A 526890-nucleotide genomic window follows, 5' to 3' on the forward strand; every position below is an offset into this window, starting at 1 on the left:
ACACACACTTTCACCTGGGTTTCTCCTCTATATCCTAACTCCCATGCAAGGAGATTTTTTGCCATACCTTAGACAAGCACTGGGGTTTATTTTTGCAGGAACAAGTCAAACAGGAACACAACTGTGCCTTCCAACTGAGCAGCACACAGAGCACTCTGCACCAAATTGTACTTCAGGTCCTTCAGAGGGAAATGCCATGTTTAAGAGGCACAGACTGCTGTCTCTTAGTCACCTCCTTTTTAAAAGGAGGACTTGAAATGCAAACTTAAGCAAAACACACTTTAACATCAGAAGGAAAGAGCTGCAGGACAGCAATGGAAGTATCCTGTGAATGAGGTCTGCCTTCATATCACCTCTACCCAGAGTACAATGTTCAGTCAAGCATCACTCCCAAACAACTTCTGCCTAGACTTGGGGATGAGAGATGATAAAAGTCGTTAATATTCTGCCAGAAGGGCAGCAGCAGCCTAGCAGCAATTTTACTGAGCTCACAGAAATCCATTCAAGTAAGAGCAACACTATCAGTAAACAAAAGGCTAGAAGGCAAATGTGAGATTTCTCCCCTTATGCTTTCCTACATGTACCAGAAGTCCTTACATGAGAGAGAGGTAGGGAAAGGAAGTAACTGTGAGACCAGGAAGAAGTCCACACTTGCAGAAACCAGGCTCCTGAGCAGCTCTTGAAGGTCTTTGTCACACATGTAATGAGACAGCCAGGAGCTCACTTTCTTTCACCATATTTCAGATTTTCTGTAAGAAAAAGGCTTGCACAAGAACTTTATCTATCAGGTCATACTCCTCCTCATCACTCAAAGCAATCTTTTGAAGTTTTTGGGCAATTTTAACTCTGGGTTATGAAGAGAGGGGCCTCAAAATTGCTTAGTTCTTCTTAGTCCTGCAAAACCAGGATTGGTGAGCAATTCTTATCAGTACCCCAAGCAAAATAAAAAGACAGAAGCATTTCATCCTTGTCAGGCATCAAGGAGTCTGCAAAGCCCTTGAGATCCACAGGAAAGCAAGGGTCATTGGATTTTTAAAATTTATTGTTGTTCTAAGTAAAGGCAGGCCCAAGAAGAAAAAACAATACACTATTTCTGGCTTCTGCAGAATGGTACTGCATATCACAGCTTGTGTTTCTTGTCTAAAATAGTTCATCAACCAGCTAGCCTCTTTCCAATCAATGCTAGAGCCTTCCCAGCCACCTCATCCTCGTACCCAGCAATTGTGTCCTCAACTGCAGCTTCACCTGTTCCTTACCTGCTCATCCATGATGATCTGTCAACTTTTTTTCCTAAAGCTCTGACCCAAATCTGCAGGGACAAGCTTGCCCTGTAAGAATAAGGCTATGGCAGTGACTACAGCCAACCCCAGAGCCCTGGGTAAGGCTATTTTTTCTAACAGAGCCACAAGATATGTATGTCATTTCAGAAGTTCCTCTAACATCCATGAAAAGCATAAGTAAAATGCTTTTACACTTCACAAACACACCCTCCAAACTTTTCCTCTTCCCAAATCTGTTTTGCTGAAACAGTAGCAAGGAGGTATTTCAGTTTTGAGTACACCCACAGGATGGGATCACAACTTTGGTGACATGAACTCTAATCCAGCCTTTGTCATGCAAATGTCACAGCACCACTGCTGGGCTAAGCTGCAGCTTAGGAGCACAGATTCTGAGGTCCCAGGAATGCAAGGTGCACCCTGTTGTGCACTGCAATTTCCTTGCTCCCTTCTTTACCTCAGGCCCCACCACATGCCAGGCAAAAGATCATTGTGGTGGCACATTTTCCTGTGCCAGCCCTCGTTTGAGAATCCCAGGCTACTGCACTACTACAAAATTGCAGCTGATGCCAAATAGCAATGTCTCCTCTGTCTCTAGATGCGCTGCAACCAATGGCCTTGTTCCCCACAGATAAGTTATCTGTGTTCACACACCAAGTGTCTCAAGGAGAAGCAGCCAAAATACAGGAGGCTAAACTCTCCCAGAGCCATCAAAAGTGATACAGGAGGGAACAGCATGTAAACTAAAACAGCAAGCCAAAGTCTACTGTTTTAAAGCTGCACAGAACTTGCTTAAGTCTCATGGGATGTTGAAGAATTCAATTCAATGTGTTTTTCAAAGCAAAGGCTTTGTGGAAAGTAATTTTTAGCATCTCACACCAACATTCTACTGAAATGGTCTTAACCTAAGTTAGAATAAGAGCCCCAGTCCCCATCACACCAACAGAATAATCCTTTCATCTCAGTTCTTCAGCTTTAAAAGTTGACCAGCTGCTGGCAGGTTTCTGGCTAACATTCGAACACAAAGGAAAAAGTCACAGAAGTCCAGATATATAATACCAAATTCATTCATTCCCAAGCCATTTCAGAAGCCAAAACCTCAAGTTTCTTGCAGAAGGCAGATTTTTGTTTAGCTTGCTGTCTTTTCAAAGTCATGGAAAGACATTTGGCACCCAGAATTCCATAAAACGAGACATTTTTTGTTTTCTCTTTTTAACAGGAGTGAATTGAAGGCTTTCAAGTGTCCAAGTGGTATGCATGAAGCTCTACTTGGCTCATTCCAAAATCAACAGAACTCTTTTATCACCTATACAGAAAGGGATGCTCATCAACAGCTTGTCACTGTGCTGCAGAAACTTAACACAAGGAATGAGAGATGGGTTATGTGATTTGGCTGACAGACTCCATTACAATAACTCTAAAAGGACAGCAAAGATCAGTTCAGGACAAAACATACTTTATTGTACTGTAATGTCAGAAGTACAAGAAAAGTACTGCAGAGAACCATGCTAATGGCGCTTCCAGGGTCTGTGAAGGACAGAAGTACAAGATAATGGGGTACTACTGTACTCAGTGCAAAAACTGATTCATTTGAGGCACAAGTACACTATTGTTTAAGCAGCTTGATTCAAGCACAGCTCTGGTATGTGATCTACTCTGTTTTCTTTCTATGTGACATTTCTAGAACAAAGCTACCTTTACATGAAAGAGGCAGTAGATTCAAGTCAGGGGTGTCCAACTTGCCGCTTGGCAACAAAAAAAAAATTAAAAAAAAATACTCTGCATAGTCACCCTCCACATCTTAGTTTCAGATATGGAGCTGTGTCTAGAGAAGAAAAGTTACTCTGAAAGGTCAGAACCCAGATCCATTTGGCTGGGTGGGGTTCCCCCCCCCTTCCTACGTCTGTGGGTAACTTAATTCACATTGACCGCAATTTATCCAATAAGAACAAAAACCACAACCAACTCATATCTTGGATAAGAAATCATACATATCTAACATTCAAATAAATTTCAGCCCTTGAGATCCTAACTTATGGCTTAAGACACAATGAAATAGTTTGGGCACCCTTGAGTTAAGTTAATGAACAGCATTTTTGCTAAAAAGGCAAGCAAGATCACTGTTTTAAACAGAGCTGACCTCTACAAGAACAAAGCAGGAATCCAAGTCACTAGTTACTACTAGGCTGACATGTACTGCTGCCCAGAAAGATAAAAACATAACATCACAATGAAAACGTTCAACAAAGTTGAGAGATAAAGGTTTCAACACCAGAAGCAGCATTTGAAAACAAGCTGTTTAAGTTAATCTTTTCAAGAGATGCAGATTGCATAACTCTACGCATGAACAAACATGCTGGCAATCTTCTCCTTTTACACAGCAGCTGTGTTTAACATAGGAAGTTCTGGGTTTAAAGAAAGCTACTTGAAGAAGAATTAAGATTTGCAATTCCCTGTCTAACTTAATGAGATTAGTAGAGAAATGAAAAAAAAATGACTACTGAAACAGTAGTTTCTCAGTGGATCCCTATCATTACAAACACAGCCGGATTTGAAAGCAATGCAAGACTAAACAGACAGCTATTACTTTATATTATTACTATGCTCATAAGTTACATCTGTTAAAGTTAAAAAAAGCCAAGCAGTTTCACCCTATTTCAAGGATAGCTTCCAATCAACACCAGTTTACATGGTGAATGGGACTTCACGAATAAACAAGGAATGGTGACATCTTTGGGTCAAGAATGACGAGAAATAATGGGCTCTGTGCTACCAATCAACCTCAACAAGAATATGGCACATGGGCCAGCCCAAGCTGTACCAACACTGAACCTTTAGCACTCAGCACAAATTCGGATCTCTTCACTTTAGCTAGCAAACCAGGTGAAAAGGCTGGGTAAAAAAAAAACCCAAAAAACCAAAAACCTAACTAAAAACTTAAGCCAAAAGTTGGAATATACTTTTAAAAAAACATCTGTAGTTTTAAAATAACTTGATGCTGACATCAGTTTGTGCAAACTAAAAAAAAAAACCCTCATTGAATTTCTCTCCAACAAAAGACAAATCCTGCAAATATTTTCCTTTTAGCCCACTGTACCTTAAGATACAATCTCAAATCTAACAGATGTAAATGAAAGAGAGAAGAAGTTACAGCATCTGCACAACATTCTTTCTAAAAACAGCTGCTGGAGGGAAAGTAAAATATAAAAGGAATAAAGAAAGTAAGGTTCCATCTGAAATATTCTCACAATCTTTCCCACTTTGTAGTCCATGAATCCGACTCTGATGCTAAGGTGACAGTGTATGTAAGCAGATTTTTTTGTTGATTTTATTACATTGGAGTTTCAATTGAAGAGAACCTGAGAAGAGACTGGGGCCTCTTCAGGAATTGTCGGATGGAACGTGCTCCTCGAAGCCCTCGCTCTCCCGGACCAAGGCTCTTTCCAGGATCACGCGGCCCTCCTTGTAGCGCTGGCTGTCTTCAGTGGCAAACTCATAGATCCAGCCCAGTTTGCTGTTGCAGTTCTTGCAGCTCACGTCCCGGACCATGTGGCGGCCGGTGAGCATGACTCGATCCTGAACTTCACTGTACTGCAGATTGACCACCTGGGACACAGGCACAGGGAACACAGAGGATTAGTCTGCCTACAGGAAACCGGCTAAATGACTGTTAGAAGGGAAGAGCCTGTGGCACCACACACAAACTGAAAACCGCAGTGTAAAAAATGCTTTGTGAGGGTAACACCTTAAAGATGGGCTTCATCGTGATATAAAAGCCTCACATTTTAGCTGAGAGACAGGGATTGCTATCACAAAATATGCAAAAGGGCTGTGTTCAACTCTGGGTGAGAAACTCCCAGTGAACAGCTGGCAAATTTATATTAAGCCATAATATAAAGTTGTAATGTATGTAACCCATTTCTAGCAACTGATGTGATCATTGAGTCCCAGAACTCAGAAACAAAATATAAAAAGAAGTACTTCTTTAAAAATCTTGTGGTGCCTTTGAAATAATTACCTAAGAAAAAGCCAGGGTCAGTGGCTGAGAATGTAGACATGAAACATGCACCTTTTTGTGCATTGTTCAGCAGTTTAAATATACTTGCAACTTCTTTGGCAGCATCACCACAAAACCAGGATGTTTACTTCCTTGAAAAGTTGATGTCAGAACTATACCCAAGCTGATTCTAAAAGATGGGACTTACTACTTTCTCAGCTTTGCACCTGACTGGTTCAAATGTACACCTTCTGACTGCAGAAATACAAAACCTCAAACTGCTGTAATTAAACCCCACTATTTCACATTAAAAAAAAATCTGAACTCCAGGATCCAGAGTTTATTGGATGAGGAAGAAATCTCTCAGTACTGGTAAGATTTGGGATACCAGAAGTCCCAGAGCAAAATATAGTTAAGACACTACTGATGCCTCTATCAACTCTGCCCATGGCCAAATGGTTTATAAGAAAAAAATGAAACTAAAATACACCAAGCATTATATGACCAGGAACTTTGCAAGAAAGCAAAGGACAATCACCATTTTTTTCAATTAATCTAATGGACAAGTCTTTATGCAAGGTTAATAAATAATCCTACATTTCACTCAAAAATTTTGACATCTGTATTTTGATACATTGAATTGAAGCAATTAAAAACTGTTAAACTAAACCAGAGTATTACTGCCTGTAAAAAAGATTGTTATTGATTGTGGCAATTTAGGTTGCCAGACTACTGTTACATTAAATGCATTTCAGAAGTTAAACAAAATATTATCTAGACTTTTTTTTTTAACTGCATAAAAGTGAAAAAAACCTTTGGAACCCTTTGACAGACACCAGATACGCTCAGAGTGAATTTGAGGTTCATATTACAGAAGTCTCTGAAGTTGAAACTCCATCAATTTTGGCCTGAGGCCTCTACATACACAGTCTTCTTTACAGTCTTTCAGTATTTCAGACGAAACTAATTTAGCTAAGTTTCTCATCAACAGTAAATGTCAAATTTGACTTCAAAGACAGAAAAAAAAAAAAAAAGTTAAAATAGTAATTATGCAATACTTTAGCCAAGAAGTTTTTTCAATCTCATGACAGATTCATATCCCACAAACTCATTTTTCAAAAGCAAACAGCAGTTCCTCCAACTTCTTACCAACCTTGTTAAAAAGAAAGGCCCTTCCTGTGGCCCCTGTAAAGCGAGTGGAGATGAGCTCGGAGCGGTTGGTCAGGATTGTGTCGCAGTTTGCACAGGAGAACAGGCGAGTGCCACCAATGTGATCCAAAAAAATTCTTCCCATTTTTAGAACTTATCTAAGTTTCTACTCAAGACCTGAAAGCAAAAAGAAACATCATGTAAAAAAAACATTACAGCAAAAAAATTGAAACTCCCAAACATCCCATATATATGGCAGAATATTCTTCAAACCAATTCAGCTAATGATTGCTCAGTCATTCCTCTGTTGGTGAATTGCTGAACTTACAGTCTGCCTTCACCCTCTCATCAAGACAAGTCATTTCCCAAAGCAACCATTTCACCAATAAGATTACTTAAATACAAACTAATTACATTAAATGAGAAAAACACAAACTGAAACCTTTAAAATACAATTCAGACTTTTGCAGACCCCCTACTGACCCCTACAGTTCTTAAACTCAGAAGCTTCCACTTCTTTTAACACAATACTGAAATTCTATTTCAGTACCAACAACTCACTCAGTCAGCACTAAGAAATGAAGCACTGAGAATTACACTGAGTCACCAAGACAATTATAGCTTAATTTTCCCAAGTCACCCCCACCTTTTATAATACATATTTATTATGTCACTTCCCCATAGCTTTGCACAATTTATGACACACGATCACACACCACCACCACCACTCAGAATGTTGGTATAGCACCCTGGCTGCTGTATTTGACTTGACACTTTCTTTGTTTCATATACACACCAACATAGGAAAGATTTGGATGCTATTTCACATAATAAACCATCCACCCCGTCCTTACAACAGACAGTTTTATATACAAATGCTTAAAGTTGACTAATCCAAATATAAAATACTATGTCATTTATCCAAGGTATTTCCAAAGCCTCATCACTAAAATACCTCAGCAACTCCAACAAGAAAAATACCAGAGCTTAAAAACTTTATAGCAGATGACCTGCAGTGCCTGATAAATGAGCCTCTTCACTGCTTAGGAAAATTAAGGTGTCTCACCAACTTCACACTATCTAACATAAATTACTCAAAGTTAACTAGTGAGTAGGCACAGAATGTATAGCCGAAAACTTAAATCACAAAGGATGACATAACATGACAAAGGAATTGAATTATGATGTTATTTCCCTTTCAACTGCAGAAGTTTTATGACTAAACTTCTACAGTTAAACAAGTTAAATGTACCTCCATTTATGCTTCAGATGTGGAATCAGAAAAATGTATTGTCTCTGCTTTTGTCATGCAGAGCAATGCAAAGTAAACCTGACACACTGCAATATTAGAATTGTGTGGGTTTTACTTTTCAGAGCAGGAGACTGTGCTGTTCATAGAGAAGTCAATCAAATTCTGTGCTCATCTAATTGAATATTCTAAGTCAAACACCATTAAGAAGAAAAAATACCTAATTTAAACTCATTTCAAGGTTTAGGGGAACAGTTTCTTAAAGCCTACTCTTAACATGCACAATGGACTAAAACTTGCACCTGCACACAAAGAGCTTAACACATCATTTTTACATCTAAAAATCAGAAGTCACTGACATAATGATTTTTTTTTCAATTTCTTTATCTCACACTTTGTTTTCTTACCATGTGAGGCAACAAAAAGGGCTCCTAATATTGAACAGAGAGATTTTAGCTCACATTCCTTACCTTCAGATTTTTCAAATCACTATTAATCTTCTGTATCCCAACTGAAGGATACATAAAAATTAAAAGCAATGTCATGACTCTTCGTTTTAAAGGTGATATAATACCCATTTCTCTTCTTCACAGGATAAATAAAACAGTCAGAGTGTTAGAGGTATGATTCCACTCAAAATATAGAAAGCATTTTTATTTAGATTTCTCTAAGCTTTATACCTTTCTAATATGCCTTTATCTTTTGCAGCAACCAAAGGCAAAAAAAAAAAAAATTCAAACATGAATAGTGACAAAATGAGGGGAAAATCAACACACAATAAATGTGAATAAACAAGTATCAGTAAAAGGGTCCAGCCAGAAGAAACCACAAATACAAGCAATTAAGGCAATTGTAACAGATATGCCCATAAGGCACTTGGTCAAGGTCCACGTGCCATCCTTCCTAACTTTGGATAATGTTATATTTGTGCTGATTGTATTGTGGATTCAAAACAGTTAACTGATCCTAAGTTACATTAATGTGGAATCAGCATCCAAAGGGGTTTTTCCTTCAGAGTAAATGCAACGCCCACCCTGTCAGTACTTTTAGAAGGTAACGTAACATAAATCCAAACCTGTCCCTATCTCACCAAAAGCAACACACACACAGAGCCTGGTGTCCAGAACAGCTCCTTTACACAGACTGACCCTGCCCAGCACGACATTTTGAAAAATGCACCTAAACACTTCAAATGCAAGTGCATCACCTGCCTAAAATCATAATTCATGTCAGTATCCTCCAAAAAGCATTAGCTCAGAGACATCAAAAATGGAAATTAAATACTTCAGAAGGGAGCACAAGTGCAATTCTAACAAGCAAGTTAGAAGCAACAGCAACATACAAATATATTACTTCTGGATATGGCATTATGGCATGGACTGAAGTCTTGAGTCCCAAAGATCTCAAACATTAAAATAAATATATTCAAAGATGTAAGGCTGAAAAATCTGCCTCCTAATACAAGGCCTAAAATCCTCACTTATTTATGTCACCTTAAAGAGCTGAAAGTAACCTAAAGTCACAGCAGAATCTAACAAACCAACTGGTATCAGAATACATTTTTTCAGAATACAGTACATAAGGAAATCTCTATTCTTGAAATAATACACATGTAAAAATTTAGAAAATTAAATTCTACAGTCAGCACGCTAAAAGTCAAAACAATGTAGATTTTGTGTATGTTCTCTTAAGAAACTACTAAAATACTGTAAGGTTACCAGAGTGTCTAACTTTTTCAAAGTAACCTTTACACTTAACTACTTAGACTTCAGTCAAAATACACAGCAGGCTACAGCTACCTCTGACCTCAGTTTTGATTGTTGAATTCAATGAATTTGTAAGGGCGCAGCTGAAGCTCTATAAAACTAGTCACCTTACATTAGTCTTTATGTTACTGCTCACAGTAGTAAATAGTAGGAAAAAATATAAAATAACTGCTAGCAATGCAGACTTAAAATGCCGCACTTTATCATAGATTTTCTAAAAAACCTAACATGGAAATTTTGCTTTCTCCTCTCCTGTAAAATAGAGAAACTGATTTCAAGTTGAAATCATTTCACGCTCTCCCCTTCCTTTTTCTTCCCCCAAGCTAAAAACACAGCATTCACTTATAAGGCCAAACCAGAAGGTATTTGCTGTGGATAGACTCCTTTCTCCTTATATAAGGATGCTGAACCCTGTAGGGTATACTTACTGCACACAGGAAAAAGAACCAGAAGCACAACAGCACAAAAGGAAAGCAATTTTCCATTGCTCTCAGGCTCCTGCCCCTTACAAACACAAGTGGTGTGTACAAAGTCACCCAAGTTAACTGGACAGATTTCTTTCCCTATAGTTTCACTACCAATGGGAAAGGTGCGGGCGTCTATTTATGTTCACGCATGCATAAATGATCTGAAAAAGCCACTCATAGGCAGCTTTGATAGGCAGTGGGAGGGTTCTCTTAAATGAGAAGCCAAAGAATTGTGAAATATAAAAGCATTTCTAAAGCTTAAGATCTTCTAAAGAGGGGGAGGAAAATACAGTAAGTGCATTTGGCCAGTCATCCACTATTTACACTTAAAAACACAGAAAATAACCTCCACTGGTCCAGAGAACCAGTCAGGTTCCCTAGTGCTACTTACAGCTCCAGAAAGTGACACTATCCCACCAATTCCATGATGCTACCAGCAGAATTTTCCGAAGTAGTGGATTGGGATCTTGATTATTCACAAAACCAAATGCTGAGGAAAGAACAGATTATTTTTTTTGGCCCGTGGTTTCACTTTTAAAATTAGCTAAGCATTCTTTACTGGGCATGTATCAGTGATGAAGTTCTAGTGCACCTGCCTTCATGCAAATTACCAAACACAAGTGATTATATTAAATGAATGGCTGCAATGTAAGAAAGGTAGACTTATTTACTCTCCTTAATGGGATATAAAGTATCTATTGCTCGTCAAATCTCTCCAGTTCCAAGAGAGGGGTACTGCATGAACTGAGAGATGATGACTCTGCCATTATTCAGCACTCAGACCACCTTCCTGAGAGGACCTTTAGGAGAGCAATCAATGACAGGTCATATTACCTAGCAGGTCAGGCTTGCTGACTTTGCATAATTTTGACAATGTATTATTCTGACAGCATAAACCTTGATACCACTCCTCAATCCCTCTGTGAAAGACTTCTTCCCTGCATGCTTCTCCTAGTGAGTACATGGACACACAGGAAAGACATGCACTGTGGCCGAGTGCTATAATGTGCACTCCCAGAGCCATAGCTCTCAAACCCCCAAACACTTTCAGTGTTGATTTCAGCAACACTGAGCAACAACCATATCAAAGGGTTGACATTCAACAACTTAAATTTGACCACTATCTGCACACACACCCAAAACCACCTGAAGCACCACTTGGTTGGTATTTGTACTACCTCATCTGTCTATCTTCACCATCAATAAAGAATGAAAAAGTAACACAAAGAATTATTTATTAGCATCTTTAAAACTAACAGTCAGTGTTTTCTTGTCCTGGAATGCATCTCTTGAAGACACAGGACCATCAACACTTGGGAGAGCCAGCAAGCATTTTCTCTATACACTGGACTGTGGATATTTCACAGGAGGAGCCTCAGTGTTGCTTCGGCACCATCTACTGCATTCACATCTACAACAGAGAACAGCTGCTAGTTAAAGGACAAAAAACTGTGACCACCTCTCTTTCACCATTTAACCAACTAAAAACATTTTCCTTGTGAGCAAATAAGCATTCTCTACCCTCTGAGAAAGGCTTATGCATTCCCCTATGCACACTGAAACATTCTCAACATGTACTTACCCTGGAATCAGGCTGAAACTTCATCATGGCATCTCGGGAACTGGGCTTCAGCTTCCTCTTCTCATCTCAGAGATGGAGAAAAGAGGAAAGAGAATTCTTAGCATAACTGCACAAGACCAAATGTTAAAGAATCATAAAGGAAAAAATAAAACTTGCTTCTTACCTTTTCAGGTTTCCCTGCTCACAGGTGGGGGCACATCCAAAAATACACACGAGGTCAGTCTCTTGCGAGGTTGGAGATTCAATGTCCACCACTGAATTCTGCGACTGTCCGAGTAAACAAGGCCTGGCCTCTGCCTACATGCAGAATTGAAACCACCATATGTAGCCAAATGTGGAGAGAAACTGAACTGGACCAGCATACTGTGCTCTTTAGAACCATCCAGCTACTGCAGCAAACTGTGAAGGGAACTGAATACAGTCCAATGACAGAAGAGGCTTTAGCAAAGCCCAGATGCAGGGCACAGCCCCCACCAACAACAGTCTGCCTTGCAGGATGAAAACACCCTTGTGCAAGTTGCAGCAGTGTAATTCTGTATTGCAGGGCGCAGTAGTATCATTTCCTATTGCAAACTGCATTTTTTCTTAGGTAAGGCAAGCACTAGGACACTGGCATTTAAATTTGTTAATGTCATATTGGTGCAGTGAAACACTAATCTGGGGTACTCTGTTTCACATTTACAGAGAGCAGAGGCACACAGATGGGTGCTTGTTCCTCATACAGCCTCCCTATCTCAGCATCTCCCACAGAGTAACTTAAACCCTCACAATACTCTTGCTAGATAACATATAAAAGTATTAGTTTACAAATGGTATCAGACTCAGATTAATTTTCTTTCTCACTACTACACAGAGTCCAAAACCAGCAACTGGACCTGTCTCCCTGCTTCTTTTCCCCTTCATTTTCCTCCTTTCCCCTTCCTAATTACTCCACTGTTTTTAAGAAAGCTGTATTTCCTTGTTTTGTAATAAACTTACTCTTATACTACTTAAGCAGTTGAGACAACTTTTGTTTGTGAATCCATTCTGCAACTTTCAGAAAGCTAAACTACACATTTTCTGTTTTCATTAGTTTTAGAGCTGAAATGATACAAAACTTCATCCAAAGACATCACTGATTTCATGAGTCATTAAAAATGAAATCCTATAAACAACCTTTTAAGAAATGGTGTAAAGACAACCATCATTCAAACCAGTGACATCCAGCTGGCAGAAAGGGGGCTAATACACTAAGTGCATATCACCAAGAGATTTTTATATTAACTAGAAAGGTCCTAAATGTAGGTAAAGGCTCCAAAATTAGAGATCACCTTGCTAACAAACATCCACAGTGTACAGGCATTTCATCTTCACATTTAACAAGTAATTTTTAAGTTAAACCTTGCTTAAGGGAATTACGTATTTCAGTGAGAGCTGAGCAACCCAAGATTTCAACATAGGTCAAATGTTAGTAAACAAACATGAACCAATGACCTGACTTGGACAACACCCCTTCAAGCTTGTTATGATTACCATGTTAAATACAGACATATAAAAATTTGTACAGCTCTCAGTGTGTGGCAAGTAACAAATACAGCTTGTTCTTGTCGTTTTCTCTGTTGGGCTTTGAGATGCAGTTTCATTTGTCCTCACACACTTGGCAACCACACTTGAAACTCACTTGTCATTATTAAAATCTATATACAAACAATAAGCTCTGCATCTCTATGCAATTCTGTAACTACAGAAGTGAAAGTAGCAGATGACAGAAGCCTCCACACAGTACTTCTGAAGACTACTTTAGAAAAATTGAGCAGCACTTAAAAACTGACAGTTTCGTTTGTCATACATGCCACTTGAATTCAGCCATCCAGAGAGAGGCTCTATATAAAAATATACATAGGACTATATATATATAGCAGTTACATAGATATATTATATATATAGCAGTTACATACAGTCACGTGAGGGAATGTTTACAACTGGGGAGCAAGTTCCCTTCCTTTCAGTCATAAACATTAGTTAAGATAATGGTTAATCTAGAGCCATTAGTTGCTGACATCAAGAGTTGTTGTGATACCACTTTCGAAAGGGCCCTGCCCTGTTTCTCTCTCATAAAACCGTGTGTACTTGCTTTGTTATTCCCTCAATCTAACCCTAAACCCCTGTTTATTGTTTAAAGAAATCAAAGACAAATAATTTATTAAATTCTACGGCGATATCAGTCGAAAACACGGCCTTCATTCTTAAATAAATACGCTGGATTAATCTAATCTACATCTGCTTGCACAGGACAGCTGAGGACTGTGCACAGAGTAACAAATGAAGCAGCCAGACAACAGTATCATTTTTGCTTTGACTTAAAACCTTTCAAAAAGCGCCGGCAGAATATTTCAGCTCCCTGGGAATCCATACTTCCACGGGGAAAACCCCAACCCAAGCGCTAGCAGCCGAATGCGCCTCGCTGCTGAGCGAGTCGCCAGCACCTCCACAACGCAAACAAGCGCCAGGGCCGGCTCGGTGACAGCTCCCCGCGGGAGGCACCTGTGCGGCGGGGACACGGGGCTGCACCGCCGGCCAGCGGCACCTTCGCCCGGGGAGAGGGGCGATGCGTCAGGCGGAGCGCCGCCGCCGCCCCCCGTGCGCCAGGGCAGGGCGGTTCAACCCCCGCGGAACCTCCGCGGCCGGGCCCGGGGGCGGCGCTGCGGGGGTGCCGGTGCCGATCCCGGGGCCGGTGCCGCGCACACACAAAGCCGCGCGCGCGCGGGGGCGGGCCCCGGCCCGGCCCGGCCCGCGCGCCGTCACGGGGGCGCGCGCAGCCAACCGGGGCCGGCCCGGCTCGTCCCGTCCCCCCTCCCCACCCCCCCGCCGCCGCCGGGCGCTGCCGGGAGCGCAGGAGCCCTGACAACAAACAGCAGGAAACAGCTGACGGGGAGGCACCGCCGCCGCCTCCGCCGCACCGAGGGGCCGTGCCTGGGGCCCACCGCCGCCCCCCATCCCCGAGCCGCCCCCGCTCCCGCACCGGGCCCGGGCACGGCCCCGCGCCCACCCGCCCGGGGCTCCGCACAAGAACCGGCCCGAAAAGTTGCCCAGTGCCGGGCCGGGGGAGGAAGTTGTGTCGGCGGCGACGGGGAGGGGTGCTCGGTGCCGGCCCCCGCCGGGAAGGCTAGGCGGCGCTGGGAGACGCTGACGGAGAAGGGGACGCGGTGGGGGAAGGCCGGTGCTTTGTGGCGGCGCCGGGTAACGCACCGGGTCAGGCAGGGCCGACCACTGCCCCTTTCCGCGCCCGTCGCCGGACCGGAGCGGCTCGCCCGGGGCTCTGACGCGGCCCGACAGACACAGCGCCGCGGCCCGGCGGTCTTCACCTCCCTCCCCAGCCGCTCCGGCCTCCCCTGGTAGCGCGGGGCGAGCGCGGCCCCCGCCCGGTTACCTGGCTGTAGAAAGCGGCGGCAGCGGCAGCTCCGTGCCCGGTGTCTCCCCCGCCCTCCACGGCCCCGGAGCTCCGGATCGGCCGCGCGGCTCCGCCCCGCCGTGGCCCCGCCTCGCTGTCAATCAGCGCGGGGAGGCCCCGCCCCAGTCCCGGCCCCTCGCAGCAGCGGAGGCTCCGCCCCTGCCGCCTCGCGCCCCGCCCCGCCCCGGGTCGCCTCACGGCCGCGCCCGGCGGGGCACGCCGGGTCACGGAATGACAGAAGTACGGAATGGCAAAATTATAGAGTTATAGAATTACGGAATCACAGAATCATCGAATCATCAAGGCTGGAAGAGACCTTTAATGTCATCTAGTCTGATCGTCCACCTAGCACTAGCACAGTAACCCCTAAATCACTACACCTCACACCCCAGCACCATGTACAGAAGCCTCTTGAACACTTTCAGGGATGGTGACCTCCCTCGACAACCTATTGCAATGCCTCACCACCCTAACAATGACAATTTTTTTCTGTCTGATCCTAATCTCTGCTTTCTCAGTTTAAGGCCAATTCCTCTGGTCCTGTCACTGCAGACAAGTCAGAGAAGATGGGCCCTCACCTCCCTACAGCTTCCTCTCAGGTAACTGTGCAGAGCCGTGGGCTCTGCTCCATGCTGAACAGCCCCAGCTCCCTCAGCCATTGCTCACAAGATGTGTTTTCTAGACCCTTCACGAGCCTCGCTGCCCCTTGCTGGCCCTTCTGAAGTGAGAGGCTCCGAGCTGAGCGCAGGGCTGCCACCAGTGCTGAGGAGAGGGGCCAGGGCAGTGCTCAGTGCTGCACCCCGCTCTGGGGGGGCTGGAGGCAGGGCCAGAGCTGGAGCTGGAGCTGGAGCCCAGCCTGGAGCCGGTGCCAGAGCCAAAGCTGGAGCCTTGTGGCAGCTCTCAGCCCTTCCCCACCTGCCAAGCTCCATTTCCCAGGCACCTGTCAGCCGCTGCCCTCAGCCTGGTGCCTTCCACTCCCCCTCTACCAGCCTCCCAGACCCTCTTGCTTCCCTCACAGCTTGGCAGAAATTCCCACTCCTAGGGGAGCTGAATGCCAGAGCCACCCAACACCTCCCTGCACCCCTGGAGCACATTGCCATGGGCCTGGCTGGGAGGAAGGGGACTCCTGTCTCCAGGCACCTGCATTCTCAGGGATTTGGCCCACCTTGCCTTCGAGCTTCACCACACTATGGGGCGCTGTGAGGGCTGGAGGTGTAGAAAGGCACAGAGATGGCTTTTGGTGACATCCCCCCCCTCAGTGAAGCTGTGACTCATGCTGCTTGCTGACTTTCAGGCCATTCACATTGAAATCTTTGTGGGATGCCTTAAACACTGCCCACTGTGGAGATGAAACATCAGAGGAGAATGAGTCGAAGTGTGGCCCTTCTTAGCATTTGTTTGCAAGAGCTATCAGTTCCCTGCCAATTTTAAGTGCTCACAGATTGCCTCCTTGGCAAATAGTGGTCTTGGACAAAATACAATGAAAGAAAGTTGTTGGTTATGAAAAAGAGATGCAAAAAGGTGTTTTCCTTCTATGGGGCAAGCCATGACATTTTTGAGGATGTCTGTTCTGGAGAAAATGTTTTCATTCCTGGGCCTATCCATGTGGTATCACCAGACAAGCTGCAGCAATGGCAGGAAGGAATGAGTCAGCAGGATTCTTTTTGTCATTTCACACAGAGGCAGAGGGGCATCTCTCTGTGAATATACAGCACACAAAACCTGCTTACACACCCAGCTGTTCTTCAGCCTGTGTCTTTTGCATGGATTCTTTTATAAAGAGAAATTATTAGGTAGAAGAGAATACAACAGCCTGTGTGAGGGTAGGCAGTCAGTGACAGGTCAACATCAATGTGCTAAGAGCTGCTGTTTGCTTTGGACAGACCTCCCAAAAATCACATCTCTTCAGTATGGTCAGCTCTGGCCTGATCCTGAGCAGAGCTGAGCATTGAGATTTCTCACTGGCCTCTCATCAGCCTCTCTTTAGATCATGGAAGGGGAGTGAAAGGTGTTAGAGCAGTCCATCAGACAGCAATCACCACTTACTTAATGGCACAGGGGCAGCAGAAGTACTGAGAATATTAGAAGGAAGCCATAAAGCCGTGCCTGGGGTCCCATTCACCACCAACAAATGGAGGAAATAAGTGATCCAACGTGCCCCCTTTGTTAACAGGCTGACCTGATCTGCTGCTGGTCCTCACTGGGTAACCACGAGCTGTATCCCTGGTGGATCTGCTGCATCTCATCATAGGAGCTATGCAAAGGTCCATGTCTTACTCATCTCTGCACAGCTCCCATGGAGATCACGGCAAACAAGCCAAAACAGAGCAGTAAGAGAGTCAAAGCAGTGGTGCTTTAGTCAGCACTGATGACTGGGTCTTATCTGGGGCCCTGTGAGCTCACTGCTCAGCTCTGCTGCTGAGGCACCCGCACATACTGGGGGAAGCAGGTTCTTCCTGCCTCATTCTCCCTCTGTACAAGGGGCAGAGTGATGCTCCCTGCCTTACTGGCAGGTTGCAGGTTTGCTTAAGTACCCTTCTCCAGTCTGGGCATACGGAGGGGTTGTATGTCTGAATATTGCAATCATCACAATAATATTACCATGAAAACAAAGCAAAGCCCAAACCTATGAATAGAATTAAATTCTCAGCAATAAGAAGGGTAGCTGTACCAATCAGAGAGAAACCAAATTGACCATGAGACAAGCAGAGAATGGATTAGCCTGCGCTTGACAGATGGTGCCAGGGACTGATGTTTTTATTTCCCTCGCAGAGGAGCTTAGAGCAAGGGGAGGTAGGGGAGGGTGAGGTAGGGCACATTTAATAGAACAAAGCAGCAGGCTGTAGCAGTTCTGCTGAAAAATGCTAAAAATACCAAAAGCAATTTCCAATTAGCTTGTAAGGGACATGCTACGTGTCAGCTACAGGGTGAAAAACAGGATCAGCAGTATTGTACCACATGGCACTTTTAATTTTCAAAGCAGCCTGAAAACATTAATTAATTCTCCTCTGACATAGGGAAATGCAGTGCAGTCAGCAGTTTGCTCCTTTACTTCTTATGCCAGGTTTTGGGAAGACCCTGGGCATTTTCCACAGCTGATTCATATCACAATAGCTCAAATTACTTTGGAGGAGCCAGTCTTCTCTGCAGCACTACTGAGCAAAAAAGGCTATGTTAGATCTGGAACTTTATGAACCAGAGAAAGGGGAGATGCCCGCATCCAACAGCCTTAGTAAGAACCACCTTTAATATTTGCCCCATCTAAAGCCATTTCTCAGTGGTATGAGCAACTCTATAGGAACATTTCAGAGACAATTGGCTAACTGAGGAACTAATCACAATCTCAGACAGAACTGTGTAGTGAAACTCAACCACCAACATATTACTCTAATTAAAACCTGTGACAAAACTTCGGTGGAATTCAGCAGGACCTGGGTAGATCCCACTGAATGAGTGTCAGGGCTTGGAGGCTGCTTGTGCATATCTTCTCCCTTTAAAAAGAAAAACAGCTCAGTAGTTTTTGTTCCTGCTCCTTATCCAGAACCACTAATGATCTATTGGTACACTTGTGGATTCCTGTGTGGCAAAGTTAAGCCTACCAAACCAGGCATGCCTGAGGTGGGACAATGATGCAGTGGGATTTTCCATTGCTCTTCTTTCTACGCCCAGGATTTCTGTCAGCAGAGAGGAGGCAGCTGAAATACAGAGCCAGGCTTACAGGCTGTGAGCTCTCTGGGAGACAGCGTGACTCCTCACTGCCCCCTCTGTGCCTTCTCAGCTTTGCCTCGCATCAAAGGCTGGGTTCATCCCACGAGTTGCTCTTGTTATTTGGCAGTGGCTACTGATAGCCTGTGTTTTTCAGAGGAGATGGTACAGCCTGCAGCTTCATTTTCATAAGGTAAGCCTACAGACACACACAAAAAAATAATTGTCTTTCATTTGATTTTGCAAGCAGACACTTACTGCTTTTGGCTCACCTGAAAGCTGACACAGGCACAAGTCCTACTTACAGATACTTTTTCAGATGGTTGTATTTTTTGCCAGGGGAAATTATTTCTACAGTTAATCTCAACATCAAAAGATGAAGCTCAGTGTTGAAGCAGTCCCTCCAAACCCTCTCCATAATGACAGCTGGTCTCATTATCCTGTCACTATACCTAGTAGCTGTTAGCCAGATTTTAAAATGTGTTTAAATGTAAAACCCCAAAAGACCCAGGAGCCATATCAGAGAAAGTACTTAATGCCTGAAGAGGGACTTTGAATTTTCATGCCATTATTAAGACATCAGGAACGGAGCCAGTAAGCAGGCCTGGTGCCAGGGAATGCAGAATAGTGTCCTGCACAAACCAGGAGCCACCACTGTGCACAGGGCAGTTTGGGGAGGCCAGCAGGCAGACACAGAGACCCTGTAGCCAGTTGTTGCAGCACGCCTCACTGCCATGCCCTAGCAAAGAAAGCAAAGTTGCTAAGTAGGATGGATGGTGATACAAACAAATCACAGTGGGGCAAGGATCTTGCAGGGTTTTTCATTGATGAGCCTTCTCTTTTTGGTCCTCCACAGTGAAGGACAGTTACTGAAATAAGGAAAACTTCCAGGCAAGTCCTGTCTCACAAATCCTGTCCAGTGGCAATGCTCTGCAAGATCACATATGTTATCACTTTCCTTTGGGGGAGATTTTGTCAGGTGTCCAACTCATGGATGACAGCCATCTGATTATGCCACTTCCTCCACACAAATACTTGGTTTGATGCACATGTGTTTTGAGTGGAGAGAAGATGCCATGGGGTGGTGCCCCACTGACCCAACTGATGAAATGAGCCAGCTGCCAAGTCCTCTGTATTTTATAGGGGGTGATTTCAAGGGAGCTTTTATCCTCAGCTGAGAAGGTAAAGCTGAAGCCATTCCCTTGGCAGAGAAAAGCATCACAACAGCTGTCTACCAGGAGATAAACAGTTCGGGGGAGAGCAGCTACTCCAACGCACGTGGACTTCATCAGACAGTCTGGGCTGTCCCTATTGTTTGTGAGCACTGGGTGAGAACAAAGACAGATTGGGCTAGAAAGGGCCCCATGCAGAGACATTCAGAGCCTGTACAGAACAGGACACTTTAATGTCTGCACTGGATTGCTGTGGGTTTTTATATAATCAGAGGAATCTACTAACTTGGGAATATATAAATGTACACACACCTGAGGCCCAGATGAATTCCCATAACTGTTTCATTTTTGGTTGCATTTACCAAGAGATCAAACTCTTGGTTTGTTACAATTGTCACATCACAGATGGGAGTGAGAAGAAATCTTTGCTGTATTGTCAGTCTTTTCCATTCGCTGTTCCTGGAGCTCTGGGTGGAGTTTCTCAGCCTCAGTCAACACAGCATTTCCTCAAAGGTCTTGAAGCTAATTCAGTATTGCTTTCAGTCTTGTAACAGTACCACCCCCTGCTTAGGAGGCACACTTCTGAGTGTCAAAGGTGAGCCTGTGTAAAGGAAAACAGCCAGCCCCACTCTAGGCTTACTACTTTCTTTTGTTCACAGATATCTACCCAAAGACATTTATCAAAGATGCTAAATTCAGAGCAGAGTGAAAAAGGCAAGCAGAGCCTAGGGGAAGAAACAGGTGGCCCACATAAAAAGGGGAGACAGGAGATGCAAGGGAAGGGGACAGGACCTGGAAATCTACCCAATAAACAGCTTTATGCATACCACTGAAATGGGGGTAGAGACTTGTTTTGTGATCCTTTTGACACCCTAATAATCCTTGGTCATTGTCAAACAGTGAAGGTACAATGCATGTGAGACCAGGAGGAGAGCTCAGCAGATGTATGTCCATGTTAACACCAGTCTCCAGGATGGAGAAACCTTGAGGAGGGAGACTTCACACCTGGTTTCTGTCCGGCAGTTGTGACACGTGGGTGGCACCACGCCCTGCAGGGACAGTGTGTTTCAGCAAGTGAAGCCCGTGGGAGGAGCCCACACCTGAGGAAACAGAAAAAGCCCAGCTCCCCTTCTGCAAGTGCTTCAGAGGTCTGCCAGGGGGCTGTCCCTCGGAGCCCAGCTGCACAGCTGAGTAAACACTAGCGTTTGCCTCTGGGGCAGCCTAAGAGAGATGATCCATGGTTTATTCCAGGGCATTCCTGAAACCTCCACAGAAGTGAGAAAGGATTTCTTTCCTTCCCAGGCACAATAGTAACAAAAAGGAGGAAGCTCTCTGCAGGCCTTACATCAGAACACACAGTATCACACACACAAAGATTTTCAAGTAGTCTCCTAAGCTGAGTAAGCAATGTAGTTCTTGCTGCAGAGATAAAAATTAGGAGTACAAGAGAGTAGAAGCAAATGATCTGAAGCCCCTTGTCCTGCCAGAGGGGGACTGGCAGTTAGGCCAGGAGCACAAGGAAAAGAGTCTTCCATTTGTTTGCTTTCCAGGCTCCATTTTGGATGAGAGCCCAAAGGACGGGGGCTCGAGGGTTTTCATGTGGCCAGTTGCTTATATGGTGAGTAATGTAATTATTCAGCACATGTGACTGCCTTGCACAGGGCAGGCTCTGAGTTACACTAGCAAGGGACTTTTAGTAAAGGCAGCCTGGGTCACTCATCAGCCAGTGAAACAGGTGAGAACAAGAAGAATAAGAACTACTACAGATTTCAACTCAGGTGGGCTCACAAAACTGTAGCACAGGACTCCTGTAAGCAACCCACAATATGCCTGATTCAGTTTTCTCATTTCACTGGGACTCCACATGCAGATTGTTCACATTTGACAGAGGTGAGCAGGGTCCCTTCCCAGGTTTGCAGGATGTGATATGAGGGGGATATTTGCCTTCACACATGACTATGCATCAACAGCTGCAACACAGGCAGGCAACAGGGCATCAACAGTGCAGGGATCTGAGCTGCAGCAGTGACCACTGACATGGGACCTGTACACTCCATCACAGGATGGAGGGCATGGCTGGCTATGTCCTTGAAGTCTTTAGGGGAAGAGATGGACACTCCATGCATTCTGAGGTGGCAGAAAGCAGGAACAAAGCAGAAAAGCACTCCAGTAACTTGCCAATAAAGCATGGGAGAGTATTTCATCATACTGTTGTTGCATCATTATTAGTCAAGCTTCTAGGAATCTGCTAATGTGACAGCTATTTATTATTATTACAGTGTTTAGACAGATTTCCAAAAGGCATCATGTAGGTGCCTGACTCCCATCCATTTCAGAGAGACCTAGGTAATAGGGACTTAGCTCATAGTAGCCTCAGCCTGGAATGTGGGAGGCTACATGGAAGGATCACCCCCTTCATGAGCCTCTAAACAGCAAAAAACAAATGGACTTTCACAGGTACCTCTTAAAATCTAGACCAATCAAGTTTGGAAAGACTTGTTAGACTGAACTAATTAACCTCTCTTAGCCCTTGAAAGCCACATGGTGGAAAACAGCCTCCAGGGCATTTGCCAGGGTACAGCAGTGGCATGATGTTCCAAGAGAGCAGCAGCTGGAGGCAGAGCCAGCACAGGCAGGGCTCTCAGGGATGGCACATGGTCCCACAAGAGCTAAACAGAGCTGCTGGTGAGGCCAGTCAGTGCAATTAAGGTCTTTGAGTTCCCTCACAGCCATGACAATATATTTTAGAGGTTAGATGGCACAAGGAATGGATCACGGGAACAGATTCATTTGAATTCCTTGCAGTACAGCACTTAGGTTGGAATTTCCTAATTCTGATTTTTCAAAAATTCAGCCATTATAATTTAGTGTGACTTTTCTCCACGGAAATGTACTGACTGACCTCAGTCTGGTGGAATCTCAGGTTCAAATCTGATCAGTTAGCAAGAGAAGCACTGATCTCATTCCAATCCCTTGCAGATTTTTGCCCAAGAAAATCATGCAGACACTTGGCAGCTTCTAACTCACTTTGGGAAGATCCAATTTTAGATAGTTGAGAACAAACTAATTCAAGAAGAAGCACATCACAAGGACTGGGATGCTTTTAAACTTGATACTCAATTGACCTGTGTTTTCCTCTTTTCCTGTCTCCCAGTATCAATTCGGCAGCGATCTCACAGAGCCCTTCCATGCTCCTCCCCAGACAGAGGACAGATAAAATCTGGTGGTCAAACCAGCTGGGCATTTTGGCTTTGTCTGGGGGTTGTTTTTTTTTTTTCCTCCCTTGCTACCTTAAGCTGAGAAGCAACCTCAGACGTTCACAGAATGCAGACAGTGTAACTGCCTGTGGGTAAAGGGAGGCGGTTTCTCCCAGGTGAGTAAGTCACCAGCAAATGTGTTTCTGTTTGGAATACTCATTGTGGGTAGCTCCCAAAGGAATAGACCAATGCAGTATTCCTTCCCCCAAAATAGTGAGCAACAAGATAAATCCAGTGACACTTACACATGAAAAAGTAGGAGCTGATTAAACACAAGGAACAGCTCAGAACTAGGGGCAGGAAAGCAAAATTGACAGAGCCAAGAAACGGATTAAAGAAATAAATCGGTCTAATCAGCTTGAAACACCAGAAAAAGATTTTTTCCCTGGCAAATTCACTTGGGCAACTGATCAGTAACTGAAAGGAGAGCTGAACCATGTGTCGGGCAGGTGAGTTTTCTGTGGTTGGTAATTATCCTCGGATTCTGAAGGCGCTGTTAGTGGCTATTGATAGCGTGTGACACATCACTCCTGCCCACATCCCTAACTTCGGGGACAGTGATGCACACATGAGCCACGTTAGGCTGCCACACAGCCCTCCGCGGGCAGCCCACATAGTGGCATCTTTGCTGGCTCACTGTCACTAATCCTTGTCGTTTTCTGCTGCAAAAGGAGCGCGGTGGCTCTCGGGGCAGGGGGTGGGTGTCCGTGTGCAGTGACTCACTGCGTGGCCCTCCCCGCCCTTTCCCGATGTGCAAACGCAGTTGGGACAGAACAAGAGATGGTTGTTAAATGATCGATTTGAGTTAATCAAGACTTCATTAATGGCGGGTTTTTATCTTGGGTGACCTGGGAGATTTTCTTTTGTGCAGCATAGCTCTGTCTACAATTGACTCATGGCACCTGAGGGCAGATGATACTTAGCCCTGTCCTAGCTATTGAATTACTGCTCTGCAGTTTGTTTGTTTAGTGTGTTCCCCGGTTCTTTGGCCCAAACCCACAATCTGATCGTTCATTTGCATGAAGGCAGGGGCAAGCTTCAGCTCGGAGTCAGCTGTTCAACACAACAGTCTGAATAGTGCCTTGACAAAACTGAGAAACATAAAGTAACTTGGAACCCAGAGATATTTATCTTGTCACCACTGCTTAAAGTAAGCAAACTAAGCAAACAGTGAGCTGAAATAACTGTGTGTAGAAACCACTTGAAAATAGCCTGAGGTGCTTTGTTAAGGCAGGAGACCACCTTACAAATGAGACTTTTTATGCATATCAAACTGCAATATCATAACTCAATGGTTTTTTTGCCTTAAGCAAATCAGCATTTGGGACTTTTCTAACAGGCTGTTTGTCCTTGCTGTGCACGGCTTGATTCAGCATTGCTTTGCTTTTTGTGGAGTCATTTAAGCTTGGGCTAAGTTATGTGATCCCTCCTCTCTGGGATACTGTTGTAGAATTATAAATACTCAACATGAGACAGGACAGTTTATAAATCAGTTTCTGGCTCATGACACCAGTTCTCAAACTGAGAGCCACAGCATCAAGGAATTTTTTCCTACCAGCTGAGCAGCATTCAACTTTCCAACTAACCCTGGTATTTTTCCTCCTTTCTAGAAATCAGCCTATGTCAAGTGGAAAGGTAAATAAAGGAAATAATTTCCTGACATTGCTCTCCTGGTAGTTTTCACTTTAACTGTTGGAGCTGTAGCAGGACTGAACTGTGGCTTGGGAGGGAAGGAGAGGCCACCTGTGCTATGGTGAACAGGAGAGTAGGTCTCCACATGGCACTATGCCAAGAAAAAGGCTGGCAAAATGCAAGGACTTTGCCATTAGTCCTACAAGCAAATCACCTTTAGTGCTCTGTGTGATGGTGGAAACACATCTCAACTGTTTTTTTCCATGCAAACTCATGTATTAAAGTAGAAGGGAGGTAAAGGAATTGGTTACATCCAGGCAAAGGAGTCAGGCATAAACAGCCCTTCAAAGTACAGAAGCAGCATGCACAGAGATGTGGTGAATAGGTGCAGGTTCCTCCTCCTGTGCCCTGTTCTTGCTGTGACTGCAGGCTCTGGGGACCTACCCTGCACACACTGCACACTGCCTTACACTCTCTGAGGAATCAAGGAACTCAATTCCAAGCTTTGTTCACAGACATTTTCCATATCTTTCCTATTTTAAGCCTTACTCCTGCCCTCTGAGGCCCTCAGTGGGACCTGGGAGCTGAAAGGGAAACATACCAGGTTGAGGTTGTGAATACTCCTGGACGTAGGCTTTAGAGCAGTTTGGATGCTTGAGAGAAAGGGGTTAATCTGTTCCCAGTTGGGAACAGTCTGCAGGCAGGGATTTGCAAGGCAGTAGGGGCTGTACCAGATGTGAGGGCAGTGATTAACTCACCGCCTGGATCACTGAGGAGCTGTGCATAATTGGCACCTTATTTTAGAAGCTTTTAGGATCCAGTCTATAATTAAGAGTTTAGATTAAATTCACCCTGATTTGAAAGAGAGAAGCTGAGAAAACAGGGATTGTCTGGGACCATAATGGCCTGGGGTTTATCCCTTCTTGAAGGGAAGGGAGGAAAAGCTTTAGGAATCCAGCCATTTCTGTCACAGAGTAACTCTGACTTTGTTAGAGTCAAACAGAAGCTTTTACTACTCAAGACAGTGTGAATTCTCATATGTGCTTATTTTTAAAAGGAATGATTCATAGATACTTATTTTTATTTAAAGATGAATTGTTTTCTGGGGGATTTAAATCTTTCTTGACAGTGTTTGTAAATTGACATGCCACAAAGCAGGGCTGTCACATAGCAATTGGAAGATAATGCTGAAGAGAAACTGGCTATTCTCCTTGGGCTGTCTGGATGGGAAGGAGCTGCAGACAGTGAACAAACAGCCACGTGAAACACTGCTAAAAGCAACCTCGAGAGGTCACCTCTGTTGCTAGGCAGGATTTGCTAACACAAGCAAGGAAAGGAAAATTAACCTCAGAAAATAATTTCAGCTTTAATAATTCAGGCTGGTACTGACACTTAGGAATGGATTTAATCTTTAGATGCATATTTTTATAGTGAATGTAACCTTCCCCCCTTTTTTTTTTTTCCCCACCCCAGTTCACTTTGACTGGGGAATGATTCTCAGCCCAAGCTCATGATTGATTTTGTCTGGAGTTGACATCTCTCCTGGTGGCCCCCATCATGATCCCACCAGTGGAACTGAACCACCTGGAAAATTTGGGCCAGGAGCCTTGTGTGGACAGCCCTCTTGGGGGGGACAGCACTTTTAAATTAACTGGCAGAAACCATCGGTGGGGAATGACTGCCAGTTCCATCTGAGGGGAGCAATCCCAGCTGCAGGCTGTAATTCCTCTTACCTGTACAGTGGAAAAATCTCCCAGCATTAGCCCCTTTTTCCTCTCAGAGGAGCTAAAAATATGCTCTTTGAAAACAAAGTAATACTGGTTTGAAATGGGAGAGGGAAGAAGCAGAGATATCTGGGACCTATGTGGAGGGCACGCTGACAAATTTCCAAAGTGTTTTCAGGGACAGCAGTTCACAGGGAGTATTCGGTTCTGAAAATCATTGTCATCTGTCCCACAACTAATTATGTGAGTGGATTAGTCACTGCTGGCTTTGGCAGGGCTCTTCATTTGATTTCCAAAGAGAGGCTGCAATCTTCAGCCCTATCTCACCTGCTTGTAGCACACTGGCCAAGGAAAGGTTCATGAGGACAACACAGCACTTACCTGGGCAAGGGAGAGAAAAAATATTGAGTGGCATTTTGGGGGGCAAAAGGAGAGCTCTGTTCATGTTAGCCTTGGACTGTTTGATATAGTTTAGTTTTTCTGTTTTGTTTTTTTTTTTTTCTTCTTATTATTATTATTCTGTACAGTGAAAAGCTCCTGGGATTGAATTAAAAGGTGAAAATATGGACTTTCTTGGAAAAAAGTGCAAAACATTTCAAGCTTTTTGAGATATAGAGTCCTGATATCAAACCAAGGTGGCTTGCATTGGGCTTATGTGGTGGATCCTACACTGGCAGCTCATCCCTTCCTGATGCAGAGCAGGACTGGTGCAGGAAAACATGGGGCTGCCAACTTGAGCCAGCTCAAGGGCTGCACCAAGGCCAGCTTGAGCTGTCTCACCAGCCAGGCAGCCTGGGCAGTGGGATTTGGTAACCTCCTCAGTTGTGCTGGTGAAAATCATCTCAACTCAAGGCTCATCTTCCAGTGAGAAGCTTGAAACAACAACAGCAGCAGCCATATCTGAGGGAGAGGGCTTGGAGTCTGGGAGTTTCTGATCATAAAGCCTGGGAAACCCTGAAGAAGTCTTGCACTCAGATATGAATGTGGTGGCTCTCCTTCGCACTTCCAGCAGATGTTTATCCAAATGCCATCAACTGCTGTTTGCAAAGGGATTAAAGGGTCCAGGAGTCACTGAGGTATGTCTTACCTAGACCTGGGTTTAGCCATTTCAAGTGTAATTGCAGTTTCCACCTTAAACTGCTCTTGGTTACCCACTTATCTTTTCATGCTTCTGCTTTTCTGAGGGATCTGCAGATCCTCCAAATGCAATGAAAAACACTGCCACATTTAATCAGGGTTGATTCCCTGAAGAAAGCACTGGGAAACAGCATTTAGAGACAAGAGCTGAGCAAACTGCATTTGCCAGCCACATGCTGGGATCTTTTCTTTCTTACAGAGCTCCACCAGTAACTTGTATTTACAGGCATAGAATTTGAAACAACACAGATTGGGAGTAAACAGCATTCAAAAATCACATTGAGATTTAGCATCCTTTATTTCAGAGCAGGAAGCACAAGGAAGGAAAAAACAGAGAACGAGGTAAGGGCAGATCACACCAGAGGCTGCTGGGTAAACCACAGTTCTCAGTGGCACCCCAGAAAAGAGGAGTTAAAAAGCATGATTTGAAGGAGGGCAATTTGCAGATGTTTATAGGGAAGATGAAATTATGACGGCTGTAAGAAGGAAGCACCCCATGGAACTGGCTGGTTGCCAAATCCCACCATCAAGTGACTTCTGATGAATAATATAGGCCGGGGTTATGCCAAATTTGCATTGCTTCCATGTGCACAGAGGTGAGAAAGAATGGACCAAGCTGCCTTATCCCTTCAGCAGGTCACAGGACTGCTCCTCTTCTGATGAACCTCTCACTGCTCCACATGGGTTTGTCCCCCACTCTGGGCCCATGAAACTTGCTCTGTCCCAGCCTGCAAGGCAGCTGTGCAGGGAACAGGGAGGACTACAAACCTTGCAGGAGAAGTACATGTGTACAAGTACACTGCAGGGATGAGGCAGCCAGGATACTGCTTACAGTGAACCAGAAAAGCAGCTGTTTTGAAGGACCCTCTTAAAGACCTGAATTCCATGGTGTAACACAAGAAATGCACAGCTCTTAAACCTGTTGTTTTTTTTTTTTGAAGGGGAGGCCCATCAAGTAGGCCTCCAAAATATACTCCCTACTTGCCTTGACTGCCTCTCTCTTCCAGCATCTACCACCTGCAGAAAGACCCCTGACCCCTTTCCTCTCCCACAGAGCCCACTTCACCTTACAAGCTGCTGTGCACTGGGGACTCTCTCTGCATACAGTCCTTTGTCTTACTCACCAACAAGTTCTGCTCCAAAGGCTGGATTTTGTTGGTGAATCTCTATGGGACTGACAGGAGCCAGCACACTGAGGGAAGCCCAAACTGCTTTGGGTTAATGAGATATTAATTTAGATTCGACTCTTTAAGATATTTTGCTGCCATAGCTAAGAGTGGTGGGTATGGCAATATTCCATAGGGCTTCCATGGCTTTGTAGCCAGGAGAGACAAGAGGCTGTAGCAAAAGCTGTTGCTGTGCACATGTAAGGCTGTATTTGTCATTCTAAACCAAGAAGGACATTTTAGCCTGGCTTTCTAAAGAAACAAAGTTTATGCATTCATGCTGTTTTTCCATCTGTTTCCCCTCTGATTGTTCCTCAGCAAATCTGGAGCCCGTTGGCCAGTGCCAGCCAAATTTGACCATGGAACAGTGTGCACTTCCCTCTGCAGAGAGACGGGTAGCTTGGTGCAGGAGAAGGCAGGGATAGCCCCTCTCTTTCATTGGGAAAGACCAGAGCCAACAGGACCCGAGTGCCGGCTTGGCCTGGCAGCCCCTGCTTGGCTCTGGCTCCACCACAGCTTGTGCCCAACCACGCAGGCTGGGTAAGACCTTGGCTACCTCGGCTAGTAACTGTGCCTGGTGGGGAGAGTTTCCTCCCTGACCATTGTGCTAATCAGCTTAACCCTGCAAGATGACATCTGATAAACTCGGGCTCTCTAAGAAAATATCTCCTGGTTATTTTTTGTTTGTGTGATTCAAAGTACCCTGACAGGAGATGATCTATTATTAAACTCTTAATTTTCTCAAGAATTTGTATTTTTGACCTGACACTATTTTGAGGAAACCCTTTGAGGGATGTCTTTTTGCAGAGCAATCACAAGTGTTACTGTAAACACATGCCCCTATCAGTCCCTCTGTCTGACCTCACACCATCAGATAAGCAGGCTTAGCCTTCACATGTCTGTAGGGATTACTTTATATCTGTCCATAGCAGTGACTGGGATAAAGTGATATTTTCTGCAAATACAGTTTAGCCTTTAGGAAGTCACTGCTTACTCATGTGTTAACCTCAGCTCTGAGCAGGTGACCAAAGGCAGGCAGACTGCAGCTTGCCTGTGCTATAAATAAAGAGGAGCCTGCAGCTACAGCTGCCTGTACTCTGCTGCAGGTAAATATTTGTCCATGGAAGCTGGGTGAGGGCAGCTTGCATTTGAATGGCTGACCACAAATCCCCACAGGAGACTGTGATAAAAATGATTTGGTGGCACCAGGTGCCACAAGGTATTAAGACTCACAGGAAAAAAATAATAGTTCAGTTCATTATCTCAGTGACAGGTTGTTGACACAGAAAAGCAGTATTTTATCTCAGTGACAGGTTGTTGACACAGAAAAGCAGTATTTGATACCAGAGACTCAAATAATGAAGAGTCAGAAGCCAGCTCAAGAGCTCTACCTCTTAGGCTAAGGCAGGAACAAGTACTTCAGGATCATCCTAAGCATATTTTAAGTATCTCAAATGGCAAAGATTCCACAGTCTTCCTAGTTAAACATAACATTTGTGATATATTTTCTTTCTAATGGGTATTCCATTCTCATTCTCTGAGCTGCATCCTCCCTGAAGTGTATCCAGCCTCTGACTTTGATTACAACTGTCCAAGTTTTCAGGAGCTGTTTCCTATGTCCCAGTGACTTTCCTGGGTTGAAAATTTGACAGCAACAATCATTTTGAATATCCTACTTTCCCAATACATTCAGGATGGGGATCACTCCTGATTCCAGCTTTGTAAAAAGCTGATTTCTGATGTGCTAATGAAAAGCTACAGAGCAGAGCGGCTACAATGCAGGACAGTCTGAGAGAACTGCCCTTCCCAGCCCCTTGCAACACCCCTGGAGTTTTGTGTAGCCACAGCAGGTTGACTGATCTACTCTTCATCCCTACATGTCTCTGCTCCTTTGTGTTCCTGCATGTGGTGATGAAAACCAGTGCAGAGGGTGTGCAGAGCCCCAGCTGGGGTAGAAACATCAGAGCCCATTGAAGAGGCCACTCAGCAGAACAGTCTGTTGGGGCACATCCAACAGAGAGTGGGGGCCACTTGGGTGAGACACTACAAAAGCAGAGAGGGCAGAGAGCAGAGGAGGGAAAAAGGGGTCACCACACCACCCCAGCCCCATCATCACCCCCTGCCACTGCTTTGCCAAATTCCTCTGTCAGCAGCACCAACCCCAAATTTCTTACCTTTCCCCTTTAAAGGCCTTTTGTGGCCTCTTTTCATGCAGTTCAAGTGTCTCCATTTAGCAATGCACAACACTCTCATTGATAAGGTGTTTTTGCCACACTGCACCATGCAGCAAAGGAGTCCCTCTGTTTAAACACCATGACATCACCTTCAAGGTCATCCTATAAATTCCTTCCTAAAATTGTTTGTCACAAGCTCTGTGGAAAACACAGTGAGAATGAGACTGATGGGTTGCATTAAATACACTGCCAAGCCTGGACCTCTGCTCTGACTCTTGACTTTGAGCATGGGAGCTTCTCTGTTGTATCTCACATTGGGCTGGGTTGCTGGCACATGGGCCACCTTTCTCCTTTATCTTTGCACAATGGGCACTCCAGTGCAAAACTGGAGCCCTGAGCTCAGCCACAGTTAATCAGCAAATTGATCACAGCAAAATGGAGAATGAGTATCAGTCCTTTTAAGGACAGAACAGTCTCGAAGCTTTGTTAATATAATTTCAGTATTATTCTTTATGAAACAATCCTGTTTAACCAAGATGACCAGACTTTTTCCCTCTCTAATTTTAATGTGGTTTTATAAAATGGATACATTTGGCATGTCTTCTGGAAACATTAACCAGGGAGGTTAAGAGGTGAGGCTCTTGGGTTTAAAGCATCCATTTAGTAGATAGATAAATGAATTGAATAAGTGCTACCCCATTTGTCATAGGGCTATTATACCTGATTTTTTTTTTCTGGGCTAGTTATAAGCTATTGGTTAATGGGGTAGAATTAGATTTTTACAGAACTCTGTGCAGATAATTTTCTTGGAAAACATTTTGAAAAGCCTGCCTGTCCAGAATATGAGAGGTGATGTTCCACTGCTGTCTGATGGATTGGTCCTCAAACAGCAGGACTGCAGCTGCAAGTGGTAGCCTGTGGCTCCTCCATTAAAGTTTCTGCACTAGCACAGGAGAGCTGTAATAAAGAGAAATGACATCTTAATGTGGAAGTAAGTTCAAAGCCCTCAGATCTGAGCATCATGGGACATTAAGGAAATTTAACATTTGATCTAGAGCAGGGCTACTTGGCCTGGGAAGCCTCAGGTCCAAAGTCATCACATCTTAAAATTCTGCATGCTGGCTGTTTAACTTGGGCTTATCTGTCCTCATGAGGTTAATCCAAATAAAGAAGGTAACTTCCTCACAACAGGATCCCAGAGCAATGGAGAGTCATCTCAAACAATCTAAATACTAGATAATGTAAAACCTGGCTGCATAAAACAGTGTCTATTAAATATAACAAAAGTTATCCTGCACCAGTGGGGATAGATGTAGGTGCAGATTTTTCCCTATATTTTCCCTATATTTTCCATTTATTTTCCTCTGGAAAGCTCCCTGCCTTTCCCATATTCTAACATGTCAGTCAGGCTGAGGAAGGTACAGAGGGAAAGCTCTGGGACATTCCAGGGTTATGAAGTATTTAATCCCCAGGACACCCTTATCTGAATTTGGTTGAGACAATTCAGACAGAAATAGGTCCCATCCTAACAGGGAGTAAAGGGAACAAAGGATGTTTTCTAGTGGATAATTGACAGGATTCCACAAAATCACCACCAAGACATTACAGCTTTTATTTTTAGCCCTAGCAGTGAGGCTGAAGGGTGCATAAAACACAGAAGGGCTCTGCACAAGGTGAGGGGCAATTCCCTATACACTCAGCAGGGCTTATTTGCCCCCTCAAGAGGTCTAGAAGAGGGTGGGGTTATTCCTTCAGTACATATCTCCTTTGCTGCTCTCTATTTTTATCAAGAAACAATGATCTCTTTCCACAGTATATCCTTGACCTTACATATGTTCATTCCCAAGCTCTTCATATCATTCTGTTTTGCTCTTTACTCCTCCCTTGTTATACTTTCCTTAGCAAACAGAATCTCATGATGCTCTGTGTGGCTGGGAGGAACTCCCTCAGCACAACCCCAGATCTCACTTGCTCTTCTCTGTTAAAATCCTACTCAGGAAGCCCAAATGCCTGAACAAAAGCTGGCAGTGTGTAGGTCGACCTGCTGCTCTCATGTTCACTTTTAGCCCCCAGCCATGCTGTGCTCAGGTTTTTTCTCTGCCTTGAAATCTGTTTGGGAACATCTTGGCCATTTTGCTCTGGGTGTGCGTCTCAGGCAGCTGAGAGGATTGGATACTCTGATTGGCACCCCTGTGTTTTGTGAATAAAATGCTAATATTGTGAATGTCAAGCTGCTTGAGGACCACAGCTTGGCAGGTTCAGTCATGCAGAACTGAAAATGGACTTGCAGTTGAGGTCCAAAATAGCCTGTGAATGCCTCACCAGGGAGGCTGGGATGACAGGCACCCAGCTTCCTAGCAGGTGCTCATTTCTTTCACATGGAGCTACTCTTGGAGGTCAGGGCCTCTTTATTGGAACATGATGTGACTGCATCACTTCTGTTACAGCACAAAGAACAGAGTCATCCCAGTGACACTGAGAATGGGCCTTTCAGTGAGGTGAATAAATAACAAACTCTCTCTGTCACTGCAAACCTGTGATGGTGTCAGTACAAATCAGGGGAGAACAAGAAAGAGGTGCTCCCAGCTACCATATCAGATATATTGTCTCTCTCTAGGTTTTGTCTCAGAAAGCTCCCACCGCTTTTTTGGGGGGGTTCTGCAAAATGCAAGTGCTCAGTTTTGGAACTGATGCTCATCAAGTGAATGCACATCAAGTCATGGAAATATTGGCTGAAAGTCCCCTCTGCAGGTCTCCTATTGCAAATGCCTTCCCTAAAATCCAACCTGGCTCTCCCAAACTGCAAACCTTGGACACCACCCCTTGTATTGTCCACTGCTCCTGAAAAGTATCTGCTGTTTGTGTCTCTCTGCTGGGTGGCTGTGGCCACCTCCAGCTCACCTCTCCCCAGCTAAGCAAGCCCAGCTCCCTCCAGCTCTCTGAAGGGTACATCCTGCAGACCCTGAACACACGGCAGCCCCACTGCGCCCTGCCAGTTTCCCCACATCCCCCTTGAGCTGGGAAGGGGAGCCAAGGCTGGACACAGCCCAGGTACAGCCTCCCCACTGTCTGCAGTCTGCAATAAGTAACTTCTCTCAGAGCTGGCTGTCCTCCTCCCCAGGAACACACACACACAGGCTTTCTGAGGGAGGAGGTGCTGTCAAAGGCACTCATGGGTTCTTTTTACCCAGGAAGTTGTCCAGTTGCTTTTTAAACCTCTGTAAAGGTTTGAATCTAAAATCTCCTCCAGCAAGGAGTTTTACAGATTTCTTGCACAGTGTGTGAAGGACCACTTCCTCCTTCTTGTGGAGAGCTTGCTAATTGCTAGTTTCATTTCTTGTTCTCATACAAGAAAGCACAATGAACCATTTATCATCCTCCTGCCCTTCCTAATTTTATAGATCTCTACAGAAGTGATAAAAAAAGAGGACTAAAATATATGAGGAAGACAAATGCTACATTCTGCTTTTCTCTCCCTTTATTTCCTGAAACATGTGACTCCTCACACTTCATTTGAGCATCACCTTTGGAGATTGTATCCCATTGTTTCCTTCTCCTTGTCTTTATTGCACTCCACCAGCGAACAGCAACTAGGAGTAACTGAGGCCATAAACAACTATTTTCCTGCTCATTTACCTGTGTTGTTTTGGCAGTTTCTTAATGGCAAACATATGACTTACTGACACAGTTTAGACCAAAATGCTAACAAGTTTAATTCCTTGCCTTTGAAGGACAGGCTAATACAATTTTCCTCTGCATTCCTCCAGGCCATAGAGTCAGGAACAGCCACAGGCAGAGGTGCTCTCAAGACCCCCAGCTGCTTTATCATCTGAATTTCATTAGGACTCTGAATAGTGCCGCTGATGAAGTTGACTGGGAAAAAAAGGCAACTCAATCTGTTAAAGTGCTGCAAGAAAGAGCTGTAATTCTTTCTGAAAGATTGTTTTAGCTTCTTGCTCTACTAATCTGATGCTTGTGTTTATAAGGACAGTCAGTATGCATCCTCAAGCAACAATTTTAATGTCTGCTCAACATATGCTGTTTACAGGATTTAGAAGTCACTGATCTTGCAGGCAGTTTGACATTCAGCAAAGAACAAGACCTGAAGGGAAGGAGATAGCCTGCAGGTTAGGAACAACCAGCTGAACCCTACAGAAACTAACCCCAGCCTCCAGAAGAGCTTTGCTAGAGCAAGGGGTTCAGGCAGGGGCTGAGGGAGGGGTGCACTTCTAAGCCTCTCCTCTGAATCTGACACAGGCAAGAAGCCTCCAAGTCCTCAAAATGCTCATCCAAGGCTTGCTGGAAAATAAGCTGGCCATCTCCATGGAGTGGGAAAACTGATGTGGAGTACAGCTGGTGGTGTCCTGCTAATACCAAAACAAGGGGCTCCCACTCTTCACTCTGTTGACTCAGTTATCCTGAGTCTATCACCAAGGGAGGACAGTGTGTGTCCTGTGAGCGGGAGATGGTGATGTAAGAAGAACAAACAGCCTCTGTATGGGAACAGGAATAATCAGGAGGGCTGATAGTAACCCTTGCCAGGGACTTTCCCCATGCTTATTAACCATCCAAAGCAAACTGAGCTGCTTATTCCTGGGCCGTGAGGCCTCTGTTTAGCACACAGGTGTGCTGACAGGGAGGCAGGCTGGACTGTGGGGTTTTTTATGCTGCAGAGCCACCCCATATAGAGGAAAGTTCCTAGGGCTGCATGCAGAGGTGGACACGACCCTGCTGAATGAGACACAAGGCAGCAGCCAGAATCTTTGATCTGATGCTTTGGATTGACTGAGTGCAAGCTGCTGCTCGGGTGGTGCTTGGCCTACGGTTTAGAAAACAGTTTCTTGTGCAATAGATCGTAATTACTAAGGGGAGCTGGATCTTGGTTTTTCCTTCCCAGTGCCTCGGTGATGGCACTTCTCCTAAAATTACTGAATGGCACCACCTTGTGGGTGCTCGGAGGTGCGGAGACTTTTCCATCTTCATTCCATGTGCAGACCCTGCAGGGGTACATCTGAATAGCGAGGCCTGCAAAGGGCGATTCATTCTCACGCTGCTTCTCAAAGACCGGGCACTCACCAAGAAGTGCTTTTCTGCTTGTTTGCTGCCAGCTGACAGAAACAGATTTTAGTGCTTAGGGGTTGATTTTCAGAGCTTAACTGATTTTGCCTTTGCTAGAGGTTGTATTGGAAAACTGTATACAGACAAAATAATTGACACTTTCCAATTATAGAGAAAGTGCAGAGGAAAAACACTGAAATGCACATTAAAGATCATCTGCCCAGGATGCCACTTCTTACCTTTTTCTAAGGTGTGAAATCTGTGTGTCAGCTTGTTCATGCATCACAATTCCCTAAACTCCTGAAAGTAAAGTGTAGTTGGAGAATTTACCATATTGTACTCTTGAGTTTGCCTTTGGGGATTACCCTGGCTGTGACAGACAGCACATGTCCTAAACTGCAGTTTCTGGGAAGCATCAGACATATGTTTGTGAATAGAACAGCCTGTGTACATCGACTCCAAGGCTTTCCAGAAAGCACTGGCTGCATGTTGTGTATTTTATACAGCATTAGGATTCATGTTACCATGGGTATGCAGTAACCCAGGATGCTAAACAGGAGCTATGGGACAGTGTGAGTGTGCATGGATGGAGTACCAGGTTTTCTGGTCAAGTGGGATTATCACGTATAAATCCAAGAAGCTCCATGAAATCTACCCAGACAAGATTTTGCAGAGTGAATAGGATGATGTCCTAAAAAAATGGACATATTGTAGCCTCCACTACATCAAGAAAATGGAACAGAATCTTAAGTAGAATATAGACAGGTGAGCAGACACATTCATACAATTCTGTTGTCCATAGGGAGAAAAAATAAAAACATAAATAAATACAAATGGTTAAACTGCCAGTTAAATTTTTCAAGCTTGCTTCTCAAACTGGGTTTCAATTTTGGAAAGAACATTTTCCTTTTGCAGTGTTTCCCCCCAGCCTTATGCCCACCCAGTTTTTTCCTAGGCAAAGTTACAAGGGCTGGATGCAAGGCTGTGCCAGACACTGCTGACACACCATGGGCAGAACAACATGGTCAAAGCAATGTGGTCCACAGAGTGAGGAGAATGCCAAGAAAAGGGATGAGGAAAGCTTGCCAGGGGATTAGAGAGATTTCTGAGAGCAGGCATTAGGATAGGAATAGGGAGGCACCAGGCCAGTCCAAGCAAGGCTCTGCAAGGGGCAGTTTGCTGTGTGTTCCCAGTAACCCCATCTGAGGTTTTGCAGGAGCACATAGTGAATGACAGTCCTGTCCCCAGAGCACCCACAGCCTGACAATAGCCCGGGGTGTGCTGAGGGGAGAGTGTGAGCTGTGGGAGCAGGGGGATGCTGTGAGAGGCAGCAGCGCCAGCACATCAGCAGCCAGCGCTCTGTGGGTGCTTTTTCCAGCCAGGACAGTGGAGCACAGTTTAAAGCAGGGATCTGGAAGAGGAAAATGAACCAGGCTTAGAGACAGCAGTGGGGATTTCCTCTTCACTGCCCTGAACACAGGAGAGTGTGGGAGAAATTTGTGGGAAAATTGTGTGGGAGTAAAGATGAAGATTCTTGCTTGGAAATTCAGAATACTGATGACTGCAGTGACTTCTGGGATAAATCAGAGACTGCTGTCAATATCCAGTCGTTGGAGAGCAATGGTAAGAAGGAAGGGAATTTACAGGCTGATGAGATCAGCAGTGAATGTTTGCAGAAGGGATTAAAGGAAGTGAGGGAGCCCCTCTAGTGGGAGAATCCAAGAAAGGCAATCTCAGCCATTAGCAGGCAAAATGATCCTAATGCAGCATCCAGGATGGTCACAAATGTGAATCAAGATTTTCCCAAAATTAACAGTGTGGCACCATTTATATTATGTAAGGTAAAACCCCCTCAAAACTGTAGAAAACATCCAACAGTTTCTACCCAGCTGATCACAAGAAAAGCTTTTCCTGACTTGGTATCTGGTGAAGAAGCCAAGCCTGAGCATGTGAACACCCCTATGATGCACATAAATTTAAAATCATGTAGAAACAGTAGCATATTTCATAGTCTTTTAGCCTGGACTTCAGAATTCCCTATTCGTTCACCAGGTGCTAGGGAAGATCACAGAGACACTAAAATTAATTATTGGTTCCACCTCTTGTTTGAATCTGAGGTATCCAGAAAGACTTGCAGCCTGTCAAAAAACGTAATAGAATGGGAAAGGAAAAGGCACTGTCTGCCTCTATTATGGGGGAAATCACCAACTCTGTGTCCACCTCAGTTTCTAATTTGTAAAGTTGGGTGAAGAGCAGTTCTTCACTCTTACATAAAGGCACATGCCAAAAATCGTGAAGGCTCTGAAATGCCAACACACTCAGGAGAGGGAACCAGCTTAGTCTCTGGGCTTGATGTGTAGTGGCACCAACTTTAACAGCTTGCAGATTCTGTTTTAGCACTGAGCTGCCAAACAGGACAGCAGACCAGCAGGGCTGTGCTGGGAGAGGACAGCTCCAGCTGCAGAGCAGGCTTGCTTATGACTGCCACCTTCTGCTCCAGGAGCCATGGCTGTCAGGAGGACGATGCCTCTGCCTGATGAAGAGGATGAGGAAGATAATGTCCATTAGACACCTGTAATAGTTTAACACTTGGATTTTATCCTGCAGCAACACATTCAATATTTCCACCTATTTATGTGGTGTTTTAGGGCTGTATTTGACAGGCTTTAATGTAAACATGGTATTGCTGGCACACCAACAGCTTTTCTTTTGGCATTGCTTTTACAGAGTCTTTACATAGAGTGAGTTGATGTGTGACTCATGTTAATTCAGATTTTTTTTTACTTTGAGCAGATGTGGCCCCTCAGTGTGAGCCTGAAAACAGTTGGGGTGTTGCTAGGATTTATTTACAAACCTCCAAGCCAGCAGTTTCAAATCTGGGTTAAAGTTAGATGTCGTTTCTATGACAGATGGTCTCATTTTGAGGAGTGAGTCTTGACAACTGGGGCTGGCTGGGAGAGTGAATTTCTGTTTCATAAAGACGATTCTATTTTCAGGGTATTTTCAGATCCCAGATCAAGATTTAAATCTCCAAATTCAAATATCGTTTAGGGATGAACAACATTTCATCTTGCCAGCATCAAGGCTCCTGCTGATCCCTGGCTGCTGCCAGTGTTTATCCAGGCTGCTGGAAGAACAAGGACTCCTGGCTCTGTTGTCACCTGCCTGACAGAGCTGTGGGGTGTCAGCAGCAAAGGCTGGCTGGGAACCTTTCTCAGGGAGCTGTGCATTCCCTGAGTGCTCTGGTGCTCAGGGAACAAGCCTGAGCCCGTGGGCTGTCCCTGTCTGACTTGGCATGGCAGGATTGTGGTCGGGGGTCTCTGGGCTCCACAGCAGCCCTGCAGGTAAAAGGACCAGAGAAAGGTTGTCATAGAAATCCTGATTGTTCTTTAGCCCTGACAGGATTGGATCTCATCAGAGGTTTTTCTGGAGCAACTCAGAGAAGCATTTCCATAAAAATGTTCCAGTCCTTCCACTGAAGACAGCGGTTGCATTGAACAAGCAGTGCCTGCTGCTGCTCCAACCTTCAGGAGATGAGGGGGGGCACAGCCCAGTGCCACCTTCCCCTCCTGAAGCAACAGCTCTGACATGGGGAGGAACCCCCACTCTTGTCACACAGGGTGCCTGCTGGAGCGTGTGAAATCACACGAGGTGTCTGACATTGGTACTAAGGAGCTCCAGGTTATTTTCCCTGGCTTCCAGCTACTTTTGTGGAAAGGTAGGGAGCTTCACTAGCTCCTTCTGTCAGCTCTGTGCATGTGCCTTGTGTCCTTATCGCATCTCAAATGGCACAAGATGTTCCATTTCAGGGCAGCAGCCCCCTGGGAATTGTCTGTCATTGTCAACCTCACTGCGAGGCAAATCAAAGGGAGGGCATGTCCTGTACCTGGTGAATTTCACCATGATCCTTGTCAGGGAAAGCAGCATCCCTCCAGTCTAACTCCTGCCCCCCAGAGCCTGGATTTTTTTTCACTGACCACAGCTTGGTGCAGAAAGGCAAAGCCTGAGAACAAGAGGAAGAGTGGGAGAAACCACACTCAGTGTGTACTCACAAGACAAGTGGGGCACGTGCTACTGAGCAGAGGGGAGCTTGCAGTCCCAGAACATGGATGTAGGCCATGGCCCTCCATCAGCCTGCATTATTACTAGGGTGGCACCCAGAGGAATTTTGCTGCCACTGGTGTAACTCTTCTTCTTCTTCAAATTATCTCATATGCCATTAAGAAGAGGGCCAAGCTGATTTTTTTGTTTGATTTCAGTACCTTGCAGTTGACATCTTAAAGGAGTGTTTGCAAAGGCAGTCTGACATGTGTCACCCAGAAAGCTGCCTGTAAACATGAGTTTGTGCAGACTCTATGTTATGGAGGGAAAGAAAGCTTTTACTTCTTAAGTTTTCACCTAAAGAAAACAAAAACAATAAAACAAAACCAAAACCACCCAAAAGAAAACCAGCATTCAACTGACACCTATATTAAAAATTTAACTCATCCCTCTAAATGTCAATGATCTGAAAGTTCAGCTGATTTCTTTCTGCCTTTCACTTTTGGTTACTTTGCAATGAAAGTTCTTTCTTTATCAATTATAAACTTTATCAAAAGGGTACAGTTTTGCTCGTGATGGACAGAAGACTCTTTTTAAACAAAATATAGGAGTAATTTACTTAACTCCGGCATTATGCCCAGGCAGTCCGACATCTTTGGAGTATTCCTGATGAATATTTCATTCTCTTTAATTAGTCACAAATATAATTTATTTTTCTATACTGAATCAACCAAGTATATGAGCCGGAGGCTTCAGTCAGCGAAAGGGTGACTTTGTGAAGATCTTTAAATTTCCTGTTCAATTCAGTGGCTGTTGGCTGGGATGTCATTAAGGGCTGTTAGGCATTAGCAGCTGTTTCAGGGTTTCTGGTATTGACAGAATTTGTATGGTCACATAGCTCAGAGGTGTCCAGGATGGTAATTCCCTGGGTGCTGATGAAGGAGCACTGAGGTAGCTCTCCCACAGGTAGCTCACACTCCAAGCAAACCCTGCACCTCAATAGATTTGATGGGAATCTAAAACTGCTCAAAGCATTTGTGAGGTACCAAAATGCTCCTCTTTTAAGCAGCCTTATGGAATTTCCTGCTTTCATTTTGCAATGCATCTGCTCTTGAATGAATTCTCAGTGGCTGACTTCAAATAGACATTAAACCATGAAGATAGAGGAAAATAGTGACCAGCTGCAGGTTAGCAAGGATCTGAACTCATTATGTGTTGTAGTAGAAGCAATTTGTCACTGTCTGAGTCATCACAAGTGCTCTGTTCAGGGAATCCACTCTTCCAATACAATTATTTGAACAAAGTATTAGAGATAATAAAGTCCAGAGGAAACTTACCTGGACAAATACAATTTTCAGGTAGTTCTGAAAAGTTTATTGTTGATCAAACTGTGCATTTCTCTCAGATTAAAAATCCTTTTCAAATAAAACCACTGGAAAATGTGGAGAGCAGTGGTGAGTGGTTATCTTTGGCTGTGGATAAAGTATTTTGTCTGTAAGACAATAAAATGCAGGGCGTAGGAACTGGCACCCTTGATGGCTGAATTAACTTTGAAATCTATCTCAGTCTCTGAGACCTCAGAAGGCACTGAAAAGACTTTCCTGACAAATAATTTTGTAATTACACTGGGGCTGAAGATTGTTTTCAGTGACCTCCAGCAGTTAATTATGGGCTCATAAATTACAGATTATGGGGTTTTACAGAGCTGCACACAGCTTGGATTTTTCTTTTGTAGTGGATTCATTAAAAATAATTTGGAAAAATATGTTCGTGCCTTTTTGGACCATGAGTTTTGTCGACAGATGCAATGAAACTGATACATCCTGCGGAGCAGCTCAGTCTCGTGGCACTGACATTTCCCTCACAAAAATACCCAGAAGTTAACTTCCTGAGCAGCTCTTGCTTGCCATAGCAATACAGCACAAAAGCAACTACAAAATTTCAGACAAATTTGTCATCATTTTGTTAGGAGTGGCACAGCTGTAGTTTTTTATTTATTTGCCCATCTACATGGTGGTAGGACCTTGGATTTGCAGGTTTGGTGTAGTGTTAGCTCCTGCATATGTACTGATCAAAGACCTTAATTTACAGAAAAAATAAAACTTACTTTGGAGACTGCCAGGCATTTAGCCTCGCTGATATTACATAGCACTGAATTCCACAGGTTAATTATGGTTGGTGTAAAAAAGCATTGCTTTTTGCCAGTATTGGAAACTAAATGTATTCATGCCTTCCTGAATGCTTTCTCAGCAGTTGACAGCCTTGACATTTACATAGGGGTGTGGTGAAACAGGGCACCGACACCCGTAATCATCACGAGGAAGGAAAGCATCCAATGATATAAAACTGCTTCACAGTCTCTGCCTTTCCCTGGAAAAACAGCATCTGGCTCAATGTAGGCACAGACTGTCTGCAAGGGCTTTTTTTGTTCTTTAAACAGAACTCAGCTGACAGGTTACTTTCTGGAAGAGGCATGGTAATCTGTCTATTTATGTACTGCCTTTGAGAGATGTAGCCTCAAATTAGGTTAGGAATTGGGAAATGAAACAAAAGGGTTTACAGAAATGGGAGACACTGGGATTCTTGGCGTGTAGGCTCTGCGCAATCAGGTCTCAAAAGCATTTTAAAAAATAGAATAATAAGAGCTTTGTTATTTTTATAGCTGATTAAACTGAGCTGACATCTCATCCTCCAGACATGAGCATACTGCTTGATCTAACCCACATTTGAAGATGTGTATGACATTCAGTGAGAGCTAGAAACATCATTATCCTTCCTTTGGAGTTAGCTTAGTGTTTACTGAGTGCCTGCCTTTGGAAATGGGCAATCCCTCCCTGGGAGCTGACAGAGGAAAAATATTTGATTTGTGGTGGTCAGGATTCTGCCCTGAGCAGCCTGCAGCACTTGACAGTCTTCAGGCTCTGTCAATCCCACTGGCTCTCACATGAGTTTCCCTGGAAATGGAAAGCTCAATAAGCCAGACTGTTTATTTGGGCACTGGATCTCATATCCATGAGAGCCCTGTTCAGAAAACAGGATGACACTGGTTGTACCTCATTGCTCTGTGTTTTCTCCAGTGCTCTGATGAAGTTCACTCCTCATTCTGCCACCTCCTCTGGGTCCTGCTCCTGACCCATCTCCTGGCCCAGCTCACTCTTTGTCCTAAGCCCAGTCCAACTTGGGACTTCAACACCCATCCTCTCGCTTGTTCAGACCCCAGACTGAGGGGTTGCTGAGGCTTAGGAGGAAGATGGCTTTTGGAAACACTCAATATCCCCACATCCCTCATCTGAAGGTAAGGGAGGTTGTACCTGAGAGTCAGGGGCCGCACTGGTATTGTGCCTCAGGTCTCTACCACTCAGGTCACACAGTGACAGACAGAGAGCTGTGGCATGCCTTTGCAGCTGGCCAGTGCCCTGCAGTGACACCCACTGGGTTATGTGTGCCCAGGGAGATGAGCGTGGCTCCAAAATAAGGCAATCAGCTCTCACCTGGAATAGAGATAGGCACTTGCCAGGTGTTCTATAAATTAAGCTGTCTCTATAAATTATCCTGTGACACTGGAGACACAGAAGATTCTGTTTGAAGATCCATCTTCAGTCTTGCATTTCCCTGCTTTCACAGCTGTGGAGATACTCTCACATTTGCAGCAGGCAGGGCAGCTCATTGTCTGGCATTGCTGTCACCAAGCTCCTGCTGCACTGACTGCTCTCAGTGGCCAACACACTGTCATGCTGCTTCTAAAAGGTTTGCTCCCTGTCAACAGCCAGACATGCTAGAAATGTTTCCTACATCAAGGGCTCTGTCTATACCCCGAGTTTAAAAGTGGACAAAAGAAGAGGAGGAGGCACGCTCAGATCAGTGCAGGTTGTTTGGGGCTTGTTGCTGCAGAGCTCCAGACTAACTGCACTTGGGAGCTGAAACTCTGGGGAGAACTGAGACATAACAGGACAGCCCTGCACAGGTGGGATAAACAAGAACCTGCAGGAAAACACTGTATGGCTTCCCCAATGTTTTTAAGTGCTCCAGGTCTTGGTACAATGTCCACCTGAGCATCTGGGTGTAGCAGTATAAGCAGGACATGTGTGGATTACAGCAGTGGTCAACCAGCAGCATGGACTTCACCTGAAAATTCTCCATTTGTCTCCAGATGAGTCCTTCTTTTATATTTATATATATATATATATATATATATATATATATATATATATATATATATAAAAAGAACACATATATTGTATGTGAATGGTATATATATCTATATTAAAAACCCATATACATACACACACACACACACACACATCTATATATGTACCTGATATATTGCACGTGTCTGTTGCATGCACCTTTACTTCCAAAGTTCTGCAGGTAAATAACCATTTGGTGTTTGATTTGTTCTGCATGCAGCACATCAGCTGGTCCCATTACAAGTAATTCAAAGGCTTTCCAAAGTGGTAAATCTCTGCTTATTTTCATTTCCTGCCTCTAGCAATGAGTAAAAAATTGTCTCATTTACTGTTTGAAACCTGCAAGCAGAAGTGAAATATTCTGCAAGCCAGGACAGGTCAGAGTGTAGATTCTTTCACTGTCCCAAAGCCTAGTTTAGTCAGCTGGATGAATTAGAGCTGGTAAGTGTGTAGCAGGGCATAAAAGAAACCCTTCATGCTCTGTAAAAGCAGCCTTGAGGTGCAGCAGGGCTCTGCACAAGTGTCACACAGTGTCCCCAAGCTGCACTGCACAGCCTGGGCTGGACATGGAAAGCAGGACACAGCAAGCATTTCCTAGAGCCTCACTGTGGCTGAAGGGTTATCATCCATCCCCAACAGATAGGTTTTTCTTTCCCAAGGAAAGGAAAAACACCAGCAGACACAATCCTGAAAAAGCAGTGTGCCTCTGAAGAAGGACATCCTCTTGCTTTGTGCTGAGGTATCTGATATCTGGCAATTGATTTGCTTCATTGTATATCCTGGCTGGATCATCCTGAGCCCTCCTGCACAAAGGGCACAGAAGAATTGAAGTCAGCTTTGCCTGGAAACAGATGCAAATTAAAATCACTGGAGAAGGGCAGAAAGGGAACAAGAAACATCTCACTGGAGTTGTTGACACAGGTAGAATGCTGGAGATGGTCCCAGTCTTTCCAAAAGCCTTTTGTTCTTCTGTTTCCCAAGCAGCTTCTTCCTTGAAGATTTTCCTGTGTGTGTGCAGGCAAAAACATGGTGGAAAGAGCTGAGCTGAGCACACATGGACCACTGGAGCTTGTGGCAAGGCTGCTTTCCCCTTAATGGAGAGAAATGTCTTGCTCCCACCAGGCAGTGAAATGACAAACGTGAAAGCCTCACTTCCAGTTTAGTCCCAGTGACCGAAAGCTGCTGTTGGCTTTTTCTTTTTCCAGAAGGTGTCTTCACTCTCTTCTCTCCCCATAGTTCTCATTGCTCCCTGTAACTTTGTACAGAGGGGCAGGAGGAAGAAATTACAGGGAAAGGTTGCTAAGCCTAAGCCCAGCTGTTAGCATGCAGTACACAAAGCCTTTCTGCTTTGGCTTATTCCAGAAACAGGACCCAGTGGAACCCTCTGTCCCTGCAGCACAGTTTGGCCATTGCTGGCACCAGGCTGCAGGCTCTGGACTGAGTGTCCAAAGGCTCAGGACCGAGACTTGCCAAACTTGCTTTGCCTGGACTACTGCAGAGAGCCAGCTGCTTTGTTTCAGTTTGGTTTAGCTGCAGGAACACTTTCTTCCTTCTGTCCAGGTGCCTACAGCTGATGGGGTTTACTTTCAATGAAGAAAAAAACAGGTGTAAAAGTATGTAACAAACCATAAAACTGACCCCCAGTAGAAACTGGAGGGAGGAAGAAGAAACCATCCCCATTAACCTCACATTCCTCCCACAGAACAGCAGCAGATGCTGATAATTTCCTGTAACACCACCATCAGAATGAAACCACCAATGTTAGGATTTAAATGAGCATGGGCAGAGGGAACATAACATCAGCAATAGGGATACAAGATAAGAAGTGTGCAAAAGGCTTAAAATTATTTAACAATTATTTTAGAATAATAATAATATTATTAATAATAATAATAATTATTATTATTATTATTATTATTACTACTACTACTACTACTACTACTACTACTACTACTACTACTATTGATTTTTTTGGATAGGAGTATTATTTATTTTTCTGTAATAATTTGACCTGGACTAATAATGACTTTTTTATTAGCATGCTAAGATTTCAGTTCTACTAATATTCAATTCTTGTCTTTATATGTAAGGTATGTTTCCCTTTTTCCCAGAAACAATATTTTGAGCATAACACTGTAAGAAGGTTTCTGAATAGCTCAGAAACATTCTGTATTTCTCACAGGTTTAAAATAACCAAATACTTTATAAACTGAAGTCACCATCAAATGTGAAAAATGCATCTGCCCAGGAGAGATCTAAAGAGCTTCTCAGTCTCAGATGGAAAGGTATATACTGTTTTGGGTAAAATCAGCTTTTGGTTTTCAGTTTTTCCCTTCAAACCTGTCCCTGCTGTCTTTGATGCTCTCTCTGAGTCAAAACCGATTCTATTTCTCTTCTAGACTGCACTTTGTCAAAGAGGAAAAACGCAACAAAGACCTTATGAATTAGGTGCCATTGTTTTTAGCCACAGATCAAAATTCAAACAAATAAATAGAAACTTCCAAACTCCTAGTCTTCATCTAGTTCCTCAGCAAAGCTTTCCATATCAATGTCTTCCATTTCTAATGGTTCTGTAATATTTTACAGATGTATTTTACTTACAATAAAATCCAGTAGCAATGCATTGCCATCAAAAAGGTGCCCTTACCACCAGCTTTTCCAAACTCCTGGAGAAAAAAAAAGAAGAGGCCAAGGCCAAGAACCACCAGAGCAGACAGACCTATGCATTTGGAGCCATAATGAAGTGAGCAAACCGGAGGGACCCCTAGTTTGGGGCTGGGCTTCCTAGGCAGAATTACAGTGTAACCTGTAATTACAAGGTACAGTGTAATTAGAATTGTTTTCACATCCTGGACATCCTGGAGCTGTGGTGTGGAGGTGATTGGCCAGAAGCCTCATGGCCATTCCTGATTCTGGGGGTTTGGCTTCCCTCTTCATTGGAGATACTTGTAGAACATTTTTCTCTTGACTTCTATGTGTCTCTGCACCAAGTCAGCTCACAGGACTACCTAAAATTAATCTGTATGACTAAAAGCAGGGTCCAGACACTCCTTGAGCTCTGACAGGCTGGGTGCTGTGAGCACTTCCCAGGGGAACTTTATCTTAACATCTGCAGCAGGTGAGGGTTGTTTAATGGCTATAAAGCTTTGGAAGATGTGCAAGATCTAGACCCAGTTTTGTGAGTGGCTTTTGTTTTCTCTTTGGATGGCTCCAAACAACATCTGGAGATCTCATACTTGAATTCTCTCTAGTTTGAATATACTCACTATATGTTTGTCTTCTTGTGAAATGAAAATAAGGATTTCTTGATTTTGCTATATTTTCCTTAAAGGGAAATCCTGTTTTCCTACCAAAACGGTGAGATACCATTTTATTGCAATTTGTTGATTTATAGGATGCATGGAAACCCTCCTCCCTTAAACAGAGCTTGCCATAAAAGACTCTGAGTTAATTTCTTTTCTGTAAATTTAATTTTGGCCAGGTCCTTCTGCCTCATCCAATGGGACCTTCCCCTCAAACCTGTAGGCCTTGGTCCTCTGTGTTTTACCAGGGTGTTGCACAAGTCTGATCGCTTAATCCCACTTCCCCCCATTGCTGCTGGCTCTGACACAGAGTCCCAAAGCAGGACATCTGAGAAATGCTTTGATCAAAGCTCCCCACCTGCCGGTGGGGTTTGGCCATTAACCTTTTGTTTATGCCCTTGCTGTGCAGCAGGGGCACTCCAGGTATTTCCTTGCTAAACAAAGGAAGGCATTTAAACCCAGCAATCTGCTTTATGACTCTGGGCACTGTTACTGCACACACCGTTTGACTCTTTTCTCTGCAGAGATTAATGCTGGCATCTTAAACATTACTAATGCCTTATAGACAATCCATTAACATCAGTGTCTCCTAAGTGGCCAGCCATACCATTATTTATAAAATAGGGATCCTTTCCTAGCGCTAGCACTACCAATCCCTTGGTTTCCCGAGCAGGGAATCATGCCTATTATCAGCTGTGGAGTATTTCACACTGCTACATATTTTTTACTATGGAATGAGCTGCGTGTGTGTGTGAGTGACATGAAAAAACCCCCATAAAATAGCAGAATATTGCTATTCCACTTGCTGCAGTGTATGAGCTGATCTGGTTAGACACGAAATGCAGACTGAAATCCGCCTCACCTCTCAAGCTAATTTTAGTCTCTCCCTCTGTTCTCCGTGGCTGTGTGTGTATAAAATCACTGGCAGTCTGACAGCGTTTCAGTAACCTGTGCCACGCGCAGAGCGGGATGTACTCACCAACCATCTGCTTGCATGGCATGGGTTAACTGAGCCTGTGGGATTGTGCTTACCTAAACAAAACCACTGCAGTGAGGGGAAAAACAATGAATGGGTGGAGATGATCAGCCCATGCATTCCAGCTAGTGCAGTCCAGGCAGCAATGACAGCCTGAAGGTTGCAGCAGCATCGGGATCAGCATTCCAAGTGCACCAATCTTACAGTCTGGAGTGATTTTACGTGGAGCTGTTCTTTATTTGCTGAGCCATGGCCAGTAACCAGGCCAGCCTGCAGGATGATCAGAGCAGGCACTGCAAGTTCTTATCCTACATGTTCTACCAGGCTGTGAGAGATCACAAGCCTGTGTGGATGCTGGAAGACATGAGAACTATGGAGTATTTTTACTGGGAGGAAAATGCCAGCCTACGAACCTACTCACCTTCAGAAGCCCTTCTCTATGCAGTGGTGCATAATCATCTGCCTTATGCTCAGTATCTGCTGTCTCATTTTCCAGAGGAGGCTCTCAAGGTGCCTGGGGAACACTTCTGCTATTGCCCATCCTCTGCTCCTCACCTGGCCATGGCGGTCACATATGACAGGAGAGATATCTTGGGACTGATCATCAAAATTGCACACAAGCTCCCCAGCTTGAACTCCTATATCAATAGGGCTGGCTGCTTTCATCTGGAAGATGGGAAAACACCCCTGCACCTTGCCTGTGAGCTGCTGAGGTCAGAGACAGTCCTCATCCTCCTCGGGAACGGAGCCTCTCCCAGGATAGAGGACAGTAAAGGGCTGACCCCGCTGGACGTCATCCTGGAGCAGATGTGGGACTCCAAAGTCAATGTCGCATCAAAGAAGCTCTGCCTTGACTACCTCTTGCTCTTCATGCCCAACCCACAGTTTAAGATGCGGAAAGTTCTGCAGGAGCATCCAGACCACTGGACAGCTTTGCTGGGAGAAGACAAATTCAACAGCCTGGTGGGGAACACACCTGCTTCTTTATATCTGCAAGCTATGCAAACTATTCTCCAGACTCTTCCCCCTTCCCACTTCCCTAGAAGCATCCAGGAACTACCAATACCTCAGGCACTAAAGCCCTTACCATCCTATGGCAAAAAGCTACCAGCAAAAAATGTGGTAAATGTTTTTCCTTGACTTTATTCAATGGGTCTTGGATTTTCCAAGGCAACTTAGAGGAGTTGGTTATCCACCACCCTCTGCATTTTAGTGTGATTTTAGTACTTAACCTATTAGGCTATGCTGGAAAATCCAATATTTTGTGACAAGATTTTAAATGTCTTTTCTAACTGATTGCAGGCACGGCACTTTTAAAGGCAAAAGCCTTCTTTGTTTTCTGTTTTATTGTGCATGTGAAGGGTTAACTGTAGTTGAGACTGTGTTATGTTTGGTTTCTTACTTGTCAGCTGGTATCAGTGTATCTGAATTCCCAATATGATAACTGTATCCTGTGTAATGCTCCTGGGTTAAAAGGAACTAGGTACCCAGTGGGATTTTTAAATGGTGTCACTGCTAGAGCTGGGAGAAATACCATCCCCTACCAACAAGGTTCAAACACCAAGTTTCCTTTCTAACAATGCTCAAGCACCATTAGTAATAACCACAAAGTGCATGGCTGATGCTGCAGGGATGCAGAAGCAGTTCCTGAAGGATAACTGATCTACCGAGTTACTTTCCAGAAGGTCATGGTGTGGAGGGCATGAGTTCAGAGAGGGAAAGTGTGTGTATGTATATTCCTGGAGGATGGGAGATAAAGATCCACAGAATAGCTAATGAGAAGCATCCAGTCTCACCTGGGAGTGAGGAGGTTAAAGGCAATCCCAGCCCTGATGCCTCTACAGATTTGTGCAATGGGAAAGGAAACATTTTCCCCACTGTCCAGTAAAAAAATGGCAATTGGAGCAGGGACATTGGGAGCCGTCTTTTATCTGTGACATTATTTCTCCTTGGCTTGTGTTTTGGAACATATCTCTACAGGAGATGTAGCTGGCTAACTTGATTTCCCTGTGGGTCTCAGAGCCACAGGCATTTGTTACTTATCCTCAGTTGAGGTATGATGTTCCGCTGTTAGAAGTTGTTACTTGCTGTCAATTAGAGTGTTTTTGCCACCCAGGTCCAGACAGAAATCCTTATCCTGGAAGTTACAAAATGTTCCCACTAACTGGGCACTGCAGGCAGGGTGAGTTTGCAGAAAGCGAGACTGGGTCTGGGCAGCCTTCTGGGTAGCTCTGAATCACACTGCCCTCTCTGCTCAAGGCACTGGTCCTGCTTTCCTGGCTGTTCTCAGCATCAACAGAGCAGTGGTAGAATCCCAGCTCCCTTTGGGGGACATCCCTTATTTTGGACACCAGTGCTCCCCACTCCTTGTAAGCGCAACCCTCTGTTCTGCTGAAGTAGCACAACTCACTTCCCCCGCCTGCACTGGGCAGCAGTGGAGAACTCACTCTCCCTCTTCAGCTGGATTTGGGGCCCAAGGCTTGGGACACAAACCACTTTCCACAGGCAGTAGCTAAAAAAGATGTGCAGTCAAATCTCAATTGCCTTGTGCAAAAATGGCTCATGTCTCCTCTGGCTAATTCCCTGCCTGTGCCAAGGAGGCCATGCTGGACCTGTTCCCATCTTTCTGTCAACACAGGGAGCACTACCATTTAGTTTCCCTCTGCATGGGCTACCTCCTGTGTGCAGGACACTGGGTAATGCCAGCCAGGGCCAGGTGGAGATTTACTGTGAGGCTGCAGAACATGCCGTTCACAGCCACCTGGACCATCCTTTCTGAGACACTGGGATGCTCCTCCCAGCCATCTCTTCCCACATGCCGTGGGAGGACCTCAGTTCCATGCCACCTGTGCTAGGCCAGGTGAATGAGCAGCCCTTCTTGTGAGGTGGAGGAAATGTCAGCCCAGGCCTAAAAGTGGCAAGCAGACCATGAAGGGGTTAACCCTTCTCCTGAAATCCCACATCTCTGGTGCTGCAGTGTCCCTCCACTCCTGCCCCTGAGGACTTGAATGTCCTTCTCCATCTGTGTCTATTTCTCCTTGTTTGATGGGGAAGGCTGCAAATGGGGAAATGCAGGGTCAGCGTTGGGTGAGGGTTTTGGGGGAAGCCTGCGCTCGACAGCTTGTGCTGCAGACAGAGGCTGTCACAGCTTGGGAAGCAAAGCAGAGCCCAAGGCAGATTTGCATTGTAAGCGGCAGCTCAGCTGCTTCTGCCAAGCCCTCAGGCTCCCCAGCACTGGCAGATACTCCCCCAAAAACCCGGAGCTGGAGGCAGAGGACAGAGCAGGCTCTCGCTGCCCATGGATGCCTGGAGTGACTGTGTAGAGCATGGCCCCTGTGGCACCCCGGGAGTCCCGAGGAGCAGGATTGGGTTTGTCCCCAGCAGCACTGCGGTATCTCATCCGGATGTCTGTGGGTGAGAGGCGGAGGAGGCTGGTGAAGGATATTATTAGAATAGTAATTAGGTCCTGGAAGCAGAGATCCCGGGAAAGGAGGAAATGGAAATCATCCAGTGCTATTGCACTGGCTCAAAACCATGTGAGTTTCAGTGCTGTGAAGAGTTTCAGAAAAGACAGGAGGGAGGGGAGGGCTGTTCATCTTACAAATCCAAGGAGGCAGGTAGGGACTGTTGGCATTAATGCCAGCACTTTCTATTAAGGCAGGAGGCCACACTCAGAGAGCCAGAGCAGCCCACTGGGAGCAAGGGAGTGTAAAATGGTGCAGGGGTCTCTTGTTGGCTGCTATAGATGTGGATCAATACAGAGGTTGGGAATCAGACACTTTATGGGTGGGTTTGTAGCAGAGAGCAGGATGCCTGTGTGCATGCATTTGTCCATGTGGGAGGCTCCCCTCAATTCACCTGCCAAGACAGAGGATAGAAGATGAATTGTCTTGGATAGTTTCTTTCTGGGACATTCCTGTGACTGGTGCCCCAGCCTGGAAGAAAGCTGCTGGTCCATTGTTGGCCAACATGGCCAAAAATTCTGGTGTGTCCAGCCCAGAGTATAACAGGCAAGTACCCACACAGGAAAGATCACTCCACAGCCCCCTAATTTCTCCCTTTCTTGACCATTTTAGCAAGAGATTGAGCACCAGCTAGCCCTCAATCACATCGGGCCTCCCATGTGCAGTCCCAGTGGGAAAAAGTTTAGGGTCATTAGCACTGTGGTGACAACTCTTTCCATTGCCTGTAGCAATGTGACAGCAGGATGGGCACTCCTGCTGGAATAGGGGAATCTTCTCCCTAGACCCTGTTTGCTTATATTGTGGTGATCTGCCTGTTAGTTTGAGATCCCATTCATCTTCTTTGTTGATACAGTGATATTACATCAGATATGGCCAAATCTACCTCAGCCCCATCTGTGTTGGCTTTTTCTCTCCATTCTTTCCAAGCCAGGCATTAGCAAAAGTAAACTCAAAAATATTTTGCAATATTTTCCTGCAACTTGACCGTCTTAAAAATCCGTGTGCTTGCATGGCAAATATGTTGGTGGCTTTGTTAATCAAAAAGGGTGCTGGGTGCTGTGTGGTGATGTTTACATTCTGCATATCTGCCTACTGAGTAAGTGTCGCTCAGATCTGTATTTCTGAACTTGGGAAAAAGAATAAACACAAGAGAGAAAAAGGGAAAGGGTAAAGTCTCTTCTGATCTTTGGATTTAGGTTGGTTCTGCAGGTTACATCTCCTTAATGTCAATTTTGAGGAGCAGCATTGTAAGGATCTGAATTGTCTCTATGTTTGAGCCTTTGGTTTTGGTGAGAAGCACTTCAGTGAGTACAGTGGGGCAGTGTGAGTGAGTGAGTGAGTGAGTGAGTGAGTGAGTGAGTGAGTGAGTGAGTGAGTGAGCGAGTGAAAGCACGCAGGTGTGTGAGTGCCTGCCCTCTTGTCACACGTGTGACTATCTGCCCTCTTGTCATACGTGCCTGCCCTCTTGTCGCACACGTGTGAGTACCTGCCTGCCCTCTCCTGGCAAATCCGTAACCGACTGGCAGCTCCCACCCACTGCACTCCTCGGACCAGCAGTGAGCGATGAGCGGTGCGCTACGGAAGCAGCCTTTTCACGCGGTCAGTGTGTGCGTCCCTGGCCCCGTGCTGCTGACAGGTAAGGACGTTTCTTCTCTTGGAAAGAGGCAGCAGTTTTGCTCTTGAAATGGGTGTTTTATCCCCAAACACCAAGCACCAGGGCTTCTGCTTGCTGGCAGCTACAATCATCCAGCAAAGGGTTTGTGATCCTGGCCACACTTTATTCTAGAACACATTTTTTAAAAAATAAAATATCTTAAACGTACATCTTTGTCTTTCTTTTTTTATGGGCTGCCAGCAAAATTCAGCTATGTATGACTTCCTAACCCTATGCTTCTGTCTATTTCTGCAGCATCATTAGCAGGAAGGACAGGCAGATTCTGACCTCAGTTACACCTCCCTACACCTGAAGTAACACTTTTAAAGTCGGTTCCATCACTACAGATATTTGTTGGTCTAAAGGAAAACAAACTGTTCGTGCATTTGTGTTCTTCAAGGCTCCATAACTCTGACTTTAGCATATAAATAAATGTGAAACTTAATCTCTGAAAACATTTTTTACATTTTTTTTACTCTGAATGTATATAGATATATATTTTCCATCTCTAAAATCAATGGCATTTCCCTATTCCCAGTTCCCTTGGCGTTCCTGGAATCAGCATGGCAGTGACAGATGCTGTTGGTCACTTATTAAGACTGAATGTTGCCATGCCAGTGTACAAATGAATGTTCATTGTATGATACAACTTTCTTATAAAGCCATACTTTTGTAATTTTGGTTTCTCTTTTTTTGGAGGGGGTTGGAATCTCCCCCACAATTGTGTTTGCACATTACTCACTGCATGATTAAAGATAAAACAATTGTAATGTGCTGGAATAGATTATATATACATAGCCTGATGTAATTACATATGCTAGCTGTGAAAATAATTTAATCTTGATTGTATTAATATAATAAACTTGAAATATAAAATTGATGTGTCTTTTGTTATCCAACTGGTCAAAACCACCCACGAGTATCCATTGCTTTTGCTTTGGCTTATCTAATTGTTTGATGATTTCATTCTGACTGCTGAGCCATTGTCTCAAAAAATGTGTTCTGAGGAAAATAATATTTCCCTTCACAGGCTTATAGTAGCTGACTGTGCTGTCAGAGGATGACCCCAAGTGATGAGGTGAACCCACACTTCACAGATCTGCTGAAAGGTGGTGATAAATCAGGAGGTGGGGCTCAATAGAGGTTGAATGGTAATTGGTTTCAGAGATGTTCATTTTTTAGGTTTGAGTTCAACTTCTGCAGCTGTTTCCTGTGAACATAAGAGCGCTGGTAGCCTGCTTTCCTTCTCTGGTTTATGCACCATCAACCAGCTCCTTTCCTTCCTCAGGCTTTTCTGTGTACAGGAAGATGCCCTGGCAAGGCTTCCAGCACCAACCTCTCCTGTAGGCTCAGTTGAAGGTCTTCAGGCAGATGAGCACCTCACCCTCTGTGCTCTCCATGGGGTAAGGATCCACCAGATTCTGTGCCAAAACCTGAACCATCCAGATCCTCCTCTGCTCTGATAAAAACACCTACCCAAAGTGTTTCAGGTGATGGGTAGCTGGTTTGGATGATGAGGATGGTGATGATAATCATGGGGTGTAGACTCCAGTGCCAACTGTACCCACAGATCTCCTCAAGGCACATTAGTACATGCAAGCTATAACCAAGGGATGACTCCTTTGAACCTGTGCTTACATAGTATGTTACTGGTTTCATGGAAGAATGCAGAGAGGGAAGTTTCACTGATCTCATTTAAAGAAGATCAAGACCATGTCCTTGCCTTCATAGCAGGAGATTTATCCCTAACTACTTCACCACAAGAATGTGGTCCCCAAAGATGTAGTTCTCTGGCTTATTTGCTTCCATGTAGCCTGTGTTTGAGAAAGGGAATCTGATTTAGTTTCTCTTGTGCCCTGGCAGCTCTGCTGGGGCTGACCATTAGGGAGCTCCAGGCTGACACATCCCTCAGAGGCAGTCCCATGTAGGTATTAGTTTTTTACAACTGTAGCTAGTTGGAGCCCACACACCAGCAGGCAGCAAGACAGGGATTTAAATAGAGAAATTTAAAGGGTATATTCCCTTGCGTGGGGGGAAGCACTGTCACAAGCAGATGATGCACTGAGCGAAATCCTGCCCACGCCTCAGTTACTTGGGTGCACCTCCCTGAGTGAGTCACCCCAAAAGCAGCTGACAGGTTTGGCATGTCCCACACTGTCCCGTGTCTCCCTGGCCATCACAGCAGCAATGTCTTAGGGGAGCATGCTCTGCCTTCTGCTGCACCACCACTTTCAGCTGGTGACATGGATGGACACTAGGCTCCAGCTCCCAAGATGCCTGCCTTTGTCTCCAGCCCTTTGGGAGCTGCTCGGAAGCCAAGAAGCCAGATTTCTCCGGGGGTGACTCCTAAGCAGTGCTTGGTCTGGAAAATCAGCGATAATTTTTTCCTAGTGAAATGTGTGTGCATTTTGCTATGAATTTGCTGTGTGAAGAAGTTTATTGCTGGTGGGAAGGCTTTTGGCGAATTTCATGAGTTCGTAGAGATAAGAGAGCTGTGCTCTGTACACCAGCTCTGCCCACCCACACAGATCCCCGAGGAGAACAGTGAGGAGGAGGAATGATTATCACAGAGTTGTCAGACTCATGCAAGAAAACCTGGGAGGAAGAAGGGAAAAAAAAGGCTTGGGAGAGGCTGTATGGCAAGATGCCTGTGGGAAGCAGATCCCACAGCTGAAGAGAAATAGGGAAAATAGTCTGGAGAATCCCAAACTACAGTACAAGCTATGAGAAACACAGAAACCACCCCCTACCACCTTCTCATGGAGCTAGTCTTCAGGGTCACAGGGAATATCAGGATGAAGAGGCTAACAAGCATTAGAAAAGGAAATTATCACTAGAGCTGACTGGGAATTGATGTTTCTATTCCATCAAAACCTACAATATTGCAAAATACACTTCTGTTCTTATTCAAAATGAAAATTCAAACTATCAAAACCAGTTTTACAAGGAAGAATACTGATCCAGATCTATCAAGATAATTCTTAAAGAATAGTAAAATTTTGATAATGTAATACCTGGCTTTTTATTTTTAACAGTGTTAAGGCACTAAAAAAGAACCAAAATATTATAAAAATACCCCACTTCTTTTGATAGCTGAAAGTCTTTGTTCAGATTTTCTTGTACCAGAATTTTTGTCAAAATAGGAACATAAAGCCCATGGTGCTGGGTGATCCCAGCATCATGCCATGTCTCCAGCACTGGCAATGGGAGAAGCCAGGTAAGCGGAGCATCTTTGCCTGGGTACTTTCAGCAATACATTCCCTACTTCCCTCAGTTCCCACAGCTGTTGGATTGGGGATATTAGAGGCTACACCCTTGCCTAGTCTTTCAGAGTATTCACCTTTTGACCTAGCGTCCCAAATTTGTCTAGTTCTTTCCAAGCCTGTTGATACAGTCACATCCATGACTTCCTATGGCAGCAGTTTACATTTATCTGCACCCAAGCTCACCTGCCACCTCTTTTTCCTACTCAGTTTAATGTGTGTTTAGTTTACTACTTCAGGTCCCTCTGTGTGGTGTTTGGACACCTGGAAAACTCCAGCAGCACTGTGAACACTGCTCACTCCTTTCTCCAGCCACAAGTTATATACTAAATGAAACTGGTTCCCACACCAATCTCCAGGACAGCCCACTGCTGACTCTTCCTCACCCTTTGCCATTCTGTAACCAGCTTTCACTGCGTGAAATAATTCCTGTGATCCCACAACAGCTTCATTTTTAAAAATAATCTTTGGTGTGGAACCTTGCCCACAGGTTTTTGTGAATCCAAATACCTTATGTTCACCAGATCTCTCCTTTATCCTCTGTCCTTTTGAGTGAAGTAAGTAATTTACAAACAGTTCAATTTTTATGAAGGTAATCTTTTCAGTAAAATCTGTTCTGACAGGAGATGGCAGAATTAAAAAGCTTCGTCCATTAGAAGGACCTAAAGATTTTTATGCAAAGTCTGCTTACAGAAGCACAGCCCATGGTGTGATTCTTGGAATTGCCCTGTGCAGGACCAGGAGTTGGACTTGATGATTCTTGTCGGTCCCTTCCAACTAGAATATTCTTTAGTTCAGTGATTTTGTAAAACACTTTGCCTGGAGATTGCAGGGGAATTCCAGATGGTATTTCTTTAAAAGTGTCTTATAATTTTGAGGCTTTGACTGAAGCTGAAAATGAGCAGCTATAGGACAAAAATCTCTGTTCTTCTGCCTGGAAGGTGTTAGGGAGTGACACTGTAAGCAGACTCTTCTTCTGAGTTTACAAATCCTAGAGAGACACTATTTTCAGCTGTGATGCATATATTTGCAGACACTAAACTTCTCACCGATAGAGGTGATTGCTTGATCAAATGGGGTTTTTTATGGGACTCCTCCCGTGGGTAGAACTGAGCTTCACTGATAGCTACAGGCTTTGGCTTACTCCTCTACCAGCCTGCAGAGCCCAGCCTGGTGACAGACAGAGATAAAATTACATTCCATGTATAATTTGGGATTTCATGAAAGGAAAGCCAAAGTGATAGGAAGGAAGAGCTCTGCCTAAACTAGGTTTCTGCTTAGAGGTGTGTTCCCTAAACACTCAGAACACACATGCTTGCTTAGGCTCACTCAGATCTGGTGAGCTTCACGGAAGTGTAAGGTATGGCAAGTAACCCAAATCTGGGATCAGGGAGGCTGAGAGTAGCTTTCCCACAAAATTACACAGCTCTTCTTTTGCAGAATTAACAGATTCTAGCAGCAGAGTGGTGCTTTGTGTTCTCTGGAAAACATGAACCAGGTTTCAAAATGTCTCAGTTCTGCCCTGACACGCATGATCATCATCCCTGCAAGTAAAAAAATCACTAAAATGACAAAGTCCAAACCTAGACCTGTCCATGCCCTTTCTTATTCTCCTTCTGCAGATAGTTAGAGCTGGGGAGCCCACTCCATCACGGCCTGGGCCTTTGCTCCCACTGCCTTGGAGGGGATGAACACACAAATTTCAAGCTGTAAAATGACTGCATGATACACAGCATGAATGCACATGCAAGCACCATAGCTGATATGAAATAAGAGGCCCTTCACAAGTCTTACCTATTTTTAGAGTGAAAAGCCCCTGCCTCAGGCAGGCAGGAGTCCAAGACTAACATCCCAGTTCCTTACTGCTGCCAGCCTGACAGGTTTTACTGAGCTGCCTGTCAGTGCAACTCCCCTAAGATTCAGGCAGCCTTTAGGATCAGGTCAGAGTTTAAACAGGCAACTTCAGCTTCACATCTCAGTAGCTACTGCTTTTACCAGATGTGGACCTTTATAGCATCCTCAATCAAATCTAGAAACTGTTCCACCTGGCAGAGCTGCTAATGAATCTGCTCTCACCAGCTAAAAGGAAGAGAAAATAATAATAATAAAAAAGGAATGTATTTTAAAATGAAAGCCCTGTGTTTAAATTTTACATTTCAAATGCATTAAGTGTTTTTTTCCTTCTTTTATTCCTGCAGTGTTGTCAGAAAAGCCAGTTTTGCTTGGCTATTGTCACCTTCACAGCGTGGATCCCTGTGTTTGCACAGTCAGTCCTCAAATTGCCACAACTTTTAAGTGGATCCATCTTCCAAAGGGGCACCTTTTCTTCCTCCTCTCCTCAGCAGCAGTAGCACATGAGCCCTGCGGGGCTTTTGAACTCAAATAACACTGTTTATTAGAAGAGAAAATAGACATGCTAACTCATAAAATAAGGAAACAGCTGGGCAGGGCTGGATAGAAATAAATAGGAATTATTAGCAGGCTTCCCTTCTGCTAGGGGTGTCCTGGCTTGTTGACTGCCTGAGCTGCGGAGAAGTAAAACCAGCTCCTTACACCTGTGCAGGCGCTACCGCTGATCCTTTCCGCACATCCCAGGCGTCTCGCTCTGGGTTTGTTTTCTTATTTTTTGACGATTTTTCTTACTTCCCACCACGGCGGCTCCTGCGCGGGCACCGATCGGGCCTGGACCGCCGCGCCGCCATCGGCCGCCAGGTGGCACCACCTCCCTACGGCTGCCTCCGTGAGGCACCTCCGAGACCCTGGGGGACCCCCGGGCCGTGAGGGACACCGAGGCCATGAGGTACCCCCGAGGCCCTGAGGGACCCCCGAGGCCCTGAGGGACGCCCGGGCAATGAGGGAATCCTGAGGCACTGGGGGACCCCCGGGCCGTGAGGGACCCCCGAGACCCTGAGGGACCCCCGAGGCCGTGAGGGACCCCCGGGCCATGAGAGACCCCCGGGCCATGAGGGATCCCTGAACCCTGGGGGACCCTGAGGCCCTGGGGGACCCCGAGGTCCTGAGGGACACCCGGGCAATGAGGGAACCCTGAGGCCCTGGGGGACATCCGGGCAATGAGGGAACCCTGAGGCCCTGGGGGACCCCCGAGACCCTGAGGGACCCCCGAGGCCGTGAGGGACCGCCGGCCCATAAGGGACCCCGAGGCCCTGAGGAATCCCCGGGCCGTGAGGGACCCCCGAGGCCCTGGGGGACGCCCGGGCCATGAGGGACCCCTGGACCGTAAGGGAGCCCCTGGCCGTGAGGGTGTTGCGAAACGTGGAATATGCAAAAATTTCTTTCAGAAAGAACATTCTTTGGTGTTTGAGTTTCATATGCTTTTCAGCCTAATCAGCAGGAAAGGAGATTTTAGAAAGAGCAGCTAATGAGCAATCCCGGAGTGATGTCCAGGTGTTAGAAAGACAAATTACTTGTTGGTGGAGTTGGCTTGTTAAGGTTTAGGGCTCCAGGTGTTTCAGTGATCTCCCACCTCGGGGGAGGTTAACAAAGCTTGGGGAGAAGGGTGTGCAGCTGATAGTGGGCACAAAGAATGCAGAATTTATGGGCCACAAGGACATTTGGCAGGACCCCAAAGATAAGGAAGAAACTAATAAAGACAGCTCACAACTGTGCTGAACCAGCTCCAATTGGGTAAAATGTAATTCTGGCAGGAGGAGATGGTGACCACCAACTCACCAACCCAGGGACCCAGGAAACCCACTGGCCCAAAAGAAGGGAAAGACTGAGCATGGGACTAATTAGTAGGAGAAGCAAGAGAATCATTAATAAGCAGAAGATAGAATATTAACAAGACAACTATGTAACTTGTAGCCAATGAGCACAAATTCATTTGTTTGCTAAAATGTATAAATTCAAAAGGTTTTGATGGTCAGTGTGCTTGATTTGTGGAATACTACTGAGCATCCAGGCTTGTGCAAATCTGAGATAATCGCTGTCTTTCTCAAGTGTATTATTATAGGCTTGTTGCCCATGAATCCCATTTTTGTGGATGACAAGGTGACTCCAGGGCCGTGAGAAGACCCTGCCACTGTGAGGGGACCCCAGGATTGTGAGGTGACCCCAGTGCTGTTTGCTGCCCCTTGCCCGCGCCCATCTGGTGATCCTACAGCACATCTTTTGGATGCAGTGTCCAAACCAAACCCAAATGTGCAAACCCAGCTGCAGGAAGGCAGTGCAGGTGCCTGTCAGCCACCAAAGGAAGGTTTTCTGGTTTATTCAGCAATGGAAAGGCCTCACGTGCCATGGAAGTTGACCCTGGAGCTGGGCTCTAGACAAAGAGCTACAAACAGAAACAAATTTTTTCACACAGGGCATGTGGGGTTGCTGGGCAGAGATGAGCAGGTGGACATTTTTCATCCTCTCTGCAGCCTCCAAGGGAAAGGAGATGCTGTGGTGACTTAGTTGTCCGTGGGTGGCTGAGAGGCTCCGTATTTGTGTTTAGCAAAGTACCTGAAATCCAGGGATGTGATGCAGCCCCATTGGATCACTGCTCCTGCACAGCAAAGCTCGTTGGAGGGGTCAGTGGTGATGGAGCTGTGAGAGCCACCATTTCCCACTTTCCAAGAGAAGACTGGCTGGGGCAGGAAGCACATCCACTGCAGCCCGGCAAGGGCCTGCCTGTGCACTGGGCATCTCCTGCAGAAAGCAAAGAATTGCTGAGGGGCTTGATACCTATCAGGAAACAAGGAAAGGTACTGCCAAAGATGTCTTCAGTTCTGTTTCTGACATATTTATGAAACATCAAATACCTAGACAATGGTAGATGGTCCAATAGCCTGAAGTCTCACCAGAAAAAAACACAGTTTCTCTTTTTGGAGCTATCATTTTCTGATCTGGGGGTCTGTTCCTTTTTTTTCACTCCTCTCTGCTTCAAGGCTAATCAGCGGAGCTTGCAAACCAATAACAAATTGGTTAAAAATCATCTTTATATGCAAAGCCTAAAATAAAACATCTGTATATATCCCAGAAGCCTTCACAACCTCCTGTTTTATTAGTATCTCTAAAATAACTTTTCTTTTCTGACTCTAATTCCAGCTAGAAGCACTCTGATAATCCTCACAGGACTGTTATGTGTATTTCCAATTAAGCAATTTATAAGCGCTGGCTGTGAGGAGCTTTTTTGTTCTTAAGGAAATTATTTCTTCATTAAGAGTAAAACAAGTCTTTTTTTTATCCCTGCTTAATATCAAAGCCCTTGTGTCCCCTTCGCATATGTTTTAAGTACTGAACTCTGTAGAAGGAGATTAATCATTTTGTACCCCAACAAGCAAGGAAGACACAGCAGCTGGGTCAGTCACTCAGGGAATAGGCTCTTCAGTGTTTGTTTTCAGAGAGAAGTAAAAGTCAGACAGACAGACACTTGCTTTCAAGCTCCTTGCCTTTGCCAGAGGCAACCCACACAATCGTGAGCCCTTCTGGAGTCTGAGTCATGAAGAGCTGCAGCAGATAAAATGAAGACAGTCAAGAGGAAAAAAAAAAATCCCATTCATGCCCAGCTAATGAGTAGAAGTTCCAAATTTCCTCTTGTTTTGCAGGCTGTGTACCTTAATTAGATGAATCACAGAACACTGAGGGTGGAAAACACAGGCCAGACAGCTCATAAGAGTCCACTTCATTCTTTCACACTGGCAGCATTATCTACCTCCCCGACAGGGAAGAATGTCCCTCCATTTTCCTGGACTGTCAAGAGGTATGGGCAAAAATGGAAAATGAAGAGCAGAAGGGATGGATGATTGAGTTTAGCTTCTATAGCAGCACAAGATTCCTATTCCTATTTTTGTCCCCAGGCCCAGCCATTTACACTTCCTATAAAGGCACTCACGAGCCCGTGTTCTGGTCAAGGGCAGCCCCATGACCAAATAGCATGAATTGCAACATGAGGGACCTTCAAAGGGAGGGCACACTTGCTAATATCAGGGAAGAACTTACCAGAAAGCTTCTGATATAGTCACAGAAGACATTTTGAGACTTGAGCGTTCCTGGAATTCTGGAAGGAAAGCCCACATTAAGTGTTGTAAGTAAACTGCATTGCCTTCATTTTCCTCTAAGCCCAACTAGAAGGAGACAGCTTAATAATGGGATAGCTCCTGAATGTTTAAGGCTAATATCTTGTATCTGTTTACAGTAACAAATGTAGAGAAATGGAGGAACTGACAACAAATGGAATTACTACATTAGTAAAAAGTTAATCTAAAGAAATAAGTTAGAGATCAAGATACTGCAGCATGTGAGCCTGTGCCAATGCTTGACTTGCACAGGGTCACTGGGAAATATGTCATGAACTCCAGCAGCACTAGCAGCCGCATGTATTTTCCCAGGAATGGGTGCATAAAATGGCTGATGAAAGAAGCTAGAAGTGGTGAATTCAACTGCACAGTTCAATTGTATAATTCAGTGAAGAAATTATGAGTTTAGAATGATCTTAAAACCTTGAGGTTTCCTTCTTAGTCTCTGCATTTCATGCTATCCTCAGTAATACCATTTATCATCTCCCTTTGTGTTATGGAATGGATTTAATTTAGCAGCACAAGGAAGAAATACCTGGCTACATTTCCCCCAGCAAGCCAAATGGCACTGTGGTTTTTGGTTACGCTGGTTTTGTGATGTCACTCTCTGTCTTAAAGGAAAATAGGTTTTGAAGAGGGATCTGAAAAAATATGGGGTAATATGTGACACTGCATTGGCCCCTGGGACAGAGACAGCTCTTCTGGCACATGGAGAGTCATTGATCTGCCAGCCACTTGTGTCATGGCAGCATGAAAGAAAGAAAGAGGACAGAGTGACAAACAAGTTGTACTTGGTGGTCAGAGTCAGCACTGCTGTCAGAATGGCAGGACAAGTTGTAAAAGAAATATCAGAAACAGACAAGCAGGTGGAGAAAGGCACTGCAGGAAGCAGAAACGTGCAGAAAATAATGCTGTAGGGGGAACTGGAGGATGAGGACAGAAAAATAAGTATTAATGATACCATCATTATGCAGGGCATGAGGTCAGTCTGGAAGTTGTGTTTGGGTTGGCTGCAATCTCAGGGAGGCCAGAAACAGAGGAGATAACATCCGGCAGAAGATAAAATGGTCAAGGGCATGATCTGTCCTAGGTCTTAGAAACACCACAGAAGGGAAATAATTTGTGTTTAGATGTAGCCTAATGTACAAAAAAGTATTGTGAGCAATCAGAGCTGTCTGGCTACTTCACCTAAAGGAAAAGGGATATGGCAGCATCTTAGTTATAAAAGCTGAGAGAACAAGAGGAGGCAGTCAAAGAGAAAGATCAGGATTTAATTTGCTCAGTGTTCAGTCACCAAGAGACGTGGGGGTGGCAATATTGCCAAAGCAAAACTGAGTTGAGGAAAATAGATTAGAAGCAGTGAGTCAGATGTGTGAGCTCATGGTGGCACAGCTGATACTTGAAATTGCAGGAAGAGTGAAGATCATAGAAACCTTCACAGGGACTTTTCTTCCTGGGTTTTACAGTTCAGATCCCATCAAAACACACACAGTTCAACAACTGTTAGTCACTACAAACCTGCAAGAGCACCTCAGAAAAGGGAAAGGGAGAACAGCGGGCAGACATGAAGCTGCAGGAATATTCCTTGGATAGAGGTAGGAATTTTAGAGAAAATGACTCTCAAATTTAGATCCTCACTGGCGACCTCAGCCCTCAGGGGAATCTTTTGTGAGTAAAGGTTTAGGACTTGTCCATCAGCTGCTGTAAAATCTCTTCTGTGGCCATTCCAGGCAGTACCAACCGGATGATCCATAACAACCCATGGACCATGGTGGCATAAGTTACATTTCTGTCTATGCACACAGTAAAATAATTTTGTTTAACCAGCTAATCTTTGTTTGCTTTCCACCAATATCACTGTAATTTCTTTTGGTATCCAAATGCATTTTCCTCCCCTTTGTGAAAAGGGAACCACTTTGCAACAGCTCCTTGATTTTTACCTACCTGCCTTAGTGACTGTGATAGCAACATGCTCCTGTATTGCTCTAGAAAGTAGCTTTACATGCACTGTTTCATCTAGTCCTTAATTCTTCCACTGGGGCACTAAATCTGGACTAAGCTGAAATACTAGGACAATAATTCTTAATCCACTGTGGAACATTAACTGAGTGTTAAGACAGCGATTTGCTGTATATTATGAACGTGTCTCCATTTCGTTTCCTCTCTGGAGATGCTGATTCACTGATGGAGTGATGTTCTTCCAGGCAAGAAAAGATTAAGTAGAGACAACAGACTCAGAAGTAATAAATAAGGCTGTAGAACAAAACTGCCTAATATTATATTATTTTAGAAGCCATATATAATCATGCCATCAGAGATGTGCTGTGATGCACACACGCGAGGGAGCAGAGTTAAGGTGGTGCCTCTCATGTTATACTGCGCTAGTTCAGGAGGTTACAGAGTTTACAACTGTATATCTTATGCTGCATCCATCCAGCCCTGGGAAGGAGGTTTGCATCTATTTAGCCACAGCAGTGTCCTCTTGGTTCCCATCACAGTCAAAGTATTCTTCAAAGGAATGTGAGCACTATTTCTCCTGGTTCCCACATCTGAACCTAAGGTGCTGGAGAAACAGCCGGTCCTTTAGTCCCTGAGATCAGTGGCATGTGCAGTACCAAGGAACAAAGTTTCCTGCTCCCTGCTACATGTGCAGTATGTGCTCCCACTGTCCCTTACTCGTGCCCTACTGCAGGGAGGCTGCGTGGCTGAAATTCTGGAGACCAGTTTGGATAGTGCCTCTCACAGGCTGGGATCAAAGGCAGCCTGCCAGAATTGTCACATCACCCTGAGGGGACCATCTTCAAAATACCAAACAGCAGCAATTGATCCAAGACAAGGTTGTTGCTCTTTTGTTTCTGTGATTCTCCTGTCCAGAAGGCACCTGGGCTGATGTTGCTGTCCTGGCTGCTCTTCATACTGTTGCTGGGAGCAAACCAGGCTACACTTGTTCAAGCTTGGGACAGGCAGCACATAGGGAATATTGGGTGTGGGCAGAGAGGGTTCACTGGACTCCATTCCTGGGAGGCTTTTTTGGTAATGGCCAAATGGCAGGCAGTTCAGCAGCCTGTTGAGCACAGTAACCTACTCCAATTGCAAAGGTAAATTTTAATTGTAACTGTAAAGATAAATTGTAAATTCTCCTCTTAGTGGATCAAGGTGCAGAAAAGAACCCAAGGTTGCTTGTTCATTACGAGAAGCCGCATTGCTACAGGAATTAAAAACACAGAATGCTTCTTTTGAGCAAAGAAATCTCAGGATGTTGGTCAATCACTACTTGCAGGTCTTCGCTGGGAATCCATTTCACTTAATCCAGACTTGCTGACAATATCTGAAGGGAGGGCTTGATCATTATGCCTAAGCAAAATCAGGCATGCAGTGTGCCCTGTTTGTTTTTGATGGTGTTTTGTGCAGCTGTGAGAGTTCAAACCTCCGGACACTCTGGAAGTGATCCTGCTCTCTCCTGTAGGTCAGGGTGTTCTCCCTGGCCTGGAGCTTGTGCCTGTAATGCCCAGCTCTTCTTTTGCTATAGGAAGGGATGGGTGCCTGTACTGGTGGTTACAGTGCTCTGTTAGCTCTCTCTTCATGCTCTAGGGAGCTTCAGTGTTTTGCAGCAGAGTCAGAGATGACATTCTTAGCACATTCCTTTCATTTCTTTCCCCTGGCATAGCAATTACTATTCTACACAGTGCTGCTCCATGTGGTTCTTCACAATTTATTTTAAAGGTTTCTCCAAAAACTTGCCTAGTAAGAGTTTTTGCATAATTGCTCCTCAAGATTTGCATTTCAAAATTTCAACACAGTATTAGCTCTTGGAGCTGGCTGCAGGGTTATGTTACTTTACACTAGGCTAATCCACAGAGCTCTCGACTGAATGATCTAAACACAGGAATATGCATTGCTTTTTGCTTCTATTCTCAGAACAGCATTGCTCTTTCCTGGTCACTTCATTTTTTTTTAACTATTCCCAATTCAATTGTTTCTGCAATAAGCCTTAAAACTTTCCTGACGGAAGGGGGCTGCAGTATCTGCCTGAAGAATCTTTTGGTGCATGTTTGCCAGCTTGTCAGATTCTCAAGTTTTGCAACCTTGAGTTAGGCCTGGCTGATTTGTGACTGATGGCATCAGAGAGGTCCTCTTTTTCCTTCCTTGTTAATCATATGCCTTAAATTATCATCAGTGATGGGTTTATGTTCCTCCTTACAGGTTTACAGAGTTTCAGCACCAGTTATATCACTGGATTCAAAGGGAATGATGGCAGACTGAACTGTATTTGCTTTCCAAAATCTAGCTTTAAAGTTTCCCTCTGGACTGGAACTCCCTGATTTTAATTCATTTCTGGATGGCACTGATATAAGTAATTTTTTCGCTACTCTCCTCAGAGAAATTATTCTCTATCCATTTGTTCCTTAATATTCTGTCATCACTTTGCTCTGGGTCATTTTGAAATTCTCCCATTTCTAACTGGTGCTCTTCTTGTGATGCTTGGACTCTTGCACGCAATTTAAAAATATCTTCTGTCATTTTTACCTTGGCAGTTGTTACTTTGCCATGCTAGTTCTTTTTGATCTTTTCTCACCACTTGCTCCAAAAGTTCTTTATCTTTTTTTTTTTTTTTTTTTAATTCTGGCATAAAACGTTCTTCAAGTTCAAGCTTGTGATCGTATCTGCTCTTATCTGCCAGCATCCATAACCTCTTCCTTAGAAACAGTTCTTAGCACTTTGCCATGATGTCATGATAAGAATGAAGTGGGGGAAAGTGCCATTTCTAACAACATTCATTGAATCCTCCAAGCTTCCTCTCCTGACAAAATGTGCTTGGTATGGTGTCTTTTTGATCTCCTGATATGGGTATAAAAATTACCTTCCTCCCTATTTTTTTGATGTAATTTTAAATGCTATTGTTCCCAAGAGGAAGTTTGATGGCCTGGCTTGATAAGTTTAACAAGCTGAGCTCCACTGGCCTATTTCTTTGATGATAAATGGAAGGGGGAGTAAGTGGGGAATAAGCTACAGGTGCACCATCTCCTTGGGTGACCACAGTCATTCTTTGGGGTTATGAGCCTGTCTGAACCTCTCTCTGCTTGTAAACAAACTGGTAGTAAACAAAACACTACTAAAAAGGTTAATAAACATCTGGTAAACTCCTGGCAAGACACAGCTAAACTCATGCAGCCTCCAAAACAAGGTACCTGCATCCAAACTGCCTTTTGGGTATAATCTGCAGCTTTGTCAGCCCCCAAGCCATGCACAGGCATTGTCTGGAGGAACATCTGACAGCCAGAACTAGGGCTGTGCTGACAGCTTCACAGCACAGAGACTCCCTGTTCCAAATGTGTGTCCAGGCCTAGGCTTTGTATCCTTTGGGTAAGGTGTACATTGTGCTTTGTTCCTTAACTTTTCTCCAGTGTGACTCATGGAGTCAAGAAAGAGTTTCAAGCTGTCTCTCCCAAGCTCCCTGCTCTGGGAATGGTGGTAAGGAGTGTTTTCCTTACTACCATGAGATGTGGTTGGGCTTTTTGGTACTGTGATAGAGGGCTGACATGGCAGTGGTATCTAAAATGTTTTATAACACTGTTTTTCTAGGCACCCTTTCCTTCAGCTTATGTCAGCCATACTTCGTAAAATTTTATCTGAAGTTCTTCAATCACACATAAAAATTAGAGTATGGCAATTATGTTGGCCTGGTTAGAAAATCTTACAAAACTGTGGCTTGGAACACTTACTTTTTCCAGGCTTCATAGAAAAGGCATTTTTGGTATCAAGTAAGCCCCTTTCACTGTCTCCAGAAAATCATATCTTGGCCAAATCATAAACTCTGACTAATTTTAATTTGAACACCCTCAGTAGAAGCCCTGCTCTCTTGGCAGCTGAATTCCTGGCTGTGACATCTGCAGTGAGCACCCTCCAGCTTCTCCCTGCCAGCTCATCTGCCTCTGTGCAGCTCCATGCTGAAACCCAGGGCTGGCACCTTCTCCTCTGGAGCAGAGAGCACTACAGGTGTGGAGTAGGGAGCAGGGCCAGCAGGAGCAAAAGTTGGACACTTGGACTTAATATTATAGGGAGGAAGGAGAGTAAGCAGAGAGAAAGCAGAACCAGCATCCATACAGCTTTTTATGTCTGTTCTTTCTCATCCAACGCTGAAACAATCCAAAGCTTTCTTGAACCTCCATGTTTATTTGTTGGCAAGTTTCTGTATTATCTAGTGATGAAGGATGTACCCTTCATCCCTCAAATTTGTTGACTGAGTTTTTACCTCATACAACTGATCCCTATGGATGATAATAGACATCTACTGCTACCAATTACTTATTAGCACATGAGGGAGACATCTGTACTTCAGACCTAATAGGTTTCAGTTCCATTTGGAGGTCACTAGGGTTTCATATAATATCATTTCATTTCGATTAACATGGGAAGTGACTTGGTAATTCCAGTAAATGACTAGGTACTTAAAGTAAACCTGTCTGGAAATACAAATTTCTGTCCAGCAGGAAATTTTAACAATTGACATTTTACTTGAGAAAAAACAGAAAAAATGTTAATGCATTTTTGGGGTAAAACATTAAAACAAATGCCCTTCTAATTTTTCTCTGTGAGTTATGGCCTCAAAGGGTTAACATGAAGAAAATAGGGTGATCAAAGATTTTATGGAAGGACAACTTTGACCTCATAGATGGTATAAGGCAGGATTTAATCCAAAATTAACATGCTGTATGGGTTAATTAAAGGAAACAAATGTGAGAAAGCTTGTTCTACTCTTGAACAGCTCATTTAGCTTGTCTTTAATGCAAATTCTCAATGAGGTTCCTGTCATGAAAATAAATCTCATTAAAAACACATCACTGGTTCACACACATATAAACCAAGGAAAGAGTGTGCTCTTTCCAGATGAAATTGATGTTACTCAGTTGCAGAGTGAAGGTGATGTGGGTTTTAAAATGCAGACATTCTTGTTTTTGCCTGGGTTTACGTTTTCTGAAAGATCTTTCTATTTCCCTCAGTGGGCTATCAGAATCCTTAATGGACATGGAATGAAGAGCAAGAAGAACTTGAAACCCTCATTCCCTCTTTACTAGTGGACTCATATTGCCAAACGTTGTATGTCCTTAGGCTACAACTTCCTTGAGATTTTCTATAACTTTCCATTGAATAGAAGTTCAGATAAAATGAAACTGTGAAAGCAAATACTATTTGAAACTGTATAAAAATGTAAAAATTTATATTGGGTTTATAAATCATGGCATCATATTATTATTATTCTCTTGGAGCAGTTTATGGAGCAGTAAAGCTAGAATTCTGTACAGAGATGAAAGTCAATATCTATCTCCATCCCTACACCAACATTAGTAGGAAATATTACCAGACATTGCAAGCTAGGAAAGAAATAAGAAGAATATTAACTAGAGCCTTTTTTCCATATTATAGTCTCATATTAAAAACCAAGCAAGTATATAGTCCTTCTTTGTATACTTACAGAACTTCCTCTCTGCAGAGCAATAAAGAGGCAGAGATTCCTGAATGTCTGGTTGGATGAGGCCTGACAATTGCAACACCAGGGATACTTCGAGAGGCAGTGATCTCCTGTCCACTTTAAGGTGAGAAACTCTACAGCAACACATTTGTATGGGAAGCAGGCATAGAAAGAATTCTAATGTTTTCATTGTGTATTAAAATATATGTGTGAAGGTCACAGCAAAGCTTTTGTTTCATATTTATGGTCCCAAAGGCTTTATCCATTCATTCTGCATGTGCTTTCCAGGCTGAGGTCGCAGCATGGTCACCTCAGCGAACCTCAGGTCAGACCCCTGACCAGAAAGAGAGTAAGATATGAAGCAGGCTGTTTAGCACATTTAATTCTAGTCGGTGTCTGGTACGGCCAGGAGGTGGCAGGGCAAGTCTAATTTACCACGTCTGAGTGGCAGACTGGGTATTTTCCAATCTTGACGCTGTGGAAACATGGTGAGTTCCTGCAGTTCTCCCATTTGCACCGTTTAGTGGCAACTGCCTGCACACCACTCACAGCATTTGCAAGGCTATAAAGAGGCTTCCAGCAAGCTTGCAGAGCTCTCTAGGAAATGATGGCTTGTATTGTTTTTCCTTTTTTTTTTTCCTTTCTCTTTTTTAATTATAATTTTGCACTGCTGACTCAACTCTGCTGTTCACTGGCAGTTTGGTCAATACATCCTTTCAGAGGCAAGAATGAGTCTTCCTTGTGTGCACATCCTTGCTAGCAAATGACACTGACCCTGCCCAAAACAGCACAGAGTGACAACAGTGCATCGTTCAGGCAAGGGCCCAACAAGTAATGACACAGAAATGTATCATACATAATTCTGCATAACTGTCAATACAGCTGCCTCTCCTTTCTCTTCTTGTTACTCCTTCACATGATAAGTGACCCATGTGATAAGCAGAGAGAAACCATTTGAGACGGCAAAGCAGATGAACAGGAGAAAAAGCAAATAGAAAGCGACAAATTGGCCAATAACAGCTGGGGTACATTTTGTATCAATTTCAGCTCTGGGTTGGGTCAGCAGATGATGGGGGTTACTGAGAGGAAAAAAAACAGACGTTGTATCAAAGTGCTGACAATAATTTGGTAATCTAAACTGTATCCAATTGTGAATTATTTTATTAAAAAAACAGTAGGCTTCAGCAAAACCTGTCTTTTTCTTAAGAGCTACTGGTGCTGGTTAGTAACAAACCCCTAAAGTTTATTAACAGAAAGCAACCCCAAAATGTCTGTCTTAAGTTTAGTGGACTGCAGCAGCCCCTTGTGCCTTCGCAAAAGAATGCATTTACCGTCTTCTGCCTCTTGTGCAGATTTTTTGTGTGTCTGTTTCCCTGGGGCAGCTGTGAGAGGAGAGATAAAAGGAAGGGCAAGAAGAGAAGGTAGTAATAATTTCCTTAGGCTTGATCACCTGTGAAAAAACACAGAAACAGTTTTGGTCTTGCTGTTTTAAGGGACTCAAAAGCCTGATGGGTGGCAATGGAGATAGAGAGAAGAAGCTCCTTCAGTTAGGACTGCAAGAGAAATTGATGATGCAGAGGTTTTTGTGCACAGGGTTGGAAACAAAGTCAAGAGAACCATGCATGAGAGAAACAGGCTGTGAGGAGAGGTGAACAGAGGATTTTTTGCACTGAAAGTACTGGAGTTATTATGCTCTAAATTCTGCATTTATTGTCCGCTGGCTTCAAAGCAGCAATGTACGATAGAATCTGACCCTAAATGGATGTAGTTGTCAGAATCAACAATAGGAAGCACAGATAGAAAGAGATTTGATATCTTCTCTACAATCCTGCCTCTGGTAATAGTTACTGCTAGAACTCAGAACTCCTTCAGAGGAGGGAGGGAAACAGTATTTCTTCCAATACCTCTGCTAACAGCTCTGTTGTTTTTTAAATTCTAAGACAGGACCAACTATATAGCTGGGAAGAAATCACACAAAAACCCCCAGCACTGCTATTCTCCAGGGTTTTTCCCCAACCTTCTAACTGTTTTAGCCAAGTACAGATAAAATCTATGCCCTGAACACTAATCAGACAGTGCCCCCAGACAGACAGACTCAGATCTGGACAGAGCTGCTTGGATAAGAGAAAAGGTCACCTACCATGGCCTATGTGGCCTCTGACTGCTCTGCTTGTACCAGATGCAGAGATGGCATCTGGAAGAACAACTTATGGCCACAGGCAACTGAAATTAGAGCAATTAGAACAAGTAGGCAGACAGAATGTGGAGATCCTTGTAACTTCCAATTTCTCCTCACCAGGCTGGAATTGAACAGGCGTCTACTAGTGAAAAGCTAAATATCCTGTGGTTCCTTCTCTGAGTTTTGTAAACAGCTCTGTGCATGTTACTGCAAGTCCTTTCACATCAACCCTGGGGCTGTGGCTGCCATGCATTGCTTTAAGCATCCAGGTCCAAATTTCACATCTAAAACAATTATGTTTGGATCAGAAATGCTGTTTTGATCCTCCTCTTTTGCCCCGGCCTTGAGGATGATGGCTTAGAATAGCTGAAATATTTTAAAACTCCGCCGAGCGCTGTGCTGACAAAACAGCGATTTTTATGTGCTCTGTACTTCTGGCTAATCTCACAGAGTTCAGATGCTGAATGAATCTCCTTTTCTCTCATCATTCAGTGTATTAACTCGAGGTCATGCTCCATTGACACTTGCAAACAGCACCCGCCTCTGTCAGTCACAGCCACACTTAGAAGGAGTCTGAAAGGAATTAACTCTGTATAATAAACATCCCTGGCTTGCACACAGCTCCTCAGGATGGGAGCGACAGCAAACTGGGACTGATGGCAATCTCTTGGAGGAGGGGAGTAGGGTTTAGCCTACAAAAATGGAAATGCTTCCATTTGCAATGGTATCACAAATGCATAATGTCACAGATATTTCAGTTATGGCTTGTTTTCAGACATCTACAAAATCCAGTAGTCATGGCAAAGCCAGCTGCCTTTGTTGTCTGTGGTTACAGTTAAAAGACACCAAATGACACTTTGCAGCCCTGTGATCCAAAGCGTGGTGCCCTGAATCACTTCAGGAGAAAGAAGCGGTGACAGGATTTAGTTCAAAGCTGTAAGAAAATGGAGAGAGCAGACCAATAACACCAGCAGTTAAAGAACTTTATTTCTTAAAGGAAAATTAATTCAGCAGCAATAAATAAAGGTGCTGCTCACAAGAAAAACCTCATATTGCTGATGTGCAACATCACATAAATGTGAGGTTAGGAGATGTGAGAACATCTGTGCAACTGTTATCTAAGGGCAGATCAATTCTTCTCCTTTCCTCTTTTTTTCTTTCCCATTTCATTACAGAAGCTTCAGGAGACTTCTTCCTCTGGTGCCAAACTAATTATTTTGGGAGTGGGAGCAATCATTTATATTCTCATCCCAGAATCACCACGTACTTTACTGAAAGTTTGATAAGGCCTTACTGTGTATGTGTTATAGAAAAAATTGTTTGCATTTTATGCTCCAACAAGAAGCTGAGGCTGTGGGAAGAGCTGCTGAAGATCCCCATAGGTTATAGTCCAACCTAGGATAGGAACTCAGTACTTTTACCTTTTGTACTCTTCTCCCTAAATAATGCTTTCTCACTAATGAGAAAATCTGTCCAGGGCAAAAAGGTTAGGAGTATGCCATCCCAAAGAAAAACACTTGGATGCTCTTGTTTGTTTTGCCTCCCTTTATGGCCAGAATATGTTTACTAGGGTAGTTGGAAGGAAGTGACCAACTCTTCTGTCTTATTAATGTTATTTATTTGTCGATAAGACTATCAAGAACTGTCTTAGAAAAATATTAAAGCTGAGTCATATACCAATAAAAACAGACAAATTCACTCTGGCAGCTGCAATAGTGAATTTAGCTTACTATTCCTGTGCCTTAGTAGCGTGGCATATGGTTCTATGGTGATTTCATTTCATTTCAGACTTTCTTTTTGACATAAGATGAAGTCTAATAATATCTCAAATGGAGTTACAGGAAGAGCAAAGGCAACTCTTTTTATTATAAACAAGGAACTCTGTGCATCTTCCTGCCACCTGTAAAGGCACCTATGACTTGCTGGAGAAGTGAACAGCTGTTCTAAATGTCTAAATTTGATCTGTGCAAAGACTTCTGCATATCTAATGTGCACAGGCAAGCAAGCAGTGGTTGAAGCAGAGGTTGTGTGTAGATCTCCTCCTGATACTGTTTTGATCAAAAGCTCACAGTGTGAAAAACACTGGTGCTGCTTCAATTGTCCTATTTATCAGCAAGATAGAGCCTATGATTGATAACTATGAGATTCCCAAGTGAAAAGTGACATGTTAATCAGGTGATAAAATATTTGCTGACTGAAATCACGACTTAAAAGATTATCTTTTTCTTTTGACAAAATATGCCAATTTTTGAGGCCTCAGACAGAAAAAAGAACAGTGATTTTTAGCAGCCAGAATGCAAACTATGAAATGGCACAGTATTCCTATGGATCCTGAAAATGGAGATGTTGATTGTTTCAGGAAGAGCACAATCCTGACTCTCTGACTATGATTAAGTTGCTATTGCTCAGTTGGGGTGTTGTTCACAGTAATCTGGGTCTTGCTCATGCTGACTCACATCTCCTGCATTCTCAGCAGGGATTTGTGTTTGTTACCATTCTGGCCTCCAAGGTACTGAGCCTCCTGTATCTTGATGAGTGTGGGAGGCCTGGGATCAAACATTAGGGAGCAGGAGCAGTTACTGATAGAGTTTCCTGATGTGAAGATGTCAGACAATGCCCAGGTGTTGGGATTTTTCCTCTTGAGGGGAGGGCAATGGGAGGAAGCCAGAATGTGAGTCAGAAAGGTACAATATTGTACTTTAAAAAGATGGCCTTTTCAGTTAGTTTTGTTGTTTTATTTAACTGCTCTGCATCCTATTTTATATAATCACTGGGAACAAACCAATAATGGCAGAAAGTGAACACCTGTGGAAGTGACATAAGCAGGTTTTAACAAGACAGTGTGGTGGGTGACTCCACAACCTCCATGGGCAGTATTTCCAATGCTTAACCCCGCTTCAGTTAAAAGAATTCTTCCTGATATCCAAAGGGAACCTCTCCTGGTACAACTTGAGGCCATTTCCACTGGTTGCCGGGGAGAAGAGACTGACACCCACTGGCCTACAACCTCCTTTCAGGTGGTTGTAGGGAATGATAAGGTCACCCCTGAGTTTCCTTTTTTTCCAGGGCAAACACCCCCAGCTCCCTCAGCTGGTCCTCATTAGACTTGTGCTCCAGACTCTTCACCAGCGCCACTTGCCCTTCTCTGGAGCCTCTCCAGAACCCAAATGTCTTTCCCATAGTGAGGGGCCCAGAACTCAACACAGGATTTGAGGTACGACCTCACCAGTGCCAAGTACAGAGGGGCAATACTGCCCTGGTCCTGCTGGCCACATTCTTGCTGATACAGGCCAGGATGCCACTGGCCTTCTTGGCCACCTGGGGTCATGTTCAGTACTGTCAGCCAGCACCCCCAGGTCCTTTTCTGCTGGGCAGTTTTTCAGCCACTCTGCCACCATCCTGTCATGCTGAACAGGGTTGTTGTTGTGACTGAAATACTGAAGTATGATGAGTGGAGCCAGACAAAGAGACGTCAGTTTGCTGGAGGTGAAAGAAAAAAAAGTGACAGCAGAGCACAGAGGATTAAACAAGTCATTAAGAGTATGTAAAAGTGACATGCATGGGGTGATGGGTTTTTCTACCATTATGCATGCCTCTTACTGCAACTGAACAACACTGGCCCTGAGTTACAAAATTTCATAGGACATGTAAAATTTTAATCCTGAGTCCTCTGGCCTCATTATTGTCTCTGTTGTAAGGGCCCCATCTGCACCTCATCAAAGTCCTCATAAATTCCAGGATAGGTTTGGGATAGATGACTAGATTATTGCTGTAATTTATCCACGTATACTATCAGCAGTTACCTACTTGTTCTTTTAATTAGGCTAAAATTTGCCAAAGCATATGAAAAATTGCTTATCCCACTGAAAACAACTGAGAGCTCACAGCCCATTCTTCAACTTTTGCATAAATATTTTTATTGTATATTTTTATGTTCTGCATTAAAAGTGTGTCACTGGGGACATGTGCTGGTTGTGAATGCTGCACTTCCCACCAGCACCTGCTTCTTGAGCAGGCTAAATGTGGAAACATATTGTAATAGCTGAGCTGTGCAGACAGTTTATTCTCTGTTCTGCAGCAGCATGGGTAAAGTAGGAAAATTTGTATCTGTCTGAGTTGACCCAGAGGGAAATCTGACCAAGAGGCTTTAGCTTTGAACTGAATTCAGTTGTGAGTTGCAGGGAGACCTCGTTTGTTTTAGCTTCTGAAAAGTAAGTGTGACTGAATTTAGCCTTGAAAGATCCCACTGGGATGAAAAATAAAAGGATTTATATTGGAAAATGTCAAAATCAAAACTAGCAATTTCCTCCTCACTCTTTTCTCTTTTTTTCCCCTTTTTGCCAGTCATAAATGATTGTCCCAAATGCATTCAGACTTCCCTGATGGCCTGGGTTATGCTATGGCATTGCATTCTTCTGTAAATCAGCTCCTCATCCCAGGTATGTGGTATGCCTATTGAGGATGGCTCTAGAGCAGTACAGCATGGGCTGGAGGGAGAGGAGTGGTGGAGATCCTGTACCAGTAGCAGTGTCCCTGCCTGTGTGACACTGTGATGCTGAAGGCTAAGGAAAAAAAGTCAAACCCTGGTAGAGGTGGGATAAAACTGCTTAGAAACCCTCAGCTATAGGCTGTCTTTTTGACCTTCTGGTCCAGCAAGCAGGCTTGTCTAATTAATTAGAAAAAAAAGAGGTGAATTAATTTGACTTAAATTCTTGGATGCTGTAATTGACCTAAACTTGCAAATGTTAGTGCAACAGCTCTCCTTCTGCACATGATATACAAAGAAATGCCGTATTCTCCCAATTCCAAAATCCTTGCAGAGTTCCAGTTGTGTTTCTCCCGACAGAGCCCATGTTGTAAGCATGCTTAGGTTTTGCTGCCATTAATCCTTTCAAGCCCAGCAAAAAGGCACTGCATGTTTGAAGTCCATCTCTCTGAAAGCTGCCTCAGCCAGAGGCTGAGTGTTTTTGCCAGCTGATCGAAGATCCACCGAGGCAGCCATTGATCGAGCCAGCAGATCCTCTCCTCAGGATACTCTCAGTGAAGAAACTTTTCAGTGAGGGACAAGGTTTAAATAAGCCTTGCTATAAGAAGTGAAAAAGGAGGCTAAATTCCCTTTCTTTTCATCACACACTTATTTATTCCATCACTTTACTTTGGATTTTACTGAAGTTATCATAGCAAATACAGGCATAACCTAGAATATGCTGGAAGGAAGCAGCTCTGCTGGAAATAAGTTGGTTTCCATCTGGGATCTTTCAGAAATTATCTCTTTTCCCCAGCTCTTTTGAACTGGCTAATTAAACACACTGACCACTCATGCCACAGATTTTTTTTAGATTTACCCATCTTAGAAGGAATATTTTTGTAAACAAAGCTAAAGCAAGATTTCTGTTAATTGGAGGAGGTCCCATTTGCAAAGTCAAATTAGTGAAGAATATAGGAGCAATATTAAATGCTTCTATGTAAAAATAATACCTGATGGTTATTCCAGTGAACTATGGCTATCAGAATTTATATTGGAATCACTGTGCAGACTGATACCTCTGCACTGAGACCATCTCCACAAAGATAGGATGGGATAACCTCACACTGTTCCTTTTGTCCGGTTCCCATCTCTTCTCACAGCAAAATTCCTCCTTGAAGGGAGAAAATTCATTCTCAGTGGTCTGTGGAGTGAGAGCAAATTTTACCTGTGATATTCTGGACAAACAATACCTTGAATGGATTGAAAACCACCACTTCACATATTGCTCAATTTATCACAACTCTAAGACTATAACAAAGACATTAGATCATGACCCAGGTAGCTGTATGTTCATTACCCACATAGCCATGGGGCAGATTCTTTCATCTGCCAGATCTGGCATCTTTCATTGTCAGATTGTTCTTTTGTTGGGAAAGAGGCCAGAATTGCTTTAGTTCTGACGTTGTATGTTCACAGAAAAATGTATGTTAAATTCTGAATTTAACAAAAAAAAAAAGAATAGGAAAAAAGCATAAGTCTTTCAATGGCTGCATCACACTCCCAAACAGCAACAGATATCACAAACTACAGCATATCAGGATGGACATTCTTATCAAAAGCAAAATTGACCAATTAATCCACCAAGAACATTTTTTTTGAAAGTGCTCAGACTAAGCAAGGACTACCCATCTGAGCTCACTATTTGTGACAGCCCCGCTGTGACATCTGGGTGTGGCTTTGGCAATAACCTCCAGAAAAAGATACAATGCTTGGGCACTACAGAGAGCAGCACCATACAGAGGGCACTGTGGCAGAACAGAAACATTTGGGAAATGCTCCCATCACTACCCATGGTTTCATGTCTCTGCAGAACCCTTCTGTCGTACGTGAGCTGAAATCATGCTTCAGACATACATCAGCACCTTTCCATTCATTAAGGTACTTATGTAGGGGTAGGATCTGCACTTGAGCCTACCTTGAGGGTGTAATTGTGTGTTGCTAATGTAATGGCTGGAGCTGGTGATCCAAACGGCAGCATATGAAAGGTCAATGTGCAGAATGCAAGGTTGTGCAGAGCAATTGGAGGAAGAATGGAGTCTGATTTAACAGAGGAAGAAGGAAGAGGGAGGGCAAGGGCAGTGAATGAGAGAGTGATAAGATGACTTCTAAAAATGGGCTCTGCAGAGGTGAAAACAAAAGCATTAACTCCATCAGTTATATCCAATAAATGTCTTGAAAAGAAAGAGTACAGGTAAAGGAAGAAAGACACAAAACCCAGGAACAGAGCTGGCCATTTAAATGATGTGCATGCCGATTTCAGAGGAGCTGTTTCCACATATATAATCATCATCATCATTGTATACATTATGTGTATGTCCTCGTGGATGCTCTTAAAGCATCATAGGCAATGGTATGCCTTAAAAGGCAAGTCACAGTATAACATTCTGATCTTATATACCCTAGTGAATGTCCAAAAGCGGATTCTACCAAGAGTCTGCATGGCAAAAATGAAAGCAAGATTTAATTCCCACATTTGTGTCATGTTTGCCACCGTACTTTGCATTTTCTCATGTGCCATCTGACAAATCCATGTAAATCTCAATTCTCCTGACAATCAGAAAATGTCAGAACCCAGTGCAGCATTATTACAGGTATTTATTTATTTCCCACATAATAAAAATAGTATCATAGCTTAAACAAACAAACAACAAAAAAAATCAGGCTAATCACATAGGCCCATGAGAAACTAATGATATTCAACAAGTCCAAGTGCAAGATGCTGTACCTTAGGTCCCAGACATGAGGACAGACAGGGAGAAGAACTCTTTGAGAGCAGCCTGTAGAGAAGGACTTGGGGGCTCTTGTAGACGAAAAGCTGGACATGAGTCAGCAGTGTGTACTCGCAATCCAGGAAGCCAAACTCATCCTGGTAGGTGATTCTGCTCTTGTGACCCCATCAGGAGTGCTGCATCAAGACCTGGGGTCCTCAACACAAGATGTAAACCTGCAGGGATGGGTCCAGAGGAGAGACAGGAAGATGGCTGGAGGGCTAGATCACTTCTTCTATGAGGACAGGCTGAGAGAGCTGACATTGTTCAGTCTGGAAAAGACCAGGCTCTAGGGAAGCCTCACTGTGGCCTTCCCCTGCTCAAAGGGGGCCTATAAAAAAGTGAGTGAGAAACTTTTTATATGGGCAGATACTGATAGGACATGGGGGAACTAAAGGAATTTTAAACTAAAAGAGGAGAGATTTAGATTGGATGTTAGGAAGAAATTGTTTATTGTGAGCATGGTGAGATACTGGTTCAGGTTTCTCACAGAAGCTGTGGATGCCCCATCCCTAGAAGTATTCAAGGCCAGGTTGAATGGGGCTTTTAGCAACCTGGTCTAGTAGTTTGCATCCCTTCTTATTCAAGGGAGGTTGGAACTGGGTGATCTCTAAGGTCCCTTTCAACCCAGGCCATTCTATGACTCAATAATTAGTTTTCTAGTGGTAACTTTTGTGCTACTATCACTGGCTTGACATGCTGTCATTCACTTTAATGTAAAATGGCTTGGACATGCTTATAAGGTTTATTTCAGTTTCTGATTAAATATTTCAGTTGGCACATAGTTCTTATCCCCATAGTGTTTGGATGAGTACATCACTTGTTTAGGGCCAACTCCAGTGGAATTAAGAATTTAAATCTCATTAAAATTATGCAACCAAAAAACAAAAAAAGGATCATTTATTTTCTTTGTTGGTTGTTCCCTTGCTTTTCTGCAGATGTAAAAACTCACATTTGGAAAAGAAAAACTATCCAACAGTATTAACCTGATACAACAACAGCTGGTACAATATACAGTCACAAGTCCGTGTTGTGTACTCCAAATTGACTCGAGTTCTGTATCCTTGCAATGAGAGAAAGGAATGCCATGGGTCCATGACAGTGATAATACCACAACCAAGGAAGAGGCAAGAAAAAGATAAATACCACTTTGACACTCCCTCCTTATGAATGACGCTCCTAATCATGTTGATTTCCAGTTACAAATGGCCTGAAAACAATGTTACCACACTGGTTTATGTCAGATGAAGATCTGGTCTAGTGTATTTCCAGGCATTTCATTGTTGCCAGACCCTGCCACAGCCTCAGAAGGGCTGGCAGGAGGTGTTTTCATGGACTTGGAGTTTTCTGAAGTACTCTGAGTTTCCTTGGGTCACTGTTTTAAGTGCTGCTGCATAAACCTGTATTTCAGGAGGGAGGCAATTCGCAGCAATTATATGGAAATCAAGGTAGAGATGTCAAGCTAAATTCTTGGCATGCCTTGATCAAATGGAAGTAGTTCTCAGAAAGCCGTATTTCCTTCACTGTTCCATTGTGGTGGTTTCCAGATAGGGAATTTGATCTTGGAAGGGACTGTTGCTACAGTGATTTCTAAGGAGTATTCCAGGAAATATGGGCAGCGGATTTGTTCAGAGGGATCAGAGATCACCTTGGGGGACCATCACCTGGGAGGGTGGACCAGTCTGTCCTCTCACAGCCAGAGACCTGATGCTCATGACAGTCTATTTATTGTATTTTCTTCATGTGCCTCATCTGATGGTCAGCCTTACTGAAGTCATTGTTCCAAACACTCAGCCAGAATGCACAGCTGTCAATTCTATTACAAAGTTACCTTTTTATGTGTAAGAACAATTTCTGACCAAAAATGTGTGTGGCTAGGATCCATTAAGAGCTCCAGTTAACCCTCCTCACTTTTAAATATCTACAGGTGAAGTTGGCAGAGCAGAGTGTTCAACTGGGCCCTCCTTACAGCCCCTCATTTTCCAGGGGCATGCACCAAGATTGTTTTTAAGGATCAGAGAAAGCATGAAAAGTATTTTTCAAAGCAAACAAATGAAACAAATTCTGTCTAGTCTCTTTATCCTTTATCTGGAAGCCACTTCTTCTAAGGGAATCTCATCCAAAAGAGAGTAATCATAGCTGTGACACTGAGAGCAAAACAACAAGCAATTTCCTGTACTTTTGTCTTTCTCATTTTCCACAAGTGCAAATAGCTTCAATTACTTCCTCAAAGTTTGATGAGTTCCACAGTGGGGCCAGTGATTAACTGCAAGGGAAATTTTTACTTTGCCCCTTGAACTTCTGCTTTTTTGGTAACCACTGAGCCATTCCACAGCATCACTGAACATCATTCCTAACTAATTACCTGGATGGAAACACAAGAGGAAAGAAAGAGGTGGTGGCAGGAACAGCCCAGCCAAAATGCTGCAGATGAAAGACTTCCCATGTGGCCCTCGAATGTCGTGCATTGGGAACTGGTTGAGTCATGCTCTGAACACCAGAGCATGAGTAAGAAAGCTCAGCCCCTTCTGAAGCTTGGTTTTATTGATGGGCTGACATCAGTTCCTGTTGCCAGCTAAGCTCCCCTGAGCTGAGTTTCTGTGGCTTCTCTACACTGGTCCTCTCTGCCAAAATAGGTATTCTCACCCACCTGCAGCCAGGGCCAGCCAGCGCCACAGTGACTCAACAGACCAAGGAAAGGGGCATGCAGGATTTCTGCCTCACCTTCTCATACAGCATTGCCATAATATGGAAATAACGACTGACTTCAGGAGCAGTGGAGGAAGAGGAAAGGAAGGTTTTATGTGTGCTGGCCCCAGCTTTCATGCTGAACTCGTACTGCTGGTTGAGGGCCTTTATCTGAGAGGCCTGATGCTGACTAGCAAACTGGTTCAGGTGACTTGAGAATGACCATGATATAAAATATGAAATTTTTCAAAGGAGGTGGATTCCTTATGAAGTACATGGGATATTGGGCAGTGGGTGGCCTGACACTCATAGCAGGTTGCAGGTTGGCTGGAGGGAGGAGGCAGACACTGGCCCAAGGTGTGGCTTTCCTATCAAGCCCTGGGTGCTGCTGCTCCGCACCAGGTGGATCTCCCATTCAGATAAAATGTAGACCCATTCCACTCTACATATGGAAACCACATTTTCTAGGCATGCTGGCAGAAGCAACCCTTGGCTCATTTGCTAACATTCCTGTTAAGAAGGTGACTGTTTTTCGTCAGAGAGTTAGCATTTCTTCAGTCAGTGTAGAAGGAAGACCACCTGTCTAGTCTGTACTGATTTACACTGCCCTACATGACATCTTTGTCAACAAACTCCACTGGGAAAGAATAGCAAATGGAGCATGTTCAGGCAGTAGTTTGGAATAAGAGTGAGAAAGGACTGCAAGATTCACTAACCAAAGAGCAGGCAGTGTTTCCTGAATAGTTTATTCCCTTGGCTTTATTTGCTGAGAGCAAATGTAAAGTGAGGGAAAGGTGATGATGCCAAATAGACAGGGGTCTACTGAGTGCCAGGGGGATAGCAACAGGTGCTGCAGGAAGTCTTCCAACTTGCTTGACAGCTCTGGAGCCTTAACAAGGGGACCCTGGAGTAAAAATAGGATTGTTACAGACCATGAAAACTTACCCATCCATACCACCAGCGTATGGGAATTCTCTCCTCCTTGATCTAGAGGTGAATTCTTTCTTAACAGCTCACGTAGCCACTGACCTTTTTGCTAGCATTGGTTGGCAGCATTTGCTTGACTGAATGATAGGCTTGTGAGGCAGGAGTTTGGGCAAGGCTCTCTTTGCCGCTCTGTCCCCTTTGCCAACCCCCCAAGTTAAAAAGTTTCTCTAAATGGGAAACTGAGGACCAGACAATGTCAGTCTTACTTCTAAACCTCCCCATCCCATTCCCTTCTCTATGGGTTTACTGAATGAGTGAGGAAAATGCAGATGCACTGGTGATTTTCCTTGACCCTCTAGGAACTGCTGCAAGCTTTCAGGCTTCCCTGAACTATTTGGAATATAAGGACAACAGAAAAATGGTACAAGATGTCACCCACAGCTCTCCCTCTGTGATGCTTTCATTGCTTCCATGCAAAACCTTCCATGCCAAGACCTGGGCCAGAACTTCACACAGAACACACTTTAGAGGTGCATCAGTACATGATGCAGATTTTTTCAAAAGATATTTTATTGCACCACTATCAGTTGCCTGGCACAGTAAGAAAATTAGGTGAATATTCACCTGCCCTGGAACATTGCTTATTTAAACACAGTTTCAACTGAAAAGAAAGTTCTTCACTTCTTGGCCAAATTATTCTGCAGAGTCACTTGCTCTGCAGCTGCTGCATCCTCCTGCTCCTACATGGCAGCATTTCAGCAGTATTTGGAAGGGAAGCATCTGCCTGTCACAGCATTACGCCGAGCTTTGGGATTCTCCCAAGTGGCACTCATTATATCCGTGTACGGGGATATTATTAGTGTATTTTCATCCAGCAACAGTCAATGTCAGATTGCTTCGCGATGAGTTCAACAGGCATCAACATTGCAAAAAAATACCAGACAAATGTCTTTTTACTTGACCTCTTTAATGCAGTCATAGATCATTTGCGTGTTTAACATCTCTCAAAACCTCGATGCGTGTGTGCTTACAAAACAGATATCTTTTCACTCCTTATTTTCCTCCTTCAAGTGCCATGAGAAATTATTTAAGGAAGTTTTAATGAAATGCATCTGTCACTTATGAAGATAAATAGCCATAGTATGGCTTTCCATTACTGGAAATGGCAGAATTAAATTAGAAAATTACAATCCTCAGCATCTTCCCTGACTTGTTTCTGCATAATGTGTTAGAAAATATGCCCACATAGGCAGAATGCTGCAATTCCAATGGAGCATGTCATAAAACAAGACCCCTTTTTATGGTTGCTTTGTTAGTTTGCATTGAGGAATTTTCTCCCACGGATGAATTTTGGTTCTGTTTCTGGGCACGGAAGCCAAATTAGAAAAGGGAACCTAACTAGAGTGGCAAATAGATAAAAGTTTCCCTCTCTTCCAAAACCTAAGTTCTGGAATGGTTCTGTATTTGCTCCCAAGCCAAATGAGAAGACCACAGTAGAGCATATTATCCAGACTGCATAATTCCTCATTTCCCATTTAAAAGGCATCTCCATTGCATGGAATAAAATTAGTGTAACCATTAAAATTCTTGGGGCAACACTTTGGACAGTAAGAATAAATATTGTACTCTGAGTCTTCATAGATAAAAATATGGTTATTAAAGGAGACATTTAAATGGACAGTGGGATGGTGTGTCTCTTACAGTGGAATGGCCACCTCTTACACCCTCAGTAGCAAGTTGGTCTTTTTGTCCTCAGAAGAAGGTTGTTGGTAATTGTTTTTGTCTTTTTAAGTGAAGAGTTAGACTCCTTAGAGTTTAGCCCAGTTAGAATGAGCCAGAATGTGATTTGTAGCTTTTAGCCCTGCCAGTCCTGGATGCAAAGAAGTAGCAATTGAAATTAGCACATAATAGGACATCTCTCCTCTTTTTCACCTGTGCTTTCAACTGGTAATGAAGGATGCTTGTAGAATACTGGTGTCCCTCAGCCTTCATACCCACTCCACACCAGCAGGGTATGCTCCTGTTTCCCTGCTCCATTGACCTCTGACTCACCCAGCACCCTTCCACTCATCCTCCTGGTGTTTCTCTCTTTCTGGATTTAGGGCGTGTGAATTTTGCATTTTTTGTGGCACAAAAAATGCATTCAGCAGAGGCAGGAGTAATTTATCCATGCCCACTACCCAAACGCAAATTTCTTTCTGGCTACATTCCCAATGAGCCCACTTCCCTAAATTCCTGAATAAATACTGTAGCTCCTGTGCTTTTATTCCAAGCTGGTCACCAATGCTGCAGTGCCCTCACCAGCTGGCTTGAGGCTGTTCTGCTGCCATTCCCGCTGAGCCCAGCGCTGCCTGTGCATGGCAGGAGCGTTCAGCCAGGAATCCTGCAGAAATGAGGCAGCACTGCCTTGCACCGGTCTTGGGGCTAGTCAAATGAAGATGAAAAGGTGTGAGCAGAGAATGTGAGAGCAGAGAATGTCCTTGTAACTAATGAATTGTATCATATCATGTCATGTTATATCATATCACAGAAGGGTTTGGATAACCAGGTTAAAAAGGGAGAGAAAGAATTTTCCTATCCTACACTAAAAATTATGCTTATTTATTTCCAAATGAAATTATTGTAATTTTTGCTGTTCCTGGTTATTTCAACTTGCTAAGTACCTGAAACATTGTAAAGATTCCTGTGAGGAAAGGCAGTGTGTTTGTGTGTGTGTCTGTGCATTAACTGAAAGTCTCAATTTATTGAATACATTTTGGGCAATCCCAGGGCTCTCTGAGAGCAGGAGGGAAGCAGATAAAACATATGGGGCACGAAGATGGGCTTGTTGCGAGATGAGAGCTTTTAAAACCCCAGCTGCTTTCCTTTCAGCCTCATCTTAATTGAACTGCTCAGATAATATTAAACCTGCATGAAGTAAATGCTGGTTATCCCAGCTTTGACCTTCAGTAATCCTGCAGGAGTGTGGATAGGGAAGCACAACACTTTGCCGTCTCTCTAACTATGTAAAGGAAGAAATATTCAGATTTGAATACCAGATGAAGAGGAACAGTATAATTGACAAGTATAAACAGCACCAAGGTCACAGAGAAACAGCATCAGTGGTCAGTGCAGCAAGTGTCTGTTCTCCAGCAGGGATCACTATTTGGTTCTTGCAGATGGGAACACACCCCTGTACTATTCCCAGTTAGTGGTGGGATTTTGTTTGAGCATTTACATGCCAAGGCTAGCATGTCTTGGTGACTTATCCTAGGAAGCTTTGAAATTTGATCACCTCTAAGTTACTTGACACGGCTCTGCATGTTATTAATAATCCCACGTTGACCAAACTCTTATAAAAATCCAGCCTTATTATTTAGCTCTTTGACTTTCTCTGTAGCATATTCTACAGATTCACCGCATCCAGTGCAGAGAAACCTCTCTTTTTTTTTTTTTTTTTTTTTTCCTATATGTAATGCCATTTAGTTTCATCAAGTTTTGCTTTTCTCTGCCTCTTCATGCTATCTGGCCAGAGGTGGGATGAGCAACTCTCCTTTATGCCTCCTGTCATCTGGAACAGGCTTGTCAATATTTTTCTGCTTTGGTGGCTTTCCATCTCATTCTAAGCCTCAGCTGAAAATTCCTCCCTTCTCTCTTACTTCTCTCTTTATGCTCTTATTTATTTCAGAAGCTACGTTAGTGCTTTCTATGAAGTGGTTGAGAGGTGGACTTCGTATGATGGACAGAATTCCAGGACTTATTCCTTTAACCTTTACTTAGTAAGATATGTGCCTGTAGTGGGGACAATGGGTTTAGAAGAATCTTCAGGATCAAGGCTATCTGCAGATCAAGTGGACTTTCTCCTTGGATACATGGAGAAAAGAGTAAAGATTTTATTTAGCGCATTCCCTGTTATAAATGCTAACATCAACTCCAAGTCCCATGGGCTTCACGGGCTACAGGGATACCAGGGTGCGCTGACACAGGTCAGGTTAGATGGAAGGAGAGGCTGGCAGTAGTATCCAGAATGGGCTGAAAGGCCAAGAGTTTTTCAGAGGGAGAGGCAGGACTGAGTTTTGTCTAGGCTGATTTTAAAACTCTGCCTTGCAAGAAGCTTCAGCATGATGGTATTGGGTTGGAAAATGAGGCTGGCAGCCTTACAAAAATGCTGGCAAGTAAGGAAAGGAAAATGCTATGGAAAACTGACCGTGAAGTGTGGATGTGAGCTTCCTTTGCACTTCATATTTCACAGGTGATCTTGGAGGGGAAGTGCCTGGTTGACTAGTGATGATGCAGAATGGTTACTGCCTTGACAAAATGCTGATTCTTTCCATGTCTCACCATGCTGAAAACCTTCAGGATTTTGGTTCAGGTTTAGATGGAAGGAGGAGAAAACAGCACCACACAACATGACATGTTGCTCTTTGGCCATAAGGCAAAGAGGATAAAATGAATGCTGGGCAAGAGGAATTCTTGTAGCAACAGCAACATAGCAACATCACTTTATCACCCTTTTGACAGTCTCAAAGTGTCAAGACTCACAGGAGGACCTGTATCCCAATTACTCAGCCTGAGCACTGTGAAATGACTGCTTGGTCTTACTCCACCAGCCCTTGCCTGACACAGAACACTTTTCATGCCCTATTAGGAGTCTTAGACTGTCATCAAAGTTTTTTAGCCGCAGTCATCATCTAGGATAAGCAGAAAGCAATAGATTGACTTTGTCAATAATATTTTTCCATATAATAATATTCAGGATATGTTAGATTAAATTCTCAGGTGGTCTTCAGTGGTGCACAGTTCCTGAGTAAAAACTGAACTAGAGAAAATTACTCATTGACATTAGATCAGTAGAAACTCAGGCATGTGGACAATTATATCATCAAAGCGACCTGGAAGCTTTTAATACTTTGAAGAATGTGTGTGCATCTACCTCTGCTTCCTACTGATCCTTCAGGGCAAAGAAAGAAAAAAGCTCATGTCATGGTTTAACCCCAGCAGTCAGCTGAACATCACACAGCTGCTCACTCACTCCACCTGTGCCTGTTGAAAAAAATATGTAAACCTTGTGAGTTAAGAGCAGTTTAATAATTGAAACAAAACCCCCCATAATAATAAAACATAATAAAAACCATAATAATAACAAATAGTAATAATAATTATAATATTACTGCCAACAATAACAATAACAACAACAATAATAATAATGAAAAAGAGAAGCAGGGGGAGATAAAACCCAGGAGAAACAAGTGACGCCCAACACAATTGCTCACCACTCCCTGACCGATGCCCAGCTCATCCCCTGGCAGCAATTGGTCCCTCCTGGCCAACTTCCCCCAGTTTATACACTGAGCATGACATTCAGTGTTATGGAATATCCCTGTGGCCAGTTTTTGTCAGCTGTCCTGGCTATTCTCCCTCCCAGCTTCTTGTTCTCCTCACTGGCAGAGCACGGGAAACTGTAAACTCCTTGATTTTTAGAGTTGGCCTTCCTAGCAACAACTAAAACATCAGTGTGTTATCAACATTATCCTCATCCTAAATCCAAAACAGCACTCATAAGCTACGAAGCAGAAAATTAACTCTATCCCAGCCAAAATCAGTACAGCCTTAGAATCAAAATTATGTATGAAGTGGAAAAAATTCTTTCTGTCCCTGGCAGGTAATCAGTAGAAGCTCCAGAGCATGGAATAAATTTTATGTAAACATATAATGTAGCAGCATCTTTTTATTTCAAACCCACTTGGTGTTTCAAGGACTCATATCACAAGTTTAAATTGAAGTTTCTGCCCATCACTACTCTATTTGAAAGGCTATTCCAGGATGTCATTCTTCTGATGGTTGGAAACCTTCCCCAATTTCCAGTCTAAATTTATTCATGACCAATTTATATCCATTTGATCATGTTCCAACATTATCCTTTAGGTTAAATAATCCTCCTCCCTCCCCAATATTTACTCCTCTATATATCTATACAGAGTCATTTTCTCCCATCTCCAGTCTTGTTTCACTAGGCCAAACAAGCCAAGTTATTTTTTGCTCTTTTTTGTAAGATGGATCTTCTGTTGCTGAGGAAAGAACTTTTTCTCTTCACCCCTGCTACCTTCAGTTTCTCTGCTTGGAACAGAGGTGGCAGGAACTGTGGTATCAGAAACGAGGCCTTACCATTGCTGTGGGTGGTGTTTCCCTGTGGCCTGGTGCACCTGAGGTTCAGGCTGGATTTTCACCACCACTGTGCCTGACTCCCAGCCCCCTGTCAGCTGGAACTGGGGTAGAAGCACAGCTTTTCAACATTGGCAACATATTATTGCTGTGCAATTTGCTTGGATGTCAAAGGATATGTGTATTAGGAAGATGAAAGTTGCACTTTCTTCCATGGCAAATGTGTTCTTTTATGCAGAACTGTTCCCAACAGAAACATTCTAAGGAAAATTCTTAGAGTGGAAATTTCCATTCTCCCTTCACATGAATACAACGCGCTCTTAAATTGGAAGCCTAACTCCTAGGAGGACCTAGTAAGCAAACACAAAGAGACAAGGCTATTTTGGACCTTACTTTGGAGAAATGTGGGATTTTCTGACTTGTTTCATTTTAATTAAAGTAACTTTAGAGAAAGATGAAAAACAAAGACTTGTAAGTCTGAAGTGAATGGAAATAAAACAGTCTCAGAAGCCCTAATCTCCAAGGGCCTTGTCTCAGCTTCAGGAGGCAGCTGAGCTTGCTCTGCACCTCTCTGGATTAGAGCCTGAGAAAAGCAAGTGCAGAATGCAACAGAAGCTTAAATTGCTTTAAGACAAGCAAATATGTTAGCAAAGGGTGTGATGATTTGTTGGGGATAGTAAAAGGAGTAACTGTGTAGGGAAGCAGGTTTCCTTCTGTTGCTGTTGTTGTTTGAGGGGTTTTTGGTTGTTTTTTGTTGTTAATATTATAAAGCAAACAGGAAGGGATGCACTAAAATAGTGCAATTCAACATGTGATTAAAATAGAGTTATTTCTTGTTTCAACTGGATTTTCTTGTTTTCTTGCTTGGATGCCTACCTAAGCATTCAGATGAGTTTGGCTGAATACTGAATGTGGTTAAGAAATGTTCAAGAAGTTCCCAGAACTTCTAATAAACTGTGTGAGCATTCTGCATGGCCAAACTTTGCACTGACCTGCGAAAATAAACTTTTTCACACTGGTTGTACTCACGTTTGACGCATAGATGACATAGAATTGGACCTCTTCTTCATGCTAAATGTTTGGAAAAGAGGGAACAGGTCTCATTCTTCAAGAGGCTGGAGAGCAGCTGCTAGTTCAGGGTTGGACACTTTTCTGTTTGAATATTGCACTTCTTGAAAAATGCAGATTTAGGTCAGTCAAAATCTGATTATGAACCAATGTTAATAAGTGATTTGTTAGCAACAGACATTTCTGACTGAAGGTTAAAATTATTTGTTTGGTGCTTCCCCAAAGAGAATGTTTCACTAAAATATTTACACCTATGTTTTGAAATAGAAGGACAAAGAAAACCAACTGAAAAACAACATGACATTTTATTTGGTTGAAATGATTGATGAAAGGAAATGGAAGAGGGGAATAAGGGAGTATTTCATACTGGAAAACTGTTCTCCTTTGTTTACCTGTTTGTTTCAGGTCTGAATAAATCAAACCACCTCTTGATGTTTTGGTTTGGCCAGTGCCCTTTATCCTGAGGGCTGTCAGTCTGTCTCAGAGGACCTGCAGAACAATCTCCTGGGATCACACTTATCTGTGCCCAAAGCCAGTATCTGAGGGGTTCTTGGAAAGCCACAACTTTCTTTTTAATTGACCTTGATGCATTTTTCTGACATCAGTTTTTTCACCCTTTGAATCCAGCTAAGCCTTTCACATCTTTGGAAAGTATAATACAAATCAGTACTTGCAACAGTATCTCAGCTGTATGCCAGTTGTACAACAGTGATCTCAGCTCATTTTCAAGGCAGATAATTAAGATTCAGTAAGAATAAATGACTGACCCATTGTTACTTTAACAATTCATTTGTGAAGTGCAAATGATTAATTGGAAGCTCTTGCCTTCCTTTCACCTGGCCAGAATGATTCTATCACAATGTAGGGAATAGACCATAAACAAACCTCTCCATCAGAAATCTGTAATCTTTTGTTGATGGCTTGCTTGGCAGGCTCTGTGGATACTCTGGGACGTCTTCCAAGCAGAGCCCAAAGAAATTAATTGTATCCTAACCCATTTTGAAATATAGGTCAGCCTTTCATGGCTTTGCTGAAGCAAAGGCAACCTTAATCATCTAAGACAGTAAAACCTTGAAAAGGTGGAGGTTTTCAGGCTCTCCCATTGAGGATCTTCCAGGACAAAATAACATTCTGACTGCCCTGAAGATAGCCTTACTACAAAAAGGGAAAGGGAAAGGGAAAGGGAAAGGGAAAGGGAAAGGGAAAGGGAAAGGGAAAGGGAAAGGGAAAGGGAAAGGGAAAGGGAAAGGGAAAGGGAAAGGGAAAGGGAAAGGACAGGGATGTCCTAAAGCCTGGAACTCCTTTTGATAGTTTCTCCTACTCTTTCAGTTTCTTTCTTCCTAGCTGTCTTTCAATTCCCAGAGCATGAAGCCAGTTTTTAAAACTGGAAACTGAAGCAGAAATGTTTAGTGACTCAATCAGAGAAGAAGTAACATGGAGTTTGGAAAGTTTGGACTTGCTTTCCAACACTGGAATCACCAAATAGCTCCCTCTGGAGTGATTAAGTCATCAGATGGGATGATGAAGCAGACTCCTGTGGGAGGCTGTTGACGTGGTTCTGATGAAATTTGCTCCTCAGCCCCTTCTGAGACTATTGATCCGTGTTCTGTAGGGGAGGCAAAGCCACCCTGATGGGGCACAATATTCCCCTACTAAGTTCTGACAGAGCTTGTTGGCCTTAGCCCAGAGACACTGTCTATCAGTGGCTTTCCCACTTAGGCCAGTCACATGTAAGAACATGAATGTTTGCTTGCTTGGCTTATTTGCACAGCATTTTGTAGTGAATTTGCTTCTTAGAGCACATTTTTCATCATACTGGGGAAACAACGAGTTAATTTTTAACCTTTCCTCACTGAGATTTAGTAATTCTTTATTTCCTTGATGCAAATTTGCTGTACCAGTGTCAGAAAAGATGATCATCAGCACTTATTTCCTGGATGACTATAGAAATATCAAGACAAACTGCACTTATTTAAGGGTACATTTCTCAATGCTCTCAGGCTTTCCTGCTGTCTTAACACCAGCAGCCATTTAACCACTCTCTAAGCTTCCAGTATTTTTCCTAACTTGGTGTAAGCAAATATTGATTGTGACTAAGATAGTAACTGAGTTCATTCATGATAATAGATGGTCCATTGGCTGCACCCATTAAAGCTCCTTTAAAAGCAAGAAAGAGCTTTAATTGCCTGGAGAGACATGGGATGATATTGCAGCAGATTGAAACCTATTAATAACAGTAAATTCAAGGTTTACCCTAGCTTGTTTATGCTTGTTAGTATTAAAGCTTCCCATGGAATAGAAAGATGACTAAAAGGGTCATTTCAGACAGAATATCAGCCTGATTATGCAGCTTTTATAAAACACCCTCTTTAATCACTAAGAATATCATCATACAAAGCTGCAGTACTTTCTTGAGAAGACTGAGTTCTCTATTAAATGGGCTTTTTCTGCATTACCTGAAAGATCTGTAAATTTGGCATTTGTTTTATGCCCTATCATTTTGTTTGCCATAGGAACAGAGGATCAGAGGGCATCACTGAATTCCTAGGAATTACTGCAGAGGAAGGATGCACAGTTTTTCAACTTCTAGCACCCCTGTCTATTTGAAAACCAGAAACAATTACAAGTATGACTGCATGTCTCAATGAATGATTCTAGAGGCTTTTGCAAGCCAGGACCTTCAAGATATTAACAAAAGGCTGCTTCAAGCAAATAATAGTGCCTGGAAGATGTATTTCAGGACCTCTCAAATTTCAGTAAAGCTCGGTTCATGTGGCACACAGGCAATGAGTTTCATTTTTGTAGACACTCAAGCAGAAGAAACTTTATCCAAGAAGAAAGGATTAGTAATCTAAGGATGAGGGCAGGGTTCCTTTATCATATATTATTCCAGAAGGACATGGTTCTCAGAATCACCAGTGCTTCAAGCACGAGAGCTGCTGAAGTTCCTCAGCTTTGTCTCGGAGATCTGTGGCCCTGCTAGCACAGCTCCACCTGTACATATGTCAAAGTACCTGTGAAACAATACCAAATTAGCATGGTGGGGTTTCATAGCCATGCTGCACCAAGAGAAACAGTGAAACAGATCTCTGGCTTCTTCAACCTATTATCTCTCCTGGGAGATAATATATCTCTAATTTATCTGAAACCAACTGCTTCATTAAAATTGGCAGGCATGTGAAGAGGACTCCTGAGGACAGTTTCCATTACACTCTGCAATATACAGAACTTTGATTTTTTTCTGAATTTACAATGAAATTAAATACTATATTTGCTATGAGGTCATTCCATAATTTTGGAGGTTTTTAATAAAAAACCCTCCTGTGTTTGGCAGGATGTTTAAAGCTGACATCAGCAACATCTGGGAGCGCAAAGTAGCACCTCACAGATGCTGAGCAACAATCTCACTGGAGCTAATGGCAAAGACATTTGTTCATTGCATACAAAAATTAGGCCCCCAGCCAACATTTTCCCATTTGAAGTTAGGCACTGCAGTTGCTACTGATTACCACAAACATGTTCCAAATGTGCCTGCAACAGCATTACATTTTTCAGAAATGAAAGAAAATCTTCTGCAGTTATGTATTACTGTCCTTTTTATACAACCTAAAAAGTTTAGAGCAAAGGCAAATGGAAATTTGACAGATCTGCCACACAGAAAGGCAATATCACTACTTGTTCTTCAAGAATTCTTTACACTACCATGCCTTGCCCCTTGCCAACAGCTGAGGGAGACCTTACAGTCACCCCCTCTTGAGCAGTTACTGAGTTTTGGGGAAGGAGTATATTTGAAAATTAATGAGGGAAAGCAACTCCTAAGTGCAGTGGGTTCATCTTCATCTTTTAAGCACTTTGCTGATTCTGCTGTCAGCCCTAAATGCCATCTTATCAGCAGACTGAGAAGTCCATTCCCTAAAGTTTCCTGAATATGCAGTTACTGTTCATTATTTCTCTCACAATGCTCGACTCAGCATTAAATTATCCTCACAGACAGAAGGTAAATATCTGTGAGTATTTTTTGCTTTGAAATGGGAAAAATCATGCTTCTGTGATAACACAACAAACATCAAATGAAATGGTCAGGTGTATACACCAGCTGAATTTAAGGCCACCTCTCAGAAAAGATCTTTTTCACTCAATTTGCAATAAGTTAAGATGTGACCTGTGCTCCTAACATAATAATCCAAAGACCTCCAGTGAACTTATTCCATTTCCAGAGAATGAGATACAGGAGCCCTACTGCCTGTAAGGAATTCAAAAATTGTTTCAAACCCCACTGAGGTGTCTAGAAAGCAGAAAGCCTTTATTCACAGCAATTTTGGGGCAAGCATGTCTGTGTACTAAGAAGGTGCTCTGGCTGATGCTCTGAAACAGCAAAAGCACGAATACCTGGGACTTACGTGAAATGCATTCCAATGTAGTGTGGGCACAGGGTGGGCTGTTCACAATCCCAGACAGGTGGCTCAAAGTCAGTAGAAGCCTTGAAAGCCACAAAGCATAATGACCTGTACAAAATGCAGAAGAATTTCAGACATATGAAATCTGGACAGGAAAGAGGAAGGCAGCATGTCCTTCTTGAGAGGGGGACTAGCTAAGGGAGAAGGGATATAGCTACACAAGGGAGGCTGTTTCTGTGTTTCAGAAGAAAAGCCATGACCTCAAGAGAACTCCTGAGCATATCAAACACCTGAGAACCTAAGAGAGCAGTAAGGGAAGGGAGACAGAGAAATGTGCACAGTATTTTATCATTTCCTTGCGCTGAAAGTAAAAGGAGATTGTGCTTCTAAATCTTTCCATAAGCATCTCTGTGTGTTTTAACCATATGTTAAACTAAAACCCTAAATAAATGTATTATAAATCCAGAGCACCTACAGGAAAGTCCCCTAACCAATAAAGTGATTTAGCACCAGATCTGATAACTCACAGAAGCTGAGCTACAGGTTGCTCTTCCTCTGCAGTGTCCAGAGACAGGGATCCCATGCTCAAAACTTCATTGGTTCTGCAGTCTGTTCAGATAAATGTCTTTGGGAGAAGGCAAGACCCAGCTGGGAGCTGCCTCATGAGCAGCTGGGCAGCAAGAGCTCTTGGCAGTGCAACAGCAAAGCCCCACCAAGAGCTTTCCAGCAAGGCTGTGTTTCCATGAACTGCAGTTTGTCAGTCAGTACAGGACCATGCTCCACACTGGGACATTACATGATGCTGGAACATTTTCCATTTCACAATGCAGCTCTTTTGAATTAATGTGATCAGCTGAGTCCTCTTGGAGGAACTCCTCCCCAGATACAGAATTCCACTGCAAGGTCCTTTGGTGTCTGTGAAACAGGAATGTTTTAGCTAGCTTGACTGCTTATAAAATTTCAGCCATCACTTCAAATGCCATAAAATTGGCCTTTTCCCTCATGTGAGCACAATTCACTTGAGGGCACTGAAGCAAGGCAAGATTGTATTTGTGCCTGTGTATTGCTCATTCAGGTGATCAGGGAAAAAAATCACCCTCTGTTGGTTATGTGTTGGATCCTACAAGGTATGAAAATCACAACACACCCTCCACAAACGTGTGTTGCTTACAGTGACACACATGAACTTTATAAGCTCTCTTGTGCACACCAGGATCCAAAGACTTACAAACTGGTGCAGATTTAGAAGTAGATCTACATTTATGCAAGGTGGGGTAAGCAGAATTACAGGACAGATAATGCTCTCAAATGTCCCCATGCTGTTCTACGTAGGGCCAAATATAAGATGGAATCAGATATAGATATGAGAATGGCATTTCCCCCATTATAAACACAGTTATTCATCTTACTTCATTTCTGTCCCCAAACCTGCTTTTAGGATGAGGCTTTCCACTTTATAACCTGACACTCCACGTTGATTTGTTTGTTTTTCTTAATGGGCAAAACAGTTGTACTGATGCACCCTGGTGCTGGGTGATATTAACAATCAGTGGTTCATGGCTGATACTTGAAAGCAGGAGCTTTAAGTGATGGATTAAACTTGTCATTCAGAAGCTCCATTCTGCTTTTATCTGTGGCATGCTCTGTCCTTGATAAAGATTCTCACCAAATAAGAAAAAATACTCAGGGTGCTCAATAACAAAAGAGGAAAGATGAATCTGGATGAAAGTGAGAAAATATTTCATACAAGTGGTGACTCATCTATTTTTATTTTCCATGCATAATTCCAGGGATCTGTAGATAGCTTCGGCTAGGGAATAACCTATGAAAAAGAAGCAGCTTGACTGGAATTGAGAACCAAATTTGCAATCAGGCACTTAATTAGGACACAAACACTGTCAAATAGTAACATTATCACCTATAATTGGTCCAACAGAAAGAAACACTAATTGTGACATTAGAGAATAGAATGCTTTCAGGCAGGATCTCTGTTAAAATGCAAACACTAATTGACATGATGAGGAAGACAAAAATCCAAGGTAATAAAAGAGGCTATTATGCTTTATCTTGGCAAATGGAAGGCTACTTTAGAAACACTCAATAGCTAAAGAAAGGGCAGGTGGCTTAAGCAAAGCAGTAAATGAAATAATGAGCATTGTTGATTCACTGCCTTTGTCTCAGAGAGCCAGAGTGATTACAAAGTGATGAGCAAGACCCACAATCTACTTTCTGCCTCATTAGTGTAAATCCAAAGTAGCTTCATTGAAATCAGTACAGTGGATATTTACAGGCTTTCAGGTCTGGCCCCTCAGTTACAAGCTCTGGACTGTGAGCAGCAAGGCAGTGAACAAGGAATTCAGCCCATGCCTTTCATGGATTGGATGCTAATTGATCAGTTGTGCAGCCTAACCCTAGTAAGGGAAGATCTGCCAAAGCACAGGCTGGGCTGGCAGCTGGATCCTGGTGGCCCAAGGTCAGGCAGATGAGCTCAGCAGGCTTAGGAAACAAGACTGCTTCTCCATTAAGTTTGCTCTCTTCCTACACTGTCCCAAACAAAATGTGCATCACCAGCCCCATTGTCAGCTCCCTCTGTATTCTTCCTTCCAAGGTGATGTGTCTAGACACAAAAAATGGTATCTAGAAATTGTCTCCATCCTCAGCTGTCTCTTTGAAATAATTGTGTTCAGACACTTTGACCTGAAGCCTTGCCACTGCACCTTGGATCTAACATCTCACCCAGAGCACAGACAACAGATGACTTGTAGTGGGAATTCAGTGGAAGAGGGAAAACATAAATGCCATGTCTCTCTACACACCACCAGGAGTGCTAATACTCAGCAGTCACTATTTTTTTCCAAAATCTAGCTGGAAAACATTGCTCCTACACATGATCTCCTTGTAGATAGCCTGGCTTTATTCCTCAACAGTATTTTTCTCCTTTTGCTTTGGTGACACTCCAGTATGCCAGTCCAAATCAAGATCTCCACATTTGGCTGTGGTGAAACATTCCCAAAGCAGTGTTGCCTAAGGAGCTGACTGTTTATATTCTCAGCTAAGTACAAGAAGAAGTGCTAGAGCAAAGCAATTTCTGATGCCTGCTCAGTCTATTATAAACCCATCTTTCACACACAGTACTCCATTTCCAAGAGTCTTCTGACTGATTTTGAGGCTGCATGGTATTGCTCAGGTCTATTACCCCAGTAATATTACCTAGGAAGCTCTGGCAAAGGTTTGCTAGAATGTGGATATGTGAATTTACTGGGTCTTTCCCAACATCTAAACAGTAGAAATTAGATCCCAAACAGGTAATACATTTTTCCTGGCATGGATATCTTAATGCTTGAGGTTTGTGAGTCTTTTATCAGCAGAATGTACCTTCCATGGGTATCACACCCTCACCTCTCTCACCTCACTGTGCTTCCACTGAAGTCCCCTGTTTGACTTGTTCTCTTTCACTTTTTTGCTGATGCTGAAATGCAGACCTACCAATGTGACTTTTCCCCTCCACAGCAAAGGTTAGCACTGTATTTAATCCCCCCCCATCCTTTGAGACTACCTTGGTTTTCCTCCACTTTTCAAAATTAATTGCCAGCGACAGAGTCAATTCATTAGCTAAATTAAAAACCTGGGAAGCATATTGTCCAGATCTGCTGATCCCAACCTATCACAGAGTTGAACAAAGTATTTCCTTACCTGGCCTTCATTAGCAGCTGTATTGGCCAAGCTTCTATTCCTTTCCAATTGTCCGTACCACTCTCCCTGTTAAAGACCAATTAAAAAAAGGAGATGAAAAAGCAGGCCAGCAACTCAACCACTGGAGATCCCTCATTGATTCCTTTGCCTCTCTTCATGCATTAATGGGTCCATTTTCACATTTTCACTTTTTCTCTTTCAAAGTATTAACAGCTGTTCCTGTGCCATTAAAAGACTATTAATAAAGACACCTCCTTATTTCAGTTTTCAGCTCTAACTTTCTTGTGGTTTGTGGGGATGAAACAAAGCAATACAGTGGGAAAAGCACACATCTACATGCTTTGATGCACTACCTAATTTCCTTGGGAGAGGTAAGTAACAGTCTGTTAGCTGCCACTTGTCTCAGAACCCTACTTATTTTATTTTTTCTCATCAAGCCCATGCAAATTATTTCATTGAGTGCCATGTGTGCCTTAGGCATTCAAGGCTGCATCGCCACCCAAATGCAGGCAAAGATCACCGTCCCAGTTGTCTTGTCTCCAGGCTCCTCAGGGCTTTTTCTATATTGTCCCCAAGGAGCAACCTCTCTACAGGGGGCAGATCCATTTGGGTCTGTACAGCGCCTGCACCGGTGACAGTGACCAAAAGCAAATTCCCATGTGCTGAAGTCAGGCACACCTTCTCCTGATCAACAGCTTTTTTGGGGGGCAAATATAGTAGGGAAGAAAGAGCCTTAAAAGATTAGAGGAGCTGATTCCACTCCAGGCAATATCACCCAGAAATATGAAAGGGGAGCGTGGAAGAAGGCTGCGGTGTGCCACCATACATTTTTTTATCTAATTCTCAGAAAAGATCAGAGAGCAAAGGCTCCACTCATGCCAGCCTGACTTATCACGGGGGCCAGCTTTAGCTTCCCAGCTAAGATAGAGGTCAATGAGGCACCCATATAAATTCCAAAATAAAGAGTAAATTTGAGAAGACATGGTCTATCTCAGCAAGATGGTGAGCATAAATGAGTCAATTAAATTGTTCTGCAACATTATCTGTAACAAATTATTCTGTACATTAGTTGAAAATCTGAACTGTGCCCAGGGTCTACCCAGTTACACTCAATAGGAGACTTACTAATCACTGAAATGAGCCTAAGCATTAGACTCAAATTGATTGAATCCCGGAGGAAAATACTGAGAACTGAAACCTGTAGAAGTCCCACAGCAGCAGATTCATTTGATGGAAATCTGATTGATCTGTGCAAGCAGGAAAAAAGCCCATAAGAAACTGATCGTTGAGATTTTTAGAACATTTCCTGTGGCCAGCATACAATAATCTGCAATAACAGACATTTTCAGTAGCACATGAAACTGTCAGAGTATGAGAGTCCAAAAGAACACAGTGAAGAGGGCAGATTTGAGGATGTACTTCCAAGTCCAGGGATGTTTTGCACATTTGTGCATGTTTATAAGGCTATCCACTAGAGTAGAAGAGGTAGAAGGAAAAGACAGGAGCACAGGATTAATTCAGTCCACTTAGCATTTATTTCAAGTAAGTAATCTGAGCTCAAAGGAATAGAAGCATACAGATCGATTTGAAATCCTTCTGCACTGGATTCTACGTTACAGCACTTATGCACTTCAGTTTGTTTCCAGTTGTGGACTGGTGAAGCACCAAGCATAATACAGCATTATGACTGTCGTGGCAGGAAAGCTGTGATTAGAAGAGAGGGCCCTGGGGAGGTGGGGCAGTGCTGAACTGACCCATCTTCCTGCTCTGCCTGGAGAATTTTGCCCAGGTCTCACCCTGGACTCACTCCCTGGAGGACGGTTCCAAGGGCTACCTGTGCATGTGTGAACAAAAGAGTGAGAAAAATCTGGTTTAGGTAAGAGGCCTGCACCAGGTTAATTATAAAAGGAAGTGGGTCAGAGCCCCTCACTCTCTTTTTTCCCCTCTCTTTCTCTTTCACTCTCACTGTTTGCCCAGCTTTGGACTGATGATATTCCCTGTTCTCCACCTTTATTTCTCTTCTCCCTTGCTTTGCTTGGGCAAAGCATGGCTGTCATTTTCTATTCCATACTCCATATTGTTTGTTGTGGGAATGGGGAACTTGTGGAAGTGTTTTGTGACTTGTAAGCCAGCCCCTTCGAGAGGTTTCTTTTGAGGGCTTGAAAGTTTATGGCAGTGTGCAGTAGAGCATTAAAAGCTTGTTAGCCACCACATGTGGAAGTCTATTGTACAAATTTAAGGGCTCATTAGTCAACACCTTTTGAGTATCAGTAGTGGGCTGGCTGCTGGAGTTGAATGAACTACAAGAGTTCCCTAACCCATGGCTTGGTGCCTTTGTTCAGCCTGGTGAGAATTTATAACAAACATCATGGCTCTCCCTGCACCCTCTTCTTTAATTAAACAACAACAAGGCCACCACCAAAACAAACAAACAAACAAGAAAAAAACTTGTTGTACATCTGTTTGCCTGTGCTATGGGAAGTCCTCCCCCCTCTCAAGCCTTCCCTGGTGCCTCTTCCCCAGGAAAAGTCTTTTTCAGGAGAAACCCTCTTTTTCTAGGAGAACAGTTTTTTAAGACAAATGGATGCACATGGCACAGTCTATTCCAGGATAGGCACAGTTGCTGAAAGCTTTCCATGTCCTGGGTCAGTGATTTCCCTCATCAGCTCCTGGGTCCTCGTGCACTGAGGCTCCTGACAGCTGTGTTTCATGGAGATAATTCAGGTTGAATCCTGTGTGCCCTGAACCCCTGCAGACCCAGCAGCACAGACAGTCACAGTGGGCTGGTTTGAGCAGCTGCTGTCCTGGGCAAATGCTGTGTCTGCATTGCTGCTCTTTTCCCCATTCAAGGGCCTGGTCAGGAACACAAGCTGTTTTCCCTGGACATGACCATGGTGGCTGAAGACAGATTCTCCTTGGTGCACACCAGCCAAGCCATGGGAAAGTCTCTGGCAGGCCTGCTGTGCCAGCTTTCAATACCCAAGATGCTGGAATTAAGGCAGGTCCAAGAGAAAGAGCAGCTTTCAATTTTAAGTGCCTGCTTTAATTGCAAATTCTGGGCAATAACATGCCTAAAGGAGAAGTGATAGTTAAAAATCTGCCCTTTTCACAAAAAATGCAGGAACTCAGAGACCTTTGCAAGAGTCTCCTTTGGCTCTTTTACACTCCAGCTGCACTGGAGTGTACTCCATTACTGCACTGATGTGGCACTAAAGTAACCGCTCAACTTCAGCTCATAGGTAAATATGAAGGAAGGAGGAAAATAAATGTCCTGCTTTGAAAGAAATCCCTTTTTGGGCTCCTACAGCTACCAGTGGATGAACTGTTCTGGGCAGCTTGTTCTGGGTGAGCCTGCTCAAGGAGGGGAGTTGGACCAGAGGACCTCCACAGATCCCAAAAGCCCATCAGTGGACATCACTGTGCTGAGCGATGTGACAGAACAGGCAGGGAGCTGGCAGCTGGAGCTGTGGCTTTGGCTCAGAGACTCCTGAAAGCTGATGTGTCCCTGGGACAGCCTGTCCCAGCCCCTGCCCTGCCCTCCTCCAAGCCCTGGGTGGCTGTGGAGGCTCTCAGTTCCCCAGAACTGTACCCAGTGACTACCACACAATGGCTGTCTTTGCTTCTCCAGGTGATGTCCTCCCTTGGGGTCCCAAGGGACAAGTGAGCACAGCTCAGCCGGAGTACAGGCTTGCCTTTCCTTCCAAAACTCACCTGGTGAGCAGCAAAGTTGTCCTCCATTGCCAGACAGGGCCATTGGAGGCTCTTGCTTGGGATCAGCCTGCAAGAACCAGGCTCTGCTCACAGAGCAGCCCCGGAACAGAAGGGGCACTGGGGAGCTGCCAGCCCCAGCAGCCTGAGTGTGGCAGAACAAGGACCCTCTGCCCTCCTGGGCTCTCTGCTCTGCACAACAGCATTTCCCCCAGTTCCACTGGCAAGGACGTGCTGGTGTTCCTGGTGACTCTCCAATCCCTCTGCTTGCTAAAAGGCACCACAGACCCTTCCTCCCTCCCACACCTGTTCACTCTACTAGTGACACATCCCTGGCACCCCAGCCCAGCGAAGCCATCCTCACCTCTGCCAGCCTCTCCAGACTCCTGGCACTATGTATCCTCCACTGGAAGAATGGGAGCAGTGATGCCTCTGCTGCTCAGCTGGGGGAGCAGAGCCCAGGGACATAGCCCAGAGCAGAGACACTGCATGGCAGCAGCTCACCTCCTTCTCCAGGGGTTAGACACTTAGCAGTTAGGTCTCTTGGGCTCCCTTTGTCCTGTGCAGTGGGAAGGGACAGGGAGAAAGCTGGATAAGCCCCAGCTGTCTATCCTCTCCTCTTAGACAGCTGTGCTCAGCACCATCCCCAAACACGGGCACCTCTGCCCAGCTGGGGAGCTGTGTTCTCCTGTCTGGCTGCTCCTGGAGCATTTCCCAGCTTAAGCCTGTAATGTTCCCACCCACAGCTCCTTCAGTGCCTGGGAGCTGCAGAAAGAGAGGAGAACCAGTGCCAGGCCCTGCTGCTCCCCCAGCCCAAGGGCAGATGTGGCAGCCCTGCCCCGTGGGGAAGGACACAGGGGCAGGACAGAGGTGCCGCCAGAGCCATGGCTCCCTCTGAGCTGCCATGGCAGAACAGCAGCTTTGACCCTTCCCAGCTGGGGACCAAAAGGTGACCCAGGGACGTAGGACACGGAAATGTCCCCATCAGCTCCCTGCCAGGGGAAGCAGAGAGCATTCCCAGAGTGGTGTGTGCATGGCTGGGAACCTCTCCTGCCCTACCATGGGGTGCAGCAACACAACTAACCCAGAAGTGGCACTGCAGGAGCTGGTGGGCCAGATGAGAATGATGGAGGTCCCATCCTCATCACTGCCTTCCTCCTGCTCCTCCTCTTCCTCTTCTTTCTCTGCCACTACCTCCTTCCTGCTGCTCAGCACCCACAGCTGGCCCAGGGCTAAACAAAGCTGTGGGTGCAGGGAGCAGAGGCAAGCAGTGAGCTGCAGGTGGCCTCCCTGGTGGCCCAGCTGTGGTGTCAGTGTTGGGATGGGCACTGGTGCACTTGTGCCAGGGCATCTCTACCCTGCCCCAGAGCCAGGGATGGCACCCTACTGGTGGGTCATGACAAGACTGAGACCCAAAGTCATTAAAACTGAAAAGTAAGGGATTAGGCTTGGCATGTTGAGCAAGTTGATCAAGTGGGCTCTGAAATAAGAAGAGCTGGGGGAAAGCAAGGGTCTGTCCAAAGCATTTGCAGCCAAAGAAATGCCAGCTTCTTGGATGAGTTTTGAATCAGCTTACCTGTATGAGCCTAAACACAGCACAGAATTGGCTTTTTTTATATAAACTCTATTATTTAACTAATCCTTCAGCAATTGCTCTGAAGTTCCTTCCTCAGCGCTTCTGTAGAGAAAAGATCATGGTTCCCTTTTCTAGCATTGCGCCTGCAATTACACTCTGTGGCATTACAATTATGGAGGCATTACACTGTGGTTCTGCTCCACAATATCTGTATATTAACATTAATTTGATATAAGCACAAGAATAACTGCACGACAGAATAATTGCACTCTAATGATTATATAGTTAAAGTACCTGGATTATAAAAATATACATGCATTAAGTATCAAACTAAAGAGATAATAATAAGTCATTAATTCATATAGGCAACTTCCAGAAATATGAATGAGTTATGATTAGCTATCCTAAGGCACAGCACTAATGTAATTACAGTAATTAAATTGTATTTATGAAGGGTAAAAAAGGGGAAATTGTTGCATGAACCTTTCTTAAGGCTGTTGTTTTCATGCAGAAATGGAAGAATTTTGATCCGTTTTTTAGAATGACTTATACTCTAAGATTTCTCCCCCCCCTACTTCTTGCTTCTCATCCTTTTTTTTTTCCTTTCTCTACAGAAGAAAGACATGCAGGGCTGTTTCATGGACGTCAGCCTTTAAGAAGGTAAGGAAGGAAGCCAGGAAGGAAGGGAAGGGAAGAAAGGAAAGGAAGAGAGAAAAAGGAAGGATTGGAAAGGAGGACAGAGGGAAGGAAAGGGAAAGAAAGAGAAGGAAAGGGAAGGGAAGAAAAGGAAAGCAAGGAAGAAAAGCGGACAGGTATGTCCAACACTGCCTGCACAGAGAAGAGGCGGGGAACGGGACCCCAGAGCCCCCCGCAACACGGGGGTGGCAGCCGGGCTCGGCGCCTGGTGCCCGCCTCCAGCCCCTCCGGGCCATTTGGAGGTGCGGCTCCAGCCGTGCTCTTGCCGGGTCCCCCCCTGCGGGCAGCAATCGGCCGCTGCCCGCCCCCGCTCCCGGGGCCGCGCGTGTCCCAGCCCGGTCCCGGGGGGCCGCGCAGCCCGGCCCGGCTCCCGCGCCCGCCGGGCCATTTTTTTCCTCAATGAACGCTCCGCCCGCCCCGCCCCCGTACATTTGCATAATGAGGGCTACCGGGGACGCCATTGGCTGCTGGGGGGCGCGCTCGGGCGTGACGTCAGCGCTCGCTGGGTAATGCCTGCGTTGTGGCGGGTAGTTGGAGCCGGCAAAGCCCGCGCAGCGGCGGCCCCGAGCTCCCTCCGCAGAGCCCCGCGCCGGCATCGCGCTCCCCGGCGCCGCTCCGCGGGCGCAGGACGGGGCGCTGCCGGCCTCCCGCGGGTCATGGCTGGGGACAGGCTGCCCGCGCGCCTCCTGGCCGCCGCCTGCCTCGCCTTGAGCTTGGCCCCGGGGGCGGCGGGACCGCGGGACACCCCCGGCCTCTCGCGGCTGCAGAGGAGGAGCCTGGCGATGGACTTCGTCGTGCCCTCGCTGTTTCGCACCTACGTGCGGGAGCTGGTGCTGGGGCCGCCGGGGCGCGCCGCGGCGCGGTGCCGCCTGCGCCTGGACTGCGCGCCCCTGCTCCGCGCCGCCCGCGGGGCGCTGCCGCGGGCCGAGCCGCCCGCCGCACCCGCCGGGCCCTCCGCGGTCGGGCGGCGGCTGCGGCGCGCCAAGCAGCTGGTGCTAGAGGTGGGCGAGGGCACCGTGCGGGACGGCTGCGCCGGGGAGCCGCCTCCGGGCTCCGGCGGGGCGCACCTGGAGTTCAACCTCACCGAGCTCTTCGCCTGGTGGCTCCGCGCCGGCGACGGGCGGCTGCGGGTGCGGCTGATGCCCGAGCGCCGCGGCGCCCTCCCGGGCAGCGAGCGAGGGCTGTCGGCGGCCATCCGCGCCGCCCGTCCCCGCCTCCTCTTCCACGTCTCCGCGGCAGGTGAGCCGTGCGTTGCATGCCGCGCACCGCGCCGGGCAGCGCCCCTCGCCCGCTCCGCGCAGCGCCCGCCGTGCCCCGGCGGTGCGGTGCGCCCTCCCCGCCGGGACGCGCGTCCAGCGCCCCGCACCGTCCCGGTCACTGACAGCCCCGCCGATGCGGGAAGCGCTGCTCCCCCGAGCAGTCGCGCCTTCCCCTTACGGCTTGTCACTAAGGGCTGCGCTTTAAGGGTGCGAAATGTATCGAAGCGCTTTGGTGGGGCCAGGAGGACTGTTTTGAAAGTGATGAGGGATTTTTGCGAAACGCCAAGAGCTTCTATGTGCTAGAAAGCCGCAAGGAAGATCTAGAAGGTTAAAGTGTCTTTAGTCGAAGGACAGCAAGATCAGGTTCTTTGAAACTTAAAAAATATCGTCCTAAAAAGGGATGCTTCCTCAAAGTGCTGCGAGGGTTTTCAAGGTTATGTGCCAGCAGACCCGGAAACAGCACAAACATCTCCAAAGCTGGGTCTGGCTCCCGATTTTGTACATTAATGCTACTATCTCTATTACTGGATATTGATATTAATATTATTACTCTTCTTTAAACATAAAATGTAAGGGCTGATTGACATTTTAAAACCACGAAGGATCCTTAGCGAACTGCATTCTATCAGCTACAGTACATGAAGTTGTACATCTGAGAAGGCTCATGCAGCACTGGTACTTGTGTGAAGAGAGAACCTGGCTTAGAATTTCAGTTCTGGTGGGTGGTGATTGGCAGCCATGGTTTGGGGCAGCTCCTTTATCTCAAATCGGGATGCTGTATGGGCCAATGATCAAGAGAAATTTCCATTCTGTGTGTGCATTGTATCTTTAACAGAAGCTGTGATTCAGCCTTTCCTACTAGAGGAATATAATACCTAGAGAACTGCAGGTCCAAATAATTTGTCACAGTGAGTTAAGTCAGGTACCTTTTATGAAGCTTTGTAGAAGTCAATGGTGTGTCCCTGAGTAGCCACCTGCTTAATGGACCACAGAATACACTTCAGAAAATTCACAAGAGGAGGGAGAAGTCACTGCTGGGCTTTGAATACAAAGTTGGAGCAACTGATTTTTGATGCTCATCTGAAAAGATGGGATAGCTCTCTGAAGAACTACATATGGAACCCATCTCCTTCGTTGCTGCCTGAAATGAAAACCAAAGCTGACTGTCAGGGTAGGCTGTGTGTAAGTCCTGCAGCTGTGGCTCAAGTGAGGTACCCAGGTTAGCTCTTCCCGTGTTGGATCTGGCAGGGATAACACAGAGGTGCTGTCCGCCACAAGGTGGCTAGGTGAGGCCAACACCCCCCCTCCTTCCAGCACGTCTTGCCTTGCTACACTGCCGTAAAGAAAGAAGAATTAAAAATTGAAGACACCAAACCCTACTGTCTCTTTTTCTTTCTGTTTGGGGAATTTGTTGTGATTAGCACTTGTTTCGATTTACAGATCTCCTCGGGCAGTGAAGCCTTAGTTGCAAATGCCATTTTTACTCAGGTACTTACAGCAGCGATGGAGCTCGAGGACATGCATTTGTCTTCTTAGAGGATGAAGGTGTGTTTTTAACCTGAGGGAAGGGCATACATAAGAACTAACAGGTTCTCTGATGTGAATACAATGCAGCTGGAGCTTTAACCAAAGCTATTAAAACTCACAGGCTTTATTTTGTCTGTTGTCTCACTGTTGAGGAGAAATGCATGTTTTTCCAGATCAGTAGAAAGCTATGCCCCTGTAAAATCATGTTAGAGAGAAAGCTCTGCTGTTCTTACTGCAACACAGTCATGCCAAGTCAATCACAGAAGAGGCAGGAAAAGGAGGAGCAGAGGGAAGGAATATGGACCTCCTTTACCTCTGTCGAAGTGGTAACTTCTCCTTGCAGCTGTTCCTAATCTCCTGTAAAAATCCTGGTCTCTTTCTGAATTGCACCTCTGCTTTTTCAGCAGTGACTCCTCAGCATAGTTGCACTGTTTATGGCTTTGCCCTGCTTTTGTAATGCGGGTTTGTTTAACAACATTAGGAAATCCATTCCTCCTGCTTTGCTAAGGTGCTGCCTGTGTGAGCACCATGTGTCACTGCCAGCCTTAAATTTGTGCTGTGCAGCCCTGCCGACAGCAGGATGTGCTGACACAGTGATAACAACACGAACAGCCTCCACCAGCCTGTCAGATTCCAGCAGTTATTGACACCATTGCAGCTAATGTGCACAGGGCTTAACTAAAGCCCTTCCTAAGGCAACTGACCCTTTCCTTCATTGCTTAAGCTAATTGGAAATGGATTTCAAACAATACAGTCCTCCCATCAAGAATGGAAAACTGCTTCACTTATGTTGGCTTGCTGGGCTTTTGTTTTTCCTCTTGTCTGCTGGAGATGTCCAGGGTTGCAGTACTTCCCAGAAAAATGTATAATTACCTTGCTAAATTATTTTCACCATGTTATCCTCCATGTGAATGGAGAATGCATTATATTTTAGGGTGAGAAATAATGGCAAGGGGATGAAGTCACACTGACCTTAGAGGTGACAACAGAGTCCTGTAAATAATGCTTTATTCTCTTTAACTTTCACTTGCTGGCTCAAAGAAAAATTTAACTGGAGTGAATCCTTTCCTTTTTTAGCAGCATGCTTGTACAAAGCATAAAACACTTTGTCTCAGTCTGTTACTGAACAATTAGTAAAGGATGTACTTATGGGCAGCTGTTGTTCAGCAGTCAAGCCATAAAGTTGAATTTCTACAGGGCTCTTCTGCAAATATTCTTGATGCCAGACTTCTCTCACCCTCTTCCTTGTGGGAACAGCGCATCCTGCAAGAAGCTTCCATTTAGAGAAACTGCATGGAAGTTTCATTCAGTTGGAATAGGATCAAACCTCAGCCCATCTACCATTTCTGTGTCAGCTTGGCCTTTTCAAAATTGGGTTCAAAAAAGTTTTCCTCTCTTGGAAATGCTTTCAGATTTAGTACTGTCTTCTTAGCCTTCTCCCAATGCTTCTCTGGGACAAAAGAAAAACAAAAAAAAAAAAAAAAAAAAAAAATCCAATTAATTTCAATTTTTTCTGTATGAAAGACACACAACAAGAAATACAGAGGAAGGGAGAAGGAGGCTTGGACAGAAGTCCAGTGCTGCAGATCTCCTGGATTTGAGGTGAACCTCTCAACTACTAGGTTGCTGTTGAATTTGCTCTCATTGTCTGTGGTTTTGACTGGAAACTCTGCTGTGCCTCCAAGAAAAACTTTCCCAAAAGAATCTAATGAAAACCAGTACATTGCCATGGGGAACTGAACAGCCAGTGTGAACAGTAATGTTCACATTACTGTCAGGAGATTTTCAGGCTGGCTGTAGTTCTGGTCTTCAGGGTTTGCTGTATAGTGTTGAACCACAATGGGTCTCTGTAGCAGTGTACTCTGGACAGGTTATTTAGCTTTCTTGGTGGGAATAATCCAAGAGCCTTCCACTGTAACCCTGCACTGGGATTTGGATTTTTTTCATGTTAACCTCACAGGTAACCAGTTCTCTCACTATAAGGCACCTGAGCCACAAATGTTGCTAAATAGGTTTCTTGTGAGTTTACCCAGGAAATTTAATAAGCTGAAATGGCCATAAAATAACTTCCCATGAAAATTAATTGCTACTTACATATGCAGAGGTGGGAAATGTATGTTAAGAAGGGGCATACAGGGTTGAAAATGAGTCATTCTTCCCTCTAAAGGTCAATGTACTTTCATTCATGAAATAGATTTAACATTCCAATTATATTTTTTAAATAGCAATGCATAACTTTTCATCCTCTGGCTAGGCGAAATATTACTCCTGCACTGTAGCCTTCATCTAAAATTTTATTAACTTGCCACATGTATTCTCCCTGAGACTGTCTGCATTCACTACATACCAATGCTATTATAATGCTGAGGCAATTAGGCTTTACATCTTTAGGGGACTGCTACTATACACCTGAACTCATTTGCAGGAGGAACCCTTTGCCTAAAGATTAGAAAGAACCTCAGACTAGATAAAAAGGTGGTTTTGAAACTGGACATTTTGTAAATGAAAATCAGAGCTCCAAGCTGAAACCTGACTGTGCTGAAGTCTACAGAATTATTTCTGCGTATTATAGAGGTACCAGCATTTAATCAAGGTCTCTTAGTAATATTTTTCATTATATTTTGGTTTTGTTTTGCTGCCTTCAAATGATACTTTTTGGAGTTGTGTCATACTGAGCAGAAAACTGGTAAAAGATATTGGTCACTTTGCAGTTGCTCTCTGGTTTTCTCTCACCCTCAGCTGTGAGCCACACCTGAGATCTGATCTTGCTCTTCTGATAAAGCAGTGGCAGAACTTGCTGGATAAAACTGAGGCACTGCCATCAGGCTTCTGAAAAGTTTCTTGTGTAGGGCAAGTGGCTTTGCTCTTTGCTGGGGTTTTGTGCTTTGCCTCATCTATCAGGCCAGCTTTGCCAGTCTGAAGCTTAAAGATAGCATGAGTTGCACTTGAGTTTGCTCTGGACATGAACTAGTGCAAATCAAGGCTTTCCTCTTCTACCCTTGGGTTGTCCATGGTACCAGTGGGTTACCTGTGGATTGCCAGTTGCTAAATCAGTTACTCATGTTTGTGCTTAGAAGCATCTTTCTCAGACTTTCCTGCCCTATTAGGTATGTAGTACTTCCCTCTAGACGTTCAGTCATTAATGCTCTCCAAAAATGTGGATATAGTCAGCTCACAGTGCCTCTTCTTGAACTAGAAATGCTTCTTGAAGAGGAAACTAACTGTCTAGTGATGGGGTTTGCTTGGCTTTGTGGGCAGTATGATCCTTGATCCTCCTGCTGTCCTGCTTGTTCCTGTCCAAGTCACTTCCCTACTCTATTGGCACTGAGAAAACTCATGGCTTATGAGTCTTTAGACTCATGTTGACCACAAAAATTTGGCTTGCAAAGCCACGAGGCTTTCACAGTAAAGCCACTGGGATTTGCAAATTTGTTGCTGATTATTTGACAGATAATGTTAGAGATCATGCTCAGTCTTTGAGTGGTTCACAGAAAGTGTGATGTGATCACATGGTTTTGTTTTCCCAGAGTTATGTGGTGTTGCTGATCCTCATTGGGAGCCAGGATTATGCACAATGTGTTTATGATTTCTAGATCTGTTTTCTGCAAATTTTGTTTACTTTGAGGCTTATTGTTCTTATGAATGCTGTTATTCATAAGCATGTTCAGTAAAATAGCCATAAACAAACACCAAAAGGGGCACAAGTAGCAATTTATTATGTTTGAATCAACATTTATGGCACATTGAAAAAATATGTTTTCTCTAAACTTGCTGTGCTTTTATTTCCACATCCTTAAAAACAGGGAATAAATATCTACAGTAAAGAAGTGCACAGGGAAACTTAAGTGCTTTATTATACAAAAGCAGAGACATCCTTCAAAATCAAAGGCAGTTTTGCAGTGTCTGAGTGAGTTGGATCCTGAAGTAATCTGGTCATTTGGTTCACTGCACATCTCACCCAAAGATTACATGATAGGAAATAAAATGTGTGTTTCTGACAATGTTTGTGAATTAGCCAAAAGAAGCAGAAGAGTTGAAGGGAGACTGGCAGGATTTAGCACTTGCAAAGTTCCTAATTGAGTCTTGTCTTAATAAAGAAGATCCCACCTTTTGGATGCATCAGTGCTAACTCCCTTGGAATGATGATGTTTTGAGAATCCAACTTGCTTCCCAAAGAGCAGCAAATTCCACACTATGCCTGGACATGTCCTGTCTAATTCTCACACTCAAGTATCCTCTTGAGCTGCTGAGAACTAGAGTACTGAGGCCAGGAGATGTATGGTTTTGACACAAGTGATTTACCTAATAGCAAACACCAATTCAGGTTGCCTGCTTTCCAGATCTCTTTTATCCACTGAGCAACAGCATCTGTTTCCTGGGAAGCCACTTCTGAACTCATCATGGTTGCTGAGACTGCAGTGCTGGGCTGAGAAAGGTCTTTTATGAAATGTGCCACATTTGTCTTTCTTCTTTAATTCAGAAAGATTTGGTTGGAGAAAAATGTCATGGAAGCATAAATGCAGATTTGATAAGTCTGACCTTTCTTTTCTTGCGAACAATAAATGTCAGAAAGCTTAAAATGACAAGTTGGAATGGCTGGAGGTTATTTATGTGTTTAAATATTTAGGCAAGAAACACATTTTGAGACTAAAGTCTAATTTACATGAGTATTTTGATTTATGACTGAGATGGCCAAGTAGCTTCATGGTTGTCACTATCCTGCTTAGAATGGCTACTCAGAAATTCCCTGTGGCAGCATAGGTAGGACTTAAATATCTCTACTTGCAGAAGCCATGAACTCTGTCAGTTGTAGTGAAGGAGAATCACCTTCCCTCATTAGTCAAGTAGGATCTGTGAAGTGGTTGAATGTTTTAAGTGTACCCAGTAGACAGAGCTGGTGGCTGGCTTCAAACTTACTTCAGACAAGTTTCTAACAACGGGCATTTCTTTGGCCAAAGAACTTCAGTAGGCAGCTGCAAGAACTGAGTTCTAGTTTGACTTCCAACTTAATTACCGTGCAGTACACAGCTCTGCCATTGACATCTTGTGTGAGATGAAATACTTCCCTTTGTGGTGGTTACTTCCTTTGCAAAGCAAGGGTAGTTTTGACTGCTTTTGAACTCTGTTGGTAGATGGTGCTTTTTTTGTGGATTAATAATTCTTTTACTTTCTAAGAACCTGAATAAAGGCAGTAAGGTGCAGTCTGAACTCTCAGCTTTTCAAGGGAAAAGCTAAAAGAGCCAGTGTACCATATTGATTTATTCCCATCTCTGCACTTCTAATAGTCAAAGGACTGCTATTTCCTTCATTTCAGTGATAGCAAACTTAGAGTTTTGGTTGATGCTACAAGAAAATCAGTTTCTCTTTTATTTTGAAGAAAGTTGAGTCCTACCTTTGACTGTTAAAACACCACCTGTCTTGAAGCCAAATAGTCAAATTTAGATTTGAAATTTGAATTTTTTGAGAGTCTTTGACCAAGATCATTTGTACCCTCACAGTATATGAGAACGGGGTAGGCTATGGCCAGCTGCTCATGTGCTTTTGGCAGCTGCAGCTGGGCACCATCTCCATTTGCAGTGAGGAGCTGCAGGTGTTGGCTGCTGCTGGCTAATGGGGACTGCTGAGCAAACCAAGCACTGTTTGTCCTGGCTGGGAAGGGACAATGTTGTGGAGGCAGTGAGAGAAGGTTTGTCCTTTATGGTTTCGTACTTAAGATAGCGGACACTTGCCCAGAATGGGGCATTTGAGATAGTTTAAAACTTTAGTGGATTGCCTGAGTCTTCCTGGATTACAGATGGCAAAGTGGAGATACTAGGCTGAAGCCTTTCAGCTAGATGCTTCTAGAAATATGGGGCATCCCCTTTGCAACTTATCACCTTTTCCGCTCTTCAGCTCAGTTTGCAAATCTCAAGAGTTTCCACTGGTATTCCAATGTTTACACCAAGGCAGAAGAGCTACCTTTCCTGCTGAAACAAGGGTGTATGCTGAATCTATTTTTGGATTGGGATTTCCCTGCAGTAAAGTACTGTGAAGAAAGAGGTGGAGGCTCTTTCTACAAGCTTCTCTCCATTTCCTTACTGACAAGCAACTCTCACTCGTCTCATGTCTTACAAAATCTTGTGATGAAAGAAAACCTTGACTCTGTCTTCAAGTTACAAGCTGGGCAAAGGGAGAGAAGGCTGTAAGGTGAAGAGCAGAGAGCATCTGGGTGGTGAGTGCAGGGGGAAAAAGCAGGATCCTGCTGTGTGAGGGTGGGAGTACAGAGGGAGATGTCCATGTGGGGATTCTTGTGCTATATATTTCTTGATGTCTCTTAGGAAGGAAAATACCAGTCTCGGTAGACATGCTAGAAATGGTGATTTTCATATGTCATACTCCTTCTAAGAATTTTATGCTATTGAAGTTTTCTTTCCAGCTCAGTTTTGAAAGCTGGTGTGGTTCTTTGGAACATTGTTGCTGTAGGGCTTGTGACGTGCAGCTGAATATCAGTGACTTCGCTTACTAGAAATCTGTGGGGACGCTTGAGAGCTCTGCAAGTTGCAGCAGACCTCTAATTGCAACTTGTATATTGGCATTCTCCTGCTGTTTGTGCTGGCCCATTGAGTAATGAGTTATCTCGGATGCATCAGAGTGTCTGGGCTTTTTATAGCCTCTTTCGTGTTGGATTCTCAAACTACTTTAAGCCTTATCACCCTAGTGACAATGCTAAGCATTATTATATCTGTTTTACAGAGAGATCATAGAAGCCAGGGATGGAAAAGCATTATTTGATTATGTTAGACTGAAAGTGCTGAATAGAGTTTTCTCATATAGAATACACTATACAGGGAAGTCTCTCTCTCTTTGCTTCAGCCAAAAGGCCAAGAAAGAATAAGAAACTGGAGTTGAGAGGTTCACTAGCTTGCTGGAAATACTGCAGCAGTTATTGGTGAAACTATCTTAGTCTCCTCTGCGCCACACCATGTTTATGATGCACCTCTTTAAATAACTCTGGTTTTGTCACATTCCGCACCTTTTCAAATACTGTTTTCTTCTTAGTTTTGGGATCATCTGATCTGCTGAGCCTCTCCCTATCTTCAGACATCACCCTGTGGCCTTCCCCTTTGTAGGGCAGTGTATGTCAGCATTATAGACCATGATGCAATGGTTATTTCCAAGGGCTGTTTCATTATTGATGCTAATTAAAGTTGAAACTAATGAAAAAGGATTACTTTTCAGGGCTGGAGAGGAGGCCAGAATAGTTATTATAGGTTAATTATTCTTCTAAAATACTCGTTTTAAGTAACAATTCATTTTGTCAACTTTTTTCTTACATTGTACAAGAACCTTGTTTGAAGAGGTTTCAAAATATAATTGCTGCACTGACCTCATCTAGCTCTCAATCAGTAATCTCCTTCCATCAGCAAAAGGTTAATAAAATCTTTAAGGAAAGGAATTTTGTACCTTATCTATGTGTAGACGATTTAGAATAGGTCTCCCTGCAAGTATTTCCTATTACCCTTCTGCATGATTTCTCTGGCATACTTTTTAGATGTGAAAAATGTTGCATTCCATAAAGCTTCCAAATTTAATGGTTGCTTTGCAAAACAGGTGCATTACAGAGGCAGGGAGTGAATCTACCTGGGGCTGGCTGAAAATTGGCGCATAAGTCAGAACACACTTCTTAGTTCTCAAAGATCCACAGCCTGTGGTGAACCTTAAAATCTGTCCTCACTTTGCAGGACACTGGGGTGTCCATAGCATGATTAGTATCTGCTAAGTAACCAAGGGAGGAGATGAGACTTGAAAGAGCCAAGGTCTCTTTCTGGCTGGGAAGCACTGTGGCTTTTGAAGGAGAGGACACGCGCTGGTCCACCTTGCTCTTTCCCAGCTGTTATATTGAACCTTTCTTCTTCCTGGCTCTTTGTGGAGATGAGGGGTGGCTTCAAATTGTTGCAATATTGGGCTACAAAAAGGTTAAGGCAGAGCTGCATTAATGATATTGTGAGTGCTGAAAGCTGAATAAAATCATAGAATTATGTAAGCTGGAAAAGACCTCTAAGATCACTAAGTCCAACTCTTAACCCAGGACTGCCAAGTCCACTACTACACCAGGCCCCTAAGTGCTACATCTACACATTTTTTTAACATTTTCAGGGATGGCGATTCCACCATTCCCTGGGCAGCCAGTTCTAATGCTTGATAATCCTATCACTGAAAAAAGTTTTCCTAATATCCAATCTAAACCTCCCCTGGCACAACTTAAGGCCATTTCCTCTTGATCTGTCTTTGTTAGCTTGGAAAAAAGACTGACCCTTATCTGGCTACACCCCCTTTTAAGGTGGTTGTAGAGAGTGATAGGTCACCCCTGAGCTTTCTCTTCTCCAGGCTGAGCCCCCCCAGCTCCCTCAGACACTTCTCATCAGACTTGTGCTCCAGACCCTTGTTCAGCTCCCTCGTCCTTCTCTGGAGTCTCTCCAGCACCTCAGTGTGTTTCCCATAGTGAGGGGCCCAGAACAGGACACAGCACTGGAGGTATGGTCTCACCAGTGCCAAGTACAGGGGGACAATCCCGCCCTGGTCCTGCTGGCCACACTCCTGCTGATCCAGGCCAGGATGCCACTGGCCCTCTTGGCCACCTGTGGAACAGGTCCTTTTCCTCTGGGCAGCTTTCCAGCTGTGCTTCTGTAATGTAGAACTGCAGGGGCTGTTGTGACCCAAGAGCTGTGACCTGGCACTTTACCTTGCTGACCCTCCTACAGCTGGTCTGGGCTCATCAGTCCAGCCTATCCAGATCCTCTCTTTTCGTGGGCAGGAAGGAAAGCAATCTTTATTAGCTGTAAATGTTAGGGCAGCCTATGTGCTCCATTGACCGTGGCCTGATGCTTTCTGTCAGGGCACCTGCTTTGCATCTTGTATTAATGTGAGGGCTGTGAAGGAAACACCCGTGGATGAAGGCGGTGCTGTGAGCAGCAAGCCCCAAATGGAACACAGGATGCTGTGGCTCTATGAAAGCCCTTACCTACCTGCTCCACATTTCAAACTATCTTAAAAGGACAGCATTCACCAGGCCTGAGTTCAAGAAACGAGTTACGTCCTTTATCTGGGGGCTGGTATCAAGTTCAAAGATAAAACACCCTCTGAGTAATCACTCTTGCCACTGGGCTCTGCTTAGGCCAGCTCGTAGGATTTGGGATAATATTTGAAGTGCTGAGTCCCTTTTGCGATTAAGGTTTTAAATCACACAAAGATTGATCAAAAGCTCAATGTTTCCTTCTTTCCCTTTCCAGCCTACTGTCCTTTATCTCTTGAAACAAAGCAGCATTAACTTTTAAGATCTGATTCAATAACATTTTATGGATAATAATTATGACTGATATTAAGCCTTCAGCAACCAGTCTGTACAGAGACTTAATGTATTGAGGTTTATTACCACTGTAACCTATCTTTTTACATTGGTTGTAAAGCAGGATCAACTATACTGATAAGAAGAAAGAGAAGCATCAATGAACTGTTTGCCTTTGCTTCTCTGCAGGGTGTTCATGTTGTTGCCACTTAATATTGCCGGCACGGTGGGAGTTTGCTGGTGAGGAGTTTTTGTTTACAGAGTCTGTTTGCGCAATTGCAGAGTGAATGAACGAATGAGTGCGTGAATGAGCTGCAGCAATCCTGTGCTGGGGAAAGGAATCTATCACTGGATAAACCCTGGAGACCAATTGATCATACTCTCCCTTTTAATAATGAGTGTGAGGATGCAACGAGCTCAACAGCTTTCTCTAAGGCTTATCTCAATAATGGAAGTCCTTAAATATAGAAAACTTCTTTAGACACCCCATATTAGTGATTTTTCCCCCCAGAAGTTTCCCAGTTTCCTTGATCTCATATTGTTGTATGAACATATCATAACAATGAATGGAGATGGTCCCTAAACCAAACTGAAGACCAGGCTGAGCTAAAGAAACCCCTGGTTTCTGGGTCTTTAAATGCTGTGCACAGTGGTCTAAATATAAATTACAATATGAGAGAGGAAATTCACCTTAGTTTCCATATGGGGTTTCAAGGAAAGTTCTCCTGTTGTGTTGGCACTGCAAAAGTCACCTGAAGGACCCAGGACTGGGTCATTGCTCAGCGGAACTTTGTGATGTTCATGCATCATTAACTGCAGCTGTATTATGTACTTGCCTTTCTTGGCTTGCTTCTCGATGTAACTTTCTGTATAAGGAAATCTACCTCCCCAGTAAGTTCAAATAAGATGCTGTCTGCTTATGTCCTTTTTGCCTTTTTGATGGGAAAGCAGAAGGGAATTCTAAAGTGCTCTGTGAGCTACATGAAGGCCTTGCTTTGACATCTCTAAATATGTGAGTAATGGGGTGCTTAGAACTGATTTTACGTGTGATGGATGCTCAACAATAAGGAATCACGAATTGTGAGCAGCAGAGCTTGGAAAGGAGAGCTGCTCAACAAGATTAATGGGAAGGGAGACCTTTAGTATAATGAAAGACAGTTCCAGCTTGAAAACAGACAATGCCACACTAGATCGAGTCTTGAGGATTTGGACAGTCGGGTTCCCTCTGTGCCTTTGTAGAGCCCCTTCCTAGGCAGGGAACACTGAAGAGGTGCAAGAAAAGTGCACTCTAAGTTCCCACTTCACCTGCAAGTGAGTACACTGGGGCACCAAGGGAGCAGATTGTCCAAGGGATGTCTGTCAAGTGGGGGATAGGGCTGTTGAAGGAAAACTAGGAATTTCTTTTTGTTTTAAGGAGTGCAAGCTTATAAGAAAAGCAGGATAAGACTGCAGTAGAATGTAGCTGGATCTGAGCACTGCAGGGTTTATTTTACAACCATTTTCCTGTGGAGAAATGACCTTAGACAAATCACGCAACTGAAACCTAATGGGGAAAAACCCCAACTTGTGTCTGCTTTCAATTAGATAGTAATGATCTTATTTTTAGAAGAAATATCAAGTTTAAAAGAAAACAAATATCTGTACTTAAATACTAAAAAAAAAACCCCAACAGGTGAAAGTGTAGCTCATCCATCCCTTCCATTCTAAGTAGAAATTGCTATCAACTCTGAATATCATGACTAAAGGACTATGAACAGGGAGCAGAATTAGCAAAATGTTAGTGGAGCTGGCTGTAGGATCATTGTTATGACTGCAACTGTTATTCTCTGTCTCTGACAAGGATAATGGTGTATGGAAATGAAGCCAGCAAACATGTAAAATACATCTAAATATAGAGGACAAACGGCAAATAATAACTGGACCAGTAATCAGATGCCGAGGGCCTTATCTGTTAGTACAGTGGCTTGAAAGATGGCAGTGCTGGTAGATAAACATTAGGACTATGAAGCTGAGGATAAATAGAGCAATATCCTCTAAACAGTAAAGAGCTGAAGCATAAGACCCTGGAAAGACATTCAGGACTTATTGCTTGAGAAAGATCCCTAAAGCTGTCAAGCAGATGTGCAGCTGGTAAGTAGATGACTCGCTGGGACGTTGACTGAAATGGTAGAAAGAATAAATCAGAGGGGATTGCATTAGTGTAACTGAAGGCAGTACATTACTTTGCTTTGAAGTATAGTGTCCTGTGGAGAAAGCAATGACTGTCATCCCATAAGAGTGATCAAACTGAGTGGAGACATGTCCCAGATTTAGGCTGAAGCATAGTCAGGGGTTTCTCTTCCGAGCACTCATAATTTTCAGGTTTTCTTGAAGGCTTTGGACTAGAGTTTGATGGGAGGTGTGAGGGGCTGATCCTAAGCCTACTGAAGCCAATGACATCTCCCCATCGTACATCTGCTCCTCTCTCCTGCTCTCAGGTACAGACAGACTGGGCAAGAACCACCTTTTCTGCTCTTTGCTATTGGGCCATCTACTGTGAATGCACAGGGAGACAGCACACGTCATGTCCTGTGTCAGAAGATAAAAAATAGAACTTATCTTCACCTGGCATTTTTTGTCAGCCCTTAGTCTAGGTGGGAATGCAAAAGAGGGCCTTGGTGATATGTTTAATGGTTGGAACAGTAGTGTCCATCTGTCTTTACATAGGACGAATGAGCATGGGAGACACTTAGAACTCTTGTTCTTGAATTCTTATGGTTTTGTGGAAGAGGCTTTTGGGCATAACCACTGCACTGTAGCGTGTGTGTTAGCCATTAAACTTCCTGCTGTAGCCCCCTCTTAGACCTTTGGCATCATATATCTGGGTTTTGAAATGAATTAAGACAGGAAAACATCAACCCAATAAGGAGAATGATGGCGTGACAGCATCCTAGTGTAAGCAAACGGGCAAACAGCTCTCCAGAGTTCAATGACAGGAGGAAGGTGCTTGTCAGACTTACCAGAATATGCCTAAAGAAATGATGGTCACCTCTTAAAATGTTTACATCCACTGTTCATTAAGCATTGCATCCTTGAAGACCCCGTTTCAAGTTCTTTACCTTTGTTAAATTGAAATTATGTTTGATTTACGCCAAGATAACTGTACAGAACAAACAGACCAGGCACATCTCCAAACTGAGGGTGAGCACCTTTTTACCTTTTTCACTCTGCCTATGCTACTGTGGTCATGCCTTCAAGGTAAGGCACTTTTGCATGATATCCCAGATTCGAAATTGTAAAGGTGAACGAATTTGCCCTTTCTGCCCCATGAAAAAGTTCTCAGTGTATGATCCTAAAATTATTTCAAACACACTTTTGTCACTTAAAATTTTGAAAATAAGTTATTTTTTTAAATAGGGATTGGGAAGGGGGAAATGAGTCAATATTCTTTCTGAAAATAAAAATAAAACTAAATTGAGATGTCCATCTGAAAGGAGAATGTGATTTTTACTTCAGAAGAGATGGAAAATGTCTTGTACCTACCTCTAAAATCCTTTCCAATAGTCAAACCCATCTGCAAAGATAAAGAGATGAAGTATGATCTTGTCTCTTAACTTGTCTTTTATCATCGCGCTCATCTCTTTCTCCAGAAGTACTTGAGGATGGTAGAATGGAGTTCAGATTAAAATGCTCAAGGGAAGGAAAAATAATAGGAAGGTCAGACTTGTATTAAAGATTGTATTGAAGTCACATCAGCAGAATTACCAGAAAGAAGAACAGGCAAAGTACCTAAATGAAAACTCTTATCAGACTAGTTTACAACTAACATGGAAGTGTCTTTAATCTCCTGTGCTAGTTCAAGCTAGAATAATTCAGAACTTTTCTTTCCTAGTCTCTGGTCCATATATTGTTTCTGTGGAGTAATATCCTGGGACAGATCTGTTTTATTCATAATTTTGTTTTCATGGCAAGACCAAGACTTCTTTCTTATGGATGCACTGTGAACTGTCTTAGTATAAACTTGGATTCTCTCTCAGGATTGCCACAAGAAGATAAGTTTTATGTGGCAATTTTTGAGCTGCTCTACGCACGTCTCTAGCCTAGCAATGAAAGTCTGACTTTCAGGGCAGCTTTCAGGACATGGTACTGTCTAAAGCCTTATCACTGACCTCCCAACCCTGGTCACTGCTTTTCTAAAGCCTCTCTCCAGAGCCTCATGGGCACTTCCATTATCCAGAAGTCATCATAGCATCTCTAGAGAACAGAGTCCTGCAAGCTCTGGAAGCAGTTCTGTTTTCTCTGGGTAAAACACAGTTATCTCTTGCCTCTCTGTAGCTTTTATTGTTGGTACACATTGCTGGGGTCACACACAGGGGGTTTTAGGTGTTCCTTTCAGTTCCACACCCAAGGACCAGGAAGGTGCTTGACTTCTGGAGCTGCAGTTACATGAAGGCTCTGTTTTGCAATTCACCTCTTGTAAAATGCTGCAGGTAAAAGCCTCCTGAGCCAGAGCCAGAGCTGGAGCAGGTGCAGCAAAGAGGTGAGTTCAGCTCTAATGACTTGCATCTCAGATGCCTTGGATGCAAAGACCAGATAAGCTTTATTTTCCAGGAAAATTCATTTGTTTTCACCATAGGCTTCTCTGTTAAGGTGTTTTTTTCCCCTATCTCATCAAGCTAGGTTCTGTGTTATGATTCTGTACTACAGCAAACAGGAATCCTTTCCCAAAACAGCCTCTTCCTCCAAAAAGGCTGATTACAGTGGAAGTTGTGCCTTGCTGTGACTGACAGTGTCTTGACTTGATCATACACGGATCTGCCTTGATGTGACTTGCTCTGCAGGTTCCTTCCCAAGCTTTTTTTTTTATATTGCATTCTGAACAAGTAGCTCTTCTCATAAAGGCACTTCATAAAAGCAATGTGTGCAGCTCCTCTGAGTAGCACTAAATCTGTGACAAACCTAAGGGAGGTTCCCCAGAAAGGTGATAAAATACTGACTTGTCAACTATTTTGCTGGCTAAATGGGAAATGCGGCTGGCAGCTTTACCCTTTAAAGTGGAGAGAGATAAGGGCAGTTTCACTGTTTCACAGTCAGCCACAATCATCCATAAAATGAAGAGTTACTTTGTTTTTTAAACTGATGTCTCAGTAGTGAAGGACTCAATTTTTCACTGTATTCATGCTATTCATCCTGTGCTGTTCAATAACTGAAGATATTTACTAATGAATTAAACAAATAAGATTTCACCTGTTAACCATCTTCCTTGAAATACAATTTTTAAAAGTGTTTATATTTGGAGCTGCTGAGGTCAACACAAGTAAGACTGACTGACACCCAAGAAAATGACAAATTGCTAGAGTTGAGAGATGTGGAAAGTGAAGTTTTGTGACAGTTCCATGGTCCTTCATGATTCTTTTTTTTCAATAAAATTATGACATTGATGAACCTTATGATGTTGCTGAAGGCAAAAGGGAATAGAAGTGAATTTGGCTTTCTCCCCGCGGCCTTGTGCTGAATGGGTTGTGCTGTAATCTGAGTCATTGGCAACCATCTCTTGTACTGCAGGGAAGATGAGGGATTCTGACCTCCTCTTCTTTGATGTGGAGCACTTCATGGAGTTCACTTTGTTCTTTTCTTCTCCCTTTTGGTGTCTGATGTGATTTACTTGTTAGTGCTGATGAATGCGTGCTGCTATCCCAGTGAAACCCAGCAGTGAGTCACAGCCTGGTGCCTGCCAGGTCAGTGCTTGGCCATGGGTGACAAAGTGTGGCAGTGACTCCCCCAGGTCACTGCAGCCCTCATGCCCCAGTCAAAACTCCGTTCTGGAACAAAGTGTCAGCTGAGCAGGGCATGAACATCATGGCTTTCCTCCCGACCTGAAAGAGGTGAAATGCAAATGCCTGTATTAGGAGCTGCGCAGAAGCTTCTTGGCAAACCAAAAGCTTAAAAAGAGTTTTGTCTTTGCAATTCCTAAACAGGTTCAGAAGTCCCCTGAACCCTCAACAATTCTGTGATTCTGTGACTGTGGACATCATCAAATAGAATTTGGCCAGGCTTTTTCAGGGCAGCTTGAGCTGTGCTCAAGGGTGTTACCCTGTGGTACGTGTTCTTAGCTGTATTATTCTGTCTTTTTGTAAATGCCAGCAAACTGAGTATATCTGCTTGGAATACTAGGCTCAGATTTATGGTACTCTGCATACGTGATTGCTCACCACACACATCAGCAGAGTAAAGCAGGGCCTCTCGTTAGGGAGCTGACAGGTTTTTGACAAGATTGTCGAATCCCAAGTCATGCATGAGCTCCCTAACTGCTTTTGGGCACGGCCTGGGTGTCTGCTTGTTACACAGGACGAGTGTTTGGCTCACTCAACAGACAGCAGGTCATCCCATTGACACCTGCCCGCTCTGGTAACAGATCAGCGAACCTACTGCTGCCTAATGTTTCTATGATAATGCAACACAGTTGAGAATTGATTTATACAATGCAGGTCGCTCAGTAGATGCAGCAGTCAGTGAGGGAGCACAAGGTGTCAATGAAACAATTCAGATTAGCAAGTGGGGGCATTGCAGCTGCTTGTGCTCTAATTGCATCTCTCCAGATGTTCCTGTGATGTGCAGGAGATGCCAAGCAGTCTCTAGGCATAACCGTATTTCACTGTTCAGCTTTCCAAACTCTCTTCTGTGGTCTGTAGAGAAGAGAGAATTTAAGGACCCAAGCCTTTTCATCTTCTGTGCTGTCAAATAAACTCTGTCATCTGAAGTAATATTTCCCAGGCATATTTTTTTTTCATAGATTTCTTTTCACATTAAGATCAGCAAAAGCTCTTTCTGGGAAGCCTGATTAAAAATGCAGTTCCTCCCAGGAAAGAAAAGAAAATAACATTTTCAGCATCAAAAGAGATGACAAAATCATCATGAAAAAATGAAATTAATTTTGAAGATTATGTATTGCAGGAAAGTAGGTAGAAGTGACCTGAGGGCTTTCTGCTGTTTGCAAGATAGTTTGTGGGTTTTTTGATTAGACATCTGTTAAGAGTATAGGTGACAAAGACTCTCAGAGACAAGGAATGTCCTGTTTGGATTACCTTCAAGAAATTGAGGAAGATAGCTAATTTCTTTGCAAAATTTACTCTCGTCTGTATACTAAAAATGAACCAGCAAACAAAAATATGCTATAAATATGTTTCCAGTTCAGAACAAGAAAGATGGAGAGGAACTATTTACAAGAGCATATACAAGACAAGGAAGAATAGCTTCAAGCTGAAAAGGGGACGTCTAGGTTAGGAATTAGGAAGGAATGATGAGGCACTGGCACAGGTTGCCCAGAGAAGCTGTGGATGGCCCATCCCTGGAAGTGTTCAAGGCCAGGTTGGATGAAGCTCTGAGCAACCTGGTCTAGTGAAATACATCCCCATCCATGACAGTGAGGTTGGAACTAGACGATCCTCCAGGCAAACCAGTCTATTATTTTCTGATCTTTAAGGAAAAATTAATAAATTAATCTAGTAGGATGTATATTGTTGTGTTTTGACAGCCCAAATTCTTTGTAACACCATCACGTTGAATGCTGCTCCAACTTGTGTAACCTCCATCTGTAACCAACCCCTCTCATGTTTCCTCCTCACACATCCTTTCAGATACACATACATTTCACAGGAATAGAATTTGTGTATTGTTATTAACAAAAAATAATGGTGCTCCCCTGAGGCCCATGCTTTATCAATAACTTTTATAAGGTGTGTTTTGCATCCTGAGATGTGCCTAGTATTCCAGCATTGCATGCCTGAAAGGCAACAGTGGCTGTCTTTCCAGTGTCTTTAATCAATCATTTAAGATGAGTTGTGTAAAATCCAACTGACCCTTCTATAATAACTAGGGGAAAATAGCTTTGAATTGTCATTTTGATAAATTTTGGAGTATTGGCAGTGTTCTGGGCTATGGAGCCAGGCAAGCAAGCCTTTCATCTGTCAGTGTCATTATGAAATATCTTAAAAGAACAGGGGGAATAGCGATTTGATAAATCTTATCTCCATGAATGAGTGGATTTTGCGTGGTTTCATAATCTACTAAATTCTAATAGCCTATATCCTTTGCTTCAAAAATAGCTGCTAGAGCAAGGTGTTTGATGAGTCTGTGTACTGTTTTCCTGCAACCCCTTAGATTTGTTTATGTCAATGAATGACTTGCAGTGGTGAATACCAGAGGAATTATTTGCCTATGTGGTGCCTGCATGATTTTAACATTTATTGTGTGATAAAACCAAATATTTTGCTCTTCCCTGTGTTTTTCTGTGGGTAGAATACCAAAGGCAGGTGGAACACCTTTCACAGCACATGCCAAAAAAAATTTCAAAACTAGGTGAAATCACTTTTGTTACATGTGGTACCTAATAAAATGTTGGTTTTAGTATCCTATCTAATGTCTGCTACATGATTGGGGCCTATACTGATAGCTGAGTGCAGTCTGAAGACCTACTGTGTTTTATTGCATTGTCTTGACTATGTGCCAGTTTTAGTAGAAATTAGAAGTTGAGTTCATAGCTTCACATACACCATAATTTAAAGGCAAATAACAATGGTATTTGAAAGTAAAATAAGCTTCCATGGTAAGAAGGGACAAAACTCCCATTTTGCCACTTGTGTTACTGTTTCTTTTTTGGGGGGAAGGCAGCAGAGGAGAGGAAGAGTGGAAAGAAGAGGAGAGAAGGTAGCAGTGCTGCCTTGCTGTTAGGAAGAATCAGACTTAGACCTAGGTCATGCAAGGTCATCTCCCAAATACAGGGTATTTCTGGCAAAATAGCGTGGGCAGTGCTGCGAATGCCAACACCCTTAAGTCCATACATAGAAATTCCACGTGACAAGACCCTGATTTCTGCCTAAATGGCTTATAAGGTTTCCCATTAAGGAACAGACCATTATTTGAATTATTTTAGGCATACCTAACTCTTCTAGACTATTAACCATTCTCCATGGCTGCATGTTGAGTCACTGTGACCCCTCTTCATACTGAGGCCAGGAGAGCAGTGTCTCCATGAGATATTTTGTCCCAAAGAAGCTGCAGGTGGTGGGCAGGACTTAGTAATAATGCAAGTATCTATGTGAAGACACTGGGAACATATGTGGTAGCACAGGGTTGATTTGGTGGGCTGCCAGGTGGGAATGAGTGTCTGTCTGAGTTTTTGTTTCTTTCCTGTTGGGTGGAGATGATAGAGCCAGAGCTTATTAGAACAGATTTACCATGCTTATATTTTATGGCTGTGGTATGTCCTTGTGCTGCGGTTGGCAGAGTTTACTAGGTGGTGTCTTGTATTTGAGGAACAATCCTGATTTTCCTGAGCATCTCCCCATAGCACTGGCAAAACAGGATTATTATTTTCTACCAATGATAAGGTTCCCCCATGCTCTGAAAGGCTGGATAAACATAGCATCTCCTCAATATGTGTCTGGACAAAGCATTAGTACAAAATTTAGAATCTTTGCCAGGAAGTGAGAAAAAAAAGTGCAGCAGTGTCATTTGAGAGGAAATTCAGGCTGAGTTTTAGTATATAATTATTTAATTTAATTAATATAAACACAACTGTGATTATTTTTTTCACTAATTCAGCCTGTTTTTAACTGCCAGCTTACATTTGTGTGACTGTGTTCTCAAAAATGACGCAGCTCAGTTTGCTGGTGAATTAGAAGTTCATAGAGTTACTGGGTAGAAAAGAGCAAATGGACCTGGTGTTTTGAACACAGTGCAAAGAAAGTCTCGACATGAGAGAAATATGAGGAGGCAGCAGCCGTGTCCTGACAGCGCTGATGAATGGCAGGTGGCCACAAGCCCGACTGCTTCTCTTTGGCTGCTGCTGCTGATTCGCAGGCAGGTGGGTGAGAATGTTAAAGGCCTGACACATGAAGTGACAGATACCCTTAGTGCTCGTGTGCACAGCGCACTGGCATGGCTTAAAATAGAGCCAGCTGCATGCATAATTAAGGAGAAATAATTGCGATGCACTTATGCAAATTATCTTGCGGTTCATCTTCCCCCACCCTCGCACCCGGCTTGGCGTTTCCATCAGGAAGGTCCCACAGTCAAAAATTCACCTAGTCAGTGCAAAACACTAAAATATTATATTTGGAGGAACAAAAAATTAGTTGTTTTCTGTAAGAGAATAAGAATAACATCATATGAACGAAGTATGTGGCTCCAAAGTATGTAAGAATCGATGTTGGTAATCTGGCAGTTTGTTCTACAAACAAAAATTAATTTTAGAAACCTGCATGGGAATTTAGTAGTTCTGTCATTCTTGCTGTCTTGTAACTCAGATAAATATCTTATATTTCCTGCTAGCTGAAATTCTGCCTACATAAGCTTTTCCATTCAGCCTGTTAGAATCATTCTGGCAATATATGACTGTGAATTTAACCTCGTTTTTGTTTGTACTAATTATAAGTTATATTGTATTTTTACTTTCTTTGGGAGAAACACAAAAACTCTATTCTATATGTAATGGTTTTATATATCTCCCAGATGACTGTTCTGGATGCATCTGGAGCATTGTTTTCAATAAAATATTCTTTCACTGTCCTTTGCTCATATTCCCCTTTCTTTCTAAATTGAATAAAACTCTGCATATAGTTCTAACAAATTACTGTATTTCCAGATCACTGGTGACTGCGTGCATCAGATTCGAAAACAGTAGTCCAGAAAGTAGGGGATATATTTCATTGTTTGGGAAGTTTGTAAAATGCTCATATTGGCCATTCAGTTTTCTCAGTACATGATTGATCACATAGCACAGAAGATAACTTTCGAAAGCTCTGATGCGCTCTAAGTTCCTCAGTCCTGGACTCGATTTGCAGAGCTGCAACACAAGTGGTGGTATGGCCAGCTCCTGTGTCTGAGACCTCATTCATGCTTTTATAGGACTATTTTTAGGACCAGCAAGGAATTGAGTCACCCTTAGTTCACACAGTCACTGAACTGTGCTGAGGCTGCTCTGAAGAGTGCAATGGTGGGATGGTCTTGGGGGAACTATTGCCTGTTATACTTTTCACTCAGCCTGTGTTAGATACTGAGTACATCACTTGGCCACTATCAGAGGTTGATTGTTTCTAATTATCCTGGATCTAGTCTGGACTTAAGCTCATACCACGCATGTTTTTTCCTGAATTTAATTATGCTTCTGGAACACAAGAAGCATGCAGGAAAAAAGAAACACGGTGACCGCACCACCTCCTTGCAGAAATTCATCTGCTTTCCCCGAGGATGTAAAAAGCAGAGGTCAAGAAACAGGGAAGGCAGCAAAGCAGAAAAAGTAGCATAAAGCAGGAGATGCACATCTGCTCATTCATTCTGGGCTACATTCTATAATCAAAGCCCTGGAAAAAGTAAAACATCAAGTAGTATATGAAGCATGACCATTGATTTCTATTTCATAGTCTCTACCTTTTTCGCACTTAGGGACAGCTGAATTCAAAATATTTATGGTTGGCTGTACAGCAAATGCTGGCATAAGCCTTTCCCTGCTCCTTTTGTGTTGCAGTGTCCTAACATGCACAGCTTGTGAAACTTCAGAATGTATTTGAAAAAGGTATAAGATGTGGTGCAATCATGTGAAAATCTGAGGTGGGAAGAGTTCCTCTCATGCAGCTATCATCAGTAAATTTATTCAGTGGTTCATCGACCTCACTTTAAAGTTGATTATTTTCCCTCAGAGCTGGTGGTGGTGATACAACTGTTTATGAATAGTGGGTCCAAGGGAAGACATTTTCCCTTGAAAGCTGGCAATATGTTGAAATAATTGAGGCTCTCTGTAAGTGCCCAATGCCATATCCATATGGTGGATATGCAGTAGTAAGTCCTGAATTAATACCAAGTATGGAACTGCTGATAGTTTTAGTTTTAGTACATGGGATGGCGTAAAACGTATCACGTACCAAAAAGGCATGGTGTAAAAGCTACTAAAAGGATTAATTTAGATGCAGTGTTTTGAAGAGGCATCTTGCAGCACTCTAATATTATTGGAGCTCAGATCACAGTGCCTACAGAACATGTTGCCCAAAACTTTCCATTTTTAATATCCTTTGATTGCTTATAATTTTCATCCTTTAAAGCATAAGAAAAGACATTTCTCCATGCTGATCATCTGCCAAAAACTCTTTTCAAGTAGTGCTTCAGCTAGGACATCTTATCCTCTCTCTCCACCACCCCATCCCCCCCCCCCCCCCAAAAAAAAAAAAACAACAAAAAAAGCATATTAAGATATTTTATTATGGGAAAACTTAAATTCTAAAGAAATAGACAACAAAATCCCTGTACTCTCTTTGAGTTGGGAAAGATGGAGCTACTATTGCAATAGAAGGACTGCTGAGCAATGTCAGCAATTGCAAAATCTCACTACCTGCAAGATATAAATGAAACACTAGGAACAGTTTTGCCACCTTTGACTTTCCAAAAAGTTGGCAGCAATTTTAAAACAATGTATCGATTAAAAGGAATTGCTCGTTCAACAATAAGTAAAATCTGAAAAACTCATATAAACTCTATGCCAAATTTCCCCATCACACGTCAAGTGTTAGATCTTTAAAAGTAGTTGATCTGTATTTATTTTAGGAATATATAATTGAGATGCAGCCAATTAATTTGACAGCATCAATTTAATCAATCCCTAATATTTGCTTTGTTTTGTGTGTGTGTTTTAAATGAATGAAGTGAACGTGCAAAGAAACATCTATTTTAAGGACATCTGCAAATAATGAGATTAAAATCAATCAAAGTCTGGTTTAGAAAAAGTAGCTGGGCTTCCATCTGATAGAGTTTTCTGAGGATTGCAGCTTTGAACTGCAGTGGCATAACCAGTTTCCTCACAAGTGATTTTTATGTGTTTGCCCACGTGCCAGGGTGAACTGCATGTAACTCTTGCACAAAGTGCTGCTTTTTCCCTTCCATTTTTGTTGAGTTAGATCTGACACTGCGTTTGCCACAAGACTACAGACAGCTTCTGCTGTGTCTAAGCAGAGATCTGGAAGGTCACTTCAGCCATGGGTGCTGCATTTTTCCATTGGACATAACATTAATCCCTTTGGCAAAGTCAAAGCTTCATGAATTGCTTATCAGGAGCTTTTAGTTTGCGGTTCTTAGTTTACCATTTGAAGTCTGATTTATGCTGTAATCTCCATTTTGTATAGATAATCTATTAAACAGCCCTAATAACTGGAACATCTGAAACTTTCAGTCCTCACAGTTCTATTGCCTGTTCATGCACTGAATTTGTCTTTAAGAAAATTGGAGCCCTAAGCTAGATACTAGTAAATTAACCCAGTTTCTAATCTTCCTACATGGTTTTAAATAATATATTAGTCCAGAAATTATTTGGGCATAAAAATTAGGCATTAATGTATAAATTCAGTGTATAATTCATTAATCAGATGAATAATTTCCAAAGTATCAACAGAAGTAAAGAAATTCTTAAGGGATGTGTATTTATATGCATATGGACATTATAATGTATAAAATTATCATCCTAATATCCTATTGTGGCTTGGGTTTGATACAAGCACTGCACAGAATGCAACGAAACATTTGCCTCTGCTCTCTGTTGGCTTTATTTTTTTTAATTGAAGCACATACACATGACTTAAAATAGGTTGAAGCTCTAGAGGTTGGAATTAACAGCCATTTAAGATAAACTTTTACAGATCTTCTTGAAGTCAAGGCTAAGTCTGTCTCCCAGTAGGAGACTTTTCCTTTTGGAGAGAGTCCTTGCTTTAGTTTGTTTGTTTATTTATTTAGCCTGGCTTGCATAACTCTGGCCATGTTTTGAGGGTTTTATTCTGAACTCTCTGAAATGTTCTTTATTCATGGACAAGGGATACATCTTTCTCATTTGGTATATATTTGGACATCCTGATAGTTCGGTGACATTCCACATGACGATGAATGTTTCTGCACAATTTATTTTTCTCCTTCTTTGGTGAAAAACTTTTTTCAAATACCACTGGAAAAAAATGAACAAATGCAGCCCCTGGAATGGGTGCACTGCATTCTTTATTACTCAAGCAGCTTCTGAATGAGGCCCCTCATTTTGCATGTGGAAGAGACTTAATCATACTGGTAGGTAGTTGCATTCTTTAATCATCTACTGAGGTCTTCTTGATCTTGTGGCAATTTGGTGATCATCTTGAAGGTCAGGCCAAGGGAAAAAAAATCTGATCAGGTCTTCTGTAACTTTCTGAACGAAAGGCCTGCGAGTCTGCAACTACCCTGTGGTATACTTGTAAGTAAGCCATCAGAAGGCCCTATGTCCAGCTGCTGCTGGTGGCTATAAAATGGTAGTTTTTTTAAGTGTTGTGAGATTTTTGTCAAGGTAAACAGAATTATGGAAAATTTTGACTCTGTGCAGTACAGATATGTATGGCTCGCCAGAGGATGGCTGAGAAATTCCCCCAGATGAAAGAAAAGTCCATAGAGATATCTAAGTAACATTTCAACATGAAGAAAAAAATCCCCTAAATCGTTGAAAACTGGATTCTCCCACTCAGATATATGATATATGATACATGCTCTATACAGATCATATATCCTTCTTTCTACTTGCACAAGTACAGTGTGATCCCAGCCTCAACTGGGATTAAGGAGACGTGAAGAATTTGGTTCAGTATGATTTATTACAAAAATGACAAATGAATTTGTGTCAACAAAAGACATCAGGGCAGGGCCCCAGACTCCCTGTGCATGCAAAGATAAGCAGCATATGCAGGTGCTTGAATGTGTGCTCCTGTGTGAGTGTTTCAGCTCTGCTTTCTGCAAGTTCCTCCAAAGGCGTTATTTCCTTCCCATTGTCCGGGTTACAGAGAGGGGTGGAGTTCAGCACTGTGTGGGCATGACCAGGTTGTTATTCTCTGCCCCCCACATCATTGCTGGGCACATGGTTTCAGCAGGAAAAGCTAGGGCTCCCTTTTGGAATTTGGCCATATTGCCTTTGTTCCCATATCCCACTGCATGCAGGAACGGTGTCTGTATCATCTTGGTCTGGGAAAACCCCACGGATGTGTCCTGCAGGAAACATTCACCCCCTTTTGTTCCCAGTGGTGAATACCTTTTTATGGTAAAACACCTTCTCTTTTATTGTATACTTCTGCTATTAATATCACTCTTGTGCACATCTTCTTCCATTGCTCTGGGTTTTTAATAAATCAGTAGCTCAGCCCATAATCTTCCTTTTAGTCCCTTCCTTAGCAGACAGGGAGGAGGAAAGGGAGTGGCTTATTTGGAGTTTAATTTGAAACTGGCGTCAAAGCCAGCGCACCAGTCTACTATTTTGGGAAGCTTAGCTGTCATGTGAGGAACTCAGGCATTTTTCTCTATAGATACATTTCTTTTCATTTGCATATGATTAAAAATTTAGATTAGGACCTCACCAGATAAAAGGGTGTACTGAAATTCTGTTAGATATTTAGGGTGAATTAAACAAATAATTTTCTTAAATGCTTCTCCAATTTTACATTAAAAGCTATTTCTGAAAAGCAATACATAAAACCAAAATTTGAGAAAGGTGGGAAAGAGGTCCTTTTTCATGCCCAGAAGATTTTGGTAGAAGCAAATTGCTAGGGCCAATAAAAACCATGCAGGGAAAGAATTAAAAGTCAAGTCTGTGTCACAAAAATATGCCAGATAATAAACCGTGTAGAAATTTTCATCAATCAAATTTGAGTTCAAACAGATTTCCTGTTTTCCGTTGAACTAATGCCAGGCCGTGGATAGCAAATAGGATTTTAATATGTCATAATCTGTCAGCTCAATGATATTATACATTTCAAATAGCAGTGAGATCTTGGTCCTCACCCTCCTTTCCATTCTGGGCATGAAATAGTGTTCTGACGGGTGCTTGGCTTAAATACATCCAAGTGGTACCCCTGGAGAATAGTGTGAGCTTGCAGAAAATAGCCTTAAATGGATTCTTCTAGTCTGAAGTATTTAGCATCAACAGATGTTATAAAATTTCACTAGAAGTGGCCTAGAATGGGGATGGAACCTGTCATTTTTCTCACCCATTTCAGATTGTATAAAATATGGCTGAAATCCAGCTCTTCCCAGGTTGAATTGATTGATTTTCCTTCTGAGATTTGAATACTTCTTGGACTTTTTATTTTGTTCATGTCCTATGATTGGTCACTTTTGAGCCAGTCTGGAATTAGCAGAGTTAAAGTACTGCAAGAAAAAGCTACTGCTTTCTTTCAAGGATCTCAAAACACTTAAAAAATTAATTAATCCTCATTACCATTCTATTAGGTAGGTGGATTATATAAATGTGTAGACTATGGCTAGGTGACTTACCTCAGATTACTTAGTGAGGCTTTGTGAAGATGACTTTCCTGTTGCTGCTCTTAATTGCACCACCACGTGGTCATCTGATCTCATGGGTTCTGTGGTTCTGTCAGAATTTGCTGGGGGAGGTGGGGTGATGAAATTCAGTGCGGTTCTGCTGCACCCTCTGCCTCACCCTCTGCTGTGGGGAAACGTGGATGGGAGTCTCTTGGAGTTGGCCTGAACTGCCAAGTCCACTGCAGTTCTGAAAATTGTGTTTTGATTATTTAGCAAAGATTCCAACGGCACAGAACACCTTGGATGTTAAGAAGGAAATGTTAATGAAATTAGAACGAGTACATTTACAACTGATTTTCTTTATTTTCCCTTCTTCTTTTTTCATGGCATAGGGATTAAATCTTGTTATCTCTTCGGCAAAATGTTTTTTTTTCTGTTCATGCACTCTTGTCTTGTCTGATTCTGAAATGCACTAACTAATTGCTTGGATCTCTTACGCTAATTCTCCTGAAAGTTCAAGGATGTTGTGCTTGGATGTCTGCTAATTAATTAAAGGTTATGAGTTGGCTCTTAATCAAGGATTTGTTCTGAAATTCTGAGCCCCAGTAAGTGTATAATGTTCCTGGTTGAAATGGGCAGGTAATGAGACTATTAGCACATTAAAATGGATCTCCATGGTTGGATGTCTGTGATCCAATGGGTGGAATCTAGAGCAAATGTGTACAAAACTGCTGATCAGTGTGTGAAGCAAAGCTTTGTTACGTGGCCCACACCTGGATCCTGTTTTGCTTTGTGTGAGCGTTCACACAATCAGCATGGCTTTGGGAGGCTGCTGGGGGTAACAAACAACAACAAGTTTTAGTCCTGTGACAGATCACAGCCTGGACTCACCTACATTAAATAGTTTGGACATAAGACATGTATTTATTATCCTCATCTGTATATTTCCACCCCCCCTTCCTTTAGGTATAGGTACTGAGTTTAAATAACAGCATGGCTGAATTTCTTGTTCCCTCAGTCACAGTTGTTTTTTGATAAAATAAAAGCAATTATTTCAGGTGTTATTTTTTGCTGTCTCCTCTGAGGACTGTATTTTTCTAGTAGTATAAGACTTATTTTTTCCCCTTTCTTACCTCTGATTTTCTTTCTGGCATAGGAAATGAATGGGTAGAAATTTGCAAAGGAGCACAGACGGAACATAAGGGGGCAAATTGTTCCCTCTTCTCTCCCATGAGCTGCCCCTCACCTTGATCATAAGGTTTTCTTCAGCTCTGTCTTGTGATTCCCCTGATGTCTCACTTGACAGTTGAACTGTTCAGTCTGAAATCTGAGTGGTTGGAATCCAGCTCAGAAGATTTTCTATTTACATGTCTGTTTTTGTCTAGGTACAGATTATTAATGGGCTCTTCTCAGTTATACACACTAGTATGTAAATTATTTAAATTTAAAATAACATAGTTAGAGGAGGCATCTAATATTATCTTTAAGCAGAAGTTAAGCCCTGAGGATTGCTGTCACTCAACCAGTCCCATTTTCTGCTGACCAGAAATGCCCAGCAGGTGCAGGTTCAGAACATATAACACAGGTTAGTACATTAATGTGGCAGATTTCCTCCAAGGAATCAAACCAAGATCAGGCTAGAGATCTGTTTCCACAGGATTGTATTTATCATCCAGAGGTAATCAGAACCAGGTTAGAGGAACTCTCCAGGGTACTGAAAGTCTTTATAAGAGTGAAGTGAGCATTTGTTTATACAGGTATCAGACAGCTACGCAGATTTATTTGGCAATTAGCTATTAGTCAGTCATGATCACTACTTTCATCCCTACTTCATTATTCCTCAGAAAGGTAAAGTACTTGTTCTTTCCCCCCTTGAGGAATACAAAAAATGTTAGACCAACCTTTAAAATAGCTTGGTCAGTGGTTCTCAATATCTCATATTTCACCCAGCTGCCAAGACTCTATAATTAGGATATTAAGACTTGCTCTTGATTAGATAGATACATCTCATTGTAATTCACATCCTACTTTCTAAGAATCTGACTGTGCTGTAGTACCTTCTCTTCTTGTGTGCTCAAAGGGAATCAAAGTTCCCTGTATTTAAGTCATGAAATCCTAGGTGTGAATCAACTACACATCTAAATATACGGCCAAACCATAGTACAGTCTCTCCAAAACTAATATTGGCTAAACCAAATCTCAACTTTGAACTATAGCTGTTTTTCTTTTATCACATAGAGAAACAGCTTAATCATTATATTACCACCTTTATTTTATAATAAAGCATTGCACTCTTAAAAATTTGCATAGATGGTATGCAAAAAATAAAAAACCCAAAAAGTCTTACAGTGTCAAATCACAAATATAATTTATGTGAATACTGGATCTTCCCCTCTCACTCTTGTGATCCATACAGCTAAAATCTGCTGTGTTCTGGGCTGTTGCAGCACCAGCATCCATGAGAAAAGCTGGACCATCACCATGTCAGTGCTGGAGATGGTGCCTTGGGATGAGGTCTGTGTATTGTCAGGCACTGGTGCTGCTGCTACCTTTTGAGCCCTAAAATCAAGAGCCAAACAAGGTTTGGTGATAAAGTGTGGTTACCATTTAATGAAGGGTCCCTGTGGGTGTACAACATACTGAAACCCACATCAAAGATGCTCACGTGATATAGGACAAGTTTAGTTTATTAGGTTTGGCAAATTAGCATAATTGACAAGAATCCTCAATTAGAAACACAGGTTATGAAGTGATTCCCCTCTCTTGATTCAACCCTTTCTGAAGCCCTCTCCTTGCTAGTTGTTTATGTCAATTACATGGGAAAGTCTCTTGGGAAGGTGTCTTGTCCTTAATTCCCATAAGAAGCAAGATTAGAACAGGCCTTCAGGAATTTTTTTGTCTTAATAGGAAAAGTACTGAACTTAGGAACTATACAACTATCTAGTAACAGTCCACAGAGCTATGAGTATATATGAAGAATATATAAGATCAAAAATCATTTTGGCATCACTGCCAGTGAGGCTGGTGGGCTGCCTGCACTACCTGGCCCTGCTCTGGCCCACGGATGGGTGTTGGAGTGACTGCTCTGTTAACTTCTGGCTGATGGATGCCACCCATATATAAATATTCTGCAACTTCACAGAAGAGAATAACAGCCCTTTATAATTACAGCTGCACTTTTGCCAACTCCTGCAATTTTACAGCAAGCCTTACAGTATTTGCTATCGTTTCTTGAAAAAAAATTAACCCAAAACCACAGAACAACCCTCCACTCATGGAATCAAGGAGTGGAATCAATACTTGGGTTTAAATCCGAAGCTTTCAAAAACATGAGAACTTGAATGCTTGCCTGTGAATATTTGGAGAGGTGAACTCCCCTGTGGGGTTGGCATCAGCCCAGCTACACTGTCCATGGTGCTTCTCAGCCAGGGATTATCACCAAAACGTGAGTTTGCCTGATCCAGAGGCTTTAGGGCGCTGCAGGGGCTGGGCTGCAGCAATGAGCAGCAGATTGACTTGCTTCAGCTGCTGTGGCTGTGAGCTCCTGTAGCAGCATTTTCAGTTTGGAATCACACCTGGTTTAGCCAGGTCTTTTAAATAGAATTTTGATTTACAGTTTTATGTGAGGTAGTGGAAAATGTTCTGAAATCTTCCTACCTTTTTTTTTTTTCCCCCAGCCTGTTCCTTCTAGTAAAATGAGAGGGAAAAATTAAGGGGAGTAGTTGGCCCCTACTCAAAAAATTTTCTTTAGCATTCAGAGAAGTGAACAGCATTTTGAAGAAGAGGATTTAACTGCATACACACGTGTATATTGTGGTCCCATGGTGCCTGAAAATGTTGCTGTGTATCCTCTGTAAATTCTTAATATGCCATTAACAGGTTTCAGCGTCTGCAATGAGCTGCCTATAGTTTTATCTTGCAGTTGCTCTATTTTTGTGTCAGTTGTGCTAGAAGCTTAGAGCTCAGCTAATGTACCATTGACAAATGGCCCCCTTTGAAAAGAGGCTGTATATATTATATAAATTCATTTACATTGTATATATTCATTTGGAAATGAAACGCACAAGAGAAAAATCAGTGCTTTTCAAATCAAACATGACAAATTCACCAGTGGAAGATATTTGATTTTCTAGCTTTTAAAAAGCAGACAAGATATTTACCATTCTGATGTATTTTGTTTTAAATGTAAAAAGACTAAAATAGAGCTGAATTTGTTTGATTGAGAAAACTTCTTGTGGGCCTTCTTCTTTTTCATTCTCTCTGATTTTCAAGATGAGTTTGAATTTGGAGGGCGGTATTTTGAACACCTTGATTGAAATGCTGCAACTTTGTTATCCTTTAGACCATTCTAATGAGACAGGAAGGAAGGAAGTACCTGAATGGGCAAATGCCTTCCACCTAGAAACTCTCATACATTATTATTCATTTATGCTAATACAATTTAGAATTTTCTGGGCTTGGATCCACAAAGGTTCCCTGGCACCTACATTCCACATAAATACCACTGAGGCAATTCTTTTGAAGACTGAGAACCCCAAATCTGCTCTCTGGTAGACTGGGGACCATTTGTGCAGCACTGCCACATCCTCTCAAGCTCTTTGAGGCACTTCCAGGTGAGATGCTCACAGAGGTCCCAGCCACTGGGGCAGTTCACACCTGTGAACTGTGGTCCCAGCACTTCACAGGGGCTGGGAGGGTGTCACCATACCAGCTCCTGTAAAAACACTTCCTAGTGCCCTGTGCATTGATTGGGAGTTTTATCTGCTAATGTTATAATTGTTTGGGTGTAAACTGATGAAATAAATATTGTTCATTCTGTTCTTGAACGTTTTGCCTGAGGACCATACAAGGTCCCAGCTCTGCTCCTTGTTCAGCATTGGGTAAAGAAAGCAGTTCATTCATCCTTGCCCTGGAGAAGTCACTGTCAAATGACACCTCACTGTTCTTGGTTGCACATCTGCAGACCAATTTCTTTGATGAAGAAAGAAATCCACATTGTGGATATATTACCTTATTAGTTGTAGTAGTAACAATGTATCAGAAGTTAGGTCTTTCTTTTGTGTCTTTCTTTTGTGTATCTAAAAAACTAGTTAGAGGGGTCACCCAGGGTGTAGGAATTTGGGGGTTAATTTCTTTCTCTGCCTGAAGGAGTTTGGACATGTAACTCCCTCATCACAGAAGGGAACTAGGCCATCAAGTAGTGCTGCATTCAGTGGGAGAGGCAGGACTGTCTGCATGTCTGTCAGATGCTGCTCCAATCTGTGCAGAGGTCTTGAATATTGCTTTCAGCAAGAGCTGGCACTCCAGTGCCAGGTGAGATGCACCTCCAGGAGGTCATTGCATCTTCTTCTCCCCGTTGGACGAGCCACAGACCTTCAGACTTTTGTACAAAAAGGGACAACCCCAGCAGGAGGAACACAAGGCAGGCCCCCTGATAAGCCCTTGCAATTCCTGGTTATAGGACACTTTCCTAGGAAGCAGATGAGCTGTAGTCTTGGACCAGATCAAGGGATATCAGATGCAAAAACATTGTACCCTCTTTCCCACTGGGACTTCCCCTCCCTGCCATACACATGCTCTCCCATTTCTGCAGCAGAACTAAGAATTCAATTCCTCACATAACATTAATCTGAAGAGAGAAGAGATGAGCAACTTAGGGCAGGGAAAAGCAGAAAAAAAAATAATGAGAAAAGAGCAAATCTTTCTGGAGAGAGCAGTTCAGTGGTTTTTGTTGTGGGTTTAGAGCAAGCAGATGAGGTGGTAATAGAAGAGTGTATTTAGACTGATTTTTGGCTGTGATAATAAATGAGCCAATACTCTGCCTAGAAACAAGGAGGAAACACTGCTAGATATTTATAGGTGTTAGTTTTCTGTGGTTCTTTTGTTAGACTGAATGAATGCTGCATAGAATCTTGTCAAGCCTTTCATTTTCTCCCATTTTGTGAAACCTAGTGCCTTCAAACTCTTTCAGAAAAGAATCACTTTTGAGAATATCTGAAAGTAAACAAGTTTAAAAGGATCCTGGCTGGTTGATACATGGAATTCATCACTGGATCAAACAACCAATGCATGTTGGGCCGTGTATTGCTGGGAAGTGTCTGACTGGGTAAAAATGAGGAAGTGGAGGCAGTGCTCAGCTGTGTGCAGTGTGGAAACCTCAGGCTGCTCTTGAGCTTATGGGCTGGCTCAGAGCAGGCAGCACAGTACTGGGTACAAGGCTGCTCAGGTGGCACTGGGTGGTCTTCAGAAAGCGTGTTTGAATGTGTTATTTGTAACAGGAGTATCAATTGGGGGTTTGCAAACACACACTTTCCACACTGCTAGTGAAAGATGCAAACCCTGCTGTTCTAAATAATAAGACCTTTTTAAGGTAATTTAAAAAATGGTATAAAAAAAGAAAGTAGTTGAAGTCTCCTTGCGATTATCTCTGAAGGTGGTAGCAGGGGATTAAACAATCTTCTGTTGCCTTGTTAAAGTGCCATTTTGAGAATTGCTATTCAACCCAGGGGCTCCTGCAGGGCCTTTGCTAGTGCATATACACCTCACCATGCTCATCAGGGGGCTCCCAGTCAAGCATGACAGCAGCTGTGTGAGGGATGGTCAAACAAAGGGCAGATCATGAATTTTTCAGCTTGGCTTTATCTGAGTTCTAAATCTTTCACAGACAGCACAGAGTAAGTTGTTTAACTTTACAGTTAATGAGGAAACATCATAAAAAGAGCTGATGGAAAAGAAGGTGAAGAATTTTTTGGTTATTATCCAGACTGGTATCAGGATCCAGCTTTGCCATGTAGAAGCATGTGGCTCAGTGGTATCAGTGGTGAGCAGATGGGGTCATGCAGTCCTTGTGCACATAACCCAAACCTATGACTAATCTTGACTTTTTTATTTCAAAACTGTAGCTAACTGTGAAAGCCAGACGTGAGCTGGGAGCCAAGGCTTGAGCTTTGCACACAGTGTAAATGGAGCATTTTTGTCATGGAGAGGACCAGAAAAGTAATGTCCTGATGAAAACTGCATGGGCTGAAGGTGTGCTGCTTCCATCTCAATTGTGGTTCAAGGCTCCAAGGGGGTATGTGAGGAGTACAGACATTGACATGAAACCTCCAGAGGGTACAAGAGCTCTGCTTATCCCATGTTCTCTTTTTCAGCCCTCTGTGAGTCCCATTCCAGCTGTGCATCCCTGCAAACTGGTCCTTAACATTGGAGTCCCTTCACACAAAGCAGGACTCTTTCCTGCCTTTTCCTATTTGGTTTTTATTTCCCTTTTTTACTGTGCCCATGACAGTTTGCCATGAAGCAATTCATGCTGCTAAGCCAAGGTACAATGAAGGGGAGATCTTCCCCACATCCTCAAAAGGTTGCTGCTTACAGCACTTACATCTCATTAAGCAGCAAGTGGTTCTCTAAATTGCCAGGTAGATCAAAGTGTCATGCTTCTTTTTAGGTATCTTAATCCTTGTTTCGTGACACACAACTTTACTTGTAGAAACGAAATTATTTTGAAGAGACAATTTTTTGAAATAACAGCATGGTCTTTAGCTTATTTATGCATCTGAGCCCACAAAGAAATTCCAAAACACATGTCAATAGAGGAAATGGTGGAATGCAAATGGTGCTAATTGAGGTAAAAATTACAGTTCTGGTTAATCATAATGTGGCTCAGAGATCATTGTTTGATTGGAGTAGGGTTTTCTTCTGAGATGTGGAACCTATTTTTTCTTGTTCTCTGCACACTCAGAACTTGTTGTTGCTGCTTAAAGCACAGAGAGGGGTTGCATAAACATTTTAATATTGCATGAGGCTTCTGTAGGCTTGAATGATCTTATGAATGCTAAAACCATGACATACAAGCACAAATGAAAGCAAGCAGCAAAGATTGTGTAGTCTTATCATCCGGATGAACTGATAGATAAGGCAACACACTTTGGTGTCTTGTCATGTTTTGTTTTCTCTCCTGGGACAATTCAGCCACAAGCCTTAAAAATACCATGCCTCTCATTATTCTTATTTTCAGCATTCCCTTAATATTTAAATTTACCGGGCAGAATATCAGTTACACAGCTGCATACTGTGACTCTAAAAGAAAGGATCATGTGTGAACAGAGTGTTTCATTTGGATAAATGTCATTGCACTTTCTGATATTATTAATTGCACAAGTAATGCTGGAAATTTCTTCAGTTCTTGCTGATACAAGTTGTATGGCTGGAGTAAAAGAGCTGAATATCTGAGTAATAGCAATGCAGAAATCAGGTAAAGACTTTGAATGGTAACCAGCTATGGCAGCAATCCACAAAGTAGTTGGTGACTTGTATCATTTGCAGCCTTGTAGCAACATCCTCCATGTAGCAGCTGTACTGCAAATCTGACATTGAGGCAGAGCTTTGATGGTCGAGCTCTGTAACATTCATTGATTTTGTGGAATGAGTGGTCATCCCTGATAGCTTCCAAAAAGAGATGGCACCAGCCAAATGCTGAACATTTATCACAAATCAGACCAGGAACCTGTGACTCTGACAATGATCATAACTTAATTTTTTTTTTAAATGTATTTAAAAAGAAAGTAAGAAAAGAGCATATTAAAAGGGGTACATTCCTTGGTATTATTGTGTCCAAATATCCGGCAATTTGTAGCACAGGAACTTCATGAGGGGGAAGTCCCACCAGCACCGTCTTATTGAATAGTTTTTAATGAACTTTTCTTCTAAGATTTTTTTTCTTATTTCTTTTGGGACTTTTCTTTGTACTTCCATAGAGTTTTTGGACCAGAGTGTTACTATTTAATAACTATTTAAGTGTAACTATTTAATAATCATTTGAGAAAGAATTGTGGTTTCAAAGTTTTTGTATGACATTACTATATACTTCTAGGTTTTGACTTACAAAAAATAATTATCATACATTCTCTGCAAGTCATAATTTCATATTCTATTATAATAAACCACTTCAGTAATTTCTTTTCCAGGGTAATGAATTCTAGCCTGTTGAAGTTCTCCAGGTATGCCATTTGGCTGATTATTTTCCTTGGTTATTGTTGCCTGAAACTTTCCTAGTTTCACTGGAACAGGCTCCTCAGAGCAGTGGTCACAGCTCCAAGCCTGTCTCAGTTCAAGAAGCAATTGGACAATACTTCAGGTGCATGGTGTGACTCGTGGGGTGTTGTGTGCAGCGACAGGAATTGGACTCAGTGGTCCTTGTGGGTCCCTTCCAACTCAGCACATTCTGTGATTCTCATTCTTTCGTGTCTGCATTGAGAATGAGGGGAAGAGGAAGAGGGGAGAATGGCACCGGACTTGTAAAATCATGACATTTCCTGCAGTTTTACAAAAAATACTTTTGAAGTTGCCTTTTTGACTTCTGCTGGGTGCTGAGATGGTATTTTCAGGGAACTATGAACAAGAAGTTCAAAAACTTTCTTTAGAGAAGCACTGGCTAATTTAGTCATTGTGGAATGCATAGATTAGGGCTGTTGATAACAGTCTAATTAAATTTTTCAGGAAGAAGTACTAATTCTTAAGCTGTCCTACTCAGCCTAGTAAAACCTAGTGTTCAATGTTCTCTGTTGAAGAGGTTAATGGACAGCTTCTGCTTCATCTCAATATTTCTCCTCATTCCTCAGCCTGTGTTTCATTGCAGCTGTGAGGGAATACAAGTAGGGGCTGTATGGCTGAGATCTTGTTTATTTCCTGTAATGATAACTGCGTGAGCAAGCAGGAGTCGGTTGTGGGAGGATGGAAGGCACTGAAAAGAAATATGGATAATTAGGGCAGTTTAGTGTGCTTCAATTATCTCAAAGATCTGCCTTTTTCACCTTGCTTTTCTCAGAAATGAAGTGGGCCTCAGGTAGATCCTTCCATTATCTGGCAATTATCAAGGAAATGTTGAAAAGGAAGGCCAGCTTCTGTTACTCTGAATTATGAATATTGTAACATCTGGGTACTTCACAATCTTTTCAGGTACTGACCTTTGCAGTAACCACATGGAACTAATGGTTGGTATTCTCATCTTCAAAACCTTGAATAAAGATTAGAAGACTCCTACCTGTACCCCGTGGCTGCCTGAATTCACAGAGTCTGGCGGCACATCAGATCCCTAACAAGTCCTATGGCAGAGAACTGAACCTTGGTCCACAAGGATAATCATGTATTTTCCCTCTTCTCAGCAAACAGCACTCACTTTCTCTGGCCAATTTTTAAACTGCAGCACAAGCCCCATGTTTTTCTGGCCCTCCAGGACTACTCTGCTTTCTATAGAGCTGTGCACCAGCTTTGGCAGAGACCCTCACATTGGCTTCTGGTGCCAGCAGTGGCAGTGCTGGAATCTCCCTCAGTGGTCTGTTTGTCCTTGTGCCATCCTGTCCATTGAACTGTGGCCCAGGTAGACACTAGTATTGTCTCCTCCCACTGCTTGGTATTTTCCAGTACATATCCTGAATCTGCCTCTCTGCAGCAACTTGTCCAGGACACCTCCTTCCTTCACTGAGCGCCTGAACAGATCCTGAGTGGCAACAGTTTTCAGCTGCTGCTGTGACCCTCAGTGCAGGCAATCCTGACCCTTACAGCATCAGTAGCACTCAGTTTCTGGTTGGCAGTTCCCTCACCAAGGAAACTACTGAGCTGCTAAGAGCCAGGGGCCCTCTGGCTGTGCAGACAATTTTCTGTAGCCTTTGCTTGCTGGGACATTCATCTCTGTGCCATCTTAGAGTAGTTTCTCCCAATTGATGCCGGGCTAAGAACCCAATAATTGACCATTGATGCTTTATGACCTTTTCAATACAGGCTGTGCTGGGTTTGGCTGGGCTAAAGTTAATTTTCTTCACAGTGGCTGGTATTGGGCTGTGTTTTGGATTTGTGCTGAACACAGAGATGATGCTAGAGATGTTTTTGTTATTGCTGAGCAAGTCTTACATAGCTCCAAGGCCTTTTCTCCTGTTTGTACTGTCACACTGGCGAGGGGACGAGTTCACAGGAGAGACATATGGCACAGGTGACCCCAACTGACCATGGGGATGTTCCCAGCCATATGCAACATGTCAGTACATACAGCTGGGAGACCAAAGAAGGGGTGGACATTTTGAGTGATGGCATTTGTCTTCCCAAGTCACCATTCCACGTGAAGGGTCCCTGCTCTCCTGGAGATGGCTGAGCACCTGCCTGCCCAGGGGAAGCAGTGAACTAATCCTTTTTTTTTGCTTCACTTGTGTGTGTGTCTTTTTCTTTCTGTTTTGAACTGTCTTTATCTCAACCCATGAGTCTTCCAGCTTTTACCCTTCCAACTCTCCCCAGTCCTGCTGGTGGGGGAGTGAAGGAGCAGCTGCGTGGGTCTTGGCTGCTGGCTGGGTTTAAGTCACAGCACATCCCCAGGGTTAATCTCATGTAATATGGACATTACCATGTTTGACTGCATTTTCCCCAGCTTTTCCTTCTTCCCTGTCACAAGCTGGCAGAAAACTCAAAATACACTGCCACCTGGTTCACAATGGACAGGAATGACAGCACTAGAACTCTGCTGTCTTCCTTTTGCTTGGTTTGCTATCTGGTGGCTTGTGTGTGCTGTTCTATGCAGGCCCAAGTACATTTACAGCAACACTAGATGCATTGTAAAAGACCAAAAATGAGGAAAAGATGTGCTCTGTCTGTTACAGAGTTCAGTGGTTTTCAGGGGTGTGCTAAATACATGGTGTTTCTCTGGGACATGTAGGCAACAGAAGCCTCTTAGTAGGAGAACCTTGCATCAATTACTCTGGATGCTATTGATCTGCATGTGAACTGAAGGGCTTCAGAACCTTCCAAGAACAGATTGGAAATGATAGGATTACAATTAACTGTTTCAGTGGCCACAGGGAGCATTGCTAACACAGGACTCTAACCATCCTCTTCTCCTTCAAGACAAAGAAGAGATGCACTGTAAAAAGACAAGGAAGGATCTCCACTTTACAGTATTATGACAAAACTAATGTAGGAGGAATGGTATATACTGGGTCATCATGTTTGCTCTCTCACAGCTTCAGTTGTAAAGAGTTAAGATTTAAAAACACTTTTAAAAGTAGCCAAGATTCCCTTCCTGCTCCCAATTCCTACTGCAAAAAGGTCACTGTTGGCCCTTGTTCCTCTGCTGCTCAGAAGTTTTGTTTTTGTTTCCAGGTGTACTTTCTGAGCATGGATTTTTATTTGTTTGCTCACATGCCAATAACTGCTTGGCTTTAATAACTGTTTTTCCCTGCTATTTATCTCCAGACATATTAAAGAGAGCACTCCTCTACCTTTTCACCTGGAATTTCTCTTTGATGTCTGATCCTCTTCCATTTTTCTGTCCACACTAATAGCCATGCATATGATCCAAACCAAACTCATCCTGCTGGATTGCACTAGGGCAAACCTATACTCTGACAGCTCAGATGTGTCTTATGTTTCATTTTGGCTGATCATTATTGGCTGATCATTACTGTCAGTCACAAAATGTTTGTCAATATAGGCACTCTCTCCATCATCTGGTACATCTACCCAGGTATCCAATTTTTCATTTGAGGCTCTTTGTTCCTCCTCCTCTTCCCAGAAGGGTGAGCTGCTGTCATTGTGAATAACACAGAAATAGTCCCTTTCTGTGTGCAGGTAGCTTCCCCAACACTGCTCACAGCTCTCTAATAAAAGGTGGTTTCAGTGTAGTCTGGAAAGCAGCTACAGAATTTGTACTTAGCAATATTTGCAGGAATGGTCTGAAGACCTTTTGTGGTGCATTCCCCTTTCAGGGCAACTGGTTATCATTGCTTTGCTTTTAGCTACTCCCTTGTTTTTCTCTCAGCTTCCTCACTGACCTTCAGCTTTTCCAGTCTCATAGATTCCCTCCATGGTGCTGCCTCAAATATTTTGGCTGTGCAGGGGGAATAAAATGCACTGCTTTGTTTAGGAAACCAGTTACCTTAGCAAATACCTGTGTGGGATCCACCAGCCTTTTGCTAAACCCTTTCAACCCTTTTCCTATTCTTCCCCTCTATGCCCACCCAAAATGTTTTACACTTCAGAACATGTTCCGCCCTGAATTCTGTCAGGGTAAGGTAATTCTAACAGGTCTGTATGTCTGGATCACCCCACCCAACTCTTTACAAAATACAGATGCTATATCTCTGGTCATATGGTACCATCACTGACTTTATGGATTTATTTTAAAAAATCTTTGCTGATGACTTGCAGTTACTTTTGCCTTGTGGCAGAGAGCAGGCCAGGAAAAGGTGGTAATGAATATAGAGCAGACTCTGAGCAGAGAGACTGCTGAACAGAAACAAAATTCTATGTTTTGTTTCAGTTCAAGACTGAAACAGCCTCCATAGTACCTAATGGCATAATTTAGAGGAATCAGGAAATAGTTTTCTGTTTTTCACATGAAATCTCATTGAAAAAAAGCAATTCACTTTCATTAGGAAAATAGTACTGAAAATTTTCACTCTGTGAAAACCTTGTTTTTTCAGAAGAAAAACAATGCTTTCATTATTCCAACCAGAGGCTTGCAATAAATAATGATGTAGGCTTTGACAGGGATGATGGAAAGACTCAGGAAGGAATGGTGGAAAGACAGGACCACAATTCTACACCTTGGTGCCTCTGATTTTCATTTTAAAAGCTTTGTGGCTTTTCTTTGTTTCTTCTGCCTAATTCATGAAGTAGGCAATAGCAGTAATCTTGGGTTTTGGGGAAGCTAGATCATACTGAGGAAACAAAGCAAATTAGGAGACAACAATGTCATTCAAGATGATCCTAAATGGCATGAGGGCTATGCACTCTGTCACCACATCTGCAGTTTGCAGGCTGATAGACATGGACCAGTTTGCCTAACCCCTCTGCCCGTAACCTGGGACTGCTGGTAAAAGCTACCTTTTTAACTAAAGTGATTTGAAATCCTGTCATGAAAAGTAGCCAATATTAAAAATCCTTATGACTTCAGTTCAAGTTTTGTGACTGTTCTCTCTCTATGGATTATGTATTTCCTGTGCCTGGTTCTTGAATGTGCAGCTGGAAGTGCAGGAAGTTTCATGAGCTCAGGGTTGGGAAGGGCAGGAGTGTATTCCTGGCTGTTTTCTTGTTGTGGCCTTCATCCAGCAGCACTGGCTCTGCACTTCTGCACGTGACATGCTATGGTGCCTTCAAATCCTGGGTGTGGAAACTCTCTTGGACCTCAGAAGGTGTGTAAAAATATGGCTTTCAGCACAGCATCCACATGCTGCAGGTGAATGGAATATTTTGTATTCCATCTATTGCTGCTGGGCATACATTCGAAGAGGTTTCACTCTTTAAGAAGAAAATATTTTCTTTCTTTCTGGAAGGTGTGAGGGAAATTCAGTGTTTGGGCCACCAGCAAATTCTCACATTCTGAGGTTGGAAGTGTCAGAAACTATTTTGACTGTTTCCCCAGGTACTGTGCTCCTGCTTAGCTGTTTAGCTCTCTCAGCACATCAGTTTTGTCGTACATGCATGGAAGACAGAGAGAATAAGGGGACAAGTAGTTGATCATTTCAGTGACTCCTGGTTGAAGGGCATTGACATTTGAAATAGCATGACTGTTTAGGCAGTATTCCTTTGTTAATGTCCAGCTCTCCATGGGTATTACTTCTGTCTCTAAAGGCAAAACAGTTCTTCTGCTCTTGCTTTCCAAATTCTACTTGGAGACATTTTGTGTGTTGAGCAGATGAAGAGTGACTACTAACATGTTATTTGCTTTCATGAGGAGTGCATGGATTGCCAGGGCAATGGGATAAAGAAATGTCTCAAACAAGACTAAAGATGGTATTTTCATTCACATGCACACACACCTAAATACCGAGGCATCTGGGCACATCAGAGTCTTGTTTCTTTAAGAACATCACCAGAGAGCTATCTTCTGAATGATGACATTTATATATTTTAATATAATTTGTTGTGGTCAGAGTAATGTCCAATATAGTAATTTGGTACTCTATATCAGTTCACAGTGAGTGACTAATCCATCAAATTTGTTCAGCACTACAAGTCAGAACACGATTTTTTTTCTAGCTGCCGATGTGGGTAGCTCATGTAGCTTTTAGAAAAATCAAGTTGTGGGTTTTTTCCATCCTATATATCATCATCTCTGTCCACAGTAAAGAATTTAGAATCAGGGCTTGACTGACTGGCTATTTTTCTCAGAATTGCATGAGGCAGAGTAGTGTACAGCTTACTCATCCAAACCTATTCAGAGTTTGAAGGTAACCTGTGATACAAATTTACTGAGCAGATAAGAAAACTTGGAAGGCACAAATGGGGCAGATAAGGACGACTGAAAAATCCCATGGATCTTTTCAGAATTGGTTTGAGAGTTTTTGGTGTTTTGCTTTGTTGTCTTTTTCTGGCATTGGTGCAGTGTATTTTTGACGAGCCTCAGCAGTTTTAGAAAAGCATTCAGAAGTTTTTGATGCTCATCTGAACCAATTCCATCTAATCAGAACAAGAGCTGAATGTTACTATTCTCAGGAAGCAATTGTATTCACAGAATTTCATCTTTTCTGATGTCCTCAATTTGTCCTCTGACAGAAGCAACTTTTATTAATCTGTCCTTTCACTGTTATTGATTGGCCACTTATTATGCCAATGCATCCAGCTTATGTTTGCACATAAGCTGGGCAGTGAATCCAGTTGACAGCCATAATTTGAAACTCTCGTAGATTGAACGAAAGCAACTGTCATATCCTTGTCACTTGCCATATTCCATCTTCCAGGAGTGATGGGACAGACTTGTGATTTCAAATGGTAGAGTTCTTTGAGTTGTCACAGTGTTCCTCTCACATTGCTGCTTTGGGAAGTCCCGTGTTAGTACCTTGTACCTTGCCCTTCAGGTGGGCTTTGCAGCATGTGGAAGGTGGTTGGGCACTGAGAGCTGCTTTGAAGCCAGCTCAGTTTGTGTGTGCCTTGGTCTGTAGCTGCTGTGGTACCTGCAGATTCCACACACTGTGACTAAGAGTTCACTAATGAATGCTGAAGTGCTGAAATATTTACCCAGAGCTCATTAAGGTTGATTGTTAATGCCAGTCTGGGCTAAAACTGCCAAAGTAGTTGGCTTCTTCCTTTCTACTTGAAGCTGAGCCAGGTGTAAGAGCAGCTCTCACTGTGTTCCATGTATACCATGTGTAAATAGCAAAAGGCAACACAAAACCAGACCTTCCTTCAGCTCACTGTTTTTATTTTGGATCAGCAGCATGATGAAGCATGGAATTCAAAGGCACTTTGCTCAGAACAGGCACTGCGGGTCTTTCCTGCAGGTCCTCTTTTCCTTCATGAGAAATGGGATTGTTTGCTCTCACACATCAGAAGAGTGACTGCTAAACTAATGCCCACAGCAGCAGTCCCTCATATCACCAGGCTTTAAGTAAATGCATTGCAAACCTGTTGTCTGTTTGCACCCGTAATGTGGCTTATCCAAAATCACTGGGAACACAGCTCTGCTGTGTAAGTAGTGCTGCAGTTTTCCCTGCACATTGCATTTCACTGATCTTTGTCATAGCTCCTCCCCTCATTGCTAAGCTCTGTCATTTCCCAAGTTGGTTGCAGTTGGTTTGCTTTTCTCTGCAAGACTGGGGACCAGTGCTGGAGGTGCCTGCTGGTCTCCAAGAGCTCATTTATCCCCATTTCCCTCATGTGGAGAAGTAGGGAGGGCAATTCCAGACACTTGTTCCTAGATGCTGTGCAGAAGTTGTCATCTGGAAGTGGTTGCATTGGACCTGCTATGAGGAAGCTCTGTCTGTCATGTGAGGAGCTCTCTGATGAGCTCTTTACCCCAGTAAGATAGCACAAACTATTAAGTGCTGCTGATGTAAGATTGGGAAGAGCCCAGGACTTGTCCATGGGTTAGTGAGGGGAAAACAGCTTATCCAAGAATCAAACAGATGTAGATTTGAAACTGATGACGTGTCAGGACTGGGGAAGGCAGTGATACCATTTCTCCAAGCACAGTTTTGTTAGGTTGAAAATCACAATTTATGTGGCTTGAGGAAGTGGCTCTGCTGTTTTCAAAAAACTACTTTTATTCTTTCTGAATGAACATTTCCCCCTCTGGTTGTATATTCATTTCACTGCCTCGTTGTTTAGGTAAAACTGTTTGATTTCACAGTGGAATTATCATATTCTTGTTGATCTCTAGTTTCCAGAGTACCTCATCATAATACCAAATCCAGCTTTGCCTCTGAGTGGTTCCATAACATTTCCATGTAAGTAATTTCTTTGCCATTCTGAGGTGGGCTGGCAGAGGGACGCAGTGGTATGCAGATGATACAAGCTCTTAATAGCCGGGACAAGGTAAAGGTACGGCTCATACCCCGATGCGTTGGTTGTTTTTGGCTGACAGAGGTTTTCTTCTCGGGGAGTTTGTGCTTATGAGGTTGTTTTCTGAGAGGTTACCTGCAGGGCCTGATGGCAGCTCTTGCAAGGCTGATAAATTAATGCTTTGCACGCTAATCTCAGAACAGCTACTTGCAAAGTAAAGCGCTCATCAACACGGGAGAAGTTGGGATACACTGTACGGCTTTGTTCAGGAAGAAAATAACACTTGCAATATATTGTCTCCTCTAGGCTCAGGACTAAGTATCTGTATTTCTGTGCACCTGGGGCTGGTCCTGCAAGGAAGTGCTAAATAAGTCCTGAAGTTATTAATGCCACTCTGGGGACTGCAGTTGAGGGGAGGCAGGACATAGTGCTCCTCTTGCTGAAGTCCTGAGGTGAGGCATGAGCTCTGGAACACAAAGACAAGGAGATTTCTTGGGCCAAAGCTTCTTTATTCTCATTTTAGTTGGTTTTTGTTTGCTTGTTTTTTCTAATGAAATCAAATTTTGAGAAAGCTAAAGAGAGGACAGTATGGAGGAAAGAAGGTGCGAGAGGAGGTTAGAGTTGTTATATGGAGCAGATCTGGAAAATTTGGAAAGCCTGCATCATATTTGGGCATTTCTAGGATGTGACAATGGTTGTAAATAGCCTTACTGTGGCATCATCTGATGGCTTTTATTATTGTTCTTTGCTGATGACATTCCTGTTAGTCCTTGAAACATGCTGGGCATTTCTCCATTTCCTTTTGGTTAGCTCCCCAGCATGCTTTGTCTAAACCCTGGTATTACAGCCAGAGCCAGGAGATTCACAGTTACTATTCTGCTTGAAAATACATTTTGAATAATGCTGCATATATTTTACGGATTTTATATCCATTCTGTAATATTCTAACTGCCTCCTTCACTGATATACAGCCTCTAGATTTGGTCCTATAGTAATGGGAAAAAATACTATATTACTTCCTGGCTCTTCTCTCCTCATTCTCCAGTTCTCTCCTTCCTTGAAATATGATCTATTTTGCTCTTTCTATTTCTGTTCCAAACATACATTAACAATCCAGATCCCCATATGCACTTTCTATTACTGCTTAGTACTTGATTCAGGGTTATTTGACTTTACTGAAGCTAGCTGGCTAGCTTAGCCCTCCTTGGGTCCTCCTTCATTCCTCCTCTTTCACGCCATCCCCATCTCTCCTTCTCTCCCTCCCTCCTTCCTTTTCTCACAGAATCACAGAATATTCTGAGTTGGAAGGGACCCACAAGGATCATTGAGTCTAGATCTTAAGTGAATGGTTCATATTTCCACCTTCTATTCATAATAGAATCACAGAATCATAAAATGGTCTGTATTGAAAGGGACTTTAAAGTTCATCTCGTTCCTAACCTCCCCCAACAGGCAGGGACACCTTCCACTAGACCAGGATACTCAGGGTCCCAATCCATTCATCTGTTTACTTCATTTGCATGGAATTCTCTCAAGATAAAAATAATATGTTTATGAGAAAAGCCTTCTTTCATACTCACTAGAATGACGTTGCCAAATATCAGCTGTACGAGTATTTTGAAAATCTAGTTTCTGTTTTTTTTAGAGGAGAAAAATGGGTGTCTTTAAGCACTATGCTATATAAGTGTAATTACTTTTAACCATCTATTTTGTGTATTATTTCTTCATTTATTTTCCCAGTGAAGTAAGACAAGTGATTTTTGCTTTTTTTTCCTGTCAGTCCTGGTTTGCATGCTGGAATCTTGGTTAGATGCTGAGTTTACAAGAACTGCAGAGAATATTTGATTGCTTTGTTCCTTTTCATTGAAAGGAATGAAAGATAAAATGCTAAGAAAGTGAAATTTCAATGTCTCTTCTTCTGCGTAGCTCTTCATCTGTCACTGGAAAAGAAGGAATTTTTTTGACAAATATATGATTGCTTATGTTTCTATTTCAAAGCGAGATTTGGAAGTATCAATGCTAGAAAGCATTTTTGGAGAGAGAGATGTGTATAATTTCTTCATTTCTCCACACTGAGGATAGGAATAGATAGGACATTTCCCGCACTTTTCTTTTTCTTTTTCTTTTTTTTTTAAATTTCTTAGAAGGTGGGAAGTAACAAAGACAGCATCCAGCACCTTTGCCTGGTAAGAAACAAGGGCTGGTCTTAACATGGTGCTGATGACCTACCAGGAATTCAGCTGGTAAACCTGTGCCTGGAGGTTGGCCTTGGAGAGGGATCAACTCAACAGGAAATAGCTTTTCTTTTTTAATTTTTTGTTTTTCTTTTTTGTACCTGTGTCACTGCCCTTGGAGATTATCCTCTTCAGATACTGGTTCTGCAGACCCTGACTTTTGTGTAGGTGTCAGTGGGCCCTTTCCCAAACAGCTCTTTTAAATCAGAGGCCATTTTCTCCCACCAGCATTGTTTCTAACCAGACAGAAAATCAGCAGGAAGGCTCTGAGATTTGGTTCTCCTGCAAAATCTCAGCTTACATCTCCCAAGTCTCTTTCCCAGAAAGTCACTCCTGCCCTCCTTAACTCTGGAATTCTTCCCCTCAGTGTGGCTGCAAAACCTGCAGGCATCTCTTGTAGGGGATCTGGGTGCCTGCAGACAGACATTTTGTACCAGAAAAATACTTCCTGCCTCCAAGAGGTCTTTGATAAGCTTTTAAAAAGCAATATCCATTTCCTTCAAAAAGGCTGACCTGTCCCATTTGTGATGTACTTTCACTTGCATGTAACTTGCTGAAGCAATAATCAGCTTCTTTAAAATTCTGCTCTCTGCTCACTTCTAAACCACTTGAATATTTCACTCTGTTCAGGATTCAAGTAGCTTGCTCCTGTGCCTGCCTTCATTTTTTTAAAGTAACTGAGAAGTTTTCATGAACAATGAGCTCATTGAAGCAAAGAGAATTATTTGGCCAAAGCCTCCATCTTTCTATGAACTGACAATATTACAGATTATCTGCTGAGCTATCTGACTGTAATTCAGAGAAATGCATGACTTCTCTGGCATTATTGCTGCATTTGTGCAGGTGAGCCAATTCTGCTTCCTTGCATTATACAGGCCTTGCTGCTCTCTTCATGTTAACTAACATTTTGTGCTGCTAAACAGTGCTTTGGTTCTCTCATTGGGTGTATTTGATGGCCTCGCTGTCCTAAATAGTGACTGGAACAAAATTTGCAACTTTCTGGTTTAGAGTTTCTGGAAAAACCCATTTTTTCCCCACTGGTGAACAACTCTGACCTGCAGTTCCAGATAAGTGGAGAATATAGGCTCATTCTGGTGACTTGTTCTCCAAGAGATTTTCTTTTATAGCCAGCCTGAGATGGCCAAGGCTGTCATGCTTTCAGGATGTCATTCCATTAATTCTAAGGAGAAAGGGTTACTCTGACAAGGGCTTTCCATTTTGTCTCTTGTCTGCTTCTGCTCTTAGCCTTCTTATCAGTTGGACCTTGGGTTTTCCTTCCGTGTGCAATGGTGACAACGAGTTGCTGCTTATCTCATGTTGAGATTTAGTAATTCATGGTGATGTAGGAGCTAAGCAGGAAAATGGAGAAGATTTATGCAGAAGAAAAGCCTTGCATTGCTATTTCTTGCAAGTTCCCTTCAGTTCTAGAGTTTTATATTTCTAGAGAGATCACTCTTGCTTTTTTAATCAGAGACAGAAATTAAGGTGTAATTTGTCAAACCTATCAAGAGCATAACGCCAATGAAGCATCAGATTTACTTAATGGCATGCAGTGCACATTCTATGTGCAGTGTGCACATGCACAGCAGGGTGCACACCTAAACATGGCACAAGAGTGATTTTAACTTTGAGTAGCAACTGCTCTCTGGCTCTGATCAGCAGATAGAAAAAAGGTTGTAAGCAGTGCTGTGGGTTACATGCCTCCAAATCCAACTGGCTCATCTTGGAAACATTTTATTAGTGTTCAGATTCTGCCTCGTCTTTCAACCTGATCCAACAGAGCTTTCTCTGTATTGCAATGTCTGGTGGATCATCCAGGCTGTGGTCCAATATCCTGGCTTTATTTTCAATTTGGTAGCAGCACAGGAAGTACCTCCAAGTAACTGCATAGGATGGATAAAAAGAAAGCAATTCCAAAATGCTGAATAAATATGAATGGCAGAATCCAGAAGAGGAAAGTGCATACAGGGAGGTTGAAGAAGAAGGACGGCTCACGCTCTGAGTGGCTGCTCTGGCAGGGTTCCACCACTGCTCAGTCATGCATGCAGCCATCACCACTGCTCTCAGCAGCCTGTGTGTGGCTGCTACTCCACAGGTACCAGACACTGCCTTCCTGATCATGACAGAAAAATCCTTGTGTGACTGAATTGCCCAGGACAGTGATTCCAGTAAAAAAATAACCAACTGAGTATCTCCACAGGCCTGAATACACATACCAGATATCATTTGATAAAAGGAGTCACCTCTCCAGAATCTCAGCCAAAATCACAGTCAGTTCCTTCTTTAACACTAGAACTATTTCCCTTCTACACTACATTGTAATATTCCTGTTAACAACAGGTGGCCTTTTTTCTTGGTACATCCTGACCACAGAGTAGAGAAACTGAACATGGCTACAGAGACTGAAAATAAAGATCTATTACATGATCTTTAGTGTTGTGTCAATGCACAAGCAAACTGTATGTCCTAATCCTTCATTCTTATGGCAAAGAAAGGATTATTCTATATTTAAAATGAAAATGGCATTGAATTAAAATGTTATTTTGTTGAAGGCCATTGTAAAACCCAGGGCTTGCAGAGGGGAGACAAAACAAATTCATCCTTATTATAGTTGCAAGGCTCTGATCTTGTTTGCTTTGATGCTATGGTGATAGACTCAAAATTGGCTCTTGGTAAATACAACATACTTTTTGCATAATATTGGTTAAGCTGTTCCAGGAATTTTTCACCTCTGGGTGAAATTGCCTGCTAAAGCAATGTTGAAATTGACCTTGGTTCTGTGGAAGCTTTGCCTGATGATTTTGTAATAGATCATGGTAAATTTGTTTCATGGTCCTCTTAAGAAAGAATTGCGGAAACTGAACATTCATCATTATAAAAATTGCTGTTTGACTGAAGTTCTTTTACAAGTGCAAATCTGCCTTGGTAATCTTCTGTTTCCTTCACCCTCATTGGTACCATTTCTCAAATTTTGTGCTAAGTGCAGATACACAATTTAGCAAGTGTAGAAAACAAAAGCCCTGAAACAATCAGTTGTCACTAAAAAGCCCCTTCTGATCTCCTGAGAACTCTGCCAGGCATGAAGGCTTCACTCTGTGGTGTCTCTGGTGGCAAAGGCAGTTTGATTTTCACCGTAGCCACTCACTCCTGCCTTTGTCCTTCTGGCTCTCACTGCTTATTTGAGGGACTTACTTGGAAGACCAAACAATGAAGTGAGCAGGGCTTGACAAAAAAGTCCCTTGCTGCAGGAATGTGTGTACTCTGCTTCATTTTGATTGAAGAGAACAGCTGCTTAGCCAAAAAATGGGTGTTCAGCTACCGAAGTCGAGAGGGAGGAGGAGGGATGTTGGTAAACAGTTTAATAAAATGAAAAATGAAATAAAAATGAAAAATGGTGGCCCATTGCATCTTGCCGTTGAGCTTCACATGATGTAGAAACCAAGGTTTTGCTTCTCCCTGGTATCAGCAGAGACATTCATCTAGTAGACCCATGTTCTGATCTCTGCTTGATTTGGGATACTTTAGTCAGTGACACACTCTTTCTGCCAGACTGCAGGGCATATTTCAGCACTCCCTCCCTTCCCCTGTAGCAGCTGAATTTATCACAAAATAATTGTGTATTGATTGAGATGGAGAGCAAATGTAAAGCTGCCCCAGTGGCTGGGCTGTGGCAATCCCTGGGCTTTGCCATTTTTAAGCTGGGCAGACTGAAGGTCACAGTCCCTCTTCACATCATGTCTGAGAGCCCTCACCAGCAGCCTATGAATTATACCCTTACCAGTCACTTTTTCTCATGGAATACCCATTATCTGACCCCAAACAGATATTTATTTTCCCTTTGCCCACCTATCTTTGATATTTTTCATTTCCTTGCCAAACTGTGAAAATACAGATTGAACAGACACAAACGACATTGCACTTGACTCAGTGTAAGTCTTAGTCATAGATTCTATAATGTCACAAAATTACTGTATTGATCCAGCATAGCTTAAGACATGTTTGAGGTATTTTGTTATATCCAATGTTATGTATGACAAGGCACTACATAAGACTGGCCATATTAAATAAATTTAGCACTTTGAGGTAAAAAAATACTGCACAAAGGGAGTGTTATTACACAGGATTTTTCAGAAACATCTAGCTACCTAACCTTGCATGGGAGATCTGGAGAAATTGTAAAGTAATTGCAAATTTTGCAAATGAGACAAAGAGCAAGATAAGGTGAACAGCAAGCTCCTATGCATGAAGTAGATTCAAGCAGTAGCAAGGTGAGCTCTGTTAAGCAACGAACATTGAAGCACGGCCAGGTGTAAATTCTGCTGAAAAAACAGGGCTGTATGTCATTATCTCATGTGAGATGAGGATGTAGCATTTTGCAAAGCCATTGCGTTGAAAAGGAAATTTCACCTCTGGGGTCCTATCCTTTGGAGCATTTTGGGTTTTTTTTTAATTGGTGGGTGCTCAGCACAGTTAAGCCCCAGAGCATTTGTAAAGAGCTCAGTGTGAATTGAGTCATCTGACTTTTCAGCCCTTGACTTTGAGCGCTGTGTTTGACTTTTACTCCAGAGAGGTTGCTGTGATGAGCCAAATGCAAGCAGGGCATATTGCTGACACTGCTCCTGTGAGCAGCAGGAGTTGAGCAAAACATAACGTGCATATTTACTTTGCTCATTTAACATGCAACAAATAATTTAAATAAATTAAAATGCTAACGCCTTGGTGGGAAATCAATGAATCACTTAACAACAATAGATTCTTCTGTACCTTTTGTGTCTGCAGTAATGCTGCATTAAATCAAATTACTTTCATTATGATGGATGTGAACTGAACTCATTTAGCAACAAGACAACCAGCACTTTCTTACTATTAGAATCTCCATGTTTCCATCAGAGACCTTGGTTCAGGAAAACATGACAGTTCAAGCTAGGTGTGAGTTTCTGTACTTCAAGCTTCTGCAGAAATACCATTTACAAGGAGAGCTGAGGTTGAATGTGTGCCCAGTGTGCAGTGGATTACACAAAACCAATAAAAATGAATTGCTGAAATCCCACATAAATTCTTCCTTTGTGGGTATTTTTGCCATCTGGAAAAAAGGCATGGATGGTTTTGGGGTTGGTCCTGTCATCTCTCTGTCACCTCCCTGCCCTTATCACAAAATTAACTATTCAACAATCACAATATTAGCAACTTCAAAAAATTTGGACAAATGATTTTACTTGCAAATTTGTCCTCTTCACAGAAAAATGAAATTGTTTATGTACAAAATTGACCTGATCTTAGAGTTTACCAGAGATATTTAATTCCTGTTTTAAGCCTCTGGGTCAGCCCTAAGGGATTGATACCCACTTAAAGAAACCAAGGTCCCCCCAACTTTTGTTGTTTACAATAATCTGGAACAAAATTCCCAGGAAACTCCCTGATCATAAAAGACAGTTCAGCTTAGCTACGTGTTTCCCAGCCCCTCTGCTTTTTCTGTTACAAAGATTATATTGTCATCATATATATTATTAGAAGTGATTGCTGTTTCTAGTGTACCATGTGGCATTAGCATGAGGCACAGTGTTCATTCAAGAGGCCTGAACCAGGGACAGCAGGACTGATGAACCAGACCTTTCCATTAGTTCCAGAAACCATTCTTGCATGGAGGAGTAGCAGCTTCTTCAAGTTCCTCCGACCAGCTTCTAGAGGGGCATAATAATGTGCCCTGGGTTCTGTACCCTGGGTCTGAAACTGATTTTTAGGACATATCCACGTGGATGTGTGTAGATGTTGTTGTGGTTCAGGAAGGGTACTCCCCAGTTTAGTCCTCCCTAATTTAGGCTCTCCAAACCACACTGTTGATTGATTGCATGCTCCCCCTTCCCCTCTCCCTGCCCACTGCGCTGGAGAGGAGAGCTGAAGGCACAAAAGGCAAAGATCACAGGCTGAGGTAACAACAATTTACTGGAAACAGCAATGTGATAAGAAAAACAGTAACAGCAACAGTATTAATAACAAAAGTGTACAAAAGAGGGAGTGTTTCACATGCCAAAATGCTCACCAGGAGCTGGACCTGGGTGCAGCCACACCATCCTGACCGGTCTCGCTGGCTTGGAACAGGTGTCACCCAACCGCTCCCTCCTGCTAGGGACCAGCACCACTCTTACTCAACCAGAAGGAACTCCTTCTCCATGGAAGAAAGCCCCTGTCCCCACCCCTGGGAACGAGGTGAGGTGGTATAGAATAATGTCCATGCCCTAGCCATGCCCCCTCCTGACTCCTGCAAAAAACTAACCCTATTATGGCCAGAACCAGGGCAGACATCCTGGAACTAACTAACTCTGCCTCCATTTGGCATCAACTTATTGCAGCAGTGTGAGAAATCTGATGTATCCCACTGGCAAGGCATGCTCAGAAAGAGTAGACTATTACCTATTGTACTGCTGGATAAGATGTGCACAGTAATTTTGGAGTGGCTATTGCATTGTAAATCCACATGCTAGTTTATCCTCCCATGCTACATCTATCTAGTCAGACTCTTAAATTTATTAAATGAATTCTGGGCAAGAGCTGCTGTAGTATGTATAAGGACATTTGACTGTGTTAAAAAGTCCTACATGAAATTCAGAGCACAGTACCTAACCTAAATTTACATGAGTGAGACTTGGATGTAACTTTTTATTTGCATTTGAGTCCTTATAGAGAGGTGAACTTCTGCTGTGAGATAGGCTGATATTTACTGAACTCTCTTTTCACTTGTCTCTGTCACATTGCAAGCCATTTAAAAGACATCCTTTTTGCATTTCTGAGCACAGGAGCAAGTGCTGCAGCTTCATGCATTATTGAAAAGTGTGGCCTCGGCTCATACAATATAGCAGGGATCCAAATGATCTCCAGACTCAAGCTTTTTATATACACACAAGCAGGTCAAAAATGAGGTTCCAGAGAGCTGTAAGAGTGAAAGGACTGAAAGCAAATGCAGAACATAAATAAAAAGTTGGGCTTATGCAAAAACGAACAAATTTTTACTGGGGAGGCAGCAGATGAAAATACTGGCATTAGGTGTTAGAAGTTCAAGTGACCTCTAAATCCATTTTTGTGATAATCTCAGCTGGCCAGGCTCTCTTCCTCTCTCCCTCCCTCTCTCCTTCTCTCTCTCTCCCTCTCTCTCACTCTCTCAACTTCTCTGGAAGCTATTTTGCTCTGTGTATAACTATTGAATATTCTTTGAAGCAGAACCTCAGTAACCCATTTTCTGGTTGAAAGCTCTCACCTGAAGGTCATATTTAGTCATCCATTCCCTTCACCTGGCCTTTACTATAATACAGAAAAGCCTGAAAAGTTATTTAATAGCTGATGAAAATGCTTTAGAGTAAGAGAATTGAAGCGCTTGGCCCCTATAGGAAAAGATCAAGGTGTCACTTTGGGAGACTTTATGTCCTCTTTTTCTCCTTCTGGCTCCAGTTATGGATGTTAATCCAGCAAAGTGAGGTAGGAAAAGGACTTGTCTGTGCAAAGTGACAAATCCCAACATGAAACACAGATTTCTGTCAAGGGGAAGTGGTAATGAAGTGTTGAAGCAAAGTGTGACATCAAATCCTTCCCCTTCAGGTCACAAGTGGATGCCTCCTCTTCAAGTTCTGTTTTAAACAGAAGAGGTGGGGCTTAAAAAAGAGGCAACGGGGTGAAACGTAGGGGCCAGTACTATGGAAAAGCTCAGATTAAAGCTATGTCACTGAATTCATAATGTAGTTTGTTTCCAGATGCTATTTCATGTCAGACAAGTGTGTGCATTTGAGATTTCTGTTCAATTCTTCTGTTTTCCTGAGCAAGAAAGGGTTTTCAAAAATGTATTTTTACTTTCCTCTTCCGATTAAGAACAAACAAACAAACAAAAAACCAAAAGCACCCAAACCCAGAACTAACTCTGGTCTACCTCAGCAGCTAGGCCAAGTTCTTTCCCTCTTCAAGATTTTCCAAAGACATGTTCCTCATGATTTTCCCCTTTCTTGTGCATCAGCTTGAGCACTGATACAGCCACATACTGTGCTGTTTACTCTTTTCTTGGCATTTAATGTTTCCTGGGTTTGTGGTAACTCAGGGGTCACTGAAAATTCTATTCACAACTCTGTCTATTTGTCTTTCCATGTGTTTCTGCTCACAACTCTGTCTATTTTTCTTTCCATGTGTTTTTGCTAATTGGGTCTGGAAAAATACCATCTACAGGCATGCTGCTGTATACTTATAAAAAATTCATACTAAGATTGGCAAGTCAGTGTAGCTGGGACCTAAGTTAAGCCAGTAATACCCTTTTAAGATTCTGGTAAATATACCAGGGGCTTTTGTTATCTGCTTTGTTTCTTACAAGTGTTAGGTCTACACACATATGAGATGGGTGAGCCAGACTTTTTGTTTAAGATGTGCTAAATTATTTCCATAAATCTTGTATTGTTGGCTGTTTAAATTATTATGAGCCAAGGTCCCTGGCACTAGAGGCTACACACTACAATGAAACGTGTTTATATTTTCTGTGTTTATGAACCTAAATTATGACAGGGTACTTTTTTTCTCTTCTGTCTCATGCTTTTTCTCCTCAGAGCACTCCACTGTGGATATTCACAGATGGGCTAATAACAATCGCAATGGTTGCCTATTTGTCACCCTGTCATAGGTTGCCAGAGATTCTTTATTTGTGCTATTAGAAACACACAAATAAAAAACACCTTTTAGTTGTCTGATAGTCCTCCTTGAAGGCCTATTTAGTTTCCAGAGAGGCATTGAAAAATCAAGTTTTTAATACTTATAAAGAATAACAAATGAGAAAGAAACTTCTTTCCTGCTTTATTGTAACTCATCCAGGTCAGCGTTCTGCCACACATAGCACTTAAGCAGAGTGTTTCCTTCCTTTATCCAAGGGTAGGATATGAGGGGTGTTCAGATCACAACCAAGCAATGAAGAACAAGTGACACAATGTGCTCAGCAGTTTGACAATAGCTTTATCTACATCACCTGTGTGTAACAGGATTTTCTCTTTTTGAGCTTTTTTAGACCAAAAGCTTTTCCTACTTTTGTCAACCAGATGGCTTTCCCTTTTTTTCTCGCACATTTCCAGCAATTCATCTCCCACTTTTACCATTGAAACAATGACTTTCAGGTCCTAAAATAGAAACTAGTTCCTAGTGGAAGGGAACACATACCCAGCCATTGCAAGACAAGGTGTAATGTTGCATATGAAATCACAGGTAAAACCTGAGTATGAAGCCCCAGGCAATTCTCCCAAGCAGGACTTAGTTGGCAGCTGGTGCTTCACATCCTACTTTCCCCAAAAACCTTCCAAGAGGCTTTTACAGGTTAGAAGTAATGAAAACCTTGCTCTCATACCACTGGTGCTGATACACGTGGGGCCACATTCACACCTGTATGCTGGGCCTGGCTATTTGCTTGGTAAGTCTCTTCAAAATACCCGTGCAGCAGGATCCAGTCCACATCTCCTGTGTGCCATCAACTGGCTTTGTTCAGAGCACAAACAAACAGTTTTTGGGGCAGGGAATATATGTCTCTTTGTTTTCAGACCACACATAGAAAAATGGAGCTGATCTTGGTTGGAGGTGATAGGTCAGGTCATGACAGAAACAGGGAATGCTTGTAGTGGCAATCAACGTAATTCTCCTTCCTGTGGCTGGCCTTTACAGAAATCTTCCAAGTTTTTGCACAGCTCTGTTTTCTAGGATCCTAATAAATTATGCACGATTGCTGGAGTTGGCTATCTGATACTCTCCCTTCTGGTGCTCTCTCACAAAATTACTTCCTCTGGGAACTTTTGCAAGACATGGCCGAGATGAAATGGGAGCTTGCTAATTGGTAGTGATAGTCTACTGAAGCCTTAAGTACGGTAATCTTACTTTATACTGTTTTTCTCTGATCTCGTTTTTATCTATACCTGCTGCTGTGTCTCCAACTGGAAAACAGAGCTTGTCTCAGAGTGCAGAAGATGCACTTTTCCCACATTCTACAATTGATCATTCATTATAATAAATATGTGCAGCACACTTTCAGAGTTCTGTCCCTGTTACAGTCCGCTGTCCACATTCATGCTAATGTGGCCATTTTGCTTAGGGTTTGCTGTGTGCAAGTGATAAAAGACATTAATGTCTCCCTGGAGTAGCTAATGGGCTCTTTCATAATTTGCATGTTCCCCTGTTGGCATTGGCTGACTTTTGGTCCAGGATGGGCACTTCTTCAGCTTTGCAAGAGGCATAATATTATTTTGCTAAATATAATGACACTAAGGGGACCGAGTTTCTTGGAGTTGAGATTCTACAGAATTATAAAATCAATGCTGACATCTCCAAAAAAGGGGCTAAATGGCCTTTTTTTTGCCTAAAAAAGGGCGAAAGACAGGTTAGCACCCTCAATCTTGCACATGAAGGGGCAAGCAGGTGAATGTGGAGCACAGTCCTATGGACTTGATCTTAAGCTGTGTCACACTGCTGAACCAACCCAGCTAGTGAGCAGCTGTCCCAGCCGAGCCAAGAGCTGCCCCCAGACCAGTGACACCCAGGAGGCCCCAACTTTTTACTGGAATGCTTCAGACCCTTATGCAGACCAGACAGACCTGAAAAATTAGTGGCCAGTCCTTTGAGGATGGTTTGTTTATAGACATTAGTCATAGTTGTTCTGTTGCACATGGTTAGTAAGTTCAGTAATAGTAGACAAACAGCTGATTTGTGGTGGTTGTCCTTGGTATATATTTACTTTTGACATTCAGGATAATCTTAAGCATGTTTTAAATGTCAGAAGAAGAAGTGCCATGAAACATCAAGGCAGTTCATCTATAGCTTAACTCTTTTATTAATTTCAAATGCTTTCATTCTACTATGATAATATTTTATTCACTTCCTCTTACTTTTCTGTCCATCAGAAATTACCTTTGCTTAGCAATGATTATTTTTATAGGCTTGAAATTTCAGGTCTTGGAATCATTTGTGAGCTGTCCTGTGTGGGCACAGCAGTGAGTGTGTGTGCACATGTGAGCTGCTCTAGCTCAGGAGCACCCTCATATGGGAATAACTCAAAGCTAGTCATGTAGTGAAGGTTGCAGCAGTTTCTGCTGGCTCATACAGGCCTACTTGTAAGGCTTCCCTAAACTTCAGTGGGGCTAAGGAATTGCTGAGGAATTATGAATTGCAGTGCAGGATTTACCACCCAGTGTAATGTGCTTTCCTGCTTCTTGGCCTGCTGTTCTTTTTCATCTCCCTTCCCCATGCTTTCCTGTCTGTCTTTTCAATCAATCTGGGCTCTTGTTCTTCCTTGCTGCTCTCCAGTTCCCAAGATACTGTCTGTATTTTCCTCCACAAGATGCCTGGACAAAGGCTACACTGGGGTTTATATTTCTAGGGAAATATTCTTATATTCTAGTTTGTGAAAGCCTGTGCTGTAAAGATGCATAGTCTCTACTAAAGCAGTGTATGTGCCAGGGATAGGAGTAGTTTCTCGTGGGTGAGCAATACTGGATGCAGCTGAGTTTTATTCTGTTAGCAATGAACAAGTATTTCTGTTGTTTGACATTGTATAGTCTGTGATATTAGAAATAACGCCACCCTTCAAGCCTTAAGTTCAGAGGTTCAATTGCAGAAGATTTTTTTGTTTGCAGAAAAGAAGCACCTCACTGTTCTAGATTTAATGGTAAATACCTTTTTAAACTTTGAATTGGCACTGGGCAAAGGTGATATATTAAAGTCATCACAGTGTGGTGATTGTAAATGACCAGGGCAGCAAACAGTGGCAGTGTCTCAGGCACCAAAAACATTCCAGTATCCACGATATTCATCCAGCCATGTGCATGTCTCCCCAGGGGAAGGCAGTGGTGTTGTCCTGATGGGTCTCCTTGGCTTGCCCAGGCAGAGTGATTGAGGAGAGCTCACGTCCTTATGGGCTGAATGGGGAGCGTGGGACTCACAGAGGTGTGTGAGGAAGGGCAGGTTGTGCTTTGGAAGGCAGAGAGAGGAAAGGGGAGTATCAAACATGTTGTAAACTCCTACCAGCAGCAGAACCAGGGGCCCCAGGGAGATTAGATTGACTGGAAGGAAGAGTAAAAGACAGAGAGAAAGAGAATTGCATCTTGCTGCAGCACAGCAAAACCCATGTCCTACAGAATAAATAGAAATGAACCTCAGCCCATAAGGTTGGGATATCTGGTGGAGGCACAGTCCAGTACCAGTCTGATGGTTCCACCAAGCAGTGGATGATGTTGTGTTTGCCCCACTACTTTTCATCATGGCTCACACTGTGTATTCACAGATATTCACTAGGGGGAACTTCTTGATGTATCATTGCTTTTTAGGGAGGCTTCAGTGGGACTGAGACAGAATTCCTTGACTTATTCTACAGCAGTGTGTTTATGTCATAAGTAGGGAAGAAATGCCTGTGAGACACTATTATACTCACCTTCCAGGTGATGGATTGGTTATTCCAGCCACAAGGCCCATTGAAGGGAGATCAGAAGATAATTGACTGTCAAGCTTTTGAGCAATGTTAAAGTCAATTGCTGCAGAGGTCAGTTTATTTGAACAATGGACACGTTTACAAAGGGTTACTGGATGCTAATAATCATTTTTGTTTTAATGGAAGTTCTAATCATTGTCAAGGGAGAAGTAATTTTGAAATGTTAAACTTGAATATCCTCTAGAAATCTAAAGGCTATTGGTCTAAGAACAAATTTTTTTCTATTGCAATGTATGTGAAAGATTTGAAAAAGTATATTATATGGAAAATGCCAAAAGTCAATGCTTTGATTGCATGGCAAAAAAATTGATTTTTACCTGCAGTCAGTCAGCTGAATTGTGAGTGTGTGCATATTACATATATATATATATACATATATATATGTATGTATGTATGTATGTACGTATTTTTTTCCAAATTTCTCAAGGTTTGAGAAAATAACTTGTTGGCAATACATGGAAACATGACTGAGGGAAGTAGCATGACTGGGTTAATAGTGGGAAAAAAAAATCTTAATTGTTAGTAGCAGAAAAGAAGTTCAACTGCTCAAATTCCTGAGGCTTCTATCCTGAATAGCCATCAGGTCCGAGGCTCAGGACACTGCTGGTCAGACTGTGGAACAGACTGAAGCAACTGTACTCAGAATAAAACCTTAATTATTTATTTTCTCCTCCCCCCGGCAGGGCTCAATGTATCTTAATAAACAAAACAAAACAAAACAACCCCCCCCCCCAAAAAAACCCCACAAAACCATAAACAAAAAGAAAAACAAAACAAAACCAAAAGCAAATACACAACAATGACAAAAAAGAGACAATTCCTCAAGTTATTTTTGCCCACTTCATGTATGTGTAATTAACAGGAAAGCTATAAGTCCACCAAGAACCAAAGTGTTGTCTACTGCATATATAAAATGTTCATACTGGCTTTCTGTTTTCAAATCATGCTTAGTGCTTAGTATTAATAAGTTTTCTGGTAAAAATCATCAAGATTTCAAGGTTGATCCATTTGTTATTTTTACAGAAAGTATTCTTTCTACCACTCAAAGTCACTAGAAAAATATCAGAGTCCGGCTTCCAGTAAAATGTTGGGAAGCACTAATTTTGACACGCACGCTTGATGAACGTCCCACTTCTCTGGCTAGTGGGGGTCTTTGGAAGCAGAGGAAACCTCTTAAACACACACACAGAGATGAGTGTTCATGTTTAGTTTCTCTTTATTTTTGTGTGTATAGAATCACACAGTGAAGCAGCACTGATGGGAGTTTCCATGTGTCTCAGCCCGCCCATTCTGCAAGAACTCTTTCTTCTTTTTCTGTTATTAATGCATTTTTGTTGAGGGCTCAGTTGACCAAACGTGGTTTTCAGGGAGAGCTGCCCCCAGGACACCCCTTGGCTGCACACCAGCTCAATCCTAAGGATGCCAGTTCCTTCTGTGACTGTGCCAATAGCTTTGAGTCTTCTGGGGCACTGGGGAGCATTGAGCCTGCATGCCACTGTACCTGCTGTTGCCAAAACTGCATCTGTAGAAGGAAGAGAGACGCTCAAGAAACCTGAGGAAAATTTCAGGTTTATTAGGAAGAAAACAAATCAGGTCTTGTTCCTTTGGTGGGCAGAGTTGGCATCCAACAGAGCTTTGAACAGCTTACAGAGGAGTGGGACTGTGTCTGGTGGTAGGAAGGTTCCTTGAAGCAGGTCTCCTTTGCAGGCACAGGAGAGGGATGTTCTTAACCTGCTCAGCCTCTGTGTCAGTTCCTTCTTGTCTGATGTGGGGCATGCAAGGCAGGGTGGGCTTGCAGAGCAAGTTCACATTTTCTGCAGAACACCAGAAAACCAGATACTTGAATGGATCTTGTCATTTTAAGAGATATGAAAACCTCCCAGCTTTCTCTTCCTAGCCCTCTTACACCATCTAAGTGGTTTTAAGAAGTGGTAGAACACATGAAAATCCCTTTTTTCTAATTAATCACTACACTTGGAAACTAGAAGATTGAATTAGTCCCCTAATATCCCTGAGCAAAGGCAACAATCCATAAACCTTTGATTTTTATGTAAGTCTTCATTCTTTTCCTAGTCAACACTTCAGTTGGAGCATTCTGACCTACACACTCCAGTTTTATTGCTTTTCTTTCTTTATGATATTTGTTCAAGATAAAACAACTTTGGGAAGGTAAACAGTACCTCCATATAACAGTTTTTTTTTCTGGCTCTCATGTGCTAACATGCCCCTTAATGTTTGTGCTGCATTGGCCTTAAAGGAAATCTTTACTGCTCAGCTTCCAGTCCAAACAAGTGAGATCCTAAGAAACCTGGAGTTTTCCAGAAGAGTTTGCTGCATAAATGTAATTACAAGACTGGAGAAAATGTTCAAGTGCTAACCCTATGCCAAGTTTGTGTGAGGAATCCCATATAGCTTCTTCTGGGAATCTGGTGAGGAGCTGGCTGTGATCCCTTTCTGTGTGAGTGCCACCTGAATAATAGCAATGAAAAGGGGAATGTGCCCAGTGGGTGTAAAGCATGTGAGGACTAAATCCATGTTAGTCACATGCTGAAACAAAACCACTGTAATATGCACTGCTTCAAGGGAATCTCTGTGGGATGTACAAAGCCAGCTCTGTTGGGATCCCTTTGAAAATCCACACCTCAGCTGGAAAAAAGAAGCATGGCTCCCATATGAATCCAGGTCTATGCAAGGTTTCTGGTGATCTGGAGTCCAAGTTTTTACATGCAGTGAGAGGTGATCAAGGAAAGAGGGAGGAGAAACATCAAGAATATGCTGTAAATCAAATAATACTGTGAGTTTGGTTAAAGCAGTAGCAGCATGTTGCTAAGTGTTGCTGCATCTGCTCCAGTTCATCCATCGCTACTTAACAGCCTTTTGGCTTTTAGGATACTTATAAAATATCTGTTAGGATGCTTATAAAATATCACTTATCTGATAATAGTAAAAAACTGATTATCCTCTGTACGTTCAGATATTTTTAAATGCTTTGCTATATTCTAGTCTCTAAATTAAGACATTATGGGCATATGTTTATCAAGTAGTGCAAGAAAAAAAGTAGTTTTAGCATGTCCTCTTTAGCTTTCACAAGCTGAAATGATGACACAAAGTACCGAAAGAGAAACAAGGTTTAAATGGTTACATGATCTATAGAAGGCCACCACAGGCAGAAACAGAAGAGAAAGGCAGAATTTGGGACACATAAGCACAGGAGTCTTGTTCCCAAGTCCTTAATCAAGTTTGTCAAGGAAGAGATGAGTTTACTCTGCCTAAGTTCACATTGGAAGATACAGTAAGATTCTATCACATTTGTTGTATTTGGGGTTGGATCCTTTATTTATTAACTTTTAAAAAACCAGGTTGTTAACTGTTGCTTTACTGTGTCTCTCAGTTTGGTGAACTATTTTTCACACCCTTAGGAGAAGTGGGTGTCTTGTATACAGGGGTGAGCAAAAGACTGCAGCAGTGGCTCCTTACTTGCAGGCAGTAAAACATTATGATGCTCATTTGCAGCACAAATACACAAGCCTGTTCCTCACATTGCCCAACACTAATGCATTTATATGGCTACAAATTCCATTTCTTTGTGCAACTGGAAGGACAGAGGACTTGGCCAGATAGGGAGAAATCCCAGAGCACTCTTATTAAGAACCTGATGTCAGTCCAGAAAAGGTTGGTACATCTTGTTTTAAACATTCAACAAACTAAAGCTGAAAAAGAATTAAACTCAAGATGGTTTAAGTTCTGCTTCTGGGCAAAGGCAGACTAGCACAGAAAGGCAGAGGAGTAATTGTCTGCTAAGCAGACCTCATCTCTGGAACAGGCATAGCTTCTTCAAAAAATAATGATACGAAACTCACACTATTCTTCTTCTACTCACTGAAGAATGAGAAGTCTTATATACTGCAGAAAGTTGTTCTAAAGGTAGTTTTATTGAAGATAAGCTTTCAAAATATTCCTATAAATTTTTTTTTCAGACAGTCAAGTGGAGCCTGAAATTTTTCTATGGTAGTATTAGTTTTAAAATATCACTAAAATCAGAGGGCATAGATCTGCCAGTCTCACAGCGTTCTGATGGCAGAGACTTAGCTATGCTCAGTGTTCAGAGGAGAGGCTTTCCTGGAAGCCTTCTGTTCCAGAGGCTGATCCAATCCTGGCCATGACCAAGGGTGACTTCTCTGGACTGTGGATGTGATGGAGGCAGCTCTTTCTCCTACCTGGAAGATCTCAGGTAGGGTAATACTACGTCTGAAGGCAGCTGGATCTGAGCAGAATCAGACACCAATATAGAGTCAGGAGGGCTGGAGCAGAGCTAAGGAGCTCTGGAAAGGCAATTTTAGGGATCTTTGTGCTGACAGTTTGCTGTAAGCAAAAGCTGGTGCCCCTCAACATGATGGCAAGGGTGCAGCTCTCACTATGGCAGCTAAAGGTCTGAGTTCCTCAGCCTGCCTTTTTCCTAGCTCGGCTGGGCACAAGCAGGGCCAGCAGAAAATGCATGCAGGTGTGGGGCTTTGCAATTCCTCCAAATGACTCATGAGCCAGAGATGGTGTAGTGTGGGGGAAAGGAGAAAGAGGGAAGCAAGTTAAAAGGGTAGCTTATAATTGAGAGGGAGGAGTGCAATCAAAAATAGGAATTTTCTACTATTTTTCCTGTTTCTCAACCAGAACATAGTCCCAACCCAGCAGAGCCAAAGTTGTCAAAGCCCCTCTGAGAATGCTTCTGAGTACCCACTGCACCACTAGGTAATTAGTGACGCCCAGGGACATTTTGGCACCTCTGCCCTGCTGCAGATGACATGGAGTCACTTTTGAAAAATCCCTTCTTTGTGAGTGAAAATAAAGACTAGGAGAGTGGTTTAATCTGTGGCTTTATTTTCCTGGTTGGTAAAGAGAAGCCTTGAAAGAGACTCGAGAGTGAAGCAGAATAATCAAGCAACTCATTGATCTAAAGTTAATCTGCTGCAACTGCCTCAGCAAATGCTAAAAATGGGCTCCTTTGCTCCTTTCTATAACTGAGGAAACGGCTTCTGCCAATATCCCTCTAACACCAGCAGCCCTTGGCACTTTTGTCAAACACGCTCTGTGTTTGAACAGATCAAATGAAACTCATTTGTTGTTATTGTTTAAGATTAAGCTGTACTTATGGAATTACCGCAGCATTATTAGGCCAGTTTCCTAGAACACAAAGAGAATGAAAAACAAAAATTAAAAGAAGAGGAAATTCTGTTTATTTTTTGTTTTAGAACTCAGTACTGAGCTTTGAGTTTCTGCTGTTCTCAGTAGTGAATTATTCAGCATTGCTTTCTTCAAAGAAGCTCCAAGAAGCTGTCTTTGAAACACTATAGTTGTTATACAAAGGTACTAGGTAGTATACAAAGAATTCAGAATGTTTCCAAAATGCTTAGAAGGTGAGTTTCTGGTGAAAAATAAGAGCAAATAATGCCTTTTAGCTCTGGGCTCTGATATGGAATCTGTACAAGCATGAACAGGTCACTTAAATGGACCATCTACTGCTCCATCTGCAAAATGAAGCTATTGAGTGCATCAAACTACCCAGGGAAGCCAGAAAATATATCTGTAGGCAAAATGTTTGGTGCTGACCCGCTGGGATTTATGCAAGCTGAATTTTCGTTTGTGCTTTCACTGATGGAAAGCATTTCTGCCAGGCCATCAGAAGCCATAATTTTCTTAAATGAAAACTCATCAGTCCTCTAAGAGATCTTGAAAATGTGCTGTGGCTCACCACTAGTATTTCACATAGAATCTTCGAGCAATTCAGGTTGGAAGGGAACATGGAAGGTCTCTAGTCCATCTTCCTGCCTAAAGCAGGGCCAGCAGTGAATTTTGGCAGCACTGCTGCCCAGCCAGGCAGTGCCCAGCCTGATTTGCTCTAGAGTGGGGCTTCACATTTGTCCCAGCTGGATACCACAGAATTCCCACTGGAATTCCAAAATTCCCAAAATTCCCATTTCCCTGGCCTCGCCCTGTCCCTCTGGATGGCAACCCTGCCCTCTGCCACACCAGCTACACCTCTGGGTTCACTGTCATCACATTCTTGATTTTAAAACAAAACTTATTTTAAATTGAAAAGTAAATCTAAGCACCCAGGACTTCTATTCACCCTTCTATGTAATTCCACTTATTTTGGTGAATTTAACAAGACTTCAGATATGTTTTGCAAGGAGAGTTTTCCTTGTTTAAGGAAATTGACTGGCCTGCATACCTTTCCTGTCTCTGTGTTCAGCAAGTAAACTTCTCCAGCTCCATTAGATCATGTATTCCTGGAGTTGAAAACTTTCTTCAAATACAAACAGAAAAGTAGAAAAATAGCACATTTCTCCCTACCCACTGCAATTTCAGTTTGAAGTTAAGTTCCAAAGAATATGTGTAGAAAAATGAGACGAGTCTGGAAAAATCAATACATTGACAGAGGAAACTTTGTTTCTCTGACTCTGCCAGAGGATGCTATTAGGTTGTATCCCACTTGGGTTTAGGGTTTTTGCTAGTTCTGTATTGCCTGGAGCTTAGCCACGAGTAAGATACTGGTAGAAGTAATTCTTTAACCACACAGAGGATTTTCTTGTATTTCTTCAGTAAAGGATATCCCAGATGCTTACCCAGTGCAGGGGAGCTTTACATATTAGCACAATCTTCAGCTTTTGAGCCCACAATAGCTGTGGATTGTGCTGACTTTTGCTTCCACGTCCAACCAACCATGCAGGCAGGTGTTGTAGGATATTTAGCTCTTACTGCCGGACTGGAGCATGCTAAAGTTGTGAATGCCAAAGCATCCCCAAATGAATGTAATTCACTCCCAATCTTAAAATGCTATTCTACTCTAGAGAATGACTACTCAAAAAGGATCCTAATTTAATCAATAGAGTAACTCTCCATGTACAATCAGACACATATAAAATCTGTTAGTGACAACATGATGGCTTTTATTGCTTTTTACTTCTATTAGCATTGCAGAACCCATTCTGATCAAACTGGAATCTCCCCTCTCCTGTATTATATCCCCTGGAAATAATAGCTGGCACAGCACAGAGGCTCTCAGCACCTGAGTGCTGTCAACAGTGGTGCTGTTAACCCAGCTTCTGGTCAGTCACTTACCCTGACCACTGAAAGCACCAGTGTTACTGAGACCCTTATTTTAGTTTACAGAGGGGTTGCATGGACAGAATGTCTCAATTCTGACCCCAGGATGTCTTTGAAGGTTAGGGAATGATTGTATTTTTCATTGTCCATCTGAGTACTGTTCCTGCATTAATATAAATCTCCATGATAATATTTTTACACAGCTGACTCCTGTGAGATAGAATTATATTAAAAGCTGGGGGGGTCTCATTCAATTTAGGTAAAGAAGCAATCATTTGAATACTGACCTCCAACACCTGCAAAAATAGGTAGGGGAAAAAAAAAGAGAATGTGTGCCTGCAGCATTCTGATCTGTTTCTGTGGCTGGTAAGAATACAGCTTGAGTCTATATTACTGGAAAAGTAACATTGCCTAGAAAAGAGAAAAAGAAAAGGCAAAAAGAAAGCCATATTATCTTAACAAGTTACAAAGAAATTCTGAGCAATCCCATCTCTTACATCCCATATCAGTTCTGATTGTGCTATGTCAAGTTTTAAAAAAAAACCAGACTTAAGAGTAGCAGTTTAAATTTTGATTACAGCACGGTGATTGACCTGTCAGTGGTGATAGGTCTGCCATAAATCCTTTTCAGACTACCACAGGATTGGCATCATACACTGCAGTTACTGAATGTCAGGTGATAGTGACCCCTCCCAGCCAGCATTCCAGGCTGGATTCTGATCCCTGCACACCTCAACATCCAGGAGAGTTTGACTTAGATTCACTTTTTGTGGATGCAGTGTAGGAAGCTTCCAGCTCTAGCTGGTAATGATGGAAATGCAGGCTGGGTGCTGCTGTAGACACAGAGGCCAGTGCCCTGAGAAAGCAAGACAGGCTGCATTTCAAAATAGGGAACAGAGAGGAAGGAGGGAAAGCTCTTGATGTTCCCACATGCAGCCCAGGATGTGATGGTCAGAAAGCAGAAGAGCTACCAGCAGATTAAAACCTAGAGCCACGAAAGTGAATTTGCAGCTCAGGCAGTCTGTACAAGGAGATAATGATGCTAATTCCTGTGAGTACTGAGCTGGATTCTGATCAACCCTGTGTAAGCAGGTGTTCTCCAGAGATAGTGAGGAGCAAAAAACAGGTTAATTACTATTTTTAGCAATGCAATAAGGACAGACTGGACAAGTTAGCACTATATCCCTGATAAATATTAGATTGTGGGTTCTCAGGGAGCACAAATATCTGAGATGGTGACTACTAATAGAAAACTCTGCAGGAGCTGAACAAAGGCAGGTTTCATCCCCAGAAGAACACACTCAGCTCCTCACTGCGAGAATCAGGTTGATCCTATTCCCTGCCCTCTGTTCAGTGACCTTCAGGTGCTCCAGAGCAATACTTGCTCTGGTGAGAGGCTCCTGGCTTTAAAACACCAGGGAAGACCTCCCCTCAGATCCAGTGCTACCTCTTGGCTCACTCCCAGAGCCAAGAAAGCAGATACCTCTCAATGGCACACGAAATCCTGTGCCTCCTCAGCTCAGTCATGGTCAGGAGCAGGGACATAGGAAAAAAAAAAAAAAAAAAAAAAAAGAGGGCAGACAGTTCCTCCTGTTCCTCGTACTTTCCTCCAGTAGAGGAGAGGTAGAAATAAGGCAAAACTGAAAAATTGCTGAAGACTGCTTCTAGCCACCCAGCAGATTGGCTGCAGGACATCAGTGACCTGGAAGACACAATGGCTTAGGGGGTTTAGGGACACTTCAGGGAGTGACAGATGTACACTGAGGAGAACCTGGATGAGGAGCCTCAGTATGAAAATATGTGGGGTAAGTGTCCTCAAGAGAACAAGAGCCAGACCACCAAGTGAATTGGAGTTGTGGCCAGGCAGTGAAGTTAGTGAGCTGGTGGTAAAAATCCCCTTACCATGCTCTGTGTTCTTTTGTGTCTTTTGGTCACCTCTGTATCACTCAGAAGCTGCTAAGAATTATTCATATCCTCCCTCTGCACATTGCAATGCATCTGGAGGATGGTGATGTCTTTCTCTGTTACCTTTTTGTCTTCACAGACTTAAGACACCCTGCCAAAATAGGGTCTTTTCTAAGATCAAGTTAATGTGGGAGAAGAGCAGGCTCCCTGGTTTTATTTTGCCTGGATTTCTTTTAGTAAATGGGGAAGAAAGAAGGCTGCTTACCTTCACAAAGTACTTCTTTGCTTAGGGAGAAATAAATACAGCTTTGTGACTCTAACACATCATCTGAGTGGGCTGAGCCTGAGGTGCCTTTTGCCATGTGCAGGGCAGTCTCTGTTCGTGTCTGGAGCCCACACAGTCACCTCCACAGCTCACAGATTAGTGGGGAGAGGAGGCTCTGAGACAGTGTTGTGGCACACAGCAAATCTTTTAAGTCAGGATAACTCTCTGCAACAGAATTTAATAACAAGTTACTTAGTACAAGTGTTTTATTCCTCATGTAATTTCATAGTTTCCCAGAATGTCTCAAGCTGCTGTCCTGGCTGATGCATAGTCAGTTCAAGAGCAAGCTCTGCAGGGCTGACTGCTAAGGTGATACTGGCTCCTGTTTATTTCTGCTTGCTAAGCTGTATCAGAAGAACCTTTATAACACCCCAAATCCTCACCTGATGGTTTCTTACTGCCATTGACAGAAAGATGTTAGGCAGGCCTTGGAAGAAGTTTGGAAAACCGTTTCAAAAGACATCTAATTTGAAACCAGTAATTATGAAAGTCTGAATGTTCTTACCTCCCTGATGGGATTCAAACTTGCAGAGAGGCTCTCTGCAGCTCCACAGTGCCCTCAGTGATGGATCAGCTGCTTGCACTGAGGTGTGACTGTGAGTGCAGGCGTGGGCAGCTTGTGGACAGAAAGGCCAGTATTTTTTTGCAAAGGAAAGGGAAATTTGTGTTTTCCATCCTGAAATTCTCAGCAGTGTTATTAGAGCAGGCTATGGATATAAGGAGCAGTGCATCATTCTGGTGGGGATTCAGCCTGTTGTTGTAATTCCCACAGTGTGCTGTGCTGCCTCTGACACGCAGCTCCCTCTCTGTCAATAAAAATAAATATCCGCCTGAAGTTTGTTGCCAATAGAGGTTTTTAAAATTTGAATTTCTTATGGGTTTGCCATAGCTGTGCTCATTCTGTTTTGCTCTTTACTAAATTTTCTACAAGACCTCATTGACTCTCCATGAGTGTTTTTCTGAGTGGCTTTTCCCGTTCAAGGTCCCTATCAGGGGACTCTCAGAGAGATGCTCTGGCAGCGGAATAGCAAACTCTTATCATGTCAGATGCATAAGAATTAGAATTACTAAAGTTGTTTTCTAATGGCAGATTTTCCATCAAGAAATATAATTTTGAAAGCTAGACTTCCTATGGGAATATGTCAATTTACACAAAATGCCAAGGTCTTTTTCAGTCTGAGAGAAAATCAAAATGAAGTATTTTGGCCTTACTATGATGAAGCAGTGCTATAATTTACTTCATTTGCAACTATACTATGGTATATTTTACTGTAAAATTGACATGGAAACACTTTAATTTTAATTCCTTTACACAGAAGCATTTGCTCCCCAGCTGTTTTCCTATATAAGATTTTATTTTGAGGAAACTTCAGTGTTATTCTTGTTCATTCCTACACATGGATTGGAAACAAAAAGAAATCATGGAGTTCCCTGCAAAGCAGAAATTTGTAATGTTGTTCAGATCCAGCACCTATTGTGTACCACAGGCATTTGAAAGACCAACTGGTGCATGACTGGAGTACCACACAAAGCAAACAAACAGAAAACCCCAAGGGCTGAAATCTGTTCCCAGTAAATATTTGAGTAATTTCAAAGTATTCATCAACTGCATTCTGCCCATGAACTATTTGCAAACAGCCAACAAGTGCCAGATTTCACAAGCAAACTGCTCACTGCAGAGAGTTTGCCTCTTCACTGTGACAGAGATGTATGTTACTAAGAAGCCAACTGTGCTTCTTACACAAGCTTTTAACCATAGCCATAGTGAAAGCTGTATGTGTGAGAAGCAGGACAGTAGGGTTGGAGGGAAATTAAATTTTGAAAACCTTGCTTAAATATTTCGTCATAAAAATATTTACTGCCTTTTACTCAAAGATTTCCAAACCCAGTGAGCATCATTACTTCCACTTTAGTAGCAGAATAAAAAGGCAAAAGGAGAAACTACAAAATTTATCTTAGATCCCGTTGTAGATAAGATGAGGTGGGAATGGAATTAGCTCTTGAGATCCAGTTCCTGAAGCAGTATATATGAGATGATAAATTGGCCTTTATTTGTGATGGGTGTTAGTGTGGTGTTCATCACAGAAGGTGTTCATCAGTGTATAACTCAAATAAATTCAGCTAAGCAGTTTCCATAGCAGATGTACAATAGAGCATATACTCTTTCTTTCCTAGATGTGGAAAATGAGGCATAGATTACAAATTGTTTTGCGGCATTGGGGGCTGGCAGTGGAAAAGTGGTGGGAGGCTCACAGTGCTGCCTCAGCCTTTTCAGGCCTCCTGTCTCCTCATTTGTCTCTCTTATCATCATCTCTAAATTCACCTTTAGAGCAACTGCCAAAACTACTTTGATTTCAAGACGCGCAAGCAGATAAAACATTCCACACTCAGAGGCTAAAAAAAAAGCCAAAACCCAACAAACCCCGTCAGGGAAGCGCTCATGAGGGCAGCTGGTGATGATTCCTCCTTGATTATTGCTTAAAGACCATTATTTGCAAGTGCTTATCCCAAGGGATTTTTTTTGGGAAAAGTCATGGGAGGAAGTGTTCCTGAAGAGGTGTCATCTGTCATGACAAGTTGCCTGTTCTGATGACCCTGGTGCTGAGATCACATTATGATGACTGATGAGGCCGTCTGTAGCAGTTAACTCAGCCATTTGTAATCATTTCTCTTACAGGCCTTTTGGTAATCACTTTGGGAAATTCTGATTTGAACAGCGCAGGTTCTGGGGGGAAGAAGAGCAAAGCTATTTCTCCTGTTGCAGGGAAGGATTTAGACAGACATAAACTTGGGGAGAAATGAAAAAGGAAAAATCCACATAAAGTATCTGCCTGTCCTTCTAGATATTTCTGCACAGCTATTTTGTTTTATTTTTGTGTAGCTCTCAGCCCCAGCCACACACGAGCTCTGTTCCAAATGCTCAGAATTCCCCTTTCACAAGGCAGGGTGAAGTCTTTTGACACAGACAGGGCTGGACCACCAGAAGTGGGGACTTCTGGGAAGAAGGAAACAGTAAAAATTATTTTCTTTTCTAGACTCTACTACTGCTGTGCAGTGTGAATTTGAGCAGGTCATTTAATCCCATGGTTTCTTAGTATCCTTACATATAAGAGTCCTGTAATTTATATGTCCATTTTTTTTCTGTGTAGTTAATTTCTTCTAATTTTTTTTTAGTACCTTAGGGGCCAGCTTTTCAGCCCAGCCCACCTCACCAGTTTTTCCCCAAACGGAAGGCTGAAGCAGCATGCAGGAATATGTAAGAGAGATCCCAGAAATCTCCTCCTCTGTGTGACAGGCAGATGATGGTAACCTTCCTCTCCCTACTCACCTTAGACTGCGTTTTTTTGTGTATTTGAACAGTTGTCTTTATAGCAGAGACCAAATACAAGCCTGAGTAGAACTCCACAGCAGCATAGTTGGCATCAGCAGAGAGAATCTTGGCCATCCTGCCCCATACACAGGGGGGGTACCTTGAGCTGGAGCTCCTTCTTTTATGTCACATAACTGCTGGTGCCATCCAGCAGGGGACAGAGGCGGCTGGTGGCATCAGCTGCTCTACATCACTTACCTTTCCTTAGGGAATGCTGAGGGTCAGTTAGCAGTTAAGATCTTTGGAAAGCAGCTGCACAGAACAAAATTGTGCCAAGGAACCCAAAACATCCTACAGAATTCAGGGTATCTTCAGGGATACTGCTTCTTATTTTAATTCAGCACCTGAAAAACAGAATGACAAGCAATTTCCTTTTACAATCTTTACTCATAGTCAATTTAGAGATGTCTGTGGGAGTGAAGACAGGAGTTTCTGATGCCTCTCTCAGATGCTTTATGGCCTTCATTTTGGCAGCACTTACAGAACTTCCTTGAGCAGTACTTTCACATCTAAATACCCCACAGTTGTAGTCAGAGATGCTGTCCTTTACCTTAAGCAAAATTAAATGCTGCAGTGAAAATAGACAATATAAGCACATTGGCATCCTTCCCAGTAAAGGGAATATGAACTAGTTTTTATTGTTCCTGCCAAGACAGCTGTGTTTTAGATTGAAATAGTCATCACACTCTTTTTCTATTTCTAGAAATAATGCAGCTTGCCTACCAATAACAAATGTCTTGTATTTTCTCTGGTACCAAAACACCCTGCACTTTTGTTGCAACTCTTCAACACTACAGCTTAACAGAAGTGCCTAATGCAGCAAATAAATGGGTTTGGCCACACAAATGGCAGGAAATTCTTAACTCTCACCTCTTCACAGTTTGTGTCTGCTGTAAACATGTAGGGCTTCCTCTGATTCCTCTGAGCATTCATTTAGTTTTGATATGGTAGGCACAATTTAAAATTTTCTACTCTTAAAATGCCATCTTTGGATTCAAAGATTTCAGATGGGATTTCAGATATTCCATGGATAAAAAGTGGACAAGGCCTCTTTAGCTGTAGTGACCTTTCCACATGATACAGATGAGGCAAATTGTCTGTGGGAAACATCACTTCATGATTTCTGCCTCTATTGTACAGGAAATCTCCAGTTTTTAACTGAAGTTGCTGTATTTTATTTCCTTTGTTTGTGGCCTATTTTAAATGTGAAGGGGTGGGGATATCTGATTAAAAAAAAAAAGCCCCTGGATTTCTATTTCTATATGAAGAGCCATTATTGAGCCTTTTGCCAACATTAACTTGCACATGTACTTGTGCAGTAAGCACAGAATTCCCCTCCTTTCACAGAAGCAGTAATAGTAATAATGATAATAACAAGGAAAAATAAGGCTGACTTATGCCACTGCTGTTGCTTTCTTCCAAATAACCTGTATTTACTGGCTGCCATTTCCTTCTGGCATTATTGAATGGTTCCAGGCAGCAAAACACAGCCAGCTTGCACCTAAGGTGAGTTTATGCCAGAGACTGCTCTGGACAAAGTCCCACACTCTTTGAGGAAGAAGGATTGTGCACATCTTCAAAATGTTTTGTTTTGGTTTTTTTTTTTTTTTAAATTTTTTTTTTATTTTTTTACCAATTAAGAGATATGTGTAGCAGTATTATGGGCTACAGGGAAGGAGGGTCCCCAGGCAAATCCAGACAAATGAGGTGGACCAAATTAACTCAGGCTGAACTTGGACCTTTAAACTGCAGTGCATAAAAGTTAGGTTTTCCCTTGATATGTATTAGGTGTGTGAAACTGAGCTGTGTTTCCTCTCTCCCTGCTATCCAAGCTCAATGCTGCAGTGCAGTCAAAGAGAGGGTTGTAAATGCTCAGGTCCTGTGTGACTGTGGATGGCTTTGACAGAGAGTGGAGGCATTTAGATATTGTCTATGAAAGGCAAAATAAATGTTCCCCAAACTTCATTATGAGTGTCTCCAGAGCCAGAGGTTCTGACATGGCATGAAAGTGTGGGAGGAGAAGTGAATTACTACCTTTTTCATCCTGATCAAAGAAGTCTTTAAAAGGTGATGCAGGCTGCCTGCTCTGAGGGTGAAAGCCTTCCTGCAGACCAAAGATTCAGATCTGCAAAGCCTTCAAATACTCATTTCCCCAGCATTTAAATGTTTGAGGAATTTTTCCATGGGTTTTTGTCCACTGAAAAGAAGTACAAAGATGAAAAAAAGTGAGCGCTGAATGCCACATCTTAAAGCATGAGACACAGATTTAAAATGCAGATGTTGAGAAAAAATATGAGCTTGTATTAAAATTTGCAGGGGGTGTGGGCCACTGAATATTGAAATATCTGTAGCTGTGTTAAAGTGATAACTGTTCAGTGGTGTGAGTTTGTGTGTGTATTCTGATTTAGAATGCAGTCAGTGTAGCACAAAAAAAAAGGCTTTATGTGTATAAAGAGCAGGGGGTTGTTTCTGGGTTTGTTTCTTTCTACTTCTTTAACCCCACTATTTAAAATTATATAGGAAGTGTGCTGATCTGATGAGACTCCATCTGGGTGTCTGTAGCTATGCAGAAACCCAAGGTGAAGGCACTAAATGGTTTGAAGTCAGTGTGTGTAATGAATTATTAAAACACTGTCAAAACAACAATTTCTTTTGCTTGCAAGTCTGGCCGCTGTGGTTCTAGAGGTAATGTTAGCTGGGTACAGAGCAGGGGAAAGCACAGAGTGCAGAGGGGTGAGACAAGACATGCAGAGACAGACAGGGCAATATGTGAGATCAGGACCCCAGGTCTGGAAGATGAGAACCAGACTGGTATAGCAGATATACCAGCATAGTGATCATTTTGGTATGGTCTGGGGTGTGTGTGTGTGCATAAAAAAAAATATATTAAATACTCATACCGATGAGCAACTGCTCAAAAATCCTTTGGATGAAGAACACTTGAAGGAGGGGGCCAGTGCAGCAGGCTCCCAATGACCATGAATGGAGGAGCTCTCTAATGTTGACACACATACCAGACATTAATTCTGTCTCTCAGTTGTTTTTGGAAGTTTTCCTAAGCTACAGCACACAAATACCCCAGATGACAGTGGAAGGGTCACTTTATTTCCACATGGACAGAAAAAGTTCAGATATCTGCAACCTGAAGTACTTTAGTGTGCCTGAGTAGAAAGGTTACCGATTCTGCAGATTTTCTACCTGGCATTTTTCTACTGTTTGCAGTGTCTAGAGGTCTGTCTGTGCTGCAGGAAACACAGCACAGACAGACCTCTAGATTCCTTTTGGTTTTCACTGCATATCTGGTCAGTAATTCAGATGCATTTGTTATGAGTTCAAAGACAAGGCAAGTATTGCCCTGTGTAGCAATACCACAGCCCTACAAAATCACAATCCCAGTACTCCTTTTCCAGCTGTGGCCCTGAAATGTCTAAAAGCTGATACAAAAAACAAGCATCCAAAATTCAGAAGATGTGTTTGCACATGGAGCTTTGCTGCTGCAGGGCTTTCCCCCCCAGTTCAGCTAAGCTGCAGACTAGGCAAGGCAAGCCAGAGAAGTGCATCCCTTGGCACAGCCCTGCCAGCAGCCTCAGCTTTTGAGGCTCTGAACCAGAGTTAAGAGCAGTTCAATTGCTGACACTCAATCCTTTGCTTTCTCTGTGTTGCCCACAAAGGTGCTTAATTGTGCTGTAAAAGATTATTACAGCAAAACTCAGCCTGCAGTTGGATATTTTAAAGGTTTCTTGTGTGCACACAGATGAGTAACACCATTAAGCCATTCCTAGCCTGGTCTGTAATTGAGGCCCTGAGCTCTTTATCAGTGAATCATGGCTGTTTTGTGGTGTCCTGCTGGGCAGGTCTTTGGCAGCTGCAGAGCACCTGAGATGCAGTACTATGCTCTAGATGGCAGTACATTTTTAAACTGTATTAGTTATTATAAGCTTGGTCATCTTAATTGGTTGATTTTAATGCTCTTTGTATGGAAAATGTGGATTATTTCTTCTCCTATCATGAGCAGCAGCACCTTATACCTAGTTAATATTTCCCTATTGCAATGTCTTGATCAAATTGCAATTTGTGTTCCTCTCCCTCCAGATCCAAGGGTTCCACTGATCAGGCCACATCTCCCAGACTTAGCACATTCTCTCCTCGATAAATGTTCATGGGTCATGTCTGGCAGACGAACTGCCTTGTCAGTAGAAAAAGAATGGAGCTGTGGGATTAATCAGTCATGATGCATTTGGGTTTTTTCAATAAAAAGTTAATATTCCAGTTGAAAAGGAGATGGGAAAAAGTGTATGGTTAACATAAAGGGTTGAAAAGAAAATTTTAAACGAGGCTTGCAAATGAAAAAAGAAAAAGTCAGGGTCAGAAGGATAACCCAGTGGTTGAGTTAATACAGTGTTGTTAGAGACACGTGCCTTATGTACAGGTAGTGTGTGCTATTCCCAAAGTTACTCATCAAGCACCTGCCAGTCAGCATTGTTGATCAGTCCTGTGCCTCATGCAGACTGAATTCACTATCCACAGGTCTGCTACAGCCCACTAAATGCAAATTCCCTCTCTGCAGCCATCCAGCACAGTTTTTGTGACACACACGCTATACTTTATTTGCACTCATCAGGCTGTCGGTATGACATAAAATCATTGTAACATAATGCATTATTAAATATATTTTCCAGCTGAAAAAGATAAACTTGACAGACTGTCAGTGAACATTTTCATACCGTAGAAAAGGTTAGTGAAAAAAACCCCTGGAGTACATCCACCTATTAATGTAAAAAAAGCTCAGCAACTACTCAGAGCAAGAAACTGCATGCAAAGAGCTTGCCCTCTGCCTTGCTCTCCATCAGGACCATAGACAGAATTTGAATTTTACTGCTAAATTTCATTTAGACAATGATTTGTGTGAGCATGGTTGAGTGCATGGATTATTCACAAAGCATTTGCTTGGGCTGTTTGTTGGGTTTGGTGTTGCCTGGTCACCTCAATATTGTGTTTCTTGCACTTTCATGGGTGACTGAGTTTGTTTGTAGATGGGAAGAGGGAAAAATGAAAGCTTCTAAGTGGTGTGAGCACTGTTAGTGTGATTGTGAGGATCAGTTGTGAATTTGAGAGGGAATTCTCGGGGGATCTTTTCTAGTCAGGGATGGAAGGATACCCTCCAAAAAAGAAAACCAAACAAACCAAGACCTTCTGTGGAGGTAGGAGCTCAGCAATCCTTTATCAAGGCCTCTGGAATTTACACTTCCAGCTGAACAGAGGCAAGCCCAAACATCCTGCTGGTCACACCAGCCAAGCCCAAACATCCCGCTGGTCACACCAGCCAAGTCTTCCTAAAGGCAGGGTCCTGAGAGCTCCTTGGCAAGATCAAGGTGTTTGGCTTCAGGAGCCTGCAGTGTTGGATCTGTCTCTTCCCAAGGGTGCCTTTGACCTGCCTCTGGCCCACAGAAGTCTGCAGAGGTTCCCTGACCTGGGGCAGCCAGTTCTCTGAAAGATTTTTTGTTTTAACCAAATGAAGTTGCCTTGGTTCTGAGTAGTTTAGTCCTTCCTTTTGTTGATAGTGCAAAGATAACTGCATATTATCCTTTCTGTGGAAAATTGCTACCTTTTACTTAGAACTGGAATAACCTTTTCTGAAATGTCAGGCTTTCCCAGAGACTGGAAAATCCAGGTTTTAATGTCGTAATATCCTTTCTGTGGAAAATCACTACCTTTTTCTTAGAACTGGAATAACCTTTTCTGAAATGTCAGGCTTTCCCAGAGATTGGCAAGTCCAGATCATAATGGTGACTGTTTCTAAACACATTATTGTAATAATTACTAGGAACTACTCTATTGATGGCTGTTATAAATTAGAGCCGAAAATACGACTAATTTTGACTTTTGATTTCCATACAAACAAACATGAGGGATTTTGAGATATTCTTTTAGATGTAGATGTAGCTCAAAGTACATGTTGATCTCAGTTATTATCTTACACATCTGTTGCAACTCTGAAATCTAGAGGACAGGTACATGCTGGTCTGTCACCTCAGATTTACCACAGAGAAACTGCAAATAATACAGCGCAGCACAGTGAGAGAGCTGAGTAATCAAGCAATATCCCAAAGGAGCAATAAGCAATATTTGGTCACGTGGTGGAGCATTTTTTGGTTAAAGAAAGCTTGAATGTTTTGGTAAAAAATTCATTTACATTTCTGCACTACATGAACCTTTAGGAAATTGCATATGTTAATTGCTGGGGATATTCCTTCTTCCAGAGAAGACAAAAAAGGGAGGAAATCCTGTTTGTTTAAAAATTACTCACATAGAAAGCTTTTCTTGTTGTCCCATTTCTATGTGAACATCAAGGGTTGCTCTGTTAAAGAGGTATTTTTCATTAAAATAATACATAAATATTTTATTTAAATAATTTGTAGCCTTAAGGCTTGATTTCAGCACACATGAACCATTTTCTTTTTTTTTTTTTTTTTCCCTGAAACCCCATGTGAACTGACTGAATTTTACATCCCCTAAGGAGATACCTTTGCACAAGTTTAAAAAACAGAAATGTCAAATGTTCTCTGCAGGTGCATGTTTCTTGCTGTGATGGAGCACCTAGGGCTAGGATTTGGTCCTGGTATGTCTTCAGGCAGGAATATAAAAGAAACCTCTCTTGTACCTTGGCATATGTCTGGCTACTAAAAATGGAGTTGTCATCTTCCAGTTGCCAATCCATTAATTTTTTTTTAAAGGTTAGGGTTACTTTTGACAGGTGACAGAGTACCCTGATACAAACAACTGGAATTGGAGGTTAGCATATCTAAAAACAAGCAGACACATTTTCTCAGTGACTTTTGGCTTAAATTGAATTATTTTGGAGAGGAAAAAAACTCCTTTATTTTGTAAAAGGGCTAGACTGTGGTCTATGTTTGCATTGCCCTTGCTGAACAAAAAGCATTTATTTAGCTGAAATGGTCTCCCATTATTATCTTTCTGGATGTAAAACACCCTGAAGGTGGAAGAGGAAAGGTCTCTCCTTTTCCCAGCCTAAAGCTGATGCTTAAATCAAATCATTCCTCACTGTGAAGAGTGGCCTCTTGGCTATACAAAAACCTTTTACCCAGCATCTTTCGTGGAAGATAACTTAATTGGGAAAGATTCATAACTTCTGATACAATCTTCTTGTCTTCAAGTTCAGACCAATAGCCCAAATAAATCATTTGAGATGAAGTTCTAAAATTAACCCCAAAGAACATGGGATAAAATAGTTCTAGGGTTAGAATGAATTGGACTGAATCCATTCCATTCTTTAAAAACAGAGGAAAAACTTTCAATTTTTTGTATTATCTCTTATTGACCTCTTGCTGCTGAGGGAAGGTTCAGGTGCCTGGACTGCCTTGTCTTCTCTGCTCAGATGTTCAATCTTATTTTTTATCTCAATTCACTGCATTTATTGGTTCCAGTGGGAACATTTCCACTTAGCAGAGGCTGAAGGTAGGCAGGAATTCTGAAGAATGCAAGATGGAGAGGCATTTTTTGGAATGTGAGAAGTGCCAGGGAATTTGGAGTACTACAGCTGATTGCTGTGGTGCTGATCCTGTGGTAGTGACTCCCAGGGTAGGTGAAGAGATTCAATTTTAAATTCTGTGACTGAAGCATTAGGGAGAGAAATGCACCTCAGTGGCTTTTGCCATGGGAGCAGAGGTGGGAAACAGGTCAGTTTTTAAAGGTTTTTGTGAAGTTTTCAAAGGATTGCAGCACAAGGTCTAGGCTCTCTGGGAGCACTAAATGAGTGACATCTGCATGCATTTGGGTCTGTTTGGGGTAAAGGAGCCCCAGAGTTCTTGTCTGGGGGAGATCTCTGATCTGGATATTAAATTATTCCCTCTTTGGGAGAGTCACTGGGTACAGATGTCATATAACAGGGATATTGATGTTGGTCAGACATCACACATGAGGCAAAACACACATGGCTTTGAAAACCACCTTATTTCAGGAGCTCATTTTTTATTAATATGCTTCTTTTCTTTGTTATTTTATAGTAGCATCAAAGTGAAGCACATTTGTAGGGGAAAAAAAATCTGCTTTTAGCAGCTATTTTAACTGTTGTAATAAAACCTGACATAATTTTCCACAACCAGCTTTATCAGGGGCTACTGGAAGACGTGTCTTGATGTTAGGGAGGAAAAGCCAATATAAAGATTATTCCATGGTTACCTATCTCTTCATCAATGACAGCTGCAGGCAGGACACCAGTTTGCTGCCTCCCTTCACAAATCTCTGGCCTGATCTTCTGTGCAGCCACATTCTAGACAACAATAAGGGGTGTTTAGTTATGGCACTTTAACTTAGCATAGAGACCAGGTTTAATTGAGCCATTAGGGATATTCTTTTATAGCCACTCCAGAATGTCTTACAATACAGTGTGAAGTTCATTTTTATCTTGAAGAATATTGCTGTAAGCAAGGAGTAAGAGTTACAGCTCTTACGTAAGAGTGGTTATTTTTCTCTTGGTTGTCTACAGCTACTTGGTTACAAGAGTGTGCTAAAAATGAGATTGCACTGAGAACAAGATAGGGCACAACTAACACCTGGTATTTAAGCTTCTGAGAAGTTCCTCTGAAATTTTCCAGTTTTTCTTTGGTGGAAGTGGGAAGTAAATTTTTTTACAAAATCAAAGCAGTGTTTTCCCCAAGACTTCAGCCATTTACTTTGTCTACTATTATTCTCTTAAATAGGCCCTTTTTTATGGCTTCTGTAGAGAAATCAGAAATCCAGAGATTTGGGTTTTTTTTCCCATCAAGCAAATCTCCCAAACACAAGCTTTTCCTGCCTGTATTCCTACATACTTAAATCCTACCTTTCTTCTGAGGATCTCAAAAAATGAGACCAAGATCCTGATATCTTCAGAAAACCCAACTTAAACATTCACAGGGAAAATCTGTACTTTGTTCATTGATCTTGTGTGTTATTTCAGACACTGTTTCTCTTTACACCTCTAATGCTATCGTGGTCTTGCAGAGTTAGTGCAGGTTTGTACAGAACTTGCCTGTAGTATTTGGATCACAAAAGGAATCTTTGAGATGCATTGTTGAACACAAGATGGGTACATGTTTGCCTGTTCCATGTACAAGATCTCCTTGTGCTAGCAGAACTTAAAAAAAAAAAAAACCAAACTGGGGGACTGAAAGGTCAAAGAGAACTTAGAATCAGTGTGAGATGACACTTGACAAAGTTTCTAGATGATTTTGCACTGTAAAGCAACAACTGTCCTGTGTGCCTCTGCATGCACGTATCAGGAAGGAAGAACCAACCAATGAGTAGTTGAAAATTGGTGCTTATTGCATATGGTCAATAAAGCTGCTTAAGTTCTTGCACTTGATGTGTAGCATGCAAACAGCTGCATCACACCTAATGGGCTTTTCTTTCTTGGCTTCCTTTTTTTTAACGAAAGGTCCGAGCCCTTTGGATCACACAGCAAGGAGCCCTTCTCTTCCTCCTGGCTACTCTGCTTGGAACCTGACCTGGGTCATGAGAGACACATCCCCTTTCTTCTCCCACAGAGGACGACACAGTGAGTACCATGAATATGTTACCCTCGAGAGGCTGCAACTCCCTGCCTGAGCCTTTGGTGTAATACCGGACTAAAGCAACACAACTCAAATATTTCATGGTAAAATATCCATCCTGGCAGTATCTGGGGGCACTAGTAAGCCTCAGTGCCCCTTACCAGCTGTCCCTGGGACTTCCCCCACCTTGCCCAAGGGCCCAGGAGTCCCATTTCAGCCCAGCCTGAGGTCATTGCCATCTCTGTGGAGGTTTGTGGTGACCTGGGCTGCCCCAGCCTGCCCTGCTCCCTCAAAAACAAGGGCCCAGACTGTAATATTTGAGTGGCATGTTGAAATTCACCAATCATACAAAGAGAGGAGCTGTGTACTGAACTTTTTGCTTCTCATCTCCTTTTCTAACACCCATCCCTTCCAAAATCTGAGAATGTGTTTTCATCTGTCCTCAGGTGTGACCTATCCATGGCCATCCCACTGTGAAGTACGACGGCCGTGGTTAGGACTGGACTGCACAAGGCAATATCTAATGTGCAATCCAGAAAGTGACTGCAGTAGAATATATCTACTATATATCTACTACCAGTCTCTATGCAGGGAGATAAGGTGCTGAGAGGCTAATAAGATTTACTCACCCCAAGCCTGTAATTATCTGCTTGAGGGAAAAGTTTGACCTACCTATATGAAGGAGCCCCATATTTCTTCAAATTTATGTTGCAGCCTTTTATGTGTGCAATATATATTCTTTCCACTGGCATACAATATCTGCTCCTAGCTGTTGTATCTGCTTGAGTGATGAGGACACACCAATTTCATTTTGGAAGCAACAGTAGTACAATCTTTTTTTCCCTTACTTGGTTTTCTTAGAAGTTGCAAGAATGATTTTTAATTTATCCTTTATTACTTCTTCCTAAACTCTTTCAGTTTCTCAGTAATACTATTCTAAGGGAAGGCTTTGCTCTTAAAAGCTAAGAGCACTGATTCCATCTGACAGCATCACATGGAGATAAATGTACTGCATCTCAGCAGAAATGATTTATGATGATTTTAGCTGATTGCACAAAACCAAACCCTACCAGATTCCAACCATCTGTTTTGAAAGGAAAGGCAGGAATTTGATGAGGTGTTACACAAAATACAGTGTTCACTCAGGACAACTAGAAACTGTTTTCTTCCTCAGTAGGTGTAATTTAGGACATGCGCCTTGAAATTTCTGAAGAATCTTGAAGAGAGGCAGGAATAATTTGCTTTTTCTAGCTTTGCAATTTAAAATTTACAAAAATTTAAATTAAAGGGTAGTAGCCTTTAATTGAATTGAATTAAATTTCATTAAAGTGTAGTAGCCCTGGAAGGCACACATGTCAGGCTGGAACACCCCTTAGCATCACTGTGCAGACACTTCCTGCCACTTGAGATTTGCAGCCCCCGGAGGACTGAGGTGTGTATGTGCAGCAGAGCCCATGGACACAGCCCAAAACTGAGGACACTTCTTAAAGCTTCTATTCCTCTGCATACCTTCAGCTTGTAGCCACTGGCATGTTAATTAGTAAACTTCCCAGGGAGCTGGATTTCTGTTCAGAGCTGCTCTGTTCATGACAGGGTGGACAGCTCCTTTCAGTGGCTCATTACTGGCCCTGGGTCTACATGGCTCTTGAAAGTCATGCAGGGACTCAGCAGAGTGAGGAAGAAGACAAAGTTAGACCATCCAAGCTCTAGGTGAGTACTCCTGTCCCAAGACCCAGCCTTCTGATTACTGGTTAATCCAAAATCACACAATCAATCATAAGCAGAAATAAAACCCAGCAGCCTTTTACTACTAGAGTGATTTCTTCTTCTGTCAGCTTTCCTTATTGCTCCTAGCATGACTGATTACAGAGTGCTCAGTAACTTCTATCAAAACTTTGTTTGCCTAATCATCTGATGGGACCCATCTAATTAACTGGTGACATTGCTGGAGTGGGGCAATATTAGTTGTCTTAATTACACTTTCTCTGTGTTACACCATTGGAGAAATCTCTGATTGAAAGAGTGAGTAAGTTGATATGGGGTGTCCTTCTTCCTCTGCCAAACTAAGTTCTCTTCTCTTTTGCCCAGAATTAAGAATTCTGACAGATTCTCTCTGGTAGTTCTGGCAGGAGAAGTGCCCGATGATATCTTTGAAACCAGAGGCAGCAATCCCAAAAGATAATTGCTGGTACAAGAAGATGCTGGAGCAATGCATTCACAAGACTTTTTTACTGTTTTGTCTACAGATTTTTTTTACATTTGTCTCAATCCAAGCATTGATTAATCACCAGTCATCTCAGAGATGCAAAATCCACCTGCCTTTTAGAAAATCGCATGTGAAGACAAAATTATCTGGGAATTCAACCTGTGAGGCAGGAAGAGACTTTAAATCTCCAAATTTTTTATATCTTTTTGTTCTCATGAGGTACACTCAGACTCTTTCCTATGGCTAGAACAAATTTTAATGCATTTGGCATATGTGGACTTATGGTAGCGTATTAATCTCCCATTTGCAGATCTGATGGATCTCTGTCCTGAGGCTTACATGATTAACTGCACCCAGCCACATATTTCATTTCTTGTCCTGGCTGGTTGAATGTTAATTTTCTCTTCTGTACAGGTATTCTATAAGAAATCAATTGTCCACCACATAAAATCTTATAAGCCTGTGTAATAGGGGTTCCAGATGACAGCTGCCCCTCCAGACCTTCATGCAGTTAACACATCCCTCTCTGCCCCATGTCCCTGGGCCAGCCAGCAACCCTGCACCTGGAGCATGATGCTGGCAGGGTACGGTGGCAGCTGTGGAAAGAGCTATTGATTGGAGCAAAAATCAAATGCAATTCAACCCTTTGAAAGAAGAACATGTTTTATGTGAATAACAGGCCTAAGGTTGCCATGCTGGACTGCTGGACTTTTTCTTTTTAACTGTTCTTATATTACTGTGCTGGCTTTGTGTCTCTCTGCCACATTGTCCAGTAGCAGCTGAACTCCTTGGCTGCTCTGCACCAGCACTGGGCAAAGTACTGAAGTACCTCTTTCAGGTTATATAGTTTACAGATTTTTTTTTTTTCTTCCACCTAAAGCTTAGGAAATAGTGGTGTTTGGATGGCAAAGTCACCTGGGACTAAAACTCAGGATGAGAGCAAATTTGTCTGCCTAGTCACTATTGTGCTTAAAAACATCTAGAAAAGGTGAGTTCAGCAGAGGAGGAACACACACCTACAAGAATACATAATTATTCACAGCTTTGATTTAATAGGTACTAAAAGCTTAATCCACAGGATGGCCTCTATTAACAACTTATTAATAATTTCACTCAGCTCTATGTCTTCAGAAAACTAATTTGACAGGGTTGTTGGGGTTTTTTTAACACTTTCTAATGGAATGTCGTCTGTGATGTGTTCCTAATTTCCTGAATTTGGTTTGCTGACTAAAAAAAAAAATAAAAATGCATTGGAATAATTTTACTGTGGGATAATTTGGGGTCAGTCTTGCTACTTATTTGATGCTCAGTGGCATGGCAGTTGCTCAGCCAGGTGTCAGATGATTAATTTTTTTTCCTGGTAGGTCATAAGCACCCTTTAATTCATGTCGGTTGGGTACCAGATAGACACTGCTGCCACAAAACCCAGTTAGTCTGAACATGGAAAAGGGAAGATGGAGAGAAAGAGGACACCAGCCAGATAAATTCATGTTGCAGTTAGCATCCCATGACTACTTGTTTAATAATTCTACAACAAATCAGACTACTACTGACATCTTCAGAATGATAAAGCTGTTGTGATTCTTGGCTCAGCGTGGCATAGTGAGATGTATGGATACAAACTGATTGTTACAGCAAGATCCTGCTCAGGGGTGAGATTAAGTCAGGAGGGGAACAAGGAGAATGCTGTTTCATCCCAGAGGAAAACTGAATCAATGCTTTCCTAGTAAAGATACTAGGAAAGTGATGTATCATTTTAATCCAAACACATCCTTTTTGCAATCTAACAAGTATTGTGATGTAGTTTGGAAATAGCATTATGGATGCAATAGGGCAAGGCTTCAATTAACAGCAGTTACTCACACCACATTAACAGAATTGCTCCATATAAAATAGCAGATGCTGTGACCCCATGTACGTTTGCAGGAATTCTTGTTTAACAATTAGATGGTATTTTGGCTATGTGCAGTGGTGCTGAAATCCAAAAGGAAGAAAGTCAGGAAGCACAGCATCTCCCTAGCTAAACTGAAGGCTGTGTTAAGCAAGAAGGAAGAAAAAAACTCATTAGGGAGAAATTTTCACTTTCTTTTCCTTATATCATCTTTTATCTGCAGATAATATATCTGTGACAGCTCAAAATTTTTCAATAATAAAATAAATAAGACAACAGTTTGACAACAGTAAGACAACAAATGTCTTTTCTCCCCATCTCTCAAGTATTCATTTTCTCTAGAGATCTTTTGAAATTCATGCAAGAGGTTCCTTGTATGAATTGACAAAATATGACAGTTCATCCAACTACTGTTTAGTGCCAACTGGAGCATATTTTCTAACAACTGCTGTTATTCAGTACTTCATTTTTTTTTTTGGCCAGAACTGGCATTAGAAATGCACTTTCATGTATTGTTTTTTTTGCTGCTTGCATGGGAGACTTGGTGGACAAATATTTCTTGTGTGGAGAATGAGCTCTGACACTTCTTGGAGCAGGAGGAATGAAAACGAGAGCTGTTGCTAGTTGTTCTCCCAACACCCCTTCCTCACACCTCTCTCTGTAGCTGTCTTGAAAGACTGTGCTTATAATTGATTGATGAAGGAGTCCTGGCCCTTTCTTTGTAGTTTGATTTTCACTGAACAAAGCAGCTGTCAGAGATTTTGGTGATTCAGTCCCTGGTGCACGCTGAGGGGCTGGGTGGATATGAAGTAGATGCTGTCATTTTTACGATTCTCTTAACAAATAAATGAATAGCTGCATTATTGCTGTTTTCTCTAAGCAGTGGCCCATCCATCGTGGCTCATACCCCAGAGGATTCATTTAAATGCATCTGGCATGAGGAGAGCTCTGGGCTCCACAGGGAGGCGAGCAGCTTGCTCTGTGCTGGGCATCCAGACCCAAGCACCCTTCCCAGGATGTTGCTGGGATATTCCCCGGGGTGTTGCTCCTCTAAAACTTTTTCTTCAGAATGCAATATGTAGCTCCTCTATATATTTGCTCCTCTAAAACTTCTTCCTCAGAATGCAATCCAAGCTTAAAGCCCCTTCCAAAGGAAACCTGGGTGGTTTCCCTTCACGGTGGGCATGGAAGGGATGAGCAGTGCTGGTGCTACCAGCCTTGACACTGACAGCCTCCACTCCTGGCTGCAGAGGAGAACCTGTCCCCACTGAACTCTTCCAGGCAGGCAGCAAGCTCTGAGGAGCCCTTAAAGCCCTGTGAGGGTACAGCAGCAGCCCTGTCAGTAATGTCAAGGTCAGGGCAAAGTGCTGGTGCAGAAGAAGGACGCAGAGAGCGATAAGCTAACTTGTGCTAAGCAGCTCGAAATTAAAAGGAGGTCCCTGGTGAGCGCAGGCTGTGTCTCAGGGCAGGGAGAGGAGCTGGCATCGTGCCCAGCTGAACTCACTGCTGCACTTGCAGGTGACTGAGGTTCATCAGATGGTGTGGACCCCAAAGCTGGGCTGAATGTGGGGCTCCTCGAGTGTCTCCCCAGCTCCCCACGTCCCCTGTCAGGCCACGGTGCTGCTCCCACGCTTGTCAGCTCCTGGAGCAGCAGCCCGAGCAGCAGGCAGTGATTGTTGGCACAGGCATTTGCAAGGGTAGCAAGACCCAGGGCGCCTGGCAGGGCACATGTGACATAATCATCCCTTAAAATGTGCAGTTTGCCCTTTCTCAGGGCTAGACAATGGAAGGAAATAGGCGAAATTGTCTCTTCAGACTTGCTTGCTCAGCAGGAACAAGGCAGTTAAGCCCCGCAATTGTTTTTGCTCTTGAATTTGTGTGACTGCCAACACCTTTTCTCTTTTCCTCTGGGCTTTTCTGCTGTGCCCTTTCCATCCTGTGGTAGATTCTCTTATTTTAAATTGCTGCTGTGCCTCCAGTTGCAAAGCTAAAATACGGCACCAGGAATTCATTTGCAAGAAGTTTCATCTCTTCTTTGTGCCAGCCAGAAATTCTCACTTCCAGGGACCTCCTGTATTTGGGTCCTCCTGGATGTTCATCAGGCAGGTGAGCTGACAGCCAGAGAGCACAGTGTCTCCTACTTATGTTCTATTTTCAGGGACAAATACTTATCCCTGCAGGCTTCTTTGTGGCACCCCACATGCGCACCCTGGTTTGGTGAATAGAAATTCAGAAAGGCCTGATGAGGCAATTGAAACCTTTAGATTGAATGCCCTCTGCCCTTTTGTACTCAGAGGGAATGGGAAGGCTTTAGGAACTGGCTCTGTCACTAGGATTAATAACTGGAAAATCAATTTGTCATTTCCCTGTCATAAATTAAAAGCTTATAGGCCTTATAACATGAGTAAAATAGAGGTTAGTGGGTATTGATGGAGGTCTCAAAGCTCACTCAGCAGAGCAGATCTCTACTACACAATTTAAATTATGTCTCCTCCACAAGGAATATCTGTCAATATTTGTATTGAAAAAAGACATCCTGTGCAGGAATATTTTATCTGTTTCTACACTGCTGCTGTGATTGTTGCTGCTGAAGGAGTTCTTGAGGGAGATTGTGGTCCTGACTTAATCGGTGTGAGTGACCTTTACATTGTACATTTGGCTGTAGATGGAGTAGAAATTAGTCATGTGCAGGCTGATGAGGTGCCAGTGAGGATGTCCCCTACTAAGCTGGCCCTGCTGAGAAGAGAGAACCTCTCTCTGCTCCCTTGGCTCTGCTAGAGTGGTCAGAAAGCAACCACACCCTATCAAAATGTGCCCAGCTGAGAGCAATTGAGGGGTGAGTTATAAGAGTCAGCAGACCAGGAGGGAAAAGGACCTTTTAAAGCCAGACACCTGTAGAACTAGAAAGGAGCTGTCTAAGAGGAAACTACCTGCTGGTAAGATTTTTACGTTTGAAAGGAGATGTGGTATAGCCCAAATAAACTTTATCTTTTTTTTGGGCAGCTGTAGAAAAGATAATCAGAGTAGCTTCTTAACAAGAACAGGTTGTTTGTTGTTTTGTTTTTGGCGTTTTTTTTTTAATCTAGCTCCTTCTATTAGGTTGTTTTTGTTCTAAATAAGGTATATTCCTGTGGTGTGTGGTTACATAAATGATCCAAGATGGCCCAAAAGTGAATGATCCATAATCTGACCTGCTGCAATGTAAAAGAATGCTTCCCACTGATTACTGTGCTTTGGTATTTACAGTACTATTTTAAGGCATTTGTTTATTAGAAAACTCTAATCAGTTTAATTGAAACAGATGTGGTTGACAGATATTTTAGTTATCTGTGCACAAATTATTGTTGTTAGGTATGTTGATAAAGAATAAATAAATTGAGACACTCACAAGACTCTAACATAATCAGACATACACAGATTCCAGTGCCTTTTTAATTGAATAGTAGCTTAATTGGCTTTTCAGTCTATGGTTAATGTTCTGTATCTTTTTACATACCAAAAGCTGAACTGATTTATATCTACAGCCTTTCTTAAACAGGTTTTTATCTCATTTTGATTAAAAGCATCACTTTTGTTTCCACTTTAAAGGCGTGATGATGATGAAATAGACTTCTAATAAATTATCTGTTCTGCCTCTCTCATGCCCAGCAGTTTCAGATAAAAGAGATTGCTGGACAAAGGGTTGTTTGTTCTGTTTTGGGCTTTTTTAATTTATTAATTAAGAAGAGACTTTGCTATTTTTTTCTCTATATGGATCTTAAACTCACGTAGACCATTTATGATCTGTGGTGTCAATATAGCTCTGACATAAATGCCTGTACTTGGTTTAAATCTCTGTGATGTCTCTTTTAGAAAATCAGAAGTCACGGAAAATCCCCCCACTTTACTGACTAGGCAAAGTATTCAAGTCCAAAAGCTCTGTACCTAGTCAATCTATATTGATAGTGGGTTTAAAAAAATCACCACTGGAGGTTGTGTTAATTTTAATTCCCTTTTGTGCAGTGTTTAGCTTTTCAGTTAAACAAAAAAGGCAGAATTGCCTTTATCCAGCTTCCAAAGGCACATGGCTACTGCTTTCTGTGCTTAACTGGGCAAGGAAGCAATAAACTTGGTGTAGCTTTTAAATGTTAAGACAAAAGTGAAAAAGGAAAGAGAAGCACTAATTTTTTTTATGCAGAGATGTAAAAAATGGCAGGTGATTTGTGGCAGCAATTCAAATATTATGCAGGTTTTGTATTTGCAAGCGTGGCTTATGTGATCATGTAATAGCTAACACGCCAAGACCGGCTTCCCAGTGAAAAAAAAATTATATAATTCTTTTTTTTATGAGGTATATTATATTGTCGATAGTGAAGGACATTGTGGAAGAAGGAAAGCCTGAGGGTAGGAAGTTAATGTTAGCCTTGTAAGACTGGATGCTGTTTGCATAGATTTTTCTGTGTTGCATCAGATAGTATTTCTTTGTCATCATTTCTTTGTACTGAATAGGATAATAGCCCTGAAATTTGTGTCTGATACAGGACTATTTTAAATAGGAGCTTGTAAAAAGTACTGATGCTCTGGTGATGTGAGGGGATTATTGAATCATGTAAAAGTTGCAAGTGTGTTTCCACTGAATCACTGGCACTGTGTAGGATGTGTGAGCCAAACAGTCTCCCTCCTTTCCAAGGAACCACCTGTAGTGAAGGAAGTTCAGTGTGACCACAGCAGGCATGCTAGATCATGCCCACTCTCTGCAGGCCTTTCAGTGCAAGGGAAGGGTAGGGGGAGAGAGTATAAGAAAATAAAGATAGTGTAGAAAGTAATCTTATCCCTAAGGAGTTGCAGCTGGGCCAATTATCAAAGATTAGGAACGGGCCTGACTTTAACAGGCACAGCTGTAAGCAATGAGAAGAAGAGTGCTATAAAAGAGTGGATGGCTGGTTGAGAAGGGAGCTGGGGTCAGTGGGCTGCTTTGTGAAGAGGAAAGAGTCCGTGCTCTGGGGAGCTGCCCACGAGAAACACCAGGAAGGTGTGAAACCTTTGTGATAAGGAGACATCAGCATGGAACCCCTGCCATAAGAGGACAGCAGGGAAGGAAGTGGCATTAGTGCTTGCCTTTTCTTCCTTTACTCTCTCTGCTCCAGGCAGAGGCTTTAGCTGTCTGCAGGGGTCACAGCACTGCTCATAAGCAGTGCCTGGTATTTAATCACTTACCCCAATTAAGTTGCACCAGTTGTAGGTCAGGGGCCCGCTGTGTCAAAGGCTGCACAGCTGATTGATAGCTCTCTTTTGGGATGGGGATTCTGGCAAGGGACAGCAAAGTGGGGAGCAGAGCTGGCCATTGAATGCTTGTGGCACCATAGTCAGACAGTCAGGGGGACTGGAGAGGAGAATGAGAGTGCCTTTGGATATCTGTGAAGGGCCCCTCTGCTTGGGTCAAGAGGGTTAGGAGAGCACAAAGGCTTCTGTTCCCAGCAGCTGGGCACGAGAGCAGGGCAGGCAGCCGTAACTGCTGGAAAGCTGAAGAAAATACGAGATTGATCAGGAAGAGAAGTGCACAAAGAATGAAATAGTTGATTTGAAATGATTGGTTTTGGCATGTGTGGTCCTTGGCTTGGGCTTTCCCGTTTGTCATTCAGAGAGTTCCATCAAAAAAATCCTTGTATGAGCTGTGTTTCTCCCCTCCATATTTTTTTTGACAGTGCCTTAAAACACACTGCTCAAGGTGTTCCCTGTGACTACTAAAGATAATATATGTTCTGTAAACTATAGTTCGGTGTTCAGTTGCTCTTTTGTCCATCTGGGCTTAGCTGCAAAGTTTAACAGACTTCTAACACTTCAGTTAAAAAAATATTTTGTTTGATTTTTTGCTTTTTGGGGTTTGTTTTTGGGGATTTTTGGTGGGTTTTTTAGTTGTTATTTTTGTTGGGTTTTTTTGTGCTTTTTTTTTTTTTTTTTTTTTAAAGCCCATCTAAGGGGCTAGAAATACATGATCTTACGTTTGGCTATCATATTGCAGTAGCAAACTGCATGAATATATCCACAGTTCCCCTCTGCCTAAATTGAAGTGTGCTTCATGTATCATGAAATTTATATTGATAATTTAAGGGCCTGAAGAGAGTAGGGGCTTGTGCATTCGGATTTAAGGAAATGTGTGCAATCCTAATTTACTGCTGCTTGTGCTGTAAATTGACTCCTTATGTAATATGGTTTCCCTGGTGTTGTGAAGTATTTAAAATGCTGAGTGAATGATAAAGCACTTGGTTAAGAAAATCAAATATAAACTGGGAAAAATACTCTGTTCCTTCCAGCTTGCTGTTAAAAAGGGAAATTAGGTGGGAAAGCTATAGCAAGAGGGCAACAGTACTAACCTTCAGATTAGAAAATATTTTATCACCAGGAGACTAGGCTGAACTACATAAATCTGTGCCTACAAAGAAGAAATTAGATGTTTAACAGAGAATGTAATTGAAGCTTTAAAAAATCAGTTAATTTCACCAGTGTTGGTTCGGATTATTTGTTTCACCTGCATCGTATGGCAAGACAAAAAGTGCAGAGTACTCCAAGGAGCAGCTGAATTTTTTTCCTTGGCTTTTTCAAATGGATCTAGCCTCTTCAGAAATACTGAGTTAGTTCTAAAACCATTTCTTTCTCTTACTGAATATCCTGTTGAGTGCTGACTGTGGTGACAAAGGCAAATGTATACTGGGCATTCCAGAAAATTTAATGATCTCGGCAATTAAAAGTAAAATCCTTGCAGGTTGTCACTGCATGTTGTGTTAAGCAGCTTGAACTATGCTGTGATGGCAAACTGGACACTGGGAAATGAATCATAGTTGTACCAGCAAGGTAGTGGGTTTCCCTAGAGAAGCATCTCAGAAAGAGAAATCTCTGTTGGAGGCAGCTGCTGCTGTGCTGCCTGGAGGCTGAAGTTCTGCAGCTGGAGTCAGGTTTTTACCGCTTCTGTTGTCTCAGGAAAGAGTTTCAGACCCTGGGGTCAGAATGTCACCTCCTGGGGTACAGTCCCTATGGCTTCCAGCACATTCCAAATGCCCAGGATAGAGGACTCTCTTTGCAGAGACCTGTGCTCACTGAGGTGAAACATGGGTGTGAATCTTTTGAGGGCTCTTTGCAATCTAATGGTCCTGCTTGAATTTGAAGCAGCATCCCCCAAGAGATTGGCTTTCTGTCCCACTTCATCCATTGGCTAAGCTATTTTCCTTTCAATTCAGATGATGTCTTTCTCCACTTTAGCCTGAGCTGCCCTTTGACCTGTCCTGAAGGGGAATTACTGGCTCTTGAGCATTTCTTTTGGTGTGCTGCTGCCTTCACAATGAACCTCCCTGTGCAGCCCATTTCAGGCCCATTTTTGCCTGTCTGTTTAGAGAATTCCCTATTTCTTTTTCCCTCATTATGGACAAAAATCAAGCCCTAACTTACTGAAGTACAAAATGAATGTGCATGCACATGTATGTATAGCTCCCTTTGAGCACAGAAGACACCAGATTTAATTAACCTGGCATGTTTTGTGTCCATTTTCTTTTTCCAGTATTTGACTGCAACTTTGAATCTCCTTGTGAGCTGGAATATTCCTTTACCTCAAAAGATCAGGAAACCCCCAACAATGCCTGGGTCAGACTGAATGCAGAGGAAATCTCGAAGCTAAACCTCCCAGATGGGCCTGAGACAGATCACTCTGAGAGCACACCCAAAGGTAAGATAAATACAGCTGTTCAATGCCATCAGTAGTGGTAGGTTTTAAAATAAAAACACCCTTGCTTCCACCCCTTAAAATAACTATCACAGAAAACCCCAAAATGCTGCCCAAACAAACATGTTCCCCTGAAGTGCTAAAGACAGCTATAATCCCTTTTCCTCAACAGACAGTGAGTGAAAACAAAGTGACAAACAAAAGGGGGTTGTTCTGCACAGGAGACATCTGTTTTCCCCTAAAGGCAAGCTCCATCATGTGTCTCAGAAGCAAAGTATCAAATACAGTCTTGTGTGAAATCTGAATTGGGCTGGCCCATGCTGATATTTGGATGAAAACTGTGCTATGGTGCCCATGTTTAAGGTCATTTAGTGTTTGGAAGAGTCTGGCCTTATCTTTGCTCTAGGTCCTGTTTACCACTTGTGTGTTTGCAGACCATTTTAGGCAATATCCTTCCATCCAGGGCTTAGGTTCTCTGTTTGGTAAGAAAACAAAGAAGGGCTTTGTCCTTAATATAACAAAAAAGATCACGTCTCTAAAGAGAGCTAGGAGGTCTTAAAAGATGGGAGTGCAACAGACCTTTTTTTTTCCTTGGAAAAAATGTGGTTTGTTGGAATTACTTTTCCTGCTTATGATCATATCTGTGAACAGCAGCATGTTTCATTAAGATTGTAAATTCTGGAAAGATTTTTAGATATATTTGTGCTCTTCTAGTGCTGGGAAAGCAGAAGAATTCTTAACATCCTTTCAGCTGTTAGTGACACCTATTTGGAATTTCTCTCTGGGAGGTGGTGTTGATGAGAATGGGTCTACAAAAATGAAGATGAGGGAGTTAAAGCTACAAACTTTATCCAGGAGAACAAAGAGGTGTCAGGAATGACAACAAAAATTTCAAGGGATATGGAACAATTTCCATATTAGGAAAACTAAACAAAGATTCCCTATTCAATCTCTGACGGCAGAAGTTAGAGGCCTTTAAAAAGCAGGTTGAAGAGCATTGGAAAGCAGCTGTGAAATTGGTGGGCTCTGGGTTTAGAACAAGCAAGCTGAGACATTTTTCATGTAGTGCCTGAATAAACGGTGCTAATAAAATACATGAATTAATGTTGTGGGGCCAGAAGTGTGTGTAAGTTTAAAGAAAGATCAGATGAATTCTTGCAGAATACATTCATCACTGGATGTTTAATTCAATAGTCTGTTTAGAGTCAAGAAGCTGCTTACACAAAAGGCTGCAACTGAAAGAATTCTTTTCTTAGGAGCCAGCATTGGAGACAGAATTTGACTTTGCAGAGCTGCAGTTTGGCTGCCTGTGACAGTTCTTATGTTCAGGCAAATATTGAGGAAATTTTCTGTGCTGCTTTCATTCATATTCTGTTTTCTCATCCATACCAATAGTATAGTACTTTTCCCTAGATAGTCATTATAAATTAACTTTTAAGGCCCATTGATTCATCAGCAGACCAAGTCATTTTGGTGTGATCTGTGTCGTGTGTAAAGCAGATGGACCACATTTGTGCTGCATGCAAATATCTTCTAATTTCCGCATCAATAAACATCTGCATGCAGCCTGAATTGCTTCCTACCAAGGTACAGTTCAGGGAAAGTTTGAGGTAAATCAGAATTTGTTTTGTTCTTCTTTTTCTTAAATTCTAGTACAAGCTGGCTGCCCCTGAAGTTTAGGAGTTAAAACCTTTTTTATTGAATTGAGAAGAATAGCTGTCATTTTCCTGGAGTGGGGGGGGGGGGGGAAGTAAAAGCATTGTTCCAGGTAAAGAGCCTGGCCAGGACCCCAGGTAAAAAGCACAAGGAAGTAAAAGCATTGTTCCAGGTAAAGAGCCTGGCCAGGACCCCATGGTGCAATGTGTTGTCAATGTCGGATTCTTTTGGATCCTTTCCAGTAAACTTACACCTTTGTCTAACTCAATTTTGTGTATCTATCAAAGCAGGAGAAGGGGGGACTGTTGGCTGGCCCTGCAGCCCAAAGCAAAAGGTGGTATAGGTTGATGATTTCCAATTGCCTATTGTGTTAAAATTCTATTTCTAAGCCCAAAGGTTGGAGGCTCTCATCTGGAATATAGGCAGTTTAGGCTGAAACTTGTATTCTGCTGCTTTCTTCTGTTCTGAGGGGCAGGTAACCAGTGTCAAATCGATTGAGTGGATTTAGATTTGTGGGCCATTAGTGTAGATTATTTTGTGTGGTTTATTTTCTTGTGTATGTGTGGGCTTGTTTTTTAAAATTACCAGCCATGTTGGACATAGTGATAATTTTCTTCAGTGGAGCTGTAGGTCTGCAACTCCTCGATGACTGTAACTCTTGCATGTATAAAGACTCATTTGAAAATCAACACTTGGAGCTAGCATCTCTCTATTTTAAATCACTTTAATTACAGCTGTTTGGCACAGATAGTTGTGTGGTCTGTTTCAATCTGAAATAATTAAGCACAGTAGTTCCAACCCCCACTGTTTCCTGCAAATTGTACTTGCAATTATCTCAATCTCATTTCATCTCCTTTGCAGACAGTAATGCACAGAGATAAACAGATAGCTTAACTAGATTTTGGGATGGTTTAGCTCATCCTTGTCACTTAGTTATCAAGTCATGGCAAGGCATTGATAGAGACAAATGCCTCTGGTATGATTCATTAGTCTTCACATGAGTTTCTGCAAAACATTCAGTAGAAAATCATTGGTAGATCTCCCAAAGAGACTCATTGGACAAATTTCTGTATTTTTGCTCCTGTCCCAGCAGCATGATACAGCTCAGTGTCAAGAAATCAGAAGTCAGCATGGATTAAGCCTCCTAGAGGAAGAGCTATCTCTGGTGTCTCAGCATCTGGTTGCAGTCACAGCTGAGCAATCCACTCACTTGGCATGTTCAGCAGTAGTGTCACACAAATCATTGATCTTCTGGATAGTAATAGATGGTGAGGTGGCAGAGTTTGATATTAAATTATTCAGGGTAAAAGATTGAAGGCCTGGTTTGCAAGGAATTGAAAAGGGATGCTTAACCAGCTAATAGTGGCAGGTGAAATTTAGTGCAGGTTGTTTGAATTGAGGTGGTGGGAGACACAATCAGAGCTTGGCCTATATGCAGACAGATTCTGAGCTGGTTACTGTCATTTAACCTGATTTAAGTGTAAGAATAGAGCTGTGAAAGCATCACCTCAGTAGCAGTCACAAAATAAATGTGATTTGGGGGTTCACTGGGAAAGGAGTGGAAAATAGGAGCGGTATGCTACAGTATAAATGTGTGGGGCAGCTGTATTTAGAACTCAGTCTTCTGTTCTAGATTCCATGCATCAAAAATCTCTTAGTACAGCTGGGCAAGTTTTTAAAGAATGGAAACAAAGATGATAAAGTACATAATGGTTGTCTTCTAGGAACCTTTAAATTGACTAGGACTACCCTGCCTGCATGAAGCATCTAAAGGAATACATGCAGGGTTGTGTAGAAATCAGAAATTTATAAAATATGTATAAAGGTTTATGAACTCCCAAGGTAAAGCTCTGAAAGGATGAGTACAGAAGGAATATTTGATATTTCTTCTAATACAGTATTGAACAGCATCAAGCAAAATTATTAGATGTCAGGCGAAACAAAAGGAGATCCCTCAGTATTTAACACACAGTGAAACTGTGGATCATTCTTCCCAGGGTACTGTTGTTACCAGAACGTTCTGTGGCTGTGCAGATTGACAGGATATGTGCAGGGAAGAGCTACTAAATTCTTTATAGAACTTTTTCTGGCCCAGAAAGTCTTCATGTGACCAGTCCCTAAAGTCCAGGAGTGGTGAGGGACAACTGTTTGCTCTCCCTGTTCATACATTCTTTTTCATTTTCTATTTCCAGCTGTCTGTTCTCAGAGCCAGCTGTTGAAAGTTAATGGCTCCTTGGTCTGATAGGGTTGGTGTGCTGGTGAGTTCCTGGCTCACCTCCCAGCTCATGCTTAGGTTCCCTTTGAAAAAAGATAGAAAGGCTTTAACAGTTTTAGACCAATTTAGAGTGTCAGAGAAAAGTTGCTATTTAAACATTTACTATATTTGCTCTTGTGTTCAAGCCTTGGGAATGCTATCAAACCATGCAAAAAAATTGACTTTTTGGTAGGAATAACTGCTGGACTGCTTGCTTATAGAAATGTAGATTGGGGAGGCTATCAAGGTTTTGATTTTTTAAATCTGTGCTAAAATACTTCACTCTCCTCTGTTCCCCCCTCCATCTTATAAGTGGACCAGTGAGTGAGAGAATCACTGGTGTATCTGCCAGCTAGGTCCCTGGAGATCTGCTGCAGTTATGTAACTTTCTGCAGGGTCAGAGATGTAAGGTTAAAGTTCCACTGATGTGCTAAAGGCTGACAGGAAAACCTCCACTGTTGGGATCTGAATGGGGCCTGCACAAGCTGCAATGAGTAGGCAATCCATTGTGGATTACAAGACTTCTTTTAATTCATGAATAAGCAAAAAGACGCTATAAAAAATTCAAGCATTCTGCATCACTGACTGCATTTATTTATTTTGACAAGTGTGATTAATTTTTAATTATTCATGACCCTTCATAATATATTATACCAGCAAATGCACTGCAGTCAATCGTAATGAAACATGAGAAACTGGAGATCTTGCAGCTGTGGCAGTATTTCCTGAGGAGGCAGGTGAGACAGCCCGGTCTGTGGTTAGAAGGAAGGAGTTTGTAGACCAAGGAAATTGCGCTTTTAGCTGTGTGGGTGTGTTTTTGTCATGCTCAGGAGTCGTTTGCCTCTCTGATAAATCTGAAATGGGTCAAACCAGCCATAAATTCCATGCCTCTCAACTCTTGAGTCAAACCCAGAGTTTTCTGTACTATGAAGGCCTCTAGGACACAGCACTGACATCCATCAGGGATGGTTTAAGAGCCATCAGCAAGCGGGGCTGTTCAGAATTCACCTCTCCTGTTACCTTATTGCAGTGCTGTATTTTCCTTCCTCCAGAGAGGCACTGGCTCAGCTTCCTGCAATGCTGTGTAGCCCAGGGACGTTGGCAGGCAGTAATTGTGGTCCCTGATCTGAGACCACAGCTGGGGCTTCATTCTCAGTCAAATTCTACAAGGAAGAGAGAGAACCTCTACTACAAAGTTAATCCTTTGTATTTAAGGAGGCAGGACCAGTAGCAGTGTACCCAAAACAACTGCATGCAAACTGAGTCCAGGTCTGATCAAATTTCAGTGATCTGTTTCCAACCAAAACTGCAGCTGTAAATGGGAAGGATTAGAGTCTTGACTGCTCCTGGCTATGGTTATGCAAGCAAGTTGCCTGCTCCTCTTTTAAATTTTGTAATTCTAGATCAAGTAAGTGAATTTCTGCTTCTGTGATTTGAAGATTTCAGGACCAGGAAAATATGCAGCTGCTTGATAAAAGTTTCAGATGAAGAGATAAGTTGTGGAGATATGACCACCATTCCAAATAAAAATCAAAAAAGTAATAAGCCTCCCTGTGCAAATGTGAACTCTGGTTGAGACAACTTCTTAATGGAAAATATAGATTAAACTTTCATGAAGGATGGCAGGGAAGTGGGAGATGAATGAGGACAGTGCCCTAACCAGCCACTGATTAGTTGAAAAGCTCTTATGTAAGTTCTAAAACAAGAAGTATCTGCATATTGTGTTAATGTGGTTTTAATTTTTATAATTATTACTGAAGAAATGGAGCAAGGCTAAGGCACTGAGCATATTAGCAAATGGGTGATAATGAACTGCAGGATTATAAAATGGCTGTTGACTTTAATTTATGATTCCTTAGACAAAGAAGAATGAGGCAGATAATAAAAGATAATAAATAATACTTTGTTTCAGATTAGAATAGAGTATAAATCAGGGTGGGCTTGCAAGAAATAAGTAAGTGATAAGTTTTTCTAGAAAAAAACTAGAAAAAAATACTTCTATCACTTAAAATTCCACAAAAAAGAAAAGGGTGTGTGTGGAAATTCTCTTAGAAGAAGATAGGTATTTGGCAGGGTAAAGAGTAAGGAGAGTAGCTGGGCTCTACACTAGACAGAGAAAAGTTTCCCCTTTATATTAATTCTTATACTGGTTTGAGGATGTGCCTTGATCTTGTAGAATTGATCCAGCTAATGTGTGTTTTGAACAAGATATCAGAGGTATTTCTTATTTAGTAAATCATTACATGGAGTTTGAGATCTTGACACCTTAGGCCTGGAGAAAGAAACAACAAACCTAGAACTGTTTTATCAGGAGAATTTATATTTGAAGGAAAAATGTTTTGAACCTGTCACAAATTTTGACAAAAAAAATTTGCAGACATGAATGTTTATTGCATCTTTCTCTATAATGCTGGAGAAGAATTTGGATCATCCTGATTCAGTCCTGATGGCTGAATAGTCCTTAAAAAGATATGATATGATGCCACCCTAGTTTTATTATTTTTATGCCTTCAGATAAACTGCAGGTATCCCATGAAGATTTGTGAACTTTTGTACTTTATTTAGTTCAAGTGGGATTCAGTTTTCTATTAGTTATTTTCTTTAAGATTTAGTCAGTGTCTCAGTGGAAATAATTGTTGTGTGTGAGTTGAAGAATGAGCTACATACCACAAGTGAAACAGTAAAAGAATTAAGTGAGGTTTGGAAGTAACACAGACTGAAAATTATTCATCAATCTTACTGCAAATGAGGGATTTATGGATTTGTAGGGATGACTATCAAGTTATTTGTATACAAACAGGAGGTTTAGAATTAAAAATATTATGTACAGCAAATAGTTCTGGCTGTTCTAGATGAGATTTAGATTTTGAGACTGAATTTGGCAACATGAATGTATTAAATGTTACAACATATACCCAAAAGAATTTATGCAACATTAAGACACTAAATGAAAACCAAACTTGCTTCCAGAGTCCACTGGGCTGTGGAGAAGGAAAAACACAGCCTTTTTATAAGGATCAGATTCCAGCTCATTCTGTCAGTACAGAAAATGGACCAGGTGTTCCTTCCATTTTGCAGCTTGCTCTTCTCAACAGGACTACACTTGTGCTTTGTTATTGCAAAATTATTTCCTTTTAATGAGCCTGCTCTAAGGAGGCAAATTATTGTCTCACTGTAGGTCAGTGTGTTTATTTATAGGTGTGTATTTATACAGACCGTGGAGAGGCACATGGGTTTGTTTATTTTAGAAATCTTGTTTGTTCATTCCTGAATTCAGTGAAGGCTTCCATGCAACATCCATCAGTCTCCTCCCCAAGCTGAAGAAGAAAAATTAATTTCAGTGTACATCAGATGTTAGTATGCTCTGATGGCTTGCTGCATACCTGTGACTAATGTACTCCAACAAGTTTATCCAGAAAAGGCAGAGACAATGAAGAATAAATGGGTTGTAAAATGGTCTCTTTCTCACTCCTAATGACAGCTTCTCCTTGGCAAGATGAGAGGCATATTAAAAGGACAGCTGGAGGGAAGTGTGTCCTGCTCTTGGCCATGTTTGACCTTTTTGCAGGAAAAGACTACCAGATTAACACACACATGTAATTGTTTTCCCTCTGTAGTGTAGGGACAAAGTCCATTATCATGAAATGCTTGTGTATGTCTATGCATATGTTGTGTTCAGAGAGTTTGTTTTTTTCTTAACTGAACTTTTTAAGCATGGAAAACTCTTGTTTGCACACAAAAAAAAAAAATCTTCAATGGATTAGTAGGGTATTTGGTAGTTTTGATTTCTTTCTAGCCTACCTGCTTCTATTTGGTGTGTTTATTTTTACCATGCCAATGACAGCTCACCCATATAGCTCTGTACACAAAAATACAATGTATGGTAAAGAAGTATCAGCAAGACCCTGTGAGCCTGGCAGCCCCTTGGCTACATTTTGGCTATCCTCACCAAGCCTGTTCTAACTACATCCCTTGCCAAATACTACAATAACCTGTGCTTCTCCAGCACCCCACCTAGGAGGCTCTGAGAATGCTCTGCTAAATAAGGCACTTTGTATGGTTCTGAGGAGTTGGGAGAAGGGTTTCTCCCTGTTGTCAGAGAGAAGCTGAAGCCCAGTGTGGTGAGTTGTGTTCCCTGCTGTGCCAAACTTGTCCCTTAACCACCACTAACAGTTGTTGGGGGCTGTTGGTCCCCAGTGTTTCCTTCATGAAGTTGGCTTGCTCCACTGGTAAGGAACAGATGTTACCACATGGGATTTTCTACACAATTCTTCTGTGAGATTCTGTTAAAAACATCATCAGATTGACAAGGACTGAAGCATTTTTGCTGTTATTCTTCTCCTCAATGACAGCCTGTTGTATTACAGTACTTATCTTACACACCTATGCTTGGGTGAATATATTAAAAGAGCCACAGAATTTTAAAAGCTAAGAGGTTTTACTGCTGTGATTCTTGCCAAGAACAAAGTCCAGCTAATTAATCAGAGATAAGAAATTGTTAATTTAGAGTGGTGGTAGAGAAAATATGATTCAGTCAGGATCTTTGTGTGGATGAAGCTAAACCCAAGTAGAGTTTAACCATTTTGGTAAATTTGGGTAAAGAGAGGATTGATTTTTTTTTTTTTAATTTTTCTCTCCTTAGTTTTCTGATTAATTTCAAGTTGTTTAGATGTAATTCTGTAAAGGATGTGTTTATACCAATGCTTTTGTAATATGTCATTTTTCTCACAATTACATGTACTAATTCAAAGGTGTTGCAAGAAATATTCCCCTAGGTGTGCTTTCAGAGGTTAAATATTACAGAAATTGTTAATATTAAAGCTCACTGAAGTAGGTATTTTTTACCTTTATGTTGAAGGGGGTGGGACCTCTGAGCTTAGTTGTTTACTCATATAGTAGCTTAAACTCAGCATCCTTATTTTATCCCACTCAAAATAACCAAAGTAGGTTGCAGAGTTAAAGCCAAAATACTGAATGAGAATTCTGTTTTCTATCTTTAAAAAATAAATTTCATAATGCCCTGCAATGCCTGTTTTGGCAGCCCCAAGCAACTTGCCTGGATTCTAATGAATAATCATCCTTTCAATTATGAGCTAGAAGCTATCCCTGAAGTTTCATCTGTTTTCTTTGCTTGCTTGTTTTGAGAGCACAGTGATTAAACAGATGGTGTAGTGCATGAAGATGGGAACAGCCATACTGGGAGAGGAGGAGAGGGGAGAAAACTGATGGCTGGGCTTCCCCAATTGTTCTCCCACTCTTCAGACAGGCTGTGAGCTGCGGGGAGCAGGAGAACACGGCCCTCCATGTTATGTTGTAACTCTGCTGGGGAACATACCACAATACCTCTTTGTTGATTTGGGACCTCCAGTCCTAGACCCTGCTCCTGTGTAGAGCAGCATTTCCTTTCTGTGCAATAAATTAAATTGTGTGTGCCACTCATAGTAAGGAAATTGCTTTCTCTAAGTCCCTGTGAGTCCCTTTAGTCTCAACAGCTCAGGCTTTCTCATCTATCAAATGCAGGCAATTTGGAAATGCTTGGCCTTCATCTTTCACCTTCCTCAAGTAAACAGGAATTTATAAAAGTTAAATACGAGTCACTGTCTTTTGTTAAAATGAATATACTGTGTTTTGAAAAAAATCATTTATAATTCACATTAATGGTCCCTATCAGTTGTAAAGTCAAATGAAAGCCAACCTTGTTAGCTGAATGCTTCAGTGTCTCAACAGAGATGAGAGAAGTGAGGACTTCTAAGCTGCATTTCCTTAAGAATTGAAGAAGTGAAATAGTGGGCTTTTGGCCATTGTTCTGCATTTTTTTCTTTTTTCTGTACCTGTGAGCAGGTCTAACCACTCTTCTGGGAGAGGCTGTCTTTCTAAATTATCTCATGTAAACATGAGTAAAAAAGGTGATGAGTAGATTTCTCCACATTTGGAAAGATGTTCAAACAGCAGAAGCAGCAGATTTGTTTTTGTGTTAGCATTGCCTTTGTTAAAAGGATAAAGCTGATGAAGGACTGAACTACAATAATTCACCTTGTGTGCTGCTTTTAGTGGAGGACATGTTGTTGCTTTCCTTTGCTTCCAGTGGGGAAGTGGAAAGGTCAGGCACTGAAGGGAAGCATTTTGCTCTGTACAATAGATAGGCATCCCTGGCAGTAATTTAGAACTTTGCAAGGCACTTAAACAGCATAATAAAGGTTAGATCACAACTCCTCTTCACCTGTCGCAGTAGGTTTGTTTATCAGAGAAGAGCCCAAGCTGCAGAGCTCCAGTATTGATTTTGAGCAGAAGGTTCAAGGATGTTCTGTTTTCAAGGTGTTTAATCAGAGCATGGGAGAAACAAAGCCCTTGTTAAAACAACGTTGGGATGCAGGTTTAATTCCACTCTCTGTGTTTTTCCTGAAGGTGTGAAAGTATTTGAGGAGGAGACAGAGGTTGTTTTGTACATAACTGCTCTAAAACATTGCAGCTTTTCAGACTATCAGGTATTGATAGGGCGGGCTCTGCCAGTAAGTTCATCTACCTGTCAACAAGGTCACTTCATTAGAGGTGAAAGTTTGCTGTGACACGCAGCTTGGAATGTTACAAACTGAACTTTCTGAGACTGGAGGAAAAGAAAAGATTGTTCTAGTGGCCTCAGTGCCCAGTTGCACAGTAGGGAAAGCTGTTTTAATTTGTAGTCATTGGTTTAGTTATCCAGCTGTCTAAGGGCAATGTATTCAGTATTACCATGTTATTAGAAAATCAAGGTTTCTGAGGACCTAATAGCTTGGGTAGTTAATTTTTGTTTTATTATTAATTAAGGGTAAAAAGCAAGAATATGAGAGGGTATTACAAAATGTTGTATAACTTAATTCAGAAATTGTGGCTAACTCCCAAAGTAATGACCTTCTCAATGACTAACCAAGGCAAAGAGCTATCTGTTAAGCAAGCATAGGTTCTACAATCAACTTCTTAGTAAAGATGCCAGGTCATTTGTGATTGGTGGCAACAGCTGTGAACAGCAACAATTAATGTTTTTCACAGCAAGTTTCTTTAAGGACATTTATTTAAGTATGACTACCAGTGTAGCATATGTAGCTAGTTGTTTTATCCATCAATGGAGAAAGGTGAATAGGTGTAGAAGGAGTTTTTATCTTTGAAGGATTTGATCACCTGACTAGAGAACAGAAAACCTGGGTCCCAGTTACACTGAAAAAAATCCAGCGATAATTGTAATGGCTTTGAAGCAAGGGATGTTTAAAATGTACTCCAGGCATTTTCAGGGTTGGTGCTTGACTTGTTGCAGGCAGTTCTCTCTGTGGTCACCTTGCAAAACAGGTGGTTGATGGCGGGTGTTTGCTGTCCAAGAAGTGATTTTTGTTATATGTCAGGCAGAACTGAATATGGAAACTTAGGGAATATTTGGTCAGCTTGGATTCAGCAGTATTATTCCCAATTGCCTTAAAATTAAAAAGTACTCAATAACTAGAAGGTAAAATGCTGACTATTTAGAAACTGAACATTTTCTTTTATTAAGACAAGACCTCCTGTTCTGTTGTGCAGTGGGCTTTGCCATGACTGAGGGGAGTTTCACTGCAGGTGGAATGCTGGGAATTGGTGTTCAGGTTTTCATTGCAGTGAGTTAATATGCTTCCAATAATACTGGTTTTGTGCATTTGCTGATGTGCTTAGGTGGCTGTGTAATACAGCAGTGCTTCCATTTCTTTCCACTGATTTACAGGGGATGGTGTTTGTCTGGACAGGTAAGGGCAGCTGTAAGAAAATGCTGGAGCAGGGTCAGTGCTTGAGTGATTGTTGAGCTGCACTGTCATTACAGAGTGAGTGACAAAGTGTAATTGGAATAACTGAGCTCCAAACAGCTGAGGGACCTCACATGGGTGTGAGGCACTGCTTACCTTGGAGGGGAGCGCTCTTTTGCATGGAGGAGTTTGGCTGGGATATCCCTGAATTAAGAGACAGGAATTTTCTCTATGGAAAAGAGGCACATTAGAGACAATGCTTTTAACCACTCTCTACTATGTGTGTTGTGTTTTTTTTTTATTTTATCTGAATGAAATTGTACATTTCAGAGTGCTTTGTGGGTGGGCAGGTGAAATGTACTTCACTACAGCAACAAATTGATTGTCCTGTGCCTCAGTCAATGTTATATCCATTATCTCTTCCAGAGGGATGGGCACCAAAACTGACCCTGAGTGGGAAGCTGGTTTAATGAGCATTGCATCAGGAATGACCTAAACTTCCAAAAACTAACAGATTTGTTGGTTACTTAGTACACTACCTTTACCAGCAAGCTAAACTTTTAAAAAATGAAACTGAGTTACTGAACAATTCCTTGTTAAAACTGTTGGTGATACAAACTCCAGAAACTTGAGTGAACTGCAGATTAACCTCCTTCAATCCCAAATGTAATCAAAGCTCCTTGTTTATGTATGTGGGGGTTGTATTTTTCTGGGGGATTTTTTTACTGATTTTTCTTAAAAACTGTTTTCTAAAAGGCACCTTCCTGCTCTGTTGCCCTCCTCTGATTGTTTTCAGGTATTGTCCTAAGAAAGTATCATTGGGATTGCTGGATGAAGGGGTAAAGCAGGTGGCATTTTGCTAGCCCACATTTTTAATGAGTCTGTCTGTGAAATTGCTGAGGATGTTCCCAGTTTCTTATTGTTGGGCTAAAGCCTGGGATTGTTTTCAAAGCCTGACACTGCCACAAGGTGATGTAAATGTACATTGTGTCACTGGAAGCCTTGCTGCATAGCAGCAGCTCTTTTGCCTTGTTTTTTTTTTATTTTCTGGTCGTTTTTGCTGCAATGAAACATGCAAAAGAACTTTTCTATTTATTATGATTGCCCAAATACTTACAGAATTTGCTGAAAATCTTGATTAGATTGAAATACAAGGCTTGTCTCTGCAGGATTGGGTCTAGGTGGCCCCACTCAAGGCTGTTTGTTCTCCTTTTCAGGGCAAGATAAAACCATTAGAATTTCTCTTCTGCACTACCTTTGGTCTACAAAGTACTAGCACTGAGAAAAGGAGATAATTTATCACCTTTTCCATATTACCAGATGTCTCTTTAATTGATGGGAATCTTTTTACAATCACTTTAAAGAAAATGAATTGCTTTTGAGGAATTTTTCCCTCAATTGACAGCAACTTAATGAGGGGTTGTGACTTCGTAATAAATTTTAATTATTGTGTAGTTAATACTGCTAAAAATAACAACTTTAGCTTTGATACTGGATGATTGATTTTTGAAGCAACTTGTAAATAATTGATCTCTTGTTCCTTAATGGTTTTTCTGTTAAAGCTTTTTAAAGTAAAAAGGAAAGAAAAAAATTCAGGCAAACATTTCAGTAGCTAAAGAAGAGATAATGTAATGTCATAGTAACCACTGCTACCATTACTGGAGTTTTACACACTGAGAGCTGTGTGTTTTAATGGTTAAACCATGAAACAGAAAATTAGTATTTGTAGGTGTTTTTCCCATTCAGTCCCTGCCTCTCTAGGAATGTGATCACACACAGGAGCCATTTGGTCTCTCAGTTTGCCAACTTTAAAATAGTGAGCAGACCCTGTCACCCTGTGTTGTAATGCTAATTAGCATCAGTTCTGGTAAAATTATTCTATGAAAGATGGCAAAGCCCTGCATCATCCTGTTATTTCCAGAATACATGTGCTCAGTTTAGAGATGACAAGATGGCTCTTGTTCTGCACTGGTAGCTGTCAGTCCAAAAGACCAGTTTCTTTTGGGTATTCCATGCTGTCAGTACTAGAGGGTCTCTGATTAGACCTTATGGCAGCCTTCTCCTCTGTTACTGCAGAGAGTTTTAACATTTGAAGGGAAGGAGCACCATTCTTCATTTCCAGCAGCTGTCAGCCTTGTGGCATCAGAGATTTAAACGACCTGTTGGAACAAGGCTGTTTGCATGCACATATTTTAAATGAGGTGAGACACAGCAGCCAGTTGGGGTCCTTGTTTAGAGCAGGACCATGTTCTGCAGGTTTGCAAAGCCCTCAGAGTGCCTTCAGAGGGAAGGTGCTGTCAGTGACCATTGCTGTGCTGTGCGCCACTGTGGGCCGCTGGCAGTAATGGGACAGCGAAAATGGATTATCATTAATGTCAGCAAATACAGTTTTAATCATGTTAAAACCATATCTTTGTGAAACTAAATGAGATTTCTCATAACACAGCTACTTATTTGTATTCCCCATGCATTGCACAGACTACCTCACTATTCTTAAAGCAACTACCAATCACCACGAGGAGTCAAGCAGACGCTGCATTCCCCATAATTACAAGCAATTTTCCAATTGAATTATCCCATGATTTAATTCCTTACCTTGCATCTGGAGAGCATCAGCAATGTGCAGCTGTTTTGGCTTTGAGAATTAATTGTTGCTAAATGCATTAAGAGTGGTCTTGCTGCAATGATTTCAGAAAAGAGTTAAATCCTACCTCATTTCTGGATTAAACTTCTATTTCTTATTTCCTGTTTTCTTGACTCAAGATCATGATACAGGCCATGGGTTTACTAGCATTTGCCTTGGCTAGTTGGGAATCTTAATTCAAAATAAATATGTTTAGTCACTGAATTGAAATCATATTGCAATGAGACACAAAGTTTAATAGAACATGCCAGAGTCAGTAAAGACTGGAGGGCTGAGGATTAATGATAAATTATGTTAGTTTATCCAGCTGGTATGACTTAGCTATAGCAAAAAAAAGAAGAGATGGTAACTTTGCAAAGTACAAAATACCCAGTGAAACAGGTACAATTTTTCACATCACAGGCCAAATACTTCAAATCTAGGAAGAATGTATTAGTCATTTGTCTTGAGGGAAGAATGGACAGGTATTTGGACTGGGAGTAGCATGTGGTTGATTTCTGAAAGTAGAAAAAGAATTGGAAGAAATATTGAGTTTTGTGAGGTTGAGATTATCAACTAGGATATCCAGTGTCTATTAGATTACAGTAAAAATGGAATTTTTTTAAATCTGTAGTCTCCTTTTTTTCATTAAGTACAAATACCGTAGCTAAGGGGATTAGTAATATTAAAATTCAGAGGGGGAGTTTTCATAACTTTTGCAGTTTAATGAGAATATTCTTGAACTGCACTTAGTTAAATAATGATATAAAGATGCATTTACTGCTGGGTTTCCTTGATTGCAGCAAAGTGTGTTGTGTTGAATGAAATCTACAAAGAAATAGAGTGCAGGTTTTTGTCTTTTGTGCCTTGCAATAGAAGAAGGGAATGCTAAGTCCCCTGCTATAAACACTGTGCTTTTCAAACACCTTACAATGATAAGAACAAGTAGGTTCTGATTATATCTGAATAATACAAACATTATTGAGTTTGCCTAATGATTGTCTGGCTCATGATTACTCCTTCCAACGAGGATCATATTGTGCAAGTTTAACATAACCAGGGCACTAAGGCAACAAGCAATTGAATTGGCTGCTTCTTGCAAAACTTCCCTTTGTTCTCACCCAGAAAGCAGCTTTCTTGAAGGGCTTGTCTGCTAAAGAATTTCACACTGATATTTTTATTCCTTTAAGGAAAGTTTAATTTAGGTACATCGACAAGTAGCAAATGCCCTGAATTAACTTCCTTCTCTTAAAAACCAAGTAATTTTTATCAGTTCTATTCTGTGGCTGGAGATATCTTGTTTGGATACAAACTAATTGTGGTTGCCTTTGGCAAGTCTGTGTGGGCAACTGTGCATTTCTCACAAGCTGAAGAGAGAAACTCCTGAAGGAGGAGCAGTGAGAAAGGCATAGGATTGTTGGACCAACCAATACAAGAATTTATGAGTCATTGCCTCTAGACAGTGGAAGAAACACAGAAGCAGTGGAATAAATGTGACCACATGGGTTTGAAAGGCATTGCTAATATAATAGTGGAATAAAGTAAGGAAGAATGTGATGCCTTTAGGGCTGGAATCCTGGAGGCAATAACTGCAGCAGAAAATGAAAAATGTTGTACGTGGAGCAGAGTAAGAATTTGTGTTCCAAGCAGGGATTATTGGCTGTGGGTGGAAGCTGTAAGAGAGAGTTGTGAGTGTCTGTTAATTGCCACAGCAGTCACATATGAGGCTGGTGAAGATTTTTCTGTAAGAAGAATATTCTGTTGCCATTGCATAAAACAGCAACACAGCCAATGCAGAGTGCTGCATACTAGTCTGCCTTGCTCTGTTTGAGAAAAAGGAAATCTAAAAGGGGAGTAGGTGTTGAAAAGAGCTCCTAGAATGGGTCTTGCCACAGCAGAAGTGAGATTACAAAATAGCCCTTTTCAGTCTGACAAGAGAAGTAGATGCTGATGTTTATAAATATATTTGAAGAAACAAAGGCAAGTGTTGGAAGTCTAGCTGAAGGAGAAGGAAGTGCTGACCAAGGAACAAGTGAACAAATAAATACAGGCCACAAATGCTTTTAGCATGGAAATGAGACAAAGTTAATGAAATATCAGAGCTGTGAATTAGCCTTCCAGTGAAGGAGGCTGGTAATCTAGGTAGTTTTGATGTAGCATTTCACATTGTCCATCAACAAATGGAAGAGCTGGTGTTATTGTTGTGTGTACCCCTTGCTGTAATGTACCAACAGTGGTAACTTCTGAATTGTCCATAACACAGGAATTAGGGCAGGCTGATGGTGCACCCATCCATTTATAGTATGATGTGCTGAAAATCTCTGCAGCTCAGACCATACAGATCCTGTACGGAGCTACCAGCCTGCAACAGCAGCCACACCAGAGAGCTGTCAGTCTGGGGAGTGCTGCTGTTTCATACCAGTATAAGGGCTCTGACTGCCCAGTGTTGACAGGATGCTGGATTTCCTCTGCCTTTCAAAAGTCTTGAGTTTATGGTTTTATTTTCTAGTAGATTTGGATGTCCTGAAATAGAGTGTCTTTGATTTTTCTTTTTATAACTCAGAATAAAAGAACTTCCCACACCCCCAGGAGAGCAGGGGCTCAGTAAGCCCCCCGTGCTGTTTGCTGTGCTCTGCTGTGAAGGAGGAAAAGCTGGCACTTGACAGCTGCCTTGGTTCCCCCAAGCCCTCCGCCAGCCAGGCACTGCATGCTGCACCGTTTACGTTTGGTAACTGAGCAATTAAGGATTTTGTATTCTAATTACCTGGCCAATTATGTGCAGTGCAAAATTCCCTGCTAGTACTGCTGTGATAGCCTGAACTGCAGACAGTCTTGTGATTAAACTGTCCCTTGATGATGAAGTCGATAATTAACAAGAAGGCATTTTGCTGAGTAGTGAACAAAGTCAAAGAAAGAACAGAATCGAGTTTTCAATGCTTTAATATGGTTTTAATGGTGCTCTTCTCAGGGACAAGAACTTCTCTGACCTCCCCTGAAATTAGAAATGCACACCCACGTGCAGAAATGTAGACCTGATGTCTTTACAAAGAGCATAATACTGATGATGAGAGGGCTGGAGGACCTACCTTGTGAGTGAAGGCTGAAGGAGTTGGGTCTTTTCACCCAGGAGAGGGGAATGTCCAGGGGAAACCTCACTGCAGTATTCCACAGACCAGCTACAAAGAGAACACACCCTTTTCAGAAGGAGCCACAAAAAAAGGGCAACAGGAACAAGTTGCACTGGGAGAAGTTTGATAAAGATGCCAGCAAAAGGATTTTGCTATGGTAACAATCATTGGCTAGAAGAACTTCCCCACCTCTGGGGGTTTTCAAGGTCAGACTGGACAGGGGGTTAGATAATCTCCTCTAGGCTCCTGTTTCCATGGAAAGTTGGACCAGATGATCTTCTGAGGTCTCTCCCACTCTGGGCTGTTCTAGGATTTGAATTTTAACTGGGTAGAGTACCTTAAAAAAGTTTTTTTCTGTGCTACTTTCATCTCAGTAAAAACCTCTGCAGCCTGTGCTGGCTCTAATGGTCTTTGTGGATGTGTCCTGTGTGGAATCCTGTGCTTTCAGCCCAGAAGGTTTGAGTGTCGCTTTCAAGTGATAACCAAAGATGAAGTTTTTATTGTCCATTTGTCCTACAGTCCCAAAGTAATTAGACATTTCCTCCTCACAGTGTTAAGTGATGTACGAACGTTCAGTAAACAGGACAGAAAGCCACACAGCTCATCCATGTCAGCCAGGCATGAGCTACAAGACAGGCAGACAGAAAAAATATTCCATGTTATAGTATTTCACTTGAGCTGCTTTTTCTCTGAATGTCTGCTTGAGCAGAAACTCATCCAAATTCTCTTTGGAATGTATTAGCTTTTATTGAGGGCTATCCACTTAAAAAATTTAATCCCTGTGAAGATGTCAGCTGAGAAAAATTGAAATACTCTAGCAAATGTATTTTTCTCCCTTAAAAAATTCACAATGTTGACAGAAGTAATTATCCTGAGTGAGCAAATCTTACAATTACAAGTTATCCTTAACATTGTGGACATAATTAAATTATGGTAACTGATTTATATGAAATAAAGCTGAATTTTTTTTTAATTCTTGTTAAAAGTTTTATCAAGACAACTGAAAAATTTAAATGGGCATATATAAACATCCTTTGGTCTGATAAAATTAATTTTGTACATGGAAGAAGATTCTTTCTTTAGAAAAGAAACTTCTGAAAATGACTTTGAAGACAAGAACAAGTAAAATCAAGGGTTCTGCTCCTGCTAATATACTTCATATACCCAGCAATCATCATTTGGCAAATTGGTGCCTGAAAATGGGTTGACTAACATAGGAACCTGGCACCCACAGACCTCATGCAATTACTCCATTATACTTTCTATGTCATAGAGATTTTCAGCTAAATCAAATCTGAGTCATTTTGTTTCTTTGATGGTTTTTTGTTTTTTGGTTTTTTTTTTTTAATTTTGTGCTTAGATTCTGAAGGAGCTCCCCTTGGTTAAACATGGCACCATCCTCTGTAAAGGAGCAATGTGCTTTCCTCTGGTGTATTTTGAGCAATACTTGTCCTCAGAGCAAGTAGCTTGTGAGTTCTTATGTGCAGAAGCTTCTACTTCACTGGTTTTAATGTTGTAGAAGGCACAGAAATTTGCATGTGATCTCTCTAAGGCAAGTCTCACTGTGTCATTCATCACCTTAATGAGATTAATGGAATAGCAAAGCTTAAGAGAACTTCATCTGTTACAGCCCATATACTGGCAAGCTCAACTTTCCTTTAACCAAAAGAAAACAGCAGTGACTTCCTTTAACCTCTTTGGTGTTTGTTCATGCCAACCAACCACATTGTATGTGACATCAAAACTGAGCTGGACTTCCAAAATGGAATACTTATCGTACAGTTTGCACTGTCAAACCTGGCTGCAAGTCCTGAAATGTGATAATGTGGTACTATTCAATTTGATTTTCCTTTCCTGTGTTTAACTTGGGACAAGAACATGCAAATGTGAAATGTATTAGCTCTATTTGATAGGAATTCATGCTCTTCTCTAGAAGTGTATGAAAATTTGGGGATCAGCACTTCTGGAGTCCTAGGAAATTTCTCTCATCTTACAGAATTTCATCAAAGCATGTAAAAATCTAAACTTGATTTTATCTTTTGGTTGTTATGTTTAGGTATCTGATCGAGAAGCTTTGTAAAATGACTTACCTGCCCCAGTAAATTGTTTGGAATCAAACCAGAATTCCCTACAGGTGCTAATTTTTAAGACATTGTAGTTAATGATGACCTCCAGTGAATTAACCCTTGTGATGACCTGATTTGGGAATGACCATGATAAAATTTCTAATTTTGTTTGAGACTGAAGGTGAGAGCTCCCAGGCCATGAAACCAGAATTTCAGCATGTCTGAGATATTTTTGTAGACATTGGTACTGTATCATACCCTTTGAGGGTCTGGTGCAAGGAGTACTCTCATGTGTGGGTATGGAATAGGCACCTAAACCAACTTCCAGCCTTGTCTGTATTTGATCTCTATAAAAAGATGGACCTTCCGTTTTTTAACTTTCTTTTTTTAATGTCAGCTTTAGTTGCCTTCAATACTTTATTGCAATGAGTACCAGACACTAAGAGTGTGTTGGTTTTCCTTTTAGGTTTTCCTTTTATCCGTTTTCAAACTGCTACATTTAAATGGCTATGCTTCACTTCATCCTAGTGTTAGTACTGATCAATTTAACGTACAGAAAATTATCTTCTTGGTTTAAAAACAAACAAAAAGGAATACTGGATTTATTGAATTATTTTTTCAGAAGTTTTCAGAGTCTGACTCTCCTTTATCTCCATGGGGTCGAGATACCTGGGCTCTGTTATGTACTTAACAGCCTGTAAAAAATCTGTCTATGGCAGATGAGTGCTATTTATTTATGGGTTTTCTTTAAATCTTGCCAGATTATAGTTAGAATGTTTGATACAAAGGGGACTTTTTAATCTGGACAAGTAATTTCACCGATTTGGTGTTCTTCTTCCATAGTTAGCAAAGTGATTTGTTCTTCCCTTTTGAATGAGACTTAGCAAATCTAAAAGTTGTTGTCATAATAATTTAATGTGTATGAATATACTTGAAATCTGTGGTTCTTCAGAAGCTCGTTATTGAAGTAGTGTGGCTCAATTGACTTCTTGGGTAAAATACCATATTACTCTTAGATCATCTGTATTCATCAGCTTTCAAGGAATGCAGATAGAGACCATTAATTACTTTTTGTCAACAATGAGTTCAGCAGGTCACACTGATTATGCAGCTGGTATATCATTTCATGTTTGACTGTATGTTTCTGACTGCTGCACAAAACTTGTTTGTAAGTGGGGAAAGATCGGAGACAAGTGTAAGGAGTTTTCAAGTTACAAAACTGCCTTGGGGAGCTGAGCTCTTAGAAAGTTAAACAAGTGTCTTCCCATTATCCTGAACAAAATGCCCTTGGAAGGCACTGATGAGAGGGGAGGGACAAGGAACTGTATGGCAAGGCTGCTGCCTCATAGCTCTAGGCAGAATCCCACTGGTGCAGTAATTCTGGCTTCACAACTCAAGGGTTCCTCCATGGCTTTGCAAAATGGGGAGATGGCAGGAGGGCTGACTAGATAAGCAATTATTTTGTTCTGATTATCTTATGTTCATCTTAGTGATTGAAAGGACGTGCAAAAATTCTGAGGGATGGTTCTAAAGCAGAAACCTGTAGCTCTGGTGGCATCAAGGTAAAACCAACTCCTGTGCCCAGCACTGGGGTATATTCTTTTCAGAATGTCAGGACTCACAAAACTTGGCATTCAGTTGCTATAATTTTATCTGGTGGTTAGGAGTAGACTCATTATACTGGGACCACAGAGAGGAATGAATCAACAATGAGCCTTGTAAGAGACAAGTAACTAAGTTGCTGGGGAAACTGGGAATTGTTCCTAGTAATCTTGTTTACTAGTAAATGCTGTAGTCTGTAAAAGCAGAAATGTTTCCCTCTGCCAATACAAATTCATTAGTTTGCAATTTACAGTCTAAGTTGATACAAAGCCAAATTCTGCAAGAGCAAAGTTTTATCTGCAAGGAGACTGTGCTGTTGGTGTAGTAGTCAATTGACTGGAAAATGTATTCCCGCTTTCCTTGAAATTTAGTTTAAAAACATAAATGCAAGTGGATTTGTCTAAATAATGTTCATAAATGATAAGAACCAGAGAAGGTGGCAACAGATTTCCTCACTCTAATGTGTTTCTCTAGAGCAGCTCAAGGAAAGGAGGAAACCTGGAGAGCCAGAGAAGGAGGTTGGTTGGAATCACAACCTGTGGACCGCTGCATCTGCTGCCACAGCACAGAGCAACATTGTTGGGGGCTGAGCAGCTGTGGGGACAGGGAGGTCTGTTGTAGGGGACATGGCCTTGAGCATGAGTGCTGTGGATCTGCAAAGGTCAGGGCACTGAAAATGGAAAATGGGGCAAGCCCTCTCCCTTCAGTGGCATAAAATGAGGAGAGTGACTGCAAATGAACTCTCAACCCTTTCCAGGGAACCTTTGCTGGTGGACTTTAGGGTATATACAAAGATGCAGAAGTTTAGGCACGCAACCTTGGAATACTGTCCTTTTGTACTTAAAATGTCTTCAAAAGTATGTTATTTTTTCAATAAAACAATATTTCAGGGCTTGGAGTTAGGGTGAAGAAACCCAGAGAGCCTTGGGTTCTAAATTCTGAAGTAAAAAATGGCTGGGTTTGAAGCATTGTCCCTTCAGGAAATCAATATAAAAAACAATTGGTATTAATGTATGAAAGGGCTTAGGGTCTATACTTAGAACAGGAGCTGTTCTGCTTGTAACTATTCTTACCTTTCATGTCCTTAGTTATCTCCTAAAAAAACCACCATGTAACTTCTGTGTATGATGTATAAACCTAAATGCTACAGCAAGAGAAGGTTTCAAAATTATTTTGTATGAAATCAATATAAAATGGCAGAAACCTAAATTTTTTGTTGAAGATTCAAGAGAAGCTGTCAGTCACATTGATTTATTTTTGATGGAGGTGAAACTTGTTTAGGCAGTGCAATCTACATCCTGCAAACCAAATTGTTGGGGTTTTGTTCGCTTGTTTAATTTCACAAAGCATTCCTATATTTTCCTTGCAGAAATATCGCTTAGGTTTTCACAGAAAAACCTTTATCTCACCCTGGGGTTTCATAGTAGTCACTGGCAGAAATGCCATTGACTGGTACCTTTCACAGGGCTTAGTCTTTCTTCACTAAAGAGATGTGTGTGATTAAACTATCCCAAAAGCAGGGGGGTGAAAAAAAACCATTTCTTCCCTTAATTTTTGACTGGGAATCTCATCCCTGTTAGAGAGGCCTTCTCAGTGAAACATTTAAGCATGGGAAACATCCTGGTTTCCAAAAAATTGCATGTTTCAGTTGGCTTGAATGGTTTCATTGAAGGATCAGTCCTACTTTGGACTGTCCTGGGGCATCATGGGCACTTCCAAGCAGTCTCCTGCTCAGTCTCTGCAACTGCTTCTCTTTTTTCTGTAACACATTCAACATTGTTCCTTTTTTATGTTTATAATGGCAATTACCTCTTCTTGAGTAGAGGTGTATTTGCAACTGAATAAAAATTTACAATAGTCTTTGATAGCTTAGATAACTGGATAATTTCTGGAAGAAATGCTATTAAAATACTTTAAAAACATATCCTTTTTAAAAAGAGAAGTGGCCTTTTTCTTAAAGGATTTTGTATACTTTACTGAGGTAGTGCTATTAAAGGGAATGATTAGACATGTTTTTATTAATAATTCAGAAGGACACAATCCCACTTCTATTTGTAGCCCTGCCCAGCAAATCACAGTGTCACATTTGGAACTCTGTATTTCAGCTTACTGTCCTAAAGTAAGAATGTATGTGCTGGCATGGTAGGGATATTACAAGACTGAACTTGGAAAAACATCAAAAATCTTCTCATCAGCTTTGCTTTAAGAAGCACAGAGCTCATGCAATATTAAATTTCGGGGGGGGAAATAACTGTATTTTCTCCTTAATTTTCTTCATATTTTCTAAGTGTTTCTTTTCAGTCTGGAAGCAGCACACTGCTCTGACTTGCATTCTTATAAATCTGGGCAGTATTGTTTCAGAGTGTTCTTTTCCCAGAAGTGGGGATTCTCTGGCAAGCTGTTGCCAGCCAGCACCCAGCCAGGTTTCATAGGGTTGGTGGGACTGCACAGAGTTTTAAATAAAACTGAGCTGTGATGGTTCTTTCCTTGGGGTCACCATTTGTGACAGTGATCACAGGGGTCCCAGGATGAGAGAAGAGATGAGAAGGTTGACTCCATGTTCAGAAGGCTTGGTTTATTATTTTATGATATATATTATATTAGAAACTATACTAAAAGAATAGAAGGAAGGATTTCATCAGAAGGCTGGCTAAGAATAGAAAAGGAATGAATAACAAAGGCTCAGGCTGACCGAGACAGCCTGGACAGCTGGACTGTGATTGGCCATTAATTAGAAACAACCACATGAGACCAATCCCAGATCCACCTGCTGCATTCCACAGCAGCAGATAATCATTGCTTACATTTTGTTCCTGAGGCCTCTCAGCTTCTCAGGAGGAAAATCCTAAGGAAAGGATTTTCATAAAACATGTTGGTGACAGAGCTGTGAGACTTCTCTGCCATACTGTGCCACTACAGGTGTGATCATATAAAGAAATCAAACCGATGCTGTGGTTTAAAATCTTTTGGGATGATTGTTAGGGTTTTCTTTGTAAGGAGGACATCTTCAAAGTTCCTTTTAGAAGTGAGTGCTATTTGTTGGGTTTCTTTGGTGGTGGTGGGTGTGTTGCTTTGTTGTTTTTGTTTGTTAGTTTTTATTTCCTTTCCCACAACACAGGTTTAAAAGTCACTTGCCTTTGTAGTATCCAGTCCCTCCTCCTTAGGCTGGGAGGTCCATAAAGCCTGAAAGTTGGAGTCTTACTCATTGCTGGAGGAGCACTTGCAGTACATTCAAACCAGCCTCCAGAGACATCACATTTGCAGGCAGTTATTTTGAGCTTGGGAAAAGCTTTTGAGTGGCATTATTGTCTTGACATTTGATTTAATGCATGAAGTTCTTAAAAATGTTGCAAGTAGTGAAAGATGGTGGATAGGATAAAACTAAATTACTCCCATCATGTGGAGCAGCAGCAGGGCAGCACTTCCCTGCTAAGGTGTCTTCCCCTGCCCTTTCCTTGTGTGGGGTGGTAGACTGTGAAGACTGTTCTTCTTGGAGTCACGTTTGGTCATCTGTGGAAAACAAATTGGTTAATAGATTTTAAGGCCAAAGGAGACCTTTTTCATCATCTGACCTAGTAGTGAATAGAATTGATCTAGTAATCTTTGTATTGATTCTGGTAAGTTATTTATTAAAAGTACAGCTTGATGAGAGATGGCTACCATTTGCTTTGCTTGCTGGGTTGAGTGGCAGTGTGTAAGGCACACTAAAATTTGTCAAAGTTTTTCATGTTTCAATTTTTTGAAGAAAGAGGATGAAAAAAATCATGTTTCTGATAAAGGCAGTAGATTGCACTTGTAATTTATGTGGGAATCTCAAGAGACTGAAATATAGGAAAAGGATTTTGAGGATAGAAAGGCCACGTTCAGTTTATCCTTTATACAATAGTTATCCTGAAAATTAACTAATTACTTGGCTTAAAATGTCTGGTATTTACCTTATGAAAGAACTGCTTTAAAAGATGCCAAGGTCAAGACTCTGTATAAAATGGTGGTAGTCAAATCTCTTCCAGGCTCTGCATCCTTTCACAGCCTGATCCAAAGCCATGTCACTGGTACTGAGAGCTGTAGCCAGGTACCAGCTCCCTGAAATTTCTGCCTGTGCTCCACGTCCAGTTCAGTTGTGAAGTCAGAGAGCACAAACTGAGCCTCCCACCACAGCTGGTGCCTGACTGCAGTCCCAAGTTCAGCTGACCAGCTGATGTTATGACCGAAACCTTTTCTGTGTCACTGCCAAAACAAATGTCTTCTTACAGCCCCTATTGCCATGGTTTTCTTCCTGCATGTCATTTGAGACTGAGCTCTGTTTTGGTACCAGTTGCTTGTACTATCCTTTTTATTTATCAATTATTTCACCTGTTATTTATGGTTACCCTACCTTTATGACTGTTGAAGTCTTTGTTGCCTATTGTATTCTTCTCAGGGTATATTATATAGCAAGGCTCACTCTATTCTCTCTTGTGAAAATATTTCCTTAGTACCCAGCTCCTCTCTGTCATGTTGTAAAACTCATTTCTCAGCTCTGAAGCCATTTAACTTGTCCCATGTTGATTCTCTAGTGTTCAGAATGTCAGGATCACCTCTTTAATCCTTTAAAAATACTGGTTTAATGCTGAGTTTCTCTTCGAAATTCTCTGTTATTCTAAGAGTTATTAAACATAAAATCTCTAATATTTTAGATAACTCCTTTAGCCATGTCTTTCAGAATATGCCAGTGTTACCCCAGAGTAAGTCAATGGTGTTCAAAAGAACCCAGAAGGGACAGAAAAGGCAAGTGTTCAGTGAACAGTGATTTGCTCAAAGCTGTGCCAAGTCACAAGTGTGATCTGAATCTACAAATGCAATATCTATGAATAATAAGCAGCCAGGTAAAATGTTGAAACAGTTGCCAACAAGTAGTAAGCACATTTTTTGTACCCCTTATACCTGTTTTAAAAACCCCTCCGACTGCAGTTGTCTCCTGAGCCAGCACTGAATGTGTTGGTTTTCCAGTGGCCAAGGATCCAGAGGATGGGGTGTGTCTGGACAGGGATTTTGGCACACCACCATTAGAGTCAGTCAGCTGAACTCTGTCTTGGCAAGACACTTCCATTTTCAAAGCAGTCAAGAGTGTGATCAAGAAGTTCAGCTGCAGCCAGGTGAAATGTGATCTGGGCCTCTGGCTGCTGTTTTGAACCAGAAGTAGCTCAGCTGCTCATTTGAGTTGAATTTATTTTAAAAATGTATTGTCCTTTTAAAATGCATGACTGCAGTGGGTCAGTCTGAGCAGGAAAGGTATTTCTTCAGTGCTCAGCAGAACCTCAGCTGCTCTCACACTGGAGTGTGTCTTCTGATAGCAGAAACTCAGTTTTAAGTGACTGCATGGGATAGACATCAAGTGAGTCTGCTCTTTGATTTCAGTTGGAGGGCACTAACAATTTATATGCAATTTTAGACTAAATGGTGAATGTGGAGTCTGGTTGGCCTGTTGGGGTTTTTTTTAACATATTGTGATTGTTTGTATGAGGTTCATGTATTCCCCTAAAAATAGATTACATTTGTTTATACATCATTGAAGTCTAAGAGCAGAATTTTAACATTTTTGGTTATTTTATAATAGTTCTGGCTTTAAGAAAACATCTGCTTCATAAAATATCACTGTTAAATTCTTGTAGTATTCGTCTAGGGGTTTCACACACCATATTTTAAAGGTATGTTGCTAAGCCAACAGATGTTCCTGTATTAATTATCATACAGGTCTTCCTTCTTTTCCTTCCTTCTTGCTTTATTCTACTTCTTCCAGATCCATGGTGAAGGGTAGGATACTTCACCATTTCATCTGATGGAGTGAAATAAATGCTTTCTGCAAGCTTTCAGCATTTTAATTAAATATGCAGATAGCTGAGGAGCAGTATAGATTACATTTTTTATTAAAAACATGGATAAGGTACAACGTTAATCAGTGAAAAAGATCTTGCCCTTGCTTTTCTTAATGGATTCTATTAGTCATTAGATCATTAGAATGAGTTCAAAGCGCTCCCTCTTCGTCTCATACTGTCACTTTGCTAATACCACTCTCTTATGAGTCACCTTCCCTTTTAGGCAGTAATAAATTTTACCTCTCCTCCTCTCTTCTTTGCTTCCCAGCACCCACTTATTTGATTTGTTGTGTAACTTTCAAGGAAAGGCCATGTTACCTGGCTGAGGAGATTGAGAAAGATGCAACTGAAATGAAACAGTGAGGCAGTGAATTAGCTCTGCAGGTTCATATTCTGCCTTGATTTATATTCTTTCAAATGCTTTTGAAGCACAAACCATGTGCTGGTCTCTGGAAATGAACACTTCATCTCCTCCCTCCCCTCCCCCCAAGGCTGACATGAGCTACTTAAAGCAAATTCTGATTTATGCCATGGGCCAAGGCTTCTGTTTGATGCCTCCATCACTTCCCAGGTGGGGAGTTGAAACAGAACAAAATGCTTGGAGAAGTGCTCTTTGCCCCCCGCAGCCCAGGTGCGCTTGGGAGCAGCAGGCAGCTGGGAGCAGCTCTCTGTCTTGACAGCAATCAACAGTACCAGCGAGATATGAGATGGGTCATGGCTGTGGGACCTTTTCAGACTTCAAATCCAGCCAGTCACCAGGGGCTGGAAGTCATTGCTGTCTGCAGGGTGCTCGATGGTCAGTGGGAAAAGTGTTGGAGAGCTCTGTCTTTTCCATCAAAGCACTGTCCACAGGAGCTGGCACTAATTGGCCACCCCTGTTGGTGGCTTCAGCAGTGAAACCAAAGATTCTGAGCTGCCCTGTCAGTCAGTCCTTAGGGCAGATTCACATCGTGGTAGCAAGGTAATATGCTGGGACACGTTCTAAAATTCTGACCTATATACTTGTTCTAAGAAAACCACTGATTTTTCATTCTTTGAGCTGAGAAATTGGCTGTGAATACTGCATTTATTCCAATCTCTTCCCAAAAAATCTCTCTTCCAAAACTTTGCCTTTTCCTTTGATGTAAGAGAAAAAATGCACTGACCCTCACCCACCCTGCTACCATGCCCAAGGAACTGAGAGAACAATAAAAACTTGCAGCTCATAGCTGACTCATGGGACCAAATCCATAGCAGATCATGGAGAGCTTTGTAGGAGAGAATCCTGGTGAGGAGGGTTTTTAAGGAAAGCCTGTTTTGCAGGATCAGATAAGTGTTTTGTGCCCTGACTCTGGTAAAAAAAAAGGTCTTCACTAATAAGATGGCCAAGATATAATGAAGTGTCTCACCTGAAGAATGTAGAATTGAATGCTTCTACAAACACTATCTTAAGCATGTTGCTTGCTTGTCTAAATAGTTCTATTTGAAATAGCTTATTTGTATTATGGCTTAATTGTCTCCTTCTGTTTGTCTCTTCTTAGGAGTGAGCTGCATCTTTTATATTTCCTTGGGTAGCACAGGAGTGCTGCAGTCAGTCAGTCCTAGGAAGGAGTGTTATCTCTGAAGAGTTAATGCTCATCCAGTCAGAGGGTGTGTTTGCATTTCAGTGCAAACAGAAAAGTTCAAACAGTGAATTAAGAATGACTTCTCTAAACCACGTACTTCCTAAAGAGTGATCTATATTGCACACAAAGAGCACTTCAAATAATTTCCACAGGGGAAAAAAGGTGTTTGTAGAACTTTCCTTCTGTTTGCAGATTATTCATGACTAAATTAATAGAATATTCCTACGTTATTCAGTCATGGCAATGTGCACCTTAGAAATGCCTTGATAAGGTGTGCTTCAAAGACCATCTGTATTTGAAATAGAACAGAACAAGACTCGCCTGATCTGGTGGTACATCAGAGGGATATTTCAGGATTCATATTATTTGTAGTATAGTGGTTTCCAGGATCTGCATTTCTGGTAAAGGTAAGGTCATTTACAAAAACACTTCTATTGTCGAAGATAAAATGAAAAAGGTTATCTCAAAGTTTCCTGAAGCTAATGAGAAGACTACAAACCCCAGATGCTGAAATGGAAAATTTCAGTGCCCTTTGGATGAGGCCAAGTATTTATTTATTTTTATTATGGGATTGCATTTATTTATCAGGAAATACTTCTGATTGCCTTTAAAAGCTTTGCAAGACAAGAAAACAGTGAAAGAAACCTGGTTCTGATTTTAGAAATGAAATGTAGGTGCAAAAAGAAAAGTTTCTCCAAAGACCACAGAGTGCTGTGTGCAGAGACCTGAACTGTAGCTGTACTTCCTCAAAGGTTGTGTTTGCTGCTGAGTCTCCTGTGCTGGTAGCCAGATCTTGTTTGAGTTATGGCCTTGGCTCCTAGACACTTTATTAGGCATTTATTAGGCTTGCAGCTTGGTCCCAGAGATAAATTTAGGCAGTTGTCTGATATTTCATGATGTTTTCCCTTTTTTTTTCCCCCTTCAGTTTTCCTCATTACAAGCAATGTAACATGCAGCTGCGATAAATTTAATCTGATGACAATGTGTATGTCTGGTATCTGATTCATCTTTGATTTCATGGCTGAATCCCAAAGAAGGGAGAGAGAGAGAGGAAATTGGGGGATCATGGTGGAAAGCAGGATTTAGATGCTGGTAGAGATGATGAGTATCAGCAAGACTTGCTCAAGCAGAGAAGTAAGAAGCTAAGGAGAAACCAGTGTGCACAGGTGGAAAAATACTAAAACTGGAGATAAGAAAAAGACAAATTAAATATCAGTGATTTAAGAATGATTGTGTAAGGCCATCAAGAAAGCTGCTGGGTGCTTGTCACTGGAGCAGAGAGAGACACATACAGGAATTGACATTGATTGCTGGAATTCACCCATCCAGTTCCATCAGCAAAGTTCATTCAGTCATCCCCTTTACCTCTCCTAGACCACTTCACAGAATACAAATACCTTTGCTACTGCCACTGCTGAATGCTAAATAAATAAGTTAATCCTCTAACAAAATTTAGACATGAAATAAATAGGTCAATCCATTTATTCCCTAACTAGGGTTCAGAAGGATAATGAGGTTTGGCTGGAGGCAGCAGAGTGTCCTGGAAGCATATTGCTGTTTAGCCTGCTAATGATTGTGGTATGCTTAATCCTAATTCATTTTAAGGCATTCTTTTGTTTAGGCTTTAGAAAATTTAGCTTAGCAAAACATTGAAAAAAAAAATTTGAGAAACAAGCCCACCGACAAACAAAACTTTAGTGTCTCATGATTCCACTTAAAATAAGTGTAAATGTTTGTGATTTTGGTCTTGCATCCTCTCATGGCTGCTTTACTACCTTTGTAATTCAGCTGTACAAAGTCTTCAGAGAGGGTCCATGTTCATGTCTGTGTGTCAGACACTTCCATGTCTGTTCAGCTGCTCTGTTGATTTTGTAGGTGGTTACATATCTGAAGAACATCTCTGAGCAGTTGCAGTGGTGCTTTCTGAATGATCAGTGCCCTAACTTTGATTTCATTTCCTTCTTTCTCCCCAGAGAAAGTGTGCCAGTCTGTAAGGCAGTGTAGGAGGTATTTGCCATAATGAGGACATGACTCAATGAGGTGCAAGGGTATTCCCACTTTCTGAGGATTTGTAATCTAACTTTTATGAGAGTGCAAGAGAGTCTTGTTTCTTTTGCCTAAGCAGCAGACACATTCTGCTGAAAGACACTTGTGGATACCAGCTGAGGTCTTGAAACAGGGCTATATTCCTCTCTCTTTAGATGTGACTGGGTTGGAAAAGAGCTGCTTCATTTGTTATCCTATTTCATAGGATAACCTGATACCTAAAAGCTTGCTGGCCTTTTCTTAAAATGTGCTGCCTTTCTGGGCAAGTAAATTAAATCCCTATGTGGCATTTGATTACATGAGAATTAATCTGTTATGAATCACATTTTAAGGCTCAGATGAAAAGTGCTACAGAAATGCAAAATATTTATTGTGTCTTTTATGAACAATTCTCTTGTCATGTATGCATATTCACTGCAAATTCATATTGGCATTTACTATCCAAATATGCTCTGCCTTTTTTGCTGTTATTGTTGTAGGATTGATTTCAGTACAGTCTAGTTTTTGAAAAGCTTTCTTTTTTGAACTGAAATATGCAAATCACAGCAGTAGCAGAATCTTCAACTTCTTTTCCCTTTAATTGAATTTGGCAATTACAGTGCCATGGCACCTATGTGAACCACCATATGTTATTCATCCTTCTTATTGTTCTCAATTAGGGTGTTGTCTGGTATGGGGGTTTTTGTCTGCTTCTTCTGCAGTGATTAATATAATAGAGTTATAATCTCACTTATAATCAAACTTTCAAGAAAGGTTATTGGATTTGAGGTGACTTGTATGCAAGCAATTTCCCAACAGCCAAACTGAATGGTTGCAATTTATGGGTTGTCAAACCTTTATCATTTCAAGGCCAGATTATTACTACATCTAATAGACAGGTTTCTGGATTGTTGGGTTCTGGTTTTTTTTGTTTTCTTTCCATTTCAGGGGCAGTATCTGTGCTTCATTAACTACAGTGTAATTTCATAGGAGGCCATATTTTTCAGATACTTTGTAATTGGCTTGTTATCAAGGCAGCACAAAGCAGTCCCCTGTCACCAGGGGTGTTCCATGCATGGTGAGGTGTAAGCAGAGCTGACTGGAAAATATTATTTGCTTTCAGGAAAGAACACAGATTTCTTCTTTCAAACTATATATCCTCTTATGTATTAGGAAGATTAAATGTATATAAATAAATAAATATGTATATATAAAAGCTACCTTTGCAAGGAACAGGAGAAGCTTTCAGAACCATTACAAACATGTTTTCTATATGGGATTTTCTTGTTGTCTCCTTGCAGTAAGTGCCATGTGCATACAAGGAGTGATGTAGTCACTAGGCTTGGCACTTTGTGAATGCTAAAAGAGGGAGAGAGAAAGTGTGGAATAGTTCCTTGGCTTATGAAAGATAAAGATTGATTTTATTCATGACTGAAGTAGGTAATTTTCTAGCCATAGGAGAATAAATGTTGGGCTAGAAGTGTCTTTGTTTTCTCACTATATAAAGGTTTTACTTTCAACCTGACCATCATACTAAGGAACTATGACAGACATTAGAGCATTTTCCCCAAAAAATGACAGTTCTCTTATAATTGAGATAGTCCCAAGTCTCACCTGATATGCTGAGTGCTAAGGCAGGACAGATCTTTCTAATCTATCTGAAATAATAACTGCAAAATTGAAGGAAGTGTCAGCACCCATGAGAGGGTACATCATTGACAAAATGGAAAGGCAGATATGATTTGATTTTTTTTTGAAGCAGCTAGCTAGGGAGGAATGGTACTACATTAAAAGTATCTGAATTACAAAGGCCAACATTAACCAGCTCTGAAGGCTTTAGGGTGATCTTCATGAAATAAATGGCAACTGCAACTCTGTTTCTGTCTAGGTGAGTATCCACGTGCCAGAAAGCCTCTGTCATAAATTTATAGCCCTGCTGGAAGTCTAGAGGCCAAGGAACAAATTGCCACTATTATTTCTATGAAGCCAAGATTATTCTGTATGCTATAGTGTAGGTGGTGCTAACTTTACCCAGTGCTTAACCCTCCTAGAAAATATGAAATATTTTGGTACTTTTGAGTGTTGTTATATTTCAAAATGGTTTATGTTCCAATTGTTTATGAACCATGATCCTTGATCAGCCTTCATCTTCCCCACACAAGGTGTTAAAATCTTCAGATAGCAGGCTGTTTTCAAACCCTTGAACACACTTTAATATTTCAAGCAATAGCATCAAGTTGTGTTTTCTGTATATTGCTCTCTTTTCAAGGATTGCAGACTGAACCATATGGGACCATGGAGGTTGTTTTTTATGGCATTATATATCACTTTTCACCACCCTATCTGGTGTGGTTTGGGTCTTGCACACTTCATTTACTACAAAATAGATGCTTTTACCTTAATACAAGGTGATATCTGATTTCCATCAGATAGCTGTACCAGGTTAGTATTTCCTCAAAAGAGCATTTTATTGGCTTTGTGGCTGTGCAGTGGTATAAAATGGTTCCCAAGCTCTAGTTGTCTGCCATTTCCAAATGAAGACAATCTTCCATTTAGAAGCGTTCTGCAATTTGTATTTGAAACCTTCAAAAGTGGTAGAGCTTATACAGCATTTTAAAGGAAGAAAGCATATGTACAACATTGTTCATGATGAGGCTTTGGGAGACATTACAGTGGCCTCCCAGTTCTTAAAGGGGGCCTACAAAACAGATGGAGAAACTTTTTCAGGTAAGGTAGTGGTAGGATGAGTGGTAATGGTTTTAAATTGACAGAGAGCAGATGGGGATTATTTAGTAGGAAGAAATTCTTCCCTGTGAGGATAGTGAGGCAGTGGCACAGGTTGCCCAGAGAAGCTGAGTGCCCTGTTCCTGGAAGTGTTTGAGTCCAGGTTGATTGGGATTTTGAGCACCCTGGTCTAGTGGAAGATGTCTCTGCCTATGGCAGGTGGATTGGAACTGGATGATCTTGAAGGTCCCTTCCAACCCAAACCACTCTGTGATTCTGTTAATTTGTTTCAGGGTCACCCTTAAAGCATTTGTGGATTTACACTAATTTCTTTGCAAAATCAAATATGCCATGTGATTTTTTTCAAATAATGCCTCTCACACTCACTAGACAAGCAGCAATGAAAACTTTATTTACCATTCAAACTTGCCATCAGCAGCCATCCTTGGAGTATCCACTGCTTGTGAAAGCCTTTGTCTGACAAACAGTGCTAGAAAGGGATCCTACGTGAGGGTCACTGCAAAAAGAGCTCTAGGATTAGCAGGTCTTATTTAAACTTCCTAAGTATGAGATCCAGTCAGTATGCTTGTACTGACTTCACTTCTACTTTCTATGCAAATTGAAAAATTGTGTCAAAACTCACTGACACGTTTGTAAGGGACCCGTGTATAAAGCATAGCAAGAGATGGTAACTTTAAGTGAGACCTGTAATTTTTGGCTTTCATATCATGGTGCTTAGTTCCTGGCAGAGGTTTGAACATCAAATATCTCAAATCACAAAGGTTTGAAGATTCCACATCTCATTTGTTTATGCTGGAATGCTAAATTATAGCTTTGGAGAGAGGATGCTGGTTTCATGCACCTCACCAGCTTTCTTCTTGTCTCAGTCTCCTTCTGCTCAGAGTTCCAAATCACTTAATTTCCCTACAAGAATGCCAAAAGTTGAAAGTGACTGCTGCACCTTTCCTCCCAATGTGAGAGTCATGTTAGTAGGTGTATGATTACATTTAATAGGAAAAATAGGGTTCCTCTGAACAGTAAAATTCAGTAGTTGTTCAGTGCTGAAAGCCACCAAAAGAACACAATTTTTCTGTTTCAGCAGTTCTGTTTGCTGCCTTTTGCACATTTCTCCTAAAGGAAAAAACCTATCAACCATATCTAGAACAAGGGCTACAGCCATAGTGAGACTTAACTAAATTAAATACCCTGATAGCTAATCTTCAAAGATGGAAATGTTTTGAAGCTTTCTCAGTCTACAAGTGTCTGCCATGTTCCCTTCAAGAGCAGTTCCATGTTTGCAGTGAACTGAAAAGACTTGTTGTTTTCCCTTTTCTTTAAAAAAAAAACACACCAAAAAAACCCAACCAGTTTAATAGAAAAGCCATTAAAACCTTGCCAGTTGGGATGAAAAATGCTGCCTGCAGGAGCTGTGAGAGTGCATGCTGTCAGATATGACATACATGCACAAACACCTGTGGGCTTATTAGAGCCTCCATAGTGATGTGCTGTCAGCAGTCTATTTCTGCTGCATATGACCTTGCAATATTTCTTTTTATCTAAAAGGCAAAGAGGGAGGGAGCATTATTCAGTGAAGCTTGGGTATCTCCTGTAACCTTTATGGAGTCTCTGCCAACCACTTCATAACAGCCTGTAGCCCATTCACTCTGTGTAGGACTTGGGTTATTGAAAAGCCATAGCAGTAAATCCTGTGTGGCTGGATGTCATTGGAAATAGGAGAATTCTCTGCTCTTCACTGTTGTATTACAGCTTGCATGTCTGTTCCCTCCACTAGCTTATTCCTAGGGGAGTTTATTTTCCACCTTTAAAAAAAGACTGCCAGGCTGATTTAAGGGCACAAGTGATGCTTTCAAAAAACCATGGGTCTGTTGAACCTTGGATCATCTGACAGGTGGTCATAAGGTTTTGTTTGAAGTCAAAGAAAGCTGAATCTTGTCTGGTTTTAAATAACATCCCTTGCCACAAGATTTGGCAGCCTTGTGCTAATGCCTCCAATTAGGAAAGGAAGGCAGCACAATCATGAAAAGAAAGGTGGCCTGCAGGTGAAATGCAAAATTGAGGCAAATTATGTGAATGATGTAAAAGTGAAATAACAGGTAAGATCTCTCTTATTTCTATGGTGTTTTGCAGTATGGGCTTTTAAAAGCAGCCTTTTAAAAACTGAGGCCTAAGCATCTTTCCTTGCTGTCCTGTAGAACACCAGTGACCATTGTGAATTTAAGGACAATGTGGGTGGTTTCCCAGAAGTACCTTAAATTCACTCTGCTTACTTTTGAATTCTATCTGTACCATGTTGCATAAAATACTGCACCAGTTACCATGATGCATCCCTTATGAAATGAAGTGTTTCCACTTGTTCTCCACTAGCAGGAAAGTCATCTGTCACCAGGGTGGGAAGTGGAGGGTGAGGATAGTTGTATTAAGACAAGATGTCCCCACTCATATGCCAGACTTCTTTGGGCTCCTGAATCACTTCTGTACCTCCTGCACTTGCTCTCCAGCAGTAACATTCACTGGGGCTTTGCTCCACAGGGATAAGCACTGGAGGGCAATTCAGGCTTAGTGCAGACAGAATGAGGCAGCACTGAGGTCAAAATCCACAGTGTGTCTGCAGTGCAGGAACCACAAAAGTTTCATTTACACCAGCTTACCACTGAGATGGCTCACTGTGGTACTGATAATGGTAATGGCTTTGTGGTGGGGGCTCACTGAAACCATCAGCTGCAATTTCTCTGATGGGCAGACCCAACTTCTAAATTCTTGAGACTGTCATTGTGGGCTGTGTAAAATCCATGTTATGAGCCACAATCCATTTCCAATTCACCCTGCCATCCATTGCTTGTTCTGTTATCTCCAGACTAAAACTAGAGTAGAGAAACAGTCTTTTAATAAGACAGTAATTCTTACATTCTGCAGCTAGCAAAAGCCAAATAAAATGGGATTTCTCATTTATGCTATATCTTATGGAAGTGAAAAGAGCATAGAATAATTGTAACGAAGATAAATACACAAGTCATAACCTTTCTAGCATAACTATGCCTGTTTCTAGAAAATTAGAATGTCAATGAGCTAAAGGTAATTTGTTCAGGATGCCAGCAGAATGATAAGTCTGACTAGTTGCTTTTTTTCCTCATTAGATAGTTTCAGTAAGGCAGAAAAGTGAATGTAGTTGGTTGCAAGAGCTGTGTACATCTTTGCTGATACACCTTGACCCACCTTCCCCTGACAATCTATATGGCAGTTTGTTTCTTGAGGTAGAAATGCTTAGTTAGTTCTATGGTGACATTTCAAAGACATTTAAGTATTCTTTCTGGAAGAAGAAAAGTCATGTATCATGGTTGTGTAAAGTCATGTATCATGTATCAAAAGTGATGCATCATGGTTAGTCCTCTTTAGTTAAATTTCATGTAACATTCCTCCATTGTAGTTAGGCTTTGTGCTGTCAAAATTTGTTTTTTAAGATAAACATTTCTCTCTTGAGACAAAGAATTGATTTGTAAGTCATGCTGAAGGTAGGATTGCAACATGTGAGATGATTGGCATGCCCTGTTCAGTGGGCAGATCCCCCGTGGCCATGCTTTTTGTTTTTAGAGCAAAAGAGCTGTACAGTCTTTCATCCATAATGTGCATTGAGAGCTTGAACTTCTACAATTTGTACTCATGTGAAACCAACATTGAAGCCCCATGGGTATTTTCTTGCATGAAGAATGGAGACTTTTCCCAGCATTTTCACTGCTGGAAAAAGTAGTGTCCTTATTATTTCAGTCAGTTCACAGTATTCAGAGCCCAAAAGTGTGATAGGCAGTTTGCAGAACAAGTAAAGAAAAAATGGCTCTTCCTCAGCAGAAATGTAATTTTCAAGTGAATCGCAGTGCAATCACAATAAGAAAAGCCAACTGAGGAGACAAGGCACAGAAATTATGGTTTGTCATTGCAGCAAAAACATTTTGAGCTGCTTGTGCTTCAGTGGTCACTGTTGACATGACTGAAGCTCCTCTTTGTTTCCATGTGTGCTGCTGCCACTGTCTGTCTTTGTAGCTGCCAGCTGTCCTTTCCCTCATTCTCCTGGACTCTGGTGCAGTGACATGCTGAGGTGCTCTCTGTAAAGAGCTCTGGCCTTCAATGAGTCTCCTAAGCCCCACGGGGGAATGAAGTGTTTCAAATAATGCATTAGTCTTCCTTGGTACGTGTTAAGGCAATTTTATTGACAGATGATACTGGGAATGTGAATTTCAGTGAATTTCTTTGCCTTTACAGAGCTCAGCATGTAACAGCATGGGTTCAGGGAAAGGGCAGCATGGATTGGGAGAGTCAGAACTGGGGCTGGTAGTGCTCAGTATTCTCAGCCATGACCTAGAAAATGAGACAGGGTCAAATTTGCAGGTGATCCTCCGCTGAAAGGAGAGGACACTCTGCTGATGCAATGAATGGCAAAGCTTTGCTCCAGAGAGGCCTTGGTAAACTTGAGGAATGGCTGAACAGGAGCCTTGTGGAGCCATCAGAAGTAATAAGCTCTGCTCTTGCACCAGGATTTGCTGGTGCGCTGTCTCATTCCCCAGGCTGGGAAGTGATGACCTTGAGTAGTGCTGCTGAAGAGGACCTGAGGTTGTGGAGGACCCAACCCATAATAAGTAGGGTAGGCAGCCATCCAAAATAAGATAGGAGGGAGACATCCAGGTGGGAGAAGGTACTTATTCTGGACTGGTTGGTTGTGGTGAGGCCACACCTGGATTGCTGTGTCTGGCCTTGGCTCCCCTTCCCAGCTCAAGGGGGATGTGGGGAAACCGGCAGGGCGCAGTGGGGCTGCCGTGAGTTCAGGGTCTGCAGGATGTACCCCTCAGAGAGCTGGAGGGAGCTGGGCTTGCTTAGCTGGGGAGAGGTGAGCTGGAGGTGGCCACAGCCACCAGCAGAGAGAAAAGGTAAAGCCAAATCCTTCTCCACCATGGTAGAGGATACGACAGGTGGTGGCAGCAGCTTCCCATTTGGGAGGTGGGGGTTGGATTCCACAGATTCACCAGGTGCAGTGCTGGAACAGGTGGCCCAGAGAGGCTGATAAATCTCCATGCCTGGAGGCTTTTGAGAGCTGGCTGAGTGAAGTTGTAACTGTCCTCACCTAGTGTCGGTGAGGGTTCTGCTCAGGGCAGGGCATCGGATGGAGACCTGTGGAAGGACCTTCCAGTTCCTCTGGTTCAGTGATCCCATGTGGAAACAGTGACAGCAGTGGATAGGCTGTTTGCTTCTTTGTGCTGGAAGGTCTTTGAGAGGCCAGAACCAAGAGCAGATAGCTGGAGTCCAGTCTGCTGAGATCTCATCCCACCAGGACATGTAGCCTTCATCTGAACCATAGTCCCTTCTTCACCTGTTTCTAGAAAAGAAAGGAGTTTTATTTCACAGGAACGGCAGATTAGCTAGAGTTTTAATTAAACAGCTAACAGCAAGAAGCAGATGAAATTAGCTCTTTTAAATAAATGTTGCCATCATAAATAAGATTGTTGGTAATTGAGCAGTTTAGACTACTAATTCTGTGTCATGCCTGATTTTACCACATTATGAGGCAAGCCCCTCACTTTCGTATTGTCTTTTCCAATTTGGAAAAGGGATCTTTAGCATCTTGAGGTTTAATAATTTAATTTTTCTGCAATGATTTGAATTTCTAAAATGCTATCGAAGTGTGAAGTTTAACTGTGTTATTGGAGAACACATAAATTATTGAAGGCCCAGGGAACAGAAACTGTGTAAGCTGGTGGAAACCTCTTCTGTCATTGATTGCCTCAGCATTTTTCAGCATGTCTATCAACATTCAGAGAAAATCTTAACTCAGTATCAGACCTAGGGGAAAGGTCATTGTCCCCCTCACTTGTCTGCTCATTGAGAAATGGTATGTGGGTGAAGCTTGCTTTTTTCCTTGCATGTGAATGTCAGGTGGGGCTTTTGAGTGAGCAGAAGGAAAACCAGCAGCCAGGACAGCTTTCAGAGTAGAGCAGAGGGTCCTCAAAAGGTTTCTGCCATCTGCATTTCTTTCCATCCTCTAACTGCTGTGCCAAGGCACTTACCTCCCTTTTCATCCTTGCAATGATGACTTAGGAAAGCACAGAAAGTATGAGGAACCTCTAGGGCTAAAAGATGAGTGAAAAGCGGTCTGCCAAAAAAAACTGGCCTGCAGAGTGATACCTGAGTTACTGACAGGCAGGTGGATCGAAGTGGTGTGGACTAGAGATGGAGGAAGGATAGCTGAACCTTAGGATGAGCAGGGATTTGGTGACAGATGCTTTATGCTATGAGGCATTTAACAAGCTCTGGATAGCATCATCACATTTCCCACTAGTTACAGTGACAGCTGGCCAGCTAATAGACTCCTGGCACTGTGTGCATGGATGTACATGCATGTATGTGGAGAAGATGATGACAACAACAAATTGAAATGTATGAGACCTTAAAATGCATCATCTTGTCATGATTTATCTTATTTGTTATCTGTGGACCAATGTCTTAGATCTCCAATGGTCTGAGTTATGACTCTTGTGCACTTAAAGCTGACCTAATGGCAGAGTCTGTGTGATGAGTTTAATCCTGACAGAGAATGCAGAAGGAGGAGTGCTACACCACAGAGATTTAATTAGGTGCCTTCTCCTGTGGCTTTCTAGCTCTTCAGAGGACTAACCTGCAGTACTAACTACTTGTTTAACGTGGTCTCTGACATCACTGAACTGCAATTTTGTTCCAGGCACATTTCTATTCAGGTACTTGTGCGTCACAGTATTGCTGAACTTCCTAATTTTTTAAGCTTCCAGCCTCCTGAGTGTAATCGAATAAGCACACTCGAGGGCAAAACAGCAACTGGAGGCACAGCACTAGGCTTCCTTTCACACCCTCCCCTTAACTACTGCACAGGCTGAGCTGCTGAACAGACATTCTGCCTCCCTCTTTTTACTGACAGGACCAGCTTCCTCTTAGCTTTCCCTTTAGGTCTGTCTTGCTCACAGTGACAGAAAATTCTCCCGTCCTCTTGTTCAGAACAGGCATCTCAAAAGCAACTTGCTGTTCGCCTCTGTCAGCAGCAAAAGGGAAGATGCATGTTGCTTAATCAGCTGTGCAAGGCAGAATTATTTAAAGACTCTTCTGTCATTCTCAAGGAAAGATTTTAATTTCAGCATTGAATTTTAAGTTTTTAATTAACTAACTACTTTTTTTCAGTTCAGTGCTTTTTAGCTGGGAGCGAACGTTGCTGAGTCATTTAGGAATTGGGCTGTAACAGCATCTGGCTCTAGCTCCTGTTACAGAAGGCAATACCTGGAGCTTTTAATTGTTTTCTTCTTCCATCTGACTTTCCTTTTGAAAAACTGGATCTAAACTGCTTTGTGAGAAAAACATCTTTTATTGTTGTCTGTCTAAAGAGTACTGTGATCAGCTCCAGTTTTTCCATATTACTATGCTAGGGATTATTGGAGTTTAAACTGATAAATAGCAATGAATCTTTAAAGGGTGTTCATTTGGACTGCGGCTCACGCACTGCACCTGAGCATAGGGAAGTGACAGGGGAAATCTGTGAAAGAATTGTGTGAAGGTCACTGATAGGAGACTCCTCCCTCTGTGTGTAAGGCTTCAAGGTTGCCTCCAAGAGAATAGTTAAAATAATAAAGAAAATTTCTGGGACTGGAGTGTGAGAAAATGAAGGCCTCTTGTCTTTCCTAGCTTCAAGTCATATTTCTATGACACTGCTGCAGTTCCCAAGGGTGGCAGTGAACACTAGTTGTTTGAGGGATAAGATTATATATGTGTGAAGACATTGAATTTAGAAGAAATCATATGGGGCAAATCAAATTTGTTTGATGCCTTAGTAACAGGACAAAATTTTACTTCATTTTGCTTTGATGGATTATTGGCCTTCCCCTTTATACTTAGGAAATGAAAAATACTTGAAATAGAAGATAATTTTTAAAGAGTTTTGACTTGCAGATCTCAGCTCTGATAACAATCTTGGCTGCATGCTGTTTGCAGTTGTTTAATGTCTGCCCTAACTTGTCCATTTGTAAAATGTATGACATGCCCACCAGAGTTAGTATGAATTCATTAGAGCTTCTGAATTGCTCTTGCATCATCCAGGGAAATGTGCTCACACTCCTGCTTGGTTTTAGGAGTGAAATCCCTGTTCTATTTCAGCTAATGGCAGGAACTCTGATCGACTCCCAAAGAGGTAAGATATCATCCAATTACCATAATTAGATGGTTAAGAATTGTTCAGCTCCAAGTTTTGTAATAATTCAAAGGCCGTTACCTCCATGAATTTTAAGTCCAAGGCAAGTATAGCAGGTTGCAAATCTTCTGGTGCTTATGCAGTCACATTGCACTCAGCGCTGGAGACCATTCACATTCTTCACATTCAGCACATTTTGGAGCCTTGATGAGGCATTTAGAAAATCTGTGTATATAAGCCCAAAAAAAGTATAACAGAATCTTTTCTTTAATGTTGTCGCTCAGGTAGTGCCCAGTTCTTTCATGGCTTTTGCCAACTATTGAGCTCCTGCTACGAGAGTTTTGCTTGAATAGTTAATTTGAAAGTCAAGTGTGAAATGAAGAATGCAAAGACCAGCTCTGTGGGATGTTTTGTGATACTAGTGGAAATGTTCTCTCCAGTCAGCATCTCTAAAGACTATAAAACTTGATTTAAATAATTTTTTTTCTACTGTACAGTCCCCAACAGACGTTGACTGTTAATAGTTTTTACAGCTCTAATTTAATCTGGTAGAGTATTGAACTTGTACGTGAAAGGTAATAAAATCCTTTTAGTAGGAAGATGGAGTTTATGTTCAGAATAACAATCTATCAGTTTTGCAGGATTGTTAAATTGCTGTTTTATAAGTATGATCAGATTAAGTCAGCCTAGCTGTATTTTTAGTCTTGCTTTTCACAGAATCACAGATTTGTTAGGGTTGGAAGAGACCTCAGGAGAGAGCATCCATTCCACCCCCTCTGCCAGTGCAGGGTCACCTGGAGCAGGTGACACTGGAGCATGTCCAGGTGGGGCTGAATGTCCCCAGGGAGGGAGACTCCACAGCCTCCCTGGGCAGCCGTGCCACTGCTCTGCCACCCCCAGTGCAAAGAAATTCCTCCTCATGCTGAGGTGGAGCTTGTTGTGTTTCAGTTTACAGACACTGCTCCTCGTCCTGTCACTGGGCACCGCTGAAAAGAGCCTGGCACCATCCCCTTGGCACCTGGAATATTTACATGCATTGATGAGATGCCCTCTCAGTATTCTCTTCTCCGCACTAAACAGGCTCAGATCCTGCAGTCTCTTCTCACAAGAGAGAGAAACCCTCACCATCTTTGTGGCCTCTGTTGCTCCTCTCCAGCAGCTCCATGTCTGTCTTGTGCTAAGGAGCCCAGAACTGGACACAGAACTGCAGATGTGCCCTCACTAGGGCCAGTAGAGGGGCAGGATCAGCTCCACTGCCCTGCTGGCCACACTCCTCCCAATGTGTTCCAGGATCCCATTGGCCCTCCTGGCTGGAAGGACACCCTGCTGGCTCAGAGTCAACTTGTCACCCACTGAGGCTCCCTGGTCCTTCTCCACAGAGCTGCTCTTCATTAGGCCAGCCCCACCACATGCTGGAAATCCCAGACCTCAGCCGCAACCTGAGGAATTGCCTCAATGTGTTTGTCCCAGAAGAGCTGTTTGCTATTTTCTGAGGTGAAAACTTTGCTGAGGAGCCCTATTTCCCACTGTGACTTCTCAGGCTGCTATCTTTTTGGGCTGCACCCACCTTTCCTGGGCTGCTGGCTCAGAAAGGTCCAAGGAAGCAGTGGGGTTGCACTGACCTCGATGAGCATCACGAGGCTGTTGAGCAGAAGAGCCTGACCTGGCTCTGCCTGTGCTTTTCCCCCAGGACTGACCAGGAAGGATTTAGGATATGAGCAGTTAGCAGGGTGCACACAAGGCTGTTGGGTAGCTGCCAGAGGACCAGCTTTTCAAAGGGGCTTGCAATAGGATTCCAAGTTTACCCAGTTCCTAGGGCCAGAGGAATGGCTCTGTGTTGAGAGCATCTCAGGGTTGCTTCAGCATTCCCTGGCTTGAGTTTCAGGTGGTTTGTGCATCCACATCAGATAAGGATGTTGGGCCAGAGATTGTGGGAATGGGCTTTGTTGCTGATGTGGGTTTAAGTAGTAGGCTTACCAGTTTGTATTTCTTCACTTGAAAACTTTTTTGGACAGGTGCTTTGTTCGTAGTGTGTCTTTGCCTGCATAATACTTTAACATCAGTTTTCTTGTTTATAAATAATCTGTTACCTCATTAGTCCTGAACAGCACAACTTGAAGCTGTCTTCATCACCTCAAAAACATCTTGCTACTAAGCTGATAAACCATCCTTCCCTTTCTGTGACATGAATGTTAAAATGTTGTAAACAAGTTTCCAAAGGATCAACAGCAATTTTTCATGCAGGATATATTAATTTGTCTTGTAATATTCCTTTTATGTCAACTGCAATAATCTACTGTGCTTAAAGCATAAATATCTTTTCATGTGTGTTTGTCTGAAGTGACAGCAAGTTGCCAGAGATGTTATCAGACACAACATATGAGGATGAGTAACACCACTGCCTTATGACTGCAGCTATTTAAAAGGCAGGGAAAATTATTTACACGCTGAATATTATTGCTAGGTTTGTCACACAGTATGTGAGTCTTTAGAGGGAATATGAAAAATAAAGTATTAGCATTTAGACCAGCACTTTCTGGAACACCACAGAGCAGTATCAGCCAGTAGTTTTTTTTGTCATATAACACAAATGTGGGCATATTGGGGGCAAAATACTGACTGCTGTTCCCTCTGCAAGCCTTGGGTTCTGTGTGATGATGAATGAGCTCAGGACCCCAGAAGTGCTAAGTGCCTGCATCTGTGGGTGTATATCTAGTTACAATTTCATTACTTTAACTGCATTTCTTCAATATCAGCCTCACATTGTGCAGCTAGGGTCCAATTTAAAACCTGTAGCAAAAGAGTCCTGCAGTGACTCATTGGTGAAGATCTTTGTGATAAATAACAGACCCACCAGAGTCCTGAGCTGCTGAATGTCACGCTGGCAGCCTGAACCATGATGGCACCTTTCATCTCAGCTTTTGTCCCCTGGTATCTAAGCAGCAGCAGAAGTTTGGTGGAAGCTGCAGTGCTTTTTCTAGCTATTCACCCAGGGGGATCCCAAGAGTCTTATTAGAGCTGCAAGCCAGTAGGAGAAAATAATGACAAGGAAATTCTAGCTGGAACCTTAGAGTCATACAGTCTACAGAATGATCTCAAAGCATGCCACATGGATTCCCACTGTGGGGAAATACAGGTGAACAGGGAGCTTCTGGTTTTGCTGAGAAAGTCTCTTGCTGTGAAATAGAATGTTCTTGTGTCCCTTGGAGGGATGTAGAATCGATCTCCAGGTGATCCCTTACCTCTGGGGAGCAGTCTCTAGGCTGATCTTGGAAGTGGTGGTCATATTGATCCTGTGGAGGAGCATGTCAGGCAGTGCCTGAGAGATTGTGCTTTTGTGGGAAGGGAGAAGCATAGGGATTTGTGTTCAAAATGTATAATTTCTCACTTCAGATTCATTAATGATTCCTTTGTGAGTGGCATGGCTTAATCCCAGAATCTTCAAGTTCTGCTGTATAAAAAAATGTCTGTGGTATTAAAGTAAGTACCCCCATTTCATCTTGGGAAATTGTTCCCATAACACCAGAGCTAAGTGATGCTCTGATAGCTCCTTGCTTGGCACTTACAAACTAAAAGAGCAGCGAGAGCAGAAGGAGAATGCTGCTGCAGACAAGGAAGTCACCCATGAGATAGCTGAGCTTTCAAAAGCAAGAACAAAGTTGTGTTTATTCTCTCCTTTTTTAAAATAAAACAAGCATGTATAGATTATAAAAAAATACAATTCCTTATAGCTCTAGTATTTGCCCAGGTGGGTGATCTCCCCCAATGTATTCATGGGAGGACATTTCTGACAAAACTGTGCTGGTGGTGGGGCCAGCACAGTGTAATGCCTTGTGGAGCTGTGCTCTCTGCAATGATTTCCTGGGCACCACCTCACAGCAGCTCCTGGGGGCTGTTCCTCCTGGCAGAGGGTGCTGGGGCAACCCCACCATGGCCAAATCCTTGTAGCAACATAAACCAGCAGGTACAACTGGCCATGTGATGAGTAATAAGCTGCAACTGCACAGTGTGAGCCCTGCAGACAGAGAGTAAAATAAAGGAGTCAGAACAAAGGAGATTTGTGGCTCACAAATTTGCTGTAGCAGCCACCCTGGCCTACTACTGGACTTCATTGACGTTTCAAACCTGACCTCAAGTCAGAGCATAAGAGGAACTATCCTTGGCAGCTCCCTTGATTTAGAACTACTGCAAAAAAAGAAGGAATGAGAGCTGCCTTTGTTTGTTATTTTTAAAATCTGACTCCCTGTTGCAAGGCAGTAAGATGTGCAAATGGCTCTTGCACCTGGCAAGTTACCATCAGCAATTATTGCAACACTTAGTGTCTTTCTGCCACCAGCAGAAATCTCTTTGCTCCCTTTCATGTCAGAGATTTCATCGTTCTTATGGGGATGGTAAAATTAAAGCCACAAGATTTACTGCTCTAATTCTCTTTTGTTTGCAACAAAAGGGAGAGATAGGGAAGGATGATCTGTGTAGCTGGATTTTGTATTGTTGGGGCTTTTTCTCTTTTACTGACCAACAAAAATAACTGACAAAAACTTTGTTTAAATCCATCAAACAATTCCATTAGCAACTGTATTAAAGACTATTATTTAGACATATGAATCTTGTTATTAAGGAAAAAAACTGTGACTTCATTTCACTCTCCTCTGAAAATCTTGACATCTGAGCAGGCTGTACTTAATGTATTTCTTCATGTTTCTTTCATTACAGATGTTTTCTAGTTTTAGATGTCATTAATGTGGTGTAAATGTCAAGAACACTGTTTTTGACAAATATATCAAAAATGCTGCTTATGATAAATGTATGTGAGGGAAACAGGGTTTGATAGGAATCCAGTTTTCATTTGTAGCCCTTCTTTTATTGCCCTTTGTGTGACCTGAGATGATTTGCCAAATCAGACTTTTTTAGAGGGGACTTCTGTGAACAGAAGTGCAGTTCCCATGTTCTAAGCCAGCACCTGACAGTGAGCTGCTAAAATCAGAGCTCTTGACTCTCAGTTCAGTGGAGAGAATTGAGGACAATCAAATAAGGACAATTCACCAGGTACCTCAGGGAAGGAGGTGAACTGCTGCAGGAGTGGCTGCTCTGCACCTCCTGCTCCAGAGCTTACCCACTGAGGTGAGAAGGAGAAAAGGAGAATTTGTAGCTCCTCAATAGTATTCTTTAGACACCCTGGACATCATATGAGCCACGCTCAGTGATGTAGGAGATCATTTCTCTGAAGCTACAACCTTGGCATTTTCAAACACAAGCTTCTGCTCTGGCTAAAATTCATGCACATTGAAAAATAAGCTTCAATTACAGCCCTGTTGAGCCTTAATTTCTCTCTCAATGAAATTACTCTTCATCAGACCTGCATGTTTTCAGTATTAACAGACAGGCTGCATTAATGGATGCTCCAGGTAATCAAGACAATGAGATTTCATTACCTGACCAGTCTTGCTAGAATTTGTGGAATATCATGCTGTTTCTTGCTCTGAGGGTTAGTCCCTTTCATTTGCCAGCTGCAGGGCCCAGTGTGCTTGTTCTGTGGACAAATTGATAAATTAGTCAGCTGCCGAAAGGGAGTCATTTGACTCACCTGAAATGAGCAGCAATGGGATGAAAATACATTACCTCTGTCCCACTGGATAAGCCTCAGATTGTATTGAAATAGAATTAGGCCGAGGGAGTCAATGTAGTGGATAATAATGAAATGTTTAATGTGGATTAGCTGCATATAAAATTAATACATTAGAATGAATTGCTGAAGAAATGAAACCGTGTCAGACCTTTATCCTGTCTCTAATATTAGACTTAAAACTGCTGCAGTCTTCTGTTTATAGAAGAGCATAAGAAAAGCCATTGGATTTGTGTTCTTTATTTGGGTGAGAGGACTAGATACAGCATAAAATATTATAAATAAATATGTATATACCAGAGCTGTCAAATCAGAGTCCAACAGAACCAATGCTAATATACTTGGGTCTGAACCAGACCTGAGAGGTTACAGACAAGAATCTAAAGCTAAAACTCCTTAATCACCTGTGTGAGCTTTTTTCTTCTGGGAGTTAAATCTAAATATAACTTTTATTTTGGACCATTCAGAGGGGAGTTGAAGTGTTGCTTTAATCTTAATAGGTTTAATAGAAAATGGGCAAGCTTTCCAAACTAGTTGGCAAATGAGGTATGGAAGGGCTGCAGAATGGGCTGAGACATAAAACTTGAAAGTATTCATCTGTAATCAAGGAAGCCTTGGGGTTTTTCTAATTGTTAAAGCTTTCCTGTTGCATTCTCTGTTCCAGGTTCTTTTCTGTTTCTCAATGCATCAGAGAGGCCGAGCCCCACCGTCCTGAGCCCTTGGCTGAGGAGCAACAGTGATCAATGTGTAGTTCAAGTGGCCGTGTACAAGCTTTACCAGCAGAGTGGAGAATATATTGCTCGTGTCCATGCCATTGATGAGAGCAGCAGTGAAATCCTGTCAGAGGAGAGCCCAGAGAAACACGGGTGAGTCCCATCCCCTCGTTTGACTCGCAGCTTGAATTGAGAAAAGTCGCTCGACTGTGTGGCAATATAGCCACAAAATGCATGCTGCACATCTGAGGGGAGCAGGACATGCCCCTGAGGAGGTGCTTGTTTTGCATGGCTCTAAAATACTGCAGGAGGGGGAGGTTGGTGCTTATTTTATTATACAAAGCATTAGCACATGTCCAGATCCAGGAAATTGAGTCTTTAAATCAACACCATATTTAATCTCAGTGCTTGCAAGTACAGGTAGAGCATGGATACTCATCCTCAGGTTAAAGCTTTTCTGCTTAATTCTCTCTGTGTGATTGCTTTTTTCTACTTCTTAACCCACATATAATATTGGGCTTAGGATATCTACTGAGTCTTGCAGTTTCATGTGCCTGCATACATTTTCAGTTTTGTCTTCACTTCTGGTTTTTTGCCTATAAAGCTGTTCAGAACTACTGGCAGGGGAGGAAAGCTTTTGATCTTTCAAGGGTGCAACTGTTTGAAATGTTTTATCCTCTTTGTGCAATTAATCTTGATGATGTTTTAATTTGTCAGACTTCCTGTGTATTCTTTTAAATTTTTGTTAGCAGCAAAACAGCAGGAGATGAACACAGTAAATATTTCAAGATGCTGTAGGAGTAGAGTAACTCAGAATTTAATTTGGATATATGTGAGGCTAATGTTCTACCCGCTCTATACACTGACTATTTAAAATTTTTATTTCTTACCTTTGTTGTGAAATGTGTTAAGAAGCATAATTTTTACCAAACATCTCAAATGTTCTTTGTTTTGATGTGATAGATTAGAGAGTTCCTAATGGCAAATCCTGCTGGCTTGTCCTCGTAACAAGTTGTGATTATCTGATTACTGTCTACAGCAAATTCTGTCTCTTCCAGTAGCAAAAGGAGAATGTGCAATAAAAAGCCTTGCAGGAGATAACCTAACTCATAGAAACAGTTTGAATAGTTGTAATTCTCATATAACACATGGCCCATAAAAGTGAGGAGGAGAGCTTGTGTGTGGATCTAGATCATACTTAGTTCCAGCAACATCATCCAAATTGTAAATTGCTGTTGATGTCTGGGGAGAGGTAATTAGAGGAGCCACAGCAGCTGTCTTCCTCCTTAGCACTTTGCAAATGCTGTGTTCTGTGTCACAGCTAATAAACATGCTTTGTGCAAAGTGCCTCCTGCGTTGGCACTGCCTCTGCTCCTTGGCACTCCCAGGGAATATTGCTGTGTGTAAAATGCTCAGCATGGAGGAGCTGTGGCTCGGATCTGTGGGTGGGCAGAACTCCCTGGGAGCACAGGCAAGTGCCAAATGTAAGGAGCCTTGAAGGGAAGGGAACGATTGCTTTAAGTACAGTAACAAATTCCTGCCTTTGCCATCTGCTGGGGATAACATGGATGACTCAGCTGTGTGTTGCAGATGGAGATCCTCACCACAGTAAAGAGGGTTTGTGCTTTTGCAGAAGGTGGCTTTGGTTATAGCCTGACTGTCCCATATGCTTGCCAGAAGTGCAGCTTGCTCCCCAACAGCATCTCTGTGGGGTGTGGAGGGCTAAGGATCTGCCTGTGGCTTTCATAAGTTTGTGTGTTTGACTCCTTGCTACTCCAAGTGCTGGAAAACTCCAGTTGGAGCCACCAGCTGGTTCATTTTCCCCTCCTCCTTTGGTCCTGTCCCTTCACTGCAAGGGGCACTAACTCTCCTCTCAGCTCAGCAGTGCAGAAAAACTCTGCTACTGTGCCCGCATAAATGTCACATGGCGATGGTTAAATAGCTTCTCACAGCCACAGATGAGAAGGTAGCAATTTTTCACCATTTGCCCTGAATCTTCATTGCGGAATTTGAGTCCCCCCTCCTTTGTTTGGAGGGATAATATTAGCTATTCCAGCTCTGATAACAAAACATGTAAATCTCACTTTTTAAAGCATCTTTTTTCCTTTAAATAGGAATCCAGTATAGCTGGTCAAAAGTCAAAAATAATTCAATGGTGTTCTTAAATGAACTAGCAATCCTACAGTGGAAATCTGTTCTGTTCAATATTTTATTTTGTCTTGGAAATTGCAAACAATTGTGTTCTTTTATAATGAGTTCTTTGACCATGCTATAACCAAATAATTTCTAAATTTTTTTAAGGATTTTAGCTCTAGGCACAAAGTAATTGAATTCCCCAATGATGAGTCTGTGCTAGAAATAAAAACACTTTAAAGTTTCACAGCTGACACTTCTTTGATTATTTGTGCTTTATATATTGCTTTGCAAACCAGAGGTGTAAAGTGTGTGACTTTGTATGTGCAGAAGTGAGTCCATGCCGTTGCTTGAGATCAAGCTCATAGCAGGAAAATGTGTTTTATTGAATAAAAAAATGCATACGAAGGGTGATAAAGCAATAAGTTAATTCCAGGGTGGATTTTCTCAGATCTTGAACTATGCACAGCACTAATATCTTTCATTTTTTTCCCCTTTTTAAATTGTATAACCCAAATTACATCTTTTAAGATCTTACAAGGTCTTCACAGTTCACCTACATTTACAAGAGAAAAAAGCAGATGCTGTCAGGTATTACTCTTTCATTCAGGGTGAAACCAGGCAAGCCAAGGTTTTGGATGACAGCACTTGAGGCTGATTTTAAGTAGAATATATGCAAAGCTATGAAATGGTGTTAGGTAAAAACAGCATGGCCCCCAAATATCTATTTGTTACCAGACTATTTGTTACCAGAGCTCACCCATGTTGTCTTTGTGTGTGAATTACTGGGTGGGATTATGCACAAGGACTCAGAGCAGAACTATGGATGTTCTGCTCGCTCCTCTGGTCTCATTTTTTATTAAAAAAACAGCCTGTGGACTAGAGTTGTACGAGTTCCATAATGAGCCAGAGGGGTTGCAGGAATGGTTGTTTGGAAGACGCCTGTTTGTTTTATTTTCTTAGCTGACATATTTCCCTGCAGCTGATGTATTGCATGCAGGAAGGAAGGTGGCTAAGCTAAGATGCATCACGCTGCAGTGGGGTGGGGCAATGGAGCACAGACCAGGAGCAGAATAGCAGAAATGATGGCTGGGAATGGTTTCTGGGAGATGAGCACCAGAGGGGCAAAGGGATACTTGTTTTGTGGTGCACAGAAACTCTGCCAAATGCAGCCATAACTTTGATATATAATATTTACAAGAGAGCTTCCTACTCACAAGGTAACTATGTCCTTGCTTATCAATTCAGCAGAATCGTATACTTTTTAAAATTATCATTAATTTTAAAGAGGAGTAAGGTCTCACTCCAGTTTAACCTGTGGGTTTTGGAACACCTTTGGTCAGGCCTTCCTAACTTAACTCCTGAACAATCAGTAGGACTCCTCTGTGGGGAACAGTACATCCCTGTGTTCTATCAGAGTTAGTTTTGTTGCATGGCAGTGTTAGTAGCTGCTCTGAGTCTGTGGATGTTTCTGATGTGGTTAGTCTGTTCTGACATCTCTTGCAGTGCTGTTGGGTTTTACAAGCGCCCGCAGATGATACAGGGAGAGAAGCAGTGCACTGCTATTGATCCTTTGTAATGGCAAAAGAGTTGTTAGAATTCCTGCCATGCAGCACAGCACTCTGATTTATCTCAAATGACACCAGATGTGGCTACTATCGTTTGCTGTTTTTCTGTTCCCATGGTGCTGTATTCAATCCTTTCTTGCTATTTAATGGGGCTCCCATTTTCTATTTCTGTAGGTGAGGAGACATCAAGTATGTTCATGCTACGTTTTGGTAATTTAGCAAAGCAGAATTGCTGCCACAATTTGAATGTTGACTTCTGGGTGCTTGTCAGACTGTCACTGTGGCCACTGATTTAATTTCATCTCTCATCTTTTTTTTTTCCCATGTGTTACATTTATAATTATAAAGCAAGTAAGATTTTAGTGTGCTTAGTAGAGTGGAGAGAACACAAAGGAAATCAAGGAAATCTTGTCAGCAAGGCAAGAGTTTGTAACAAAGGATTGATTTTAATTTCTTTTGATCTGTGTATTTTGGAGAAATTAGAATTGGGCAAGGACAAAATTATCATGGTTCATTTTAATTATCATTATTACTTTACACCTCTACTTGCACTATCGGTGGTGAACTGCAGTATTATATACTATATATCAAGCCAAACTTTTTTTAAGAACATAGCAAATGACACCTAATTTCAATGTGGTCTTTTATTGTTGACCTCCCTCCTCACCAAGCTTGAGATTGACCTGAAGACTTTTGTGTAAATATGTGAAGTTGAAGGTGTTTCTTAAATAAAACATGAAATGTGAACATGCATGCATGAGAAAGGAAGTCATAAAACACTCCTACTTCACACAGCCAGTGTGTGAAGTATGTGTTTGAATACTGGTGCACAGAGCACTTCCAACAGAGAAAGTTCACCTGGTACTGAAGGCTGCTGCAAATCATAATAGGCTATTCCCTTTCTGGCATCTACAACTTCACTTAAGATTGATTGCATTGATAGATGTCAAGGAAAATATATGAAGGAATCAGTAGCATCTGTCACATTTGACCTTGGGGCTCGAATTCTGAAGGTTATTTCTTGTACTAGTCTTGTTCATTTTCTTTCTTTCTTACCAGTAGCTTCTGTAGCCTGTCTCAGAGACCAGGGACTTGATAGAAGGAATTTTTTTTTTGTTAGTTTGATATTATTTTTGTGATGATGGGGAATGTTTGTTTGGTGTTCTTCCCCTTCTTGAAAAACTTCACTAAATTCAAATCTTTGTTTTGCAAATGCCTGGGCTAAGACATAAAAAGAATGAGGACCAACATCTTAGTGTGTATTTGGGGCATTTAAACTTATTTTTAAGCATCAAAATATGTCTTAAAATTTACAGGATATTTTTAGTCTGGGAGAATTCTAAATCTGGAGTTTAAGTGATTCAGCTCAAACTATGCATTTGAGAAATTCAGGTAATCCAGGAAAATAATTTGGATTTATGGATTCCTTAGAAACTAAGCACTCTCACCCTGATGGCCAGGCACCACTAATCCTTAATTTTAGAGAGATAACTTGAATAGTTCTAGACAGAAAATCAGCACTTAAACTTTTTCTGTGCTATTACCCACTAACAACTTTTAGCCCCTTTCAGTCTGTGAAATTAAGTGCAAAGGAAGGAAAAAAAAGGGGAAAGAAAAGTAAAGACAAAGTTGGTGTTACTTTTCCCCCTTCCCTTTTCAAAGGGTACTGCACTCAATACCTAGGAAGAATCAGTTTGATATCTTTGATAGCAAATGCTTGCATGTGGAAAAGAGATTTTCTTCTCTACCTAAGAAACCTTTGGTTCTTCCAGTAGGTTTTTCCAGGTTCTTCAAGCGTAGACCTGAGGAAAGCTTTAACCCTGTTGGTCATGGCACCTTGAGGAGTTTGTTGCTGTTTAGTTTTTGGTTTGTGCAGCATCACAGAGTCAGTTAGGCTGGAAAAGACCCCAGAGATGGTGGAGTCCAACCTTTGTCCAAACACCACCATGTGTGTCAACTGCACCATGGCAGCAAGCGCTGCGTCCATTGTTTTCTTAATCATCTCCAGAGATGGTGCCTCCACCACCTCCCTGGACAGCCCATTCCAATGTCTAGTCATCCTTCCTATGGAGGAATTCCTCATAATCTCCAGCCTTAGCCTCTCCTGGTGCAGCTTGAGACTGTGTCCTCATTGCTGGTTGCCTGGGAGAGTGACACCCACCTGGCTACCCCCTCCTTTCAGGGGGATGTAGAGAGTGATAAGGTCTGCCCTAAACCTCCTTTTCTCCAGGCTAAGCACCCCAGCTCCCTCAGCTGCTCCCCACAGGACTGGTGCTCCAGACTCTTCCCCAGCTCCGTTGTCCTTCCCTAGCACCTTTAAAACTTCTGTTTTAAAAGTCTTGGTGGTTTTGCTGCTGCTGAAGTGCTTTATTATTACTTGAAATAAACATGGCTCCTTTTGGAGATTTTTTTTGCTTTAGAGCATGCCCTATTTTTCCACGCAGCCTCAGGGCAACAAAGCAGTGTCTTCAAAGGGCTCCAGAAAGGTTTGCTGTGTTGTCAGTTGAGATTGGGCTGTAGCACCTTATTTCTTCTTGCATCTATATGGAAGTGAACTTTTTATTACAATTAATGATATATTAATATTACCAGAAACTGAATTTTGAGTGCCATTCACTATTGTGGCAGATCATATTGTGAAGGAAAAATATCCTATGACCTCTTGGACCAACCAAAGCTAACTGACTTAATTCAGTAGTGAGTAATTGCAATTACTTTTTTTAACAGTCAATCACAGTCCCAATCAAACTGATGAAAAATCAGTTTGGGGCAATGTGGGGGGAAAGTGCTCTTTCTTTTCTTGCAATATTTGTTCTCAGACAGTTATTAGCTGGCAGTGCTGCCTTTTATTGATGTCTGCCAGATTCATGCAAATGGGAAGATCAAAGCTGTGTAGTATACCTCCAATAACAATGATGAAACAGGATGCAGGATGTAATTCTAAAGTTGAAATAAAGTAGAAAATGAGAAATGTGTGTCAAACATGAAAATTTTGCTTACAACTGAAGCACATTACTTACTATGTAGAGAATGGGGAAAAAGAAAACAGAAGTGTATTCAGGGTAAGAGCTTACTTTTTACCAAGTGGAATAGGATTTTCAGCTGCTTTGAGCATAGTGCTGAACACACTGTAGTGTAGGAGGACTGGGGTGGGAAGCTGGATTCCCCAGTACGCCTTTGCACCAAGATCCTCGTGGCTTCCCAAATAATCACAGGACCTATTGGTGCCCTTCAACCCTGGGAGCTACTTCTGTGCAAAAAAACCTCAGTCTGGTGCATCTGACTGTAGAAATGATGCCAAACTGGCCACACAAAGAGAGTTCAGCCATCCTTTGTTTGCCTGGTTTGGATATTTGTTCTTTGAAACCAAAAATTCCCTAATATAAATAATTTCTTACAGGGCTAAAACAATTTCCTCAGACCACTCTAAGCAACCTAATCCAACTCTTATACTGTCTAAAGCTTGGGCACAAAAATTTGTCATTTTAAACTTTTGCACCTTGTATCCTTCAGAATCATTTTCAGGTTTCTCTTCTCTGGCTGTTATGCTATTCTCACTTTCCAAAGTATGGGCTGGCTTTTTTCCCCCCATTCTCTCATTCTTGTTTCCTTGTTTTATAGATCTTGTGTTTTCTTCTCTACACAAAGGCTTCTACTTCAATTTTTTAAAGTCATCCCAAACTAATCTTCACAACCTCATGTTGATGTTAGTCCATGCTGCACTTCCTATCAGTTTGGACATGTCAGGATGAATTGAGTTTTGATAAAACCTAAACAAGCAAACCACCTGTCACCCCCCACCCAGCCTCCTCTCCCAAGCCTGCACAAACACTTCAGTTTGTCATCTTTTTCTTTGTTTAGGTGTGTCCTTTCTGCTATAGGAAAGTGCAACAGTCTTTTTAGGATCCTTTGCTGTGTCCAATATCTTTGCCCATAGCAAAATGCTTCTGACATCTGTTTCCAGACACTGGGCAATTAATATTGCCAGCCTTGTTTCTGGTTATTTTTCCACTCCCCTCCAGCCAAGCTCTCTGTCATTCTGCTGTTGGCCAAGTTTTATAACAAACCTGTGGTATAATTGCTTTCTGTATCTCCTACTTACTTTTGACCTTAAAATCCATCTGAGTTGTGTGCAACCTCCTCTGTGGCTGTCGCATTTTGGAGCATGGCTTTGTCATTGTGTGCAATTTCCTTGGGGCTTTCCCTGCTAATGCTTCAGAATCTCCTTCTTATCTGAGGCAAATCTACCCTGCTGTAGGAAGTACTGTAGAAGATTTACCAGGTAATATTCCTGCTTTCAATTTCAGAGAGAAATTAACTAGGTGCTGATAACTTTGCAAGACTTTAAAATCGTGTCCTTGACCCATCCACCTGCAAAAAGTGTTCCTCTAGTGGGAATGCAGTTGATTCTGCATTCTAAGTCAGGTGTTTGGCTATCCCCCAGAAATTCTCAGTGGTGTTCCATGACTTAGAGCACAGGGTTCAAGTTATGTGGGGTAGCTTTGGACCCTCATTTTAAAGAGCACTGTCTATATTGCTGCTCACCAAAAATGTTGCCTATAATTCTCAAGTGCTGGTAAATTGTGTGTTTTCCACACAAGAAAAAAAGAAAGCTCTGATAAACTTGACCTCTAACTTACAATTTGCTTCTGCATATTAAAAAAATCAAAGGCTTATTCAACAGGAATTAAGAAGCTAATTCTCAATTCCCACATGGGAAATTGAATGAAGGCTTAGTAATTATTTAGATTCTGATGTGTGCTGCAGTGGCAGAGGCAGCAGCTTGAAATGCTTTTCAGTGGTTGAGGAAAGCACTGCATGACTTTGCACAGGGATACAGTGAGGACTGAGCTGTATGACACCAATGTGAAGCACTTTGCAGAGCTTTTAATTTAAAAGTCATGTACTGCTATTTGTTAAATAGTACTGCTCCTGCCAGAAAGCATTCTTCTGTCAAATATCTACCTTTGTTTTGTTTTGAATTTTACTGCTTTCTATAGCACACCTCTAGTACAGTAGAAATTATATTCCTTTAATATTTTCCAGAGCTCTTTTTTGTACTAGCAGGGCAAACCATTACTGTCAGCAGCTACTCTAGCAAAAATATGGGGTTTGGGGTTTGCACCAACACCAAAGGCACAGGTTTCAGACAGCTTGTCAGATCTATTTTAAACAGTGCTTGAATCAGGTTACTTCTTCACTTGTACACTTTTGTAGAAGGCTTTCCCTGCACTGTGATGATTGTTCTTCATTATAGGGAAGCCATGAACATTCATGGCTTGCTCAGTAGCATTTTGGTATCTTGTCTAGAGAACATTCCTCTGCACCACATTTGGAAGTGCTGAACTTTTAATTTTTTTCCTTTTTTCCTCAAAGGGTTGTGTTCATGTGCTTTACTTTATAGACATTGAGTTCTCTGAGTCATCAAGAACAGTTGCCAGCTTTTTATAAACATCAATCCATAACCTTATGGTATTTGTTGTGTCTTAGATCAGGCAGACTAAATATGATTTTCTGTTGGGAATAGCAGCAATGAAGTTTTTCTGTTGAATGTAATTGGAGCTTTTCTTGATCATCCCTGGCTTGATGTGCCATTTGTGATGATGGATTGAGGCCACAAAGATACAAAATAAAGTTCCTTTGGACAAGGAAAAGATATTCCGAGCTGGGACTTGAACCTGCAGCACGTCTGTCTTCCTTGGTGAACTTCACATGAGGAAAAGATTGCAGAAGATTGGCACAAGTCTAAATTTTTCACAAGGCAATGAAGTTTTTATGACTCTGCTTTATCTAGCAAGGAATACAAGCAGTAGAATAAATGAGACAAAGTCAACAGCCTCTCGTATTCAGATCAGTGACCAGCTGTTATGATGCCTTTATAATAGAACAAAATTACACTAAGGGGGAGATTTTTATCAAAATATTTGCATTGATATACTTTTTAATAAGGAACCAAATAATCTGCTTTTCTTCAGCAGAAGAAAATTCCAAAGCTTAGAAGTTTCCCTGTGCAGTGTGCTTGCTCAGAGATGTTAAGATAATTTTAGTGAGATAATTGTTGTCGGTACATTAAGTGCAGTGGACGACCTGATTATTTTTAGGATGTTAAACATCCTAAGAGTGCCTAGCTAACTTTACTGCCACACCAGAAAATAAAACCATGAGATGATCTGTCTGGATATTGTCTTGGTTTAAATGTGTTCTCAAGTCTAGCAGCTGGGGTTTTCCTTTGCATCTCTGCTCCTTTCTCCTCTAAATGCCTGTCTTTCAGGAGGCTGTGGCTGGGGAAGTGTGGGCTAGTGCTTTTGACACCTCAGAACCACAGCAAAACCATGATGATTGCAATTTGTTATTATTTCATGCCAGATGAGCTGTTGAGAGGCTCATTTCTTAAAGGCCTCTAGATTACATCTGACACGAGCTGATTTCCCTTTTTTATAAAGTCTCTTGTCTGGGAGCTTGGGCTCCTTTCATTCCTTTAGGCAATTTCTCCAGGTCAAAGCTGGGGACATGTATGTGGTCTCTTTGAAAGGGCATTGACTGCTCTTAGTTTCTGTTTTAGATGGAGCATTCTGATTGCTGGTATCAAGGCAGTTACAGCTGTCAGTAAAACAGCTGCTCTCAGGCAATGAGAGATGCCATCAATGTTTATCAACATCAGACCACTAACAATGTAGTACTTTTTTCAGGAACGTCTTGCTTTCTTTTTACTTAGTACCTTCCACAACTATTCTAGTACAAAAGGGAGAAAAAATATCCTATGGAATTTTACTGACCTCTTTCCTTAATAATTCAAAAATGGAGAGATTGGTGTGGTATTGGCTGATAGAATTTCTGTCTTCCCATCAGCTCTTTTATCTATTCTTGATATTCCCAGGGATCACTTCTCCCCTCTTCCCTCTATCTCAACACTTTTCCCTTCTAGTTTTGTATTCCAGGCTCTTCTTCTCAAAAGGTTTCCAAACCCTCAATAGATCTCATTTTCTCCCTCATTTCATCTTCATTCCCTCTCTCTTGCTCTTGTCCTACTTGTCTTTGACTTGGCTATATTTCTTCATCCCAAATTCTGGGCCCAAAAGCTGGGGGGAGTATCATGATTTAACTGTGAAGAAAATTAACTCTATCCCAGCCCAAACCAGTCTAGGGAGGCACTGAGCAGCTGATTTTGTGTGCCCAGCTCTGGTACTGCCTGCTGCAGCCCAGAGTGTTCAATGGACACTCTCCCTTGTGCAATTCAGCTGCTGCTTGTGTAGGAATATCTCTGCTGAGAGGGCACAAGTATCAGCTTTTTAGAGCTTGCAAACTGGCCTCAGTGAGGTGAATTTTCACAGCAACAGCCATGTAAATAAAGCAAGTGATTCTATAGCTCTCCAGAAATTCTTTCATCAAGTGGTCTGAAGGACTCTTAATAACACTAACACCCAGCTGAAGGAGGTGGCTCTGTACTGATGGACACAGTCAAGCATTAAGGTGTTCTAGCAGGTCATTAGTGAGCTTGGTATTCAGTAGATGTGTGACTGAGTGGTGCTGCATTTATGGTATTTTTTACTAGAAAGAGGGCAGGTTTTGATGTAGAGAGATAATGTTGATGTCTGGGTTTTCAGAGTCAAAGGAATTGATTCCTGTGGAGATTTTAATGTGTATCTTCTCTGCCTCATTTTAGTGGCCCAACACTGTTTGGAGACTGGGCTTTAATGCACTGAATTTCAGCATAAGCACAAAATCTAACTTTTGCATTTGTTGCAATGCAGAAACATTTGTAGGGGCAAAGGTAAGAGGAAGAAATAATTGTTCATAGGCTGGGACTATTCTAGCTCTGCATCTGTCCCTGAGTCCTCATCATGAGCTGCACTTGGCAGATACATTTCTACCCTCCATGGGGATGTACTCTTTCTTTCCATCTTCTCTTCTCTGTGCCCCTCTCAGCTCTCCTCAGTGCATCAATACTCCCCATTCCTGAGATATGGATGCCTGATTTGTGTCCGTCTAACTAAATTGTGAACATTTTTTTTCTGCAAATTAATCACTACCCCATCCCAATTTCATGTGCCTTTGATGCCTGGTTTTAATTGCCTGAAAGTAGAAAGCTTCAATGAGCAGAAAAATTAAAATTGCAAAATCCTGATGGCTTTTTGTAGTTGAGTTATTTGCCTCCAACATCAACTTGAAGAGTATGTTTTTCGCTTGGCTTTTTCCTTTTTTTTTTCCTTGAGTGAGTGAATGTCTTATTAGCTTTTCATTTTTGACAGAGCCTCAGGCTTAACTGCAATGGATAGACAACATTTTAGCTCCAGAACATGAAACAGGTTCTTTGCTCCTAGATTCTGAAAGAGATCTTGCCAAGTCAGTGAAAAAAACTCTCCCCTTCTTTTGAAGCAGGGCTTGACTTAGGAACAAAAACTGTTCTTTCAAAAGATTTAAATCCTTAATATATAGCAGAGTTTCAGGGATTTCATGAAGGGAATAAAAGTGGGAATGAAGCACATTGTGTCCAGCTGAAAAACCAGAAATGATTTAGAACAATTGCATGATCTTTTATTCAGAAAATGTGTCTTCCATGAAATCAGGACTTTTCCCATGAAAAAACGGGGTGTTTTTTCCATGTTGGTTTCTTGGACTGGCCCCAAATGCCTTCTTAGCTCTCTGCTCAGGATTACAGTGGCTGTCATTTTGCTGCCTGAGTTCACACACAGCAAAGTTTGTCCTTTTTCCCAGGGATTGTTCTTTATTCCTGTGAGACAGCACGTCTTCTCCAGGCGCTCTGTGGCATGTCATGCAAGTGACATGACTTGCAGAGCATCATCAGAATGCTGCTGGGAAAACTCTTTCCACAAGGAATCATAGCACTGGAGTGTCTTTCTGTCAGTGCTGCACAGCAGCATGGCTACATAAGAGAGTGAAGCTGAATGATGAATCTACTCAGACAAACATTGCAGGTCACATATTTAAAGTAAAGCATACTGATGAATTAATATCTTTATTTTTGTTTACTTTAAAGATGACAAAAGTGTGCTCCTACTTTACCAACTGTTTGGTCTTACAGAATTTAATGAAGTGTAATAGCAGAGCTGAAGGGCCCCATGTTTTGTCAGACTGAAGACTAAAGTTACTTTGTGAAGAAAAGTCCCCCTGGTGTAGAACAAGTTAATTAGTTATTGAGTGGAAAACAAGCTGTCTGTCACATTGCTAAATTTCATATCTGAAATTTGTTGCCTTTTATCCACTTGGGTTTTTTTTCCTAGAATAGATATAACTGTTTTTCCCAGTATTGACTTTTTCTTAATCACTTCTTGTAGTCTTCTGTAATAATTTATGCCATGATCATGCTCAGCTATTATCTGCTGGCTGATAATAGAGTTTGTTTTACAAACAGCATTCATTGTAATGTAACTGTTCAGTACTGGCACAGCAAGCCATGGTAATAAATTCTGCAGGTTAATGTCATTCTTTGCTTAGCTTTTCCTCAGTTATCCATCAGAAAGTATTTTATTTTCTGTTCCTTGCCTGTGACAGCCCCAGTGAGAGTTATTTGGATTAGTGATTTTTTCAGCATTTAGGTGTAAAACTGATTTTCATACCTTTTACTTCTGAAACGTATTTTAAATGTCCTATTGGAAAGTTCAGGATGTTCTTGAGAGGGGCAAAGACAGAGCCTGTATTGTCTGTCTTTTTACCCTTTTTGACCATAATAGTTATTTAGAGTTGAAGATCCGCAGGTTGCCTTTGGAAGTAAGAAAAGTTGGCAGTGATACCAAAGGTTTGGATCATCCTGTTGATTTGAAAGTCTTGTGTTCCTGAAAATGAGAGATGCCAAACCCCACAAAACACCTGTGTTCACAGCTCATGTGGCCCAAAAGCCTCTTAGTCTTGTTTCTTAGGGCCACTCTCAGTTCTTACTGAGCTCTGTCTGATGTTTACTCTTTTCTGAATATGGTGTTCCTGGGTTTCTCCCTTGTTGTCTCTCCCTCATATATGCATTATACCATAAACAGGAACTAGCCTTTTCTCTCCCATTTACTAAAAATTACTTTTTTTCTCTCTCTCTTTTTTGCTTGATGTTATGAAGAAATGAGGGGTTTTTGGTTTATGCACTGGCATTGCCTATGTAGGTAGTTTGTGCGTGTGAAAGAGTTTGTGTGTTGAGTGTGACACGGTACATTCTTAATCCTTCATCCTGGAATGACTGCTGAAGGTTGGCTTTGGGGATCCTTATTCCCTCTTGGAAAAGCCTTCGTTGTTATGCTAGTCTCATCCATCTTTTAGGGAATGCAGGTATAAAATTATTTGATGCATAAGCTCAATATGTTTTCTACCACGAAAGGAGAAGGAAGGGAGGGGTGTGTTCCTCCAGCTCATTTATCAGAAATAGAATGAGAAATTGTAACAACTTCCCAGTCATTTACAATTTGCTCTAAAGTAAATCTGTCTAAATATTAGTGCACTGCTGATAGTAAAAAAAAACAAAACAAAAAAACAAAGCAGGGGGTGAGGGGCTGGGCAGGAAAAGAACCTTGTCATTAGCTTGTCCCATGCTGTACATGGTAGACCAAAGATATATGTGCTGTGGCATCTCTGTAATGAAAACTTGAGCAATAAAAATAGTTTCTGCCATGTTCTGGAACAAGGAACTCCCTGAGGAAACACATTAACAGTATTTCACATTACAAATTATTATTGCATATTCAGCTATTGTTTCAAATGAGAATTGTGTGTATTACAGGGCAAGTGAAGGAAGATAAAGTTAGTGTTTCTTCTGTAAGCAGAATTAAGATTTTGTGCATCTGGCTATGTCAGTTCTGGCCTATAAATTTAAGTTAATTCTTTAACAGAAAAATGAGTTTCTTGTACCTAGGATGCTTGATGGACTTACACATATTGTTTAGGATAAACTGGTGGTGGCTGAACATGTGAATCTCTTCACTTTCACTGTGCTTAGACAGAATAAGTATTGTAGTGTGAAAATGAGACTTGTTGGATGTGACATGTTGAATGTAAAGACATCATGTCACAGAGGATGAATATTACCAAATAACAGTATTTTGTGCAAAGAGTGTGTTTTCTGCCATGCCTACAATTTTTTAATTAATTAAATGGTTTGTTTCATAGACTCCACTCTCTCCACTCAGGACAGTGTGTTTTTGGAAAGCTGATCATCTTCATTACCTGCTTACTTTCTAATTAATTGTATGACCTTGCACAGGAGGTCACAGTTGTCTTCACAACAATTTGGAAGAAATTTTAAAACCTCACTGAGGGTTTCTATATTAACATGTTGCCAGCAGAAAGCTAGTTGTTAGAATGCTGGTTTTTCTCCTCCCCTAGCCTCCATTCTAGAGGAAGAATGTTCCTACTTCTTCTACCCTTTGTGGTGCCAGGAAACAGCCTCCAGCCCTTCTCTGAGTTGTGTGTTGTTGGCTCTGACTGCATAGTTCAGCTTCCATTTTCTGATTTGTGAACGATGTGATTGATACGTACTTGCACTTTGAAATTTAACTCCAAGTAAAAGAGAGAGAGAGAAAAAATATTTTTATTGGTACATTATTTTCTGGGTGGAAATTGAAAAGTGCTGGAGACAACAGTGACTCCAGACATAACTCTTTGTTTGCCCTATTAAGTATCAGAAAACTGAATCTAGGGAGAGCTGGGTCCTATTTCCAATTTCTGCATTAGCTTATGTAAAAGGTAGGAGAAAGAAGTGGTGTTTTGTTTTTTTTTATGGTCCTTCAGTTTGCTGTGAAGCTGGCCTGAGATTAAATGGGGTGAAGGGAGCCCCTGTACACTTTGACCAATCACTCCCAACTTGGAGAGGAGAGCCAGGCTGGTGTTAGCAGAAACCAAGAGAAGCAAACCAATGTGTGCAGAAAACATTGATTTCATTCTAGTGTTATAATTACTGCTTTCTGGAGACACAGCAGTGTCTTACCCTGCTCACCTTTGCTGTGGGATGCTGGATGTAGCTGCCTTGGAGGAGGCCCCAAAGGAGCATTGCATAAAGCTACCATTTTTAATCTCATGTACTGCTCATATTTGTGTTTTAATGATGCTGCATCAAGACAGTAGGATGTCTAATCCATATCAGCAATGCATTTATATTTACATTAAACTCATGCTAACAGTATCATTAACTTCTTAGAGATATTATAGCATAGCCTTATGAGTGTACTTTCAAAATGCTTCTTGTTGAAAGAAATTTGTGAAGTACTTTATTGCTAGCCAGAAATGGCTCTAGCAAACCAGGGAAAGGCTTTCTAATGAAATGGAAGTAGTTAAGTTCCCTTTTTCTTCCACTGAGATTGCAAGCCTCAGTGGCACCCACAGATATCCTGCCTCTGTACTCAAAATGACAGCGAGCTGCTTTCCTCCTTTACAAGTGCCTGGCAGAGGATCTGAGCCACTCCATTTACTTGCAGTCCCACATGCTGTCAGGATACCAGCCTGGAAAGTTCTGGGAGGTGAGAGTGAGGCACTGGTGCAGAATGAGTAACTGAAGTGTTGATTTGCCATGAAGTTGCCCATCTGAGGAAGGTTAATCTTGCAGCTCAGGTGTGGATGAGGGCATCTTCATTAACACTGCACTGAAGATATGCTGTGACAAAACGATGTAATTTTGTAGAGGGAACGTGACTGGCCAATATATCATTTACAGTATGTTACACAGTGCTTATCAGTGTCCAGCTGACTAGAAATAAAGTAGCTCAACTGAGAAGATAATATAAAAGGTTTTTTTGCATTTTCTCCTTCATCTTCTTCTCTATTTCTAGTGTTCACAAGTTATGTTTTTCCTGTGGTGTTCATAATTCCTAAGGAACAAGAGAGATGAAAGTGGGGCTTTTAGGAATACTGTGTTGTATCTTAGAATTTCTCTTCCATGACCATTTGTAGTAGTAAATGTGTCTATAATGATATTTGCAGGAAACACATGGAGCAGGTACAGTCTGAATCAAACCAAACTGACTTTAAATGAGCAAATGCCTACAGAAAGCATCCTTGGTGCTTTCTTACATAAATGAAAACCTGTCAAGTATGGGTGCCGTAATGCTGGATTCAGCCACGTGTGTAAAACAAAGAGCTGGCAACTGGAAGAGTTTCATCAGGTGGGCATAGCAGCAGTTAAGTGAAGCATGAGGTCTTAAAGTTTAGACAAATGGGTGTCCTATGGTGTGTGTCTTCAACAAAGTAACACCAAGATTTTTCAGAGCCCATTTCAAGCCCTCTTGGTCAGGAATCTCTCCACAGAGTTTGCCAGTCTTTCACTCACATCCTAAATCAGCAGCCAGGAGCACAGCCATGTTTTGGAGGTGATTTGTGTTTCTAATATGCTTTGAAATATTTCAAATCAGGGGCTGCATCTATGGAGTATTTTACATCTTTCTGTTTTAATATATGCAGTGTGTTGCACGTAAGTCTGGTGAAAGAAATATGTGGAAGTATCCCAGCAAGTTAATGTCACTCCCCACCCCCTTTTTTTAAAATTAAAAAATAGGGAAATTGTGCCCAGATCTCCCTCATAATTTTTATCCTCTGACTGAAATTTCAGAAAGTAAATTTCAACACATCAGTTTCAAGCAGCAACAGTCAGACAAGTAAGTTGTGGCTATAAATGTTGATTTTAAGTACCCTGACTGCTATCAGACTTTATCTTGGATATTGGGGTAGAGACTGTGAGCAGTTCCCTAAGGCAGAAAAACAAACTGCTAGAGGAACAAAGAAGTTATGCTAATAATACATGACATGGTTCAGCCATATATAATTTAATGCTTTGCCCTTCAGCAACACCTTTCAAGTAAAAATCTGCTAGGCTTTATCAAATAATAAGTTTTTTTTATTACATCCTTTCAGTTGTCCCACAGATAGCTGATTGGAAGAAATGTTAAGAGACTCATCACAGCTCTGTGTTCGGAGCCCTACAGTCTTGTGTCACAGTTCTGTGTGGTGGTGTTAGAATTCTTATTTTTTGAGCCTGTGTCCTCCTGAATGCTTGCTCTGAACCTTGAAGAATGTTTGTCATCACACTGGTTGTACTGGTCCTTTTTTGGGGGGGCTGGCTTTTTTTGTTGTTGTGGTTCTCTGCAAGTACTGTTTCTCTGTTGCATAATTGGGTCATAATTGGGATCCCATCCCTCAGCTGTCTAAGTGCCAAAAGCAAAATTTTAGCTAGGGATTTTCATGGCTTGAGCCTGATAAAATAGAGTAATAGGTGGAATCAATTCAGTGTTCAGGTTAGACTGTGACCCAGAGCAGGTGAGATAACTAAAAATGCCTCCCAGAGTTCACTGGATATAGCAACAGAGACATTTGTCTGTGAAATGAAACCTGCTCTAAACTGTGCATGTAGGGCAAAGCTTGACATTTGGAGAGATTGTAGAATTTTGGATTCCTACAGAGGGAGTGTAGTACTCTGCACCACCACTGAGGCTGGAGGTCTTTTCTGCCTTCATCCAGGCTGGAAGACACACCTGTGACTACTTCATATTGAAATGCTATTACCATTTATCTCTCTTGCTGCAGTGATTGTTATCCTGTCAACCATCTCTCAGTGGTGGTGGAAGAGGTGGGCTCTTGCTAAGCCTAGCACTAGTTGCCAGCACCAGCCATTATGTAAACCTGGGTGGAATATTTTCCTATCAGCTGGAAAGGTTCACTTAACCTGCTGGGTGAATGTGCCTGGCCTTGCACTAGTTCATAAGCTTTGTTTATCAGAAGAAGGTAATTGTCAGATATTAATATCTGACAGTTTTACAGCATGGGGAGGGTTAGGTCGGACTGGAGACTCCTGCCCAGCCCTGTGTTCCTGTTGTTCTGTTTTGTACTCCTTCTCTTATCACAGGGAATCTTTGTTTTTTCCATCTCAGAACAAATTTAATTAGTATCTAAGTTTAAGAGCCCAATCCCAAACATTCTGGGAGTAAAGTTTCCTGCTATAAAGATTCTAAGATTAACCCAAATCTCTACTTATTATTATAGCTATCAACATTAATCTCTCTCAGAAATTGTTAATATAAGTGTGTGATCAGACCTGGTTTCCTTGAGTAGGACAAGTGTCAGGAAAGCCCTGTTCTGGAAAGATAAGCAGTACCAGTGGTGCAGAGGCACAGCTGTAAAGAATGAAATTTTGGAATCTGCTGAGCTCTCTTTTTATTCTTTAGCTCTTCACAGACCATTATCCACTATCTAGTGCAGTGTGATACTTCAGCATAAGTTGAATCCTCACAGCATAGAGTGCTGGTGTTGAAAACTTTCATGTCCTTAAGTTACATACAGCTTCATCAGATCTCAAGTGGTCTTTGAAAATTCATTCATTCCTCACTCCTGACTGAATCAGTGGAGATAAGTTCACTTGGAATCTGCTGAATTAGGTATCCTTCCTTTTCACCATTTCCTTTGCTGTTTCTAGAGTACAGTTTAGAGATCTCCCCCATGGTGTTCCATCAGGAATGCACACAGTAGCCTGCAGGGCATTCAGCCTTCAGCATCACACTCTGCAGGCTGCTGACACCTTGTGATGGATCCACAGGTGGGGGATTGTGTTCATGTGTAATGTGGCTTGCCCTGTTTTTCCATGTGGGCAAGGAGAGTGACCAAACATGGTAGCTGACCCAAACGTAAAAGCTGACCTTTGGCTTTGAGAACCATTAAAGAACACAGGTTAGATCACACCTTTCTTGACCTAATGTTCCATTTCCAGGAATGGAATAGGCTTTTCAAAAAACTTAAATGTTGATGCTGAATTATCTGCTTTTCTTCATCTTAGATTTTATCCTTTTTTTTCTTAATCTAGTATTTTCTGTAGCTACTGTAGGCTTTGAAAGAATAGGTTAATAAAAGAACATGTTTGGAAGTTTTTTTGCAATTAATTTTTTTTTAACTTTAATTGTTTTATGTTGAAAGAAAGCAAACACCTTTCCAAGGGGTAAGTGTGTGCTTCCTTGTCAAGCCCCTCTCTTCTGTCCAGCAGAAGTGCCTGGAATATATCCTGCTGCAGTGGTACATTCACAGATTGGACCACTCTTTATGAGTATCCCCATAGTTCTGTCTGTGTCCTTGCTGGTATTTCTCCCTTGTAGTGGTGTTTGGGGTGAGGTGAGTATTGATCCTTCTTTCTGGGAAAGTAGAATTACCAGATGACACAGAAATTCCACCATGAAATGAAAACTTTTTTGAGATAAAGTATAACTAAGGTTGGTATATTTCTATCGTATTTTTTTCCATTACATTTTCATTTTCAGATGGAAATACCTTTATTCAGAAGTTGTCAAAGAATCACAGAACCATAACACAGTTTGTGTTGGAAGGGACCTCCTCGACCATCTCCTTCTAATCCCAGTGCCATGGGCAGGGACACCTCCCACTATCCCAGGTTGCTCAGAGCCCCATCCAGCCTGGCCTTGAACACTCCCAGGGATGGGGCATCCACAGCTTCTCTGGGCAACCTGTGCCAGTGCCTCACCAGCTTCACAGGGAAGAATTTCTTCCTAATATCTAATCTAATCCTTCCCTCTGTCAATCTAAAGCCACTCCCCTTGTCCTATTACTCCGTACCTTTGTGGATTTTCTTGTAGTCCCCTGCAGGTACTGGAAGGTGATGGTAAACTCTCCCCACAGCCTTCTCCTGCACGCTGAACATTCCCAATTCTCTCTCACCTTTCCTCACAGGAGAGATGCTCCAGCCCTTTGGTCATCTTGGTGACCTCCTCTGGACTCATTCCAACAGGCCCATGTCCTTCTCATGCTGGGGTCCCAGAGCTGGGTGCAGCACTCCAGCTGGGGTCTCACAAGGACAGGGTAGAGGGGCAGGGTCCCCTCCCTTGCCCTGCTGGCCATGCTGCTTTTGGTGCAGCCCAGGATACAGGTGGATTGCCAAGGTTTGCTTACAAGATTCCCAATAGCATCTTGTTAACAAATCCTTCTTAATAATTTTAATATTAGGTGCTCTTACAAAGATCTGATCCTTTTCTGACCAGGTAGTTTGAATGCCATGTGTTACAGCTGACAGCTTGTTCATCAGCATTCCTTGCCTTGCAGCTTGTAATTCTTAGAAGTATGAATAATCACCATTACTGTGGAAGAATGCTTTGACAACTATTTGTGACAACTATTATAGCTGTGTGCTGATTTTATGAGGAGTGAGTAAGTGTCTGCAAGTGAGTTAACAGCTTAATCTGCTCCCTTTCTCCCAACATGACTCACTAGAGCCTTTCTGTGTGCACTGCTGCCACCTCTCTCCCCAGTTGCTGCTTGATTGACAATAATCTGATCTCTCCATACGTGTTACCCTCTCTGTGCCATACAACTTTTGTCACAGTGCTGATGCCACTGACTTTCAGATCCTCATGTGAGCTTCCCCTGCAAGAGGATGTGACTCATAGGCTCCTCCTGAGATCCATTTAACACACTGAATTAAATCCAAGTAGCTCTTACTACTTGTTAGCATGTTCTGACTGACTGACTGGGACCTTAGTCCTTATTCTTAAGATTATTTGTAATATTAGATGTGTACATGCTATGTCACAGATTTATGTCACTCCAGGGTCCCAATTGCTTTTTATTTTGGGGTGTTTTTTGCTGACTGTGTCTCCATAAAGAGCTACAGAATACGTGGTCTCATTTTACAGCACGTCCTTAGTGTGCAAATATTTCTCCACTTGCTTTCTTAGCAATTTCTCTTTTTGTAATAGTATATTGTGCTCTCCACTGTGCATGCAAACAATGAATTCCATTGTCATCATCTGAACAGCAAAGAAAACAAAGGGCTGCATCCAGCTCACCTGTTGAGCTACGGGATGATCCTAAGCAAGGCTTTGTCTTGATTTCCTCAGCCTGGAGATCCATCAGGGCCTTGTTAAAGAGGATTTGGGAGTTGGACCATCCAAAATTAAACATTTGGCTGCTGTCTCTTGGAAATGGTCCAGTGCTCATGTGTGGTTTTGAAAAACGGCCTTAGTTAGGACTTTCTTTCACATAACTCATTCTCTTCTTGTGCTTCAAGCCATGTCTTTGCATCTGCTAAGTCTGCTGAGTTTTTGGTTGGCCTGCTAGCAATGCCACAGGAGATTTTCACAACACTTCCACAGGCTTCAACCTCGCTATTCGTTGCCTGTTCCAAGGGCTTAAGTTCCTCACAAAGATCCCCCAAGTTATATCCTAAACTTGTGCCAGTTCTTACCTTCAGGTCAAATTATGAACCCAAAATAGTGGGCATTTCTGAGAACACTGACCTAAGTAATTCTTGCTAAGCCCAGCTGGAGATGAATGAGTAGCAAACATCAAAGCTAACAAGAAGACGCTCCCCTGGTACAAGGAAATTCAGCAGCAATGTTTGTCCAGTATGAATAGGAAAAGCCAAAAGTAGAGGATGTTCTTTCTGACTTGACTCTTCAGGAGCAAAGCCTGATCTATGTTTGCATATTCATATAGCTAGGGAAGGAGAAGTGCAGCCAACATCAGAGCAGCAACAAGTCTGCAACAAGGGACTCTTTAGAGAGGTGAATGTGATCAAATCCATGTCCTGGATGGGACCAAGGGGCCTGGAAAAGTAAGCTGAGTTTGTGGGATTGGTATAGCATGTCTGTGACAAAATGTGGTGACTGGGAAGGAGGCTGGCAAATTTCTGGTGACTAAAAATAGCAAGTATTTTATCAGTTTTTTTGGAAAGGCAAGAAAATGGGGTCATTTGGATCTCATCAATTCCATTCCCATCCCTGGAAAGGACTTGGTGCACATCAGCTTAGAGTCACTGTAAATTACTTCCAACCAACATTTTTATAATTCTATTTCCTGAAAATGTAACCCTGATCTCTGATTTTCATCTCTTCATTTCAGCTAAAGCTCTGTTTCTCATCCCCACTTGTGTTCTTTTAAATGTTGTGTACTACTGATGGGCCTCATGTTGACGTTTTTCACAATCAGAATTCCTGTGAACTTTCAGAAAAGTTAAGATCAGGTCTGAAGCTACACATTGCAGCTGAGGCAGCTTGCATTTGGTCATCATCCTTAGCAAATCAATATTCAAAAGAGAATTTATTCTTTTCTGTGAGATCTTTGAATTTGGGCTCATCTAATACCTGGGAAGAGCAGATATGCAGAGAATTTCATGTCTTGCAGAGGTCAGGAAAGACTGATCTCTTTTCAGTTGTGCTGCAACAACTGTTTACTGCATTTAAGCCTTGCTGGTTTTTTCTGTCTTTCCCAACTATTGTGCAGTGGCTGTGTGATAGAGGCAGAGCTGGGGGCATCAATATTCTGGCACACCTAATGCTCTGGTGATATGCAAGTAGAAAAATATATACTGGGCTTCCAGAGCACAGTGCAAGCTTATGCAGGCTTATTTATTACTGCTTTAGGTATAAAAATATTAAGTTTCATTTTTCCAATTACACGGTACAATTCTATCTTGTTAAAATGTTTCAAAATAGACTTAGGTATTAGTAACTCTGAAATGAGGAGAGACTTCTCAGTTTAATGGCAAGGACATTTTTATTGCTGTTTGTACACTTTGATTAAAGAGAAGATGCAGAAATTTAAGTCTGATTATATTTTCAGGATAACATAATTAACAATAATCTGCTCTTGTCCTTATCCACTGAATGCATTTGAGAGATGGTATTTGTGAAATGTCAGTGTTCTCGAGGAAATGAGGACAGTGTAATCATGCCCAAAAGTGAACCTCACATTCCAGACCTGTTTGCATTGACACCAGACTGCTGCCCCAGCGCTCTGTGCTGCACCTGCTGAGCCCCCTGTCTCCTGCACACGTCTCTGTCTGTGCTGGGGAACATCAGGGCACACAGCAAGGTCCGGGCTCCTGCCAGCAATGTCAGAGCAACCTAGCCTGGACACATCGACCTGCATGTGAAATGAAAGCAATTAGTACTGGAAGGTAAAAATTAGCTGGAAAAGTTGGTGCCAATGCTGACTTTGATTCTTACAATGCTGACTTTCATTCCTATTCCTCCTGTGCCCTTCCAAGTGCCTTCCTGGTGTGTAGGAGCGTCAGGGGTAGGATGGTCGGGATGGACGGAGATGAGAGATCTTTGAAGCCAGGTCTTGGAACTTGTGGTTTATTGCAAAGGTGTGGGTGCAGGGGCCCTGCTGGGAGCTGCCAGCCACAGCTCAGAGCAGGTCCAAAAGAAGGAGAGGGAAGTAAAAAGAGTGGTAAAGAGAAAGAAGTCAAGAGCATGGTAAAAGAGATGAGAGCGAGCAAGGTTCCCGTTACATTACAATAAATCTTCTTCTGTGTTGAATATTCTAGTTCTCACTAACCAATCTAATACAAGATACAAATCCTACAGCATTTGCATACAGCCTATAAGAATCATTACATTACCATACTGTGTTACATTTTAAACCCTAAAAACTGCTCTTTGGACCCCTTCTGCCAAGCTAGTAGGGTCTGCTCTGACCCTTGGACCTGTCTGCAGGCAGAGGGTATTGTTTCATCAAAATGGGATTACCTTCAGCCAGCCATACTATTGTTTTCCTGTTGTTCAGTAACTAAGGTATCTCAAAGCTTGCTTTCATTTCAATCTCACTCATAGTTTCCATATTCTCAAAATCTTTTGCCAGGCAATTGTATTTATAAGGCTTTCCTGTTTCATCTTCCCCAGCGCTGGTGCTGTGCAGTAGTGCTGACCTCGATGTCCTTGGAGCAGACAGACAGATGGTCTGGGTCCTGCACTGGCTGTGCCAGGGCTGACACTACTCTGGAGGTGGATGCCATGAGTGGCACAGCACCAGTCTCCCTAGGACACCCAGCTGAGGGGGCAGGACTCTGCACAAGGAGGGCTGGTGGCACCAAGGAGGAGTTTGCACATGGTGTGGCTGTGGCCCAGAGCAGATGAAGCCACGTGTCCTGTGACGAGCCAGCTCCGAATTGTTGGTGTGCTTGTTCTCTGAGAGCACAGCTGGGACAGGACTCTTATGGGAGTTATTGCACTGGATTTGTGCCACGTCTTGACTGAAAATTATTCAGACTATCCAATTCTAGAAATAAACCTGCTGCAGGAGGGGAAAGATATTGTTTCCCTGCCTTCTGCGCAACTTCAGTCAGAGAGTGGCTCTATTTTTTGAAAATGAAAACCCCCAGGAAAACAAACCAAAAATGCCAGAAGCTCTGTGCTCTTATTGATCAGCTTCAGTGTGATGCCAGCACTGCTGGCTCTGTATTTATGTTCCCTCCTACCCCTTATATTGCGAGTCTATCAACAAGAGTGATCTGTGAGGATGGAGAAGGGGAGAAAATACCCACAGGGTCAGCATGTCATTGTGAAGGAGAAGGAATCATGGTGTTTTATCAAATCCTCAACAGCTTGATCTGCTGGGGATAAATTTTTTCCCTCACTGCTCTTTGGAATCCTGGTGTTCTTCATCCAGCATGATCCCATGGTGTGCAATTGAATTGAGATTCATATGGTGCGGATTGCCATCACAAGAGCATATTTGAGGAGAATTGCCTGAACAACTTGCCATCTGAAGGGAGATGTTTACAGGATAAATGCTTTCTCCAGCCTCAATTACCTTCAAAAGTAAGTCAAAGGTTGCCATATTGAATATACCAGACTCTGTTGGGAAAATGCCAGAATATCAGGGATCTGCTTGTCCCCACAGGCAAGACAGGCGGCACCAGGCGTGACTCAGGGAGGGCCTGCCTTGATTTAGTCATGCTTTTTCCTAAACAGCCTCGGGAAATGCTTTAACTACAGGTGCTCTAAGGTTGTAACTCGGTGCCCTTTGCACTGACTTCTGCTGCAAACATCTTCTTAGGGGTAGTGGCAGAGTTTTGTTTTTCTATCTCGTGTCATTACAGAAATGATCAGATTTGGGACATTGAATGAAAGCAAAGTGAACTCACACTGGCTTTTTAAGAAGTATATTATCTTTCACATGCTTCACTAACACATTTCAAGTTGCAGCTCTGCAGTAAGGATGGGCAGGAGTTACCCCGTCTGTAACTAATGCCCTTTTGTGTTGGAGATTAATAATCAATTGCCTTAAAACATCTGTTAATTTATAATTGTTAATTGGAGAGTAAGGCTGTTGTTTGGGTTCTTGTATATGATTATCTGCTCAAATTCTTTATTTTGTGTACCCTTAAGTAGACCATGAGCTTTATAAAGCATGGCTTTTTATAAAATTTTATTTTTATTAGTCATATTTCCAACCGTTCATATTCATAAATCATACATCTGACTTTAAACGAATACTACTGGCAAGTGCTGTTAATTTACCTCAAGCTTTTAAAACCTTACCTCACCTTTTTAAATGTTTTTTCCCCAAAGCTATGATGATCAGAAACTTTTAAAGATAACTAGTTATTTGACATTGAGAAAGACATCAAATGCAGGAAGACTTGCAATGAATTCGTGGTGAGGCAGAGCGCTTTGGAGATGTAGATGACTACACACCTATTACATCCACTTTTCCAAATTATTAGTAAGTAGCTGCGTACAGAAAGTGTCACTCAGTAGTTGCTCATTTTCACATTCAAGCATCTGTCTTGCTCACAGCCCAAGGGGTGCCTTTGGGTACAAATGAGCCTGGCTGAAATAGATCATGGGATCAAGCAAAAGAAACCATCTGTACTTAGTGCCCACCCTGTGCTTTTCTGCTGGAGAACCAAACACATTAAATGACCAGCCAAAGCAGTGTTTGTACCCCTCACTGCTGGGCTGGCTGCCCCTCTTGGGGTGCACACACCGTGGTGGTCACTCCCCTGTGCCCCTGTCACTGCCACAGCCCAGCCCTTCATCCCGGCTGCTGCTGGCACTGCCACATCTGCAAAGGCCTGATGTGGCATTTCAACAGGCTGGGCTTCATTTCTGTGCTAGTGCATGTGGCACGTGAACCTGATGAAAGTGCTGGTCCTTCCCCATCTCCATCCCAGAAGCCAGGGGTAAGGGCGAGGAGGAGCAGTGTTTTAATGCAGTGCTGCTTCTTGAAGGTGCTGTGGCAATAGAAATACTACTAATTTAAATGTTCCAGTGATTAGGCCGGGGTTTACAGCTGGTTTGTGGGCTGTGTAAGGACTTAGGAATTTTGTTTTCCAGCTATCTGTCCATTCACATGGTTCAAAGTTCAAGGAAATGTTGAAAAGCAATTAGCCTTTTAATGAGACACAGCCTTTTTTGGATGCTCTGGGGTTTTTTAGTGTGGTTGGGTTTTTTTAATAAAGGCATGATAAATGTCTTTATTCTTTGATCAAGACTGAGCTAAATTTGTTTTCTTTTAACAGCAGAGAAGAGCAAAGTTAGGCTTGCTCTTTTATTCTCTGCGCTTTGCAGCACTTACAGTGTCTATAGTTTCCAAATGTACGGTGTTTTACACTTTTTGTATTTAATTTTAACTTCAAAAGTAGCTGAACATTTAATTCCCAGGAGGAAGTAAGTTCCATGTAAACACCTGCAATCAAGGAAATGTGGTGCTAAATGTGATACATGAAATGCATCATTCTGATATAAAAGTATTCTTTGCTTAGTGGCTTTAAATGGTATCAGGCTACAGCATCAGCAAAAACTTTGCTTTTTCATTTAGTGTAGTCTCTCCTGTCTCACAATGCAGCCTGGTTCAGGCTGTAATGCCTGAGCAAGCTCTCTGAAACTCTGCTGACTCTGGTTATAAATACAAATGGTGTGTGATTTAAAACTAACAGGAAGTCTTGGGCATTTCCATGAAATGCTAAGTTTGTGTCTAGGTACCACAACAGTATAAGGCTTGGAACCATCTTAGCCACCTTCTGCAGACACCAGAAACCAAGGCACAAAGAGCAGAGGCAATTTCCCAAACCTCTACTCACCTGAATGGCAACCCCAGATCTGACTGTATTTTTTTTTAAAGCTGGTTTTCCTGTCATGAGTCTCTGCTTATCTTTATCTGTGTTTTTCACTTAGTTGTCTCTTCAATAGCAATTTTTTCTTCTTCAGAAATTGCTGGAGGTAGTGATCAGGTTTCAAAATTGTGGATCCAACCCCTTGAGCACATCAGTATAGGGCATTGAAAGGCTCTGAGTTCCCCTTTAATGGGTCAAATCTGCACGATCAATGTGAACATCTCACATTCTTTGATTGTATTTTAATTTGCATTCTGATCAGATAGTTGGCCATTTGAATCCATCTACAGTTAGAGCTGATTTGAAAGAAACATCAAGTACACATGTCCAATTAAACTGAAGTTACCGTGCAGCATATCAATTGCAATCTATCATTCTTTTCAGCCTTCCTAAAATTCACTGGCTGTATTTAATTCAGAGCAGCTATCTTTGTGATTTAGGGATGTACAACAGTAGGGCAGAGGAGGAATGAGCACAGCTCTCTGGGGTGCTTAGCTTTGGTGGTCTCAAAATGGGTCTCAACATATTTAAACTCGGCTTAGCAGCGGAATGGGCAGCATATCATTTCTCTGCCCTGCTTTCCTGCTGTCACCATGTCCTGTCAGCCTGGGGCTGCTTCCCTGGGCTCTGATGGACAGGCCTGTCCTTGCCTGCGCTGCACTCTGCTGCCTTTATAGGTAATACTTTGTATACATCCCAGGACATAAAGCCCAATCGGTACCTAATTTAAAATGTAATTTCAGCAGCTTCTTTGCGCTGCTTGCTTACGGTCAGGAGCCCCGAGTGGCTTCCCTGATAAGCATTCCAAAAATAGACTTTGATTCTGTTTTTTAATAGATGTTTTCTGTAAGAAGAGGATGAGGGGGAGGTGATGTGAATGGAGCCATGTTAATGTGAACAGAGCTTGGAGGGGAGGGCTGTGAACTGTGCTCACCTGTGAGGGTGAGGGAGGAAGCTGATTCCACCACACTTTTATATTCCTTTTTTTCCCAGATGTCTTTACCTTCCTGTTTTGTTTAGTATTCCTATATCCCATTAATAATGCAGAAATACACAGACATCTTAAAAAACCCACCTAACCAAAGTGTTGGGTTGCATAGTCATGACAGACTTTCACACGGTCACCTGTTGAGAAGGAGCTTAATCAGAACAAACAGCTGATTTTTTTCCTCCTGTCCTGTTGCTAGTGTGTCCCTGGCACACGGTGACTGAGTATTTAGTGTGTAGCAAAATCCTCTGAAACAGAAGGATTAGAGGGCTTGCTTTGAAGAGAAGTCTAAGTAGAAACTACTCCCCAGTCTGTAAGTGAGAAGTTCTGGCTCCAGTGGCCTGATTCATTGTAATGTTTATAAATAGTGCCTTAAGCAAAGTAAAAAATAGGAATTTTAGCCATCCTAACATTTTTCACCAGCATGTTTAAGACAACAAACTGGGGCTAAGAAATATGTAAAATGCTTTCTAATTAAAATAGCTCAATATACTAAAGCTTCCTGATGCTGTAACTTTAAGGTACAATATGCATTTAATTATCCCCAAGGCAAAAATTACTTTCCGAGTGGTGTAGTTCTCCCCGTACACAAAATAATATGGTTTACTGAACTGGACCAGGTTTTAGCAGGGCCTGCAACAGCAGTGATTTTTTGTGGCTCCTTGGAGATTACAGAGTAAACATTTTTAAATCTCATTTATAGGAAATGCTTTATTATGGTTTTGGTCAAGCCTAATTTATTGTTAACTGGATTATAAGTGATATAAACTGAGGGTTGTTCCTGCTGGGTATTACATACCCTCTGCTTCCAGTAAGGTTGACCAAAATTCAGCCCTGTCATTTCACTAGCTTGTGCAGATGCATAATATTCTTACAAAAATAACACTTATCTAGCTCTCCCACAAATCAAATATTTTAAGCTAGCCCTCTTGTTTGTTGGGCTTTTTTTTTTTCCTCCTTGAATTAGAACTAAACAAGGTGCGGAACATGTAAAACTGCCTAATAGCAGTCATTGTTTGGTTAACTGTTATAACTGCCCTTTAAAAGTGAATTGAATTTTTTTCTTCATCAGCATTTAATAATCAAACATCTTAAGTTTTTTCAGGAAAAGGGTCTGAGTTTCTTCATAAACCTCAGAGCAAACTTTAGCCTTCTATTTTAGTTTAACTGATGAAATCCAGGCACAAGTTATTTCAAATTCACTTTGTACTGTTGAAAGATGTCTTTTTAAGACAAGTAATCTGAATCTGGTTAAAATTTGGACTCCTGCTGTATATTTCTGGGCTTTGTCCTTGAGTAAAGTGACTGAAGATGTGCAGAGCCTAGAGCAAAGACCTTGATTTAAAATATCTTAGTACTGCCCTAAAATGACCAATAGATTCATTGAGGGACATCAAAATGTTCTGTGTGCTGTATTTCTTATTTACTCTTTGCAATTTAATTAAGGAAGGGGAAAGAATCAGGGGGAGAGATTTCTGAAGATGTGGCTCCCCAGAGCTTTGGGATGCGGGGATGTGCAGCGGCTGCTGCTGTCACTGTCATATGGAAGTTTTGGAATCCTGTCTGTTCAGGGGTCCTTTATGCCCCTGAGCCCTGCTAGGATTGGATTTGTTCTTGAAAGATGATCAGTAACTTGCACAGTTACATCTGCCAGGGCAATATCCGTGTCTGGTGATGTTCCTGGCGGTCATGAATTGTAACTGTGACCTGGCATGGCTGAAGGGGGCCAGACAGGGTCAGGTCAGCTGTAAGAAACTTGAATGCAAACTCAAATTTTGCAGAAATTCAGGGTTTGTAGCTGTAGAAAGTGAAGTTTTACTTTGTCATTTCTGTGACCAGAAATTGAAGAACTCTGAGCTAGGATTTGGAAGAGTTTCTCTAGAAACTTCCATCTCCATTTTACAAGCAGAAGTACTTGCTCACATTTACTTGCTCAGAAGTCTTTGCTTTAAACCTTGAAGCTGTGATGTATTTTAAGCTACTGGTGTTATGGGAAATATTGTGGAGATCAAGCCAAACTGTAGCAAGTTCTGAGCTGTGTGAATTGCTGTATCAAAGATATTTTTTCAAAATGCTGTGCAGTTTGACCATGAGTTCCTCTCTGATCATCCTTTGGAAATGATCAATAAGGAACAGGTTACACTGGTAGTGGTAGTTTCTGTTCTGTCTTGACTTCCTTCTGAAAGTTTGTGTAGCTATTTGGACACTATTACCTGTTATTTAAAAGGAAAAAATATGAGGAATTGAGGTTAATCAAGCTATTTCCTTCTTTTCTCTTCATTTGCACCAGCTATTATTTTATTACTTTTCCACATCAATAGAGTTAGCTTAGTTGAAGGAATTAGGGGTTCACTTTTGGTGCTTTGGAATAGGGCTACCAGAAATTCTTGTAAATAAGAGTTTCTTTCTTCAGGATTTGTCACTTGAATTCATATCAGATGATCAAATAAATAACCTCTGGAGGTCTCACCTGAGAGCTTGGTCACCCCTCCATTTCTTCTCTCTTGCTAATAGAGAAGAGGCTCAGGAGTTAAAACTTTGATTCTTGAATTCTGATCAGCTACAGCATGTAAAAATCTTTTTTTCCCTGGCAGGAGTAAAGGAAAACAGCAACAAAACCCACTTGTGCTTATCCTGGCATAAAATAGATTATAAAATCCTGATACTAAACTGATGATTATTTCCAAATCTGTAGAACAGCTTAGTAAAGTACTCGTTCTTGTTTATGTTCATATTATAAATTTGAAGAAGATTAATTTTCCAACTCACTGTCTCTTAAATCAACTAATCATCAACTATGGAAAATTGTGCAGAGCTCTTCGACTGTGCTACTGATGTTGTTTTTATATTTTGTGTGGAAAGTTCATCACCTTTTCTCTTGCATCAGAAAGAACCCCTGTGCACACAAATACATACAAACAAAAGGAAGAAGTGATTGTGATTTTTTTTTTGTTGCCCTGAAACATTCAGAATTACATGCAGTGTCAGTAGATCAAGGGAGGAGAAAAAAATATGACATCTTTAATTTCCAAATACTCTGGGTACAAATATATAAATAATGTATACAATTAACTAAAGTCTCCCTGGGTTTGCATTGATGAACCCAAGTTCTGCATATCTCTCAGATTAATTCTCTTGGTTTATGCAGTGGTTTTTAGAACCTCAAGGCAGTTGGTGATGTTGCTGGTCTAATGAAAATGGATAAATGGTAACCTTGAGAATGCAACAAAGGAACAGGTCAGACAAAAAGCAGATCTCCAGTTTCTCATTTCATTTATGCAGTGACATTTAATTTGAAGTGTGTCTTATGCATTTCATTCTCGATCTATAACCGGGTATTTACCCCTCTCTGAATGTGTCTCTTAATTAACTGCAGACATATCTCGAGTTGTCACTTTTGAGTGCTTCTTAGCCTGATATGCAGGGATGCAAAAGCATCTGGTATGCCAGTTTAGGGCTCTTGGTGCCAGTTTGGGCCTCTGTGGAGAGCTCCATTGATGCCTTGGGTGTTAGCTTTTATATCTTTCAGATTCTGTTCTGCTTTAGTCTGTGGATCTGAGCTTCATATTCGGGTATGGTAAGCTCTCTTCACAGAGCAGGTAAAGAAAGCAATTCCTTCTCTTGCTGGGGACCAAGGACAGCCCATCCAGATCTCAGGCCCAAGAGCATAAACAATGGTGGAATGAAGAGAGGAAGAGGATGGAACCTCATGACCTAAAGCTATAATTGGATTAAGTCCAATATGCTCATGGACTTATAAAAGTGTGAGACCCAGTGACGACTTGTCCATTTTATGACCAATTTTGGGTTCATTTTGGGTGTAGCCCTGGCTGGGCTCTTGTGCTGCCCGTTGTATCTATTGAGGCCTTTTAGTAAATCCCTACTTTATTCTTTAACCCCATCTAGTCTCTGTTCTAGGTCACCTTCACAAGGCATCGCATGAGCAGGTCAGTGCATCTGATGCTCTCCTGAACTGAGGGCACCCTGCAGCCAAATGCCCAACTTTGCACCAAGGGCCATCTCTTCAAACTTCTCCAAGACTGGACACAATCCTCAGCCCACCAGTGAAGGTTTGGTCACTTGTGGCTCAACCACTCCTAAAGAAAGCAATAAGGGAGCACCCATGCACACAGGAATAGCCCGTGAGCAGGGTTGGTGGACGTGCCCAGCCTTTCAGAAGCAAGACTGTGAACCTGGTGGAGCTCAGTCCAGTGCCTGGGAGTCAGTGCATGGCTCAGCTCTGACCACTGCAGCAGCATTTCCCACAGCTGCCACTCCTGGAAATGAGGGCAGAGCTGTCACTGCTTTGTCTGGAGCAGTTCAGGGCCCTCCCCGTGTGACACTGCCCTGCCTTTGTGAGCTGGGCCACGGTTAAGCCGTGTCCTACTGGTGGGTCACTTCTGTTTTGCAGGAGACAGGCTTTGGCTCACCAGATCTGAAGGCAACCCCTGCCTCAAACTGCTAAGTACCTGAATGATCAGAAGAACATAAAATCCTCTTAAACTTTGTCTGCTGAAAGGAAGGGATCACTGTGGAGGTTTCATCTGAGTGCACTGTGTCCAGAGGAAGGCACAAACATATTCTGGAGCTAAAAGTTGTAGTTTTTATTAGAGCTGCTCAGAAAATTTGATACTCTGAGGTTTTCTGAAATTGTGACAGAAAAATAAAGTTTTTAGAAGCTTTCAAAAAACCTGGATACCCTTTTTTGACTACCTGTAGTTTGTGTTTAGACTAATACAGTGCATCTTTATAAATTGGGTACCTCTTTTTGTAGCCCTAGGGATTAAGAGGCATTTAAAGAGAAAACTTTGAAAGCATACATAGCAGAAAGGAGTGCGTTTAAAAATCTTGTTTGAGCAAAAGTAGGTAAGCATGAGGTATGGCTGTATGAAAAAATAATTAAGCTATGCATTTTTTGTGTGTGTTCTTGGCCTGAGAAAACTGCTTATCATGGAAAAAACAGGAGGAGAGTCTATCCCCAAAATTAAAAAAAAAAATGAAATTTAGGGGAATGTTGAAAAGTAGTATCTATACTTAGAGTTATTTTATTAATAGATTCTGGTGAATACAGGCACTGCAGAAATGCCTTGTCTTATCCATTGACTTTGTCATTCCACAGTGTTTCATTTTACTATGTCTTTTTTGTTGTTTTGTGGGGTTTTTGATTGTGGTTTTTTTTGTTTTGGTTTTTTTTTTGTGTCAGGGAGAAAGGGAATTTCTTCTTCAGAGTAGATTCTGCTGGAGTCTCAATTTTCCACCTGAATGATATTGTTCATAGGAAAGACTCTTGCTTAAACAGAATAGCATTTCTTGAAAATAAATTATTTCTGATGAAGATCTTGGCTGGCTGTATTGTAGAGTTCGTTTGAGCAGCACTTCAGCAGACAGGACTTCAGGAAGCATCAGGGACACCTCTTATACCTCTATCATTTTCCTTTTATTTTTTAATTGATTGAGATCACATCTCGGGACTGTTCCAATTTTGGCATTGTAACTCATGGTTTGATTTAATGAAAATGGTTACTTACCTTTTCCTTCTCATGAAGGAAATTGACTGCTGGTATGGTGAGTAGTTAATTCTCTGTTCTTATGAAAAAATGCACTGGCCTGATTGTGATCATTCTGCTTTAAACATAAGTGTGAAAGTCATTAAATATCATGAAAGGGAGGAAAGTCATTAAATATCTTGAAAGATAAGATAGTCAGTAGTACATGAGATTTTTCTCTGAGGTAATTCCTGATTTTCCTAAAGCTGTTTGGAAGGACTTGCTGTTTATATGATAAATGCTACAACTTCTGCATAGGCAGAACACCCACCTGAACTACTTGGCATAAAAGAGCTTTTGTTTCTAAGATCTTATCTTAGCTTTCTTAAATTTGCAGAAACAAGTCTCTTTTGAAATGACAGGGAGAATAAATCATGTTGTTAATTTTTTATTCTGTTTCCATAGTGGGATTTTTCGGTTTGGGGGTATTTCTAAGTACAGCTGTTGTGTCATTGCTCTGTATGTTGTTAAACAGCTCTAAACCCAGACTGAAATTGTTCTGGTTGTTGGCCTTTTTTTTAATGTTAGCATGATTTAAAGCAGAATCTGTCATGTTTAATGCATGGTAAGGCCAAACGGAAGCCTTTATTCAATGTTTAAGATTCCAACAACAGAAACAGAAGATGTGCTTAGAGTTTCTCCATATAGGACAGATTTAGTCTAAAGAGAGATCCCTATTTAGGACTGCAAAATAGAATCATTTTGGAGGTGTCTGTAATTTTTCTCAAGTTTTAAATTCTGTGCTGCTACTATCACTTGTACTCTTCCAAAGCAGGATTTCCCAGCATTTTGGCACTAAAATCCCAAACCCTGGTTTGTCGAAGGGCTGCTGAGGAAATTTGCACATCCTTTTTACCCCAGGTGCCTACATGCTGATCCTATATTACCATGAGCTAATTGGTACTGTTGGAGGTTCTGCCTTCTCTATATTCCCTTAGCTAGAGTTTTAAAATGTTTTGAATAGATCAGCATTAACAAATCCTGCCTTGGTTTTCAGAAATGAATGATTGCTCTGACCAGCCAAATGCTGATGTAAATCTTATCCTGTGGCCTGATTGTCCTCATCCTTTCAGAACTCTTGAAAAACTCTCAGCACCTTCCCAGAATTCTGGTGCTCTGAGAAGGATCAAATGACTTCTATCAGCAGGAACAGGCTGGTATCAGAGACAGTGCCTCCACCTCAGTGGAGTCCCCCCATATCTATAACTGGGGATGAATTTGTTGTTTGTGTGTGCAAAGAGGAATGGATGAAGGTGTCATCTGTGGCAGAGGACAGGTTACTCTGGCATATAAATTTGGCCATCCCTTATCCTGTCTCCCTTGTGTTCAGCTTGTTTTTGTCTTAACCTCTGATATCAGTTGGTAATGTTTGCTTCATCGGCAACTTCATGACAGTACCAAAGAATCCAAAGGTGTTAAAGTAGAACACTCCACATGGGAGAATCCAGCAGTTTAGATTTTGCTAACACATTCAAGGAGAAGGTCAAGTGGTGGTATAAATTGCACTGGTTTTGACAGCCTCTGGGCTTTCTTTGTGTTTAGATCAGTTCCTGAATTTCCCTGGGCTGCCCATGGAAACTATTCTTTCCTGGTACTCAGGTTTGTCATGCAAAAGGAGTTAATGATATCCCAAGAGAGACTGATCCATACCTTCTCTAAGCCCATGTTTCCCAGACAACGTACTGCTGTAATCAAAGCAGCTGAAACATTTCACTTCTGTTTAGGCTGGATGCAGAATCATTTTCTCAGGAGTTGAAAAGTTCAGAAGGAGAATGAATAAGATCATTTTCCCCCTATACTTCACAAAATCCTACAAAGTAGGCTAGACCTCCTTGCTCTCACATCATTACATGTAGAGAAATGTTAGGGCTCTCATTGCAGACTTGCTCAAGGCACATTGTGTGAACTCCAGAGGAACATATGCTTGAAATTGTCCAGCACAATTTTCAGGAGAGAATGGCAAGAACAGCAAGAAAGTAATACAAACTTGAGCAAATGCCGAAATAATGAGTGTTGCTCTGTGTTGTAAAAGCTCAGAAGGAGATTGAAATCATCACTCTGCTTCACAGCCCCCATCCTTAATGTCTCCTCATTTCACCTGCATCTGCACAGTGATCTGTGGAGCTTGAGGAAAGGACATGAGCAGAGAATGAATAACTCTGACAAAATATATGGGCTGTACTCTTGGGCTGGTCCTCTTCAGAGCTACAGAACTTGAGCTGGATCCAAAAACGAGCATGGGCTGTCATCTCTGGAGCACGCAGCTCTGGAGATGCTACAGGGACAAGTGGTGTGAGAGAATCCAAAGCTCTCCTGAGAGCTGCTCTTCCTTCCCAGGGCTCCCCTGTGCTTGCCTACAGCTCATGTTGCTGCTGGAGTCTCCCTCCCAATGACTAGTTTGGCCTCTGGCTTTTTGTCACTGCCATGTTGACAACAGCCCCCTCCTGGACTCTTAGGGCTTCTCTGCCTTCATTGCTTTACCTCAGCAGCACCCAGGGATCATGGCAGGCATGGAATTAGCTCAGCTTTTCAAAGGTGATGAGTGCAGGAAATGTGTTGCCTGTATTCACTATTTTAAAGGGGAATTTCATTTTCCCACCCTTCCCTCCTGACACTTCATAAAGGAAGAGATAGGATTGTATTCTTCACAAAACCAAATTTTTCTTTATTTTTTGGTCTGTAGGAGTCTTCTTATCACAGTTCCTACAGCTGCAGCTTCTTCAGCCTCCAGATGAATAGCAAGACCATTTTTGCAAAGTGATTCTTTTCTAAACCTCGTTTCTCAGGAATTGAAAACAAGTGTTGTGTCTTGCTGACTTAATGTTCCCTCAGGGCTGCTTGTACAGAAAGGTTGTGGCTTTTGTGGAGTGATAACCTACCATCTAATGAGTCTTCCAGCACAAGGAAAGGCCTGATCTTCTTGTAATGAAAGATAGGCATGAGAGAAGAAAGAAGCAAAACAAAATCCTTGAATGAAAATCTTCTGTATTTTCTCTGTTCCTCACAGGGAGAGGAGTCAGTGACCAAATTTTTGCTTTCAACATTTTGGCTGTTAAACAAAGAGCATGACAAAGGCAAAGTCATAATTATATTTTAATAAAAAAGTAACAAAGTTGGAAGACAATTTTATTGCCTGATTGTACCAAAGGGTTATCCACTTCTCTTCTTCATCACACCATGAGCACTGGGGAAAGAGCAGGAAAACACTGAAGAAGAGAGGGACAGAAATATTAAAAAAAACCTGCTTCTGGCAACTAGCAGCATTTTTATGAGTTACAATCCGTGGGGTTTGATGGGGGGAAACTCAGTTTGCGTTTTAGAGCTCTCACAGCCAGTGCTGTGTGTCTCAGAACCAGCTCTGAGTAACCAATGCTGCATGCTGGCTGAGCCAGGGGTTGGGGAATTCCAGGTGAGTTTCCCAATCAACAGGGTGTGTCTCACTCTCTTGCTTGCTTTGTCTTTGTCCTTGCACATATTTTATGTTATATAGAAGCGCGTACCAGAGACAAGTGCATTTCGGAGCGACATCATGCTGATGTTGAGCTGGGATTTTGATTTCTTCTAAGCAGAAAGAAGGGGTCCTCAACTCAAGTGCACATCTGTTTAGCCAGACTGCTCTTGGCATTCACCAGAAGAGTTTTGTAGAGTTTTGGGCAAGACAAATTTTTGAAAAATCCTTACCACCAGCACCTTTGAGATCTCAAGCAGCCAGGGTGTATTCGTACAAAATAGACTGATTTTTACCAAAATTTAGCATAATTTCATGTCTGTGTTGAAAGGGATATGGAAAATCAGTTTCCAGCTTCCCCCTCCTCAGTAAGAGCACTGATTCATGTTCACAGTCACTCAAAAAGCAGAATGCTGAATTAGAGCTATATGTAACTATTGTTTTTATTTCTAGTTCTTCCTAACACTGAGCTACTACATTTACAAACAGTAAGTAGAAATGCATCTTTTCACATGATTAAAGATTTACTTATAAACTAAGATCTTCTCTTCTAGGGTAACCTCCCTTAGGTATTTAATTTGTACAGCATATTTCTCCAGCCTTCTTCTTAGAACATAAAATACCAATTGAGCATTTGGCTTTATGGCTGCTGGCAGAATTGGGAAAAGAAAGTAAGCATTAAGTCCCATCCTCTTGCTCCAAAAATCTAAAAATCCAGTAACAACCACTCTATTATTTTACTGTATTTCACTATTATTTTACTGTGTTATGTTCTTGCTGTACTGAGAGACATCTTGCCCTTAAAACCACATCTTCTACGTTGAATTTTTCAGTACTTTCCTTTTCCTGTTTCGCAATGAAACTGAAGGTAACAATACATTTTTACTAGAGGGAAAACTATTTCCCTTGAAGGAAAGATTCTTTTTAAGAATTCTTCAACATAGGCTGTTTATTTTGAGGGAAGAAAAGATGCAAAAATTTCATGAAGTAATCAAAACTTGAAAAGAGCAGGGAGGCATTGCCCCATCACTGGCTTCGAGGGCTGTTTGCTAGAACATTCACTCTCTAACTGAGTTTGACACTGAAAGCGTCACACTTCTGGTTTTAGTTCACTGCCTGAGGTTTTAAGCAAGATGTGTTGCAGGAAGACATATCCTAATGCTTTGTAAAGTGGCAACATTTGCTTTCATTCTGTCAAATTATAGTACTGTGGGCATTAACTAACTGTTGTGGTATTGGGGTGGATCCATGTGCATCAGACAACAGGATTATGCCAGGATTATTAGAGGTCATGCCCTCTGCCAAAACTTTGTATGGCTCCCAGAGCTGTGGTTTGCAGCATGAAACACCAATTACTGCCAGAGAGATGGGTAATCAGTGCTGATTAGCAGCAGAAGGCTTTTTGAGCACAGAACTGTATGGGGGAGAAACATGCCCAGCAGGTGCCCTCTCTGGTATTTAATTATGAGAGAACCTGATGGAGAGAGATGTTTACAGGACTTGCTCTGGATTGCCTGCAAGGGCTTTCTCACAGAAAAGGTTTAAAAGAAAGCACACAGTGGTGTCAGGCACAGGTTGGGACAGCAGCTCAATTAGAGCTAATTAATGTCCTGTGAGCCCTTTGCTGTTTCAGCCATGTTGTATAACATCATGTGTGGTGCTTCAGTGCACAAGAGCTTTTTGCTATGAGCTGGAGAAGTCTGATTCTTAAGTGCCTTAAAGAGCTCCAGGATGCCACTGTTGGAAGTCATAGCTTATAAATGATCTTTGGGGGATTGATGTGTCAAGGCTATGACCAATGCTGATTTTTTTGGTGTGTGGGTGGATGCTTAAGTACCTTACAGATATGAGGTACTGCAGCTATTGGGTTGGCTTGGCTGACCATGAGTGTTTTGGTGAAGTCCAGGATCAGCTGGTGTGCTGTCACCAGAAGTTAGGTTAGAGTAAGCAGAAGCTCAACAGAAAATTGAAATCATGTATTTTTTGTGCGAAGAAAGCTGAAATATTTTGAACATTTGGTCACTTGCTGAAAATTACTTTTGATCAAAGTCTCTTCAGTTTATTTTAAAATGAGTTGGTGAACTTGCATAACTTCTAAAGGACCCAGGTGGAATGTTAGTCTGACTGTAGTCAAGCAGGTCTGACTGTAGTGAAGCAGGTGTGGGTTCATCCCTGATTTTGCCTGGGTTGAACTTCAATCACTTCTCAGTGCCTGCTTTTGAGAAGCCTGAGTTTGGTGCCCAGACCTCAGCAAAATCTCCCTCACACCTGACAGTACCTGGTGCTTTTGTTTGCAGTGCTGGTGGATAGGCCAAGGAGTAAAGAGATGCTGGATGGCAGCCTTGCCTTCTGCTTCTCAATAAAAAGTTGCTGTAAAGGTCGTGGGTAGGTCAGGCTGATGGGCAGTGAGCAATCACCTGCACTTGTGCCTCTGGTCCACAACTGCTCTGAAGATAACAGAGCTTGTCAGTCCAACAAAGGTAAAAGTGACCATGATGGGCTGAGAATATTGTACCAGAGCTTACACATACAGCTTTGTCAAAGTGAAACTTTGCAAATTTTCTTCTTAAAAAAAAAACAACTAAAAAAACCCCTTAAAACCCCACAAAAACTAAAAAAAAACCCAAACAAACTCCCCCCACCAACCTAGGGAAATAGGAGCATCAGTTTGAATAGCTTTTCAAATTGGAACAGACTGACTGATGAAAATGTAAGTAGCAGTGGCAGTACCTGCTTTCTGACAGTAATGTATTGTGAGAGAATGGAGGTCTGCAGCCTTTCCTCAGCTCCTCCAAACAGTTTGAGCTCTTTGGGGCAGGTGTATCCCTACAGTGTCTCTGCCAAGGCTCCCACACAGAGCTCTGACTTGTTAGAGCATTGAGGTATTACCATGCTCAAAATGGAAATTAATTCTTTTCACCCTCTTTTTCTGTCTCCTCATTTTGAAGATCATTTAAGATGTCTTTTGATGTAGCTGTGAAATCACAACAAATTTGCTTTTTGCAGGTATTTGGCTGGAGACAGACAATGCACTCTCTTAATCTTCAAAATGATGTTTGTGATAAATGGAAATTAAATATTGTAAACATACAAATTAAATTTCAATATTTTGTTCTGTCACTTTTGGCAATCTTGAACAGTTTAAACAATTTAACATTTCCATCTTTCACTGAGTGACTCACCCAGAAGGATAGGACACATACATTAGGTCTTGAATTACTGAAATATTTTTGTGTGTGTGTGTATATGCAGTGGTTTCAAGACTTGCACATTTTAAGTACAATGAGTACAGTCTTGGCAAGTTAGCAAATGATACTGAGGCTTTCCACATTAGTTTTTTGTTAAAAGAGGAGTCGATGATCTGAAGCCTAAATTTATGCTCAGAAAATTGCTTTTTATCCTACAGTATGTGTTCTTGAGCAGAGGCAGGCTCAAACAATGTGTTGAAAATTATCTTTTTGCAGAACTTTGATCAAAGTACAAATGTCCTTGCCTCAGGAAGCAGTTTGTTTTCCCTTGAGCAGTGATGCTGGAAAAATCAAAGAGAGCAAAGTCTGCTTGCTGGCCGAAATTCATCCATGAATAAATTGCATCACGAAGCTACCAGCAACATAACATTTTCAAAGACCATATCTGGTTTTGCTGTAAGGAAAGTGATTCATTAAACTCAGCATTGGATGGGAACTCTTGCCATAACAATATTACTAGAAACCATTATTGTTTATTATGCAATAGAGTATACTCATCTAATGATATTTCTGATTTAGTGGAATCTAGATATAAACCAGCTTTTGCCAGTTTCATGATTTGCCTTGTTAGGAAGCTTTTTTTCTGGGAAATTATTTTGAAGCTTTTTGTAGGAACGTACCTATATTAGTCATCTGTTGTTTCCAATACCAAAAAAAAAATTTAATTACTAGGTCTCATTTGACTCCTAAAGGATCCAAAGGAACTATCTAAATAACATTAAATGTCCACTGATGGATCATTTTACTTCTTTTAATTTTGCTTATTTCTTCCAAAGCTGAGATTCAAGGTTTCTCTTTTGCTCCTTAATATAAATTTTTGGAACCAAGGAATCCTCATGTGTCAGGAGTCTCTGAATAACTGTTTGTGACATGCAATTTTGCTTTTCTTTTAGATTTTCCCTTTTACTGAATATCCCTGCCTCTCATTCTCTTATATGCAGTGACAGAGTTCTAAATAGAGAAGTTCTGGTGAAAAAGTATTCTGTTTACAACATCTTTTTTTGGTGTCCCAATATTATTTTCATGTGTTTTCACATGATTTAGGAGATAAGAATTCCTTCTTCCATCCAGACTCTGTCTTTAAAGAGACGTCTGTGCTGCCAGAAGAGTTTCAGCTCAACTTTCCTTTGTCACCTCCTGAAAAGAAGAATGCATATGCAGCTGAGACTTTTAATGTGATTGAGTGAAAGATGGAATTCTTTTGGTAATGGTGAATTCATCTCTAATTTCACACCAGACTTGAGTGAGGTTGAGTAATACTGTGGGAATCCTCTGCCAGTAATTGCTCAGTGGAATCCCCAGTGGGGCCAGGGGGGGCTTGTTAAAGGAAAACTTTTCAAATGTGTGCTAAGTTTTGCTGCTGGCAGTTTTTGCTGAATGTTTCAAGTTGTGGTGTCTAGCACAGGCTGGACACAGCTGCTGTACAATGTCAGCTTGGGCACACTTCTTTAGCAGCCTTGGCTGAAAGAACATCTCAAAGTGCCATTCAGGCCACCTGTTGCTTTCATGGGTTATTACCACACCTCTGTGGAATAGAAATGATTCAGCTCCAGACCTCTGTTCCATGAAAGTGAGGAGAAAGGAGGAAAATGTGCACAGGAAAAACAACTTAAGAGAAAACCATGTCATGGCACTCAAAGGCCACATGAAGAAAATGTCTTGCATGAGAGCTAAGGGGTAGGTAAATGTATTCAGATGGAAAGGAATAATTTGGATGGGAATCTGAACCTTGATGGAAAGGCTGTACAAATACTTGCTGAGTTTCTCATTACTCCACTCACACTGGAGGCTGGTGCAAGAGAGCATAGCTGGTGGTAACCCTAGATCTGGTCAGGAGCAGAGTCCTGCCCATTTATATTACGCCTCAGGCATGATTCCAAAGGCTGCAGACATTTAGCATCCTTCTGGTGTTTTTTTTTTAGCTGGTTTAAATGCATTAAGTGGAACTAGCCTCTTTGGAGACTAAGTGTCCCATTTATTCATGGATGTCTTCCTGCAATGTCTTCCTGCCAGTATGCTTAAACCACAAACTACAGGAAAAATTTTAGTAGCAAGAAAAGGATTTAGTCTTCACAGACCCCCAGCAGAATGTTCAAGATAGCCTCACCCTGAAACGGGGAAGGAATAGCTAAAGGGTGAAAATATGAATCATCAGCTTTTGTACTTCAGCAGACATCATGAAAATATGAATAGAGCATCCTTGTCTATTGCAATTAGGTCTGTGTCTGTCTCATGTTCCTGCCCCTGCAAGTTTTCCTTTTCTCTGTGCCTCAGCTGCCTTCTTTTCACTCCAGCTACCCTGGCTCCTACGTACCTTTCTGTTGACACCTTGGCTTCGTTGTTGACGCATAACCCTCAAATTGACATAATTTTTTTTTAGGATAAGTTTAGAGATTAGTGATTATTGAACTCCAACAAATTTTGTAGTTATTTGCAAAAAAAAATAGTTTGGTTTTTTTTTTATATTTAGCAGATGTTTTTCAGTAGAATTTAGAGATGCTACTGAAGCAATAGTCCAATGTTGAATTTCAGTTTGTCCTCAGAGGTGATAACCTCTGCGATATCAGGGATGGTAATCTAGAGACTTGACAGTTTCAGGAGGAAAAAAAAAAGGAAGAAAGAAAAAGACAGGGGGAGATAAAGCTTTGACCCTGCTGAACTCTTTGAACCTAAAAGGCTGTTTGCTTCTAATGCCTTTTGATCACCATCAGCTTTTGCCTGACTAACACACATGACTTGAAGTTAGGAACATAAGACTGGGAAAAATCAGCAAGACTGTAAGAGCTGGGGCATTAGTCTGTGCCTTTCTGGTCTCTGCTGTAATGGAATTTTTTTTCTCTCCTGCAAATGTACTGAAGTTCACTAGTCTCACCCATTTGTACAGAGATTGCTTATTTCAGGGGGCTGTGTCCTGTCTTTAATCTGCTGTCTTCACCTTGTCCCCATTCTTCCTTCTTTTCCATTCTCATGAGTTCTCATCTTCATCTCCTCATTTCCTACTAAATTATGTTGAAAGTCACTATTAAAACTCTTTTTAATATTTTTTTTCCTTAGGCATTTTTAGATAGCTTTTGTGATTCACACATTTAAGTTTCAGTTATATGTTCTTTCTGATATTACCAGATATTTCTGTGGGGTTTGTAAGTACACAATTATTCAAAAAGATTAGACTGAGAAAAGAACAAGACCTGAAGTCTCCTCTGGACTGTAATTTGTGCAGCTCAGTTTACCACCCTAGAAAAATCACTCCATTTTTTTTTTGCAGTGGCTTTCTTCCTGAAACATTTCACAGATTGCATGGTGTCCTTTAGAGAATTTTGAACAGCACAGAGTGTTTCTTTGCTTTTTGGCTCATGGCTGTACCCTGACATCCCAAGGGGTGAAGGAAAAGGAAAACAAAACAAGGCTGAGGCAGGAGTTTACCTAGTGAAAGAATCAATCCATGCTGGCATTTAAGTATTTAAATACACTGGCTTGTTTGCTTTGCACTAGGCTGTTGCTGTGGACAGTTGAGCAGGAGGGCTCTAAGAGCACCTGTTTTCCCATCTCCTGTAAACCACAAACTGCAACTGCAATGAGAATGTGGTGTCACATCCTGGCTGCCTCTGGGGCACTGTGCCAGCTGGCCAAGGAAGGGGATTCTCTGCCCTGCCCTGCCCTGATGCAGCCTCACCTTGAGACGTGTGAGCAGTTTTGGGCACCACAATACAAAAAAGACATTAGAGTGTTACAGAGTGTGCAGAGGATGGCCACAAAGATGAAGGGCCTGGAGGGGAAGCTCATTCCCTTGGTCTGTTCAGCCTGGAGGAGCTGAGGGGAGCCCTCATTGCTGCTCCAGCTCCCTGTTGGGGAAGAGGAGCAGCGGACATGGAGCTCTTCTGTGATGGCTAGGGACAGGAGCCAAGGGAATGGCTCGCAGTTGTGTCAGAAGAGATTTACGTTGGGGATTAGGAAAAGGATTTTCACCCAGAGGGTGGCTGGGCTCTGGAACAGGCTCCCCAGGGCAGTGGTCACAGCACCAAGCCTGACAGAGTTGAAGAAGCATTTGGACAACAATCTCAGGCACACGGTGTGTGACCCTTGGGCTGCTCTGTGCAAGGCCAGGAGCTGGACTGGATGGTCCTGATGGGTCCATTCCAGCTCAGCTGATTCTGTGTCAGAGACAGCAAATCCTGTGGCATATATTTTGGCTGACTTCTCTTATCCACATACTCTCTGTACTCTGCCTCACTCCTTGCTTGCTGGTGCTGCTCTTTTCCATCTCCCCCTCTATCCTTTTTCCTGGCTCCTGCTCTTTGACTCGCTTGCCAAGAGATGAGTTTTCTAGCCTGGATATGAACTGCCCATGTTCTCTACTGCCCTGTTTACAAAGACATGTATACATTTCAGAGCTTTGAATGTTGCCCTTTGCTGGCACAAAGTAACAAGAGGAAATAACCTTTTCTCCTTTCTTTCTTCCTGTTCTGTTTATAGAGAATTGTGATCAGAAGGAAAAAAAAAAAACAAACCAACAAAGATAAACCAAGTAGAGAGCAGGATGTCTAATAGGGTCTGAAGGGCTTCCCTCCAGGGAGAAGCTGCTTGAGACTTACTAACTTTTGCACATTTTACAGGAAAATGGTTGTTTCACTCTGAAATCTGAAATTGGTTTCAGAGGGGAAAAAGGTCTGAAACGTTTGACAGAGGCTTCATTAATACTTCTTGATGTTCTTCTAGTTCTTTGCATTTTCAAGCCCTCCATCACAGGAACAAAGCAAATGTTACTTCAATAAGCTGATCAAAATATGCATTTTCTTATTCACATATCCTGTTTCAGTGCACATTAAGTTCATTCAAGTAAAGCTCTGAGTCTATAGCTGAAAAGGAAAAATTGAAGATGTGGCCACTATTGACCCTCCAGTAGCATTGATCCAGGAGCACCAGTAATTCAGCATGCTTTGTTAAAGAAATCAATAGTGAAGACAAAGATCTTTAGCCAGTGGAACATCTTCTACCTGTGCAGGATCACAGAACCACTGAGGGCAAAGGGCACCTCTGGAAATCATTTAGTCCAGCCCCTTTGCTCAAGGCAGAGCCAAACCAGGGTATTAGTACATAATGGTAAGAGCTCTCTCCAGGCTAAGCAATTCCAAGTGTCCCAGCCTTGCTCCAGTCCCTGATGGCCATTATCTATGCTGTCCATCCAACACCCACTTACCAAAGGATCTGGAAGTATTCCTCCCGTAGGGTTGAGCATCTCTCTTCCGCAGGCACCACTCATGTCTGAGTTCCCTGGAGTGGGATGTTTATGGAGACAGAGTTCAGGGCTTCTGGCAGAGGGCGGCCTTGCCCCATCCATCCATCCTGGAAAGAGTGTTCCTGCTCTCAGCAGGTGTCCACACTCATTCCCTTGACCTCAGGCTGCAGTTTCTGGGAGCCTTTAGCAGAGTCTTGTGGTGTACTCCTGTGTGTTGCATCTTTGCTCTGCCCCTTTCATAGTAAGTGGATTCTTGAAGCTTTATTTAGTGGTGTATTGAGGATTTCAGAATGTCTTTCCCTGACACTTTGTATTCAAGCTCAGGAGATTACCTTGTGCAATAGTAACACAGGCAGGTCTTGTTCCAGGAGCAACTGTAGTTGTTTTATTTTACTTTTAAATTTTATTTTATATGGCTTTTTTAAATTGTTATTTTATATGGTATTATATTGTTTATTCAATTTTATATGGTTTGTTTTATATGGTTACATTATTTTTACATACAGTATGCTCATATGTGTCAGTATGGTCAGAATAATAAACCTGATTTTTTGTTTAGTCAGAGCTGTTTAGTAAAATTCAATTCACTTTGTTTGTCCACTCAGTGGTGTGTGGTTGAACAAAAATTCCCCAGGGAAGAATCTCTGTCTGTGCTTTTGAGCCAATTCCATTTTTTTCTGTATAATCATTGCTGTCTGAGAGTTAGACACTAGATGTCTAACTAAAAAAGTTATAAGGCAAGATCTTGAATTTACACTGTTGGCATAAGCAGGCAGGAAATATAAAATATAGATTCACCATTTCTTTTATTGCAGTGGGGTGATGATTTACATGGGACGTTACCTGCTTGGAGATGAATGTTTTGCAGTCTCTAAGGGCCTCAGTAGAAAGTAGAAAGGGAAAGGAGATGCCCCAATTTTTTAATTCCCCCCCACTTCCCCCTGTCATGTAGTAGAAACTGCAAAACATATCAACAGCAGGATGGGATTGTTGCAGTTACTTGTACTTGGCATACTCTGAAAAGGGTTTGTTCACATTTGCAAACCAAAAACAAAAATCTGGAAGGCTGAAACAGAAAATGACCAACTGCAACCAAAGCATTTGCTGCCTGCTTGTTCTGAATGTGCAATTGGCCTTAGTCTTTTAATTATAATCCGTGGAGATGGCTCTGTTCCCTACCCACCCTCAGGCTTCCAGGAGCACTGAGTGCTTAGGGCTTGGGCTGCTAATGCTATAATTGAAACAGCTGCTCTGCTTTCTAAGTACTTTATTCATTCACCTTCTAAAATGCTGATGGATCTGTGGCATGTTCTGGGCCTTTTCTGTAGATATGCATCTCAAACACAGCCACTTGCTGGATAGAACTACTGAAGAGCATTTGCCACAGCTTTTAGTGTGCTTCTCATTTGCCACAGCTTTTAGTGTGCTGTCTCAGTTTTCAAAGAGGGAAGAGAATGGGAGGAGGTGACAAGAAGGCTGCTCTGAGGCCACAGTGGTCTGTGGGCTGAATTCACTTCACCTACAAGACCAGACGTCCTAATTCTCCATTATTCTCAATGGCTTAAACTGAAAGTGAATGTGAAAGATGACTAAGCCAAAAGGTCATTATTTTTACATTCTACACTGATTTTTAAATTAGCTCACACAGAGAAATGCCTCTTGAAATTGTCCTGTAAATGAGCAGAGCTTGGGAGGGCCTGGCACTAATTCCCCCCAGGCCAGGGGTTGCTGTGCAGCCCTTCCTTTCTCTCCTGCCTTGGGACAGCCGTGACCAGGCTGAGTTGCTGCTGAAGTCCTTGACAAATTTTGAAAACTTCATACAGCCCATAGAAGCTGAATTATACCCATGGTCTTTCTCTATACACCTTCTTTGCCCACTGTTTTTCCTTAGCTCTGCATTCAGCTCAATTCCAAATTGCTGTCTAGAAAAGGAGAGTTTAGTCATCATCTCAGATGAATTCTGCTTAATTAGTGAAAAGGCATCCCAGTGTGGGCTAATGGCAAAGCTGGTGTGAGGCTGACAGTGGCTGAAATGGATATATTCAGTAGGGCTGCTGCAGACATGGAGCTATAGACTAAAACACAAGTACTTGACTGCTCTGATGGAGCTTTAGCATAATTTCATCTTCTTGCAGCCCACTGCTCAGCACATCCTATGGACTGAGGCAACTATAACCTCCTTGTGACCAGAATTCAGTATGTCCTGAGGCAATTTCCCCAACCAAAAAAGGGTGCAGGAGCATTTAGATTTGAACTCTTCAATTCCCCAGGAGCTGATTCACCCAAGAACAAGCTGAAACTGCATAAAGTCATTGAGCTAAGCAGAGGTGGGGGCTGCAGTGGTTCATGGTTTGTTTTTTATTGAACAGTATCGATTGTTCTTGGCAGATATGGAGCCAGAGAGCTTTGTGGTTATGCCTGTTAGGGAAAATTAGAGGTCATTGTGGGACTTTGAGAGTCAATAAAACTAAATTTTGATGAAAAAGGCAAAACTCTACTTTGAAGTAGGCAACCCATGCAGAAAAGCAGTGAGGGGAGAAAAGAAAGAGTGGAAATTTTACTGTATTTCATCTCAGCATACAGAACTTGGATTATGGCTCTGCTCAGGAGAGGAAGAACAGCAAGGAAATAGTTATAGAAAAGAGTACATTAAAAATCCTCTTGATGTGGCATGAAACAGATAATTAATATTAAGAAATGCAGTTTTGGTGTTTCTCCCGAGTTTTTCCTACATATAGGTGATCTGACAATATATCCACTTGCATGTGGATATTTTGCATTCCTGCAGCCTTATTTTCTGAAGTGCTTAAAGGTTGTTGCAGGTTCACACAGAAAACCTCATCCTTGTTCAGAGCATGATTTATATGTTATATTGTAAACAGGATTTAAGTCATAGTGCCTGAATTTGTTTGGCCTTTTTCATTGAGCTGGGTATTAACTTAATCAAGCCTTACAATACCCTCAGGTACCAAGCATACCTTTTTGTACTGATGTTCATAGAAATGTCACAGTGTTTCTAAAGTCACATTGAAATATCATGGCAAGGACCTTTTTCCTCATTTTTGCCCTGTGAGGGAATTGTGGAATGGTTTTCTTTCCAGCCCTTGCCCAATACAAGTGAGCTTGTAAGTGAGACTCGTTCTTTGAGGCTAAGCTCATATTTCTGTGCTTCTGAGCTTTCCAGGATGCTGCAGTGCATGGTCTTCTTCCGAGAAGGGTGTCTAAAGGCAAGAGCTATCTCAGAAAATATTATTGAATTGCAATTATTGATGTTGTTAGAAAAAAAGACCACTTGAATTTGAAAAACAACTTAATGTAATACTGAGATGAGCAGCATTGTCAGGACTGCTATTTTAGGAATGCATGAAAAGGCCTAGGAATTTTCTTTATCAGTAAATACTAAAGACAGTCATCATGTTTTCATGTGCTTTTAGAATCAAAAACACCTTCATTTTCATTGGCAATATTAACCCAAGGAAATGAGCTTTTTGGTTTAGGAACCTTTTTATTTGATTGTGAGGAGCCAGTCTATTATACTGGAACATCTTGTGGAGTCTGTTTTCTATGCATGTTTCTTGTCAAGACTTTTCTATTTACGCTCAAAGGAAGTGTGTGTGCCAAATGTTGAGGCTAACAGGCAAATGTATTCTGAGCTGAATAAAACAATTTTGTGCTCCAGGTTCTGGGAAGCTGAGAAACCAGACAGTGTCTTAAACTTTTATCTGCAGGCACTGACAGATGCAGTTGGCTACTCCTGACTTCCCTTCTGGATGTTCAGCATGGCTTGCTCTGATTCTCTTTCAGGAATACCCAATACTAAATGAAGGAGATTGAGATCAGTGGGACACAAACAGTCTCAACATGTGTGGAAAAACTAGACTTGACTTTTGGTAGCATTTTTGGACCTACCCAGCAGATGTTACTGGTGTCTATGTTGCAGATGTGGTAAGAGGGGCAGACGTTGTTGTCAGCACTGGACATTGCTGTGACTGCTGCCGTGTTGAAAGCAGCAGCAAACCTCACTTTGGTGGCATTTCTGCCTCTTTAAAGTTGACATTTCAGCTGTTAAGTGGTATGATCTGTCTGACTTCTGAAGTGTCATTTGCTCTGAAGAGCAGACGCCAGCCTCCCAAGTTCCTTCTCTTTGAGGACACTGACAAAGTGACTGTTTTAGCCACTCTCTCTTTTTATTTTAAATTCCTTCTCCATTCAAAATTGAGTCATATAATTCAAAGGCCCCTTCCCCAACAGGGTAACTCTTACAATACCTGTGCATAAGCAGTAATGGATAAAACCCTTCTGCATTCCAAGTCTCATATTTCCCATCTTCCTAATGAATCATTTCTTTCAAATTACTGCGTTTGAAGGAAGTAAATTAAATTGGAAAAGGAAGTTTTTCCTCAAGAAATGCATCTTTTATTTTTACACCTGCCATTTTCTTTCATATTACCCCTCACACTGCTTGTGCATAGATATCCTCTGTATTGTATAGCTATATGGGAAGCATTTCCCTTTTCTTTGTTCTGCACCATGTTTTATTCTTATTTACTTATCTATTTTGCATCTCATATGGCACATGCTCTGCCCAGGGCAATTATATCCTACCTCTGTGCTGCAGGCAAAGCCTGGAAACAGCTGAAGTTATGGGAAAGGTGGTATTTGCTGAGGATTATCTGCCAGCCTTCTTTGTTCTGGGAATCTCTAATACCTAGTCAGGCTATTTTTTTCTTTCTAACCAGACAGCTTTTTATGGGATTTGACCTAATGAAATGGGTTTTAGGAGCCTCTTGGAGGCCTGTCTTGTAGTGGATGGGAATGCCTGGAGTAGATGTTCTGTAAATCCTTCTGAGCCTAATGATTCAAACAATTCTTCATCTAGTCTTTAATCTTTCTTTAGCTGCATCTGATTTTCAAGTTGAGGTTATTACAGCTGCTAGGTAATTGCAACATATTTGTAAAGGATACACAGTAAGCACAGCTGTCCTCTTCAGTGAAATCTTCTCTCTCAGTCACTCTTTGCACCTAAAATTTTTCATGGCTTTATTTCCCCCAGATAGGTAGTGAGTGGATACAATATTCCTATTCCCTTTACCTGTGCCATGAAAATCCATTGCTGAGTGTGGAGGTAAAAATCCTGGTTTAAATGGTCTCCCAACACAGCTGCTGAGAGCTAAATAATTTCAGAGTATTTTGCCACTACTCTTTCTTTTGAAAAGGCATTCTGTCATTTTAAAGCCTTGACTGTATTTGGCTGTAATTAGGATTAGATTGTTTTACTTTCAATATTTAAATAAAAAATGAAAACTACTCTTTGGCACACCTGAGCAGCCTCGTGCATTGTGTTGAAAGGATGGAGTTTCCTTCTGATCCTCAAAGACAATTAAGTTACTCCCTGAAGCATGAAATTTAATTACCCTCATCAGAAGCATCACGATGCAGTGGATTAGGACATAGGAATAAGAATGAGAAACTTTTGTCTCTGAGTCTAGTTCTAACTCCTGACTAAATGAATCACATAACCTTGTGTGCCTCCTTTTCACCCACCTGAAAAATGAGATGTTTGATTTCTTTGCTAAAGAGCTGTGAGGTCTGTATAACCACCTAAAGATATCATGGTTTGTCTGAATACACAGTGTTCCTGGGATTGCCTGGGCTTACATGTTGCCAACAGTTACTGCAGCTTGGTTTCAAACAATGAAATTTCATTTTTGGCAGGGCTGGCTTTGTTAAAGTGGGTGTAATCAGGCTGACATGCAAACAGGGAGAGGTCTACAAGAGGAGGTGACACTAAAGAGCACCAGAAAGTTCTGCTGAGCTGTTCTTTCCACATCAGTTTTGCTGCTACATCTTGGATATGATAGCTAATTTTAGCATCCCAGGAGTGCCTCCAACTGGGTACTGCTTGAGAGGCAGAAGAAAGTTCCACTGTGCATGGTTTAACTGGGGAATGTACAGGAGAGTTCAGGGCCAGATGAACACATTCCTCTGAGCAAGCTCTACGGTACTTGCAATTGCAGAAGCTCTTACTGGAGTGATTAGCCATGTCATGTCCATGGGGAGCTCCCACAAAAAACATCAGAACTGTTTATTGGATGTGATGAAGTAGGTAATTAAAATAATTGGTTCTGTTATTTAAAAGACCAACAATTCTTTCTCATGTCTCGTCTACTCTTGTCCAATAGAGTTTTTATTTGATGAGTTTCTTAGCATGTCTGGAGCACTAAGTTTACATTTTGAAATGGTCAGTAACAAAATTGTCCTGTAAAAACCTGGTTTAGTCATTCCACAGACTTTTTGAGAAGATTAGCTGAATTAATAATAACTCTGCCATTTATTTAGTGGGTTACCTTCCAGGGGAAAATTGATTACTCTCTTGAAAAGAGGTTTGCCCTCCACCATACAGCATAAATCCATTGTCTGACTTTGAATCCCTCTACAGTACCTCTGCTCTTTGTTCCAGGGCTGAGTCAGTATTAAATCCCATTAAAAGTTTCTCGTTTGTAATCACAAGAATAAGATTTAATTGTGAGTGTTCAGTTCTTAAGTCAGCTACCTTTTCAGTTCTTCACAGTGCTCAAATACAAGTCTTCACATTTTCAGAGCAGGGAATTTTCTTCAAACAAGTTAGGAAGGCAAAATCTTTGTAAGAGTGAGTTTTTTAACAGACATTCAGAAAGGTGGTTAAAAAATAATATTTTAACTCTGTGGAAGTTAACAAGGACAGATTTTTTTTGTGTAGGTTTTATCGTCTGCCATTTGAATAGTTTTTCCCATGTAGAGTGTTTCCCCATGTGTTGGGGTTGTGTAGCATGCTCCCTGCACAGGAGAAGAGTCCACTACCAAAGAAACTGTATTGGCTTAATTGCAAACTTCCGTTGCTGGCCAGGAATAAGTAGAACATAAAAAAATATCCTTCACGGGCAACTTGTGTTTCACTGAAGCCTAAAGCAGTTTCTTCCATATTGCAATATCTTCCCAGCTGTACAATTCTCAGTGGAGCAGCTGTACAAAGGAGCCCAGCACTGCAATTCTAGAGAGAGGGTAGATTTAGCCTCTTTTCCAGCACTCTTGGGGGGGTATAATTGCATTTTGGAGTCAAAATCTTGTTGGACTCCTGTTATAGGCAAGGTAATTACTCAATGCCTGGCTTATTGGTCAAACCAAGCACAGTTACAGCATACTTTCTTGGGGGAGGTGGCAGTGGTTTTAGTTTCATCTTAAAAGCACTAAAAAAGTAACAGGAAAGAGAATCATTGCAATTTTTTTCTTTTTTTTTTTTTAATGGCAAAACTTTTGTGAAAGCATCTTCTAAAGGCATTTTGAGGAAAGGGCGGGGAAGCTCTCTGGAGCCACTCACAGGGATGTTAAAGGTCTGATCCAATGACACTAATAAAGGTCTCAGCTGTATTTAACCTACCAGTTACAGTTTTGTCTTGCTTATGCAAAAGGCCAAAGAAAAGGGTAGAAAGACAGTCGGCATTAAATCAATAGAGGAAAAGGGATACTATTTTTCTTTCCCTTAAAAAGTAAAGTTTTCCCATTTTTCTTGCTCTTATAAAGTAAAATTATCAATGAGCAGAGGAATTAACATTGCAAACTTTGTGTTGCACATCAAGAATTTCCTCCTTTAATGTTAAATAATCACTTGCATTATTGTAGAGTATTTTTATTCGTTACCATTTTGCAAGACTACATTATCATGCTTCAAATTCTGGACCTGGTGTTATTTTAGTAATTTTAGGGTCAGTAAACTGAAATTACTTTAAAGTTGATTATTAAAAATAATTACAAGGCATCGTATTATATTGCTTGAATTAATGAAAAAAGAGTTTACCCAGACTCCTGTAGATGATTTTATTTCTAATCCTGTCTCTATAAATTTTATTGGCATCCCCTTGAAAGCATTTTTTCATTTTCTGTTGTCTGGAGCCTGAAAAGGTCTTATCTGCTTCTTCCTTTCTGCAGTGCCCATTAATTGTTGAAGCAAAGAAAAGTCTGAAGCAGTATGGAGGCAAGATTAAAACATATTATAAACTTCTGCATAATTATGCAGGGGCATGCAGGATGAAAAAGTTATGTTCTTTCCCCTATTTATCCATTAAAGAGAAAAAATTCTCATTTGGACTCCTAGTGCTAATTTTAATTCCACCCTTAACAAGGTTTTATTCTCAAAAATCAGCTTCTAATATTTTCACTGCTGCAGGCAGATTTTGATGCGAAGTACTCTGACACAGCTGCTATTATTTTTATTTAATTTTTTAATTCCCAAAAGTTTGCAAAACCCTTTACCAAAGAGAGAAAATCTAAGCCCTTGCCAAGATACACTGCATTTTCCTCACAGCCATACCATGATGAGTGCTGGTAGCAGCAGGAGTATTTTACATGAGAGCCTCAACCTGAAGAAATAAAAATCACATTGTCACTCAATTTAGCTATGAGGAGTCTGTTAAATTCCACAATTTTTATTCTGGGAAAGTGGAGGTGAGAGAGCAGAATACAGTTTGAATTCACAGAACATTTGTCTCAAGGAGAGGAGATAGTTGGAAGTTCTTGTTCCCTCAACCTGCCATTAATTGTTGCTGGGAGCACATGAGCTGATCCACGACCTTTTGAGGACCCATGCAGCTCTTTATTCCCCACAACACAGTTCAAGTGCAGTTAGCCCTGATTTACTGTGATTTCAGCTTTGGGGCTTCTTGCTAATAATTTCCATACTTTTGTTGTAAGTTGAAGACTTGCTTTCAAATTTTCTGTAAAAGCAAGAAAGTGGTGGGTCTGTCAAAGCTAAGACAGTATTCTGGGTGAAATTTAACTTCTGCTGTTGGGCCAGTGCAAACTGCACTCCCCTAAAGACATAGGTGGTGGCACAGGTGGCAGCACAGGTGTCAGGCTGGCTGACAGCACAGAAATTAATTCTACCTTCCAGAATTAGCTGGAAGTCTGGGGAATGATCACAAAGATGATTGCTGTACATGGGAGTAAACTGGAGTCCCAAAGCTTGCTGCAATCAAGCATTTTGAAACCCCTCTTTAATAGGATGAAAGAGTATGTGAGTGTTAATTGGATTCAAAATCATTTAGCCATGAAGGCAGACAAATGCAGGATCGCAAGTATTCTGGCTTGAGAGTTCTAGCACTTCTTTTTTTTAATGCACTGCCTCTAAGAGATCATCCTGACTTGAACTTGCAATTAATCAGTGCTGGCATTACCCAGAGGAGCATGCAAAATGGCATCCAAAGCATTAGTGTATCGATTAGAATTAATCAGGAGAGTGTTCCTTCTGAAGCTACATGCTGCATCAACAACCAGAGTGTCTTAACTACCTCTCAAGTTTCCATGACAACTGGATTGTGGCTTCTGAAACCTAGAGCCGGGCCAACTGAATCATGGATGGGGGGGCTTAAGAAAAGTTAGGCTACAGAGAAGTTCTTTGGCTTGTTCAGGAGCCAGCACCTCACCCTTGCAGAGCTGAGAGAGGCCAAAGGTTGTGTCCATCACACCTTCACATTAAGGACCGAGTAAGAAGAAGCCATTTGAAAATGTAGCCCTTGCTCTCCTGTGTAAACCTGGGCTCAGGTTCTGTCAGTAGTGTTTTCTGTTTTGGCAAAGAGCCTTCTGAGAGAAACTCTGGGTGTTGCCCAGGCTTTCTTTAAGCAACTAATTCTTTCTAGGTGACATCCTCATCCAGGTCTGAACTTCTCTAAAGTCTGAAAATATTTGTATCTAGGATTTTGGGATACTCTGTGACTGAAGAGCACAGTGTTATTAGTTTCTGTCTAAACTGATGTATATTGCAGATTCTAGATATCTGAGACCATTTCTTAATGCAGCTTCAGTGAAAGACCTGATGGATCTGACTTGTAACAAGACACTGAGCAGTGCCTAAACAATGCAACATAGTGGATTGCTTTGCAGTATAAATTAAAATGTTAAACTGCAGAATTTTTTACTGCTTGAGGCGGTATCCAGAGAGATCATCATGGTTATTATGGCCACTGTTGTGGTAGAAATAGGCCATGATGTTGAAGGCTGTGTGATGATAGCTCTGGGTACAATAAGTGATGGCTTTGTCCTTGCAGTTGTCAGCTTACTGGGCTGATTCATCACTCTGTAGAGTGCTTGGAGGTCATGCAAAGGATAACTGGAGTAATCTGTTACCTGCTGTTGTTTGCTTTTGGGTCCTGTGTTTCACAAATGCAGAATGGTTGAGGTTGGAAGGAATCCCTGAGATTGAGTAGTCCAACTTCCCTTCTTGATGCAGGGTGAGCTAAAGCAGGTTACCCAGAGCTATATCCACTCCCACTTTAAATATCTGGAAACAGAGACTCCATAAGATTTCTGGGCAACTTGTTCCAGTGTTCAGTCACCCTTAAAGCAAATAAGCTTTCTTTTGTGTTTTAATGGAGTTTCTGGTCTTTCAGTCCAAGAAAAGTGCCTTGTGCTTGCCTGTTGTCCTTCCATTGGATACTCTTGTCCAAATCTGTCTCCTTTTCATTCACCCATAATGGATCAAGACTGATAAGATACTTCCTGAGCTTCCTCCAGGCTAAGCAATCCCAGCCTCCTCTTATATGTCAGATGCTCCAGTACCTAAACCATCCCTGTGGCTGTTTGCTGGACTCACTTCTGTACCTCATGTCTGTTTTGTGCTGGAAAGGGTTGCCCTGGACCTAGATCTCCAGAAGTGTTTCTCCAGAGCTGAGTAGTGAGGAAGAACCCCCCCTTTGATCTGTGTTTCCCAGTGTAGCCTGGGGAGATATTGGCATTTCCTGTCACTGGGGCACATTTCCAGCTTCGGCTCGGTATTTTGTATACCAGGGCCCACAGGTTGTCCTCTGCAAAGCCACTTTCTCGCCTGTGGTGGTGCGTGAGGTTGTTCCTCCACAGAGGCAGAACTTTGCATTTCTCTTTCTTGAACTTCATGAGGTTCATGTTGACCCAAATTTCCAACCTCTCCCAGTGGCAGCCCAATTGTCCTGTGTATTTCTCCCAGTCTTTCTGGAAGCTTGTTGATAGCAGGCTGTCAATGAAGACAGACAACACTATAAAACCAGAGGTGTACCCCCAGTGACTGGCTTCCAGCTGGACTTGGTACACTGGTGATAACCCTCCAAGCCAGTCCCCCTCACAGTCTGTGCTTCCATCAGTCAGTGCTGATGGGATGGGAGAGAGTACTGGAAACCTTGTCATAGCCAAGGTAAGCAACATCCATGCCCTCCTCCTCGAGCAAGAAGGTGCCATCACCTTCTCGTGCTGTTTCTGCTGTCATCTCAGCACAGAAACCTGTCAGGTTGGTGAAGTATGACTCCAGTATGATGTTCCTTACATGGTGTTTCCCCACCTATCCCAAAAGACAACTGAAGTAGCTTCCTGTTACCTTGCTAAAATGCTTTCTAAAATTAGATTCATAACATGTAGACCACTGATAGAAATTTAATAAAGCTATGCTAATTAACATCTAGTATGTATTGGTTATGCTGAAGTAGGTCTTGCTGATGCTGCTGCCTATATATAGTACAGGATGTGCAAATCAGTGTGGGTCTGTGCAATACAGTGTGTTATACAGCAGATCTGGAGATCAGAGTCCCAAATCTGCCACAGAATGATGGCAGAATGGATTCCTATCCGAATTTGCCCACAGGTGCCTCTGCTGACCCTGGAGCTATTTTTAGTGTTCCTGATAAATCCACCAATTAATGTCATCTTTGTCTCCAAAGTAAGAGGCTGATACTTGGTGCTTCTTTTCATGTGAATCTCTGAATCTCAGGCAACCTTTTGTAGGAATTTGTACCACGAAGTATGAATATATTTTGTAATGAATCTGGGCTTGAGTGAGTCTGCCTTTTCCAGTCTTGTGCGGTGGTGATATAAAACACCTGCTTGGCAACAGCTCTGGGAGTTAATAAAGTTTCTGTGGTAAACTATGAGAGGCCTGAGAATCTCAAACTAAAGTTATTGCACCAGTAACTCAAAAAAGCAATTCCTAAAACTCCTGGCACATTTATCCAGAGGGTTAGCAGTAGCACAGAAATGGAAATCATTGTTGAGAGCCGCTGCGTACTTGGAATTAAAATCCATCAGTCTTCTGAAGCTGAGGAAAACAATTTTCGTGACATACAGATGCTTTTGTATTTCATAATCAAATTTAATCTAGGGTTAGTTTTGGTTCTATTTGTAGGGAAATTTGTATCCTCTAATCCTTATAATATACCTAAGTTGAGATGACATCAAAAGAAATAACTCACACAAAAGCTAGGCATTTAAAATACTCTCAATGCTTTATTCTATTTAATTTCAGCAACAGCAGATTTATCTCTGGGGGGGAGTGGGACAGAAAAAGAGTGAGGACGCCAACATCCTCCTCTCAAGTGGGAGCCTAGAGCACAGAAGGTGGAAGATGAGATGTGGAAATGAGAATAACTGTAAACAAAAAACGAAATTTAGCAGTCTATTTTCCCTCTTCTCAATGGAAAAAGAGGGAGGAGGACACCTAGTAAATCATTAAAAAGCTGTGTTTGCTTTTCTGAGTTGCACATTGAACTGCAATGGCTGCCAGCAGGGTCCTTCTGCAACCCTTGCTTAGGACTTAGGTCCTTCACATACCTGTCAGCAGCTTCCTTGTCTGCTGGGAATTTTGTTGAGTTCAGTGGAGCATAATGACACCACTGTGTCCCTGAGGAGACAAACAACGTGTCTGCCTCTGGAACCAAGAAAAGTCTCCTAGCTTCTGTCACAGTGTAGGGTCTGCAATTTAGGATTGATCCAGGCTCACAGCCGGCCAAATGATGGTCAGTTGGCGCAAATGTCATACACATGTGTTGTAATATTTCCTTTCAGAAGGGTGTCTTAACTTCATAACATCCAAATTTTGGCATGCTTCTAGAGAAGGAGATTCCTGTAATAGATGCCAGATAAACTGTGTAGCTTCTTGTGCTCAGAAGATCTGTTCCAGAGGGTTCCCCTTCCTCCCCCCAAAAAGTGTTCTTTTTCCCAGCTTGTGGACAAACACAAACACATATACAGGGAGGCAGTGGGGAGGTACTTGACAATGAATTTTTTTTGTAAGAGCAATAAAAAATGTGGGGTTTTGTCAAAGGGCAATGAAAAATTTCTGACAGGTAGAACTAATTACAGTCTTCCCCTGAAATTCTTAATACTGGTGTTTAAAAACAACTTAAGGAAACACAATACATTTTTGGTCTCATCTTTCAGAAGTTGCAGCTGGAGCTGCATTTGCTAATAGGCTTTGTTAGGCCCTGTTGGTTTGTTAGGCTCCAGCTGACCACTCACAGTAAGCTACAAAGGGACTTTTCCCTTGGTGCTGAATTCTTCCTGTAACAGAAGAGAGATGTGAAAAAAAATCGAATTAGTAGTGGCTGAGTGACTTTACAGAATCTCTTGTCTCTGATCGTGTTTATGGTTAGTGAGCAGGCCCTGATAAACTGGAGTGAAACAGGGGATGGGATCCACACCATGCTGAGGTAACAGTGCCTCTTGGGAAGCAGCCCTTCACAAATGGTGTCAAGTGGTTTTATTGGCAGCCTGTGCCCAGGGATGAAAAGGCAGATGGGCCAGACCATGTTATTGTGCAAGTATTTAATTCCTTAACTTTTTCCTTGCAGAATTCCAGAATATTGGCAAAAAGATGCTTGTGTTTTTATTGTCTACCTTTAGACATGTCTTGTGGGATACAGAATTGGAACCAGGGGTTTGGGAATAGTTCTTGTGCTCTCTGGCTGGAAGTTATTTCAGGTAAAGCAGCAGACCCAGCTGATCAGAGGGGAGAAGGTAGACATTAAAGACAGCCAGGCACTGGTGTCTTCTAGCATCTCAAAGAATAAATTAAGCTCATACAGGCTTTTTGTTCTCATTTACTCTTGGCAACAAGCACACTAAGTTGTGGCACTCTGGCACTCTTGGTGCGTGGATGTTAATCTCCAGGGCTGCTAATTCACTTCTTTGATTTACTTGCTGGGAATTTTTGTCATTTGGGAGGGAGATAAGCAGGAAAAGAGGGACAGGAAGTGGAGGAGGAGAAATGGCATGTTTTAGACGCGGTGCTCCATGCACAGGTAGACATTCTGGCCAACTGCTCTAGGAGCAAAATTTATTACCTCAACCAGTGATGCAGGGCTGGGAATTGGAGCTATTGCACGGCCCTGGAGACTGCCTTATTTCCTGAGTGACTAAGAGAGCTTTTGGTGAGACTCAGGAATTACATTTAAAGGGGATGTGCACGTGTGCTACAGATTTCACAGCTTGCTTTGCACAGAGAGTTAACCTTCCTTTAAACAGCAGGCAGACATCTGGGGGCACAGAAGTGTGACAGGAGAGAGCAATAAGCTGCTGTTCAGTTGGGTTTCCACATCTTAGCTGGGTGGAAATCTTGGTGCTTAGGATCTTGCTTTTGCAAAATCCATGGGAAGGAAAGGCCCTGACCATGGGGTGCTGTGAGGGAAGTGAGAACTGGGATAGGAGGCACAGTGTGACCAGCCACAAGTGGAGCTGCTCCTGTGGGGGGTTTGGTATTTGTAAAGTAATAGCCTTTCTTACAGCTCTTTTCCTGTGTTCTTTTCTCTTGCTCTGTGATGAGACCAGATGGGTGTTGCTTCAAAGGAGAGTTGGACACCTGGAGAAACCATTTCGGATCTCGCTGGAATATGTTCCTAATGGGAACAAGAGCGTGGCAGCCGTGGATTCCTTCGCCATGAAGAACTGCAGCTCAGGTAACAGAGTATTTTATTGTTTCTAGCTCATAGTGCTTTGATGTCTTTTTGGAGAGAAGCACGATTTCTGACTGCTGCAGAAACCACAGAAGGAAAGGTTCTTGTCAAATGAATAATTTAAATTTTAAAAAATAAAATAGAGTCCCTCTCAGGGAAGGATCTTTTCTAATGTTGCCTTAAAACTTTCCTTCAAGAAGTTAAAAACAAGTCTGTTGTTTTGGTTTGGTTTGTTGGTTTTTTTTTGTTTTTTGTTTTTTTTTTTTTCCATTTGGAAAGAATAGCTATGAAAATTTAATTTTGGGGGAAAATAAGCAGTATTCATCCTGGCTTGTCAGATGGGTATCCTGACAACTTCACTTTTCTGCAGCAGAAAGTAGAGCAGATGAAGGGTTCCTCGACAGACATCTTGCCACCCATCTTTTTTTTTTATGTTCATGGCTACAAATTTCGGGGTTGTTTTTTAAATAACTGTGGAAAACTTGATTCTAATAAAGTATGCTTTTCTTTGGCAATGTTCCAAAGCAGTTATTGCTGAGCAGCCCCTAATAGCTTCATGTAATGGGTGGAATTTTAATAATGGGCAACCTAAGTGGGGGATACTTTTTTAAATACAAGCTATCTAATCAATCCAAGTATGTAAATTCAGTGCTCTGTGCCAGAAGCAGCTGCATATTAGTTCTACCAGTTTTATGGACTCTGTGAATCATTCTGAAATCTTTAGGTGGTGTGTCAGTGAAGAATATTACTACTTATAGCTCTTAACACATTACTTTTTGTCCATTTTATTTATTTGGAGTAGTGCTGAGTTGAGCAGCATGTCCTTCTTTTCAACCTCTCTAGGACAGGGAAATGTGCTGCAGAACATACATTATTTTGGTCATTTACCTTGCTCTCCACAAAGGCCAGTTGTATTAAAGGATTTATTGCGCTGTTTGTACATAAAGGTGCTCTCTAAGCTCCAACAAGGAGCAGCCTGACATTGTGCTGGAAGCAAAGGCACGTTCAGACAGAAGGTGCCTGTTCTGCTGCTGGTGTAAGGACACAAGTCATGCACAATGCTTTGGAAATTCAGTGCAAGAGACTGTGGGCACAGGAACTCCTTTTGGGAGCACTCAAGGGCGAGCCCAAGGTGCTGGACTGGGAGATCTGACCAACAGCAAGCGCTGCTGTGCAGGTGATGGATGTCAAGGGCTGAGGCCATTTAGGTACATTCTGAGCAAAAGAAGGAACAAATCTCCCATTTTGCCTGCAGATTTGTAGCAATGAGCTCCTCCTCTGCCCTGCTTGTAGGACACAGTGTAAGAACAATGCCACCAGAGAACAAAGCCACTTGTTCTCTTATTTTCAGTTGGTTTAGGTCACTAAGCCTTTTGTGTACAGCTGAAGATGTGGCAGTGTAATTTTACAAGGAAAGAGGTGGTGATGAGCAGCTGAGGGTGACACCTTAAGCTTGGAGAAAATAGGGAAAGCAATAAGAAAAGATTAATCTAAATCTAATTTTTCTGCAGCTGTTAGAAGCCTTTGGGTAGCTTAGCTACTTGGATACCTTAATGCTACTGAAGCACATAAAACATGGGTGAATTTGAGAAAGAAATATCTAAGAAATGGAAACATGCCTTCAGCCTGGTTTTTTGAAGCCTTTTGAGGACCATAAACACAATTTAAAAATAAATTAAGGTGTACATACAATCTTAGGGAATTAGGCTACCGTTTCCAGAGGTGCAGACATAGAAAGAATCACAGAATATGCTGAGTTGGAAGGGGTCCATGAGGATCATTGAGTCCAAATCCCAGCCCTGCACAGAGCACCCCAAGAGTCACCCATGAGCCTGAGAGAAATCTCCAAACCCTTCTGGAGCTCTGTCAGGCTTGGTGCTGTGACCACTGCCCTGGGGAGCCTGTTCCAGTGCCCAAGACCCCTCTGGGTGAAAAACAACAAGGGCTTGAAGAAGGTTGAAGTTTGAGGTTGTGATTTGCTTTTGCATGTTGGTGATTCCATTTTTTTTAGTTCCTTAATCATAGAAAAGATTTTGGATAGGAAAAAAATATTTCATCTGAATTGAAAAATACCTGTTTATATGGGATTGAATGGGAAATAAAAAACTTGAGATTCTGATGCTGATAAAATTCTGAATTTTTAAAACATTAAAAATCAAAAAAGTCTAGTTAATTGTCACTTGAATATCTTCACATTTCCCAGTTCCCATAATAGAAGGAAAGTTTTTACAGTCTTTTCTCAGCCTTAGGATTCGACTCTGGTCAGAGAGCCCTTACAGTCAATACAAAGACTGCTTGTACTTCTGTAGGTTTTGTCTCAGGACAACTAACAGGTAGCGTTGCCTGGACTGCTACAACCAATTGACTTTCAATTACTGACTTAAATGTGAAGCAAATTGTGTTTGTCAGTGTGTAAAACCTAAGGTATTGATTGCCTAATTCTCTTTCTTACAACTTACTATTTAAATAAGTGCAGTAACCAAAGCAAAAAAAAAATACAAATTGCAGAGAAGTAATATATTAATTTAATAACATCAGTTAAGAAATTTGTTACTTATACAAGTAAAGTAATTGCTACAGTGGCATTTTATAGTGGATGGTAATTTCTAGTAATAAAAATAGAGTTCGTTTCCTAAGTAATGTATTGACTTATTTATGATATTTAATGGGTTTCTTACTGATTTTTTATTGCAGTTGTAAATTAATTAATTTGCTAACTTATTTCCAAAAGTCTTAATTAAAGTACTTATTAGTGGGTACAAGTAAATGACAAGACATTGTTGTACTTATCAATGTTCGATTTACCAATTCTAAGTAAATTTTTACCTAAGGGGTGTGGAGACCAAATGCTTCTGAAATGTCTTAAAGCTTTAATGATGCTCCAGGGCTGTTAAAGGCAGTTATTTCAGACACTCAGCCTGTCCAAGAGGAAGCACTTAGCTTTCAAGTTTTCAAGCTCAGTAAGCAACATAAAAACCATTTATTTTTGGAGAGGGGAGAGACCGTGTGTTGTTGATTAAGTTAATGCTTCTGTCCACTCAGCAACTGCCTTTTTTCAGTAGATAGTGAAAGTACACAGAAACACACATTACCTTTGGAGCTGGGAGGCAGTTAGTTCTGTAATGATCTGATGGCTGTAATATGTATGCAAATTTCTGACAGTTGGAGTTAAGGTTGTACTAAAGGCAAAATCCTTGATCAAAAGCCCAGCACCTCTCAGGAAAAGAAAAATTTTGAAGATCAGGAGGTGATTTTACTGAAAGAAGAGAGAGCAAAGGAAGAGTGAAAATACAGACTTACAACACGTCTGAAGAAATATGATCACCCGCCAGATAGAATTTTTCATGATACCACTTGATAAATATTCTAGCAACAGATTTATGAATCAGCTGCAGGAGATCAATAAGGGCTTTCTCCAGACAGGATTGCTTATGCATCTGAATCATTACTGAAATGATGTTTCTGTGCATTCGGACAAAACCCGGATATGTATCATTTCAGTTTTCCCACATGCTCTCTTTTTGCAGTTTGTCTTATAAATTAATTTGATGACAGGATGTTGTGGTTAACTGAACTTAATGAAATACCAGTGAGCCCCTTTTCAAAATGAGTTCTTGATACTTCCTATCGGAAAGTTGACTAGAAAAGTTAACCTCTTCCCAACAGAAAACTGAGATTATATGTGATTCATATTATATATGAATATATTTATTAATTTATACTATGAATATATAATATTCATATATATGAATATATTCACATATAAGATGAATATATATAATATTCATATATATACATGAATATGCATATTATATGTATATGAGAGAGAATCACAGAACAGGCCAGGTTGGAAAGAAACCTCAAAAGAGAATCTGACACAACTTTTTGTGTGAAAGGGGGTCTGGGGGAGATTATTTAGAACCCTGACCCAGCTGCATCTTGAAAACCTCCAGTGATGAAGCCTCTACCACATCCCTGGGGAGTTACTCTGGCAACTGCACCTTCTCACTCTAAAAATAATTAAACATACATTTCAAATTGAAGACCCCACATGACACACAGCTCATTTAGATGTTAATAATTAATTGAAAAAAAAAACATTTAAGTAATTTTCATTTGGGTAGAATTGCAAGATATTTACAGAAGTTTTCTAAAACCACTAGATTAACTGTGATAATGTTTTATGTTTCATTATTTGCTTGGTTCTGTTTATGGGATGGAGGAGTGAAGGTATGAACCTTTAGTAGAATCAGTCATGTCATCTTATATGGTCTGGAGATTCACTTCTGTCCAGAAATACAGGTGAGCAGAACAATGGCAGTCAGTATTTTGTCATTGTTATAACTCTGAAAAACGAAGATGATTTAAAAAAAAAAAAAAAGTAGTCATAATTTCAGAAGTAGCTGTCTCTATCTGAGGTCTAGGATTAATATTTACCATAATATTACTTAGCCTGTCCAGGTAATTTTTGTGTAAAAGAAGCTGGATCATTTCCTTTGGCATTAATGCCATGGTTAAGAACCTCACAGAACCAGAGAAAAGGTCCAGAGCTTATTTAAAACCAGCAGGATTATTCAGTATGTTGGCATTATGTTTCTTCATTTAAAGAAAATAAGATTAGGCAGACTGGCTGCATTTTCCATCGAGTGGCCTATGCTATTTATGCAGTTCAACTGGTTTGGTTTTCCTGTGGGTGTAATTTCACTAAGTAGGCATTTGGAAAAGCCTTACTATTTTAAGAACATTTGCTTCTAAATGCTTTGGCGACCACCTTCTTTCCCCATTCACCTCTGCTCCCTCATCAGCTATGACTGATTATTCTGATTTCAGCTTGTGTGCCAAAAACTATCTCTAACCTGCTTGTGTTTTAATCCTGTAGGGATCTTGTGTCAGAGAAAATACTACTTTGCAGATGAGGGTGGTGGCTGTAGTGAAATTAAATAATTTTAAAGTCATTCTAAAGTGGAAGTTATTTCACTTGTGGTTTGTGCCAATTTAAGTAAAATAAATTTAATGAACTTGTTATGGGGCTTATCTTTGTTTTCACTTTCATCTTTTTAAAATGAAGTTATTGTAATGCTAGGAATAAAAAAAATTTAAGCAAATTTAGTTTTAACATTGCTTCCAGAAGAGGGACAGTAACTCAATTACTGGTAGAGTAGCTTCTTGCAGTAATGAATTAGTGATTATGCATTTCTGTTACTGGCTGTGAACACCTACTTCTTGCAGAGCCAGATTTAGACAGTGGTGGTTATGTTGAATAATTTAATCTATTTAGAACCTTCCTGTGCTCATCAAAGGAGCAGCAGGGGGGAAGCAAACCTGAATAGAGAATTTGGGTTTCATAGGTCTGCCATGCCAGTTTGGTGATAAATGGGACAGAGTGTTCTATTGTTTTATTTAGTAATCTACTGGCCATATATTTGGGGATTTAAGATATGGAGGAGGGGGATATAAAGAAATGTTTTATAATGCATTTAAAACTCATCTTTAAAATAGATGTTTTCATGCAGAAGGTGGAAAGGCTTGAACATGGCACAGTAGCTCCAAATAGGTGTGCCTTGCCAGAGCAAGCAGGTTTATCCTCTCTAACTCAGAAAAGGTTAGGTGGCTTAGGTTAAGAAACAGAATTGAGAAATCTCAGCCTTTAAAATCCAAAGCCTTAATAGTCTGAAGAGAAGGACCTGCTCATAAGAAGTACTAGGAATAGCTCAAGAGACATTGCAAATTTTGGCTCTTGTGGGTCTTAAGTACTTTTTAACACCTTGAAGAATTGGCCAATACATTATCTTTTTAATGCTGTATATGATTTTTATCCTGACCTTCTCCTTTAATTAAGGCTTATTTCAACAGGGGAGCCATTGATTCGGTGAAAGAAAATGAACTCTGTAATCTGCTTTCCCCAAATTGAACTTATTTTTATTACTATTAATTGCCACCACTTACTTCTTGTGATGTTTTAACTGCTTGGATTTATTAAAACAATCATAGGATTTGCTATTATCACTTGAGAAATGGGAAGGACAGTGATGATTTACGGATGACCCAACAATTTTAAGCCGGTATTACTCCAGATTCAAAGATTTATGCAATCTGACTCTACTGTGTAAGTAGATGACAGTCTCACTCTCCCTTTTTCTCCCCATAATAAACCCCAAAAGACTGCTAGCCTGTAACAGAGGGCATGGAGATCCTTGATTTTGCAAAAGGAGGGTAGCTTTGGTCTGAGTTCTGTTTTATATCCATGAAGTTCCTATTAGCTGTAGAAAAGTTTTGTTGGTTCAAATAGGACTGGTGTTGTTAAGACCTGACTGTGCACCTTGACTTGTGAAGAGTTGCAGTGGTCTTTGTGAAGAACTGAGACAGTGGGGAAGCTTTGAAAGTCAGAACAGAAGAGGGAGATGATCGAGCAGAAAGGAAATGAGTCAGACTGAGTCAGCAAAAGAAGAGAAACATAGAATCCCAGAATGGTTTGAGTTGGAAACCCAAAGGCACCTTAAAGATCATCTAATTCCAACCCCTCTGCCATGGAGAGGGAAACCTCCCATTAGACCAGGTTGCTCAGAGCCCCATCCAACCTGGCCTTGAGCACTTCCAGGGATAGAGCATCCATAGCTTCTCTGGGCAACCTGTGCTGGTGCCTCAACACAGTGAAGAATTTCTTCCTCATATCTGATCTGAACATCATCTCTCTCAGTTAGAAGCCATTCCCTCTTGTCCTGTCAGTACATGCTCCAGTGAAAAGTGTGTCTGTCCACCTTTCTTGTAGGATCCCTACAGAAAGAGGGAGAGGTAATGACAAATCGCTAACGCTGAAAACAAACGACAGGATATCAGGCAGGAATAATTGGTCTAGATGGTGGAAATGATTAAAAAGTTTGACCAGTTAGGAAGTGATTGGAAGAAACATTTACAATCCAATTAATTAACTAGAGCAATCAAGGTTAATCAGACAGTCACTCAATCAACCAGACTGAACTAACTAAGTGGATAATCTGTTGAACCGGCAAAGAAACCAAGTGAGGGAAAGGCAGTGAATTGTCAACATTTAATGAAATGCACAAGAATTAATCCATTAACATTTAAAATTATCAAAAGCAAAGATAAATATGTAGGATGTTCAGATGGAAAACAGTCCCTTTTGGTGGCACATCTCACCAGAGCCTCAGAGGCATTAATGAGCAAAATAGGTTTTGGAAGATGAAGAACAAGAATGAAGAGAATGTGCCACAATAAAAAAAGAAGATATTCTGTGTTTGCTTGAAAATGAAATAATGCTAACAGCAAGAATCTTATATTTTTGAAAACCTGCTAAAGTGTCACAAATATAAATGGTGGGTACTGATGTAGTCACTGCTTCTCTGTAGTCGTGCAGTACATACAAGATGGAAAAAATGGTGTAAGTCTTCCTCTTTCTTCACAGGGTAGAGTCCTTAAGGTTTTGGCTCAGGGCACTTCTGTACCTCAGGGCTTATCCTCTGAGAAGTTCAAGTCCAGCTTGGTTTCTGTGTCTGAAAGGTCTCACAGTAAATCTGCCCCAGTTGTGCTGTAAGACCCTGTCCAGCTCTTCCCTCTTTTTGTCCACAGCCTTCCCCTTCCTGGCTCAGGAGCCCTGCTGGCTTTGTCCTGCTGTTCTGTTCCTGCCAGGTCTACTGCAGTCAGCTTTCTGAGCAAACCAATTGCTAAATCAACCCACAGAGTTGGTTTTTTTTTACACATGGGAGAGGTGTGGCACCTTGGTGCCAGCACTGAGGGATACACTGAGGCTCTGCAATAGAGCAACTGAAACCAAAAAACCTCAACCTTGTCATTCCAAATCAGATCCATAACCCATAAATAGAAATGACAACTGAATAAAACTACTGCATTGGGTTTTGTCCCCTGAAAAGTTTAAGAATCTTTAAAGGGGAACTAAGTTTTCTGAAAAGCAGTGAATGCCCTTTTAACAAATGAAAGTCCTTTATGATGTATTTGGAAATTCACAACCAGTGGCTGCCCATCAGAGTCTCAGGCAGTATCATTAAGCCTGTATGTTGCAATTCTTTTACTCTGAAGTTGGGAAAAACGTGGGGAGAGAGAGCAGTGTTTAAAAGCCGCCAAGTGATTTTGGAGCACAAATTAATGGGAACCGCACTCCTCGGTCCCCTAGGAGTTCTCAAAAATGCCATCATTACTGCCTGGCACTGAGACATGCCTTCCATCATGAGGATGAGAAGGGAGGCAGCTTTACCAAGTGCCTCCATAAATGAGGTGTACAGGGCTTTTATGAATTGAGCCTTTGAAAGCCCTGCTAGCAAGGCTTATTGATCCAGAAGTCACACATGGATGGCAAGATCTTAAATTGCAGTCAGTTTTTATTACATCAAAGAAATTTTAAGAACATACCTTTTCCCCTCCCTCCCTTTTTAAAATTACTGCCTGCTGAAGTTTTCTATAACTGGGAGGTTGCAAGCAATTAAATGAGTCAGCTGGATCCTGGGTCCAATTCTAAAAGTGTAATGTTCATGGAACATGATTGATGGAGTATCAGTGAATTTGTAAGCACAGGCAGAGGTTTGGAAGTGTTTTTTCAGATCTACAAGGAAATATAAATATAAATTAGTCAACTCTGTAAGAAACATTTATCATGTTCCAAAAATATCATCAGTGGTAGATCTTTCATTTGATGTGAATACAGATGAACACTGCAGCTCTTTGGATACCTAAAAACTTTGAGAGTTGAGAAGCAATCCATCTGGTTCTGTGAGATGATGGGGTTGTGCCATACTGGGATCTAAGCTATTTTGATGGAATTGGGTGCACCACAATCTAGAGTAAATGATTTCTTAGAAACTACAGAATATTCCTTGCACTTAAACCCAAATGATGGACTGGATTTTTAAAACATCATTTAGAGCTGTAAGCAACAACTGCATAAACCCAGTGTTAGGTTATGTGGTACAAAGAACAAATTTAAAAAATATATGAAATTTCAGTATTTTGGTAATATGGTCAGTGTTGCCATTGATTTCTAAAAAGACACAAAGGCACTGTTGTCTCTTTAAGCACCTCATGGAATAACAGTGTATGTAGACATGTTCATGAACATCAGTTAATGAAACCATAACAAAAAGAAAGCAGTTGCTGTAAGATCAGAAACATTAAGTGCAAAGTTTTGGCAACAGTGTTAACTCAGCCCTCCTGTGTACTCTTGTTGTACACATCAGTAACAAAACAGTGGCAAAATGACTCACCTGTCTGCAAAAATTGCCAAGTGGCTTGGATAGCCAAGTAAAGGAAGTATTTCTTCCGTGGGAGCTATTTCCCAAAGCAAAGGAAGTGAGTAACTATGCAGTTACTTGTGAGGAGTTTCTGCCAGTGAAATTACTAAAGCACGTTGCATGTCATCCCAATAATTGTTGGAGCCTCAGCTGTTTGCATCAGCTTGGAGATCTGCCCCTATATTTATCAAATGTTATATTTATGCATTTTTCCTTTTGAAAAAGGAGGAGCCTAACAAGAGGTTTGATAGCAACATTGTTGATTTGGACTTCAGTTACTTCATCATTGCTCATCCCTTCACAGCCAAGAAAAGAGTCAGGTTTAAGTTACAGCTGTTCTTTCACTGCAGATAGAGGCTGAAGCTGACCCAGGATTTGTAATTATACGTCTTACTGTGCTGTTATGTGGGATTTTTTTAAATAATCAACTGGTTAAGACAACTGAGAAATGGAAATAACCTTTTCTGTTACATGTTGGAAAAGTTCTGTTCCAAGGGATGCTTGCACTGCTCATGTTTGCACAGAGTGCTTTGCCGTGGTCTGCCACGTTTATGGTGTTTATCTTCTGTTTTCTTCTAGCTTTGTCTTTAGAGCACCTCTAGCTTTCTCTGTTCCCAGGTGAAATCAGGCAATTCCTCTCATTTGGACAAGCCTACTTCTCCTCTTTCCCTTTAGTCATTAAACATTCTTGCCTGTCTAATCTAATCACAAAACCTTTAGGGCAATTTTTATTCCATTATAAGTTTATATTATAGTAAGTAGTCTTCATCTTAATTGTTGATTTGTAGAATGCAGACTAATTTGTGGCTTCATGTAGCTCCCCTGGAATTATAATAAATGTGCTTCTTCTTGCTGGTTCTGTTCCTAGCAGTACCAGGCAGCAGCAGTAATGCATTGCAGTTGTCGTTCTCAGAACAATTCTCCCTGCTTCATATGACTTTTTTTGATTTTCAAGTAAATGGTGCCTTTCTTTCCTGGACAATTAGGGTAATTGCTTAAATGAAACTAAAGTGTCATGACGAGGCAGATACCACCAAATGTTAATCAGTCACGCAAAATAACTCTTCCTACAGTGCAAGCCCACCATGATACTGTTCTGTAAACACTGCAGAGAAGTTTATTACGGTTTCCATTTATTCATCTTGCTATAGCATCTCAAAACAGTAGTCTCAGATAAAATGAAGTAAGTTTCTTTTCTAGTTTACAGAGCCAAGCAGTGGACTTGTCCCTTTTTCCCTATTTCTTTATCTTAGTAGCATATAGGTGACCTTTTTTTAGCACCTCTACATTCTGCTGATGCTGCTTACTTTTTTCAGTGTTTGAACAAAGGTCAGAAAATATTTTCAGTGGATAGAAGAAAAAAAAAATTCTCCTAAACTCAACTTGCAAAGCTAATTCAGTTTGCAGTTCTCAGTCTAGACCTCAACTGAACTGTCAGGGAATAAAATCTGTGTAATAAACCAGTCATCTAATTCACAATATCGCAAGATTCAATCTCCCTAGGTAAGATTTAGTTCAGACATTCGGCTGCTTTGTTGTATGAAGTTAGACAAGATGGTATTCATCTTTTGTGACTTCAGCTATCTGAAAGTTAGGCATCATGTCAAAGCTGGTCTCTAGGGTCCCTCTGTAGTCAACAGAGAGAAAAAGAGGCACTTCAGAGGGCAATTCATTCCACCTTTAACATCATCGCATCATCAGAGTGTCAGAGAGGGGACAATGCTTTGGTTGAAGAATTGCTGTCTGGGATTTCTAACAGCACTATCCTTTTAAAGCCAGTGGGTGCTTTAATACCTGTAATCTAGAAGGTCTGCCCACCAATTTCTCACTTGTGAATGAATAGGGCCAGGCAAGGAATCTTTAACAAACAGATTCTCTATTGAACATTCTCAACACTCACTGGTTACCACGCCAGATCAATCATTTTAGAGTAATTATTTTGCAGGAGTTTATTCAGAGTCTGTTAGAATAAACCCTGAAAAAAATTAAATGACTGTTGAGTGCAAGATTAATGTTGCTATCCAGGCATACTTTACAAAACCAGCATTACCAAAGCAGGCTTCATTCGTGCAGCTTTTACAGGGCGCTTCCAGGCAGACCTAGAAGCTTCTCTGCACTGTGTGAATTATAAACCAGAAATCAGCCCCATGTTTTCAGCCTCTCTAGATATATTATGAATGGGTGTAGAAAAGAAGGCATATTTCTAAAAAAAAAAAAAAAAAAAAAAAAAAAAACAACAACAAAAAAAAAAAAACCACCACACTTCTTTGACATTCAGGGAGGAACATTCAGATACAGAAGTGGTTTGAGAAGAGTGAAGTGGGTGTTGGTAGCCACAGAGCTACAACCCAGAGTCTTCTAATGGAGTCCTGTAGATCATATTTGAGACCCCAAATCAGGCTTTTTGAAAAATCTACTTAAATTGAGTTGCAATTGGAGATTGGATCCCATGCTGCTTCCCAAAGAGTGGTAATAGAAGATCCACATTAATTTTTCCCTTACTTCCTTACCAGGAGGTGCAATTCCTTCTATTGCATTATCTTGTTTATTTTTATTACCCTTGTGAATGACTCTGTCACTTCTGTTTAAGCAGAAGCAGTAACTCAATCCCTTAATACAGCCTTAAACAACATTGCTTCTAAATGAGGTTAAGATCTATATTATATGCAGCATTTGTCTTCAACCTTAATTCAGCCTGCTTCTGAAAGGATATCTTGTTACATTCAGGAGTAAGTAATTTCAGATCCAGTTCTCGGTGATCATTGAGTTCTAGACTAAATTTCAACTGACAGGACTTCTTAGGCATGATGCACTGTTAAGATGCCTGTCAGGGAATTTCTGTTCCACTATATTAATGTAATCAATGTTTCTTCTTTACCAGAAAAATTTAAACCAGAGTTTTTTACTGAAGAGAAAATTGTATCAGGTGTGATGTTCTTTGGGGCTTTTTGGTACATGGCCATTCTGTTTTAATAATATCAAATACTATTAAAAAACAACTTTAATAATTTCCTGTACATAATCCAATCCTTTTATTTCCATCTTTGATTTAAAGAGAGGTTCCTCTTTTGCACTTCTAAATTGAGGCACAATTTCCTCAGAGTTTGACCATACTTGCTTTTTTCCCCATTTCCCTTTGTTTAGAAGCAGACTTGATCTGAATATTTCGGATAAAGACCAAGCTGTGTTTGAGTTTTCCCAAAGCTGCCACGGTAAAGGGAGTTAGCAGCCTGATGTTCCACAGTATGCCCTCTTTGAAAAAAGGAAAGGGAAATACTCCCTCTTGCACAAAGTGCTTTGCATGAGCTAGTAAGAACATTATCATGTATCAGAATTATCTCTCATATTAGAATGATGGTTTTTAAAGGGACTAGAGAACAGCCTTTCAGCAGGTCACATGAGTCTGGGAGATGCTTCAACATAGCCCAGAGAGCAGCTGTCCCTTGGAAATGAGAGAGGGTGACATGAAATCCTTGAGTAGGTAAGAATTGTTGTACTGGTGTCACCTGTCTGACTTTGCCTGAAATAAATTAGGGAGTAGTTGCACATGCTGCCTGATCAGCGGCTCAGGAGGGAAAGCAGTGGTGAACAGATGGAGGCAATAACCTCTCCTGCCAATGCAGCTGGGGAAGGATGCATACCTGCAAACCAGAGGGACTCACCTGTTCCACGGCTACAAATAACTCCAGGATCTCACTACAGCCTGCTTTAACTCATTAGTGCTGACAGCTGTGAGCTGAAGTGGTGTTGCTAAGGCTGGAGCCTTGCACTGCCAGGAACTTGTGGAGGGGGATGCCCTCACCTTGTGAATTTGTGACAGTGTAGTTGAAAATACTTGGGGGTCTGTTGACTCACAGTGAGCAACACCCAGAGAAAAGCACAAGAGACAGATCCTGCCTTGTTTGCAGTATTTGGGCAGAATACTCAGATCTCAGGGCCCTCCTGGGGCAGTTCTTGCTGCAATTTCTTCAAGGAGCTCTGTATTTTACCAAGTCTGTAAGACTCAGAGATGGGTGTTTCATGAAAGTACCATTTTTGAGAAATACATTGTGTTTGTAAAGCATCTCTCTACCTTCAAGTGTCTGCATCCACTCAAAAGATGTTTGTGTCCAGACTTGGTGCTGATAGGTTTCTTTTGCTGTTTTCCGCTACAATGAAAAGTAATTTCCACTTGGATTTTGGAAATTTGAGCAGTATCAAGTAACTTTGATCAAAAATTGGAAATGTGTTTTCATCATCCCATCCTAAAACTGTAACAGATATTCAGTGATTCATCTACAGAAAATTTAATAACTTAGCCAGCATCAAAAATTGTTTGACACCAAATATGCATTGCTGAGTGAAAGTAGTGATTTATAACATTGCAGGAGAGATGTTAGTATCTAATTTACTGCATTAATCAGTGAATGCCAGATCAGTTTGCAGATTGCATGTAGATCAGTTTAATCTGTCATCTTAATTGTCAGTGAATTTTTTAATGTTGAGTTTACTTTAACTGTTTTCCATGCTGCTCCTCACTAAGATGGAAATAGCAGTATAATAACTTTACAGTGCCCACGTGGGACTGTGCAGGACTCATGGTTGGTTTCGTGCTGCTTTCTGCACCTGAGGTGCCCTCAGCCAAAGCTGAGCTTTGCCAACATTTCCATGGCTTGATGTGTGCCAGATGGAGAGAGCGCTGTCAGCCCCATCAGCGCTAATACGGTAAAAAGTTGTGTCTTTGGTGCTCTGAGTGAGGAGATTTCGGGGGACAGGACCGAGCTGGAGTGAGCCAGAGCTCTCTCAGAAATGCTGCACTAGCATGTGGCAGTGGCTCCACTGATTCTGTCACCCTGTGCTTGTGATCAGCATTTGGTGACACACTCAGAGTCACCTTCCACTTGAGAGCCTCTGTGGTGTTACACAGGGTGAGCAGCATGCTTATTTATAGATATTATTTTTATAATATATATATTCTATAATATATAGAATTTTCTAATATATATAATAATTTTATATATTTTTTAATTATTTTATTATATATATCTGTTCTAGCTTGTTAAAAAAGCAACCTGGTGGGACAAAGCTATTCAAGGTGCAAACTGAATATGTGTTTTGGCAAAGTAAAACAAAATAAAAATTAATGGAAGAAAATGAGTTTTTGCACCTTCTCCCTGGACTCTAGGAGGTTTTTTAAATTGGAAAATATGTTAAAAGGCATAAAGAAAGCATGAAATATATGAACTGAAAAAAATTTTGAACAATAGCAAGTTTCCTGAAGCTAACCAATGTTTTATTTCAGGTCAAATATAATCTTTTGAAGTACTGCTGAGCAAACATTTTCCTCTGCAGGAGACATTTTCATTTTAGATAGCTCTTAAAAATGAGATTTTTTTTTTCTGTGAAAAAATTATGCTATTCTAAAAAGTAGCAAGGCCATATATTCCCCACAAAATGGTTTTTAAGGGTTTTTTTTCCTGTCACAGCACAAAGAGACTTATCCAAGGTCTTTGTCACGCAAAGAGGCTCATCCAAGGTCACAACAGAAGGACCATTTTGGAAATCCTGACCATCAGATTCCTTGACTTGATAGGCAGCATTTCTGGAGGTCATTTGCTAGAAGTGCTAGGGCCCTGCACACACAGATGGAGTTTGGCTTGAAGGACCCCAAGAAAAGATGCTGGACTGCTGTGTTTGAGCTGTTTTGCGCTCAGCTCCTGATTATTTAAGTCTTTCTTCATTTCACTGAGTACTGGGGAAAAGATACCAGACTTTTAATTTCCAAGAATACCCTGGATGACTGATAACTTGGATTTGGCACCCTGTCTTTGCCAGGTCCTGGTTCCCTGTGCTGCCCTACTGCTCTGCCGAGCAGAGAATGCAGCTGCTGCTGTGAGCCCAGAGGCCTCTGAGCTTTCTGACCCTGTCACCACCCAGGGACCTTGGATCATTGATTTTATCCACATTAGAGGCTGGGGCAAGGCACTTTTATCATCTTTGTGATACCTCATTGACAGACTGTTTAAAATTATATTGCTCACTAAAAAGCAGCAGTAATGACCTGTGGGATGGGGAGGAAGGGCATGGTCCAAGTGGAGGTGAGCACCTTGGCTGCAAGTGCAGCTGCACAAGAGTCCTGCTGCTGTCTCTCAAGAGATCCTAGAAAAGGAGGCAAGGCATTTTTCCTGGGGGAAGGGGTAGGGCAGTCGATTTTGTTGCTGGTATTTCAGTAAAATTTCTGTATGAAGATTCCCTGTGTCCTAGGAGTTGCCTTCCTGGCTTTGAGATACTGCAGTGCTGTAAGCCAGTGACGTTCTTTATGGTGGTGAACTGCCTCCACATCCCATTAAGTTAAAGCCCTGGGAGAGCTGGAAGTCAGGTATTTTAACTATTCTCTTTGTAAAAAATATATAGTGGGCATATAAAACCTTTGCACCCGGTATAGCTTTACTGTAGCACCATGGGCAGCTTAAAGTGAATGGAAGTGCAAATACGGTGACCAGTGGGGCAGAGTAGGAAACAGGAGGAGTGTTTGTCCCCTAAGAAGGTTGCCCTTGTGCAGACAGCCCCTGCCAGAGAGAATTCCTAATGAAATGTGTGCAAAAGTTCATATAAATTATTACTTGGGCTTCTAAATTGATACTTCAAGATCAAATGTAGACACATGCAAAGCAGCTTCAAGGTCTCTCCTAGTCTATTTCATGGCCAAAAGAAAGTTTGGTGGTTCTTTTTTGATTATTCAGTGCATTTGTGCACTCTGTACTGTCAAGTGAGTCCTGTCCAGTACACCTTGTTTACTGTAACCCTGTCCTAAAGTGGTGGTGTTTTTTGGCAATACCTTTTTTGAAACAGCACCATGATCCAGTAGATGTTTGGTGGAGTGTATATACGTGATTTCATTGCTTCTTGTAGCTGGCAAATTGATTTATATTTCTCTTTTCTTAATTCCTGGTACACCTAATTATTTTTTGATTGCCAGTCATTTGGAATATTGTGTGCATGGCTGGGTATTTGAGGGTACTCTACTACCCCTGCCTGCCACAAGACCAGACTAACCCCATTTGCTGTGGGGCTACCATTTCATATTCTCTTTTTACCATTTGTTTTTTTACCAGAATGTTTGTTTGCTAGGATGAAGAGCTGTGTTTCTTCCTAATTCTTTATTTTGTATAATGAATTGTTGAACGGTTGTAAAGGATTTGCCTGCCAGGAAGAGATACATTTGCATTTTATAAATAGATTTATCTAAAGTCAACAAGGTGTTATGCTTTGCTGAAACCTACCCAGCTAGGAGGAGCATTTTACATAATAACAGCACTAGCAAGTTTGTGAGAATTTAATACTACTGCTGACAGTAATTAAGTGATTAATTAATGGCCAACTGAATAAATGAGCAAAAGGGGGGAAAACAAGTTGGAAAAATCTTGAAGGGGAGCTTGCACTAAACAGAAAGCTTATTGACAAAGAGGATGTAAAGGGATATTTTGGGTACACATACACTTTATAGTAGCAAATTTAAAGATGAGAACTGCTAAGAAAATGACTGCTCGAAGCAATTGTATGAAATCTCCTGAGAGTTGATTGCACAATTTATTCATTGAAGGGTAAAGGTCTTAGAGAAAACCTAGAGTCAGAGAGAGAGGGAGAAGTCATTGTCTGTCTCCTTGATCTGTCTTTACTCATAGCAACAGTTTGTTAAAATTCCTATCACTGTATTTAAAATAATTTCAAGAGCCATTTTAATATTATGTAACTATTCCACTCTTAGCCTAACAGCTCTGCTGCTGCTGGCAGCCCACAGGCACCTCAACCTCGGGCATGGTTATTCTTTGTACTGATATTGGCCAACTCTTGCAATCCTCTCTGCATCTCCTTATACTTTTGGAAAGTGATCTCATGTGGAAAGCATTAATCAGAGAGTCTGTCAGCATGCCACAAGAGAGTAGAGAGTCTGCCTGAAACCAGGGTGGTAATGTTGGAATTGTAGTGTTACCACATTTTCCATTTTTCCCTGATATCTTCAGTATGTACCTCGGCTTACACAGAGCTAATCACTTTGTTATTCACTGACAGCTCTATTTTTTCAGTAATTTTTCCCAATTGTCATAAGTTTTGTGCACATTCAAACATGAATAGAGATATAGATTCCAGGCAGGAGTCTTCTCCAGGCTTTTCTGATCTTGTGGGCCACTGACCTTCAGCAGCTTTGCTCCTGGGATAATGTCATTGGAGCGTACAAGGCCTTGGAGCACAGCCTGGGACACAAGCACACAGGGCTGTGCTGGCCTTGGAGCACAGCTGGGACACAAGCACACAGGGCTGTGCTGGCCCTCTGTCCCTCTGGACTGGCTGCAGAGCACTGAGATGCTGGCAGTTGTTGGTGCATCCAGCTGGAAGAGTCACCCCTGACTCACTGCATCCATGACTTCCCACTGTTCAGCAATGTGCGGAGATGGGGGGACACCAAGAGTTTCCTTCTCCTTCCCCAGAACTAAAAGCTGGAAGCATCCATGCACGTGGAGTCCCTCCCTGTTGGTGAGCCTGTTGTGTGCAGTCACTGCTCTGCCTCACAGCAAGAGATCAGGTGCAATTTCATTTTGCCCATTCTTTGTGGGTTTGAGGCATCGTTGCTCACTTTTCAAGCAAAGTGGAAATCAGCTGCTTGGTGACAACTTGTTGCCTTCCCACAACTGCAGAAGTTGGCACAGTGGAAAGGGGCACAACAGGAAATTTACTTCTCCAAGCAAGCTTCTGCTTCTACCTGGAGCAACAATTGCTCTTCCACTGTGGGGCCACTGCTGTGCTCAGTAAGGGATTGGCTGTGGTGTGGGGATGAGCCCCTGCACTCTGCTGGGAGGGACCACGTGTGCATGCTCAGGGCTGTGCTGATTTGTGATATTCCACCCGCCACCCCCAGCAAACCATCTGTACTAAGGCCAAAAACCTTAATACTGCTGACAGCTAAAGCAGAGAGACTGCTTAAAACAGTTACAGAAAGAGAATTGCATTTTAGGAATGGAAAATCTCTTTCCTCCCTAAAATGCTCTTTGAATACAGTTAAGTCTTGTACCTTTATTTGTGTTTTTCATGACCAGGCATATGAATATACTTCTCTTGTTAACTGGATTGGCAATGCTAAAGGAGAGCTTGCTGAGATTCTGCAATTGCAGGGTTAAGGAAGAGGTTATATCTTACCTGTGTGGAAGCAGCTCTTGATATGCTATGAAAATATTCTCCAGTCTCTTCAGTCTCTTCTTTTTCCTTGGATCTGGGCATCTTCAGTCCAAGTGGTACAGGAAGCAGCAAGAGTCAGAGAGATTGTCTGGTTTGGGCAATTTACAGGCTCATTTAGGTGACTGAAATTGTTTGACAAGTACCTCAGTTTGCTCATCTTTAAAGTGTTATTGATGTTCGAGGTCTTCTTGCTGGGCTGTTTTTAAGAACCAAGAATTGAAAAAAAAATCTGCTGTGTATAGTGTCAGTGTTGGTTGTGCTTGGAACTGCAGAACTGGAAGAGGCAAAGACAACACTTACTTTAATAATTGCAAATGGATTTGAACTAAGCCTCCTAAGCAGCAAAAGGTGGAAAATTACATGTATTTCCTGTCTAATCAGCTCTTACAGTTTCCCCAAGAGGCACACATGAGGTTTGGAAGCACAATTTTCATGTCTTTTCTCCAGCAGCTTTGTTTTATTTCACATTCAGTTCCATGTTTGCTGCTGAGGTAGTACCTGTGCTAAATCTGCTCCTGTTGTCTGTAAATAAGCTTAGAGATCTTAACCACCTCATGGTTTTGTCAGCATTCATCTTTCAGAGAGCCAGCAATCAGTCTGCTGGTGTTTCCCATAGAAAAGATTGTTCCCTGGTAAGAGCTGTTCTCTAAGCCTATTTAGAGCCAGAAAAGTCTGATGGGAATAGCAGAGGCTAATAATAGAAGTTGGACCTTTTTATTTTCCCTCTACAAGGTATGAATTTTGAAAAATTCACTGGAGGTCACAGAAAATGGTTTTTTGGCTTTGTTTTCGTGGAGATTTTTTGTGGTTTTTTTTTTTTCCTTTTAACCAGCTGCTTACTGTTACAAATATATAGTATTCTCTTGTTTTAGGAGAAAAATGAAACCTAGGGCAGAGGGTTTTTTGTTGGTGTTTTCTTAATCTCACAAAAATGCAGCGGTACCTAGAAAGATGCAATTGTATCTGAGAGAAAAGAGAAACAAACAGCAAATGCAGCCTGATATTGAAACAAGGGTGCAAGGAAAAGCAACCCAAAGAAACAAGATTTGGGATTTTAATAAAATTACTCTATCCCACTGGATTATTCTAAGTCAGAATGTTCATACTTATGGATGAAAGCCTTAAAGATCTGTGTTAGATGAAATTTTATAAAGGTCCGATGACTGTGTATGCACAGTATTTCATACAGTAAGTATTCTCCATCTCTTTTGGCCCCTTTTAATTTAGTAGATGCCACAGAATATGTAGGTATCACTGTAGGATGGAAATCACACTTGCATTATAAAGTTCACTGCTGCTGTTTACTTGTTTACAGTTAATTTTTGGATGTGCAGTTGGAGCTGCTTATTGACTGGTAACAAATCACCAGAAAAATATGTATGTTACCATGAGCCCTAGCAAAAAAAAGCCAAAAGAAGCAGCTATATTTTGTGCAGGATTAAGTTCTAGGGGAAAGCATTATCATGTCATTTACTGCACTCAACAATTTTTTGTTGTCTCAGGAACTATGAAGACCCTCAGCCAACTTTCCTAATTGAAAATTGAGAAAGTGTGAAATCCATCTAACTTTGTCTTTCCACATTCTTATTTCATTATCGTTTTTTAAGGAAGCTGTTTTTCTCTGGAAATTCAGGGAATATACATCACACCAACGCTATTTTTGGAAAGTCATTCAGTCAAAAGGTAGGAAAAGCAACTTAACCTGGTCGAAAACATTTCTGAGAGAGGCCTGGATAGTCTGAATGCTGCACAGCTCTGGAGAGAGTTCTTGCTACCGCAAATGTGGCAGTGAGCAAGTGCCAGCTCCTCAGGTGTGCTGAGAGCTCTCTTCTGTGTAAGCAATCCTGCTGGCATTAGGCAATGCTGAAGGAGCAGATGTTTAAAATTTGTGTACTAAACACAGCATCCCTACTTTGAGGCAGCAGAGAGGGAAAGCACATTAGAACTGAGCTAGCTGAATTATTGGCATCAGCGTGTTCCAAGCCAGTAAGTTCCCTCTTGAGTTTCCTGCCCAAGTTTTTATTTTGGTCTTAATTCAAGTGTTTTCAAATTTCTGGGGTTTATGACAGCATTGCTTATGTGTTGAAACCCCTAAAGTCAGCTTTCTAACCTAGAATCGATTTGAATTTTTTTGTTCCGTGAAAACTGTGGGTATTTTTATTTTCTGGTTAGATACATTTTGAAATGTTGACATTGTCTTTGAGATGAAAATTCTGTCTCTACGTGGCTCTAATGAGCAAGTTTTCTCTTCTTGTAGTAGCTCACTGTGGGAATGCTGCCCCCTTGGTCTGCAGGGCAGGGGGTGCTCCCTCAATGGGAAGTTATTTGCTGCCCTCTGTCCTGCCTTCATCAAAGGTGTGTTCATTTTATACTGTAAATTATTCAAGCTGCACTGTGAAGACAGAGTAAATAATTTCCTTACAGGTTTTTTTATGCCTGTTATCATAGCATCTCTGTTCCTTACAAACGTTAATGAAATGAACATCACAGAGTTCTTGTGATGAGTTTATTCCCGTTTATGTTTAGGAAGTGAAATAAGAAGATTAAAGGCAGTTTATGGAACTGGAAAAATGGGGGAGCTTTCAGGCTTTTACAAACACAGGCTGTTTTTTCTGCCTGTAGCAGGCAGTCTAATGAAAAAGAGAGCATTTCCTCCTACACATGCATCCTTAGGCAATGACAGTGACAGTAACAATGCTGTTACAAGTATTAAAGACAGGAATTATGAAGTGTTGACCAACTTTGATTGTCTGGTGTGAGAAACGTGGAATCCCGTCTTTTTTTCAGAGCATTTTTGAGGACAATGTGTTTTCCAAGTATTTCTCTCACTGGTCTCATTTGCAGCTGCAGCTACTCGGGTTCCTTGCTGATCTGGATACAAGTGTCCTGGGGTGGCTGGCTGGAAAATGAGAGCAGTGTGTCTTGCTGTGAAAGTTGTGATTTATGTGATTTGCCCTGTATCATGTGGAGTTCAGTGTCCATTTGCCAAGGATGCCTTCGCTCCCCTCAAACATGAACTCATCTTTCACTTCTCTCACTTTCTTTCCTCCTTTATTTCATAGCTTCCAACTTCTCTAATGGTGAAAGCATGGGCATTAGTGACTTCTATCAATAGCAGATTTACTTTGTCCTGGAATATGGCTATCCTCAGCAAAAAGGGAGCCAGCAGCCTTTGGATGTCTGAGCTGCTGGAGGACTGGAGATAAAGAGTGAGGAAATATGTAGCCATCAGAAATGGCAAGTCTTAGAAAAATCAATAATCAGAAACTCCCCCAAATTCTCACTATCCTTTTATAGCTAGACAGCAGCTCTTCCATTTTCACACAGTCTTTCAATCCCCCAAGTAATGTTTTTTGTAAATATCCAAGTCAAAGCTTTGAACTCAAGCCAAAGGAGGGGCAGGAGAAATTGAGAAGTTAATGACAAATACTTGTGACAGACAGACATCATCAAAAAGGCTGTACAATCCCAGATTTTAGTGACAGTTAGTGGAGGCACTAAGCTGCAGCACTAGCCCATTGGAAAACATTTTTTAAGAGATGTAATCAAATAGTAGGAAGCTTTCTGTTTTGAGAGGTAAACACACAGGGTTAGATAAAGATGATGGACTTCCATGGGCAGGTATTTTTTGCTACATATATGCAATTCAAAATGGAAATTTTTCACATTGTGGGCTTGCTTATATAGGGTCTTGCTTTGAGAACCACTGAAATAAACTCAACTCTGTACAATGGGGCTCCTCAAGGATAGCTCCAAGAGAAGCTGGTAAAAATGTGACAAGGCTGTACATTTATCCCAGGTATTTGGAATTTTTGCAGAGTACAGATGAGACAATTTTTAAACAGCAACCAAGTACTGTCCTATTAAGCTCTTCTGTTTTAATGTGTCCTCAGCAGGAGTGCTTCACCTGACTGTGTTTGTCCCAAAAGCTTTTGGTAGAATTAAAAATTATGGTCTAAGAAGCTGAATGTAGCATGTGAAGGTATCGTTACGTTCAGCTTCATTAAACCCTGCATGATAATTAGCAGCATTGCCAGTTTGCCAGATAAGAGATATTTTTGTGGATGCCTGCAAGAATTTCTTCTCCATCCCACCTGGCCAGGTGTGGTGGCAGGAAAGCAAAGTTTCCCCTTTTGCAGTGATCAAACACCACAATCTTTCTGGCCAGGTTCCTCAGAGACAGACTCACCAGAACTTGCCGCACACTGTGATTTCTCTGCTGGTCAAGGGACAGGGAAGGAGAGAAGAGGAAATCCAAGTCAGAGAAAATCTGTTGATAATTGAAATACGTCCCCTTGGGTCCCACAGTACGAGCAGAAAGTTGCTGACCCTCCATAAGCAAAGCCGCATGATTTTCCTCTTTCCATCCTGATAGAGGAAATGGAAAGCAAGTCCAAAAGCATGGGTAGTAAAGATCCCAGGCTGTCATTTGTGTTCAGGGTCTTGTACTGGATTTGAGCGCTGCCAGGGCTGGACTGTGTTGAGAAGCAGGACCTGTGAGGTACAAAGTCAGCTCTTGTTCCCAAAGGAGTTGTTTCTACTTTTCTACTTTCAATTTAGAGCCGGAAATGCCATTTATTTAATGCTGCTGTTTAAATAATGATTTATAAGCCTCCAAGCCAGCCATGGTACAGCTTAATTACTGCTGTAATTTATGGATGCCACTGGCTACATAAACACTGCTGTAAATATAAAGGATGTCTCCCACAAATTTTACTCTGATACTTATTTGATACCATTCATTTTCCTTTCCCAACACGTCTTCTGTGTGTGAGTTGAGGCCACTTCAACAATCCAGGTCATTCTGGTTCACTTTGCCAGGAGTAATTGGGTCTGGGAACTGAAAAGATCAAATGTCTGTTTTTCTTGCAAAGTATTTTAATTAAAATTTGAGTTTCCTTGAGCTTGGATGCAAACATCTGCATTAAGTGGCCCATTAAAAGGATTATTTGTATTTGGGCTTTTTTTGGTTATCTATTTGTTTTACTAGTTAATCATCTCCTTTCTCCAATTCATTTTGCCTTTGTGCTCGCAGTAAGCAAGCAAACAAGATGGGAATAAATCATGCACTGCAACAGAGCCCAGCCATTCCCCGGGCTGCAGCTTTGCTATTTGTGTTCTCTAACCTATACAAGGAGCACGTATATGTTGGTCTAATGCAAATCTGAGCTAATTCAAGCCCTGTCTCCAAAGAGATGAATGAGCATGTAAATCTGCTGCTTTGTTTTGGAGGAATAGCTCCTGGAAGTGCCTGATTCCCAGTTGCAACTGACATATTTCAAACACTACAGTCAGTTGGCTTCAGGAGATTTGTGCCCCTAGGCTGCAACAAAAAACACCTGGGAAGACAAGTAGGTTCTCTTGAATGCCTTGGTTCCATTATAATTAGTGTTAATGCAGTTGTGTGCTTGGAAAAGTGAGTGCCTTTAAAAAGTTATAATTAATTGAGTAAACAGAACAACCCCATTGCCTACAATTACCACTCCTCTGAATCTCTGTGTATCTCTGCAGCTGCTGAAGTAAAACACGGACATTGCTGAAAAGATTGCAGATAAACTGAGTGGGACATGAAAGCTGATACTAAACATGGGCTTCAAAACCATCTGTGGGGTAATTCAGAGACACAAGAGTACTTCTGAATTTCAGTAGAACTTAAGGATCTTTTAAGAGTGTCATGATGTTGCTGACTCATGGAAGTGCTCTGGGGCATGTCTCCTAACTTTTCTTTGGGTGGTACTTCCAGCAATGGGGTGCTATTCAGGCTCACTGCACTTCCCTAGGAGAAGGGATCGCCTACTGAGTTACCAGAGTCCCTTCTCACAGCCTTTTAGTGCCCACTTCCACATGACCTGAGCCCCAAGTCTCTGGCTTGTGGCACATGAAGAGCTTTGCACTCACACAGGGAAGGCTCTTAGCAGTGTCTCTGAGGGTGCATTTTTTGTAGAAAGTTCAGCAAAGCCAAGGAAGATGCCATCTCACTGCCTTAAACCCTCACCAAGGGGCCCACAGAGATTGTCAGCAGCCAGCTCCAAGTTACTTGGGCTATTTTTCCTGCAGAGCTTCTCCTCTGTAGTCATGCCCTGACCCAGACTGGAATACGAGGGCATTGTGCATCCTGTATGTGGCAAGCCAGAATTGCTCTAAGAAGGGAAAAAAATCGACCTGACAATAACACAGAGCACCCTTCTGAGGATCTATCATCCTTTATGAATAAAGTTTGGCATGTATTCCCCCCACTCCTGAATGATTTGCACCATAAAATAAGCTGGAAGAGAACTAGTGGTTGTTTTCCTACATGCTTCATTAATTTTTAGTTTTGGCAGGCAATATAAATAAAAACACCAAGTGCATATCTAATTGAATCGCCAGTGATTTCCAACTCCCTGTAGTACCAGAGAACATGATGTAGCTGCTCTGTTTAGTGAGCATGGATGAGTTAGGCAAACAATGGCTCACTCTGCCCAGAGGCTTTGGTTTAATCTGGAGCATTTATCCATTTCATATGAGACAGGGCAGTTATTGCTTCAGTGGGGAATTCACAGCACAGATCTCTTTGTTCTTCCAGGCTTGTCTTCCAGCAGTGACTGGAAGCATGTCTTGGCACGGTCAGGAAGGTGTCAGTGAACTGCACCCACACTCAGATTTTTGTGGAAGGAACTCTCAAGCTTAGACTCCTCCATGCACACTGACTCCGTGATGTTACTGAATTAATTCCTGCCTCCTTCATGTGTCTGAGCTGGAGCATGGACCTCTTAAAAAAAAAAAAGAAAAATTTTTTAAAAAGGCCTTGTCCTAAGTATCATCTCAAAATCTCAAAGAACTTGGGATGAGAGAGTTCCTACAGTAAGGAAAATGATACCTGTCAGGCTACTTGATATCTGACTTCTCAGCTGTCAAGGGAATCAAGTGCCTCCAGAAAAGGATGGTTCTTAGAGCAAATTGCTCAGGATCATTTCTGAGTGGATGGTATTGACCTCTAATTGTAATGTTTGATGACCTCATTTCATTAGAGATGTCTCCTTTGCCCATTGCTGGATGTCTTTTGCTGCTTGGCACAGGTCAAATGAACCGGTACCTTCTGTCTCTGGGTGGATGTAGGCTGCTGTGGGCTCCCTGACTCAAGGGGATGCAGGAGCAGGCATAGAAGAGAAAGAAAATTACAAGTAGAGATTGAACTGTTTTCTCTCCTGCAGAGAATATGACAACACAATACACCCAAAGCAAAGGTAATTCATGTTGCCAAAAGAGCATGATGAAAGCTTGTGCTCTTTCTAAATCCTGTAGCCATGTCTACTCCTGAGCTAGACAGAGAGGATATCAGCTTTCAGGGCTGTCAGTGCAGCAGTAAATTCACACACAATTAAAAACCTATCATGTGTATTGTGTTGCTCTTGAGAAGTACTAGAGCAGGATGCAGGATTTAAGCCCTCCAGAGGTCAAAGCTGCCTTCCATATTATAGCACCAGAAAGGCCTGGGGAACTGGAATTCTCTGTTAGGTAGACTATTAGACAAGACTTTTGACAAGATTAAATAGGTAAAAAACATATCAAGTAAGTATTGAACTGAGAAGATTTCACAAGGTTTTCATCCCTTAAGTGTTATGCAGGATGCTATCACCTGTTGGTTGAAAGGATGGCAATTTGGTTATCTGAAATGTTTTTGTTGTTTTTTTTTTTCTTTTTCTCTAGGATCTGCCTCTCTCTCAAAAATGGCTCTGGAGGGCTCCTTCAGCTGCTGGAATGGAACAGTGATCAGGCTGGGGCAGGCATGTGACTTCATCCAGGACTGTGCTGAGGGAGAAGATGAGGGAGATATGTGCAGTGAGTAAATCCTAACCCCCAGGTTGTACCATCCTTTTCAAAAAGCATTCAATGTCTAAGACTTCAGCACCAACAGACTTATTTGGTGCTATCAAAAGACCTGTATCCCCCATAGCAGATGCCATTTCCTGGATGTCTGCCTGGAGTGCACCATTTGATATTTCTGGGCTCACCTACATCAGTTCTGCAGCAGCTTCTTAACATGCTCTTGGTGCTTCATCCCTCCCAGTGTCCTGATCAAAAATGCAAAGGAAGTATAGCCTGAATGGCTAGATGCCTTACAGAATTACGAAATGTGTAGTTGGTTAGAGCCTTTAATCAAAGTGTAGTGCAGCATGTGGCAGAGGGGGAGAGGAAGGAGAAAACTTGTAAGATGAAAAATGAGTAGAGCCAGTAGCTTGTCTTTGACCAACTCCTGTGTGTTTGTAATTCCTCTGGTTTTCTACCCTCTCTTCAGGAGTCAATAGTCCAATAACATACAGCAGAAGATAGATAGCAGTTTTCTAAGAACTTGCTGTGTCTGAGTACTTTCAAAAATGTGCTGTGAGATACTTTAGGACCTTCCTTTGATCATCTTGAAGGTGCCTTATCACATTTTCCATACCTCTATACATTCTACCTCCAGCATCCTCCCATCTGCCAGCCTGCAAATAGTTAGGAGTGGTGGGTTGTCAGCTGTATGGTTGTCTACAGGGCAAATATATCAAGAAAAATAAATATTGAGAGTTTATTATTCAAAGCGTATGTGCCACAGCTGATCTAGCCTGTGGGCTGTTACAATAGAACTGTGTTGATTTGGCACGTAAAAAACATGTTTGCTGTTTCGAGCAAGAACTTAATATGAGTGATAGATATACAACTTCTAGCAGATTTCACTTCTGCTAATAAAGAAATAAAGTTACAGACTTTATTGGTGTGAAGAATATTGGTTTGACCTGGGATCATCTAGGAAACTATTTAAAAGCTTGAAATTACAAGCTTCTCCATCATTTTAGATATTGTTACAATTTGAAATTATATTCTTTAATGACCCACTCAGCGAACATTAAATTCACAGGAACAGTGTCAGCACTGTGGACTTGCAGCTTCTTAGAACCAATAATGCTTCATATTAGTAACATTGAAACCTTATTTCCATCTAAGACATTTCAAATCGAACTCTAAAACCCCATAATGGCATTTCTGTTGTGTTCTACCCTATAATTTAAAAAAGGTCGAATGCATTTTCATTTCATTGGAAGGAGAGAAACATTATTTACCCCCAGCTGCATGCTCAGGCACACTTTGGTGCCCGTGTGCCATGAATGGCTCTGCCTTGTGGGAGTAATCCCAGGGGGAAGAGCAGAGGTCCCAGGGGGGAGTTGCACTGATCATGGATGTAAACTAAAGAGCCCATGGGATGGGGCAGGCCTGGAGGAGCACGCTTGCCTGGTATTTTCACACCCTGGGTGCACTTGTGGTGGGTCTGGTGTTCATATTCACGTATCAGGAGGGTGGCTCTGCTTTTGCCCCTTGCTGCCACCCTGCACCCGTGGTGAGCCCAGTGGAAAAGCAGCCAATGCCTCTCTGGCATATGTTGCTCACAGGTCCTGGTTTGGTTTGTCTTTTCTCCCTCCATTCATCTGTAGCTGTTTCCACAAGGCAACAGGGCACTTGCAGCTGTGTTGGCAAAGGAATGTACTGAGAATGTCGGGGAGAAAATGTAAAAAGCAGAAAATATTTAGCCAGATGTTTAGCAGAGCATCACTCCCAGCTTGAGGAGACCACATGGCTTGCATTCATCCATAGGCACTGGAAATTAGAGTTCTTACTTCCTGCCAAAAGGTCCAAAAACACTGTGTTCCACTCAAGGAACAAAAAAGTATGGCTTGCCTGAGCAGGAGCCCAGGCTGTGGATATTCCTGCTTATCCACCTACAAGCCTGCTCAGTTCTATGGCTGATCCTTCTGCTTTTGCTTCTTTACAGTGCTGAATATTGTTGGCATAAGGTTTCTTACACAAAACAGAGAAGTGATCTAATGTTTGAGGTGTCAGATAGATCTGAGTGGCAGCCTAACACAAAACACATCTCATCTTTCAGCATTTTCGTTGTCATTTTACTCCTGAGCAACGTGGATATTTTCATCAGCTTTTTGCAAGTGTGGTAAAAAGCGATTCAGATTTATCAAGCAGAGAAAAGGGTTTCCCAAATGGTTCTGCTTAGACAAAAGAGCTGTCAGAAAAAGATGAGCTATGCTCAAAACTGAGGCGAGATGTTTTAAAAATGCCATTATCAAAGACTTCTATCTTTGAGCTTCAAGGAGATGTTGGGGTTTTTTTTGCCTTTCACAGTCTTTCAGCTTTACAGGTTTTACAATAAAACTGATTAGTTTTATTATGATTTTAATTTTTTTTTCCTAATAATTTGAATTTTGTTCCTGTCTTAGCTGAAAAAAGATCTCTCTACAGCCTGCTGTTTGCTAACATCTCTTTACTTATTAATGGCCAGTGAAACGTCATGGTGTTGTTCTGCTTTGCAACCAATTAGTCTGTGTAGAAATTGTAAAAGCAGAGAGGGATGACCCCTAGAGAAAAGCGTGTTTGAGTCATAACCAGATATCCTTGCAGGAGTAAAAGACAGCTTCAAAGAGGCAGATGAGGCATGAGAGGCTGAGCTGCACGTGTTTGTTGACTCAGGATCAGACACACACAGATTCACCAGCCTGATGGAAGTGCCATGCTAGAAGTCACTTTGCAGAGCATACACTGCAGACACGCATTGATACTTCAGGTAGCAGTGGTGGTGTCTCTGCTGGTAAATTCCTGCCTTTCCAGATACAGAAACTACACATGGCAGCCACCATGGCAGGCTTTGACTCAAGGTTTATGCTGAATTCATAAATGGAAAGATAGATTTCTCTATAAAAGTACTTTTTATAATGGTGTAATAGCTGGAGCTGGGTGCCTCTGAAGAGCAACCTTGAACAAGTCCCTGGTTGATTACACTCAAACAATCTGAATTCCCCAGCCTTCATGTGACTGTTTGGTCCAGTTGTCCCCCACATGAGGCTCTGGGAGCTCTTCCCATTCTTCACTGTGTCCCTTCCTTGCCTCTGGGTAGGATGTTTCTTATTTCCAAGGTTGCAGCTTCTGTTAATGAAGTCCTTATCTTCTGTCTTGAACCAGCTCTAGGGTTTTCTCATATTTGACTGAGTGGAAAGTTCAGCATATCTGGTGAGAGTTCACAGCTTGTGCCTTAAGCTTCAGCAAATTTATCTATTAATGCTAAGCAACAAATTCTATATAAGTAGTTTACCAAATCATTCAATGTATGGATAGAAAATACTGCAGTAAACCCCAACATATTTTCACTTATTGTAGTAATCACACATAATAGGCTTCCAAAACCTCAAATTATTTACTAACATAGATGGGTGGGGCTCTGTTTTACAGAAAGGGTGAATTAGTTTTAGCAGTTTTGTACTTCTCTTTTTAATTAACAGTGTCTGGGATTTTGGATAAATAATCTTTCACTGCAGGGCAGCAAGTCAGGGCAAAAGTTAAAACTTTACTGAAAAGGGGTGCATGTAATTCTGGCTAGTCCAAAACTATTTTACTTTCTGTCACAAATTCAGAAAAAAAGATTCATCCTTGGAAAATATTGGTTAGTCAGTCTGAGCATGTTAGGCAAGTAATGGATATATTCTAAAAGCAGTAGCATTTTAAATAATGGAGGTGCCAGTGATATATTTATTATCTAGAGACCCAGAACTTCAGGATACAATTAACCCAGCACTGGTTCTTCTGTGAATTTGAAGCCATATTTTCTATTTCCATAAAGAGTTTCCAAGCTTGTGGTCTGGAGTTCCGGTCTAGTTCAGAAGAAAATGATTACCCAAGTCTCTTCTGAGGTTGCACTTCGACATTTTATGGATTTTAGCTGGAACAGGAATTAATGTCCTCTTTATCTTTCAAATAAATCTCACAATCTCTCGGTTATAGGGTAATTTTCACTCTGCTTCATTGAATATTTAAGGGTGTGAGACACCTTAGCAGGTGAGATAAGGAAGACAAGTGTCTGGTTCCTGAAAGGAGGGACTCAGCCTGTGGTGGGAGGACTGCATGCACACATCAGTCAAAAGGCCAGGTGGCAGCTAGAACAGGAGCCTTTAATGTTTGATTTTCTGATAATGTGGATGAGTGACCAAAAAAAGCATTGATAATCAATTTTAAAGTGGCCAGTTTGCTTTCCAGGCAAAAATGTGTGAAGAAATCATGGGATTCATTTTCATCCAGATACAGCCCAGCAGAGTCTTCCTGCAAGCAAAATGATGAAGTAGCCACCTGTTGCCAGGCCATGCTATGCTCTTAGGTTTCCTGTCTTGCACTCACTAATCCTTCTGCTTCTTTCTTTATCAGAAGCTGTACTTACAGAAATGAATTCTAACCTCTGGCAGTTCTGAGCTCAGCAAAGCCATCTGCCATTGAAGGATAACTCTGGTGACTTGTTGAAAAGTATTTTCTCTTTTTATGCTTCATTTCTGGTAGAATTTGGCTTCTTTGCTAGCATAGAAGAATCATTGAAACAAACTCATGTTTAAGTTTAATGTGATTCTTTAACTCGAGTAGCTGATCTGTTTGGCTTCTGAGGTTTCCTCCTAAACTTGGTAAAGGTCCATACATACAGAGTAGTCTTTAATGCTTTTGTTCTATATAATACCAGTTTGGAATTTCACCCAGAAGCTTAAACTGTAGTATCTGGTTGATTTACACCTAGTTTTGGAGCAAGAGGTGACTCCATCTGCTTCATAAATTGTATCAGTTACTAATTCTCTAGCTATTAATGAACAAAAAATCTGATTAAAGAAAAAGAATTTCAATTTTTCTTGAAAGGTATTTAATCCTGAAGGCTTGAAAATATTTGGTTAAAAACAAGTTTAGCATTCAACAGCTTTTCCCTGCTTGCCCTCCCACATAAGAGGAGAGACTTTTGCATTCTCAGAGTGCTTCAGTTTCACTGAACTACTCTGTTCTCCATCTCATACCCACAAGTTGTATCATAATCTTAACAAGGCCTAAATCTTGAGGTTTCTGTCTGCTATCAATATCCAAAATGGCAGGTTTCAGTAGAAGTAATCCCTGCCCCCTAATTTCCATGATTTTCCAATAAAGTCAGAGCAGCTTCCCCTCATCAGGGCAGTGTCTGTGCTAGGGTGGGTTTCAGTGACAAACACATGAAATGGAGAAGTACAGGCTGGAGAGAAGTGGTACCCAAAGAGGTCCCTGTGGAGAGCCAACACATGGAATCACAGGTGCTGGACATATTCTAGGTAAGAAACAGCAGCAAAGAAAATGCATCCAGGGCATGAGACGTCTGAAAACTCATAAAAGATTAATTTGGGAAAAGGGAATGAAATATTCTGTGAAAGTAATAGCTTTTTATTTATGCCCTTACTTGTTCATCGACAGTGAGCTTTCCCTGGCCTTCAGGCAGGGATTGCTACTTAGATGACTCCTCCTGCTGCTCTGACTTGTTTACATCATCCAAGATAGCAAATGCCATGACATGAATTCAGCTGGACACCGAGCCAAGCTGTTTCTCTGGGAATTCAGGGCACATTATAATTTGTCATTTTCTTTGTATCCCAGCCTCAGGCTGCTCAATGAAATATAATCAAGTTCTGCAGAGGGGTGAAACACAGGGAAGTAACTCTCTGCTTAACAGCTTCACATTTAAAGACTAGGCTGAATGAATTTAGAGAGTTTTAAAAGGAAAAACTTGAAAAAGCCCTAACTTCAGTTCAGGTTTTGATTTTTTTCTTAACAGGTTTAGATGCTTGCCAAAAATACTACTAAAATGTGGTTCTTGACTCAATGTCAGGTTCCAGGTCCAAAACTAGCTCTACTAAAAAGCTACAGATAGAGGATTTGTTTCACTTTCCTCTGATACAAGTGAGTTGTGATTCAGGGTCCCAGAAAAAATCAAATGTTTGTGGTCTAGATGCTGCAGTTGTGGTGTTCCATAGTTGTTTTCTCTGGGTACACCAAGGAACACCTGCATGTGCCAATGACTGTAAATTGCCTTTTGAGGTGTGTGAGTCAAAGCTTGGGGCCCTGTGAGCAGGTATTTTGTTGATCTGAAATCTCAAAATCTCAGCCACGGGGGATCTGCTGGTACTTAAACGTTTTGAATAATCTGGAGCTTGAATACTGGTGCCTCATTGTCTGACAGCCTCTCTATAGATATATAATTTCAGCGAGGAAAGAAATTAATAACCACAACAAATTATATATTCAAGAGCCTCTTCTTCTCATAGAGGAGCTAATGAAATAACTGGTATCACTTGACCTGAAGATTCTCTTGTTTTAGAAGTTTGTGGTCTATCCTACTACTTGTATATGAAGAAATTTTTATTCTGATTTTATCAAGCAGCTAAAAGTTAAAAAAAAAATCCTGGATATGTGTTCGCACATGAAATTTCATTTTTATCTTTCAATTTTTAACAGATTTCGTTATCATTCTCCTTTCTTAGAGCAAAAGGAGCAATACTCTGCACCCTTTGTAAGCAGAACTTGCCGATGTAGGTAGTGAAGTAAAAGGAAGGCATGAGATCACCTTCTGCTTTGAATGGGACCACTATTGCTTTAAAACTGGCAAATTTCAAGGCAAAAAGCTAATGGAGCTCTATTGTTTGGAGCTGGAAAATGAAATCCTAAGCTAGTGACAGAATGAGCGGGCTTCAAAGCCTGGAAGTATGGATTAAAATAAACTATCCTCTTTCATCTCATGGAAGAGAGGCACAGGTGAAAAAAGGGAGGCACAAAAGGATTCAGTGCTTTACCTGGGGCCACATCAGCGCTCACAGAGAAGACATCATGTTGTTGAGCTGGGCTGAGTAGAAACCTGAACTGTAAGGAAGGGAATCTTGTAGGGAATTTATCCACCTCCAAGATTTCCCCCTGTGGAGCTGCAGAAGCAGTGTTTAGGAAAATCGTCTCCAAGATGTGACCTTGAGCAGCTGATACCTGCAGAGCGAAGAGCCCAGGAGACCCCATGGTGTGCAGTGAGATGTGTCCTCTCACTGGGGTGTGTCCAGGTGTGTGGGGAGTCACTTAGCCACACTCTGGGGCCGGCTGCCCTCTGCTCCTCCCGCTCCATGGTCAGGCACGCGCGTGATTCCACGCGAAAGGGCTGAGGAGCCGGGAGTGCTCTGGGCAAAGCGCGTTGGAACAGGCACTGCAGCTCCTGTGTGAGCCTCCTCCTCAGCTCACTGGCTTCTTCTGTCTGTGTGCCCTTCTCTCCTGCAGGAAAGCTTCCCTCTGGCTTTTACTGCTCGTTCGAAGAAGGGGATTGTGGCTGGACGCCAGGCTCCCCTGCGTCGTCCCAGCCTTCTCCGTGGCGGATCGGAAGCCTGGAGCAGAAGCGTTTCCCTTCCACAGAAGGTGTGTGAGAGGAAACAGTAAGTGTAGAGCACAAAGAGCAGAGAGCAGAAATGATACACACGTGGTGAGGAGAGGGAATGAAACACAAGGCAAGTTTTCCTGTGTGCTTACATATTCAGCCTCCAGTGAAACAGTTCTCAGCTTTCTACTCTCAAATGCCACTCTTTCCACTTTGAGCAAAAGACTGTCCTGCTCCCTTTTTGTCTTGAGGCTACAAAGTGGTACCTCAGTCTCAGACACCAGATACAGATCTTGACCCATTCTAAAAAACTTCACACCAAATGTTCATCTGCCTGACCCTCTACCACACTGATCTGTTTTTTTTTTTTCTTTTTGATTTTCCTATTTATTTTCTCTATTTTTCTGCACTGCTAGTTTTTTCCCCTGCTCACATCCTATTTTTTCTTGTCTTTGCTTCACGATCCCTTGAGTTGCGCTTTTATGTACTATTACTATGTACTTGGTTCTCCTTCCTAAATGCCAGTACCTAATCCTTCTCATACAAACAGCTGAAGGCTTAAGCTGCTGAGAGAAAACCCAATACTGCCCTTGTTCCTCTTGTTTACAGAAATTATTCGAGTAGCAAAGAGCTGTAGCTGTATTTTTATTTGGTTTTGGTCAAGATAAATTCTTTTCTTCCGAGTTACTTTTTGTTCATAAAAGATACACTTTATTATTTTTCTGGCAAGGAGGATGAATTTGAAGTCATGGAGCAACAGAAGGTGGTAGCAGTGGGGGGAAGGTGGGCAGGCTCATGAGGTTACTGAGTATGTTTATTAGGTAGGTGAAGCTGCATCCCTAAGAAATGGAAAAAGCCTTCTGCTCTCTGGAATTCCACCGTGGTAGGAGCCAGCTAACATAGGTTTGGGGCAGGTTTCACAAATCCTGAAACCCAAAGGGGAGTGCTGCAGTTTGACCTTCTTCCTTCTCTTTCATCCAGGTTGTGCACTCCTCCTCAACACCAGCAAGGCACCAGCAGTAGCAAAGACTGTCATGACCAGCACAGCATTTCCAGCTCCTTTGAGGAACTCCCCCTGTGAGGCAAGTCATAATGTTTTCTTTTCTTGTGCAATTTATAGAGCTTTTTTTGTGCATTTGACTCAGGTTTTCAGATACAGTTACTAGGTCAGTAGCAAGGCAACCACTATCTCTGATTTTATTTTTTATAAAATAATCTTCTTTATGCCCACCGTGCAGGGGAAAGATATGGTTATCTGCTTGAATGACACAAAATGTGCTTTGAAAAACATCATATCCTGTCCTCATTGCATCACATGATGTATTACAATCTTCATAATTAGGTGTGCATGCTGTAAGAGTAGGGCAGCCAACATTATATAAACACAGAGAGGAAGAACCTTGCTGCGTGAACAAGCATTACATTTGCAACATCCAAGGCAGAATAGGCTTCAGGACTGCCCCTGAGCCATTCAGAAAAGGCAGTACATGTTTTCTCCAGCACAGCTGGGGTTTGGGCTGGCAGCTCTTCATGCTACTACTTCAAACCTACCAGTCCTCATGCAGGCCTTGTTCACAGGAGTGCTGAAGTTAGCAGCAGCAGAGAAGTTCATCCAGAATGGAGCCAGGTTCATATTCAAGCAGAAAAGCTATTGACAGTCCCAACACATGAGCTTAAGCAAGTACATCAAGGCTTGCCAGATAGCCTTGCTCATGCTTGCCATTTCTGAGTTGGTTGTATTTAACCCTTAAAGCGCAGCTTCAGAAAGAAGCTGTATGCATCTTCTTATTCTGTAGCTTTACAGATTGTAGAATCACTGATAAGATTTATTTCTGACTTATGGCTTTGGACCATGCCTAGTGAGTTAAAGCATTTCACATCTTCATGTGAGAAGAAATCTCCCATAAGCTTCTGGATCCTGGAGCAGAGGGATTTAAGAAAACTGATACTAATGAAGTGCAGCTGTTTGTTGGTTGAGTACTGAACAGACAAGAAAAATCTGTTACAGTGATCTTAAAATACAGAAAGGACAAAAAAGGGTTGTGTTAGAAAGTTCTCTGGAATTGAACTGCACAGAAAAAGGTGTTAGAAAATTCTCTGGAATTGAACTGCACAGAAAAAGGTGTTTCTTTGCCTTGAAGTTTGTTTTGGTTCACATCTGTTGGATACCTCAGTTCATACAGCAAAGTGCCTCTGGTTTTGCTCTCTTGATATATTCATGTTCTCTGTCTTTGAAATATATTCTACCTTGTTTTTCCTCCCATCTGTGACAAAGGCATAAGCAGGTTCTGAATATTTTAAGACCTTGTTCTGCCATGGACCAGCAAGAGCGAGTGTTTTTCATAATCCACCCGACACAGGAATCACAGTGAATGATTTCCCAATATCTGTGTATTTTTTTTTCTTGTGTATACAACACTGCAAATAATTAAACTTGCCGTGGGGGGAGAAGCTGCCATGTATTTCATCTGCTCACATGCCATCCCACCTTCGTCACTCCCCTTGGCACCTCAGAGGCATCCGGACGCATCCAGCGTTGCAGCTGTCGCTAATAAAGAGTGAAGGAGTTTTGGCAAGGGTTTTGTCTCTTGCCTTTTCATATAGTGTAAAAGCTTCCCTTCTCAGTGGATCCCTGGTGGCTTCAAATTCTATTTTACTGGAACAATCTGTCTGTGCAGAGAATAATTTAATTCCACTTCTCAACACAACAGAAGAGGAGAAAGGAGATATGCCTCCCTACGCACTTATTCCTCCAATAGGTGCCAACAAACTTCCTAATAGTGAAATTATAGTCAGAAAAGAGGTTGTGAAAACACTGTAATGCTGTCCTGTATTTATTCACCCTCAACCACTTTGTGATTGAACTGGCTCAAGTTCAGGCACTAAAAGATGAGTTTTCTTTTACCTGTCACTGCTGACAATTTTACCTGGCATGTCACAGCTGGGACAGATTCTCTGGCAGCTGAAATCCCACAGAAAATACTTGAAATTCATGTTGCAAAGGGATGTCAGCAAGGGTGTGTGCAAATTAGACCCATTTATTCTTCCACCATCAGATCCAGCCATAAATCTGCCCTTCCTCTTGTATTTGATCCAGCTCTCATGATCCTTTAGACATCTGCTTGCTCTCTTGAGAGCAACAAGGTCAGCAAACATCCCCAGTTTGATAATTTTGACTCCCCTCTCTTCTCCCCTGCTACATGGAAGCTCTGGGGCACCTGCTGTTCAGTGAAGTTATTATTTCTTCCCCTTATCCCCTAATTTTCTTTTATCCAGTCATGTTAGACCACTCGCACTCATCACAGCAGAAGATGACACCCTGCTTTTTAGCCTGAGGTGTTCATAGGAATTAATTACTTCAGCCTCAGCATGAGGAACATTACCTGCCTCAGTGCTGTTTTGCCAGGCTGGAGGATTCTGGGGTTTGGCCAGGGTGTCCATAAAACCAGGACTCAAAGCTGATAAGGAAGCAGCCCAGCAGTCCACAGTGGGAACCCGCCACAAAGAGTTTCTAATGCTTCAAGCTCGTTTTTCCTCCCCGAGCCTGGCTGTGTAATCTTACACTGGAAAAGGAGGTGAGTGACCAGCCTGGTCCAAAGACCTTCCCTGCTGAGGTTCTGGGCAGCTGCATGCAGTGGTGTTGGTGTTAGCACTTGGAGACACCACAGCACGGATGAGTTTGGCATATGAGCTGTCACTGAGTGCAGGGCTGGTGTGACACTCCATCTCTGTGCTCCCTGCAGCCCGAGCTCAGTCCCCAGGAGCAGACAAGGCTGCCAGCCCTTTCCATGCCCTGCAGGAGGCTCCTTGTTAGCCCAGGAAGGGAAACATCAGCCTCACCCACTCTGCACTGCCCCACAGGCACCAAAAGGTGGAAATAGGATAAAAATGCACACAGGAGATACTGTGATAAACACAGCCTGTACTTTCCCACACTTGTGGGATTGGCCCTAATGTGCCTTGCACTTTGTGTATAGCTCTGTGTTGCACTTCACTCCTGTTTGTTTTGAGCAGCCTTATGTTTTCATTTTCTTTGTTCTTCAGTGCTTTTGGCAGGTCAGAGCAGTCTGTTTGTGATGCTGCCCTTTATTCTTGGTTCAGTTCGTTTTTCTCTTTCCTTTTGTTGTTTTATTAAATCTTGGCTGGAGTATCCTGGCTTCAAAGAATCTCTCCTGCTTGCTGTCCAGACAGCCTTTGTTATCTTTTTCATGTTGCACTTTCAGTAGAGCCCTTTGCTTGTTGACCCCTTTAAGTCTGTGTTTAAAACCCACTCTGTATGGAAGAGGGAGGCTGTGGCACTTCTACTAAATCTTGGGTGAATGCAGGAAGTGGTTCACATAGTCCATGAAGTGATGCTCTATTACCCTGAAGTAGCCAGAGAGGGGAGATGCCACTAAAAGCTCAGGAAATGCTTCTGGAACTAAACAGTCACAATAATCAAGAGTGAAAACCTTTTAACCCACATGTAAAAGTTCACTGGAAGCAAAGCACGTGTAATTGAGCATAGGAACGCACGTGAAGTGCAAAGAATTAAGCCAAACAGTGGCCTGATCGAAAGGCAGAGTTTTTAGAGCTCGAGCAGTAAAGCACAGCATTATTTGCCCCTTCTGTCACACTAGATTCCCCTGCTCTGGCTGGGAATCAACTGGTGTGTACAGGGCTGACAGAGGAGCATGGGATGGACAGGCATTTCCTCATTTTGAGGAAGAAATCCGCATGCATGTCATTAGAAGCTGTACTGGTGTTTGAGAGCCTAGGAGACTTCATTGCAATTAAAGCCGAGGGAAGTGCTGTCATCTCAGACACCACCCATGGCAAAACTAATTGCTCTGCCACAGCTGATAGCTCCTAGGTGTGCACAGTCTCCAAACTGCCCTGGCCTCCTACTTCTCAGCACTTCACAAAGAAGTCAGAGAGCTGGCAGAAGTGTTGCAGGTGCCCAAGGATTACTCACCTTTGTGGGGAAGCTGGAGACTCAGTTCTGACCCTCCAAGTCTAGGACAAGAAGGCAATCCCATCTCCCTCAGCCCAGCATTATTGCTGTACAGGTGCAGTCACATGTGCTGATTTGCTTTTCCTTCCATTTTTTAGAGCTGCATCCTCAGACCTTGAAGGATGTTGTGGTACCTGTAGATCACAAGAAACATGCCTGTTTCTTCCCAAAGTGTGTGGCTTTCTCCCATAAAGACATGCAAGAGGCTGGTACAGTTGCACCTGCCTGGGCTGTAATCTTGCATCTGTCCTGCAAGATTTCATTTTGTGGTGGGTTGTTACTATCCCTTCTGCTTGGAGGTCACTCCAGAAACACGAGCAAATTTTGAGAAAGGCTGTGCTTTGCTCAGCTCGAGGGAATCTGGGACAGAATCTCAGTGCCATGCCTGATGAGTAAAAGCCAAGCTGCAGCTTTGGTGTGGGCTGTCAGAGAGAAGGAGAGGAACAGCAAAGCTGCTATTCCTGTGTGGAGGTGGATTTGAAATTAGCCTGAAATGTTATTGCATGCCCCTCCATAGACTGAGGTGACTCTGCAAGAGGGACTGATTTGTGATTAGGAACCAGATTGTTTCATTTTCCTGGTAGGCCCTGGGTCAAACATTTTAAAGGGTGTAGCTGCGCTGGAAAACAATGCAAACAGATTCCTGTGGTAGTAAATGTGCTTTGTGCTTTTGGCTGTGTTTAAAATAATGAGAATATTTTTCTGATGCTATTTTGACATTTCAACTAGCTGTTTCTTGAAAGCCACCATTATGTTATGTAAGATAGTACTAAACTGGGCCAGATTTCTTTAACACTTGAAATTGTTTTTGAATGTAAATGTACTCTCTCTCAAAAATAAATATAACATGTTGATGTAGAACAGTATAGTTGAAGTTTGCCTTCTCAGCCAGGTTTACAGACATAAAGATGTTTTCATCCTCTCTGTTTATTAATTCAGTTCTCTTTTCTATGCAGAAGTGTTGCAATTTTTTCAAGGCATGTAAGTCAATAATATAAATCATTCCTTGAGTGCATTCTGAGCCCCATGCTTACACTTGCAGAGTGTGTCTCTTTTTCTCCTCTACTCCTTCAGCTTTAAATAACTTAGAAATGTACATGGTAATAACATTGACACTGAAAATTTACGAGCATGAAAAATGCAACACAGATATGCCTCTAGCTCAACCTTTAATGTGCTTTATTTGGCAGAATGTTCTTAGCAGACTTTTCTGTTTTAAAATGTTGTTTTTAAAATCCGTACAGCTTTTACTGTTATCTGTCTTCTCTTGCTCCCTTTCCCACCTGGCTTTTGTGTCATTGGATCAGAGGGTTTATAGTATCTGAAATCTCTTGAGGGCTGGTCATACCACAGTCCTCTGACAGCAAAATTCTGAACGCTTTCTCTTTTTGTTGCTTTTATTTTTCTCTTGGTCTGTTTTCTGAAATGAAGTAAGAAATAATGTGAGAATAAATAGTGGGAGAACCTGTTCATATAAAACATGAGCTTCTCTTGCCTGCCTAGGTATTTTAAAGCTACATAATCAGATCAGTTAATTAAAATTCTGTCATTTGCAAAAGGTTTTTGCTTTCACACCTGAGTCTTCATCTAAAGCAGGAGTGTCGGCAGACTACAAGAGAGTCTTATCATGCATTGCTGTAGATCTGGCCAAAAACCAGGAACAAGACCTTTTGATCCTCTTTATTATTCATAAGAGTCCAAGCCTGAATTGCTGAACAGTGGTAATAGATGTCTTTGCTTGTACTGTTGTATGCAACCATTTCTCATTCCTGGTAAGAAAAAAATTATCGTCAGTATGATAAACTTCACGTGTCAAAGGTAGCTCAATTCCTGTACAAAGCTTACTGAGACTTGGCAAAGGTGTCTGCAGCTATTGCCTAATTCTGTGCAAATCATATTCCAACTAGCAACTTCAGTTTCTGCTCAACAGTGAGATGTTTTCCAAGCTCCTTTAATACCTGAGCTACATTTAGTGGGCCAGTGCATTCACAGCTGAAAACAATTTCTACTGTTTCCCTTCCAGTGAAGAAGACCCAAGGGAACAGTAATGTTTTTTAGGAGAATAAATGTCTACATTTCAAGAATCCACTGTTCCTTGTCAGGCAAATTTTGAGCAATTCCTTTGAACAAGCATCATGGAGGGGGGGAGCAAGGACTTGGGGACATCAGAATTAAGCAATGTGCTGTTTCACAAGATGAAAACCTGTGGTCAAGAGTTGAGGTGTTGCTGGCCAGAGAGCCTCCAGTGAGATCCAACTACTTCCTTGGGAGGAAAATGCCTGTAGACTCTTCTCTGTCTTCTTAAAAATACTTTTACTCCAAGCCCTGTTTGAAGTATGTTTTTCCTTTCCAGTTCCTTTTTTCACTTGTGTGAAGTGGGATCATAATGCTAATAGTCAGCATCACTGCTATGCAGAAAGGGAGGAAAAAGAAACAGCAGCTCTCCAGAGTGTCACTGCAGGATGTTTTATTTATGCTGCTGCATGTGTGTGTCATTGGTCCTTGGTCAGGCATCTCAGAGATAGTTTATGCTGGGATGTTTCTAGCCATTAAAGTAGATTCACAGGTGTCAGCAAGTTCAAACTTCACCCAGAAGGTTCTTGGTATTTTATTTCTCTTTTTTTTTTTGCATAAGGAAGTAAAATGGAAGTCTCAGTTCTCAAGTGGTCTTGAAATTATGCAGTTTGTGCTGGAAAATCTACCTTCCTTGTTTTTCTTCACCTGCCAAGCCCTGTTGATATTGATAAGGATTAGTTTTTTTTGGGTTTTTTTCTTTCTGGCATGAATTGGGTCCCCTGTTTGTCAGTTCAGAATCTCCACCAACTCAGAGGTTAAGGAGATTCTCAGAAGGCATCTTTCCAGATGGTGTTTGCAGTATAGTACATGTAGCCATCTGACCTGAGTTTTGCCTCAATATGCTGTGTATTTACCATGGGCTCTCCCTCCTGTTAATTTTCCCCAGATCAGTTTAGACCATTTCATTTACTGAGTCAGTGGGTTTGCATATGAACAGCTGATCAGCAGCTCTGGTGGGCTTTAAAGCCAGAAAGCAAGGTGCCATTGAGCCACTGCCTACCTTCTATGCTTAATTAATTTCTCAGTGGTGTTTCTAGCATCTGAGTATTTCACTGCTAGTTTAACACAGAGGGAGATGTTTGATGCATAATGTTGGGGTATTCCACCAACAGCCCAGGTTTAGATTTTTCCAAATGTGCCACTGCTCTGCTTGCAGGGCGCGCTGTGTATGCAGTGCCATCTGCCATCATTGATGCTGCATGCTACAGAATGAATGCCAGCCCCATTCAGAAGTCTTTACTATGGTATCCAGCTCATCATCTGCTCTGGTTCACTTCAGCAGGTGTGAAAAGACCTGGACTGCCCTGCTGTGAAGCTTAGAAACCATGGAAATCACAGCCAAAAATGCCCATTTGGACACAGTGCCAGTCGATTCACTCAGAGCCAGTTCATTAGAGTTTGCATATTGCACTTTGCCAATGAGCTGATCTCCCACATCTATTGCCAGCTACTTCTTCCCTTCAAACAGCTGACATGTGTGCAAAGGCATTCATTCCAATTCATCAATTGCTTCAGCTTTTGCTCTAGTGTTACGTTAACAGCCATCAAAGGCTCGCTCTTCCCTCACTCCTGACCATGTAGATGTTGCCTCTTACCTTCTGGCAGGTCTCCAGAAGAGACAGAGATCTGAAAGCTTCTGCCTAGAAGCTTTCTGAAGCTTCTGCCCTTCTGCTTTACCTCTCAAATTTTAAACTACCAAAATGGCACAGTGAAGTTGCTCCAACTCACCTGTATTAAAAATGTAATGTAGTGTGTTGCACAGGGAGTTGGCACTTGGGCCCTAAAAGTGGGCATGTGGAGTCTCAGTAAGAGGTGTTGCTTTCTCTGGTATAAGTGGAGGGTTTAAATATCCACTGACATTACAAAACAAATGGTTAAGTCCTGATCAGTTTCTTCAAGGAAAATTTACTTTATTGGGTCTGAAAAGTATAAATTTTCACTTTAAATTCACACTAAAAAATGCCTCACTTTGTAGGCAATTAAAAATATAGAATACCCAAGAAGTTCTTTCATCTTGATTGTCACCTGTTAGGAGCAGCCACACAGACACCAAGTTTGAATGCATTAGCCTCCTATACCATGAGCAGCCTCTCTCACCAGTGTTGCTTCTGGTTGCTGGGTATGAGCTCAGCCCTCCTCAGCTGCCTCCATGGCCATCGTGTTGTGAATCTGAAATAGTTCCTGGCCACCCTGCTCAACTCTGCTTTTTCTCTCTGGTGCCTGGGAGGCGAAAATCCTCACACTTGATGCTGTGCTTTCCACTGCCTGACACTGTGGAAATAGCCATGGGACTCCATGAATGCTTTCCCAAAACTGTGGTGGGAGTGAGCTGGAAGTTAGACTTGACCATCGTCCAGACTTGACCAGCTTGTCCCCAGAAGTGCTGTGGGCATCTATGTTGGTTTGCTGGACCACTCAAAATCTTACACATCAATGTGGGATGTGTGCTTTCACAGACACAAACTGGCATATCTGTTTGTACATTTATCAATCCTTGGGTCATACAGTACAAGGGATTCCAGGCAAGTCCAGTGATTTTTGGACTGGAGAGAGAGAAGAGCCCCATCTAGATTATTCAGTCTCTGTCACAGTTTTGCAGTATAAAGTCACTTCTTTCTTTGTAGCTTTGGAGACAGGCAGATGAACTGTAGTGTTTACCCAAATTCAGAACTGATCATTAATACAATGGATATCCAGAATTTTGTTACACCCACTCCAAAATTGTGATCATAAACTAGGAATAACTGCAACACTTCTGTCATTTTGATGCTGACATCTGATTTGGCTGCCAGAACAAACTTGCACCATGACATAGGAACAGCAAGCAAAATTTAGCAGTTTTGTTTTATGCTGAGAAATGGATATGAATGTTCTGTGCTATCAAAGCAAGGAAGTAATGTTATCAGGTGTTCCTTTGTAAAACACAAACTGAATTCCAAGCTCCTGACTTTGGTGGTGGCTTTGAAGTGCTAAAAATTAGAGTGCTTTATTTAATATGTATGGACACTAGATCCTGTGCTGAACACTTTCTTGTATCCAAAACATCCATCATTAATGTAGCTTTAATAAACTCATTCCTTCAGCATTCTTACCTCTACTGGTTGTTGAGATGAAACCCAGCTCCTGAATACAATATATATGGGTGTTTTACTTGTGCTCTTGATCAACAAAGGGCTAGCTCCTCTTCCTTTTTGCAAGAAAATAAGAAGACTATGTTCATATACTATGGATTGTGAAGCTAGCCTGATGTGGAAGAAATTGTTTTTCTTTTTATACAATGAGAAAGAAACTCATAAAATGAGAAAACTACATGAAATAATTTTACATACAGGGATAAATGCATAGAAATGGATTAAATTACATTATCATAACAGAAATGTTAGAAAAATGGTTCCCTGAAGTATTTTAATTAATAAAAAACCCACCAAATTATTACTGAACTTTAATTGAAAAATCTGTAGAAACTTGGATAGAAAGTAAAAACTGATTTTTGAAAGGAGTATCTGGGGGATGAGGATGTGATTACAAGTGATGCCTGCTTATTGCACTCTTCTCCCTGTGTTTTTTGCTACTACTGCTGCTGGAATATAAAAATTTATTACTGCATAAGTTGTTAGTCTTAACTTGAATCTCTTAGGTGGCCTCTTAGAGGAGTGTTGTCTTTGTACTGCTCAAAATAGGGGTATGATCTTATCCCTGTAAAATTAGCACATATGTGAAAGCTAAAACAGACTGTTTAGACTCAACTTTACAAAGAGAAAACAAAAAAGTCCAGTAGTTTCAATGTTTAATAGCATATACTGAGTGTTACAGGCTTCCACATCTGTGGAGTTTCCTAAAGGGATTATATAAGGATGGGAGAATCAACTTTTTGGTGATTGGAAAGCAAGGAAAGAGGAACTGATAATTTTGTTAACTTCTGAATAATGTTTGTGATGTTTAATCTCACGTGTTCTATTTCTTCTAGCTACGAATGTCATGGCTCATCCATGGTGTCCTGCTGGGAAATGTCTCCCTGGTGCTGGTGGAGAACAAGACGGGAAAGGAGCAGAGCTGGACGTTCTGGCATTCTGAGAACAGCGAAGGTTTGGGAATATGGCAGTGGGTGATCTTACCTCTCCCAGAGATACTGGATAGGTATGAGTCTTCTCCTCATTCTCCTGCATGATGATCAGTCCGGGCAGCACTAGCTACCTGGCAATGAAGATGGCCAGCATTGCTCCTGGATGCTCTTCCCTCAGGCAGAAGTGCTTTGTCCTCTGTGAGGCATCTTCTGTTGGAAGCAGACAATAGGAATAACTGAGTATTTTGGGCAAAGCACACAGCTTTACATCTCCCAAGTCTAAGTCTTGGTTCAAAAACTGATTCCATGGGTAGTCTACAGCAAGGGGATTAAACCTCTGTGTCTCCATTTCGTTGATGGCAATCACTCTCTTTGCACACTGTTCTATGTCGCACGTTTGGTGCTCCCTCTGGCTTGCTAGAGTTGGATGTGAGCTCCACAGCTGATATTTTTTCTGGGTATCAAAGCCCCTGGTGTTCAATGTGTCTAGGTCTGAGGATGAAGAGGTGGGAAAAGAGCCTGCTGCAAAATCAGACAAGAATCCATCTGATGGATGTTAGCTGTAGCTGTGTTAGCTGTAGCAGAAGCTCACCTTGATGAAGGGCTGTGCCAGTTGTGGCTGTATTCTGGCTTTAAGCATAGAAGGTTTATCTGGTAGCATATGTTTATTCAGAGTGTTGTTTTAGCTGTTTCTTGCCAGTTATCTTTAAGGGAATACTCCCTCATTGTTTACTTTTAACTTGTGATGTTTCTAGAGAAGGCACTGACATAATCCACCTCCTGCTGCCCTGGCCCTTAGGCTGCAAGATGCATCTACCATCTGTGTCATGAGCACTGGTGTCCCTTGTCTTTTTTGGAAACCTGTGCCCTAGAAACAGTGGATTTCAACAAGGGGTAGTTTCCCTTCTCAGAACTTTGAACAAACATTATATGAATATGTCTTTTATCTTCCTGGCACTTGGGGATGCACATAGGCTGCAAATACAACAAGGACACTGCCAATGCTTTGGTCCTGAATGTATAATTAATATGTGTGCGTCAGAGATTTAAAAAATGCCAGCACTAAGCTTATTGTGCAGTCACTGGTAAAGCACCATTTGTAAAAATACCTGGTTGCTTCATTCCCTTCAGCTGTGTTTCCTTTGAAGAATGGTTTATTTTGCCATTATTATTTATGTGATTTATTTCCTAGTGTTGCCAGGGGAATGTTTTGTACCTGAATTATTCTGTACCCTTGTACTATTGCTTTCCTTTAAATTCTCTCTGCTTGCACAGTCAGGCAGAGAACACTTTGATCTTAGGAGTCAGGCTAGCAGTGCTTCATGAGGAATCATGGATTCAGCTGATAACACAGTGCTGACTGTTATGTATAAGGTGCTGACACGCTTACTTCCCCATTGCTTACAGAGAAAGACAGATGGGTTCCCTGAAGGAAGGGAGTTTGTTGGAGGTTAAGACATAAGCAAGGAAAACTTTGAAGTTTTGGTATCTCTTGAAAAGTTTTTGGCCTTATTTATTCACAGAAACTGCACTATGTTAATGAATTTTTCTTCTAAGTTTGATTTAATTGAAACCAATCCTTCCTGGGAAGAAAGAAGTCTCCTGTGAGGCTTGGAAATACTGCAAGCACCTTTCTTACCATCTCAAAACCTGTTTCTTTATGGAAAATCTAGACTCCTATACAGATTAGGAAGAGATTCTATGGAAGTATACACCAAACTGGTACTGGTGAGACTCCAGTATATAAATGGAGATAAATGAGTTTTATTGAACTGTAAGAAGTAGTTAATTGGACACAGTGCTGGTGCTGCTGAAGGCTTGCTGTGTCTGTCTTTTTCTAAGTGGTTCCTCTGTCAGAAGCTGTGAGGGTCTGTGTTAGAGCCATGATGTTGCAGATTTTCCCACAGGAGGAGCTGAAAGTTTAAATCACCTCAAAGAAGTAAAGCTCTCGAGTAAAGCACACCAGGGTACCAGTTTCATACAAATTTAAAGCCCAATCCATTGTGACTGGGAAGCTGAATGGAAAGTGTTATTAATAACAAGATAATATGTTCTAAAACTGCTCAAAAGCATGCTTGTTTAAAAGCTGCTTAGCCATAATTTCCGTGTTTGGCTTACAGCACTTCAAAGAATCATTAGGAAGACTTCCAAGAAATTAGATCAGCTCTATCTTTAGAAACAGACATTTCTTAAATGTTTGATATCCCTCAGGCTGTTGGGAGAAATTATACTTTGGCAGAAAATCACAGCTAGAACATTTCAGGTGAATTGGCAATAACAGAAAAGAGGGAGGGGTAAGACAAAGAAGTAAAATTGTGACTGAGGGATGGTAGATTTCTAGCTCTGTGTTAGCCTGAGCAACCTTGGACACATGCAATCACAATTTCACCCTGTGAGAGGTCTTACCTCTTCTGCATGGACTTGAAAGAAGCTGAAATGCTGGCACTTCACATCTTCCTGAAGTTGTCGACCTGCTTTTGCTCTGGCAGATGTCAGCAGACCAATCCTCAGAGCTCATGCGCTGTGTTGGCCAACAGAGCTGATCAACAGAGCTGTAACCCAGCTCCAAATGCTCAGCATCCTCTGTGCACGGGGGAGGAAGGGCCAGGGGCTGGTCAAGGATGTGCCATCAAAGCAGCTACAATTAAAGAAGCCAGTTTTGGGCAAGAGCTCCTTAAACTGTTGGATGAACAGGTTGTGCCTCCCAGAGGCAAAAGGCAGCAGCTCCAGAGGTGCTGTATTTTAAGTTGTCAGTGAGATATACTCAACATGAATGAACAATCCTGGCTGTGATTTGTTATCCCCTGTAGAGCCACTTACCTCTCTCTAAAGGATGCATTATCTACAAATCAAATCATCTGCACAGATTAGTGAAAGCTAGAGAAATGGTTATTTGCACTTACTGGAATTTACACATTAGTGCAATACTACAACATTTGGATTGAGAGTAGAGTAGGGAACCACCTTATTGTAAGATTGTTTGACTTGATGGAAAACTACTATTTCTTTTCCAGTGAAAAGTGATGAGCCTGTCAAGGATTGTTCTTTTTTAACTTCACAGAAATGCAAGCAGGAAACAGTCTTGAAAACTGTGTTGTAGCTGGTAGTTTGGGCTTGCTTTTTTTATATATTTGCTTTTAGTTAGCACATGTGAATTTAAATTTTAGTAATGATGATGTTGTGAGAATGTGACAGCAAGAGCAAACAGAAGCCTGATGTAATTGAAGATGAGTGATTTGTGTAGCTAATAATTAGACATTCTGTTAGCTAAACAGTGTGGTCGAGGTACAGCACATAGATAAAATACTGTCACATGTAACTAAGTGATTCTCTGGAGCTTGCTCCAGGCTGGTGCTCATTATCACCAACACTTAGCAACTGTTTGCTACAGAGTGTGAGAGGTGGAAAAGGATAGGCTGAAGCCTGACTGGAAAATTCATACTTTAGGAAACTAATTCTAAATCTCTTGATTTTTGCTCCCTTGATGAAGCTGAGGCCAGCCATGTGGAGCAGCATGTGGACTAAAAGTTCTCTGGGTTCCTCTACAGCCTGGCTGAAGTTGCCTGGAAGTAGATTCCATGTGAGCCAGCCCAGCCCATCTAGCCTTTCAAGGCCTCTGTTCTCTACCAACCCTGTCCTTTTCTTTTAAAAGATTTCACTGTAACCTCTGTAAGGGGAATCTGGTAAAAGTAGCTAATAAAGTAGCTAATATTTAATAGTAACCTGTCCCACCTCAGTGCAGACTCATGACAGAAGACTGTGTGGAAATATAAAAAGAATTTAAATGTGTTTACTGGTTAAAAAGGTTTCTTTGGTTTCCTTTCTTATTAAGATCCATTTTTTTGGCATTACAACATCTAAATTTTTAGCCAGACTTTATGAATAGTGTCCAGATGAAGGAAGGAATAAGAGGAGTTTACTTGAGGTCCCTAGAAATGAAATTTTCAGTCGTGAATAGCAGCACCGTTTGCCTTATCACTGATAGCAAGGCCAGGTCATGTCCTTCTAGCAGGGAAGCATGTTCAGAAAGTGAAAAACCAATTTTCTTTTGGTCCCATAGTGCTTGGAGAGCTTCAAAATTATTTTCTTGCTGATGACCTTCTCCTGAACACAGACTGAGAATTTTATTATGTTGGAAGGGATCAGTAAGGTGACTTACCTGGAAGGCTGGGTAAGGATGAGAGCTTCCTGAAGAAGAAAGCAGAAAGGCCTACAGACAGCAGTTACCTCAGAGGGTCATATTCTGTTTCAACAAGTCAGAATTCACGTCCCAACAACTGCACTTGCTATTTTGGTTTAGCTGGCTTCATTACCTATTCCAATTTTGCTGACTGGCTGGGTTTTTGCAAACTGCACTGGCTCTGGTTAGGTTTTGGTTTCCATATCCATGTGGGATTCCCTTTCAGTCTGTGGGAGTGAGATTGTCTGTTCTGTCTGCCTCCTTCAGCAGCTCTGGTCTCAATGGCAGCCACAGCGCCTGGGGAGCCTCTCACTCACTGAGCAGTACAAAGAAACAGGCTCATCTCACACCCCTGTATCTCCACCACCTGTGCCAAGCACTCTTCTTGTCCAGTAACTGTTCTTGCATTGCTCTGTCTTTCCCTCTCACTCCTTTCAGAATTTATTTATAAGTTTCTCAGCGTCAGGTTTCCCATTTGGAAAAAAAAGGAAAAGAAAAGTTCTTAGCAATATTTTTGACCCAGGGGCCTGTTTATCTCATGTTATTCCTAAATTTTCTTCCCATTCTCCAAGAAGAAACAGGGACCCTCCACACAAGCTAGTCATGTGTCTGCCTACACTTGGCCACATATATATTAATTCACAGGATATTCTGTGAATATATATTAATTGGTCACATCTGCACCCAGATCTCTTCTGTCTGTCTTACATCCACCCTCCAAACCCAGGCTGCGTTGCCCTGAGGTGGCCACACATTATTTTGCTAAAAGCAGTGAGACCAGATCACTGCTCTTCTGCATTAATTATGTCTGTCTGTGACTGTCCTCCTTTTGAAGGAGTTATTCTGAAAATGTTGCTGTGTGCATCTGAAAAGGGGGGTTTGGTGTGACAGATTTTATACACGAATAGTAGTCTGTAATAACACCTTTGAATCTCAATCTTTATTACTAGCTATTAAGTAACTTCCTGCATGGCAATTGTGTCACTGTAACTGAGTTTGGTTAACATTCTTATATTTCTCCAAATAATCTTATTTCCTCTAAATGTGTCTTTTATCCCAAGTAGTGAGTATTCCTTTGTGAAGTGAGCTAACAATGCATCATTTGTAACAGAGAAGTTAATGGGAACCCGAACGTAATAAGGGTTAGTGACCTGAAATTTCTCCATTCTGTGAATACCTCGGTCTCAAGCAGGTTCAGCTGTAATTATTTTAGCTAGGTAGAGAGAGAAATCATCTCCATCAGAGGCAAAACATTGCCAGTTATGAAATGAGATTTGTACGTACAGACACGCTGTGTTCGTGTCACTGCATGGGGGATTGAGTACAGAGGAGATTAACGTTCAATCTTGGTTAATAATCCCTGTCTTTTATGATCAAAAGAAAAAAAATAATGATTATGAGGCTTTCTAAAATAATGGTATGAAGGCAGCTGCCTGAGTCTGGATAATGAAAACCTGAACTGTCTGTATGAGCCAGGGACAATATTTAGGTGAAATTCAGAGTAGTTACTGAAGGGAGGGAGCTGTAGAATTTGCACTAAATCAGCTTGCAGAGGTCTTCAATGGGTTTTTTATTTCCCTTTCATCAGAAGAAGATAGAATACATGCAAAACCTAACATTTCTGTGCAATGAAGATATAGGGATAGATGATGTGAGCAAAAGAGTTTCTCCTCATGGAGCCTATACCAACATAGCTATAAATACATCTTCACACTTTTAGTTCTGCAATTCCCTCTCTAATAAGCCCCAAATATTTTGGGGAGAACCAGTCTTCTGTTAGAATCAAGAAAAAAAAAATCAAAAAGAACAAGCTGAACAGAAAATGCAGGGTGATGTGACAAAGATCAAATGCTGACCACACAGAAATAAAACCCAAGATACAAAAAACCTGAAGAGTGGGAAAGGTTGCAGACCAGAAGCTTTGATGTTGTCCTGTTTTGGTCAGATTTAACTGAGTTAAACTACGCTTTCAAAGAACTGCTCATCTGGATTGATATTTCACAGATGGGGCCAAAGATACAAACCAAAAAAAAAGCTCATTTTGTGTCATTTCTTATCTGTGACTGAAATATTTGAGCAGTGGTCACCCTTGAGTGGTTTTTGAATGTATGTAAAATTTGTATCCTTCAAACAGAGGAGTGATGCTCCCCAGAGAGGAGATTGAAATGGGGAGAGGGAGGGTTGTCCCCCTGGTACAGCATTTCCTATTTGCCTCAAACAGAATTTCTTTTAAAAAGGCCTTTGTATGTTTTTGCTTTCACAGCTCAGCTAACACTCAGCCCTGCAGGGTGTGACTTGTACTGCCCACTTGTCATACATCTAAGGAATCCTCTTTCTTGCTGTGCTCCAGGTTGAGTAGGGCAAAAGGAGACAGTTAAGAAGTCATTTCCACCAGTCCTCAAGTCGTAATTTGTCTAATATCCAAGTCATTCAAGTGTTTCACAGCTGCCATGCCTTCATTCCTGTGAAGAAATCTAGCCTATAAACACAGACTCACCTGATGAGGATCTGGCTTCCATGGGAAGAAGTTGCAGGGATTTATTAAGCCACAAAGTCATGACAAACTTGCCAGGAGTTATTTGGCTGCTCCTCTATAATTGCCTTCAGGAATATTCTTTCCTGGCCCCTCACTGCAGCATATCTGTGTTTGCAGTGGCTGTGTCCGTGCATGGCTGTGCACCAGTAGCTGTGCTGTGCTGGGGCCAGGGGAGATGCAGGGTGTGCAGTCAGCATTGCCCCTCTTTGACCTGTGCACAAACCCCAGTTTGTGGGGGTTGTCACCTCCAGTGTTGTTCTGGGTCACTGCAGTAATCTCAGTGACAAACTCAGAATCTGCTGCTTCTGCTTCAGCGTCAGCTCCTGCCAAAGTCACAGGGAGTTATTTCATTGATTTCAGGGATCAAACAGGAAGGGGAAAAAAAAAAAAAGAGAGAGGGAGCAAGGGAATGAGATTGTCTGTGGGGTTTCTTCCATCTCACTGATGTGTGACATTTCCATCTTGAGTTTTGATTAAATTTTCCTTAATTAGCCCATTAAGCTAAAGCCACCAAAGCTAATGATTGAAATGTTGGTTAACTGATGATCTTTTTTCAATGGAATTTGAAAGAAGTCGTATTTCTAAATTAATAGTGGCATTAAACAGGGGAAGATAAAATGATGAACTATTTGTTGTAGAAATGCTGGTCTCAAGAGAAGGTTTGTACTGAAATTGCTTTCGTGTTAGCAAAAAATAAGATTAATAGGCAACCCAAGCAGCACTGATGGTCCTAATAGTGTTTAGAATTCACAGAATTTTTGTATTTTGGAGGCATTTCTGTCTTTTTTTTTTCATCCCTGATGAACTTGTGGAAATTTCTCAAGAGTTCTGGTCCCAGTGTTCCTGCAGGTGAAATCAGCAAGACTATCTCTTAACTTGAATGAACTGTAACTAAAAGTAAAAAGCAACCTATTGCATTCTGATATGAGCGTGTGACATGGCACTCCCTTCAACAACAGAAATACTGGTTTGTGTCATGCCTTCAAGGTCTTAGAAACTGAGCATTTGATAATTCTCAAAAGAACAACCCTTTATTGACTGAAGAGGCACGACATGAAAAGTGCATCAGTGCGTAACACCTTGGGCCATGGACCTTAGGAAATTGCCTGAAGATATTTTTAGAAAGGCTCCATTGCCTGGAGGCAGAAAGAAGGTGCAGTGTAGTCTTTGCAGAGGTATCTGTCTCTTATGCTCCCTGAGATAAATTCTGCAGTACTGGAGGGAAGAGCTGACAGAGAGCAATTGCTTATTTGTCTTTGCAATTAATTTTACAGCCTCAGTTTAACACCTTACAAACATAAATTCACATCAAAGTGTCCCTGTCTGCAAGTGGCATGTAGTGTGCACTCTGAGGCTCTAAGGCACCAGCCTTGGTCCCCTCAGAGCAGCACCAATGTCACTGTGTGCAGGGCACTGATCTTCACTCAGAGCTGTCTGACAGACATGCAGCTGAGCCAGGTTCCACCCTACCTCCTCCTGGGCATTTCAGCAGCTCACAACAAGGAAGGAGCAGCTTCTGCTGTGTGTTACAGCCTGAGGTAGGTGCTGGCTCTCCATAGCACACCAGAATGTGACCTGTGCTGCTTTAGGACCTGTTTCATGCACAGTTCAGTCATCTCTGCTGCTGGCACTGTGACTTGCAGGAAAAAGATTCAGAGCCCACTGTGTGTGTCCAACAGCTTTTGTTTAAGTCTTGTATGGCATGTCTCAAACTGAACAGCTTATGTTTATGCTAGAGCCTGTAATTTCATTTGAAGTGTTGTGGGATATCAGCTGTAGAGCAAATGAGGGAGGGAGCAGCCAATTCAGTCAGAAGCCAATTTAATATCCAAGGATTTTAAGTTCCCTTCTGTTCTCCTCCTAGACATACCCACAAGGGGTTTCAGGTATCCCAACAAAGAACTGAGAGACTGCTGGCAGCATCAGACTGCAGTTGCACTTTTTATGGATTTTGGAAGGCTAAAAATATGCTTTTGTGATATTCAGACTTGTATGGATGGAGCTGCCACCTTTTGAGCTAAAAAAATGAATCATTCAGCAAGGAAAATTGTGTCTTGCAATTTGGAGTTGCTTCTGATGCTAGGGATACTTTTCCTTCACCATATCCACTGTTATTTGTGGCAGTCACCTGCTCTTTCATGGCAGCTGCTCGTGCCTTTAGAACACAAGAAGTCAGTTTTAGTGAAGTCTCTCCATATGTGCAATGCATATCTCCAAGGAGCGAGAAATTTCAGTGCTGGAACATCGTTGCTTTTCTTTACCAGAAATAAAGAAGGAGGAACATCATAACTATAGAAATCTTTTCTGTGGTCTGTTCTAAACCCTTTGCAGGCTGACAGGAGTTGTTTCTGCTTTGAGTTTTTTGCTTTGGTTGGGTCAGCTTTTCTGACTCTGTGCCCACCTGTAGCTTAGCAAGAACACCAGTTGCAAAAGACAATGACACTCCAATCTACATATCCTTAAAATACCCTCACAAATATCCCTGGGGTCTGTTTTAGCTTTTGCCAAACCTCACTGTCCCCTCTGGAAAGCTGCCCTGTGTTGGAGAACAACGTGGAAGTTGGTTACATTTGCTGACAGGAGTCTCAGTCAAAATCCACATTCAGGACCCAGGAATATGCTGTGCCACAGTAAATATGCACGTGACCAGGGCAGCTTCACTGGAATTTTGGTTTTGAGGTTGGCTTGCTGGTAAAGGAGAGGTAGTATTTAAAAACAGTAGAATCACCAAGGCTAATGTAAGAATGCTAATAACATGCACAAAGCTGAGAGAGAATATTTTAGACCCAGTGCCATGCAGAAAGGACTAGAGTCTGTGAGAAGAAAAAAAAAATCTGCCAGTGTTTAGATCCTTGCTGCAAGGAAGAGACAGGATTTCCAAAGCCTTTTGAAATAAATAGGGGTGCTCCTCAAAAATACCTTGTTCTGTCATCATTTTCTTGTCTGAACTGAAACACCTGCAAGAATTCACATTCTGACTGAACATTTATCTCTAAAATATAGAGCAGAAAGCACCAGCAATAGATCTACATTAAAGAGACCCACGAATGGTTTAACTTCTGCTGGTGTAAAACATCGAGACGCAACAGAGAATGAGGCTTAAATAATATTTCATATTCACTTGCAGCTTGTTCTACATCATGTGATCATTTCATGTTTTTATAGTCTTGATGCAACCTCTGAGCATTGTATCTGACTGCTGAGCCATGGTTGGCTGCTTTCAGAAATTTTTCTCTTTCCTAAGCAGAGTATTATGATTTTATGTGGCGGATATGCATTGAGAGAACAGGAACTTGCTAAGCTAAGAGAAAACCTAAATCCATGAGTACACACAATTAATGTGTGGTCAATGGACTGTCAGATTTGAAGTATTTGGTTGTGGGTAATTTTTGCTCTTCCTGTTGACTCGTTATATCGCTGAGGGTGAGTTTACAGCAATTTTTCTTCTGGTAATGTAAGAGTAGCATAACTTCCCAGCAAAAGCCAGCTTTCCTTAAATCAGGAAGTGATTTAAGGCAAACCTCCTCAGCTTCTCTAAGGAGATAATGAGTTCTGCTCTTCCTGTGGACTACCCAGTGTCAGTTCCTCTCTTTTGTGACTGTCAGGGCTGTGAGACACCCTTTGCTTCCTACAGAGCGCATCAACACCAAATACTTTCTAAAATTGGTTCAGCCTTTGATTGCCAGTTCATTTTAGGAACTCCAAATTACTTCAGGAGCCCTGCCTACTTATTTTTCTTAACACTTTAGGGTGTAAATCACTTTTGAGATTAAAACTCCTTAGGGGTCTGGTTGGTTGGTTGATCTTTTATTTGTGCCAGAATCCAGGGGACTTTGTTTTCTGACAACACACATACACACACTTCTGCTTCCTTCAGGCTGTTTGTCTGGAAGGAAGAGGGGCAATGTTCTCTAATTCTGTCCACCTATATTACTGTATAGCTCCCCTCCTCAGATCATCTTTCCTTGCTAGGCGTGAGGTACCTTCTCTATCAATTTAATATTTTCATACATGAAAAGTTTTTCTCCGCCATTCAAAAGCTGCTTTAATTGTGAAGAGCTCTGAATCTCATGTTCTTTAGCAGAATTTAATCCATTTTTTTCCAATTTGTGCAGGTTTTGGTTTCAGATCACCGCTTCATGGGAGGAAGGCTCTGATGCCATTCTTGCTTTTGACAATGTCTCCCTTAGTCTGGACTGTTATTTAACAAGTAAGTTTTCCTTTTATCTGCGAGCGACTTGTCTTTTATTTGCCATGTAATTGAAATTTGGGCACTGTGGGGAAGGGGCTGGGTGTCATTATCTTCAAAAGACTCTCGAAAGGCAAGGGTCTGTGTCAGAAATCCCTGTGCTCAGGCAGAGGACCCCGCTCAGGTGCACCCCTGGCTGGTGGAGCCGAGCAGGGAGCGAGTTCCCAGTGAGGCATAAGTGGGCAGTGAGATGCAGGGTGTGGGGGATCAGCTTCCAGCTGAGGCAGAACCATCACCTGTCCAGCCAGGCTGCTGCAGAAGCCAGTCTGTGGTTATAGATTTCCACATGACCTGGTTTGCTGTGTGACAGTTATCAAAATGAATGACAGTTGGACACTGGCTGGGAAAAGACAGGCATCCTGTGATTGACACTAACTTTGCAATAACACTGGGCACAATACTCCAGTTAAATTAGAACAAGGTTATTTTATTTAGACTGACATGCATTTAAGTCTGAATCAGAAACTAGGATCTTCACACTCTACCGCTCTGGGGAAAAATTTGGATTCTGATCCTGGCTTTGTGATTGACTGGCCTCTAGAATATGCCCAGTCTATACCTCTGATGGCACATGCAGATTTTTATTAAACATTTGTGTCTGACTCATCTTTCATAATCTCATGCATAGTGAATTGCTTAATTTGTAAATGTGTTCAATGATCTGTCACTCTGTACCTCATACCAACAACTTACATGAGAGCTGGAGAATTGCTGCTCTGAACAAATTAAACTTCTGCCTTTGGGCTGAGCAACAGAACTTAAGCACATCCTTTCTTCTCCTATGCTTGGAGCTGCAACCTCTGTAGCCCTGTTTGGACTGAAAACCTCTAAACCACTTCTGCAGTCAGAACGTTTCATCTGCTTTGTGTTATGTTAATTTGCATTGCCTGCGGCATGAGCCTCTCCATTTATGCTGTAATACCTCTTGGGTTCTGTGCACAAGTGCAATATACCTCAAGTTACAGTACTCAGAGAGATCTTAAAATTAGGATAGAATTAAAGAAAATTCCTCCTGCTTTTACTGGCTAAAAAAAAAATTTATAACAGTTGCTAAAGATTGTATTTTGTATTTCTGCTTTGTGTCTTCTTTCACTTAATGTTTTGCCTACCCGTTTATTTTCCTTTTGTCTCAGCTCTGTAACAGCAATGGAAAGTTAATCTGCCCATTTCTTTTAATACTGTTATATACTGTGACTGCAGGCTCTTATTCTCAGCACAGAAGTCTGCAGCCCTTATTTTTGCTCCAATTTTGGATTACATAGTGACTCAGTCCCCCTCAGCCATAAACCAATCTGTGATTTCTTGTTTTCTAGTCAGTGGAGAGAAGACACCTCGAGGTACCATTCCAGACTCAACCAATTTGCTCACCAGTAGAGGTGCCCAGAAGAAGTTTGGATGGGAACAAAAGCTCCTGGGAAACCTCCAGCTCAGCAGTGCCCCCTTTTCTGATCCAGCAGGTAACTGTCTGAGAAGCATCATCAGACAGGAGAGATTTCCAACTAGCACAGATTTCATTTAGATGTGGCTAAATGCAATTTCCTTTTTCCCCAAAGCCTTTGTTTAGAGCTTTTCCCAAGTCCCTTACAAATAAAACAAACATACTCTAGAAAGAGATTTACCTTTAGCTGCTAACTCTTATCTTGGTTTTAACTGTAACAGGCTGCCAGCTGGTCAAAGAACCAGAGGGGGCCACTTAAGTAACATGTGGGTTTAAAGTGTAAGATAAGTGTGTTTGGTGTCATGGTCATCTAAAAACGGGCAGGGATCAAAGTGAAGTGTCCAAATTGACTAAGTTTAGCATTTATTAACCTGAACACCCAACTCCAGTTGATACAGACTTGGTTTGAACTAACATAGCCTCACTTTTTCAGTAAATACTCATTGTCCATTTGAAACAGTGCAGTACTCGACTTAGTTAGAAATTCCAGTCTTGTGTGTTCGTGTTATTTTATTCTCCCTTACCCTTCAGCTCCTCTTTCCAACCTAACTGTAATTAGCCCTTCCAACCTAATCAGCCTTTCCAACCTAACTGTACTTCACCCTTCCATCACTGTCTCCCAAATGTTTCCCTCTCTCCTCTCCCAGGCTTTCCCACAAATTCACAATATCTGTTTTGGGCCTCAAAGGTGCATTTCAATTTGAATCTGCTTCCTTCCCTGCTCCTTGCCAGCCTCTCTTCCTAACTGGGTCAAGCAGCCACAACCTCCAGCCTACCTGGGGCAGCAGGGCTGACCATGGAAGTGGGGGGTGGCTGCAGGAGAGACAAGTGCTTGTAACAGCTGCAACCCTCAGCACCATGTGCAGCTGTTCCTGATCTCTTAGGACAGCTACCTGCCAATTTGAAATACCTCCCCTCTTAAGTTAGAGAGCAGGGTTGATAAATGCATCCTTTGCTCTGACAGTAAGCCTGGGGATTTGTTGCTGCTGCCTCCTTCTCCCCCACTCTTCTGCCTAAGAAGAGTCCTTTGCATCTCTTCCTTTCTAGGCTGTATTTCACTTTGCTCCTTGCAGCGTTGTGTTGAGGTGTATGGACTACTGGTGTTAGCTCTGATGCTGACAGCAGTCTGGTCAGCGTGGCCAAAAGCCCCACAGAGCCCTCAAAGGCTCCCTGAAAAGCTGGATCCATGAGGCACCCCGTGCTGCCAGAGCAGGGAGCTGCTGCTGCCTGAGCTCTCTTGTGAAGCTCTCTGGCAGCAGAGGCTGAGGGGACAGCCTGCAGGGTCAGCTGAGTTGCCATCACATGTAGTTCACTGATGTTTTACGTGCTGAGCATCACACAGCAAGGAAAGGGCAGAAGCACTGCCAGGAGCCTCGAGGGAGTGAGAGGCAATGAGCCCATAGGAGAGGGTGCTGGGCTGGGTGAAGCTGCACTTCAGCTGTAAAGGTTGTGTTTAGCTCTATTACAGATGCTGTGTGGGAGCCTGGGCTGTCACAAAGGTATAATTTACAAAAGTATCTTTATATGTTCTCTTTGAAGATCCTTTGAAGTTCTCCCTTCAATATCTGTATCTCTGTTTCCTGCCTGTAAGTGGAGTTGTCTTTTAAGTGCTCTCAGTATTGCCCTTGGGTCAGTGATCTCATGGTAGGTTCTGCAGGCAGGGGTAGATTATGGATTTCTGGCTGCCTTTCTGTAGGTGGTGATGTAGTTTCCTAAGGCAGCTATGCATTTCCTTCCAGGGTACCTACTGTTTTAGCAACAGGAAAAAAAACCACATTAGATTGTAGATGCAAAGTTAATGTAAAGTGTGCGTGGGCTAGAAATCCTGTGGCTGTAAATGTTGTTATTTCCTACTTGTCACTAGACTTGGCATCATCTAGCTCTTCTGCTCCCTATCCTATCTGAGGAATTCCATTTAAAGAAAGGCTCGGATGGTTGAAATAAAGGGAATCAGATTGCATGAGGGTAGAAGAGAAGGTCACTGAGGTTCTTTGAGCAATTAAAATAATTTGTGATGACCTTGGGGTGAAAATTCAAGGCAATTCCAGTCTAAAACAGCTTGCCTATTTTCTGGGCTTTATCCTTGGTCTTGTTCATATTCTGTCTAAAATTGTCTCTAGCCCTTGGGGTTTGAAATTACTCCTACAGCAATTTTCTCCCCTTGTGCCCTCGGAGTAGACAGGGCAGAAACAGAGAAGCTGAGTGGCAGCTTCTTGCAGTGAAAGTCATTGCATTTCTGAGGGTCTCTGCAGCACCAAATTCCCCTTCCCCTTTGTGTTGCTGAGCCCCTGGTTGCTGTCAGGAAACACTGGAGATGCTTGTTTGGTCCCTGGGCTATGTATTTTACCCGGCTTTAATCTTGTTTCTTTCTGCATCCCGTAATGCATTTAAGAAACCTCAGGCTGATTCTGAGAAGGCCTTTCCTTTGATGGGCACATATTTACTGTTGTGTGGGTGAACCAACAGCGCCAGCGCCACCCTGAAGTCCCAAAGACTGCACTGACCAATATGAGCTCAGCTAAAAGTAATTACAGTTAATAGGAGCTTTGACTTGTGTGATGGATCACATACTATAATATTTCCTTTTTAAGAAATCTTACTAAAACAAAGAACTGTGCTGCTAAAGCTGATGAGACAACAGGATAATAAAATGCCCTCCCTAAGTCCCCAGGCCAGCTCAGCCTTCACAGCTGGAGCTGCAGTCTGAAAGACAGGTAGCACTTTGTTTTCACAGCCTTAAATCCAAACAAGCTCGCTTGTTTTCAAGGGCAGGGGCCCTCCACTTGCTCCTTTGTATCTGAGCACAGCCTCTTATCTTATATACACAACTGCTGCTTTTGCCTGTGCTTGGAAATGCATTTTCAGCAGAAGTGATGGTTGGCACCACCAGCCCCCCTGTCCTCTCTGTTCTCAGGCCCTGCACCTTCTGACTTGTTTCTTCAGCCTTGCCACTGTTGGTCATGGCTCAGACTACCTCCAGGTCAGGCACACTGGAGACTCAAAACACACAATGCAGCCACGCTGTCAAACACCCTAAAGCTTCCAGAAATGTGTTGCCCTCTGCAGTGTGTCACACCTGGGATCATGAACACACCAGGTGGAATAAGACCTGAAATGTCTACAACTAATGTGGTGGTGTTGCTCTCTCAAGGTCCTTGATGACCAGCACAGAAAAATTCCTGTGCTTTTCAAGTCACACAGTGCCTTGCAGTGCGAGGTGCCCATTGGATAGATGTTCATGGGGCAGTGCAAATGCTTTTCTTTTCAATTAACTAATGATGGGTTATTTGCTGGAATACCAGCTTCTTGCTGAAAGGTTGCAGGTGAAACTTGATTCTAGAAGCAGCTTGGAAAAACAGTTGCAAAAAGGTCTGCATATGCCAGAAGACTGAATCAGCTTTAATGGAACCAGGATTTTTCATTGAGATGGTTAAATCTGTACAAAAGGCTGAGTGCTGTTTATTTTGTTGTAAACCCAGGCTTACTTTGGCTTTAGTTTTAAATTGGTTAGGTATTAGTTTAAGTAAAACTGAAAGCTTCTCAAACCATACTATCACTCAACTACCAATTAAAAAGTCAATTTATATCAAACCAATGCAATTTCCTTTTATACACAAGGCTAGAATATGGGAAATTCAGGCACATAAAGATACAGTCAGCAATAATGAGGAACTCGAGGTAAACAAATTACTATCACAGAAGCTGAAGGAGACAAAAAAGGATTCTCAGTAGGCAAAAGGAGATAACAAGACACAGAGCAATCAAGCTTTAATTAAAGATTTCTGGTGCTTCTGAATAGGCTTTAAATACCATGAGGATAGCCTCTCTTTTGATGTTTCAGCTTCTCTTCTGTCCCACTGACAACTTATTTGTGTCAGGGCACACAGTACAAAAATGGCATGTTGTGCAACGTGCAAAAATATTCACCTTTTCTCTCCTCAAATCTTGCATTGTTTTGTCCCTTCTGCTCTGCACACCAGCCATTGTGCAGCCCTGATTTCTTGCATGGAAACTGCCATCAAATAATTTTCTTACCCAAACTGGGTTACTGTTTTCCTCCAGTCTCTTCCCCACAGCATTTAGTGGGTGCACAGATTTTGTGTTCTCCATCAGGGAGAGTCTTGTTTTGAGCACTTCCATGGCTGTTTCTCGGAAGAACTCTCAGTCACATTAGTTAATCAGATGAAGGAGCTGCAAGGGACAGCGGAGCAAGTATTAAGTAAAAGAAAATTACATTTGGTTGCTCTTTGTATGCAATTATACTAACTGAACTGTTGGTATAATGCAATAAAGGTATCTGCAGAATTGTATTTTTGTATTATGCATCAATTAACACAGTAAATAACAGCCCAGTGCCCCCCCCCCACAAAAGCAGCATTCAGAACAGTGATGGAAATGTTCAGACACAACAGTGGGATCTCACAATACGTAGGTATGAATTTCTTTATTGCAGTGTTTACACTTGCTTTCTCCGTAGGATTGAAAATAGCAACGGTGCAATACTGAAAATCAGCATGCAACCAGATACAACCTAGCAAAGTTGAATTGGCATAATTGCTCTCCAGAGTTAATCATGCACTTGAAATAAACAGGGCAATTCACAGGTTTCAGACCTACATTTCAAAGCCGCTCACTCTTAAGAATGGCAGTTTAAATTGTGCAGAAACTGCTGTAAATCTCAGAAAATGTTTTAAAATAATTTTTCCACCTCCACCCAACTTGGTCTTTGTTATCTAACGTGCATTTCTACCATCCTTTGTAATTATGAGCAAAAAGAAATTCCAAAAAGGTTGGTAGTGTGTATCACTTAACACCCTTTATGGAGGACTCTTTGTGAATCATAAAAGGGAAGAGAAATTAGTTTTCTTCACGCTGCTTTGTTAGTGCCTGGTTTCAGAAGGTGGCAAGAAACAAGGCGTTCTCATTGCTGTCCAAAGCTAATAGTGCTCTTACCCTCTTACACTGACCACAGTTTCCTACAAGAATGCCCTGAGAGTGTTCCTTATTTATAAGCACTTAAGAAAAATCTAAAGCTTGAGTCAATATTTGACTATTTCTTTGAGATGATACTCAGGATCAATCAGGCATATCTTTGTCATCACTGCAGATGCTCCTCCTATCCAAGAAAGACCTATCCAAGTCTTCCACTGCTGCCCTCATTTAGAAAATCAAGATAGAAATAGTAACTCCAGAAAGAGTGGAAAAGTCGACCTCTCTTAGTCTAGCCATACCTCAGTAACTGGTTCTTATATTGCTGGCAAGACTCACTAATTTCTATGATCATTTTATATCCCCTTAATAGCATTTTGTAGACACACTTAGCGGGTATGGGACTGTGATTGTGAGCACAACCTAGTTCTGCCATTTACCATCATCTTTCAACCCCTGCCCCATTAATCTCTGGCAAATTCAATCCTGGGAAAGGTAATAATCTCCAATTACTGCTCACAGAATGCTGTTAAATGGCAGAACTCAAAGCAAAATTGAAATCCTTACCTCACTGAGCATGTTTCTCATATATGCTTGTAGTGTATTTTGCCTACAGCATGGAGTTCTGGAATTATTGGTAATGCATAACTGAGATTGCTCATGCACTGAGTAAAATCTACAGCTCTCCACACAGCCCATGGGGCCAGTGGCAGCCAAATGTTAGTGAAGATCATGGTGGGTAGTTTCCTGTAAGCCTCTGATTTCCCATATTGGCCAAATATTGCCAGGCAAGGGAAGCTTATGGAAGTTGTTACAACTAGATGAAGCAAACATTCTGCTTGGTTGTGGCATCAAGCTTGATGACATCTTCCTGAGAAGACGAGGTAAAATGGACTCTGTGAGGAAGAATTAATAACATCCAAAAGAACCCCCATCCACTGGGGTTCTTGTGCCTCTGAAACATGAGAATTTACAGCCCTTATTAATGTGGATTTTTACTCTGTTGGAAGTAGGAATAGCCTTTTGGTCTGAATAGAGGTTGTCACAACAAGTTACACAAACTGTGTGCACACTGTTTTAAGGCACTGATGCATTTCACTAACATGTTGCTCTAGGTGCCAAAATAAGCCAAGTACCACGGTGCTTGGTTGGCAGTTTGCTCAAATCACTAAAGTTTTGGTTGGCAGTGGGTTTAAACTAGCTTGATTTGACAAATGCCAGTTAATACATTTAGACCCTTGAGGTATAGCCAGAATGCCTCTGTCTGTTTTGGGGCATGGAGTTTGTGAGCTGTACACGTGCCAATGAAATTGCTTTCTATGTTAGAAGTACAAATGTGCCTTAGGCTTTGCTCCATGGTTTTCTCTTCAGTGTTGCTGGTTGTTATTTGCAACAGTGCCTGCAGCAGCATTGCCTAGGGCTCCAAGCAGTGTCAGAGCTTCAAACAAATCAGTCATTTTAAGTCTTGTGGGGTTTTGTTCATTTTGTTTTCCAAGAGCAGGACATTACTCCCCTCTTGCTGTGGCTGAAATCCAGCACCTTGATTGCTGTGCATTTCATGTATCTAGACAAACTGTGTGAAACCTAGAATTTCTGCTGTGCAAAAGGATGAGCAACTGTGTGTGTAAATATATCAGTCAGTGAATTCATTGCGGAAATAAAAGTTATGAAGGAAGAAAATTTTTTTCAGTTGTTTTAATAGAGCAAAAAATACATTTTTTTGCAAAATGTTGCTTCTGGGACCTTGCCTGTTATTGAGGGCCTTGCCAGGGAGCAGGAGGGCAGGTGAGTGGGTGAACATGCAGAAACTTAATCATTCCTCTGCCATGTTTCTTTTAAAAGGGAAGATTCTATCAAATTGGACTGATGTATAAATTATTCACTGAAATGTAGTACTCCAATCTGAATCCCCCCCTTTTTTTTTCCCCTCCACCTCAAACAGATATTTCCATTTTTTTAAACCTGGGTAGCATCTTGCAACAACCAATTGCAGAATATACAGGGACACTACATTAAACTACCTGTTTTTTGTCATAGGAATGCTCAGCTGTTTCTGGACACTGGGTATATGCAACTTGTGTGAAGTTGGGCAGAATTCCACAATCTGCTAGCTTTTTGGGAGAGGTTTAGCCTGGAAAGTCCTGCTGTTCTTCCCTCAGTGAGTGAGGTGCTGGCAGTGTTATCCTGCCACACACTGCAGAAGGAAGGAGGGATGTGTTGTGCACTATGCAACAGACCACAGCTATTCACAGATGGAAAAAATCTATGCTCCTCACCAAGCTACTTAAGGATTTTCGATTCAGTGCTGCTGCTTTAGTCTTTGGAGATCAAAATAATGCTTCAAACTGAATTACTGTAAACTTTGTGGCATGCAGCAACCTGTAGAAACGCTCTCTCCAGGCTCATAAGACATGCTGCAGTCATTTCTAGAATCAAGAGAAAATCAATGCTTTGCAGGGAGTGAAATCTTACTTTTAAAAAAGTAGTGGTGGGTTATTAAGGCAGATAGGGCTCTGTTTTGCTGCTGGGTTGGAGGTTTCAGCTCTTGGGCTGTTGTATCTGCACACTGAGAGTTGGCTTTGTGAAATGGTGGGGAGGGGGCAAGTGTGGATGTTTTAGTCTGTATCCAGAACTGTAACTGAGATCCATCTGTCCTAGTTATCTTGAAATGAGGGGCAACTTCTTCCTGTGCTCTATTATGTCCCCCTGAATTCAGTGACAAATCTGTTCCATGTTGGACTGGCTTCCAGTATTTATAAACAGGAGTAGGGCTGCTTGCACATCAGTGCAGCAATGACAAATGAGGAGATCATGCAATACCTGGCTGTAGGTTTTACTAAAATCCCTGCTGGTTTAAATCAGGTGCAGTCTCTCCATGGACTTCACTTGGGCCAGACTTCCTGCTGCAATGTTTTGGGCAAAGATCTCTACCCAGCTCTGCTAGTTCTGAAACACACCTTTTTCCTGTTCTTGTCTACCTGAATAAAGCAAATAAATATTCTGGTTAGCAGTGGCTGCAGCACCTGCAGAGCCTTGGAGGCTTTGCAGACAATCTTGCATGCACCACTGTATCCGTTACAACAGGACCACTTTAGAAATCCAAGATACCACCTCCTGTGCTCAGCTGTCTCCAGGTTCCTTGCCTTGTACTCCCTGGCATAACATAACTGTGGTTTTTCATTCCCCATCCTCTCAAGCTCTGAAAACCCAGATTGACTCATCTCAAATTGCCAGCAGTGTCTGCCTTTACTCTGATACTGCCTCTGCACTGGAAGTGAGCTCCCTCTAGTCTGCCCTAAAGGCAGAAAATACAAAAGCTGTTCTGGTTGCTTCACTTCAGAGTCTGAAGGTGTAAGGTCTGCAGCAGAAGGATGTTCTCCTTCTGTTCAACCAGGGCTTTTAAAGAGCCATTTCAAAGCATTTTGGATTAAGCTGTAGTTCACTGATCCCCAGTCCCTGGAACCCAGTGGGAGCCAAGAGCAGCCCATTTCAGGTCCAGCTGTCCTGTGTATTACATATGGAATCACCTAGAGAGAAGTTTGCCAAGGTCAGGCAGGCAGATACCGAAGGAACCTGTTTTATTTCAAGGGACGAATCAGAAATGTAAAGCTTAACCACAGCAGCAGTCTGCACATGCTGTGGTCTGTCCTAGGTTTTATAACTTCCAGTTTTCCATTTTGATTCTCTCATGTTTTGTCTCCTTGAAGGTCACCCACATCTACCTTTGGGAACATGTTTGATATTTCACTGGAGACATCCAAGTGGCTTCTTATTGTTCCACTTACCTGCCTGCTTTACTCAACATATGTTTCAGTGCAGGTGGCTAAGCCCGCTGGGGTTTTGCAATGTTAAATCACTGTGATAGCTGACAGAATGAGTCTCTCATCTTCCAGCTAGTGTGAGGTTTTCCTTTGGGTTTGGGGTGGGGTTTGCAAGGATAAACACAAGTAACTTCTGGTGCCAAACTGTTCAGAGCTACTGAAGCATTTTGCTTTAGTAACTTCTAGACCTTTCTTCCTTAGGTGCCTTTTTTGGGTGGTACATCAGAAGCAAAGGAAGAGGGGAAAATTCTTCCATTTGCTGTCTAATAATTTTAAGATTTCCTACTGCCACCCACTGCAGAAGGATTGGAGAACTAAGTGAAATTAATATGTAAATGAAACAAGTAACAGTGACAAAATCTGTAGAGGACCCTTGCAGGGGAGTTTTGAGAAGGAGTGGTGTAGATTTTTCAGAAAAAATGGGGTTATACTCTCAGCAGAACTTAGATTGGGAAATTTTCTTACAGAGTGGTAATTTTGCACACCACTGTATTACCAACATTTTTCAGAAATACCAGTCGCTGTATTTAAGGTTCTGTCAAATTCTCTGATCCATTTCATTCACTGAACTCTTTTTGTAAGAAGGAATTTAGCTGATCTTCAGGATTAGTTTGTGAAAAGGTCATTCAGACTTTTTCTCTGGCTAAACTAATGTGTTTGCTTGTATTTCTGGAGAGTGAACCTCTCAAGTAACAGCAGTGGTAGAACCCCTGGCCTTGCTCATCCAGACATGTGCAGACCATCATTTCTAAACCACATGACCCTAGACAATAGCTCTGAATTCCAAGAAGCAGGTCAAGCTGATGATAGAACATCCTAAGCTGGAAGGGATCTGCAAGGATCATGACATTGAGTCCAATTATTGCCCTGTCTGAACTATTTAGTACCACCACTGAAGGAATCTGCATGTGTGGCATTGCTTTTGTGGATGCTGGTGTAGAAATGGTGCCCTTTGAGAAGGCCTTGGAAGGCTGACTGGACTAACATCATTTGTAGAAAAAAAACTTCAGTTTCCAAATCTTTTATCTTTAATGGGAGTTCAGCTACCTAATGGAGTTTATTAGATTGTGTATATTAGATTATTAATAAGTATGTTTGATAAATCATGTCACATTCACAAAAAATGTTTTGTCTGCTTATTTACTATCTAGATCTTAGTTTTGTGTATATATGAAGTATTTCCTGATATACTAGAAAATAGGACAAGGTGGGTTTTACAAAAGCATTGTGGTCTTGGGGCTGCAATACTCCTAAAATGAATCTTAAGGAAAAGGACACAATTGGCACTGTCATGTATTCAAATTTCACAAATTAGATTTTTTTTTGAAGCACAAATTAACAAACACTTGTTCTATAAATCTATTTGTACAGGATCAGTACTTCCAATTGATGAAAATGGCTGGAATAGGGAGCCATTGATTTACACCCATGGATCTGGTCTAGAAAATGCAGAGCTGGATGCTTGTTTTACAGGCCTCTGTCAGGTGGTTTACTTTCTGAAGCTTAATTTGAGTGTCCTGTGAGCAAACAATTATTCAGAATTCAATTAATCTATTATTATGTTTTAATCACTGCGATGATGTTGTGTTTACAAGTTTTTATCTAATTAAGTTTCTTTCCTATTTAAAAGAAATTCAATAACCAAATGTCTCTAGAAACTGAAAGGGCTGGAATGCACCAGCCTTGAGATTATGAATGAGCACTCAACAGCCCAGAGAGCAGAGCCTGAAACTGGGAGAAGTCTGTTGGATTTTTCTCTACTCTGTGCTCTTTGCCTTTTTGAGCCTTAGGAAAAATAAAACTATGTTTATTGTTGTGGTAGATTTCTGGAGATGTTGATGAAAAGCTGTCAAATACTGCGGTACACAGAACTTGAGACTTTTAAAATAATTCTGGGAGTATTTGTTTGAGTTAAAACCCCAGGGCCAGGTTCTGCTCTTGGTTGGAGAAGCAGAGCAGCAGAAGAGCAGAACAGCTCCTTGGTCCTGGGGCGTTGGGGTCACGCTTTGCCCGCATCCTCCTTTCAGACCAGTGGCTGTTCACGACCTGCGGTGCCAGCGGACCCTACGGCCCCACCCAGAGCCAGTGCAACGATGCCTACAGGAACTCCAAGCTCAGAGTGGTGGTGGGAGCTGAAGGGATCCTCCAAGGCATTCAGATCTGGAGAGTACCAGCCACCAACACATACAGGTAAGGGAGCTGTGTCCGACTGTCGTGATGGGTCTGTGCTCAGGAACATCCAAGCTGCTGATACACACTGGGCATTTACATTCAGTATTGCATTCAGAAGTTTGGCCACATCTGCTGGGGTTTTACTTAGCACTGAGCCTGTGATTTCCAGTCTATCCCATCTCAGATTTGCTCCCTGGAAGATGCAACTTTTTTGGTGAAAGAGAAGAAAGTTTCTGAGGCAGGCAAATCTTTAGCCTAAATGGTCACAGGTTGGGAGAGCTCTATCAGTAGCTGAAAATGAAGCATTTTCACCTCCCCAGACCAAGAGGAATGCATTTCATCATTTGGCATTCATGGAGCCCTGGGATCAGAATGAGTTTTTCCTACCCTTCACTTGGTATGAAAGGCACAATCATGTGTCAGCATTTCCTATGGGCCAGCTTGCATCAACCTCTGCTCAGCATCTTCACTTTTTTTGAACCTAGAGACAGCAAGTTGAGCTTGTAAGCCTGGCTTACCACAGTAGAATTGATTTTGGAAGGTAGCCACCTAAATGGTAGGCTCTGTGATACTGAGGGTTCTAACACTTAAATCCCCCTGTGGAGTTGTTTTCAAAGAGAGGTGATCAGATAAGGTTCAATGCTACTTTATCAGATTTTAACCAATCATTTTTTCCTTTTGCTCTTGCTGGGGAAAGAGGTACAATCGAAGCGTAGTTCACTGTATCTGAATGGTAATGTGAAGCTATTACATGCATAATTTTGTAAGCAGGACCGTCAGTGTGAACCAGTGACTGTCTACTGGTAGTTTTTATGCAGCATTCCATATTGAAACCGATGATGGTGTCTTGGATTTCAAAAGAAAACATTCCATTGAAAGCTTTGAAGAAATTTCAGTTACAATTTTCTGATCTCATCTCTTTTTTTTTCTTTTATATTGCAAAAGAATGCTAATGTTGAGGCCAGATGTCAGTCTCTAATAGAGGTCTAGGGCAAAGCAGTTTTGAGAGACTGGCTAGGCTAGGCACAAGTTCTGCCTGAGTGCCTATTCCTACAAGGATTGATGGTAATGCAAAAAGCATTAATGATACTTTACCCAGCTATCAACAAGGAGTTGCCTGAGGTGAATAGAATTTTTCAGAACCAGCATCCAGTAAATATGGTTATAAAGTACAGCCCAAAAATGAAGAGGCAAAACAGCCCAGAAGCTTACAGCACTGTCATTTCTTTAATATCGGAGTCCAAGAAGAGCCAGAATTCCTGTGCAACTCTAGGCTGATTTTTTGCTACAAAATACAACCCCTGGGCCCTGCAGGCATGACTTGTCTATTTAAGTCCTATAAATGACCTAACAGACTTTTAAGTTCTGTATAGATAATAGATGTATAATGTCGTGCATAACATATATATATAAATGGATGACATTCTCTTCTGCACCTCTTAAGGCTAAAGTAGAAAATTCACAGCCTGGGGAAAGCAGGAGGCAATTGTGGGCTTAAATTAACTTGACATCTTCCTGATTCTGGTCTGCTGAAGGGGCAGCAGAGTCTGCCAGCATAGCAGAGCCCCAGGAAAATGTCAAGTTGCAATATCAATTGCAGGGCTTCCCAGAGCCTGGACTTAGTGCCTGTGTTTAGCTCTGCCCTGCAGTCCTGCTGCAGTGTGGGTGCTGGAAGTTTTCCTGATGGGCACTGCTGAAACACCTGACACAGGGAGAGAACCCTCCTGCTGGCTGCTGGGCTCTGAGAAAGCTGGTGTTCTGCCATCTCAGTGTGTTTTACACTGTGTAATGTACCCTCCTGGTAATTGCTCAGGAAGGATATTGATTTGGTGAACATGAGGCAGAATATGCCTTATTAAAATACAGACAGCTCGATTTTGCACAAAACTCTGCAAGCACAAACCCACCACACCCAGAAAACCCCATCTGTGAAGGTCTGGGTAGGCTGCCACGCACTGTGGTGCCCACATTGGAAAACTGGAGTTTTTACATGCTCTGGTTCACTCTCATGGGACTTCACATTGTGTAACAATGAAGTTAAACATTTTAAAAGAATATTTTTTGTTTCAGATCTCCTTCTAAGCATTCAGAAGTTCTGGTCATCTAGGTCTCATGACCAAGTATGAGAGAAGTGGACTGTAAATTACACATTACCATCCTTCATCCTACTTCTTTCAATTTTTAAAGGAAGAAGTTTAGGTCCATTTTGCTGAGTGCCCCATTTGTGATCACTTCCACTGTCCTCTCTTCTCTATGGTTCCTTTTGTAAGGTGGCACAAGAACACAGCCCAGTGGTGTGCAAAAAAAGTGTCCTTGTGGGTCAGCCAGGCTAGATACAACATTTTCTCACACTCTCAAGACTAGTTCCAGTGTTTCCCATAACCTGGATGTTTGGGTTCACGTTTTTCTCCAGCCCTGGTTTGCACTCTGCTCATCCTGACCCTCCCTGAAGGTGTGGGCTTCTTTTGCACAAGTGTCATAGTAAAAGAAAAGAAGGAAGGCAGTGGGAGGTACTCTGTGCTCTTGTTCTGAGTGGGCTGAACCTTTATTCAGGGCCTAAATGGTTAAATGGCTTCCTTCCTCCTGTTGAAGAAAGGTTTTTACACCTGAAAGGAATCCTCTTAGGGTTTGAAGTCAAGATAACTGTTAACTGATAACTGTTTAAATAGTGACACCTGTTCTGAATAGGGAACTGCCACCTGACTATTCTGGGTTTTGTTTGTCTTCAGCCTTTGGGTGAGGCCAGACTGGGTTTCCTGAACTTTCTGATATCACTGCTTGTATGCAAAATCTGTTCTTATATGGAAAAGTATGGCCCCTACTGGCAGCCAATTAGCCCTGCCAGCTCGCTGTGCCTGGTAGTGCACCTCATTAGCCATTGCAAAATTCTACAGTAAATCAACTCAGTTTTCAGATTCATGCAGCATCTGTTCAGGGTGGCCCAGTGCTGTGTCCATCACTTTTTCTGCTGGCTCTGGTACAGCCTAACTGAGGACTGATTGCTTTGGTTATCAGCAGTGGCATGAACATAATCATGTCACATTGCCGGGATCTAATATGCTTTATGAGGCATCGCCTGTTTGCAGGCAGGACTGTGCTGGGCAGGGAGCAGCCAGGTGCTGGAGGAAAGGAGGTGTTGAAGCAGAGCACCTATGCTGTGCCTGGTAGGAAGCCGAGAGCAATTTTTGAGTTCTGAGTCCTGCAGTCTCTGGTTACATGCTCCAGGTGGAATTTTGCTCTCACAGAAGCACATGGAATGCTACTAATGTCAGTGGAGAATAACCTGCTTATTTCAGATCCAAACTGGGTTGCTGTACCATCATTCACCTGCTCAGAAAGCTGAGTAACTCTGTGTTTTGTTTCAGAAATGTGTGTTTTATCATGATTTTTTAAAAGTGCTTTAAAATCCTTTCCTGAAAGCTGCTTTAAGTCTGCCCATTGTTAGAAAGGGAGAGGGAGATGAGAAATACAGTGTTCCAGCCACATCTTTGGGTACACCAGCAACAGTAAGCACCTCTGAATCTTGAGTGTTTGAAATAAAAATCCCAGAGCCTGCAGCTGAGACTGAGCTGCAGAGCTGCAACTGAGACTGCAGCAGCCTGTGTGTAACCTGCCCACTCCTGGCTGGAGACAGGGAGATGTTCCTGACCACCACCAGTTTGGCCCAGGGGCTTTTGCCTTCCTTGTTTACTGCAGGTAGTGTCATCTCCATCTACTTTTCTTTCTGCATTCCTCTGGTCCTGGGAATAAGAGAGCTGTTTTCCATCTGGTCCATGCTACCAGGACCAGTTATGCTGTCTGCTTTCTCAAATCTCCCTCTGTCAATCCCATGCTTAATGTTCTCTTTAGCCATATGTCCTGGTTTTACCAGCTCTCCTGCTTCTGTTCTTTCTCTTCCTTGCTGCAAACTTCTCAAGGATGTGCCTTCTGGGAAACAAGATGTGTTTCATATATTAAAGCTGGAAACTATAAGGACTTGCTCGCTCTGTTCTCCGCCGTGTTTGCCCAATAATCAATGTGAAAGAATCTGTTTTGTAGCTACCCAAGCTCACAGACTCAAACAGAGCAGAAAATCAGTCTTCAGGCTTTGGGTTTTGGTTTATTTAGAATGTCAGGTCTTCAGAGCACTGTGTTCAGGTGTGCAAAACAGTCAGTGCTCTGAGGGGGTTTGTGCTTCCTTCCACCTGCCTGGGACAACTCAGGTGGCAGCCTCCTGTTTTCTTTTTCCTGCAGCATCTCAGGCTATGGAGCTGCAGGTGGGAAAGGAGGGAAGAACACCATGGTGCGGTCCCACGGAGTGTCTGTGCTGGGAATTTTTGACCTCCAGAAGGATGATACACTGTATATCTTGGTGGGACAGCAAGGAGAAGATGCTTGTCCTAGTGTAAGTGATGACCTTTCTGTTTTGCCTTCATCCCTTCCACCAGTGCATGGAGTTTCATCTTTTCACACAGAAAAACGTCCTCAAAAGGTTTGGGGCTGTAGGAGTCAAGAAATAGCTACAGATTGACTGGGAGAGCATGAGAACATGAAGCACCATGTCCCTGGGCTTGCTTCTTTTCAATATTTGGGCCCCATTGATAGTATACAACAGGTTCCTGACTGGGCTGAGTATCTCAGAGCACTTGTGTGGGGGCTTGGAGACGAAAGACAACCCTGCCTTCCATTCCTCTGGAGATCAGTGTTCAAGGCTGATTTTGCAGGGTTTTGCCCTTGTTCCACTCTTGAGCCCAGCCCTGCCATTTTCACATACTCTGCACCTCTAGAGATACCCACGTCACAGGACCTGCTTGGTTCTTCTCCATAGGGGAAACAGGAAAGACAAATCAATCATGGTTGGGCCAGTCCTGATTTTTATGTCACTAACCAGCCCTTGCTGCAAATGTCTTGACAGAAAGATGGGCATTATTTGCATGCACAGTAGTTTATTAATTGTTAAGTATTCTTTGGAGGAGGATGTGGGAATAGGACACTCTCATGGAGCAAACAAAGCCTTTTCTGATGAAATTTCACCTACAGGTTTGAGCTGGACATTTAAATGGTGTGCATTTCTCAGCAGGTAATGGCTGGCATCCAAAAGATGAAAGCTTAGCAGTCTGTTAGAGCAGAGAAAGGTTGAAGGATATAGACAAGTAAAAGGGGTTCTCAAGGCTGGCTGCTGAAGTAAATAATGTTAAAACTAGAATTACACATATCTACAAACAAACCATTAATATAAAGCCTTTTTGAAATGAGAAATGGCCTAACTCAAACGTCCATCCAGCCTCTTTAACTAGGACATTCCAGCTGAGGGTAATATATGGACTCATTAAATTGCAGGCCACTGTAATCTTAGTGAGAATTTATTGAGTGCTAATGTAATTCTTTCATTGAGGCAAAGAGATTGCATTGACTTGTAGAGGGGACTTTTACTAGATTGGATTGTAATCAGTTATGTCTTTGCCATGAAGGATTATTTTTTTTGTAATCTAGTGGTTCCTTTGGGTCATTGACTTTGTCATTTTATTAATCATTCCCACCCAACTCCAAATCAATTAAGGAGAGGAAAAAAACAGGAAAAGGAGGACTGTTAGTTCTTTAGGCAAGTCTGCACACAAAAGGGATGCTACTCATTCTCTAGCACAACTTAGAATATATTGTGTGGTCAGCAGAATAATTTGTAATTTGAGTATGCTTTTATCAAGTTCTTCTTCCAAAAGAAAACACATACATGAAAGTAGAAGGAAGCAGAAGGTCAATCCTACTATAACAAATGTTTGTGCATTTTCCCCTAAAAGTGTTCTTGGTTTAGTAAGTTCAGTGTGCATTATATGTGCAATATAACAAGATGGTGTTACTGAAAAAAAAACCTGTAAAGTAAAATAGCCTAGAAGCAAAGTTTGCAACTTGAAAATGCTCACAGCAGGGTCCTGCTTGTCATGCACTTTAGTGCTCCCATTTTAAACCAAAACAGTAGTTAGGTCATAGTTCTGAAGTAGATATAAATCATGATTTAATGTTTGTTGTGATTGAAATCAGTTAATGAATTCAGGGATTTGCCTAATAGAGAAAGTTCACTATGTTCAGTGATAATTGATGGAAGGGAAAAAAATGCTAAGTAGGAAATGTGGAGGCCTTTTAGTGGGGTATTTTCATTAACATCAGGGGAACATTGCAGTCAAAGGTGGGATTGCTGCTCTTTTGGTAGGCATTGGTAGTTGCAGTAAAATTGCTGCTTAGATCAGAGATTGCACATTGGCTGCTTGGCCCAGCCAACAGGAAATGAGTAAACAAACTTGGGTTCTCTGTCTCTGGCATTTGGCTGCTGTGTGACATGGGACAAGGCACATCCTTGCTGAGTTAGTCCCTTCCTCCACTTGTGAAATGCAGACTGTTAGTGCTGGGGAATATTTGCAGCAAATTCTGCTACATTTTGTATGTTAAAAGTTTATGGATGCGTATTACGTGATAATAGGTATCAGCACTGAGCTTACTTCAAAATAATTCACTTAAAACTGGCAAAAAATCCTTGTGGTGAAGGTTGAGGCAAGAAGCCAGATTCTTCTAGAAGAGCATTCATTTGGTTTTGGCCATGTAGTTTCACTGGAGGACAATTTCTTGCTTTGGGATAGTGAAGGGTTCATGAGGCCTCTGTGTGCACAAGGGGGTGGAGGTTTCTTACCTGAATTCAGACTTCTGTTGGCAGACAAACGATGTCATCCAGAAGGTCTGCATTGGAGAGAACAACGTGATTGAAGAGGAGATTCGTGTGAACAGAAGTGTCAGTGAATGGGCAGGAGGAGGTGGCGGCGGGGGCGGTGCCACTTACATATTTAAGGTATGGAAACACAGTCCCCGTGCGCCTTCAGCACCCACACCTGCCTCTGAAAAATCCCTTATGCACCTCAGTGGCCTCTGGGTATCCTTAATTTCCACTTGAGAGATGCAGGGATCTGGGTTGGCCCTTCACACTCCTTTGAACTGCTCTTCAATATGGCCACACTTGTTTCAGTGGCTTGAAGTGTCCTTTGCAAACTGGGTTGTTTTTTATTTCAATAAAAGCTGAGATGCTGAAGCATAGTTCTACAGCAAAGGGCAAATTCTGCAGGACTTCATTCACCTCTGGCATTGCAGAATGAGACATCAGCCATACATTTAGACCCACAAGGAAAGCTGAGGACAGGCTGTATGTTTTCTGTTGGCAGTCCTGTAGCTGTGGACTGCTGATGTTTCCTGTCCTGTGCTAGCTGAAACAGTACTCATCCCAAACTCTGGTCTCAGGGGAGACACTGTGCACAGCAGTGCTCCTTAGATGTTTCATTTGATAAAAGCCATCACATGGGACATTACAGGCTTTCTAAGAGCCATCACCATGGTAGATACAATTCACAGAGCTGCTGCTGTTTCCTGTAGCAGAACTTGGTAGGACTGTTCTTTTATTTTCTATTCATTAATTTTCTGGGTGTGGCTACACAAATAATGCAATGACAGTGCGCAGTGCTGAGCAGCCCTAGATGCCTGCTTGGTGCAGCATGCAGTAACTATGATGAGGCTGAACTTCCATTTCCATGTCTGACTCAGTTTGAACATTGCCTTTATTTCTGAATTTGTTAAGATGGAGAACGGAGAACCGGTCCCCTTGATAATTGCAGCAGGGGGTGGTGGCAGGGCCTACAGGGCCAAAACGGACACATTTCATCCAGAAAGACTGGAGAATGATTCCTCTATTCCAGGGTTGAATGGAAATTCAGGAGCTGCAGGTAAGGAGAGTTTATTCCTTTTAATAAAACCTTTGTGAATATGTGGTACTCCCAGATTCCTCCTCCTCACAAGAAGGTGAGGCAAAGCTCATGAAAATGCAGTTCAGGGGGAACACAACAGAGGCAAATAGAAGCTCACCACAGTGCTGGATGCTTGGGGTAAATAAGGGTTTCAGAGATGGTATAGCCACAACAATGGCTACATTCTCCCAAAATAATGCAGTACCTCTCACAAACAAAGTTGTTTGATCTTTGGCGCGGGAGTTTGCAGTGCCAGTGTGACTGTCCTGGTCTCTGCACTGTTTTGTGCTGTGTGGACATACTCAGAGTTTCTCTGGCTTATGCAGAAAGAGCATAATTGCACCATGTCTAGAAGTCTCTGCACAGAGACCTTGGACTGAGCAAGCAGCAGAGCTGAAAGTGAAGCACTGATATGTGGTGTGGAGAGTAGGAGTGGGACATGTTTTCACACCCCTTACAATAAATTCAGTTTTTTCTACTTTAGAATTGGGGTTGGTTTGTTTCAAGAGTGTTTTAGTCAAAGAGAAGGGGAAGGCTCTGAAAACCAGAAAGAAGTGGTTGGAGAGTAGGTAGGGATATCTTTTTACATTTTCTGTAGAAAATACTTGTCCTTGTATGTATGGTAGGTGGAAAAAGGTGCAGATGATGACTTTCAGCTGATGTGTTTTGAATGGATGCTTCTCCTGCAGATCCCTGCAGCGTTTTTTACACAAAAACTAACCCCTGGCTGTGCTTTTTCTCCTCTCAACTGCAGGTGGTGGAGGTGGCTGGAATGATAACACTTCCTTCCTGTGGTCAGGAAAATCCTTGCTGGAAGGTGCTACTGGAGGAAGATCCTGCCCCCAGGCCATGAAGAAGTGGGGGTGGGAGACAAGAGGGGGTTTCGGAGGGGGTGGAGGGGGGTGCTCCTCAGGTGGAGGAGGCGGAGGATATATAGGTAAAGTGGCTTCGTGTTCAAGGTGTCCCTTCCCCTCCTTTAGTGCTAATGGTCAGCAGAATGCTGATGATAACTCTCCTGTAGCTAGCATATTTGACTGTTATGTACTAGTATGTCTGTGTCTTGCCTTTTTAGCGCTAGATGAACTCACTGAGGCTTTGAGCAAAGAGCCAGTGGCCAGTCCTTCAGCTGCAACCCTGGCTTTGCTCTCTGCAAAATGTTACATTAAGATCCTGCTGTGATCCTGAGCTTTTCACGTTGGGGTGACAGTGCTGGGCCAGGAGGAGCCACAGCTACATGCTCCCGCTGCCAGCACCTGTGTTTGGAGGACTTTGGTCCTGGAGACTGGCAGCCAGGCTTTATGCCAGGGGAAAGATGCAGCTTCTCCCCTGCCCTGCTGTGGCTGGGCCTTGGTCCTGCACAGGTGGTCGGGGGGCAGAGGCTCAGGCTGCCAGCCAGCACCCCTCTTAATATGACTTCAGTCAGCAAGGAGCTAATTTCATGTGCCTCTGTGTCTCAGGGCAGCTGTCAGATGGCATTATGTTGATTACAACTGGTGTGGGCCAGATTCAAGATCTCTACTAACCCACAGTCTCCTGGGCCACAGAGTTTTGGCAGCCATCTGCACTGTGGTGGACTCTTTAACCCCTGGTTCTCCACAGCTTAAATTAAGTTAGTCTAGTCTATATGATAGACTAAAAATCTTGAGAGGAAGTAATGAGTTTAAATGATTTAGTGCATGTTTTGTACCAATGTTCCTGTGTAATGCTTCTTTTTCCAACAGAATGACATGATGTTTTTTTTTATTTCACTGAAGACAAAGGGAAAAAGCTATTTTTGGGTGGGGTGGGGGAATCGTTGCATGCTTGAAGTATTTGTTTCTAATATTTGTTATCTATTGCCCATACTTTTCTTCTGGTATGTTCCATATGCTCAAGCAGAAATGAGCAACTCATAAATTCCTTCAGTCCCCACTCCTGGTGGACCACCCTGCTTTTAGGGTGCAAAGGAGAGGAAGGATATCAGGTTGTCCATTCCCTTTGCTGACACAGTCCATGCCTTGATCAGCAACTGAGCCCTGGAGTACTGGTGCTTTCCAGTCTCTTGGCTACCTAAGTTTTTACAAGGGCTTGTATTTTTCACAGCATCCAAATGGTTAAAGATGAAGTTTGTGCCTTAGTTTGCCACAGTCTACCTAAACAGAGCTAACTGATTGATTGTCAAAAGCTTCATTATTAAATTGAAGTTCTTAAGTCCAGTAGTTCGTGCCACAACTTGCTAAATATTCCCTATATATTAAATGCTTTAATTTTTCTCTTTTTTCATTTGGATGCCTCCCTAAATAGGCTGAATTCATGCATGTTGCCATGTTTATCTGTGTTTTATTGTTTTGTGAGCCTCAGTCTGTTAAGGTAACTTCTGGTTTGACGTAGGTGGCAATGCTGCAGTGGACAATGACCCAGAGATGGATGGGGAGGATGGTGTGTCCTTTATTAATCCAATTGGTACTTTATACACTCCAGCACTTAAAGGTATTCATATTGGTCAGAGGTCTTCTCATGGGCTTATTTCATTTTAAAAACATTAGGACCCCTGACAACCTTTTGGGGTACAACTCAGTGTCATGAACATGAGGAGGCAGAAAGTATATAAAATACAGCAGAGAATAGACAGAAGCAGCAGGAAAAAAACAGGGAGAGGAAGCATCATGCCTATTAGGAAACACTCCCAGCAGTACAGTCTACCAGCCTACAGAATAATTTTGGACAAGGAAAGTGGTGACAGAACCTCACGGCTCAGATACTTTAGGAAAGAAACAGACAAAACAGCTGACTATTCACTAACAAGCAAGTTCCTTAGAGAGGAAAATATCCAGGTGCTGCCCAGCAGTGCATGGGAGTGATAAATACTGCCACTCCAGCCTGTGTTTTCCCAGAAGTCAGTGTCTTTAATATGTTTGCAATGAGTTCAGAAAACAACAACAAAAAAATCTACCTGTTTTGAAAGAAACAGAAGTTTCCTTTAGAACAGCCAGAAGTATTTTCAAATAGAGAGGCACTCTGGCCTGGTGGCTTCAGCCAGAAAGTTTTGAAGATATTACAATGATTGATCTTGAAGGGACTAAAGGCCAAGAAAGAAAAGGGTGAGCCCAAGGAAATTATAAGAATGGACTTTACAGTAATTAACTGAGCTTCTTCATCCACTCCTTAGTGACAGAGGGGCACGGAGAGGTGGAAATTAGGCTGCACCTTAACTGCAGTCACTGTGAGATGGACGAGTGCCATGTTGATCTTGAGACTCAAAAAGTCATTTGCTTTTGTGAGCCAGGCACAGAGTTGGCAGAGGATGGTGTGTCTTGCACAGGTAAGTAGGTGTGGGGGGTACTGCTAACATGTGGGACAGAAAATGCATGGCCAAAGGCTGTAGTTTGGACTGTAAGACATCCTGAAAGTGCTGTAGAATCTTTCTTAAACCTGGCTGCAGTAGAATGCTATTTTCTTTCCTGCTGGTGTACGCTGCAGAACTATTTTGCCAGGGTATAGCCTCATCAATGGTGAGGACTGGGGCGCTGAGCAGCAGTGCTGCTTTGCTCTGCAGTAGATGTTTGGCATCCTGGGCAGATCTGAGCAGAGTCAAATTTTGTGTCTGCTTGTGCTCAGAGCTGCTCTGAAATCCTGAAAGTTTGCTCGCTGAAAGAATTTTCTAGCTGAACTTAAATTTCAGACCAGTTCTTTAAAGAACCAAAAAAAAAGCAAGGTGAAGGAAAATATTTTTCCTGAGGAATTGGACATTTAAAGTAAAAGTTCAGAAACTGTGGGAAATTCTGTGCAAGATTTCTCTGAGAAAAACTAAATGCAGTGCCTGTACTTGCTTTTCTTTCAAAACCAGGTGCTCAGAGCTCCATTACTGGGTTTGCTTCCTATTCTTGTGCAGCATTTAGAGCAGGTGACCCCAGGGGTTTGGGATCCTACTTTCAGCTTGTCACTGGCATGGGAAAATTGTTGTGTTTTTACCATGCCTGCCTGTGAGATGGGTAAAAAGTATGGTTATTTTGTCAAGGTGAAGTAAACCTTAAAAGCATGATCCCACATGAGCATGCAGCTTCACTGCACTGTTATCAGGTTTTCCTGCTTGGATTACATGCATTTAAGAGATGATATGTTGCAGTCCTTCTGCTTCTGCTGTGATTTGGCATTCAGAGCAGCACTTTAACCCAAATAATGTAATGTTCTTTTCACCCCCCCCAACCTCCTGCCCCTGTTTTTTATGGTCTTGTTTTCCCACCCAGGGAGTTCACATGTTAATTCATTGATAGTGAACCATCTGTTTTAATTACTTGATATTAATTGAGGAAAGTGAAACAATGAGGTATGAGAAGTCATAGATCCTGAGAACCGGTCATGCCAGAGGTTGCTCCTACACTGTTGGAGCAGCAGATGAGTAAATGGAAAGAAGGGCAGAAAAAAATCTGATGGCAAAAAAAGTGGCTCCTGGAAGATAATTTCAAATGTGTAATTCCTTCTTTCTGTTGCAGCTGAGCCAGTGGTTCGTCTCCCTTTCTCCTTGGTCTTGTCTGTAGTGACTTCAGCATTGGTGGCTGCTTTAATTTTGGCTTTTTCAGGAATCATGATAGGTGAGTGTTTCTCTGCAAAAGATATTTTCGTATGAGGGGTGGATCTGAGCTAGGGATAATTGGGCCCTGAGAGGCAAAAGGATTCAGGTTTTGAGCTACTGCTGTACTTAATCACACCTTCCCACACACATCTTCAGATTTCTGTAGTTGTTTCTAACCACAATGGCCAATTCAAGGAGGTTTCAGTTACTGACTGCATCTCAAAAGAGACAGTATTTTTTGTGTTGTACTGTGCAGCTGCCAGGACTCAGCTGCTGCTGGTTTTGTGAGATCTGGTGCTGTTTAATGGCTAAAAGCTTCTTTATTTGTGTGCCTATGTACAGATTTCACCTCTTAATATAGGACATTGAAGCTTAAACTCTCACCTAGGTTTCCCTTTCACAAACTGCTCCTTAGTAGGAGTGGGTATTCTTGGCTTTTTTATTTGAAATTCTCAAATGTATTTTTCACCTTTTCATGTTCTTATTTTAAGCACTTGCTCACCTGCATTTGGTGCAAGCAGAATAGATTTGAATCAATGAAAAGGAGTCAGGGATTCAAGCCACAGCTTTGCCGCCTTTCTTTGTCCACAGTGTGTGACCTGGGGAAGGAGAGGGATGAACCAAGAACAGGAAATCAGATCTGCACAGCTGTTTCGGTTTTAAGAATTTCAGGAGTTATCAGTTGCATGCACATGGTCCTACATCTATGATTTCTGTCCTGACAGTGCCTTTTTACAATGACTAAATACTTCTCAGGGGTGGAAGAGTAATCCTCTTCCCATCCAACGAGCCTATCTTTTCCATCTCAGGAAAGGGCAACGATTTAAAAAATCAAAGCAAAGGCAATGAGGAGGAAAATGGAGGACAGGAAGGGTTTGTGGATAGGTCATTACATCCATCTGCCTTTGCAAGTGCATGTTTACCCCTTCAATTTTTCCCCTGAGCAACATCTGCTGGAGAAGATGCAATAACTATTGCCGTCACAGTCTTTGGGCTCAATCCAGCTCCCACAGAAATCAATAGTGATTTAACCTCCTCCTGATTGTCATCTTCTTTTGGAAAAAATCCTGCAATATCAGTTACTATTTCAAGGAATATCCTCAGGATATCTTCTTTCAAGGTGTGGTTTTTAATGGTGTTGCAGATGCATCAGTGAAGTGATGCAAGGAGAATAACATACCATAAGCTGACTTCAATCGTGGTCCTATTCTGTTGTTTAGAAACAGAGGAAGTTTTGGAAAATTAGCTGGGTTTTATGCACAATGTGTTATTCTGAGGAAACAGCTTAGGCTATCCATTTTGAACAATACGATGCAATAATTCATTTCAGACTTTAGTCGCTTCTCTGTGATTTAGGAAACTCAGTTATACCCCACCTCTCACAAGTTTCAAACTAGACTTGTATTTGGAAGGTCTGGTTAACTTAAATAGAGCATTAAAACAACATCAGAACTCTGAGATCTCTCAAAGTGAAATTCATTTCACTTTTTCCAGACAGTCCACAAGCAAGCCTGTTTCTTCGTAAGATGTGTAAATCAAAAGTTCCTGGATATCTTCAGATCCCATTTTCTATCTGTCATTATTTGATGTGCAGAAAATGCCAGTGTCCCTGGCTGGTTTGATTCCCTGAAGTCTGGCCACAGCACAGTGAGTGCCAGTGAGAAGGGCAGTCCCACATGCAGTCTCTGGCCGTGGTTAACTGTGTTCTCCGTGTTTAGTGTACCGCCGCAAGCACCAGGAGCTGCAAGCCATGCAGATGGAGCTGCAGAGCCCAGAGTACAAACTCAGCAAGCTGCGTACCTCCACCATCATGACAGACTACAACCCCAACTACTGCTTTGCAGGGAAAACCACATCCATTAGTGACCTTAAAGAGGTGCCTCGAAAAAACATCTCCCTCATCCGGTAAATCCATCTTTGCCTTCCCGACCCTTCACGTTGCACACCCACATGTCCCGGCTCTCCTAGAGAGCTGTGAACACACAGCTCTGTGCAAATTCTTGTGCACAACTTTTAGGGCCATACCCCTTTCCTTAAAGTGTAAAGCTGCAGTAGTTAGGCTCATGTGGAGGGGACTAGATTTTGGCATTCATCTCCTGGGATTGTGAGGAGAACTGAATAGTCATCACCAGTAATTTGGTTACATCTTTTACAGGCTATGCAGTGAATGGCCCATTGCCATGAGCTGATGAAATTCTGGGATGGCTGAAGCTTGTAGAAGGCTCTTTTAAATCTTTGATGAGGTCTTTGGTAAAGACAATGACATCCTTAAGTGCAATATCAAGGAGAGGAATGGATTTGAAAATGCCAGACAGTATTAAAAAGACGGGGATATAAAGCCAGCAAGATAATCACGTTTAGATGAGAACTTCTGAAAAGCTTTAAAGTATCTCCTAAGAAAAACTTGAAAATCCAGAGTTCTTGCACACTTTGCTCTACTGCAGGATACTTGTGAATGTGACAGTACCCTGGTACCATGCAGTCTTACACAAAAAAAAAAAAAAAAAGTGGAAGCAGGAGTCCTTGGAAAATTGGGAAGCTTAAGGTGCTGAAAAAAAAAACTATGCTCAGAGCAGTCTATGCAGTCTGCAATGTTTTGCTGTCTCTTATCTCATTCCCCCTTACCTACACATCTTGCTGGACTGCACCTGGAGGTTTCCAGTGTACCCTGTGCTACTGCTTCTCTTGTCACTTGGACTTTGAAATGATTTTTGAAGTGTGGCAAGTAGACAGCAGAGGATACAGCTGGGAATTGACAAGGGAAGGGAAAGTGGACTTTTTGGAAGGAGGGTGAGTTATGAGCTGTAAAGATCTGGCTTATCCCCTCAGTTTGTAATAGGTTGGTCAAGCAGAGCCAAGAATGGTGTCTCAAGCTGATACCTACAAAATGTTATTACACCAAGTGGTTGAGTCACAGGCAACACGAGTCCTCAGTGTGGTTTCACTGCCCAGACTGGTTCTATCCTGGCAAAGCTACAGACAGAGCTTATGAACAGCAGAGCTGATTGTTCCTCCTTGCTCGTATGGGCAGGAGGGCAACAGCCCATGCAAAAGCAGTCCACTGATAGAGCAGAGAACAGAATCAATGCAGCCCTCAGCCCAGACCTGGCTCTAGCAGGGGAGTGCATGCAGCCTTTTCCCCAGACTGAGATGCAGGGATGCCTCTTAGAGGCTGGAAATGCTCGTGCCCAATGTGCAGCCCATGCAGGTTAAGAGGGACTCAGGATTTGGGGCCAGACTCTGCCACATTTCACCATGTCATTGTGGAGGCCACTGATGTGAAACAGCTCTCGTTGTACCAGTTGACTTAACGCTAAGAGAGTGAGGACTGAATAGAGAGGTATGCAAAATCTCTATCACAAGGAACAGGATCTACTGTATGATTACCCTTATTCCTTTCTCTTTTTCTTGTAATCTTACTCAAAATAAAACTGTACATTTCATAACATAATCACTGCCAGAAACAATTCTCAGCACAAATTCCTAGAGCTGAGTGCTTTACAAAGCACTGTCATCACCATTTACTGGCTAAGGTACTTGCCCAGAATCACACAATAAGTCAGGAAAAGTTATTTGCTTTACAATTCAGGTCTTTTGAGAATCATTGTGCCTCCTAGTTTCTTGCTCAATGTTTTGTTTAATGGTGATGCAGAAATATCAGGGGAACTGTTAATGTGTTTAGGGTGTGTAAACACAAGGACTAAAGTCCTATCTTTATTGATCTGTTTTGGAGCACCCACCACTGAGCACTGATACCAAAGCCATAGATGAGTGCTCTCTGTTATGTGCTGCAATGCCAGCAGCCCAATTTCACTGGGGAATGTTCACTTCCATGGGCTGCTTTCCCTTCCAATTAAATAAAATGTAGGTTCATGAAAGACCTCACCAAGGTCTGGTGAGATCATTTTGTCAATATCCAGTTCTCCCTGTTACACTGCCATGAAAATTGTGAGCCCGTTCTGTGAGCTGTGTCCACAGTGTTATAATGTGTGTTCTCTGTAGTAAAACCTTCTTGTCTTCTCTGGTCTGTCCAGGGGTTTGGGCCACGGAGCCTTTGGTGAGGTATATGAAGGTCAGGTGACAGGGATCCCCAGCGACCCCACTCCCTTGCAGGTGGCTGTGAAAGTAAGTGACAGTGAATGAGTTATCATGATGGTTTCATGCACCTTTCACCCAAGAGTCCCAATGCATTATAACAATGAAGATGAGTGGAGCATTGCCTGAAGGATGTGGCTAGAAATATTGCTGCTCTGTTGCAGAACTTTAATCCATCACAGCAATGGTACAGCTTGTAGGATATGGGTATGTGAGACTACAAAAGAGGTCTGTGAATAGTAAATAAGCAAAGATTTCCCACAGAGCCACAGCAGGCTGCAGGAATGAGAGCTAAATCCATCCTCTGTCCATCCTCCCCATGCTACACCTGGTTGCTAAACTGTCCAAAAGTCTTCACAGGGCCAAAAGCTGCTGGCACATACATCAAAGACCCTGCAAGTAGGAGATGGCTGGTTTTCCAGGGATCTCACCACTCCCTTACAGGATGGATACGCATTGGATGTGAAGCTAAATCCTAAAGAGACCCTGGTAGAGTTCTCCAGGCCTTCAGCAGTCTAGAGTCTCTTAGAGATTACATAGCAGCACAGTTCTGCTGCTGGTTACAGATCCCAGTCTTGCAGGAAGGCAGGATCCTTGAACTGTGGAGAACTCAGGAGCTGTGAGCTCACTCCTCATCCTCTATACAGCAGAGTCCCATATGTTGAACACTTCTCTGTGCACTCTGGGCTATTTCCTTTGCTGGGAGGAGGATGACATTGGCCTTGATGGGCCAGGAGTTCTGATATTTACCTTTCAGCAGGCTTCACAGTCTAGTTTAGCAGTGCTCTAGTGGTTGTCTTAGGGTGAGGTTTCTTTTGAGAAAAAAGGATTGCTGCAGACAGTGTTAGTGCCAGGTGTTCTGATCTGTAAGTTGAAGTGTCTTCTCCTTGTCAACCTGTTCTTTCTTTTCCAGACATTGCCAGAAGTGTGTTCAGAGCAAGATGAGCTCGACTTCCTCATGGAAGCTCTCATTATTAGGTGTGTATGAATCACATCAACACCACTTGTGTAGGCTTGCAAAGCCCAACAAAATAGACAAAAAAAGGTTCTTCATGGGTGGTGTCCTCTCAGCACATCTATACAGTAGTTTTAGCACAAATAGAATAGGCATTACCATCCTTTTTTGTTCTTCTTACAAATGAAGAGGCACCAAATTATGAAAAGCTAAATTTTCAAAGGGATCCACATTGGTTTTCATAATCCAAAGTGAAAAATTTAAAGCCCAGATTTTAGAATTGATAATAAGATTTTTTTGATTTCTCCTAGAGAGGAGAACATGCCTTAGGAATTTGGGTTTGACTAGTAAAAACTAACAGATAGCATTGACTTTATGCTTCTGTCATGTGATGTGTCAGTGTCAGAATCACAGAATCCATGAAACTACTTTCCCATCACATTTGAGAGGTGGAGAAATAAGGAAGTATTAGAGACCTGACCTCAGGAAACATCCCCCAAAAGCAGATCCCTGTGTCAGTGTGTTACTTAGAACAACATTGCCTTACTTCTGCCTCTTGAATGGGGAAATTAAGAGCAGAATTTTCTCTGTTATCAGACATGTTCTGCTTCCTGTGCCCCACAAGTCTTGCTGTAGCCCAAAAAGAATGCAGAAAACAGGGAGGGGAAAAGCAGCCAAAAGCCACTGCTTCCCCACCTCTGTCTGTCCCTACACTGTCCAGACAGACAGAATGCAGGGGTAGTGCCTTAGCTTCATCCAGCTGCCCTACCTTCGAGATTTGTTATTTTCTGGGGGGGAAAGGAAAAAAAATTTAAAAAGCACAAAACCAAAACATTCCCTGCAGCAAAAAGGTTTGAATGTTTTCTGCTACTGTGCTTTTTGAGTGCAAGTTGCTCCACAGCTGGGTGTCCCTGTCTCCACAGCAAGTTCAACCACCAGAACATCGTGCGCTGCATCGGGGTGAGCCTGCAGGCTCTGCCCCGCTTCATCCTGCTGGAGCTCATGGCTGGGGGAGACCTGAAGTCCTTCCTGAGGGAGACACGGCCCAGACCGGTGAGCAGAGAGTCCCTTGTGGTTCATTCAGGGAGCTGCTGCCACCAGGCAAACACTTGGCTGCAAAAGAGCTCGTCTGTGCAGATACTACTTCCCAGCATTTTAGGTGGTGACAAAATCTCTGTTGTTGTGAGACCACTGTGCAGGCAGGAGCCAGCAGGATAGGGAACAGATGCTGCTGGGGCTGTGCAGAGGTGCCTCATCCCTGGACTTTGCTAGATAACATTGCAGATACTACCTAAAAAAAGAACAAAAAGCAAAGTCTAAAAAAAAAAAAAGTTAATGTTAAAATCAACTCTTACCTTCTTCTCACCAGCTGGGGGCAGGCTGGGGGGAAATGTTGAGTTAGTGATATTAAAAAAATAAACCCATTATTTAAACTGCTGATCAGATGCATTTTTCTGGATACCTGTCGGTTCAAATTTGGCATAGGCAGGGAGACAATCTGGCCTGGAGCTGTCAACTTAATAGAGAATATCTTTAGTCCAGAGTTTTAAAGATTTTCCCCACTGAAATCAGCATCAATAGGAAGAGACAATCAGCTAGAAATGTGGAAGAAATAAATTATGACTTCTAGAGAGAATTCAGTATTTCAGAAGAATAAAGCTTTTCCTGAGTCCCTGGGTCAGAAAGTCACACAGATATTGCTGAAGTTTAAGGCTGGGCCCAGCTTCATATTTTGTCTCTAAGTTCGACAGAGGACAAAATGGCTGCATTTTATCAGTGAAAGAGAGACACAAATTTGCTCTAACAGGTGTCAATAAGATTCTTCCTTGAGGCATCTGGAAACAGATCAACTTTTTTATTTTTTCCATGCAGTGTGGTTTTCAGACATATAAAATGGTCTGTGAGACTCAGAAGCACTGCAGTCTTGAATTGGCTGCAATAAAGTGGCTCCTTCCTGGATAAGGAGGCTAAACACCCAGAAAGGAAAGTCTGAAATCTGAGCAAGCAGACTTTATAAATACAGGTTGTTTTTCTGAAGCACCTAGAGATGCTCCTACAAATGGGCTGAACTTGGGGGTAGGTGAATGGGAAAATTCATGTTCTGCAACTCTCACCACTGCACTCTCACCAGTGCAGTGTAAAATGGCACAGACAGGATATGCTGCAGGTAAGCGCTTTGTTCCAAACTGCCAGGCCAGGCTGGGCAAGATGTAGGAAAGGGCAGGCGAAACACGATGGGGTTTGGCTGCTTAAATTAGAGAAGCCAGCTGAGTGATGGTACAGATCTTGTGAGGAACTCCCAAGAACACTAGTCTTGCACAGCAGGAATTTTTACCTACTTGCAGTAAAATGAGCCAGCTGCTTTTGCAGATGAAACAGCCCTTAATCTTGACAGGATGAAGTCATGGGAGCCCTCTGATCTGAGGAGTTTTTTTATGTTTGGCCCTACCTCAGTCACAAGTTCTTGCTTACCACAACTTCTGCTTTTGTCAGCAGTAGCTCTGGGCAACCCCTGTGAAAGCCCATGGCAGAAGAGGCTGATGGCTCCCTCCATTGCTTCCTTGGTATTTCTCTTTCTGCCTTCACAGTCGCTCCTTCCATTCCTCTTCTTTCCTTGTTGTCTTGGTCTGACAGGACAGGTGTCTGCTTAAGGGAAGGGAGGAGCCTCCCCTGAAATGGAAAATATAAACCCCCTCCTTCTGAATTATTCTAATTTTGAAATTAAAAGGCTCTCAGGCAAAGGTATGGGAATAGGAATAACAGTTCCTTACTAGGAAAACTAAAAATAAAAATGCAAACAAAACAACAAAAAACAAACAAAAGAACAAACGAACAAACAAAAAAACCCCAACCACTGACAGAGTCAGAACAGGACCTGACAGCCTGTGGGTCAGGTGGTGGCAGCAGCCCCACTGAATGGTGGCTGCATTGCTCCTGCAGGGACAGGTGGGGCTCTGGTGGAGCAGGGATCCTGGATAAGGGTGCAGTTTTCCTCTGAAGGTCCAGTGGGGATGTAGATGGGCCTGGTCTTCCTCTGGGAATGCAGTGGAAAAGGCTGCTCTGGTGTTCCAAATCTCAGATTATATCCAGGTAGGAATGCTTGGCTCCTCCCTCTGGGTGGAGCTTCTCCCAATGGGATGATGGAATTTTATCAGCCATGCAGTGACACTCAATGGCCATGAACAGAAGGGATCTCCTGGAGGGAGGATTGGTTGTGGAAGAGATAAATAAAACTGCCCAATGAACAGAAGATAACTGCCCCACAGACAGGAATAGAATCCACACCCCCATTTCCAACCTAAGACACTTGTCTTTCCTGGCCTGTGTGAGGTTACCTGACACTGACCATACATTACCAGGCACAAGGCCTTTTCCTGTCAGCCTGAAGATTCTCCCTGGTTTCTGCATTCAGCTTGCTCCCAGGAGTGAAGCAGGATGGATGCCCCTGTTTTCTGCTTCATCCCATGTCTCCCACACTTTGGGAAAGCTGAGCTTCAAATGCAGATGGGTAGCTGCAAGTGGGACAGATTCAGAAAAGCAGTTTGCATTCCCTCTTTAACAGCTGGGTGAGCATGGGCAGCCTGACTCTGTGCAGACACAGATCCACGCCGTTTTTTGCTCCATTCTAATTCCTTCTTTCCCCTTGCCTTGCACTGCTTCTGGAACCATCCCATGTGGTGTCTGCCTGGCAAGGATGACAGGGTAATTCATTATCCGGCTGCTGGGGCAGCTCCTGAGGGGGCAGTGGCACCTGTGAGTGCTGAGAAATCAGCCTCTGGTGCGTTTTTGACTGCTGGCTCACAAACTGCGAGGCAAGGAGACTGTGACTGATGAGAAATGAGGTGTGTGCAGGGCACTGTGCTCTGTGAAGTATGGGATCCAGCCCTGGAAGTGGATTTACCCTCTGCATACACTCAAGGTGTGACAGTCTCTGTACATAAGGCCTGTGGCTCAGTGCTGGTGGATGTATCCTTGCACTGCTCTTAATGAACCCTGAGCTGCTTTGTTCCTCCTGTTGCTCATTCAGGGAAGGCAGGCAGAAGGTGGGCATAGCAGGCTGGATGTCTAGCTTTTCAGGGCCATTAAAGGAAAGGAAAGACAAGGGACAGTGCAGAGTAAAGAGGTTTTGATGAGCTTTGCTTCCACAAGGAATTAATTGAACACAAGCCCTATCTGACTGGGTGGGTGGCAGAGATGCACTTCTCTACTCTGCAGTAAGCACCATATAAATTACTGCCTTTCTCCTTATTTTCTTTCCACTATTGTGTTTTCCAGTTAATTTGTTTTACCTTGTCTTTCCCACCTACCTTTGCTTTCAGCCTAATTACAAAAAAGAGATTTACATGTTCAGTCTCTACCTTCATCCCCTAGTTGCTCTTTGCACTTTCTTGCCAGTAACATCAAATTCATTTGCTAGTTTTGGATAGACTTAATAGAGGTGTTAAAGACATTAACTTGGCACTAATTCCAAGGGTTATGGAGAAAGAAAGCACCATGCTGGAGAGACCACAGCTACAACCTGCGTGGCTTGGAACAAGACACATGCAGCATGCTGCCATGCCCTTGCACACTGAAAAGCAGGAAAGGGAGCAGAGGGAATGGTGAAGGAGAAGGTGAATGAAGGGAAGGGGGGACTGAAGGCATTGCAAGGGACATGAAATGAAAAGCTAAAGCAACTGCAGGAGGTACCAGAAGGCAGGATCCAACTTAATGAGAGATGGAGATGCTGCCAGCACTGTTGCATGTTGTTCATCTGTGTTCTTCATGTAAAAAATGAAGTTTCAGCTCAGCCAATATGTAATGATTTTTCTGGACTCTAAGCAAGAATGATCATCACTGGTATAAGACCAGTGATTCTCGTGGAATGTGTCAGTTTATGCCAGCTAGGTGCACTCCATAAGGTTCAGATTCATAATTCCCCCTGAGTCCGTGGCTGACAGCCCTGAAGGCTTTCTCTGCTCCATTTCTAATAGAGTTTCACATCTATTACAGGATTACCTCTTCCCCCTCATCTGCAGAGAGGCAACCTGGTAGATCCAGAGACTCCTGGAGCTGGAGCCTTAGCTCAGTGTGAGCATTGCAGGATTGTCCACTCTGGGAGGTTCAGTGCTGATCTTTCTCACACACAGCCCAGCAATCAAAGCCCAGCCCTGGGAGAGAAATCACATATGGATAAATGATTGCCCTCCTTTGTGCTGTGCAGCCTGTTGCACAGAGCAGTGATTACACTGAACAATACACAGAATTTCATTCACCTCTGGCAAGATTCAGCCTCACCTGGGAGGTGTCACACCAGTGGTTCCAGCATGCCCACTGCCCTGAGCAGTGGAGCATTGCAGCTGGCATCATCCATTCATCTGGGGAGCAAAGGCTGCAAGTGAATCCTTTGGTGTGTCTCAAGGCTGCCCCCTTGCAAAATGAATCCCAAACCTCCATTTTTCAAACAAATTACATGGCTAAATTGTCCTTGGCTGGGCAGTCACATCTGTTTTAGGATTGTATTTAGCCAAATAAAAGGTGGAAGGAATTCATCCAAGGAAGGAAAGGAAAGCAAAAAAAAAAAAAGGAAAAAGAAAAAAGCTGAACAGTTCAAATCAGCTTGTGGCTTCAGCCTGCAGAATGCTTTGCAGTATAGCCTGAGTCTGAAATCGATTGTAGAGTAAAGAATTGGGCTTTTTACTCAGTTTTCACTTCAGGTTTCTGACCCTTGCTCAAAAGAGCAGGGAATGGGCAGATTGAGATATTAATTTCCCCTTGGTTATGGCCTGCAAGGGAAAAAGAAGATGAAGAAGATGTGCATTCTTTCTTATTGTAGCCATCTTGTGTAGCTGGTGAGTCACTTTAACTCACAGAGGTAAAAGAGATTATTCCCCCTTCCCCACAAAATGGCAGGGAAAGAGCTGCTTTATGTTTGCAGAAAATAGTTACTCTGTAAAGAGGAAAGTTTAAGAGGAGATGCAGTCCAGTGTTTTAAAAAAATCAGTGAAGTATATATATGCAATGAATTATACTGTGTAAATAATAAAATATAGACAGGTGGAACAAGATCACATTTTGGTTTATGGCCCTGCATTGAACAAAACAGGCTTTGTTCACACAGAGATGCACCATTTTTCAATTATTTCATTAGTCAAGTAGTGAGGCCAGGTTTTTTTTTTCCTAATACCTTCAGAGGACATTAAGTTGTTTTTTTGGTTTTGGTTTGGTTTTTGTTGTTGTTGTTGTTTTTGTTTTATTGTTTGTTGGGTTTTTTGGGAGGGTTTTTTGGGGGGGTTTTCTGTTGTTGTTGTTGTTTGGTTTTGGTTGTGGCTTTGTGTTTGGCTGATTTCTGTTTTTTAGTTTTACCATCCAATGACCACTGTTTAACTAGTGGCTGCTGCAGAGCCTGGAATTATTTCCAGTCCCAGTTTGCAGTGGTTTAGATCAGGTGGGATGGGCAGCACAGCATGGCATGCATCTGGAGATGGGCTGCAGAGCATCCCCAGTCCCTGCCACTGGGGAAGCCGTGCTGATTTGTGCACTGGTATGAGAAGCCCAGGGACAGGTGTGCCTGTTGGGGACTGGGCTGACAGGTTGGTGTGTCCTAAGAGAGAGCCAAGGAGTGTGATAAGCTTGTTTGGTCCAATAACTAAGGCTGATAAACACTTAGCCATGAAATGGTTGTTGTGCCATGAGCAGTCACTGCCACCCGGTTGTTCTTCATCACTCTGCTGGCAGCAGCGCTTTCCCCTCTCCCACAGCCCTGGCCACAGGGATCACTGAATCCCACCACAGGGATCACTGATTCCCACCTCAGGCATCACTGATTCCCACCTCAGGGCAGCAGCTGTGGTTTGGCTTCAGGGGCTGAGTGTGAATCCTGCCCTTTCCACTAGAGCATCTGGCTCCTCCTGGCAAGGGCTGTGGGCTTCATCAGAGGGGCAGGAACAAGGAGTTGGCAGCCTTAGTCTTCCATAGCCATTGGCTACACAAAACTGTGCCAGTGCTCTAAGGGGCAAGATAAAGCCTACACAGATGTGGAGGAGGGAAAGAGCAAATGTGACTCATGCCGTTATACAAAATGTCATTCCCGTGGTTCAAGGTGACTTTAGAGAGGAGCTGGCAGTAATACAGAGAAACTCAGTGAAGAACAGTCCAGGCTACAGATCTCAAAAATCGTGCTGAAAATTCAGAGGAATCTGCCCTGAGGACTGGGGGACATTCTTACAGGGGCATCCCAATGGAGCTGGAAAGTCAGATCCAGCTGATTCTGTCTGTGGGATCTGTATAACGTTGTGTCAGCACATCCTTTCGTAGTCCATGGGTATGAACTCTCTCTTGTGCATTTCCCTAATCCCTTTGTCACTTGCTGGAGAGCTCCCAGCCCTGCAGCAGTGACAAATCACACCACGTTTCTGCTTTTAACCCCTGTGTGTCCCTTGTCTTCTGGCAGAATCAGCCCTCCTCCCTCTCCATGCTGGACTTGCTGCACGTGGCCCGTGACATTGCTTGTGGCTGTCAGTACCTGGAGGAGAACCACTTCATTCACAGGTGGGTGAGCCCAGCCTGGGCAGGACAGGCCAGCAGGGGCTCATGATGCCCTGCTCCATCCGTGTGTGTCCTGCTGCTCTCTAGTGGCTGGATACCTTTAAACAAGGCAGACAGAATCAGAACCGTAGGAGCAATAAAGGGAGGAGCTGCTATAAATCAGGCTGGCAAAGGTCTGTAGTTTTGCCAAAGATCCTGAGCCCTGTCTCAGGGCCTGCACTTGTGCAGCCTGTTTGGCCACTCTGCAAATGGACACAGTCTTGTGACAGGAGTCTTTAAAGCTCTCCCTGTCGTGAATTTTATTTAGTGCCTGTCTGCTCATTTTGGAAGCTTTTTCTTCTCCCTCTCAAAGAACACCTGTACAAGCACAGCCAGAAGGGCAACATCAGGTGACCATTGCTCCTGCAAAACGGGGTTTGGCAAGCATCCAGAATCTGCCTGTAGTAGAGATGAGCAGAGAGGTGGCAGCTTGCAGCTCTGAGAGTCACCACAAGTTGTGCCACTGTGTTATTCAGACCTCGAGGTTTGCTCCAGCCCTGCAGAGGTGGAGCTTGGAGCTTTACCTGCACGAACAGATTCAGGCCCAGAGTTTCAGTATTCAGAGCAACACCTGCACGCTGTTCTGGCAGTGTTCTGACACCTGTCTCTGGCAGTACAGCAGACTTTTGACAACACTTGAACAAGCACAGTAGGAGCAGATCAGTGGATCATCGCCCAGACAGCTTGATGTTGTTCATTCTGAAATCAGCTCCTCTTCTCGCACTCCTTAGAGACATAAAAATAACTCCTGGGGTGAAGGGAGGCTCACAGGAGGCCCACCCTTTCAAATGGAAGATGTTATGTGAAGTTTAAAGAGAAAATGTTAAAGAACAAAACTGTTCCTGCTGTGGGGATAGATTGGAACTGGGGACATTGCAGTTATCCATAAACACTGACTTTTCTGGCTGTTTGGGTTCTCTGCAGCTCAGGGATAGGTACTGTATTTTGTTTTCTTTTTGACTTGAAAAACTGTCAAATGATTAAGTGGTCCTTCTCTTTCTGTTTCTTTTCTTCCCTTTCCTTTTAGGGATATTGCTGCCAGGAACTGCCTCCTTACCTGTCGAGGGCCTGGGAGAGTGGCTAAGATTGGAGACTTTGGAATGGCCCGGGATATTTACAGGTAGCAGAGCCAAGCCCAGGGTACTTTCAAGTGGGAGAGTAGCAGTGTTTGTGCAGCCTCTTGTGTAACCCTGGTGAGGCAAGAGTGGAGAGATGCCAGCCTGGTGAATCCCAGCTGATGCTTTCCTGGTGTTTGCTTTAAATGTCCTGGACAGTTTTCTCCTGGGCAGTGAAGTCTAATGGTCATGGAAGGTTTTCCCTCCCTCTTAGACTCTGTCCTCAGTTTCCTTTTTTCACATTCTCCATGCTGAATGGCATTGATGTGCCCCTTTGTTTTGTCATCCCAAATCATTCTGAGTTTAATCTCTCTCCTTGATGCTACCCCTGCACCTTTGGTTTGGTGTCATCAGTAAATTTTCTCAATTTACTGCAGCTAAAGGAGGAAGGTGTAGAAGGTCAGGAAAATGTAATCACCCAAACTGGAATTCAGCCAGGACACAGGGTTAACTACCTTTGCTCTTGCAAGAAGTGCCAGAAAATCTTTAATGACCATGAGCAGTCAGGGCTGCAGTTTGATGTCTCATCTTCCACAGAGCGCCTCTAGAAGTGCAGCTCCATATCCTGCTGTGCTGAGGAATTGATTTGCCCTGACTCAGAAGAAGGAATGCCTCGTGCTCAGTCACCTGCACAGTTTATTCCAGTGCCTTGCCTTCTTTTTTTTCCTGCTTGGGAATTCTCCTGTGCAATTACTAAGCCAGGTTTGGCTCTGCTCAGCTTGAGCTCTGACAGTATCACAGCCTGAGGTGCTGCAAACAGAGTGCTGCCTTCAGAAACCCAAGTGTATCAGAGCTGCTTGGGGTTTTTTTCCCTCCACAAAGAGCCCCCATGCAGCCCCAGTGTCAGATGGGGCTCTGCTGGGACAGAGGAGCATCTGTCACCCTCACACAACACAGCAGCGCTGATTGCCAAGAATGAACACTTTGGTGTGAGCTTTCAAAGGTGCCTTTGAAGCCTGCCTGTGTTTCTTTGTGCAGGAACACCCTTTTGATGCTCAGCCTGTGCTGTGTGATCAGTGATAGCAGCTTGCATGGGCAGCCTCCTGCAACTGCCAGCATGGGATTTGGGGCTTGCAGGTTTTATTTTAAATGACAGCAACTCCAAAGGACTTTTGTGACTCCTGTCTCAGGAACATTTTTGTGTCACTGTCCCAGCTCTAATGACCTGGCATCCTCCTCAACAAGCTCCTTGTTCCTGCAAAGACGATTGGATTTTACTCACAGGGCTTTAGACTGGGTATATATGGGATAGGTTTGGTTTGTTCTTGCTGGGTATGCCCAGGATGACCATGTGTGAGATGAGGTGGGGAGATCTTGCTGTGGTTGAAAAGGGCAGGAGGAATCTCTGCCAGCAGCAGCTACTGTGTTAGTAATTCCCTAGGAGGATGAGGATAACTGCTTTACCAGATCAGGCCTGAAGTGATGTAGATTAATCAGCACTTCCATGGTTTGCTCTTTTCCGCTACTTTTATGAGAAGAAGCAGGTCATTCCAGCACTCAGATTGTTCCACCTAAATTAGTCTCTCCTCTGGCTCATCATTTGAATATTTGTAATTACAAAAATCCCATATTGATGGTATTTTCTGTATCCTTTGCTGACTCTTTTGTTCTGTTTGTTCTTTGCAGAGCCAGCTACTATCGTAAGGGTGGGTGTGCAATGTTGCCTGTCAAATGGATGCCTCCTGAGGCTTTCATGGAAGGGATCTTTACATCAAAAACAGACACATGGTGCGCTTCCTTTCCTCCGCTGGCCGCTCTGTCCGTGTTGGAACCCCTTTTGTAAACCATGAATATTTTGTAAAAAACACACGTTCTTGTTCATTTCTCACGTGCTAAAAAGACAAGCTGGGTCTTTCAGAGCCAGCAGTGTTTGAGCAGACAAGGGAGCAGAATCAGACCTGTGCAGAGGTGGGTGCTGCAGGGAAGGAAGAGCAGAGCAGATGCAGGCGCTGCTCCAGCAGGAAAGCATCAATTCCGCACTGAGGAAAGCAGCATGGGAGGCTGCAGGCACAATCCATCCTGCCTCCAGGGAGAAGGGTGTCCTGCATTGTGGCTTTTGCCTTTCTCCTGGCCTACAAGCAGCACTTGGAGCTCCTGAGTGGCCAGAGGTGGGGAGGGAGAGCAGGAGAGCAGGAGGCAAGAGCTCAGGGAGTGTGTGGAGGGGGAAGGGGCTGGTGGCCAGGACACAGCTCCTGAGCAAGCCCGGGCAGAGGGGTGAGGTCACACCTGGTACAGCTGAGCTCTGCCTGTCTCAGCACTGAGCAGAGCAGTTTCCCATTGCTGCACATCTCTGCAGCTTTAACCACTGAGGTTGTTGTTCCCAAGCCACTGACCAGGGGAATGCTTTGGAGGGGCACTGTCCCAGCCACTGTCCCAAGGGCTTTGCACCCAGGCAGGGCTGTGTTTGCTGGGGAGTGTTTTCATTGTACTCTGAGTGACAGGTGGGGCTGTGGGCCCCAGAGCACCAGTGAGGATTCACTGGCAGGACATTTCATGCAGGGTAGCTGTTCCAGAGGAAAAGTTTGCCAAAACTTCTCTGTCCAGCTGTGGGCAGTGTCTCAGAAAAGGATAACCTGACTTGCACTTTAGTTACCTCCAGCTGAGCAGTGCTGAGTACAAGGGCAAAGCAACCATGTGTACCTCCCTACATCATAGTCTTCACTCACCTAGCAGCCAACTACTGGTATTTTATATTAAAGGTTTTGATGTCACAGCTGTGCAGCTTATTTATGTCTGAATCCTACAGTAGGATTTCCACCAGCTGCCTGATCAAAGGTTGCCAAGAGCAATGCTGATGGTGCTGAACCCTAAGGGCACTGCCCACTGGTGATTGGTCATTCCAGCATCCCTCACTTTGTTTTCCTTTGCTTCTGTACTCAGGTCCTTTGGCGTATTGCTGTGGGAGATATTCTCTTTGGGATACATGCCCTACCCCAGCAAAAGCAACCAGGAGGTTCTGGAGTTTGTCACCAATGGAGGAAGGATGGATCCACCTAAAAACTGCCCCGGCCCTGTGTATGAGACTGTAACTTTGATATATTCATGCAACTAAGTTTCTATTTCAAATGCTTTTTCTCTACTCAAAAGTTAATGACCTTTAAGATTGACCTAATCATGGCTAATCTGCCTTATTAAACTTTAGTGCCAGTGATTTCTCTAATATTTAATATTTCTGTTGTTTTGGAGAATAATTCAGGGCCCATTGGAGAAGTCCTGGCCACTGTTTTGTTTGGTCAAAGATGACACAATATTTCTCTATCTTAGGTTAGCTGTGAAACTTCAACGCGTCAGACTGTTCACAGGCAGGGAAAACTGGGCTCCTTTATCTGCAGCCCTGCCTGCCTTCAGTGTGTTGTCCAGGGAATTTCAGGTGGATGAGTGATTTCTCTGAAATTTCATTTCACCCCACTGGTGGTCACATTCCAGTGGTCACCAGTGCCTCAGTTGTCCAACTCCAGGCAGAGAACTCTCGCTTGTTAGGAGCGAGTATGGTGCTGAATGTCTGTGATTCCCAAGCTGCCATGAGCAGCTGGCACATCCCACAGGATCTGCTGCTCACGAATGTCTCCTGTTCTGCCCTTCCAGCTACCGCATCATGACCCAGTGTTGGCAGCACCAGCCTGAGGACCGGCCAAACTTTGCCATAATCCTGGAGAGGATCGAGTACTGCACTCAGGTATCCATGTTCCTTCGGATGACAGGGGTGGAGAGGGTTCCTCTTGAGGAGCTGTCAGACAAGGCAGGACTCGAGATGAGGAGGCAGCACTGCACTACTGCAGTCAGCACTCCCGGGAGACTGATGTCAGCCTGGGACCCCTGGCTGGGATATTCCCCTCATCGGGTGCTTGATCCTTCTTTTGCGGCTGAAAGGCGCAGGCTGACAGAGGCTTACACAGCTTCACAGAGAGCACACCTGTAGCCCTGCCTCTGCTTATAGAGGCACAGATTCCAACAAGCAAAAGAGCAAAGACAGGGCAGCACTGTGCTGCTTTCACATGCCTCATCCCAGCCACTCCATCCCAGTGTTTACCCTTAAGGCATAGTCAGCACTGAACAGAAATGGGCCCAGCTCAGAGCATCCTTTGCAGGTGGTTTCAGCAGCTGTTGGCAATTTTTTAAAATCTGACAGCGCTGGAGTAGGCAGGTGGAGAGATGGCCAGGCTAAAGGAGTGGGGATTCTTCGGCTAGGCAACGGGGAGATGATGTGGCTGGCTTTTTAGGCCAAAATCTGATTTACTTATTTTTTTTCCCACCAGTTTAGCTTGTAAGGAATAGAGTGATTTAGAAAATGTTCTCCTGCCTGTCTCAGCGCAGGCTCCTTGTATGATCCCACTGTTGTTCACTTCAGTCAGTTTGCTTTCCCTTGCTATTTGGGAAACTTGATCTGTTTTTTATGTGTGTTTGGATCCTGGGATTGGGAGGCATTTTTTTCTGCTATCTGTAGCTTACCATGGCATATAGCAATAAGTAAAGGTTGCCAAGATCACTGCATTTTCTCTCAGTTTAATTTTCAGAACTGCTTAAATAGCTCAGAACCACAGCCCCTGTGGATTCGGGCTTCAAGGGGTCTGCCAGTATCGCCTTCACTCTGTGTTCCCATTCCTCCCTTCTTGTGTGGAGGCAATACTTCCATGGTTCCAACTTTCTCAATATTATCTGAGAGTGTTATGAACTCTGAGATGATAAAAGATTCCAAAAAGCATTCCCACAGGAAATTTTGCTGGACATAAAAAATGCTTTTCATTGGTTTTGTGCCTCTGCTGTTCTATGGTGAGTTTAAGGGTGACTTTCTTTTAAAGAGTTGGATTTTAAGGATATCCTGTTGCATCTCACACCTAACTGTACTCTACATCCTCTCCTCATGGGATGTGTGCTCTGGGTGGTGGGATGTGTTGAGATCATAGCATGACAGCTGCTAGATGTGTGATGGCTGCAGGCTTTGAGAAATTCCCGTTGTTCCCTTGGGCAGGATCCCGATGTCATCAACACCGCCTTGCCGGTAGAATACGGCCCGTCGGCCGAGGAGGAGGAGAAGGTGGCGATGCGCCCCGACGATGCAGAAGGAATTCCTCCTCTCTTGGTCTCAACACACCAAGACAGAAAGGATGATAAGCAAACCCTGCCATCTCCACCACCCCTGGCGTCAGCCGTCTCTGCTGGAAAATCTCTAGGGAAAGTGGGAGCCTTGGAACAGCCAGCACCAGGGAAGGTGCAGCCAGCCACGGGAGGGGGACACATCAACATGGCCTATGCCCAGTCCAATCCCCCTTCCGAGCTCCACAAAAGCCGGGGCTCCAGAAACAAGCCCACCAATCTCTGGAATCCAACCTACGGCTCCTGGTTTGCGGAGAAGCAGGCCAGCAAAAACAGTTCTCTGCTGGAGAAGGAGAGGCCCGAGAGGGAGAATTTGGGACAGGAAGGAAACTGTACTGTGGGGCCCAACATTGTGACTGGCCGGCTGCCAGGCTCCTCCCTGCTCTTAGAGCCATCTTCCCTAACCGCAAGCGTTAAAGAAGTGCCTCTCTTTAGGCTCCGCCACTTCCCCTGCGGAAACGTCAACTACGGATACCAGCAGCAGGGCTTACCCTTGGAAAGCTCCACTTCACCTTGTGCTAGCAGTTACGAGGACCCCGTCCTTAGAAACAAGAGCCACATAACCCAGCAGGGGCCCTGAGAGCCCTCGACCCTCTCTTGACTTTTCCCCCCCGTGGCCCCTGAGCCTTGAAGAGACGTCCTGTTACCCAACACACCGCGAGCAAGGCGTGGGACAGCACCGCCTCCTGTTTTGTGCAGACTCGCTCCAAAAGTGCCACCCTTGAGGCTGTAATTTCTACTAACCCGAGAGGCTTCAAACCACCGGGGCCCCAGCAGAGTCAAAGGAACGAGGGGGAGGGAGGATGCAGGGAACTGTTGTTAACTGTGAGGCCCAGCTGCTGTTGCATCAACTCATCCGCATGGTTGTCGTCATGCCCTTCCCGTGAGCTTTCCCCCGTTGTGCGTCCTCTGCTTCCGTGTCAAGCCGCGGCTCACTGCCATGAGTGTTTCATGTCTGGGCTTTTCCGTGCCAAACTTGTCGTTGCTGTGGAAGACCTGGAGGTCTCCTGCTGCTGGCAGGGCGTGTAGTGTGTTTGGGAAGAGCGTCCTCTATCCAAACCAAAAGAAGGAAATAGGACAGCGCTGAATGGTGACGCGATGGCACGTTGGCAAGTCTCGGTCCAGCTGCAATCCAGTCTTCAAAAGTCCTTGAATGCACAGTGTTGTGGGGGTGCTGGCAGGGCAACGGAGAAACCCTGGTCGCACTGCATCGGTTGGAGGGGAGGGGAGAGGAAGCAGAGGATGGGGGTAGATGCTGCGAGGCATTCAGGGGGCAGGCATTGCTTGGCTGGGGTTTTCTTTGGTTTGTTTTTGTTCACCTGTGCTTAAGCGCCAGAACTGAGTAAAGCCCTTTAAAATTCCTTCTGTCCTGCAAAAGTAGGGATGCCCTTCATCAGGAACGTGGAAGTGCCAAGTGGAATCAAGATGAAGCTTTAAAGGACCATGGTCATGAGAGAGGCTTTCACCGTGCCCTGAAAAGGGACAGCTACCCACGTACCGCGAAGGTTTGAAGTAGCCTTTGGCGTACACTGTATGAACAACACCATAAAGGCAGAAGACTACATCGTGCCACTGTCTGGAAGCCAGATACTGCCTGTACTGAAGGGTTTAGAGCCCTTTTTCCTTTGGCAAAATATGTGTATGATAGTGGTTTAAGGACAAACACTCCATTGACTCACTTTGTACACCCCGTGCATGAAAAATACTCCAGTTAAGTGTATTGTCAAAACATAGATGTAGGAAATAATTCATGTGTAAAGATGTGCATTAGTAACTTCAGCTTAGGGTTGGGAGGAGCTGTTTCAGCATGATTGCTATCCAAAAAAGGGGTGCTTATTTCCATAGAGATGGGAGTACTGGAGCATCAGCAAAGGAGTGGGAAGGTGTTCTTCAGTCTGAGACTCTTCATTTCAGTGAAGTGACCCTGAGTCTGGCCCTGGATCCAAATATTGAGGTAAGCTTCCTGTCTTCATCAGGGAACAAACCAGAATCCCCGTACCTCCTAAACTTTGGGATGGGCAAATTGAAATTGGAGGACTTGGCTTGGGCCACCCCCCTTGTACAAAACACATTGCAGGGGGAGCATTGGTGCTCTCCTAATCTGCCTTTCTGATGCCTCTGATACACAGAATTAAATCCTCTTTTTAGACCAAAGCCAAAAGCAGATGTGGTGACTGGTTAACAGGCTGTGCTCATGTTGGGAAGCTTGGGTCAGGGGCTGCTCTGAATTTCATGTTCATCTGCTAGAGATCCATCCCACGGCTGCTGCATGGGTTAGGGGGGATAACAAGGGTCAAGCTTACAGGCTCCTTTAGGCTGAGCTAAGAGGGTATTTGTCATCTCCCAGGTTATTAGGCTCACAGCTCTTGCTGTGAAATAGCCACTGGGGAGGGTTTCTGTCTAGCCCAGGATTGTGTTAGTGTCACACCGGTCTCTCTCTCTAGCTCAGTAAACTCAGTGGGGTTGTTTCTCGAGGCTCAGGAAAGCTGATTAATTCAGGAGGCAAGCGCCATCTGAACAATTTATTACACCGGTACATTATTCACATATAATAGCAATTTTCATTTAAGTATTCCAGCTTTCTCATTTTCAGAAGAGCTGAACTCCTCATTGTTTTCTTTGGCCTTTCTTTGGAAAGGAGCACACTCGGAGTTTTTGCTGCCTTACAAAGTTACTGAGGACAGAAGCTGACCTGTTTACTGATGAGTGTTTTCAAAAGAATGCACAAGAATAAAAAGTTGCTAAGTTAATGATCTTTGACTAGCTGAAATTATTAATTCTTGGATCTGGGGCAGCAGCTTCGATGCTGCACAAATGCAGATAAGCTGCCAGGTTATGATGTTAAAGGTGGAATTTCTAAAGAAACTTAAAAAGCACAAGCAGCGAGAGATGATTTTAGGTCTGTAGGTGTGAAAGGCAGGCTCTCTCGGCCATGCTGAAGGTGTGGTTACTGCTTAGAGCTTGTGCTGTGCAGTTATTTTATCACAGAATTTCTTACAGAATGGGAGTTGGAAAAAAATGAAGGAGCTAAACACAGTCCTGCTTCTTACCTATGGAATATGTCAAGAGATAATTCTGATCAGGAGAAATGGTGGATTGCTACTGAAATTCTCCAGTCTGCTCAATACAGTGCACTGAGACAAATACTGTTCAGCACTGGCAGCTGGTTTTAAGTGAGCTTCCCTCTAGTGCTTTGTTGTGGGGTCTTAAATGGTTTGGATTTTCTTGGTTGATTGGAGTTTTGGGGTCTGTTTGTATTACTGTTGTTTGGTTGGTTTTTTCTAATCCCTCTCTCTTAACTCTTGGAATTCAGAAATCCAGTTTGGGCTTATTTTTAATGTTAAAACCATACCATTTCTGAGCTCTTCCACAGCAAGCATTTAGTTTGCTATCTCTGTGTGCTGTCCAAGCACAGTACCCCAGGTTGCAAAAATTGTTCTGTAAATATTGCTGGTAATCAAATCGCCTCACTTAGAAACAGGAGCTGGAGCATTTGCCTGTCCTCTTTCTCAGAAAACAAATACTGCCATTAATTTCTTGGACCAAAGGATGCTCTGTTGATTGTATTCAGGCTGCAGTTGCCATGAGCATGAACCAGAAATTTTAATTTCTGTGTCCAGGACGATTCACCTGTTCAGTACTCAGAGCTGCAGGGACCAGGAGGGATTTAAGTCGCCGTGGGCTCACCAGACCAAAGCACTCTGTAAATCCCAAACTCCTCTATCAAACCCCTCCATGCTAGGAGAAAAACAAATTCAAGTTTATTTTAACCCTCTTACCCATTTTTGTCGATGACTTATTTTTTAAATTATAGTTTATTGACACACTGTATATTTTTAAGAAACTTGTTTTAAGACTGTTAATCTTTTGTGTTGGTAATAATGATGTTCTGATTTATGTCTTCCTCATTCTGCAGTGGAAAAGCGGGAAGCAGTATGATCTACAGGATATAAAGCACAACTGGGGAAAAACCCTGTGCTTCTGCTCTGAAAATGGCTTATTTCCAAGTGGATGTTACCTGGTTTCCTATAGAGGATAAGTAGGTGGTTCTGCGAGCTGCTGGAGGTAATCTGGGTTCGGATGCCTGTCTCTCTGCCTTTCCAGTTGTCCCATCATCTTCCCTTTGTGCCACTGAACCGTGTTTCCCCACCACGTGCCTGGGAATGAAGCAGGGCAGGAGTGAGGGTGGTTCTGCTCCCCAAGGCAGTGGGGTGGGAGAGGGGCTTGGCCACAGCCAGAGGAGGTGCAGGGAGCACGGTGGGAAGCCCCAGGGCTGCGTTCATGTGCCCGAGTGGGTCTCGGACAGCGGTGCCGGACCGGGGCTGCTCCGGCTGCCCTGCACGGGGGCTGGAACAGGGAATGGCAGGTGCCACTTTGCACGTCTGCTCCTGGTAATCCTGGCTGCTGGGGGATGAGAACCTGGAGGTGGGAATAGCATTAAACAGCCTTCCACAGCAGCAAAGACATCGCTGTTCATCTGTCCCAGAGTTAAACCCATCACAGGGAAATGTCCCAAGTGTCCCCTCCCGGCTTCTTTTAGTACCGAGCTTCATTATAGGAGTGTCTGTCTCATGTACAGCCGTTTATGCAACATTGTTTATAAAGGAAGGGCCTGTGCACTTCAGGGATACTATGAAGAAAAATACTAATATATGGTCATTGAGTATTTTGTATTGAATAGTGTATTTGTATTGTAAACAAGTGTAGTGAACCACAAGGCATGAAGACAAATAAAGTGACAGTAGCTGGATTTCTCCGTGTTGGGCTGTTCAATGGTTGGATCAATGTCCAGATGTGTCTGAACATTTTTGGCAAAGTTGCAGAAGTATTAAGGTGATGAACACCCTAAGGAGTAGGTTTGGTGGTACCCCGAGCCACCTTTTGGGCTCACAGCTGCTGTTCCAGACCTCTTTGCATTGCACAAATGTCTTAGTTTGGAAAGACAGGTGTCTGCTAAGGAAGGCAGGAGCCTCCCCTGAAATGGAAAATGTAAACCCCCTCCCTCTGAAATGCTATAAAATTTAAATTAAGGGGCTCTCAGGCAACAAATATGGGAGCAGGAAATAACAGTTCTTTAACAGGGAAGAAAATAAAAGGCTAAAATAAACAATGCAGTAAACCAAAACAACACTGACAGAGTCAGAATATGAGCCTGTGGGTCAGGGTGTTGGTAGCAGTCCAGTTGGAATTGTGGCTGAAGTCCTCCTGGAGTGTCAGGTGTGGTTCTGCTGGAGCAGAGATCCTGTAGAAAAGAGTGCAGTCTTCCTCTAAAGATCCAGTGGAAGCAGGGGAGGCTGCTGTTCCTCTGGGAAATCCAGTGGAGATGCTGTGTGGTATTTCCAGAATCTCCAGATGATATCCAGGTAGGAATGCTTGGCTCCTCCCTCTGGGTGGAGCATCTCACAATGGGATGCTGTAGTTCTTATCAGCAGATGTCTCCCTGGAAGGAAGAGTGATTGTGGAAGAGATAAGGAAAACTGCCCACTTAAAGAAGACAACTGCCAGACAGATGGCAAATAGAATACATCTTGCCTTACAATCTGGAACACACCAAGTTTCTTACAGGGGAAGGTGCTCTTCCCTCTGTCCCAAGGAAGGCTGGCTCTTACCCACGGCAAACTGGCCAGTGCAAAAACAGAACAAAGGATGTGGCTGAAGATAGCATTTGGGTGTTTCCCTAAAGGTATGTATCTAAGACAGCCTTTGAGTCTGTACTGAGGGTAGGTCTACCTCTAAGATGTATTTTAATTCATTTTCTGTATTGAAAATGGCAGTATTGAATCTTGTGACAATTCTAGGAAGAGCTAGCTTCTGCCCTGAAACACTTGCTTTTTATCCCATCCCACATCACTCCTATGGCATAGGCAGCTGCATTCTCATGAAATGCTCCTTGAAATTAGGACTGACTTTATATAAACTTTCTCCTTCATGTGCTCATTCTACAGCAGGATAGTGCTGTGGTTTGGTTAAAAAGACTTTTCCAGTAGGCACCTCTCCCCTCCCTCCTTTGTTTTCTTCCCTGTCTTAACTCAAAAGGGAGCTCTCCTATGCTCTTCCAGGAACAGGGCTGGTCAGCAGCCAGCCACGACAGCCTGGTTTGGATCTGGCACTGGCTGGAAATCTCTGCTGTAATTCCCCTTTTTCCAGAGTTGTCAGTCTGCAACCAGGCAGGGAAAAGGATGCAGGTGGGTACTCTGCTATGTGGCTTTCATGGACAGTTTCACTTTCCACCTGGTCCTTGACAAGGCTTCTGCAAACTCTGAACTCTGCAACAGCCACGACAGAAAAGCTGGATTTGCCACCTCCCACAGGTGACAGAGTTAACTTGTCAAGGAACAGTGCTGTGTCTTGCAGCTCTGCAGAGCCAGCCTTGGATCCATGTGCAGCACTCTGAAGGTGCAGGCTCCCTGCCCAGAAAACCATTAGTCACCATCTGCAGAAGAGTCACTGAGTCCAGCTGAGCTGAGCTCCCTAGAAATTAATTCCCCATCCTCAGACACCTCAAGGAAATTCTCATCCTCCTGTCACATGCACCTGTGGTCTCTCCTTTCCAGCCAGTGTTCAAGAAAACTTGAAAGATTTAATTGCTAAGAGTACTGAAGGACATTTCTTCACATGCTGTGGGACAAGGACTGGCCTCAGAGTCTACACAGAATTGCTGGGGACCATCTGTTTATTTATTTATAAACTACACATAATGTTTTATTTATGTAGTTTCTCGGGACTTTGAGGATCATTTGGCTTTTTTCTAACCAGCTAGGGGCTGTGATAGTACAGTCCTCTGCACAGCACCTAATTTCAAACTTCACTTCACTTATTTTCAGAATTTTCTTTATGACAGTGTCCTCCTGTAAGAGTTGGAGTAAAGGATTATGGCAACTTACCTTGGATTTAGGGAAGCACAAATCCCTTCCCCTCATCACCTTGAAGAGAGCCATCAGTAATCCTTTCTGGAATGGACTGATTTATTTCTGTTTCAGACAGCATAATTTTACAGTGCTTCTTGCTTCCTGGCAGAAGATTCTGAGAGCTACCAAAACAGCTCCATCCTGATAACAGTGAGACTTGCTCCTCGAGCTAGTGCTGAAGCCAATTACAGCCAGAGCTTCCAGCAGAGATGTGCTGCTGTCTGGAGCTGAAATGGAAGGTAGAGCACAACGCACCAGTGCCAGATGGTATCTGTGCCCTCTCCTGCACCCATCAGGCACCTTCAGTGAGGCCCAGACACAGAACCCACTTCCAGCTCAATTGTGTGGAGCTGCAGAGCTGTGCAAGGCTCAGCCTGACACCCCTGCAGCAAAAACAAGCTCCCACTGAATCATCTGTGCAAGACAGACCACACAGAAACGCTGTGACTCCAACCAGCTGCCCCAGCTTGCTGCCTCACCCACACACTTCTTCCCATACCAACCTCCTGGAGAACTCCAGCTACCCCTCAGATAAAGCAGTTCCACCCCTCCCATCTGGTCAGGCAGGGAAAAGAGCATTCCTGGTAATGCTCCTTCACAGCTCTCCCAGGAGCAGCAGGCAGTGACAGAAAGTGCTGTGCAAAGGCCTTGGGTGGAGCAGGCAGTTCTTAGCTGAACAGCCAGGAGAGAGAAAACCTCACAGCTGGCAGTTGCACACTGAACTCCCTGCACATCATTTGTACAGAAGAACAGAAGTAAGAAATGTACATTCTGTAAAGACCTAATGAAAATTCTTTTTGCTCTACTATTTAACAGGGTTTCATTTTATTAATATCAGCAGGAAACAGATATTAGACAAAGTAAAGTTCAGTACATCACTGAATATCTGCATCTCTAAATATAAAGCATTACTTTTTTCTTTACATTCAAAATTTACAGCTTCTATATTCAATTAAAATTCCCATGAGTTAGAATACAATATGCATTATTTTAAATACAGATCAGGAAAAATAACTATAGCAACATTTAAAAGAAGGTTACAGCAGCAGGATTCTGTCTAAAAATAGGCTATTATGATTTAAAGTATCACTTCTTCAAGTAGGCAAGAGCAAGCAAATAATTTAAGAGTAAAATGACTGTTCTGGAACACAAACCCATCCAGTTATGTTTACATATGCTGAGCAATTAAAATACATTCTATGTTTAAAACATGGACAAAAGATTAGCTGTTCTAAAAGGCTGATACACAAATGATGTCACATAAAGGCCCATTACAGTGCTGCACCTAAAATTATCCTTAAGTCATCATAAGATCTCACAAAAAAATTTATACTGGAAACTGTTCCAAAGCAAACAAACAGTGTCACAAACTAATCAAAAAATGGCAGCAGATTGCTTGAAAACCCTGTATCTGTTCCATACCATTGGCAGGAATTACCTAGCTGTATTTATACAGACTTAATATTTATGATAAGGGAATTATGTATTCCACTCTGGTTTATTTGCATTTTACAAGTGTGATACTCATTGCCTGCAGCACCCCAAACAAAAATAGTCTCTAAAAATGAGGGTAAGCTCTCCAGGAGAGTGCAAAGTGCATTATTTTAAAGAGTGCATCTTGTATGTAGCTCGTTCTACAAATGCAGAACAAAAAGTGCTTGTTACTGTACAGACTGACATGCAGCATATTTGTGCTTTTTAAAGGCTTCTTATTTAATTGCTGCTCTTCACTAGGAGAGGGGCAAATCCTTGTATTTATCAGCCCTTTTGTATTATGGAGAGGAGGAGAGAAGGAGGGGGAAAGAGGAAGGGAGATCTGAACAGTAAAATGCAAAAATACTCCACAACTGTTTGGAAAAGGGTGGGGGAGTGGGGGTTTGGCTTTTACTTTTCCTCCTTTCTTATTGCTAGCAGCTGGTACTGGAATTGACGAAGTGCCCAGGAACCAGGCTCATGCCACCCATCAACCACCTCCACTGTCAAAAGCAGGCAATGCACAAACATTTCCAGTTCATTACTACACGGAGAAAAACCCTCTGAATACTGCATGAACCACACAGGAACTTTAGAGAACACTGCAGACACTCTGTTCTCCAGCTGGAATGGTTTTCAAATGATGCAGCATCTTAAACCCAAGATGCTTTAATAACCTTCCAGGCAAGGGTCATTAAAGTAAGAGAAACTCACCAGTGCTTTTACTCCTTAACATGACAGAACACTTTTTTATCTCTCTATTTTATATATATATATATTTATATAAAATATATATATTATATACACACACATACATATATCCTTATATATGTAAAACGCAAATGCAGATGTAAAGATCCCAAAATACATTTGCATTCTAGGTGGGCTTGCTTTGTGCTATCCTCCTTCCCCAGGGTGCGAGCAGCGCGCTGGGGCTCAGCAGATGTCATCCACCAGCCTGGCCCCGTTGATGCCGCGGTAGGTGACCCTGCTGGGGCGCACCAGGACGCCGTGGTTCAGCCTGCAGCTGAAGTAGCGCCTCTCCCCCACCGAGCCGTCGTTCTTGCCCTTGGCGCTGCGGAGCTCCAGCCCCAGCCACACGCCCGGGGCAAAGTCCGTGGGGCCGATGTACCTGATGGTGCCCATCTCGTTGGAGCTGGTCAGCAGAACCTGGGAGCCCTCGTGCAGCTTGACGGGCCCCTCGCAGGGAGCTGTGCTGCTGCTGCTCCAGCTGCGCCGCAGCACCGAGCTCTTGGACCTGGGAGACAGGAAAGGGAACAAAAAAAGTTATAAACCATCCGAGGGGAATCTGTAATTCAAGAAGTGCATGAGGGAAAAAACACACCTTCAAATTCCTTTTTAGAAAAACTGGGTTTGATCTCATGTAACTAACAAACCATGAAATAACAGTAACAGGCTGCTACACTCAGCAGTCTCAAGTATTGGAAAAGCAATTTCCTTCACCCAGTGCTAGGATCTACAGTATTTACAGCAGGTGATAGTATTGGTAAATTAAGCCATACAAAACATTTTATTTGGGGCTTAAAACAGTTTAACTGAAACAACTTTTAACATACAACTGCCAGTCAGGATCACCAGAACAAAGTGAAGTCCTTTACCAAGAGCCTCTGAGCTTCACCCGGCTGTGTGAAAATACAAGAATTTGGAGAATATGATTGGAAAACAACTTTAATGCCAACCTGAATTCTAGCACTGTACTCCTGGATGCCCATGGAAAAAGTGTACTACTGGTTCCTTTTTTGAAAAAAAAAACCAACAAAAAACCAAACATGTAAAGGTCTAGATACCCTATGTGCCTGAAGGGTTTTTTTTGAGCAAAGCTAACAGCCACTTGAAACTCATAACACTCACCTAACAAAGGCATTTCTTCTGTTTATCTCCTTTTGAGAAGATGCAGAAGTGCTGCTTAGACTGCGTCTAAAACCTGAGTGGAAAGATTAATAAGCTGTGTAGGACTTCTTAAGGAAAAAAACCACCTTTATGAACACATATTCTTTGTAGGTTTTCTTTCTTCCACTACATTTGCTGCACATTCTCCACTATAATTTGGAAATTAAATTATGAAATTTCTCACAAACATATATGCCTATAATATATTTGGCTTTTCAGAATGAACAGAAATTAAATTAAACAAACCAAACAAGGGCAATTTGAAGGTCTTTTCACAAGATGCTAAACTAGAGGAAAAGAAAACCAACTACTTCAAGTACCTCACACAAGTTTTAGTAATTTCATGGGGATGTCTCCCTAGTGATCCCTTCATCAATCTCAATTTGTGTTAAGGAACAGGTTCCATTTCCCTTTCTCTCTGATTAGAATGCAATATTAGCAGTAAGGGAAGACTGCCAACAGTGCAACAATCATAACTGACAATTCCTTCTGCCAGTAGAGTGTTAAGATCAATACAGAACTCCCCAGTTCGTTCTGCAATTTAGATTTTTTAGGAAGGGAGCAGCCAGACTACTGGCTGGCATTTGGGGTCCCTGAAAATGTCTTGTGCTTTTGGAGAAGGTGGCTTTGTGCAGATGGTTCAGGCTGCAGAGCAGGGCCTGCCTCACCCAAATCCCAATGTCTCCCACTCCTACCTGGAAAAGTGTGAGTTACTTTACTCCATGAAGTCTCTGTGAGAGAATCCAGAGAACCAGTCAGTCTGAAAAGCAATAACACAATAAAAAGGTAATTTCAACTCAACTCTGAACAAACCAACTGGATTCTTGTCAAATATTGATGAGGTTTTCATTCTTTCCTTCTCCATCTGGCCCCAAGAGACAGCAGCATTCCTGCTGCACTCAGGCTGCTGTGCAAGAAGTGCCTGGAGAAAGTCAGAGTGTTTGAGTTACTTGCCTCTCACTCACTGAGACAGCAGGTTTGATTTTGAGGCAAGTTCCTAAGTGTTTGCCTGAGCTGGCTTATTCAGAGAAATAAAAGCAAGAACACGTCTGGCAGAGTAACTACATCCAAATACAGGAGGAAAGAGTACAGAACTCCTTGGATGCTCTTCCTGGAACCTAAGGAAGAGACTACAAGCGAGTGGTGCAGGCTTTGGATCCTCTGTGCAGTTAGCTAGGATAAAAAGAGCCTTTTTTAGTCATTTCAGTTCCTTTTAGAACTGAATTTAGCAGAACACATCAGGACTGGGTCATGAAAGTAAGGTTTAATGAACACAGAGTATCAGAGGCTCTGGAATAAACTTCAGGTAGTTGCAAAAGAAACAGGAGAGATGTGTTTCTAGTTTTACACTCTGCTTTCAAAAAGCTGATCTAAAACCACCAGATTTTTAATGGAGGTTATAAAACCTTCTGTATGTGTTCAAAAATTTGTTCCACGTTGGAAATGTATTAAGAAATCGTTTGGCAGCCCCAACATGACAAGAGCTTCGGTGCTCACCTCTGTACACGAGATGGGGGTGCAAATATGCCATATCTGGGAAGGCAGCTGAAGTACTGCACTCCTCCCACAGAGCCATCGTTCTTCCCATGGGGCTTGTCCAGCTCAATTCCACACCAGAAGCCTACATTGCAAAACAGTAAAATCAGGGCATTTGGAACAAAACACTACAGGCTTTTCTTCATCTAGACCACTGGTACAGTTGGCATTCACCCACATCAAGGAAAACAGTTTCTAGTCAGAAAATATCAAGATGCTAATAGTAAATAGGAATATTATAAAATAGCTATCTATGCAATTATGCAAGAATTGTACCCTAATAAATCTAATTATCTCAGCATATTTATGTGCTTTTAGTAAAATTATTGACATTTTAATTAATACAAAAAAGTAAAAACATTTGAGGAATATATAAACACATATACATGTACACACTGAAGTAAAATAGAATGTTATTGGGCATAACTGGCTATTGGACAACAAGGAGACAGCAAAGAGCAGCACTGCTGTTTCACATTTCTCTCTTCATTCCTCTGACCACATGGTTTATGCCTCATCTGAGATCATCAACAGTAAAATTAAAGTTTTGATATTAATTCATTCTTTCTCTCTATCTAGCAAGTTATAATTAATGCAAATTGCAAGGTTGGTCGTGTGATATCAAGAGAAGGGTGCAAAAATTGGAACTGGCCGTCAATTAATCTCATACAGAACACTGAATAGGCAGCAAGATGTTAATGAGCTTGATCATTCATAACCTGTGATAAATGTGAGCTAATTACACAAAGGTGCTAAATTTCATACTCCATTAGTAGTCCTTATGCTATCCATCCCCAGAAGATTCAGAATTTAATTCAAGTCACTTGGTACTAAGGCACTGGATAAAACTGTAATTCTAATTATCATCTCAAGAAACTCAGGAATGACAGCTTATGAATTAGAAGGGCCCAGTTTATCAGAAGTTCTCCCCTTCCCACTTTTAGAATTAAATAAAGATCTGCATTGCAGCAGAAGGAACAAACCTTGGATAACTTCCAGAGCTTTGATACACATTAGAACTGAAATACTTAAACATGCATCTGTTACATTTTCTATAAATTACTGGGTTAGCAAATGGTGATGATTTGTCATCTTTCCATCCTCACTTCTTACAATAGCATGTTTTCCTCCAAAAAATTATGTTCCTGATTTAAAGCAGAGAGGGAGGAGACTTAATAACATTGTCAAACAGCTTTCAGATTTCACAGTTGTCAGTGTATGTGGGAAACTGCCCTTTTCTCCCTGATCACTTTGTCAGCAACAACACAAAGAGCGATGACATTGAAGTGTCCCTCAGGTCACTGCAGTACCTGAGCAAGGGCTGCCTACAGTGAAACAGGGGAATGGGGCAGGGGTGAAGCAAGTCCAGAGCTTGTACCAGGACCTTGCATCCTGACGAGGTTTTTTAAATGCTGATGCCACCCAGTGTCACCACAGAGCACTGCCAGTCACCCACCAAGCACACAGCCCTCACCCAAAGCAGCTGCTCACACCATCACTTACCAATGCTTCTGCCTTACTCTTGCAGTAAGATTATAGATAGGCCATAGAGAAGATAAATTTGGTTACAATATTAGATTCAAAATTCATTTCCACAATGCAGAACAACTGGCTGCCTTTGACAGCACTTGGCTTCACTGCAAAGTGGTTTTTAGCAAGGGGAAGGGAGAAGCTGAAAGGGAGAAGGATGAGAAAACGGTGGTGGGGGTTAGGGCTTTTTGAGATATTTGTAACTTTATCGATCTCATGACCTAAAGGTTTGCTAGTTAAAATTTTAATGTTCAAAATTACCCTCTTAAAGATGCCAATAAGTTAAGAAATGAGACTGGTACATGGCATAAGAGTGCCACTACTGCAAGAGACAAGCTGTGTCAAGAAGCCTTAATACAAAAACTAAGGAGTAAATTAATGTGAGCTCAATAAACTGGGTACTCCTTTGGAGACTAAACTGAGGATTTTCAGAAAGCTTTGATAAGAAGTTGGTCTCCATCATCCTTGTGGGTCCCTTCCAACTCAGAATATTCTGTGATTCTGAAATACCTACAACTTCAACATCAAAGTATCTCTCCTACATAAGTCATGACAGTGGACAAGTAAAAGTCACATTTTAAACCGCTATTTTTTCCTGACACTTCTTGCATTAAAGTAAAAAATACTCAATGAAACTTAAGAGGGAGAGGAGGAGAGAGAGAGAAAAAGACAGAACTTGGAAACAAACCAATTTAAATTTAGAATTCTTTTGGAAGGAGTGAGGGAAAAGATGGATTTCCGTTCATGTGCTCACACATAAGCTATTCCATACTGATTTGGCAACACACACAGAGCACTGCACATACCTGGTGCAAATTTTGTTGTCCCACAAAATCTAACAGTGCCTGTTCTCTGTCCCACCACCAGTACTCTGTCTCCAACCTGGATTTCTTCATCAAGAGCATTTTTCCTCATGGTTGGGGAACTATACCGCCCTGGTCAAGAGAAGAACAAGATATGAAATTAATGAGATTAAATCTTTAAGAAAGTTTTCAATAGCAAGCCAACTGATAAGTGAACAGAGTATTTACCTCTAACACAGTGTACCTTCCACACATGGCAACACAAATTTTGCTTAGACAAAAACTTGCTTTGTGCAGCACAAAAACTGGACTACAGCCTTTTCTCTGCTCTGAAAAGGTACAGTGACCAACTGTAAAAACACTTTGCATCTTGAAGACATTACAAAAATCTTTATAGAAGTTGCCAAACTTAGGTTTATGGTTAAACTACTTCACAAGTGTCTTTCTCAAACTATTTCAGATTCTGAAACAACACAAGCAGTTCTACATAAATACTTAACACAGCAGTGAACTCCCCCCTGTGAAAATACACCTCAATTCAACAGACCATACCAGCACTAATCTTAGATGAGGCAGAAGATACTCTGGTCAGGGCCTTTTTACTGCTGCTTGTTGAGTTCCTCTTCTTGGAGTAATTCCTTTTGCCTTCCAAGGAGGCAGTAGAAGAGGAAGAGCTGCTGTACCCAGGAAAACCTAAAGACACAAATGAAAGTTGTCTTTCAGGGATTATAATTTGGAAAAGGAGAGATTAAGCAGAAGGGAAAGCTTTTGTAACATGGAAGTTATCTGCTCTCCATGGGCCACAGAATACAAAGTAAAGAGCCAAAGTCAGAACTTGTTATGCAGCGTTTGCACAAACACGTGTCAGGAATGACACTGGTGCACATGACCCTGTCTTGGGAAGATGGTGATAGCTGATGTTAGAGGAGGTCTCCAAAAGCCCGTCTTTATCATTCTGTCAAAGTTCATCTAAACAGTCCCAAGCATATTTATTAAAATACATGAGCTTTAGTAATAAGAGATCATACCACCAGCCTTTCAGCACCCAGCCTACTAAAGATTTGATGAGAAGTGGAAGGAAGGTGATATTATGTGAGTGAATTATTGCCTGGATTAAAGCCTACTATATTCCATTACATACTGTATTAATATTAAAATCTGTTCTATAAAACAAGAATGGGAAATAAATCACTTTTATTTCCATTTGCAAACCCTAAAGTCTAAACTGTCCAATAAGACTTATGTTCATCTTTCCTGCTTCCTTTTCAAGGCTCTTCTTCTTCTCCCCATTCTTATCCTGTTCTGCCCAAAATGAGGCAAGGTACAGCAAGACACATCTATGCCTCAGCTTATAAATGTGAAAAATAAAGATAATATTGCTTATCAAACTTTTCAGACTTTTGAGAAGCTTAATCCTTTCACTTTGGCAAACAGCTTGATATTGACGCAGGGTTCGTTTGTTCAATGCAATTTAATTCTCCGATTTTGCAAAACAGTAAGGAAGAACTGAGGAAAGGCAAAGGCAGTGGGTCCAAACAGAAGCTGAGGACAGAAATCTGAAGACTCTGAAATACTCACTGCAGATGGGCTACAATAAAGAAAATGCAAATTACTGACTGAACAGTGACTACACAGGCAAACTTCAGCTCCAGGTCCAAGGTGTAAACACACATGCACATTTGCAGACACACACTACATGTACTTATTTAAAAGCCAGTCCAGGGACGGATTCACTGGAGGTCAGACCACCAGTTTTACAGGGATGCAACAAGAACTGCTCCAACTAAACCTGTCATCAGGATACTTCATTTTGTGGGAAACCACAGTGTGGGAGAAGGAAGAGTAGAAAGGACTTCAGCAGGCCATATAATTGATTCCTTTTCCTTCAGGCAAAACAATTATTTGTTACAACACTCATGACAGGTGAGTATTTGGCCTGTTCTTGAAAACTTCCCGTCAGGGAAATCTCAAGACTTCCTCAGCAGTGTATCTCACCACATAATTATCGCTAGTGTTACAGGGTTTTTTCCCCCCTAACATAAAACCTCAATCACCAGCAGTTTAGATCGAGGTTTTTTACTCCCACTACACATGCAGAGCGGGTTTTACCAACCCTTGTATTCCAAAGCTTCCAGTTTTACACCTTTCAGCTTCTGGCTTTTTAATCACACAATCACAAATTTCAAGTCTTTACTCCTAACTCATGTTTTATAAATCCAGTTGTTGTTTTTTCTGAATTCAAACTGTTCACTCACAGAAGCTATAAAAAGATGCTTTTCTTCACAGACCTGTTGGAGCAAGTCCAAAGGAGAAGATGTTTACAGGGATGGAGCACCTCTTCTAGGTGGAAAGGCTGAGAGAGCTGGGGTTGGTCAGCCCCAGAGAAATCTCACTGTGGCCTTTCAGGGCCTGAGGGGGGCCTCCAAAAAGATGGACAGACTGTTCACGAGTGGAAGCAGTGACAGGACAAGGGGTAGAGGCTTCAGACTGACAGAAAGGAGGCTGAGATCAGATCTTAGGAAGAAACTCTTTACTGTGAGAGTGGGAGACACTGGAACAGGTTACCCAGAGAAGGTGGGTGATATTTAATGACCCTTGATGATCTTTAAGGTCCCTTCCAAGTCAAACTATTCTGTGATTCTGTGCCTTAAAGAAGGAATATTCAAATTCACACTTAAAATTATTCCAAAGGAACACTGCTTTTACCAACACTTACAATATGATTTTTTAGACAAAACCTCAAAGGAGACACAAATTTTAGGGTTTGTTCAAGACAGCTGAAAGTGAGGTCCCTTTGTGTTTCAAGTTCAGCAAAGTACTGCTGAGGTAGAAGTTATGCAATTGTGAAACTAGATAACTGCAGAGAATGACTCACATGCAAAAGGCACTCTTTAAAAGTTAGTTTCATTTTTCATATTTGAAGCCTGCTCTTGTGAGTCTGCCATGACACAACATCAAGACTGCTAAGCACTGTTGGATGGTAACACTTTATTACAGAAGCATGAACATACAGATAGAGGAGAGCAAAAAAAAGCCTGGAGAATATTAACATCTAGGCAGCAACAATACAGGGTAAAAGGTCTCCCTCAAAAACCCCAGCTGGTAATTTTACAGATCCTCTGCAAGATCATTTACTAAAAGCCAGCTTTAAGGGCTTTTCTATGTTCCTGCCCAGGTATTCAGACAGAAGTGGTTACCTAACCAACACAGAAAGCCAGCCAAACATCCACACAAATTACTTTGCTCCTAGAAAACTAAATACCTACAGCCTGCTTGAGACCTGAATTAAACAAGCATGGAAACTTTTTTCTACAGTGTAGATACAGGGCTTTTAAAGAGGTAGGGCAGCAGTAATACTGCTTCTACTATACAAAAAATTATTCTTAAGATGTTAAAAATTATTTTTAATTATTTCATTACCATCTTTTGCAGGTACAGTTTTTCCCCTGTTAGCAGTCAGAAAGTTGTTTTCAGAAGCACTGTCTCTTTTTCCAATATTTAGGCCTATAAAAAGAATATATACAATTAAATATACACATCCTAACAAGTAACAATAATTTTACAGGAAAGTCACATACAAAAACTATTTTTGCAGATTATGCAGATTGGCAGATTACTGGATGCATGAAAAAATTGATAAAACTGTACAATTCCTTAGACACTTGATAAATGAGTAAAATGAGAACTGCAGAATTGTTTTGATGGATAAGCACAGATATTAAACCCCTTAACACATTAAACCAGTCCAAACTATCTTGCCAAACAATAAACAAATTGTCTATAAAATACTAATTTTTATACTGAATGAGATTTATTTAAATCTTTCAAACATTCATATCTATAACATTCACTTTAATAGACTTAAGGCCTACTATTTACCAGTATTAATTTCATAATTTCTGCTTTAAAGATTACACATCAAGGTTTTGAGAGAGATTTGAGATCAAATCTTCATTCAGACTACATATAATGATGTAAGCATGCCAGTTTGATTTTGGAGAGCCAAACTCTCAGAGCAGCAATGTTGTGATATGTGTAGGAACTCATACTCTCACCTAAGTTATAATTTGCAAACAGTCATTTTGCATTTCTGACAGTTTCCTACCCTAACTCAATGAAGAACAAGCTTATCTATGATTTATCCCCTCTCTGTCATGAAAGAAAAATCACATCTGCTTTATTTAACTACATCTCTCAGCTTAATTCAGCCACAGGGACTGAACTAGTTTGTGAATGTGGAGTATTTCCCAAACTTTCATGGCCATTAAGGCATCAGATCAAAAAACTAGTGGTTTGTGACTGATAACACATTTCTTAATTTTATCTCAGTAATCCTTTTCCTAGAAACTTGAAAAAGATCTTTTCTCATCAATCTGATGGATTATTCGAATCCAGTAGAACCAAATAAAATTTCAAAACCCCTATACAATATTAAAGTATATTTTACTTTGTAGCTTATAACCTACAAAAACCATATTAATTTTTCTTGAATCATTATAAACCAATGTAATCCAGGGAGGAAGTTTAAAGGAAAGAAATATGACCTGGTGATGCACATAAACACTGCAAACTGAAGTTCTGCCTTTGCAGCTTTGTCCTGCCAGCCAATCAGCCAGGCATGTTAATTGCAATGGAATTCTGTGCAAAGACTCCCTGCACACAGCAGCTTCCAGACACTCACATCCAGTGGATGTAAGCTCTCCTAGGCAGATGATGCTTAACTCACTCCAATTTCTACCTTAAAGCAAGGTATCAAATGTTTAAATTTTACAAAGACACAACTGCACCTTTGGGACAGAAAAGGTGGGTTATGACTGAACTAGGTCAGTGACAAAGGAAAAGTCCCTCCCATTATAGTTTAATGGGTTACAAACAGTTCACAGCAAAATGAATCAAACACTGGAAAATATTTAACAGAAGAAGTCAGCTTGGATCTGCTCCTGAGCAATACTCCTAACAAACTGCTTATCCCAAGAAGGTTTTTATGCAAGATGCCCATTTATAAATAGCTTGAATCTTGTGCTAATTGTAAATACAGACACTTACTCCCCCCTCAATCTATGCAGAGAAAAGTTACATAAGTCACCCAAAAAGCTGTCAAAATGCATCTTTTTCTGGCACCAGCCTGCTGCATTGCTTCTATACCCTGCATATTTCAGGTTAAGTGCGCAGTGTTTTAGGGTGCTTGGGTAAATTCAATGGGAATGTGTGTTATCTTCCAACCCTTAAGCTGTGCTGCCTTAGAGTGAGTCACCTGAACAGGGCTCAAAAGGTGGAAGAAATGCCCATGAAATATTTACTGACATTATTACATAGGCAGCAAAACACAGGGGAGCTGGATTATGCACGGCCAGCACTGCAACAGCAGGGAAGAGCCTGTTCTCCAAACAACTTGGAACCTGAACAGTCAGAAAACGGATCATTCACTCCACAGGGAGGGAACTTACACAGAAGGATTAAGTAAATTGAGCAAATTACTAAGAAAGTAAACCAGAGCCAGAGACTGAGCCCATAACTCCAATCAGTAGACTGAGGCCTTATTACAAGGACAACCTCTCTCTTCTAATTTGGCACTGGTTTTACTCAGATAATTTAATTAGCAGATAAAACACAATGAGTTAAATAGTTTCTTTATCATGCTGCCAGAAAAAAAAAATCTCTTCAATTTCTAGGCATAAAGGTGTATAGATTACCTACTAAATTTTCATTCCTTGCAAATTCTCCAGGAATACCTTAGTAAATAGAAACTCATTAGGTTGAGACACTTAACTGGTATCACAGCCAATTAGAAATTACTTTAATGGCTCAAGAATAAATGTTGTGTTGAGAGGTTTTCTATAGAGAGTATGTAAAGAGTAGAAACTGTCACAGTACATCAGATCACTGTAATCACAGCTCCACACAACATCCTTCCAGCACCACTCCACAGGCCAGTGAACTTCCAACCAGGACAACATGGAGTTAATGAATACCTTATCACCTCATCCCAGCTATGAACTAACTCCAAACAAGAATTTTAACACCAAGATTTACTAATTCTTGAAGATTAGCATCCCTCCATCCTGCATCAACATGCAAGAAAATACTCACCAGAATTCACTTTGGAAGTTATGTGTGTCACATCTACTTTCTTGGATTTGACCAAAGGTGAAGAGCGCACGGAAGAGCTTCGTACAGAGTTTTTCTTGTGATCAGAAGCCTTGCTTATTTTGGAAAGGGGTGCAAAGATACCTGGAGAGAAAATTGTATGTGTCAACAAAGAACCATGGATAATGGTAAAGTAATGAAGTTTTGCAGCTAGTCTCTCTCACACCAATTAATTCAGGGGTTTTTTTTAGCCACCATCATAACTTGCTATGCTGACAAAGCACTTGCAGAGTAGGAAGGACAAGCTCAAGACAACAGTGAAACCAAAATCCTTATCAAGGAACTGGAACAGAGTAAGTTGGAAACACTCAGACTATCAATTAGAATCTCCTTTTTGTCCTAACATAAGGTTCAGTCTCCCCTGCTAGAAAACACAACACCTTTGTATGCCCTGTGTGACCACAGCACTTCAACTAAAGCTCAAAGTCAGAAAACAACTACAAGCAGGAATGTCTGACCAAGGAAGACAAAGCAGGTAAAGAAACAAAGAAACATGGCTTATTGTTACAGTAGAAACAAGTCCTTTCAACAATATCAATGAAAAAACAGAAATCTCAGAGTTTCAAGGAAATAACCAGCAATTTTGACTGATCGGTTGTTCCAGTTGTTTTGCAAATAGTTGCAGTTGCAGCCAAAACTTAAAGAGCCAATAAAATCAAACAAAGCACTGCATTACAAAGAAAAGCAACAGAATCTGCTATCTGTTTTTATCCTCCCAGACAGCTCATACCTTTCAGTACTCTTTAAATTTGGGGGATTAAAAATTGAAGAAAAAATAAAAGCTATACCGCGTTTTGGTGCACACTTGAAGTACTGGACTTTTCCAACACTTCCGTTGTTCTTCCCTTCTGGTTCATCCAGCTCTACACCAGCCCACTGGCCACTGGCAAATTCTGTTGTGCCACAAAATCTTAAAGTACCAACCTAAGAGAAAAAGAATCAACACAGAATGGGTTTTTAAAACAAGTCTTGTTCAAGAGAAAACAGTATCGGTTATGAAAGAGACAGCAAGTCATCTCCAAAATGCAAGACAAGTCATCACAAAAATGCAAACACCATTTCCTTCACTTATTCACATTCCTACCTTTCAACACCATTCAATACATCTTCCAAAAGGTCTCAGTCCTTCTGTGTATATTTTGCATTAAGCAGCCATGGTTTAGAGATGTAAACACAGCTCTAGGTCAGCAAGGTACAGGAGCACATACCCAGTGAGAGGTTTTACTTGCACTGTTTATCTAAGAATAATTCCAGATTCAGGGCTAGATATGTCCCTGAACTGGAGGTTCTATAGAAATATTAGACAAATCTGTGTGTGCATAAACACACAGAAGAATATATATTTTTATATATATATAGCAAAGGTTCAAGGGTAAACTTCAGAGCATAATTAATTTTTTCTTTGGAAAAGATTCGTAAGTCTTCTGTTCCCTCCTTATGATTAGACAAAATTTTAAAAGCCAGCAAATGTTTTAAACATTTGAAATGTTTTAAACATCTGCTGCTGCTTCAATAAATAAACTGTAAAAAGATAAGCATATGAAGAATATCAAGACAGACCAGTCCTGCTGGTAGACCTCCTTCTCCACAAATATACATTATAAGCTCATACACTTCAACCAAACAGGGGAGGAATAACTACAAGAGCTGCATTTAACATTAATTTAAATTTATTTTTATATTTGATTTTTAAATTAGTTTTAGTAATAAAAAACTTTGATCTTTCAGTTGCTCAGTTTTCCTCATCTCATGTGACCTTAATGCTAGTTCATTTTACACTATGACTCTGATGTTTAATCCAAGCCTCAGAGAGTAAATAGATAAAAACATTTTTTTTTTAACTACAAAACCTTCCAGCAACTCTTTCCTCATGTCTGTAAAGAAATAAACACAACCCAGAACCTCTTCTCTTATGCTGAAGATCTCCTTAAACTTGATTGTTATAGGCAGGTATGTCACTCTACTCTAGACTCAGAACTTTTAGCTGTCAACAAAGGGATAAAATTCATCCAGAGGAAGTTCAGCCAAGCAGCCCCACACATTCCTACAATTCCTCCACTTACTTTCCTGGCACAAAGAGCCAAAGAGCATTTACTGAGAGAGAGGAGAACAGCCAGCATCTTAAACTGGAGGTGGGAGATGGCAAAAACTGCAGCTCCAATTTTGCCCAAGGACCTGTGCAAGCAAGGAGCAGGGGATCTCTCTCGAATGAGACACAGCAGGAGCAGTTTTCTCCCAACTGCTGATCTCCCTGCACTCCCATTTCACCAGATGTGATCCAAATGGACACTCAGTCTAGCAGAGCAGGAGCTGCTGGAGCTGTGGGGCCCCACATCACGTACACATGAACACCTGCTTACACAGCTTCCTACCCTGCAAGACAACCAGAACGACAGGCACAGCAGGAGTTGGGAGAGGAATCCATTCTCCCTCTGGCATCTACTGTGCTTGGCTTTCAAGCTTCATTAGAGCTGACATATTAGGAGACTGCAGAAGCAGGAAAGACAACAGGAACCCGTAAATACATCTCCAAAAAATGCTGCAGTTCCAAGTGCCTTCATCCCAGCTTCCATATTCCAGAATGAGAACTCATCCAGGAGAAGGTTAAAAACAGGGCACCATTTTACTCATCCTGTTTTCACTTTTGCTGTACCCTGCAGGAATTTAGGAGTACCGAGGGGGAAGGGAAGGCAAATTGTATTCTATTTGCCATCTGTATGGCAGTTGTCTTCTGTTAAGTGGGCAGTCTTCCTTATCTCTTCCACAACCACTCCTCCCTCTGGGGAGACATCTGCTGATACCAAGCTATTGAATGGCACTGCATGGCTGATAAGAACTACAGCATCCCATTGGGAGATGCTCCACCCACAGGGAAGGGCCAAGCATTCTACCCAGATACAATCTTGAGATTCTGGAACACCAGCTGGCTTCTCCACTGGATTTTCCCAGAGGAACAGCAGCTGCCTCTTCCTCTGGATCTTCAGAGGAAGACTACACCCTTTCCATAGGATCACTGCTTCAGCAGAACCACACCTGACACTCCAGGAGGACTGTAGCCACAATTCCAACTGGACTGCTACCAACACCCTGACCAACAGAGTGTCAGGTCGTGTTCTGACTCTGTCAGTGTTGTTTTGGTTTACTGCATTGTTTATTTTAGCCTTTTATTTTCTTCCCTAATAACTGTTATTCCTGCTCCCATATTTTTGTCCAAGAGCCCCTTAATTTAAATGTTATAGCAATTCAGAGGGAGGGGGTTTAAATTCTCCATTTCAGGGGAGGCTCCAGCCTTCCTTAGCAGACACCTGTCTTTCCAAACTAAGACACAGAATGAGAACTGATCCAGGAGAAGGTTAAAAACAGGGCACCATTTTACTCACCCTGTTTTCACTTTTGCTCCACCCTGCAGGAATTTAGGAGTATCGAGGGGGAGGGGAAGGCAGGGCTGAGAACAACTTTTCCATTCAGGCAAAGAGAGAAAAGGAGTGGGAAGCAATGTGGGAGTACTGCACAACAGCTCCTCGCACACAAAGGAAGGAAGGGAGGAAAGCTGCTGTGGAAATGGAAGTTCAAAAAGCACAATCACATTCCTTCTTCCCACCTGCTCTAGAACAGATTTGGCTCCCTTAAAGAAAAACAAGCTAGCTACAAAGCCCTGTTGGCCCTTGGCAGCACAAAACCAGCTTCTAACAATTCCTTAAAAAACACTGCAACAGCATAATCAATTAGAAGAATAAAAGCAACCAAACCCAGGCAGCTCTATCCATGCACAGTGAGCACATTACAGCACAAACTGTTCTGTAGGCCTTATTTAGAGGAAAGATACACAAGAGCACCAATTTCATCACTTTCTTGTTCTAGAGTCTCCATTAACTTGCACTAACATTATCTCCTCTTGCTGCAACTGTGATTTCTGATAAAGAAACTTCTGTCTTTAAAGAACTGGCTTTCTGTACATACTTCAGTTAAAATGCTTTCTGCATAGCTACTAATTCCTTTGCATTCCCTGACCCACTTTCAAGAATACACCAAATTAAAATACACAATAGGAGCTGCTTCACACTCTTGATGGAGATCACTTTAGACTCATTCAGTTGTGACAGTTATAAATCTGACGTTGTATTAGGAAAGCTATTAATATGAAAGATATTAAAATATAAAATTTTGCTCAAAAATGCTTTCAGCACTTACCAGGAAAGAAGTACTTCTCTGAAAGAGTTCTAGCACTTAGATCCCTTGCTATCACAGCAAATAAAAAGTCTGACAACTCAATGCAATATTAATGCTACAGTTTTAAAATATGTTTTTAGAAAGGTGGCTATTATGGTAGCTTCTAAAGGACTATTCACATTTGAGCTGGACGTCTATTAGCTACATCCTTATATTTCCACAGAACCCTGTAACAACCCTGTTGGCACAGCACTGCTTCAAAGATTTTAGCTGCATTGCACCAGTGAAATTGGGTTACTATAGGCTAAGCAGAACTGAAGGGCTTTTTCCCTGCCTTCTGGAAGCTATCAGGAGTACTTCACAAATGCACACTCCTAACAAAGCTGGGCAACTCACAAAGCAATTTGCCAATTTTACCATCACTTTGATGTGACACCAAAAACATTAATAAAATTGAGCCATGCTGATGTACAAGAGGAGACTGTTAAAAATCATTTAAAGACACAAAATGCAGCCTATGCCTGTCAAAACTGCTTTTCATAATAATGACTTTATCACACAACTGTTCAGCTTATTACTTTCCCTAACCAGTTCCTTGCTGCCATCCAGAGATCACACCTTCCAGAAAGCATTTCAGACCCTCAAACTGAGGTATGTCTCCAAAGTGGTAAAGAAATGGACTCTCCAGGAATTCTGAGAGTAGTACCAGGTTGGTGGCCATACCTTCTGTCCTGCAATAACAACACGATCTCCCAGCTTCAGGCCAAGTGACAAAAGCATGGCCCTGCCTGTGACGTGGTCATAGGTTGGAATCATGGCTTTGGAGATGTCACACGAGAGAGGCACTGCATCCAGCAGGATCTGCTTGATTTCCTTTGCACTGGCTGCTGCATCTGCCATTTCCAGTGGCATATCTACTGGATCAGGAACCACATCTGCTGGAATCTGCCCTTTGTCATTCTGTAGAAAAATAACATGGCACAGGATTTAATGTCGTTACAAGATAAATCTGACCAGGTGAAACCAAAGTGTTTCACAAAGTGTTTAATCCTCTTTATTAGATATTTTTCCTAGAATATAAACAACTATGAAAAAAATCCACATTTTCAAATAAGGATGCCAAAACATCCTTAGATCAGCTAGCATGTACAGCATCTCATTTTTGAAACTGACAAGTAAGCAACGTTTTCAAATTTAAAAACATTATTAGGACTCAGAACACCTGAAACAAGACACTTGTGACACTTGTGTGTTCAGGTACCTCTGTGTACCTGAACAGAGAGTTAGGAAAGCAAGGCAGACTTCTGGTCTGTAATGCCAACACCAAAATGGCAACTTCTCCCAGAGAATATAGCTTTACCCAGCATATAGCTTGCTCCTTGGTGAGGCTTATTCCAAATTTAATTAATGTATGTTGCATGTATAGAATATGCAAATGTGATGGCTCCCATGAGTACCTGAATAAATCTGTTCAGGTTTATCTAGGCACAAACTATCCTATGAGAGATGGATTAAGGACAGAGTCCTTTCCAAACACATCCTGGTCCCAGAGAGCCATGGCTGTGATTCCCTGCATGTCCTACGTGACAGGAAAAGTTGTTGGAGCACCAGCTTCCCTGGAGTTAGCCTCCACTCCAGGCAGCTGCCCAGACAGCAGGTACTGTCAGGCTGCTCCCGGGACACTTCTCCCTACCCTCCTTAGCAAAGCAATTGATGTGGAGCTTTGGCTGTCTGCCCATTTTCATAACCTCTGCAGCAAAATAATCATCTCAGTCTTCCAAATTTGTCTCAATTGAGCCCCTGGACTCAGACATTACCAGAAGGAACGATGCAGAGTAAAACTGTGTTTGTTTTTGTCCCTTCAAAACAGACCAGAAGTTCAATGTTCCCTGAGCCCCCTTCTCAACCCATCTCAAAGCTAGAAAAGTATAATCCTTACTCAGAATTTACACTGCTGTTCCCAAATAATCAAACTCTACACACTCTCTCTAGTCAAAACCTTATTGCAGGTTTGAGCAATTCAACACCCACCATTCCTTAAAAATCTCCAATCACTCTAAGTAAAAATTACACTAGCTTAAAAACAGGAAATAGCTGGATAAAAGTTGAGTGGGGAGTTTGAGTTTGTAGTCATGACATTAGAGATTATTTTGGTCACATCAGCCCCACAATTCAGCCCACCAGGTGCCCTGCAAACCTCTGTGCCCACACAAAGCAGGGGCAGAGCAGTGGCAAGAAGGCAAAGTGGAAGCTCAGGATTTCCCTTCTCAAGGTCACAGCCACCTCTGCCAGCTCAGAAAGCTTGCACAACTACAAAGCAGCACTGCCCGTGACAACAGAGTCCCAAACATAACAGCTGCCAGAGAACTTGAGACACATCCACACACACTGAGTAGAGAGACAAAAAGAAACCCACCATTTTCCAAGAGATCTAGATTGAATATCATGAAGAACTGTATGGACAGTAAGGTTCCAGAAGATTTAACAGCAATAATGCTACATAAAATAATGACTTTTGAGTATCCTTAAAACAACTATGATTTCTCATTTAAAATAACCCCCTGCATTTGAAAACAGAGAACTGAGATACTGGTTTTGCTAAAATAAGAAAACCTTCCAAGCCCTTCCCCCCCAAAACACAAACAACAAAAAAACCCCAAACACCCAAACACAAAATTCAGTCAAAATCCAAGACTGTGGCTAGACACATATTAGCAACACTCTGCACTATAACCTATGTCTATTATTAGGTTGGTAAGGAGAGCAGGTGATGTTTATGCATTCTCAGTTACTCATGCTAACACCAGGCTCACTGCTAAGCCCAACAGTGCATTTCTGGAAGGCAAAGACTGCACTCCTCCATTTCTGAAAAGATCCCCCACTGCCCTGGGGACTCAGCTGATGCAAGACATCAGTGACAATTAATAAATGAAAGCTCAAACAACAAACAGAAAAACCTTTTGAAAGTTATTTGAACTAATGAACCAGACCATGACACAAAAATACAAACTTCAACACACAAGTAGGACAAAGCATACAAAATCATCCACTAGGAGTTGCAAATATCTTTTTCTGAGGCACCCTCACTCCATGTAGCACACTCTTAGCTAGTCAGAATCCTGGACAGACTGTTCAGTTTTTCCAGGTACCTTTTTCACCTTCTGGTGAATCTACAACCTAACTCCTTACCCTAAAGGCAGGATTTGCTCCATGTTCCAGTAAACACTTGACAGCTCCTGTGCATAGGTTAAATGCAGCAATATGCAAAGCTGTTCCAAAATCAAAATCACTACAGGTGGCATCCACATCTGCAATTAAACATCAAATGTGAGGAATGCAAGTCTGTTACATGAACATTTCCCCCTACAGATTCCTTGAGAGGACATTCATTTTTACAGTTTATGTTAGCATTTACACAGACACACCATTATTTATGTACCAAATGCACATAAGAAGTAATTCTACATAGATATCAACCTTATTTGCATCTGTTTATTCGTACCACAAACCAACCTGGAAGATGAGCATGTACTTTTACTCATTTTTAATACTGATGGCTTAACTGCAAAATTGCTGCTACTCAGGGTGTCCAATCTACTGTGCCAAGATTAACAAGTGAGTAACTTCAGGTTTGCAAGTAAATTAATTTTTTAATGTTTCAGACACATTTCTATTTTATTGCTTCTAGGTGTCAAACATTAAAATGAGATGCATCTTCAACCAGTTGTTCTCCTTTGTGAGCAGGCAGTAAGGCAAGGCAAAACTGATTATACATCTGCTTTACACTGATTTAATTACTAATGGCCAAGAATGAAGTAAGAGCTGGTGATTGTTATAATTTCTTTGTTTTCAAGAATTGCACTCTGAGGGGTCTTGCACTGATAGTCTGGAAAATGGAGAACTGCATCTGACTGGAAGTGATTTAGCACAATATATATTTCTATCAGTTGCTTCCAATATATCTTTCAATCTGCTATGAAGTTATTACTGTTCTAGAAGATTGGAGTTTAAATGTCTGTTTAGTCTGAGGCTCCTCTCTTAAATTACACAAGAGAGATGTCATTTTGAGTAAGTATAGGACTGTTAATTAAAAATGCCAGCAGACTTAACACACAAGCCAAAAGACCACAAGTATTAGCAATCACGTTCCAATTTGAAATACCAGTGAGGAACATAAAACTTTCCACCTCAGGGCTGAAGAGTCTCCTCATATTTTCCAGTATCAGTCTCCATCCCAGAAAACACTAGCCCTTCTCACAATGCCATAAACAAAGTATATCCCAAACTGCATCAACATACTTATATAGTTACACTAAATAAACAAATAAAACATCAACAATATAGAAAATACAGTTATATATGTCTGTATAGACATGTCAAGTTCATACATACTAATAAAACAGACTCAATTTCATAAAGATCAAAGGTAACAAATTTGCAATCAGAATTTAACAGTTTTGCAATAGCACTGATTGAACACAAACAGGAAAAAAGACTGCATTCACATGCCTCAATCAATGAGAGCTACTCATGCAGATGTACCAAAGGTCAGAAGACATCAGCAGTTTAAAACCAGCTAGAAGCTGAGGAGCTGTATACAGGCATTGAAACTTCCATGGAATAGAGCCAAACATTTTCTGCACACATAGGAACCAATTTGCAGAAATACTGGTCAGTAGCATCAGCTACTGAGCCAGCAACAGCTGCATCTACTCCTATTTTGAAAAACAACTGATGTATGGTTGGTTTTTTGAGTTAGGCTTCCTCAGACTTGCAAGCTTCATGCTTAGATTTTCTGAATAGTTCTCTTAGAGCTTCAATCTAAATGGGCATAGTAGAGGTGACAGCAAAAAAAAGATCAAACATTACCTGGTAACTACCCCCAAACTGTCTAGAGGAAGATAATACACAATTTTTGTATTTAAAACCTCTAAAAATCCAAGACCAAACTAGCTCTCTCCTGTAGCAACTGAGGAGTAAGTCTGTATGAACATTGAGTCATAAAGAAAGCAGTTTAGCAGTAAATCAAAAGGAAACACCTGTGCTTCACAATGGGCGTCTCAGAGTCAGCACACCACTGTCTTGAGAAGTTATTTTTATATTAACAACCATTTTTTCTCCAGTTCAGCATGGATCCATCCAAAGCATGTTCACCTTCTACGTATGTTCTTCCTTCTCTGCAAATTGCCTGATGAAGTATGAAGCTAAAATTATTCTATTAATTCAGACTATCCATTGTTTCCATGTCACAGGGCAAATAATTTTACATATTTCCTGAGATTAAAAATATCAGCTTCTTATCCAAGAATTGCCAGCTGCCCAGTAACCAGAGTGGTTTCCTTGGAAATCTGAGCAAAGTCCCACCCCTTCTGTAGGAACTGCACAGGAGGAAAACACCAAATGCAAACAAGGTCTGAAAGGAGATCTAAACTGCTGATGCAAATTATGGAAACCACGCTATTGAAATGTGATGTGGACTTAACTACTGTGCAGTCTGATTTTGTCTTTTGTTATCTACCCACACATGTCACCTCCTAAGCAAGTGACACCAGTAACAGCACTGCTTAGCAATTACCTCCATGGAGGTTCAAGATGTGGTAAGAAAGCCCTGGGTACTCCAAAAGCCTACCAGCTTTTCAAACTGCTAAGACAGAGTCCCTAGATAAAAAATCCTTTTGCAAACTAGCACAATCAGAAGGATATTCAGTAGAACAAATTCACATTTGTACAATTTTAGTGATAAAGTTGCTTACTGGTTTTGCTGTCCTGACCAAATTAGAAACAAACAGTTCTGATCAGAACCATTTCTATATTTCCATGTGCATTAGTATAAACAGGGATCCAACTACCAGTCCTTCACAGTATCATTCCAAAAGGTGTTATCTATTTATGCCAAACACTAAGGTCAAACTGTTCCTGAAACAGGACCTACTACATAGTTGAGAAATAGGAAAAACGAGCACGTCAGAATTGCCTCAGTCCCAGGTTTGCCACATCAATTGCCAAATCCCCTACTACTCCTTTCACCTTCTCCCCACATGTCAAACATACTTCTCAATGTTTAAGCAACCTTAAAAACCACAGGATTTTACTAGAATAGCTGTATCTTTGGTTTTCTACAAACATTCCCTTAGTTCTCAATAACTTAAGATTAACCTGTTTGCTTTCCAGTCTATCTGAAACTTCTATTGTCTTGTACAAAGCTCAAGTTTAAAAACCAGCAATGGAAACAGTACAGTAAAGCACTAAAAAATAGCTTAAGAGAAAAATGAACCAATGAGGCTGAATAAAAGAATAACAAATTATTTATGTATAATAGATAAATGAACACCAGACTTACAGACCACAATACATCAGCTCAGGATCCACAAAATATGGACAACTATGGACAACTACATGAAACAAAGGTCACAGTGCCTACCTTTTGGCTTTGCATTTTTCAAAATAACACTGATGAGTTCTGGAACATCAAAGTAGGCAGCATAGTGCAAGGCATTCATATTTGTCCAGCGGCTGCGCAAGCTGCTGTCAGCACCCAAATCAATGAGCTGTGTTGCAAATTTTACAGCAGTTTCAACATCACCTGCAGGGTAATTTTTGTTAAGTATGCATTAGTGATTTATTTATTTGACCCCAAAAAAACCACATACATGTTTGTGTGTAAAACAAAACATACATTAAGCCCTTCAAGCTCACAGCAGAACTATTATTATGCCTTTCTTTTTAGGATTAGGATACAGAAATCTTTGCCCTTTATCCTAAAGGACTGAAATCTCTAGTGAATAATAACACTATCTGTCTTTCTTTAATGTAAGTACTGTGTCAGCCAGCAAACCTAGGAGATTTAGGATCTGGTAGGAGAAAAAGAATTGCACATCACAATGCTAAAGTTTATGTTAAAAGATGTGCTGACACCAGGGAAGATGACCTATGCCAGACTTCTCTCAAACTCAGAGGAGAAGTGGGCTCAGGTCAACAAAAAAGTAACAAAACATAGAAAAGTTAATAGGGGTATTCAAACAGACTTACATGTGCTCTCATTTCCAGTATTTATGACCATAATAATGCAAAGTTTATTGCTCTCTTCTGACACGAACAGGGTGAAAGAAACAAACCAAAAAGAACAGCCAGTCACCCAAATGTTCTGCTGTAAGAAAACTACAGCAAAAATTATAGTAAACTTGCAGCTTGCACCTCAGTCTGAAACTGCCTTTGCTACATGAAGTATCTGTTTAAGCTGGTACTACTGTGTGCAATACCTATACCACTAACTCAGCTGGCTCCCCATGGCTACAGCTGCAGTTCTGCATCTTCCTTACTCATGGCCACTGGAACAGCAAGCACAAAAAGAAAAATAATCTACTGCAAGAAAAAATTCTGTCAGTGTCAGTAGGATAAGTTTATGTAAGTCAATTAGGTTTTTACATCTATAATGTTGGCTTTTTTTTTACTCACCAATGCCATGAGCCCCTGATTTGCAAGTGTAATGCAGGAGAGTCATATCAGTCAGTCCATCTCTGTCATTCACATTGCAACCCCTTTTAATGATCTGACAGGCAAGTGGAAAACAAGCACATTTTAGCTCTGGCATATCTCTGACATCACTACTACTTCCTAAGTTATTGCAGATATATTGACTCCTGGATTCATTGCAATGGCCTGCCAGAAAAGACTCTTAACTGCAGAACTGAGCAATATACACAAATGTAATAAATGGCATTATAATTAATCTTCATTATTTACAGATTTTAAAAATTCTTTATATTGCTCCTTCTAACATATACTTCATATGCTAAAAAAATTAAGCAGTTAACTGCGTGAGAAAATTATTTCTGAAGCTCTCCCCTTGTTATTTGATCTCTCAACAATTACCCAGCCCACTCCCACATAACCCCAAAAAGAAGCCCCCAGTTATAATATGGTAGGGTTCATCTTCATTACACTTCCCCAGAAAAACCTGTAATCCAGAAGAAAAATAAGAAAGTAGGATGGAAATACTAGAAACACATTTTATGCCTTGGAAATATTGCCCTTAAGGTCAGGCTTTAACAGCATCTTCATATATTTTTTGGGTTTGAGTTTGGTATTACTGCTAAGTAGGAAACTGAAACACCAAGGTGAAGGGTCTCAACACAGTTGCCTTGAGAGAAACATTGTTTATACCATCTATGCTGGATTTTATCCATCATCTTTCTTTTTCCAAATAAAACCTGACAACACGTGGAATACAAGCCATGATCAGTCACTACTCGTTAAAAGGCAGAAACTGTATCTGCATTTATGATTAATTCTGCTTCTGAATGAACTGGTTTTATTCACTGTCAACACAGTATTTAATATTGAGAGCACTCAAGGATCTTCATTTGTATCTCACCTCATTCCCAATAATATCAATATTCTGCTGGACCTGTGGAACCCACTGCCTTAAGATAGCAAACAATTCAGAAACTGATGTTTTGGGGTCAAAGAGTATTTCTTGGCATGCTGCATCATTGGGATCGAAGAAGGAAAACTCTGTTAAAAAAGAAAAGAGTCTTTATATAAGATCTTGATGTTTAACATGCATCTAGTTTTTCAAACTCAGAAGGAAAGGACAGCAGAAAGAAAACATCTTCCTTCTTCTTCTTCCATCACAATTTACATGGAACATACTATAATATAAACACACACTCAAATCACGAAGGCATTCTGTGACCTCTGATATTTCCAGTATTTCATTAAAGCACCAATCCCAGCTGATGGCAGCTGCAGGAAACAAACACCTTCAAAAATTAAGACACCAAACCAAGAACAGGGAAAAAAAAAAACAAAACAAAACCCCCACTTTTAAAGATTTTAAGCCTCATGTTCTTTCAGGCAACCCAAACTGTAAGTGCATAAAACACCTTACTACAAAAGTATGTGTTACATTACTTACAGGTGCGTGCGTATATGCTTGTACATACACATCCTCTATTTTTAATCTGTGGAATTTCTCCCAGCTCTGGAAAATTACATGAAAGAATCTGGAGAGCAATGGCTATGAGGAGAGGGAATGAAAGCAGAGTCTACTACTATCAGGAAATGAACCATGGCAAGCACTGAACTTCTATCCCCCCACCCCCGCAGCTATCAGGGAGTTGCCTTTTAAACAGGTTTTGGATACATGTACAACTCAGCTCACATCCATCACAGATTCACAGCTCTCAGACAGGACAGACAGGTTAAGCAACACACACCATCACCCATCTTGGGTGTGTGTGACATGGCATAAACCACTCCCAGTGAATCATCCCTACCTTTCCCCAAAAACAGCACACCTGACTTCTAGATTGGATTAACAGATAAGAAAGAGCAAGTACAGAGTTCTCTTTCTGGCTATTGAGAGTTCCTCAAACTCCATCACCTTGACTCAACAAGAATGGAAATGGAGGACAACTTCCACTGATATTTACCATTAATTTTTCTTTGCACCTAGCATATAAAAAAACCCAAGCCATTTATCTCCCAGCCCTACAAGAAGTGTGCTTCTTCCCTACATCCAATGCATCAACACACATCTACTGATTTATCCAATAATATCTACCTTGCACAGCAACCACAGCTGATCTACAGCTGAAACTATGAAGTGAACGGACAACTAGGCCACAAGATTAATGATCCTGCACAATATTCACAGTTCTTACTCTACCAGGAAGATTTCTAGCCACAAACCTGATCCAAATTATCTATCAGAAATCAACTCTTACAATCAGCATGTAGGGTAAAAATCTGAGAGTGTATCAAGGATTAATAACAACCACCCTAAGTGCTTAACAGGGGATCAGCTGTAGTCTTTGCAAACAAAGCAATGCTACAGAAAATCTGTTAGAGCAATGAATCCTATGAAAGGATGGCAATGGCACCTAGATACCTTAAAATATTACTTTCTCCCCCTCTGTCTTTCCCAAGTATTGATCACAGTGCCCAACTGCATTAAGGAAAAAGAAATGCACTGAATGTAATGACCAAGAATCTCTCTCTGCCATAGTTTAACCTCCTTTACCCAGATTCAGCAATGTTACTGTTACACAGGTGACAGCAACCTCCTGTAATAAAAGGATTTTTTTTTTTTATTTAATGAGTAGGCAGAAACAAGGTAGAACACATAGCAGTGAAATCATAGGGGTTTTAGAAGATACCACAACAAAACAATGTTTAAAGAAGGCAAATGGAAACTTCATCTAGGGGGTAAGAAAGTAGAATGGAAATAAATCATGGTAGTACATAGAGCCGACAAGGAGAGACAAGTGATGAGAACAGGACTAAACCATGTAAAGACACACATTCATCTACTGAAACATTTCATATGTTACATTCCCAACCTGAGCTAACTTATAAATCAGGTCTTGAGAATGCTGATTCTGTCAAAGACAGAACATTACATGTATTTATTCTTCCGGAATACAGCTGATTGCTCTAATCAATGCATGGGAAGCACAGAGGTGGAAGGAGTGATTTTTGAAGCATAGAGATGCTATTAATATCTTCTGCAACATTCAAAGGCATTATAATTGCAGCTATCAGTGAAGCTCCTCACCTACAGTGACATTTTAACACATTATATACTGTCAGAATTTTTATTACCATTTATACATGTGAAGACAGTTACTAAAGACAGACATTATTCTGACAGCTGATCACTGATACTTGGTAAAATTTTCTACTACTCACTTTACAGTCCTTACCACCACAAAAACATACCCTTCCAACAGAAATATCCCCTTCTAGCACATCATTTACACACTAAAGCACAAGAAAAAGTCTAACTCCAGAGGTTTTAAATGTGGTGTAGATTAACTTCCCTTACTTACTCCAATTTTACATCTTAATACAATATCCAATTCTACACTGAGATGTGAAAGAAGTACAAGTGAGAGCACACATGATCAGAACTGTACAAAGAAAACAAATAATTTATAGTGTATGCAATAAGAAAAACGGAAAAAGCATGGGTCTTCATCTTTCATCTCATTTAACAGAGAATCCATTTAATAAGAAGAAAACTTCTCCTGGAAAGAAATAATTAAGAGCTGACAGCTTTTCTTTAAATTTATTATTCAAATTTATTCTCTGCTGATCACAAATTCATTTTTTGTTTAAAGTACATACCACAGTCTGAAGGCATTGGTGCTGCAGCAACAGAAAAAGTAACAGATGTTTCAGAGTTTGGGAATAAGAATTGTTCTCTTGCAATGAGGGAATCTCCTTCGAAGGAAGGCTCTGGGAGATCCTCTATGGTCATCTTCTAGAAAGCCACTTGAGGAGAAAAAATAAAAATCAATAAATAACCTCACAGGAAATACTTTGGATTGGTTCTATCACAGTAAGATATAACATGCAATGAGACTAAAATCTTAAATTTGTAAACTATTACTGCCATTACATTCTTACAAACTGATATATGAACAAGGCTCACAGAGTATGGTGTCAAGGATAGCCAACTTCTAGGTTTGACTTCCACCACTAAACTTGCACTTAACTAATGGAAAACATCATATTTCTCCCCAGTTTCCCATTTGAGCAGTAAAGAAAATATTAATGCTCTAATTAGCAAACACACACTGCAGACAAATGGATTAGTGTGTTTCACAGCTCTATGAAAACGTGAAGCATCAAGTACCTGCCCTCATACTCTGCATGCACATTCCCTCCCTTCACCATGAGCAAGAACATGCTGCCAGCTACTGCTGCCTCCTCTTTTTAAATTCCCAGCTCTTTCATCTTCCCACACACAGCTGCAAACAATTCATCACCGAGTGATTCAGTCCTGGATTCACGGCTCCGAATCAGCTCCTTTCCCAGCTCTGCTCCTGGCTGGTTTAAAAGAGCACACTTACCACAGCCTAGGAACCTTTCCCCTCTTCTGCTGCTTCCAGGCAACTTCCCAGGCCTTCCAGCAATCTAGGAGAGAGAATCAAGACTAAACCATTGCAGAGTTATAGAGACAAAATCTAACAACCAGCCCAAGTTACATCCTAGTTGTGATTCACAGGTTGAGGTCAGAGGAAAGCTGGCTATCACTTGTAAGACAGTTTATCAGGCAAATTCATTAACAAATAACAAAAAAAATCACTATTCTTAATAGAAACAGACATGATTGCATCATCAGAGGCTACATCTCACAGCTGAAAAATTTAAATTCTGCATCTTGAATGATCAATATTAAACACAATATTAAACACTTGGGGTAAAAGCAACATTTCCACTAAACAACCTACATTTTTATTGTGGAGATTGCTATACAGTGCTCTTTTCTCAGAAATTTGTTCAGCCAGCCTGCTTGACAGAAAGAAGCTGTGGAGCTTGAAGGAATGTTTGTTTTTATTACATTTAATTTAAACCCAAGTAAATATGAAAAACTAAAAGAAGACTTTATTTTGGTTTTTGTATCTAACACACAACAAGCTATATGAGCAGATTTAGTCTGATATTTCCCCAAATAAATCTGTCACACTGCTTGGGACCTCACAGTCTATATGCTAATATAAAAAGCATTTTAGCTTAGCAGATGCTACTCTTTAAGTAAATAAATTAAAGCCTCCTTTTCTTGCCCATTATACACAGTTCACCTTGTGCTCAAGTTGGAAATAAAGGTCCACAAGAAAAATGCTCCTTTTTCTCTGAACTAGTTTATTTCCTTAGTCTTATACAGCTGTACAAATTCATGCTCTGGCAGGAAGATCAAGGAGGCCACTGGAAGGACAGGACTATTTTTTCCCACAGCATTATCAAATTGCATTGGCTTACGTGTTCTTTTATTCAACAAGACCAAAAATATCTCTAATTATTTCAATTAGTATTTTCTTACAGTCAGGAAAAGTTAAGAGTTTACATTTCAATGGCTTAAAAGCTGTCATAAAGATGACAGCTTTCTTGTGTGAAGGGTTATAAAGTCCCTTATGCTGCAAATACCTAATTAAATTGCTTTTGAAGGGCAACAGTGAAATAAATCTGCTACAATCTGATATTTCTTCAGAGGCTATAGCAAAACAAAACAAGGCTTTGTAAGACACATGAATTCACAAGTTTCTCACAGGCAGCGCCTCAGAGCTCTCACGAAATGCACAAAGGAACAAGTAATATGCATGAGTATAAAAGACATATTAGCTGAGCCTCTTAAGCTGGAAAAAGACACAAAAGAAATTAAAAGCTTTTTGCACAGCCCTACAACTGAGGGAACAAAAGGAGCACAGTGAAAAGTAGCCAGACCTGATTGAGCAGATGGTAACAGGAAAAGGTGAGATTTTGTGAAGTAGGACAACATAAGTAGCTGGAACTTGAAATCAACAGAGACATTTCAAAATGAATACAAGAAAGAGTGTTCATGGCACACAGGAAAGCAGACCAGACAGAACAAAACCTGTTCTGGGCATCTTTTATTCTGCAGTGTCACAGACAAGAACACCATCTGTGTTCTGCCAAAGCAAAGCAGGCAGGGAGAAAACCCATGCTGTCAGGTAGGCAGCACCACATCCCAGGGGCTCTAATGCAGATGCTGACCCAACCCCATAAAGAATGAATTTACACATCAGCACCTCCAGTGGAAGTGTGCACACCCTCACACTGCAGGGTTCTCATCTGGCTCTAGAATGGGGCACATGACACACGATGTCAAGGTGACACGTTCTGCACCCACAGCCACCTCCAGGGGCTGCCAGCTCAGCTGTGAGAGCTTCCCAGCCAGCTAACACCACACACACAGCTGGAAAGGCAAAGGAAAAGGCTGAAAACTATTTCAAAGGAAGTGAAAAGGCATCCCCAGCCATCCTCACAACGAGTTCTGTTGTGAGCAAAACCAAAACAATACCCAAAACGTACTTCCCACCAAGATTCAGCTGGAAAGTCCTGGTGCAGTGGAATTGGAGGCCTTCCAAAAGAGCAGTGACTTTCCTGTGTTAGTAAAAGAGTTCAGAGCAGAAACTATTAGAGAAATTACATAAAAGAGAGAATCTTTCTATTCACAGCATTGCCAAACTACCAGTTTAGCACAGCAGAGTATCATACTTACTACTTGCCAGCCATACGCTCTTCCAACTGAATTATACCTGAAATTGAAAAAGGAGAAACATCAGGGAAAAATCTTCCAAAAGTCATCAGATGCACACACCCTTTTGCTGGCAAAACTGAACAGCAACAACAAGTTTCTTGATATCCACACATTACAGGAATGCATAGTAGCTCTGCAGATACATATAAAAAAGTTCCGAAATAGAGGATCCAGCTTTTTCACGTACTCTCTGCTTTGTAATTTGTGTTAAAGCACAAAGCTTTCCTGCAAGTGCTGTAAGAACTTGCACATGCTAAAAGCACTTCAAGCTATAACATACAGTTGTTCTGGGCTTTGATAGCTGAACCTGTCACAAATGTGATGCTATTTTTGACAACAACTATGTAAAATGGACTCCTCATCATGTACTTAGATGTGCCCAAGAAAAATTAAGTTCAGAGAACAAGTTTCTTGCACATACACCAGCTACCCACTTCAGAACATGGTAGACATGTTATACACATGTATGTAAACCTAGGATTTGGGTGCATTTGCAACATGGCAATGTTTTCACAGATTCACTGAATTGACACGGTTGGAAGGGATCTCAGGAAATCACCCAGTCCAACCCCTGCCAGGACAGGGTCACCTGGAGCAGGTGACACTGAAGCATGTCCAGGTGGGGCTGAATGTCCCCAGGGAGGGAGACTCCACAGCCCCCCTGGGCAGCCGTGCCACTGCTCTGCCAGCCCCAGTGTAAAGAAATTCCTCCTCGTGCTGAGGTGGAACTTGTTGTGTTTCAGTGTCTGTAAACTCCTCGTCCTGTCACTGGGCACCCCTGAAAAGAGCCTGGCACCATCCCCTTGGCACCTGACTCCGAGATATTTATATGCACTAACGAGATCCCGTCTGTCTTCTCCTCTCGGCACTGCACGGGCCCAGCTCCCGCAGTCTCTCCTCATAGGAAAGATGCTCCAGACCCACACCCCGGGGACCTCCGGCCGGACGGGCGCTTTGGCAAGCTGGGAGCCCGGGGAGCTCGGCTCCCGCACCCCCCAGGCCGGCTCTGCCCGCCCACAGCCCCCCGGGACACCTCCCCAGCACTCGCCGCTCTCCCGGGGCGGTAGCACAGCGCACCCCCGGAGCCGGGGGTCTCCGGGCCGCCGCGGGGACACGCGGTGACACCGCCCGGCCGCGCCGCCCCCGGCCCGTGCGCCGCAGCCGGGCGGGGGGAGCCAGGCCGGCCGCGGCCCGCCCGCTGCGGCGGTCCCTGCAACGCCAGCCCGGCCCCCGCGACGCGCCGAGGGAGGATGGGAAGCGCCGGGAGAGCGCTGGGGACGCACCGGGAGAGCACCCGGAGAGCGCCGGGAAGCGCCGGGAAAGCACCGGGAAGCGCCAGCCCCGCCCCAGCCCTACCTGCTCCCGGCCGAGCACCGCGCGCCGCCCGGGCCCGCCCGCAGCCCAGAGAGCCCAGCGAGGCCCAGGCCCCGCCCACCATGGGTAAACCACGCCCCTTCCTACCCCTCCGGCCAATGGGCGGACAGATAGCCCCGCCCCTCCCCGTAGACCACGCCCCCCGCGGCGGCCGGAGCGTGAACGCGCGGCGGGAGCGATGCGGGCATGGGATGGGATGGGATGCGGGCATGGGATGCGGGGATGGAGCCGGCGGCAGGAACCGGGCTGGCACCCAGGCGGCACCACTGGCACGTTTCAGCACTCGGCTCCAGGCTGTCCCAGCTGTCTCAGTAGCCAGGTGGAGGAACCCCCAGGGAGGATGTTCAAAGGGTGCTCGTCCCTGCTGTAAAAGCTGAGGAGGATCCCAATCCGCAAAGATTGGCACTCTCCGGGAAACGCCTACGGTGGTAAACCCAGCATCGTACTTGAGCCCAGGCTGCCTGAAGGGAATTTGAAGTGGATAAAGCTTCAGCCAAGTCCAGCTATGTCTTTGTGCTCCATGTGGGTCACTGTTAAATAAACATAACTGATGTGTACAATCAGATTTTTGGTGTTGTTTTTCCAGCGATAATATTAAAAGGGGTGGGGGAAGGACAAATAATAGGAGTGGCAAGTGGAAATTTCCTCAGCTGAAGTGCTGGGAAGGTCAACAATTGCAAATTCTGTCAGCTCCCAGAGACTCCAAAGCTGAAAGAAGGAGAGCATTGAATTGCAGTTGTGAGAGTAAACGTGACAGCAGATAAAAGCCAGGAATACTTCCACTTCCTAGAATGTTCCGTGCCTTGGAAAAGGCAAAGAAAACATGTTCCAGGAAAATGCAGGCCTGCTACTTTTACCTCAAGGCTACTTAGGTTCAAACTCTGTTTATAAAGACAAGCTTGTAAGCAAGATCAGATGTGAGCTTTGTACTGACAGTCAATGTTTGCCTTTTTTGAGATGCTTGGTGCTCAGGGCAGAAGAAATGTTTTATTGCTGATACTGAATAACAGACTTCAGTGAAGAGCCTGGAATGGAAATTATTAGTTCTGGAGAAGACTGGAATTTAGGAGACCTTCAGTGAAGGTAAAGCACAAGCACAGGGAGAAACAGTGTGAAGTAGTGTTAAATGCAATGAGGGAGGCTACTGGTGACATCCTGGGATATTGTCCTTGGAGCTAATCTTTGTTTCATGTTTTCCTTTAATGTCTTTTTGGGGAAAAAAAAAAAAAAAACAGCAAACTGATGAGATAAAAAAGCAAAAAGGAAAGAATTGCTGTTAGAAAGGAATGAACTGATACGAGATTGAGGTCTGGGATCATTGTATGGAGCTAAGTGAGGAACCAAGCAATGCAAGGCAGCTACACAAGGGGCACCATTACCAATGTGAAGCAATGGCACAAAAATCAAACACTCGTCCTGGGACATGTAACCGGGGAGTTGTGGCAGGGAAGTGAAGTGTCCGTGCCAGCAGGTCTGGCCCTCTCCTTGAGGAGTCACATATTGCTGTGAGCAGCCTTCCTCAGGGAGCAGCAGCTAGTCCAGCCTGCCTGGAGAGGGTTTGTCAGCACAGCCAAGGAAAAGAGCAGTCTGTCTGGGGAGGCTACCAGAGCACAGCTTGTTTGATGCAGCAGAATGAAAGCTGAGACAGAGGATACAGCTGCCATGTGCCATAAACCACGGAAAATGGGGTGTGAATTCAAAGGTGGTGCTCAATATGAGGACAAAACTCTGTGTGATTATTTTTCATGCTAGGAAATGAAAGGAAGTGTTAAAAACGCCAATCACTTGTTTTTGAAATTTTAAGAGTTTCATGGTAATAAAATGGTTATAAAAATAGCAAGATAATTAGAGTAATAATAATTTGAGCAATTGAAATGAGGACAAAATAAGACAATAGAAACAAAGAGTTACAGATGTCCGGGTACCTTGTTCTGGGCAAAATAAGCCCAAAAAAGGACACACATTAACAGAGGATTAACCCTTAAAACAACAGCCTGTTGCATATTCATACCCTTCATACATGGTGCATAAATTCCATTCAAACAAAGGATTCTGTCTGGTCAGTGTCAGCTTCTTCTTCTGAATCCTGACGGTGTCTTCATGGCTGAGCAAGACAGGAAGAAGTTCTTTTCTGCTGTTAATGAAGCAATAAATTCTCTTTCTCTGAAAGATTTAGGTGTCCTGTGGCTGCTATCTGGTGCAAGTACCTCATTCCTTTCTTAAAAAGATATCTCACATATATAGTTTCTATTTTAACATTATGATATAACCTAAAACTCTATTTAACACACTACTTTAAAAAATTAATACAGCCTAACTTTCTAACATAACACATATACCATTCATTTTAATATTTGTGAAGAGCCAGTCATAAAATACACATTTTTCACAGCCAGGACCTGACAAAGTGCTGCAGGTTCTAGAAGATCCTTCTGATCAGGCCAGCCATGGCAGAACCCCAAACATCTCAGCTCAAAGTGAGTCCTGGGTGCTGCAGAGGAGGCTGGATGTCATTGTCTGACAAAACCCTGCCTGTCTGGACTTCCACCTCTGGGCCCTGCATTGGAAATTTTAAAAGAATATATATTTAAACCACTCTCTGTCCCTTAGCACATTGTCTTTCTCATCCACTCCTCCAAGCCAGGATATGATGTAAATAAAAAGCCTGTTCAGCCTATCCTGTCTGACTCATTTGGTGCTGCCTTGGGCAGCAAGGCTGCTGAACACCTGGAGAGCTCGAAACAAAAATGGGCTGCACCAGCTCTGACCACCTCGGGAGGAAGACAGGGAAACATTGCTTGTGAGCAGCAAGCCTGTTTCAACTGAAACATCATTTCACTTCTTCGCTCTTCTTGGGGCAGAAATGGAGCATTGCTAAGCAGTTTGTGGTGCTTTTGGGGTCCCCCGTTGTTGGGAGGAAATGATGAATCTGACTCCATGGTCTTAGAAGACTAATTTATTATCATATAATATTTATATTATATTATATTATATTATATTATATTATATTATATTATATTATATTATATTATATTACATTACATTACATTACATTACATTACATTACATTACATTACATTACATTACATTATATTATATTATATTATATTATATTATATTATATTATATTATGCAATACTAAACTATACTAAAGGATAGTATATAGGACATAGTATATAGGATATAGTATATAGGATATACTAAAGGATAAAGGATACAGACAGAAGGCTGAAAGATAATAATGAAAAGCTCATTACTCTCTCCTCAGAGTCTGACACAGCTTGGCTGTCATTGGCCAATAAGTAAAAACAATTCACACTTTGGATAAACAATCTCCAAGCACATTCCAAAGCAGCAAAACACTGGAGAAGCAAATGAGATAATATTGTTTTCCTTTTTCTCCAAGGCTTCTCAGCTTCCCAGGGAAGAATCCTGAGCAAAGGGATTTTTCAGGAAGTATGACAGTGACACCAGTTCATCTCCACAGATTGACATAACAGAGGGAAGCAATCATTAAAATGGCTTGGGAAGGCATTGCAGCTTCTCTGGAGCAAGGCTGAGGGCAGCAGGGAGGTTCTGACACTGAGTGTGCACACACTTGTGGTTAGAGACACTCTCTGAGAGAAAGCCAGGAGGAATCCTGTGTTTACCTCAGGTTTCAGGGAAAGCCTGGGATGCTCTAGGTAAGGAAACCTACTGGGAGCTGGAAAAGGCTAAATAGCTGCACTCTTTTCTGTAGCATCGTGGGATATTTTTCAGGAACACAAATCCCAGGACCTCACCTCTAGATCCAAAATCAGTACTACCACCTTCCATTAGGAGGTGTGCAGCCCTTGCCAGCAGTTAAATTGCCAGTCCCTCACCTGACAGGAACTCACTTGCCTTGAAATTGCTCCACAGCCACAAACCTGCTTTCACTCATGAGCATTAATGTAACTGTTGCCAAGGCCAGTGGATCCCTCTCCTTCTAATTTTCTAGATTTGCATAACTCTGGGAATCTATGCTTAAAGCCTCAGGCTGTTTGACAGAGTTCTTTGTCCTAACTCTCACCTTTTGGCTGTCACTGTCTTACCCTCTGAAACCAGCAGTGAATGCTTTGGTTGGGGCAGAGAGCAAGCACCTAAAATATTGATGGAACGCCTAGCAAAGAGAAACTCTGACTAACTCTGACTAGAACACACTTTCCAAAAATTTCAAACAAATCTACTGCTGACAAACAATTCTTCTTGACCCCTTTGGGTCCCCTGTGATTTACACACATCGATGTAGTGGACAAGAACTTCTACATCTACATCTAATAAGAAGCTACTCTAAGTTTTGTGACAAACTTGACAAAAAAATTTCAGAAACTTATTTTTCATCCTTCCTGTGTTCTGTAGCATGCTCAACCAAGGCATAGTTATGGCCACATCCAGAGAAAGATATTTCTTCTGCTTGATTTTAAACTCTGGTATAAATGTGGTTTTAGAAGCTTAGCCATCTGTCTAAATTTATTGTAAATAAATTGTAAATAAAATTGTAAATCTATGTACTTATTTATTGCTCCCAGTGTAGCAACAGCCCTGGGCAGGCAAACCCCCCAGAATTACTCTCTTTAGTTTTCTACTTACATTTCTTCCTTCATTAATTCCTTTATAAAGTATTTGTGCTGGAGAGGGAAGCTGGTTTCCTAGCTGTTTTCAAATTTTTTTTAAATTGTTCTTCTGCTATTTAAAAAATCCTGAATTTTGTCTTTCACTTGCATCACCACCACTAGTAAAAGCTCTGTATAGCCTCACTGGTTCTATTCAATTATTTGCAACTACATTTCCTTCAAACCATGGTGCTCCTATTCTTTACCATTATCAACAGGTTTCCACAGGGGAAACAAAGTGAAGCTTCCTGTGTATCTCTGCAAGTGATTACAGAAAGGAGAGAACCTGCTCTATATCCCAAACTAGTGTCAGCTCTGCAGGAGAAGCTGAAAGAAAAAGAGACTATTTCTTATTTACTTAGTGCTATCTAGGCCAACAATATGAACAGCTCCCTGGTTATATTCAATTTGCTCACAGAAAAGAAGAAAAAGGGCATTTCTTTGAGAGTGAAATAGCTCTTTTAAATTGTTGTTATCACTCAAGTTCTCCAAAATTCCTCAATGAGCTCTTTTCCACAAATACAAACCTTAGATTTCTAAGACTTGGCATAATCATTTAGGTGCATTACCTTTTTCATCCTCTCTTTTGTTGTATGATCATGAGATTAAGTATTTTCCTTATCATTTTTTTTTTTTGTGAGGTAAAGCATTGGGATTTTTCTGAAGTGCCTCAGAAGCATAAAGAAATATCTGCCTACTTGGTAATAAGAGTATTGATAAGAAAAATGCAGCTACATAAGTGTTTGGAAACAGGCACATCAAAGATCTCACAGAAGCTAATACATCTGGTGCAACATTCCATAGTAATATTGCATATACATGCAGACAGCAATGAAAGCCAGGATAAAACAAATTCCTTGTTAAAACACATTTGCCATGAGCTTGGATCTTGATTTAGTAATAAATAAATAATAAAATGTGTATTGGTTTACTATTTAAATTTAAAATAATAAATGACTGCACAATTCATAATCATAAACCAGGATTTTGCAGTTTTTAACCATACATTTATTTCCTGTAAAGTGTTAATGCATGGTGTAAAAATAAGTAGAACAAAAATTCAAACAAAAGTAATATGACTGATCAAAGGCAAAGGGAAGGAAAAGAACTTCCTGAATACTACCACCAACTCACAAAGAGTTAATTGTCAAAATTCCCAGTGGGAGCAATGGAGCTGTTGGAGCTGCTTTATGAAAAACAGACACCAAAGATTTCTTAGCACAAATATTAAGCAGTCACACAGAAATGCCTCTCCAGTCACACTGGAAGCAGCAGAGGGGCAGAAAGGCTATTTGCCTGTTCTCCTGAGTTTTCCTAGGCTCACTCTGGAGGGCTACAGCATCCTGACCATTAGCATCACCAGGATGAAGCAGCTGCCTGTATCTTCTCACTTCCCCACTCTGAACACATTGGCTACATGCCCAAAAGGGAATACAGAAAGCGTTGGATGGTTCTGCAGAATACACTTTGTGGTGAGACACAGAAGCAGCCAGGGCCTGAGCTGAATGACTGGCCAGAAGCTGAGTCAGGAGGTTATTTATTACCTGATGCTTCCCAGAAAAACCTTGTGGGAAATGGCTATGACATCATGTACATTCAGTGCAATGCATGTGTTCCTGAAAAATTACTTTGGAGAAAGCACATAGAGTTTTAAAAATCTCCCTGGGAATCACTGCAGTGCCTTCTTCCCTGTAAAACAAGGTAATTTTGCTGCCTCTGCTGAAAAGATAAAAAGATTTGAACAATAGGGCTACAGAGAATAACAGCTTCCCTCTCAGATTGCAGTCCAGCCCCGAGGAATCAATCCTGCAAGCAGTTACTTAAAGTCTGAGAATGCTTCATAGGCTGGGCAGCACGTAAAGATTTGTGGGAACTGGGCAAGACACACATGACCATGCAGGTGGAAATTGCTAGAGAGAAGCTGTAGGCTTCTAGTCACATTTGAGTTGGCCACTGTTGACTGTAACCCCTGCAACACTGGGGAAGGGCCACCTTCAAGACCTAAGCTGTGTCTGGAAATTAAAAAAGAAATCCATTTCAGCCAGTCTGAGTAGTGAAGAGGAAGGTGAGGGTGGTTGCTTCCACATGCTACCCTTCACAAATAAATACTTGGAAAAGAAAAGTATCTTCTGCCTCATCCAATTCCTACTTTGGCTTCCCTAGTTTCTCTTTCAGAGTAGTATTATAGCATCCTGACCTTAGAAGAGATTCAAACAGCAGGTTTTTATTTCCCTTCCCTTCGCTTTCCCTTCGCTTTCCCTTCGCTTTCCCTTCCCTTCCCTTCCCTTCCCTTCCCTTCCCTTCCCTTCCCTTCCCTTCCCTTCCCTTCCCTTCCCTTCCCTTCCCTTCCCTTCCCTTCCCTTCCCTTTTCCTTTTCAGATATGGGTCTATATTTTTTAAATTTCTTAGTTTTTTTCTTTCTTAGAGACCTATCCCATAAAGCTTTGCATTTAAGAGAACTAAGCCCTGGCAATGAAAAAGAAATAAAGGAAAGCAAGTCACTCTTGGGAGTTCAAATTTTATCCCAAGACACTCAGACAAAGGAAAAAAATGAATTTTTATTTGATTTTTAATTTTAATTTGAAAATAAACAGATTGGGTCCACTAGATTCAGATGCTCTGTTAACAAGGAATGCAAAATTATTTTACTGAATTACTTAATTAAAATACTGTTGTTGTGCTATTCAGATTTTCAGGTTGGGAAACTATCTAGAAAGGAAAAAAAATTACAAGAATGATCATCTGAGAGGGAGGAAAAAAAACCTGCAAAACCTTGTTTGGAAGTCTTAGAAGGAAAAAGTAAACAGCTTGTCACTTGCAAGTAGGGGAAAATTTTGAAGACTCTCAATGCAGAAGTCTTAACAGGCATTTCTGACCCATTTGATTTCCTGTCTTTACTCTCCAGTGGGTACATCTGTGTTCAAGGTCACCCTTCTCTTAGTTAAGGTGTAGCTAATGATGCTTACATGCCACGTTCAGATAGTTTGCCTTCAAACAGGCTTCAAAATACAGCTTTAGATCTCTGCCTTCAACTGTATGCTGTGTTTTTGCAAGAAGGGAAAAAAGCAGGGACAGGTACCAAGTCCTTCTGTCCCCAAATACACAGGGAAAAAAAAAATCAAATCTGCCTTTATAAATACAACACTGGTGCTGACTGGCTAGAGCCTGCTTACCCTAATGAGCTTAAAATCTTATTTGCAGAGGACATCTGTCAGGGCAGAAGTGAGGTACGCAAGTGCTCTTAATCCATTAGCTCTAAATCCAGCCGAGCTCTCACACTCCTTTTTTTTGAATCAAAGCAGAAAACCCAAGTGGGAACCTAGAATGGAACAGGGCACAACTTCAAGAGCAGACCCTATGCAATAAGCACGTGGGATTTAAGGTGAACAGCAAAGGAAACTGGCAACAAAACTGGGACTGTGATGGAAAACTCCTGAGGCACAGGCCAGTCTGCAGCTCAGGATGACACAGTGAGTTTGGGTTTTTTTTTTGAGTGTTCTGGATTTTTGATCAAAAATAACGACGAAGAAAAGATGGGCTGCACACCTTCTCGCAGTGAGACTGATAGTACTGCTGTAAGAAGTGCTCTCAAGGCTTTGAATAAACCCAAAAGTGTTTTGCCGATTGATTCCAGAGATAAAGGAATCCCTCTGCTGGTTAAAGGTTCATCTTGCTACAATGTTGATGAGTATGGGATTCAGAGGAAGGACTACCTGGAAGAAGAGGAGGAGGATAGACTGTCAGAGCTGGACAAAAATGATAATTTGCACTTATCTCCCAAGGATCATTCAGATTCCCAGATTTCCAGAGAAGACAAGAAAATTGAGAGGACAGCCACAGATGCTGAAGTCGTTATGTCTGAACTGATTGAGTCTCAAAAGCACATCACTGAGTCCATAGAGATCAGAAAGCAAACCTCCTGCGAATCGGAAGCATCGGCTTTCATCTGGGATGACAAGAATGAAAGCAACGCAAAGCAAATCCCAAAGAAAGGAAAGAAGAAAAAAACCCATAAGCTGGCAAAGCAAGGCCAACCCAGCAGAAGTAAAGAAAAGTCCATTGTGGCCCCATGTGAGACAGAGAGGAAGGTAGACTTCCCAGAGCTGCTCGTCAAGGCTCACCAGAGTGCGTACGCCTACTTACACCCCAACCTCTCCAAGTATGAAGCTATTCTGCACATGGCCAACCAGGCCACCCAAACTCAGCTCTTCCTGCAGCAGATGATCAGCTTCCTCGTGCTCCGCTTTGATGAAATCAACCAGCTCTTGGAAGAAATTGCCAACGATGGGGAAAATCTTCTCAAAGATGTAGGTGGGAATCTGGCTTGGCCGGCAGAAAAGGACGATTTGAAGGAGCACCCTGATCTTCTGCAGCAGCTACTGCAGTACACGGTGAACAAAATGCAGTTGGTGAGTGGGATGCTGGCCTCCCTCACATCCAACGCCCTGCAGGAGACATGCAGCTACCTGCAGTCTGCTGCAAGCAACTTGGAAGGCAAACTGAAAGCAAAGCAAAGCTTTGATGAGCACCTGCTACGGACAATAAAGCTGCTCGAAGCCTCAACCGTGGGACCCTCTCATTCCCAGGGTGATGACAGGACTCTCTGTTCTGAGGACAGTGGCATTGGTGTGGACAACGAATCCCTCAAAGAGTTCAGTGCTCTCAGCCAGCACGGAGCACAGCCAGGTGACTCCTGCGTACACGGACATCCATCCCGAAAGCATGCCGGAGCCGCCGAGCGTGTGAGCGTGGGCACAGCTGCTTCCCATGGCTGTGCTCTTGGAAGGAATTTTAAGGATGTGTTTCATTCGTCTGTGCAAAGTAGGGAAGCGACTTCTTGTCAGGGTGGAGTAGCAGAAGGCGCTTCTACCATGCCCCAGTATGCAAGCTTGAGCAAAAGCCGTTCCTACCACTCCTTGGAGTCTGATTCTACTCAGGAAGGTGAACATTTCAAAATCTGTGAATCAATAGATTTTCCTTCGGATGAGGATGAGGATGATGATGATGAAGAAGAGAGCACTCTGGGGGAGGATGATGACAACACAAGTTTATCAGAAATGGGGAAGGATGCTCTGCCGAGGTCCCTGTCTTCACCTGCACTCACTGATAATATTCAAAGGCAGTCCATCAAAAGGACAGAGAATGCAGATACAGAAGAAATAATTTTGAAGATGAAAGATGCCATCAGTGAAAAAATCAAGTTTGTCCCAGCTAAATCCAGGCGTAAGGAGTGGATAGAGGATGAGACTGGAAGAGCAGTCCTAGCAAAGAGGCCCAGTACAGCAACAGGCAGACAGAGAAGGTTTGGGAAACAACGACGGTCCAGGTCAGAAGAGTCCCTCAGAAGCCAGGCGGAGGACCCAACTCTCCTAGAGCTTCAGAGAACCCAAAAAGAGCTCAGCAAAAGGCTGGAAATGTTGTATGGAAAGGATATAGCTAACAACCTGGAGCTGTGGAAATCAAGAACAGCACCTTATTTGCAAGATGATCAAATTACTTCTAGGTCCTCCCGCAAGCTGAAGGCAGGCCTCTCAAAAAATTTCAGCATCCTGCCTAACCAGGATAAAGTCCCTTTGCTCACATCTGATCAAAATCCTATCCTTCTGCTGAATGAAAAGAGAGTCAAGAAGCCTGTAAGAGCTACTGTGCCTGCCCAGGAGACATCAGGAGGCAAAGAAAATGAGCCTCCTGGAGCACAAATGTTGAGTGGCAGCAGCTGTACCCCCCGGCAGTCCGTCAAAAAACTGATTGAAACCTTCAGTCCTACTGATGATCTTGCAAAAGGCAAACCTCTAAGATCCTTAGGACCAATAAAGTGCATCAGAAAATTTGGGCTTCCAGTCATCCCACCCACCACTCCCTTTCAGAGAGGCCTGGCACCTTTAAATCTTAAGCATCGTGTTTCGCCAGTAGATGACACAAACACCAATGATGTTTCTTCTAGCTTTCCAAATGCCTTTCTTCCTGCACCACCTGCAGAATTAAGCAAGAAGGACACAAAGGAAGAGACTGATGAAGACACCGAGAGCCTGCCACCACCACCACCTGAAATGTTAATGGACACTTCTTCTGAAAATTTATCCGAGCCTGAAGAAACTGCAAGAATAGAAGGAAGCTCTTCGGAAGATGCCAAAAAGACCACCAAACCAGAATTGCATGCTGCTAAGAGATCACAAGTTTCCCCAAAAATGAAAGCCTCCCTTCAGGCCATCGACTTACTGCCAAGCAAAAATATCAGTGGCCCCAGTGCAGTGACTAATAAAGGTCTAAGGAGCACCAGGTCAGGGGATGAGAAACCGCACAGGTACTCCCTGGAGCTGAACCCTACCAGCGTGCGCATCCCCAGCCAGGAGGAGATATTGGAAACCCAGAGGAAAGAGGCTGCGGATTTATACAAGCAAACCCATAAAATTATTCCTCTTCAGAACCCACACAGCAGCAGCTCAGAGAGCAAGGGGCCCAGCCCACCCGCGCCTTCGGTGCCACGCCAGAAGCACGGCTCTCCCGACGCGCTCCGGAGCGGCGACAAGGGCTCGCTGTTCACCAGGAGGGTCTCCCCAACGAGAACTGCTCCTTCTTCACCCACTGAGAAACGGCTTTTCAGCCCCCCAGCACATCACAGACATTCTCTGCAGGGTTTTAGCAACATACAACCGAGCTCGCCCGCCGTGCAGAGGAAGCCCAGTCCCCCCTCCAGCCCCAGGGTGCCCAGCCCGCCTTTGCAGAAGAAGCTGCCCTCTCCACCACCGCAGCGAAAACCACTCAGCCCTCCTGTGGGGCACAGGCAGAGCTCACCCACAGCACAGCGGCCGGCAGGCTCCCCCGCCCCATTCCCCAGCACCCCCTCCCCACCAGCCTCCCCATCTCGCTCCTACAAGGGGCCCAGAGCTGGGCTGGATGCTGGGGACGAGCACCAGCTCTCCTCCTCCAAGAGGGGCAGCAATGTCCGCTCCATATTTTGCCCGGCCACCTCTTCCTTATTCGAAGCCAGAGCTCCAGTGGCACCCAGCCAGTGCCCTGCCGAGCTGAGCAGCCAGCCTGCAGCTGCAGCACACCCCCAGAGGAGCAGCCTGCTGTTCCAGCAGCCCGGGGACCGCAGCAGGAAGCTGTCCCTGAGCACCAGCCATCCCCAGCCCTTCGTCAGGAGAAGTTTCTCCGACCGCCGCCCAGGGGTCCAGCCTCATCTCCCAGCTCCTCTGACAGCTGGCAGTGAACCTGCGCTTCACCAAGCAAGGTAAGGAATGTGATGCCAGAAAAGCAGACCCGTAGCACCCTGTTGGCTTTCTAAACTTCAGTGGGAATTTAAAGTTGTTAAGAGGTTTCTCGGAAGGGTGTCCTGTTCATGTGCAGAAAAGATGGCTGGGCAAAGATAGCACTGTATGATCATTGTCAGTCCCTTCCAACTGAAATAATCTATTTTCTTGCCTCTGATTTCAGTAGACTACCAGTCTGAATGAAGGGAAGAGTTAACTTTCCATGGTTTGTTCAAGCCTTACCCTTACACATAAGCTGTGACAGGCACCCCAGGGAAAATTCAGTGTTGGTTTCGTGGCAGAGAACTCCCCTTATTTGTGTGGGGGCTAAGGGCATCCACATTCAATTCCTAAAAAGCTCTGAAGCAGCCTCAGGTTATAAACTTAAGTATTTAGGAGAAGATAGGCGTGAGCCAAGAGGAGGGGTGCTGCTCTATCATCAGCTTCTAATCCAGTATAGACTGTTCATCTGAAAGCTGTGGGAGAATGTTTCAATTCAGCTGGCAACAATGAGACACAGATAATATGTAGGCAAGGATCTGTGTGGACAAAATTATAGGCTGGAATTTTGAGCTTCTTGTGCACACTTTCAGACCTAGGTGCTGATGTCATGTCTGCTGGGTCCACAGCCCAAGCCCAGTTTTCAGAAGCATCCCATGGCTACTGGAGATTCATTGCTCTGAAAAACAAATCTAGACATCAACACATGCCAGTTCCATGTTTGCAAAAAGTGGTGGCCTCTTATTAAAAAAATGGTCTTAGCTTTAAATTTTGTCTATCACCTAAGGAAAAAAAAATCATAAACCATCCAGTAAATAAAAGTGGGCATTTGGGAATACTCAAAGATGTGTAACAGCCTGAAAGTACAGTGTTGTTATTCTAGTTTCTTAACATCTTAGCATGTGTAAGTCAATTAAGCTTTAAGCTTCTCTGGTAACCTTTCCACGCGTGAGCAGTATTTTTACTCTTGTCCCAGAAGAGCTGCAGTCACATGACTCATTCCCTTGAGGAGGGGTAGGGATTGCAAGATCAACCCCAACAGGATGAAATTGCACTTGTAGGTGCACAAGCACTCAGGGCACTGTGAGCACAGGGACAGCCTCAGGCACTGAGGACAGATTTCCAGACATTCCCACCCCAGAGACAGAGTAAGGACTGAGTATCCCATGCTGACAGTAGAGGAATGTGCTGAACAAAACATGTAAAAAACACTGGGAAATGCAAACCATTTTGCATTCCCAGTTCTACTATTGCATTGTAGCCTGACATTTGAACATTTCCTAAAATTCCTGTGCAGTGCTGCTGGGTTTCCTGTTATTTCTATGTACTCTGTGAAGTCAGCTTTGTCTACTCCAGTGCCTGCCAGCAGAAATAAACGTTTTCAAAAGAGTTTTATGTAAAACCTTGCAAGACAAAAGCCCAGGCAGTTTTATGGATGCATTTTATTTCTTTATTATAAATTGCTAGCTAATTTATACTTCAATGGGGTGTATTATCTTTCTATCATGGTCTGTCAGAATATAGTGAGTAATACAAAACAACTCACTGTAAATAAAATCATCCCTTTCATGAAAAAAAGTCATATATCCTAGTGTTATGATCTACAAGTATTTTGGAAGAACTAAATATATCCTAGGTCAGATTCATCTTATCATTTATCTCATTGAAAACCAACAGTAGTACTAGTCAGTTATGCCAAATTTATATCAACATAAGCAAAAGGGAAATTTAGACCATTCATTACCTCACACACTGATTTAAGACACAATACACAACTGTGTGTTTTCTTACACCCAAAATAAGCTGCCTGGAGTAAGTTTTATGGACCTTGCATCGAATGACTGAAAATGAACATCACAGCCAACGGGCTGATGGGCAGAGAAGGATCATTTTAGGTATGAACACAGGGAAAAAGCTCTGAGAGCTCTTCACATCACTGCAGGTCCTCTCCTCCCGCTCAGGACTGGTGGTTGCCGCAGCTGTGAGCACCAAATCACCCTGTGCAAATGCTGAGCCCTGCCCTGCTCTTTAGCAGGTGCCTTAATAGACAGAGCACCACACTCTGATCCATCTTTCTCCTCCAAGTCCATTAAACAGCCAGGACTTTCTTTGCTTGGTAATTCATCCAGCTAAAAGAGGAAAATCTCAATGTCTAAACCTAAACCTAAACCTAAACCTAAACCTTCTCATTCCAGCAAAGTTTGCATCTGGTCTCAAATTCACAAGCCATTACCACACAGCTGTCAGTCTCCTTTCCTTCATTCCTCCCCTTGCTTTACCTCTTCTTTCCAAATGTAACAATGCCTTCTTTTTTTTTTTTTTTTTTTGGTCTGTGTAGTGTTTTCCTGTGTTATTTTTCTGTGTAATTAGCAGCTTCATTGGTAAAAGGGCAAGAACACAGAGTCAAACCTGAGATACTATCAATCTTCCATAGGAAAAACATTCTGAAGACCAGTGAGTTATCCAGTATCTCCCAGGCTCACAAACTCAGGGATATAAGAGATAAATCCCCCCACTTTTCCCACACCAAATATCCATTTGATGAGAAGTAGGTTGCCAAAGATAATCTGGCAGAGCTTGTACAAGCAAAAAGAGGCAGCTGAGTTGACTCTCCCACACACCCCCTTTTAGCAGAAACACACCAAAAAAAGAGGCAATTCCATCTTATTTTGCAAGCTGGCATTGATGGGCATTAAATGTCAGCGTTGTGCACAGATTTGTGTGCCTCCTGCACACTCTCCTAGGAGGCAAAACTCACTTTTTCCAAGCATGCCTTCTGCCCATCCCATGTTATAAGGATGGGCAGGACTTAAAACATTAGTAGCCCTAACTAGGGCTGGAGCTGGAGCTTTGCTTTTAATCTTAGACCTTACCTGACAAGAACTTCAGTTCTCAAGTCAGTTCAGCTGATTCCCATTTGACCAGCCTGTGGCTGGATAGGCTGAGATGACTTGGCTGGTTTCTAAGCTTGGTCATTTGACAGCAATCAGCAATTATTGGCATCTCAGTAAGGCTCAACATGTACAATTGCTCTGCTCACAGATATTCTGTTAATCTGTAACACAGTTTCTGTGCATGCACCTTAACAAAATAGTATTTCATCCTCTCTTAAGTGGTAGAGCAGAGAGAGAAGATAAAATGCCATTGTCTTTAACATACTGTTCAGTGAGAGCTTGAGAATGGACTGGGTTGACTGAATCAGGCTCAAAGCAAGTAGCCCAAATGAGCCCTTCTGCCCCTGGGGGATATTTGAATCTGGATTAGTTGCATGACTGGACATGGATCACAAATCTCTTCATTTAGCAGTTCAAATCATTGAAGTCCTAGCAGTTAAGAGTAGGAACACAACAGCTTTTCTGTAGCTGAAAGCTCATTCAGTTTAACAGTTTATGCACTTAAAATACAGTCATGATTCCCAGATAGCTCTGAAATATTTCCCCATGTTGAGTTTAAACCACATGAATGAGCTGCAGCAACACAGAGCACACTTCACACACTGCAGCAGGAGGGCACAGGGCGTGAGACACCCATGACTGGACCCACTGCTATCATCAGTCCTGACACATAAAGTCCCTGTACCCCTAGGGAGTGCCAGGGCAACCTCAAGAAAGTCATTTACACTTTCTGTGTCTCAGTGCTTCTGTCAGCAGAGTGAGAGTAGCAGATTTATAAGAGCAGAATTCCTCTCCCACAGTCATGCTCAGAAATCACTGTAACCAGCCTAGGCAGATGCACATCAAAGGAAAGACCTTTTCCCTCTCCTTTTCCCTCTCCTTTTTCCTTTTCCCTCTCCTTTTTCCTTTCCTTTCCCCTTTCCTTTCCCCTTTCCTTTCCCCTTTCCTTTCCTTTCCTTTCCTTCAGCAGTGTGAAACAAGACTTTCCACTCAAATCTGCCCCTATCTGCAGGGAAGCCCAGCCTCACACCAATTCCCTGTTAAACATACAAAATGTTTTCTTCCCAGGAGAGGTCTGGGAGGAAAGAGTACAGTGCATTTGGCAGGACCAGAGCAGAATCTGGATGGTGCACACAAAGAGTGTGCTCACGAGGGGATGGGGAATGACAGGGTGTCGTGCAGCCTTTGTGCTTCCTGGGTTAACATGCTCTAATCAGTGCTGTTTTAAAAAGTCATGATTCATTAGCCTCTTAAGCATCTTTCCTTCTGCAGCTTGGAGAAGAGCCCTAGAAAAGCAAGTGACTCTTGGAACAGCTCTGGGGCTCCTGAGACCCGAGAGTCCAGCAGATCTGCTTCCCACCCCGAGCTCTACGTCGTGGGCCAGGGGCTGCAGAGGGACTGACAGCAGGAGCACCCCAAGGGCAGAGGCACAAGCAAGGCCAGAGACCCCAGAGGGAGCAAACAGCCTTAGCCCAGCCTCCAGAGCACAGCTCCACCTTCTGTGCAAGGAATCTGTACAATGGCATTGCATCAAAAACCACCCCAGACTGGCCTCAACCAGCTGAGGAAATACCAGCCACCTGCTTCTCCTTCCATGCCGTGGGTTTGCTCTGAGATCCACATGGAGCAAAAGAAACACCTTGTAGCCGGGTGAGTCTGAGGCAAATTTGGTTGATGAAGACAGGACCTATAGCCAAGCCCTTTTTTCCCCAGTTTAGACAAAAGATTTTAAAAAGCTAACACAAATTATCGTTATTCAGCATGTTATTTATTCAGTAGGCATCACAGTCTGTTTAAAATGTGACTTTTCCAGGAGGGAGGTAAAGCCCTGAGCCAATTGAGTGTTACTGCAATTAAACATCCATGGCTTCAGCAAAGCCATATTTTTACCCCAGGTGTTTATTTACATGCAGGGAGAGAATAATGCCATATACATTAAGTTAAAACAAAGCAACCCATTTTGAAGGAAAAAAATTAGGGATCTTACTTCCTCAAAAAAGCCTTTGATCTTCTAAATCACCTTTGATTACCAGATAATCTTATCACCTCCAGTTTCCAGGGTACAAGGCTTAATCCTGATTAGAGCAGTTTTGCAATCGCCTGATCAAACAACATTATAAATCACAAAGCATCTAAGGACACATTTGGAGGGTTTTTTGTGTTTGAGTTTTTGTGTCTTTTTTTTTTTTCCCAAAACAAAAAAATGCCACCATAGAGAATCCTGTTCTCCCTGAAAAAGTTTTTTTTTGTTTTTTTCTGATTTATGCAGTTTGAGGGTGTTGTAATTTCACTGGATAGTCTAGATGGATTCTTGTTAATAAAAACACAAGTTATTTGCAGTCAATTAATCCTAAGATTTTATGGCATTCACTACAGTCTCAAAAATTACTGGATCTTCCTCACCTAACTGATATGTCATCTCACCTAACATATGTCATGTTAAGATGTAGCTTTTATTTAATATAGTTTCAGTTTCATTTGGCATTTCATCTACAACTTCAGTGCGGAATTAGATCAGTTAAAATAAAAAAAAGCCATTTGTATCATACCTTGTTAGGAATAGTTTACATTTTTCTACAGTTTTCATCAAGGTGGTGTCTGGGAACTTCACCTTCCCACAGCATTTTTACCCTTCCTGATCACCTTCCTGTTGGGGGAATGGAACTTCACTTTCTCCAGTACAAGGGCTGCTCTCTGGTTACTGAACTCCTGATTTCAGTCCTGTGCCTTAACCACAAGCTTCTCTCACCAAGTACAGTGCCATTTTGCCCCACAGACACAAGGAAACCTTAATTATTATGTTTAAAGTGGGAGTTTGAATATAGACAAGCAGTGAATAGATGCTTTGGATGGTCAGGGGTTTGTGAGCTTAAAGGGGCCAGGCAGCCATAGCCATATAGATGTCAACCAATCCAAACTGTGTCATCAATCACACAGGCAGAGGCACCATTCCCTGCCAAGCTGGAAAATCACCAGGGACATACTGCAAAGCTCACCAGCACTGCAAGCTCTGCAAGTTAGCCCTCCCCCTCATCAGAAGTGAGGGGTATTCTTACCCTCTCCCTCCTGGTAAGAATACAAATGCATTTTTGCATGCATTTTGGGTTGGTTTGCTCTGCTGGCAGTAACCCCCCAGAAGAGAAGCAAACCAGGAACATGACAGCAGGGAACTGGCACTTTGCATGCCTGAATGCAGCTTTGCAGAGGAAAACAGAGCAGAGTGGGAGGACAGCTTCTCCTCAGCTACTGCAATCAGTTCATCTCTTTGTGGCTTCATGCTGGAACTTCCCAGCATCCCTGATGAGGAATAAGAGAAAATAAAAGAGAAAATATTTACATCCCTCAAGCAAGAGATTCTGCTACAGCAGCACAAGGGACAACACTTCAGCAGTCAAGCTGGAAACCTCCTCTCACACACGCTCTCTGGAGTCAGCCAAAGCATCTTTGCCCAAAACCAGGCTCCCTTGGAGGTGTGTGCACGAGCTGCCATCCTGGACTTCATCCTTCCCTGCTCTGACTGAGGCTGTGGTCATCAGGAGGCTCCTTGCGAACACAGTCCCACCCAAAGACTGAAGGATTCTCATGCTGCTGAAGGATTCTGGTGCTGCCCAAAGGATGCTGCAGCAAATTGGTCATTGCATGCAAGAGACAGCTTCTGGGGGAGTGATCTGCAAGTTTGTAATGTGAACTCATGGTTACATGTAGTTAAGAGGTTCTCTTTAGTCCAGTGATGTACAGGACTCTTGTTAAAAATGTGTTTACTTTTGATTTGTATCACAAGCATGAAATTGAGAGTAACTCTAGTATGCAGGAAATGATAGTTTGCCTCTCCACTTTTTAAAAAAAATTAATTTTTTTAACAGGTTTTTGGTCAACAGTTCAATTTTTTCACAAATGCAGCATATCTGGTGTTTTATAAGACCAGGCTCAATTTAAACCTTTATTTTTTACTGGTGTAAATAAAACAGAGGTTTTATACACAAGGTATGAGTTTGATCTCCCATATTCTGTATGCAACCAGTTTCAATCTTAGTCCAGTTATATTATTGATGCATTCCTTGGTGCCCTGAACTATAAAATGTCCATTTGCTTCCTCTTTCCCCATCCCAGCACAAGTTTGTCTTGTTTTGTGTTTTGCTGGTACATCAATTAACTTAGATTGCATTTCCATTCAACAAATATGTCTTTTTTAAGGCCATACAAGATCCAGCCTGGGCACTGACAGAGCAGAGCATAGGTCAGCTGTGCTTCCACCCCTCCCCTGCCCTGATTTAAGCCTGACCTACCTGGCAGTCTTGTAGTCAGTTCAGTGGAGCTGCTGTGTGAAAGCACAGCTAACTCAGGGGGCAGTGGTTTGCTCCTAAGGGTTAAAATCAGAGTGCACTCGCTGCAGTGGGGTCAGATTGCAGAGGGATTGGGCACGGAGTGAAGCAGGATCAGGTTTCCAGCCAGGGCTTCTCCACAGCTGTGAAAAGAGCAGCCAACAGCTCTGTGCTGCGCTTTATCTGCAGACCTTTAAAAAGTTGGCAGCTGGCCTTGTTTCCAGTGACACTACTCAAATCTCAGACCTTTAATGGGTTTGTCATTTCATTCCCCTGGCATCTGAAGATGACTAGAACACTAAGGCACCACACACACTCCAGTTACTTTTTTCTGACTTCAAGAACTACCTCAGACAGCCTGGAGTACAGGAGACTGAGGGGGGACCTCAGTGCAGTTACAACTTCCTTGTCAGGGCAAGCAGAGGGGCAGGCACTGATCTCTTCTGTGTGACTGGACCTGAGGAAATGGCCTGAAATTGTGTCAGGGGAGGTTTAGGCTGGGTATTAAGAAGAGGTTTTTCACCCAGAGGGGGGCTGGGCACTGGAACAGGCTCCCCAGGACAGTGGTCACAGCACCAAGCCTGACAGAGTTGAAGAAATGTTTTGAGAACCCTCTCAGGCACATGGTGTGACTCTTGGGGTGTTCTGTGCAGGGCCAGGAGCTGGACTCGATGATCCTTTGTGAGTCCCTGTCAATTCAGAGTATTCTGTGATTAGCAACATGGCTTGAGAATGCTGTGCAGATTATCAATAAATTCAGCATATTGCAGTGCTAGCACCTCTTAACATTCAAGCCATGTCATAACCATTTATGAAGTTTTACCATTAAGAGAAATATTCTGAGAAGATATCCCCTTTGCTATAGGAAGGAAATAAACCATAGCACAGAGATAAAGTAACTCTTCTTCCTGCCATGTCTCATCAATAAAGAGCTGCCAGTATCTCCTGAAGAGAAAACCTGCTAGATTAGCAAATCATTAATTCTTCCACATCAAATGTTCCCAGTGCCTACAGCATGTGGAGATGCATTTTGCAGGTGTGGACTTCAAACTGTGATTTTGAGCTTCCTGGGAAAGATCCTATGGGCAAGATCCATAGCACCTGCACTATGGATTAGGGGTTCACTTCCACATTGTCCTCAGGCAAATGTGAAGGTTTATACAAAGTCACAATTGTATACTGGATCATCTGAAACCTGGGGCCAAAGATCCCAAGTTTGCATTTCTTGCCCACAGTCCTTTTTGGATAAATAATGAAAATGCTCATGACAAAAGAAAACATGTGCAGATGGAGACAGTAGATACTCAGCAGGACAAGGTGACCAAGGCCCAGAACTACATTACCCTTCTGATCCCATCTCCATTCATCTCACATATACCTGCCTGTTGTGTTTTCTGGGATCCCTGATGAGGGAAGGAATGATGCATCTGAATCCATGCTCTTAGAAGGCTAATTTATTCTTTTATATATTAAAGGATACTAAACTATACTCAACTGTACTAATGAATAGAGAAAGGTTACAGGCAGAAGGCTGAAAGATACTAATGAAAACTTGTGACTCTCTCTTCAGAGTCTGACACAGCTTGGCCCCAATTGGCCATTAAGTCAAAACAAGTCACAGCAGAATGCAATGGAACAATCACCTGTTGGTAAACAATGTCCAAACACATTCCACAGCAGCAAAACACAGGAGAAGCAAATCAGATAATCAATGTTTTCATTTTTCTCTGAAGCTTCTCAGCTTCCCAGGAGAAGAATCCTGGGCAGAGAGATTTTTCAGGAAGTATGACAGTGACACCTGCCCTGCACCTATCCCATTCCACCACTTCTAGCACAAAATTACCTGCAACCCTCACAACCCCTCATTGTTCTCCTCTCAGTGACATTCTGACTTTCAAAATCTTAAGTCTTTATTCTTTTCTTTTTTTTATTTTTTCTTTATTCTTTCCTTTATTCTTTTCTCTTTCTTTACTAACATACAACTCTGTGATTGCATTAAGTAATAGTGTGAGAATTTCTGAAGTTGGACTGTACAGTACACACCCTTTTATCAAGGTTATTTCAAAGGAAAAGGGGGAGATAAGCCTATTTTACTCCATATGTATCCCTCCTGCTTTAGTAAAGTTTTCCTGAAGGCGCAGATTAATTGATTGTACAGCAATTAAGGAGAAACTGAAAGCTTTCGATGCAACAGGCCGCCACTCATTTATTAATACTATCTCATTTAGTAGTACTACCTAACCACTGGCTCCTTGGGATGTGAGTGAACCCAAGTCCAAGCCTGAGGATGCTAACAAAGACCATCCTTCCCCAGAGCAGTAGCTATAAAGCTGTGAACAATACTTTCCAGGCATTCCAGCAGACACACAGACATGTGGCAAGGCAGAGATGACTCTGCAGTGAAAATCTAAACCAAAAAATTAATCAGCTGCTTGGCTTTTAAGTGTGACTCTGTCAATCTTATGGGGCCATTTCATTGCAGCCTTATTCCCTCTTATAATCAGGTGAAGTTTAGTATCTCTTGCATCCAAACTGGAAATTCAACCTGCCAGTACAACACAATGGCCTTACTTTTGGAATGTTTTACTCCTCTTGGAAGCTTTGTGTCTCCTTGCTAGTAATGGTTAATGTGGACAGCCAGGGCATGAGACAATGCATCTTTTGGATCTTTTTGAATTGTGAAGGTTCCGACAATAACCAGATACCCATGCAGATCCTTTCACCTTTATTTTTCAGGGAAAACACATGCATATACCTGCACATCTTAACTTTTGTAAGGGACCTGGATTGCAAGTAGATTCTCACTGGATGGTTTTTCATGTGGATAAGTCAGAGAACAGGGAACATCAGGGACACACTGCTACCACAGTGCTCTCTGCAGCTGAGCATTTAGTTAGAAAGGACTCCTGGTAAGTAATTACCTAATTATGAGTCTTAGACAAATTTCATATTAGTCCAAATAACATATCAACAGCAGCCTAAAACAGGGTGCAAAAAATTACAAAACTAAAACCCTCTAAGGTGCAAAACAAAGAAAGAACATAAAATACACCGTGGACAATTTTTAAAAACTCACAGGAATTGCTATGCTCTTCATGTTGAAAAACTCAGTACTTCAGAGCTATCTATCCTACCAAGAGCCAAGAGAAGAAGAAAACAGGTACTGCAACCTCTGAGCTTTGCTAGCCCAGGCAAGTTTATGGTGTCCCATTTTCAGCCCCACAGAGTTCCCTTGAGAGCCAAATAATGGCATTAAGCTTTTCCACAGAAGAATAGCCACTGCAAGCATCACAGCAAAGGGCTGCAGCAGGCATTTAGATGCTAGGTGTATTCCCAGTTTCCCTGGACTGATGAGTGGCTCTGCAACCTGTCTTCTCCCAACACACAATGAAGATTGTTGTGACCTTTTCAGAGGCTATTTTCAAACCAGTAAAAATAGCCTTAAATAAGCTTAATAACTCTTAAAGCCTCTTAAATAAATTCTTAGTAATTTTAGGAGTCCTTTGATAGGTTTAACTTAGACTCCTTGCAGCAAAAAGGAGACTAGGGCTTCTGTGAGTTTCTCTACTCTTTGGATGATAATTCCCAGGAGACTGATATGCTCCAGAACTACAAAGCAACAGCTCTGGCGGTGACTACTTCCCAGTCACTCGTTTAGGGATGAGAAGCCAATCCTGCAAAAAAGTAGGTAGAAAGCAAGCACAGGGGCCAATGTATCCAATTATCCTAAGCTTCTTATCTCAGATTTTCTTTTCCCTCTAAACTTCCACAAAAGCAAGCCAAGACCCAAGCAATACCTAACTCCAGTTTTGCAAGCCAAGCACTTGCCAGAGCTCTGAAGCAGCAGAGCTTGTGGATGTTCATGTTTCTGGTGTGCAAGAGCAGTGGCTTTGAGGAGGGACAAAAATGCCCCTATTCAAACAGCGGCTGTAAAAGGAGATGTGAAGCTTCACTGCCTTTTCCACGATATTTTAGAAGGATCTAAGACAATATTGTGGCATGGAGCAGGTCCCTAATTTTGTCTCCAGAGAAATACCCAAAGGACACATTCACTCTGCTGCTGATGGCAACCCCATAAGCTCATGGACCAGTTTTCCCTGCAACATGCCACCCTGCCTGGGCTTTACTAGGACTAGACCCATAGCTAAGCCAACACATGCAGCCACGTGACACATAGAGTTTTTCCTTCGAAAAACCCAATTAACACATTCACATGCAGTTTCTTCTGTAACATCAGAAGCTGGCAACCATGAGGATTTTGCTGTCATAAGGTTACAGTTTGCACTGGGCCCAGAAGTGTTTTTCCTTAAGGCAAAGCAAATTGAGATGTGAAGTTTAAAAGCTTCAAATGACTATGAAAGGAAACTGCAAAATAATTTATGGATAGGGAGCACTGTCAATGACTACACAGCCCACCAAGAACTGGAGTGGAATCTAGAAATGCTTGTTCCAGTTTTGCAAGAATTCATTACCCTGGCAAGCACAGGCCCATGGGAACAAATGATCCCACAGCCCTGGGCTGAATGGCACCCAGGCTGGAGTGGAAATAGCTTTGAGGAGCCCTTGTCACTTGTTATTGGCCTCACAGACATTCATCCATCAGCAAGCAAGTTGCAAACAACACAGCTGCACTGCTGTCCTGGGTAAATATACATCCAGATGACTTTTCCAAAGCAGTGCATCATTTCCCAGTGAAATACACAACCTCTCATTGCCTATGGAATTGTGATGGAAGACACCTGTGAGCCAGATCTGTGTGAGATTGCAAAGGAGCAAAGCTTTGGCATTTGGGCACAATCCTCTTGGTTTCTTTGCCCAGGCCTTTGGTGATCACAGAACACATCTAGATAGAAAACTTTTGACTGGACAGGATCTTTTGGGTCCAATGTCCCCCAGACATGTGAACAGGCGGCCCTGTTGTAACGCCAAGTAACAAAGAGCAGCAGAAATGACACAAAGAAACCATGGCAAAAGAGGAAGAGGAGATGTGCAGTGAGAAAAGGATGTGGTGAGGCACTGGCACAACGAGTGAGCTGCACTTCCATGACCTCTAGGCTAGCAGGTGCTGGTCTCACATTCTACTTCAGTTTATTTATTTTTTTCTATTTTTTTAAAATCATCAAAATAAAATACATGCAATTAAAATGATGTCATCAAAATTTGAAGATACAATCAAACACTTTTATTCAAAACTACATCTAAATATCAGAACATATGTACAGTTGTAACTATGAAGCCTAAAAACTATATCCTATTCTTAAAACACTCTTCAGTCAGTCAGCAGACGATTCCTGATCTTTGAGGAAAGACGGCTCTTCTGGACTGGAGGCAAGGACCTTGTTGATAAGGGAACATCAGAAATGATCAGGGAAAACCTCTTGGTAGGACTGTATACAGTCAGGTCTGCAAAGTGGAGACACAAAATGCATCAGAGCCAGCAATGCAAACCTAAAGCACTTGAAGCTCTGCATTTCATGGGACGCATTTTCTGGAAACTCCTAGAATGCTGCGCAGGGAAACATGCTCCTGCTGGCAGACACTTGAGGCAGGCTGAGGGAAAACCCTGCCCCACTTGCCCAGAGCTAGCACAGGAACAGCCTGGCCTCTGGGCTGCCCTGGGACAGCAGGGAGCCCAGAGCCCTGTGCTCTCCAGGAATGGCTCAGCTGCACATGCAGCCTCCTGCTCCTCTCCCTGCCCCACAGCTCAGCAGCCCTACAGCTCCAGGGGCACTGGCAGCAGCACAGCTCCTTGCAGGGGGCACATGCAGGGCACAAGTGTTCCCTGGCAATGTGCACAGCCTCTCTGGGCTGCCACAAGACCCTTCCTTCCAAACAGAGAGCAGCTGAGATCCAACCTCACCTCTGTGTGAGGCTGAGCCATCCTCCTGGGGCTCCTGGGCTAAGGCCCCCTGAGCCAGCCGGGAGCCCAGACCTCTATTCCCAAGGCCGGGGTCCAACACATGAGTCTCTAAGCCCAACAGGTCCATGAGTTCCCTTGGGAACAGAGGCATCCCAATTCCTATCTTACACTGAGAGCTCTTTTCCTCCTTTCTCTGGGTTTTTTTGTAGATTCAGTAGAAGCTGTCGACCAGGTACAAGAGAGGAAGTGAGTTAATTGAACTCATACCTTTATAATCAGCCTTTCTAACGGGCGAGGAATTCAAAGTGTATTTTAGTTACTGAAAAGATTGCTTGTTTTTTTATTTTTCATGAAACTAGCATCAGTTTCATTTCTCTGAACAATATGGAGCTGGCAAGCCAAGAGAGAAGGGTTCTACTACTTCATGTGCTGCCTGTTGCCTCCCCACTACTACAGGATCCCCTTCCTTCCAAACACTTGGGAATTCACAGTGCTCTCTAGAATCTGACACTGTCCAAGAAGTAATTGTTTCCAAAAGGAGTTTTCAAGGCCTTTGTTTCAGTATTTTTCATTCAATTCTAGATCGGGTTTTCCAGTTTTGGGGATATTTTTTATATTTCTCTTTAAAACAAAGGAAGATCTGGGACACAAACAATGGCACCATGTGTTAGACATAAAAGCAGCTTTGCTTTCCCCATTAGATATTCCCAGTATTCTGTGATCCTGTAACTGTAGGGAACAAACTGCTCATTCCAAAGTTCCACTTTTCCTCTACTTCATTGTTTCAGGGGTTTATTCTCTGCTTTCTTTTCAGCAGACACCCCCAAACCCAAATAAACACGACCTATCTCAGAACATTTCTGATCTTGGCTAATAGTGACAATTCAAAATGTCCTTAATGGAAATAGCTGATGGCTGGTCATTCTGAAATACTCCCCAACAGAGCTGTTAGAACTAGGAGAACTAATTCTCTACATGGTTTCACAGAGGATAAAATCATGTGTCAGCCAAGCACGATGAGAGGGATACCTGTCTCAAAACTGGATTCTTTCACCCTGCAGAATGCTCGGGTCAGTAATAAAAGGGAGACAGGAAAGGATTAATGACACAAGTCAAGAATTAATCCTGGAAAATATGTCATCTTACTGATGACATCTTACTGATGTCATCTAACTTCTCCCTAGCTGCATCAAGCATTCCAGCTGCATATCATCAATGAAGAAGTCATTCCAAAGGGGCCATTCCCAGGATTTGGCAGAACTAACCCTGAGCAAATGGACAAGGGCATCTGATCCCTTTTTCTGCATCACCAGAATTATTTCTTCAACTCTCCTCCTCTCTCCTGTCATTACACACCCAGATATGGCAATGAAATAACAACAGTGTCAATGAGGCTTCCAACTTGAAAGCATTGCCTGACCCAGATGCACCAGACACAGCATTTTGTCTGGCACTATTCCACTTGTCAGGGACCAGGCAAGGCAGGGACAGGGACAAGGCAGAAGGCATCTCCTGCCCCAGCCTCAGCCTGCAACCCTGACACAGGCAGGGACAGCCAGGGAAGAGATTTGTCATTGTGAACCTGCCCCAGGTGGCTTTGGGCTTGTGTTGTCAGAGGATGACAAACTGACACCGTGCCCAGGCTGCATCCATTTGGAAGTCTCCTTCCCATCACTGGAAAATTCAAAAGAACTTTCTATCATAAGAGGTCTCCCTATTTCTCCTAGTGAAAAACCAGGCAATGTCCATGAATCTCCACTTCTCAGAGGGTTCAGGTCAGAAATGACCCAGAGGACAGGTTTTCTCCTTCAAGGGCAGGAGGAAGGAGCGGGAACATTTCTCATTTGCTGCTAAATGCCTTCCTTTTCTCTACTAATTCTGACATTAAAAAGGCTACAGAGAGATAAAATGCATGTGCAGGATGGAGAGAAACGGTTTTTTTTCAGCGCTGCATTTCCAGGACACCAACTTGCCACTCCAGCTCCTGCCACTCAACACTTCACACTGCAGGAATTTTCACTGCACCACCAGAGAAAGCTCCCAGGGATTGAGCTCTGGGAGAGTCCACTGAGCCCGTTAAGGAATTAAAATGAAATTAAAGAAATTGTTAAAAGAATGGATTGTAACCAAACTTTCCAAATGCCATCGAAGAGTCAAGACTAGAAAAGATATTTTAGGACAGAATGCCCTCAACCTACCAGCATGTTCCGACATCTTCTCTTATCTTCCGCTGCTGGATCTCGGCCTGGAGAAAATGGAGGACGAAAGAACATATGAGGAGGTAAAAAGAGCAGGGAGGGAATGGGTGTACCATGAAAGGAGGCAAAACCTACTTAGCATGGTCACTTCTATGAAGGAGGAAATGCAACACATAAACCCAAGAGGATGCAAAGATGATTAATTGTCCTTAAGCTTTCAGTTGCTGCAGTCACACAGAGCTGGCCATGCTCAGGCTGAAATAATAGCCAAGTCCATCAGGGCACCCATCCTGAGGTGCTTTCAAGCCCTGCCTCCTCTTCCCCACCACCACCTCTGCTCTTGGGGCATTGCTGTTGGGTTTGACATTGTGCTGGATCATCATAGATGGGCAAATGGCAAATGCCCAGAGGTTTGCCTAAATACATGGGACAGCTGACTGTACCACGTGAGATGGGAAGAGTGAGGTGAACAGCACAGTGGAGCAGCAGACACCTTGGCTTACCTCATCTCCCGGGACTCCTCTAAATCTTCTTGGGGAGAGCTGCACAGAGACCCTGCAGCACTGTCAACAGGGAGACTTCCAGACTTGCGCATTACGGGGATCAGAGATTTTCCAAATGACACCTTCTTCATTTCCCCACTACTGGGAAAAGGCAAGGAAGTCTGGAAAGTATAAAACACAGTGCTCAGATCAAGCATACAGCCTTGCCCCTATTCATGCCTCAAGACATTTAGATATGCCCTCAACTGGGACCTGGCATGAATAAACAACTCAAACTGATGGAACAGATTGGCCAGGGATGTGGAATGCAAAGGGAACTGGTGAGGGAGAGACCATGTCCCACAAGTGACACCTCTCCCCTCATGGTCACTCTTCTGCAAGGGTAGCTGCATTCCCAGCTGGCATTGACATGAACATGTCCTGGGGTGCCACTGCCTCCACTGGCCTTTTGGATGGCATGGCAGTGGGTTTAGATCACTCTTCTCTCCCTCCCCCTAAGGTGCCTCACAGCCAGTGCTGATCTCCAGCCATGGCCCCACAAAGCCATTCTGCAGCATGTCAAAAGCTGCTTTTCTCCAGCCCCTCATTCCTTCTGCTGCTGCCCTTCCCTCCTACAGTTCCCCAGCAGCCTTTGAGCCCAGATGCTGCCGAGCTCTCGCCATGCTCGCTGCTCTCCAGCTCCCACACATCCATCATCTCAGGCTCACTGGGCAGCAGGGGTAGATGCACACCCGTCCTTAGTATCCCATCATTTCTGGCCCAGCTAAAGAGCCAAATCAAGACCTGTTCAAAATTCACTGAAAGGGTCAGTTCCCGTCTGGGAAAAGGTCTCAGAGCTCTGATGACAGCACATAAAATGAAAGTTTACCACACTGGACTTAGCTTGGTCTCCTTACCTTACGTCTTTTTCCCTCTGATTTGAGCTCCTGTTTCTTCCTACTCTCCTTATCTCAGCCAGCGCCAGGTTTCCCAGTCTCCTGTTCTCCTTGCTGCATCTTGTTTGGCTTGGTGGAAGGAGAGCTCCTCTGGATGGGCAGCAACGGCTTGGAGGGAAGGAGCAGTGAAGGACTTGCAGGGAAAATTCTTGGCAAGTGGGTCGCTAGTCAGGCCTGCAAAGTAGAGACACAAAATGTATCAGAGCCTGCAATCCAAACCTAAAGCACTTGAAGCTCTGCATTTCATGGGACACATTTCTTGGAAACTTCTAAACAGCTGCACAGGGAAACATGCCCCTGCTGGCAGACACTTGAGGCAGGCCAGGGGGAAAACCCTGCCCGACTTCCCCAGAGCTAGCACAGGAACAGCCTGGCCTCTGGGCTGCCCTGGGACAGCAGGGAGCCCAGAGCCCTGTGCTCTCCAGGAATGGCTCAGCTGCACATGCAGCCTCCTGCTCCTCTCCCTGCCCCACAGCTCAGCAGCCCTACAGCTCCAGGGGCACTGGCAGCAGCACAGCTCCTTGCAGGGGGCACATGCAGGGCACAAGTGTTCCCTGCCAATGTGCACAGCCTCTCTGGGCTGCCACAAGACCCTTCCTCCCAACAGAGCGCGGCCCAGCTCCCCTCTCACCTCAGTGTGAGGCTGAGCCATGCTTGCCCTTCACGTTGTCCTCAGTCTGGAGTTCCTTTAGGCCCCCCATGCCATGACTAGGAAGGGCGATGGAGAGAGCGGGGCCAGATGCACACCCTTCCTTAGTATTTGGTCATTTCTGGTGCAGCTAAATGTCCCATCCAGAGGTGTCCAACTCAGAACTTGGTCAGCTTTCTGGAGAACCTCCAACCTTCACCAGCCCAAAAGGCTGGAGAGGTTTTCCTGCACGTGTGGAGGCTTGCTCTCAGCACACTTAATCAGCTGGGTGCCCATCACCTCGCAGAGGGCACAGGCAAGCTTGGTGACCACGGTGCAGACGTTGGCGCTTCGGACGGGCAGCGCCTTGTTCTCCAGGCAGGACCAGAGCACGGGCAGGGCGTAGCGCTGGACCACTTCAGGGCTCCTGGCATGAACCCATTCCACAAGCACTGCAGGGACAGAGACACAGCTCCTTAACACCAGCCTCAATGCAAACAAGGATCTACCTCTGGCTCTGCTTCTAGGATGCCCCTCTGGCCAAGATCAGTGAAATCGCACACAGAGCCCCATGACCCAGAAATGGGCAATGCAGCTGATCATCCCTGAAACAGAACCACCAACCCCTCAGGACTAATTTCTACAACCAGAGCCTTGTACCTGTGCCACACTTTGTACCTTTACTATATCATTTCACAATTTGTTTCTGCATGAACAATGAATGAAACATCAAATTGCCTTTTATTTCCATTAAGAAGTTGTCTAAACCCACATGGAAGATTTGGAAATGCACCCTAGAGAGGCAGTTGAGAGATTTCTAATAAAAGGGATGATTCCATTTTTGTAACTTTGATGTCAAGTGCCAAAAGTCTCATCTGGGTCTTCCCTTTACTCCGTGGCACACAGAAAAGGGCAGTATTTACAACACGTTTCAAAACTCCAGCCCACCAGGGATGAGTGCTGCTTGATAGCTGGATGAGAAACATCAGTGACTAGCTGGTGTCTTTGGCAGAATGCTTTTGTGGCTTCCAACAAAGAGCTCTTTCAAACCTCAGGGTGTTCTTAGACAATCACCCAGACCCCATTGCCCTGTCATTTAAGCATCTCCACATTTTAATGGCATTCTCCCCCTCAATGTTAATGGCATTTTTTCTTACAATGTGCACTGAAATAGGGGCGTAGAGAGAGAAAAAGGCTACACAGGGGACTGAAATTTAGCCAAAACACGAGTGTTTTCTCACATTGTCTCTGGAATCTGCTCTCTGCTCATTTTCTGAACTGAACTGTATCAAACACAGACAAAAATTTACTGCCAACGGGCTCCTTGCATGGCAGATTTGGCTGAGAGATTGAAACCTGAAATGCTCAGGAGACCAGTCCTATTTTCTGATCAGGCAAAATGTTATGTAGTAGCCATTAACACTTCTGTGCTGGAAGAGACTTCATTTTCTCTATGCTTTTAATCCACCAGCAGTCATCAACATTGAAAGAGCTCCTGAAGTACCCAAAACAAATTCTGCTAAGCAGGAAAAGGGTTAGGTACCCATTTTTAAATGGGACCTCATTTGAGTTTAAATGCAATTAAAGACATTGGTCACTATGGAACTTGAGAAGAGCCCCAGTGACAGCTCAACCCCAGTGAGAGCTCTGCCCCCATCTCAGATGCTGCACAGCTCTGCAGCAGCCAGAGAAAGCCTGCCAAATACACCTGCCTTGGCTATTGGGCAGGAGGGACAAGCTCAGCACCTCCTGATGTGGAGGAGCTACTCTGACTGTTCACAGGCATTCCTGTAAATACTCCCTCAGAGAGCTCTGAAGGCTTAGAAGGGGAGGCCATACCTGTGATGCACTCTGTGACCTCCAGCAGAGCTTCACCACTCAGTTGGCTCCATTGGTGGCTGAGCTCTTTCATCAGGGATACTTCATCTACAAGTGAAACACACGTTTCTGCTCACTCTTCTGAGGGCATAGGAGAAAGGACAGTGGGCAGGGAAAGGGCAGGGGCAACCCCATTTTATACATAAAGTCAATTTCTGCTGATTTTTGAATCCTTTTTGTCTTTCCTTCCAACCTAGTTGGCAGGGTTTAAACTTCCAAAAGAAAAGCTCTCCTTTCACATTTGTAAATCCAAAGTTGTCTGCTGTCCCAGGAGCGATGTTAAAACATTTCACATCAGGGACCTCAAGAGTTCAGTCACATGGAAGCAGTGAAAAGGTTTTGCATCCCAGAGCAAAAAGGAAGAAGCCCATACTTGGGACACAGAAAGGCACTGACTCAGGCAGTTCATGACTTCACAGAGCAGTTGAGGTGGAGAAAGTGGAAACTGCCCCTGAAGACCTGCCTCTTCAACACTCCAGTTTTCAGGCATGTTCCCCCAGTGCGGCATTTTCAGAGCTGACCTAAATCTGAGTGGCAAAGGAATTTACAGCAGCCCTTGCCTAGGCTGGTATTTGCTATTGCCATCTTGCCCCATGCAAAACAACGTGTGGAACAAGACATCACTGACAGCTGGATTTAGACCTGTAGAAGGAAATGGACTTGGTGAATCATCAGTTCCCCTTTGAAAAAAGAAGACAAAGAAGAAAGGTGGGAAATAGGCAGCTAATGCCTCTAATGTAGAGCCTTCCAGGTGGCTGCTCTGCAGAAGCTCTGATGGGCCAGTGTCCCTTCATGCCAACAGCAAAGCTGTTCATTTGGGAAGTCAGATGGATCCCAAGCAAACTTCAAAACCCCTTTGCCTCTGAATTGTAGCAAAGCTGTAGTCCAGGGCTTGCTCTTCAGACCAGCAGCACAGAGCCAAAGGAGCCTGGGACTGTTGGGAAATGCTGCTGCACATTCCAGCCTGTTGGGATGGTGCATAAGGACTGCACCTCCACAGCTTCTGATGGGTGTCAGCTGGAGCGTTCCACAGACAACAACAGCTCCCAAGGCACTCAGAGTGCTCTTGTGTGGGAGAGACAGAGACACAGTTGAGGAGAGCCCATTCCAGGGCTCAGCCTTACCTAAATGAGGAATGCATTGGTCCAGTGCCTTCACAGCTGCAGCATGAACCCCGGGATCCTTTGAGTTCAGGTTCTTTGTTATCCCTTCCACCAAACGGATCATCACTGGGTTCAGGGCATCTTCCAGGAGTCCAATCATTTCTGCCAGCACCTCCAGCGCCTTCTGCTTCACTTTCTTATGGGTGTCATTTATTCTTGGGACAAAATAATCAAAAATCTGTGAGGAGAACAAACAACATGAAAGCCGGATTAAAATTACCTTGTTTGAAGAGGGGATGTAGCAATGAGCACTCAGCAATATAAAAGATGAAAGTGATCCTTTCTGTCAGGTCAGCCCTTGCTTGCACAATTTCACCATTTTCCTTCTGGCCACTCACTGGAATGGTTGCAAAACCTCATGCTGCTTGAAAGATTTTCATCTGTTTTTAAGAGTTTTGTTTGGGGACAGAAAAGTTCCTATGGTCATTCTCTCCACCTATAAATCATTAAATCAATTCCATTCATTAATTCAAAAGACTTCCTTTGCTTTCAAAGTATGGAAGCGGATATTTACCATGCCCATTTTTCTATACAGTTGCCTCAAGTACTGAGGGCAGTTATGATTTTGCCAAAACTGTGGCTGGAGGAGATCTAAGCTTTATTTTGTCTGTCTCAGAACCTATGTCTGGAGAAGGGCAGGGTTCTGGTCAACTCTTCCAGGATCCAGACCATTTCTCTAACTAACAGGTAGACTTCTGAATTGTAATGTGCTCTACAGCTTTCATTAGAGCAGGTTCAGTCCCTTGACAGCCACAGTATCAGGCACCATTTTCTGGAAAAAGGGAAAAAGCAGCTACTGGGAGGAGAAAGGATAGATCTGTCCTTAGCTGTTTTCCTCCTTTTCCAAAGAGAAAAAAAAGGCCCTCCAAGAGGGGTGAGAACCATCTTTACCAAGAGGAACAGGGATAAGGATGGAAATGAGTAGCCAGAGTTGTGCCTGTGCAAGACAAGATGGAGTTACAGAAGTGTCATTTTAAAAACATTTTGTTTAAACCAACCCAGCCTGATACTTCTCTTCCCAAAGAAAACCTATTTTTTGTCTTGAGAAAAATTGCCATGCTTTCAATGGCTGGATTCCCTTCACTTCACCCAACTGGGAGTGAGAGAGAGCAGCAGTTACACCAGCAGAAAATTCTGCCATCATCTGATCAACGGCAGCAATAGGCACCTGCCAGACAAATACAGCTGGATTGAAAGAACTTGTTCTGAAGCCTGGACCTAATTTAAATTTGCCTGGGTAAGAGGGACCAGCCTCTTATCCAGGCAAATTTAGGCTGTCCCAAACAGGCAGGATGTAGTGCCAAGACACACTGAATTAACTTTACTTCTACAGGCTTGGGAAAGGAGCTAAATGAAAGGAACAATGAAGATACCCTACATACTTGGACAATGTTACTGGAGATCAGCTGGGGGCTGGTTCTGCACAGGTCTAGGAGGAGTGCCACTCCTTCCATCCGCGTCTGAAATCCCTTGGCTTCCAGGAGATGGTAAAGCTTCTGGAGTGACTCCCTTCCTTCCACAGCTGCAGGTGACGTGACCTGGGCTTTTGGACAGTGGAGGAGGCGTCCACCAGGGGCAGACTTCACCCTGGAAAACAAAACCAAATTAGGACCTGTTGGTGGTAATACCTTCAGTTAATTGTGAGCAAAATATCTTGAGGAGCTTTCCTAATGGTGTGATTTCAAGCTAGGAAATCATGAGGCTCTGAAGAACAATGTGGACCTCGTGACAATCATTATGTGAGACAATCTGTTAGTGACATTCTCACCACTGCTCACTCAGGAAAACCAAGAATGAGATGCATCTGATCTATATTGAGATGCCTTCCAAGGCACACATTGCTTGGTGGGGAAAGAGAGACACTACTTCCAAGTTTAAATGCCTCCTCATATGGCATGTGTGTGTCTTATAATAAGGAAACTCTTCACTCTGGAGAAGTGTCTCTACACCAGGCATGACAATCTGGAAAAGTAGCTCAGATGCTTTTGAACAGATGAACAGGGGCATAGCTGAAGGATCCAGAAAATCAGGAACAGAGATAGAAACAGAAGCCAGACATGCCAGAACTACACTCACATTTCATTTCCTTCCCTAGAGACTAGATGCACAGCCTAACAAATCCACTGGGAATAATCCTCTTGCATCAACCTGTCTCTTCCATGAGCACAAGAAGATGCTAGCCATGCTACTGAGGCATGTGGTCACTTTCCTGCCACTGCTGACCATGACAGAGCTAAATAAATCCCCTCTGGTAGCAGAGGAGCAAGTAGCTCTGCCACTGACATGAAGAGACAGCAAGGACCAAATTCCTGTCTTAAATGCTGATTGCAGCACAGGGGGAAATAAACCTAACATGCTGTCCATCAAGCAAACTCTATGAAGGACAGGAATACCAAGGAAAAAAGTCCATATTGAGACACCTGTTGACCAGAGTTGCTCAGGAATTGCCTTACTACTTATTACTCAGACTTGGTACAGTTGAAGGTAAGAAAACCATGAATCAGCCAGGCCAAACCACATGGATGAGAACTGCTTGTCTGGGGAATGTAATGCTCCTTCTAAACTGGGACTTCTCATTAAAACACCCATCTAAAAAGGACTCCACTTGGATGAAAAAAAAAAACACCCTGGTTGAATTTACTTGTCTCAAGTCAGGCAGCAGAGACTCTGCCCTCTCCTAGCCTCCACCACACTGCCCTTGCCACTGCACTGGATCATCTGAGCTGCAACCAGTGGGTGTCTTTTTGTCGCCCAATTTTTGTGGAAAGCCCTCCAGAGAAGTTGTGCTCAACACAAGGGAGAAGTAGACATTTTTTATCCTAGGGAAAGGAAAACATTTCTGGCACTGGTCATCTACAGCAGAAAGATCTGCCTGAGGAAGAGGCGTGTCAAGCTTGTCATGTGCTTGGTCACATCTGACAAAAGCGCTCAGTACCGTTTCCTAGAAGGCACTCTGGCCTGGGGCTTCTGTGAGCCATCCTTCCTCTTCTCCATCGTCTCCTTGACAGATGGGTGTTCACCCTTCTGGTTTTCCATCCCCTCCTTGACAGATGGACGTTCACCCTTCTGGTTTTCCATCTCCTCGACAGATGGACGTTCACCCTTCTGGTTTTCCATCTCCTCCTTGACAGATGGACGTTCACCCTTCTGGTTTTCCATCCCCTCCTTGACAGATGGATGTACACCCTTCTGGTTTTCCATCCCCTCCTTGACAGATGGGCATACACCCTTCTGGTTTTCCATCTCCTACAAAGACACAAAGAAACCCCATGAATCTTCCAAATATAAAATAGGAAATTCCCTCTTTAAAACACAAGTTAGAACCAGGATCACTGCTACCAAGGCTTAGGGAAACATTTCCTAACTTACAGAAATAAACAGACCAGAGGTTCAGTGATGCCAACTCTGGTTTCAATAGCCCAAGGCAGGTTTTGAGTGCTACCACACTGAGCAGCAGTCTAAAATCCCAAATTCATTAGTCTTGAGCATAAATGGGAATAATGCAAACTGGTAGGCAATGAGTGGTCTTAAAGGAAGCAGCAGAAAAAACTGGACTCTCTGGAGGTTGGCCCATTGTGTTGGAAGTTGATTTGGTTCAACATTTACTCTCCCTGCACTGGCACCAAGGCACACTCCCTTCTGTAATGCAGATAAAAAGAATAAACCCCCTCCCAAACAAACAGATTATTTTCCACTGGATGCTGCTGAATTCACCAAGCTTCTTCCAGCTCCACAGCACTTGACAGCAGAGCAGTATTCCCAAAAGTCACACAGTAATTCCAGTAACTAGGATTGACTTGGACATCTTTTGTATGTTTGGAAATTTCCTAGGTACTACTACTTCCAGTCTCTTTTGCAAAGACTCTGTTGTGTCCAGAAGCATCATTCTCACTTAATTGCTTTATTGGGGGCAGAGTAGGGAGAGCGTGATGGGGGCATACAGGTGAGTGTGAACCCACTTACTCCTCTTTCCCTTTCCTCTTTGTGAGAGATATTCAGAGTATTCAAAACCCCATTTTTCCCCTAATAATAGCAGTTCCTCTGTGGTCTGCAGATGAAGAGGCTGAGGATAAACAGTTCATTCCCAGGAGCAAAATGATTCAGCAGAAGAGGAAAGAGATAAAGACACATTGGGTATGTTTGATCTCCTATTAGCAGTGGCAATACTTGCACAAAGGAGATATTCCTCCTGCCAAGCACTTACTTTCTTCTTAATTCTTGTCAGGATGTCTTCCAGGTCATGCTTGGAAAGAGATTGTTCCAAAAGCTTTTTAAATTTTTGATTGTTCAGCAACATCTTCACCATCTCCTGTCCATAATGCCTAAGGAAGGAAGGATATGAAAGAAAAGTGAACAAAGGAAGAGTGTTAACAGAAGAGGCTGATACCCTAAACTCATCGGTTGCAATCCTTGCATGAGAAGGCACTACCTACTCAGCAAAGAGGGAGATTTACCTCACTTGACACTGCACAGTGCTGTAGCTGAACACAAGAGGCAAGAGGAGAATGTGGGGCAACAGAAAAATACCATTTCTCTCTGGAACTGGGGGTGTGCTTCTGTGGGATCAAAGGATCCCAGAGAACAAGCAAAACACATCTGCTTTGTTGTCAGAGCCTGTTAGCAGTGTCCTGCTGCCATTGCACAGTAATTCACCTTTCTTTAACTGGCAGGGAAGCCAGGACAAAACACCTCATCCTTGCTTTTGATTATTCTATACTATATGTATGCACAGGGTCAGCGCTCTGGTGTTCTAGGCAGCTATTAATGGGAATTTCATCATCAAAGTAAGGGGATTTTGGTGGTTTGGGGTGATTTTGTCAATAGGAAACCACAGTTTTCTTCAAGAAGAAATTTGGAAATCACTGAGCCACAGATAACAGCATTCTAGAAATCTGCTGAAGAGGTTCAGAAAGACTAAATACATTGGCTAAAGATCCCTGAAATATTTCTAGGCAAGTCTTAAGTTAATGTGAAATAGATGTTTGGGATCCTTCAGTGATGAACATTAGCCAACATTTGGCTTTGTCTTTTGCAACCTAAACTGTTGGACTGGCTGATCTCAGTAAAGAATCCTTCAAGTCACAGCAAGCTGGCAATGCTCCTTCTTATTGGCCAGCCTCAGGTTACGCAGTACAGTCATTTCCCCAGGCAACCCAGAGCAGCGGTCACAGCACCAAGCCTGACAGAGCTCAAGAAGCATTTGGACAATGCTCTCAGGCACATGGAGTGACTCTTGGGCTGTCCTGCACACAGTCAGGAGCTGGACTTGATGACCCACACAGGTCCCTTCCAACTCAGCGTATTCCATGAATTGATGACCCTTAGCCACACAGTGAGGTCACTTATTATTCCCTTGAGTTTCCACCCTTTTGTGGTTATACCTTTAAAGCCAAACACAAAATGGTTTTCCTGGTTTTGAAGGTGAAATGAAGACCATTACCTTGTGTCCTTGTGAGAGTCCTGAGCCAGTGTCCCTGCCACCTGTGCCAGCCTCTCAGCCTTGGGGGTGCCTGCGAGCTTGGTGACTCCCATTTTCTCCACCAAGGACAGGAGGAGTTCGGCCGCACACTTCCGCGCCTGGACGTAGCGGCTCCTGGAAGGAGAGAGCAAACCCTGGGGCACAGGGACAAGGAGCAGCAGCAGCACAGGCCTTGGCCAGAGCCTGCTCCCTGGCCTTGCTGGGGGAAGGAGCCTGGGTTCTCCCTGCAGCTTCAGACACCTGCAGAAGGTCCTGTCCTCAGATAAACACTAAGTCAGTACAGAAGGACTGCCTGCATGGAAGAGGGAGGAATTCAGTCTCCCTGAACTAGCTGATACTCCATTCCTTTCCCAAAATTTACTCAGAGAAAGATTAAAGTAATAGATCACATATTAATTATTTAGAAGTTAAGGACAATTCATGCTGACCCATCAGAGGGCACCCAGTACACAGAGCTGCAGCAGGATGAGGCTTTTTCCACCCATCCATCCCCAAATCTGTAGACCTCTGGGAAAAAACAAATGCGGGGAAAACAGGCTGTGGGGCGTGAAGTTGCGGAATATCCAGCAATGCAGCCTGTTTCTTTTGTAAAGCTTGGCAAGGGATACAGCTGAGTGCTTTACGCTATTGCAAAGCTGAGGAAAGGGTGACAGTCAGTTTAGCCAGCTTGTCCTGTTCTAGAGATTGTCTCTGGGAAACTATCAGGCCCAGCGCCAACACTAGGGGCAGCATTTGCTTCAGCTGTCCCATGGCACCCGGCCTCTGAAGGTGCCTGGAAAGTGATTCATCATCTCAAGGCTAACATGAAACATCAGTTTGAATAGAAAGTAGAGCTCTAAGGCCAGGACACTCATACAAGACTCCTTTTGGCAGGAGCTGCACCTGCTCTGCAGGCTGTGCCACACCCAGCACATTCTCCCCCCTGTGCTCCACGCCCCAACAAGGACCCTCCTTATTTCTCAGGGTAATGGCATCATGAGGATACATGATTTTTCCCGGGGCCTCTGTGGTTAGTGCTGCAAAATATGCAACAGCACTCACAGCTGCAATTGCAATTGTCTCTCTTCCCATAAAAGCACAAGACTCTATCCTTAGCCTTTGCAGGCACTTGCACTTCCCCACCATTCACCACGTCTTGGAAACTCTGACAGAGAACTCCAGGAAGCAGCAGGAAGCTGAGTCAGAGGAGCTTTAGTTTGGATATCAGGAAAAGGTTTTTCACCCAGAGGGTGCTTGGGCCCTGCAACAGAATCCCCAGGGCAGTGGTCACAGCACCAAGCCTGACAGAGTTGAAGAAGCATTTAGACAACAATCTCAGGCACACAGTGTGTGACCCTTGGGATGCTCTGTGCAAGGCCAGGAGCTGGACTGGATGGTCCTGATGGGCCCCTTCCAACTCCCCATATTTTCCAATTCTGTGACTTAATGGGCTGCAGGAGGGCAGAAATAGGTGACAAGAGGAAAGAAATTAGGTTGATCAGAGAATCAAGTCACTGAATCCACAGAAGATACAGAATATAGGACCCTTCCCTCCCACCATTCCCATTCTCTCTCTCATCCCTTCCCCCACCCACACACTGGAAGGTGAAGAACATCACTAAAAGAAGAAGAACCTACTTGACTCCCCTGTCCATGAGAACAGTCATTGCTCGTGCAGGAGTCACGTTCTGCACCATCATCCCCAGGCTCTGACAGGCTGCCTTCTGAATAAACTCTGGAGAATTACACAACATGTGGAGAAGGACTGCAGCAACCTCATCCACCTCAGAGTCCATGTCCCTCTTCAAGATGGCAAAGAGCTCTCCCAGAGTGAAAACTGCAGAGCAGGACACCTTGGACCGGAGGTTGGTCACCTGGGGAAATTGTGACGGGAAACATAAGAAGCACCTTGGAAAGAAAACCAGTTTCCTTGGACAAAACTCCCAGGAAATCCCAGCATGTCCCACTGTGTATAGAGGTACATAAAAGCAGAGGAAGAGCAGAAGAGCCCAAGCACAGAAAGGCACTTACTCTGGCACCAGTTTCTGGCCTCACACCTGCTTACTGCAGGCATAAAACAATATGTTTCACCAAAGTGTTCTACTTAACCTTTCTATACTGTCAACTGCTTTGATTTTAGGCCCTCTGATTTGAAAAACAAAGAAGCAAATAAAAGCAAGGGGTGCTTTCAAACCATAAAATACAAGTCATAAAAATAACAGGTGCTCCTGTTCAAAAAAGCAACACCTGTAGTTGAAGCACTCAGACAGGAAACAGTTTCTGCCTTGCATTATAATGGCACCACACTCAAAGACAAGTGTCAGACACCCAACCTGCCAGTAAATACAGCTGCATTTACACACAGATCCTACAGATAGCTGACAGAAATTAGAAACAGAAGGTCTAAAACCAGAAATTAAGGCACACTCTGAGCACACATGGAGATGAACAAGCACATATCTACTCTACAAGCCGTGTATGAAGTATGGGGGACAATTCAGAGCAACGTTCTCACCTCGCTGGTAACTGCCAAGCAAATCTCACGAAGTCTGGAAAGCAGGACTTCTGGATGGGACTCAGCCAGGCATGGAATGTTGAAGAGTCCCTTCTTCTTCAGTTCCCTGAAAGCAAGTACCAATAAAATTGATTTTTCTCTGTACCCTAAAACTAGGCAGCACCCTCTGAAATGACCAGGCTGGTAGCTCAGTCAAACAATGGGAGAGGCTTTTCAAGGAGTATTTAATGAAATCATGGAACACATTGCCACAGGATGCTGTGGCTCTCAAAAGCATACACAAATCCATGAGGCAAATAGAGGGCTTTCAGAGTCTTCATTTGTGGCCTTTCTGAAAACCTCTGCTATTAAGTCCCTCTGTCATCACTTCCTAGAAGCTGTGAGGCCGGGCCATGCTGCTGTTTCTTGTCACCTCCCTGCAGCTGTCCCTGAGACACAGTCCCATTGGGCTGTTACTGGGGCATTTTCCTTCTTTGTCAGCCCCAGCAGGCAGTTCAGCACTCAGAGTCTGCACTGCCACTCTGGAGCTGACTTTCCACTCTACAGTCTGGGCCTGTGTGTCACCCACTCCACTCCACCTCACACATTCCCCAAAACCACAGCAGGATGTCCCAGAAGATTCCACCCCTGGGCAAGAACTGCTCAAACTCTGGCTTTTCCCAGAACACTCCTACCTCAAACAACCCCCACAACAGCAACATCTTATTTAAAAGGTGCAAACAACTCCGTCTCTCTGCACTTGCTTTGTGCAGGCCCTCAGCCTCAGGAAGGAATGTGAGGCATCAGGGCAGCAGCACAGGGCTGGCAGCTGATCCCACGGGCACCCCTGGGTGTCATCAGGGCCCCCCACACCTGCAGAAGCTCTCTGCACCTCACAGGGCACCAAAGAGAAATGGGGAAGAGAAAGCACAAGAGAAAGGCCAAAGCAAAGGAGATGCATCATGGCCGATTGTTCATGCTTATCCCTGTGGGAATGAAGCATCCACCAGTGAGTGGATGCTAACCCAGACAACCAAAAGAGAACTAATATCACCTAACATCTGTAGGGTTATCACCTCTGGGCCTCCTTCTGTCTGCATAGAATTTTGGGACAAATTGTGAGTATTGACAAAACATCTCAGGCCCATATGAAGCAGTGAGAAGGAAAAGTTGAATTCCAGAAGTGCAATATTCTTAGAGGATTTTATTTCTTTTTCCGTCTCTTCTGCCACGAGCCCTTCAGGAGTAATGGCAGGCTGAGGGACTTGAAAGCACAACTCAGTCCATTTCTCAAAAACAGGAGCTCTGCAGAGGTTTCACCAGTGCCCTTTGGCCCTCTGGGCTCTCGGGGCTCCGAGGCACGAGCAAGACTCGCTTCTGACCGGCCTTAGCGCTAAGGGGGACACAGAGGGACCGGGGCCTTTCTTACCAGTCATCGCTGCCCAGCATGGAGAGCGCCTCCTGCAAGGCCTGCTGCGGGTCTGCAGAGGCTCTGTCCTTCTGCCCCTGCCCACGGAGCGGCTCCTCTCGGCGCTTGGCACCGGTGGCCGTCTGCGAGGTCGCTGTAAGGAGAGGGTCGGCCATGGGCGCCGCAGCCCCGGGCCAGGCACCCGCCATGGCGCGGCCTGCAGCCCCATCTCCCAGCCGGGGCTCCGTGCGGCACACCCTGCCCCCGGCTCAGAGACTTCCCTGCTCTCTGGCTCCTGGGGCTCCTTGCTTGCTCCCAGCCTCCCCAGCTGGGCACAGCTCCAGGCTGAACCTGACAATTGCCCCCCCAGCCCAGCTCCCAAGTGCCACAGGTGCCCCCGCCAGCGGCAGTTCCTGAGGCGCAGAGCTCCCGCTCCCTGCGAGGCAGCGCCGACAGCAGGGCTGGCTGGCCCAGGAGGGAACCCTCAGGGGCCTCTCTTGTCTCAGAGCCCTGATTTCCCCCAGCCCTGAGGACAGGGGCATCTGCAGCTCCCTGAGGACAGACCTGCAGCTGCCTCACGACAGCACCAAGCCAAGCCTGAACAGCCCAGCCCTGCTGGGCCCGGCTCAGTCCCCACGGAGCAAGGACCAGGGAACCGCCATACCTGACCCTTCACACCTGACAGCGCCTCTCTTTCCATTGACTTCAAATACTCTAGGCTACCAACTTTTGGAGTGACTCAAAAGTAGATTTGCTGTTCATTCTCAGGACAGGCTATGGACCCAAGATCCCAGCTGTGCTGGCTGAGGCAGGAGGCAGTTTGTGCTCCTTGTGCAAGCACAAAACCCTGCAGGAAAAAGCTGCCATGGAGCAGGCTTACCTGAGGAGCTGCGTGGGAAGCTGCCATCCCCATGGAGGGTGGGTGTACTGGGCAGTAAGGGCTCGTTGTCCTGCTTCTTCACAACCTTTTTCTTCATGGCACTACCAGGGTGTTTCCTCTGCACACTGGGAGCTGTGCCATCAACAGGTGGTAGGGTAAAAGCTGCAGGGACCCAAGAGGAGCTTGTAAGTGGAGGCAGCTGGACAGGGGGACGATTGAAAGGGCCAGAAAACTTGCTGGAGCTGGGCAACATCTCTTTGTTATCCCAAAGAACTTCAAGTATAACAATGGCACGCTAACATGGGACAGTGATCACAGAATCAGAGAGTCCTAGAGAGTTTGTGTTGGAAGGCACCTCTAACCACCATCAAGTCCAGCCCTGTGAGCAGGGACATCCTCACTAGATCAGGTTCCTCAGAGCCCGATGTAAATTGGCCTTGAACACCTTCAAGGATGGAGCAACAACTGCTTCTCTTGCCAGCTTTTCATCCCCTTCATTTTAAAAAAATTCTCCCTAATATCTGATCTAAATCTACTTTCTTCTAGCTTAAAACCCAACTGCAGTGATGCTTCCCCTAAGGAACAAGACAAACCCAGTATTGCTTTGCTTTTGTTCTGCTCCAGAGGCAGGCAGGGGAAGTTCCCAAAGGAAATGCAGATGCCTGGCGTGATGCCCTCAGGCTGGGTGCTGCCTCCCAAGGCCCTGCTGCCGCCCTCGGGCAGCGCTCACAGCCCTGCAGGCAGAGCCCCTCAGCCGGGATCCAGTCAGGAATGCTGCTTGCTCCTGGGGCTACAACAGAAGCCCTGGCTGGGGCTTCAGCACAGCTCCACAGGGCCAGCTCCTCAGCAGGGAGTGGCAGGAGAAGGATCTCTGGAGTTTTCATCAGAGGGAGGTGAATTTTGTTTCTTCCAGCTTGCAGCCTGGTTGAAAAGCATTCTTTTGACCTCACCTTCCCTGGAGGCTGCTCTCCAGGAGGGAGTCTGAAGCCCCAGTGTACTTTGTAAGACAGAATTTTCTACTCTGAAGGACTTTAGAGGTGCAGGTGGGAAGCTGATCTGTTATGACTCAGTGAGGCCATGGGCGAGACACTTCATGCCTCTGTATTTTTCTTTGGGAAACAGAATTAAATCCTAATGCAAGCTTCAACTCAGGTACAAGCAGAACAGCCCCCCAATCTGATTGCAACAATGTGCAAAGGGCAAGCAAGTGGTCAGAAAGGACCACCACAAGTGTGGCCACCACTTACTTGCTTCAGCTGCATCCCTGGGCTCAACTGCCTTAGGAGAAAGCTGCAAGGATGTTTCATTTTGTCTCGTCTTCATCACTTTTTCCAAAAGCTCCATTTTCTTCCACTCCAAGTTCTTTTGAGCCAGCTTGCACAACGTAGCACAGACCTAGGTGCCATGGAAATACAGCAGAGACTCTAAGCAGAGACACACCAACCAGACACAACATCTCATCAGGAGCACAGAGTCCCCAGAGTGCCACAGGCTTCAATGCAGCTCCATATACATTCCAACAGTTTCAGAGGAATGTCTCCCATCCTCACCTTGGCAATTACACGCAGTGAGGTGGAGCACTGTAGTGCCACAACCTTCCACTGCTGCAACTGCAGCCTATGTCAGGAAGCCCTGCCTGAAGCATGAAACTCATAGGAGTGCTCCAAGACAGATGAAGAGCTCACATGGCCAGTGAGCAGGCAGTTCAGTTCCTACAGGCCATGGCAGGAGAATGAAAACCAAGTGCAACACCCAGCAAGGAGGGCTATTGAGCTGTTGCTTAACACTCATGGTCAGCAATTGCAGCTGTTTCTCACTTCCTGGCTTCTCAAGGACTCAGCTCTCAAGGACTTGGTCTCTGAGACCAGGAGACCAAAAGGAGGAGTCTTGTGAAAAAACAACTTGCAGAAGCATTGATGTTCATGAGCAGAAAACTTGAGAATGAGAGGGCTGTGAGATACAGCCACAAAGGTAACCAGGAAAAATCAAACTCTCCATTTGATTTTGCAGCCTTGCTTGCACTCAACATTAGAATCTTTGCTTCTCTGCTTCCAAGGATGCACTTTGCCCACGTTCACTGATGTGTAGCTTGCTCTGCCATTCAGAACTTCTCTAAAACAGCCTTTGCACATAAAAAATGCTTCTGGCATGACCTTAGAACCATGTCCAAACCAGTGACCTTGGCACCACTGGAAATAGCCAAGCAATTGCCCTGGAGTTGTCAAATATATTCCCAGGAGAATCCCCATCCCCCAAGGAGTGGAAGATGATGATTTTCAGTGACATTTTGGGCCACACACTAAACAGCCACTGGAAAGGAAGTCTGCTCATCCCTGTCCTTATCCCTTACCTTTCCAGAGCCGTCCCTCGTAAGACCAGCACTGGTGGGATGATCTGTCTCCTTGGCCTGGCTCAGTGGGAGGCCTGGGAATGGAAGCAAAGGTTCCTGTAAATCTCTGGCAGACTTCAAGCCCCCAAAAATGCCATGCTGGCCAACAGGCAAGACAGGTTCCAGATTGCAGAGCTCTCCTAAAACACAGAGATTGGCATTGAGAGCACCAAGTTACAATGCCTAGACCCTCTCCCAAGGGATGGGCTGCTGGCAGCAGACATGACATTACTCTGTTGGCCAGCAGACTGAAACCTGCTGCATGACAAAGGCCTCAGCCCCTGCATGCTGGAGAGCCTCTGTGTCTGATAGAAAAGGGCAGAGATGGAGATTGCTCTTGACAGAGATTCTTATCTGCCCTTATTCATGCTGATTTTAGTAAACAGCCTCTTTCGAGCTCCTGAAAGAACTCCCAAGTTCTAAGACCTGGATGCATTTAGATCAACATTTTCTTCTCTTTGTTGGAATATTTTAGAGGACATTCAAAGAAAAGAGTAGGGTTGCAGTGATACCAAAACACAAATTGTATTCTTGACAGGAGATAATTCATTTTCCCCAAGGATTTTCATTCTAAACTGTATGAGTTTTGGGCCACATTCAGGCCAGCCTGACAAGAGGTTGATTTTCTTAATGCAAGTAGAACAATGGAGCTCATCTTGGAATACTTTCCAACAAAGCTGTTAAAATTCTGAGATCTAATCATTCTATACAACAGCTTCACAGAGGAGAAAATCAGGCAGCAAAAAAGAAAAATAACAATGTTGCCCCGGCAAATAACTTTTTGCCCCTGCAGAATGGCTAGCTTAATAATAAAGGAGAGTAAGATCCGGGCTTTGAGGAAGGAGAGTAATTCTGGATGGAAGGCAAGGTCTTGGAAGGTAAGAGAATCTGGCAAGATGGCAGGAAAAACACAGATCCCTGGGTAACCTCCCTGGGAACATGGCATCAGGTCTATAAAACAGACACACAAATTGTCACAGAGGCTGCGATGCAAACCTAAAGCATCTGAAGCTCCGTATTTCAAGGGACACATTTCTTGGAGATTTCTCAACTGCTGCACAGGGAAACATGCTCCTGCTGGCAGACACTTGAGGCAGCCACTTCCCCAGAGCTAGCACAGGAACAGCCTGACCTCTGGGCTGCCCTGGGACAGCAGGGAGCCCAGAGCCCTGTGCTCTCCAGGAATGGCTCAGCTGCACATGCAGCCTCCTGCTCCTCTCCCTGCCCCACAGCTCAGCAGCCCTACAGCTCCAGGGGCACTGGCAGCAGCACAGCTCCTTGCAGGGGGCACATGCAGGGCACAAGTGTTCCCTGGCAATGTGCACAGCCTCTCTGGGCTGCCACAAGACCCTTCCTCCCAACACAGAGTCTCCCTCTCCTTCATTAGTAAAGTCAAAAGGACTTTCTATCATGGCAGGTTTCCCTGTGATAGAAAGTCCTTTCCCCCTTTCCCCAGGGCAAAACCAGGCAATGTCCATGAATCTCCTTCACTTCTCAGAGGGTTCAGATCAGAAACTACACCAAGGAAAGGTTTTCCCCTTCAAGGGCAGGCGGAAGAAGTGGGAACATTTCTCATTTCCTGCTAAATGCCTTCCTGTTCTATTCTAATTTTGATACTAGCAAAGATACCTGGAGATAAAAGGCATGTGCAGGATGGAGAGGAAAGTTTCCTTTTCCACGCTGCATTTCCAGGACCCCAAAACACCACTCCAGCTCCTGCTACTCAACACTTCACACTGGAGCAATTTTCACTGCACCACAAGAGCACGGCCCCAGAGACTGGGATATGGGAGAGTCCACGGTTGCCATCCAGGAAATTAAATAAAATTAAATTTTTTTTAACAGATTTTCTTTTAACCAAGCTTTCCAAATGTCACCTCAGAGATTAGACTAGAAATGTCATTTTAGGACAGACATGCCCTGTACCTACCTGCTTGTTCCAATGTCTTCTCTTGTCTCCTGCTCCTAGATCCTGACCTAGAGAAAATGGAGGACAAAAGAACATATGAGGAGGGAGAAAGAGAAGGAAGGGAATGGATATACCATGAAAGGAGGCAAACATACATAGCATGGTCACTTCTATAAAGGAGGAAATGCAACACATAAACCCAAAAGGATTCAAAGATGATTAATTGTCCTTAAGCTTTCAGTTGCTGCAGTCACACAGAGCTGGCCAATCTCTGGCTGAAATAATAGCCAAGTCCATCAGAGGACCCATCCTGAGGTGCTTTGAAGCCCTGCCTCCTCTTCCCCACCACCACCTCTGCTCTTGGGGCATTGCTGTTGGGTTTGACATTGTGCTGGATCATCATAGATGGGCAAAATGCTGAATACAGAGAATTTGACTACATTAATGGGACAGCTGACTGTAAAATGACCACGTGAGATGGGAAGAGTGAGGTCAAGAGCACACTGGAGCAGCAGACTCCTTGCCTTACCTCATCTCCTGGGACTCCTGTAAATCCATCTGGGGAGAGCTGAACAGAGACCCCGCAGCACTGCCAACACGGAGACTTCCAGACTTGCATATTGGGGGGATCAAAGGCTGGCCCAGTGATGCCTTCTTCATTTCCCCACCACTGGGACAAGGCAAGGAAGTCTGGAAAGTATAAAACACAGTGCTCAGATCAAGCATCCAGCCTTGCCCCTATTCATGCCTCAAGACATTTAGATATGCCCTCAACTGGGACCTGGCAGGAAGAAACAAGTAAAACTGATGGAACAGATTGGCAAGGGATGGGGAATGCAAAGGGAACTGGTCAGGGAAAGACCATGCCCCACAAGTGACACCTCTCCCCTTACGCTCATTCCTCTCCAAGTGTGGCTGCATTCCCAGCTGGCATTGACATGAACATGTCCTGGGGTGCCACTGCCTCCACTGGCCTTTTGGGTGGCATGGCAATGGGTTTAGATCACTCTTCTCTCCCTGCCCCTAAGGTGCTTCACAGCCAGTGCTGATCTCCAGCCATGGCCCCACAAAGCCATTCTGCAGCATGTCAAAACCTGCTTTTCTCCAGCCCCTCATTCCTTCTGCTGCTGCCCTTCCCTCCTACAGTTCCCCAGCAGCCTTGGAGCCCAGATGCTGCTGAGCTCTCTCCATGCTCGCTGCTCTCCAGCTCCCACACATCCATCATCTCAGGCTCTCTGCCATTTAGGAAGTTCAGCAGAGCTCCCTGCCCTGCTGCTCTCTGCAAGCTCTCTGCCTGCCCAAGCTGCTCCAGGGCCCCCATGCCATGGCCAGGAATGGGGCTGGAGGCAGCAGGGGCACATGCACACCCATCCTTAGTATGCCATCATTTCTGGCCCAGCTAAAGAGCCAGATCAGGACCTGTTCAAACTACAGTGATAACATCAGTTCCTGTCAGGGTTACATTGGGCCTTTTCTCTGCAAGGCTGAAATCAAGTACCCAGGCCTTGGATTGCACATTGTGTCTGCCAAAGCTGTTGTTCATCTGCCTCCTCCTGCACCCCACAGCAAACCCAAAACAACTGCAGATCCTGGCTCTGCTGCAAAGGCAATCGTGTGCCTGGGCTCTGGGCTGCTCTCCCCATGGCCACCTCCTATCCCCTTCCCTCTGGACAAAGCCATGCCAGAGCACACAGCTGCCCAGAAGCTGATGGGGTCTGGAAATAGCATCAAGAAACAGCTGTGCAAAGGGCATGGCTGTACAACTCACTAGCTGAGACAACCTGACTTGGCAGGTTCCAGCAAACCCTTTTTCCATCCAAAGCAGACACAGCTGACAGAAAACACCAGCAGGACATAGAGGTGCTTCATAGATACCCATGGGTTAGTAAATGGAGAAGGATTGTTTTTCCAGATTGGACAACTTTAGCTTCTCTGACTGCTGACTGTTCGTCTTTTCTCAGCCATAATACGGTGGAGGAACTACGACAGAGCCCAGAAACCATTTAAAGACCTCTCCTGTTTTAGATACATGCTGAACACATGACATCTGCACTTCACACCCATTGCAAAGCCTGAAGCACTGTGTCCAGCTGAGCTCTTCCTTGGCTCAGCTGCTTCCCTGGGCTCACAGCACAGAAAAAGGTCTCCAAGCGCTGCCTACAGTGCATAACCTGAAAATCTTCCACACAGGACATAGCTTGGTCTCCTTACCTTACTTCCCTTTCCCTCTTCACTCTGCTCCTGGCTGCTTCTTGTAATATCATTATAGCCAGGGCTATTTCTCCCTTTCTCTTCCTCTCCATTCATCACGCTTGGCTTGTTGCAGGAAGAGCTCTCTGGAATAGGAGGCAAGGGCTTGTAGGGAAAGCGTGCAGAGGGACGTGTCTGTGGAAGGTTCTTGAAAATACTGTAGTCAGTCAGGCCTGCAAAGCGCAGAGAAAAAGTGTAACAGAGTCCGCGAAGTAAATGTAAAGCATGTGAAGCTCCATAATTCATGGGACAGACTTCCTGGAAACTTCTAAACTGCTGCACAGGGAAACATGCCCCTGCTGGCAGACACTTGAGGCAGGCCAGGGGGAAAACCCTGCCCCACTTCCCCAGAGCTAGCACAGGAACAGCCTGGCCTCTGGGCTGCCCTGGGACAGCAGGGAGCCCAGAGCCCTGTGCTCTCCAGGAATGGCTCAGCTGCACATGCAGCCTCCTGCTCCTCTCCCTGCCCCACAGCTCAGCAGCCCTACAGCTCCAGGGGCACTGGCAGCAGCACAGCTCCTTGCAGGGGGCACATGCAGGGCACAAGTGTTCCCTGGCAATGCGCACAGCCTCTCTGGGCTGCCACAAGACCCTTCCACCCAACAGAGAGAGTAGCTCAGATCCAACCTCACCTCTGTGTGAGGCTGAGCCATGCTCAGAAGGCAAGAATTGAGTTGGGTGAACTCCCACCTTTACAATCAATCCATCTAATGGATAAGGCATCCAAGGGGTTTGTTTACTATTCTGAAGATCGCTCCATTTTGATTTTTCATTAAACTTGCCTCACTAGAATTCCCCTGAACTTTTTGGACCTGGCCAGCCAAGAGAGAAAGCTTCTACAACTTTGCTTATGGGTTGCTCATTGCTCATTTACTACTTTGAAATTCCTTTCCTTCTAAACTGTTAGTAATCCACAGTGGTCCGCAGAATTTCACAACTACACCTAGGAAGTAATTGCTTTCCAAAGCTTCTGTTCATGGCCTCTGTTTCTGACACTCCCACTCAGTTCTGGGTTGGGTTTTGTTCGTTGCTTTTATTTCCCTTCACAACACAGGAAGGGCTGGAACATAAGCAAGGGCACCTCATGCTGCAAGAAGCTTTGCAATCCACGTTACATATCCCCAGTATTCAAGGAGTCTGAATCTGAAGGGGAAAAAACGACCATCCAATTGCAAATTGCCACATTTGCTCTGCTTCATTGTTCCAGGGTTTTTTTTCCCTGCTTTCTTTCATGCTGAGACACCCAAAACCAACATAAAACATGACCTGCCTCAAAACATTTCTGATCTTGGCTAATACTGTCAACTCAAAATTTTCTAAATGGAAATCGCTGAGGGCATGTCATTCTGAAATACTCTCCAACAGCGCTGTTAACGCTCAGAGAGTTAATTCTTTACATGGTTTCACAAAGGATAAAATCATGTGGCATCCAAGCTGTTAGAGAGACAGACCCATGTTAAAATTGGATTTCTTTCCCTCTGTAAAATGTCCCGGTCAGTAATAGAAGAGAGACAGGTAAGGATTAATGAGAAAGGTCATTCCTGGTACAGAATTAATCCAGAAAAATTGGCAACTCTTTTGATGAGCAATACTCCTCTCTAGCTGCATTCAGCATTGCAGTGGCATACAAGCAATGAAGGAGTCATTCCAAAGGGGCCATTCCCAGGATTTGGCAGAACTAACGCTAAGCCAAGGAACCAGCGAATCTGAACCCTTTCTCTGCATCAGCAGAACAATTTCTCCAACTCTTATCTCTCCTATCATTACCCACCCAGAGATGCCAAAGGAACAACAACAGTGTCAATGAGGCTTCCAACTTGAAAGCATTGCCTGACCCAGATGCACCAGACACAGCATTTTGTCTGGCACAATTCCACTTGTCAGGGACCAGGCAAGGCAGGGACAGGGACAAGGCAGAAGGCATCTCCTGCCCCAGCCTCAGCCTGCAACCCTGACACAGGCAGAGACAGCCAGGGAAGAGATTTGTCATTGTGAACTTGCCACAGGTGGCTTTGGGCTTGTGCTGTCAGAGGATGACAAACTGACACCCTGCCCAGGCTGCATCAATTTGGAAGTCTCCCTCTCCTTCACTGGAAAATTCAAAAAGACTTTCTGTCATAGGAGGTGTCCCTATTCTTCCCAGTGTAAAACCAGGCAATGTCCATGAATCTCCTTCACTTCTCAGAGGGTTCAGATCAGAAACTACTCAGAGGACAGGTTTTCTCCTTCAAGGGCAGGAGGAAGGAGTGGGAACATTTCTCATTTGCTGCTAAATGCCTTCATTTCTTTACTAATTTTGACACTAGAAAAGATACATGGAGGTAAAAGGTATGTGCAGGATGGAGAGGAATGTTTCCTTTTCAGCGCTGCGTTTCCAGGACCCCAAGGTACCCACTCCAGCTCCTGCCACTCAACACTTCACACTGGAGGAATTTTCACTGCACCACCAGAGAACACTCCCAGGGACTAAGATCTGGGGGAGTCTACTGAGCCTGGCAAGGAGCTGAAATGAATTTAAGAAATTTTTTTAAGAATGAGTTTTAACCAAGCTTTCTAAACGTCACCTCTGAGAAAAGATTCCAATAGACATTTTAGGACAGACATGCCCTGTACCTACCTGCATCTTCAGAGGTCTTCTCTTGGTTCCTGCTGCTGGATCTTGGCCTGGAGAAAATGGAGGACAAAAGAACATATGAGGAGGCAGAAAGAGAAGGGAGGGAATGGGTGTACCATGAAAGGCGGCAAACCATCTTAGCATGGTCACCTCTATGAAGGAGGAAATGCAGCAAATAAACCAAAGAGGATACAAAGATGATTAATTATCCTTAAGCTTTCAGTTGCTGCAGTCACACAGAGCTGGCCAATCTCTGGCTGAAATAATATCCAAGTCCATCAGAGGACCCATCCTGAGGTGCTTTGAAGCCCTGCCTCCTCTTCCCCACTACCTTGGGGCATTGCTGTTGGGTTTGACATTGTGCTGGATCATCATAGATGTGCAAAATGCTGAATACACAGAATTTGCCTGAATACATGAGACAGCTGATTGTGCAAAATCACCACGTGAGATGGGAAGAGTGAGGTGAAGAGCACACTGGAGCAGCAGACACCTTGGCTTACCTCATCTTCTCTGTCTCCTGTAAATCCTTTTGGGGAGAGCTGAACAGAGACCCCCTAGCACTGCAAACACGGAGACTGCCGGCCTTGCACATTACGGGGATGAAAGATTTATCAAATGGCCCCTTCTTCATTTGCAACCCACTGGCATAAGGCAAGGAAGTCTGTACAGAATAAAACACAGTGCTCAGATCAAGCATCCAGCCTTGCCCCCATTCATGCCTCAAGATAATTTAGATATACCCTCAACTAGAACCTAGCAGGAATAAACAAGTCAAAATGATGGAGCAGATTGGCACAGGATTCAGAATATAAAGAGAGCTGGTGAGCAACAGACTCTGTCACGGATATGACACCTCTCCCCCCATGGTCACTCTTCTGCAAGGGTGGCTGCATTCCCAGCTGGCATAGCCATGTTTGATACCATGATGTCCTGGGGTGCCACTGCCTCCACTGGCCTTTTGGATGGCATGGCAGTGGGTTTAGATCACTCTTCTCTCCCTGCCCCTAAGGTGCCTCACAGCCAGTGCTATCTCCAGCCATGGCCCCACAAAGCCATTCTGCAGCATGTCAAAACCTGCTTTTCTCCAACCCCTCATTCCTTCTGCTGCTGTCCTTCCCTCCTACAGTTCCCCAGCAGCCTTGGAGCCCAGATGCTGCTGAGCTCTCTCCATGCTCGCTGCTCTCCAGCTCCCACACATCCATCATCTCAGGCTCTCTGCCATTTAGGAAGTTCAGCAGAACTCGCTGCCCTGCTGCTCTCTGCAAGCTCTCTGCCTGCCCAAGCTGCTCCAGGGCCCCCATGCCATGGCCAGGAATGGGGCTGGAGGCAGCAGGGGCACATGCACACCCATCCTTAGTATGCCATCATTACTGGCCCAGCTAAAGAGCCAGATCAGGACCTGTTCAAAGTTCACTGCAAGGGTCAGTTCCTGTCAGGGTTACATTGGGCCCTTTCTCTGCAAGGCTGAAATCAAGTAGCCAAGCCTTGGATTGGACATTGTGTCTACCAAAGCTGTTGTTCATCTGCCTCCTCCTGCACCCCACAGCAAACCCAAAACAACTGCAGGTCCTGGCCCTGCTGCAAAGGCAATCGTGTGCCTGGGCTCTGGGCTGCTCTCCCCATGGCCACCTCCTATCCCCTTCCCTCTGGACAAAGCCATGCCAGAGCACACAGCTGCCCAGAAGCTGATGGGGTCTGGAAATAGCATCAGAGACAGCTGTGCAGAGGGCATGGCTGTACAACTCACTAGCTGAGACAACCTGACTTGGCAGGTTCCAGCAAACCTCTCTTTCCATCCAAAGCAGACACAGCTGACAGAAAACACCACCAAGACATAGAGGTGCTTCATAGATACCCATGGGTTAGTAAATGGAGAAGGATTGCTTTTCCAGATTGGACAACTTTAGCTTCTCTGACTGCTTGTTGGTGTTTGCTCAGGAATACGATGGATGAGGAAATACGACAGAGCCCAGAAACCATTTAAAGACCTCTCCTGTTTTAGATACATGCTGAACACATGACATCTGCACTTCACACCCATTGCAAAGCCTGAAGCACTGTGTCCAGCTGAGCTCTTCCTTGGCTCAGCTGCTTCCCTGGGCTCACAGCACAGGAAAAGTCTCCAAGCTCTGCCTACAGCACAAAGCCTGAAAATTTATGACACAGGACTTAGATTGGTCTCCTTACCTTAGGGCCTTTTCTCTCTGAACGTAGCTCCTGGGTTTTTCTACAGTCCTCATCATAGCTGGGGACATTTTTGCCATTCTCCTGCTCCCTGCTCAATATCTGGCATGGCATGACTAAAAGAGAGCTCTTCCCGATGGGAGGCAAAGGCTTGGATGGAACGGGCATAGAGGGATTGCCCTGGGAAAACCTCTTGGCAAGCGGGTAGGCAGCCAGGCCTGCAAAGTGGAAACACAAAATGTATCAGAGCCTGCAATGCAAACCTAAAGCATCTCAAGCTCCGTGTTTCATGGGACACATTTCTTGGAAACTTCTAAACAGCTGCACAGGGAAACATGCTCCTGCTGGCAGACACTTGAGGCAGACCAGGGGGAAAACCCTGCCCCACTTGCCCAGAGCTAGCACAGGAACAGCCTGGCCTCTGGGCTGCCCTGGGACAGCAGGGAGCCCAGTGCTCTCCAGGAATGGCTCAGCTGCACATGCAGCCTCCTGCTCCTCTCCCTGCCCCATAGCTCAGCAGCCCTACAGCTCCAGGGGCACTGGCAGCAGCACAGCTCCTTGCAGGGGGCACATGCAGGGCACAAGTGTTCCCTGGCAATGCGCACAGCCTCTCTGGGCTGCCACAAGACCCTTCCTCCCAACAGAGAGCAGCTCAGATCCAAGCTCACCTGTGCGTGAGGCTGAGCCATGCTCACAAGGCAAGAATTGAGTTGGGTGAACTCCCACCTTTACAATCAATCCATCTGATGGATAAGGCATCCAAGGGGTTTGTTTACTATTCTGAAGATCGCTCCATTTTGATTTTTCATTAAACTTGCCTCACTAGAATTCCCCTGAACTTTTTGGACCTGGCCAGCCAAGAGAGAAAGCTTCTACAACTTTGCTTATGGGTTGCTCATTGCTCATTTACTACTTTGAAATTCCTTTCCTTCTAAACTGTTAGTAATCCACAGTGGTCCGCAGAATTTCACAACTACACCTAGGAAGTAAATGCTTTCCAAAGCTTCTGTTCATGGCCTCTGTTTCTGACACTCCCACTCAGTTCTGGGTTGGGTTTTGTTCGTTGCTTTTATTTCCCTTCACAACACAGGAAGGGCTGGAACATAAGCAAGGGCACCTCATGCTGCAAGAAGCTTTGCAATCCACGTTACATATCCCCAGTATTCAAGGAGTCTGAATCTGAAGGGGAAAAAACGACCATCCAATTGCAAATTGCCACATTTGCTCTGCTTCATTGTTCCAGGGTTTTTTTTCCCTGCTTTCTTTCATGCTGAGACACCCAAAACCAACATAAAACATGACCTGCCTCAAAACATTTCTGATCTTGGCTAATACTGTCAACTCAAAATTTTCTAAATGGAAATCGCTGAGGGCATGTCATTCTGAAATACTCTCCAACAGCGCTGTTAACGCTCAGAGAGTTAATTCTTTACATGGTTTCACAAAGGATAAAATCATGTGGCATCCAAGCTGTTAGAGAGACAGACCCATGTTAAAATTGGATTTCTTTCCCTCTGTAAAATGTCCCGGTCAGTAATAGAAGAGAGACAGGTAAGGATTAATGAGAAAGGTCATTCCTGGTACAGAATTAATCCAGAAAAATTGGCAACTCTTTTGATGAGCAATACTCCTCTCTAGCTGCATTCAGCATTGCAGTGGCATACAAGCAATGAAGGAGTCATTCCAAAGGGGCCATTCCCAGGATTTGGCAGAACTAACGCTAAGCCAAGGAACCAGCGAATCTGAACCCTTTCTCTGCATCAGCAGAACAATTTCTCCAACTCTTATCTCTCCTATCATTACCCACCCAGAGATGCCAAAGGAACAACAACAGTGTCAATGAGGCTTCCAACTTGAAAGCATTGCCTGACCCAGATGCACCAGACACAGCATTTTGTCTGGCACAATTCCATTTGTCAGGGACCAGGCAAGGCAGGGACAGGGACAAGGCAGAAGGCATCTCCTGCCCCAGCCTCAGCCTGCAACCCTGACACAGGCAGGGACAGCCAGGGAAGAGATTTGTCATTGTGAACCTGCCACAGGTGGCTTTGGGCTTGTGCTGCCAGAGGATGACAAACTGACACCCTGCCCAGGCTGCATCAATTTGGAAGTCTCCCTCTCCTTCACTGGAAAATTCAAAAGAACTTTCTGTCAGATGAGGTTTCCCTTTTTCTTCCAGTGTAAAACCAGGCAATGTCCATGAATCTCCTTCACTTCTCAGAGGGTTCAGATCAGAAACTACTCAGAGGACAGGTTTTCTCCTTCAAGGGCAGGAGGAAGGAGTGGGAACATTTCTCATTTGCTGCTAAATGCCTTCCTTTTATCTACTAATTCTGACATTAGAAAGGCTACAGGCAGATAAAAGGTATGTGCAGGATGGAGAGGAATGTTTTCTTTTCAGCGCTGCATTTCCAGAACACCAATGTACCACTCCAGCTCCTGCCACTCAACACTTCATACTGGAGCAATTTTCACTGCACCACCAGAGAAAACTCCCAAGTGACTGGGCTCTGGCAGAGTCCACTGTGCCCCTCTAGAAACTTAAATTAATTCAAAGAAATTTTTAAAAGTATTGGTTTTAACCATACTTTCCAAATGTCACCTCTGAGAAAAGATTCCAATGGTCATTTTAGGACAGACATGCCCTGTACCTACCTGCATCTTCAGAGGTCTTCTCTTGGCTGGATCTTGGCCTGGAGAAAATGGAGGACAAAAGAACATATGAGGAGGCAGAAAGAGAAGGGAGGGAATGGGTGTACCATGAAAGGCGGCAAACCATCTTAGCATGGTCACCTCTATGAAGGAGGAAATGCAGCAAATAAACCAAAGAGGATACAAAGATGATTAATTGTCCTTAAGCTTTCTGTTGCTGCAGTCACACAGAGCTGAAATATTAGCCAAGTCCATCAGAGGACCCATCCTGAGGTGCTTTGAAGCCCTGCCTCCTCTTCCCCACCACCACCTCTGCTCCTGGGGCATTGCTGTTGGGTTTGACATTGTGCTGGATCATCATAGATGGGCAAAATGCTGAATACACAGAATTTGCCTGAATACATGGGACAGCTGACTGTGCAAAATGACCACGTGAGATGGGAAGAGTGAGGTGAAGAGCACACTGGAGCAGCAGACACCTTGGCTTACCTCATCTTCTCTGTCTCCTGTAAATCCTTTTGGGGAGAGCTGAACAGAGACCCCCTAGCACTGCAAACACGGAGACTGCCGGCCTTGCACATTACGGGGATGGAAGATTTATCAAATGGCCCCTTCTTCATTTGCGAACCACCGCCATGAGGCAAGGAAGCCTGGAAAGAGTAAAACACAGTGCTCAGATCAAGCATCTAGCATTGCCCCCATTAACGCTTCAAGACATTTAGATATGCATTCAGGTGAGACCTGGCAGGAAAGGAAAAGTCAAATTGACGGCACTGCTGGGCACAGGCCCGTGAATGCAAAGGAAACTCGTGAGGTAGAGACCATGTCCCACAAGTGACACCTCTCCCCTCATGCTCACTGCTCTGCAAATGTAGCTCCATTTGCAGCTGGCCTCCATGTTTTTCATATCAAGATGTTCTTGGGTGCCACTGCCCCCACTGGCCTTTTGGATAGCATGGCAGTGGGTTTAGATCACTCTTCTCTCCCTGCCCCTAAGGTGCTTCACAGCCAGTGCTGATCTCCAGCCATGGCCCCACAAAGCCATTCTGCAGCATGTCAAAAGCTGCTTTTCTCCAGCCCCTCATTCCTTCTGCTGCTGCCCTTCCCTCCTACAGTTCCCCAGCAGCCTTGGAGCCCAGATGCTGCTGAGCTCTCTCCATGCTCGCTGCTCTCCAGCTCCCACACATCCATCATCTCAGGCTCTCTGCCATTTAGGAAGTTCAGCAGAGCTCCCTGCCCTGCTGCTCTCTGCAAGCTCTCTGCCTGCCCAAGCTGCTCCAGGGCCCCCATGCCATGGCCAGGAATGGGGCTGGAGGCAGCAGGGGCACATGCACACCCATCCTTAGTATGCCATCATTTCTGGCCCAGCTAAAGAGCCAAATCAGGACCTGTTCAAACTTCAGTGATAACATCAGTTCCTGCCAGGGAAAAGGTCTCAGAGCTCTGCTGACAGCACATAAACGGAAAATTTACCACACTGGACTTAGCTTGGTCTCCTTACCTTAAATCCTTTTCCATCTGATTTGAGCTCCTGTTTCTTGGCCATCTCCTCATCCCAGCCGCTGCCAGGTTTCCCAGTCCGCTGCTCTCCTTGGCATATCTTGCTTGCCTTGCTGAAAGCAAAGGTCTTGGGGATGGGCAGCAACGGCTTGGAGGGAAGGAGCACAGAGGGACTTGCCACGGAGAACCTCTTGGCTCGGCGGTAGCCAGTCAGGCCTGCAAAGTGGAGACACAAAATGTATCAGAGCCTGCAATCCAAACCTAAAGCATCTCAAGCTCCGTATTTCATGGGACAGATTCCTTGGAAACTTTTAAACAGCTGCACAGGGAAACATGCTCCTGATAGCAGACACTTGACGCAGCCATTTCCCCAGAGCTAGCACAGGAACAGCCTGACCTCTGGGCTGCCCTGGGACAGCAGGGAGCCCAGAGCCCTGTGCTCTCCAGGAATGGCTCAGCTGCACATGCAGCCTCCTGCTCCTCTCTCTGCCCCGCAGCTCAGCAGCCCTACAGCTCCAGGGTCACTGCCAGCAGCACAGCTCCTTGCAGGGGGCACACGCAGGGCACAAGTGTTCCCTGCCAATGTGCACAGCCTCTCTGGGTTGCCACAAGACCCTTCCTCCCAACAGAGAGCAGCTCAGTTCCAAGCTCACCTCTGTGTGAGGCTGAGCCATGCTCACAAGGCAAGAATTTAGTTGGGTGAATTCCACCTTTATCATCAACACATCTAATGGGAGCAGCACTCAAGGGTTTTTTGATTTTTGAGTCAATTCCTTTGGTTTTTATTTTTCCTGGAACTAGCCTATGTTTAATTCCCCTGAGCAGGATTGAGTTAGGAAGTCTGAAGGGAAGGACAGAAGGCTCCAACGGTTAGAGGGGAAAAAAGATTCCTTCATCACGCTGACCTATGAATCCACAGGAGAAACCACACAGCTGTGACTGCTATCTCTGCAAACCACCAAGACCTCTCAGCCACCAGGCAGGCCTTATTGGTGTTTCTCTAGCACCATAATACCATCCTCAGTGTTGGACCCAATCAGCAAACAGAGAGGAAGAACGGGAAATTTAACTGATGTGAAACCCAACATTGATGGCAGAGAAAGCAACAGAACTTGCATCTCATGACCATGTCCTATCTGGGGTCAGCTGTGGCCACAGTCCCTGTCCTGGCTGACACTATCAGTCATTTGGCCACTGTCAAAAAGGTGAAAGCAGCGTAAACTAATGAGACAATGTTGTGATGCCATGGGTGACCTTGCCGGATCATCTGCAGCTGTCAGCCACCTACTCTGACACAGAGCCAGCACTCACCACCATGGACCAGTTTTCTCTGAAACCCAGGGGGATTTCTTTCCATTTGGCTCCAGCCTTTCAGCTCCCTTCTATCCTCACCTTTCCCTTCAATGTTCTTTCCTTTCCCAGTGAAATCCATCTTCGAACCCGTGCTTCTGCCAGGCAGAAGTGTCCGGGTTTGAAACTGGGATCGCTCTGGGAGCTGACAGCGACGGGAGCTCGGTGCCCAGCCTCAGAACAAGGCCGGGTGACTCCAGTTGCCAGCGCTCGGCACAGAGAGGCAGAGCCAGACGCGTCTGCTGCCGCTGTGGCCGTGTCAGGCACAACCTTCAGCAGCCCAGGCTGGGGCTGCCCCTTTGTGACACGCTGGCCATGGTTCTCTCGTTCCCATGGCTGCAAAACCCCAGCCCAACTCCATCCCCTTCCATTCCCTTCCCAAGGGCAGCCAGCCCTAAGCCCAGCCTGGCCAGGCCTGAGGCTTTCACACTGTCTAGGATGTAGACCCTCTCCAGAGCTACTTTTCAAGGCCTTGAGTTCTGTAATTCCCACTGAGTCCTGGGTTGCAGGTTGTCGGTGTGGGATTTTGTTTCATTCTCGTCACATCCAACAAAGTGGTGGGACACAAACAATGGCACCAGGTGGTGGAAATAAAAACAGCTTTGCACTCCGCAGTGGATGACCCCAGAATTCAGTGGACTGAGAGCTGTAGGCCCTCTGAGCATCCAAACATTCCTCTTTTGCTCTGCTTCATTGTTCCAGGGGTTTATTTCCTGCTTTCTTTATTGCAGAGACACCCAAAACCAACGTAAACATGATCTGCCTCAAAACATTTCTGATCTTGGCTAATGCAGTCAATTCAAAGTTTTCTTAAGGGAAAGAGTGGAGGGCAGGGCATTTTGAAATACTCGCCAACTTAACTGTTGGAAGTAAGATAACTCATTTTTTACATGGTTCCACAGAGGTTTAAACCATATGGCCTTGGAGGACTATGAGGGGAATACAGACATAAAATGGGACTTCTTTCCCTCTGTAAAATTTCGTGATCAGTATTGAAAGAGACACAGGTGTGGATTAGTGACATAGGTCATTCCTAGTCCAGAATTAATCCAGAAAAAATTTCAACTTCTTCAAAGACCAATACTTCTCCCAAGCTGCATTAAGCAATCCAGCGGCATACAAGCAATGAAGGAGTCATTCCAAAGGGGCCATTCCCAGGATTTGGCAGAACTAACGCTAAGCCAAGGAACCAGCGAATCTGAACCCTTTCTCTGCATCAGCAAAATTATTTCTTCAACTCTTATCTCTCCTATCATTACCCACCCAGAGATACCAAAGGAATAACAACAGTGTCAATGAGGCTTCCAACTTGAAAGCATTGCCTGACCCAGATGCACCAGACACAGCATTTTGTCTGGCACTATTCCACTTGTCAGGGATCAGGCAAGGCAGGGACAGGGACAAGGCAGAAGGCATCTCCTGCCCCAGCCTCAGCCTGCAACACTGACACAGGCAGGGACAGCCAGGGAAGAGATTTGTCATTGTGAACCTGCCACAGGTGGCTTTGGGCTTGTGCTGTCTGAGGATGACAAACTGACACCCTGCCCAGGCTGCATCCATTTGGAAGTCTCCCTCGCCTTCATTGGAAAATTCAAAAAGACTTTCTGTCATAGGAGGTGTCCCTATTTCTCCCAGTGTAAAACCAGGCAATGTCCATGAATCTCCTTCACTTCTCAGAGGGTTCAGATCAGAAACTACTCAGAGGACAGGTTTTCTCCTTCAAAGGCAGGAGGAAGGAGTGGAAACATTTCTCATTTGCTGCTAAATGCCTTCCTTTTATCTACTAATTCTGACATTAGAAAGGCTACAGGCAGATAAAAGGTATGTGCAGGATGGAGAGGAATGTTTTCTTTTCAGCACTGCATTTCCAGAACACCAATGTACCACTCCAGCTCCTGCCACTCAACACTTCATACTGGAGCAATTTTCACTGCACCACCAGAGAAAACTCCCAAGTGACTGGGCTCTGGGAGAGTCCCCTGTGCCCCTCTAGAAACTTAAATTAATTCAAAGAAATTGTTAAAAGTATTTGTTTTAACCATACTTTCCAAATGTCACCTCTGAGAAAAGATTCCAATAGACATTTTAGGACAGACATGCCCTGTACCTACCTGCATCTTCAGAGGTCTTCTCTTGGCTCCTGCTGCTGGATCTTGGCCTGGAGAAAATGGAGGACAAAAGAACATATGAGGAGGCAGAAAGAGAAGGGAGGGAATGGGTGTACCATGAAAGGCGGCAAACCATCTTAGCATGGTCACCTCTATGAAGGAGGAAATGCAGCAAATAAACCAAAGAGGATACAAAGATGATTAATTGTCCTTAAGCTTTCAGTTGCTGCAGTCACACAGAGCTGGCCAATCTCTGGCTGAAATAATAGCCAAGTCCATCAGAGGACCCATCCTGAGGTGCTTTGAAGCCCTGCCTCCTCTTCCCCACCACCACCTCTGCTCTTGGGGCATTGCTGTTGGGTTTGACATTGTGCTGGATCATCATAGATGGGCAAAATGCTGAATACAGAGAATTTGACTACATTAATGGGACAGCTGACTGTGCAAAATGACCACGTGAGATGGGAAGAGTGAGGTGAAGAGCACACTGGGGAGCAGTAGACACCTTGGCTTACCTCATCTCCCGGGACTCCTCTAAATCCAGCTGGGGGGAGGTTTGGATAGACCCCGCAGGGCTGCCAACTCGGAGACTGCCGGCCTTGCACATTACGGGGATCAGAGATTTTCCAAATGCCTCCTTCTTCATTTCCCCACCACTGATGGGATGAGGCGAGGAGGTCTGTACAGAATAAAACACAGTGCTCAGATCAAGCATCCAGCCTTGCCCCCATTCATGCCTCAAGATTATTTAGATATGCCCTCAACTGGGACCCAGCAGGAATAAACTAGTCAGACTGATGGAGGAGGTTGGCAAGGGATGGGGAATGCAAAGGGAACTGGTCAGGGAGAGACCATGCCACACATTTCCAAGCCATCCCTGCCTTTTCACTTCCCTGGAAATGTAGCTGTATTTGCAGCAGGCCTCCGTGTGTTTCATATCATGATGTTCTGGGGTGCCACTGCCTCCACTGGCCTTTTGGGTGGCATGGCAGTGGGTTTAGATCACTCTTCTCTCCCTCCCCCTAAGGTGCCTCACAGCCAGTGCTGATCTCCAGCCATGGCCCCACAAAGCCATTCTGCAGCATGTCAAAAGCTGCTTTTCTCCAGCCCCTCATTCCTTCTGCTGCTGCCCTTCCCTCCTACAGTTCCCCAGCAGCCTTTGAGCCCAGATGCTGCTGAGCTCTCTCCATGCTCGCTGCTCTCCAGCTCCCACACATCCATCATCTCAGGCTCTCTGCCATTTAGGAAGTTCAGCAGAGCTCCCTGCCCTGCTGCTCTCTGCAAGCTCTCTGCCTGCCCAAGCTGCTCCAGGGCCCCCATGCCATGGCCAGGAATGGGGCTGGAGGCAGCAGGGGCACATGCACACCCATCCTTAGTATGCCATCATTTCTGGCCCAGCTAAAGAGCCAAATCAGGACCTGTTCAAACTTCAGTGATAACATCAGTTCCTGCCAGGGAAAAGGTCTCAGAGCTCTGCTGACAGCACATAAATGGAAAATTTACCACACTGGACTTAGCTTGGTCTCCTTACCTTAAATCCTTTTCCATCTGATTTGAGCTCCTGTTTCTTGGCCATCTCCTCATCCCAGCCGCTGCCAGGTTTCCCAGTCCACTGCTCTCCTTGGCATATCTTGCTTGCCTTGCTGAAAGCAAAGGTCTTGGGGATGGGCAGCAACGGCTTGGAGGGAAGGAGCACAGAGGGACTTGCCACGGAGAACCTCTTGGCTCGGCGGTAGCCAGTCAGGCCTGCAAAGTGGAGACACAAAATGTATCAGAGCCTGCAATCCAAACCTAAAGCATCTCAAGCTCCGTATTTCATGGGACAGATTCCTTGGAAACTTTTAAACAGCTGCACAGGGAAACATGCTCCTGATAGCAGACACTTGAGGCAGGCCAGGGGGAAAACCCTGCCCCACTTCCCCAGAGCTAGCACAGGAACAGCCTGGCCTCTGGGCTGCCCTGTGCTCTCCAGGAATGGCTCAGCTGCACATGTAGCCTCCTGCTCCTCTCCCTGCCCCACAGCTCAGCAGCCCTACAGCTCCAGGGGCACTGGCAGCAGCACAGCTCCTTGCAGGGGGCACATGCAGGGCACAAGTGTTCCCTGGCAATGTGCACAGCCTCTCTGGGCTGCCACAAGACCCTTCCTTGTGCCAGAGAGCGGCCCAGCTCCCCTCTCACCTCTGTGTGAGGCTGAGCCATGCTCACAAGGCAAGAATTGAGTTGGGTGAACTCCCACCTTTATCATCAGCACATCTAATGGGAGCAGCACTCAAGGGTTTTTTGATTTTTGAGTCAATTCCTTTGGTTTTTATTTTTCCTGGAACTAGCCTATTCCTCTGAGCAGGATTGAGTTAGGAAGTCTGAAGGGAAGGACAGAAGGCTCCAACGGTTAGAGGGGAAAAAAGATTCCCTCTTGATGATGGCCTTCTATGAATCCACAGGAGAAACCCACACAGCTGTGACTGCTATCTCTGCAAACCACCAAGACCTCTCAGCCACCAGGCAGGCCTTATTGGTGTTTCTCTAGCACCATAATACCATCCTCAGTGTTGGACCCAATCAGCAAACAGAGAGGAAGAACGGGAAATTTAACTGAAGTGAAACCCAACATTGATGGCAGAGAAAGCAACAGAACTTGCATCTCATGACCATATCCTATCTGGGGTCAGCTGTGGCCACAGTCCTTGTCCTGGCTGACACTATCAGTCATTTGGCCACTGTCAAAAAGGTGAAAGCAGCGTAAACTAATGAGACAATGTTGTGATGCCATGGGTGACCTTGCCGGATCATCTGCAGCTGTCAGCCACCTACTCTGACACAGAGCCAGCACTCACCACCATGGACCAGTTTTCTCTGAAACCTGGGGGTATTTCTTTCCATTTGGCTCCAGCCTTTCAGCTCCCTTCTATCCTCACCTTTCCCTTCAATGTTCTTTCCTTTCCCAGTGAAATCCATCTTCGAACCCGTGCTTCTGCCAGGCAGAAGTGTCCGGGTTTGAATCTGGGATCGCTCTGGGAGCTGACAGGGACGGGAGCTTGGTGCCCAGCCTCAGAACAAGGCCGGGTGACTCCAGTTGCCAGCGCTCGGCACAGAGAGGCAGAGCCAGACGCGTCTGCTGCCGCTGTGGCCGTGTCAGGCACAACCTTCAGCAGCCCAGCCTGGGGCTGCCCCTTTGTGACACGCTGGCCATGGTTCTCTCGTTCCCATGGCTGCAAAACCCCAGCCCAACTCCATCCCCTTCCATTCCCTTCCCAAGGGCAGCCAGCCCTAAGCCCAGCCTGGCCAGGCCTGAGGCTTTCACACTGTCTAGGATGTAGACCCTCTCCAGAGCTATTTTTCAAGGCCTTGAGTTCTGTAATTCCCACTCAGTTCTGGGTTGCAGGTTGTCGGTGTGCGATTTTGCTTCATTCTCGTCACATCCAACAAAGTGGTGGGACACAAACAATGGCACCCGGTGGTGGAAGTAAAAGAAGCTTTGCACTACTCAGTAGATGAACCCAAAACTCAGTTTGTCTAGAGCTGTAGGGAACAAATTCACTGTCCAAACACTCCCTTTTGCTCTGCTTCATTGTTCCATGGGTTTATTTCCTGCTTTCTTTATTGCAGAGACACCCAATCCCAACATAAACATGATCTGCTTCAAAACATTTCTGATCCTGGCCATTCCTGACAATTCCAAATTTTTCTTAATGGAAATAGCACATTGCAGGCCATTCTAAAAAACTCCCCCCCAGAGCAGATAAAACTAATCATCCTTGATTTGGCAGAACTAAACCTGACCCACAGTACTCCTGCGTCTGATTCCTTTTTCTGCATCTGCAAAATTATTTCTTCAATTCCGATCTCTCCTCTCTGTTCAAAGACCCTTTGCTCTCTGCATCAGATGCCCCCAGTGTTCAGTGGGCCGATATAATCAGCTTTTGTGCACACTCAGCCCCCATAGCCCAGCAGCATTCCTGGGACCCTGCAGCACCACTGGAGGCCAACATCCTCCAGGCACAGCTGCAGGAAGGAGATTGCACCAAGCCCTGGCTGAAGGAGTCTCCCGGCTGCTGCAGCCCTTCACCTGCGGTGGAATCATCCCTCGCTGCCATGAGGGGAGCAGTGGGGGTGACGGGCTCTTTGCAGATGAGGGTCTCCTCCATGTGCTGCTGCTCCCTGGGCTGATCCAGCTGCTGCTGCCTTCCCCCACAGCTGGATCAGGAGCCTGCCTGGCAAAATAACACTGCCAGTGCCAGTGCCAGCCACTGATCCCTGCCATGGCCCTGCCCACAGGGCGTCCTGCCCACCAAACTGCTCCAGTCAGGTGATGTCAGACAACATCAAAATACATTCAAACGACACGTTTTCCACATTCTGGCAGAATCCTGGCAATACAGTGCACATGCTGGAGGCAGAGTGCTGTTGGCAGAACGGGGAAAGCCCCAGCAGCTGCTCTCCCCATGGCTGGATGGCCATGGCAGCAGAGGCAAGTCTCCCACCGTGCCCAGTGCTGTGGGACCCAGTGCTTTGGGCTTGTTCCCACTGAACTCAGGCTGCTGCTACAGCAGCATTGACAACAAAGAGTTGGAATGGCACATTGGACTTGCCCCAAGAGCTATAAAAAAATTTAGAAAAGGGGAGGGGGCAGGGGAATTAGAATAGTTAGTTCCTTTTTAATACAAGCATACCTGGATTTAAGCAGGGACACTGGGCTAATCATACCAAGGACTGATTTGTAAGCCCTGTCTCTAGCAATTCCCACCAGTCTGCAAGCATTTTTCACTACAAAGGGGTAGATAAGATTTTACAACACATCCATGAGCAAGTCTGAGCCAGAAGTCAAAGAATAAGACAAATACTCCCAAATTTGCCACCCATGGGGAAAGGAAGCAGAAAAGCAGATGAAACAAGTGCTCTTGCAGCTGCATTGCCTGCATTTACCCCATGGTCCAACCTTCCTGTACAAAAGCACCTCAATTCAAACACACAGCATAAGATCAAGGAATAAAAGTGTTTTGAGAACATTTAAAGCCTGATTCCTATTACTTGCAAGGAGAGGTCAATGCTAAATTCCTTAAAAACACAAATGCAGGTCTATGCAGGAACTGCATCCTTCAAAACAGGAATGGAGGTTTAGAACTGCAGAACTGTTTCCTTTGGAAAAGACCTTTAAGATCATAGAGTCCTTCCAATAACCTGGGACCCCTGACACTGCCAAGGCCACCACTAAAGCATATCCCAGGATGAGATGCTATTGGCCTTCTTGGCCACCTGGGCACACCTGGCTCACATTCAGCCACTGCAATCCAGCACCCCCAGGTCCTCTTCTGCTGGGCAGCTTTCCAGCCTCCCTGCCCCCAGGCTGTGGCCTTCCATGGGGCTGCTGTGGCCCATGTGCAGGATGGGGCACTTCACCTTGTTGAACCTCATGCAAGTGGCCTCAGCCCATGATCCAGCCTGTCCAGATCTCTCTGCAGAGACTTCCTGTCCTCCAGCAGATCAGCACTCCCACCCAGCTTGGCATGGTCTGTAAACTGCCTGAGGTGCCCTTGATCCTCTCCTCCACATCACTGACAAAGATGTGAATCACAACTGGCCCCAGTGCTGAGCCCTGGGGAACACCACTTGTGACCAGGCACCAGCTGGATTTAATTCCACTGAATTCCACCACTCTCTGGGCCCAGCCATCCTGACAGTTTTGACCCAGGGAAGAGTGCATTAAGTTCTTCAGTCTTTTCCTCATCCTTTGTTCTGTGTTTTTCCCCCACGTCCAGGAGAAGACAGAGATACTCCTTAGCCTTCCATTTGTTGCTGATGTATTTACAGAAACATTTTTATCCTCTTAGCAATTTTCTAGGAAGTAATTTTCTGCAGTGAGGCTGGTGAGGCACTGGGAACAAGTTGCCCAGAGGAGCTGTGAATGCCTAAGAGGAAGGGTGTTAGTGAACATGGCTCAGCCTCACACAGAGGTGAGGTTGGATCTGGGCCGCTCTCTGGCACAAGGAAGGGTCTTGTGGCAGCCCAGAGAGGCTGTGCACATTGCCAGGGAACACTTGTGCCCTGCATGTGCCCCCTGCAAGGAGCTGTGCTGCTGCCAGTGCCCCTGGAGCTGTAGGGCTGCTGAGCTGTGGGGCAGGGAGAGGAGCAGGAGGCTGCATGTGCAGCTGAGCCATTCCTGGAGAGCACAGGGCAGCCCAGAGGCCAGGCTGTTCCTGTGCTAGCTCTGGGGAAGTGGGGCAGGGTTTTCCCCCTGGCCTGCCTCAAGTGTCTGCCAGCAGGAGCATGTTTCCCTGTGCAGCAGTTAAGAAATCTCCAAGAAATACAGAGCTTCAGTTGCTTTAGGATTGCATTGCAGTCTCTGTTATACTTTGTGTCTCCACTTTGCAGGGCTGATTGGCTACAGTCTTACCAAGAAATTTTCTCTGGACGCTTCCAATGTTCTCCTTGCCTCCCATCCATAAGAGCTCTCTATCCTCCAAGCTCAGGAAGAAGCTGCTGCCTGTCTGAAAAGTGTCACAAGAATAGGATTTATGTGTTAGGCTTCATGGTTACAGATGGATTTATATTCTGATATTTAGATGTAGTTTTGAATAAATGTTTTTGATTGTATCTTCACATTTTGATGACATCTTTTTAATTTTAATTTTATATTTTTTATTTTAATGATTTAAAAATATAAAGAAATAAATTTAAATAAACCAAAAGGAGAATGTGAGACCAGGACCTGCTAGCCTAGAGGTCATGGGAGTGCAGCTCACTCGTTGTGCCAGCACCTCACCACATCCTTTCCTCACTGCACATCTCTTCTTCCTCTTTTGCCATGGTTTCTTTGTGTCATTTCTGCTGCTCTTTGTTACTTGGCATTACAACAGGGCCACCTGTTCACATGTCTGGGGGACATTGGACCCAAAAGATCCTGTCCAGTCAAAAGTTTTCTACCTGGATGTGTTCTGTGATCACCAAAGGCCTGGGCAAAGAAACCACGAGGAGTGTGCCCAAATGCCAAAGCTTTGCTCCTTTGCAATCTCACACAGATCTGGCTCACAGGTGTCTTCCATCACAATTCCATAGGCAATGAGAGGTTGTGTATTTCACTGGGAAATGATGCACTGCTTTGGAAAAGTCATCTGGATGTATATTTACCCAGGACAGCAGTCCAGCTGTGTTGTTTGCAACTTGCTTGCTGATGCATGAGTGTCTGTGAGGCCAATAACAAGTGACAAGGGCTCCTCAAAGCTATTTCCACTCCAGCCTGGGTGCCATTCAGCCCAGAGCTATGGGACAATGCCATAGTGCGTCCCACACACATTCTGCCACCAAGAAAACCTTGGCTTGGCTTATTAGAGTGAAATAAACAGAAAAGTAATAACACGGACAGTTAAGTGTGTTCCTTTGGAATGACTCTCCTGCTTTCCAGTGTCAACGCTGCACCTCATGCTCCCAAGGCTTGTTACCAACAAGTGTCTGAGATTGCTTAAAAATTCCCAGGCTAGGTTCAGTAAAAACCACATTGAATATTAAGCAAAAGCTCAAGAAAATTCATTGGCAACATCCACACTATTAGTTGATTGACATCCACTACTTACTAGTTGATTAAGGAACAAGAAGGAAAAAATAGCAACAAACAAAATTCAGGCAATCAAACAAGAAACATTCTGAGAATTGTGTGTGTTTAGGTGCTTTTGACAAAGGGACAGAGAGGACAAGGCTAAAAAGGAATGGGGCCTAAAAGCTTACCAGCGCTCAAGCGGAACAGTGCTTAAAGGGGAATCTCCGGGAGCGGGGCTATCGGCCCAGGATCCATTGTTGGTCAGCCATCCTGCCAGTGCAGCAAACTCCAGAGCTCACTGCCTCTGAGAGGCCCCGCTCAGACGGAGGTTGCTGCTGGCAGCCACTGTGTTCCAGGAGAGCTCCAAGGGCTCCTTTGGGAGCGCTCTTCATGGCCCACAGGAGAGCGGGCCTCAGCCATAAAACGCTTCATCGCGGCCGCGCCGTGGGCCAGCAGCCTGTCTGTGAAAGCGGGACAAGGAGGAGGCCGTGCCATCCAGGCAACAAAAGTGCTTTCCAAGGCAGTTCCCAGGACAGCCCAGGAGCTGGTTAGCCAGCCCCAGTTCCTGGCAGCACTCCGTGTCTCGGAGGAGCTGAGCCCAGGGGCTGCTCAGCAAGGCCGAGGCCTGACCAGCCTTTCCCGGGTCACCGCGGGCTGGGCAAGGCCGGGCGCTTTCACCAGCACAGTCTGAGGCACCAAGTTTGGATGTGGGGTAAAAAGCCATGGCCCAGTGGAAGTGGGCCCTGTCCTCAGGCCTGTGGGAGAGTCACAATGCAGATCCCTGTGCTGCTGATTCCATCTCTCCCCTCTTTCCTAAGTTCTTGGTGGCAAGGCCACTTGGGTTAGACACACAGCTCAGAAGTGCTCCTCTAGCTTCCTGCTCAATGAATTAAAGTGAGATTACACATCCTAAATCACGTTTTGTTACGGTTTAAGTGACTGTTTTGAGGAATTCCTGGAGCAGCAAACTTGCTTCCTCAAATATTTACTGTGCATCGCACGGAGCACAGAGGAAAGATTTAATGTCAAAGGCAGCGCCCAGGCAATGCCCTTTTGACAAGTTCTGCCCTGAGCTTTCCTTAGGAAGATCTGAGAGGTTCAGTGTCCCTGGCACAAGCTCCTGCAGTGGCTGCTGGCCGGCAGAGCAGGGCTGCCAGCTGGGAAACAAGTGTTGCCACAAGCAGCAGCTCTCCCAGGGCAGCAAATCCAGAGCTGGGAAGGAGCTGATCTGAAGGCCAAAGCTCCTTAGCTCCTCCCAAGAGGGCTGGAACACTTCCTCATTCCAGTGAGGTGCCGTGCTGGACACCACAGCTCTGTGTGAGCACTGGACACACGTTGCTCCACTGGGTGCTGTGATGGTTTCTGCAGGAGCTCTGGGCTCCTGTGGGTGCCGGACACAATGAGGAGAGAAGGAGCCAAGTGCACGGACACGCCTTTGCCTGGAGCATAACCCGGCCTGGACCAAACACACGGACAGGTTTCCCCTTTGGCCCACGTCTCGAAATGTCGGGTGTGCTGTTTGATGACTCAGGTTGGTTTGGTGTCAAGGGATTTCCCTCAGAAATACCAGGTTTGTCTCCCTCTGTGCCTTCCCCTCAGCAGCTTTGGGGATGCTCCTGTGTGAAGCCATCTGTCTCACACAGTTTGAGACAACTTAAAACAGGACACTCTGCAATAAGTCGTCTCCTCTAAAGTATTCCAACAATCCCCTTCCAGCCATAGGAATTGAATACTAACCAATGAAAGTGGGGAAAACCCCAACAGTTTATTAACAAGCAGAATGCTTGAAAAGCAAGAAAAAAGGCCAGTGACTTCTAGATATCAAACTGTCAGACCTCACCATCCCCCCACTGGAACAAAGACCCAGAGTGCCAGAGGAAAATCCCCCAGGACAGGCGTTCCAAGATGGTGCCGGATTCTCCCTCGGGAAGAGCAGGAGCTATCGTGGAGTAGTTCCAGCAGCAGATGAAAGCTCCCTCCTTGTCCGGTGTCGACTTTCTCCCAGCGGCAGAGCTCCGTGGAGCAGCCACGGCAGGTGAAGCAGCTGGGCTGGAGCCCCTCGGTGCCTTTTCTCCCCAATGTGGCTCAGCTCACAGACTCTCGGGCTGGGAGCGGGGCCACTCTGCTTCTGCCAGCATGATGTTCCTGGGCTTGGACAGACAGTTTTCTTCTAGGAGAGCCCAGCAGACTATTCCACATATCTTTCATAGGGGCCACAAAACCAACTACACTCTGCCTACAGCAGCTTTCACAAAGGGCTGCAGAAATCCAGAACAGCTGCAAGTGAGTGTCAGAAGCTTTGGTCTTATTCCTGCAGAAGAAATCTTGATCTGATTCAATTTTATTCACGTGTAACATGGGTTCTGAGTTGTTTAATTAAAATATTTCATGATGAGTGACGAGCCTTGGGAGCATGAGGTACAGGACTGGCGTGTGAAAGCATGAGCATATCCTCCAAAGTGACCAGTTTAATTGTCCACTTTATTATTCTTGTACGTATTCTACACTAATAAGCAAAACCAAGCTTTGCTTGGAGGCAAAACAGGCATGGGATACACTAGAGTCCCTTGCAGGGTCACCAGGGCTGGCAGTGACAAAGCAGGAAGTCTGCTTCACTGTGAACCACTACAGAGCTAGATCCCAATGTGCTTTAAAGTAGCATGGCATTATTAAGCCCCTTTTTTCTGCATGAGATACAGGACGGAGGTCCCAAATGATTTTCATGCAAGCATGCAGTGAAGAGCTGACCCTGCTATCCTAATGAAGCTTTGGCTTGGGCAATTACACTCTTCCATTCATCTTCTGACACAGACACTCCAGGTTTTCCCCCACTCCCCTGCAAGGCTGGCAGTCGCTGTTTCCCATTTACTGCTCTTCCCTAGAGTCGGTACAGCGGCTGCTTTGAAACTAAAAGCCCTGAAGGAGCACGAAATGCTAATGAAGTGCTCATACTGGTAACACCCAGCTCTGCACTTCCCAGAGCTCTGAAGCAGCAGCAGGAGGACCATGCATCATTGCTGTTTGTGGATGTTCATGTTTCTGTTGTGCAAGAGCAGTGGCTTTGAGGAGGGACAAGAATGCCCCTATTCAAACAGCGGCTGTGAAAGGAGATGTGAAGCTTCACTGCCTTTTCCAGGATATTTTAGAAGGATCTAAGACAATATTGTTGCATGGAGCAGGTCCCTAATTTTGTCTCCAGAGAAATCCCCAAAGCACACATTCACTCTGCTGCTGATGGCAACCCCATAAGCTCATGGACCAGTTTTCCCTGCAACATGCCACCCTGCCTGGGCTTTACTAGGACTAGACCCATAGCTAAGCCAACACATGCAGCCACGTGACACAAAGAGTTTTTCCTTCGAAAAACCCAATTAACACATTCACATGCAGTTTCTTCTGTAACATCAGAAGCTGGCAACCATGAGGATTTTGCTGTCATAAGGTTACAGTATGTACTGGTACCAGAAGTGGTTTTCCTTAAGGCAAAGCAAATTGAAATGCGAAGTTTAAAAGCTTCAAATGACTATGAAAGGAAACTGCAAAATAATTTCTGGATAGGCGTTCTGGTTTGAAAGCAAAACCAGCAAGAGACTCCAAGTCAGAAATACAATTTACTAGGAAAAGGAAAAAAAAAAAAAACACAAAAAAAACCCCAAAACAAAACAAAAAAATCCCACCACCCAAAATACATGCGCTCATACAAAAGAAAAACCACTGAAAGAGTCAGAATACAACCTGACACGCTGTTGGTCAGGGTGTTGGTAGCAGTTCAGTTGAATAGTGGCTTCAGTCCTCCTAGAGGGGCAGACGTGGTTCTGCTGGAGCAGTGATCCTGTAGAAGGGTATAGTCTTCCTATAAACATCCAGGGGGAAAGGTAGCCATTCCTCTGGGAATCCAGTGGAAAGACTGCTTGTTTGTTGAGATCTTATTGCCAAGCACTCATACCTTCTCAGTGATCTCTCATAGGCAGCAGTGACTCCTTCCTCACAGCACAGCCAATAAACTCCAACTCTCTCCTCAACCAGCTAACCCACTCTCTTGTGGCAGGCTTCATACTGGACACAGCTGCGGCCTGTTAAGGGCAGGCCTGTTCCTAATCTTTGGTGATTAGTACAGCTGCAACTCCTCAGGTGTGAGATTACCTTCTGCACTTTGTTTTCTTACATTCTATCCCCCCCCCACTTGTTCTGTCCCAAACTCCAGATTATATCCAGGTGGGGACGCTTAGTTCCTCCCCGCTGGGCACAGCATTTCACAATGGGCTGTATGAGTCATGGGGTGGGTCCATTAGACAGAAATCTCTGAGTCATGGGGAAAGGCATTGATGGGCCCATTAACAGGAGGTGAGGAAAAGAACAATGCCCCTCCTGGTTTCAACAGCTCTTGAGGATGGGAATAGAGTACACCTTTATACTGTAACCAAGGTCAATAGGGAGCATTGTCAATGATCATGCAGCCCACCAAGAGCTGGAGCTGAATCCAGAATTGCTTGTTCCAGCTATGTGGAAATTCATTACACTGGCAAGCACCTGTCCATGGGAACAAATGATCCCCAAGCTCTGGGCTGAATGGCACCCAGACTGCAATTTAGATTTGTGGAGCCCTTGTCACTTGTTATTGGCCTCACAGACCACTCATCCTTCTGCAAACAACACAGCTGGACTGCTGTCCTGGGTAAATATACATCCAGATGACTTTTCCAAAGCAGTGCATCATTTCCCAGTGAAATACACAACCTCTCATTGCCTATGGAATTGTGATGGAAGACACCTGTGAGCCAGATCTGTGTGAGATTGCAAAGGAGCAAAGCTTTGGCATTTGGGCACACTCCTCGTGGTTTCTTTGCCCAGGCCTTTGGTGATCACAGAACACATCCAGGTAGAAAACTTTTGACTGGACAGGATCTTTTGGGTCCATTGTCCCCCAGACATGTGAACAGGCGGCCCTGTTGTAATGCCAAGTAACAAAGAGCAGCACAAATGACACAAAGAAACCATGGCAAAAGAGGAAGAGGAGATGTGCAGAGAGGAAAGGATGTGGTGAGGTGCTGGCACAACGAGTGAGCTGCACTTCCATGACCTCTAGGCTAGCAGGTCTTGGTTTCACATTCTCCTTTTGGTTTATTTGAATTTATTTTATTTAACTTTTTTTTAATCAAGATAAAATATATACAATTAAAAATATATCATCAAAATTTAAAAGATACAATCAAAACACATTTATTCAAAACTACTTCTAAAGATCAGAACATATGTACATCTCCAACTTTTAAGCCGAACACATAATTTCTTTTCTTCAAACACTCTTCAGGCAGGCGGCAGCTTCCTCCTGAGCTTGGAGGATAGACAGCTCTTCTGGATGGGAGCCAAGGAGAACATTGGAAGCATCCAGAGAAAACTTCTTGGTAAGACTGTAGCCAGTCAGATCTGCAAAGGGGAGACACAAAGTATAACAGAGACCACAATGCAAACCTACAGCATCTTCAGTGTGATAAATATATTACATTGTTGGCTTTAACAAACCTTAGAGTGAACACTATGTGTTTTATAACATTGACTTTTGTCAACGTTAAAGCTTTGAGTTCTTTTAATCCAAACGTTGTGTTGTGATGATGTTAACATTTAACCAATGAAAGAATCGAGGCCCACTGATTGTATCGAAAAGCAGCAGACACCACAACGAGGATGACTGCACATGCTCTGAAGGGGAGGGATGGAGAAGGAAGCATGTTAAAGTATTTGAATGTGAATGACCATTTATGAATATGCACTACCCAGGGTATATTAGGGGTGTTGCTGTGTTGACTGGTGCACTTCTGGCTGCAGCTAAGCATCCAGCACTGTTCCTTTTGCTTTATTGACATTGTCCCCTATTGTCTCTTAATAAATTTTCTTTAAATTTTATCTGAGGTGTGGGCTTCATTTATCACATGAACCTACATGTTTAATGGGACACATTTCTTGGAAACTTATAAACAGCTGCACAGGGAAACATGCCCCTGCTGGCAGACACTTGAGGCAGGCCAAAGGGAAAATCCTGCCCCACTTCCCCAGAGCTAGCGCAGGAACAGCCTGGCCTCTGGGCTGCCCTGGGACAGCAGGGAGCCCAGAGCCCTGTGCTCTCCAGGAATGGCTCAGCTGCACATGCAGCCTCCTGCTCCTCTCCATGCCCCACAGCTCAGCAGCCCTACAGCTCCAGGGGCACTGGCAGCAGCACAGCTCCTTGCAGGGGGCACATGCAGGGCACAAGTGTTCCCTGGCAATGTGCACAGCCTCTCTGGGCTGCCACAAGACCCTTCCTCCCAAACAGAGAGCAGCTGAGATCCAACCTCACCTCTGTGTGAGCCTGAGCCATGCTCAGCCTTCACCTTGTCCTCCCTGGCAGTGACCCTGGGGCCAGTGCTGCTCCGCGGCCCCTGCTGGGGCTCCTGGGCCAAGGCCTCCTGAGCTGGCCAGGAGCCCAGACCTCCATGGTTCCACACACCATCATTGCGGTCAGGCAGAGGAGGGAGGGTCCTTGGGAGTGGAAGATGCTCAGGAATCCCACCTTTACAATCAAGCCATTTAATAGGCGGGGCACTCATGGGGCTTTTTTATTAATGAGAAGATTGCTTTATTTTAATTTTTCATCAAACTAGTGTGCATTTAATCCCTCTGAACAGTACTGAGTTAGCAAGTTGGAAGAGAAAGGTGGAAGGCTGCAATGATAAGAGGGAGAAAAAGATTACTTCTTGAGACTGGGCTTTTGTGAATACCCAGTAAAGACCCGCACAGTTGTGGATGCTATTTCTGCAAATCAGAAAGACCTCTCAGTAAGCAGGAATTTATCTGTAGTGAGACCCAACACCAATGGCAGAGAAAGCAACAGAACTTGCATCTCATGACCATGTCCTGTCTGGGGTCAGCTGTGGCCACAGTCCCTGTCCTGGCTGACACTATCAGTCATTTGGCCACTGTCAAAAAGGTGAAAGCAGCGTAAACTAATGAGACAATGTTGTGATGCCATGGGTGTCCTTGCCGGATCATCTGCAGCTGTCAGCCACCTACTCTGACACAGCACTGACCACCATGGACCAGTTTTCCCTGAAATCTGGGGGGACTATTTTTCCATATGGCTCCAGACTTTCAGCTCCCTTCTATCCTCACCTTTCCCTTCAATGTTCTTTCCTTTCCCAGTGAAATCCATCTTCGCACCCGTGCTTCTGCCAGGCAGAAGTGTCCGGGTTTGAATCTGGGATTGCTCTGGGAGCTGACAGGGACGGGAGCTCGGTGCCCAGCCTCAGAACAAGGCCGGGTGACTCCAGTTGCCAGCGCTCGGCACAGAGAGGCAGAGCCAGACGCGTCTGCTGCCGCTGTGGCCGTGTAAAGCACAACCTTCACAACGTCAGTTCTGGGTTGGGTTTTGCCCTTTTGGGATTTTTGTTTGTTTGTTTCTCTTCACAACAAAAAGAGTGCTGGCACATGAACAATAGCACCACATGTTAGTAGTAAAAGAAGCTTTGCACTCCCATTAGTTGTCCCAAGTATTCAGGAAGCCTGCATCTGCAGGGAACAAATTCACCATCCAAACATTCCAGTTTTGCTCTGCTTCATTGTTTCAGGTGTTTATTCCCTGCTTGCTTTATTGCAGAGATACCCAAACCCAACATAAACATGATCTGCCTCAAAACATTTCTGATCCTGGCAGTTCCTAACAATTCAAAATTTTCTTAATGGGAATAGCACAGGGCAGGTCATTCTGAAGTACTCTCCAACTGAACTGTTAGAGCTCAGAGAACTAATCATTCTTTACATGACTTCATAGAGGATAAAACCATGTGGCAGCCAAGCCATAAAAAAAAAATAATACCTTTCTTAAATCAGAATTTTTATCCTCTCTAGAACAGTCAGGTCAATAATAAAAGAGTGACAAGCAAGTTTTAATGCTACAACACATTTCTAGTCCAGAATTTATCCAGCAAAAACATCACCTAAATTACTAAGCAATACTTCTCCCCAGCTGCATTCAGTATTCCAGCTGCATAGCAGCAATAAAGGAATCATTCCAAGAGGGGCCATGCCCAGGATTTGGAAAGACTAACCCTGAGCAAAGAGACCAGTGCGTCTGATTCCTTTTTCTGCATCTGCAAAATTATTTCTTCAAGTCTCATCTCTCCTATCTGCTCAAAGGAGCTTTGCACTCTGCATCAGATGCCCCCAGTGTTCAGAGGGCCGATATGATCAGTGTATCCTGTAGGGAGTAAACTGGCCATGCAAGGTTCTCCTTTGTTCTGGCAGGGATTTGTTTCTGCTTTCTTTCCTGCAGACACACCGAACCCAACATTACACCATCTCCCTCAAAACAATTCTCATTTTGACTGTCCCTGAGAATTCAAACCTATACTCCGAGCATTTGCCTGTCCCCAGGGACAGGCTCCAAGGCTGGGCTCACACCTGCAAGGAATGAAGAAGAGCTGCTGCACTTGCCAGCGGCTCCAGGGCCTCGCAATCAGCACTTTGAATGCAGCTTTTGTGCACACTGAGCCCCCATAGCCCAGCAGCATTCCTGGGACCCTGCAGCACCACTGGAGGCCAACATCCTCCAGGCACAGCTGCAGGAAGGAGATTGCACCAAGCCCTGGCTGAAGGAGTCTCCCGGCTGCTGCAGCCCTTCACCTGCGGTGGAATCATCCCTCGCTGCCATGGGGGGAGCAGTGGGGGTGACGGGCTCTTTGCAGATGAGGGTCTCCTCCATGTGCTGCTGCTCCCTGGGCTGATACAGCTGCTGCTGCCTTCCCCCACAGCTGGATCAGGAGCCTGCCTGGCAAAATAACACTGCCAGTGCCAGTGCCAGCCACTGATCCCTGCCATGGCCCTGCCCACAGGGCGTCCTGCCCACCAAACTGCTCCAGTCAGGTGATGTCTGGCAACATCAAAATACATTCAAATGATGCATTTTCCACATTCTGGCAGAATCACGGCCATACAGTGCACATGCTGGAGGCAGAGTGCTGTTGGCAGAATGGGGAAAGCCCCAGCAGCTGCTCTCCCCATGGCTGGATGGCCATGGCAGCAGAGGCAAGTCTCGCACTGTGCCCACTACCAAGAATCAAGAATTCTCTACGAACTAGTTGTGCATCCTTAACCTTTCCTTATTTCTCCCTTTCCATGTCATCCTCCTCCTCTGCAACACATTTTACTTTTGTTTGTTTATACTTAACCAAGGTCATTGAGATACTTGCTTTGGGACAGAGAAGCCATTAGCAACAATCATTCAGAGGATAAACCCAAAACCACGTTTGCTTTGTTGGGTTTTTTTTTAAAACAAATCACTTCCCATAGCACAGAGGGAGGCCAAGAGCAAAACATCCATAACTCTGACGCTCCACAGCATTTAACAGACACAGGTGCACAGCCCACACGGGCAGCTCTTATTCCCCCATGAAACTTGCAAGAATCAGACAGAATACTGAAATACTTAGGAAGAGGGGCAACAAACACTTCTCGCCCCCAGTGCTGGTGGGGTACTAAGTCCCTTTGGAAGCAGGAGCATAACAAGAGGCATGAACGTGAACGACCCGCCTTACAGCAGGGTGCATTCAGTACCGATGCACTTACGCCATCCTCAAAGGCGAGTCGCAAGCTGTTCCTGTGATGCAAAGAATTTTGTGGAGCTGGTCTGGCACCCACTGGCCACCGCTGGTACTGCTCCTTACCACAGTCAAGTTTATCCACTTCTTTAAGTGGGAAGGCCACCGCATGAAACACTGCAAGGAAAAATCCCAGAGGCCTTGCAGTGGTGCCTGGACAGACATAAAACATACACTTATAAATGAGACACGGTAATAGCTGGGAAAATAAAACCAGAAGTTACACCTGAGGGTTTCCATCCTATTGATTTCTTGGCTGCTTAACTGCAGAGGTTTGCACTGGACTCCTCACAAATTCTCATGCGACCTCCACTGCTCCAAATCAGCAGCTGGTCTGTCCTCCTCATTCTCTTCATTGCTCCCAAACTACCAGGATTAGATTAGAAGGGAGGATCTATCTCATGTTCAGTCTCTCTAGACAATAGAGGATACACAGTTTAGTCTTTGACTGGCTGAGACCTTGGCTTTGCAGATAAAGTTTTCAGGATTAGAAAGTGCACAGCATTGTCAGTTAGCAGCTCTCAGGTGAGGGCAGTTTTTGACCAGGGAGCCCGGTTGTTTGCAGCTGCCACAGCCACAGTGTCACACAGAGCTTGAGGGCTGAAGACAGGGTGAACTGGCTGTCCTAACCCCAAAGCAAGAGACCAGAACTCACCCTCTGCCACCACCTGGTTGTCACTGAAACAGATTCACAGAATCCAAATGTCTGTGAGAACCAAGAATGACAAAATGCTCTTAGGCATTCTGCTCTTCCGGCTGCCAGGTTCTCCCCCAGCCCCACTCTGGAACAGTTTCTGGTGAATAGGAATGATGGACACAGGCTATGCCAACCTTACAGGTAACAAGGGGCAGTGGCAGCAAGTTCCCAATGCCACTATTCCCCACACCTCAACAGTGCAAACACTGCTCTGTCACCCCAATCCAGGGCTTCTGCTTCAATTTCTGGAAGGGCTGGGATGCAGACACAGGGAGGATCTTGCAGGACCAAAACACGGCTGGCTCCTTGCATTACTCCACACATCAAAAGCTCAGCAGACCAGCACTCACCGAAAGGGAACACCCCTCCATTCACATGCCTCTTTTGCCTGATCCAAAGCCTCCCTCCACACACTGACAGCAGGATTGCCTTAAAAACTGACACAGCAGTTCAGCCTCCTCTGGGGGCTTGAGTACAGACAATGTACAAGTGTTGGCATGCACTTTCACAGCATCTCAGAACTGAAAACAAATAAAGCCCAGCTGTGTACAGTAGTGAGACTGATTTACTGTCAGTTTAAACCCTCTGAAGACTCTGAAAGCTTCCACCTGCTGCCCTTCCACCTGCAGCTCTCCAAACCCAAGAACAGCCCTTCCAGCTTTGTCCATGACACACTGCCCTCACTCCAGACAGCGCTGCAACCCCAGTGCAAGCCAAGCTGTGGACAAAT

The 526890-nt window shown here is 42.9% G+C and overlaps 5 protein-coding genes across 11 annotated transcripts; 3 read left to right on the plus strand and 2 right to left on the minus strand.

The window, feature by feature from the left end:
• Positions 1-2711: 2711 nt before the first annotated feature.
• On the minus strand, positions 2712-15008 carry YPEL5 (yippee like 5). 5 transcript variants are annotated; one of them, XM_084202563.1, is made up of 7 exons: positions 14897-14964; positions 11651-11784; positions 11488-11552; positions 11163-11316; positions 10297-10395; positions 6428-6600; positions 2712-4883 (listed from the first exon to the last, which is right to left on the minus strand). In XM_084202563.1, exons 6-7 carry the CDS (start codon positions 6566-6568, stop codon positions 4659-4661), a joined length of 366 nt encoding a protein of 121 aa, XP_084058689.1. In that variant the 5' UTR covers positions 6569-6600; positions 10297-10395; positions 11163-11316; positions 11488-11552; positions 11651-11784; positions 14897-14964; the 3' UTR covers positions 2712-4658. The 5 variants fall into 5 exon arrangements, with proteins under 5 accessions (XP_084058689.1, XP_084058691.1, XP_084058693.1 ...); XM_084202565.1 differs by lacking the exon at positions 11163-11316; XM_084202567.1 differs by lacking the exons at positions 10297-10395; positions 11163-11316.
• A 33689-nt stretch (positions 15009-48697) lies between these two features.
• LOC311152143 (ankyrin repeat domain-containing protein 9-like) lies at positions 48698-73782 on the plus strand (the record flags this gene model as incomplete). Its single annotated transcript, XM_084202989.1, has 2 exons — positions 48698-49567; positions 73675-73782. The coding sequence occupies 2 exons, from the start codon at positions 48698-48700 to the stop codon at positions 73780-73782; spliced, it is 978 nt and encodes a 325-aa protein (XP_084059115.1).
• A 32046-nt stretch (positions 73783-105828) lies between these two features.
• On the plus strand, positions 105829-407496 carry ALK (ALK receptor tyrosine kinase; the record flags this gene model as incomplete). Its single annotated transcript, XM_084202540.1, has 29 exons — positions 105829-105928; positions 187205-187324; positions 198948-199112; positions 246888-247089; positions 307523-307650; positions 333810-333941; positions 341229-341363; positions 342304-342404; positions 352359-352528; positions 363286-363380; positions 364733-364876; positions 375635-375797; positions 380013-380163; positions 382465-382596; positions 383374-383518; positions 384294-384476; positions 385910-386008; positions 386688-386840; positions 388012-388110; positions 389810-389996; positions 392126-392216; positions 393100-393164; positions 394065-394194; positions 400574-400671; positions 401735-401827; positions 403449-403550; positions 404703-404837; positions 405408-405498; positions 406792-407496. 29 exons carry the CDS (start codon positions 105829-105831, stop codon positions 407494-407496), a joined length of 4314 nt encoding a protein of 1437 aa, XP_084058666.1.
• A 7141-nt stretch (positions 407497-414637) lies between these two features.
• On the minus strand, positions 414638-446894 carry CLIP4 (CAP-Gly domain containing linker protein family member 4). Of its 3 annotated transcripts, XM_084203460.1 has the most exons (19): positions 446819-446860; positions 445424-445460; positions 445234-445305; positions 443253-443316; positions 442525-442671; positions 439769-439908; positions 438850-438943; positions 437816-437977; positions 434584-434702; positions 432118-432354; positions 428013-428148; positions 427168-427308; positions 424498-424581; positions 421630-421770; positions 421081-421209; positions 418706-418829; positions 417904-417968; positions 417170-417242; positions 414638-416555 (listed from the first exon to the last, which is right to left on the minus strand). In XM_084203460.1, the coding sequence occupies exons 5-19, from the start codon at positions 442655-442657 to the stop codon at positions 416234-416236; spliced, it is 2100 nt and encodes a 699-aa protein (XP_084059586.1). In that variant the 5' UTR covers positions 442658-442671; positions 443253-443316; positions 445234-445305; positions 445424-445460; positions 446819-446860; the 3' UTR covers positions 414638-416233. The 3 variants fall into 3 exon arrangements, with proteins under 3 accessions (XP_084059586.1, XP_084059585.1, XP_084059587.1); XM_084203459.1 differs by lacking the exon at positions 445234-445305 and having other exon boundaries at positions 446819-446894; XM_084203461.1 differs by lacking the exons at positions 424498-424581; positions 445234-445305 and having other exon boundaries at positions 446819-446894.
• An 8109-nt stretch (positions 446895-455003) lies between these two features.
• PCARE (photoreceptor cilium actin regulator) lies at positions 455004-463019 on the plus strand (the record flags this gene model as incomplete). The annotated part of the gene is made up of 2 exons (XM_084202597.1): positions 455004-458704; positions 462890-463019. The coding sequence occupies 2 exons, from the start codon at positions 455004-455006 to the stop codon at positions 463017-463019; spliced, it is 3831 nt and encodes a 1276-aa protein (XP_084058723.1).
• Positions 463020-526890: the final 63871 nt, after the last annotated feature.

This window comes from Fringilla coelebs, assembly GCF_963513975.1.
Source record: "Fringilla coelebs genome assembly, chromosome: 3".
NCBI lineage: Eukaryota > Metazoa > Chordata > Aves > Passeriformes > Fringillidae > Fringilla > Fringilla coelebs.

Bases quoted from the DNA above. Each gene is read 5' to 3' on its own strand.
- YPEL5 (XM_084202564.1), bottom strand. From the start codon at position 6,568: ATGGGAAGAATTTTTTTGGATCACATTGGTGGCACTCGCCTGTTCTCC. The intron at 4,884-6,427 runs GTTGGTAAGAAG...CCTGTGTCCCAG, and splicing joins GGGCCTTTCTTTTTAACAAG to GTGGTCAATCTGCAGTACAG.
- CLIP4 (XM_084203459.1), bottom strand. From the start codon at position 442,657: ATGACCATAGAGGATCTCCCAGAGCCTTCCTTCGAAGGAGATTCCCTC. The intron at 427,309-428,012 runs GTATAGCTTTTA...TTTTCTCTCCAG, and splicing joins CAAGTGTGCACCAAAACGCG to GTATCTTTGCACCCCTTTCC. The intron at 421,210-421,629 runs GTATGGTCTGTT...TCTCTTGACCAG, and splicing joins CTCATCTAAGATTAGTGCTG to GGCGGTATAGTTCCCCAACC.